This window comes from Brassica napus, chromosome A3, assembly GCF_020379485.1.
Source record: "Brassica napus cultivar Da-Ae chromosome A3, Da-Ae, whole genome shotgun sequence".
Lineage (NCBI taxonomy): Eukaryota > Viridiplantae > Streptophyta > Magnoliopsida > Brassicales > Brassicaceae > Brassica > Brassica napus.
Window position 1 is genome coordinate 22,349,890 of NC_063436.1, and position 498,208 is coordinate 22,848,097.

The 498,208-nt window shown below is 35.5% G+C and overlaps 93 protein-coding genes, 7 long non-coding RNA genes, 9 other non-coding genes and 5 pseudogenes across 151 annotated transcripts; 56 read left to right on the plus strand and 58 right to left on the minus strand.

The window, feature by feature from the left end:
- The first annotated feature begins 3,228 nt into the window (after positions 1–3,228).
- LOC106440010 (probable calcium-binding protein CML41) lies at positions 3,229–4,091 on the plus strand. Of its 2 annotated transcripts, XM_013881580.3 has the most exons (2): positions 3,229–3,530; positions 3,648–4,091. In XM_013881580.3, exons 1-2 carry the CDS (start codon positions 3,299–3,301, stop codon positions 3,908–3,910), a joined length of 495 nt encoding a protein of 164 aa, XP_013737034.2. In that variant the 5' UTR covers positions 3,229–3,298; the 3' UTR covers positions 3,911–4,091. The 2 variants fall into 2 exon arrangements, with proteins under 2 accessions (XP_013737034.2, XP_013737033.2); XM_013881579.3 differs by having other exon boundaries at positions 3,231–4,091.
- Positions 4,092–8,352: 4,261 nt separating this feature from the next.
- Positions 8,353–12,040, minus strand: LOC106440011. 6 transcript variants are annotated; one of them, XM_013881581.3, is made up of 7 exons: positions 10,450–11,121; positions 10,026–10,093; positions 9,622–9,703; positions 9,403–9,514; positions 9,136–9,219; positions 8,945–9,065; positions 8,353–8,875 (listed from the first exon to the last, which is right to left on the minus strand). In XM_013881581.3, exons 4-7 carry the CDS (start codon positions 9,429–9,431, stop codon positions 8,510–8,512), a joined length of 600 nt encoding a protein of 199 aa, XP_013737035.1. In that variant the 5' UTR covers positions 9,432–9,514; positions 9,622–9,703; positions 10,026–10,093; positions 10,450–11,121; the 3' UTR covers positions 8,353–8,509. The 6 variants fall into 6 exon arrangements, 3 of the variants coding, with proteins under 3 accessions (XP_013737035.1, XP_013737036.1, XP_013737037.1); XM_013881582.3 differs by having other exon boundaries at positions 9,136–9,289; positions 10,450–11,110; XR_007338389.1 differs by having other exon boundaries at positions 8,945–9,219; positions 10,450–12,040.
- A 4,510-nt stretch (positions 12,041–16,550) lies between these two features.
- On the minus strand, positions 16,551–21,016 carry LOC106440012 (cold-regulated 413 plasma membrane protein 2). Its single transcript, XM_013881584.3, has 4 exons — positions 20,263–21,016; positions 19,974–20,081; positions 19,811–19,881; positions 16,551–19,674 (listed from the first exon to the last, which is right to left on the minus strand). The coding sequence occupies exons 1-4, from the start codon at positions 20,436–20,438 to the stop codon at positions 19,418–19,420; spliced, it is 612 nt and encodes a 203-aa protein (XP_013737038.1). The 5' UTR covers positions 20,439–21,016; the 3' UTR covers positions 16,551–19,417.
- Positions 18,434–18,501, minus strand: LOC125607787. The gene has a single exon (XR_007338854.1). It is a non-coding gene; the product is annotated as a small nucleolar RNA Z105 (small nucleolar RNA).
- Positions 18,610–18,696, minus strand: LOC125607351. The gene has a single exon (XR_007338511.1). It is a non-coding gene; the product is annotated as a small nucleolar RNA SNOR75 (small nucleolar RNA).
- Positions 21,017–25,890: 4,874 nt separating the features above from the next.
- On the minus strand, positions 25,891–28,599 carry LOC106440013. Of its 5 annotated transcripts, none has more exons than XR_007338391.1 (9): positions 28,337–28,599; positions 27,993–28,246; positions 27,784–27,905; positions 27,644–27,707; positions 27,423–27,537; positions 27,219–27,314; positions 26,582–26,789; positions 26,352–26,471; positions 25,891–26,251 (listed from the first exon to the last, which is right to left on the minus strand). It is a non-coding gene; the product is annotated as an uncharacterized LOC106440013 (long non-coding RNA). The 5 variants fall into 5 exon arrangements; XR_001287608.3 differs by having other exon boundaries at positions 25,891–26,471; positions 26,582–26,663; positions 26,753–26,789; positions 28,337–28,598; XR_007338390.1 differs by having other exon boundaries at positions 25,891–26,471; positions 27,993–28,190.
- Positions 28,600–29,429: 830 nt separating this feature from the next.
- Positions 29,430–29,502, plus strand: TRNAV-UAC. The gene has a single exon. It is a non-coding gene; the product is annotated as a tRNA-Val (tRNA).
- A 1,588-nt stretch (positions 29,503–31,090) lies between these two features.
- On the plus strand, positions 31,091–32,565 carry LOC106444315 (AP-3 complex subunit sigma). The gene is made up of 7 exons (XM_013885800.3): positions 31,091–31,259; positions 31,354–31,396; positions 31,473–31,534; positions 31,624–31,720; positions 31,920–31,990; positions 32,084–32,175; positions 32,253–32,565. Exons 1-7 carry the CDS (start codon positions 31,191–31,193, stop codon positions 32,320–32,322), a joined length of 504 nt encoding a protein of 167 aa, XP_013741254.1. The 5' UTR covers positions 31,091–31,190; the 3' UTR covers positions 32,323–32,565.
- A 5,073-nt stretch (positions 32,566–37,638) lies between these two features.
- On the plus strand, positions 37,639–40,056 carry LOC111214468. The gene has a single exon (XM_048777038.1). The coding sequence runs from the start codon at positions 37,639–37,641 to the stop codon at positions 40,054–40,056; it is 2,418 nt and encodes an 805-aa protein (XP_048632995.1).
- Positions 40,057–52,109: 12,053 nt separating this feature from the next.
- Positions 52,110–52,810, minus strand: LOC125607195. The gene is made up of 2 exons (XM_048777039.1): positions 52,761–52,810; positions 52,110–52,668 (listed from the first exon to the last, which is right to left on the minus strand). The coding sequence occupies exons 1-2, from the start codon at positions 52,808–52,810 to the stop codon at positions 52,110–52,112; spliced, it is 609 nt and encodes a 202-aa protein (XP_048632996.1).
- Positions 52,811–72,698: 19,888 nt separating this feature from the next.
- Positions 72,699–75,094, plus strand: LOC106444316 (GATA transcription factor 18). The gene is made up of 2 exons (XM_013885801.3): positions 72,699–74,269; positions 74,616–75,094. Exons 1-2 carry the CDS (start codon positions 73,799–73,801, stop codon positions 74,979–74,981), a joined length of 837 nt encoding a protein of 278 aa, XP_013741255.2. The 5' UTR covers positions 72,699–73,798; the 3' UTR covers positions 74,982–75,094.
- A 10,176-nt stretch (positions 75,095–85,270) lies between these two features.
- On the plus strand, positions 85,271–86,614 carry LOC106359529 (zinc-finger homeodomain protein 7-like). 3 transcript variants are annotated; one of them, XM_013799211.3, is made up of 2 exons: positions 85,271–85,524; positions 85,683–86,614. In XM_013799211.3, exons 1-2 carry the CDS (start codon positions 85,420–85,422, stop codon positions 86,427–86,429), a joined length of 852 nt encoding a protein of 283 aa, XP_013654665.1. In that variant the 5' UTR covers positions 85,271–85,419; the 3' UTR covers positions 86,430–86,614. The 3 variants fall into 3 exon arrangements, with proteins under 3 accessions (XP_013654665.1, XP_013741256.1, XP_013741257.1); XM_013885802.3 differs by having other exon boundaries at positions 85,301–85,547; XM_013885803.3 differs by having other exon boundaries at positions 85,301–85,547; positions 85,689–86,614.
- Positions 86,615–86,667: 53 nt separating this feature from the next.
- TRNAN-GUU lies at positions 86,668–86,741 on the plus strand. The gene has a single exon. It is a non-coding gene; the product is annotated as a tRNA-Asn (tRNA).
- Positions 86,742–87,674: 933 nt separating this feature from the next.
- On the plus strand, positions 87,675–88,085 carry LOC106359528. Its single transcript, XM_013799208.3, has one exon. The coding sequence runs from the start codon at positions 87,675–87,677 to the stop codon at positions 88,083–88,085; it is 411 nt and encodes a 136-aa protein (XP_013654662.2).
- A 1,560-nt stretch (positions 88,086–89,645) lies between these two features.
- On the plus strand, positions 89,646–91,892 carry BNAA03G41040D. 3 transcript variants are annotated; one of them, XM_013881588.3, is made up of 4 exons: positions 89,646–89,906; positions 90,192–90,838; positions 90,939–91,361; positions 91,446–91,892. In XM_013881588.3, the coding sequence occupies exons 2-4, from the start codon at positions 90,199–90,201 to the stop codon at positions 91,607–91,609; spliced, it is 1,227 nt and encodes a 408-aa protein (XP_013737042.1). In that variant the 5' UTR covers positions 89,646–89,906; positions 90,192–90,198; the 3' UTR covers positions 91,610–91,892. The 3 variants fall into 3 exon arrangements, with proteins under 3 accessions (XP_013737042.1, XP_013737044.1, XP_022572430.1); XM_013881590.3 differs by having other exon boundaries at positions 89,663–89,909; XM_022716709.2 differs by having other exon boundaries at positions 89,670–89,906; positions 90,166–90,838.
- A 105-nt stretch (positions 91,893–91,997) lies between these two features.
- LOC106440018 lies at positions 91,998–94,731 on the minus strand (annotated as a pseudogene).
- Positions 94,732–96,070, minus strand: LOC106440019 (lipid phosphate phosphatase epsilon 1, chloroplastic). The gene is made up of 4 exons (XM_013881593.3): positions 95,602–96,070; positions 95,271–95,496; positions 95,101–95,174; positions 94,732–95,020 (listed from the first exon to the last, which is right to left on the minus strand). Exons 1-4 carry the CDS (start codon positions 95,746–95,748, stop codon positions 94,793–94,795), a joined length of 675 nt encoding a protein of 224 aa, XP_013737047.1. The 5' UTR covers positions 95,749–96,070; the 3' UTR covers positions 94,732–94,792.
- A 4,404-nt stretch (positions 96,071–100,474) lies between these two features.
- LOC106444319 lies at positions 100,475–101,566 on the plus strand. The gene has a single exon (XM_013885806.3). It carries the CDS (start codon positions 100,577–100,579, stop codon positions 101,333–101,335), a length of 759 nt encoding a protein of 252 aa, XP_013741260.1. The 5' UTR covers positions 100,475–100,576; the 3' UTR covers positions 101,336–101,566.
- A 475-nt stretch (positions 101,567–102,041) lies between these two features.
- LOC125607093 lies at positions 102,042–103,843 on the minus strand. The gene is made up of 2 exons (XM_048776745.1): positions 102,831–103,843; positions 102,042–102,529 (listed from the first exon to the last, which is right to left on the minus strand). The coding sequence occupies exons 1-2, from the start codon at positions 103,450–103,452 to the stop codon at positions 102,462–102,464; spliced, it is 690 nt and encodes a 229-aa protein (XP_048632702.1). The 5' UTR covers positions 103,453–103,843; the 3' UTR covers positions 102,042–102,461.
- A 2,287-nt stretch (positions 103,844–106,130) lies between these two features.
- On the plus strand, positions 106,131–108,066 carry LOC106442460 (protein HYPER-SENSITIVITY-RELATED 4-like). Its single transcript, XM_013884143.3, has one exon. The coding sequence runs from the start codon at positions 106,378–106,380 to the stop codon at positions 107,887–107,889; it is 1,512 nt and encodes a 503-aa protein (XP_013739597.2). The 5' UTR covers positions 106,131–106,377; the 3' UTR covers positions 107,890–108,066.
- Positions 108,067–108,176: 110 nt separating this feature from the next.
- LOC106444321 (thioredoxin domain-containing protein PLP3A) lies at positions 108,177–110,031 on the minus strand. Its single transcript, XM_013885810.3, has 8 exons — positions 109,766–110,031; positions 109,391–109,465; positions 109,259–109,306; positions 109,042–109,184; positions 108,896–108,968; positions 108,759–108,820; positions 108,566–108,663; positions 108,177–108,487 (listed from the first exon to the last, which is right to left on the minus strand). The coding sequence occupies exons 1-8, from the start codon at positions 109,847–109,849 to the stop codon at positions 108,378–108,380; spliced, it is 693 nt and encodes a 230-aa protein (XP_013741264.1). The 5' UTR covers positions 109,850–110,031; the 3' UTR covers positions 108,177–108,377.
- A 351-nt stretch (positions 110,032–110,382) lies between these two features.
- Positions 110,383–111,668, minus strand: LOC106440020 (epoxide hydrolase A-like). Its single transcript, XM_013881595.3, has 3 exons — positions 111,161–111,668; positions 110,850–111,091; positions 110,383–110,782 (listed from the first exon to the last, which is right to left on the minus strand). Exons 1-3 carry the CDS (start codon positions 111,632–111,634, stop codon positions 110,533–110,535), a joined length of 966 nt encoding a protein of 321 aa, XP_013737049.2. The 5' UTR covers positions 111,635–111,668; the 3' UTR covers positions 110,383–110,532.
- Positions 111,669–111,735: 67 nt separating this feature from the next.
- LOC106440021 lies at positions 111,736–113,197 on the minus strand. The gene is made up of 3 exons (XM_013881596.3): positions 112,786–113,197; positions 112,457–112,578; positions 111,736–112,086 (listed from the first exon to the last, which is right to left on the minus strand). The coding sequence occupies exons 1-3, from the start codon at positions 113,039–113,041 to the stop codon at positions 111,919–111,921; spliced, it is 546 nt and encodes a 181-aa protein (XP_013737050.2). The 5' UTR covers positions 113,042–113,197; the 3' UTR covers positions 111,736–111,918.
- A 343-nt stretch (positions 113,198–113,540) lies between these two features.
- On the plus strand, positions 113,541–115,908 carry BNAA03G41100D. Its single transcript, XM_013884144.3, has 3 exons — positions 113,541–113,573; positions 113,678–113,753; positions 113,835–115,908. Exons 1-3 carry the CDS (start codon positions 113,541–113,543, stop codon positions 114,128–114,130), a joined length of 405 nt encoding a protein of 134 aa, XP_013739598.2. The 3' UTR covers positions 114,131–115,908.
- Positions 115,909–116,131: 223 nt separating this feature from the next.
- LOC106444322 (thioredoxin H1) lies at positions 116,132–117,397 on the minus strand. The gene is made up of 3 exons (XM_013885811.3): positions 117,150–117,397; positions 116,570–116,692; positions 116,132–116,447 (listed from the first exon to the last, which is right to left on the minus strand). Exons 1-3 carry the CDS (start codon positions 117,237–117,239, stop codon positions 116,316–116,318), a joined length of 345 nt encoding a protein of 114 aa, XP_013741265.1. The 5' UTR covers positions 117,240–117,397; the 3' UTR covers positions 116,132–116,315.
- Positions 117,398–118,307: 910 nt separating this feature from the next.
- On the plus strand, positions 118,308–121,929 carry LOC106442462. The gene is made up of 13 exons (XM_022716713.2): positions 118,308–118,512; positions 118,644–118,802; positions 118,877–119,128; positions 119,209–119,328; positions 119,409–119,489; positions 119,593–119,688; positions 119,806–119,901; positions 120,009–120,062; positions 120,158–120,361; positions 120,445–120,570; positions 120,652–120,717; positions 120,803–121,099; positions 121,178–121,929. Exons 1-13 carry the CDS (start codon positions 118,450–118,452, stop codon positions 121,652–121,654), a joined length of 2,091 nt encoding a protein of 696 aa, XP_022572434.2. The 5' UTR covers positions 118,308–118,449; the 3' UTR covers positions 121,655–121,929.
- Positions 121,930–122,549: 620 nt separating this feature from the next.
- LOC106444323 (GATA transcription factor 6-like) lies at positions 122,550–124,131 on the plus strand. Of its 2 annotated transcripts, none has more exons than XM_022716714.2 (3): positions 122,550–122,808; positions 123,001–123,246; positions 123,325–124,131. In XM_022716714.2, exons 2-3 carry the CDS (start codon positions 123,004–123,006, stop codon positions 123,982–123,984), a joined length of 903 nt encoding a protein of 300 aa, XP_022572435.2. In that variant the 5' UTR covers positions 122,550–122,808; positions 123,001–123,003; the 3' UTR covers positions 123,985–124,131. The 2 variants fall into 2 exon arrangements, with proteins under 2 accessions (XP_022572435.2, XP_013741266.2); XM_013885812.3 differs by having other exon boundaries at positions 122,560–122,779.
- Positions 124,132–125,298: 1,167 nt separating this feature from the next.
- On the minus strand, positions 125,299–127,282 carry LOC106440022 (protein FMP32, mitochondrial). Its single transcript, XM_013881597.3, has 7 exons — positions 126,702–127,282; positions 126,369–126,500; positions 126,198–126,257; positions 126,032–126,108; positions 125,878–125,934; positions 125,726–125,792; positions 125,299–125,620 (listed from the first exon to the last, which is right to left on the minus strand). Exons 1-7 carry the CDS (start codon positions 126,939–126,941, stop codon positions 125,501–125,503), a joined length of 753 nt encoding a protein of 250 aa, XP_013737051.2. The 5' UTR covers positions 126,942–127,282; the 3' UTR covers positions 125,299–125,500.
- Positions 127,283–127,495: 213 nt separating this feature from the next.
- BNAA03G41150D lies at positions 127,496–129,212 on the minus strand. Its single transcript, XM_013881598.3, has 5 exons — positions 128,907–129,212; positions 128,554–128,726; positions 128,151–128,220; positions 127,952–128,057; positions 127,496–127,855 (listed from the first exon to the last, which is right to left on the minus strand). Exons 1-5 carry the CDS (start codon positions 129,085–129,087, stop codon positions 127,735–127,737), a joined length of 651 nt encoding a protein of 216 aa, XP_013737052.1. The 5' UTR covers positions 129,088–129,212; the 3' UTR covers positions 127,496–127,734.
- Positions 129,213–129,454: 242 nt separating this feature from the next.
- On the plus strand, positions 129,455–135,945 carry LOC106352001 (annotated as a pseudogene).
- Positions 135,946–139,415: 3,470 nt separating this feature from the next.
- On the minus strand, positions 139,416–145,433 carry LOC106440024 (zinc finger CCCH domain-containing protein 44-like). The gene is made up of 11 exons (XM_013881599.3): positions 144,951–145,433; positions 144,608–144,687; positions 144,312–144,499; positions 142,932–143,826; positions 142,693–142,820; positions 142,491–142,550; positions 142,352–142,402; positions 142,177–142,247; positions 141,727–141,878; positions 141,445–141,620; positions 139,416–141,348 (listed from the first exon to the last, which is right to left on the minus strand). Exons 1-11 carry the CDS (start codon positions 145,256–145,258, stop codon positions 139,606–139,608), a joined length of 3,852 nt encoding a protein of 1,283 aa, XP_013737053.2. The 5' UTR covers positions 145,259–145,433; the 3' UTR covers positions 139,416–139,605.
- Positions 145,434–151,462: 6,029 nt separating this feature from the next.
- Positions 151,463–154,665, plus strand: LOC106440025 (PHAF1 protein At3g51130). 2 transcript variants are annotated; one of them, XM_013881601.3, is made up of 15 exons: positions 151,463–151,719; positions 151,937–152,019; positions 152,103–152,177; positions 152,265–152,332; positions 152,403–152,508; positions 152,600–152,660; positions 152,743–152,909; positions 152,995–153,057; positions 153,122–153,169; positions 153,295–153,408; positions 153,493–153,583; positions 153,698–153,771; positions 154,020–154,124; positions 154,222–154,286; positions 154,470–154,665. In XM_013881601.3, exons 1-14 carry the CDS (start codon positions 151,626–151,628, stop codon positions 154,267–154,269), a joined length of 1,197 nt encoding a protein of 398 aa, XP_013737055.2. In that variant the 5' UTR covers positions 151,463–151,625; the 3' UTR covers positions 154,270–154,286; positions 154,470–154,665. The 2 variants fall into 2 exon arrangements, with proteins under 2 accessions (XP_013737055.2, XP_013737054.2); XM_013881600.3 differs by having other exon boundaries at positions 154,479–154,665.
- Positions 154,666–154,720: 55 nt separating this feature from the next.
- Positions 154,721–154,793, minus strand: TRNAE-CUC. The gene has a single exon. It is a non-coding gene; the product is annotated as a tRNA-Gly (tRNA).
- A 20-nt stretch (positions 154,794–154,813) lies between these two features.
- On the plus strand, positions 154,814–156,649 carry LOC106440027 (protein CHAPERONE-LIKE PROTEIN OF POR1, chloroplastic-like). Of its 6 annotated transcripts, none has more exons than XM_013881604.3 (5): positions 154,814–154,945; positions 155,107–155,264; positions 155,339–155,430; positions 155,812–156,256; positions 156,351–156,649. In XM_013881604.3, exons 2-5 carry the CDS (start codon positions 155,125–155,127, stop codon positions 156,499–156,501), a joined length of 828 nt encoding a protein of 275 aa, XP_013737058.2. In that variant the 5' UTR covers positions 154,814–154,945; positions 155,107–155,124; the 3' UTR covers positions 156,502–156,649. The 6 variants fall into 6 exon arrangements, with proteins under 6 accessions (XP_013737058.2, XP_013737061.2, XP_013737057.2 ...); XM_013881607.3 differs by having other exon boundaries at positions 154,831–154,945; positions 155,112–155,264; XM_013881603.3 differs by having other exon boundaries at positions 154,839–154,968.
- Positions 156,650–160,629: 3,980 nt separating this feature from the next.
- LOC106448159 (kinesin-like protein KIN-7G) lies at positions 160,630–166,134 on the plus strand. 3 transcript variants are annotated; one of them, XM_048776747.1, is made up of 15 exons: positions 160,630–160,879; positions 161,014–161,158; positions 161,544–161,779; positions 161,849–161,938; positions 162,018–162,118; positions 162,214–162,327; positions 162,417–162,498; positions 162,581–162,648; positions 162,740–162,805; positions 162,883–163,007; positions 163,236–163,572; positions 163,740–163,868; positions 163,951–165,054; positions 165,140–165,465; positions 165,577–166,134. In XM_048776747.1, the coding sequence occupies exons 3-15, from the start codon at positions 161,569–161,571 to the stop codon at positions 165,902–165,904; spliced, it is 3,081 nt and encodes a 1,026-aa protein (XP_048632704.1). In that variant the 5' UTR covers positions 160,630–160,879; positions 161,014–161,158; positions 161,544–161,568; the 3' UTR covers positions 165,905–166,134. The 3 variants fall into 3 exon arrangements, with proteins under 3 accessions (XP_048632704.1, XP_022572439.2, XP_048632705.1); XM_022716718.2 differs by having other exon boundaries at positions 160,637–160,879; positions 161,021–161,158; XM_048776748.1 differs by lacking the exons at positions 160,630–160,879; positions 161,014–161,158 and having other exon boundaries at positions 161,558–161,779; positions 161,853–161,938.
- On the minus strand, positions 166,087–167,396 carry LOC106448174 (GDP-mannose 4,6 dehydratase 2). Its single transcript, XM_013890102.3, has one exon. The coding sequence runs from the start codon at positions 167,335–167,337 to the stop codon at positions 166,252–166,254; it is 1,086 nt and encodes a 361-aa protein (XP_013745556.2). The 5' UTR covers positions 167,338–167,396; the 3' UTR covers positions 166,087–166,251.
- Positions 167,397–168,316: 920 nt separating this feature from the next.
- Positions 168,317–169,577, minus strand: LOC106376784 (60S ribosomal protein L8-1). Its single transcript, XM_013816903.3, has 2 exons — positions 168,906–169,577; positions 168,317–168,740 (listed from the first exon to the last, which is right to left on the minus strand). Exons 1-2 carry the CDS (start codon positions 169,460–169,462, stop codon positions 168,404–168,406), a joined length of 894 nt encoding a protein of 297 aa, XP_013672357.2. The 5' UTR covers positions 169,463–169,577; the 3' UTR covers positions 168,317–168,403.
- An 828-nt stretch (positions 169,578–170,405) lies between these two features.
- Positions 170,406–171,749, minus strand: LOC106376791 (WEB family protein At3g51220-like). Its single transcript, XM_013816916.3, has 2 exons — positions 171,202–171,749; positions 170,406–171,098 (listed from the first exon to the last, which is right to left on the minus strand). The coding sequence occupies exons 1-2, from the start codon at positions 171,313–171,315 to the stop codon at positions 170,637–170,639; spliced, it is 576 nt and encodes a 191-aa protein (XP_013672370.2). The 5' UTR covers positions 171,316–171,749; the 3' UTR covers positions 170,406–170,636.
- An 817-nt stretch (positions 171,750–172,566) lies between these two features.
- LOC106376799 lies at positions 172,567–174,058 on the plus strand (annotated as a pseudogene).
- A 634-nt stretch (positions 174,059–174,692) lies between these two features.
- LOC106448184 (proteasome subunit alpha type-7-A) lies at positions 174,693–176,283 on the plus strand. The gene is made up of 3 exons (XM_013890111.3): positions 174,693–174,974; positions 175,251–175,665; positions 175,971–176,283. Exons 1-3 carry the CDS (start codon positions 174,802–174,804, stop codon positions 176,133–176,135), a joined length of 753 nt encoding a protein of 250 aa, XP_013745565.1. The 5' UTR covers positions 174,693–174,801; the 3' UTR covers positions 176,136–176,283.
- Positions 176,284–176,579: 296 nt separating this feature from the next.
- Positions 176,580–176,653, plus strand: TRNAV-AAC. Its single transcript has one exon. It is a non-coding gene; the product is annotated as a tRNA-Val (tRNA).
- A 49-nt stretch (positions 176,654–176,702) lies between these two features.
- Positions 176,703–176,774, minus strand: TRNAD-GUC. The gene has a single exon. It is a non-coding gene; the product is annotated as a tRNA-Asp (tRNA).
- Positions 176,775–176,909: 135 nt separating this feature from the next.
- Positions 176,910–180,682, plus strand: LOC106448192 (serine/threonine-protein kinase rio2-like). Of its 2 annotated transcripts, none has more exons than XM_013890116.3 (14): positions 176,910–176,926; positions 177,140–177,236; positions 177,317–177,363; positions 177,439–177,509; positions 177,595–177,708; positions 177,773–178,527; positions 178,626–178,714; positions 178,931–179,048; positions 179,211–179,284; positions 179,372–179,419; positions 179,560–179,719; positions 179,917–180,051; positions 180,151–180,252; positions 180,342–180,682. In XM_013890116.3, the coding sequence occupies exons 6-14, from the start codon at positions 178,393–178,395 to the stop codon at positions 180,489–180,491; spliced, it is 1,011 nt and encodes a 336-aa protein (XP_013745570.2). In that variant the 5' UTR covers positions 176,910–176,926; positions 177,140–177,236; positions 177,317–177,363; positions 177,439–177,509; positions 177,595–177,708; positions 177,773–178,392; the 3' UTR covers positions 180,492–180,682. The 2 variants fall into 2 exon arrangements, with proteins under 2 accessions (XP_013745570.2, XP_013745577.2); XM_013890123.3 differs by having other exon boundaries at positions 180,157–180,252.
- Positions 180,683–184,043: 3,361 nt separating this feature from the next.
- LOC106448208 (protein POLLENLESS 3-LIKE 2) lies at positions 184,044–185,757 on the plus strand. Its single transcript, XM_013890131.3, has 3 exons — positions 184,044–184,277; positions 184,362–184,574; positions 184,668–185,757. The coding sequence occupies exons 1-3, from the start codon at positions 184,125–184,127 to the stop codon at positions 185,583–185,585; spliced, it is 1,284 nt and encodes a 427-aa protein (XP_013745585.2). The 5' UTR covers positions 184,044–184,124; the 3' UTR covers positions 185,586–185,757.
- A 906-nt stretch (positions 185,758–186,663) lies between these two features.
- LOC106448216 (rac-like GTP-binding protein RHO1) lies at positions 186,664–187,902 on the plus strand. Of its 2 annotated transcripts, XM_048776750.1 has the most exons (6): positions 186,664–186,793; positions 186,896–186,983; positions 187,091–187,200; positions 187,296–187,359; positions 187,442–187,572; positions 187,655–187,902. In XM_048776750.1, exons 1-6 carry the CDS (start codon positions 186,695–186,697, stop codon positions 187,754–187,756), a joined length of 594 nt encoding a protein of 197 aa, XP_048632707.1. In that variant the 5' UTR covers positions 186,664–186,694; the 3' UTR covers positions 187,757–187,902. The 2 variants fall into 2 exon arrangements, with proteins under 2 accessions (XP_048632707.1, XP_048632706.1); XM_048776749.1 differs by having other exon boundaries at positions 186,680–186,983.
- A 96-nt stretch (positions 187,903–187,998) lies between these two features.
- On the minus strand, positions 187,999–190,930 carry LOC106361866 (aspartyl protease family protein 1-like). The gene is made up of 10 exons (XM_013801678.2): positions 190,471–190,930; positions 190,245–190,386; positions 189,904–190,139; positions 189,600–189,830; positions 189,343–189,478; positions 188,990–189,063; positions 188,712–188,811; positions 188,561–188,627; positions 188,372–188,443; positions 187,999–188,286 (listed from the first exon to the last, which is right to left on the minus strand). The coding sequence occupies exons 1-10, from the start codon at positions 190,770–190,772 to the stop codon at positions 188,042–188,044; spliced, it is 1,605 nt and encodes a 534-aa protein (XP_013657132.2). The 5' UTR covers positions 190,773–190,930; the 3' UTR covers positions 187,999–188,041.
- A 5,010-nt stretch (positions 190,931–195,940) lies between these two features.
- LOC106376808 lies at positions 195,941–197,260 on the plus strand. Of its 2 annotated transcripts, none has more exons than XR_007338393.1 (3): positions 195,941–196,253; positions 196,335–196,597; positions 196,669–197,260. It is a non-coding gene; the product is annotated as an uncharacterized LOC106376808 (long non-coding RNA). The 2 variants fall into 2 exon arrangements; XR_007338394.1 differs by having other exon boundaries at positions 195,945–196,253; positions 196,388–196,597.
- Positions 197,261–199,001: 1,741 nt separating this feature from the next.
- On the minus strand, positions 199,002–200,284 carry LOC106376821 (protein IQ-DOMAIN 20). The gene is made up of 2 exons (XM_013816952.3): positions 199,710–200,284; positions 199,002–199,633 (listed from the first exon to the last, which is right to left on the minus strand). The coding sequence occupies exons 1-2, from the start codon at positions 199,860–199,862 to the stop codon at positions 199,475–199,477; spliced, it is 312 nt and encodes a 103-aa protein (XP_013672406.1). The 5' UTR covers positions 199,863–200,284; the 3' UTR covers positions 199,002–199,474.
- Positions 200,285–201,041: 757 nt separating this feature from the next.
- Positions 201,042–202,579, minus strand: LOC106376837. The gene has a single exon (XM_013816966.3). The coding sequence runs from the start codon at positions 202,026–202,028 to the stop codon at positions 201,195–201,197; it is 834 nt and encodes a 277-aa protein (XP_013672420.2). The 5' UTR covers positions 202,029–202,579; the 3' UTR covers positions 201,042–201,194.
- Positions 202,580–207,509: 4,930 nt separating this feature from the next.
- LOC125607196 lies at positions 207,510–210,114 on the minus strand. The gene is made up of 4 exons (XM_048777040.1): positions 209,730–210,114; positions 209,140–209,651; positions 208,105–208,977; positions 207,510–207,980 (listed from the first exon to the last, which is right to left on the minus strand). Exons 1-4 carry the CDS (start codon positions 210,112–210,114, stop codon positions 207,510–207,512), a joined length of 2,241 nt encoding a protein of 746 aa, XP_048632997.1.
- A 5,954-nt stretch (positions 210,115–216,068) lies between these two features.
- LOC125607094 lies at positions 216,069–220,016 on the minus strand. Its single transcript, XM_048776751.1, has one exon. The coding sequence runs from the start codon at positions 217,515–217,517 to the stop codon at positions 216,678–216,680; it is 840 nt and encodes a 279-aa protein (XP_048632708.1). The 5' UTR covers positions 217,518–220,016; the 3' UTR covers positions 216,069–216,677.
- Positions 220,017–220,841: 825 nt separating this feature from the next.
- Positions 220,842–222,796, plus strand: LOC106448222 (diacylglycerol O-acyltransferase 2). Its single transcript, XM_013890141.3, has 8 exons — positions 220,842–221,124; positions 221,214–221,374; positions 221,456–221,562; positions 221,660–221,815; positions 221,959–222,045; positions 222,115–222,212; positions 222,300–222,387; positions 222,495–222,796. Exons 1-8 carry the CDS (start codon positions 220,970–220,972, stop codon positions 222,594–222,596), a joined length of 954 nt encoding a protein of 317 aa, XP_013745595.2. The 5' UTR covers positions 220,842–220,969; the 3' UTR covers positions 222,597–222,796.
- A 381-nt stretch (positions 222,797–223,177) lies between these two features.
- Positions 223,178–226,418, minus strand: LOC106448230 (receptor-like protein kinase FERONIA). The gene is made up of 2 exons (XM_013890149.3): positions 226,220–226,418; positions 223,178–226,085 (listed from the first exon to the last, which is right to left on the minus strand). The coding sequence occupies exon 2, from the start codon at positions 226,057–226,059 to the stop codon at positions 223,366–223,368; it is 2,694 nt and encodes an 897-aa protein (XP_013745603.2). The 5' UTR covers positions 226,060–226,085; positions 226,220–226,418; the 3' UTR covers positions 223,178–223,365.
- A 533-nt stretch (positions 226,419–226,951) lies between these two features.
- Positions 226,952–229,495, minus strand: LOC106448241 (proline-rich receptor-like protein kinase PERK10). 2 transcript variants are annotated; one of them, XM_048776752.1, is made up of 5 exons: positions 229,348–229,495; positions 229,059–229,315; positions 228,525–228,969; positions 227,845–227,963; positions 226,952–227,671 (listed from the first exon to the last, which is right to left on the minus strand). In XM_048776752.1, exons 2-5 carry the CDS (start codon positions 229,185–229,187, stop codon positions 227,216–227,218), a joined length of 1,149 nt encoding a protein of 382 aa, XP_048632709.1. In that variant the 5' UTR covers positions 229,188–229,315; positions 229,348–229,495; the 3' UTR covers positions 226,952–227,215. The 2 variants fall into 2 exon arrangements, with proteins under 2 accessions (XP_048632709.1, XP_013745611.2); XM_013890157.3 differs by having other exon boundaries at positions 229,059–229,477.
- A 1,105-nt stretch (positions 229,496–230,600) lies between these two features.
- Positions 230,601–231,925, minus strand: LOC106376861 (non-specific lipid-transfer protein 12). Its single transcript, XM_013816996.3, has 2 exons — positions 231,521–231,925; positions 230,601–230,801 (listed from the first exon to the last, which is right to left on the minus strand). The coding sequence occupies exons 1-2, from the start codon at positions 231,859–231,861 to the stop codon at positions 230,783–230,785; spliced, it is 360 nt and encodes a 119-aa protein (XP_013672450.2). The 5' UTR covers positions 231,862–231,925; the 3' UTR covers positions 230,601–230,782.
- Positions 231,926–233,992: 2,067 nt separating this feature from the next.
- Positions 233,993–234,748, minus strand: LOC106376871 (non-specific lipid-transfer protein 5-like). Its single transcript, XM_013817007.3, has 2 exons — positions 234,335–234,748; positions 233,993–234,232 (listed from the first exon to the last, which is right to left on the minus strand). The coding sequence occupies exons 1-2, from the start codon at positions 234,679–234,681 to the stop codon at positions 234,223–234,225; spliced, it is 357 nt and encodes a 118-aa protein (XP_013672461.1). The 5' UTR covers positions 234,682–234,748; the 3' UTR covers positions 233,993–234,222.
- Positions 234,749–239,174: 4,426 nt separating this feature from the next.
- Positions 239,175–240,147, plus strand: LOC125607197. Its single transcript, XM_048777041.1, has 2 exons — positions 239,175–239,754; positions 239,941–240,147. The coding sequence occupies exons 1-2, from the start codon at positions 239,584–239,586 to the stop codon at positions 240,145–240,147; spliced, it is 378 nt and encodes a 125-aa protein (XP_048632998.1). The 5' UTR covers positions 239,175–239,583.
- A 131-nt stretch (positions 240,148–240,278) lies between these two features.
- LOC106361876 lies at positions 240,279–241,415 on the plus strand. Its single transcript, XM_048776755.1, has 3 exons — positions 240,279–240,690; positions 240,770–240,872; positions 241,192–241,415. The coding sequence occupies exons 1-3, from the start codon at positions 240,472–240,474 to the stop codon at positions 241,380–241,382; spliced, it is 513 nt and encodes a 170-aa protein (XP_048632712.1). The 5' UTR covers positions 240,279–240,471; the 3' UTR covers positions 241,383–241,415.
- A 164-nt stretch (positions 241,416–241,579) lies between these two features.
- Positions 241,580–242,095, plus strand: LOC125607095. The gene has a single exon (XM_048776754.1). It carries the CDS (start codon positions 241,580–241,582, stop codon positions 242,093–242,095), a length of 516 nt encoding a protein of 171 aa, XP_048632711.1.
- A 5,366-nt stretch (positions 242,096–247,461) lies between these two features.
- Positions 247,462–250,259, minus strand: LOC111214687 (the record flags this gene model as incomplete). The annotated part of the gene is made up of 1 exon (XM_048776756.1): positions 247,462–250,259. A coding segment is annotated over exon 1 (102 nt), but the record flags the coding sequence as incomplete, so codon positions are not given.
- Positions 250,260–250,497: 238 nt separating this feature from the next.
- LOC106448248 (macrophage migration inhibitory factor homolog) lies at positions 250,498–251,939 on the minus strand. 2 transcript variants are annotated; one of them, XM_013890164.3, is made up of 3 exons: positions 251,779–251,939; positions 251,530–251,699; positions 250,498–250,862 (listed from the first exon to the last, which is right to left on the minus strand). In XM_013890164.3, the coding sequence occupies exons 2-3, from the start codon at positions 251,638–251,640 to the stop codon at positions 250,635–250,637; spliced, it is 339 nt and encodes a 112-aa protein (XP_013745618.1). In that variant the 5' UTR covers positions 251,641–251,699; positions 251,779–251,939; the 3' UTR covers positions 250,498–250,634. The 2 variants fall into 2 exon arrangements, with proteins under 2 accessions (XP_013745618.1, XP_013745614.1); XM_013890160.3 differs by lacking the exon at positions 251,779–251,939 and having other exon boundaries at positions 251,530–251,772.
- A 10,546-nt stretch (positions 251,940–262,485) lies between these two features.
- Positions 262,486–265,830, plus strand: LOC106448255 (patellin-6-like). The gene is made up of 4 exons (XM_013890170.3): positions 262,486–263,539; positions 264,334–264,458; positions 264,555–264,696; positions 265,385–265,830. The coding sequence occupies exons 1-4, from the start codon at positions 262,841–262,843 to the stop codon at positions 265,646–265,648; spliced, it is 1,230 nt and encodes a 409-aa protein (XP_013745624.1). The 5' UTR covers positions 262,486–262,840; the 3' UTR covers positions 265,649–265,830.
- A 7,141-nt stretch (positions 265,831–272,971) lies between these two features.
- Positions 272,972–274,746, minus strand: LOC106376892 (short-chain dehydrogenase reductase 2a). The gene is made up of 2 exons (XM_013817022.3): positions 274,069–274,746; positions 272,972–273,911 (listed from the first exon to the last, which is right to left on the minus strand). Exons 1-2 carry the CDS (start codon positions 274,155–274,157, stop codon positions 273,098–273,100), a joined length of 903 nt encoding a protein of 300 aa, XP_013672476.1. The 5' UTR covers positions 274,158–274,746; the 3' UTR covers positions 272,972–273,097.
- A 3,551-nt stretch (positions 274,747–278,297) lies between these two features.
- Positions 278,298–281,596, plus strand: LOC106443716. 3 transcript variants are annotated; one of them, XR_007338396.1, is made up of 7 exons: positions 278,298–278,792; positions 278,921–279,006; positions 279,094–279,154; positions 279,334–279,463; positions 279,590–279,720; positions 279,805–280,218; positions 280,293–281,596. It is a non-coding gene; the product is annotated as an uncharacterized LOC106443716 (long non-coding RNA). The 3 variants fall into 3 exon arrangements; XR_007338395.1 differs by having other exon boundaries at positions 279,558–279,720; positions 279,805–281,596; XR_001288084.3 differs by having other exon boundaries at positions 279,805–281,596.
- Positions 281,597–285,227: 3,631 nt separating this feature from the next.
- Positions 285,228–287,634, minus strand: LOC106403025. Of its 3 annotated transcripts, none has more exons than XR_007338397.1 (8): positions 287,206–287,634; positions 286,898–287,115; positions 286,792–286,823; positions 286,661–286,703; positions 286,232–286,296; positions 286,022–286,105; positions 285,656–285,878; positions 285,228–285,572 (listed from the first exon to the last, which is right to left on the minus strand). It is a non-coding gene; the product is annotated as an uncharacterized LOC106403025 (long non-coding RNA). The 3 variants fall into 3 exon arrangements; XR_001280905.3 differs by having other exon boundaries at positions 286,898–287,099; positions 287,206–287,628; XR_001280904.3 differs by having other exon boundaries at positions 286,792–287,099; positions 287,206–287,632.
- Positions 287,635–287,915: 281 nt separating this feature from the next.
- LOC106448272 (PAN domain-containing protein At5g03700) lies at positions 287,916–291,475 on the plus strand. Its single transcript, XM_013890181.3, has 2 exons — positions 287,916–289,906; positions 290,150–291,475. Exons 1-2 carry the CDS (start codon positions 289,349–289,351, stop codon positions 291,137–291,139), a joined length of 1,548 nt encoding a protein of 515 aa, XP_013745635.2. The 5' UTR covers positions 287,916–289,348; the 3' UTR covers positions 291,140–291,475.
- Positions 291,476–291,704: 229 nt separating this feature from the next.
- Positions 291,705–293,468, plus strand: LOC106448278 (prosaposin-like). The gene is made up of 6 exons (XM_013890189.3): positions 291,705–292,014; positions 292,110–292,211; positions 292,427–292,575; positions 292,654–292,851; positions 292,933–292,998; positions 293,099–293,468. The coding sequence occupies exons 2-6, from the start codon at positions 292,121–292,123 to the stop codon at positions 293,240–293,242; spliced, it is 648 nt and encodes a 215-aa protein (XP_013745643.2). The 5' UTR covers positions 291,705–292,014; positions 292,110–292,120; the 3' UTR covers positions 293,243–293,468.
- LOC106448289 lies at positions 293,300–296,116 on the minus strand. Its single transcript, XM_013890197.3, has 2 exons — positions 295,750–296,116; positions 293,300–293,860 (listed from the first exon to the last, which is right to left on the minus strand). The coding sequence occupies exons 1-2, from the start codon at positions 296,006–296,008 to the stop codon at positions 293,799–293,801; spliced, it is 321 nt and encodes a 106-aa protein (XP_013745651.2). The 5' UTR covers positions 296,009–296,116; the 3' UTR covers positions 293,300–293,798.
- A 1,902-nt stretch (positions 296,117–298,018) lies between these two features.
- LOC106440089 (ethylene-overproduction protein 1) lies at positions 298,019–301,814 on the minus strand. Its single transcript, XM_013881679.3, has 4 exons — positions 299,480–301,814; positions 299,111–299,402; positions 298,724–299,033; positions 298,019–298,652 (listed from the first exon to the last, which is right to left on the minus strand). The coding sequence occupies exons 1-4, from the start codon at positions 301,435–301,437 to the stop codon at positions 298,420–298,422; spliced, it is 2,793 nt and encodes a 930-aa protein (XP_013737133.2). The 5' UTR covers positions 301,438–301,814; the 3' UTR covers positions 298,019–298,419.
- A 1,964-nt stretch (positions 301,815–303,778) lies between these two features.
- LOC106448315 (BAG family molecular chaperone regulator 4-like) lies at positions 303,779–305,755 on the minus strand. Its single transcript, XM_013890221.3, has 4 exons — positions 305,358–305,755; positions 304,684–304,943; positions 304,458–304,604; positions 303,779–304,104 (listed from the first exon to the last, which is right to left on the minus strand). Exons 1-4 carry the CDS (start codon positions 305,533–305,535, stop codon positions 304,027–304,029), a joined length of 663 nt encoding a protein of 220 aa, XP_013745675.2. The 5' UTR covers positions 305,536–305,755; the 3' UTR covers positions 303,779–304,026.
- Positions 305,756–306,221: 466 nt separating this feature from the next.
- On the minus strand, positions 306,222–308,677 carry LOC106448324 (ERBB-3 BINDING PROTEIN 1). The gene is made up of 9 exons (XM_013890229.3): positions 308,417–308,677; positions 308,250–308,334; positions 308,017–308,166; positions 307,772–307,925; positions 307,127–307,342; positions 306,908–307,044; positions 306,733–306,824; positions 306,469–306,645; positions 306,222–306,395 (listed from the first exon to the last, which is right to left on the minus strand). The coding sequence occupies exons 1-9, from the start codon at positions 308,508–308,510 to the stop codon at positions 306,328–306,330; spliced, it is 1,173 nt and encodes a 390-aa protein (XP_013745683.1). The 5' UTR covers positions 308,511–308,677; the 3' UTR covers positions 306,222–306,327.
- Positions 308,678–310,612: 1,935 nt separating this feature from the next.
- Positions 310,613–312,037, plus strand: LOC125607198. The gene has a single exon (XM_048777042.1). The coding sequence runs from the start codon at positions 310,613–310,615 to the stop codon at positions 312,035–312,037; it is 1,425 nt and encodes a 474-aa protein (XP_048632999.1).
- A 6,748-nt stretch (positions 312,038–318,785) lies between these two features.
- On the minus strand, positions 318,786–318,892 carry LOC125607708. Its single transcript, XR_007338779.1, has one exon. It is a non-coding gene; the product is annotated as a small nucleolar RNA R71 (small nucleolar RNA).
- An 8,065-nt stretch (positions 318,893–326,957) lies between these two features.
- LOC106448334 (calcium-dependent protein kinase 13-like) lies at positions 326,958–329,857 on the plus strand. Its single transcript, XM_013890238.3, has 7 exons — positions 326,958–327,955; positions 328,125–328,268; positions 328,337–328,489; positions 328,574–328,689; positions 328,769–328,936; positions 329,022–329,252; positions 329,391–329,857. The coding sequence occupies exons 1-7, from the start codon at positions 327,331–327,333 to the stop codon at positions 329,538–329,540; spliced, it is 1,587 nt and encodes a 528-aa protein (XP_013745692.2). The 5' UTR covers positions 326,958–327,330; the 3' UTR covers positions 329,541–329,857.
- A 13,947-nt stretch (positions 329,858–343,804) lies between these two features.
- On the plus strand, positions 343,805–347,296 carry LOC106448342 (vacuolar cation/proton exchanger 3). Of its 2 annotated transcripts, none has more exons than XM_048776758.1 (10): positions 343,805–344,146; positions 344,544–344,611; positions 345,111–345,139; positions 345,228–345,424; positions 345,650–345,871; positions 345,946–346,086; positions 346,178–346,294; positions 346,499–346,552; positions 346,636–346,777; positions 346,834–347,296. In XM_048776758.1, exons 1-10 carry the CDS (start codon positions 343,865–343,867, stop codon positions 347,001–347,003), a joined length of 1,422 nt encoding a protein of 473 aa, XP_048632715.1. In that variant the 5' UTR covers positions 343,805–343,864; the 3' UTR covers positions 347,004–347,296. The 2 variants fall into 2 exon arrangements, with proteins under 2 accessions (XP_048632715.1, XP_013745700.1); XM_013890246.3 differs by having other exon boundaries at positions 343,810–344,146; positions 346,636–346,752; positions 346,873–347,296.
- Positions 347,297–347,428: 132 nt separating this feature from the next.
- LOC106376908 (high mobility group B protein 1) lies at positions 347,429–349,000 on the minus strand. Of its 2 annotated transcripts, none has more exons than XM_048776759.1 (8): positions 348,837–349,000; positions 348,663–348,738; positions 348,469–348,582; positions 348,315–348,372; positions 348,170–348,214; positions 347,950–348,030; positions 347,806–347,874; positions 347,429–347,702 (listed from the first exon to the last, which is right to left on the minus strand). In XM_048776759.1, exons 2-8 carry the CDS (start codon positions 348,728–348,730, stop codon positions 347,613–347,615), a joined length of 525 nt encoding a protein of 174 aa, XP_048632716.1. In that variant the 5' UTR covers positions 348,731–348,738; positions 348,837–349,000; the 3' UTR covers positions 347,429–347,612. The 2 variants fall into 2 exon arrangements, with proteins under 2 accessions (XP_048632716.1, XP_022572444.2); XM_022716723.2 differs by having other exon boundaries at positions 348,663–348,757; positions 348,837–348,987.
- Positions 349,001–349,390: 390 nt separating this feature from the next.
- On the minus strand, positions 349,391–354,179 carry LOC106448347 (sulfate transporter 3.1-like). Its single transcript, XM_013890249.3, has 12 exons — positions 353,741–354,179; positions 353,368–353,575; positions 352,543–352,714; positions 352,240–352,305; positions 351,876–351,989; positions 351,480–351,596; positions 350,825–350,951; positions 350,435–350,721; positions 350,128–350,318; positions 349,958–350,043; positions 349,804–349,880; positions 349,391–349,714 (listed from the first exon to the last, which is right to left on the minus strand). The coding sequence occupies exons 1-12, from the start codon at positions 354,084–354,086 to the stop codon at positions 349,529–349,531; spliced, it is 1,977 nt and encodes a 658-aa protein (XP_013745703.1). The 5' UTR covers positions 354,087–354,179; the 3' UTR covers positions 349,391–349,528.
- A 6,178-nt stretch (positions 354,180–360,357) lies between these two features.
- LOC125607199 (uncharacterized mitochondrial protein AtMg00810-like) lies at positions 360,358–360,732 on the plus strand. The gene has a single exon (XM_048777043.1). The coding sequence runs from the start codon at positions 360,358–360,360 to the stop codon at positions 360,730–360,732; it is 375 nt and encodes a 124-aa protein (XP_048633000.1).
- Positions 360,733–368,952: 8,220 nt separating this feature from the next.
- LOC106376925 (heat stress transcription factor A-7a) lies at positions 368,953–370,618 on the plus strand. Its single transcript, XM_013817058.3, has 2 exons — positions 368,953–369,471; positions 369,986–370,618. The coding sequence occupies exons 1-2, from the start codon at positions 369,208–369,210 to the stop codon at positions 370,535–370,537; spliced, it is 816 nt and encodes a 271-aa protein (XP_013672512.2). The 5' UTR covers positions 368,953–369,207; the 3' UTR covers positions 370,538–370,618.
- A 3,133-nt stretch (positions 370,619–373,751) lies between these two features.
- Positions 373,752–375,451, plus strand: LOC106376933 (heat stress transcription factor A-7a). The gene is made up of 2 exons (XM_013817069.3): positions 373,752–374,216; positions 374,729–375,451. The coding sequence occupies exons 1-2, from the start codon at positions 373,953–373,955 to the stop codon at positions 375,272–375,274; spliced, it is 810 nt and encodes a 269-aa protein (XP_013672523.2). The 5' UTR covers positions 373,752–373,952; the 3' UTR covers positions 375,275–375,451.
- Positions 375,452–379,726: 4,275 nt separating this feature from the next.
- LOC106448356 (zinc finger CCCH domain-containing protein 46) lies at positions 379,727–382,850 on the minus strand. 2 transcript variants are annotated; one of them, XM_013890258.3, is made up of 9 exons: positions 382,675–382,850; positions 382,220–382,248; positions 381,212–382,108; positions 380,946–381,131; positions 380,798–380,865; positions 380,462–380,726; positions 380,199–380,360; positions 380,057–380,121; positions 379,727–379,972 (listed from the first exon to the last, which is right to left on the minus strand). In XM_013890258.3, the coding sequence occupies exons 2-8, from the start codon at positions 382,237–382,239 to the stop codon at positions 380,061–380,063; spliced, it is 1,659 nt and encodes a 552-aa protein (XP_013745712.2). In that variant the 5' UTR covers positions 382,240–382,248; positions 382,675–382,850; the 3' UTR covers positions 379,727–379,972; positions 380,057–380,060. The 2 variants fall into 2 exon arrangements, with proteins under 2 accessions (XP_013745712.2, XP_048632717.1); XM_048776760.1 differs by lacking the exon at positions 380,057–380,121 and having other exon boundaries at positions 380,153–380,360.
- A 3,870-nt stretch (positions 382,851–386,720) lies between these two features.
- On the plus strand, positions 386,721–389,232 carry LOC106448375 (F-box/WD-40 repeat-containing protein At3g52030). Its single transcript, XM_013890265.3, has 9 exons — positions 386,721–386,963; positions 387,034–387,216; positions 387,291–387,345; positions 387,432–387,530; positions 387,906–388,009; positions 388,181–388,270; positions 388,348–388,490; positions 388,566–388,650; positions 388,733–389,232. Exons 1-9 carry the CDS (start codon positions 386,806–386,808, stop codon positions 389,097–389,099), a joined length of 1,284 nt encoding a protein of 427 aa, XP_013745719.2. The 5' UTR covers positions 386,721–386,805; the 3' UTR covers positions 389,100–389,232.
- Positions 389,227–390,253, minus strand: BNAA03G41580D. The gene is made up of 3 exons (XM_013890285.3): positions 389,590–390,253; positions 389,466–389,518; positions 389,227–389,370 (listed from the first exon to the last, which is right to left on the minus strand). The coding sequence occupies exons 1-3, from the start codon at positions 389,678–389,680 to the stop codon at positions 389,227–389,229; spliced, it is 288 nt and encodes a 95-aa protein (XP_013745739.1). The 5' UTR covers positions 389,681–390,253.
- A 611-nt stretch (positions 390,254–390,864) lies between these two features.
- Positions 390,865–393,350, minus strand: LOC106448380 (peptidyl-prolyl cis-trans isomerase FKBP42). 3 transcript variants are annotated; one of them, XM_048776763.1, is made up of 8 exons: positions 393,297–393,350; positions 392,824–392,891; positions 392,497–392,676; positions 392,173–392,262; positions 391,892–392,076; positions 391,626–391,748; positions 391,383–391,535; positions 390,865–391,305 (listed from the first exon to the last, which is right to left on the minus strand). In XM_048776763.1, the coding sequence occupies exons 2-8, from the start codon at positions 392,861–392,863 to the stop codon at positions 390,970–390,972; spliced, it is 1,107 nt and encodes a 368-aa protein (XP_048632720.1). In that variant the 5' UTR covers positions 392,864–392,891; positions 393,297–393,350; the 3' UTR covers positions 390,865–390,969. The 3 variants fall into 3 exon arrangements, with proteins under 3 accessions (XP_048632720.1, XP_048632719.1, XP_048632721.1); XM_048776762.1 differs by having other exon boundaries at positions 393,210–393,349; XM_048776764.1 differs by lacking the exon at positions 393,297–393,350 and adding an exon at positions 393,144–393,285.
- Positions 393,351–393,483: 133 nt separating this feature from the next.
- LOC106376948 (cation/H(+) antiporter 28-like) lies at positions 393,484–398,029 on the plus strand. Its single transcript, XM_013817094.3, has 4 exons — positions 393,484–394,970; positions 395,045–396,049; positions 396,255–396,863; positions 397,327–398,029. Exons 1-4 carry the CDS (start codon positions 394,800–394,802, stop codon positions 397,948–397,950), a joined length of 2,409 nt encoding a protein of 802 aa, XP_013672548.2. The 5' UTR covers positions 393,484–394,799; the 3' UTR covers positions 397,951–398,029.
- LOC106442475 lies at positions 398,025–399,373 on the minus strand (annotated as a pseudogene).
- Positions 399,374–399,452: 79 nt separating this feature from the next.
- On the plus strand, positions 399,453–402,814 carry LOC106448411 (histone-lysine N-methyltransferase 2C-like). Of its 2 annotated transcripts, none has more exons than XM_013890300.3 (12): positions 399,453–399,570; positions 399,661–399,961; positions 400,155–400,329; positions 400,408–400,457; positions 400,527–400,619; positions 400,706–400,794; positions 400,885–400,963; positions 401,093–401,175; positions 401,278–401,356; positions 401,486–401,852; positions 401,945–402,392; positions 402,468–402,814. In XM_013890300.3, exons 1-12 carry the CDS (start codon positions 399,539–399,541, stop codon positions 402,613–402,615), a joined length of 1,944 nt encoding a protein of 647 aa, XP_013745754.2. In that variant the 5' UTR covers positions 399,453–399,538; the 3' UTR covers positions 402,616–402,814. The 2 variants fall into 2 exon arrangements, with proteins under 2 accessions (XP_013745754.2, XP_048632718.1); XM_048776761.1 differs by having other exon boundaries at positions 399,661–399,916.
- Positions 402,815–403,571: 757 nt separating this feature from the next.
- Positions 403,572–405,458, plus strand: LOC106452423 (annotated as a pseudogene).
- A 165-nt stretch (positions 405,459–405,623) lies between these two features.
- LOC111208543 lies at positions 405,624–410,776 on the plus strand. Its single transcript, XR_002660438.2, has 4 exons — positions 405,624–409,023; positions 409,115–409,180; positions 409,591–409,651; positions 409,778–410,776. It is a non-coding gene; the product is annotated as an uncharacterized LOC111208543 (long non-coding RNA).
- A 481-nt stretch (positions 410,777–411,257) lies between these two features.
- Positions 411,258–413,462, plus strand: LOC111200921. The gene is made up of 3 exons (XR_007338400.1): positions 411,258–411,744; positions 411,945–412,013; positions 412,131–413,462. It is a non-coding gene; the product is annotated as an uncharacterized LOC111200921 (long non-coding RNA).
- Positions 413,463–414,231: 769 nt separating this feature from the next.
- LOC106448427 lies at positions 414,232–415,368 on the plus strand. Of its 3 annotated transcripts, none has more exons than XM_022716731.2 (2): positions 414,232–414,606; positions 415,030–415,368. In XM_022716731.2, exon 1 carries the CDS (start codon positions 414,383–414,385, stop codon positions 414,593–414,595), a length of 213 nt encoding a protein of 70 aa, XP_022572452.1. In that variant the 5' UTR covers positions 414,232–414,382; the 3' UTR covers positions 414,596–414,606; positions 415,030–415,368. The 3 variants fall into 3 exon arrangements, with proteins under 3 accessions (XP_022572452.1, XP_013745770.1, XP_013745775.1); XM_013890316.3 differs by having other exon boundaries at positions 414,233–414,606; positions 414,974–415,368; XM_013890321.3 differs by having other exon boundaries at positions 414,233–414,606; positions 415,027–415,368.
- A 285-nt stretch (positions 415,369–415,653) lies between these two features.
- On the minus strand, positions 415,654–416,226 carry LOC106448419. The gene has a single exon (XM_013890309.3). It carries the CDS (start codon positions 416,209–416,211, stop codon positions 415,810–415,812), a length of 402 nt encoding a protein of 133 aa, XP_013745763.1. The 5' UTR covers positions 416,212–416,226; the 3' UTR covers positions 415,654–415,809.
- Positions 416,227–417,127: 901 nt separating this feature from the next.
- Positions 417,128–418,327, plus strand: LOC106448459 (uncharacterized protein At3g52155, chloroplastic-like). The gene is made up of 5 exons (XM_013890345.3): positions 417,128–417,389; positions 417,461–417,560; positions 417,636–417,815; positions 417,884–418,001; positions 418,084–418,327. Exons 1-5 carry the CDS (start codon positions 417,203–417,205, stop codon positions 418,156–418,158), a joined length of 660 nt encoding a protein of 219 aa, XP_013745799.1. The 5' UTR covers positions 417,128–417,202; the 3' UTR covers positions 418,159–418,327.
- Positions 418,328–418,353: 26 nt separating this feature from the next.
- LOC106448444 (3-ketoacyl-CoA synthase 15) lies at positions 418,354–419,960 on the minus strand. The gene is made up of 3 exons (XM_013890330.3): positions 419,602–419,960; positions 418,955–419,539; positions 418,354–418,888 (listed from the first exon to the last, which is right to left on the minus strand). Exons 1-3 carry the CDS (start codon positions 419,926–419,928, stop codon positions 418,427–418,429), a joined length of 1,374 nt encoding a protein of 457 aa, XP_013745784.2. The 5' UTR covers positions 419,929–419,960; the 3' UTR covers positions 418,354–418,426.
- Positions 419,961–420,202: 242 nt separating this feature from the next.
- On the minus strand, positions 420,203–422,532 carry LOC106448453. The gene is made up of 5 exons (XM_013890340.3): positions 422,380–422,532; positions 421,981–422,126; positions 420,966–421,905; positions 420,570–420,703; positions 420,203–420,458 (listed from the first exon to the last, which is right to left on the minus strand). Exons 2-5 carry the CDS (start codon positions 422,112–422,114, stop codon positions 420,353–420,355), a joined length of 1,314 nt encoding a protein of 437 aa, XP_013745794.1. The 5' UTR covers positions 422,115–422,126; positions 422,380–422,532; the 3' UTR covers positions 420,203–420,352.
- A 1,413-nt stretch (positions 422,533–423,945) lies between these two features.
- LOC106448464 lies at positions 423,946–431,732 on the plus strand. Its single transcript, XM_013890350.3, has 5 exons — positions 423,946–424,350; positions 424,946–425,794; positions 426,304–427,386; positions 427,603–428,673; positions 428,875–431,732. Exons 1-5 carry the CDS (start codon positions 424,188–424,190, stop codon positions 431,415–431,417), a joined length of 5,709 nt encoding a protein of 1,902 aa, XP_013745804.1. The 5' UTR covers positions 423,946–424,187; the 3' UTR covers positions 431,418–431,732.
- Positions 431,477–435,016, minus strand: LOC106448470 (RNA pseudouridine synthase 5). 2 transcript variants are annotated; one of them, XM_013890355.3, is made up of 14 exons: positions 434,857–435,016; positions 434,722–434,782; positions 434,616–434,643; positions 434,492–434,538; positions 434,306–434,396; positions 434,008–434,146; positions 433,740–433,824; positions 433,247–433,331; positions 433,067–433,142; positions 432,911–432,978; positions 432,738–432,807; positions 432,223–432,310; positions 431,932–432,028; positions 431,477–431,829 (listed from the first exon to the last, which is right to left on the minus strand). In XM_013890355.3, the coding sequence occupies exons 1-14, from the start codon at positions 434,948–434,950 to the stop codon at positions 431,740–431,742; spliced, it is 1,119 nt and encodes a 372-aa protein (XP_013745809.1). In that variant the 5' UTR covers positions 434,951–435,016; the 3' UTR covers positions 431,477–431,739. The 2 variants fall into 2 exon arrangements, with proteins under 2 accessions (XP_013745809.1, XP_048632722.1); XM_048776765.1 differs by having other exon boundaries at positions 434,616–434,782; positions 434,857–435,006.
- Positions 435,017–435,022: 6 nt separating this feature from the next.
- Positions 435,023–436,621, minus strand: LOC106361906 (RING-H2 finger protein ATL18-like). Its single transcript, XM_048776767.1, has one exon. It carries the CDS (start codon positions 435,956–435,958, stop codon positions 435,497–435,499), a length of 462 nt encoding a protein of 153 aa, XP_048632724.1. The 5' UTR covers positions 435,959–436,621; the 3' UTR covers positions 435,023–435,496.
- A 268-nt stretch (positions 436,622–436,889) lies between these two features.
- On the minus strand, positions 436,890–438,820 carry LOC106448498 (general transcription factor IIF subunit 2). The gene is made up of 6 exons (XM_013890379.3): positions 438,262–438,820; positions 438,063–438,171; positions 437,690–437,820; positions 437,543–437,611; positions 437,310–437,456; positions 436,890–437,182 (listed from the first exon to the last, which is right to left on the minus strand). Exons 1-6 carry the CDS (start codon positions 438,562–438,564, stop codon positions 437,075–437,077), a joined length of 867 nt encoding a protein of 288 aa, XP_013745833.2. The 5' UTR covers positions 438,565–438,820; the 3' UTR covers positions 436,890–437,074.
- Positions 438,821–439,169: 349 nt separating this feature from the next.
- Positions 439,170–440,540, plus strand: LOC106448489 (transcription termination factor MTERF6, chloroplastic/mitochondrial). Its single transcript, XM_013890370.3, has 2 exons — positions 439,170–439,289; positions 439,395–440,540. Exon 2 carries the CDS (start codon positions 439,400–439,402, stop codon positions 440,405–440,407), a length of 1,008 nt encoding a protein of 335 aa, XP_013745824.1. The 5' UTR covers positions 439,170–439,289; positions 439,395–439,399; the 3' UTR covers positions 440,408–440,540.
- Positions 440,425–441,507, minus strand: LOC106448506. The gene is made up of 3 exons (XM_013890385.3): positions 441,298–441,507; positions 441,047–441,158; positions 440,425–440,810 (listed from the first exon to the last, which is right to left on the minus strand). The coding sequence occupies exons 1-3, from the start codon at positions 441,505–441,507 to the stop codon at positions 440,755–440,757; spliced, it is 378 nt and encodes a 125-aa protein (XP_013745839.1). The 3' UTR covers positions 440,425–440,754.
- Positions 441,508–441,567: 60 nt separating this feature from the next.
- LOC106448480 (transcription factor GTE6) lies at positions 441,568–443,561 on the minus strand. The gene is made up of 8 exons (XM_013890363.3): positions 443,349–443,561; positions 443,037–443,213; positions 442,875–442,952; positions 442,559–442,783; positions 442,392–442,490; positions 442,257–442,315; positions 442,010–442,160; positions 441,568–441,919 (listed from the first exon to the last, which is right to left on the minus strand). The coding sequence occupies exons 1-8, from the start codon at positions 443,463–443,465 to the stop codon at positions 441,755–441,757; spliced, it is 1,071 nt and encodes a 356-aa protein (XP_013745817.1). The 5' UTR covers positions 443,466–443,561; the 3' UTR covers positions 441,568–441,754.
- Positions 443,562–443,581: 20 nt separating this feature from the next.
- TRNAP-AGG lies at positions 443,582–443,653 on the minus strand. Its single transcript has one exon. It is a non-coding gene; the product is annotated as a tRNA-Pro (tRNA).
- A 458-nt stretch (positions 443,654–444,111) lies between these two features.
- Positions 444,112–446,169, plus strand: LOC106440060 (ATP synthase subunit d, mitochondrial). The gene is made up of 5 exons (XM_013881648.3): positions 444,112–444,377; positions 444,548–444,629; positions 445,487–445,551; positions 445,666–445,752; positions 445,874–446,169. The coding sequence occupies exons 1-5, from the start codon at positions 444,207–444,209 to the stop codon at positions 445,973–445,975; spliced, it is 507 nt and encodes a 168-aa protein (XP_013737102.1). The 5' UTR covers positions 444,112–444,206; the 3' UTR covers positions 445,976–446,169.
- Positions 446,170–446,270: 101 nt separating this feature from the next.
- Positions 446,271–447,645, minus strand: LOC106376958 (putative F-box protein At3g52320). Its single transcript, XM_013817105.3, has one exon. The coding sequence runs from the start codon at positions 447,643–447,645 to the stop codon at positions 446,416–446,418; it is 1,230 nt and encodes a 409-aa protein (XP_013672559.1). The 3' UTR covers positions 446,271–446,415.
- Positions 447,646–449,997: 2,352 nt separating this feature from the next.
- On the plus strand, positions 449,998–454,322 carry LOC106361914 (B3 domain-containing protein REM7-like). Its single transcript, XM_048776766.1, has 7 exons — positions 449,998–450,135; positions 450,677–450,790; positions 450,873–452,516; positions 452,953–453,015; positions 453,102–453,578; positions 453,657–453,951; positions 454,047–454,322. Exons 3-7 carry the CDS (start codon positions 452,379–452,381, stop codon positions 454,076–454,078), a joined length of 1,005 nt encoding a protein of 334 aa, XP_048632723.1. The 5' UTR covers positions 449,998–450,135; positions 450,677–450,790; positions 450,873–452,378; the 3' UTR covers positions 454,079–454,322.
- Positions 454,323–456,201: 1,879 nt separating this feature from the next.
- On the plus strand, positions 456,202–457,715 carry LOC106448527 (RNA-binding protein CP33, chloroplastic). 2 transcript variants are annotated; one of them, XM_048776770.1, is made up of 5 exons: positions 456,239–456,711; positions 456,783–456,884; positions 456,957–457,265; positions 457,360–457,509; positions 457,551–457,715. In XM_048776770.1, the coding sequence occupies exons 1-4, from the start codon at positions 456,307–456,309 to the stop codon at positions 457,483–457,485; spliced, it is 942 nt and encodes a 313-aa protein (XP_048632727.1). In that variant the 5' UTR covers positions 456,239–456,306; the 3' UTR covers positions 457,486–457,509; positions 457,551–457,715. The 2 variants fall into 2 exon arrangements, with proteins under 2 accessions (XP_013745853.1, XP_048632727.1); XM_013890399.3 differs by having other exon boundaries at positions 456,202–456,711; positions 457,360–457,715.
- A 357-nt stretch (positions 457,716–458,072) lies between these two features.
- On the minus strand, positions 458,073–464,973 carry LOC106376969 (syntaxin-122-like). Its single transcript, XM_013817116.3, has 2 exons — positions 463,110–464,973; positions 458,073–458,620 (listed from the first exon to the last, which is right to left on the minus strand). The coding sequence occupies exons 1-2, from the start codon at positions 463,663–463,665 to the stop codon at positions 458,172–458,174; spliced, it is 1,005 nt and encodes a 334-aa protein (XP_013672570.1). The 5' UTR covers positions 463,666–464,973; the 3' UTR covers positions 458,073–458,171.
- Positions 460,619–462,363, minus strand: LOC106438933. Its single transcript, XR_002663605.2, has 5 exons — positions 462,129–462,363; positions 461,682–461,804; positions 461,533–461,596; positions 461,162–461,277; positions 460,619–461,051 (listed from the first exon to the last, which is right to left on the minus strand). It is a non-coding gene; the product is annotated as an uncharacterized LOC106438933 (long non-coding RNA).
- A 994-nt stretch (positions 464,974–465,967) lies between the features above and the next one.
- LOC106440055 (lipase-like PAD4) lies at positions 465,968–470,545 on the plus strand. The gene is made up of 2 exons (XM_013881638.3): positions 465,968–466,594; positions 469,085–470,545. Exons 1-2 carry the CDS (start codon positions 466,274–466,276, stop codon positions 470,411–470,413), a joined length of 1,650 nt encoding a protein of 549 aa, XP_013737092.2. The 5' UTR covers positions 465,968–466,273; the 3' UTR covers positions 470,414–470,545.
- A 160-nt stretch (positions 470,546–470,705) lies between these two features.
- Positions 470,706–475,317, plus strand: LOC106376980 (dof zinc finger protein DOF3.5-like). Its single transcript, XM_048776771.1, has one exon. It carries the CDS (start codon positions 471,524–471,526, stop codon positions 472,244–472,246), a length of 723 nt encoding a protein of 240 aa, XP_048632728.1. The 5' UTR covers positions 470,706–471,523; the 3' UTR covers positions 472,247–475,317.
- Positions 475,318–479,146: 3,829 nt separating this feature from the next.
- On the minus strand, positions 479,147–481,036 carry LOC106440054 (E3 ubiquitin-protein ligase PUB22-like). Its single transcript, XM_013881637.3, has one exon. The coding sequence runs from the start codon at positions 480,659–480,661 to the stop codon at positions 479,390–479,392; it is 1,272 nt and encodes a 423-aa protein (XP_013737091.1). The 5' UTR covers positions 480,662–481,036; the 3' UTR covers positions 479,147–479,389.
- A 3,373-nt stretch (positions 481,037–484,409) lies between these two features.
- LOC106444333 (NDR1/HIN1-like protein 10) lies at positions 484,410–486,014 on the plus strand. The gene has a single exon (XM_048776772.1). It carries the CDS (start codon positions 484,815–484,817, stop codon positions 485,715–485,717), a length of 903 nt encoding a protein of 300 aa, XP_048632729.1. The 5' UTR covers positions 484,410–484,814; the 3' UTR covers positions 485,718–486,014.
- Positions 486,015–488,546: 2,532 nt separating this feature from the next.
- LOC106440053 (NDR1/HIN1-like protein 12) lies at positions 488,547–489,562 on the plus strand. The gene has a single exon (XM_013881636.3). It carries the CDS (start codon positions 488,798–488,800, stop codon positions 489,422–489,424), a length of 627 nt encoding a protein of 208 aa, XP_013737090.1. The 5' UTR covers positions 488,547–488,797; the 3' UTR covers positions 489,425–489,562.
- Positions 489,563–498,208: the final 8,646 nt, after the last annotated feature.

Consider the following 498,208-nt stretch of genomic DNA (forward strand, 5'->3'; position numbering starts at 1 on the left):
TCTATGTATTCTTAATATTTATGTATTAATGGGTTATAATATCTATTTAACATAATTATTATTTTTGATTAAATTTTCATCAAACTCAGATTATATATTTCACTAAATTTAATTATATTATGTTAGGAAATCATAACCAAATATCAATACATAAGAGATTTTTGATTTCTTATGTATTGATATTTGGTTATGATTTTCTATTATTTATTTTTATTTTTTAAAAAGTTGAGTTTAGATACCAAAAATTAAAAATAATTCTGTGAGATTTATTTTTTTCTGTTGGTTTGGGTTAATGAAACGTAAATAATATTTTTAAAAAGGAATTAAATTGAGGATTAATGATTCATGGGTTATTAAAAAATAATTGATTTTTTAAAAATTAAGAAAATGAAAAATGTAGAGTGATTAATAATATTTAAAAAATTATGAGTTATGATTAGGTGTCAAATTTTTAGACAACTTCTCTTCATGAAGTGGCATAGTTAGAAGAGAAATGATACTTTATTTATATTATGATAAGAGTTTTTCATTTGAGCATTTAAACTTAAAATATTATTATTTTAATATAATATTATTTTAATATAATTCAATTACTTAATTTATTTTTAAAAAATTAAACCACTTATGTTTAAACACAGGTTACACAAATTTGTCATAAATTTTTGGTAGTTTCTCATTTTATAGACTTTCTCCTCCTCTCCCATATTTTCTATTTTTATGGACTCTCAAAGCTGATTTCTTAATTCGATCTACTAAAAGTCTGAAATACATTGTGTCATATGATATATAATTGTTATGATCCAAAACTCGATTATGTTAATGTTTATCTAATTATACCTAAATTAATGACTTAGGAATCATCATTTGATAAGGCATATTAGGAAATAAAATTTCAAATTATAAGTTCAAAGGGATTTTCAATAATATATATATAAATTACCAATTCATTCATTATCAATTGGTATGACCAATTTATTTATTTTCAGTTAGTTTTGAGTTAGAAATCTGTGTAACTTATAGGCATCAAGGCTATAGAATAATTCAAGTGCTTATTATACATTTTTTATATTACTGAAACAAAATATTTTATATAGGCAACTAAACCTTTTTTGGAATGAACTTCTACTATCTTCTATCAAAATATCAAACTCTATGCATTTGGCACATACATAAATGACATTTGTTAGAAGCTAATGAATCATGTGCTTGAGATCAAGATTAGTTTAATCCTTTTAGCTGTTTGTATTTTGTCAAAAACACTTATTGGTAATTGCTTTTATTAATAGGTTGATTCGTATTGTGTACAGGTTTTTTAATATATTTATAGAAATCAATAGCTAATGGACCAAAAAGGTTTTATATCTACTATATTTAAGCCGGCTTTGAATACATATATAAGCTAATATTTTTAAAAATAATATGTAAGAGAAAAAGGTGTATACATAAACATTGTCCCAAATCTCTTAGTTATGATTTGTATTGAAAATGAACTTCGAATTATTGTTATTTTATCAACAAGTGTTTAATTTTCCAAATTATATATATAATACTGTGTTATTATGTTATATTACATTGGCATTCACTATGTTATCCTCCATTGTAAATCGGATTTGTATTTCTCTATGTTTAATATAAGTATCTTTCAGTTATAAAAATATTACATTGCTGTTCACTTTCTAACTATTACACCAGTTATTTGGATCACTAAAAAGAGCTCTTCAAATTACAACCTTATGCTTTTTACAAACCCTCAAATCCACACATATCCAACCATTGCGGCTAAAGCTGAAAGTTTAAACTACTGAGAAAGTGAAAGATGTATATATGAAACAATGACTTCTCTCACATTGGCTCCACTGTATTAGGCAGAATTAAAGTTTTGTGTTCTATGTATTTTTTTTTCTTTGTATTTATGTTCTTTTTGGAGTTGTTAGGTAAACTCTGTTTCCATCGGCTATAATAACACATTCATTAAATAAGACATGGATAAATTTGTTTGTGGTGAAAGTTGTAAAAGAAATAAAATAATATTTTCTATGTTTTTAAAAGATCCATATTCTAGAGAAAACTTTTGTTTCAACAAAATCAATATTTTATATTTTCAATGTAATTTTTGTTAACTAATAATGAAAAATTGTAAAGTTCAAAAACATTAATTGCATTTAAAAAAAAAAATTATTGGTTTAAAAATATAGAAACTATAAAATTACAAAAAAAAACTATGTATTTATAGCTAAATTTTAATATATTTTATTAAAAAGTGTGAAAACTTTAAAACATTGATTTTTTAGGAACGGATGAGATAGTGATTAGGCAGAAACTGGTTTTATGTCACTCCGTGCGAATCATATATAGTTTTTGAGATATCATAAATTTGAAATAAAATCACAAAAAGAGAATGCAACAGTTTAATGGTGATTGCTTTGGCATCAACCTTAGTTGGTGAATCTCGAAATTATAAAAGTGTGCACCTAAAAGCTAATGATTGATTACTTCAAATGTAATGCAACAAAAAGAGTCGGCCGATATTATAGGAATGGGCCTGAATCAATAAACACTAGAGGAAGCTGCGATGAAATTTCACATTGTTTTGTCTTTTTCACATCTAATCATTTAATCTTGTAGTTTTACACCATCACGCAAGTCTCAACGCAGCTTCTACGAAATTCCCTTGGAGAGAAAATATGGACCTCTTTTTTGGTTCCCTTGGAAATTCTGGGAAATTAATGACATCAATGCCGTCTTCTTGTCTAATTTTGCATCTTCATTTTTCTCAAAAATTTTATGAAAATTTTATTTTATTTTACTTTTTGCTTGTTTGTTTCTTTCACTACAGTCAGCATATAAAGATAACAAGCTTATGTCACACCAGCTAGGATTATGACATTTTCTAATTTAAAAAAGTCAAATTCAAAATGCTACTTCAATTCACAATATATACTTACTGATATTTTCACTGAGATAAATTCACCAATTTTATTTTATTTTTCGGTTTATAGTTTTCAATTCCAAGATATCTAAAACCTAATGTCCATATAGCTGCGTATTTTTTTATGATTATGTGTGTATATGTAAATAGTATAGAATAATTTAATTTAATAATGACTGATTGTCCAAAAACAAAATGTGAATAAACTAAAATCCGGACACGATGGTACCAAAACAAACAAAACTCATATATAATTTATGTATATGCTTTTTAAAATATATATAGATGGTGGCTTTATCATATTATATATAGAGGTGAGTTAGAGACTAAGTAGTAACACCACACCATATCTAACATCAAAGATCCAATATGGCAACTCCCCAAGATAAACTTTCCTCCAAATCTTTCAAATGGTTTTCCACCAAAGCCCTAAAACTAAACCTAAGTTTCCATAACCGACGAGGGTCATCACCAAAATCCAATTCTTCTTCAAGCTTAAACTCTCCAAGAAGCAACACTGATGACAACAACAACACAAAAAGTCACCACTCCCATGACGAGCTCCGTCGAGTCTTCAGCCACTTCGACGTGAACAGCGACGGTAAGATCTCAGCCTTTGAGCTCAGAGACTACTTCGGATCTGTAGGTGAATATATAACTCACGAGGCAGTTCAAGAAGCGATAAACGAAGTAGATACTGATGCTGATGGGTCTTTAGGTTTTGAGGATTTCGTTGGGTTGATGACAAGAAGAGATCTTGACGGTAACGGTGACGGTGGTGGAGAGTTGAAGACGGCGTTTGAGATGTTTGAGGTGGAGAAAGGGTCAGGATGTATAACACCAAAGGGTTTGCAAAATATGCTTACGAAGTTAGGGGAATCAAGAACGTATGGAGAGTGTGAAGCAATGATAAATTATTACGATATTGATGGTAATGGAGTTCTTGATTATCATGAGTTTCGGCAAATGATGACCGTTTAATTTAATTAATTTATGTTTATCTCATATTATCATGTTATTTGCTCGAAATGCTTATGAAGTGTTTTCTTTTTACAAAGTTAATCTTTATGAAGTGTGTGTAGGTTTTATATTACGAGTGAGCTTAATTACTTGTGTGGACTATTAATAAATTATATGAATGATATATTTGTATTTTGAGGTATGTTCACGGCTAAGATAATTATTTATTTTGAGAGTTTATATACACACATATATATATAGAAGATTTCTGTTTTAAGAAAGCAAAAAAAAAAAAGACTTATCGTTTGATATATATGTTTACATGTATTTACTGTAGTGGTGGTAGCTTAGAAAGTGGTATGAGGGTATTTCCGTATTTAGCAATAATCTAAACGAACTTTTCCTGCTTGACTATTAGGAAATTAAAAACGAACTTCTCCTGCGTAGAATAAACCAATGAAAATTGAAGAAGAATTTACGCTGACTTGATCTCTGCTGGATATTTTGTCAGTTATCGTGTACATAAATATACTACCTGACAAAAAGGTACCGTACTCGGATCTTATTTTCAAACAATAAATTAAAACTGTACGAAACTAAGATTATCAGCATTGCATGTGTTCTTACATGTATTCTTAGATTAAAAATAAAGAAATTAAATATAAATTAACATAGAAGAAGAAAATGTTCTTAGCTTTCTTTAACATGTGTCATTATACTATTGATTTCAACTTTTAGAAAATTTAAGTTTAATTGCAATATTAATTCATATGAATATTTATGCATAAGAACAATTGATATTGGGCTTCGGACAACAAAAAAACATGTGCTCAACAATTGATTTTGGGCTTCATATGAATATTTCTTTAACATGTGTCATTATACAATATTTTAAGAAACTATAATATGAGCTCAACAACTGATTTTGGGCTTCGGACAACAAAAAAACATGTGCCCATAAACATGTAATCGTTCGTCACTCAAACATGTTTCGTTGTAGCCAACGAACTACAAAGCAAATATGCCGCAGTAGTTACAACTTATTACAGGTCGCTAATGAAAAAAGCGAACATAACAGCCACCATAGAATTGACTTCGGTAAATGCCAAATGCTCGGGGGTACGATATTCACTCGTAGGATCAATGTTGATAACACAAATAGAATGTCGTCGTCATGGACTCGTGGGCTTTTCCAATGTTTTATTTGAAGGAGACTGCAAAGCCCTTGGATAATTTACTCGGACAGGAGCACGATATAATACACACCAGATTACCGATTGGAACACACAACTTTCACATACAAATGTCTGTCAAGAACTGGTGGAAGAAGAAGTTTGATAACAAAACTTTCTGAAACATCTCTATTTCCTGTATGGCCGTGGTCGTGTATCTTAAAATATTTAAAAGAATTGATTTAAATATTTTATTACCAATGTTATCAAATTGTATTTATTTGTTAAAAAAACAAAATGCGAATAACAGTCTAGTTTTTAAATTAAATGTCATTCTATTATTTTTTTAACGCAGTTGCTAGTATACATTGATGAAGTTAACTCAGTTTTTGTGATGCACACACAAGCTGGAAAATTAATCAATTAAATGGACTCAATCGATTTAGATCAAACTGAAACGAATTATGATGATTTAAAATTTTGTTTTGTTTACATCGGTTTATTATTTAGACGCCGCCTAAACTTGTTTTAGAATAATCCCATCCAATCAGGACTACTTTCTGGAATCTAGAACACTAAAAGACCAATTTTATGTTAATAAACTATTTTAATGTATATTATAAAGTTTATACATATCACAATTGAAATTTGATTTCTGTTCTGAGGTATAATATCTAACGAAATCAAAAGGAATATATCAAGTTAGAAATAAATCTGAAATAGCAAAATTGAACTGAAAACACATTATATCAACTATTCTTGATTGTTGTCAATCATTATTGCGTTTCTTGTTTCCAGTTGAAATATTAATCTTAATTAAAACCTTTAAAAAATAGCATACTTTTGATTCAATATATTATTCAGAATTCAAAAGAAAAATCAATAATTTTAATTAACATTCTAAAACAATATCAATTCAGATAGTAACGCCGGGTCATGTGTTATTGTGAATTTTGCCAAGTTTTCCGAATTTTACCGGGCTCGTTAGTGGGCTTTTACGGTATCTGATTACAAATAACGGACTTTGAATGCAGGCACTTTATTATGATTGTCAGCAATAATATTAACAAATTGAGGGCAAAAACGTAAATATGTACAAGACTATTACGCGGTGTTGACCAAGGAAAGCCAGAGAAGATTGAGTTTAATCAAGTTGCAATTGCAATTTATGAGCTCAAAATCACTTCATTCTCGTGATTTTTTTACAACCACCATGGTCCATGAAATGAAATGCTGCATACAATTCACATTAGGAAAAAAAAAACAAATGTGAAATTGGCTAGTAACTGTTTATGTGATCGGTTAGCGAATAAGACATGCATTTGCGTATTTAAAATTTTGTTTTTATTATTACTAGGTCCGTGTCCGTGCTACGCGCAGATATTGTGTGAAGTTAAAATTTGTGTATGACCATAGTTATGGCTGTTTATGGTTGTTGTTGCAATAGATTTAAAGTAATTATAAGAAGGAATATATGAAATTAAGTATTTAAAGATTTATTGTTCATTTTTTTATGCAGATGAAGTGGGAAGTGAATCGATAGAGATATAAAAGTAGAGGGGAGTTTCCGTTTTTGGTTGTGTATAGTGGCTTTCTGTAGTAATGGAAATTAAATTAACGTGTTGAAAATTAAAAATACAGTAAAACATCTATAAATTAATACTCGATAAATTAATAATCTCTATAAATTATTATATTTTACCGATAACAACTTAAGCTGGTTTAAAATTTGACACAAATCAATAAATAATAAGATAAGATAATAATGTTTTTAGAAAATTTTATGCAAATATATGGTCCCTTTAAAATTAGGATAATTCTCCTAAATAGACCATTTTCAAATTTTTTGTCACAAAAATAGACCACAAAGAGGAAAATGACAAAAAATATTTCATTTAATAGGTAAAAGGACTCTAACACGCTAGTTATATTTAAAAATTTTAAAAATATTTTTTTGTAGTTTTTGATTATATGTTTCCAAATTCAAACTTTTTATAAAAAAAATTTTTGAATTTTTTTTTAATTTTTTTTCCAAATTTTCTTTTTGTAATTCGAAAATACTTTTTTAAAACTATTTTTAAAATTTTTATTTTCAAATTTTTAATATTTATTTTTTAATTTATAAAATTTTAAACCTCAATCCTAAATCCTCACCCATTAACTCTAAACCCCTAAGGTTTGAATTAATTAACCCTCGGGTATAAATGTATATTTACCTCTTTAATGATACATTTTGGTCATTTTGATCTTTAAAGTCAACATTTGTGACAAAAACGTTTTTAGTGATATCCTAGGGTATTTTCCTTAAAATTATAAATTAATAATTTATCTGTATACATGTTTTATATAAATAAGAACGTATTATTATATTGTTTGTTTTATATATTTTTGATGAAATTTAGTAATATTATATCTAAAACTACATTTAAGTTCTATGCAAAATTTATTATATACATCAAATAATATAATAAAATTAATATAAATTCAATTTTTTTTAAAATCATAATTAATGTCTATATACTAAAATCAGATATTTTCTTATCTTAATATAAATATATCTTAAAATATGAAATCTAAATACGAAATTTTTTGTAAATTAATATCTCTATAAATTAATAAAATTTCAAATTCCCAACATTATTAATTTATAGAAGTTCTATTGTATGTAAAACTACTTCGTAATTGAAATATTGTTCAGCATTATGGTGTTTTGAATTTGGAAATAATCTTTTAAAAGTGTGTTTAGGCTTCCATTAATAAAATTATTGGAAATTTTATGAATTACATTGAGAAAAACTTATGAACTAAAAAGCGGATAAATAGTTAGAGGATTAAATTGAGTAGGAGACTTTTATTTAATAAAATGTAGTGCTTAGAAATAAACTAACAATGAACAGGATGCAAATTTATCATGATATTTTTTTTATTGTATTTACTTGATTTTACTCTGGTTGTAGACGAAATGTTTTCCATGAATCATGTCTTCCCTTTAAGTGTTTGACGAATTCAACTCCTTTGTTACTAAAATTAACTGTATATCACGTTGGCGGGAAGCTAATTGATTATTGTTAATTTGACTAAGGATCTGATCATCAATTTCTGGAGATTGACTACTATTACGATAGAACTCTAATCCTTAAAATATGGATTTTCAAATTAATATAGGAGAGTGATGTCTAAGAATCATGATCTCCGTATAGAGCAAATGATTGTTATAGTAGCTTATATTAAAAACGTATCGCCCTTTATAAAGGCGAAATAAATAGAAAATTGTTTGCAAAGATTTAAAAATAACACTGAAAGGGAAGCATTAGTGAATGTTTAAACTGATAACTGATGACTGAAACTGCAACAAAGGCGTTCATGATCAGAGTATAGTGGGTAAGCTCTACTCTCACAGGAAAACCAAACACTGAAATAGTGAGTTAAAGGGAAACTAAGTCTATGCTCAAAAGAAAAAAGGAAACTGAAACTGCAACGAAGGCCTGAGACCTCTGAGATGAGTGGTGGAAGCTCTAATTGTCTTGTTTTGGACGCTTTGCTTTCTTTGGTTCGTCACTGTGACAGGTACTTTTATTCCCTCGCTTGCATGATCTCCAGCTGCGTCGGATGTTAGAGCAACATAGTTTTCGACTGAGGCTGTTCCAGCTGGCAGAACTGCTGGAGAGAGAATCTTTGTGACAGTTATAGTCTGTGTCTTCCCTGTTAAGTTGTGGTCCGATACCTTGACACTGAATTTATGTGTTTGACCAATAGTGTTGATTAAAGCTTCAGCGACAGGTATCTGATGGTCAGCTCCAAGGTTTTGATTAGCCTAACATTCGAGGTTAAAGAATGTGAGGTTAAATAACTTGGGGTTATATATAGTGTGATGGCAATTTACCTCAAAGTAGCTGTCAACTACTTCTGCTGCATGTTTCCCAGACAACTCACGACCAGCCTCACCAAGTAGGACGAAAACAGCCTGCTCGTTATTGTCGTACACGGAGATCTTCGCACGGTACCTGTTATTAAGAGAAATAAAACGTCAATTCCAGCCAAGGTTTAAGTGAGTATTGAGGATAGAGCTCATACTGTGGAACACCGGCTACGTTATCGTTGCCACATTTAGGACACATCAAAGAAGTAGGACCTTTGATGGCCTTAGTATGGCAGCCACTGCAGGCAATATAATACCAAGCAGAGTCACGTACAACATCATCAATGGTGGCTATGCACTCAAAAAAAGCTACATGCAGTTGTATTAAAGCAAGTGATCAAAATAACTAAGCATTTCGTTTGGACTGAAAAACATAGAGTAGCATTTTTTATTGTCTGAGAAATATAGAGCTTTGATTTTACCTTCGCAGATTCCTGCTTGATGTAGGCATATATTTCTGCAATAGTCATTGTCTCAGCCTTAGTTACCACCTCCGCATTAACCAGCTCCTGAATCTATGGTTTAGAACCCATCCTGTGAAAACTTAAAACATTACTTTGTGAGACACTTCGGAGAAGGGCTATGTCTAAGTATCATTTGAATCTTACAAACGTATAACCGTTGACAAAACACAGACTAACCAGTTGAAGTAATCAATTGTTGGTTGGACATCATAGTCCATGAAAACCCGTGAGGATGACAATGAGCTGAGGGCAAGGGTACCTGTTGTCACATGTATAGTCATTACCAATAGCACCATGAAGCGAAGATGAGTAACCAAACCCAATATGTCGATCAACATAACATATTAAGCGTGGATCAAGTGGCTGCTCTAAGAGCACTCTATTTTGAATTGTTAGATGATTTACAATGTAGAGATGGAAAGGTCAACTTATATATCGCAGTCAGAGCTTTATAAAGTGAAAATAAGAGAAGTACAAAAACTCTCCTAGGCTAGATAACGTCATAAGCAGAAGTAGAGACATTGTTGAGACTATGGTCAAATAAGTTTAACATTAAAGACCGAAGAAATGGAGATGATTACCTCCTAGACGTTTCGGGGACGCTTAATGAGAGTCTGTCCATTGACCAGCTTCATGTGGCCAACAACATCTACAAAATGGTTCAGCAAAAGTATAAGTTAGATGGCCAAAAATTAAAAAGTATAATATTGTATCACCAACAAAAACCAAGGTCGAGGGTTAATAAATTGTTATACTAAACTTCACAAACCCATTATTCAGTCATCGACAGGTCGCTCCTTTTTAGTATAAAGAGAAACCCAAACTTTTAAAAGTTGAACTTATTACTTTATTTAAGAAATTTGAGACGGTTGCTTTCATTCGAGATTTTTGTATTGAACTAATTAGTTTTATGGGAGATCAGTTTTGGAAACACAAATCTATAGGTCAGGAAAAACTGCAATAACTGAAAAGTTGATGGAAAATATTTTTGGGAAAGCATCGAACCTGTTCATCGATCATGAGATTTTCCAGACCAATAAGAGTTTTTGCTTTTGCTATGTTTCTAGCCTCCCAGAAATGTATCAGCCAGAACCGTAATTCGGATTCATGTGGACCTGGTGAGATATCGTTAAAGTACATGGCAACTGGGGACTTTCCGGTGGAGACAATAGACTTGTCGTTTGGTTTCGTAGCCATAGCTGCAACTTCTTGAGAGGAGACGAATTTCGAGACTGAATGGAAGCCATTGAAGACGAAATGGTTTATAAAGAAGGAGAAATATAGCAAGATGAAACGAATTCATTAAGAGGGTAGTGAAGAAGATTGATTGATAGCAGTTAGGGTCAGTAATGGAGTTTGGATGATGAGGAAACGGAGAAGACGAAGAAGAACGTCGATACATATGGGTATTAGGGTTTTATTTTGTGATATTGACTGGGCCATAGATGAGGGAAGGTCCAATAGAGAAATTGTGAATTTTAAGCCCGATAGAAATAAAATGACGTGGCTGAACGGTGGTTTTCTATTGGTTGATTATAATTGAGGACGTGGACAGCATGAGAGGAGCCTTTATTCTGCTTTTGGCCTTTTAGTATTGTATTGATTTTGTATATTATTTCTGTAATCAATCTTAAACTTTTGATATTAATGGAAATATTTACCCAAAAGAATATTTGTACAACAACAAAATAAACTACATGTTTAAGATTTAAGGAAAAAAAAAACTCTGTAATTACAATTTACACAACCACATTACCCTACTCAGCTATCGAACTCAACTCCACCGTAAACTTCCTCCTCCCTTTACCGCCACCACCACAGCCTCTTCCGCCGCAACTATTTCTTTTTACTCTCTTAACTCTACCACACTCACCACCAGAGACCTTTCTCGCATCACCATCATCGCCACAACTCCAACCACTTTTGTTAAGCGCAGAGCTCGCTTTAACCGCCAAAGCAGCCATTTGCTCTGCTCTTAATGGATGATTCAGCCATGTTAACGGTAAAACGAAGTAAAGCTCTCCAGGCCGGAGATCCTCGCTGCCACCGACTGCTATAACTGCGTCGTCGAAGTCCATATCGTCTGAGTTACAAACAAAACTCGTGGGATTCTTCTGAAGAATCTGCCACACTTTTACAGGTGACGTAAACTCTTGTAACGTTCCGTCTTGTAATATTAGCTTCGCTGTGTCTGTTCTCCTAGATTCACTTGAACCGCAAGCTCCCATTTTCGGGTATGTTTGTCTCGTGAGGTTAAGAAGGTTTGTAGAGAGAGAGAGAGAGAGAGCTGTGTTTTGAAGGAGATAACAAGCATCGTGGGGCTTTATATAGACAATGAGTTAGCGAAATGGAACCTCGTGATTCGGAAACTTCAAGTAACTTTGGTTTTTGTCGGTTAGTGTTTCAAAATCAGACAGAACGGCTCACGTAATCTTGTTGTCGAAATGAATTTACAACATTACCCCTCATATGTGACATAGGAAACGTTGTGTTGAGACGTAATTAAGAGAAGAAAATAATGGTATTTTGGGAAAATAGACAAAACATTGGAGTGTAGACAAAATCAGAGCAAGGAGACAAGGCTTAGGTGGTCGGACGTTTATTCTCCGACGGATGAGGTGCAAGGAAGCTCGGTTTATGGAGCATCACGTGAAGGCAACATGGACTTAAGCATGGGTCCAACTGGGTCGGGTCGGGTCTGGTCCCATTTAGATTCATTAGTTAACGAGGGATCGGGTCATTTTACTCTATGTACGTGCATTACATTAACTGTTTTATTTAATTTTGGTTTGAACGTGCATCAATAATGTAATCCAACCCGAAATCTTTTTTCTTTTTCCAACTTGAAGTTATTGAATGTCTATCTATACAATATTAAGGTCCACAACGCTGTATCTAATTTTTTGTTGTTATAAACTATAACGCAAGTACAATTTTAAGATATAAATATTTTGATCAGGATCGCTTGTGTTGAGGAATATCGCTTTCCGTTGGACGTAACAAAAAGAATTGTTTTGTAGTATCTAAAGTAGGATAGTTGTGTAACCAAACACAATATAAAAATTCACAGGCTTCAATTATATGAAGTTATGAACCTCTATTATTCCTTTTTAATGTTTGCTAAGATGAACCTCTATTATTTCCTACCACTTTGTATACATTTCTCCCCCAAAATGAAGTATATTTTAAGTTAAACTAATTAACATCATTTAAAAAAAATTAAAGACTTTGATCTCTTGTCTTGGATTAGGAATTAGGATCACCCACGTATCCGCCGAACTGTATTTCTTAGTGCGTCTAATAATTGAAATATAATAAAAGCGATTTTGTTTGATTTCTCCAAGCTTTTTTGGACATGATGAAGAACTAGTCCCCATTCAAAAATAAAATAAAAAACATTAAAACAATTTGTTGAATAAATTATTAAATGGAACAGAATCTGGCTGACCATTACTGTGGCCTTATATAAGAATCACGACAAGGTATAATTTAAATTCAAAATCGACGTTCGATAAACTGGCATATATCTTTCCTCTAAGATTTTAATAATAGATCATCATGCATATTTTACATAGTAGAAATATGGGAATAAATGTAGATGATATAGTAGTTTAAACTTCTTCTTTTTTTTTGTCAGCAAAAAAGATATTGATGATGGATACGCTCGTGTTAATACTTATCCGGCTCCTATATAAAAAAAAATTGAAGGAGTAGTTAACTATTTATTTATTATTACTATATAGTAATATACATTATTAACTTTTATATTCGTAGATAATGCGTCGTTCAGGTTTTTCAAAAAAAAATTTCGTAGATAATGTATGACAAATGCTTGTTAGTTTTATGTTTTTCTTCGGAACGGTTCAACAAGGGTTTCTGAACTCTCATTTATCTTCACAACGGATTCACAAACGTCTTCCGAATTCTCTTGCTATCATCTCATACCATTGTGAGCAAGAGCAGGGGCAGGCACAGGTGGACCATGGATGTGGCTGGCATATGCCCCCCCCCCCCCCCCCCCCCCCAATCTTATTATTATTATTATTTTTCTTACATAATTAATCTAAATTTTATTCATATACCCCTGACTAAATATTGTTTAAGATATTTACATACTAAATTATTCTTTAGATTCCCCCTGATCAAGTGTTCCAAAACTTCAAATTAACAATTATACTATTAAATATTTACATAAAATGTTATGGAGTTAAAGATTGTACACGAAATACACCAGAATGCTTTTTGACCAATAAGAACAAATCTACTTCAAACGGTTTAGCAAACCAAACCGGTTGAATTATATACAAATTATAGTAGAAAGAGAAATGCGAGCATTCCATATTAGTTTATCTGCCTTTGAATTTGTTATCTTTGAAATATGTTGAAAGATAAAAGTTGGGAATAATTTGTTAAGATGGGAAACAAAAACATGCCTCTTTGTTAAGCCAGCTCAGTGATTAAACTTAAATTTGCACTTATACAAATTAACTTTTTTCTTTAATATTTCGTTCGCATATCAATACCAAAAAGTTAACGACCTACTGAAATACTTTTTCAAAATGGATATTTATTATCAAAAGAGTTTATCGCGTAGTTCTGACTATTCCGATATCAATCGCCACAGCTGTAAGAAAATTTTGAAGTTGAAACTGATAAATAATTATTTGTCAATCTAACATGTCACAAAAAATTAAATGAGCTGATTTTGTTTTCAATTTACTATTTTTATAAACAACTGATAAGATTCAATTGTGAAGTACGTGTGTATTATATACACAGGTAACATGTTTAAATTTATTTCAGAGTAACACATTCAAGGGCTAAGGTGATCTAGAGACTAGAGTAAAATAAAATAAAATGTACATGCATGTGCTACGTCAATGGAATAGTGAATATAAGCTCCAAAGATTGAAAATAGCTGAATCAAGAAACAGAGCCCAGCATAAGAAGGCCAATAAAGCCGAGACTTGGTATTTGATACATCTTTTATCTCCGCACATGGGTTCATCAATAGACAAAAGCATTTCGGTTGCACTGGCTGCACCACAAGCCCCACTCAGAGAAAGAAACGACAGTACCTGTTACATATATATAGAGAGAATAAACATAACGTGCAGCGTTTTGAGGGGAGATACAGAAACTCTTTCGCATTTGCTTACGACATCACCGGCGAGAACTATGGATAGAACTCTAGGTTTTTGAGGAAGTTGTTTCAATAAGACAGAGTATGTATCGGCCAACGTGTGCAAGATGCTCCATAGAATTACATAAGCATTACAACCGCCAGATAGCTTAAGAAAGAGAGACAAGAAAGATCAAAAAATCAAATCTCTTTATGAGCTGATGCAAATTAACATATTTACCAGAAGGTCGTGACCTCATTGAAATCGTAATCCAAGCACATGGAAATCAGAGAAGTTGAAGAGAAACCGAGTTGGAAGATACGGAGCGCGAAACTGACGCTGGTGCCAAACGATCCAGGCACACGCTCCATCTGATTACTAAGTGAAATCTTAAACTAAAACGTTATATGAAATTTATATTAAATGTGTACTTTATCTACGTTAAAGAAAAAAAGATTTAGAAAAAATAGTTCTTATGACGAAATGAATTGACAATGCTATGTGTGCTAGTTCCAATCAACAAACGTAGTCACCAAATAAATAAATAAACTAGTCAAATTCGAATTAATTATAAGAAGAAAATGCGAAGTAAATTAGTCGTACTCATCAATAATACTGGAACATACCATCACTCCAATGCACCTAATCTTTTCTTCATCATAAATAAAGGAAAATATTTTTTAACAAATTCCACTATTGTTAGAAATAAACATTTTTTTCATTTTCATGATGAATGTTGTAACAAATACGTAAATTATAACTTGTTGTAACAATTCGTAACAAAAAAAGGAAATTGTTGTAACAAATACTTAAATAACTAAATTTTCGCCATCTCGTATAATCAATCACATATTAGAAACTACCCACTCTGTTTCTAAATAATACGGGTGTAATCGGTTATTCCTAATTGGAATATTAAGAATAAAATGAATGATTAATTTGTGGAATAGAAAAATTGGAATAGTGTGAAAAATGGAATGAAAACCGGAATAATTTTTAGAGTCACAAATAAAAAGAATAACTTTTACAAATGATTTATTGTTTTGTTTCATTTAAGCATTGGGTATTTTACTTGGATCTGAAGATCCAAACCGAAACTGATCCAAAAATACATGTTCGGATCCGGGTCCATGCTAAAATATATGTTGGATTCTTTTCTTTTGGACCCGTATGTTTCGGTCGGGGTCCTACCCGAGATCCGATCGGGTATCCGAAGTATCTAAAATTTATTGTATATATTAGGTATATTAGGGTGATTGGGTATTATTTTGGTATTTTGGATATATTTTTTTAAGTTTTAGGTTTGGATTTTCGGGTATAATTTCGGTTTTCGGGTACAATTTTAGATTTTCAGAAAATATATTTTGAAAGTTCGGGTAAAATTTTGGATATCTTTTTGGTCTGATTTTAGGTAATTTTTCTGATACTTTTAGGGTTTTCAGGTATTTTTTGAATTTTTGGATCCTAAATACCCGAACCGATACGAATCCAAAGAACACCGAAAAATTATGGATATTTTTACAGGTATATAAATTATAGACCCCAACCGATCTGGATCCGACAAGACCTGATCCAAAACCGACCCAAAGAACTGTAGGTACCTATATGGTTCTAAATTTTAGGATCCGAAAGAACCAGACCCGGATCCAACATAAAATCCTGGATGCCTAGGTCTAGTTTCATTCCAAAATGGAATGCTTTGAATTGTGTTATGTTAACTTTTATTATGACATGTAACTAATTTATGGAATTCAATGAAATGATCCATTCCAAGTGATTTTATTACAGAAAATGTCATTCCAATTGTAGTACATGTGTCTCTATCTCTCAGTCTTGATAGTTAAATATTAATATTTGTGAAAAATATAAAACTTAAATTATTAAATTACACATACACTATTTTTTTTTTCCGTCTGAATTTTTGATTTATAAAACTGAGAAACATACAAGGGTGGAATCCAAACCGGCGGAAACACCTTAAAATCCCCGGAAACTTCGCCCATAAGAGGGAATCTAGAACCCAAACACCGGGCAACACATAACAACTACAATGATCACTGAAAAAACTGCACTCCTACAACAAAACCCATAACCAATCCTAGACAAAGAGAAAGAAGAGAGTCGTCTAATCATTGAAACAGTCGGAACTCTTGCCGAGACCACACAAACACAAGAGAGAGTAAACGATGCAGTGACCAATACCGCGAAACCAAACTCAACATACTTGAACCTCCAGTTCACAGAACCAAGCAAGAACCACAAAGCCTACCAATTCGAAAGGAAACAGACACCTGAAAATAAAATCCCCTTCTCAACCAAACCTTCGTCGGCAGTCTTAAGACCTCAACCTCTCTGTATTGCTTCAACTAACGAAGCCACCGAGGACCAGAGAAACATAAGACCAACCGGGAAACACACTTATTAAAAGGCCGGGAGAAGGACTCCTTAACTGATATGGAGAGGTGACAGGATATCTGAACCTTCTGAAAGATGTAGGCTTGTTCTGCTCACCACACAACACTACGCCACCGTTACACCACCGCTTACACCGTTACCGAAACAAGACCGAAGACAAACACTCTAAACCTCCTCGTTCCTCAGACGAGCATGAATCTGATGGGGAAGAAATGTCGCCGGAAAGCAAACCTTGAAAGGAGATGCAATAAAACGGACACAGAGCGACCGCAACTTAATGAACCCAAAAGGAAACTCGAAGACCTGTCAAGCATCAACGCTGCAACATTACCATAAGCAGAGAACTCCACCCATGGCACTGGGATATGCTACAGCAACGGTTGTTCCACCGAGATGTTTCAGACCCCTCTGACTACAAGGACCTTCTACAACCTCGCCAAACGCCCACTCCGAAAACCAGAGCAAGGTGAGCTTAAATGTCAAGATAAGAACCGGTGGAACGATTCGAATCGAAACCAACTAAACACCATGAGTTAAACAACCAAGAGAACCACATTGACAGTGTTCACCGGTTGACTGAGATCAAGAAGCCGGGAAGAGACTTATAGATGAGAGGAAGGTCGCAACATCACAACAGCTATGCCATAGACGACATCTCTGAAACGTGCTGCTGCTACACTTCGCATATCAAACATCACGAGCTCCAACACACGCCAGCTGCTCGGACTAGACACACCTTTGAGTTAATCTAACACTCCAAAGCACTCATGGCGAGAGAGACAGAGGCGGCTTTCCGAGACACCAAGGAGAAGACCACTGCTCAGACTCAACACGCACCACTCCCGTCAGAACCCCAAGGTAACTCGAAGACTACCATCAGAGAACCCAACCGAAGAGCTATCAACCCGCCTCCACGCGCCATCGCTCTTGCAAGGGGCTTAAGGAACCCCTCGCGAAGCCCTAAAAGCCGACAACACCAAAACGAAACATCGCCAACACCAAAATTACACATACACTATTTATCGATAGCATTTTCATTAATACAAAGAAAGATCTAAATATAATTTAACAAGGTAATCGCCGGGCCTTGGCTATCATCCGATAGCCCATAATCATCGTAGAAATTCAATTCTTTATTGGGCTCAAATTCCAGGGATTCTCCGCGCATCATTTAAATTAAACTATCTTTTGTTATGCGTTGTATACATTGGTTCACTGTCGATCTCGAATACGGTCATCCAAATATCTAGCAACCGAATGACTGGTAGACTTTTGGTATAGCGAAATCAAATCATTTTCAAGACAAGTTGAATTGATAAATTAAATAGCACTTACAACCAATCGATAAATAATGTTTTGATTCATATTTAATAATAAAAACGATTAGAATAAAAGAATTATAGTTTTGACAAAAAAAAAAAAAAAAACTGAAGAAACAGAAAAAAAGGCACTCAGAATGAGTAGGAGGTATTGATTCATCAGAAAATCAGATGACAATAAACAATCCTCATCATGCCTTTTCTCCTATTCCTTTGGAAAATCACAATACATATACATTTGAGACAATTTTGAAGACCGGTCTAAAAGACATAACAAAATCAAAATCAAAATCAAAATTAAAAAGGATTCCTCTCAGACAAATGCCTCGTTTGTCCCCACGATTTAAAGAATGGATTGATCGGACTCGTCATCTATGTTTTGTTCATCACTGAGAAATCCTTTTCAGTCTCTCATTAAATCCAAGAATAAGTAAGATAATAAACCAAATCAAAGTAAAGAGGTATGAACTCGAAAAAACATATAAGAGAATTTGAAATACGATTTAAACAAACATCTAAAGAAAACATAGCAGAGAATGAGATTCTGACTTGGGTTGAGCTTTGAGATATGTAATGAATTATGCTTGAAATCGGCGGAGATTGAGTATTTATAAAAGAAGCCGAACTAGGGTTAGGGTTTTAGGAAGTCCCCTACATATAAACGACATGTAGTTTTTATTTAAATTGAACAGCGTGTAGTTCTCTTAACGATAGACAACCGACGTGAAAGCTAGTCCTGAGTTCTGAAACAGCGTGTAGTTCATTTTTCTTTTTGGATATTAAAATGACAAACATTCCACGGCTGCATATACGAAACGGTATGCATAAGCAATTTACACAAAACAAATCCAGAGTTTTTTTTTTAATTTAAAGAGCTTAAACAGTTCTTATTACAATAGACAAACAAATAGTTTTTTTTTTCTGTTGATAAGTACAAACAATAGTTTTTAAAAAATGAGGGTTTTTTTCTTTTAAATATATGGAACATTGATTGAGCTTGAGATAGTAGTATACGTGTAGCAACAGAAGCAGAGCAATGAGGTTTTGCCCAGTGCTTCACGGAGTTTATTGGACAAAGACATATACAACTTGGGGGATATGGAAGAGGCAAAATGTCTATTTTGTGACACGAACGATTAGAGCCCAAACAGGGTAGACCAGAATAAGGATGATCCCTAAAGTGTTTGATACTCCACGGGGCTGCGTGAACGAATTCCTGAACCCACCGGAGACTCGGATATGTTCTTGAAGAAGGTAACAGCCTATGAAAAGACAGATGATAGAGCCAATCCAGGTTCCACGTATATGGTGAGCTAGAAAGTGTGGAGAAACTACTAGCAGAAGTATCAGAGAACCAGGCATCTCTAGCCAATCTAAAAGTAACACCAAACAAACAAAAAAAGTGTGAGACTTTAAATATTGTTTCAGCTATTTATAGCAATAAACACCACAGCAAGGAAGACAACAACAATACACAAAGATGTAAATGAAGAGTGATAGGACCATCACCTGGGAAGTGTTTTGGGAAGAAAAGTCTGAGTACAACTGCAACAAAAGCAATCCACTTCCCAACGTCTCCACTGATAACATAGAGGAAAAGGTCACTTTAAAACCAATGCAAACTATAGACTTGAGTGTTGTGTAAGAACATGTTGTGAGATTTATTCTTTACCTAAGGAAGTTGAAAATCACACCAGGAAGGCTAAGGAAGATGTATGGTATCAAGAGTGATGTAAGCATCTTGCTTCTCCAATTTGTACGATCCAATATCAACAAGTAACTGCATCAAGAAAAAAAAAAAAACAGAATCTCTAAAAACATAGTAACAAAGCATCAATCATCTGATCTCAACTTTCGATCGACCCAACATAAAAAAAAGCTACGCAAACGTCGAATATCGAAAAAACCCACAAAGAAAAATCAAATATTTCGTTAGAAACACCAAAGGAGAGAATACTCACATGGCAGCGAAGCAAGCCATCCATTTGACGAAAGAAACGCCAAAGGCTGCTCCACCAAGCTTGGTCACATCCCTGAAGAGTTTCTTGGCAGCGATCTTGAGCTCCTCCACGTCGGAATTGACCAGAGCAACCTTGTCGACGTCGGTCTTCATCGCTAGGTAATCCACACGACCCATTACTTTCTTCTTTTCTCAGCTGAATAATCGATCTTCGTATTATGTGAAAGACAATAATTTCGAGGTTTTTAATATTTTATTCTTCGAAAAATATATTCCCCCAGCCTATCTATCACTATCAGATCGTCTTCTCTGCTTTTCAACTTGCTTTTTCTTCTCAAGTTCTCATAAATAGTTCTCTTGTTTACCGATTATGGTAAGTGCTAGCTACACGCTATACCAACCAGTGGGACCAGATTATACAGCTGGTGATTGATCAAAACAGAGACAAAACAGAGCTTTACATAGTGAGATATGTGTTCCAAGCAACTTTGTATGCCATATGGAGGGAACGTAATCAACGTCGGCATGGAGAAAGTCCACTATCCCCGAGTCAGCTCATTCAGCTGGTGGACAAAAACGTTCGTAATAGGCTGTCTTCCATCCGCGCCCGAGCGCACACGGGAGGTTTAGTTCTATGGTTTGCAACGAGATAGGTTATAGATAGGTTTGAGTTTAAAAAAAATTTCTATCCCAATGTAACACAAAGTGTAAAACAGCTTTTTGTTTGAATTAATTTAACATTCTTTCAAAAAAAAAAAAAAAAAAAAAAAAAGATTATGGTAAGTGATGTGTCCTTCACTGGTTGATTAATATACTAGGGAGAAAGGTTAAACAGCCACGTGACAGACTTATCATTCATTTTGACCTATTCCTTTGGCTTCCGCGTTCTCAAGCGCAATGTCCCTATCATAAAATTGTTGTTTGGTTTGGTATCCTCAATTATTTTAGAGTTGTTAACAAAACGTGAAAAATTAAATAATAAGAGGCATGCTTTTATAAGATTTCTTTTATTTATACAATTATAAAATGATAAATTTTTCATAAAATTAATAGATCTTAAACATTAAAAGTTTATTCCATATGATAGTAGCTCATTACTGTGAGGCTCGACGAATTTATTTGAGGGCTATTTTGCAGTTTGAAATAGCAAGCTTGAATCGAATAGATAATGATCAAGACCAAATCATTTCGCAGTCAATCGATTACTTAACAATCCGAGATCGATGGAGTCAGTACACATACGTTCTAAATATGCAGAATAATTAGATTGAAATAGACAGTATAAAAAACTCATCATCTGGGAATCACGACACAAGTGCAATAGAATATTAATTAGAAATATTTTCATCTAGTTGTTTTACTTTTTAGCTTTGTTCTTTGTACTTATCACACTCGCTGTCAATATTAGTTTAACTAGAGCTTCTCACCGCGCTACGCGCGGTTAATACTTCTAATTTTATTTATTTATTTATCTACATGCAGGTCATATGAAGAAGTAACTTATGTATATGTTATTATCTACTTATGTATATGTTATTATCTATATTATAAACCTTACATATAACTAAAGCATTACTCCATCTCTATTTCACAAATAGTATTATTTTAGAAAATAATTCACGCTACAAAAAATGACATTTTAGAATTTCAGTTAAATTTTTATTTATTTTAAATCTGATATTAATTGTAAATTGTAGGCTTTGACAAAAAAACACGAATAAGAAAAATCGAACTAAATCCGATCCAAAAAAAACAATGTCAAACTTGAACCAAAATTGGTTAAATATTGAAAGAGTTCAAATTTTGGTATCTAGAGAACCAAAACCAAACCTGATCCAAGAAAATCATTTAGGGTATCCAAATATATCCAAATGAGATATACATATACTTAAATATATCAATTATTTCAGATTTAATATCTAAAAATTATCCATATATATAAGATATTTTGATTTTTTTTTCAAAATACTTGAATATATATAGATAGTCAAAATAAATATCTAAAATAGCAAAACAATACTCAAGATACTAAAAGTATTTGAAATATTTATTGGTTCTCTATCCGAGTATTCAAGCTAAACCAATTTTTATGTTAAGTTTAGATATTTTGGCATATATTATTCAAATCTATATGTAATAAATTATTTTGTTTTTCTATTATGATAAATTTTAAGTATATATGGATTTTGTTTGTTTAAATAATAATTTAAATAGATTATCGAAACCTGATCTGAACCCGTAAAATCAGAACCAAGATTTGTAAATATCCGAAAGAAGCTGAAATATCCAACGCCGAAAACATGAAACCTGTATAGACCTGAACCAATCTCGAATGAGTATCCGGACGCCCATCTATAACAAAATGCATTGATCCTATAAATAATTTTGTTTTTTTATATACTATTGGTAATAGGTGTAGTTAATTTAAACATCAATGCATTCAATGTTTTTCTTATTCTACTGTTTTTAGTTAGTCAGTGTTTTCCAGTCTGCTTGTGTTTTAACCAAACCATATGAACATACTGTAGTTTATTAAAAAATAACATTCAAACTACTTGTACGGTTGTTTGACAAAAAAAAAACTACTTATGCGATTGAATTGAACAAAAAGAAACCACTTTGCTGATTTAGTTAGGTGTGGTTTTGTACGGTGTTTTTGACTGGATTAAAGACCCAAATTAAGAGTGAAGAATCGGGGAAATAAATGTCGATTCTAAAATACCGTTAAGCAAAATGGAGGTTTTTTTTGGTAGAAAGAAAAAATACGGATAGGGGATTCCAGCTTTGGTTGGAGGGGATGATGCATGAGTGCTCTACCTAGCTGATAGTTATTGGTAAAATATTTCTTTGGGATTGCAACTAAAACAACCATACTCATCCATCGTTATCCGATTTCTCCTACGTTATGTTTGCTTGCAGATCGACTAATTTTTAACAGTGTGGTCTCGTAAATATATTTAACGTCAACTATATTAGGTTCCTATTTCATTTGGGATGGGAGCTAGTACCACTCTTTTGTATCCAACGCAAGAGTAAGATGACGACTATATTTTCATGACCAAATAGCTCGACGTTGGACTTCTAAGAAAACTAAAATAAATTAAAAATCAAACTTTTAAGAACACGAAGTTCAAATAAATAGGCAACCAAACTTTATATTTTCAATTATACTATCAGATACTTGATATACAGATATACAATTATATAAACCTTTATTTTAAATAATCACTTTTCATTTTATTTGGTTTGCTAGGTTTCTAACCGAGCCATATGTATATCCTGCGTTTTCTTAGCAAAAACATGTCTGGCTTCTTTTGATTCCAACTGGACGATGTTGGACATCGCAATGGTCTCCATGGATTCCAACTGGGTTGGTACGTGGAGGGGCTGAGGTCCTAGGCGCAACGCCCATGACGTTTTGTTTCACTTTCTGAGTCCTCGTCCTTGGTTGATGAACTTGGATCATCATAAAACACTGGCTATATCTCTGTCAGGTGGGTTGTGTAGCTGACATCATTCTCGGTAATGAGTTTGTCAGCCACATCTGAAGCTGCAATGGAGATGTCCAATGTAAGATTAAGAGGTGGGGGTACTGCAGGAGAGACAACTCTGGTGGCGGAAATAATCTTGTCTTTTAGCTGTGAAGTTGTATGGTGTTACCTTCACCATGAATTTGTCGGCTGGCCGATGGAGTCGACCATGCATTGAGGAGTTGCCATTTCTTGACCAGAACAAAACAATTATTATTATTTTTAGAAAGGGGTCTGGGAACAAAACAATTACGTACTGACTTAGTTTCTAAATTAAAATTTTGAAAACTTCAACTTGCAATCTGTATAATATGATCTTCATACCTTTTTTTTTACTTTTATGCTGACAATACTTTTACGCTGACAGCATTCTTGGCGGTTAATTTCAACGGGTAGCTCAACGCTTTCGTCAGCTCTAACATTTAGATGATTGCAAAAATGGTGTTATGACCTGAAAGCCGATTCATGTGCTTTCTATTGTCGCTCTTCATCTCTCTCTCGCCGCAGCCTACTACATCGCTCTCAACGTTGATTCCTCCGTCACTTGCTAAGTCGTTCTCCGTCAGAGTCAACGTTTTGTTAGCAATGGATTTGGGGGTGAGTTATGAAGCGAGTACGTTTAGTAGGAGTTCACTGAGAGAACCAGACGGGATTTTATAGTCACTGTGGATTTTATAGACGGGATTGTCACTGTTTATAAAATTTTGTTTTTTTTTTTAAATACAATTTGATATAAATATTTTAAAATATTAGTAGGTATATTATTGACCAATATCAAATTTCGGGTGATAAATTTTTTGTTGGGTGTTTTGCTATGAATTAGTAATTACTCTCTTTCTTTATAAAGGCTTTTTAATTATTCTCACTATTGTTCTTATGAATTTTGTGTGACACTACAACAAACTAAAACATAGATTTGACCATAAATATGTTATCTATTAATTCTTTTTAATTGACTGAGTTTTTTTAACATATGCCATCTATCCACTTTTACATCTTTCAGAGTATATAACAAATATTAATATAAAAATATTAATTAATTAAGTGGGTGTACTCTGACGAAATAGTAATGGTGCAAAACCGGGTAGCATGCACTACATAAACGAATAATCATGCTCGTTACATATTTTTACATATGTATATATCTTGAGTAAGTGAATAATGTACTGATTAAAAAATTTAGTGAAATTGCATCCCATATACATAACTTCTCCCTTAATTAACTAAATACCCTAAATCCCACAACATCATACCTTAGTTGTTAGAGACACAACTTGTCACATCATGTGTATTCACCTAATTTCTAACTTCTTTATGGTTATTTAGCTAATTGACTCAAAAATTTAATTTATATGGTAGGATATAGATAAAGGTGGTAGAAATTTTTGTATGCACGTTAAACAAATTTGGGTTGTATTATATACTTGGCATGTTTTTGATATATACTTGGCATGTTTGTCCGGGCGGATGGTATTTGTGTATATTGTTTTTTTCTTGCGTATATTGGCTATCATGTTTTATTAGATTAGCGAAATGTAAATTGTGTGAAAGTGTCTTATCTCGAATTGTATCTCAGTTTGATTGGTATATGGCCGCTTAATCTCGATGGTGAGGTACTGAGGTTTCTATTTGGAGTTGATGTTGCAGGATTCATTGTGTTTTAGAGAGAATATTATAGTGTTAATAAAAAGGGATGTTTATATGGTGTTAAATGTTTGATGTTTAGCTCGATGCCCTCTCAGATTCCTGTAACGTGATTCATTTTTCAACAGGTGTTTTTAATTGCTGAATGTGGTTTTAATGGTGCTGAGTTTAAACAGTAGGTAGGGGTTATTGGACTTGCGTATGCAGGGGACACTAATTTAAAAAATATCATTAGTGTGGCATCCGAATAGGCTTTATCAAGGATCATCAGAAAGAAACCATATACAATATGGTTTAGCTCATTTTGTTATTTTGAACTTTCCTTAATTTTGTTGGAAAATGATTGTTTTGGGTTTGTTCGTGAATTTCAATGGGATGGTTGTTGATTTTTGAAAACGGCTTTGATGTAGTGTTGAGGTAATCAACGCAGAAGAGGTACCTGATAACGATTAAAATGATCAGAGAAAAATTGATGTCTCAGTACCATACACTCATTTGAGCTACAGTAGTCATAGTATAAGATACCAAGTGCTTCTTTTGAAAGCTGTAAATCATTAAGCATTCTAATGAATCAAAGTCTAAACAAAGAAGCATATTCTTTGCAAATATTAGACCAAAGCAAGAGTGGAAGTTCAAAATAAAACGACAAATCATAGTCTTGGCTCAATCTGACAACCATAATGCACCGAATGGATGAGTGCTCGAAGCTTAATTTTCCATGTTTTGCATGCTTAGCCTTATGCGATTTGTCAATGGCACTGCCACTCCAATTTCTCTCATCAGCAATGAATCCACAGCCATTTGAAAATGCACTAACTACATTTGCAGAAGGCACAACAACTACATCATCGGCAGCAAGTGGGATCTCAAGATGAACTAACGTTTTTAACTTAGCTATCTTAAGCTTTTATTTTACATCGGCGGATTCCAGCTTGATGTAAGCAAAGATTTGCAGAAATGTCATTGGCTCAGGCGCTCAGCTTTAGTAACCTCCTCAGCATTAACCAGAGTAGCAATCCCTGGGTTAGAACTGAACCTGAGACAATGCAGAAAACAATAGATTTATCAGGGTCGCTGAAGAAAGAATGAATTCGAATATTACTTGGAATTGACAAAAATAACACTGTTGGCTCTATAGTTACTAACCAGCTGAAGTAAGCAATAGTCAGCTGGACAACTTTGTCTATGAAGACACGTGAGGATGACACAGAAGTGAGAGCTAAATTCCCTGTTTTTGGTTAACTCATTAAAAAAGACATGTTAGTGACGTGGTTTCACAAATGGCAACATATTGGTAAAGTCATAATTAACACATACACTTGAACAGCAACGTAATTCTACGTTAGAAATCAACCTGAAATTTATGAGATATAAGTAATGAAAGTCAACAAAACGCTTTTCAAAACATATCAAGCAAGCATTGATATAGAGGTTGCGTGGAGAGAAAACTAAATCAATGTTAGACACTAACCTGAACTTGATGAGCTTTTAGTAATAAAAGTCTAATTTACAATGGTCACTCACTAACATAAGAACATCGATGCAGTGATTTCTTGAAGAGGACACTATTTGGCACAAGTATGTTTATTTCAAGTTCGAGATCATGAGTGAAAGCAAAATATCTAAAATAAATATCTTTAATATCCACACTACTGTCTATGCATTTTCAAAATACATCAGGTAGGTAAATAAGGATAACAGTACCAACAGATGACAAACAGCTTCGCAAAACAGTAAACGTGAGGATTAGCAGTGTTGAGTATCCTTAAAAAGAAATAGTTACCTGCAAGGCGTTTTGTGTTCACCTTAATCACTGGGTGTGAACTACTTATAGAAATCTTTTGCAGCCTGGTGCCAAAGGTAAATCTTAACAGGTCCACTGCAAAAAAAATAAAATAATAGAGGTTAAGTTATTGGTTTGTGCGGCAATAGAGTAAGCTTTGCACTAAAGAGAGAAGTCTTCATTCTATTAACAGGAAACACTTACCCTTTTGACTGTAAATGAACCAAAAAACGACATGTGGTTGCTATTTCCACTTCGTCAAGGATGGAACAGTCATTGAGAGACTGTCCATTGACCAGCTTCAAGTGGTCAACAACATCTACACATTGTTGAGGAAGATTAGTAGTTAAATGTAGCCAAAAATCTAATTAACATACAGACAAACAAATTAAGATGGAGAAGATTAATAAAATGAGACAGATTACCGTAGTGATCACCCCTGAGCTGAGACCCTTGGATATCTTCATGAGAGTGGAACCTAACCTCTTTCTGTCAATAAAAAGGCTGATGTCGTCAAGCACGGAGAGAGAAAAATTAAGCAAGAAAGAAATTGTTAAACTCTGACCAATAACTCGATAAATCTCCTTGTTTCTGCTAGCGTAAAAATTCAGAAGGCTGTAAGTTGTTTCTGATTTGGGATGAGGCGAGTATCGTGGAGCAAGAGCGGAGGAAATGAACCACAATCCCCTAACGGAGTAGATATGTAACCCAAAATTCACGACCTTTTAATTTTATTTTGTATCAAACCCAGAATTCAAAGAGGAGCACTCATACCTGTTCGTCGCATTGGAGGAGCTCCAATCCAATAAAGGTCCTGCCTTTTGTAATGTTTCTTGACTCCCAGAAATGGATTAACCGAAAACGGAGCTCAGTTTGACTGGTAATTGTGAGACGTCGCTAAAGACACAACGACGGGAGGCTAGCGGGTAGAGACGGGAGACTATACTGTGGATTCCATGGAGGTAGCTGTAGCTGTGGAGAAGGGAGGGGAAGAGATTAGTTCGTTCATTCCATATTGAAGGTGAGAGCTAAGAACAAAACAATAAAGAAGAGATTAAAAAACGTCATTGATTGATGAAGAGGAGCAAGATGTAACGAAGATTACATAGCAACCATACCGTGAAGACGAAGTGGAATCGTCAATGCTGCTTTCCACACTTCAGATAAAATTAAGGTGGCGAGATTGGATTTGGTCTGGGCCATTTAAGAAATGGAAAGACAGCCCAAACAAAGAACCAGTTATGATCTGTCGACAGGAACAGCAGTGACGTGTCCAAATAATAGTTTCTGATTCGTTGATTTATTAATCTGACGTGGACAGCTTTAGAGTGGAGTATATATCCCTTTTAGTATAGGATAGATTCGAACTAATTATCTTTTTAGAAATATACTCAGAATTTTTTCACCTTTTTTCTAACTCTAACACTTGTTCTATAAAATGTGGCTTTTAGTTCCTCGAAGTACATTTTCATAATTTTAAAGTTATGGTAATAAAGTACGTAATAAATATCTCATAAAAAAATAAAATACCATAAACTATTATATTGAATATTTTTAAATATACGAAATTCAATTCAAAATATCTCAAATGAAACGTTTTATGATTTTACAAATATAAATATTTTTATATATACAATTAAATTTGAGTTTGATAGCCATATTGAGATACAATCAATGAGAGTGTTCTAAAAGCCAATATTATCAACTTGATGTTTTTATTCGCAAGTGGATTAATCTGTTCAATCCGTTGCAATAATTGTTTTTGTCAACTTAATGCATTTATTGATTGCTTTCTCTGCATCCATCTTCTATCAAAAAGTCTGGACAGCTATCAAATATACATCATAAAGGGGACAAACATTGTTTTGTCTAGCTAATTTATCTGCCCATTTACTACTGTATGTATATTTTTGTTGATACGATTCATACGAATATTGTTTTCATTCACGAATTACTTTGTTATAATGTTGGACCTTTAAATTTCATCTTTCTGATACCCAAATACGAAGAAGCATGCATTCCCCATAACAAGATTGTGCACTTTACCTCCAACAAACTTTCCTAGTCCATCTTCGCCAACACTTCTTTCACGTCAGGCATTTTCTTTCTAACTTGGACACATAAGTACATAACGCTACATATCTTCTCTTTCTATACCTCCGATATTCATGGAGGCGACTATTATTACAAACATCATCATCATAAACGTCAGGTGCTGTGGTGTAGTGGTTATCACGTTTGCCTTACACGCAAAAGGTCTCCAGTTCGATCCTGGGCAGCACCAGTTTTAAACATTAGAAAACCTTTTTATCCATGTTATCAAGAATCGGTGTATCTCTCCACAATATTAATTATGGTAATAATGATTTGTTGAAGTGCGAGTAACTTGGCATGAGCAGATCGCGTGCTTTCTCCAAATGCGGCATCTGTGGGTGGTTCTCCAAACACAAAATGTCAGTTTAGTTTTAAAGAAAACTCTGACAGTCCATGAAGAAGTTGTTTAGATTCAGCAGACCTTATGGAGATGATTATCATATCATCTACTTAGATTTTCATTTCACTAGATAATCATGATACTAATAAGTAAAAGTCTCTCATATTTTGCGTTCAGTAGTTTCGTTTTTCAACTTCTGTATGTGAATGCAAATGATTAGTTAGAATATTAATAAAAATACTTTGTAAAATCTTGAAACATTCATTGACTTTAATGCGGAAGCAAAGATACAGTTGGACAATGTTTATTGTTTTTGTTTGTACATATAATGATGTCTATCAATCATGCTTTGAAAGTTTGTTGGTACAATGACATTCTTACTCAAGAATTTTTCATATCAATCATGCTTAAAAGATAATTCATTTATTCTTCCATCTATCCAACTTTTCTGAGTGAAAAGTTCATTTATACTGATTAGAAACTAACAAATTGTGTGCTCATAGGCTAGATGACAAAACAATTAGCTAAATCAAATAACTCTTTAATTAAACTAAACAAGAATTTGTCACTGAAGCAAAAGGTCACCTGAATGTTTTTACCACAACCACCAAAGTAGCTTACATGTAACAGTTCAATACAAAATCTACATGACTAGGACATTATATGTGTGATTGATGCAGACAGCAGACAGGTCAAGCACTGAATGATATCAACGGCTGTAAGAGTTTGTGTTCTATATTGGGTGCTTCAAACAACTTAACCAAAGAGTTTGTTGGCACAATATCAAGATTAGTCTACTGAGTACACCATGCCATACTGGATTTGGTGGGTGGTTTTTTTTTCTTAATTACTTTGGTTTAGATTTGTATTCCAGATACAACTTTACCACTAAATGAAAAATAATTTTCTAACGAGGCCTAAGATATAAACCTCTCATCTTTGTTTAGTCAAACATTAACAACTCTGTTGGCAAAAAAAAAAAGAACAACTCTGTTGGCAACAATAATTGAATTTAATTAGGACTGACAGTGACAGATTAGAGCATCTCCATCAGTAAACTTAGGGGAGCTCGATTTCCAAGACAATTTTAATGATTTTTTATTTTTTTTTATTTTTTTTTTCGTTTAACTTTAAAAAAAAAAAAAAAAAATTAGGCAGACCAATAGTGGGCCGCCACGTGTCGTGGGGCCCACGAAACAGTAGTGAACCGCCCCTTACGCAAGGAGTTGCAGGATACAGGTTCACAAAAAATTGTATATTATATTATTTTGTTTTCTTGGAATTTGTGTGAACTTCAGGTTAAAACCTTCAATGGGCATGCTCTTAGGGCACTAAAAATGTTGACACGTGGAAGTTTCTCATCGTGGGAAAGACTCCAAATCAGTCAGAAGGTTAGAGGTAAGATCATGAAAACGAGGACACGTGGAAGTTTCCCAATTACCTATGAAAGCCTCTGAATAAAACAGAAGGTTAGAGGAGGAGTTCATCATCAAGGTCCAAACGAGATCGGAGTGTTGGAGTTTCAGGGATTGTGAAAGATGATAAAGGCAGTGATGATGATGAACACACAAGGCAAGCCACGCCTAGCCAAATTCTACGACTTCTTGGTCCGTTGCTTAGTTCTTAAATTTTCAAAATTGGATCTAATCTACCACGACCGATTCTCTGATTTGGATTTTTGATTTTTTTTTTTGGTTTTAGCCTGTAGAGAAGCAACAAGAGCTCATCCGCGGCGTGTTCTCAGGTTTTAAAATTTTCCAATCAACAATAATCACCTCGATCGATCGCGTGTTATTAATTTATCGATCATGTGTTGACAGTGTTGAGCAGCAGACCTGAGAACGTAAGCAACTTTCTGGAGATTGATTCATTGTTTGGTCCGGTAATGCAATGCCTTCTTCATCAATTAATTAAAAAAAAATCAAAAACTTTGTGGTATGTACTTAATGTTTGAATCATTTTGGTTTGCAGGATTCTCGGCTTGTGTACAAACACTATGCTACTCTCTACTTCGTGCTTGTATTTGATGGATCAGAAAATGAGCTTGCTATGCTTGATCTCATTCAAGGTAAAGTTTGTGTAGAGAGATATGGGTGTGTTCCTGTACTTTTGATTGACATTGTGTTGTTGATCAAGTCTCTGATGTTAAAAAAAAATATGAATGATTTGCCTATTCTCCTGCTCATTGGTTTGTCCTCTTCAATGCTAGTGAAAAAAAATGATTTCATAGTATGATGATGACTTCAGTTTGATGCTTGCGTTTGTAGTTCTTGTTGAAACACTGGACAAATGCTTCAGCAATGTTTGTGAACTCGACATTGTGTTCAACTACAGCAAGGTAACTGGTATCACGCGGAATACGTGTTTAGTACAACACCCTGGTGCTGCATAAACTTGTTAGTAGTAGTGATTTGGTTCGCAATTGTTGCAGATGCACACAGTGTTAGATGAGATTGTGTTTGGAGGACAGGTACTGGAAACTAGGTCCGATGAAGTCATGAAGGCTGTTGAAGAAATATCAAAGTAGTTCCCTCTTCCCCCTCTATCTCTCTCTCTTTTTCTACTGGTGATAAACAGATTCACTTTCGGGCATTTTGCAGATCAGAGGCTGCCTCAAACTCGATTTCACTTGTCCCCAAGTCTGTTTCCGGGTGGCGAGGAGGCCGATAGCTTCAAAACTTGCCTGAACCGTGACAGACAACAATTCAGATTCCAAACTATTTTAAAAATGTTTTTTTTTTCAGGTCTCGAAAAATACTTCATCACACTTTGTAACTCGTTTCATCTTTTTGGTGTTTTGTTCATATGACATTGTTTTCTCCTTTTGACTCTTGTCCTGCGAGTCCGAGCGTTTAATGTTTGCTTGAAAATGAGAGTCAATGCACCTGAAAGTCTGTGAATTTCCTTGCTTTATTGATTGAGTATACAAACGAATATATGGACAAGACTGTTACGATCACAAACGATCTATCCTATATTACAGGAGATTAGTTTGAACTGAATACAGAATATTAGGAATATTCTTTCACCCTCCCTCAGGCTGGACGTCGGAGCTTCGAACGGTCAGGCTGTCACGGAAAGTTGTGAACAGAGAAGATGGGAGTCCTTTGGTAAAGATATCAGCATATTGGAAAGCTGTTGGTACGAGAAGCACTTTGACTTCTTCCAAAGCTACTTTTTCCCAGACAAAGTGGAGATCCAGTTCCACATGTTTTGTTCTTTGATGTTTTACTGGATTGGAGGAGAGGTACACGGAGCTGACATTGTCGCAGAATATTAGAGTTGCTTTTGTTATCGGAACGTGAAGCTCAAGAAGGAGGTTCCGGAGCCAGCATGTCTCAGCTACAGTGTTTGCAACGCCTCTGTATTCAGCTTCGGCACTGCTTCTGGATACTGTCTGTTGTCGCTTTGAAGACCAGGAGATGAGGTTGTCTCCTAGATAAACGCAATATCCAGAGGTCGAACGGCGTGTGTCAGGACAGCCGGCCCAGTCTGCATCGGAAAACGAAGTCAGTGAGGTTACAGAGGATTTGTATAGCTGAAGACCGAGAGTATTGGTTCCTTGTAAGTATCTGATGATGTGTATCAGAGCGGTGAGGTGTTGAACACACGGGTCGTGCATGAAGAGATAGCATTGTTGAACGCCGTAAGCGATATCAGGGCGTGTGAAAGTGAGGTATTGAAGCGCGCCAGCCAGGCTTCTGTACTGTGTTGGATTCTTTAGTTTGTCACCTCCTTCCGCTGTTCTATTATCTCCGTTGCATAAGATTGTTGAGAGAGGAGGATTCCAGCTTTTTGTATTCTACTTTGATCCCGAGAAAGTAAGTCAACGGTCCCATGTCTGTCATTGGGAATTCAGTATTGAGGCTTGCTGTGATGCGTGAGAGCAAGGCGGGGCTTGAACCTGTAAGGACAATTGCATCAACATAAAGTAACAGGTAAGCAATGTCTTACCCGCAACTATAAACAAAGAGTGATGCATCTGATTTTGTGGAGACAAAACCAAGCCGATGAAGGTAGCTGCTGAATCTGGCGTTCCATGCCCTTGGGGCTTGTTAGAGGCCATAGAGAGCCTTGTTGAGCTTGCAGACGTAGTGAGGATGTTCTTTGTCAACAAACCCCGGGGGCTGGTGCATGTAGACAGTCTCAGAGATGTGGCCGTGGAGAAAAGCATTCTGGACGTCTAGTTGTTTCAGTTCCCAGCCCTTGCTTAGCGCTAAGTTGAGGACTGTTCTGATTGTTGATGGCTTTACAACTGGACTGAATGTTTCATCATAGTCAACACCAGCTGCTTGAGACTTTCCATTAGCAACCAACCTCGCTTTGTGCCGCCTATGGACTCCATCTGCATCATATTTATGCTTGTACAACCATAGAGAATTAATAATGTTAGCTCCATGAGGTCTTGGTACAAGACTCCAAGTCTTATTCTTAACCTGAGCACCGTACTCATCAGCCATGGCAGGATTCCAGTTAGGGTCAGCTAAAGCTTTTTGATGAGTGGTGGGAAGTCTGGATACAGAAGAGGTGTATAGGTTGAAAATTTTCTTGGGTTTAACGATACCAGCTTGGCCACGAGTTGTCATGCGAGCAGGAGCAGGGTTAACCACTCGAGCAGGTTGACTGATCGAAGCTTGAGGCAGAGCTGGGGCAACTGTTTCAGCTGGTACGTGAGGTACTAAACTGGACTCAAGAATTGATTTGAAAACCGGAGAGGGTTGGTCATTGGGATCCAGAAAGCCGTAAGTATTGTTTGTAGTTTCGCTTTTGGCTGCAGGGAAAGAGTTTTCATCGAAAATCACGTGACGTGATATGATTATTCGATTTGTTTGCAGATCAAGGCAACGATAGCCACAGTGTTGAGAGGGATACCCAAGAAATAGGCACGGTCTGGAGCGAGGAGAGAGTTTATGAGCATGAGAATGGTTTATATTTGGGTAACAGAGGGATCCGAAAACTCTTAAGTGATCGTAAGAAGGTGTTTGGCCAAAAAGAAGAGTGTGAGGAGTTTTGTTACCTATGGCCGAGGAAGGCAAGATGTTTAGGACATGAGCAGCAGTGTGTAAAGCCTCGACCCAGTAAGTAGGAGACATTTTGGCTTGGAACAACAAGGTTCGAATGGCATTATTGATGGTTCTGATCATCCTTTCAGATTTTCCATTTTGTTGGGAGGTATGAGGACATGAGTACCGAACATTGATCCCATTTGTAGCAAAATGCTCGAAGAAGTTTTTGTTTTTGTATTCACCTCCATTGTCACATTGGAAGGCTTTGATTGATGACTTGAACTGTGTTTTCACAAGAGAAGAGAAATGTAAGAATTTTGCGAAAACATCACTTTTATTTCTGATTGGATAAACCCATAAGTAATGAGAGAAGTCATCAAGGAAAAGCACATAATATTTTATCCCACTTAAGCTTAAAACAGGAGATGTCCAGAGATCACTGTGAATAAGATCAAAAGGTGCCAAACTTTTATTACTGGACTTGTAAAATGGAAGTTTAATGTGTTTCCCAAGTTGACAAGCATCACAAAACGAGATGTTGTCCTTATTACAAATTAAGGAACGAGAAGAAATCAAAGACCGTAGAGTGTCATTATTCGAATGAATCAACCTTCTGTGCCAGAGAGAGGGTGTCTCAGCAACGAAAGAGTAATGTTGACGAGACTTATTGAGAGAGGACGACACATGATATAGGTCTCCGGAGGATTCACTGCGGAGCAGGGTTTTCCGCGACTGCAGACCCTTCACAGAAAAACCAAATGGATCAAACTCTACGGAACACCAATTATCAGTTGTGAATTTACGAACTGAAATAAGATTTTTAACAATTTGAGGAGCCACAAGAACATTTTTGAGAGCAAGAGATCTGTTTTTGCAAGGAATGAAAGAGTTACCAGAGGAGTTTATAGGAATAGAAGAACCGTTACCAACCACCACTGAGTTTCCGGTGTTCCTTTTAAGGACAGATTGGAGTATACCTGAGGACGACGCTAGATGAGATGATGCGCCGGAGTCCATGTACCAGTTTGATGATGGCTCTGCTAATGTCATCGTGTTGAATGATTCCGCAAAGTCAGTTGTTGGTTGCAGTCCATATTCCGCCAAGTTTGCCTCGTGAGTGTTAGGACGCGGGGTGAACGGACGTTGGTTGAAGCTGTTTGACGGCGGCATCATCCATGGTGTAGGCTGAGGTTGCTGCCAGTTGTTGTACTGTGGAGGCCAGTACTGCGGAGGCATGCCCCAGTTGCCGTAGTTCTGACGATATTGATGGTTGAAGTTGTTGAAGCGCCCACGCCCGCGGTATCCCCGTTTGTTGCCTCTATTATTGCGCTGCTGATTGCATTGTTGATTGTTGCTTTGTTTGGGAGTTGGATCAGAGACAACAAGAGCTGTGGATGAGGAGGAGTGATCCGAGTGTGCGATGGTCACTTTGTTCGGTTTCTTGAGACATGTCTCTTCCATTTCCAGCATGTTTCTAGCATCCTCAAACGATGGGAAAGGTTTTTGATGTTTAATCACGTTGATGATGTGATCATACTTTTCATTAAGACCGTTGAGCATATACATTACCAAGGTCTTGTCGCTGACTGGTGCTTCGACGTTCTCCAGTAAGTCAGCGATGGACTTTAGGCTTTGCGAGTAATCGTGAACAGAGAGGTCTCCGATCTCCTTGGTATGGAGGTCGTTTTCCAGCTGAATCGCTCTAGCCTCTTTGTTGTTACGAAACTGATTTTCGACGCGAAGCCATACGTCTCGTGCGGTTCCTCCTGCTTTGAAAGAGGTTTTGAAGAGTGGAGGAGCTAAGGTGCCGTAAAGCCAAAGCTTCACGAGTCCATCTTTCTTCTTCCAAGGCAAGTCGTCATCATCTTGAGGAACCGAGGTACCATCGACATGTCCTAAGACATCGAAGGCCAAGCAGTGAGTTAAGAATAACTCACGCCATGCGTCATAGTTAAAGACGTCAAGGTCTAGAACGACAGGAATGTGGTGTTTGATATTAGTAACACCAAACGCACGCTCAACCGCTGCCATGAGGCTTGAATTGGAGACGTAGCAAATCGATGCTAAGAGAAAATAAAAAAGAAGAAGAAGTAAATTGTTGGATCAGACTAGAGCTAGCTCTGATACCATGAAAGTCTGTGAATTTCCTTGGTTTATTGATTGAGTATACAAACGTATATATGGACAAGACTGTTACGATCACAAGCGATCTATCCTATATTACAGGAGATTAGTTTGAACTGAATACAGAATATTAGGAATATTCTTTCAGCACCAACGTAAGTGGGCCTGAGAATCGTAATTGTAAAATTAAACTGCATGCTGTTTAGCAATATAAAAAACGGCTAGAAGTTGATTTCTAAAAACGTGAAGTGGTGATAGAATAGAAAATCATTTTTAAACATTATTAAACATTATTTTATGAATGAAGTGATTTGCGTATACAATAGAACCTCTATAAATTAATACTCGATAAATTAATAATCTTTATAAATTAATAAATTTCATCGGTCTCAACTTGGACCGGTGTAAAATATGACACAAATCGATAAAATAATAAGATAATAATATTTGTAAAACTCTCATGTAAATATATAATCCCACTAAAATCATAAATTAATAATCTATCTATATATTGTTTTTATAAAAGTACAAATTAAACATTATATTGTTGTTTTTATATTGACAATGAAAATGCCTCGATTTTTCTTAATATTTCAATATATTTTGGTAATATTTAGTGAAATTATATTAAAACCAAATAACAATTCTATAAAACATAAAAATATAGACCAAATAAGATAAAAAAAAACTATAAAAGTCAAATTTCTAAAATTTAAATAATTTATATGCGGTAAAATCAAATATTTTCTTATTTTATAAATAAAAATATTTAAAAATAGAAAATAATTTTAAAAGAAAACTTTTGTAAATTAATATTTCTATAAATTAATAAAAAATTTAAGTGGATAAGAGTTTCATGGCCATTAAGACTGATATGTCTAAGGCTTATGATAGAGTGGAGTGGAGCTTCCTCGAGATTCTCTTGGAGAAAATGGGTTTTGACAGAATTTGGATACATTGGATCATGGGTTGTGTGAGCTCTGTTTCTTACTCGGTTCTTCTCAATGGTAATTCACACGGCTTCATCAAACCGGAACGAGGCATTAGGCAAGGAGACCCGCTCTCTCCCTTCCTATTTATCCTCTGCGCTGAAGCTTTAGTGAACTGCCTTAACCACTCAGAAGCGAATGGGAGAATCAATGGTATTAGATTGGCGGCTACGGGCCCTTCAGTTCATCATCTCCTATTCGCTGATGATAGCCTACTGATGTGTAGAGCTAGTGTGGAGGATGCTCTGGAAATCTCACGCTGCCTTAAATTATATGGTGATGCATCGGGTCAGATGATAAATCAGCAGAAATCCTCTATTATCTTTGGATCTAATGTCCCTGAGGAAATCAAAATGGAGGTCAAAGTAGCTCTTGGAATCGATACGGAAGGAGGAGAGGGTTCCTACCTTGGCTTACCTGAATGTTTCAGTGGTTCCAAGAGGAAGTTACTTAGCTTTCTCCGCGAAAAGCTTCATGGCCGGCTGAACGGTTGGTTCTCAAAGGCACTATCTCAAGGTGGCAAAGAGATATTACTAAAATCCATTTGTCTGGCTCTGCCGATCTACGCTATGACATGTTTCAAGCTTCCTAAAGATACATGTGAAAGAATGACCAGTGCTATGATTCAGTTTTGGTGGAGCAGTGGCAATAATAAGAGCAAAATTGCTTGGGTTGCTTGGCAGAAACTATGCAAGTCTAAAGAGGTTGGTGGACTTGGTTTTCATGATCTCGAGAAGTTTAACCAAGCCCTGTTAGGCAAGCAGGCTTGGCGTCTCTGGAGCTCTCCTAACTCTCTACTGGCGCAAATACTCAAACATCGTTACCATAAGAACTGTAACTTCCTTGATAGTTCTGTTGGTACGAGACCCTCATACGCTTGGAGGAGTATCCTTCATGGGAGAGAGCTTCTTGCGAAAGGTCTGTTGCGGTCTATTGGCAGTGGTGAGAACACTCTTGTGTGGCAAGAAAATTGGCTGCTTGATGATCTACCTCGAGTTCCCAACTACAGACAAGAAGCTCCGGTGGATCTCACGTTGAAGGTTTCTGATCTTATCGATGTTCATTCTGGCCAATGGATAGTGCCACGTGTTAGAGAGACGTTTAGTCCTGATGATGTGCGACTTGTCCTCAACACCAAGATCAACCCCTCACGTCACGATAATACGATCTGGTGCTTCACAAAAAGTGGACAATATTCGTCGAAGAGCGGCTACAAACTCCTCGCGGACTTACAGGAGATGAACTCTCCTTTCCCAGCCTTGCCCCCCATTGAAAAACAGCTCTGGTCTGATCTATGGAGAACAAAAACATCCCCTAAACTCAGACATTTTCTGTGGCGCGCTCTATCTGGAGCTTTGGCGGTGAAGGAAAGATTACGTACTAGAGGCATCCACCTTGACACTACATGTGTATCTTGTGGGTCAGCGTCAGAATCTATTTGTCATGTTCTATTCCAGTGTAGGTATGCGCAGGAAGTATGGTCTCTATCCGGTATTCCTCCTCCTACTGCTGGCTACTCTCAGACATCGATGTTCTTAAACCTTTTCCATCTCTTGAAGTGTAGCAGAAACCCGTCCCTCTCCTTGGGTGTGCGTCTCGCGTTTCCATGGGTCCTATGGCATATATGGAAAGCTAGAAATGGCTTTATCTTTGAGCATGTGAGAATGGAGCCTTCCCTGGTTCTATCTCGAGCTATGGAAGAAGCGGGTATGTGGCTTACTGTTAACTCATGTGTTGAGTCGACTGCAACCCCTGCTGTGGCACCTACAATTGAGACACCTAAGAGAACCTGGTCCAAACCTCCCCAAGGTTTGCTTAAGTGCAATGTTGGAACCTCTTGGCAACCCAGCAATCTTGGTAGTGGTGCGTCTTGGATTGTCAGAGATGAGATAGGTAATCCTGTGATACATAGCAGAAGAGCTTTCTCTGGTGTTCTTTCTGAGTTGGAAGCTTCGCTTCGCTCTCTTGCGTGGTCGATCATGGCGCTTTCTGATCTCCACCTTGACAAAGTGATCATTGAGTTCTCATGTGTTATGATGGCGGAAGCCCTGCTAAACCCTACTAAGTTTCCTGAGGTCCAGTACTTAACTCAAGAAACTTTGCAATCTCTCCATCGTTTCTCAACCTATACCTTGAATCATGTTGAACCGGAGAAGAACAGAGTGGCTAAACTCATTGCAGTGAGTGTCACCAAGGATCAACGATATCAATCGTATGTGGCTCAAGGAGGCCCTGCTTGGTTGGCTCACACCATTCAAAGAGAGGCCCTGCCTCATGATCTATAGCCCCTAACAGGTGGCTCTGTGATCTCTACGGGTGTGCGAACAATCGCCTTTTAAGCACCTACTGGTGTCTTTTCCCTTTGCTGTTTTTTACTTTATGTCTCTACTCTCTATTGTTTCTTTGTTCTTCCTCCCAATCCTCTTATGTGAGGTGTGTGTTACATTTTTGGAGGTTTCTCTTTATAATTTGAATACAACCAGCGTCAAAAAAAAAAATAAAAAATTTAAGTTCCAACATTATTAATTTATATATGTTTTACTGTATGTCATCATCACAATCTCTCAAGAGAAAAATAATAAGATGGATCAATCTAATTAAGATTACGACATTGTTTAAGACAATTATGACAAAAAATTCAATTACAAAAATATTAATAATAATAATATGGCAATTACCATAATTAGAAATATACATGATACCATAATTAATATAAAAATTATAAGAATATAAATGATCATGTGTCAGTAAAAGTACTTTACATTATAGCATTTATAATATTTCAAAATCTGCAAACAATTTTTTTTTGCAAAATAATATGGGTTTCAGATTTGCAAAAGTTATCTACTTTGCAAAAATATATTTCCGAAAATATAATATTAATTTGGGAAAATTGTGTCTTTACCATAATCTTAATAAATAATATAATATTATTTTTCAAAATTTATTACATGATGTTAAGATTGTAACATGATTGATTTATTATATATATTTACCCTTCGGCAAAAAAATTAGCCATTTTAATAATGTTTATATCATATGAAAGATAACTTTCTTATAAATATTTATATTTTATGGACGGTTAAATAAAAAGGCATATTTAAGTTTATTACTTAATTTAAAGATAAGCCTAATCGATTTTCTAAATTACTGACTATATTTAAAATTTTGTTGTAATAAAATAATTTAATTGAGTGATTAGCATTCCACTCACCAGGTTTAATAAATACTATTATATATTAAATATTTTTAACTAAAACCAACAAAACTAAAAATTTCAAATTTATTTTTTAGAAGAAATAAAATAGTATAAATTACCATTTCAAAAAAATGAAAACAATTTTAGTAAATTAGCCTAAAACCAAAAGTAATGAAAATATAATTTGAATAAAAAAATAAAATAATTTAAAAATATTTTTGCGCACTGTGCAGGAAACCATCTAGTTAACATATAAATATTATTATTCTTGAAGATGATAATATACAGGAAGACTGAAGATTCAAAATGGTTGAAGTGCCAATTCATATCAAGATTATCATTCTGCTTTTTGAAATTCTTATGAGCAATCCCTGCATTTTCCAGTGACAGGCTTTTTGACCTTTTACTACCACCCATTAGATATATGCAGTGATGGATCTACCCATGATAATATATCTAGTTGTTTACCAAAAAAAAATATATCTAGTTTTCCATAAATAGTTTGATTCTTTCTTTTATTCATCATTATTTTTATTGGATATAATTTATTTCTAAATAATTCATTTAGTTTTGTATAATTAAGTGACTAATTTTCTTGCATGTTTTTATTAACCAAAAATATTCGATCTAGGCTCTAAAGCATTCTTTAAAACAGTATCGAACTTGGGACATAACAAAACTAACTTTTTGTAAGAAGCCACTATCAAAACGCATTATTGATATTTTTGCACGTTTAATGTGTTGGTATTATTTTAGTAATGAAAGTGAATATATATACATTGTTTGATTAATCTCTTAAAAACTAGAATTGATAGGCAAAACTCTAAGATTTAGATATATTTTAATCAACTTGATTATATTTAATAATTATTTAAATAGACTGAAAATGTATATTTAGATTCGACACTTAAAAATATGTACGTATACTGAATATGCAAAGATACACGTAATTTTAAAGTTTATAAGATCATACGCAACGGTAAGATTCATTGGAGTTTTTAGCGACAAGGGCATTTCGGATTAATCATAGATATTTTGGATTTAAAAAAAAATGACTATTCACGGGCCGCCACGTAGTCAATAGGACCCGTGAACAGTATAACGATCAATACTTACCAAAGGATTTTAAGCACTCTTTTTTACACAAACTCCAAGAAAATGAGTTCTACACTCCCTAAAGACTCTCTCAAGAGCTCCCGTTGTGAATGTTCTAATGGTTCAATAACTAATAGATTTCTATTCGGCAGTAATTAGATTGTTGCTTCTAATTCAATGATGAATTCTCTTTTTAAACAACTTTTTCTTACTAGTGTTTGTCTGTTTCCATATTATGATCCTAACGACTGAAGTAATGGTAACGGTGAAATAGTTTTGGGAGGGCGTTGTGGATCTCTAAAGTAGTTTCTTTTTTTTTTTTTTTTTTTTTTTGGTCAAACCTAACTTCATTAAAATCTTAAACAGAGCTGTTTACAATCCCAGAGGGAGAGTTGGATCTCTAAAGTAGTTTCAAGAATTGGTTTTTGCTTCTTCCATAATTATCCGAATTAAGATGGAATGTCGCCCTCTTTATGCTCTAAAGCTATTGGGCTACAAGAACAATAAAAAGTTGCAGATCTTGTCTTGTGTGAAGACAAAAGAATATAAGGGGAAGATTCAAAGTCGAGTGATTGGATTGGGAAACGTCAAGATAAAAAAAAAAAAATATATATATATATATATATAAAACGGAGAAACTTGTTTGGTCAGTTACAGAAAAAAAAGAAACTTGTTTGGTAAAAGATGATACAACGAACCCAACATGCCCTAGAAAAATTGGCCAAGCTAGTAAAGATGTCCCATGGACCAAAGTGACTACCTTGGAATCTTTGATCATATATATATATATATATACACACACATATATCTTATGTTTTTTCCAGTATCATGATCGATACATATACCAACAAATTTATTTTTCCACTTTCACCCTTTTCACTAAAATTGGACCACTCCCACATATGCTTCTCTCTTTTTTTGCTGGCCTTTGACTCTTTTGTTTCATTTGATATATGCGATTGATTTAGGGACATTTGCTAAAACCAACCCAAATATTCAAGTCAAATGTAAAAGTGTACCCCACTTTCAGTCAAATGCAAAACCAACCTAAAGGAGTAGTGAAAGTACTATTTCACCCTTATGACCAAACAAAAAACATAAATGTATTTTACGTTTCTATCCTTTGGAAGTCTACACGTAATAAAAGAAGTCTACATATATATAGACTTCCTACGAAGTCTACTTTATAGACTTGTTTTGTAGTCTACACTCTAATTTGGTCTACTAATTTAATTTTGAAAATGTATAAAAATAATTATTGTGATATTTTTAATTAATCATCAATATAATGGATAATATGAAGTAAATAAATTAAAATTTCATATAATCGAACAATTTTGAAGAATATATACTAATTTGGTTATCATGTGCTAGACTATGTTCATAGTTTAGAAACAAAAGGTTCTAACATGTTATGTCTTTTAGTAGTTGATTTCATAGGGTTAGATTTTAGATTTTTTTTTTTTTTTGTTTTATTAACTTAAATCTGCATATTAATGTTTAGTAGTTTATATTTTGTATAAATGAGACTTTTTGATTATCAAGCAAAACATTTAGGGTTTGATATTTGTGGTTTAGGGTTTCGTAGACCTACAATAAAGTCTATTTATCTGAAGACGTCTTTTTCAGTCTATATTTTTCAATTTGTTTTACAAAAAATCATTATATTTAAACTAAGTTAAGTTCCTTAAGAATAAAAAAGTGAAATCATATACTATAACTATTAAAAAATAAAGAAATAAATTTAATAAATCATATATTAAAATTATTAAAATAATAAAGAATAAACAACAATAATTAAATTATTATAGTAGACTTCCAAAAAGGTCTACTATGTTATAGTAAGATCTACTCCAAAATTTTAATTTTAGTAGACTTCAAACGAAGTCTACAGTATCGTAAATTTTAACCTAGTTACATTTTTGTCTCCCTATATAAACAAAATTTATTCAATCTCTCTCTAAAGTGGCTGCACAAGTTCTTAAAACTCTCTCCCTTCTCTCTAAAACTTTCTCTCTTCTCTCTAAAATTCTCTCAATTGTTTCTAAATCTCTCTCATTATCTTCTTTCTCTCTAAAATTTTCTCAAGTCTTTCTCACAATATTTTCTTGTCATTTTAGATATTATGATTCATGGTTTTCATCTTCTCCTTTAAAAAATGTAAGTTTTAGATCTATAGATTTTAAATGTGTATTTTATGTTTATTTCTCACAATATTATCTTTTTTTGGTAGGTATTATCACTCATGGATTTCATCATCTCCTCTAAAAATGTAAGTTTTAGATTAATAGATTTTAAATATGTATTTACATGTTTATATTCAAATAAATTTATAGATCAAGCTCTCTACATTAATTTGCTACTAGTTTACCTTATAAATTATATTATGTAAAGTATTTTCAGATTTAAAATTATTTTCACATTTCAAAATATATAGATTTTTTCAGATCTGAAAATTATCAGACAGTGTAGACTTCTAAAGAAGTTTACTAAAGCTTGCAGACTTCATATGAAGTTTACTAAACCATAAAGTTTAAGCAGACTTCATTGGAAGTCTACAAAAATATGACTTTAATTTTTTTTCTATGTTTTTTAATAATTTTATCTTATTTTGCAGGTATTTTCTTCCATAGTTGTTCTCTTCTCCTCCTAGAAATGTAAGGTTTACATCTATAGATTTAAAATATGTGTTCTAGTATTTATATTCAAATAAAGTTACATATTAAAATTCATATTAATATGTCTTTAATTTATAACTATTTTGTCTATTAAATCATATTTTTAAAAGTTTTTTAGATTTAAACTTATTTCATATTTTTAATGTATTATTTTTCAGATCTATTTTTTTTGATAGAGTAGACTTCATTTGAAATCTACTTAAAACTTACGGCTGGTAGACTTCAAATGAAGTCTACTAGCCTTGAATTTTAAGCAAATTTCATTAGAAGTTTACTCAAATATGATTTTAATTTTTATCTTATTTTTTAAAATTTTATTTTATTTTGCAGGTATTCTCTTCCAATATTTTCAAATCATCTTCCCAAAAATGTAAGCTTTCCATATATTCATTATAAGATATTTTGTGTTTATAATGAACTAAATTTATAGATTCATACATTATCTTTTTGCTTTGTTACAAGGATGACAAAAAACCATTTTTGAAATATTTTCCAGAACAAAGTATTTTCAAATTTTCTAAATGCACACTTTTAAATATGAAAATTTTCCATTAGTGTAGACTTCAACTAAAGTCTACTAAACAATAACTTTACGTAGACTTAATAAAAAGTCTACTAAAATATGATTTTATTTTTTATCTTATGTTTTTCTCATAACTCTATCTTATTTGGCAGGTACTTTTTCCAAGACTTTATTTGAAGCATCAAGATTATGAAAAATCAAACATACTCAAGAATAATTTTTAATATATTGCTCTGTAATAACTTTCATAATAAAATATTAATTTTTAAATAATTTTTTAATGCATAATCTATAAACATTGTATTCATTTTTAGTTGTTTTCACTTGTATGATATTATTAATTTTTTGTTAGATATCAATTTTTTCACAAGATCTAACCAACCAAACAAGTAAAACCACCATAAGCTAAAATAATAACTAACACACATGTGAGAAGAAGAAAATCTATACAAAATTTTCCCAAAAATTTTCAAGAATAATACTAATCAAAACAATTTGCAATAAGTATCAAGTGTATAATTATAACACATTAAATTGTGAAATTCATCCAAGACCATTAAAATTTTACTAACATACACTGTAAAATAATTAAATCATGAAAAAATATGATGAATAATACACAAATACACTTTTAATAGAATTTACGACGTAGACTTCAACTGCAGTCTACATTTGTAGATTTACAAAAACGTCTACACTTATTATTTAACATATAGTCAATCCAAATTTTTTTAGTGTATTGGCGCAGGCTTGATACACAAAGGCGTACAAAGTGTGTCTTAGATAACTCGATCAAGTTCCGTACTTGTCGATTATTCGTGACAGGCATAAGAGGAGTATATTCCTATTCGGAGTCATTTGTTTTAAATGATGTTTGGTAAGGAATAGGTTAGCACCATCTTCTCAATTTTGTTGTCCAGATCATAATCTTCTTGTGTCATTTCAAGAAGTTTACCATGTGTACAGCCATCATGCACAAGGAACATTCTTCAACCTTTCCGATTCTTCATCTTTTTCGAATATTTTGTCACCCAAAATGTCTTTGGCCCATACTTCACACTCGCTCTAAGTTTCCAACCACATCCTTGAACACGACACTTAGCCACATACAGAGTTTTTGTTGTCTTATATGCTGAAAATGTAAAATTATATTCCACAGTCACCGACTTCAGCTTTGAAACAAGCTCAGCCTTACTAGCAAAACTATAAACGAAGACTTAGAAATACGTCTACAATTATTAGCTAACAACATTGTCAAATCAAATGAATTATACCTTCATAATTATAAAAAAAAATTATTTTCAAAATCACTCAAACCCATTAGGATTAACTAACACACACTGTCAAACAAAAAAACTAGAAAAAATTTAATGAATAATACACAAATTCACATTTTTATAGATTTTTCTATGAAGACTTAATATTTAGTCTCTGAAGATGTTGACGTTCTTTTCAGTTTACAGACGTAGACTGTCAAATAGGTCTACTCTTTGGGTTGGTTTTTGCAATTGACCATTTTACGGGTTGCTTTCTATAGTTGAATAAAAGTTGTAATTTTGTACATGTAGACTTTCATTTCAGTCTACAATTTAAAAAGGTTACTTTTTGCAATTGACCAGAATTCATCCAAGATTTGACTTTCAGAACTAGACTTCATATGCAGTCTACATGTTTGAATTTTTTTGAAAGAGGTTAGTTTTGCAATTGACCAAGTTTGACTTCAAATCAGTAGATTAAAATGAACGTCTACGGGTGTGTAGACTTCTTGTGAAGTCTACTCTCAAATCCGACGGGTTGGTTTTGCATTTGACCAAAATAAAAAAGTAGACTTTATACGCAGTCTACATTTTTTTTTTAAGATAAGAAGACTGCATATGAAGTCTACAATTTAATAAATTTTTGATTGCTTTTTAAACTTTTTGGTCAAACACAAAACTAACCTATTCCACGAAGTCAAAGTTTTGGTCAAATGCAAAACTGACCTTTTATAGACTTTGTTGGCAGTCTACATTTTGTAGACTTCCGTTGAAGTCTATTTTGAAAAGTCAAAAGTTCGGTCAAATGAAAAACTAACCTCTTTTAGGTAGACGTCTTAGTAAGTCTACCGAAAGTTTTATTTTTGTTGTCAAAGGTAAAGACGGAGACTACTGGGGAAGTCTGCGTTAGAAAAAAAATTTGTCTGCTCAATTGCAAAACTAACCCGTGCGTTGACAAATAGACTGCATCGTAAGTCTCCACGGAGGCGTAGACATACAAAACAGTCTACCGTCGCGACACAGATCTGAAAAAGAACGAAAACCATGTAAATAGTTACATTTTTCATGTGTAAAGCTTGTTTCCAACCTTTTCAACCGTCCAAACTCCAAATATGAGCAAAAAGAAGCATCTTTAACGATTCACTAATGAAGAAACTCGAAAATATGAAGTTTGTGATTATGAAAATGATAGTTATGAGAGTTTTTTAGATGGAAATGTAGAGGAGATGAGAGAAAATGAAGTTTTTTGGGTTATAATGAGAAAAAAAGTGGTTGAAAATTGAATTCTAGAGCTTTAGAGCTCAAAAATGGTGGTTCATGGTGGTTGGAAAAATTGATGATGATGGCATTTTTGTAAATAAGAAGAAATGGTTAGGGTGTATTTGATTTTTTGTTAATTTCGAAATTAATAAAAAAATAAATAAAAATGGCAATTTTGTGAATAATTCAAAAACATAAGGATAGTATGGAAATTTTATTGATGAATAGTATGGACAAAAAAAAAAGGGTTGGTTTTGGATTTGACTTGAAAATATGGGTTGGTTTTGAAAAACACCCATTGATTTATCCAATACCTACGAACTAATAAAATAAATTGCGATTCATTCATCCATCCATTACCCTCCAAGACTCAAATATACTAATATAATCGAACATACAAACATTTTCTTTTTGTAAATGTATTTTAGGTTTGATTTTGACTTAATTAACAGGATTTAGATTACACTTCCGAGTCTTATATTTGATAAACGTGTTCGTGTAATTAAGATTAATGTAAGGTAATTTCCAGTCTAACCATGAGCGGACAACAAGGAGCTACAGAAGCCGGAGAAAAAAATGGCTCAAGTTCTTAACATATGACAGCTGAAATATATCTTATATATTAAAACAGAAGTCACAACCTTGATTCATGTGTGATTTTAAAGAAAATGGACCTAATGGACCTATTACTAGAAATTCATTTTACATCTTTCATATTAATTTTGGACTATCTATTAGGAATTGATCACATTTAATTCATGTCCACGTCTATACATTGAAACACCACAAACGTCACAATTTTTACTCTTCCTTAACACACGTTTAACTAACCTAGACCGTCTACTTTCAAAACCCAAACCTTTCTGCAACTTTAACATCGACTCAAACAGGAGTGCTTCAGGTTTGTTTCATAGTGTATCTCCAAACGAAACATGAAAGGAATTGTTGCTACGTACGTAAATGCAGTCATATACGTCAATCAAAAGTAACAGAAATCAATTGACCACCATAATATTACGCTATCAAGTGCTTTTGTGTGAGAATTCACACACAACATTCCAACCATAGATTTTTAATTGACAATCGAATAAGCTTATATTGTTTTTAGCCTTGAATATGAGCACTTGAACATGTTTCTTCCATTATCTGTTAAGTTATTTGATTGTTAGTCTTGAACATGAATATTTGTTAATAATTTTATTACTTAATAACCTAAACACAGTGAGCATTTGGAGAAGATGAACACGGTATAACTATTAATTTAAATATTAATATATGATAAAAATAATTCATGTAAATTAATTTAATAATTTATTGTTCACTAAATTCATGTTTATTCATTTAACTAAACAAACTTTTTCATACATTTAAAAGTCGAATAATTATATGCCAAGAGTATCGTGATTACAACCATATTTCAAATCATGGTTTTATCTCTAACTGATACAAAGAATGATAAGCGCCCAATCAAGGATCATTCCTTGGACAATATAACAAGATTTTCAAAACTAAGATTCTGTTGCAATAATAACCGGGATTTGCCAAAACTAAGATTATATCGAATCAACTAATTTTCACAATATCATATTACTTGAACATTTAAAAAAGGATATTCTAAACATATTGTGTGTGTTTCCTAAAATTTTGCTATGAAATATCCAAACAACTACCAATAATAACCTATAATATATCAAGATATCAATGTCTACGATATAACTAACCATAACAACCGCTTTAAAATTTTCTACAATTAATTTTCTTCCTTGCGAATAAAGTTACAGTATATTCTCCTAAATACCCTAACAAACCTAGCGATCTATATATATCGATCGCACTACATTTAACCTCAACCACCACCTAAACTAAATCGGTCCGCGCGAGTTTTTGTTTTAATTTATTTTATATAAATATTTTGTTTTCAATTCTAAATTGGTATATATTATAGTAATATATATGTGTCTATCAATTTTTAAAACATAATAAGTTTACGGTATATTTTTTTATTGAATATATTGTGTCAAACTTTCACATGTATTTGTATCTTCTTGTATATATATATATATATATATATATATATATATATATATTTTTTTTTCGGATTATTATTTCATTATTAAAATCGTAACTATATATATAAAGATTAGTAAAATATTGTGTTATTGTCATATTCAAAGATATTGTAACATTTCACAAATTTAGAAAGTTTTTTAAAAAAATTAAACTTTTCGCTTCATAGATTTATATTATCAAGTAAATAATTCAACATTTAGTTTTTGTTTAATTTTAAAAATAAACTATATAGTTTAAAATTTGTTTTCATTGGTTTAAGGTAGTAAAGATTAATAATTGTTAGATAATATGATTTTGTTATTTAAAATGTTTTTTTTATAATTTTAAAAGTTAACATCGACAAATATTTAAATATTTAACATATGGAGGTATTGTATTGCGACGTTAAATTATGTCTATTAATTTATACTATCTATAAATCCAATGGATCATCTATTATTTAAATCCAATTATTGGTAGCCTAATAAAAATTTATGGTATGCCCAAAATTTAAATGATAAGATTAGAGATCAAATGTAACATAATTTTCTAGGAATATGTTCATTTGGTCCATTTTTAAAAAAATCACACATGAATCAAGATTGTGACTTATGTTTTAATGGACTCATTACTTGGGTTATAGACTATTGTGGCCCATATTACAATCATTATTTAATCTCTGTTTTTGATTGTTTTTTTAAATTTAAGAAGATAAGTTATTATAAATTATAGAATAACATGGTTTTAACGTTTTTTAAGATATATCTATAAGTCATTTAAAATATATGTCAATGTTATTGGTTAAATAAAAGATAGTTCATTTTTTTTTTGAAAAAATAATAAAAAACAAATTTAATTAATTAATTTATAATTATAATATAAGAGATATAAGTTTTATTTTGTTTGACTCTAGATTTTGTGAAATGTTTCAATATATTTGAAAAAAAAAAAATTTATATTTTAACAAACTAGATTTCAAAAATTCATGAGTTTAATAATCAAACACTAATTCAACATACAAAAATATATAAAAGAAAATATAAATACATATCTCATTTTTTGAAATGATTAATTTGATGAAGACCCAGAAAATTGAATCACAAACTTATGTTTGAAAAATCCATATACACATTTGAATATACATCATTCTTGACATAAAAATTAAATGTTTATGGAAATAAAAATGAAAATTAATACCCGCGCGGTTGCGCGGATCCAAATCTAGTATTCTATTAAAAGAGAAGCAGTCTTAAAAAATCTACTTAAACAAAGTTGTTGCAACTATTCATTTTAGTCCAACCTATTACATATAACCAAATATTATAACTAACCCCTAATATAGCAACCAAATAATATCTCTAACATTTAAGTAAATTTCCTTTAACTCACTCAATCTTTTTACATAAGATCTTTCAATATACCACACGACTATACAAACATATAATATAAACCTTATCAAATGTTTCAAATAATTCACTAAATGTTTTGCTTAAACCAACTCCCTACAATACTTGATATAAACGATATTAAAAAATTAACACATAGAGGTCATGTCAATTATATATATATATATATCTCATCCTCTTCCATTATATCAAATCATTCCAATAGGTCGGGTCCTGTTAAAAACATATTGATCAAACAATATTCTAATACATCAATGTCGTTTATAGAATGTCATGACTTCATAGAAAATTATCGGTTCTTTTAAAACTAATCCGACTTCACGATAATAATATTGATTATTCACGATTTTGAAAATTATTTTTTAGATACTATACTTTTATAATACTTTTAACTTAAAAATGAATCTATACTATTAAAATTCTTAAAAAATTTACTTAAACAAGGTTCTTAGACCATTTCGTTCGACTTAACTATTTTTTTGGTCTTACTTTATATTACTCTAACTATATAAATACTTTACATAACTTTCTCTAATTTAAATGAACTCATTTATTATTCTTCCATAATCTATTATATAACTACTCTAACAATAAATCTCCATTAATATATGACAGATTATTCAAACATGTGTACACGTGACGTGATCATTACCACATATAGTTTCATAAATAATATAAAAATTTTCAATGGTTTAGTTATGTTTAATATAAGTGTAATGAAGAATCCTCTGGTGTATAACATTTTTTTCATTTTTTTTTTTTTGATGAAATTTTTAATTTATTGATCATCGCAAAAAGAATATATATACAAGGGTATTTTTAAGACTGCAGTTTAAAAAAATATACTAACTGAAAGAATATACTGAATCAGGTTAAGGCATATGAGCCGTAAACCAACGTTGCATCAGCCCCTGCAGTTTCGGTTTCAAGTAGTACTTCGTTGACATTATGCAGCTTCTCATTGTTTTGTCGATGATCCGACCCAACTGGTCCACAGACTTTGCAGTGCTGTTATGCCGTCGATCATTCCTCTCCCTCCAGACTGAGTATATAGTGACTTGCAGAACCAGTCGCAACAAGATGAAAGTGATGCGATCATACCTCCGTGTGAGCAAGCTCGAAACTGTGATATCCCAGTCCAGGTCTGGCTCATCTCCAAACAAATTACCCATAACTTTCAGCCACAACGTGTAGGTATAAGGACATGCGAAAAACAAATGCTCCCTGGTCTCATCCGGTTCACCACAAAACAAGCAACATTGTGGTTGGTCCCATCTACTAGTTCGATGGCCTGTAGCCAGTCTGTCACGGAAAGCTAGCCAGGTAATGAAAGCGTAGCGGGGAACTCCTTGCGAGAACCACACAAGCTTACTCCATTGCAGATTTTCCTTACGCTGTCTGATCTGGTGCCAAGTACTCGAGGCGATGAACCTATCTCCATAATCATCAGGTCCATTTTTCCACAAAGCCCCATCAGCAGCCTCAGCATTTAGTTCGATGGGAAACTGATGAATCGCATGTACCAGTTGCTGTAATTGTTGATCCCGACAGGTCCGAAATCTCCAATCTCCATCTCTATACACATCACAAATTCTTGCGTTTTTCCCTATGCCAAGCTTTTGCGTTCCAATCTCCCCAGTAATCTCTATCAGTCTTCCTGCAGGGTGCCAGAGATCCGACCAAAACCTCAATTACTGACCATTCTCTATGTCCATACGGATGAACTGCTTTTGCTAGGTTCCTATACTTCAGAATCTTACGCCAAACCCATGACCCTAGTCCTGTGTCCCTCACATCCCATAAAGTCTCTCCACGAAGGAGATATTGTTTCACCCAAGATCCCCACAGCGAGCTAGAGTGGGCAGAGAGTCGCCAGATAAGCTTTAGGATGAAGACTGTACTTACTTCCTGAACCCGTCGCAGACCCAAGCCACCTTCTTCAAATGGACAGCAGACATCAGCCCAAGCAACCTTTGCCATAGAAGTGTTATTTGGGGAGCCGCTCCATAAGAATGCTGAGCACATACTCTCAATATCATCAATGCAGGCTTGTGGGAGACAAAACGCTGCACACCAGAAGTTGGTGATACTTGCAATAACCGACTTGATTAGTTGCAATCTTCCCGCATACGAGAGTGCCTTACTTGTCCAGGAGAGAAATCTGGCCCTTATTTTGGTGATTAGAGGCTCATAGTCTTGCTTCGACATAATCTTCGTGGTTAAGGGCAGTCCAAGGTATTTGATTGGCAGCGCCGAGATGGATAATCCAGAGACAGCAGCTGCGGTTTCAAGTGTTTCTTTCCCCCTACCCGCAGCAAAAACAGTCGACTTAGTGATGTTAATCCTCAGACCCGACATTTCAGCAAATTTATCAAAAACAGCCAGTGTGTTTCGAAGCGATTCCGGGGATCCGTTTGTGAAGACCACTATATCATCAGAGAAGCTTAGATGAGATAGATTCACCTCCTTACAGTGTGGATGATAGCCAATTTGACCTTCAGTCACCGCCCTGTTTAGAAGCTTTGATAGTACATTGCTGACTATAACATAGAGATACGGGGACAGCGAACATCCTTGCCGTATGCCTCTGCTACTGGAGAAGAAGCCTTCTAGTTCCCCATTCACCGAGACTGAGTAAGTTGCAGTGTCAATGCATCTCATGATCCATGAAATAAACAGATCCGGGTAGTTCATTGCACGCAGGGTTGCTTCAATAAATTCCCAGCTTACAGTGTCAAACGCCTTTGAGATATCCAGCTTGATAGCAGCCCGAGATGTTACCGAGTCCTTATGGTAATCTTTGACTAATTCAGTTGCGAGCAGAACATTTTCCAGCAGAAGCCTACCCTCAACAAAAGCACATTGGTTTAGCTCTATAGCTTCTGGAAGCGTAGCCTTTAATCTCCTCGCTATAATCTTCGATACCACTTTATAAATGACATTGCAACACGCTATTGGCCGGTAATCTGACATTTTCTCCGCATCAGTAGTCTTCGGAACCAGAGCCAGGAGAGTTGCATTGACACTACGAGGCATGAGCCCGAAAAGGAAGAAGGACTGAACCGCAGTAACAAAAGCTTTCCCTATCACCGACCAGGCTGCTTTGTAGAATTCCATAGGATACCCATCAGGCCCCGGGGCTTTGTTTGTGGGCATAGAGAATAATACATCTTTTATTTCCTCTGCCTGCACTGGAGCTTGGAGTGTCGCCATTTCTCCAGCAGAACATCGATAGTCAACCAAACTACTCAATTCCTCTTGAGAGACACTCGGAACTGACTGGGAGGATCCATTCAGAAAGGTCTCGAAGTGAGCTGCTGCCTCTCTCTTGATATCTGTTTGAGAAGTAAGGATACTACCATCTCCCGTAACAATTCTCCTGATTTTGTTTCTGAGATTTCGACTTTGTGTGACCTTGTGGAAGAAACGGGAATTACGATCCCCCAAACCCAGCCACTGCACCCTTGATTTCTGATAGTAGAACTGTTCCTCAATCCCAGAGATATGATGCCAATGTTCCCAAGCATCAGCTGCAGCTTCAAAGGTTGAGGCTTGAGGATTTTGCATAGCTTCTGTTTGCCTAGCACAGAGCTCCTCGTAAGCCTGCTTGACTCTACCAGGTAAATCCCCATACATATCTCTGTTAAGACTACGCATCTCGAACTTCAGAGCCTTCAACTTCTCCTGGAGCTTCCTGAGTGCAGACCGAGAGTGATATAGAGGTTCTGATTGATTCCAGACCCGAGCAACAACCTCCAAGAATCTAGGATGACCGGTGAGATGATTAAAAAATTTAAAAGGCTTCATATTTCCTTGTGGAACATCCCTGAGCTGGATATGCATTCGAAGATGGTCTGACACTCCACCAGATTCAAAAGTGGCATAGCTTTGAGGGAACTGAGCTATCCAATAACTATTTATCATCACTTGATCCAACTTCTTGCTGATGGGGTTTTCATCTTGGCAGTTAGTCCAAGTGAAAGAAGGGCCAACTTGTGCAAGGTCCACCATATCACACTGCTGCACTGCATCCTGAAAGTCCTTGATTGCACTCATGTCCATTCGAGCATCAGTGTATCGCGAGTGCTCCTGTGTCGAGAGAGCCACATTAAAATCTCCTTGAATAATCCAGGGATTGTTTGCCACAGATCTTCCAATCGTCTCCATTTCCCGCCACAACTCTTTTCTTTCGTTAGCATAATTGGATGCATATACAAAAGAACAGAGGAAAGTGTCTCCTGAGTCTTTATACCTCACCCATACAGTAATCATTTGCATGCTAGTAGATACAGGACACACCTCAACATCATCTGACCAGCATACCCAAATACGACCTAGTCTGTGACTGGAGTAGTTGTGGACATAGCTCCATCCAGGGAAAGTCGCATCAAACACCTTATTAAACTTCTCCTCCTTCACTTTAGTCTCTAACAAACACCCTATAGACAGTTTTGCTGCTTTTACCCAGTATCTGACTGCCTTTTGTTTGCGTGGCTGGTTGAACCCACGCATGTTCCATGCAAATATTGACGACATCAGAGCCTCCGAGAGGAAGCCTTTTTAGCTGAGTTCTGCACTTTCTGTTGCTGGCCCACTGCCTGAACCAGCCCTCTCGAGTTTACTATAGGACGCTGAGTTCTGCATTTTTTTCATTTTTACTGTGAATTGAAAACTAAAAGCCTTAATGTCAACTATTCAACTATGAAACATTAATTTAATTAATTACATGCAATAATTTATTAACATTTGATCTTACATTCTTATATATGAACTAAATGATTAATCTTATCATAAAAAAATATTAAATGGGTCTAAACGGGTTGGAGATTTAAATGGAATTAGTAAAAGAAAAGATTGGTTTAAATAAAACATGTTTACTTACTTTACAAATTCTAACAATGCATATGATACGTTTTATTGAATTTTCACAAATGTAAAATATCTTGGGCTTTAAATCGGATAGTTTAGGCTGTTTGAAAAAAATACAGGAAAATAATTAACTATTAATTATATGAATAAAAAATATTCGAGTAATTAATTTTTTTTTTTGCATAACTTGGTTTATAAATAGTATTTTAGGATATTTAATTATTCAGAAATTAAATATAATTAATATTTGTAGGTATATAATTTGTATTTTAAAAATTAAAAACTCATTTGGTTCTCAGTTTGATTTCTATTTTTTCAGTTCCAAAGATATAGGATATGCTTGGTTATTTATAAAATTCAGTTTAATTTTGTTTTTTTTTTCAGTTTGATACGGTTCAGTGCATCTGGATAAATGTACTCAAACCTATACATTATCTTAGATAGAAATTATATAAAAAGAATTTATATAATTTCAAAAATAAATCCGCGCTTTCTAAGCGCGGATCAAAATCTAGTGTACGGTGAAATTTATAATGATACTATGGTTAATCGTCTGACGAAAAAAATCACGGCGCATATGAATTATGAAAGGCTTGAAAGCTACATGCTAATTTGAATAAGGAAAACAGCATACCGAGGGAAACGTTTTATATCGTGTCTTTGGACTTCTAAAATTCTAACTAACTCACCTGTATAGAAGTCATAACGAGTTTGGTAGCAATATATTTTAAAGATGTTTTAATAAAGCAATATATTTTAAGAAAATAAAATTATATTTTCACTAACTCCAAACATCTCTAAAATTATTTTAAATGACAACTATAAAAATTTCAACCAACGTTGAGTCTAAAATCTAAATATAATATCCAAGGCATAATCTGAACTTTCGATGGATATAAACATTTTTTTTAAATAATTTTAATATTTTTTCAAAAAGTTTGAGGGTTTATTCTATATAAAAAAACTTTTTAAATTTTTAGTGACCAATACCAATGTTTCACTATGGATTAAATTCTGAAAATTTTGAATCCACATAATTAAACAATATATTAAAATCTAGATCATCTTCTATTTTAAAAAATCTTGAAAACTAGTTTAACTATATAGGCACCAATATTTTTCGCGTTATTATAAAATTAGAAAACATATTTAGTTAGTTCCTATAATGATTTTTTTATTTTTTAAGAACACATACCCAGAGCCGGTCCTAGAATTGTATAGGCCAAAAGCGAGAAAGAAGAATGTGGCTACTTTTGAAGAGAAAACAGAGGAAAAAAACATAAAAGTTGAATTGTGGTCAGGGTAGTTCGATCCCACGAACTAATGGAAGTATTGCCATATGAATTTCCACTAAACTAAAGAGATTTTTTGTAAAATGTGGTAGAAAATAGCTCATAAAATTAACGGCCACAAGCGTGGGCTTCACCCGTTTTGTACAAGGACCGACACTGCGCATACCATTTACCATACAAACAGGGCCGGCTTAGATAAAGGGGGGGGGGGAGGGAGCGGTGCGACCGCTCCGGGCCCAATCCGTTGTCCCACTATTTCTTAATAGATAAAGGTCTAATTTCTTTAAAAAATACTTGTATTTTTATATTAAAAATAAAAGAATGGGTCCAAAAAAATTTTATATGAAAATATTTTTTTTATTTTCATAGATTTATTTTTAAAAACACTTCTAGTATTTTGAAAAAAAAAAACATATATCTATCAGATTTTTTTAAAAGAATAATAGTTTAGAAATTAAAATTTTTTTTACCGCAGGATCCATGACACCATTGAGCTGGTCCTGCATAAAAACAGAATTTTCAAAAAAAAAAAAAAAGGGAAAGCAGAATCAATCAAAAGGGCAGAGAGGAGAAACATTCCAGTTGTGTGTTTGTAACTTTTGAGGAATGTTTCGTTTTTCAACTAATGTGACTCAAATACCAAGACATACTAAGCATTAATTAAATTAGTTGTTCGCTAACTTATCATTTGATTGCTTTACATGCATGCATGCGGAGCTGAGAACTTAATCTCGCGGCTTGTGTCCACGTAGCACTCTGATTAACTACAAACTGATTAATTCAAGAATTTCAAGTGGTCGACTCGTCGTCACGAAAACACGATCTCCTCTCTCGCTCTTTAGGTTTCTTGGAACTCGCACAAAAGTTTGTGGGAACGCTATAGGTCTTAGAGCATCATTATTGCTAGGACTTATTTTGAAGTCCTTAGCTTATTTTATTATTAGTGTGGTGTTAAGATACAAAGCTAAGAGACAAAGCATTAGGAGTATATTATTGCTAGGACTTATTTTGAAGTCTCTTAATTATCTAGAAATGTATTTTGATAGCAAACTCATGATATAGCAATGTATTCACAGGAAAAAAAAAAACAACACTAGAGTATCAACTCACAATCATTATCATCGCAAATTCACCGAGAAAACAATGTATTCACAGATAAAAAAAACACTAGAGTATCATCTCAAATTCATAATCATTGCAAATTCACCTAGAGAACAATGTATTCACAGAAAAAAAATTCAACACTAGAGTATCATTTCAAATTTATTATCATCGCAAAATCACCGAGTGAAAAATGTATTCACAGAAAAAAAAAATCCACACTACAGAAATATCGTAAACCGTTCCACACACGAGGAAGACCAACCAAAATCAGATACCAAACCCTCAATCTACACTAATTTTCAATCGTACACAACCTATACAATCACAAACCAAAATCGTATAATCGAATCGAAATTCTCTAAATCTCAAAACAGAGGAGGAACACGTACCTTTTTTGGGGCTATGCACTGAGAGGATTTCGATTTGGGCTATCAACCAGAGGACATGCACCGAGAGGATTTCGACACAGGACATGCACCAACAGTATTTCGATTTCGGTAATCAACGAGAGGAACTACCAACAGATTGATGTGGAGTGATCGGAATGAAGGAGAAGATGAGGATTTGGGCATGGACGACGTCTGCGCGAACATAGGGCGATTCTTTCGCCGACGAGCTCTCACCAAAAAGATGACGGAAATGAGAAGACCGAGACCTGACTATCCCTTCATCGAACCCTAAAGCGAATAACGAACTGACACGTGCGACTTAAGGACGTCCGCCCAAACTTCTTAATTAAGGACTATGCGGCCCGTTACTTAACATTTTTCCTCTTTTTTATTTATTTTTGGACCCAAAAAAGATAAGATATGGACTTAAGATATGGCGATAATGATGCCCTTAGACTCTTAGCTTACAAAAAAAAAAAAAAAAAAAAAAACGCTATAGGTCTCAGTTCCCACCAATCCATCGAAGCTAATAACATCATCATTTGCATTTGCATATGCATCATAAACATTAGAGCAAGTGAGCAACTCCAATGGTAGCTAGTGTTTTTACCATGGAATTCTCAAATTATGTATTAATATATGTATATATAATAATTACTATTTAATTAAGAGTATACTAAATTTTTGGAAACCCAACCAATAATATGTCAGGTAAGATATCATTGGTTGGATTTCCAAAATTATTAGTTTATTTATATATATATACACCAATATGTAACTTGAGAATTCCATGGTAAAAAATTACTATTGGAGTTGCTTTTAAACACAAAATTGTTTTATTGCTATTGTACGAAATTTACGAACCGTTTAGTTTTTCTTTGTAAGACTATCTCCAAAGTATTTATATATTTTTTCTATTGTAAATTTAATTTTATTATAAATATAAATTTTCTCTTATGTATATCACTATATTAAAAAAATCTAATTCTAAGAAAATTATAATTTTTTTATTATTTACACCTTTATATTTAAAATCAAAATTAATTTTCTATATTTTACGTATAAATAGATAATTCTATTACAAAAACTAGTACTGTAGAAAATTTACTTTATTGATCTGTTTTAAAGAAAATATAAAAGAAAGTCGGAGCTATTCTAATATTCTAAATTATTGTCCTTTCAAATGATCAGATACAAAAAAAAAATTATAAGGAATATATGCATTAAAATGTAAAATTTTGAACTAAAATCTGGATAAGTTATTTTTTTTTTGTCAAAGTATCTTGATGCAGTCGTAGAAACATCGATGTAAGAATGTGGTGTTGTCACTCAACCATGATTCAATCGAACAATAATCTTTCAAGCATACAGTGGGTTTATCTCGGGTGTGACTGGTTAATTATAGAGTATCTGAGCGATAAGTTAAGTAGAGTAATTAGGAGAAAAACTAATGGAGTAATAAAGACAAGAAAAAAGAAAACTCTAGCATAATTTGTTTTTTCACTTCCAAAAAGTGAGCGAATAGGGGAAGCACCGTAGCCTAATGATTAAGGTTTAAAGGTTTTTACACCCAGGTCTCGAGTTCGATTCCCAAACTATGCAATTTATTGCAGATTACAAGAAATCCAGGTTTCAAGTCCTGGAAAAAACGATTTATTACTGCAGACTATGGAAGAATATCTTACAAGGGATCTTCAACATGGTGCAAATAAATCTAGCCAGCCGTGGATCTTCATAGGACGGCTCAGATAATGCAGTTAGACGTAGATTTTCATAAGACATATAGTATTACCGGTTGTCAAATCGTCTATGTAATCTTTCGCATAATTGTAATACCTTAATAAATTAGCGTAAAAAAAACAGTGAGCAAATAAAGTGAAGTATATATATTTCTATTTAAACAGTATCAAACGTAAAAAAAGTAAAATAATAATATTAATTTTTTTTGAATAGATTAATATCATCTTTTTATACATTGCTTATATAGCAAGGAGATGGAATTCAAGCTTTATGAAACATAAACTGATAAAAAACATTTAAAGAGAATTAGAGAAAGGAGAGTGTGAGTAATTTCTACTAATACAAATGTGAAGCTCTACCGGGAGAGAAAATCCAGTTTATTTACTTAGTATTTATGTATATATTATTTTACATTTTGTTAAGTATAATAATCTACCAATGAAGTGTTCTGCAAATAAATATTTCAATATGAAAGTGTGTAGATAAATATTCATTTATGAAATTTAATCACATTTTACATAAGATTTATAGATTAAATATGTTATATGAAATCTATAATTTTATATATTTAACAACTAATCTTACTCCCACGACATACAATTCTATAGAAAAAAAAAACATTTTTAGTGATTCATTATGTTTTCTTAGTAAATTTGAAGACCAACTTTCTATAGTTATTAGTGTTTATATATTTTCCATGTGTGATGCTCAATTACTAGCCTAAAACTAAATATGTTAATGTTCATTTGGTAGGTTTAGTCTTCTTTGATTCTTTTCTTGTTTTTTTTATATCTTTTTGTTGGTTTAGCCCTTAAAAATATTTATGGTGGGTTTCAGATAATAAAAAATGTTCAATTTTTGTTTTTCTATTGTTTTTTTTCTTTTTTTTTCTGGTCAATAATTTTAATGTTTATGTTTATTACATTAAAGTAAAGAGATTTATATTTTTAAAAGTATTATTTACAAGAGTAAAACGAAATGTTCAAATTTAATATTTCATACCATATTTTAAGTAGGTACATATCTCAATTTTGTTTTTGTATAAAACAAGTTTTCAAACATGTATGATGTATTATCTCAAAAGAATCACAAAACAGTTTTAGTGTTTTAATCGCTTTATGTAAATGCATCTACTTCTAAGTTTATGTGGCAATGTGATAGATTTAGAAAACATGTATCTAAAATAATAATGTATTTTGATAGTCATTACAATTTTATAATTGCATAATTTGGAAAACAGTGACAATTACCCGTGCATAGTACGGGAGGTAATACTAGTGTCTTAATAAGTTTCAATACAAGCTGATTCTTCATCACAAACGTTTTAGTAGTTATTTATAGAACCGTGTTTACTATACATTAAAAAAAATTGCCTTAGGCCCCCCAACTAATGTACAACTTTTAGGGCCTCTAATTTCATAAAATTATTATATGCAACTTAAATAAGTTTAGATAAAACTTCACTTGATTTTGAATTGGACTTTGTATTTTTATTCTAATTAATTTTAATATGTGCTAATTAGAATACTAAGAATTCTTTTAAGAGTTGTCAATGTTCCAACTACAGTTTTGAATTTCATTTTTCTTTTGTTAGGTACTGTATTCTAGTTTTCCCATCATAATTTATTTGTTTGTATTTTTTTAATGTATACATTATGATAGATTTTTTTAAATTTAACCAATACATTTATGTAATATTTATATTTAATCTATGACCATTTCGTAGCGTTTTATACTTTATCCATCATCATTTTGTAGCGTTTTATATTTTATGTATTATTATTTCTATTTTTAATATTTTATATCAGCTGAATGTAAATTATAAATCATGATTCTGTTTTTTTAGGAGTACTAATTTTTACCCATGTTTATAATCTTTACTTTATATTACAACTTTTAATGCACTCTACCATGATTTAAATTTTGTTATACTATATTATGTAACTTTTTTAATTTATTTTAAGTCTTTAAAGATTTTCGCACAACATTGGTTACTTCGATCCAATAAAACGTATTAGTAGTTTTTTAAGCATGTTTTCAAGCATGCTTTTTTCATCAAGCTAGTTTATTTATTACAATTATTTTAATATAAGAATTAAAGCATACTAATAAATTTTCTCAATATTTTAATATACAATTGAAGTAGTGTGATGAAATGTTAAAAATAGTCACTCGCGAACAATTAATATGTATTAAGATATATACATTAAATAGTGGGCAAAATAGTAAACTTGGTCGAGTTACTTGATTAGGACGTCTAAGGCTTGAAACAAAAAAATTCACTGGAGTGTTAGTGAAAGTTGAATTTATGATTGTTAAAATTTCTAGAATCTAGTGTTGTTGGTTTATACATTTTCACTTTTTCGTTAAAATCTAGTATTATTAGTTTAATGATTTAATAATTCTACATAATATTTTGTTACTCAAGTTTTTTAGATTTTAATGATTCTTTAAATCTATTAAAATATGTGTTATTGGAAATTGTATTTTTCACCATTTAATTCATAACACAAGATTTTAAAAATACTATTTATATACCTTAGATTTTTAGAATCATTATATCAATTCATTTTCATAGAATTTCACAATACATAAAACTTTCTATAACTCTTTCCCAATTTAAAAAATCTCTCGACTTTTAAATTCAACAAATTCTATATAAATCTTATTCCCACTAACACCCCCTAATTCTTGATAATCGATTAACTTGTCATTGTGATATTTGAAATTTTTAATAGATTTAACTGACAATAATTCTACCTAATTGAATTTCCATATTAAGCAAACCCCGCAGTATATAATTTACGAGAAGCCGAGCTCGCGCGTTATACGTAGTTTATTTATGGACATTAGCGAAATGTTTGGTCTATCATGTCACGACAACGCGTCGTTCTACCCTGTGAGTTCAAAACTTGTTGTTGGATGGGAGCGTATTGATCACAGGGTAGTTGGGTCACGTGAAATTTCTGTAGCTTTGCATGTAGTGGCCAATCGTAACGCTTTGTGTGTTGGGGTTATCACGTATTACGTTTCGACTCTAACAAAATTTACTTCTATAAATATAAATTTTTTTGACAAAGAAATATAAATATAGATTACGTACAATAACTAGAGATATAAACATAAACATGCGACAGAGCATCTTTTGGAAAGTGTTGGTCGTCCCATTTGTCGAACTAAGCTTCGGCAATCTCAAGACGATCTGATTTCACCTTTTTATTTCTAAATTAATTTTCAAATATTCCTTCTATATTTGAAAAATGTTGTTTAAACTTGTTCATACATATTTTAAAAATTAATATTCATTTTTATACTTTCTTGTTTTATTTTAACTAGGTAAGGAACCCGCGCGATATCGCGCTGAAACTCATTTTATGAAAATGTCACATTTTATAAAATAATATTTTTTAAAAATTATTATTGTTTTCACAGAAAACATGTGTTTCTTGCATTCAGCTATATTCTTTTATTGATTACTGAAAATCTATATTTTGTTCTATAGATTTAGTGGTAATAAAATAAAAATTATGTTAGTATCAAATTTGTCTTATTATCCAGTTAGTTAAATTATTTTGACATCCCGAATACAAATTAATATTTGAAATCAATAAAAAATTAAACATATTCTAATTTAATCATTTACTAATTTAATGAGGTAACTTATAACGATAACTCCGATATTCATGATTTATTGATTTGTTTGAATTTATTGAAGACGCATGTGGTAGATAACATGACTAGATGAAATTTTAAGAAATTGTGTCCGTTAACATATTCTTCTTAACATATCTGAAGGTGAATATTTGCAATTGTATGACTTTAAAAATCTTTTGATCTCTTTGTTTGACTCTACAGTTCACGTATTCTATTATTTGTGAAGTAAATTTTTCGAATCGAGTTGGTAAAAATATTAGAATCCCAAAAATATATAAAGTGAAGTGACATAAATATGGTGTTGTGGAAAAAAAAAAGAAATCAAAAGAGGGTGTGATGGTGCTTTTTATATATCGTTAACATTAAAAGGAAGAAATGTGTAAAATCATCACATGTATAATTTTCTTGTTGGCCGTTCACCACTTTTGTTATCTTTTTGTTTTTCAGATTTTACTAAAATAGTTTTCTTTGTTTATTTCTTTTGTATTATGGCTATCACTCCTATTAATATCCTATATATATATATATATACATATTGTAAATTGTAAGGTATCATGATAGAGAAATATAAAATAATTTAACAGTATTCTAAGTGCTGAAAATATTTGTCAATTACATCGTTGGTAGCAATTTCTTTTTTTTTAGGGGTTTCAACGATCATAATACCAGCGAAAGTAGCTCTGAAATCATATGAATTTATTCTTATTGTAAAAATAATTTTTTTACCAACATGATTTTCATTTAGAAAAGACATTACAGCATTGACTTCCAGATCATTGTCATTGATGTTTTTTTATATATTATCAATATTAACCGTTCAGAGTGACATGATTGAAAGTCGTGTATAAGAAATTGGAATTGAATCATGTGTTTATAAAAAGTACATATCACAAATACAAAATTTGTGAGTACGAAAAAACATACTAATATATTTGTTTAGTTTAGGATTTTTGGTTATCCAAACACACGAATAACCTCTCATAGTATTTTTGGTGACAACATTTCATTTGAATATCTTCTAAAAATTTATAATCACATAATTTCACATAACTTTTTTCTTATCATTTCATTAGATTAGTTAAAATTTTACTTTGAAAAACACATGACAAGGGCTATTTATAGATTTACAAAAATCTATATGAATAGTCATATATTTTCAATTTATAAGTAATTATTTTAAAACAATATTTTTACAATATATTTTGAATAGACACATCAGTTCTATAAAAAAAATATTATAGAAAAATACCTTAACTATTTAAAAAAAAATATTCAAATATTTATTTAATAGTCATATATTTTCAATTTATAGGTAGTTATATTAAAAGGAAAAGACATTTTTACAATATAATTTAAATAGACACATTAGTTAAAAAAAACACTTTTATTATAGAAAGACACCTCAACTATTTTTTACAAACCACCATCCGATGGCCATGGCCATGCATAATCGTCTATTTGGCACGCAACAAAACATTAAACATTAGTATGGGAACAGCGTGCATGAACTGACTCACTTGACACATATATTTGCGGGAAATACTTGGGAGAAAATAAAATTAAATGACATAAGAAGACATAATTTGCAAGACTAAGACTAATAATTTCATTGTTTCATTGTAATTTTTTGGATATTCAAGCACGTAAAACTCTTCATATTATTTTTTGTTGACAACGTTTTATTAATTTGAATATTTTCTAAAACTTTGTAATCAGGTAATTGCACATAATTGTTTTTTACACCATTTTATCAGATTAGTGAAAATTTTACTTTGAGAAAGGCTTGGATAAAAACTATTTATAGATTTTCAAAAGTCTATTTGAATAGTCACAACTTTTCAATTTGAATAGTCACAACTTTTCAATTTGAATAGTCACAACTCTTCAATTTGAATAGTCACAACTCTTCAATTTGAATAGGCACAACTCTTCAATTTAAATAGTCACAACTTTTCAATTTGAATAGTCACAACTCTTCAATTTAAAGGTAGTTATTTTTTAAAAAAAATACTTATAGAAATAGTCACAACTTTTTATTTTTTAAAAGATATTTATATGAATTTTTAGAAAAGACACAACCTTTCAACATTGAACTTTTTTGAAAAGACACAACTCTTTTTGATATCTTTTACAAAAAAAACACAACCTTTCAACATAAGTGGATTCACAACCTTTGGAATTAATTAGGATTGTTATTATTAGTAGATTAGTGTAGAGTTTTATTTGCTTTCCAATAAACTTCAACCATTCATATATTTACATTTAAATTTATCTTTCAATTTTAAAGTAAAATACATTTATTTAAAATTAGATTATCATTTTTAATACATTCCGAAAAATAAGAACATAAATTTTTTGTATACGTAATGAGTATTTTTTAAAAATATTAAGAATATGTGTCATTTACTTAGCTATATAATTTCACCATTTCAATCTATATATATTGTACTTTTCAAGGTTTAGGCTCTGATTATTCACAACTCAAACTTTTTTTCGTTCTCATATTCAGTTTTGGATTGTTTTAGAACTATATTTTTATAATGATGAGTTCAAGAGTTTTTATGTGGTATTATTCTGTTTTGAATTAAATAATTTTAAAATGATATCAGTTTTATTTTAATCCTGTTCTAGATTAGAATAAAACAGTGATGAACAAACATATTTCATTTTATAATAAATAATTAAAAAAAAACTAAGTAGCAAATAAATTTGAATCAGTAGTATTCTGAAATAATTTGTTTCAAGGCTCAAAATTAATTTGTTTGGCAAAATTCTTTTACAATTTCAATTTGTACATATTTTATTTTTGAATATTTAGATTATCAATCAAAATTTAAAACTAATAATATTCTTACATTTATGTTTTAAGATTTATTTAACTATATTTTTTTGTAAAACTGCAAAAATAATTTTCTTTGAACTATAAAACTGAACAATGATGAAATCTAGGACGTACACCTAATCGAAAATTCACAAAGACTTGAGTGTTTTTTACAAGATTTCATGTAAAATTGAAAAATAATTAACTTTATTTGTAATATATTAGAATATACTAGTATATTACGCGAAAAGTAATTGTAGGATGTTAATTTTCCATCTATTGCAGTATTTATAGATAATGCTCAATCACATTTGAGAACTTTCTTCACCATTTTTCTGAAACACGTTCATCTTTTTCCATGCTCCAAAAATCTCTGTATATTTTTAATGGCTACATTATTTTTCTTCTATCATTTATAATCTTTTTTTACTATTTTTTGTCATTAACTTATACAGACTCATACTGACTCTGTAAACCAAAACGGAAGATTTTGATTCATATGAACGCCGAAATATGGTTGCTTTCTAACACTGCGTGCTAGACTATCCGCCCTCAAATTTTGCGTCTTTGGTACATATATGATCTCTGATCTGAGAAAACCTTCCTTCAGGATCTTGATGTCCTCTAAATAACTTGCAAAAGTTGGTCACTCTTCTAGTTCCAAAACCATCTTCACCAATTGAGAACAATTCGTTGCAATTAAAATAGCAAATATATACGTAAGCTTTGAAGAGAAAAATATATTTGCAAAGAATGTAATACTAATTTTAACAAAAAATTCTTTTTAACATAAAAAAAAGAATGTAATACTAATTTTAAACTTTTTCTTAAATGTACTGGGGCAACACTTGAAACTTTTTGTAAGTATTTTTTTTGTTAATTAATTGTATTCACATTTCAACTTGACAAACTAATAATGATCTACTGTCGTTATTTTGGAGTATTTATGCAAACTCAAGGGTGGTTTTCTGATTTCTTATTTACAGCAAATGTAAATACTAATTTTAAAGTGTTTGCATTTTCTCCATTTATAGCAAATAGATAATCGAATTTTCTTTAATATAAGTCACGAAACAGATATGAAATCAATTTATAGATAAGAGAAGTATAAAGTTCTTTGTTACCTTTGTTGCTGATAACTATGGTGGAGTTTGAGGAAGCTGTGAGAATACAGAAAAACATGATTTTTTTTAACTATAAAACTGCACAATGATGAAATCTAGGACGCACATAATCGAAAATTCACAGCGACTTGAGTTCTTTTTTTTTTAACAAGATTGCATGTAAAAGTGCAAAATAATTAATTTTATTTATAATATATTAGAATATAATAATGACTGAACATGAATTTTAATTTCCAGAGATTATGAATAAGAAGACCTTCTGCGATCATCCATGGAAACATATACAAGCATTTTATTCATACCATGATAATTTGGCCATAGAAAAATGAAGTTATCATGTGCTATTACTATTAGCTATAATGATTTATGAGGTGGGTCCAATCGCTTTTTCTTTGTTTCTTTCACTGGTTCAAGATCAAATTTATGGGGAGTATTATTGTTCTTTGACCTTTCCTTTTTAAAGAGTCTTCTTTGACCCATCAAGATTCAAGAGGCGAATCTCTCACTTGCTAAGCTAAGATAGCATGAAAAATGAATAAAATATATAAAAGAGATATATAGTTCATATGTATGCATAGGCTAATTGGGGTGTTGCTTTGATGATTGCAGGGAGGTACTTGACTTGAATAGAGGGGATTCTTCCCTTTATATTTTGGATTCTTCACAATCTAGTCTATTAGCTTTTCTTTTCATGTTATTTTAAAAACTCATCCAGATCTTCCTGGATATTCCCATGTCATTATGATTCTAACTTCGTATTCTCTTTATTAAAAACCACACAAGGAATTGGATTCTCATAGGGTTTCGATACTCAACCATACTACGACCATGACTGCCTGGTTCTAACTCAAAAAAAAAAAGAGACTAATGTCTTCCATAGTTAATGTATACAAATTCCCCAAGAATGTTTAAAAGAGGTAAAATACAAAACTTAAAACCTTTTTATATATACTAAGCAAGTCATCATTTTATATAAGAAAAAATACATGCGAAATATTCGAAATAAATCCGCGAGTATGTGGTTAATGGTAGTTAACTATGACAGAAATTCTGCCACGTTTGTCTTCCAAAATCTGATTTTAACTTGGAATAATCTTGGATAAATCTTTCTTTTATTTTATTTTTATCTTTCTTTTATTTGGTAAAATGAAAAAAGGAATCAACTCCTGCTTGCATTGTTTCATTCCACACAACTTCCTCTCTATATACATATAAATTCAGTTTTCTAATTCCTTATAAATAGGACTGTGGATTAGTTATATTTATTGGTAAGGCTAGCTTACTCCTGAGAGCATGTTTTATTTCATAATTTTTCTATAGCTAAAATATAGATAATTTTTTCAAAAATGTATTTTCTATAACAAAATGCTATATTTTTTATTTGTAAAAAAAATTGACTTCTATATTTTAAAAAAACATCCATCTAACATAAAATATATAATATTTATCTATTATATAAACAAAATTTGGAAAATAATTCAGATCTATTTCAAAGTTTCTGAATTATACAAAAAAATAGAAGTGGATTTGAATATATTTCAAAGTTTCTCAAATCATTTGAGATGTTTTGAGATAAGTTGGACTCATATTTGTTACCAAATAATTGTGTTGGCTTAGTCTTTAGGTTGCAACATGCACATCTGACAGTCCCAATATGATATCAGAGTTTGAATCATTTTAAATCATCTCCAATCTATTTTTATATTTTCTTAAAACTATATGTTTTTAAAATATAGATGGATCATGATATATGTCTCTATACTACAAGAATGTTATTTTAGAGAAAAATAAACAGATTCCTTGGAAATGCTATATATATATATATATTGCTATAAATCGAAACACATTATGGTTCACAACATATATAGCTAAAAGAATTTAATTTGACCAAAAAGAAAAGCTAAAACAATTTATGATATTCAATCGTTAAATCAACAATCGTCCGAACTTATCTGTCTGATAACTATGTGACATCTCACATGATACCAGGGACTGATCTTCTATTATATATCTTATTTGTCAAATTGGGTACACTTTCCTACGACATCCTCAATTTCTCAAATACAAAAGCCCCCATAAAACTCATATTTATCACTTCAAATTTTTGGATCTCCGCCGGAAGTTTAATTGGAAACAAAAATGCTTTTAACTTAAATAAATTTTCATCACCAGTACATCACCATATTTATCTTAGTTGTTATCTTATTTGCAAGATATTTTTAACTTATTTGATTGATTTTTGTTTTGCAGTATTTCTTTTCTCAAGACTAACATAATTTATAAAAACGTAAAACATATAGAATTTGATTATATATCTATCTTTAATTTTTTTGCATTTATAATATCATTATTGATGGATCTCAAGATTTATTTAGAAATAGAGTTTTGGGTACATGTATAAAAATTTTCAGAAAACATATAGATTGATGATTATATATAAAAGTATACATATTTGATTGATAATGTGATTAAAATACAGCCATGGAATACATAAGATATTTAAGAACAAGAGAGTGCAAAGATATCGAGACTATAAATTTGTTATTCAAGAATTCAGATCTTTACTTCTTGTTCTTGGTTCTTCTTTTATATGTTTTCAAAAGTGAATTGTAACGGTAATGAATTTTGGCGAGGAACACATGTTATATGTCATCTTCAATTTTATTTCTGTTATCCTTTGGTTTGATTATTCAGCTCGACATGGATTATCTTCTAGTTCATAGGGACCCTAATAACCATTGTGAGCATGTTATCTTCTCAAAAGTCTTAGAAACACTAGACCGAATTCTTAAACCGGATTTGGAGTAGGATAAAACCCTCCTCCAACAACTATCATTGATCCATCTACCACCACTGTATATCTAACGGAAGCTCTTCTCCTACCATCTATCTACAAATGAAACAAATTGAGACTCTGCATTCTAAAGAAATTAATGGAGAATTTTAGTTAAGGGCTTATTTGTTAAATAGACAAAAACAGTAAAATTAGATTTTGAAAAAAAGAATAGAGAGAGATCGGAAGAGAAAGTAGGAAAGAGGAAATTTTTTAGTTAGTTAGTAAATTTTGTTTTTTTACGTCTATTGGATGCAATTTCTCTTTAGTTAAAACATAATCATAGAAATCCATTGAATAGAGGACGATGACTACCAGAGTAGAGTCTAGCTATAGCTAAAGTTTTGAAGAAATCCAATAACCTGATCTTAGTCAGTTTTACTAACATAATCGTGGGATCATCATTAACCACATCAGGCTGTGCAGGTATCGAACGTGTGATGGCGATGTGGTGGAAGTAAAAGAACAAGGCCACGCGCGAATGAGCAGGGTCGCGTGAGATTCAGAGTTCTAGGGCATAGATACGGATAAAGACAGAGGTTTATAGCAGTAGCATTATATTGGAAGAGAACAAATAAAAATCAAAAACTGAGCCTCGTGATCGGAGATTTTTTTGCAGTGATGACTGTACTCTCTCCCCCTTGTCACGTGGGCTAAATTTTGACCACCCTTCTTCAGTGACCTTCAACAAACATCACATCACTCTCTCCTCCTTCTATTTTTTTTTTGCATGGTTTAATTCTAGAGCTCTTAATTCTACTCCACATAAACCGATAATTTCAAATCCTTCTTTACAAATTATAAACGTGTATAGATCTAGTAAATATTCGTGTGTGAGTGGCATAATATTAATTTCCTTAAATAGCAATAACGTATTAACAAGAGACTTATTCTTAGGTCCACCCCATAGGGTGAACCTCTAGGTTCACCAACCAATAGGATTCTTTTATTTTATATTCGATATCTTTTAAAAAAAGAAACAAAATATTGTCAAATTATATTATGTTTTTAAAATTAAAAAGTAAAAAAAAATAGTAATAATTACAAAAAAAAATATTTTACGTCGTCAGCATAACATTAAACCCTAAACCCTAAATTCTAATCCCTAAACCCTTAATCCTAAACCCTAAACCCTTGGATAAACTCTAAACTCTAGGATAAATCCAAAACTCTAAATCAAAATCACTATACACTAAAACATTCAAACGTTTAGGGTTTTAGTGTTTTTTATTTAGAGTTTAGGATTTATCCAAGGGTTTAGGGTTTACCCAAGGGTTTAGGGTTTACCCAAGGGTTTAGGATTTATCCAAGGGTTTAGGATTTACCCAAGGGTTTAGGGTTTATCCAAGGGTTTAGGGTTTAGGATTTACGGTTTAAGGATTAGGATTTAGGGTTTAGTATTTTGTTGAGAACATTAAAAATATTTTTTTTTTAATTTTTTTTTTCTGTAACTATTATCTTTTTTTATTTTAAAAACATAATATAATTTGAGAATATTTTGTTTCCTTTTTTAAAAAATATCGAATTTGAAATAATGAAATCCTATTGGTTGGTGAACCTAGAGGTTCACCCTAGGGAGTGAACCCAAGAATTACTCTTAACAAGAATTTGCAAGTGTGCTGGTCCAAAAGTTTTATGTTTTTCATCCGATTGACCCCACATATCATTTATTAATAACATACTTAAACATTTCAATCTCTAGTTTTCGGAAGCACATAAATGAATGATTTCATTTTAGTAATATATTTCCAAATGTGTTCATCTTATATTTAGCATCTTTATCCGAAGTTTGGCATGGCATCCATCAACCAGCTGACCAATATTTTTTTTTACTCGATGGTTTCGATTACTTTACTTTCGTGTTTATTTATTGTGTTTTGTTCAAACAAAGATAATATACATTGTTGCTTTTTTTTATATTATTACAACAGGAGAGTATCGAATAAAAAAATATAAATAATATGGAATTAAAGTTGATGAAGAAAAAGAAAACATCAATTCCTTAATGTCCAGGGTGAATTATCCAGCCATACTAGAACACCACTAGTTACTTTTGTGTTATATTTTTAATAATGTTTGACGTCATGTCATCTTTGTATCTTATGATCTTTTTTTTGTAAAGGCTAATCCCTCCTTAAGGAATGTCAATTGTTTTTAAACCTGAATATAGCAAAAAAAACTAATTAACTCGAAATATGTCTATTTTGAGTCATTTAATTATCAACGCTCACATAGATTACATGTAGAGGAAGCATGTGCTATGTAAGTGGAAAATATAGATAGTGATTAAAATATAACTCGGCTATCTGAGAGTATGATTAATGGAGAACTTTTAAAATGAAGTTTTTAGTAGAATTTAAGAGTTGGTTCTTAATCTTTTTAGTTAGAAATTAACCGTTCTTATATTCGTTAAGAACCTCCCATTAATCATGCTCTGAATAACAAAAATTAAAAGCAAGTGAACCCCCTTAGAGTAAATGATTTATAGTAATATTACTTCGTAAGAAGCTAGTCCCTACATATTCTGTTGATTTTAATTATTCGTTTACTAAAGACCTGCATATACACCTCTAATTCTAAAATTTATATATAGGTGTGTGTCCTCTTCTCCGTTCTGCACTTCAACGAGAACTTACTACTTGGATTGATCTCTTCATATTTTCTTTAACTTCTTTTAGTTTACACTTAGGGTTTTCAAAGTTGGAGAGAGTGTGTGTGTGTGTGTGTTGAGAGAGATGATGCATACTCCGTACAATACTTCAACACAGGGGCAATATTGTCATTATTGCGCAATGTTCCACCACCACAGCCAAAGCTGCTGCTACAACAACAACAACAACTCAAACGCCGGCGTTTACGAGCAGAACGGCGAAGATTATTACTCTTCCTCCGTCGTTGACTGCACTCTATCTCTTGGCACTCCTTCCACACGTCTCTGCGAGGAGGATGAGAAACGCAAACGCACTACTTCCTATGGTCCTTCCTCTTGCATTTCCAACTTCTTGGACTTGATTCACACCAAAAACAACAACTCCAATACGAAGCCGTCTTTTGACTTCCCTTCTTTCTCCACTGGTAATCCCATCAAGCCAACACGCGGTTGCCCCAGCGGTAACGGCGGTGGCGACTCTCTCCTCGCCCGACGCTGTGCCAATTGTGACACCACTTCAACTCCACTCTGGAGAAATGGTCCTAGAGGCCCTAAGGTAATTAATTTCCAATAATTCATTATAAAATACTACTTCTTGTTGATAATCAACATATAAAACTTGGTTATCTTTTATTTCTTCTCTTTAACCGATATTTTACTGTATATATAACTTCATATCGAAATAGCATTAAGTAAGGATTTTGATGGTTAGATAAGGTGATTAATTTCCCACAAAAATTTATTTAAAATGAACTTTTTAAATTTCAAATGCAACCTCATATAAATTATAAAGAAAAAACAAATATTTTCAAATGAGACATTTCATCCCCTTTTTGAAATATTTCCATTTTTTTTAATGATATTGATTGTTAAATGAAGTGGACGGTTTTTGGAATTTACAGTCCCTATGCAACGCATGCGGCATTCGTTTCAAGAAGGAAGAGAGAAGAACCACGACGGCTTCAGGGAATGCCGTCGTTGGAGCCTCACCTATAGCAGGCGATCCGTACGGACATCACAACGCCAGCTACAACAATTACAACATTACCACTAGTCACAACAACAGTGGTACTTCGTGGGCTCAGCACACAACGCAGAGGGCTCCGTGCAACTATCCGGCAAACGAGATCAGGTTCATGGATGATTACAGCAGCACTGGAGCTGATAATAACGGTGACTCTGACGGTAGCCACGGCGGCGTTCCGTTTCTTTCGTGGAGGCTAAATGTGGCAGATAGGGCAAGTCTTGTCCATGACTTTACGAGATGAAAAAGAAAGAGAAATTGACGTTAGATTCTTAAAATATCCATGTAGTTTAATTATTTGTTATGTCTAGGTTTCTTAAAAAACGAAGAAAATGTTTGAAAAAGAAGTGTATATCGCGAGACGATGTTGATGGTATTGATAGTGTGACGATGATCTAACTTATGGTTTATCTATTTTACACCATTCTCTATTGCAGATTGACGGATATAAACCTACTTATGGAAATTTATCTATCTCTTTAGTCCTTTTTATTGTACGTTGGAATATATAAACCCTAATCTTTGTTTAACTCCAAACTGAATATTACATTCATGTAATCAATCATGATTCATGAGTGTTAGTACAAAAGTGATGTACATGAAAGAAAACGCAGACCAAAAAATGTAGACATAGGATATAACTCTTTTAATGTATACAGTTTTGTGGTTAAAACGGAGAAGTTTCAGTTTCACCTGACTCCCTGAATTTCACAACTGAGACTTTAATTATTATTGTGTTCATTTAATTGGTTGGAATAAGAAAATTAAATGAGAAAATAAAACATTGAGTGTCAGCTGAATGGTAGTGAAGATTGAAATCTGATCGTCGAATTAAGAGATTAGATTCTGATCGTACCAATGTGGGATGACTCGTGTCTGTGGTTCTGTTTGGATCAGAGCATTGTAGTGATTTAATGAACTTATTTTTGTCGTATTATGCTCTGTTCTCTCCTCCTTTATATTTTGACCGTCGTTTTGTCCTTTTCTAATTACATCATCTTGACCTTTTGCTCGTGTCAATATGCGCTCAACAGAATATCTTCTTTCTTTTTATTATATAAGTTTTCCGATTTTACCGAACCGATTCTGCAACATTGTTTGTACTAATTCTACCAGCTTTTAATCTTACTCTGCACGATGACACAAAAATCTCACTATGATATTATATTTTTCTCTCTAGTCGTCGTCGACAGATATTCAACTTTATTCAGCGTCCACCATGTGAAATGATATTTTACTTCTACGTGTGTGATCATAAACTTTTAAGTTATTGAAAGCCGTAACGATTTGGTTTTTATTAGTCACGAGAATACTCTAAAAAGTGGACAGTAGAGTATGTAAGGGAATGGTTGCCAGGGGCGGATGTAGGATGCTAATTAGTAGGGGGCACAATGATTTTTTTCATTATGATTTAGTTTTAGGGTGGAAGCATTCAATAAACCCTATAGTATTTAGCAAAGAAAATTTCAAAACAGTTGGGGGCACGTGCCCCCGTACCCGTTGTCTTGCGTCCGCCCCTGATGGTTGCATATGAAGCGGAATAGAGAATCAAACAACTCAATACGTCATAGTATGCATATCAGATGCTCATCAGGGCTAGGCTGGATAATGCGTGATCATAATGGGAAGTCCATTGATGGTGGTATGAGGCAATTTCATGGAAGATTTACATCAGAAGAATCATAATGTTCGGCACTGATCTGGACACTCCGGGCATCATGGTCTTTGGGCTATGATCTAGTTGAGTTCAAATGTGATAATTTTATTCTTAACTGGATATTTGACGGAGGTCCTACCAACTTAAAACTGCAACACTATACATAGACAAAACTGAACCTCCTCGTATTCGAGTATAGTTATAGAATTGTAGAATACGAACAATGAAAGGCGATAATTTCACTATATCAGTGGTCTTTGATTCATACCTACTGCCGTTTTATGCATCAATAAAATAAAAAGTTTTGGTTGGCAAAAAATAGTTTGTGTGATTGGGCTAAAATGTGCCCAATTAAGAATTTGATCGGGTTATCAGTTATCACTAACGACGAAACTAACATATTGCAATTTGCAACTGAACCGAAAAATGTATTATTGGGTTAATTAGGCGCCAATCGATATTATTGCATGAGGCCCAACTAAGTTTCGGGCTAAATGATAAATTTGTCGGTTTATAGATAATTGCTAATGACTAATATTGCCAATGTAATGAGGTTGACGATCATCACCGGACCAGTGACCGATTTTGCCATCTCCATGTCCTTCCATTAAAAACTTTAGGGTATTCCATTGATAAATTCTTAATATAAAATAATATTAATATTTAAATTTTAAGTATGACTATAAAAATTATGTTAGTATTCTAATTATGAATATCGAGTGTATTACATCATCCTATCCACAAAGATATATTTTTCATTTGTTCACACATAAAAAAAATTTAATTTGTATTATAAATACCTCATTTTCAATAAGAATAAACCAAAAACACTTCAATAAACTCAATTTGTTAATTTACAATTTAGAATTACTAAATAATATAAATTAATAAAAACACAAATTAATATAATAAACACACAAAAAGTAATATACTCTGTATTTAAACTTTTTCCAAAATATTTATCTGTGGGGAACGAAGATATCAATATTTTATAAGTACATTTTAAAATAAAGTAATGTACTACCCTTTATATACTAAATTGCAAGTCACTCATCCAATAAAAGTTTGACATTTGTCATTGTGTTTTAAAAATAACAAATCAATTAAAAATAACAAATTTAAATTTTTCGGAAACTATAAAGAAAAAAACTGATTCCTAAATTTTCTCATACCACTACTAACATGTTCAAACTTCCAAGAAAAAATGTCATGTATAGTTAGAAATTGTATCACGATGTCAAACACTTTTTCCAACAATTTCAAACTGTCTAAAACTTCTATATAACTTCAAGCAACTAATTGATTTCTCCTATTTCTTTCTTTTATCAATGTTTCTTCTTCATCTTTTCAGTGTTTTGAGTGTAGTAAAAAACGATACAGGTTTATATTTCTCCTTTTCAGATTAATTTTCTTTAATTTTTAATTCAGTGCTTTCTCATTCTTTTAATTATTTATGCATGATTCATGTTGAAAATGATACTTAATATACTCCGGTTTCAAAGAGTTCTTCAAACAAAACAAAAAACTCGGGAGTTTTGTCGGTAATTCAGGTTACAATACCTATATATGAACCTGCTATATACAAACTGATTATTTACAAATCGTTGTGTACGGTTAACTATATACATTTCACAAATATGTTTTCTTAAAACAAAACATATTCAAATATTTTACAAATCTGTTTGAGTCTATTATACAGAAACTGAAGTTTTGATATATGTTTTATCTTATCGTTGGATTTTATGGTTAGTGATTATTACTGTAGAAAAGGCGATTGAGAAGTATCCTAAAATGCAGGTTCAATAAAAAAAAATCATAAAACGTGTTTTTACCACTTTCTTGCGGTTAACATAGAAAGGTTTAATGTTATTGAGTTTTGTTTGGGTGAATTTTTAAATTTATTATGGATATAGAGCAAAATAAAAACTAGAGATCATCTTGCCATGAAAGAACATGAAGGTATATCAGTAGTTATGTGTGGACGAGATTAAAGTAATAATTGTAAACAATGGTTCTTAACTTATAATGATTACAAGTTGTTGTAGTTTTCTATATATATTATCACCAATTTACGGGTTTATGCAAATGCAAATTAATTAACACTCTTCTAGATATATTATCTATAATCTATGCGTTGTTAGTAGTATATTTTAACAAGAAAATGTAGTGTTAATACATGTTAAAAGTTAACAAATCCTTGCTCGTACGTAGTACGGGGCTAAACACTAGTGTTTTTATATTTTAAAAATAAATAATATAATTTATGTTGTGAAATTTTGAAATATTACCAATGGAATGCCCTAATTTTTTTGCTGAAGGGACAGGTCCATTGTTCATTACATGTGGAGGCTCATCGAATCTCAGAACTTCAGAAGACATCTGGCTGATAATAATAAAACCTCTCTTCCAGCGAATGCTTTGCTAGGAAATAGATTTGATTGATATGTGTATATAGGACGTATAGTGTCCGCAAAGATATTAACTAGTTAAGTTAAACATTTATTTGAAGTAAATTTCCTGACTGTGAAAGAAACAAGAAGAAAGTATTTTCTCTGAATATAACTTCTCAACTTGATAAATGAAATAGGGTGATTACATTGGTTTATATACAAAGAGTCTAAACCCTAGGGACTCTCTCGATCTTTACACAACCTTATCTCTCCAGCTGGTAAAGCATAAAGCAGTCAATCACCCAAGGATAAGAACAGCTCAAATCTGTTTTGGAGAGGCAAACCGTTCTCCTCCGTACTCTTCTGATTTTGTCTCTTCTGTTCAGAAGTCGACCGTTGTGAGCTGAACATGGGCTTTGTTAAGCTTTGAATCATTTGGGCCTCCTCCGCTCGGCCCACTTCCTTGATATCTCTAACATTCCCCCTCAAACTTGTGGTGGGTGGAGAGCCAACACCAAGTTTGTCTCTCAGTTCCATGAAAGCTCGTCGAGGCAAAGACTTAGTGAATATGTCTGCTAGTTGCTGTGTTGCAGGGATATGTCGAGTCTCTATCAGCCCCAGCGCCACTTGTTCTCTGATGTAGTGGTAGTCGGTATCGAAGTGCTTCGAGCGCTTGTGCATTGCCGGATTGGCACTTAGATAGACAGCAGAGAGGTTATCACATAGTAACATAGTGGCATGTGGTTGACTGATCCCAATGTCGCGTAGCAAGAAAGATATCCAAGCAATCTCCTGAGCCGTGGCACCAAGTGCTCTATACTCGGCCTCGGTGGAGGATCTTGAGACAGTAGCTTGCCGTTTTGCTGACCAAGAGAGAAGGTTTGGTCCAAGAAGTGTGCCAAAGCCTGTAGTTGATTTTCTTGTCTTCTTGCAACCTGCCCAGTCACTGTCACAATAAGCTGATAGAGTCAGTATAGATTGCTTCTTGATATGGAGACCAAGGCTTTGAGTTCCTTTGATGTATCTTAGTATGCGCTTCAGGAAACCAAAGTCAGCTTGAGTGGGAGCATGCATCCTTTGGCACACAAAGTTTACTGCATATTGTATATCAGGACGAGTGATGGTTAGATACTGCAGTTTCCCAGCTACACTCCTGAAGTACGTAGGTTCTGTAAATAAAGCTGACTCTTCATACTCCAGTCGTAGAGGAAGCGGTGTTGCCATAGGATTGCAGTCAGACATCGCAGTTTGATGAAGGATATCTCTGACATAAGCCGCTTGATGCAGAAACAGACCACCATCATACGACTCAATCTCAATACCAAGGAAGTAGCTCGGCTTCCCAAGATCTTTCATAGGAAATCTCTGTTTTAGGACTCCTAGTAAGTCTTGGAGAAGCCCCTCATCACTTCCAGTGAGTAAAATATCATCTACATACAGGAGCAACACCAGCGTCTTGTTGTTTTGATGATAGGTAAAGAGAGATGGATCAGACTTACTGCAACAGAAACCAAAGTCAATAAGAAACTCACTGAAAGTATCAAACCATGCCCGAGGTGCCTGTTTGAGTCCATACAGAGCCTTGGTGAGACGACAGACATGATTCGGCCTGTTAGGATCTTCAAAGCCAGGAGGTTGATACATGTAGACAGGTTCCTTCAACTCATCATGAAGAAACGCACTTGACACATCAAGTTGCCGTAGCGACCAACCTTTTGCTACTGCTACATTCAGTACCACACGTATGGTTGCTGTCCTCACCACAGGGCTGAATGTTTCTAGGTAATCAAGCCCCTCCTCCTGTTCATAACCTTTGGTAACAAGCCTAGCTTTAAGCTGCTTTACAGTTCCATCCGAATTGAACTTGACAGTAAAGACCCATCTGCTACTCAGTATGTTCATCTCAGGTGTTGCAGGGACCAGAGTCCAAGTATCTAACATGTGTATGTTAGTCATCTCTTCTCCAACTGCACCATTCCAGCCAGGATGCTTCATCGCTTCTGTTATGTTCTTTGGTATTTCAGGGACAAATTTAGATACCAAGAGAGCGTATCGGCTGTTTGGTTTCTGAATTCCAGACTTGGCTCTAGTAGTCATAGAATGAGTATTCTCCAGTGGAACTACCTGAGGAACTGGAGCTTCCATCTCCTGATAATTGTTGTCAGCTTCTTGGATTGGTGAAGGAGGAGGTGGTGGGATTGGAGCTGCAGTTACTGGATCAGGAGGAGGTGGAAGAATTCTTATACATCTCTCATCTGTTGGTATTGATGGAGAAGATGTTGCTGTCTGCCATGCTTTCAGAAGGGTGGACTCATATCTAGGAACGAGATGTTTGTAGTCTTCTTTAAACGGAAAGCATTTCTCATCAAACACCACATGGCGAGAGATGTAGACCTTACCAGTAGGAGCATACAGACATCTATAGCCTTTGTAGTTAGGACTGTAGCCGAGAAAGACACACTTCAATGATCTTGGTTCTAACTTGTGATCTGCAACCGGACGCAGGTAAGGATAACAAGCAGAGCCAAATACGCGGAGGTGAGAGTAGTCTGGTTTAGATTTCAGTAGTAGCTCAGCTGGAGACTTGCTTCCCTTCGATAGGCCAGGAAGGAAATTTCCAATATAAGATGCCGTATAGAAAGCTTCTACCCAGTGATTCAGAGGTAGGTGAGAATGGAACATCATGGATAATCCTAGTTCAGTGAGATGTCGGTGTTTTCTCTCTGCTAGACCATTCTGCTCTGGTGTATAGGGACATGAGACACGGTGTTGAATCCCATGATGACTGAGATGATCTCTGAACCTCTGATTAATATATTCCCCACCGCCATCTGACTGAAACACCTTGATCTTCCTGTCAAGTTGGTTTTCGACAAGCTTTTGAAAGGCAGTGAAGACTGATAGAAATTCTGTTTTATTATGTAAAGGAAAGAACCACGTATAACGAGTGTGTTCATCCACGAAAATTACATAATAACGGAACCCTTGATTAGATGCAACAGGTGAGGGTCCCCAAAGATCACTATGTATGCAATCTAATGGCTCAGAAACAGAAGAACTAGAATAGGAAAACTGAAGACGACTACTCTTTCCCATCTGGCAAGGCTCACAAATGGGAGATGTTCTGCTCTTATTCACTTTAATCTCCTTGCTGGCTTGAAGGTGCTGAAGAATTCTGAGGTTTGAGTGTCCTAAGCGATGGTGCCACACCGCCTCTGAAGCAGCTACATGACGGCTTGAGTAGAACGCAACAAACTCATCACTCTTCAGCATATATAACCCTTTAGTTCGTGGACCCTTTGACACCACTTTCTGAGTTTGGAGATCAATCACAGACACATTATGAGCATCAAAATAGACTCCACACGGGTAGTCATCACAGAGCTTAGACACTGACAGCAAAGATTTCTTAATATCTGGACAAACAAGAACTTCTTTTAAAGGAATTGTACCTGAACCAGAAGTGATGTTAGCGGCTCCAACATGAGTGATAGGAAGATATGATCCGTCTCCAACCATAACAGCATCGTTTCCTTCATAGGGATGAGCATTGTGGAGATTCTGAGTGGAGGATGTGACATGAGTCGTTGCTCCAGAGTCAGGATACCACTCCTTTCCACTCTCATCAGTCATCCTCAGGGCAGAGAAAGCATCATTGCTCTGGTAGTTATTGTCAAACCTGTTGTAGCACTTGAGCGCGGTATGACCAATACGACCACAAATCTGACATGTAGGCCTGTTACCAGAGCCTGTTGGAGTTGACTGATGCTGAGTGAAGCCACGACCTCTGGTTGAATATCCACCACGGCCTCTGAAGTAGCTGGATCTACCTCGTCCTCTCTGTTGAGGATTGTAAGTCGGAGCAGCTTGCTTGTGTTCTTGAGAGTTCTGGTACTGGTGAGTGTTGAACACCATCTGTGGAGAGACTGTGGCATTCTCTTCATATGACTTAAGCTTGGAGTCAAAGCCCTGAACTTCAGACACAACGTCGTTGAAGGTTGGCTGAGGGAACTTGGTGAGGGAGCTTTGAATAACGGTAGTGATAGGGTCATACTCCCTTCCAAGTCCATTGAGAAAGCCAAAGATCTTCATCGACTCATCAATAGGCTTCCCAATAGAACTCAAAGCATCACACATCGACTTGAACTCTCTACTGTAAACCGCAAGCGTCTTCCCTTTGTTGGTTAACAGCTGGAGATTGCGGCGTAACGTGAACTCACGAGCCAAGGAACTCTTGTTGAAGTTTTCCGCAAGCGAGAGCCAGATCTCTCTAGAGGTAGGGAGATTATGAACGTACCCTAGGACTTCCTCTGACAGGGTACCAAACAACCACGAACGCACTAGTTGATCAGAACAGAACCAGGACTCATACGCTGGGTTAGAGTTTTCGACATCAACACCATCTTGAACCACCGTTACAGTAGCCTCCGGTTGCGTCACACCTCCATTGACGAAGCCAACCAGCTTCTGACTGGACAATAAGGACTCGAACTGGGTCTTCCAGAGTAAGTAGTTCCCATCGTTGAGCTTGAGAGTAACAGAGCTCAGGATGTGAACGTTCTTCGGGAAGGGATAGGAATCTGCCATTTTCGACCTGTTAAGGTTTTGATGGCTCTGATACCATGTGAAAGAAACAAGAAGAAAGTATTTTCTCTGAATATAACTTCTCAACTTGATAAATTAAATAGGGTGATTACATTGGTTTATATACAAAGAGTCTAAACCCTAGGGACTCTCTCGATCTTTACACAACCTTATCTCTCCAGCTGGTAAAGCATAAAGCAGTCAATCACCCAAGGATAAGAACAGCTCAAATCTGTTTTGGAGAGGCAAACCGTTCTCCTCCGTACTCTTCTGATTTTGTCTCTTCTGTTCAGAAGTCGACCGTTGTGAGCTGAACATGGGCTTTGTTAAGCTTTGAATCATTTGGGCCTCCTCCGCTCGGCCCACTTCCTTGATATCTCTAACACTGACTAGGTATATGACTTATGATTTAACAGATTTTATCTTCCGAATGGAATATAAATACCATCAGTCGCAGTATATGACTGATTGTTTTATTATCTTTTATCACCGAAACTTCTAAATCTAGCATCAATCATCGTATTGTAATTGGTTGTAATTGATCTGGGATCACTTCGCAATCAAGACCCACTTGCTCTGGGTCGGCCAGGACAGCTAATCGTATATCCTCTGACGAAGAAGCTATTCCACGCCCACCACTTTGTTGTCTCTTCCCTTTCTCTTCCAAGTTAATTTCACTTGCTAGATAATCTTGAATTTTGTCCTTGTTTTGTTTTCCTGTATTTGCAACTTAGAAAACGTGAGAGAAACCCCATTTGTAACTCTATGTGGAAGTACGTTCCGAATGTATCAAATCTAGTTTCATTTTGCTAGGATTCTTTGCTTAGAGAGCAATAGCATGGCTTCTTTTTTTCTCCCACTTTCCTTGCATCCAACCTTCTATAGGGCTTGGGCCAATGTCTCCACAGCTTGGATCTGATTTTGCCATGTCACAGGCTCACATATATGATCAACAAGAGCAGCATTTCTGAAGTATTGGGCGCAATGCTTGCTTCTTTTGACTTGGGGAGTTTGCTATATGGAGACAATTTACTAAAGTTCAAAGATGTCACGCACATTGATCAACCTCGTGAAAGTTTGTATGGCAAATATATATTTTCACTAATTTCAGTATATTTGAATGGTAAATAAGAAGATCATCATGAAGTGCAACACAGCTGTGGGAAACAAAGAATCTGAAAACAAGACATGTGGAGATAAATAAAAGTGCAGGTCTTTGTTTGTGCTTATGTGGACCAGCTTTTCATCCTTTTTCACACTTTATTTCCTCAACCCTCCCACCAGAAAATTAATTTAACATGTCTTCTCTTTCAATCAAGACGCAGGATTAACTCTTATTAGATGTTGTTAAAGCAGCCCTAATTTCATTGGTATGGGAAGTTGAAGATGTAGTAAATATAATTAGTTTCCATGCATCAACCCAAGCCACCGCACTTAATGTTGATATTAGTATAATTTCTCATATTTATAGTAAGATCAATTATTCCGGATATATAACTTGTGGCGTATAGTGTATTGACATAATAATTTTACAATTAGTGGATATTTGAATTAAAATTTGTGTTCACAAATTTTAATTTCTATGATATGTGATTATGTATGCATGCAAAAGTGAACTAATTTACACACGTTTCCAAATTTGATTTTCTTGATCACATGACACAATTTCAACTAAACTAAAATTATTGATTGAATTTTCTAAAATTGAAATGTGAACTAGTTCAATAAGTTTCTTCTTCATCTCTCACCACATCCTAATGTCGTAACTAGTTGGTAATTGTTTGACTAATCTAGGGTTTTTGCAGACACACATTAATTAGTAACACCAATAACATCATCACAAAAGAAAATAGAGAAAATATATAAATGCAATAATGGGAGATGGGCCAAAGTTGCAGGTGGTGGGAGATAACATATGACAATGTCTCCAAATTAAGAGGCACCACCACACATACACACTCTATCTTTCTCTCTCTAGTAGTAGTAGGTTTGTGTTTTCTTTTATAAAATCGATATTTTCTTGGATTTTCATGTGAAATTAAACTTGATGGATGAAAGGAAACAGATGCACACACGTCACCACCACCACCACCATTTCTATTTCTCCCTCTTCTTCAATATCAATCTCATCTTGCACTCTAGTCTTTGCTGAAACAGTAAGCTCTTTAAATCCCTCCAGGTGAGTCTAAAATTAGATAATTTTTCCTCTTTAATTCCAAATTAAATAAGAACTGCAATGATGTTTTTTTTATTTGCATGCAATAGTTATGATTATAAGTAGGTTATTACAATTTAACAAATGTATCTTCTTTAGAGTCAGATTTTTACAATGGAGCATGGAGGAAACTGCAATGCAATTACTTCCACAACAATAACCTTAAAAGCAAAACCAAATACCAACCCGGATCCGAAAACCAAACCCGGTTCAGATTCATTCTTGATCAAGAAAGAAAACCAAAAACCAAGGACGCGTTCCAACCAAGCAGCCAAGTACGAGGAGTGTCAGAAGAACCACGCGGCCTTAACCGGAGGACACGTGGTGGATGGATGCTGCGAGTTCATGCCCGGAGGAGAAGAGGGCACTTCAGGTGCACTAAAATGCGCAGCCTGCAATTGCCACAGGAGTTTCCACCGGAAGGAAGTGTACGGACATAGAAACAGTACACAAGAAGAGCTGATATCTCCGACGTTTTACCGTAGTAGCAACTCGTACAAGGCGATCCAGCCACGTGGAGTGTATCCGACGGGTGAGATTGGACGGAGGACATCATCGTCGAGCGAGGATATGAAGAAGATATTGAACCAAAATAGTGATGGAAAAGGTTTGATGATGATTACGAGGAAGAAGAAGAGGGTTAGGACAAAGATTAATGAAGGACAAAAGAAGAAGATGAAGGAGTTTGCAGAGAGGCTAGGGTGGAGTATTCAAAAGAAAGATGAAGAAGAGATTGATAAGTTTTGTAGGACGGTGAATCTGAGGAGACAGGTATTCAAAGTGTGGATGCATAATAACAAGCAAGCAATGAAGAGGAATGGTAACATTTGTGACCTGCAAAATTAATAAATCCTGTTTTATTTTTTGCATTAAAATTGCTTTGAGTATGAAATCGTGACTAGATTATAGGATTGTAGGTGCAAATCTTGAAACCAGAAGCGTCTACCTATGCTCTGATTTATTGTCTCAATGTGCTATTTTCTTAAAAATTAGTTCGTGTGTGTGGTTACAATGAATTGATAAAGTTTGTACCTAAAACTAAGAACGCTATAGCAGGCAAAAGATTTAAAGGAATAACAAATCAGCTGGAATAGCTCAGTTGGTTAGAGCGTGTGGCTGTTAACCACAAGGTCGGAGGTTCGACCCCTTCTTCTAGCGTATTTTTTACATTAATTTGACTCTTTTAGTAATAAAAAAACTGAGACTTGATTATTGTAATTGTGGAAGTCAAAAAGCAAGAACTATGTTAATTTTGACTCTTCTAGCGTATTTGTTGCCACTAAAGGGTAAAGGCAGGGGTTAGATATATTATATATAGCAAGGAAGATAGCTAGAAAGCAGCACTTCTTGCCCAGGCCAGGACCGCAGGACGCACAACAAGGAGAAAGTTATGTTCTGCATTTGTCTTCTTCTTTCTCTGCACTCCTATCCACTCGTTTCTACCTCCCAATCCTAGCATAGAGTCGTAAGATGCAGACAAAAACACAAATATTTAGCTATATATGACCAAGTCTAACTTCAAAAGAGGCTCTAAACAAAAAGGGGAATATGATTTATATGATCAAACTCAGTCCTAGACGTTACGTCGATTTGGAAACAAGTGCTTCAGATGTTTCTTTGCAAATGATTTTTTAAGAGGTGTTTCCTTTGATCTTGTAGGTTAATTTCGACAAATTTGCAACGTTTTTTCTTCCTTCTAGGATAAATTGTTGGACCTGGATAAGACAAAGAAAGTTCGTTTTGCAACACGACAAGTTGAGTCTAAACTCTAATGACAGTGTCCATTTAATGAATTGTCTGAAAAAATGTAGACGTAATAGTCCGCATAAAACACTATTGAACGGCGATTAAATAGGAACAAAATGTATAGATCATGTGGGTGTAACACTAACACATCGGTTTTTATTAAATTATACACATATATAGTTTTGTTAGTTGTGGATATCTGCATATATATAAAAGTCAACAGATCTATAATATTTTCCTTTTCATATCACACAGCAAACTTGTCCTACGTACTCAAATAAACACAAGAACACACCTAACGAAAGGAACTCAACCTTTTCCCACAATACCACCATGTTTAGAGCCATGAGCACCAGAAAAATCCACGGCGGCTACGAAAAGCTCGTGGAAGAAGAACCGATATTGAAGAAGGGCACGAGCGTTCCGGCTAGTGTTTATGGTAATTCAAGAAACCCGGTTCAAGATGCGAAGACGCCGACGTCAAAACCAACAGGTGGTTCTGTTCGTCCTTTGCTAAATTTATTCAATGTTCGTTTTCAGAGGAAGAAGAAGAAGAGTTTGGGGACGGCGAAACCAACGGGTGGTTCTGTTCATCCTTTGCTAAGTTTATTTCGTTTTCAGAGGAAAAAGAAGAAGACCAAGAATAAGAAGAGTTTGGCTACGGCGAAACCAGAGTTTGCAAGGTATATGGAGTATGTGAAGGAAGGAGGTGTGCGGGATCCGAATTCTAACGCACCTGTGATTCATTACAGATAGAATCAATGAAGGAAGGATGAATAAAGACGTTCTATATTGTTTTATATATATGTATGAGGGAAAAAACCATTGTGAAGGATCCAACATGTAAATCGGTTGTCAAGAACCCTCATGAGTCCTATATTTTGTTTCTAAAGATATTTTCACTTTTTTGGGGATCTCTACAAACCTTTGCTTTATCAAGCTTTCTATTTGTACCTTTGTTCATTATCTTATAATGAACAATTCACATTTTATCATAAAAAGAAAAGTAAAAATAAAAAACAAAACCATTTCTGTGCTCCGATTCAAAAGATGGATCCCAACTATGAACTTGTCATTTTTACTAACTCATGTAGGGGTGAAGATCTATTTTCTCCTTCGGAACTATCATAGAGCAGAGATCAGTCCACACAGAGTTAAGATATCATTTTTCAGAAATCAGATTGTAAACGAATGTGAAAGTGTTGGTGGAATCGAAAGAGAGTATGAATAGAATGTGTATTCTCGTTGTAACTGGTTGTGTAATGTTGGTTGCTCTGATGAAAGTTATAGGTTAATTCATGTTTTTTTTGGTAATCTTAATTCATGTTGATTGCTCTCATGTTGTCACATGTGTGTTATCTTTCATGTTGTTGCTTTATATGTTGAATGGCTTTGTTATGTGGTAATGAAATGATGTTGTGTTATAAAGCCAAAAGAGATCTTAGATTAAATATAACCAACCTATGTCTTAGTCTTAGATGTTCATACATGAAAATGAGAAATTTGAACAATATATTTTAAATGTTCAAAGTAGAACAGAATGACATCCTCAATATCTGAAACAAACAGAATGACACATACAAAAGGAGAGAGACGGGTAAAACATGCTTTGATTTTATTTTATAAAGATATATTAATGAGAATCGAATACATTCGTTGTTGATTATATAGGAGGTCCATAGTTGTTTGCTTTGAATCATGTTCTAAATTCTAGATTTCTTAGCTTTTTAGCTATAAATTTAAAATAAAAGAAAGTTAAAAATGGCAAATGCATTTGATTTCTTCTTCTCACCAAACATTAAGAAGAGAAAGATAGTCTCCTCTTTTATAATTTTCTAAGAACAATTGTTTTTTATCAATTGTCTGAAAACTCTTTTGTTTGCATTGGGTCATGTTTAGGAATTGGCTCCAAAAAATATCAAATTCCAGATTAGGAGAAGACAAAAATAGTATTTACACATAGTATTTTAATTCAAAATGGGCTTTACAGATTCGTGAAAAGACAAATTGGGCCATGGGGTCAAAAGGTAATAAAACCAAAACTTGCTTTAGGACCTAATGTCGCCACGTCAACGCTTTTAAGACGTAACTGAATATTCGTGATAGGACAAGTTCATATAAGACCCACTTAGCAAGATCCCTTACACGACATCGTTTCATCTACTCTCGAAACCCTACCGTTGATTAATTTACACATAATACCCCCTCTTTATGGCGCCTACCTTCCTCGTTACGACGTTACCCATACCGCCAGAGGCTAAACTCGTCTTTTCAACTCTCTCTCTCTCTCTAAAACACACGTTTTATCTAAAATGTTCGACGACCAAGCGGAGATGATTAATTTAAAAATAAAGATAAAAAAAAAAACGAATCTGTTCAGAAACTGGTCGCCAAGAATAGGGGAAGCTTTTCAAAATCAAATAAAAGCGTGAGGTCTCTCGTTTGCATCTTCCTCCTCTTCCTCTCCATCTCTTATACGATGCCGTATCACTCTTCTACCAATCCTCTCGTCTAAACCAGGATCCACCGTTGGATCCGTTCACCTTCTTCCCCGTGGAGATCTCCTTCGCGCCTGAGGTAGTTGTTCTTTTGTTCCCCCTTTGCGTTTGAGAGATTCGATCGACTTCTCGACTTAGACCTCTTTGTTAGCTTCTAGATTCTCGATTTGTACGAGCTTAGTCCTCGTTTTTAGATTCTCGCGAGCTGTTTTCTTCATATACTCTTCGAGAAATCTCAGCTGAATGAAGTTTTCGTTAGGTATATAGCTTTGTGATTGCGACGGTGTTGATTGATTTGTACCTTCTCAATTAGCTGATTTGAACTTGTGATCCGTTAGATAATCCAAGAGTTTTCATGATGCAGAGCCACCATGCCTACTTTCTCTGCGATTGCTTTAGATAGAATGATAGAGCCAGGGGCATCCACATCTGCCAATACCACCATTCCAAGCACAAACTCTCATTATTATTATCCAAAGCCACCAATATCAAACGCGGATAAAGCTAAATCACTTAACGAGAGGAGGAGGACGTTCACTCGTCCTAAGATGTCACCTGCTCTCTACGCCACTCCTGACGCAATCCCGCTACCTAACTCCCCATCTTCCTTCCCGCCGTCGCCTTATATCATCAACCACAAGTCCCGCGGGCCGCCAAGGCTTTTGAAGAGCTCTTCCGAGGCTAATGTGGCTTCCCAGCAGAAGACAGTGGAAGATGAAGCTGCAGAGGTAAAGGCCTCACCTCGGAGGAAGTCTACTTCGTTCTCGTTTCCTGTAAGTGAGCCTACCGATGAGGATTTTGGTGGGGTTGTTGATGGTCCTTTTGGGAGTTGGTCCAATGGTTTAGAGCCTGTCACTGCCAAAGCGGAAAAGGAGAGTGAGTGTGAAGATTTCTATGACCCAGGTGAGTCAGCAAGCTTCACAAGTAACGCAGAGGTAGAGGTTGATGCTGGTGAGGAAGGCTCACAAAGACTTGCTACACCTGTGGGAGAGTTTTATGATGCTTGGGATGGTAAGTATCTTAATTTCACATTCTTGCTATGTTCTTATTGTTCCCGGGATAGTATGATCTGTCATATGTTAGAGTTCCTTATAATTTGTTGTTATTCCAGAACTATCAACGGACAGTGGAATGCAGAGTTCAGTTAACAACATTGAATCTGAACTAAGGGAGATAAGGCTGAGTTTACTAATGGAAATTGAGAAGAGAAAACAAACAGAGGAAGCTCTAGAGCAGATGCAAACACATTGGCTGAAGCTCCGTGAGCAGCTGGCCCAGGTCGGTGTGTTCGTTCCTATCGATCCTACCACGTCAACCAACAACATGAACCTATCGGAAGAACTACGTTGCCAACTCGAGGTTGCTAGGTTTGTCTCGGACTCTCTAAGCAGAGGTATGGCCAAGGCAGAGGCAGAGATGGCGATGGAATCAAGGCTCGAGACTAAGAACTTTGAGATTACAAGGTTGTCTGACCGTGTACACTACTACGAAGCCGTGAACCGAGAAATGTCGCAACGAAACCAAGAGGCCATAGGTAATAGAAAAAAATCAAATGATTCTTAGTCATTTCCGTCTTTCTTGTTTGTATGAATCTGATCTCCAGCTTTGTTGATATCAGAGGTGGCACGACGAAAGAGGCAGAAGAGAAAGAAGAGGCAGAGATGGATATGGGGATCAATCGCAGCAACCATCACTCTAGGAAGCGCGGCGTTGGCATGGTCTTACATTCCTACTGCATCAAAACCATCATCCGAAGTATCACAAACTCTTAAGGATGATTAAGTAAGCCTCTTGTCTTGCTTCCATAATGGGTGTTTGATATGAGCAAGAGAAATAAGATACAGGACGTTTAGCACACGCCTTGTGAATAGAAATATATACATGTTTGGTTATTGTTTTAACCGTTCAAGATGATGTATAGCTTCCAAGTAGCTGTAATACACATGTTTTTTTTTATTACGGTGGCATACTTAAGTGGAAGCCACATTCACTAATATTTTGGTTCGTGTTACCTGTTATTAACATTCAATGTTAGCTCTCTAGTCTAAGGTGCTTGACCTTGCTATGTTTGGGGAACTAATTAAAGAATGCGAATATGCAATTTTTAAAAATTGATACAATTTTGAGTACGTTTTTTTGCGTACAATGTTGATGTAAGTTTTCCTTTTGCTCATCTATCGTTTCTGAACCAGTTAAGTACAACGAAAATTGCAAAAGCTAGTGTAAGTGCAGCTGCAACCAGAAACACAGATGTTTGGAGTAATATAGATGATTCGAAGGCTTCAAGGAGAAGCGAGTTCCACGTTGTGTACCAGAAGATGCAGAAACCAGAACCCACGATTGCACCAACCACCACTTGACTGCTTGTGTGAAGCTTCTGAGAAACCCTTAACCATATCTGCACACATCATTTTTTGCAACATTTAAATAATTGTTACAAAGCATTTGCATAAGGGATTACACATCATGTGAATTGAAACACTTACAAAATATGAACCCGTCGCGATGATGAGGCAGCTAAGGAACAGAGAGACTTTACTGGTTCCAAACCATTCCATAACTGTAGAATAACAATACGATCCATTTGTGTTAACAGTACCATGCATGCTAGTGAAAACAATTGATTTAACTATTTTCCAATTTTTTGTTTTTAGTTACTTACCAGACAAAACAGCAAATAGAGATATGTAAGAAATGGACTGGGCGTGACTAGATGGCATCCCGGGATCAGTTCGCGAGGTAGTAGCAGGTCTCGCTTGGTTAAGTATACGTTTGAGTACTACACAGAGAGTTGCATTCGAAACGGATCCAATGATTCCCCACAAGGCTGTACCATCATGCCTCAGAAGAATGATGGAAGCAAACAGAATAAACACAACCCATTTGCTCTGTCATTAAATTGAAACTCAATAAGAAACACGAAATGAATAAGATGCATTTCATGCTAACATGTTGCGTGTATCAAGGAGATTCCTTTTCACTTACAAGACGATTAACAATGGCTTCAATCCCACGACCCGCGACCATCTCGTACCGGAGCTCTGGAGACCCTTTGATGGATGCTTTTTGCTCGACCAACACAAACTGTTGTTCCCTTCCGTCTCTGCGAGCAAATCTTTTAACTAAGACGGCCATAAATCTAACGCAGGCAAACAGTTTGAATTGCGGAGGAGAGAAGACGCTATCATTACCAAAAAGGGAAACAAATTCAACGTAAGATTAAAAATGTTTTTGAACGCTACAAAATAAGTAAGATGGAATCCTAACGAGACGAATAAAAAAAAAACCTGAGAGGGCTTTATTCAATCTTCATCCTTCACGTGTTTGCTTGATATGGAATTGTAGACCTTTCGCGCATTTTAATTTATACTTGTTGGATTCTTCTTCAGTTCGTCATCCACGTGGTATTTTGTCGAGTCAACGGTAAACCAATGATGGAGTAAACTAATGGAATTTTTTTATTACAATGTTCACATGTGCTTTTTATCTTCATAGAAAAATACAATGCATTTTCAGCAGGGGTTATTAGTCTTATGTTTTTAATGGATTTGAAAATTCAAACGACATTCAGTAATAATTTTAGTATGATTTTAAAATATATATTTAAATCATGTGTGTTATTGGTTCTATTATTTATAATTTTTAATCCAATCATATAGATTTACAAATAAATTTTATTCCGTAAAAGATTTGAGTGGATTTTTTTGCTAAAAATATAAAGGCTTAAATTCAAAGAAAAATGTCAACATTTTTATATACTAATTAAAACAAACATGTTAGATGTGTAAATAAATATATTTTACTTGAATTTATAAATCCTATATGGATTCTTCAACCAATTAAAATGCATGAAACTATAATTAGCATTAGTGGTTTGATATCATTTAATTATATACAGACTCTATTAATATCAAAATTGGTATTAATAAGTTTATGATTCTATTAAAATCTAGTGTTTACTAATACTTGAGTTTTAAACAATTGAACTCATTAAAAAAACTTTCAAAAGACTATATATATATATCTTCTAGATTCCTAAAAGCAATATGTATAATATTTATATAGATGTTTTTAACATACAAAACATTTTGCAGTTCTTTACAAATTTAACAATTCTCTCAATTCTTAAAATCAATAAACTCTATATAAAATCAACAAACTTAATCTCACCAAAGAACTTTTCCAAGAGATGGTTTCTCAAGGTGCTCATCCTGATATTATGACTTATGATATTTTACTGGATGGGTTATGTGACAATGGAGAACTAGAAAAGGCATTGGAATTACTTGATCAAATGCACAAGAGTGAGATGGATCTTGATATTATTATCTATAATATCATCATTCACGAGATTTGCAATGCTAGTAAGGTTGATAATACTTGAGATATATTCTGTAGCATCTCTTTCAAAGGAGTGAAGCCTGATGTCAAAACATAAATACACTACAATGATTGGAGAACACTATGTAAGAAAGGCTTGTTGTCTAAAGCGGACATGTTGTTTAGGAAAATGGGAGAGGGTGGGATTGTGCCAAATGATTGCACGTACAAACACACTAATCCTAGATCATCTCCGAGTCCATAAGCAATTCAGTTGAAGAGGTGTGGCTTCACTAAAGATGCTTACCATAGAGATGGTTATGGATATGTTATTTGATGGTAGATTGGACAAAAGATTTTTGGATATGCTTTCATGGCAAAGATTGGTTACGTTCTTTTGCCTTGGTTATTGTTTTAACCGTTCAAGAAGCTGTAATACACATGTTTCTTTTTTTTTGCGGAGGCATACTAAAGTGGAAGCCACCTTCACTAATATCTTGGTTCGTGTTACCTGTTATTAACTTTCAATGTTAGCTCTCTAGTCTCAGATGCTTGACCTTGCTATGTTTCGGGAAGTAATTAAAGAATGCGAATGTGGAATTCTTTAAAAAAAATAGGAGTACAATTTTGAGCAAGTTTTTTTGCTCATTTATCGTTTCTGAACCAGTTAAGTACAACATGGGTTGCAAAAGCTAGTGTAAGTGCAGCTGCAACCAGAAATACAGATGTTTGGAGTAATAGAGACGACTCAAAGGCTTCAAGGAGAAGCGAGTTCCACGTTGTGTACCAGAAGATGCAGAAAACAGAACCCACGATTGCACCAACAACAACTTGACTGCTTGTGTGAAGCTTCTGAGAAACCCTTAACCGTATCTGCACATATCAAGTTTTTGCAACATTGTAAGCATTTGCATAGGAAGGGGATTACAAAACATGTGAACTTAAACACTTACAAAATATGAACACGACGCGAGTATGAGGCAGCAAAGGAACATAGAGACTTTGCTGGTTCCAAGCCATTCCAAAACTGTAGAATAACAATATGATCCAATTAGTCTTAACAGTACCATTCTAATGAAGAAAATTGATGACTAGTTCCAATGTTCTTTTTTTAATTACTTACCAGACAAAACAGCAAAGACAGATATGAAAGAGATAGACTGGGCGTGAGTAGATGGCATCCCGGGATCAGTTCGCGAGGTTGTAGCAGGTCTCGCTTGGTTAAGCATACGCTTCAGCACCAGGGAAAGAGCCGAATTCGAAACGGATCCAATGATTCCCCACAAAGCTGCACCATCATGCCTCAGAAGAATGATGGAAGCAAACAGAATAGACACAACCCATTTGCTCTGTCTCAATAAGAAACATACACACAACACGAAATGAATATACTTTAAAAAAAGAGGCATTTCATCGAACATGTTGCGTGCATCAAGGAGATTCCTTTTACTAACCAGACTATTAACAATTGCTTCAATCCCACGACCGGTTACCATCTCGTACCGGAGCTCTGGAGACCCATTGATGGAAGCTTCTTGCTCGACCGACCCAGATTGTTCGCTTCCGTCTCTGCGAGCAAATTTTTTGACTAAAACGGCCATAGATCTAGCGCGGGAAACAGATAAAGGAACTATAGCTCCGATCGAACGAACTATAGCTCCGATCAGTTTGAATGGCGGAGGAGGCGAGAAGAAAACAAAGTCAACGTAAGTTTCCGTCGGAAAGGTGGAAACTTTTAAGATGGAATCGTGAGGCGGCGACGAAGAAAGAGATTGCAAATCAATAAAGAAAAGAATCTGAGAGGGCTTCTTCAATCTTCTCCCCCCTCCTTCACGTTTGTGCTTGTTCGATTCTTCTTCAGTTCTTCATCCACGTGGGCATTTTGTTGAGTCAACGGTAAACCAATGATGAAGTTAAACTAAAATGGGTTTCTTTTATAATCATGTCCACATGTGCTTTCTAATATCGAAATTATTTTAGAATATCTTCATAGAAAATACAATTTTGTAGTGTTAATGAGAGTTGAATTTCTGATGGTTGTTTAAAAAAATAAGCATGGATTATTGGCTTATCTTTTTTAGTAGATTTAAAAAAAGCAAACGACATTCAGTTTTTTTTTCTATGATTTTAAAATCTATGTTATAATCATGTGTTGTTGGTTATATGATTTATAAATTATTAAATTATAATCTAAACCATGTGTTATTCAATCATATAGATTTACAAATAAATTTTATTCCATAATAGATTTGAGTGGATTTTTTTGGTTAAATATACAATGACTTAAATACAAAGAAAAATCTTCAGTTTTTTAAATACTAATTAAAATCAACATGTTAGATTTGTAAATAATAAATGTTACTTGGATTTATAAATCATATAAGTATTCTTTAATCAATTAAAATGCATGAAAATATAATTAGCGGTATTGGTTTGATGATTATTTAATTATATACAGACTCTATTAATTCAAAAATTAGTTTTAATAATTTTATGATGCTATTAAAATCTGGTGTTACTGAGACTTGATTTTAATAGACATTATTGGTTCTATGAACTCATAAAAAACTTTCAAAAGACTATATATATGTATATATCTTCAAGATTCTTAAAGCAACATGTATTATATTTTAATAGATTTTTAATGATCATTTGAAAAAAAAATCATTGTATTAAAAAATATATAATGAAGGTAATGGTTAAAGAGTCCATCATTTGAAAAAAAAAATTGTATTCTATTTTGGCAAATACCTTCTTATATAGCATTAAAACATGTTTCTATTTCAAAAGTAATGGGAAATTTTCAAAATAACATTTATCAAACAAAAAAGGCTAAATTACTCTAAATCCTAAACTTTAATTTTAATCCTCTCTTCAAATACTAAATCAGATATTATAATTACTAAACCTTAAATCTAAATATAAAATACATATTTATTGTTTAATTTATTATTTCTATCTTTAGAATATATTTTTTTTTGAACGTAGTATTTTTTTTTGATAAAAAAAAAAAAAAAAAAAAAAAAAAAATAATATATTTATTTTTGACATGTTTAATCAATCTTACGGTTATATATACGGGTATATTTTGTCTTTTACTCTTCAACAAATGTTCTATTGAATTTTTTCACTTTGTTATATTTTTTTTAGAACAAAATCATGTTTTAATGTTATTTAAGAGTATTTTTTCTGTATAAATAAATTTTTGCACTGTACTATATCTACTTTGTTTGATTTACACAGTTTAATTTTTTTTTTGTAACAAAAAAAAGATTAAATTGTGTAAATCAAACAAAGTAGTTAGCACAGTGCAAAACTTTATTTATTCTTCTCCATTCCATTCCAAGTCTTTAAAGCTCTATTATTATCTCCTAAACTATTCATGGTATATACGGTTGTAGTCTGTCTAAAAACAAAAACAAATAATCCTGGTGACATCAAATTTGAAATCCACCAAAGATTTGCATTTATTTCATCCAAGCTTTTTCACATAATTCCATAAAATAAATGAAGATGAAAATGGTATACATTGGTTAAGAGCATTTCCAACCCATCTCTATTTCTACCTCTATAATAGCATTTAGAGGCAAAACCACTCCAACCCATCTCTATTTTTGCGTCTAAAATAGAGATTGCTATTTTCTCCTCTATTTATAGAGGAAGAAATAACATTCCTCTATATTTTACTCTATATGTAGAGATCTCTATTTTAGAGAAATACATTGGAGTAAAACCCACTTCTATTATAGAGTTCCTTTATTTTAGAAGTAAAAATAGAGAAATACATTGGAAATGGTGTAAGTATGGGTGAGAGTGGATAACAATGGGCGGAATGACGATTGCCACGGGTTTATACGAGATGAAAACTTTGTGTATATAATTTCTAGTGAGATGTATATTTAATCAAGATCATGATGCGTCTATCAATGTGTAAAACTCAATCTTGAAAGTACAGTTATGGCAGAGATTGACGATGACCCAGTTCAAGTTTAGAAATTTAAACAAACGTTACGATGTATGGAAAAAAACATGGTGTCGCTTTATGTCAAATCACTCCTGAATATCATGATGATGTTTCCATCTCTGGGCTGTAATCAAATCAATGTATCTATGTCAGTATAGCTCGAGTAGTGGTCAAAGATTAAATGAGGACTCCGAACAAGTGAACCATATAACTGCTTCTTTCCTTTTTTTTTTTATTTATACAATAAGGATTTTCAAAATATCTTAGTAAAAAATACTTTTCAAAATAGTATACGAATTTCCACATGTTGTATAGTACTAAAAATGTCTCGATTTCTAGAATTTGTTTTATCCTACGGTCTGTGTATATTAATGAAAAAAGTTGTTGCCAGGCGGGTGAGGCGTGCAGGTATGCGGTTCGTATGAACAAATAAAAACGCAAGTAAGTGGAACTTGTGGGCAGAAGAAACTAAAGGAAGATCAAACTAAAGCTATGGGTCGACCAATCTTTATATCCACTATGTATTTATTTCCATTTTTATCAATGTTGCTTCTAATTATAAATTGAAGCGACTCAAAGCATTCTTTGGATCCTTTAGCCGAATATCTTTACATTTGGCCTCACCTAATATATTAATTCATGCCCACCAACGGAAATAGTGTCTGTTTCTCTTTGTTAATGGTGTGTCTGTTTGATTTGTATATGTTATATATGCAATTTAGTTAGTCATCTTCATAAACTTTAGATACTTTTATACGACAATCCAATGTGCTGTATATTATTAGATTGTAAAAGAATACAGTGTGAAAAGATATAAACTAAAGAGATAGATGCGAATATATTCGGACAACACTTTTCATGTGTGACAACTTACAATTTTGGTTTTCTTTGAACTTGCTTTTTCGGTAGTCTAGTTCAATTCCAACATAGTGTATATGGTTAAATGTGAGAGATCCATCTAAAAATATATATTTTCCTGTTAACCAAAGCACTATAACGAACATGTTTTATCAAATTTCTCACAATCAAAATAACAAAAATGAAATTTATTAAAATTTGAGTAATGTTTTCCAAACAAGAAATTCTGAATTTTTTTAAAAAGTCTATCAACATGTGCCATTATATAAATGGATTATTTTACGTTGAAAGTATATTAGTAAGTAATATTAATATATGTGCCCAAAAAAATAATATATAATGTGAAATAATTATTTATTTTTTTGGATAAACTCTATCGGCTGATCCGGTCGACTTCGGGAAAAACGCACTTAATGCTACAGAGTGGACTGGCTACCACACTACATGATCCAAGTTTAGAATACCTTCTAACTAATATCAGAGGATGAACTGATCATATGTTACGATCTACCATGTAAACCACTTGGACCGAACCGATTTGTGGAAGTTATTCACTATTAAGAATGCTCTAAAATAAGTAAATGACAGAAACCTATAAGAATTTCGAAGGGAGATTTTGGGTTTAAATCAATTTAAAATAGAACGTAGAGAAGAGTTTGGACTGTGGGCTTCCAGACAAAGTCCGTAGATGTCTCTGCAATACAACTTGTATTATACAAGGTACATTATTTTATACACACGTGATTCATGGCAGTATTTTTTGTTTTCTTTTTTTGAAGCACTTTTTCTTTTTGAAACACCGTAGAATATTTATCGGAGCCATGTGAATAAGCATCATATTACGGTTAAACTAATCATAGCATCATATTTAGTTTTATTTGAATAAGCTCGTTCTTGGTTTCATTCACACGTGGTAATTAGTTTAACCGCGCGTATTTATATGAGATCAGATCAATTTGCATGTATCAGAAAACAGTCCTTAAATTAAGGATCCGAAAAGAATAATAGCAATGCACTTTCTTTATATAATTAAAAATTGAAAGAATCATGATTTGGTGAAAACATAAACCAAACAATAATACCAAAAATATTGGTTAAAAAACAAAGAAGAACGAGCGATACCAATCTAAAGTGGTGAAAGAGCGGTTGTTTTACGGATTCCATACGGCTCACGTGAAAACCTGATTCGTTCTTACTAGTTCTTACATCACTTTTCATTGTTGCCCGGTCCAATTTTCTTTTTATTTATTTATGTTACTCTCTCGTTCAAATTTCTTTTTCCTTTTCCTGTCAACTCGTTCAAAAATTATTAACAAGAGATAACCTTTTATTTCAGAATTCCATAAACAGAGTCAACAATTTAGTGTTTTTATGTCAAAAAAAATTAGAGTTTTAATATATCGAAATCAACAACAAAAGTAATTGGAAAAGTACAAGAAAAAAAAGCTCAGTTATTTAAAGAAAACAATAAAAAAAAAATAAAAAAAAAAGGAAGCAAAGAAAGTCTATAAAAAGAGACGCTTGGGGAGAGGCTTGGGTCCACTTCCATTCTTCCACTTCCTTCTCTAAAAAAAATACTTTTACTGAGTCTCAGTCTCACATTAGAAATGGATTCCATCGATTTCGACAGCGTGAAAGCAGAGAAAGCCAATGCGCTGCGTCGTTTCCAGAGCATTGGTTTCCTCTTCCGCATAGCTGAGATCTGCGCTGCTCTTCTCTTCGTCTGTTGGATATTCACTTCCCTCCCTTTCGCCGTTCGAATCTCCGGCGAGTTCCTCCGCCGTCTCTCCTCCGTCGTTTCCACTCCTCTCTTCATGTTCGTCCTCACAAACTCCATCGTCGTCGCCCTTCTCACCACCAAATCCACCGTCTTCTCCGGCGGAGCAGAGGCGGATATCTACCGTGCGTTCAGCAGATCCGGAGAGAGTCGCGTCAGTTCTTCCGACGGAGATCTGACGGGAGAGACAGTCTTCTTGGACGACAAAGAGATGATCGGCGCGGAAACCGATTTAAATTCAAATTCGAATCCGACGGTGGCGCGTGGTGATCACGTGACGACCGAACCGGAGAAGGACTCGATTACTGTTACTGGTTTAACGAATGATCCTCCTCCGACGACGACGAAGGTCTATAAAAGAAGCAAAACGGAAATCTCTGCGAAACAGAGTCCGGAGACGGTGACGAAACCTACGCTCCGGCGATCGGAGACGGAGAAGTGCCGTGAAACCGTTGAGTCGTGCGAAGAAGTGCCGTTTCCGGAGGATAATCTAACAAACGAAGAGTTTCAGAAAACGATCGAAGCATTCATCGCGAAACAGTTGATATTCCGTCGCCGAGAATCTCTCGCCGTCGTTATCCATAATTAAATTAAATATAAATAAGTATATCCCGACATAACTATCTATGTTGTATGTTCGAGTTCGAACCAACAAAGCAAGCACAGTTTTGTAATAGAACGACAATGAAGAACGATCGTATCGATCTCATTTTGTTTGTGCTCCTTTCGTTGTTGGATCAAACACGTATGATTTGTTTCTGTAATGTTCGGATCAAATTTGTTGAACGATTCAGGATTAATATGAACAGTGCTTTATCTGTTTTCTGTATGTTGATTTTTTTTTTCTGGTGGTCTAGTGAGTGTCACTTCCTGAACTGATAATAATAGAAACTTGAAGTAGAAGCCATGTTTCGTGAAATCATGGTATATTACCAAATTACTTTTGGTTTTAGTGCATTTCAAGAGAAGAGACTGTCGTGTGAAGTTATTAAGCATTTTTTAGTTGAGTTACTTGAGTACATACAATCAAAGACAAAAGCAATCACAACTCACACGACAATGTCAGAAACGCGATCTTGTTTATCCTCATCATAAAGCCTTACTTTTAAATCATTTGTATTATCTATTAAAACAATTTAAATTGATCTAATCTACAAAAGCATGGAAAATCTATTCAAGCTTCAAGAAAAATATTATTAGTCTATGGAAGGAGTATATATATGTGCAGGGGCAGATGTAAATTGGTAGTGGGATCATGTGTCCTCGGCTAAATTTTGATTTTTTAAGTTATCAACTTTTTTTTTTTTTTGTCAACAATTTTATTTCATATCCAACTCAAAGCAGAGTACTTGAAATACAAAGTCTGGGTACAACACCCTTTGCAAAAGCAACAGCTAAACATAATGCTGTGCGTAGATTATAAACACATGATAACGGAGTGAAGAGAGGAACAAGGTTTTTGAAGCTCAAGAAACCTGTAATCTCATTCAAGTCCATCCCTAAGCGCAGGGAACAGAAGGGGACGATTGAGTCCGGAAGAATCTGAAGTCTTGAGAGTCCAGTTGATATTGCTGGTTGAGAGGCTTTGTGAATCATCACCGCTTTGACGACGTGTCCAGAGCCCACTCTACTCAATAAGCGATGGAGGACACGGCCTTGCATCCACATTCCCTTTGCCGGGCAAATCTGAAAGTAACCAATTGGGAAAGACCCAGCTACAAGCTCAAAGGCGACCAAACACCTCTTTGAAGAGACTGAGAGCTGTGAGGAGAACCACCATAGCCTAAACACGCCTGAGATAAGTGAAACCATGTCCACAGAGACAGCAGTCCAAATAAAATCCTCACACTGAGGTAACAAAGTAGTATCACAACGAGTAACTTCCTCATACTGAGGTAAAGAGAGCTTCAACCTGAAACTCAAAGGGAGTGTAACATCCTCAAAAAGAGGTACAGAGCTAATCCAGGATAGCATTACCTCTTCATTCCGAATTAAAATGGGGTTCGAATTGAGATAACTAAGATCTACTAGGAGGCAAGGATCGAACAATCGTGACTCACTCCAGCAAATTAAAAACACCATACCTTGCGAGAGCTTGAAGCAAGAGAAGATAGGCCTTGACTGAGAACTGCATAAAGCAGTAGAGAGCTCCACTTCAAAATGCTGCATTGCGGTATTAAGAGCTGCCAACAGAGAGAAAATCACCACCAATATTTCAACCTTCCAAGCCCAGTCCTCAAGACTTTGAAGAGATGAGTAATGAAGGGAAGTCAGCTTGCACTCAGCTATTGATACCAATAATCTTGCAACAGATAAGGAAACCACACACGACTCTTGATGATAAATCGTTGATGCCCTTAAGGCTGACTTTAACAAAACATGTTCCACACAAGAGGTAATAATTATCGGCTTTGAAACGGGATAATGTCGAAAGGAGGAGTAACTCAGGCCAGAGTTGAGAGCTCCGGAGGGAGAAATTCCAGCCAACGAAAGATGCAGCAGAGCAGGCTGCGTGGATAGCACATCGACGTCTGGGCAGAGAGGCAGCAGGACCGGTGGAGGGTCTGGAGGATTTATCGGAAACACCACGACAAGATCCGGATCTGGTGGTTCAGGCGGCAGGGGAGGAGAACCAAACGGGACAGTTGCAGAGGAACCCATTGGAGGAGAAGAGGGAGAGCTTCGGGATGGTGAGCGAAACGTCATCAGCAGCGGAAGAGAGGCTCGTGATTAGGACAGGAGGAGCTGCACCGGAAAGAGACCTTCATTCTGGCGGAGATGCAAGCTGTGCGGCTGCCTTGGACTCCGTGCCTGAGAGAGAACCAGCTAGGGCGAACTGGGACATTCAACAACTATATTTTTTTTTAAGTTATCAACTCAAAATCAAATATACCAAGATCAAATTTCAGGGTTATTTCTTGGTGAACATGATCTGCCATAATCTCTTCAAATTGAGTAAAAAAATGTCACATGTTCGAATCCTCAAATGTAGGATCATCTGAGTCAAATTGATATTAGTTTATACTATTAGTTCAAACTTTACAGAAATGCTCTAGATTAACTCAAAATTCATGATAATGCTTTCGATTATACAATTAGAATTCCGCTCAGGTTTACATGTTATCGTTCTGAAAGGTACACTTGTAATCTTTGGAAAATTATTTAAGTTCAAGTACGATACAGTCTAATGTGCATCTTGTATAGATTAATTATTGAAGGTGATGTGGTATATGTATCTTGATTCAAAACTAATATCAAAGCAAGACATCTTAATTATAGACAAAATGTGAATTGCTTTTTAAGTGCAATCCAAAAAGAGACCATCGTCTTTTGAAATTAGTTAGCATTTTGGTTGAGTACATAATATTTTGGTTGAGTACATAATGCCTACTCACAATGAAAGACAAAAGCAATCACAACTCACACGACAATGTCAGAAACGAGATCTTGTTTGTCCGCATCAATTATCATCATAAAAATTAATTTTTAATTATTGTATCATCTATAGAAACAAAATGAATATAAATCTAATCTCTGAAAAATCATTGGTAAATTCACGCTATATGTTTTCAAGAAAATAATTTATTATCCCGTGGAAGGACTACCTGTTATATATCGTTCTGAAAGGTATAGTTGTAATATTTAGAAGATTATATAAATTTATATACGATACAATCTAATGTGTATCTTGTACTGATTAATCTTTGAAAGTGATGTAGTTTATGTATCTGGATACATACCAATATCTAGAGTGAGAATTATTCGATGAATTAATTTGTAGGCTGGCATCAAACAACTATTTGGTAAACATTAGTGAAAAATCATTTTTTGTGTGATAAAAACGATATGCAGAGCACGGTGTAAATATTTTGAAAAGGAACATATTTCATTTTTATAAGTTTTTCATGGGAATGATCGATGGTCACATAAGTCGTTCAATAATCTATATAATACATTCCAAGTTGAAAGTGAAGTAATTTCTGTAGCCGTAGAGTGTCTGGTAGGTGCGTCTTAGCACTAATCATAGTGCAATAATATTGAATTGCAAAAGTATTCTGTAAATGCACTTTTATGCAGACACGAGGATAAATTAAGATGAGAAGTGACTTTCTTTTTCACCAAGACCCGTAATCTCTGCTGATAATTTTTTTTAACTCTGAAATATTATTAAATCTATCATAATAAGATACATTATAGATTACAAAAATCAGCAAAAAATAGTGATTTCTGCGAAAATAATAGCCCAAAAGAAGAAGACACAAGTTAACAATGAAGTAGAATAATACGAAGAAATAATCTTCTATTCTCCTTTTCTTTTCCAATGTATATTCGTGATTATTTTTTCAGAATTTTAATGATATAATTGTATAAATTATGGATTGTCGCTTAATTTGTTTTAGGATCTTTATCTTAGATGATTAGCAACAATATGATTGTCTACAGCACGTCACCACGAACGACTATTGGCCTATTGTTATTTTGGTTGGATTTATCTTCTTTTTCCTTAGAGGTTATAGATTTATACATAACTAGTAGTATATAGCACATGTTCATTTAAAGTAAAACTGGCATGCACTACGTTGACGTAGTGAAAAATAAAGATTATATTTACGAATATTTTCATGAGTAACTACACTTTCACTGTTCCAAATAATCTCCTTCCTTATTTTAAAATGTACTTTCACCGCAGGCTCATAGCTCGGGGAGCAGATGAACGAAAACACATTCACCTTTTCTTTATTATTTCATTTAGGTAATTACAAAAAGGAGCTAGGACACATGCATTATTATGCGTATCATGGATGCATGAACGAAAACAGGAAAGCTAAGGATGTTGACGTAAATCAATATATAGTATTTTTGGGTCCAAGCCTATGAGCTGTAGATATTTGCCCCACAATTATATCAGCGGTCGACGAAAAGATAAAAATTCTCTAAATGGCAATCCCCATATCAAATTACATTTAGGGTGTATTCGCCGGCCGGATCCTAGGCGTCACTAGTCACACTAACAGTGTATCACTGTAAACAGGTATTTTTGATTTATTTCAAATTATAGAAGTATATAGAATGATATAAAAGATCCAAATAATATTAATAAATATTGTAAATTTATCATACAGAAATATTTACATATATGTTTGAATTTATTTAGTTGTTTTATATATATCACGTGGAACTGATTTGAAAGTAATATACAAGCCATCACACTTAAAGTTATTATTGTATTTGATCATATGGTGGAAACAACATGGTGTTCGGTATAGTGGTTAAACTCTTATATCAACTAATAGAAATGTTATAGGTTATGTATGTATTCGACCTTTTCTAATCTTTTCTCTAATACTTCTTTTGAGAGAAAAATGACCCACACGTCAAGACAGTCTTTGTTTACTATTTTTCTCATCTTCCTTCGACGTACGTTCTGTTCTCTTGTCGATAAATCCGAAAAGCCTCATGACCAAGTCACTGGACCCCTTCTAAAACTCGACTTCCCTTCTTCTTTTTTCATTATTCTATCAAAAAGAAACGTCAATGTTGTTGCAACGGGAGGATCCTCGCTTATTCCTTGCGTCCACCAATAATAAAACTCTTGAGTTTTTAGGTTGAACACAAACTCTAACAAAGAAAATGATGAGTTCCTCTGACTCTTCTTCTGCTGAATCTCGTCTAGCCACGGCTAAGACGGTTCTCACAACCGCGGCCTCGGTGGCTGCAACCGCAATGCTAGCTAAATCACTAGTCCAAGACTATTTGCCTGACGAGGTGCACCAATACATCTCCTATGGCTTCCGCATCTTCTTTGGCTACTTCTCTTCTCAAATGACAATAATCATCGAAGAGTTTGAAGGGTTTGTCCACAACGAAGTCTTCGAGGCCGCGGAGGCCTATCTAGCCACCAAGATCTCTCCTTCTAACAAAAGAATCAAAGTCAGCAAACATGAAAAAGAAAACAACTACAACGTCACCGTGGAACGTGACGAGGAAGTTATGGATACCTTCAATGGCGTCAAGTTCAGATGGGTCCTCCATTGCCACCAGGTTGAGTCCAAGAACTTCCACAACCCGCGGGATCTAAACTCAACACTAAAATCCGAAGTACGATCATTCGAGCTTAGCTTCCACAAGAAGTTCAAGAACATGGCTCTTGACTCTTACTTACCCTTCATGGTCAAAAGAGCCACGTTGGTGAAGCAAGAGAAGAAAACTCTCAAGATCTTCACTCTTGACCCGGAGAACATGTATGGGACTTACTCTGACGCTTGGACCTCTGTGATTCTTGACCACCCTTCCACCTTCAAAACGCTAGCAATGGATTCAGATGCCAAGAGAAATGTGATGGAAGATCTAGACCAGTTTGTGCAGCGAAGAGACTTCTATAAAAAGGTTGGCAAAGCTTGGAAGAGAGGTTACTTGTTGTACGGTCCACCAGGTACAGGGAAGTCAAGTTTGATAGCAGCCATGGCTAATCATCTCAACTTTGATATATATGACTTAGAGTTGAGTGCGGTGAACAACAATTCGGAGCTCCGGAGATTGCTGATTGCTACCGCTAACCGCTCTATTCTTGTTGTGGAAGATATCGATTGTTCCATCGAGTTGAAAGATAGAACAACTGATGAACCTACTCGAGAATCAGACGACGGTAACGACACACGTTACAAAAAAGTGACGCTCTCTGGACTGCTAAATTTTATTGATGGTCTCTGGTCAAGTTGTGGCGACGAAAGGATAATAGTATTCACAACGAACTACAAAGAGAAGCTAGATGCAGCGTTGTTGAGGCCAGGACGCATGGACATGCACATCCACATGTCGTATTGCACGCCGAGTGCTTTCAAAGCTCTTGTTTTAAACTATTTAGAGATCAATGAGCATAAGCTTTTCAGCAAGATCGAGGAAGGTATTGAGGCAACACAAGTTAGTCCAGCAGAGATAGCTGAACAACTCATGAGGAATGAGAATGTTGATAAGATTCTTGAGGGTTTGATTGAGTTCTTGAAAGTCAAAAAGATCGAAAATGAAGATGAGGCTAAGAAGGAAGAGCAAGAATTGGAGAACAAAGGCAGTACCACCCAAGGCAAAGAATTGGAGGTCAAGAAAAACGTAGAGGTTGATGACCAGCTTATTAGAAGCGAGTAAAATTAACTTTTGAAATTAGAAGATGATTAAATAAATGATGATATTACATATCAAATTTGATAAGTGTATTTGAGATGATATAACATATCAAATTTGTAAGCAAGTCATGGATCTAGATACAACGCTGCTTACACAAGAAAAGCTCCATAGCACATGATGACCTTGATTGGTAACCTGCTGAAAGGCGGGCGGAATTGCATCAAAAAACGCAAATTCCACAAGAATTTTACCAATTAGATGAATGTGGACGAAACACTACCACACAGGACCTGATTTATGGAAACGTGTTTAAGCAAACCGTTCAATTTTTTTATGTATCAGCAACAATAACCATGGTGCATTACATATAGCAGCTTACAAAGTCATGTAGCATTTGACAGTTTGGATATTATATCGAAATTTCATTTCCTAATAACATATGAGAAAAGAGCAAAAAGGTAAAAACAGAGACAAACAGCAATGCAAATCTGTGATGTAAGCTTGGTTTATCAGTCAGAGTCAGAGTCAAGATTCTCTGAAGACCTAACCGAACGCCTTATGCTCTCTTGGTATTCCGCATCTTCATCATCTTCCTCTTTCTTCTTCTTGCTAAGCATTCCTGTTTAAATGATTTTCCACATTTTAGAAAAACAATACCCTTATCTAAACTGTATTTACTAAAAAGATGGATCCACACCTTTTTTAATCAGAACGTTCTCAAGTTTAGTAGTGGTGAAATCATCCTTTGTGCCTAGATCCTGGAACCCAACTAGCCTATCTATGGCGACTCCCTTGCTAAGAATGATAAAAAAGAAGAAGCCATATTCTATCAGTGCAAAAAGCTTAGCAACAAACCATTTAATCTAAGAATGAATCAAAAGAGATGAAACCTGAAGAGCAAAACGCAAGGCAAGGTCTTTATTGCTAGCTTGGTGACAAAGAAAGGAGCATTCTGCATTTATAATATCAGCTAAGCATTAGATTCACAACCCTTTTATCTAATCTTTCAGTCAAGTGGTTCACTGACCTCTGCATCCACTCTAATGAACTTAGTATCCACATGTCTAGGCGCAAGAGTCTTCAGATGCTTGTCCATAATCCTATACATTAGATTCTGTATGAGCTTAAACATACCATAAGATAAAAGCAAAAAGAAGTAAGAAGATTTCTTACTTGCAGCGGTAAAACTCCTTGTGGTAGAAATGACAAATAACATTCTGACTCCTGGTGACTTCCCCCAAGAAATCACCCTCGCTTACCTCTCGATATTCACCATGTCCTTGTCTTTTAAACGCTTCTCTCTTCTCAACTTCTCTCTGTTGGAGGTTAAGCTCAATACCAATACAATACAAACAAGCATATCTAAATAAGCCAAAAGTGTGTCATCAACCTTGAGTGCAGCAATCCTATCAGCGTGCAGTTTTTCTAGCTCTGGATCCTACAAAAAACATGAGAGTCTACCGTTAGAGACAGAAGCTTCAAGATAGGATAAAAGATTGTAGCAAGAAACAATTGCACTTACATCCATAAGTTCATCAAGATCAACCTCCTCATTGACAGGGTTTGATGATTGCGCCTTCTCATTTGCAAGAACTTCCTGCACACACAGCCGTATAATGAACAATAACATCATAAACATACAAATAATCACATGTTACTGTCTAAAATAAAACAGAAACTCATGAAGTTTACACCTTTTACAGACACAACAAAAATAAAACACAGATGAATCCATTTCGTAACACAGATCAGAACCACTTGTCTGAATATAATATCCATGAAAAAAAAAAGCCACCAAAACGAAGACTTCAAATCGTACAATTTTCTAGAAACCTTGAGAAAAAGGCATCGTCGCATTTGATGGATTTTAATACTCAAATATAGAAATGGATTTAACCTTTTTGTAGTCTCTAGCAGCTGCAGCCAATACATTTCCGAACGCCAGATTCGAGAGTGTCGACTTGACTGCATCCGGATCCATCTTCCGAGCCCAAAAGGTAAAAAAAAGCTTCAATTTTCGGATTCAGAAATAGAAAGTTAACGCTCCCCCGAGATTTTTCTTACTGGTGATAAAATAAAAACAGCTTGAGCAAATCGAAATTGGAGTTTCTTATTGCTTGCTTCAATTTCAAATCTGGAGCGGAATAATAACAAAATAATCCCAAAATCAAAAGATGAACACCAAAGGTGGAAAACACAGCTGAAACGACGGCGTTTACACAAGTAGATCATTAGGGCCGCCGGTTCAAGCCCTTCGTAGGCCCATACGGCCCAAATAAGTTATTTATGCTATTATACCTTGATCAGCAAACCAAGCAAAGACTTCCTTTTATTACAGAGCGGATGAAATTTTTGATATCAACGTGATGTAGAAAAAGAGACGAGGCTTATATATAGGTCCACATGTGGAAGCTCGCTAGATAATTATCATGATTCAGAAGAGACATATCTACCATAAAACAGAAGATAAGGTATAGAAACTTATGGAACAAGAACACACATGGATGGTATATCAGATTAGGTAACTGTCTTTCTTACTTTATTAACCTTTATTTTGCCAAGAATATCACACTAGGCTTCATTATTGGATACACATTAGTAGTTTAATCGAATACTAGCATCATAGTTTCTTCTTTATAAGGCCATAAAAACGGCATGATGTTTTTACTCAGTTGTGCGTAACTTGTTGAAGAAGGAAAGAATCTCCTCCGAGACTTGTTTAGACTTCTCTTGCTGGATAAAATGATGACCATCCTCAATAACAACAACCTCAACGTTAGGTACAATGCTCTTGAACATCTCTCCCTTCACATACTCCATCGTCTCTTTAGCTCCTATGTCTCTGCCTCCGGCAATAAACTTTGTCGGAACAAGGATCTTGGAGCCTTCCCACGGCGCCAATATCTCCCAGTTCCTAAAGAATTTCCCCACACTTTCAACAACTGCTAACGGTAAGGAAACTACAGGTTTTGAAAACTTACAGATCCATGGCTCTGTAGTAATTCAACGGACCAGTGAATCCACTTTTCTGAAACTTGTCTGCATAAACCTGAATCTCTTCTTCGGTTATCCACTCCGGAATCTTCGATGGAATCTCAAGATCATCGATGATCTCTGTACCAGGAGGAGCCACCATGAAATCTGTTCTCGTTGTCAGCAAGAACTTCTTCATAACTGTCTTACAATCATGCTTGGCAAATGCTGCTTCAGCTCTTCCAGGTTTCTTGTGAAACAAGGAAGTGAATCAAACGAAGACAATAGAAACAAACACACAACAAATCTTGAAAGTTACCTGAAACTGAGTGATGTATAACCCATCTCCAAAGGTTTTTGAAAACTCTGAAGGTTTGAGGTTTGGATCTCTTGGAGAATATGGAACAGAGAGACTTATGAAACCCTTGACTCTGTCTGGTCTGAACAAGCATAGAGACCAACCTATGACTGATCCCCAGTCATGTCCAGCCACAAAAGCTTGAGCAGTGTCGTAGTGATCAAGCAAACCGATGACATCAGCGACGAGGTGGCTCACAGTGTAAGACTCGTGGCTCGGAAGAAACTCGGAGTCCCCGTAGCCTCTGAGATCTGGAGCGACAACGTGGTAGCCATGGCTAGACAAGAAATCGATCTGGTGACGCCACGAGAACCATGTCTCGGGGAAGCCATGGAGTAATAGAACCAACGGTCCTCCATCGTCTCCTTTCTCAGCAACGTTTAACCAAATCCCGTTGGTCTTGATCTTCTTCTCTCTCGCTAAGCTTGTTGTCATGATTCTTGATCTGATGTGAGAAATGAAAAAGCAGCGACCTAGTGTACACTTTTATTACAAGATTTTGAGATTTTGAATGCACGTAACAATCTCTAGTCACGAAACAAGAAACACATGACTGGTTATAAAGATCAGAAACGTCAAGTAACTCTCGGTTCTTACAAAACAGTAGAGGGACAAGAGTGAGTGAATCTCGGCAACACAACAAAGAGTTAGGAGCAAAACCTAGCTCAAAAGAAATAGATTTATTCTATGTTTTTTTTTTGGATGAAGGAAAGCAAAATTTAAGAGGACATTGACTTCTTCTTCTCTTCTTCGAGTCGCTGAAGCTCAGCCAGCCTTTCCTCCCAAGCTCGCTCCCTTGCGACTTTAGCCATCTTACGTTCCACTTCCTTGATTCTCTTCTTCCTCTTCGCCTCTTGCACCAGCCCTTGCCTCTTCTTTTTCTCAGACTGCGAAAAGTATTTCCATTTCATTTGTTACAAAACTATAATTAAAAAAAAAAAACATTGCAGACTGTTTCTGCCAAGAAATGGGACAAAACAGAGAGAACCAACAGAGATACAATCTACGGATAAAGCATTTAAAATAATAATGTAGAAACATTGTTTCGTCAGACAATGAAACAAAAACAGAGAAGCAAGCAAGAGGGACGTCCAACATTTTTCCCCAACAATTACTACAATTCCTCAACAACGTCACATTATTATAATCTATGGATTCAACATTCCACGGTCTCTCATCTGAAGCAATAACCAGAACTAACACTCTAATAATGATGAACAGAGATATGCAAAAGTACTTGAAAGAAAGCACACATACCAGTATGAAAGCGCGGCGCTGCCCTATGCGCTTCTTCGCATTCCTTCTCTTCACACTACCCTTGTTGGGATTGTTTGAAGCAATTGGCTCCCCAGGAGTATACTGAACATATGCATAAGGCCCTGCATTTTCCTCAAAATCTTTTAATTCACCACAAACAACATATATTCTCTGTCTACATCAACTTATTAAGTAAGAACACTCTCAACTTCAGATTTAAAACACAATCACAAGTTCCACCTAAAGTAACACAAGATTCACACTAAACTCTAGTTAAATAAATACACTAACTCGAATTCAATCACACAGCACTCAACAAAGCATCAAACCTGGAGGTTTAAGTTTGAATCTTTTCTTCTTGGGATGAGCCATGGGTCGTCTCTTCGGGAGCCGAGTATCAGTTAAGCTCAAGCTATGAAAATGAGTAGCCATCGCAATCCATGGCAACCTCGATCCACCGAACAAGGAGCATAGCTCTGGTTTCGCAGCCGGGATCGCCGGCGCAGAGGAGCAGCTAGAGGCGACGCGCGAAACTAGGGTTCTTGATAATGGACGGAGAATCGATCTAATCGCACCGAACCCCATTTCACCAAAGCATCAGCGGAGGAGATTTTGCGATCCCTCTGAAGACCACGGTGAACTATTATTGGGCTAGTGAGCCTTTGATTCTTTAAAAGTGGGCCTGATAAGGGCCCATAATACACGCACGTCAGATTATACGTGATTTTGTATATCGTATTAAAACTAAAATCATGTAGATGCAAAAAACAAAAAATATATATATGTGTTTATTGTCTGAAGATATGGAGCTGGAGACTGGAGAGAGACTTGCGTTCTAATTTTCTAACGACAGTTATCGCAAATTATGCCACATAAGGAAAGCGTATATGATACCATTTACGACTATGAAACCCATTTTGTAAAATATGGATATGGTAATTACCATATTGATACAGATTTAAATATCCAGTACTGATCATCGAAACCAATATAAATATAAATCACTCTCGTTCATTTTTTTCAAAGGAAAACAAAACTTTCAGCTACATATATAGTTTTCTTCACGAGTTCATATATATCAAGCATGTTTTCCTCAAATCGTCAGACAACAAGGCTGGTCCGTCTTCAATCGTTTTCATGTTTCCTCATTTCATGTATTGATAATTCTTGCGACTTGTATGTTACCTTTTAAAGATTATTCGAACGTTAATTTTCTTGCAGACTTGTGGGTTCAAAGTGAACACTAACTCACCCGAGTGGCACAAGAGCATGACGAAAATCCTCAAGAAAATCAAAGGTTTGTAATTTCATATACACGTACATTTATATGTACGGTCTCAATAATTCTTTTTCTGGTTATGGTTTATATATGGTTTAGGAGGAAACTTTTGGATAGACGTGGACGAAGGAATGGCATACGTAACGGGTCAAGGAGACCCAAACAAGCTATTGAAATTGATGGCTTCAGGGAGAGGCAAAGACGCTGAAATGGCCTTTGTGAAAACCGGAATACACTCTTACTTTGGCCAGACAACGCCTTATTGGCCGGTTGATATGAATTTGAGCTACCATCCATCTTCGTCTCGCAGTTACTACCTTTCAGGGCCGCCGGTGATGCAACCTTACCAACATCAATACCCTTATCAGGCTGGATATGGTTATAGTTATTATTAGGGCTCTATGTACTATTTTATATAACCAGGTCGAGATCAAGCGAAACCCTTCTTTTTTTTAATCAGTTAGGGTTATCTGCTTGTATCCGAATTTTATTTTTGCTTTATTTGATTTAAATTCTCTCTGCGTTTTATTAGTATTAGCAGAAGAGGATCTTCTTTTTTTTGTCAGCAAAAAAATAATAATTAATTTATCTGTTTCTTTAAATGTTTTTGAAATTTTGTATGAATCCGATGATTACTCATTGAAGTTTCAAGGGAGTTTTGAAGTTCGTATTTTCATGATTGCATAATTTTCCATTTTCCTTAAAGGTAAAAGATGGATGTTGGTTCATACAAATCCTTCAACTTTATATAAATTATTAAGACCCATATAATGCGAAAAGCATATCCATCTAGATTCTCTTCAAGGGAAAGCTCAACGGATTTTTCACTTTTCAGGATAAGATATATCGTCTTTGATAACTTTGAACGTGTTTGCATCCATAACTAAAACATGTCTTTCTTCTTTTCTTGATCAAAACCAAACATGCCTAACTAATGATCTTTACCATCTACATTGCCAAAACTTTATTTTACGTACACTACAAGAACGTTTGAGGTGTAGAGTGAAGTTTTTCTGATACATATTGCTGTAAATCTAATAAAAATATTTCTAAATGACATGCTCAAAACTCTTTATGCCCCCCCCACCGACCTGTTACCCATTGCCAGTTCGTTATTTTACTTATTACCATTTATGCATCCAAAAAAAACTCTAGAGTCTCTCCTGCTTGTCACCAACTTGGTGAATGTAGATGGAAAGTCATCTTTCTTGGCCTCAGCAACTTTGTACATAATCACGCATGTCACGGGAGATTTTTTGTTTCAATCTCATTAGATTTTTTGTATATTGTCAATGATATAGTGTGACGAGACTTGCGTCGTAATTTTATACCACCAAAGAATTTGGATCATCAGAGTTCCACATAAAGGTAGAAAATATTATACCATTAACGACAATAATTCCAAATATGGAACCCTTGATGTGAAATATCGATATGGTTAATTACCATATAAATACAGATTGAAAATCGGATATTATATTATATTTTGTTAACAAAATCCAATATAAAATTTTGAAATTTGAAACTGATATACGATACTGTAGTGTACACCACTCTCGTTCATTATGCAAAGAAAATTTAACAAAACTTGCAATTCACACAACTCAATACAGTTGTCTTCATGAATTCACAAAAGTGACAAGCATAATTTTTTGTCAAACTTCCAGAAAACTACAAGGCTGGTCCGTTTTCAATCTGTCACTAAAATATTCATGATCATACTTCTTATTTTGTATTGATAATTCTTGATTAAGACTGTTCGAACGTTTTATACTGACTTGCGGGTTCAAAGTGAACACAAACTCTCCCCAATGAAAAGCATGACGATCTCAAGAAAATCAAAGGTTTGATCTTTGACATAAACATAAAATTATATATCGTGTGCATCGTTAAATACCATTTTGTAAAATTGAAAATGCTTTTTTAATGATTTTAGAAGGGAAATTTTGAAAGACATGGACGAAGAAATGGCATATATTATGGGTCAAGCTGATCCTCACAACCTATTGAAACTGATAGGTTCGAGCAGAGGCAAGGATGCTGAAATGGCCTTCGTGATATCTGGAAGGCGACATCAAAACGCCTTATTGAGCGGATATGAGCTACATTCTTTTAATATCGTCTTATGCTTGATTACTTTTCTCTGAAAAGCTTCTGTGGTTGTTGTCAAAAAAAAAAAAAAAGCTTCAGTGGTCGTTTTGCCATGAACGCCTTATTTAAACATAATTACATCCGTATCCAAACAAAGCCAATGAGGCTTCCCATCTTCAGTTAAGAAACACCACCATTATGCCTTATTTTCTTTTAAAAAAACTGTCTTTTTAAATCACATCCATTGCGAGCAAATATTTTTTTTTGGAGAAGTATACAAAAGTAAAAAAGCAAAAGCAACTGGATAAACAAAGCAAAATAATAATTCATCAAATTCACTAACACATCTTATCAGATGAGATTAAACAAGAATCATCATAAGATTCATAACAGAGGGGGGACAAGTCATAACTATGATTTCAAGAGTAAATAAGAAGCAATTAATCCAATATCTTAAGACAGAAGACATGTAAAAGATAAAAGGTGTAGTTAAGCCAAGTGTTTGGCAATAGTAGACTGAAGCTCATCTTTTTGGGCGCCAACAACTTTGTCCACAATCTTCCCTTCTTTCATGAACATGAAGGTTGGCATCGACTCAATCGCCCAGTCACTCGCCACTGACTGTTCCATACAAAAAAAAAACAAAAAGGTAATTTTGTGATCATAGAAAAATTAAAAACAATCTATATCTCAACAAAGAGGATGAATAAAGAGAAAACTCGATTGATATTCTGTATTGTTACCTTTAATTCGTCAATATCAACCTTGAGAAAAATCACATTAGGGAGTTTCTTAGCTAGATCAGCAAAGAATGGAGCTATGAAACGACATGGTCCACACCAAGAAGCCGTGAAATCAACCACCACCTTCAACAATTTAACCATCTCATGAATCATTTCATTGAATTTTTATAACAATACAATGATGAAAAGACATGTTAAACGTTTGATCAAAAAAAAAAGATGACATGTTAAACAACAAAGGCTAATCATATGTCATAACAATGCTAAACCTACAATAGACTGCTAATATCACATTTAATAATAGTCGTGACATTTGCCTTCAGGGTAAACATTTTTTCTAGCGTCTTTTAATTTCGTAGAAACATAAAAAATATGACCTCTCGTCAATGTGATCGATTCTAGGCTTCTAGCCCTAGAATCTAACATGGTAATTCAGATTCAGATTCATGGTAACATACTAACATGTACGTATAGATATGTCGCATGTTAATTCATATATGGTGTGTCAAGCATGGATCTAAGCTGCAAAAAACAAACGAATTGTATTATGAGACAGATCGAGACAATGAAAAGAGATTACAAGAGTTTTGGAGTCATTGCCCTTTTGGAGTTGCTCGTTCCATGCTTCCACGGTGTGGCACGCGATCACTTGTCCTTCTTCCCCAGCCATCTTTCCACAGATCTTCTCTCTGTCTCTCCTTTCTCTTTATCTTTTTGCCTGTGTTGTTGTTGATCTGTTTCTGTTTAGCATGCTCTCCTTTCTCAAATATAGTCACATAAAAATTACAATTTTGCCATCAATATTTTCAGATTCTCTCCCTTATTGCACGCGTGATTTTATTTCCCATAATAAAACCCACAAAATATGCTACCTTCCCTACTTTACTCAAATCATAAATATTCCCACTTTACTCTTACGGCTTTTGTTTTCTGACAATTTACACCCTCTGTTTTACAAACTAGGGGTGGATGTTCGGGTACCCGTTCTGGGTTCGAATCAGATATTTTAGATTTTCGGGTATTTGGATAGAGAGGTGTAAAACCCGTTAGGGTATTTATGAACTTCGGGTCAGATTCAGATATTTTTAGTTCAGATTCAGTTATTTCGGATCAGGTTCGGATATTTAGATTTTCAAAAAAATATTAAATTTTTCATTTCTCATATTTCTTGTATTTAAAAATATAACTTTCACTTAACTAATTTTTTATTTTTAATAGATTTGGACATAACATTTTAAAACTAAAAAGACATTAATTTGGCTATTATTTTTTAAAATTTTAGATGTAACTTTTTGTTAATTTTTGAAATAAAAAGTTTGACATGCATTTTAAATGAGTAACAAATCATTTTCTCCGTAATTATATGTATATCATATAAACTTAAAGTACGTGTATTATCAATATAAATATTTTTTTTTATAAAATGAAAGATGTAAACTAGAAATATAAGATTAATTAAACATATGTTTGGATATCCATTATGATTCGGATATTACTCGTTTGGGTTCGGATATCCAATCTCTCCTAATTCAAAATACCCATTAGAATATTTTGTTACTTCGGCTCGGATTTTGGTTTGGGTTTAGGAGAGGCTTCAGATATCGGGTAAAGTACCCATCCCTATCAGTAACGATGGATAATGAGCTTGTTTGGGTCCTCGGTTTAAAGTAATCCTCTCTATCGTCTCCACGAAAATAGACGACATAACGTTCGGTCCAAAACGGCAGGCTGTTTGATCACGAAACAATAATACGACATCGTTTTGGACGTATACTAACCGGAGATTCTGGGTCGCCTGCCTTCTGCTACACACTGATTCCATCGAATGCAAATAATCTGCCATTGAGTTTTGATACATCACTCCCGAAGCTGAAACGAAGATGAGGAAACGCGATCTGGCGATTCTGATGCTCTCTGGATTTGCTATCTTCTTCACTCTTCAGGTGAGATCCCTCCCCTCTCACTAATCGTCTGCAACCTTTGAAATGTTCGAATTCGTTCTATGATTTGTAGAATTTCTCAAATGGAATCTTATTATTGATTCGTATATAATATTCGATTCGATTTTGGTCAGCACGAGGGCGATTTTGCGTTCAAGGAAGCATGGTTCCATCTCTACGATGATTACCCAGTCAAACACGAATCCGATCGTCTCCCTCCTCCTCTTGTAGCTGACCTCAACGGCGATGGCAAGAAGGAGGTCCTCGTCGCTACAAACGATGCTAAAATTCAGGTAAAAAAACGGAATGATTCGCACCTTAGTGCTTATGGTTTTGACTGTTAAGTGTTGATGTTTTGGTGGATTAGGTCCTGGAGCCTCACTGGAGGCGTGTGGATGAAGGCTTCAGTGAAGCACGTGTTCTTGCTGATATCTCCCTTTTGCCTGACAAGATCCGTGTTGCCTCCGGGAGACGCGCTGTGGCCATGGCTACTGGTGTTATTGATAGGTATTATAAAGATGGGACACCGCAGAAGCAGGTTTTGGTCGTTGTTACCTCTGGTTGGTCTGTGCTTTGCTTTGATCACAACCTCAAAAAGCTCTGGGAAACGAATCTTCAGGTTTATTTTTTTTAATCCTTTTTGTCCTTTGTTCTGTATGTTATTTGTCTTCTTCTTACTGATATTGATTGGAATAACAGGAGGATTTTCCGCATAATGCACACCATAGAGAGATATCAATTTCGATTAGCAATTACACGTTGAAGCATGGTGATACTGGTTTGGTTATTGTTGGTGGAAGGATGGAGATGCAGCCTTATGTATGTACAAGGCAAAATTTCCTCTGTTGATTTCCTATTTAGCATGTGTTATTGCTGATGGATTGTTCTTGTCGTTTTAGAATCACATGGACCCATTTGAGGAACTTGGCATTACAGAGCAAAATGCTGAGAAACACAGGAGAAGTGCTACTGAGAAACAGGTACACAAAAGTTGTGCAGTAATTAAGATGTTCTTGTTACACATTTTGTCTAGGAGATGTGTTTGGACTGTTTAGTAGAATAACTTGCAAAGCTTCTTTTCAGCCCACTGAAGATTCTGGAGGTGTAAACTTGCGTCACTTTTCCGTTTATGCATTCGCTGGCCGGACTGGTGTTCTTCGATGGAGTAAAAAGACTGATGTCAGTTGTTTCTCCTTTATGCCCACTTCTTTCTTTACATATAGCTTAACTGGATATTTAGCTGCAACAGATTTGCTGGTCTGATTGATAGAATATTCTGTTTTCTTCCTCTTCTAGGATGTTGAAGCTCACACCTCAGATGCGTCACAGCTAGTTCCCCAACACAATTACAAGCTCGACGTGCATTCTATAAATAGCCGTCACCCTGGAGAGGTAAAGTTAACTCGTTCTCCATTGATCATTGAGCGATATAGCCTGTTCTAGTTGTCTTTTAAAGAGATTTATAATTGCTTTGGAAACTGAGATGTGCTGGACTGAAGTTTGAATGCAGGGAATTTAGAGAATCAATTCTTAGTGTTATGCCCCATCACTGGGTAAGTCTTATGCTTCGTACTACATGCTTCGGCTCCTTAGTTTAATATGCTTTAAAATATTCTGTTCTGAAGGACGTTGTTGTCTTTGTATCCAGGACCGACGGGAAGATACATTATTAAAGCTTGCTCATTTCAGGCGACACAAGAGGAAGACATTGAAGAAGCAAGCTGGTAAGTCTACAACTTTTCCGTTTCACAAACCTGAGGAACACACACCAGCTGGGAAAGACTTGTCGAGAAAGATTCCGAAATTGATTGGGAAGGCTGCACGTTATGCTGGCTCGGCAAAACCCAAGAAGGTGAAAGCTCTTACTAAACGTGAAGTACCCACATAAAAACACTCATATTCGTGTATATGACAGCTAAGCACATGTTGATGCAGGGAATGCAATACATACCGACTATAACTAACTACACTAAGCTTTGGTGGGTTCCTAATGTTGTTGTGGCTCACCAAAAAGAAGGAATTGAAGCTATTCATTTGCCTACTGGTCGAACTCTTTGCAAGGTAGCTGTTACTTCAGATCATGAACACAAGCTTTACAATATCACGAACCCGTTTTTAATGTGTTAGCTTCCTTAAACTCAGCTTCATCTGCTGGAAGGTGGGCTTCACGCCGACATAAACGGAGATGGTGTACTCGACCATGTCCAGGTACACATTAGACACCTCTCCCGCTTTCCCTTCATTGTCTTTACAATGGATCTTCAATACTTTACATTCTCTGTGCGCACCTTAGGCTGTCGGAGGCAATGTTGGAGAGAGAACTGTAGTTAGCGGATCAATGGAAGTATTGAAGCCTTGCTGGGCAGTGGCAACCTCAGGCGTTCCCGTCCGAGAACAGCTCTTCAACGTCTCGATCTGCCATCACACCCCCTTCAACTTCATGCACTACGGAGAGTTTTCACGAAACTTTGCACAGGCAAGAGACACATCCTCTTTGGAGATTGCAACTCCCATTCTCATCCCCAGAGATGACGGTCATAAACACAGAAGAAGTCACGGAGATATAATCTTCTTGACAAATCGTGGAGAGGTACTTTCTGATGATCCAATCTCTTTTAACTTCTTGAACTTTGAATCTCGTTCAATAGCTAATTGCTTTCCCTACCAGGTGACATCATACACGCCTGATGTGCACGGCCGCGAGCCACTCTGGCAGTGGCAGCTTCAGACAGAAGCCACATGGTCGAATCTCCCATCTCCATCTGGTTTAACCGAGTCAGGGACAGTAGTCCCAACCCTGAAACCATTCTCGTTGCGCATTCATGATAACCAGCCTATGATCCTCGCCGGAGGAGATGAAGCGGCAGTCATCATATCTCCAGGAGGAAGCGTATTGGCTTCCATCGAGTTACCGTCACAGCCGACTCATGCACTCATCACTGATGACTTCTCCAACGACGGATTAACGGATGTGATTGTGATGACATCAAATGGGATATACGGGTTCGTTCAGACCAGACAGCCAGGAGCTCTGTTCTTCAGTTCGTTGGTGGGATGTATCTTAGTAGTAATGGCAGTTATCTTCGTTACTCAGCACTTAAACTCCGTTAAAGGTAAGCCTCGACCTTCCTCTAGCTTTATATAAATAAAGCCTTGGGGGGGTGGGGAGGGTTTCTTCCTCTCTACGGAAGTTGAACCGGTTCCATTAGCGGCGGCGCTTTACCCACACCGGTTTTGGTATACCGGAGTAGATTCAGTGTTTCAGCTTTGTAATTTTATCATATACTATTACAGAATTCTCTATAAGTGAAAATGGTAGAGGGGAATGTTTTAGGTCTTTTTTTTGTTTCTCTCAGTTTTAATGTTTAAGTTGCAAGTGTTGCTGTGACATTTATTTAATCAAGAGAGATTTTTCTAACACTGGTCAAATCTTTATTTATATTTTCATATAATCTAGATTCTGGAGACTAGATACATCTCAAACTTCAAAAGATAATGTTTCTGAAATTTGCAATTGAATCAGCATTATATAATACATTTATCAAGCATATGTATAAGATCAAATGCATGTATAAGCAGTCTTGTTAAACTATAAACTAATTAAAACATTATTTTTCTTGTATTATTCCTTCTTCAAATGTTCTAGCGTGGTTGTGATCTTTTCATGTGAGGCTATGACTGAATAACGATTCAAGAAAAACCAATAAATGAAATTTGTTTATGGAAACCTAAATACTAACGGACTTAACGAGGTGTCCAACCTCGTGATCATTTAGTAGTGAGATAGCCCAGCCCAAAACTAGAACTACGTCTTTCAAACCCAAACATGTTTACGTATTTGTAACGGTGCCGTTTTATTTTGGGTCATCTCTTGGTCTCTGCTATCCCAATTTACGCTTCGAAATTTACAGTATCAAAGTTACGTATACACACTTTTGGCAGTTCCATTTCTTTCCACTACCACCCAAGAAAAAATAAATTATTATTTTTACTAAGTGTTAAATTTTTTCTTGATAAAAGAGAAAAGATTGAGAAATAAAGAAAGGAACAAAACTCTCACCTCTTCTCTAGTCTCAATCTTACAAAACTCACACTTAGTAAAATTTAACACTAGAGAGGCTTGGGCAGGACTAGTATCATCACCATATTCAATGCTTTTACCAAACTCTCACCTCTTCTTCTAGTCACAAGACCAACACCACCACCCTTCTTCTTCATCTCTTTCTCTCTTCCTTCACCGACATCTCCTCCAAACTCCTCTCTTACTCAGGTATTCCAATTTTCTTCACGAACTTCAGGGTAATTAACTGTGTTTTCTAGAGGGTTTCTCTTCGCATTTTTTTTTCTTATGGTTTTGAGATTGACATGAAAAGAGGAATCTCTGTTCGTTTCAGCCATGTGTCCGAACGAAACCGTTTTTTTTTTGGACGTTTTTAAATTTTCGGTTTTATTTGGTGAGTTTTTAATATTCTATTTGGTGGGTTTTGTCAGGAAATGGAAAGTGTTGAACTTTCGTTGACGAACATGGAGACGGCCGTCAACGCTGACGGAGCTCAGAATGGCGACGAATTCTCCGTTGACGACTTGCTTGACTTCTCATCAAACGACGACGTTTTCTTCGACGATGGGGCTGAATTGAAAACGCAACGAAATAAAGGAGTCTCTGTTTCCTCAAATGACGAAACTACCCTTAAACGGAGCAACGACTTCTCTACCGCCTGTGAGCTCGCCGTTCCGGTAATTAATTTTATTCTTAATTTTCCCTATTTTTTTTCCTAATTTAATCTAATATTTGCAGTTATTTTCCAATGTTAGACGGATGAATTAGCGGAACTCGAATGGTTATCCAACTTCGTAGACGACTCCTTCGCACCGTACTCAGCTCCCACGAAGAAACCGGTTTGGTTAACCGTAGACAGGAGACACCCTGTAACACCGGTTAACGTCGGTTCGTGCTTCAAAGCCCCTCTCCCGGTTAAAATCAGAACCAAACGACCAAGAACCGGAGTCAACTTATGGTCTTCTCTAACCGACTCGCCTTCGAGTTCTCCAACATCGTCCTCCTCCTCCTCTTCTGGTTATTCAAGCCCTCTATGGCTCTCCGGCGCTGAGTTTCTCGACGAGAAAGCGGTTGAGAGACAGAAGAACAAGAAGAAGAAGAAACAGTTCTTGTCGTGGGAGGCTCAGTCGCAGACGCGGCGGTGTAGCCACTGTGGCGTTCAGAAAACGCCGCAGTGGAGAGCAGGACCCTTGGGAGCGAAGACGCTGTGCAATGCGTGTGGTGTGCGTTTTAAGTCGGGTCGGTTATTGCCCGAGTATAGACCCGCTTGTAGCCCAACGTTCTCCAGTGAGCTCCACTCGAACCACCACCGTAAAGTCATTGAGATGCGTCAGAAGAAGGAGACGTCAAGAGATGCTGAACATACCGGAATGAACCAGCCGGTTCAGTCGGTTCAGGCTGTGCAGAGCTTCTGAAGATATTAGGGATCCGACCCGGTTAACTCTTAGCATTATTAACTGCTTTGAAATATTGTTACTTGAATTTTGTTTTGTTTTAACTTTTAAGTAACTGGTAATGATTTAAAACTTCAAAGCTGATATATTTTTCGTTTCGCGTTAATATGTTTTTGGCATCGTTCACAATATATCTACTTCATAATAATATATAGTTTTCAACTTACATTTTGAAAATTTGAATGAGTATGCCGTATGGACAGTGGAGAGTCAATATGAAACCGTTCGTAATTTCAATACTTTTAATTGGGGACACTCCAAACCCATGTCTCCATCATTTCAATTTGGTACAACGCCATGATCGTTATCAGTGGTTCCTTTTCTAGTCATGAATGTATGCAAAAAAAACATTGAAAATACAGATGCATATACAATATTTATTTTATGTTTTTACTCAATATTGGCAAATATCAAAGGTATATATATACAAGACCAGTTGAAATTATTTGAATGTAATATGAGGAAAGCAAAACTATGGGGAGGCTTGATTTTTAGGGTTGGCAAGGACTTGGTATATAAGTAACAGATAATCAATTAGTTAGGTGATTATTAATTCACGAATAATAGCAAATAGGTACAAATAAAATTGGTCAAAGTATTTGTTGGTCAAAACAAAATTACACTCGTTAATGTAAATTACACTCGTTGTGCTCAACACTACGATTACAGCATCTTGTGTAGTCAACATCATGCCAGGAAATGTTTTAAATCTCTAATTTATTGGAATCTTTTTCATATTATATAAGTTTAAATGTTCTACATAACATTTTAAGTTATAGCCATTACTTTCTCTCTTGTGTATCTATACAATTGACATATCATAAACTTGGAATTGGAAGTGCTGGATTAACGTATTGGGCACACTGTCTGGTTGACTAATATATTAGTCTGCGTCGTTTTGGTCTTTGGAGATTGGATGCGTCCTTCTAGACTTCTGGTGATGTGCAATACTGCCAATTTTTGGACTATTAGTAATATTCGTTGACCATATCTTTGAGGTTAGCAAGAACGAACCCCAAATTCACTAAGTAAGGAGAAGTAAAACTTCCCCTCTCATACTTTTTCTTTCTACCTCTCTCTACTATCTCTATAAAAATCTAATTTCCCTTTTGTTTTTGGGCAAATAGTGGTTGTACAACTGACCAAGTGCATATAATTTTCAAGGCCTGATGCGTTATTGCTACGGTTAACCATCGTTGGCGTTTGGTTCGTCATCACAAGAACATTTTCCCACATCCAATAATAACGTGCATACAACCAAACTATTCATACACGTGGAAGAAACATCTCATATACGTTTATAGCGAATCTCATAAATTAGTTTTTCTTTTTTTCTTTCGTCATATATACTACAAAAAGGAAATCAAATTACATTATAAAATATTAAAATACGCCACAAGATGGAAAGAGCAGACCAAGATTTCATCCAGAGTTGAAAAAAACAGCAAAGATGAGGGTGTTGGTCAACAATGGAGAGTCACATGACGATCCGGAGGACAGCTAGGCCAACGGCTGAGATGGAGACAAGTGTACCGATACAATACTTGATCACCTCGTACTTGGCCGCTTCCAACTGAGCTCTCAAAGTGTGAATCTCCTGAGAGACATTGAACCAAAACAGGAAAACAAAACATAAACAAACAAATTCTTGCTGCAATAAACGAACAAAATGCTCAGAAACCACGGATGAGTATATACTAACACGGTCAAGTTTGTTTGTAAGGTTAGAGGTTTCGGCGTTTTGATTCGTTAGCTCATCTCTTATCCTCCTGCTCCATCACCGACAAGATATTTTTAAAAAAAATCATATAACAAAGAAAAGGTTAGTTTGAATAGAGATAGAACTTATCCTACCCTTTTTCAAGATTCAGGTCCAACCGCTGTCCTGCTGTGACTTTGTCAATCTCGTGCCTGCAATGTATATTGTCTTAGTCTTACTACACTGAGTGTATAGCAAATCAAGCCCTATAGGGTTGTTCATATATATATAAAAATAAAAAATGCTGACCTTATATCAGTGCGGATACGTTCTATGTCATTGCGGAGTTTCTCATTCTCGTGTTGCAGCAAAGAGAAATGGTGGTCCTACACATGAAACCAACAATCTTTTTAAGACTCAAAGCATCACTCTAAAATTTTAATTACACACTTAGAAAGGTGAAAACACAGCTTACCAGTGAACTGTTAATCTCACTTTTGAACTTGGATAAGTTTGATTCCTGCGTCATTTCAGCCTACCAGAAGCAAGAAAGATCAAAAAAGTTAGACAAGAGTGTTGAATCAAAGCTATATATATAACTGAGGTATTAGTGTTTGGTAAGAGAGCTTTGTTCGTGGAAACATACTTTCTGCATCTCACCCTTGGAAACAACCAACTGAGAAACAACTCCTAAGCTATCATTCAGTACTTCAGTTATAGCACCTGTGATAGCCTCTGCTTGCTTTGAAGGCAAGCCTTGCGCTTCCAAGCTCCTTACCTGAAAAAAACCACATAATAACAAATTCTCACTTAAACTCTAACTATTTTTTTTTAAAGACAATATTTAGAAATTAATTATCAGACATGTGTGTTCGTTCAATGACTCCTGTCTGGAACATAACCATTCCATTGTCTGAATTCAAAAAGTTAGACAATTCAAGCCAAAAAACAAAAAAACAAAAATCATATAAAAGGTTACCAAAGCGAGTGTGTCGACGAGATACAAACGTTTCCCATTGGTTTTGACAAGTTGAGATATGAATCTGGAGTTGGATTGTCTGTAGAGAGGAGACGATGAACGAATCTCGTGGTGGTGATCGAAGAGAGTCCTGTCTAATGTCGGGTTGTTTGGAGAACCGATCGATCTGAAAGTTGAAAAATTTACAGCTGAACCGGTTCCGAGTCGTGCTAACCGTAGATAATTCGCGTAAGCGGCCATTCAAATTGATGAGAACTCCGAAATGGGTTCGTGAAATGGGAGCCGTAGAGTTCAATCGATCACAGGTTTAGATCGGTAAACCGGGTTGTAAGAATGCGTGATGAGTAATAACAAGAAGTTTCCCACTCGGGTAAGGATGATGAATCTCGCGACGATCAAGATAAAAGGGGAAAAAAGGAGAAAACTTTGAAGATGGGTTTGATGAGAGGATTGTTCGTATGGATATTCTTCGAATTGAAATCGCTACGACGACTCTGTACCATCAACAGAAACAGACGGACGACGATGAATTAGAGAGAGAGAAGAGAGAAAACGTGAAGCTTTTGTCTTTCTTTCCAAATTGGGCACGTTTCCCAACTCTAATTCTGTTTAGTTAATTCTTTGGATATTATTACATTTTTACTCACACTCACATGTGCTAATAGTCTCTAACTTCACCATGTTTTTCAACGATCAATAAAATATTTTAGTTTACAAAAGTTAATCTTTGTTAAGAGCCAGTGGAACAATTTCTACTAATACCTAAATAAATTTAATGCATAAGCAAACAATAATTACGAATTTAAGAGAATCTTGTCATCTTGACCAAAACTGATGAAGGTAAACACATTACAGTTCTAGTACTTGTAAAAAGATAATATCAATACATCTTTTTTTTGTTGCTTTTTTATTATGAGAATCCAAAAGGAGTTTCCAAAAAGTGTCAAATCATTCATATCTTGTTGACTGTCACCTGTGCTTTTTTTGTTTTTTTTTTGGTTTCTCTCCACATTTTGATGCAACATAGACTTAATTATTTTGGTCGCTTTCGATGATCGTCCAAGGAGTCGTCCAAATGCTCTTTCACGTAGTTACCCACTCTCTTCAAGTTCTTCATCACCCCTGCTGCTACCAGGTTTGCGTTTCTTGTAAACCTGATGCATCCCACAAGACAAAAATTAATTAATACTATGTTATATCCCCATGTAGATGACTTTCAGACTTGGTTAGTCTACCATCTCCCATCTTACCTCGATACGAAGCCGTTCTCAGTGTTTGTGGCAGTGGCTGGGGTTGGTTTTGGGATTGGGGTTGAAGCTGGTCTATGGTTCTGGTGCTGAGGCAACTCCCGAGAATCTACAGTACACAACAAAAAATGATGAGCATAAAAGATGCAGGACGCTTCTCAGCATGTTATAAACTGATGCATCAGAGAGGATCAGGTGCTACCATTTCTATTTTGAGCGCGGGCAGGAATAGATGAAGTGTTGCTAGAAGCTGCTCTTCTATCTGCTAGTATCTGCATGAACACTAGAAAGTCTGAGGAAGATAATAGAGATTGGAAACAGCAGAAAGTAGACCATATTCTTCCTTCATGCCAGTAAAAGGATCATATTGATAGCGTCTTAAAAGATACAACACAAACATCAACAAAAACAAAAGTTGATAGCGTCTTAAAAGATATAACACAAACATCAACAAAAAACAAGCCGACAGGAGACCAACTAGACTGTCCAAGGCGCATAATAGTAAAACGACAGCAAGATGTAGATGTAACTCCATGAGCATAATAATATGGACACCATGGACTAATGTGTAACTTTCAGAGTTTGGAGAAAAAGTGATGTCAAACCTCAAGGCCGAGACAAACGGGAAGCTGGGTCTTGGCTTGCTGCTTCATGGCAGTAGAAGAGTCTTTATCAGTCATGTAAACGGAATAACCCAAACATCCATAGTAAAAATCAGCCAAGGTACGCCCTTCTTTAGAAGCTTCAGCTTCAGATTGTCCAACAACGTAATCAGGAACTGCAAAAAAAATAAAATAAAATCTATAATTACTGTATGCATACAGAGATTCCTGATTCCTGATTCTGCTTATGGATTATAGATTCTACAATCATAATTATCTCTCAACCTAATCAATTTGATTCGGGAACCCTAGAATATAGCAGAAGCAGCGATTGATTTGCAAAAGAGGGATTTGACCTTGACGGAGAGTACGAGGGATGCCGACGCAGCGAGGGTTCTTATCCTTGGATTTGAGAGTGGAGGAGTAGTAAAGGTATCCTTTGCACGATCTTCCTTTCGCAAGAGATCCTCCTCCTCTCTGTTCCGATTTCTCTTCCATCACCGTGCTATTCACTTCTCCGCTGGAGCCTTCGCTCATCGTTAACCTCTCTTCCTTCTTGATCGCTTTCGAAGTTTTCTCCTCTCTCTCTCTCTCTCTCTCTCTCTATGTTTAGCTCATCCTCTAGCTCATTCGTCCGACTTTAACTCCATATACCCCAAGCACTCTTAAAAAATTCTAATATGTCCCTCTTATAAAAAGTAATTTATTTTTGATTTTCTTTTAAATCCAAAACACATCTAAATACAATAAACCCCTTAATGAATCTTCAGAATTACCAACCCAACCACAGTACTACTTGGTTACCCACCCAAACCCGATACAAATGGATCTTATCCTATAATTTAATTAAAAAAAATATTTTCCTCTTGTTTCACCTCGTCTGTCTTGTCGTCTTCTTCATTTTCATATTTTTTTTTCTGGTTTTGAATTCTTTCTCTGAAACAAGAAGCCGCCTCTCCCCTCACTTGTTTTCCAACGAAATTAAACCTTAATATCCGAATTGGAACCAGTCCAGCCACCTCTCCCCTCACTTCAGATACGAAATCTGATGAACCTTACCGATTTCAGTATGGGTTTTGGTAGCGTATTCTCATTGGTTAGCGACAGATTGGTGTTGGTTTGTCTAGGGATTGGTTCGGGTTGAAACTAGATCGGAAACTACATGGGAAAATGTGGCTTGGGATACATTAGGTTGAATTGTTCAAGCATCCTCATGTATTGCTTCTTCAGTAGAAACTCCATCTTCAAGCTTTCTGGTGGTCGTTTGAGACCTGGTGAATCAGGTTTTACTTTTACTCTTCTGTAACCTCTTTATCTGTGCTCAAATCTCAATTGCTGAAATCTAGTTTCTTCTTAGATATTGAAGGTCTGAAACGCAAACTCGCGTCAAAGCTTTCGGTTTAACGAGAATGTTCTTGTTCCGGGTTTGGAGGTAAGAACCATGGATTCTTGTCCTCAGTATTGTTCTGATTGTTTTTGGCTTGAGAATGGTCTCTCTATAATACTACAAAACTGTAGTAAAATGAAGGTAGGAGAATGCATTGGGACGTGGTGGAGACCAAACTTTAAGACATTGATGTATCCATTCTTACCTCCCAATGTGAAACACCCAAAGGTTAGTTTAGTTCCCCATTTCCATGTTAGTAAAAGTTGACACTTTTTGAAGATTCTTGTGTTTAACATAAAGCTCTGCTCTATCCTCTTCTTTTCTGTTCAGGAATGCTTAAAGCTTTCTTGGGAGACTAGCGCTACATCAGCAGTTTGCCGTGCCTAAAAACTTCAAACTCCTTGCTGTTCCCTTGTGCCAAATCCATGAGAATGAAAAGGTAAAAAAATACTAAGATCAATCAATCAAATCAAATCAAAGCCGCCTTTTACCTTCACTATACTAGGGATTAACCCGGGCTACGCCCGGGATTTTTATTTTTTTCTAATTTAAGTTGTTAAATTATTTATATTTAGGCTATGATTTATATTTATATAAATGTTAAAATGCATGTCATAATTAAAATTTATTTTTAAATTTTAACACGTTAAATTAACATATTTTTTACTATTTAAATAGTTTTTTGTAATTTTATTGGCTATCTAGTTATCATATTTAGCAAAACTATCTTTTGAGTGTTAGAATAAATGTTTTAGAGATTTTATTAAACTGCAGAGTATTTTTGGATCGACCACATGCTCAACATTCGATCGATCCGTAAAAAGATGGTCGATCTCCTTGGCGAGGTAAGTACAATTTTAGCAAAAATATCTTTTATTTTCAAATATTAAGTATATAACTATTCTTTTTAATATTTTTTAATTGTATTTTTGATTAAATTATTGTATTATAATGGTTATGTAAATATTTTTTGTGATGTTTGAATTTTTGTTGTTCGTATACTTAACCTAGATGATATTGATGTTTAACAATTTATTGTTTTCTGGAAATAGAAAATAATGATATATCAAAACGTATCTAATACTTGTTAAATGATAGTATAATGTAAATTACATCCATTATTTGAAAATAAACATTTTTTGTTTTTATTTTTATTTTAAATCAGAAATTATTTTTATTTAAAAACATTATTCATATATAATATAATAGTTTAAGTTTGGAAGATTAATATATATATATATATATATATAAATTATGTGTATTTTTTAAAACATAATTTAAGATATTATATATTGAGTATATGAATAAAAGCTGAATTTCTTACCTTGAAAATCAGATATTTATATTTTTATCTTCATGTTATACTCACCAATCCATCATTGATATTTATAACTCAGTATGTTTTTTAAAAAACTTAGTTTTAAGTAATAAACGAATTTAATAAATTAAATTCATCACCTATAATGTTCTGTAAACTATATTTGAAAACTCTCTAAAATTATATTTTAAGCATAATATTATTATTATTTAATTTAAGTTATTTTAAACATAATATATGCTAAACCAACTTAAATTATATTTATAATAGGACCATCCTAAACCGGTTAGTAAACCAAAAACAATACTAAACCAACATGAACCAATACCTGATTCGGCGAGGAATGAAGTGTTTCGGGATAAACGCTTGAATGGTTATTAACTGAAATGGTTTGATCATGAAAGAGTTAGTATGAATATTAACAATAAAATTATACATTAGATTAATTTAAATTTGTAAGAATACCTTTGAGTCTATGAAAAGCAATTCAATTCCCATGAATAAGTTTGGTTTTGGAAGTTGCGGGTTTCCCAACAATGAATCCACCTAACAAAAAGTTTGTTGTTATAAAAAAATCTCATTCAAGGTCATTAAAGGTTTCTGGGACGGCAATAGTTGATAGTGAAACCTTTTTTTTGCTCGAGTGCTTTGAAATTTTCCTTAATAGTGTGAGGTTGATGTGGATGGAATAATGAGTTTTATAGGGACTTTCTTGATGTAAAACTATAAATTTTTTTTTGTTTAATGTGGTATTTCCATTTTTATATAATTTACTACCATTTTAAGATAGAAGTACATTTTAAGATAGATGCTTAAATCTTAATGTACTTTTTCCATTTTTTAAAATGTTTATTTCCATTTCTTATATTTTTATTTACGTAATATCAATATTTTATATTTTTAATTAGATATTTAAATATTAATGTACTTTTTCCATTTTTTAAATTGTGTATTTACTTATATTATATATTTTACATTTTAAGATAGATGTTTAATGCTTGAGGAACTTTTTCCACTTTTTAAAAAATTGTGTATTTACTTATTATTACATATATAATTCATATATTATATATTTACATTATTTACTTATTATTTATTTTCATGTATATGTATTTCCATTTCTTGTACTTTTAATTTACTTAATATCTCTATTTTACATTTTAAGATAGATGTTTAAATCTTATGTATGTTTTCCATTTTTTTAAATTGTATATTTCCATTTGTTATACTTTCTATTTACGTAATATCTATATTTTAAATTTTAATATATATTTTTAACTCTTAATGTAATTTCCCATTTTTTAAATTTGGTATTCACTTATATTATATATTTACTTATTATTTATTTTTCTTTATATTGTGTATTTCTATTTCTTATACTTTCTATTTACTAATAATTTTATATTTCAAGATTGATTTACATTTTAAGATAGATGTTTAAATACTAATGTATTTTTTCCATTTTTTTAAATTGTGTATTTCCTTTTCTTATACTTTCTATTTACTTAATATTTATATTTTACATTTTAAGATAGATGTTTAATATTTAATGTACTCTTTCCATTTTTTAAAAATTGTGCATTTACTTATTATTGTATATATAATTCGTATATTTATATATTTATAATATTTACTTATTATTTATTTTTCTATATATTGAGTATTTCTCTTTCTTATACTTTATATTTAGTTAATGTCTATATTTTATATTTTAAGATAGATGTTTAAATCTTTACGTATTTTTCCATTTTTAATGTAAAACGGCAATGTTTAATAGAAGAACTTGGACAAATAGTCAAATAGTTATATTTATGTTTTTTTTTCTTTTTTTAATAAATAGGTAATGTTACATTATGAAGCTAACCCGTTTTTTAGTGAACAATGGTAATCTTACATATGTTTAATGTAGTTTTTCCATTTTTTTATGTTGTATGTTTACATATTATTGTTATTTTTAAATGTAAAATGGTAATTTTACATATGTTTAATGCAGTATTTCCATTTTTTATGTTGTATGTTTACATATTATTTATTATTTTCGAAATTATATATAATTTTTTTTTTACAAAATAGTAATGTTACATTATGGAGATAAGCCGTCTTTTTTTTTTAGTGAAAAATGGTAATCTTACATATGTTTAATGTAGTTTTTTCATTTTTTATGTTGTATGTTTACATATTATTTTCTTAAAATAAAAATGTAAAATGCTAATCTTACATATGTTTAATGTAGTATTTCCATTTTTATGTTGTATGTTTTACATATATTTATTATTTTCAAAATTATATATAATGTTTTTTGTTTTTTTTATAAAACGGTAATGTTACATTATGGAGATAAGCCGTCTTTTTTTTAAGTGAAAAATAGTAATCTTACATATGTTTAATGTAGTTTTTACATTTTTTTTATGCTGTATGTTTACATATTTTTTATAATTTTCGAAAATAAGTAATATTAAAATGTAAAACTATATTTTAATGCCATGTGTCATCTTTCGAGATTATATTTTATATTTCCTTATTATTTATTTTTCTTTATATTGTGTATTTTTATTTCTTATACTTTCTATTTACTAATAATTTTATATTTTAAGATTGATTTACATTTTAAGATAGATGTTTAAATACTAACGTAATTTTTCCATTTTTTTAAATTGTGTATTTCCTTTTCTTATACTTTCTATTTGCGTAATATCTATATTTTACATTTTAAGATAGATGTTTAAATCTTAATATACCTTTTCCATTGTTTTTAAGTTGTGTATTTCTTTTTCTTATATTTTCTATTTACTTAATATCTATATTTTACATTTTAAGATAGATGTTTAATATTTAATATATTCTTTCCATTTTTAAAAAATTGTGCATTTACTTATTATTGTATATATAATTCGTATATTTATATATTTATAATATTTACTTATTATTTATTTTTTTATATATTGAGTATTTCTCTCTTTTATACTTTATATTTAGTTAATGTCTATATTTTATATTTTAAGATAGATGTTTAAATCTTTACGTATTTTTCTATTTTTAATGTAAAACGGCAGTGTTTAATAGAAGAACTTGGACAAATAGTCAAACATATTTATGTTTAATGTAGTATTTCCATTTTTATGTTGTATGTTTTACAGATATTTATTATTTTCGAAATTATATATAATGTTTTTTGTTTTTTTTTTATAAAACGGTAATGTTACATTATGGAGATAAGCCGTCTTTTTTTTTAAGTGAAAAATAGTAATCTTACATATGTTTAATGTAGTTTTTCCATTTTTTAATGCTGTATGTTTACATATTTTTTACAATTTTCGAAAATAATTAATATTAAAATGTAAAACTATATTTTATGGCACGTGTCATCTTTCGGGAGAAATGTTTTCCGCTGATGTGGACGCCCTATGGAGCCTCAAAAGCTCCCTTTTATTAGTAGAGTTTATTTTTCTTTATATTGTGTATTTTTATTTCTTATACTTTCTATTTACTAATAATTTTATATTTTAAGTTTGATTTACATTTTAAGATAGACGTTTAAATACTAATGTACTTTTTCCATTTTTTTAAATTGTGTATTTCCTTTTCTTATACTTTCTATTTGCGTAATATCTATATTTTACATTTTAAGATAGATGTTTAAATCTTAATATACTTTTTCCATTGTTTTTAAGTTGTGTATTTCTTTTTCTTATATTTTCTATTTACTTAATATCTATATTTTACATTTTAAGATAGATGTTTAATATTTAATATACTCTTTCCATTTTAAAAAAAATGTGCATTTACTTATTATTGTATATATAATTCGCATATTTATATATTTATAATATTTACTTATTATTATTTTTTTATATATTGAGTATTTCTCTTTTTTATACTTTATATTTAGTTAATGTCTATATTTTATATTTTAAGACAGATGTTTAAATCTTTACGTATTTTTCTATTTTTAATGTAAAACGGCAATGTTTAATAGAAGAACTTGGACAAATGGTCAAACATATTTATGTTTAATGTAGTATTTCCATTTTTATGTTGTATGTTTTACATATATTTATTATTTTCGAAATTATATATAATGTTTTTTGTTTTTTTTATAAAACGGTAATGTTACATTATGGAGATAAACCGTCTTTTTTTTAAGTGAAAAATAGTAATCTTACATATGTTTAATGTAGTTTTTCCATTTTTTAATGCTGTATGTTTACATATTTTTTACAATTTTCGAAAATAATTAATATTAAAATGTAAAACTATATTTTATGCCACGTGTCATTTTTCGAGAGAAGTTTTTTTTGCTGATGCGGACGCCCTATGGAGCCTTAAAAGCTCCCTTTTATTAGTAGAGATTCAGTATGATGTTCTTTGGTTCATATGTTGCAGACTTATGGGCCAATCATATCGCACATTCGCAAGCTTCTTTCGAAGTTCTCCTTCAACATGATGGAGATATGATGGACAAAAACCTCGCGATCATTGCCGCTACTAGTGCTTGCGATAAGATTATATATGTTTGGTGAAATCTTTAAAAAGCTTGATATTTGTTGATTAGAGAGTGGTAGACATGAAGTATAATGATAGTGGTGTTTAGTACATAGACTTAATTCCTTATATGTATTTCTTTGTAAATAAAGTTAGAAGAACATAGATATATGTAAAAATGGTAATGCTGAAAACGGTTTGTGATCAAGAAAATGATGTACTCTATCAAATGCTAAATAAGTTTTGCGGTTTAAACTGTGGAGATTTAAGCTTAAAAAATTTGAGATTCGAGTAAATCTATAAAGAAATTTGAGATTCGAGTAAATCTTTTAAAAAAAATTGTAAGTTTTAGGTGATTTTGAAGAAATTTCAGAGTTTTTTTATTTTTTTCAAAAATTTAAATATTTATTTAGAATAACATTTTTATTATTTAACTACTAGAATTTGATATTTTTATCGTTTTATGAAATATATAAAAGCTTTTTTATTTTTTTTTATTTATTTTGTTGACAACATTTATTTTTTATTTTATATTTTAAAAACGTTTTATGTTTCATAAAATTCGTTTTGTTTTACCCATGTTAAAATAATAATATAAAAAGTACTCATGTAAAACATGCATCTGTTATATACATAAATTTTATATTCTAATTACACTTAGTAATTCTTGGTAATCTTCAAGGTAGTAGTAATACTACCTTACACATAGTAATACTTTGGTAAATTTTAAGTTTTATTAGTAAAACCATGTCAAAATGAAATATTTGGTAGTAAACCTAATGATTTTATACAATAAATATCATTAAGAAAGAGTATTATATAAATAGTTTACGAGAAATAAGTGTTTTTATAGATTCTTCTTACTATAGCCGTATGATTCACACAACAACCATGAAAGTTAAGGAATCATTTTGGAAAAATGATAAATATTTTTAAAACTATAGAAAATAATCATCTAAATAGTTTTAGTAGTCTTATTTACTATATACATAGTCTACTAATATATAATATATGGGTTATATATGTTAAATATACGTAATACTTGCAATATATAGGGATTTTAAATTACACATAATAAAACCAAGTAATCATAGTAGTCTAAATTACACATAATAAACTCAGTAATTTCAGTAGTCCGAATTACACACAATAAATCCAGTAATCTTAGTATTCTGATTACACACAATAAACTCAGTAATCCTAGTAGTCCGATTACACAGTAAAAACATAATAAAGAAAGTCTGATATGTCAAAACTACCAAGATAATCTGTGAGTCAAAATAGCTGCAACGAACTGCTTCAAAATACCAACACTTTATTTTAGTTATATTCCAGATAAAATTGCTGCAAAACGAACATAATAAACTTAAAACCCATAAAACAAAATTTTAATCTTCTGAAATTCTCAGTAAACCTTACATTATTTACATTACCCAAGATATACAGTTCTTTTAATGATATTCTAGATAATCTTTTTAAAAACGAATATAATAAATCTAAAACCCATAAAAATTATTTTAAAACTCGTTTTCAATCTGCCAAAATTCTTAGCAAATGTTTATTGTTTACATTATCTTTAATATACTTGGAATTTTAAATCTATTTTACAACAAATTTCATAAGAAATGAATATACATTTTATGAAGTTTCAGTCACATTAATAGCGGAAAACAAAAGAGAAGAGATCACGAAGAAGAAAGAGAAATGAACAGAGAGTTTTCATTGGTTAAAGTTTATTATGGGATCCAGTTGATTTTTGATATAAATTTAATTCATGGTTTAATATTTTGATGAGGTGACAATTTAAAAAAAAAAAGAACGCTAATTTGGAGATCAGAAAGAAAGAATAATATATATATATAATATAATCTATTAATTTATATTTTAAATGGGAATATATATTTTTATAAGTTTTAAGAAATTAATTTTCTTAAAACTGAAAATATTTATTAATATACCCTATTATATTACCTGTTGAATTGATAAAACTCAAAACCGATAAAATTTATTAATATATTATATTTATTATTTCACATAATATTAATTTATAAAAATTATAGTTATATTATATATTTAAATATTAAAGTCTCCTTAGGTCATCAGTTTAATTTTAATAAATATAAAATTACATTCATAAATTTAAGATATGAATAAAAATTATATGAAATATTAGGTTTAATCGATTAAATTGATTGGAAGAAAGAAGAAAATTAATTAGTCTATATTAATACTTAATTGGTCTGATTGTTTAAATTAATTGGTAAGTAAAATTAAGTTAGAAAATTTTATTATATTATTTTTAAAGATTATTATTAAATTATAAAATTAAGGTTGAAAAAAAGAATAAAAATAAAGAAATAAAGCTTAGAAAGAAATTATTACTAGCAAAAAAGTATTAAATAATGATGGGGACCCACCTGCATAAAATCTGTGTCATAATAAAACTAACAAAAAAATATATATATTTTTGGACCCACCGCATAAAGACTACGCAACAAAAAAAACTTTAATAAAAAAAGAAAAGGGTAAGTTGTGGAAGAGAATTAAAGGAGGGGTATTGAGAACAACGGAGGGATATTGAGAATAACTTTTTTCTGATAGGGGTATATGGAGTTAAAGTCCTCCGATCTGTTTTCTCCGGAAACTCTTACGGCGGTGCCCTTCTGTTTGTAATGCTAGCAAATAAACTTAATGGGCCTAGGCCCATTAAGAAAACTATTTCAAGAAAAAAGCCTAAACCATCAAACGACTGTGTATGGGTGAAGGTTTATATAAAGATAACAATAATTATGATGAAATTATTTGTCTTAATAATTTTCTTTTCTTTTTCTTCAACTATTATCTAGATTTGATTTGATTTTGCATGCATTTAATTTTTTTAATATGGAACAATTGGTTCGACATCAAAACTGTCTAAAATTCATATATAACGTGAAACAAAACAAATAATAATAGTTTTTGGTTTATCACCAAAAAAAAAAATAAAAACTTCAAGCATTTTAACAGAACAAACCAAATTTAATATGAATTTAGGATGTTAGTTATGTTTTAGGAGATTAAAAAAAAAACAATTTAAAACGCGAATTATTACCTAGTCAGAAGAAAGTTACATCCCTTTCTATTGCATTCACTCTTTTAAACATGGAGGCAAGCTTGGGTGTACTGAGACTCAGATGTTAGTGTTGTAAAGTCAAACTCCCGACGTACCTCAAGAAGAGAAAGCCTATCACTAGAGAAGATGGTTCAACAGAGTATATACGTAGAATACATTGATCATATATGCCCCAAAGTTTTGCAAACGATAAAACTCAAGATTCCCTAACTGCTTATAAATGGAAGATGCAAAAGGTTGCTGCTTTTTTGAGGATTACGATTGAAGATACCAAATAGAGTAAACATGATGAACTTTGTTGATATCACATAAATCAGGTTTGATATTATTAACATCAACATGCACATGCATATCCCCATCAGTTTTCCTAGGCATATTCCGTTTTCTATACCTTACCAATTGATCATAAACATTATTTGGCTGGGTACATCATGAGTAGTTTCACCAGCCGTGGTTCTTCTCATCTCCTGTTTTCGACTTAATGAACGTTGAACTTTAAGTCTTTGTCTGTAAGTTACGTATAGATAGGGTTAAAAACTCGATAGAGAAAGCGAGCAAGACCGACATAAGTTGCAAAGACTTTTAAATGGAAGTTATACACAAAGCTTTGATAATTACTTAAACATGGGCTAATGAGGTACAAAAACTTTGGTGTTACCAAAAAGGATGATCGAGATGTCCTAAACAAACAAGTTACAGAAAGGATGTTTGACATGTTAACTAAACAGATAAATACACAATACAAAGAAATGAGATTCAGGGGTGCCAAAAACTACAAGAAGCACCCTTTTTGCAGTTTCCACTCTCATAGAACTTACATATCTTTAGCCCTTTGGGCGGATGAGCTGTGTATGAACCTGATCCATGGTCATACCCATGCCTAGTGCTGTTTGGCCATTGCCGATTATTATGACTGTTGTTGACGCTAGTGTTATGACCGTTGTTCCACCATTGCCGGTCTCTGCTATGCCCACCGGATCTTCTTTGATGACTTCCATTTCCGCGTGGGCTGCGTTCAGTGTTTCCACGTGGGCTGCGTTCGGTGTTTCCACGTGGGCTGCGCTCGGTGTTTCCACGTGGTGAGTCATGTAATGATGTTGACCAGGGGCTCGGTTCCAAACTCACTCCCGAAACAGACTTGGGAAGCCTCTGGACCGATCCAGCTTCAACTGCGGTGTCTGATCCCAGTCTAAGAGCTGTTGTTGTCAGAGTCAGGTCCTGACTTATTGAAGCTGGCGCTGTCGGTGCAAAGAGCAGGAGCTCCGGACCAGAGGTTCTACAGTGGTTGAAGAGAGTGTTGTCTTTTGATTCTGTGCCTATTGAGCTTTTTCCCGTAGAGACATTGTCCAGAATGTTCGGCTGAGAGGTATTCATTCTGCATGTTTCAGGTGTGAGGGACATGCGTGCCACAGGGTTAAAGAAATCTTTTTCTGGCCCTTTTGTCAAATCATCGTCGTCGTAGTGAAATGTTGAGGTGGGTGAAGAGGGCAAACCATTCTGCTCCATCGCTTCAACTTCGGCTAATAGATCCGAAACTGATTCATCACACTCGTCCGGGTCAGCCACAATGGCTGGCCACCCAGATGAGTGAGCCACTTGGGTGTTGTCGGAAGTCTGAGTAGCTGTGGCATGATCAGCTGCCAAATCAATTGGCTTCACAGACGGTGCAGCTGAAACAACAGCATTCTGATGTGTTACTTGAGGAAGCTGTCCTCCAGTGACCATAACACTCGAAGTGGTGGTAACAGCATCAGTGGTAGTTGTGGTGGTGGTGCTCCATGTGACACCAGATGTCCCTTTGACCAGAACACAAGAAGACAGAGACTGAATAGTCTCTGCCGCTTGAGCTTCCAAGTCTTCAGAGCTCGACTTAGGTGTAGGACTGGGGATATCAGGGACATGGATTTCTTGATTAAGGTTTGGTGCGTGAACAGAACCACCGTTGGTTCCTTCTTCTACAGTCTTACCATCTGCCCCTGAAGTTGCTCCTGCGTCAGGCGAAACCACATGTCCTGGAACCACAGACATTGATGCTGAACAACTAACTTGAGGCTGGGAACGAACGGAATTACCATCTTTAACTTTTCCAGAGCAAGGTAAAAGAGTCGCAACTTGTTTCTCTTTTGGATCGTTAGGAAGGGCACTGACAGTAGAGGACGAAGAGGAGGCTGCACTGTTGCTGACTGGCGTAAGGTTCTTCTGAAGACAGTCCCCATCCACGCCAGTGCGTCCAGAGTCGTGCTGAGATAGTTTCAGTTCTTGAGGAAGCAAAGAGGAACTTGGCGAAGTAGTTGCTTTATCAAATCTTCCGGCAAGAGCTTCAGTCAGAAGTACAGACTCGTCTTGGTTCTCATGCGCTTTCCATATCCTAAGATAAGGGGGGAAATGACCAGAAGATTTCCATCTGCGGAGCTGCCCCATAGAAAACGGTCCCTGGGTCTTTCCGGTTGGATCTCGATAATGCCATATTTCACTCTCCTCATCATCTTTACCACTTTCCTGTAGTACCCAGAAATGAATGTATATGACTTGAAACCAATATAAAAAAACATATGAGAGGTTACATTGCAAACAGAGTAGGATGTGTGGTCAAACCTGGATATCTGATGAGTTGTTGTGGACCTTGGAACAATCATCTTTCTTAGCAACATTCACGGCCTTTCTGCTTCGCAAAACTGGAGCATCATATTTTGTCTGCGCATTATTTCCCAAGTTGTTCAGGGTATTCCCTTTTTTCTTCGGACCTTTACTTGGAGCCTTTATGTGATTATCTGCAAATAGAAAACGTAGAAGATTGTAAATAGTATCCACCAATCAGGAATTTTTGTAAGAAAATGAACAATTAGATTGTTCACATCTTAGGTTAAAGTGGGAGACCTTGTTTCCTTGTACCCAACACTGAATCTTCTGCTGATGGATGACTCGGATCCATGCTTGGATCCGTATGAACTTCTGGGACTTCCTGCAGAAGCCGCTGGCGATGCTCAGGTGATTCTAGAATCCCTAGCTTTTCTACACATTCTCTAAGCGTGGGAGATGGTTAAGGAATCAAGACTTGAACTTCCCATGCAATCACTCAGTGTAAAAGTATCATTCACATTTAAACGCAGACCAAACATCTAAATGGGAAGACCGAAGTACTTATCAGGCTATCTACTCAAACTAAATTATTCTTAGCCGTTACGAGTGGCATTGGCATGGTCGACTCTTTAACGAATTATTTCATCAAAGACTCACTGAAAGATTCTATAACCAGTATCTGAAAAGGAAAATAGTGTATGTAACCGAAGTGCAACAAATATAGTAAGGCAATCTCAAAAAGGATATTCCTTTCGATGACCCTTCTCACTGGCCCGATCACGGAGGTGTTTGACCTTTAATATCTCAGCTTCCAGAGCCTACATCGACAAAACATGAGTAAGAAGCACACCACAATAAAAACTAAGATCAGGGGATCTTTAATATATATACGTATAAAATTTGCTGTTTTTAAATAACCTACCTCATTGATTCTCATGGCTTGCAGTGTTGTTGCAGTCTTCAAGATGTCACCCTGACACCGCAAAAAAAAAAACATGAGTTTCCAAGTTATGTAGAATATACAATTTCAGGACGAGAAAATAGCATGTGCGCCTTCTTACCACAGTCAAACGTTTATTGAGACCACATTTTATGCTCTGGCGTAGCCGTTTGCACTCGTCCTGAAAACCACAGTAATAGGTACATATAGGAGAAATTAAAACCTAACTACTAGCGTTACCTTATTAGTAGATGGGGTTTAAACCTTTTATTGAAGAGCATATAAAGGTAGATAAACTAATGTTTCAGTGAAGCTATATTTACCTCGGTGACATTCTGGTCTGATAATTGATCAATCGAGATGACCTCTCTCTTTTCTAGATTTAGTATTTCTAGCATAACATCTGTAGTCTTTGCGCCAAGTTGGTAGGTTGCTGCTGCCTTGCTTGTACCTGTTAAATAACCACAAAAGCAGCTGAGATCTTACTATTAAAATTTTGGGTCACTAATTTCCCAATTTTCTTTCCTCAAAAAAAGCATTAATATGAGCACTGATCAAATACCTACAACTTGAACGAGCCTGTGAATATCCAGCTTCTGGTCGCTGCCGGATACCTTAATTCTCAAAATTGTGCCTACCACCTTTTCGTGAACTTTGTTGATATCATCAAGTAGAGTCTCTAAGAATTTACGTCTCAAATAAATCAGGTTGATATTGTGAACATCAATCGCTGCATATGCATCCAGGCTTTCGTTTTGTACCCTGCCAACAGTTTTCCTATGCATCTTGCGTCTTCTATCCCTAACCGGTGGATCATGACCAATATCTTCAACTACTTGGCTAGGAACAGCATGAGTAGTTTCCCCATTCGTGGTTTTCTCATCTTTAGGTTTCTCTTGGATAAGAAAGTGAGACTCAAGAAGCTTAAGCATTTCAATGTGACCCACTCGTTGCTTTCCAAACAACTTCACAAGCATTAGGTCACAAATAACTTGAGACTCCTGATGAGGATCCCTAAGATTTTTTTTGTTGATATAGTCAAGCAGAAGACCCTGCACGTCAAACTGAGAAATAACCGATGTATCGCCATTTCTCATGAACGACAAAAACTCGAGGAGTTCTTTTGTTGCCCAACTTGTATCTCCAGGACGCTTCTTTGGGGTATTACTTGGATTTTTGGCATCCAACTTGCTAGGTAAGGTGGGGGAATCACTAGTCTTTCTTCTTTTTATTCCATTCTCTGCTGCATCTAAAGCTGAACTGCCTGAAGAATAAACATTGTTACGGGTATGATCATTTCGTAACTCCACTTTAGGAACAGTGTAAGGAACCTCCTTCCAAGGATTATATGCTCTCATAAGCTCGTCGACAGTTAGAGACAGCTCTTCCTTCAGGCAAAGCCAATATACCTTGAACAGATACTCCCAACTGAGCTTGTCATCAAAATCCACCTTAACCTAATAAACAAGGAAAAACATTATGCCCGCGCACATTATGAAATAGTAAATAAAGAGGATAATACAAAAAGAAAAACACTCAAATTTCTTATAGAACGAAGTACAAGATTTCCTCCCTAAACAAGAAAAGTTATTCTTTTCCTTTGGTTTCACGCGATTATTTAAAAACAAAACACCCAACATACCCTACTGCTGTTGCAAGAACTTATTAAATATGAAACCCTAAATCTCTAAAATTCCATCATTCCCTTACTTCTCTCGTCATATGAGTTCTAATCCATCAACCCCAAATCTCCAAAATTCCATGATACTAGCTTGTGACTGGTTGCTATCACAAAACCTATCGTGTTCTACGAGTGTCATGTGCATGGCAAAACTATATTCCTCCTAAGGTAATTGTGACAGGTGGTGAAAATCAATTCGCCTGAGCAAATTTTGCGGCTGAGAATTGAATGGAAACTATGGAATGTGGAGAAGTGTCTTACCGCTTGAACATCTCCTTGACCAATATTCTCAATTAACATTATCGGCTTAATACATGTGCCACAAAGCCCCATGTTACCTCTCACAAACACATAGTCGGCATCAGCAACGCACCGCTTACAAACAGAAAAAGTGCATGTATAACACAAGTAACTGGATGATTTCTGGCATTTACTGCATATATGCCAACCTGAAATGAATAAAGATTAGATATGACTAGCATGTCAGAGATATCCCATCTCCCTAGATAGCTGACAGCAAATACAACAATTGTAACAACATGTACAAGGCCACGTACCGCAGTTCCATTTAGCAGTTGTTCGAAAGAAGGCCTCGTCTCTGTTAATACAAGATGGATGGTATGCCTTGGGGCAGTTCCTGAACATCAATAAGTTATCAATAACACAAAATCTCGCATCCAAAATCTCCTCACTGCTTCTTTACCAATTGATTTGAGTCTAATCTATGCCATTTATACAAGCATGTGATAAAAAATAGTAACTAACTAAAGCAATAAATATACAATTAAAAGCCAATCGAGTAACTAACTAACTAACTAATTATCTTATTCGTTGCTCTAAATCTCTATCAACGCATACTAATCTAACACAATTGTCACTGTAAACTAAACAATCACTCACCGGCGATCACAGAGAACGAGGTCTCCGCCGTCGAAGCAAATGAAGCAGACATCTTCTTCCTTATCATCCTTCCGCGGCGGCGGCGGCGGTGGCGGCTGAGTTTGCAACGGCGTCTTAGCAAGTGCCTTCGGAGGCCGGCCCCGTTTTCGCTTCACAGGGGCCTCTTGCTCAACCGTTCCTCCCACCGTCGGGGGAGGTACAGAGAGAGCATCGATCTCCTCGCATTGATCAACTCTCATGAGATCGATCCCTCTGACCGAACTCTCTTCGCCGCGAGACGAAGCGCCTCGCTGGAGTTGATTCTTCATGGCGGGTGAAGAATTCGAAGTAAGTAGATGCAGATCAATTAGTGAAAGAGAAACCCTAATCTGACGGTTCTCTGGGGGGAGGATGATGATGATGGAGAGAGAGAGAGAGTACGGTTGATGTGTTTAGAACGAAGACTAGTGGGGGAAAGACAATAAAATGGACTCTCTCTCTCTCTTTTTTTGTTGCGACTCATTTTAAGGGATTTTAATGAGGAACCAATTGTTTTACTTCTTTCTGCTTATAGAAACTTTTATTTTCTTTTAACATAATTTCTGCTTATAGATCATATATCCTAAATTTGCTACTATTTATGGATCTGAAATTAATTTATGAGGTTAATATTGTTAGTCTGGTATGAATATGTTTTACAGAAAATATGTTGTGAAGTTATTTTCCTTTAAAATCATTTCTGCTTATAGGTTTTGTTTCTGAATTTACTACTATTTCCGGATTTCAAATTAATATATATAATAGTATAAGGCAGAATTGATTGTTTAGTATTTTTAATTTGGTACTATGTTTATATATAAAATGTGGTGAATTGTCTCTAGTTAGAGATTTTATTCTGGGAATACACATACATGTATAGTCAAATTAATCTCTAATATTCAAAGATTGTGTGTCGAAATGTTTTAAGTATTAATTTCCCATGTCTTACTTTTCTTCACCTTTCACACAAATGGTAGTATCCCAAATTCCCAAACGACTTTGAAATAAAAGGTATCCCAAAACATATACTTATGGAAACATCAAAGAGTCAGTCACCTGATGGAGTAGAATCCCATATCTTATTTTCCTTTTTACTATCTAAGTGTGTGGAAATTGCCAGCCTTACGTTTATAAACTCCTCATCCAATTTTAAAAATAGTCATTCATACCAAAGATGATTTGAAACACACAATAGAAGCATTAGATATTTCATTGTTTTGATCATAACTTCACTCGCCACACTCACATGGCATTGTAGGTAGGCTCAGTAGCTTTGTTGGTCCATTGTTCACGTGCATGTTGGACTTGCGTTTTTACATACATTTTTGAAATAGATATCTTTTGTCGAATTTGAAACAAAAAAAACATTTTATCGAATTTGATATTTTCTTGAAAATCCATATTTTGTCAAGAAACGTCCTAGTTCACACGGAAGTTTCATCAGACATCCGCTTCAAAACCGGAATTGAAGTTGAAACCTTTTGGAAATTTACAGAATCTCGACTCCAAAACGCTTCTAAAATCTCATTTAAAAACACAATGGATGTTTACGATTCCATTTTGAAAATTCCGCTAAAAAGGTGCAGTGTCGTAGATAAATAAAAATATAAAATCATGTTTTTGTTTCTATATAAAATCTAAAATTTAATAGTATTGAATTAGAGAGAATTGATATATACAAGTACTAAAACTAATACTATAAATTATCTTTATGCATTGAGATTTTATTATAGATATAGCATATATATTCAAATTATTTATGAAATATTAAAATAATTAATATTATATTTTCCTATAAAATTAATTTATGTGTATTTTCACAGTTTTAACATGAAATCATTTAAAATTATTATAGATGAATAAGCTTTATTTTTAATTTGAACCACATAAATTTTGTCATAAATTTTATTATATATATATATATATATATATATATATTCTAACACGTACCACTTCCTAATTTTTTAGAAAATCTCGCTCCTCCGCGTCCATATGATTATGCTTCCGCGTACCCGTTTCCGATTCCATGTAACATAGGTAACGTCCACCCATATTTATTATTTTTAATACGAATATTTGAAATGATGAAATACTAAATGTTACGTATTAAATGGAATTTTGGTATATGATATAACAAAAGGAACTAAGTCACATGATGCTTTATATGAAAAATTTTGTTTTGCAAAAAAAAAAATGGAGTGTAAATGTTAAGATTCCATTTTTGAGTTTTTGGAGAGTTACCGTGTCGTAGATCACAACTTATTATAGAGAGTATCAAGTAAAAGAAGAGGATAATTAGCTAAGATGAAAAAATTGAGAGTCATTTTTACGTAGTATACTCAGCACTAGGTAATAACCCGCGCCTTGCGCGGGATGTGATTATTAGTTTCGTTATTTTTAATAAAAAAGACAATAAATCTGTTTAATCTGGATATTGGTTAGGTTTTACGTTTTTTTTGTTTTTAATCTTCTAAAATATAACTATTATTTTAAATTAATATTCATTTTAGTTTATTCGGTTAAAACATTTGATTTTTTTGGTTTTTTCAGATAAAAACCTAAAATTAATATTATATGTTTATTTTCATATTATGAAGTTTAGATAGTTGTCATGTCGAACCAATAGTTTCATATTATAGTTTTTAAACAGATAATAGTTTAAAAAAAAGAAAAGAAAATTATTAAGACAAATCATTTCACTACAATTTGGTCGGTAGTGAAAGAAACATTAAGAAAAATATTTCAACTTTCAAAAAAAATTAGATACTTCAGCTGTGGTGAATACTTAGTTATAAGATGCTCACATCAAGGTGCACATGTATGTTTATGTAAAAAATATATAAAAATAGTTGAAAAATATATAAAGATATTGTTAATTAATATTAAATGACATTTTTGTTCAGAATAATACATGAAAGATAAAATTAAAATTTATTTAAAATAAAAAAGACCTTGACATTAGTCATTTTTTCATCAAAAGAAAATAAAATTATATTCGTAAATAGGGGTGGACACATATCAAGTATCTGGATATTTGGAAGCATTCTTGTCAATTCTATCTTTAGCCACCTAGATATTCGGTGACTCCGATATCCGAAATGTTTTAGAATTTTACAGAATATCCGATTTGATTCGTAAATAAAATAAAATTTTAAAAATAATTTAATAATAACATTTTATTACAAAAATAAAACATTATATAACCTTTTAATTCTAGTACCTAATATAATAAATTTATATTGTAAAACTGATATAAAGTATAATATATATAATTCTTTTCATATATGTATATATATGCATATAACATATCGAATTAGATATATTTTCCTAAAAATATTGGTATTAGTGATTTGCTTCTTTTTTGGATATTGTATTTTAGTATTTGATTTGTTTCGTAAAGTTTCAAATATCAAGATTTTTTGGTTCAAATCAAAACGGATAACAAATCGAATCAAAATTTATGAATATTTTGCTCAATTTTATCTGTAAACAATAAAAATAATATATATATAGTTTGGCTTTTGATTCGTTATCTATTTTTATTCGAACCGAAAAATCCAGAGTTTTATTGGAACTATGTATGTGAGTTTTATATTAAAAAAATCACAAAGTACATAGTGTGAACACATTTATGACTATAGTGTGAACGCGTTAGCATATTTATTATCAAATCATTGTGAGGCTGCCACGTGTCTATTATAATGTGAATGCATTTATTACAATGCTTCTCTTTTAATATATAAGGGATTGGTCTCGAAGACAAATTATGGAAATATATGCTTCCGGTCCTGTTTAAAATAAGTAAAATTTTGGCCACTCAGTTAACAAAATCTCTTAAATTCATCTGGTTTATGACTTGCAAATGTTTTAAGAGGTAAAATGTTCCCTTAAGTATTTTTCACAAGTTTTTGTTATTTTTATTGTTTTTGGGATTCCGGCTTAAAATTTTTATCGACCAGACCTAGTATAATACTCCCACCGTTTTATAATATAAGTAGTTTTGGCTAAAAACACAAAGATTAAGAAAACTATTATGTTTTAAAAAGTATTGTATAATAAATAGGTTAAATATAATTTAACCAATAAAAATAAGTATATTTAATTTGATTGTTCAGACTGTATTCAATAAAAGTAAAAGTTATCTAGAAATATGAAAACTACTTATATTTTGAAACAAAAAAGTTTCTCTAAAACTACTTGCAATATGAACGGATGGAGTAGTATATTATCCACAAGTTTGTAAGTAAATCTGATAAATATTTTTTGTTATTGTTATGGGGACTCAAGATAGAGCTAGACAGCCACACAGAAGAGGATCTCTCGGTAACTTCTCTCTCCTTGCAATATCTGCGCTCCGCCTCCTTTACCTTCAGACCAGTAGCAGCTCCGGTGACCGGTGCGTGGCGGCTCCGTTAGCGCCACCGCCGGTCAGATCTGTAGTGGATTCTCTCGTTCTTTGTTCTGCACTTTTTAGTTTTCTGTTTGATGGAGATATGGTTGTTGAGGAGCTTGAGAGCTTGCGGCTTAGAGTGGTTTGTCGCATCTACCTTGGGTCCGTTGTATGCTGAAGCCGTTTCTGAATGTCGTATATGCAGTCATGGCTTTGGCTGGTTTTAATTACATATGTTTTGATCCAGATCTAGATCCAATCCTCCATAGTTTTCAGGTTCTTTTCAAGTTTTTCTTATCTAAATCTCTCCTTTATTTTATGGAGGTAGCTGTAGTTGATTAGTCTTGGGATTTATCCTTATCGTTTTGGAAAAATCATGGCTCTACCAATGGTCTCTTGGTTTCTAAGCTTGTAATGTTTTTGAGTTATGGTGCTATTGGGAACGGTTTCCTGTCTTGCTGCTGGCATCCTTTAGTTGTCGGTGAAGTTTTGGCGGATTGACCTCTGTTTCTCCAGTTCTTATGTGAATGGAGAGTTCAGTGTAAGGCTTTTATCGAGGTTTAGTTTGGTCGCATGAAGTGCGTCGCTGCTGCCGTATCCGGAAGAGGAGGAGACCCTAGAGTGGTTCGATCTTGCCGGGTTATAAAGTCTGGGTTCGTTGGTGTGGAGAGGAGTGCTCTCAGTTTGGTGTCGTCAGAGGTTGAGGTTATCGTTCGGTGGGCCGTGAGCGACAACGATAAATCCCGTTCAGATGCACCTGAAGTTGTTGGGTTGATGCAAGCTTGGTGTGCTAGGTTCATTGTGAGTTCCATCGAATTTTCACCAAAATTGTATTTATATAAATCAGAAAAAATTGTCACCAAAATTTTAAATTGGATAAGATGAAGAATAATAATAGTTTATATAATTTCAAATTTGTAATAGTATTTTATGGAATTTTAAAACCATGTTGTGATACCCTTTTAAATGGGCACACTAACAACTAGATAAAAGTAACTTTTTAAAATACTATTACAAATTTGAAATTATATAAACTATTATTATTCTTCATCTTATGCAATTTAAAATTTTGGTGACAATTTTTTCTGATTTATATAATACATTAACGTGTTTTTCTTATTTATCATATCTTTAATAAAATTATATCTTACTAAAATATAAATAATAAAATATTTATTATTATACGATCTTAAATATGCTTACAACTTTGAATTTATTTATACAATTTTCTTATATAAATTATTTTTAATTTTTAAAATTAAGTGGGAATTTTTTTAGTTTTCAAAGTTGATATTATATATTTTGATATTTTGTTCAAAAATGTTAAGAGGCCTTTTACCTTTCTTTCACTAAGATATGTTGTACAAAATATTAGACAAATTAAACAATAACTAAAATATATAAAGCAATCACCAAAGTTTTAAATTGGATAAGATGAACAAGAATAGTAGTTTATATAATGGATAATTTCAATTTGTAATAATATTTCAAAAAATTATTTTAGTCTAGTTGTTAGTGTGCCCCTTTAAAAGGATATCCCAGCACGGATTTGAATCCCGAAACGAACATATTTTTTAAAAAAATACATATATCAAAACAACATCGTCTTATCTTTGTTAAAAGTTGATTAACTTCTGTTAGAGTTAATGTAGATTTAGACACGTTTTAGAAAAAAATGGATAATTTTTTTTAAATTATAATTGAGTTGAGGTAGTTTTTGGCACTGACCATTTGTTCGGGTCTTATTTGGCACGATTGAGAGTGTTGGGGTCGAAATTGACACTTTTCCTCGTATATCAAACGACGTTGTTTTATCTTGTTAACGGTTGACTAACTTCTGTTAGAGTCAATGTAGATTTAGGCACGTTTTAAGAAGTTCGGGTAGTTTTTTTGAATTATAATTGAGTTGAGGTCGTATTTGGCACTGATCAATTGTTCGGGTCGTATTTGGCACGACTGAAATAGTTTGGGTCGAAATTGGCACTTTTCCCGCTAGACAGCATAGCATTTTGCAGGAAGAATTTTTTTTTTTTGTTATCTGTAGTAATGTAAAAACAAAAAAAACAACCAAAAATAATGTAATATGAAGGTTCTTTAACAGAAAAAAACATTAAACTAACATTACGTCTATTGCGATGTTAACTTGAGCTGAGACCGGCCCGTCGTCTTCTGCGTGAAACAACAAAAATCAAATAAAAGAGAGATTGTTCTCCTCCGTCCGAGAAACCGATCATAGTACGAAGGATTACACTCAAAGATCGGCGGTGATGCAGAGAACAAGAAGACGATGCGAAGGCACCGCCATGGGCGCCACCGTCTTCGATCTCCGACCCGGCGTCGGCATCGGACCTTTCTCCATCGGTATTCGATTCTCTCAAATTCTCTTCTGCTTTACTCTAATTTTTCGAATTCGAGAATCACTTGATCATCTCGCCTGCGTCTATTGGACTTGGAAGATAGACATTGATTTGCGATCGTCGATTGTATACTGTAGTATTAGCTAACGTTGTTTCAGTCGTCTTAGTTCATTATGATCACACTGTTTAGCTTCCGATCAAAATCGTGGTGCTGTTTTCAGGAATGCCAATTTGTGATGCATTTGCGCAAATAGAGCAACAACCTAACATATACGACGTCGTCCATGTTAAATACCACGACGAGGTTTGTTACTAATGAGAACTCATTCACCCTCTTCTTTCATCCCAGTGTTATCTTATTTTTTTGTGTGTTACGTTTTTTTCCAGGATCCTCTGAAATTGGATATTGTTATTAGCTTTCCGGATCATGGTTTTCATCTACGGTTCGATCCTTGGTCTCAGGTATATGAAGATGTGTTGTTATTTTGTTACTTACTCTTCTTCCTAATTTGTTTAGTTATTGCTATTTCAAATTTGATTTGTTTGCAGAGGTTACGCCTGGTTGAGATATATGATGTAAAGCGGCTTCAGATGCGTTACGCCACTTCTATGATTGGGTGAGTTAAAAAATTTATGACTTTGGTGTAGTTTAGTCATGTGATGATCTGTGTACTGCTTGTACTTCAGGGGTCCATCAACCCTGGCGACGTTTGTGGCTGTTTATGCACTTTTTGGACCGACCTTTCCTGGGATTTATGATAAAGAAAGAGGGGTTTATTCTCTCTTCTACCCGGTGAGCAATAAATAAAAATACGGGTCTCACTCTTCTTCCATATATGTTGCATTTGTTCTGTCCATGCTTAACGTTTATTTAACTATGGCAGGGGCTATCCTTCCAGTTTCCGATTCCTAACCAGTACACGGACTGCTGCCATGATGGAGAAGGTTTGTTTTTTCGCCGGATTCAAGAGACATTCAGTTTATGTTTCTTTGTCTATTATATGACTTATCTTTCTATTCTATGAAGCGGCACTACCATTGGAGTTTCCAGATGGCACCACGCCAGTAACATGCCGGGTCTCTATATATGACAACTCAAGCGACAAAAAAGTTGGTGTAGGAAAGCTGATGGATAGAGCTTCTGTCCCTCCTTTGCCTCCTGGCAGCCTTTATATGGAAGAGGTTCATGTCAAGGTATGGCTTATCTTTATTAGTTAAACATCATTAGCAGCTAACCACCTCCTTAGTCTTCGCATGACTATATTAAATATTTATGCAGCTTGGCAAGGAGTTATACTTTACTGTTGGGGGGCAGCATATGCCTTTTGGTGCATCGCCACAGGTAAAGTTAGTACCTCTCTTATTGTGCTTATTCTTTGGAACTCATCATTTAATGCTCGGTGCAGGATGTATGGACTGACTTAGGACGACCGTGTGGGATTCACCCAAAGCAGGTAACTTGTAGTTGTATATCACAGCAGATGCTTACGTTATCCTCTTTTACTCTCTTCGCTACACTATCTGTCATAGTCTAATGCCCGTTTGAAAATTTGGAATAAAATTGTACTTTGCTCTCCAGGTAGATCAAATGGTTATTCATTCCGCCTCAGATCCACGACCAAAGACGACTCTTTGTGGTGATTACTTTTACAACTATTTTACTCGTGGTATGGACATCCTGTTTGATGGCGAGGTAGGCAACTGGTCAAGTAGAGTTAATATGTTCCCTCCCTTCATATGTGTTTTTTTTAATCCATGAGCCTTACCTTTTCTACAGACTCACAGAGCTAAGAAGTTTGTTCTTCACACCAACTATCCTGGTCATGCTGATTTCAACTCATACATAAAGTGCAACTTTGTGATCTCTGGTAACCGATGCAAACTATAGCAGTTTCATGTCAATCAGTTATATTTATTCAGAGGTATGTTGAGTTGTATTTTTCAACCAAACTACGCTTTACTGCTGCTGTGCTGCTTTTCAGTTGGAGAGAGTGAGGCAGAAGCAAACAGAGGTGGAAACAAGATCACTCCAAGAACAAATTGGGAGCAGGTTAAGGTAAATTAGTTTCAGACCAAAGTGAGCATAGTAGGAAAATGATAGGAAGCTAGGCCTTGACCAATTTCACCTGAAAATTTCTTGATCAATCCCATTGCATTACGAGAAGAAACTTGTGAAGTGTTAATATTTGGTAGAAATGTCAGCGTGATTATGACTCATTCGAGTCAGTAAACCTGAGAATAGTATTGTTAACAACTGAGTAGAACATTTCTCATGAATCCTTTTTGCTTTCACACCTTTAATAGGAAATACTCGGGGAGTGTGGACCAGCAGCAATACAGACACAGGGCTCGACGAGCAACCCTTTTGGATCGACATACGTCTATGGCTATCAGAATGTTGCTTTTGAGGTGAAGCAATTTTAATAACACCCTAGTTTAGGAATTGGGATCCTCTTTGCTATAAATATTAAAGGAAACATTTTAAGTGGAGTTAATAATTTTGCAGGTGATGAAGAATGGTCATATAGCCACTATTACTTTGTTCCAGTCATGATGTGTCTACCGTCCGAGGTATGCGCTTACTAATTATTCCTAGTTCAGTTTTCTCGTATAGATGGTCATATTTATTTTTTTGCAAAGTTTCATGTTCTTCACTGTCTGATTTAATAGAATTCTTTTTGCTCAAATTAGCGTTGCTTTCTGTTGTGTGCTAAAGTCCTCAACAACATATCACGTGGATGATCAATGTGTTAGTCTTTGCAGGGGCTTTTTATGCTTTGGGTGGAGAGGCTACATCTTCTACTACAGTCTACAGACTGTAAATTTAACATCATGATATTATCAAACTCTACAAATGTAAATGCTGTACAGTTACGTGTTAAGTTGATATCAAGCTTTGTAACGACAATTAGTACTGTATATCCCATTATTCAGACTACTTGTCTAACTATTCTGATGATAAGATAGCATTTATGATTAAAAAAAAAGATTAGAAGAACAAAAAGCTCCGTCGCGGGGACTCGAACCCGGGTCTCTCGGGTGGGAGCCGAGTATCCTAACCAGCTAGACTACGACGGATTGTTGACTGTAGTCTACTTTAGTTATTAGTATAGTAATACATTACTAAATCCATTTCGTCGTGGAGCTCTTCTATCCGTTTTTGCGAGCAGAGCAGCTTTTTGTTTTGTTGATGCTTCCAGAACAGCTTTTCTGATTTGTTTTCATCGGCGGTACGGTCGATTCTTCTCCTCTGGTACTCTTATCAATTTGATTTTGTCTCTGTTAGATTGCATAGTAGTAACTGTGAAGTTGGTTTAGCTACGAACTGTTTTAGGTTTTTTTTTTATGTTTTATTTTGCTTTAATTGGTTTCATCATATGATTATCTTTAGTTTAGGGATTTGGCAGAGATGATAAACGCGTCCGGGTTAACTCTAGCTCCCCCCAAATTTCACTTCCTATGGCGTTCACATCGTTTTGGTACACCTCAGAGAAGCTCTCAAGCTTTAGCTGTTCGTCGAGATGCTGCAGCTTGTCCTCTTCTTCAAAGGTAGTGTCTTTGCCCCTTGTTCGATTAAGCATATGACAGAAGATTTGTAATGGTGTGGTTGTTGTTGCAAATAGGGCTTGTTTAGCACTTTCTACACAAAGAAGCAATGCTATGATCGTCCGTGCCATGAGTGCTTCCTTTGGTGATATGTCAGACGATTCATCTGGTAAAATACTTAACTCTGACCTATACATGTTTCTAGGTTAAGCTAACTAGTAATGGCACTGACTGATTAGGACAAGGCCGGTCCTGAAATTTTGGGACTCTAGACAATTTAGTGAAGGTTTTAATAAAAAAAGTTAAAAAAAAAATGTAATTTTTCTCAATTTTGTGGGGATTATAAGCCAATGTTTCGGCCCTGATCACGGATAACCTCTGCGTTATACTTTAAAATGCTGTTTCTGCATTCCTTGGTGGTGAGATAGTTAAGGAGCTCCTGTGTTGAACTTGTTGTCAGTAAACGTAGCATGTAATGCATAAATCTTAGTCATAACGATTACTCAAAGCATGGTGACTAAATAGTTCACTGTTACTTCCATATGTTCAGCTGTTTTCCCTCGGATCAATGTCAAAGACCCATACAAACGTCTTGGTATAAGCCGGATGGCCTCAGAAGACGAGATTCAAGGCGCGAGGAACTTTCTTATCCAGCAGTACGCTGGTCACAAACCTAGTGTTGATGCGATCGAATCAGCTCACGACAAGATTATCATGCAGAAGTTCCATGAGAGGAAGAACCCGAAGATCGACATAAACAAGAAGGTCCGCCAAGTGAGACAGTCCAAAGTTGTGAGCTTTGTGTTCGACAGATTCCAAACTCCTCCCAATGCTTTCCTTGTCAAAACGGCAGTGACTTATGCAGTTCTCGGCGCTCTTACGGTTCTGTTCCCAACGGAAGAAGGACCCACTCTGCAGGTTTTGTTATCTGTGATAGCTACGTTTTACTTCATCCACCAAAGGCTGAAGAAGAAGCTCTGGTCTTTCCTTTACGGGTAATCAGCAAAGCTGATCATAATCGTGAAACTATTGCTATACCTTCTTGATTTTGGATTCGCAGCTGATCAGGTTAATGATATTGTGAAACAGGACTGGTTCTTTTATCTTCTCCTGGCTGATTGGGACTTTCTTGATGGTGTCTGTGATCCCGCCCTTCATCAAAGGACCAAGAGGTTTCGAAGTCATGTCTTCGCTCTTAAGCTACGTTTTGCTTTGGGTGGCTTCGAGCTACCTTAGGTAGCATTCTAGCTCTTCTCTTTATCCCTTTTTGGGTCGCAATAGTATTATTATCTCGGGTATGTATGTGAAGAACACACAAAATGAGAAACTGAATCATCTTCATGTGGTCCTCATGTGGCATACAGAAAACGATTTTTTTTGTTCTTGAAGAGTTGGTTTATTTCCATGAAACCTCACTCTCTTTCACGGTTTAATATCTAAAGTCGTGTCTTCCGTTGCCGGCTACTTTCTACATGTCTTATCTTACATACAAAGAAAAAATAGCCTAGATGTGGTGGGTCGGACGCCGCAGCCGAGATTTTGAAGACACAGACATTTTAAATAAAAGTTTAATTATATTTTTTTAATATAGTCTGGGAACAAAGCAATTTATATACAAGTTTTAAAAATTTTGAGGGCGGCTTTGTTGACCGGTGGTCCTGGATGTGAGCTTTTATCACAGCCTGGCAGCCCAAAAAGTAAGTATTAGTTGGCGGAGTTGCGGTTGTTGCTAGCCACGAGTTTTCTATCTTAGAGTTATCGAGTTTTCCATTAATAGTTTAGGGTTGGTTCCACAAATTAGTCTGTTTTGCAGTATTTGACTCCATAAACAAAAAAAAACTGTCAGTAAAAAATAGTGGAAAATAAGGTTGGCCGTGAGCTAAATGCCTAAAGCTCATCAGTCATCAAGTTAGGTGCCAAGTCCAAAGTTAACGTAGAGGTAGAGGATTGACTTTTTTGACTAAAGTGGTTTATGATTAACAAAAGTGTGTATGCTTTATGCGACCAAATCATGAAGCATTGACTTCGTTGACATTTGTAATTATGAAAGCTGCATGGCTTATTGTTCGTAGCCTCATCATCATGTGCATGGCCCTCTTTATTTATTTTCGTGTTCGAATTTTATGTATATCTTCTCAATAAACACATTTTTGATACTTATTTTGTGCTTTCGTTCAAACAAAAAGAAAAATATTTTGTTTTTTTTTGGGCGACCTCCTCACAATTAAATGTGTTTATTCAACAGAAATAAATTCATTTGTAGTGTCCCTTCCATATTATTGAATCAAGTTTTTTTTTTTTTGATTCAGCATAAATAACCCCTATTTCATTCGTTTTTCTTAATAGATAAAATAGACTAGACTCTGTTAAGCTTGTAATTTCAGTTCATAATAGTTGGTAATATGAAAATTAATATATGTTCCTCGCATATTATTGGAAAAAGTAATTAATATTTCTGGCACATTCGCTACACATTTCAAACCAAATTCTACTCTTAACGTCAACAGCATGTTACTTGTAATGTATCCTACTTGAATCATTTTATACTGTATATTATGTTAAGTTTAATAGGTTCCATGTCCATATCAGTTTCAATGTGAAATTCATAACAAAACCATATAGACGTTTTCACAACTGTATTCAACTATTCATCTATCTTTTAATTTGATGTATAGCAAAACTGTGTTAAAACACTTTTACACTAGGTGATAACCCGCGCCCTGCGCGGAGTGAGTAGACCAATAGCAGAATATTGCTTCTACAATAGAATAATATTCACTCTCACTTTCTACATTGTCTTGAAAGGTTTCAAATTAGAAACAGAATTAAGGCTATCCATTTGTTTGCAAGAGAGAATGTTTTGATATGAGCAAAGTCGAGAAAAAAGGTGTGGTGAATTTTCTGAATTGTAGAAGACGTATATTTATATTGAAAAAGCATCGGTCGTCTGGTCATATAGATTCAAAATAATGGCTGTGATTAAAGAATATTACATACAGTAAAACCTTTATAAATTAATAATGTTAGAATTTTGAAATTTTATTAATTTATAGAGATATTAATTGATATTAATTTATAAAAGTTTCCTTATTTAAATTTTTTTTCTATTTTTAATATGTTTAAAACACGAAAATATTTGATTTTATCGTATGTACATTATTCAAATTTTAGAATTTTGACTTTCATATTGTTTTATTATCTTATTTGGTGTATATTTTTATGTTTTATATGATTGTTAAATGGTTTTCGATATAATTTTACTAAATATTATCAAAATATATTAAAATGTTAAGAAAAATAAAGATATTTTCATTGTGAATATAAAATGAATAATATAATGTTTATTTTGTACTTATATAAATTTATGATTTTAATAGGACTACATATTTACATGGAAGTTTTAAAAATATTATTATCTTATTATTTTATCGATTTGTGTCATATTTTACACCGGCCTAAATTGGGACCGGAAAAATTTATTAATTTATAAAAATTATTAATTTATCGAGTATTAATTATAGAGGTTCTACTGTATTTGATTTCACATAACTTGCGCTCCAATCGTAATCACAACTTACCATGATTTCGTAAATAGTTAAATCAAACTTTCTTTTATCAATCGCAATAACAAATTCAAGAAAATTCATGATTATTAATTGATTACAATAATTTGAATCTATAATCTAACTTCCTTATATACAAAAGTCAAGTCCTCGTTTCCATTTTTGTAACCATAATCGACATTATATTATTACCAAAAAGTGATCGCAAATAATGACCTCGCATATTCAAATATTATTACCACCATGTTACCAAATTTGTATTTTAAAAATATATCAAAGTTATTAGAAGTTTCCTTTTTAATAATCATTAATCAATTTTGTCTTTGCAAATCACGTTTGAATCATGAGCAATTTGCTCCGCCATTATTTGCATTATGAAAGCTGGCGTTAAAATCTTAATTACGATATATCATGTGCACATACAAAATGTATATACATATAATATAATTATAGTCACGACTAACGTAGAGCGTAAAGCACCATGCAGACATAATTTATAAGAAGTATAGTTTATATTATCATATAAGAAGTATATTAAAGTTTTTTTTTTTGGTAAAAAGTATATTAAAGTTATAGGCACAACTATTATTAATTTCATCCCATCCCACGCAGGATAAAAAATGTTTTATATTGTTATTGCATATATTATTTCCAATACTTACAAACATGGTCGTGTGTAAATTTCTGGTCGCAAATTCGACCTCTTTTGAGCATATACGTACAAACGTGGTCGTGTGTATATTCAAAAGCATATAATATAATTGTAGTATTGGCATGTGGAAGTATATGAAATAACGAAAACGTTTTCGTTTGTCATTAAAGACAACGTATTAAACATGACGTCAATTTTTTGTTTGTCACTGTAATGAAAATGTTTATAGTATATTAAAGTTATAACCTATTGATTAATGGTAAGCAATGGCAATTATTGTAATTAGTCTAGTTAACAAAGGGTTTTTGAAAATAGGGTGTGAGAGAGCTTGTGGTGCTGCCACATAGGAAATGGCAATTTTGAAAATAATACATGAGCTAAAGGTTAGTTATCTATAATGCTCCTCAAATAATAAGAAAGAGATATTTTATTTGTTTATCAGCTAATGCATCTTATATCATGATGTAGTACAGTAGTACACTGGTTTAACGTTGATGACTGAAGTGTAAAGTAAGAAAAACAAACGCACATGCCTTCATGTGCGCTGCTTTTATACTATTATTTTATTTATATTATATTAATTTAAAGTGAATTATAAGTTCATCAACCGTTAGCTTTAAATGCCAATGATGTAAACATATATGCTGGTACTAGAAATCATTACTTGCAAAATCATATAATTTCTTCTGTGGTTGTGATGTAATACCATTAAGATCGAAATAATGTGTGTTCATTCAAAATAGGTGATTAGGTTAATGATGTGATTTATTTATCAACTTAAAACTGATTTTAGTGAGCTCACTATTAGTTCTAAATTAATTCCTATATTATCTTCCTCGTCTGTCCAGATAAAAAATGTGGATAATAGTTTCTTTTTCTGAAAGTATCTTGGATAATCAAACTGAGCCACACTGTATTTTGTTGACACTTGACAGACATAGATTTGGCAAATCTCCTTTTACTGGATCAAATATTTATAAAAACTCGTATAAATCTTAAATTATTTGATTAATCATGTATACTTATAAGATAATACAAAATGCGGTTAATGACGAAATAAATAATAATCATTAGCTGCTTCAAGTCTTATGCTTTCTTTCTTTAGCGCGCTAATATAATTAGCCAAATTCAATTCTAATACACACATTGACGAGGAAGAAAACAAAAAGCCATTATGTATTAACAGCTGTGCCATTCCGATTCTCGAGCGAAAATAGGTTCGACGGAGAATCTCTCCGGTGGTTTACTCCGATCGGATTATGCTATTTCCTGCTGCGTCGGAACACCGTACTCGTCCAAATCGTTCACCGCGTAGATTCTGCCATTGTTCTTCATCTCGTTTCTCTAGATCTCCCTTCCCCATTCACGGATTCAGAGAAATCTAATCAGGAGCCTCCTCTCAGGTTCGAGTTCCGTTGACTGTTCTTAGTTTTGTGTGTTTTTTTTTTGTTTGTTTCTTAATTGACGAGCGTGTGATAGGTACAGTAGAACTACGCGTGATGATGGTTTATTTTTTTGTTTTCTTTGGTGTTGCTAGGAAGCAGGTGTAAGTAAGTAGTAAAAGCTCTGTTTACTCACTTGCACATGGAGTTACTCAAGATTCTTTCCTCCACATCGAACATTTTGCAGAAACGTCTGTGAAGTCCTTTGCAAACTTCTTAATAATTATCCAATCCCACAAGGTAATTCGTAGAAAAAAAAGTGCATTCTTTGTGATTGTAGGCAACAATATATAATATAAGAGTAGGTTTGACACTTATGCAACATGCAAGGAAGAATTTTTGAGGAGGACGGGACCATTCCAGAAAACACCAAATCCTCTGCTATAATATAATATGAAACTTCGTTTGTTTATGTCTTAAACAATGATGAAAAAAGAATCATTCTCTTCTGACATATATTGAATATATAACACGTGGAATGGAGTAGAGACAATGTTCTTTTGCCCAAGATATGGAATAAGACAAAGTTCATTACTGGACTCATGATGTACAATGATTATTATTATTTATCTGCCTCTTTATGTATAGACATGACATTGCTGCTTCCTGGTTTCTTTTGGGGTAGGATGAGGGAAGGGAGGTGAGGGGGTATGAAGATGGCTGCAGGAGAGGATCAGATGCAAGGATCTTCCGGGAGGGAAGAGAAGATTTTTGTTTCTGTTCGTTTGAGGCCATTGAATGTGAAAGAAAGGGTAAAGAATGAAGAGGCAGATTGGGAGTGTATCAACGATGAAACAGTCATTTACAGGAGCCATCTTTCCCTTTCCGAGCGTTCTATGTACCCCACTGCGTACACATTTGGTAAGACTTGCTTACTTTTGCAGCTTCTTGATCAGACGTAATCCTTACTGAGCTTTCATATGCCTCTAGACAGAGTGTTTGGCCCTGAGTGTTGTACCAAGGAGGTGTACGATCAAGGGGCGAAAGATGTGGCTCTCTCTGTTGTTAGTGGGGTTCATGGTAAGGCATGTCTATTACTGCTTTCTAGTCTTTTATCCACTGTGGCTCATGTTTGCTACAAATGTCACCTGGTTTCCAGCTAGTGTCTTTGCATACGGACAAACAAGCAGTGGAAAGACTTACACTATGAGTGGAATTACTGACTACGCCTTGGCTGATATATATGATTACATTGCCAAGGTCAAGTTAAATTTATGAAAGATTCATAGTCTCCTTACCATATTTATTTCCATATTCACTGTCGCTCTTCTGAAAATTTGTGTGTGTTTCTGCAGCATAAGGAAAGAGAATTCGTTCTGAAATTCTCAGCTATGGAGATCTATAATGAGTCTGTAAGAGACCTCTTGAGTACAGACATTAGTCCACTCAGACTTCTAGATGATCCTGAGGTAAAATTTGACACTGGCTGATCATACTCTGACAACTTATGGAATTGGTTATGCATAATCTACTTAGCTGGTTATTTGCTTTTTGACAGAAAGGGACAGTTGTTGAGAAACTCACAGAGGAAACTCTGCGGGGCTGGAATCATTTTAAGGAGCTTTTATCAATCTGTATAGGTATTGCTTTTCGAAACGTGAACCTAAGTTAATACTTTTGATGTTTAGCACCAATTTGACTAGTATCATCTAATCACTCCAGATCAAAGACACATTGGAGAGACAGCTTTAAACGAAGTTAGTTCCCGCTCTCATCAGATTCTGAGATTGGTAATGCATTTTGCTGATTTACATTATAGATTCAGCACTGCAGTCTTCAGGCTACTTTTTGGAGCTTAGTTCTGACTGATATCTTTCACAGACAGTCGAAAGCACAGCACGTGAATATTTAGCGAATGATAAATTTAGCACACTCACAGCGACAGTGGTATGTACGTTGAATCCATCATGTGTTGTTCTTGAAAAAGAGGATGTAAATTCATAGATTTAGTAATCATCCTGCAGAATTTCATTGATCTTGCTGGAAGCGAGCGTGCGTCTCAATCGATATCAGCTGGCACAAGGTTGAAAGAAGGAGGTCATATAAACCGAAGTTTACTAACACTAGGAACTGTCATTCGAAAGCTAAGGTTAGCACCTTTAGATTCAATGAAGTTCCCTGATTTGTGCCACCTTAGTCTGCTATTTATTCATTGAGTTTGTAAGCAAATTCACTGTCTTTCGTCTTTGATAGTTGAGTTTTCTAGCTGAAAAATCTACCAAGTTATTCGCAAATTGGTGCTATAACATCTAACATGTGTATTGTATTTGAGTGGCTTCCTTTTACATTACTAAAATATATGGCTAGCATAATGCAGTAAAGGAAAAACTGGGCACATTCCATTCAGAGACTCAAAACTGACACGCATACTTCAGTCTTCATTGGGAGGAAATGCCAGAACTGCCATAATCTGCACCATGAGTCCTGCAAGAATCCACGTTGAGCAATCAAGAAACACTTTGTTATTTGCAAGCTGTGCAAAGGAGGTGACAACAAATGCGCAAGTGAACATCGTCATGTCTGATAAAGTTTTAGTTAAACATTTACAGAGGGAATTGGCTAAACTGGAGAACGAGTTGAGAAGCCCTCGTCAAGCTCTTCCTGTGTCTGACACAACCGCATTACTGATGGAGAAGGATCTCCAAATTCAAAAGGTAATGCAATTTACTTCAGTCAAGATATATAAAACAAGACGTAGTATATAAATTCACTTCTCTAACCATCCTTTTGTATTTACTGGTAGCTGCATTCATACTGGTGATTTGTCTTAATATGTAAATCCATTCACTCTAAGAACTTTATGGTTTTTCATTACTTGCAGCTAAATAAAGAGGTGTTCCAATTAGCAAAACAATTAGAGGGGGCTCATACTCGGATTGATGATCTCCAACAAATTATTGGAGAATCACCAATAAAAGAGATACTCCCAACAAACTCAGAACATGCAAATGTACGTGAGTTTTACTGAAAACAAGAATGAACTCTTCATCTGTTTGATTTATTTATAAATCCATTTTTTGGTATTCTTACAGTTGGTTCTGGGACATCAATACCCCAAGCTCCGGGTGCGCAGTTCATGGGAATCTCTATATATAACACCAGAAAGCCCTGCATCAGCTCAGCGATCCAGTATGATTTCCCCACAATCAACCGAGCACGGTTCTGACGAGAATGTCTTCCAGCTTACCGACTTTAGGATTGATTCTGGTGCAACTAGTCCAGGCCAACAACAACTTTCATTTGTGACTCCTGGGAAATTCACAAAAGTGCGACTTAATATTCGTGGAGCAGAAAGTACAAACCACAAGGGGAAATCTGTAGATCAGGAGGAGAGGTCGCATGAAGTGGACGAACCAAGTGAGGTGGGTTCTGAAGATACTTGCACGGAACTTCGATGCATAGAAACAGAGAGCCCTGGTATCATCATGTCTCCAGAGCCAAACATGCTTCAAGATAGGTCTATGGCTGTGAATGCGCTGCCAGTATGTGTACCAGACTCAAAAAACTTTAGACCACCAACAGAAACTGTAGAAGAAGAAGAGTGTGTAAAGGAAGTCAGTGCTGTCTTTATCGAACAAAGGGAAAAAAGTGAACCCATCAGAACCTCCCCACAATTGTCAGTAACTGACAAATCTTCTAACCTCAGAAGAGACCCCACACTTCCAGATTCTGTCACTCTGTCTCCTGAAAAGCCTTATAGTTTGCATCTTGAGAAACAAAGAGTAGGAGGCGTGAGGCATACTAGAAGCCTAAGCTGCGGAACAAGCTTTCTATCCGGTTCTTCCTCTTCTTTGTATGAGCATGAGAGAGACGCTAACACTCCACCAAACTGGTATCAGAAAGAAAGTGCTGAGAGCAATCTGAAACCGTCCAACATCAAGAGGCCGCCATTACCAACGCATTCTAGCCGGATGAGCATGCCAGCAACTTGGTTTGAGAAAGACTTCAACCGCAACCAAAGAACGCCAGCTGCTTTAGATGGTGTTAATAAGAGAAAGTCATCAATGAATAGCTCACAGGTGTCTTCCTCTAGCGCCCCTGTGTCTAGGCTTCAGACAAGTGGTAGAGCTTCCAACAGCCAGGAGGAAGGTGAAGAGAGTGGTCCCCAGAGGGACAAGCGAATCATTCATTTATCGGTTAGTTATACTTAGCTTGGTCTTGCTTTTCGCTTACCTATACTTGACAATGTTGTATTTATCTTGAGGGCTACCTCTATGGCAGATGGAGGAAATAGAACAGAAGTTCTTGGCTCTGAGATCAACAAAGAGCTTCAAGGACGCTGCGGTGGACCCCATACAAGACTATTTAACCACGCCACTGAACTGGCCGTTGGAGTTCAAGAGACTGGAGATGGAGATTATAGAACTATGGCATGCTTGCAATGTTTCCATGGCACACAGAAGTTACTTCTTCCTTCTCTTCAGAGGGGATGAGAAAGATTGCTTGTACATGGAAGTAGAACTCCGTAGGCTCAAGTACATTAGAGAAACCTTTACCAACAACAACAAAGCTATTGAAAATGGACGCACTCTTACATCAATGTCCAGGTATATATATATATATTCATCAAAAAGCACCTTACCTTTCTCTGGCGTTTTATGTCAAGAATGTATTCTCTCTTCTTTTCTTTTAACTGTTTGGGCTGTGAAACAAAACAGCCTAAGGGCGTTGAACAGGGAGAGGTACAAGCTGAGTCAGCTGATGCAGAAGAAACTGACAAAAGAAGAGAGAGAGAACCTGTTCTTGAGATGGGGCATTGGGCTGAACACGAAGCACAGACGGCTCCAGCTGGCGCATCGTGTCTGGTCAGAGAGCAAAGACATGGATCATGTACGAGAGAGCGCCTCTGTCGTGGGGAAGCTAATGGGGTTCGTTGACATGGATTTGGCGTCCAGGGAGATGTTTGGCCTCAACTTCTCCCTTAAACCACGTCCCAAGAAATCTAGCCTGTGGAAACGGAGCGTTTTGTCTCTCTCCATATTGTAATCAAAGAGAACCAAAAAAATGTCTGAAATGCTGAGTGCTGAAATGATAGTGGTGAGAAGTACATTTACAACTACAAGTGTAAGTTTTTGATTTGGGAATGAGACTTGAGAGTTAGAATAGATCTCAAATGTGTAATTTCAAAAGGCCACTTCGCCAAAATGTGTTGATGTTTATCACGCCACTGAACAATCTTTGTACTATTATCATGTAGACAGGAGTTGCAGAAACAAGACACTGAGTCATATAGTTTAGTATTGGATTTCTGCTATGAGTCTCAAGTTAAATAAAAGGACAAGACACTAGAAAGAAAGACAACAATAAAACAAGTATTATAGCAAAACATGAAACTAAGGTTGCTGCTGAGCATCCATGTAACCAGCATCAACAAGCACTTTCTCCCTCTTAGCAAGCTCAAGATCTTCATCAACCATCATCTTCACAAGCTTCTCAAACCCCACTTTGGGTTTCCACCCCAACACTTGCTTGGCCTTGCTGGCATCTCCTTTCAAGTTATCCACTTCAGACGGCCTAAAGTACCTCTTATCAATCTCCACGTGATCCTTCCAGTTCAGCCCCAAGTACCCAAACGAAACCTCGAGAAACTCCTCAACCGTATGCGACTCCTCCGTCGCCACAACGTAATCATCCGCCTCCTCCTGCTGCAGCATCATCCACATCGCCTCCACGTAGTCCCCGGCGAACCCCCAGTCCCTCGAAGCTTGTAGGTTCCCGAGGAAGAGCTTCCTCTGCAAACCGACCTTGATCCTCCCCAACGCTCTCGTGATCTTCCTCGTCACGAAGTTCTCTCCGCGGCGAGGCGACTCGTGGTTGAACAAGATCCCGTTGCACGCGAAGAGACCGTACGCCTCACGGTAGTTAACAGTGTACCAATGCGCAGCGACTTTGGACGCTGCGTAAGGAGACCTGGGGTGAAACGGCGTCGTTTCGGACTGAGGAGGCGGAGTCGCTCCGAACATCTCGGAGGATCCCGCCTGGTAGTACTTGACGGTGCGGCCGGTGTCGGCGGTGTGAGATCTGACGGCCTCGAGGAGGCGGAGGGCGCCGGTGGCGACGACGTCGGCGGTGTAATCGGGGATCTCGAAGGAGACGGCGACGTGGGACTGCGCGGCGAGGTTGTAGACCTCGTCGGGCTTGATCACGTCGAGCCAGCGGCGGAGCGAGGAGGCGTCGGTGAGATCGGCGTAGTGGAGCTTCATCAGAGCCTTGTCGGCGTTGTGCGGGTCGATGTAGATGTGGTTGATCCGCTGGGTGTTGAAGTTTGACGATCGGCGGATCAGGCCGTGGACTTCGTAGCCTTTTGAGAGGAGGAACACCGTCAGGTACGATCCGTCTTGGCCGGTGATTCCGGTGACGAGAGCTATCTTCCTCGGCATTTCCACATCGGATCTGGATCCGTTGTTTTCTGACGCCATTGATGGTTGTTGGATCTGGGTTTCGCGGTGGCCCGTTAAATAGGATAGTGAAGGAGGTCAAAGCTTGAAGACGGAGAGGGTATTTTCGTCAATTTAAGCGTTATTATAGTCAAATCATCGTCGTGGGGTATTTTCATTTCATTGCCGTCTGATGGGGTTTGTTTCCGTAGTAAATGGTTTAATCATTTTCTGGTCAAACCTCGTGAATAGTCGTGGCCTCGTGGGATACTACGTCCAAATCAAGAAATTTCAAATCATTTGCATTATTTTTGGGTTAAACTTGTATAGCTACATATTGTATGAATCCAACAAGGCAACAAGGAAGATTTTTTTTTTGAAAAATCAGTAGTACAACACAACAAGACTCTTGGATGTGGCATATATTTTTAAAACTACGAGTTTTGGCGAAAACTTTTCACAAGAAGATTGGTAATGGTAAATCTACATCATTTTTATATATAAGAAAATCAATTAGGTAGATGTTACTTGGGAGGAAAGCCAACAAGAATAACGCAGTCCAAAACACTGGCATTATCTCTAACCAGTGTCATTAAGATGTACTTGTGTACTGGCATGTCTCCACGCACAAGCAGACAGAATCGCTAAAAACGCAAGATATATGTCAAGAAAATCGAATCTATTTTAATTAACTTTTATATCTAAACCAACAGTGTATAATTTTATAATGCTTTATAAGATATAGAAACCTCATATCATTGTGATTGATATCACTAACGGCTTGATTCCTTTAATCAAGATCCTTCCATCTTTGTACCTAATCTCTTTGTATAAATTCTTTATATATAAAGATATAGACCATTGGTCTTGTGAATAATACATCTTCCATATTCAATATCTATATCAATGAAAATCGAAATTGGTCTGCCAAAATAAAATAGCATATAAATCTTAAATGTATCCCCTAAGGGTAAATCCAAACAAAAAAGCATAAGCTTTAAACACCAACAAAAATTAAAATAAACGAAAAACGGCAAACTCTTAAGGTTTAATAATAAAATCAGCAAAAAATCCAAAGAAAACAGAGAAGCTTGTGCCACAATTAAGTCTAATCTGCCTTGGCTGCTGCAACGGCAGCAGCACCTCTGCGACGACCTGTTCTTCTCGCAGCAATTTGACCAACCTTCTTCCCTGGTGGTGCATCACGTCTGACCGTACTAGCATGACCAATGTGCTGGTGGTTTCCTCCTCCGTGAGGATGCTCCACTGGGTTCATAGCCACACCACGAACTATAGGCCAGCAGTTTCTCTTCACTCGGTACTTGTGGTATGCCCTACCTGCCTTGAGAAGTGGCTTCTCTGTTCTGCCTCCACCAGCAACTTGCCCAATCATCGCTCTGCATCCACTTTGCACAATCTTCTTCGCCCCAGAAGGAAGTTTAATCCTTTAATGACAAATAGTATCAGTTATTAATAACTATATGAAACAGAAACTCTTTCAAGAATTAATTCACATCATTAGTTCGTTTAGCGTGTCACACAAGTTACCTTATAAGATAATGTTCCAACAGTATAATTAGGGTTTAGAGACAAGACAAGTATGATATTACCTAGTGGTGTCGTTGTCAGGATTGTGAGAAATCACGATGGCATAATCACCGGAAGCTCTAGCGAGTGCTCCACGGTCACCAACATGAAGCTCAACGTTGCAGACAACAGCTCCCTCGGGAATCGATCTAAGGGGAAGCACGTTACCTACAACGAGAGTCGCCTTCTTACCACAGTAGAGGAACTGTCCCGTGTACATACCTTCCGCAGCAACGAACAGCTCCTTCTGCTTCTTGTAACGGAAAGGATGTCGGAAATCGACGCGAGCTAACGGAGCACCACGTCCTGGATCGTGGATGATCTCAGTCACAACACCCTTGAGGTACCCATTTCTCTCACCGTAGTCGAGGCTACGGAACTTAGCCGGACCCTTGCGGTGGTGGGTGTGGGACTTGAAGACGGAACCAGCGGCACCCTTACGTTGAGCCCTAATAACACGACCCATCTCGACGAAGCTGCCTCTCTTCTTGTTGTTGCCCTCTGCGCAAGCTATTGGGGTATTGGAGCAACTGTGTTTATTTATAGTATCGTCCCTCCTAGAAACCCTAGCGTAAACCATAGTTATTAGTGGAGTTTTATAATGGGCCTTGTGTAGCGTAGTTTTAATTGCAAACCCAGTTAAATGTTTTTGGATAGAGACCTAGTTAAAGTTAAAGTCGGTGATTTTAAAACCGGGTTTGTTTAACCGGATTCGGTCATGAACCGGTTACATAGCCGGATTAGATCTAATAATTGGTTCGATAATGAACCAGTTATGTAGCTGAATTGGATCTCAGAGTTATTAAATTTATAAAAACCGTTAAACAATCAAAAATCTATAAACCATCCATATAAATATAAAACTAGTTTTATATTTATAATGTTTATGTTTTAAATTCATTTATATTTTCATTGTATATCATATTTACTAATATTACTTTTAAATTTATACACTAAAAATAAATTAACCATATTATTAAACCAAGTTTGACCCGGTCGAACTATAAACCGTGACCCAAAAATTATCCGGTTTAGTTTTTGGTTCGGTTTTTAAAAATACTAATTAAAGTGCTAAATTACTAAAATTGTTAAAAATAATTATACTCTATTTTGAATAAATATTAATTTTATCAAAATTTATAAAATGTAGATTACTTATATTTATATTTTCAAATGCATTTTGGCATCTTTTTATTTTTTTCAAAAAGTTTGATAAAATAAATGTAGTACTAGGCAGACCCAACAAAAAATTCTGGTTGTCAAAATAAGTTCTTTCGACTATCTTATAAGAAGTTCTGCGTTCTGGTTGTCAATGATAAGTTTTGAGACGTTCGTTGAAACAGGCAAACAGCCCATAACAAATCCAGACGATACCTTTTAAGCAACTTTCCTCAAGAGTAGAACGCAGGGCCTTTCTTCCAGAAAGTTCTAATGAATTCAACGAATGAAATTGAAGAAATGCTAAAGTTTCTTCGACCTGATCTTGAAGATGATTTCAACTGAGGGTGGTATGATCACTAGGATATCAAACACATGAACCATGTGATTATTATTCATATTCGGATCCTAAACTCCCTTAAAACATTTGACATGATCCACTTTGTCTATGTAGTTACATGCATATCGACAAGAAAACTATTACAAATTTAAGTTGAATGAACCCCCAAAATAATAACTAGTATTATTTTGGGGGTTGTTATTTCAGAATATGTAAGGCATATAAACGCAAGGCAAGGATTGCTAAAAGTGGTTAACTAGACCGATTTTCTTGCGAAGAGCCAAGCAGCCAATGGCTTCATCTTCTTTGTCTGCTTCTTCACCATAACTTGGTTCTTCTTCTTCTCCTCTTTGCTCTCAATGACTTTCGTTAACAATGGTGGATTCGCAAACTTCACCGAACGCCTCCTCTCCAAACGATCCTCATCATACACCTCATTTTCATCAAACCGGTTCATCTTGATCTCGGTTACTGTATCCGGTACAGTAACCGTGGATTGCTCTATAAATTTCAGGTCATCTTCATCTTGAGGGTGTTCAGGGAATTTTCTGAGCGAGTGGCTTAACCTTTCTTTAGTCGTTTCAAGCTCTTGTGTCAGAGTTTCGAGTAGCTGAGATAAAACCTTGTTCTCTTCTTCTGCTTTCTTTAGATTCTCCTTTACTTCATCAAGCTCAGCTTCTATGCTTTTGCTTCTAACTCCGTTATCTCCATTGTTTCTCTAACCACACGGTCGAATATCATTGCAACAATGTTAATAATTGATATATAGACACATAATTGTTATATGCAAAACATGTATGCATTTAATTATTAATTGTTACCTCTTGGGACTTGTTGATGTAATTATCTCCGAGAAGAATCCTTTCGCCGAAGAGAGTGACAGCCTCTTTAACAGATCGGAAAGGAGCTCCAGTGTCGATCTCGGCGCGAACCATTGCAAGAATGCAGCTAAATAAGGGTTGTTTTGCTGCTTTAGTTGTATGAGTTTGTGGTCCATGTGGCCATGCAATATAAACCTTTTATAAAGAAAGAAGCATCACGCTCTCTCAAATAAGATTGCAACCGATGGTTGTTGTTTGCTAAATCGGATGGTGACTAGGTTAGTACAATTGACCATGCTATGATTAGATTATGTATTGGTTCATTCATGTTATAGTCATTTAATTTTCAATAACGAGTCGAAATTCCAGTAAATGACAAATATGATTGGTAAGTTGTTAACTTTTTCATGGTGCATTTAAAAAATAAAGATATCAGCAACAGAATGTAGATGAGAATGTCTTTGCGTTTACTTCACACAAAATATAACTTTGGGTAAATACAAGTAGAGAGGTTCGTTGGAACGTCCTTCGGTTTTCATATTCTGTTAGTATTGCTACTACCAAATAATCAAAATCCTCATTGCGACAACGACCTTTCTCCTTATAAAATTGGGTGTTGTGATCGAAGAAGAAAAAAAAATAAATGCTAAAATTACACTAACATGATGTAGTTTTTCACACCAAAATAGTGTTGTAGGTAGCAAACGACCGCTTCGTTTGTCAGTCATCACAAGCTTTGAAAAGTTTTCTCAGCTACCACTCTTTCTCTCGGAAAATTGTTTACATCTACAAATTAGTTACCAATCTTCTTGGTCATAAACTAATCATGTTTAAAAGTCTAAAATTGATAAAAACTAAAATTTTAAAAGCTAAAGTTATAAATACTACATAATATTATATAGCTACAAAACTTTAAATTCCAAACACTTGAAAGCTTGATCCAAAGTAAAAACCCCACTTGCACCAACACTCCGTGATGAATCATGTAACTAAATCATTCATCACTGACTGTTTCTCAGAAAAAAAAACAGTGATGAATGATTTAGTTTCGTGATTTCCTTAGGGGTTTTAGCCGAAGTTAAAAAACCACAACTTAAAATAGCTACAAAGCTGTGGCGATTATAAGGCTCGTCGCTATACATATATAGAAACAATTATGATTTGATTTGTGGTCATTAACCACAAACATCCTTTGGATATTCACAAATCCACAATTTGAAAAGTATTTTGTAACTAAATATAGCTACTGACCAAATAATTACAAAATTTTAGCCCTAGTTACAAAAGATTTGATAGTTATAGCAAGTTTCTCTTGTTGTGTATTATATATGCATTACACATTTTCTCTCTTTTCTTGTTCGTTCAATCTTCAGAATATAAATGGCTCCAGCAACTCTAACCGAGCTTGCGGGAGAGTCTGAGCTCAACTCCAAGTTCGTCCGGGACGTGGACGAACGTCCCAAGGTTGCCTACAATGAGTTCAGCAATGAAATCCCCGTGATATCTCTCGCAGGAATCGATCATGTTGGTGGGAAAAGAGGAGACATATGTCGTCAGATCGTTGAGGCTTGTGAGGACTGGGGAGTTTTTCAGGTCGTCGACCATGGCGTCGATACTAAATTGGTGGCTGATATGACTCGTCTCGCTAGCGACTTCTTCTCTTTGCCACCTGAGGATAAACTCAAGTTCGACATGTCCGGTGGTAAAAAGGGAGGATTCATCGTCTCAAGTCATCTCCAGGTAAGTCCACCATAATTTTATAGTAAGTTTTCTAAAATAATTTTATAATAGTTTGTATGTCGCTTAATTCATTAAATGCCAACTTAGGTCTCCTGCCTAGGTATGTTGGATCCTAACAATTTTCGACTTATTTTTGCATGCATGTGTTTCTTGGTTATGTTGTTGTAGTTAAATACGAAATAATCATTACATATGTAGGGAGAGGTTGTTCAAGATTGGAGAGAGATCGTGACGTATTTCTCGTACCCGGTGAGAAACCGAAACTACTCACGGTGGCCGAATAAGCCGGAAGGGTGGGTGAAAGTGACGGAGGAGTACAGCGAGAAGCTGATGGAGTTGGCTTGTAAGCTTCTTGAGATTTTGTCTGAAGCTATGGGGCTTGAGAAAGAAGCACTTACTAATGCATGCGTCGATATGGACCAGAAAATAGTTGTTAACTATTACCCCAAATGCCCTCAGCCTGATCTCACACTCGGACTCAAGCGTCACACTGACCCTGGAACCATCACTTTGCTGCTCCAAGACCAAGTCGGTGGTTTACAAGCCACACGAGACGATGGGAAGACGTGGATTACGGTTCAGCCTGTTGAAGGAGCTTTTGTCGTCAATCTTGGCGACCATGGTCACGTTAGTACTTTTCTAACCTCTCTTATACTCTGCTTTTAATTATTTTCTCCGTTTGTGATTTTTATTTGGTCAAATATTGCATGCGTCTTGAAGTATCTGAGCAACGGGAGGTTCAAGAACGCTGACCACCAGGCGGTGGTGAACTCTAACTCGAGCAGATTATCTATAGCCACGTTCCAGAATCCAGCGCCGGAAGCAACCGTGTATCCGCTTAAAGTGAGAGAAGGAGAGAAGCCGATCCTGGAGGAGCCAATAACGTTTGCCGAGATGTATAAGAGAAAGATGGGTAGAGATCTCGAGCTGGCTCGCCTCAAGAAGCTGGCTAAAGAAAAACAAGGAGACTGCGAAGCCTCTTGACCAAACCATCGCATAATTAGAATCCTTTTGTTGGTCCCCGTTTAGTGAGAACAACCTCATTGCAAATATGGGTATCTCAAGCTAGATACTTCAATGCATTATTTTGAATAGAAACTTCATGAATGCTTAATTCTTTTTCATTCCATCTCATTCCAAATTATTTATTTCCATTCCAAAAAAATATCAATCATTCTTTTAAAAAATCATTCCACTTAGAAATAGTTTTAAAAGAAATGGAATACTAATTTCATTCCATTGGATCTCACTAATTATCATTCCTTTAATTTCATTTATTCCTTTTATTAACATCCAGTTACAGCCGTAGTCTCCTATATGTTTGAGTAAAACACTTGTCATTTTGTATGAAGAAAATAAGCAAAATATTTAAATAAATTAACTTAGTTTTTCACCAATGTTTCTCCAATACAAAATAGAAAAAAATACAGGAATTAAAGGCATGAGGATAGTTTTAGATTCATACATGTGTTAGAAATACTATTTTACACTATTGTCATCAGTTTAGAATTTTAAATATTAAAATGTATCAGCAAGAAATTTTTTTTTTTTTTAATTTGTGCAAACTAACAAGAAATTCAATTGAATTTTTTCCTTAATGCTGATGGTCTTACGACCGACTGAAAAAGGGCCTATACTGTTTGAGTTTGGGCCAATGTAGCTAATCTAAGGCCCACATAGAAACAAATCCACACAGATGATTCCTTCTCATTGGCTAGAAGGACCGTAAACGTGAACTTGTCCGCAGGGGATTAAAAACCGAACTGGAGAAATCTGGCTTGTCGCCTAAGTTGGAATCGATTTTAAACAAAACGAAAGAGAGAAAGAAACACTCAACAGAGAAGAAGAAAAGAGTGAGAGATGGCGAGATACGATCGAGCAATCACAGTGTTCTCCCCCGACGGTCACCTTTTCCAGGTAGAGTACGCCCTCGAAGCTGTCCGTAAGGGCAACGCCGCCGTCGGAGTCCGCGGCACCGATACTGTAGTCCTCGCCGTCGAGAAAAAATCCACCCCTAAGCTCCAGGATACAAGGTATAGCTCCCCGATCTCTGCCGATGCCACACCTGGGTCGCTTGATTTAGGTCAATCGATTTGAAATGAAACTTGATTTTAGGGTTTTGTATCAACTTGGGAGTGTTAGATCGTAGAATCAGAGCTGATCCGTAGTTAAAAGACTTCACTTTTTTGTTTTAAGTGTGTAAAGACTCAACCTTTGCTCCTCTTCTGTGAAAGATTATGTAAAAAGTTTTAATATTTAGTGTTGGAATCGAATAAAGTTATCACCTTTATGGTGTTTTCTTCTCACAGATCAGCAAGAAAGATTGTGAGTCTTGATAACCACGTTGCATTGGCCTGTGCTGGGCTCAAGGCTGATGCGCGTGTCCTTATAAACAAGGCGAGGATCGAGTGTCAAAGCCACAGGCTTACGTTGGAGGATCCTGTGACTGTTGAGTACATCACTCGGTACATTGCTGGGCTTCAGCAGAAGTATACTCAAAGTGGGGGTGTGAGACCTTTTGGTCTTTCCACTCTTATTGTTGGTTTTGATCCATACACTCGTATTCCCGCGCTTTATCAGACTGATCCATCGGGTACGTTCTCTGCTTGGAAGGCTAATGCGACCGGGAGAAACTCAAACTCGATCAGGGAGTTTCTGGAGAAGAATTATAAAGAAACGTCGGGACAAGAAACTGTGAAGCTTGCTATCCGTGCTCTGCTTGAGGTTAGTTTATCCTTTCGTTTTTTAAAACCAGACCAAGTAGGTTTCCTTTTACTTATTGCCGAGTGACCTGTTACTAAACTTATCATCTAGAAAGAACCACCTGTATGATTCTCCATTCTTGAAAGTTGGCTTTAGGTTAAAGTTCAAGATAGCAAAAGGTGACAATGTTAGAGAATGTTAAGAAGTCCTGAAAAAATTTAGGAGACTTTACTTATTGAGTTGGAGAATAATGTTTGAGGAGCCTATATTGCAGAACACTTTTAGTGAAATGTTGTAAAGAGCTGATGAGCTTTGCAAATTTGCAGGTAGTTGAGAGTGGGGGAAAGAACATTGAGGTTGCTCTAATGACACGGGAGGAAGGTACTCTAAGGCAGCTAGAAGAAGCTGAAATCGATGCTATTGTGGCCGAGATCGAAGCAGAGAAGGCTGCTGCAGAAGCAGCCAGGAAAGGCCCTTCAAAGGAAACCTGAGCATGAGCCAGATCTTACAATAACGGTCTCAGTTTTCAAGTTGTAACTTTGGTTCAAAGTAAAGATATTTGCGTGAATTTGTTTTGTCGGACCATTAGCCTGTTTGACATTCTTGCTTTAAATCTTTAATTTTAACATTTTTAGCGAATCTAGCCATGAAAAAGTAGCAGTTCATAGTACTACTTGGTGAACCTATGGCCTTTCTTGTTTCTGGCGAATGTTTCATGAATACTCTTGTCATCTATGCATCTTCTCCTTACAGTTGTAGACAAACATAACAGGACGAGAACAACATTCAAGACCCATCAACTGATGCCAACCGTCATAATAAACAAAATAATGTTATGAATCAGAATAATTTTGAATCAAAGCCGCTCCGAAGTTAGCACATAGGATCCGATTCATTGAACTTAGTTTTCCCATTGTAACACAATAGAACAAAAGGGTTTCGTGGTGTAGTTGGTTATCACGTCAGTCTAACACACTGAAGGTCTCCAGTTCGAGCCTGGACGAAGCCAATTCTTTTACCTCTAATTTTGAAATAATTTTATACAAAAAAAATATTATCGCCGTTGCCGGGGATCGAACCCGGGTCACCCGCGTGACAGGCGGGAATACTTACCACTATACTACAACGACTCTTGTTAAAAATCTTTGCGAACGGCATAAATTATATGTTATAGTATCTTTAGTACTTGGTTAGTTTCGGACTCGGGGGTTTTGTGAAAAACTAAAAACTTATTCCCTTTGCGCCGTTCTCTCTCTCTCTCGCTCTGCTCTCAAAGTTTCAGGTAAGAAAAAGCTTATTCAGCTTTGCTTTACATCAAATACGTGCGTTCTTTGTTCTTGTCTGAGATTAAATCGTAATATACTTGTTGCGTAGAGGGACCATGTTGATTACTCTCTTAACTCTCTAGCTGTGAAGTTTAAACATTTAAGTTGTTATTTTGGGTTTCATTCAGTTACTACATCAAATTTGAGAAAGTTTTTATCTTTCGAATCAGAGTTAAAAAAAGGATGAAGCTTGACGTGAATGTGTTGAGATATCTTTCCAAAGATGACTTTAGAGTTCTCACTGCTGTGGAGATGGGAATGCGAAACGTCAGCCCTTCTCTATTCCTTTTTATTAATCCTGTATTACTAGCTTTTGAATTTCTCTGAAACTACTTTGGTATTTGCAGCATGAGATTGTTCCTTCTGAGCTCGTTGATCGCATTGCTGGTCTAAAGTATGCCCTTATCTAGTGCTTCTTTCATTAACCTTACTTCCTCGTTGTGATGAAGCATATTGTGTAATTGCACAGACATGGAGGCACATACAAAGTCCTGACGAACTTGCTCAAGTATAAGCTTTTGCATCACGACCGCTCTAAATGTGGCTACTTCTCTTCCCCTCTAAAGACATTAACTAGTTTTTCCTGCTTGGCATAGTCTTAACGATTGTTGTTTTCGTCGTTAAGATGATGGATTCAGACTCACTTATCTGGGATACGACTTTCTTGCCATTAAGACATTGGTCAACCGTGGTGTCTTTACCGGTGTTGGTCGTCAGATTGGGGTTGGTAAAGAGTCTGGTAAGTCTTTTTTTATTTTTGATTCATTGGTGTGTTTAAGAGAGCTGATAGTTATGGGATATAGACATATTTGAGGTGGCTCAGGAAGATGGAACGATTCTGGCAATCTGTGTTTTAAATGGCGCATGGCGATCCAAGGCGATAAGGTGTGTGCCTTGCGCCTTGCGCCATGGCGCAAGAAAGCGCTCGCCTTGAAGACCCACTTGAAGACTACGTTAGTTATGTATCCGTGCGTAATATACAAATTTCATTCACGTGATTTTGCCTTTATTAAATAGTTTTTATCAGAAGAAAGCCCCATGAGATTAGAGAAGAGAGTACGTACTAACCTTATGCAAAACACAGTCCGTGAGATCCATGTTTTGTTAAGTTTTTAACTTTGCTTTTCTACAAGAGCAAGCTAGGGTTTTGATAAGTTTTTAGACGTTTGGTTTTAAGTTTGGTTTAAGGTTGGTCCATTTATTAAGTTAGGGTTTCTACGTGGTTTAGTATCGGTTAACGTCATCGTCTCCATGGCTCGCCTTTGCGTTGCCTTTTAAGGCACCGCCTTATGACCAATGCGCACTTGGCGAGCGCCTTACGGAACCCACCCTCGCCTAGGAGGTACATGGCGATGGAGCCGTCGCCTGAGTGCGCCTCGCGCCATGGCGCAAAAGGCGAGCGCCATTTTAAACACAGCTGGCAATGAAGTTGCATAGACTAGGGAGAACCTCCTTTAGGGCTGTCAAATCTAAGCGTGACTACTTGAGGCATCGCAGTAGTTTCAGCTGGTTGTATCTCTCCCGTCTTGCCGCTCTCAAGGAGTTTGCTTTCATGAAGGTTATTATTACTGCCTTGTTGCATCATTAGTGTCAAACTATTCTTGTAAGTGTATCATCTTTTATTAATGTTTTTGTTTGGTTCTCCCTGTTGAGCAGGCTTTGGAAGAACATGACTTTCCTGTTCCAAAAGCTATCGACTGCAATAGGCACTGTGTTATCATGTCCCTTGTGCAGGGTTACCCCATGTAAGGATATATACCTTCATCTTCACACAAGGATAAAAACTGTTATTCTTTTTTTTTTATATGGCTGTGTTTGTCTTAAGTATCATCTAATGATAGCTTTTGATGCATTGGATTCGAGATTCCTTAAAAGTTTATCCATTTGCTTCACTCACTCACTAAGAAACAGTGATAACCTTGCTGCTGTGAATCACATCTTTCACATTTCGTTTATGACAGGGTTCAGGTGAAGCAGTTACAGAACCCTGAGACAATTTTCGAGAAGATTATTGGCATTGTTGTTCGTTTGGCTGAGCATGGTCTAATTCATTGTGATTTCAATGAATTCAACATCATGGTGAGATAGATACTTAGAATTGATTAATGCCTTCTTGTATTTGTAAGTTACTTTTTACTGAAAATTGCATGCATCTATTTGAAGCAGCCTCGTTACATGATTCTGTAATCATGCTCTAATTTTTTCTCTGCTTACACCTTTGTTTATATATGTATATCTTAGATTGATGATGAAGAGAAGATAACGATGATTGACTTTCCTCAAATGGTATCTGTTTCACACCAAAATGCACAAATGTATGCGAGATATCTCATCTCTGGATCATGGCTCTGTCCTCCTTTTATCATGCATGATTGTTTATGCATTTTGTTTCTTTCTTTCAGGTACTTTGATCGTGATATCGAATGCATCTTCAAATTTTTTAGAAAAAGGTTAGTTACCAATCAATTTTTATTATTTACATATCATCTATTCACATTACCTAGTAGCATATGATCTGATTCTTAAAGTCTCCTTATCTCGGAGAAAAACATATTTCTCAATTTCTGTGTACTCAATTCCTTTCATCCAGGTTTAATATGTCTTTCCAAGAAGATAGGGATGAGTCAGAGGTGGAAGTGGATGAGAACAGCAGACCATCTTTCTATGATATAACTAAAGATGCCAATGCTTTGGATAGAGAACTAGAAGCTAGTGGTTTCACTAAAAAGGAGCAGAATGACCTTGATAAAGTATGTCCACCCTATGACCTCAGTAATAATATCTCTGCTTATTTATCTGGACCTGTTATGTACTTAAAGAAACATGTATAATCGATTGCTTTGTGGTATTGCGTATGTATGTGAATTATAGGCGGCCTAATGTCTAATTTGCAGCACTTGTCTGTGAATGGTATATAAAATGAACATGTGGTTTCTGTCTTGTGTAGTTTATTGAAGGTGGGTTGGAGAAGAGTACAGATTCCGACGACGAGGATGAGGAATCTGATGATGAAGAGCAGGCGTTTGAGTCAAATGAAGAAGGAAACCTAAGTGAAATGAGATCACTACAGTTGCAAGAGGAGGTATAAAAATTTCCAAGTTCATCATATAACTGAGACATTCTCTCTTTTATGTAGCCTCCTCCTTGTGCTTACACTATATGCTCTCTGCATGATGTGTAGGAACAGAATAGATCAGATGAAGTTGAGGCAGAAGTTGAATTGGATGATAGTGAGAAAGGCCAAAGCAGTGGAGATGAAGAAAATGAAGCTGGAAGAGACGAGGTTAGTATCTTGTGTGTAGTAGAGACTCAAGAGAGTAGTATATGAGTTAACTAAACAAAATATGCAACCTTCCTTTGCTTGCTTTGCAGGAGCTGGACAAAAAACTAGGCAAGCAAAGACGCAGAGCCATGGCAGCAGCCAGGGGAGGTAGAAAGTCACAGTCTTCAAGAAACACATACAAGGACAAGGGAGGCCGTTCCCAAAACTCCAAGATCCACAGCAACATGAGTGGCTGGTGAAGTGGTGATAAAACTTTTCACAGCAATTTTGATACCACAAAACAAAACTGTGCAAGACGTTAATGGGCCTTTCAATGTTGTAAACGGGCCTATTTTTTAATCTCATGTTGACTTTTTTTTTTCCGATAGACAAGAATCTAAATACTAGATGAAAATTCAGTTTCTATATAGAAAAAAGAGTGAATTTGTTCAAAACCCATAAAAGATTGACAAATTAGGTAAATACACAAAACATTGTTTTCTGGGGGGCTAATGTATTCTTTGAGTGAAAGTAGATTACCATAGTAACCCTATACTATATTCCCGAAGAAATTAGGATTTTATCTAGATTTAAGTAAGAAATGCTAAACAAAATTCATTTTTCTGGTAAATATTTACCCTACTTCTCTCCTCCCTCCCCCTTTTTCTCTCCAACCTTTCTTTAGAAGCAGTCCTCTTTCGATCAGATTTCGTTCCCTCCGGTCGCCGGTGCTCTTGCCCGTAATGGTTCCGTGATCCCTTCGTTTTCTTTTTTTTCTTGTTCATGGTCGGAGCTCCATCTTCGAGTTTTAGGGTCTTTCGCTGGCCTAATGTGGCGGTGCTGTTTGTTGTCGGCGTTTCCAGTTTGTCCAGGTTGTGATTTTGCGGCGGTGGTCATGCATGTACGGATCTTTAGAGGACGAGATCCGGTTCTAAACTTCTTTTTTACTGTGCAGTCTCAGTCCCTTCCTTGCGACCTATTGGAGTTCTGAGTGTTTCGACCGATGGTGAAGGGGAAGGCGGTGAGTCGTTATGGTGTGGAGGGCTTGGTGGTGCTTGAACTGCTGGGATCGATGAGTGAGCTCCCGTTCGAGAACAACGGTGGGTCTTGAAAGGGATCTCCGGCAGTGGATGGATTGTATACTGAACATATTAGCCGGATATAGAAGAGTCTGCTAGATATAAATACAATATTAGCCGGATACAAGTTAGACAAATAGGAGAAAATGTATAATGAATATATTAGCCAGATATAGTTACAATATAATTACTCTACTGTTTTATTTTCAGGTTAACAAAAAAGATCGGCAGATATAGTTACAATAATATCCGGCTAACTCCGATAATAGAATTTATGTTCAATTATAATAAATTTTTGCTATGGGATACTTTTCTATTTGACTATGTAAACTGAAATATAGCCGGCCAAGTACTAAGTTGGCTATGTCTTAGGCAGATATGATCAAAACAATTGTTGACCTGAAATGTATAATGAATATATTAGCCAGGTATAACCAGCTACGCTGGTCGTGTATAACCATGGTATAGTTCAATTAGAAGTAATCACTTTGGTAACACCGATGGTTTGTGTTGATTGGTTTCACTCGATCAAATGCTCGTGTGGTTTGTATTATGATATTATATCAGCTTCGGATCTATGTTATCATTGTCTTTGTATTTTGGAAACAGTTATCTTAAAGTTTAGCTAAGATGTGGGAGGTTTTTGGATGGTTAAACTTTTATGTAACTGTTTATATATTAAATTAACAATATGTAAAGAAGTATGGTTAAACTTTTTAGAAGGAATATAATGAGGACTACACAAAAATGAATACGTTAGGGCATCTCCAATGTAACTCTATTTTTTCCTCTATAATTTACACAAAAATAGAGTAACTCTATTATAGTGTAACTTTTGCTCCAATGGTGTTACTCTATAATAGAGTTACTCTATTATAGAGTGAAATATAGAGGAATGTCATATTTTACTCTATATTTGGAGTGAAAAAGTGACATTCATCTATATTATAGAGTAACACCATTGGAGCAAAAGTTACACTATAATAGAGTTACTCTATTTTTGTGTAAATTATAGAGGAAAAAATAGAGTGCCCTTGGAGATGGTCTTAGGGCATCTCCAACCCCACTCTATTTTTCACTCTAAAATAGAGTTTAGAGTAAAAATGCTCCAATGGTACTCTATTTTCCACTCTATAATAGAGTAAAAAATGGGTTTACTCTATATATAGAGTAAGTTGTTTTTTGTTTGTTCATCACTCTATTTTTCACTCTAAAATAGAGTACCATTGGAATATATCACAACTCTATTATAGAGTCACTCTATTTTAGAGTAAAAAATAGAGTGAACCATTGGAGATATTGATCCTGACATTCAACAAATTTTATTTAAAATGTTGACCGGTCGTTTCATACATATCAAACGCATAGGTTAGCCGTGTAATTACAAAGACACTGGTGATTTTTATCCACCATTGGAGGTGTTAGTGGGAGTCATTTTTAGTACATGGATAATAAATAGCTCCGCTGGATCTAGTCATTTATAGCCTTCCATGTAACAAATTACATGATTAATTCATTTTAGAGCAGGGATAATATAATTTGAGTGAATAAAGAAGTATATAGCTTGACACATCATAGATTTCATGATTAATGAAATTATGAACCTAACTCCAGTTGTGGAATCTTATAAGACAAGCTTCATGTTCTGAAGTGAGCAAACACGAGCAAACATGAATTGAACAGATATATTTCCCAAACATCATGGCGACCTTCAGAAAAAAAACTGCCGTGAAATGATATATTTCACAAATCTTCTGGAAAATGTTGGCAGCTCTGCAGTATCGACGAACTTCCCAAATGGAGACACACGCAGAGCCTCTACTTCATCAACTTCAAGAGCGTTTATGATTCTCTGAATTGCACACGGTTTATGGTACAGAGTCACTGAGATTCCCACCGGTTCATCACCCTACGCAAAGATTTTCTTAGGTAAAGAAAGCATATTTGCTTTGTTCTGGATCCACTTTCCAAGACATCCTCTAGAACCCTAAACAGAGCCCATAAGCTACCATCTAAATTGTAGAAACCATGGGAGGTAGATCGACCTTGATCTCATTGACATCCACCCAAATAAAAAGCCGCTTCACTTGAATACCCTCGAGCTCGGTGATAAGCCGTAGCTAATGTGTCCGGATACGGTCTCGTCGTAGCGAACGAGGTAGTCGAATTCTATTTCGCAGGGTTTAGATAAGTAGATCTACACCGATGATCAAGATGATCCGAAGCCGCATGCATCAGATTCATCGAGAAGACAACAAGATTAAAAGAAATTATCCTCAAACAGATACATCTCTCGGACTGCCAAACACAGATCAAAAGTTGAAAGATAGAGAGAAGGGGGAGAAGAAAGAGAGAGGAGACTCCGTAGATATTTTTTGTGTAAAAGTAAAAATCCCAAGAAAAAAAAGAGGTTAGAATCTTATATGGAATAGGGGTAAAATGGTCATAAATATTTATGACATAAACTAAGAAAACACTGTATGTGTATTCACCTAATTTCACTATAATCCTTATGTGTAGAGTGCAATTACTCTAGAAAATATCTCAAATGATACTTGTCTAAATTTGATTGATTTTGTTTTAAAGGGGCGAATCTGAAAATACAATGCAAGTTTAGGGAGTAGATAAGAAGCGCTCCCTCAATAAGCGGAAATGGAAAGAAAGAAAAAAAAAATACAAACTACAACGGCTAGTGACCTCAACGGTCGGAAATTTTAAACCTTTTTATAAGTTCCGATCTCTCTCGCTGAAGCCGTCCTCACCCATCCTCCTCTGAGATTCGATTCGATTCATTTATCTTTATTCACTACAAAGATGATGATGAAAGATGTATTCAGACCGACCAAATCCGCACCGAGCTCTCCCGCAAAGCCACTCGGCATCTCCCGCACTCGGTCTGAATCATTTCACGCTATCCACAAAGTCCCTGTCGGAGACAGTCCATATGTCAGAGCCAAGAACGTTCAGGTGATTTAAAGTTACATCCTTTCTTGTCTTCTGCGTCTATTCGTTTTCACCTGATTGATTGATTGATTGATAATGGATACACAGTTGGTGGAGAAGGATCCCGAGAGAGCAATTCCTCTGTTTTGGTCCGCCATTAACGCTGGAGACAGAGTAGACAGCGCTCTCAAAGACATGGCCATCGTTATGAAGCAGCAAGATCGAGCAGAAGAAGCCATCGAAGCTATTAAATCTCTTCGAGTCAGGTGCTCAGATCAAGCTCAGGAATCTCTCGACAACATCCTCCTCGATCTCTACAAGGTCCTTTAACACAAAGAAACAAAAAAAACAGAGCATCCTCTGTTTGTTTCCTCTGTATTGATTTGGATTGTTTGTTTGTTTTTTTTGTTGCAGAGATGTGGGAGACTTGACGACCAGATCGCACTTCTGAAACACAAACTCTTCCTCATTCAAAAAGGCCTCGCCTTTAACGGCAAGCGAACCAAAACCGCTAGGTCTCAGGGGAAGAAGTTTCAAGTCTCCGTGGAGCAAGAAGCCACAAGGCTACTGGGGAACTTAGGATGGGCTCTGATGCAGAGAGACAACTTCGTGGAAGCCGAAGACGCGTACAGGAGAGCTCTATCGATCGCGCCGGACAACAACAAGATGTGCAACCTCGGGATCTGCCTTATGAAGCAAGGCAGGATCGACGAAGCCAAGGAGACGCTACGTCGCGTGAAGCCCGCGGTGGTTGATGGCCCTAGAGGAGTGGATTCTCATCTGAAAGCTTACGAGAGAGCGCAGGAGATGCTTACTGATCTTGGCTCTGAGATGATGAGGAGAGGAGGGGGTGATAGAGTCGAGCAGAGGAAGCTGTTCGACGAGATGTTCGGGTCTTCCTCTGTATGGCAGCCTCAGCCTTGTAGAGAACAGGGCGTGAAGGCTAAACCGAAGCCGAGCAATGATGGGTACGGTGACGAGAACGTGAACGTGAATGTGAATGTGGTAGTAAACAATAATCCATTGAGGGTGGATGCAAAACCTTTCTTCTCATCGAAGCTGATCAACAACAGCGAGAAGCTGAAGAGGACGAGATCGTCGAGCCAAACGATGGGAGTGTTGAGCTGTGGTGATGGTGGTGATGAGGGAGAGACAAACACGAAGAGGAGACTGTCGATGGAGAAGAGAGCGATAGACTGTGGATTGCCAGACAACAAGGAGTTTGAAGAGGCGATGATCATGGCAGTTTTGGGGACAGAGAAGAAAGTGGACAAGAAGAGGCTTAAGGTGTTTCAGGATATCACTTTGTCCTGCTTAAGCCCAAGAGCCTGAGTTTATATATTATCTCAATCGGCTCTCTAATTTATCAAGTAAAGGGAGATGAGCTCTTATTCTCCTCCTTAGTGTTGTTGGTTGCTACATTTTTCTTTTTTGTCTTATTATTGTTCACAGTTATTGTTATTGACCAATAATGAAAGCTAATATGATGTTCTTTGCCAATCTACTTTGATCCCAATTTTTAAAATGTATCAGATCATCCATTCCCAAACTTATATATATATAAATGGATCATCAGGCCTCATAAACTTTAGGATCCTTTAATGGTGAGAGGATCCAATGGTTGAAGAAGATAACATGAGATGTAACAGAATGAATATCAGCAGGAACGAATATCATCTTTTGTAATTAAAGCTAATCTCAGCAGGAACGAATATCATCTTTTGTAGTCTGATTTGAGCTTCCTTGATTGAAAAGGGTTATGTCAAATCATTAGGAGGAGAGTTAGGGGAGAGTAGTATAGTATGTAGGTATGATTGAGCAACTAACATTACCTACCTCTTAATCAACTTTTGAATAATTCTGTTTAGTTGTTGTTAGTTTTAATGATATCGTTGGCGTTATAAAAGATTGACTGGGCGGCAGAAAAAGACAACAACTCCTTAAATAAAATATAGTATCATCCATAAATAAATAAACAGAAAATCGATTGGTAAGTTTGTCAGAAACCAGAGCTATTAAAAGAGAAGAGAGGGAGAGAGAGAGAACGTTTCAACGCCATTTTTGCCGGTGAAAGCTAACTAACAAGTAACAAACTATTCGTTTCTTTTTTTGTTTTTTTTTGTTTCTGTCAAGTTCCCCTCTTTCTCTCGCTTTGAGCTAACGGGTTTCTCATTTCTGGGACAAAAGTCTGTTCCTTTCGATCCTCAATGTCCAGATGGTCGATTGAATTTGAGCATCAGAAGAAGAAGAAAATTAACACAGAGAGAGAGAGAGAGAGAGAGAGAGAGAGAGAGAGAGAGAGAGAGAGAGAGAGAGAGAGAGAGAGAGAGAGAGAGAGAGAGAGAGAGAGAGCAAAAGGGTCTGAAGTTCAAAGCCTGTTTCAAATAGTTCTGGAGATCTGAAAGCTCAAATATTTTGAGCTTTCAGGGGGGGGGGGGACAATGAGCGCATCGAGATTCGTAAAGTGTGTGACGGTTGGTGATGGAGCTGTCGGAAAAACATGTTTGCTGATTTCTTACACAAGCAACACTTTCCCTACGGTTATCTCCAATGCTCATATTCGTTTGTATTTAAATACATTTTTTTTATTGTATAATAACATCTCATCATCACGTACGTTCTTGGTTTCTCTAATTATACAGGATTATGTGCCAACCGTTTTCGATAATTTCAGTGCAAATGTTGTGGTTAATGGAGCCACCGTTAATCTTGGATTGTGGGATACTGCAGGTTTTTTTCAGATAATAACTCTCTTCTTTTTATGTTTTTTATAATATGGATTTTGTGCTTTTTGGATCTGAGGTTTTGTAAAATTTGGGGTAATATGAATAAAAAAGGGCAAGAGGATTACAACAGATTAAGACCACTAAGCTACCGTGGAGCAGATGTTTTCATATTGGCCTTCTCTCTTATCAGTAAAGCCAGTTATGAAAACGTCTCCAAAAAGGTAAATCCATCTAAGATCTTGTTTTGGTGTTAGTGTTGTTTACTCTCCCTCTCTCTCTCTCTGACAAGGTTCACACTTGTGTGTGGGTATTGCAGTGGATCCCGGAGTTGAAACATTACGCGCCTGGTGTCCCAATCATCCTTGTTGGATCAAAGCTTGGTGAGAGATTACTTTTCATTGATGACCTCACTCACACCTTTAAGTTACTAGTTGTGACACAAGTGTGTGTGTTGTTCTCTAGATCTTCGAGATGATAAGCAATTCTTCGTCGACCATCCTGGCGCTGTCCCGATTACAACTGCTCAGGGAGAGGAGCTGAGGAAGCTAATAGATGCACCTACTTACATCGAATGCAGTTCCAAATCTCAAGAGGTTACACATGAACAACATTCAATATTAGTGTTTGTACCATTAGGACAGAGTTGTAATGTTTAATGCTAATGTTTAAATGCAGAATGTGAAAGCTGTCTTTGATGCAGCCATACGAGTGGTGTTGCAACCGCCTAAGCAGAAGAAGAAAAAGAGCAAAGCGCAAAAGGCGTGCTCCATCCTATGATGATTAATGTTGGAAAGCTCTTGTTTTTATATATTTGTTGGTTTTGGTATATTAAAGATCTTCTAACAATGCATCAATGTGTTAATGGACAGAGACACCCATGTTTGGTTTTGGTCTTTTTTATATATTAATGGAGTTTGTTCAAATGTAACATCTTTTTCTTATGCAATTCAGTCCCATGCTACAAATTAACAAACCAATAAATATCATTTTACATCTCAAACAAAGAGTTTTTTTTATTATTAAATAAACATAAAAATGATCAAACCAACCAGACAAGAATGCTTATGTGAATGAGAGGAAGGCCAAAAGAGAGAGGAGAAGCAGGAGTTGAGATGAAAGAGGGCTGAGACTGGCTGCTCCGTCTGATCCATTTCCGGTAGAGCTACGAGGGTCAAATGGGGGAGGTGTAGCAATGGAAACAAGAGGAGGAGGAGGAGGAGGACTAGGTAGTGGAGCAGATAGTCTTGGTGAAGGAGCTTCTATCTCTGGTGGTGGAGGAGTAGCTTCTAAGCTTTCATCCTCATAACCTGTCATTAACACAAAACACTTACTTAGCTATCACTTTGTTCCAATGTATATTACAGTCACTTCCTGATTTGGTCGGTTACTTACAGTTAGACCGCTTCCAACCCAAAACCATCCTCTCCCGGTCGAATACAATGCGGTATCCAGACAAGAAGTTCTCTGTAAATACACAAACATATAACACATTCAACACAAACTTTCTCTCTTCCTCTCTATCTGCTTCAGTTCCATGCAGCAAATATGTGAAGCGTAAAACTAAGTATTGGGGATACTTACGTCCAAAAATGTTAAGCTTGAAATTCACACTCTTCAGAATACCTAAGCAGTACATGGCGGTACCGTCCTATTATTCAAGTTAAAAGCACAATGTATATTATTAATAAGCTGATCCATGAAACTAGACTAAAGTCAAGACATGGTTTCTTACCTCATTGAACACAGAGAAAAGTGGATTTCTCAGAATCATTTGTGATCCTCCTCCAAAAGTCATTACAATTTTAGGGAAATAAATGGTTGTACTGTTTGGACTGAAACACAAAGGGGATGAACATCAGAATACAGTTTTGGAACATAGATTGCTACTTGAACCATCTCATACACTTCACTTGTTTCCTCACTTAACATCCAATGTTAGTCATTTTTATTACTTTCTAGGTGTTCTACTATAATATGGACAAAAGCATATGACAAGAGTGGAAGAATGACCTTAAGTCATAACAGAACTCAAATGGAATCTTTGGATCAATGGGGCGTCTCTTGTCTTTGACTTGATCGTCAAACTGCAAAAGTAAGATAGTGAAAGTCATGTGATGTAACAAACAAATGCTTTGGTGTGATGAAGTTTCTTATACAGATACGAGACATCTAATGCCTTGACAATGTTACTTGCAAAACAAGAAACCACAACTTTAGCAAAAGTTAGGTCAACTAACATACTTGTGCAGTGAGATACTATAAATTTGGTAATCTAAACCATAACTTTTGTACTCAGATACGATAAAATTGGTCAGGAAGCATTAGAATATAGATATGAGATTAGTCTAATCTAAGGCACTTACAGTTTTGGTAACAAGATCATATTCTGCCTCCAGTAAGTGTGTAAATGATGTGCCAGTGTCAACGAGTGCGAGGAGCTTAATTCCGAGAGCCTCTCCCCCAACTGATACTTCCGTCACATCCACAGCATAAGTCGGACTAGAGTAGTTTCATTTGGGACAACCAAAATTACAAGAGAAAGAAACATAATTAGTATGAGATGTGATAAAACACCAAACTGAACAACTTTTGAAACTCATGTCAAAATCAAACGGGATACCTTGGTCCAACAGGAACTAGTGGCGTCTCCTGCTGGTCTGTGTAGCCTTTGTCTCCGAAGCTGATTCTCCCAATAACGTCAATGACATTCCCAATACACATTGAGAAGGAGTTTGCGGTAATATTTGCTTTTGCCAGTACACTTGGAACAGAGTAATCTTCCAAACCAAGCCCGAGAAGACCGTTCAAAGCAATACCTTCCCCGAACAAACCTGTCTGATTCTGACCGCAACTGCATCCCAAACACATGTCAAAATGCAAAAAAAAAAAAAAAAAGAAGAAAATTAAACAAAGTAATTACTTACCCAAGCGTGACATTAGCTTTAACAGGCTCTAGACCATCATCCTCTGTGACCAAATGCAACACATCCTCGACCAAGGTCCCTCTGGTGAATGTGTTGTTAGAAAGGTACTGGATCTGATAAGGGCAAATACTCGCAGGAGAAGAACATCCTCTCGATCCAAAACAACGCTTGTCACTGCATCTAATGCTTGAGCTCGTAGAAGATGCGTTGGGGCTGTATATATTGAGTGGTCGACTCTGTGTCAAAAAAAGAGAAACGAAAGATATCACTTTAAGAGAAAGTATGAATTAAAAAAAAACACAAAAGAAAAAGAGTATATGCTTTCTTGAGGAGAAAGGTACCTGTGGAAGTCCAATATCTTTCAAGTCACGGATACACGTTGTACCACAGTTACAAGGCAACCAAAACAAATCGCTGCCCGTGTCCAAAGCCACGAAGAACCATGTAGCCGGTGTTCCCACAGAGACATTGGCATAGTGGAGGCTGAAACCAAATCATATTCAATAAACATGAATAATTAATATTCAAAACATGATTTTTGTTAACCAAGAGGAGAAGAGGCGTTACGATCCCAGAACGTCGACTCCAATCGTGAGGTTTCCCCGCATGAACGTGACGGATGGCTTTTCGTTGTTGGAAGCAAGACCTCGACCCCTGATCAACTGGTCACGGTGGGCCAAAACCTTGAAGTACTCCATACTTCCCTTCTCGGGAACAAGATTGTCAAGCCCTAGAGTCTGCTTGACAGCATCAGAGAACATGTGGTGAACTTCGAAGCTGAACTTCCCAGTGGCCTCACATCTCTCTAATCCCCAACTCACCACCACTAACACAGACAAGAACACAAAAACATGACGAGCCACAGCCATAGTTTTGCTCTCTGATATATTCAGAGAAAAGAACTACACCTCAAAGCATGACGAGTCTCGTATTTGTAAGGAAATGAAAGGTCAAAAGCTTGACGCGTTCGCATTGTTCTCCAGGCAAGCAGCGAGAAGCTGAGCTGATTATTGGAACTAATAATACTTGTTTAGTCGGTGTAGTTGCTATTATCGTGCTGTCATGGTTGACAAGGGCAGAGTCCATCTTATGACTTGTGAAACTAGGCCTTTTTAAGTCTTTGTCAACGCTTTCATTTTGCTCCTTTACTTTTCTTATTTTTGTACTTTATATTCTAGTCCACGATCAAATTTTCACCTAACTGAATGCATGATAGAAATCAACAACAACAACACTAATTATAGCTGCTCTTTTCTTATAAGTTTACAAAAATATAGAGGATGTTGTTGACCTTTCCACACAAAATATCTCACTCGAGTATTCATAATATATAGGGTAGGTTGTGGATAATTACAACTTTTTGAAGTGCTCAAACAAGAAAAATTACAACTTTCACTATAATACAAATTACTAAACTCGATTTTATTCAACAACTTGATAAAGATTACCTCATCTACAGAAGTCAACCAAATAGACGAGGAGGGCATTATGAATTATGATCAGCCACATATAGACAAGTTGAATAATACCCAACTGCTTCGTTTTATACTTTTATCGAAACTTAGAAGTCTTCTGCCGTATATAACATCCGTATTCTCCATCATTTTCTGCCCTTCTATTATGTAAAACTTTTAACAATTCCAAAATTAGACTTTTGTATATTTTACAATTTGGGGGGGGGGGGGGGGGGGAAGTGGATGTTCTCATGCTCTCATGCCCCCATATAAAGAGGACACTGTTTGAAATTAAGATATGATTTACTAGAATGTTCCAACACCGGACCAGAAGATGATAATCAAAGAATACCAAGCTAAACTGAACTATGTAAAACTCATATGGTATAAACCAAAATACGATTAGCGATTGCACAAAAACATGTAACTGATTTTTACGAAAGAATGGAAGCAAATTAACTAATTGCTGACATTTATTAAGTTACAAAAAAAAAACTGCTGACATTTATTTCTTTCCATGGATAATAAGTTAGGTTATACAATCAGGTTCTCTCCATCCCAAGATCATTCTCTCAGGTCGTGGACGATTCTGTAGTTGAAATGTGCTCATTGGAGGAGTCCAAGACAAGCAACTTGAGTTTCTTTTACTAGACGAAGCTTTAGTCGTTTCCATCAGGGTTTTATTTATTTTTGGGTATGTGAGGGAAAAGGTTTAATGGTTTAAAAACCGAAAAAATTATATGGTATTATTCTATTTCGGTTTAAACACACATAATTTTAGAATTTTTTTTCAGAACCAATGAACTGAGGCGTGGAGGAATGTTTGTATGATCCATGAGTTAGGCAGTGATAAGTAATCTTTATTTTTAAATTGATTATTTTAATTATTAGAGTTTTTAAAAATTTGATCTATTTATAAAGAAATGTTATTTTTAAAATGTAAATAGAGAAAATAATAAAGGAAAACATTACATTGGAGTTACAGAAATTTCTATATCCAATTTTTTAAAAATAGAATTAAGTAGATTGGAAATGATTAAGCACTGAAAACCAACAAATCATTAAACGTGTTTACCCTTACTGGGGCATTCAACTCTTAATCATATACTCTTTCCGTTCCACAAAAATAGACTTTTTAGTATTTTCACACATATTAAGATAATAAATTAAACTATTACGTATCGTTTTATGTAATTTTTAATTTTCAATAACTTTTAATCAACAGTAATTCAATAAAGTCAATTAATTTTTTTGAAATTTATAATTTTTAATATAAAACACAAAAATACATTTTTCTGAAACAAAATTTTTTTCTAAAAAATCTATCATTAAGGAACGGATTGAGTAATTGTTAAACCTAAAAGGCTAAAAATCATATAATTGCTTTAACTTAAAAAAATAAATCGTCTCACCACATTCTCCACCCTTCTCTTCTCTCTAAGCTCCAACGCCTTAACTCTCTCTCTCATACTCATATCAATGTTCATCCGCTTTCCTACTTTTTATGTGAGAGCTTCCTCCCCATTACCATTCTAGTAAGTTACCCATATATTTCCAAACTATTTTAACAAAACTGATATATATATATATATATATATATATTAGAAGTATGGAATTTATACAGAGGTAAGAACAAGTTCAAATGTACTAGTAGTATCATATGAACAAAAGAACACACAAGTCTGCTAAAAAAAATATTGGAATGATGTCTTAAATACGAAACAAGACATAATAAGCTAAAAAGGAGAAAAAGTTCTATATCATAACAAACATAATACAGATCTCTAGTTAACCTTTCTATATATGTTATCTGCTTTCATTGTGTGCGGGTGCTGATTTATTAAGCAGTCTTGTGCTGACCTCAATGTGGAACCTTTGTGATCATCAAGAATATCCAAATACATTTCTACAAAGAATAAACTTCAAACTTGTTGAGTAGTAGATGCATATATATCTGTGTAAAAAACTTTTAGTTGATGATGATGTCGGTGTTCTTTACGCCCAGATGGTAGTTTTAAGTGGACGCAAGGGTTTTTTTTTGTGCGGAAATGTATGCATATATAATGTGAAAATCAAGCCTTGGTGCTTGAGAAATTTGGGAGAAGGTCAAGGGAGTGAATGAAATGAAGGTCATGTACAAGCGGATTCCCGGTTCTTTTAGGTGGAGACCCTGCGTACCACATTGTCTCTGTTGTTCCACCTTCCATCGGCTGCACCTACCACAATATAGTTATGAACACTCAAGAGACAAAAACCATGCATGCATGCGAATACGCTTCCCGTTAGGGCAATCCATACCTATTTTTTCCTCTATAATTCCCACAAAAATAGAGTAACTCTATTATAGAATAAACCATTGGAACAAAACTTACTCAATAATAGAGTTACTCTATTTTTGTGAGAATTATAGAGGAAAAAATAGATATGGATTGGAGATGGTCTTAGAGCATAAATATCTCTGGTTTCTAAAGGAGGTTTTTGAACTGTTTATGAATTCCACTGACACGCCGGCATCTCTGAATGATGTTGCATATTTCCTCTCTCTTTTCTTTTTCTTTTTAAAAATCCGATTTAGAGAACACAACTAGTAATTATTTTAAATGGATCCTTTTTGTTAAACTGGAGTATGAAACGCAATTTAACTAGTATGAAACTATATGTACGCAAGACAGAAAAAAAAAAGAAGCAATGAATTTGTAGTGATGAGTGAAACCAAATTTGGTTATTCTCTCAGACAAAAACACCACGTAAAACGTGAGAGTGTACATGTGTAATCTTTTCTGTGATTCCTGTTGTCTTGGTAAAGAGTGAAAGTAGGGTTGGGTTTTATTGACTACTCCCCTTGTTTTTTTTTTGCTTCTTATTTCACTTCTAGCATTCATGTAGTTTACCTATTAGATATAAGGCCCACCACACGCCTCTGTAAGGCCAAGTGAAGGGAAACGGGAAAAAGAAGTGCAGGTGGAGATGGAGATGGAGGTGGAAGTTGATAGTCACACGTATGTCCTTATTGAGACAGCTAACGTTAAATGATGATTGATGTCACTACATCACGTGACTCCTCTTTCAAAACGTTAAATGATGATTGATGTCACTACATCACGTGACTCCTCTTTCAAACTATTGCTTCTCTCTATCTTTTTTTTTTCTTTTTCTAATAAACAAACTATCAAATCTTCTTCGACCAACATAACACAACAACACACTTCTCTTTTCTTCCTTGTCCATAAATTTTTACTTGTTGAAACTTCTCTTGTGTAATAAACCCTCAAATTTGAGTTCGTGTTTTGTACTTGGCAAGGACCGCCTCTCAAAGAAGGATATGGAGTACTTAGTGTCCATAAATAGAAAGTATTAGAGCATGATTATCCATGTCCCTATTTTTTTGGTCCTTAGTGTTTTTTATTATTATTTCTAGCTTAGGACAATGTTAAGGACTTTTAATGAAAATTAGGATTATTGGTGGGATTTAATGTTGGTCCTTAGGGTAAATTCATTTGTTGAAGAAGGTGATATTCATTTGTTGAAGAAGGTGAAATTTGTGAAGAAGCAGAACTTGTATTAAGTTTGATTCTGAAAATAAAATGAACCAACTCTTGGAACATTCTTTGTGCTCTATCTTCTTGTACTTATCCTTGCATGTTTTATAAAAACATTCCTGCATTTCTAGCACTTCGTGGCCAGCAAGGTTCATCACACCCACAACAGATAGCAAACTTGCATTCTGGTTCTTGACAAACTTGACATCACCAACACCTATCACTCTCATCATCCAACCATATACATGACAAGTCTCCAATCTATTCCACTTAGCTAGCTTAACGAAGACACCACCCAGTTCCCACACTCTAACACAAAGAGATAAATCCGAGTCCCTTTCCCATCAACACCTTTTGCATTCTCCAATGTTCGCATGTGACCCTTGATTATTATGGTCAAGTTGTGGCCTGGTTCCAGTCAACTCCTTTCTTTTGAACTTAAATTTCCATATCTTTAGCATTTTACTCACGATCTTCTGCTGATTCTCTCTTTTTCCTCTTAAACACATTTGATCAAACAGCTGGTGTGCAACTAAATCAATAGCCCCCACTGACTTTTGAGCCAACTTCTCCACCGAATCCATATCTAAAATGTATGCTTGTTCAACCTTTGGAGCACTCCAAACACCAACATCGTATGAATCATTGACTAGAAGCTGTGAGCTACTGTTCTTAAGCAAAGCAGAATGCAATTCATCAACCCTATGGCTTGGTTCCGTAAGAGAGTTTAATACCTGAATCGAATCTTTTCGTGGAATGAGATGATTCTCTCTTACTTTTGCTTCACTAAATGGTTTTAGAAGGGTTTAAGGGTTTCGAGAAATGGATAGATAGAACGCTATTGTTCAATCATCAGAGGAGGAGGAAGAAAAAAGCTCGCCAGCTGTCACTAAGGACCATCTCAAAAAGCTTCTTAATTAAGGACAAATGACTTCCGTTTCTTTGTAATTTCTGCATTTTTCATTTATTTTTCAGCCCAATATATCTTAGGACTCTGTGTAAGGACACCGATAAAGATGGTCTTAGAAAGATAGAGGACCGGTTTAATAAAGTCAAAAAGGACAGAAAAGTCAAGAAAGAAGGGTTAAATTTAGAAAGTCTGATCCGGTAGTAAACTTAACTGGGATGGGATTGTCTGGTTAGAAAGCAGTGGAGCGAGCCCTTCTCTCTTTCCTCAAGGGAGAGTCAGAGAGGCTCGTCACCTCCAAGTCCTCCTTCATCTCTCTCTCTATCTTCCCTTCGATCCTTTCAGATCTTCATCGTTTGTAAAGCTTCAGACTTTTGACTTCCATCATTAAGATTGCTCTTGACCCCAAGATTTTTGAGTTAACATCTGCTTAATTCTGCACAATCTCAGGTACCCATTTCACCAGCTCCATAAAGTTTTGATCTTTTTCTCTCTCTCTTAAGCGTTTAACTAGCTTTACCCTTTGCTCAGAATAATCTTGTTTTGCTTGATCCTGTATCCCTTTTTGACGGATGTGGATTAAGGAAAGAGGGTTTCCCTGATGTCATGAGGGGAGGATGTTAACAACGTTAATGAAACTTCTGAGTGGGCAAGTCAACAATCTTCTCGAGGATCAGAGCCAAGTTGAGTCTGCCCCTCTGGTCCTTACGGAACTTTTATTGGCATCTATGACGGTCACGGCGGCCCTGAGACCTCACGCTTTGTCAATGATCATCTCTTTCAGCATCTAAAGAGTGAGCAACCGAATCATAATTTGTAGTCCACACACATGCTTACGGACTAAGAATCTTGTCAATATCTGTAGGATTTGCAGCAGAGGAAGCCTCTATGTCGATGGATGTAATCAGAAAAACATTCGAAGCGACAGAAGAAGGGTTTCTCGGGGGTTGAGGAACCAAGAAGCTGTTGGCATTGTTCAGAACCACCCACGAAACGTGCGGTTACACTCAATTGTTTTCAAAGTTTCAGTTAAGCAAAACCAGATACTGATTGTGTCCTTTGTGCATGGAATTGCACGTAGACTTGTGAAGATGTTGCTGCGAGCAGCGGCAAAGAAGAGAGAGATGAGATACTCTGATCTGAAGAAGATAGAGAGGGCGTGAGGAGGCATTTTCACGATGATATCACTGTGGTTATCACTGCGGTATGACTTTCCCCAAGAAACTCTAAAAGCTACTATATCCCACTTTTTTTTAGATTCCATCTTTTGTAGTTATTTAAAAAGATCACAATCTTTGTTGGTCTAAGAATTTGTATAATTTTTAACGTGGAAGCCACACAATACTTACGTTTGCAACCCATTCCAGTAATTATTTATTTTTTATTTGTTCAACGAGACTCTGTGCAATCTTTGTAATTGTTGTTGATGAATGAATGTAATAGCCTTTCTTTTGTTTTACTTTTGTGTTGCGTGAAACTCTCTAGAACAGAGGAGTGTTTGATTATGATATATTTCCTTATATTTTTATTTGTAATGTTTTTCATTATCACAGCTTTCAGTTGCTAACATGCTTGAAGTTTCTATGATTTTAAATGACTTGTACTGCAATCCACGCCATTGTGTGACTACCATAAGATGACATACATGGTGCACATTTTGTTAGTTTACTGTATAAAAAAAGATGTACTTAAACTCACTCTTGTATGTCTTAATTGTTTCTGATTCTTTTACTCATCTTGTGTAAGGGAACAAGGGAAGCTTACCCAGCTTCTCTACTTGCTTTGGTACTAAGTTGAAGCTTAAATCTGCGCAAATTTGAAATAAGTGTACCTTGCAGATTTTTTACCTTTTCCATTTGTATTTTTGGATTGTTTTTTTTTTCTAATATGGAGAAACCTACTCAACACTGTTAATTATCTAGAGAGGAAGCTTGAACTCAACGTGTGTATTCTTAGCCTTTTTACATAATATTCTTCCATTTTTACTGGCTTGGTGTTACTTTTAATATTGAGACATCGATATTAAGATACTCAACGGTAACAAAACCATAAGGTGATTTATATCCCCAAAAATAGTAATATGGAAAATACAGAATGAAACATGCGGATAACCTGTAGAGCAAGAGCAGGTAAGTTTTGGTATATTGTGTTAAATCTTAAGAAAATATAATTGGGTAGAGAGAGAGAGAGATAGTGTGTTTCTGCATAAATTTATGGCAATGGTGGTGGACCTGAGAGGTTTTAATGTAGAGCTAGAGAGAAAAGTAAAAACGGGTGTGCAATAGTTTTTGCCACCCCCACCCATCATAACCACAGACAAAAATAGGATTCGTTTTCTTCTTACAAAGCTCTGGCATTACAATGTGACATTAAAACTAGGATCTCTTCAATGGAGAGTGAGAGAGAGACAGAAAGATATGGGTCATTAGGGTTCATAACTGTATTGAGGTTGTAAAAAGCAGAATGATAGATAGAGAGAGAAAGAGATAGAAAGAGAAGGCCAAGTAGTTAACAAAAAAGGAGTGTAAGAACATTAATGGTTTGCAGGGCAGCCAGTGTCCCCTCCTTTCTGCGAGAGATTCCCTCAAAATTTATTATAAAGCATCTTCCATGTTCTTTTAACTTCTTCCTCTAAATTTTTTGAACTTACATTATTATTTTTGTTTTTGTTATGAACCCTCAAGAAGGAAAGACATAGGAGACAAAGGAGTATTGGTTCACATTGCATAGCCTATTTAGTTTGTAACGATGGATACATATAATGAAACTTGAAAAAAAAAATAGAGAGAAGGAGGGGGAGAGGGAGTAAAGAGAGTGAGCCAGCTTTAGTGCATTGGTTAGTAGATGTGGTTTAAATGCTCCATACCTTCCATTTTCTTCTCTCATATACCCTAATTTAATACCTCTCCTTTATAACTCCCTCACAGACATTCTCACCTTCCCCTCATCACACTTCCTTTCACACGTCTATCTTCTTCCTTTTTTTTTGTTTTACAAGACAGTCTTCCTTTGAATCTGCACCTTTAGCACGAAAGAGTCCTCTTTGATATTGGCCTGGTTCACTCAGATCTTCCAGATTACACACGTACTATATACATTCTCTCAGTTATCTGATTGAGCCGCGCCAATATCTCAGTGCTCTCTCGTCACTCTCTTTCTTGTAGATCTATCTATATATATATATCAACATTTTTTTTCTTGTGTGTGTTGAGAATGAAAATGTTCTTTGTTGATGGTATTTTTGATGTAAAATCATTAGGTACCTTGCTTATAATATCCAGATTATTAAATATCAAAGTAGACAAAATGGTGAGTCTTCATGGAAGCCTTACTCACCCTTTCTTTCTATCCAAGGTAGGCTCCACCCAACCCTTCATTACCTTCCTTTCCAAGTCTTAATAAATCTCTTCTTACTGCGTGTGATTCTCTTTGGTTCATTATGAAATATTGATCCTTTTTAGAATGTATATTTTCTATTTACTTTTAACAATAAAAATTTGAGACAGAGTTTCAGCTATGCTGATATTTTGTTTATCAGTACAAATTGAAGGGTGTTAGGGTTAATTAGTATACATATGCAAAATCACAAAGAAGTTAATTAAATAATTTGAAAGAACAATGATGTTATGTAGATGTCACAATCGCAAGAGAGGTATTGTGTCATGGAATTTTTAATGGGAGAGAATCTGACGAGCACGAACCCTAACCTGCAAGCGAGCAAGAGCATGCATACAATGTAAGGCTATTCGAGCTTGTCTCCTTACAAGCACACCTCTCGCCACTGCCTGAAGCTTCACCAGACTCTTGAGCGCTCTGAACGCTCTCCTTGCCTACAATACTTACAATGGTCAACTTTGAAAAAACAAGGTTCTGAAATTACAAGAAAAATAATGTGTTTGTTTGTACCAGGTGACCTCTGAAGAAAGCTTGGATTTTAATGGCGGCAATGTTCTCTCTAGTGGTTTGTTGGATTGATGAGCGAATGGTGGTGATGCTGCTGGGAGATCGCCGGAGAAGGTTCCTCCGCACAACGCCAAACAATCTCTTGGAGTTGGCCATGTTGGGAGAGAGCGCCCGTTTGTCTCTGCTTTGGGTTGGTTTGTCAAAGAGAAATGGAGAAGGAAACGTAAAGTGTAAATGAAAGTCAAGACGGTGGCTTGAAGGGAAGGAGATGATGTGCTCTCCATTTTTAGTTGTTGATCTTTAACGAACGAACGTGCTCGCATGCTCTTCTCTTTCTAGTTTCTACTTTATTTTTGTTTTCTATTTGTTTATTTTACTTTTCAAGACGGAAAGGTCCATTGGTCCTTCTACAGTTAGTTACCCCTTATGCCAAAAATAAATAAAGGAAGCTTGTTGAAAATTTGACCTAATTTTCGATATTCCAATTTATGGCATAGCTAAACTTATAACATTGTTAAGAAAATTAGTTGTTCCTTTTTCACTTGTGAGCACAGTTTTGATTCTTGCTGCTGCTTTAATATTAACTAGATTTTGATCCGCGCTTTTAAAGCGCATGTTTTTTTTTTTCAATTGACAAATATTTAGTAAATGTCATATTTTCATATATTTGTGTTTTATTTTATAAAAGACTTAAACTTTTTATCTTTATTTATCGTATTTCATTTTAAATGACTATTTATGTTTAAAAAATTAAACTTTATTTCTTTAACGAATTAAGTTGGTATAACTCTGTTAAATTAGTTTTATTATGTGATTAATATTTTAATAAAAAAAATTATATACTTTTAATAAAGATTTCTACTTTTCAATGAAAAAATCAATTTTTTTATGAATGCTTAAATTATATTAAGAAAAGAAAAAAAAATAATAATTAAGAATAGTTGAAAAAAAAATATTTGAACTTGGACTCAATGGCCCAAAGAAAAAAAATGTGAGAATTAGATCTGATTTCTTAATCGGTCCAAATGACCCAAGAGAGATCTGATGTGGGCTGGATCCGAAAAAAATGACTCAATATAGATGTGTTATTAATATTACTTGATTACCCTAACATGCAATGTTAGTAAAAAAAAAACAAACTAAGGTAAAAAGGACAATATGATCCTGCTTTAATAGTATTGATCATATTTTAATAGTATAGATTAAAGAAGACATGTTATAGAATTTAGTCTTATTTAGGCCCATTTAACGTCTGTTGCGGCAACGATACTCTAGACTCACTGCCCACTGCATTCGAACTCGAGGAGAATTTAAAATACGTTACACTTGCTTAGAGATGTTGAAGTATCGTTATTTCTAAGCTTTTTTTTTAAGTTATACAACTATATTGATTGTTTGTCAATAATCTATGGAGGTAACAAGTTTCATCAAAATATGAGTGAAGTTGTATACATAGACATGGAATCTAACGAATGAAGTTCTAATTAACTATATATGCAAAGAGAGTATGTTCAAAAGAGAGACTCTGGCTTGGATCATACGCCTGTACACGCTTTCAAGCGATTCCTCTAGATCTTCAACTACAACATCTACGTTATCCAAGAGGGCGATCAAAGACTTGATTCCTTCCTTCTTTATCTCTTTCGCTGAACAGAATTTTTGCAGCTCTTCGTCCATCATCTGGAACTCGGTTCTGTCTCCGCTATGAACTTGAGCACTTGTATTAGTAACGTTCTTGATCACCAGTTTAGAAACTAGAGCCCATCTGGAAGGCGTGGATTTTGGTACTGATGAGGATAAGGACAACATGACTGTCCTAAAGGAAAGACATGTTTGGGAACATACTTGTCGGAGAAGTGTGATAAAGGGATGAGTTGACTCGATGGAAGGATGATCTGTTTGTTTGAGCAATAAGAGGAGCTTAGCAAGATCCTTGTGAATCAGTCGTCGAGAGCGTACAAAGGCTTTAACGTGACATCGGATCGTAAAATCTCCACCGTGTCCCCTCCGTCTGAAAGCAGACCGAAGGTCTCGGAGACAATCCTTGATGCGGCAAGTTATGTCTTGTAGCTTGGAGCACAAGTCAAGGTGTACAAGGGAAACATCAAGAAGATGGGTGAAGAAAGAGTGATGAGGGAGTAGTGATGAAGGTGGTGAGTCGTTGAAGAGATGAGAGATGGATTCATAGAGCTGTGAGAGAAGTGATAGGCTATTGTTGTTATCTGTAGGAAGCTTACTGAGAAGTTGCTGAATATGGTTGAGACCATTTGAGGGTAGACGAGCGGGTAAGCTACAAGACCGAACGTGGTAGGTTGCAGCCATCGATGATGGGATGAGATAGAGAAAGCTTTTAGCTAGAAAGAAGCTGAAGCTGAATATATATAGAGGGAGAGATAGATAGATAGGTCAATTGAAATAGGTTTTAGACTTGTCAAAGTAAAAGCCACGTGAAGGGGACAATGTTCATTTGTTCCATCAAAGCCCACTTAATATTCTTTTTATGCTTCTCTCAATTAATTTTGATATGTACCTAATCTCATGTCTTTGTTATCATTAGATCTTTGGTTAGGCGAGAGGAATCAAAACAAAGATATTTTGTCAAGAATCTCCTTCAACTTTGGGGTATTGATAAACACCGTCATGCATGGATATATGGGTTGTAATTACTTAATTAATGAGCATATAATCTTTCATATTTGTGTGGTAACATAGCATAATCTAAACAGTACACCAAATCATTAGACGGATAATGATCTTGAGAAAAGGTGGTGGTTGGATAATACTATGCATGGGCCCGTGTACACGAGTGTCTTGTTAAAAACTTCCAGAGGAAACGATAATAATAATCAATCACAATCACAACTCACACCGTCTTCCTTTTCTTAACTAGTTTTGTATTCATGAATGTGACTTGCACTATCAAAGTACAGGCTGCAACTGAATCTCCTCATCCCTCTCTTATTAGATTAGACATCTCAAATATCTATCCTAACTATAGTTAGGCTTCTCATAATAATATCTTCACGTGATTTGGATATTGTAACTTTTCTTTTTTGATTTTTCTTGGATATGCAACTTAAAAGGTTTACAAGGAGATATTTCATTTGAGATATTTGTTTGATCCCATGCATTGTATGAAAACACCATCTTACGTTGTTGGTTCTGCGTGTATATAAAATTTAACTCCGTACAAATACTCCAATATTAATATATATTTTGTTTACATGTTAACATGCAATAACCAATCCAACAAAATGTATATAGAAGTTTTTGTTGTCGTTACTTGTTAAACATATAGAAGAAGTTGGTATTAAGGAACTATGTGAAGTTTTAGGTACTGACCATAGACATTGAAAGGTTTGGGCCATTAGCCATGTGAAGTCACGTTACTCTTGGATGGACCCTCCGTTACATAAAAATAGAAACTATTAGCATTACACATGTTTTTCACTAGTATAATTTTTCTTGTTTGGTTTTTGTCATTTTGTGTAATAATTGTGCCACCCAATTGCCATTATTGGCGAGCCATTGCCCCCATCACCTCACCTCTATTTGCCGCCTCTCCATAACTATCTCTCCTCTGTCTCTTCCTTCTCTCATTTCAATAAAATATCCAAAGTATATAATATCAAGATATTATGTAAAAGAGGTATGAAGAAACCTCATGCTTTTATTCATGAGAAAATTACTAGAATGTTACACATTTTATGGTTTATTATTAGAATGTTGTATATCTTTGTTTTATTACTAGAATGTTTTCTCTTTCCTAGTAATTTACAATAAGGGGCTTTTGTTATGTTTTATTTTCTGAAACTAATTTTAAAGATCAAAGCCACATCAGTTATTTAAAATCCACATCACATCAGTTATTTTTTGAAACCAAACCGTCTCTATCACTATCACTATCACTATCATACATACGGTTTTGTAAAAAAAAAAAAAAGAAAAGAACACGAAGAACTGTGTTGTGTCGAAGAAGAACCGCAAACCGAAATCGTCTCACCCTTCGAAACCCTCGTCGACATTGTTCTTTACTTCTTCGAACTCTCTCTAACTCTCTGTCGTTGAACTCTCTATAACTCTCTGTCGTTGAACTCTGTCTCGTCGGAGTTTTTAGAAACCGTCGTCTGTACGAAATCGCCTTCACCGCATTCTCATCAACGAGTTCATCTTTTCCGGTAAGATGTCGCGACGTTATATATTGTATTTTGGTTGAGTTTGTGGGTCAGTTATATATTGAGGCTGTGATATGGGTGTGTCGAGGTTTTTGTTGCGACTGAGTTAGGGTTATGTTGACTGTGCTATGGGTTTGTCGAGGATTTTGTTGTGTCTGAGTTAGGGTTATGTTGCGGCTGAGATATGTGATTGTCTAGGCTTTTGTTGTGTCTGAATTAGGGCTTTTTGTTGTGGCTGAGTTATGGTTATGTTATAACTGAGTAATTATTATGTTATGGCTGAGTTATGGTTATGTTATAACTGAGTAATTATTATGTTATGGCTGAGTTATATATATGACCTAATATATTTTAATATTATGATATGGCTGTGTTATTTTTATGTTGTGGCTGATTTATTGTTGTGTTATATGATCAGATGGATGTTAGTCAAGTCGAACCACGTGATTACCCTCCAAGACTTTACCCTTCTAACCTAGAAGGTAAAGATATCAATCATAATTTCCGTGCAGGACATTTCCCCCACATTAAAGAAACTATAGGACTCGATGTGTGGGAAGAACTGGTGAACTCTCCCATTGGAGTAGTTGCTAGGCTACTTTCACGCGAAAGCATTTGGTCTGGTAGGACCGTACACTATCTGCTATGTAGACAGCTGCGAGTGCATAAAAAGGAGATATGGTCTGTTGTGGCTGATGATGTTATCAGGTTTAGCTTGCTCGAGTTTGGTGAGATCACTGGGTTAAACACAGGTCCATTGCCAACAGAAAGTTTTGAACCTGATCAATACAAAGAGTTTTGGGAGGAGTTGAAGGTGCCGCTTGGGATGGGACCCAAGTATGATGAGCTGAAGGCAGCATTAGAGTTCTGTCCTGGTTGGAGTTTTGAAAAGCGTAAGTGGTTGGGGATGTTATTTCTTCAAGCCATGGGACTGTACTGTTTGCATCACAATTCAAGGATACCCTTTCAAAGTGCAATAAGGGTATTCGACGATGAAGCCATGAGGTCGTATCCATGGGGTCGGACTGCATTCGAAGTTCTTGTTGACTCTCTGAAAACACTGTCTCCAGATGGAAAGTCATACACAGTAAGCGGCATGAAGGACGTTTTATTGGTTTGGGCGTATGAGTCCATCGTCTGTTTCGGTGAGAAGTTTGGGAGAGTGGTCAACAATGAAGACGTTCCTCTTTTGCGATGGGGTGGAAGGCGTACACGTTCAAGTTTTGATACTGTCTTGTCTGACGAAATCAAAGATCATGGCGAGGTAATGTTTAACTGCTACTTATACGACTGAGTTAACAGCTACTTAATGGTTGAGTTTATTTTATATTGTTGCCGAATTAGTCTATTTGATGGCTGAGTTTATTTTATATTGTGACCGAATTAATTTATTTGATGGCTTGGTTTTGTGTTATTTGATGGTTGAGTTTATGATAAACTGGTGTTGCAGGTCCGTTTGAGGAGAATGGTTATGAAGGAGTCAATTGAAGAGATGTTTCCTGTTTGGTCGGATGAACCTGACGACCCACAACTCGTTAGGTTGGTAGAAGACATACACGCAGGTAGATACGTGAAAGGTTTCTGGGAAGTACAGAGGGATGAGCAGGGGAAGGGGAATGAGAAGAAGAAGAAGAAGAAAACGAAGGGAGTTTCATCAGAAGCTGAGCCATCAACAAAGAAGCAGAAGAAAGAAGCTGCTGAAACGAGAAAGGGTTCTAGCGAGGAGGAAGCTGTATTGGACAAAGCGACTCTGACGAATCTTGTGAGTGCTCTGCAGAATATTTCAGCAAAATTTGACGCTTACGATTTTGACCGGAACCGGCCAGTGATGGACGAGAAGACCCTAGATAACGTGGTGAAAGCTGTAGTGCAGCAGAGTCTGAAAGTTTTGGGGGAAAGGAAAATTCCCGACAACGATGCTAAACTCTCCTCCGCCGGCGTAGAAAAATCTTTATCGGTGACATCATCACCTCGTAGGAGGTCGCCACCGGAAAAGTCGGACAAAAGTCCAGTGGTAGAACCGCAGGCCCAGGAGGAGAAGTCTGTAAAAACTCCAGTGACAGAACCGCGGCAGCAGAAAAAGCCTGTCAAAAGTCCAGAGCCGCCGCAGCAGAAAGAGAAGGCTGTCAAAAGTCCAGTGCCGCCGCAGTGGAAGGAGAAGGCTGTCAAAAGTCCGGTGCCGGCGCAGCAGAAACAGCAGAAGTCAGTCAAAAGTCCAGCGTTATCTGAGACCCCTGCAAAGAAGAATGCGGAGCTTGAGAAGGATACAGTGGTGAGAAGGATTTTGGGTGATGATTTTAATGAAACTGATTTCATCAGTGTTTCTCCTGCAAAGATTACTAAGGATGCTAAGGATGGTAAGGATGCCAACGTTCCAGCCTATGGACGCGGCTTACGGGGCAAGGCCAAGCGTACTGTTACTGTAAAGGATGAGGCTATCGAGGATAAGAAAAAAGCACAGCGGGCAGAGGCTGCGTTGAAGAGGAAGGAGAAGCAAGAGGCTAAGAAAAAAGAGAACGAGGAGAAGAAACAGAAGAGAAAAGCGGCTGAGTTACAAAAGAAACAAGAGGCTGGGTTACAGAAGAAAAAGAAGGAAGACGAGGCTGAGTTGCAGAAAAAAAAGAAGGAAAAAGAGGCTGAGTTACCGAAGAAGAAGAAAGAAGAAGAGGAATGTGTTGTGACGAACGACGAAGTTATTGCGGAAGATAACGCATTGGCGCCGGAGTCTGATGTCGAGCCAGCTGAATTGATTAGATCTTCCGTGGTAAAGGAACTTCGGGAGAAATCAGTTAAGTTATCTCCACAAGGGTTTTCATTGACAAACCTTGATTCAGCACCAGTTTTTCCGTACATTGGAGACAATGGACAGACGACTTGCATGAGGAAGAACATTACGCCTTCATCAGCAATATACGACCCTTGCGCACCTGTTGATCCGGCGCGACTGGAAAAACTGAAGCAACACATTAAGGCAATTCCACCCAAACCACCAGCACCTAAAGATAAACCAGAAGAACCCTCAGCTGATCATGAGAGTGACTTCTACAGCATACTCATGCATGAAAGACCGTGGCCTGACAAAGAATATGGATGGGTGTTTGATAATGTAAGTCTTTATTACGGCTGAATTATATATTCTATAAAGGCTGACTTATATATTTAATTCATTATATTACGGCTGACTTATTATTTTTCTTTGTCTAGCATATCGCTGAGTATTTTTCTTTAGAAATCACGACAATTATTAGGCGTGTGAGTAACATTATCTCAGCCAATGAAGATTAATTTCTCTTAATTTAATTCGCTACTTTCGTATTCCACTTTATAATCAATAATTACGTAGGGGCTATTACGTAACGTAGGGCAATTAAGTACGGACATTTCGTTTTTCGATGTCTGTGTCTCTCTTGAGTAATGGGAAGCGGGCAAATCAATGAAAATAAAAACCCAACCACAATACAAAAAAACCCAGCCGTATTACAACACAAAACCCAGCCGTATTACAAATAATAAACCAGCCGTTGTGCAAATCAATGAAAATAAAACCCAGCCGTATTACAACACAAAACCCAGCCGTATTACAACACAAAACCCAGCCGTATTTCAAAACAACATGAAAAGCAATTGCTTATGTCGGACAAGTTCTCGCATTATGTCCACTTTGACTGCAACGAGAACATATGTGCTCTTTCCTAGGACGTTTGTTTGCAAGTGCAACTTCTAAAGCAGATTTCATCCTATTTTCTTTAGGTCTTCCCGGTTGTTGACGAATAAACGGTGGAAAGCACTGTACGTTAGCCACGTTATCTGGAACAGGTAGCGCTGAGTCAACCGGCATGACCGATTCAGCGTATGCGCTAGCTAAATAAGTGCTTTTATAGTAAGGACTGCACAGTGATATTCGAGAAACATTTCTTTCCTCTGCAGCTGCGATTGCGTGTACACATGGTATTTTCTCGACATCGAAACGCCGACATGTGCACTTTCGCTCAACCAAATTAACAACATTCAAAGACTCGCCAGCAGCGCCATATTTAACTTCAGTGTGATGGTCATCAATCCTTTGAACCGTCCAATCCCGGGAGGCACTTACACGTCCCTATTAACAAAACCCAATATTCGTGAAACGGCTTACTTATTATTTATAAAGCTGGCTTATGCAATATAACGACTGACTTATTAGATTTAAAGACTGACTTATTTTACTGTTACGACTGACTTACTTGTAATAGTTTCTCCACACCGCGCGTGAGTGTGGTTGACTGCGATCTGGCATCCACTCTTCGTTCAGCAAACCATCTGGTCATCATAACCCGTATCGATTCCAATATTCGAACAATGTTAAGACCTCTAGCATGCGATAATGCTCTGTTCATTGATTCCGCTATGTTCGTAGTCATCAAATTGTACCTCTCGCCTGGGAAATAAACACGTGTCCACAGTCTGACATCAGCTCTTTCGAGGTAGCCGTGGAGATCAGGATTAAGTGCTTCAATCTCCTCGAAAATCATATCAAAGTCAGACATTCTAAAACATCTCGCCGCTTTCTTCACCAGCCGAAATACATCTTTTCCTTTGTACCGTCCCAATATGTTTTTATACAAATGATAGGTGCATATTCCACGAGCAGCTAACGGATACACATTTGTAATTGCTTTCCCTATCGAGTTATGCCTATCTGATATTATCGCAAGACCCTCCTGGTCAGGAATCAACACTTTTAGTTGCGTAAAAAACCAATTCCACGAATCATCATTTTCAGTGTCAACCACTGCGAAGGCTATTGGAAAAATCTGAAAGTTACCATTCTGAGCTAGTGCTGTGAGTAGCGTCCCTTTATATTTACCATTAAGAAACGTACCGTCGACGACAACAACTTTGCGCATGAAAGGAAACCCATTAACGCTCGCACCAAACGCAAGAAACACATACATGAATCTTCCAAGCTCATCGATTTGAAGACGCGTAACTGTATTCGGATTTGCCCTTCTTATCATGTATAAGTAAGAAGGCAAGAGTTCAAAACCACACTCAGGTGTGCCCTCATCGATTTCCCTTGCACATTTAAGCGTCCGGTGTGATTTCCAATATTCCATCTGCTCACATGAAAAAACAATTTACATAACTCAGCCACATCATATCATTAAGACGGTCACAACGTAAACATAACTCAACCATAGTTTTGTAACTCAGCCATTTCTAACATAAAATAACCCAGCCTATACTCTACCATAACTCAGCCGTTTCAACATAATTACCTTTACACCAAACTGCTTAGTGATAGCTATTCCGACACTCTCAGGGCGAACGGCCGGACCAACGTCGCCGAGAAAGTTCTTGTACAACTCTCCTAAAATATCCGGTGTTGCATTTCGAGATCGATTAGAACGCTCAGTTACAGAACATGCATGATCCGAGTCGTAAATACGAATATAAAACTGCGGGGACAATCCTTCGGTAGATGCACGAACTCTCCATGTACATCCATCAACCCAACACTTAACAACGTATGTTGTCAGGTTTGATATTTCTACATCAAAATCAAATTGATGCCTCACTGTAAAAAGTTTCAGTCGTCTCTTCAAATGCTTTTTAGTCAAGTATCGTTGTCCTACCGCAAGGTCTAACGACGACATCTCCAACTTCAAAACCTCCAGATTCCCTTTAGATTCGCTCATCAAGAAGTTCTGATATCTCTTCTTCGAAGGTAGCGTTGGTGAATCTTCGTCTTCTTCGATAGGAGACTCACCGTATGTGCTGAAGTTATCATCTTCAGATGACGCACCGTCCGAGTCATCGAACATATCAAATCGACTTTCAAATTCATCATCTTCTTCGTTTTCTTTGCCTATTTCATCTTCTCCGGCTACGTCGTGTATTTCAACGTTACTAAAGCAGTCATTCTCAATTTCATCTTGTTCATCCTCCAAACTGCAACCATCGTAACTCCCATTCTCTATAGACTCAACTTCTAAAGCTTCTTCTTCTAAAGCTTCTTCTTCTGAAGCGTCTTCTTCTGAAGCGTCTTCTTCTGAAGCGTCTTCTTCTGAAGCGTCTTCTTCTGAAGCTTCTTCTTCTGAAGCTTCTTCTTCTGAAGCTTCTACGTCTGAGCTGTCATCCTTTTTCTCTGTAATCTCCACACAGAGACGTAGTTGTTCGCTTTTCTTTAAGCTTAGAAAACATTGCAATTGTCGAGTGTTGGACACGTAAACTGGTGGAGTGTTGTGCGCCATTGTTTTCAATGTTTTATTCGAAAACATGTAGCTAAGCAGAATATGAACCTTCAAATCATTCAAACCGTAATCATCGATGACAGACTTTGTGAAATCTTCAAGTTTAGTTTTCTCACCTAAATGAAGAACTCTACACCCTCTACTGTCGACGTTGAATACATATCGTTTTTTCATAATCCATTTACCGGAAATAATAATAACGGGATCCATTACCATATGAGAAAGATGAAGAGGATAGATAACTGAGATGATGAAGAAGAAAAGAAAGGCTGTGTAATCATTCAAAAATAAGATGAAGAAGACAACTGAAAGGTCTCGTAACTCAGTTGTAAATTGGGCGACCGTTAGTGATGACATGTCAAATCCGAGTTGATGACATGGCAGATGACATGGAACATCGGTTAATCAGCCGACAAACAAATCAGTAACTCAGCCAAAATAAGTCAGCCATCATTTTTACACTTTGTCAGCCGATACATGGAAACATTCTAGTAATTAATCTTTTGACAGTAAGTCAGCCGCAATAAGGATGAACAACCATATGTCAGCCGTATCGTTACGTAAATCAGCCATCAAACGAGAACATTCTAGTAATTAATCTTTCGCTCATACGTCAGCCGCAAAGCAGCTGAGTTTACTGTTTATCCATGCTTTAACGGCTGACTAATACAAACCCAGTCGTAACAGCATCCCATACCTCAGCCGTGGCTTCAATAACCCAGCCCATCCATGTTCCTTTACTCAGCTGAAAAAAAGTTTCTCAGCCATTTCTTAACCACGACTCAGCCAAATTTTCCAGAAATCAAACCGCCAATGTATAAGTCAGCCGTCATTTGTATCATTAAGTCAGCCGTGGTCACATAACTCAGCCGGATTTCTGTAAATCAGTTGTATCGGCAAGCTGACTTATAGTTTTAAGTCAGCCACTTTCACTTAAGTCAGTCGTATGTATTAAGTCAGCCGTAACGTAAAGATAAATCGGCCGTAACTACGTATCTATCGCTTAACAGCTGACTTAATGAAAATACGGACGCGAATTCCTCCGTGGCGCCGGTTTTTTGCCTACGTGGCAGCGAAAAGTAATGGCATTCTCGTAAATACGTTTTTTCTCATAACGTAAAAAAAGGGTACGCTTGGTATCGAAAATATTCTAGTAATAAAAAAAAGATCTGTATCATTCTAGTCAATACACCTAAAATATGTAACATTCTAGTAAACTTCCCTTTATTCATCCACCCATGCTTTCTCCATCTATTGGGTATACAAAAATAGAACCAAGCTTTTGATATATGAGTCAATTTTTGTTACTTAGAAAGGTGACTTATAAAATTCAAATGAAATAGCTAATAGGTCATAAGAGCATCACTACTGGAAATTTCTCAATCTGAGTCTGTCAATATTTATAGATGATTTTTTTATAAAATTTATCTATGTAAATAAAATTTAATGTATACAAGTAAATATACGGATGAAAAGGACACATAGCAAGAGAGTTTCTCATAAGAAAGATTTTCTCCCTTTTCTACACTCTTTTTGTTGGTTCAAATTATTTTCTTATTTTTATTTTTAATATTATTATGAATGAAATACACTCATGAGATCAAATATATTGATATGGGTGTTCTAGCATACTTGCCATATCAATTTTCTGTTAGAAAGGTGTTAGAATGTACACCTAATTAATTTTGAGAACTTCTATTATGATTATAAACCATTTTAACATATATACGAAAACAATTGATGGCATAAATAATAAATAAATGAGATTTAATATTCCCTACACTGAAAATTGTGTTAGCTGTCTAGATATATTATTAGTTATCCTTTATAACACTAGGGATTAACCCGGGCTACGCTCGGGATTTTTATTTTTTTTCTAATTTAAGTTGTTAAATTATTTATATTTAGGCTATGATATATATTTATATAAATGTTAAGATGCATGTCATAATTAAAATTTATTTTTAAATTTTAACATGTTAAACTAACATATTTTTTACTATTTAAATATTTTTTTTGTAATTTTGTTGGCTATCTAGTTATCATATTTAGCAAAACTATATGTTGAGTGTTGGAATAAGTGTTTTAGATATTTAATTAAACTGCAGAGTATTTTCGGATCGACAACATGCTCAACAATCGATCGATCCGTAATAAGATGGTCGATCTCCTTGGCAAGGTAAGTACAATTTTAGCAAAAATATCTTTAATTTTCAAATATTAAGTATATAACAAATATTTTGAATTTTTTTTTTTGAATTGTATTTTTTGATTAAATTATTGTATTATAATGTTTATGTAAATATTTTTTGTGATGTTTGAATTTGTGATGTTCGTATACTTAACCTAGATGATATTGATGTTTAACAATTTATTTTTTTCTTGACATAGAAAATAATGATATATCAAAACGTATCTAATACTTGTTAAATGATAGTATAATGTAAATTACATCCATTATTTGAAAATAACCATTTGTTGTTTTTATTTTTTTTTTTAATTAGAAATTGTTTTTATTTAAAAACATTATTCATATATAATATAATAGTTTAAGTTTGGAAGATTAATCTATATATATAAATTATGTATATTTAAAAAAAACTTTTTAAGATATTATATATTGAGTAACTCAATAAAAGCTGAATTTCTTATCTTGAAAATCAGATATTTATATTTTTGTCTTCATGTTATACTCACCAATCCATCATTGATATTTATAACTCAGTATGTTTAAAAAAAAAAATAGTTTTAAGTAATAAACAAATTTAATAAATTAAATTCATAACCTATAATGTTCTGTAAACTATATTTGAAAACTCTCTAAAATTATATTTTAAGCATAATATTACTATTATTTAATTTAAGTTATTTTAAGCATAGTATATGCTAAACCAACTTAAATTATATTTACAATAGGACCATCCTAAACCGGTTAATAAACCAAAAACAATACTAAACCAACATGAACCAATACCTGATTCGGCGAGGAAAGAAGTGGTTCGAGATAAACGCTTGAATGGTTATTAACTGTAATGGTTTGATCATGAAAAAGTTAGTATGAATATTAACAATAAAATTATAGATTAGATTAATTTAAATTTGTAAGAATACCTTTGAATCTATGAAAAGCAATTCAATTCCCATGAATAAGTTTGGATTTTGGAAGTTGCGGTTTTCCCAACAATGAATCCATCTAACAAAAAGTTTGTTATTATAAAAAATCTCATTCAAGGTCATTAAAGGTTTTTGGGACGGCAAGAGTTGATGGTGAAACCTTTTTTTGCCCGAGTGCTTTGAAGTTTTCCTTGATAGTGTGAGGTTGATGTTGATGGAATAATGAGTTTTATAGGGACTTTTTTTATGTAAAACCATACATTTTTTTTTGTTTAATGTGGTATTTCTATTTTTATATAATTTATTACCATTTTAGGATAAATGTACATTTTAAGATAGATGTTTAAATCTTAATATACTTTTTCTATTTTTTTTAAATGTTTATTTCCATTTCTTATATTTTTTATTTACGTAATATCTATATTTTATATTAGATAGATACTTTTTCCATTTTTTTAAATTGTGTATTTACTTTTATATTATATATTTTACATTTTGAGATAGATGTTTAATGCTTAATGAACTTTTTCCATTTTTTAAAAAAATTGTGTATTTACTTATTATTATATATATGATTTATATATTATATATTTACATTATTCACTTATTATTTATTTTCCTGTATATGTATTTCCATTTCTTATACTTTTTATTTACTTAATATCTCTATTTTACATTTTAAGATAGATGTTTAAATCTTAATGTACATTTTCCATTTTTTTTTAAATTGTATATTTTCATTTGTTATACTTTCTATTTACGTAATATCTATATTTTAAATTTTAAGATATATTTTTAAATCTTAATGTAATTTTCCATTTTTAAATTGGGTATTTACTTATATTATATATTTACTTATTATTTGTTTTTCTTTATATTGTGTATTTCTATTTCTTATACTTTCTATTTACTAATAATTTTATATTTTAAGATAGATTTAAATTTTAAGATAGATGTTTAAATACTAATGTACTTTTTCCATTTTTTTAAATTGTGTATTTCCTTTTCTTATACTTTCCATTTGCGTAATATCTATATTTTACATTTTAAGATAGATGTTTAAATCTTAATATACTTTTTCCATTATTTTTAAGTTGCGTATTTCTTTTTCTTATACTTTCTATTTACTTAATATCTATATTTTACATTTTAATATATATGTTTGATATTTAATGTACTCTTTCCATTTTTAAAAAATTGTGCATTTACTTATTATTGTACATATAATTGATATATTTATATATTTATAATATTTACTTATTATTTTTCTATATATTGAGTATTTCTCTTTCTTATACTTTATATTTAGTTAATATCTATATTTTATATTTTAAGATAGATGTTAAATCTTAATGTATTTTTCCATTTTTAATGTAAAACGACAATGTTTAATAGAAGAACTTGGACAAATAGTCAAATAGTTATATATATGTTTTTTTTCTTTTTTTATAAAATGGTAATGTTACATTATGGAGATAAGCCGTTTTTTTAGTGAAAAATGGTAATCTTACATATGTTTAATGTAGTTTTTCCATTTTTTTATGTTGTATGTTTACATATTATTGTTATTTTTAAATGTAAAATGATAATCTTACATATGTTTAATGTAGTATTTCTATTTTTTATGTTGTATGTTTACATATTATTTTTTTATTTTCGAAATTACATATAATGTTTTTTTTTTACAAAATAGTAATGTTACATTATGGAGATAAACCGTTTTTTTAGTGAAAAATGGTAATCTTACATATGGTTAATGTAGTTTTTCCATTTTTTATGTTGTATGTTTACATATTATTTTTTAAAAATAAATATGTAAAATGGTAATCTTACATATGTTTAATGAAGTATTTCTATTTTTTATGTTGTATGTTTAAATATATTTATTATTTTCTAAATTATATATAATGTTTTTTGTTTTTTTTTATAAAACGGTAATGTTACATTATGGAGATATGCCGTTTTTTTTTTAAGTGAAAAATGTTAATTTTACATATGTTTAATGTAGTTTTTCCATTTTTATGATGTTTGTTTACATATTATTTATAATTTTCGAAAATTAGTAATATTAAAATGTAAGACTATATTTTATGCCACGTGTCATCTTTTGGGAGAAATTTTTTTTGCTGATGTGGACGCTCTATGGAGCCTCAAAAGGTTCCTTTTATTAGTTGTTTTTTGTTTTTTTTATAAAACGGTAATGTTACATTATGGAGCTATGCCGTCTTTTTTTTTAAAGTGAAAAATGGTAATTTTACATATGTTTAATGTAGTTTTTCCATTTTTATGATGTTTGTTTACATATTATTTATAATTTTCAAAAATTAGTAATATTAAAATGTAAAACTATATTTTATGCCACGTGTCATCTTTCGGGAGAAATTTTTTTTGCTGATGTGGATGCTCTATGGAGCCTCAAAAGGTTCCTTTTATTAGTAAGGTAATATTAAAATGTAAAACTATATTTTATGCCACGTGTCATCTTTCGGGAGAAATTTTTTTTGCTGATGTGGACGCTCTATGGAGCCTCAAAAGGTTCCTTTTATTAGTTGTTTTTTGTTTTTTTTATAAAACGGTAATGTTACATTATGGAGATATGCCGTCTTTTTTTTTAAGTGAAAAATGGTAATTTTACATATGTTTAATGTAGTTTTTCCATTTTTATGATGTTTGTTTACATATTATTTATAATTTTCAAAAATTAGTAATATTAAAATGTAAAACTATATTTTATGCCACGTGTCATCTTTCGGGAGAGGATTTTTTTGCTGATGTGGACGCTCTATGGAGCCTCAAAAGGTTCCTTTTATTAGTAAGGATTTGTACATGCATCCATTTAGAGAAAACAATAATGGAAACCAGGATATACAAAAAAAAACTCGTTTATTTTAGTTATTTATAAATGTGCATTATTATTTATTATCTTATGATTACTTGATTGATATATAAAATTGGAAAGGGGCCGACATCTTAGCAAATTTGAGCTGTTGCATGTACCGGTGTGTGGGGACAAGAGGAATCAAAGATCCACTCCTCTCGCCCTCTTATTATTCATTAAAAAATTATCGATTAACTGCAACCACTAGATCATCCGAAACTAAAGATCTTGATGATAACAATGATGACTTTATCATTAGTGATGGTGTTAAGATTTAATCTTAAACAAATAATGTGCACGAGGGAAGGTGCATCTACCAATGCTGGACTGACATGTCAGCTATTTGCATAATATACTCGCAAGAGAAGTACGGACAGAACTCTAAACAAAGTAACAAAAACATCCTTGTACCTTCCCTTCCCTGACTTTGCCCTCTTACTCTTAGAGATGAGTTTCGTGGGTATTACGAAGACTTTGATTTATGTAGTTTAAATCAGCGGGTTACAGTAAAGAACTTGTATGTATTTCTATATATGTTTTGTGCACAACTAGAGACTAATTAGCTAATAAACTAAGAGTGTGTTGTAAGAATGTTAAGCAAATAAACTCTATATTGGACAAGAGACTTGAAAAGAGAATCAAGTGCAGCTTCAAGTCCTTCTGTTCTTTCCTCTAATATCTCCAAAGTCTTCTTCACTGCCTTGGAGTTGTCTCCTTCCGAACGCAAAACCAAATCAAGATTCTGCAACTCGCTCATTATTGATGAAGATGAACGACCACCACCAATAAGTTTAGACACGAATTTGAGAGTACATGTATTAGTCTTCATCGACGTTGTTGTGGACAGGAACATGAAAAGGGATCGCAAGAGGGACACGGTCAACGCGGTGGTCTCAGAGCCATCCAGCTTCTTGAGGCCAAGAATAAGCTTGCTAGTCTCTTTCTTGATCTTTTTCCTGAAGACAAAGTACTCTTTGATCTGGACTTCCATGGATTTTCCGTTTCTCCTAAGTGCAGACTGAAGGTTAAGGAGATGCTCCTTAAGAGTGAGGATTAGATTTCTCGCTGCGTCACAAGAGTCTAGTAACGTGGCTGACACGTCAAGAGAATGCTCGGCTTGAGCGGTGGGAAGAGAGTGGTTGAGCTGGTGTAGAGAATGGTAAAGCTCAGATAGATTGAATAATGATACTTGAAGAGATTGAGAATCAGAGGATGAGTTTTGGCAAGTCTGAAGTTGAGATAGAGCAGCTTGAAACTTAGCAGAAGGATGGTGTATTCTAGATGGTAGACTTATAGATCTAACGGGCATATGGAGATGGGTTTCAGGAAATGCCATGTTTCTTGATTCTGCTGAAGAAAAAGGAAGGAGAAGTTGGGTATATATATGAGTGAAGGCATGTGAGGGAAACATAGGGATATTTAATTAGTTAATTACAGTACTGAATGTTTAGTTAAGCCACGATGCACATGGAGTTGAAGGAAGCTTTGAATGCTATGTTTTTGAACGTGAAACTAACTTCAAATGACAAGAGCTAGATGAAACCATTACTAGATATTGCCTTTGTGATTCCCATTTGATCAGCCGGTAAGAGTGGGCTTGTCAGAAGGAGGAGACATGGAAACATATGTGGCAGACCATTTCAGATTTTAACTCTTTTTTGTTTCATGCAATTGCACTTGTTATAATACTAATTGTTCACATTTCTTTTTTTGTCCCAAGACGGTCGTGAAGAGAAAGATGTTGTAAGTTATTTTATTAAGAGAAGTCTTTATCTAATATTTGATTAGGATATAGAAGGGCGGTTCAATGTTTTGTCCCATGATTCAATCAATCAAACTCGTTTTATTATATGGTTTTAAAACATGATATTGAGTGTTACAAGGCTGTCATCGAGTTCATGATCATCAATTAGAGGCATCGTTGAGTGAGAGACATGATTATGAACTAAGATAATAGCCTGTCTCCGTTACAAGAGCTATGCTTGTATATTAAACTTGTTTATCTAAGGAAAATAATCATTTAGGTCTTATGTATACGAATTCGATTAAAGTTAATTCAAGAGACGGTGTAATGTATGGGAAATCTTAAAGTGGTACTAATCAGACAAAAGATCTACACAAGATTTGATACATTGAACGTCGTCTTAAAAGGTGTGTTTCAAGAGTTGAGTTGTTTGAAACGTATTTTTTCTGGTTTGGGGTATTATTGGTCAACCGGATGATATCCAGCGGTTTAGTTCGCTTCAGAGGCCAATGGAGAAGAAACATGTTCGTAGGGAGGGTCTGCTATAGGAGAGATATCAAATTCATCTTACATGTTGAGCATACTTGAAAGGTTATGCATGTGTAAGTCCCTTGCCTAATCGAATTTATCTTCAAGTCAATTATATATACACGTCTTGGATATTTGAAATTCTATAAAATGAAAATAAGTATAATTTTCTCAAGATTGTCACTGACCTTAGCAAAGTTAATTTGGAGTAAAGTTTACAAATAATGGTGGAAACAGCGTAGATCAAGTTGTAGTTTTAGCTTACGTTAAGTAGAACTATAAGACTAGAGATGACCCTACGAACAAATCAAAAAGTCCTTCAAGTCAAAAGTAAATTTCTTTCAAGAAGAATTGATTTGCTAGCTAGAACGAAAAAAAAATAAAGTGAGTGACAAAGGAGAAACAACTGTTCTCACTAAGAAACTTAAGTTTCATATGAATTGAAAGTATTAGAAACCCAAGAGAATAACGTACGGATTATACACACAGACACACTGAATGCACATCTCACATGACACTAATTAATGAGGGGGTTGGTTTTAAACATTAAGCGAGTTATGAGCTATCTATATCTTATTTAGTAGAGATGATAACACTATGGAAGCTTAATAAGTTGGCTATGTCAAGCTTGACACACATGGATGAAGAGTTAAAATCATGAATAATGTTCACTACATAATTGCTAAAGACTCCTGTAATGACGGTTTCGCTCATTACATACTATAGTCTATATGCAAGTGGGGATGTCACGTTGAATTGCATCCATGATCTGGCAACATAACGAACACTACCGCACAAAAATACCTAATAACTTATTAACTTATTAGGTACCACGTTTTAAAAAAATCTTAATACCTAATAGCTTTATTAATTACCTTAAGAAAAATATCTAATTAATATGAGTAAGATTTAGGGGGGAGGTTCATTGCTTTGTCCCCTGATTCACCCAAAGGAAAAGAACACTTTGTTACAAGGTTTAAAATCAATTCGAAGCATTGTTGACAGAGAGAGACAAGATTATGAGTTAAGATAATGGCATGTCTCCATTACAAGAGCTATGAGTCTATATAAAAGATGAAAAGAAAAGGGAGGTACATATGATATTATTGTAATGTACGAAGAATCTTAAAAAGTGGTACGTTTCAGACAGAAAGATCTTCATGGAGTTTGATACATTGAACCTTGTCTCAAAGTCAATCCATGCTGCTTCAACCGTGTATACATGTAGTGATTCGGACAAAGGCCTGATGACTTAAAGGCCTAAATCGGCTTACTATCCGTTCATAAGACTCAAATGAAAATGTATCCACAAAGACACAGGCATGTAGACAAAACAGATAAAGCCCACAAGTTAGGACTATCGAGTGTTAATTTTTAACCGAAAACTAAACTATACCAAACCATAATAAGAGGTATTAAACCAAACTAAAATACTCAGATCAAAGACATGTTTTGAACTTTTTCCTCAAATGAAAATGTAAACTTAATTCAAATCAAAGACAATGTTTTGAATAAGAGACCAAAACCAATACCTAGGATTGTTAAAATGCAGTCACCAAACTAATTCCGAACCGTTCCTATTTTGAAGGAAAGGTAACATGATGATGATGTTCATTGCGTCTGGCCGAGGATTGTCAATGTTTAAAAAAAAAAAAATCAAATCTGACATTTAACCGGCTTTACTATTGGGTCACGTGGTTCAAACCCGGTAAGACTTTTGGTATTAACAGAAATTTCCGGTTTGAAACCGAAGCCGGTTCGAAGATAAACCCAAACCAACTCAAAACCTTCTTCCCGCAGCTTCATAATTCGCTTTCCCAATTCTCTTCTTCAGAGGAGCTCCGTACATCTCCGTCGTGTATCAGGTAAGATCTCAACTCTCTGAGAACACTTTGGCTTTCAAATTCGTATCAAAAGCCTCAAGATTTGTTAAAATCTTTTGATCTGGGCAGAGAGATGCAAAACTCTGAAGCGAAGAGAAGGAAGATTCATAACCCAAAGCAACAACCTTTGACTCCATTACCACCAAGAATCGGGAAGAAGGCTTCGTCAATGAACAAACCGGACCGAGTTTACGCGGTTTCGCATCAAACCGAGATGGTTAGTTCAGATTCATCAGAGTATAGAGCACTGAGGCGCAGCTATTTGCTGCTAGAGGAAGACAGCTTCGCGTTGGAGAGAGAGTTAAAACCACTTGAAGATGAGAAAGTTGAGATATTGGATAAACTCGTTGTAATGGAAGGTCTAGTTTGATCCTTGTTGATTACAAAGTCTAGGTGGCTCATTCAAATAGTGTAACAAATAAATGTTCCTTTCTATGTTCATAGTAGTGGTTGTTGAAATGTCAAGTTGTTATTTTTTTTTAAAGTGCCAAGTGGTATTCAAAAAATACATATGAACATGCAGGACATTGGTCTAATGGTATAAATGACTTTTTTTATTTCTTTTATGGGCTCTTTAATGATGGGGTTATCTAAACCAAAGATTGGTTTTGTTTTCCCGAGGGAGATAGAGCTAGAGATCGAGGATCAACTTATTCACCACCATCGTCTCTGGTCTGTGAAGCGGACAAACCGAAGAATCAGCCTGATATGGGCAAAGTCAGAGACTTTGGAGCTGAGGATCATATCCCATCTAACATACTCCACGCAGTCACCGCCATATCCATCTGCCTTAGCGCCATTTACTTGAACCTCGCTCTTGTTCTCTTCTCCCTCTTCTTCCTTCCCCCTTCTCTCTCCCTCCTGTATATTCATTCATACATACTCCCTCTCTCTCTGTTTCTTTCTCTGTTTCTTCAAAAAATGAAAATCCTCTGTTTTTGTTTTTTGTCAGGGTCTTGGGCCTGCTCTCTCTGTTTATCATCATCCCTATAGATGATCGTAGCAAGTACGGTCTTAAGCTAGCTAGGTACATATGCAAGCACGCAGCTAGTTACTTCCCCGTTACTCTGCATGTCGAGGACTACGAAGCTTTCAAGCCTGATCGCTCCTATGGTCTGTTACAATCTTCTTTCTATACTCCAAAAGTTGCAAACTTTTTGAGATGGGTTTTGACTTTTGAACCTGAAACTGCAGTTTTTGGTTATGAACCACACTCGGTGTGGCCCATTGGAGCCGTTGCACTTGTTGATCTTACAGGGTTTATGCCTCTTCCTAACATCAAACTTCTTGCAAGCAATGCTGTGAGTTTATGCTTCTCAAATAGATGATAAAATCCCTTTTGTGTGTTCTTTACATTTGTCTCTTTAAACTTTATTGTTTTTGCATTGGTGTTGTTAGATATTCTACACGCCGTTTCTAAGGCATATGTGGGCATGGTTAGGGCTCGCCTCTGCTTCTAGGAAGAGTTTCTCTTCTCTTCTTGAGTCTGGCTATAGTTGTATCCTGGTACCTGGTGGTGTGCAGGAAACATTTCACTTGAAGCATGATGTTGAGGTAGTAGCTTGCTTAGTAGGATTCACTTGTGCTTTGTGACATGTTTGGAAAGTATAATATTTGAGACTTGCTATTTCTAACTTTGTGATCTTGTGCAACATTAAGTTTAGTTATTTGTTGAAAACTGTTTTCTCACGTTGCAGAACGTCTTCCTTTCATCAAGAAGAGGATTTGTGCGGATCGCCATAGAACAAGGGGCACCTCTTGTTCCAGTTTTCTGCTTTGGTCAGGTAAAGGACAAAAAGGGTTTGCTTACAGGTGTAACTCTCAAAACTTGTGTGTCTTTGTTTCTGCTGCAGTCCCGTGCGTACAAGTGGTGGAAGCCGGATTGTGACCTTTATTTTAAACTAGCAAGAGCGATCAGGTTTACTCCTATTTGTTTCTGGGGAGTTTTGGGGTAAGAGCATGTCTCTTGTATTATACTTTGTTACATTTTGCGTACAAAATCTTGAAAGATGTAAGCTATTCCGGTTTGGTTTTGTAGATCCCCAATACCATATCGGCACCCTATTCATGTGGTGGTTGGTAAACCAATACAAGTTACAAAGTCTCTGCAGCCAACTGATGAAGAGGTTAGCTCATCTTCTTCTTGAATATTGTTTTTGTAGCTTCTTCTTGGTGTGTATAATTGCTTCTTAACGTTTCATTAGCTTATGATGATGTATTTATTGTATCTCAGATTGATGAGTTGCATGGCCAGTTTGTGGAAGCGCTTAAGGATCTGTTTGAGAGGCACAAGGCCGGAGCAGGCTACTCTGATCTGCAGTTAAACATTCTTTAAACAAATTTTCTGAAATTGGAAATTATTGTCTTTATGAATTATCCTTAAAATCATTTCTTGTTACCTTGCCCGTGGCATTAACCTGTGTATGTCACATCGAGTTTGCAGCAGTGTATAATATAGCAAACCTGCTTATACATGTGTTCTTCATGTGTCTCTTATATTGATTGACAGAGAATATACAGTTTTTGTGTTTTGCATGAAACAGTTTCAAGAAAAGACAGACACTGGAATTGAAGTGTCAACTCGGTTGTAGACTAGTTCAGTTCATGATTAGTCTGACTTTGAAACATCTACAAAGCAACCTAGTGTTTGGTTTAGGGCCTACTTAACGATGTAATTATGGTATGAAAAAAACTAATCTCCTTTAATACGTCTACAAAAGCAACCTAATGTTTGGTTGAGGGCCTACTTAACAGTGTTAGGGAAACCTAATATCATTAGACTAATTTGCGTCACAATTCACTTCACACACACTTATTTATAAGTGGGTCTGCTTTATTTTGACTCATAATGGGTTATTGGTTTCTAACAATGCATCCACTATAAAAGCGTTCTAGATGACAAAACAAATACTAAACTGAAGCTAATCATGTTCTGTATAAGAAAAATAAATACATAATTTATACACTCTTCATTGTGGTACTAGTAGTTGTATCAAATACACAATCCAAAATAACAGCAAAGCGAATAACAATAATAACTAATACAAACCAGCATCCTTTTGATGAGGCCGGTTTAGATAAGGTAGAAGTGTACCGGGTTTTATCTAACGTCCCTTAGGATTCATGATCTGAGAAAACACAGCACTTGGAGTGAGTCCATCTGAATCTTCACTGACCAAACTCCTACCACCAATACTCATGTCTATCCCACTGCTCCTCGAGTCACTAACATTCCCTTCATACACATCAGAGCCCTTGTCGTTGCTCTTCCCTTTACAGTTATCATCATCGTACTTAATCTCACCCATGTCCATCTCACTGCATATCCCTTTCCCGCTCTCCTCAGCACTTTCCTGAAGCTGCAACGCGAACTCTAAGTTCCAGAGAACATCTCCCATCGACGGTCTCTCAATGCCCTGGTCTAGTACACACTTCATCGCGGTTTCAGCAAACTTCTTGAAGCATTCCGGTGTGATCTTGCCCTTGAGATACGGATCAACGATCTGGTCAAGCATGCCTTTCTTGTAACAGTATGGTGCCCACTCAGCTAAGCTCACTTGTTCTTTCGCTAGCGTCGGGTTCAAGGCAGGCCGTGCGCATAAGGCTTCAAAGAGAACAACACCAAAGGAGTAGACATCTGATTTATCAGTCAGTTGCTGACGTCTGAAGTACTCTGGGTCGAGATAACCGAAGCTTCCTTTCACCACCGTGCTAACATGTGTGTGGTCAAGTGTAGGACCAGTCTTTGACAGACCGAAGTCAGAGACCTTAGCCACCCACTTCTCATCCAACAGAATGTTTGTCGTCTTCACATCTCTGTGGATGATCGTGTGTTTCGCACCGGTGTGTAGATAATGCAACCCTCTTGCTGCCCCAATGCATATCTCAAGACGCTGCTTCCAAGGAAGAGGAGAGTTCTGAGTCTTGTAGAGATGCTCTCTCATTGTCCCATGAGCCATGTAATCATACACAAGTATCATCTCGCAGTTCTCTTCACAGTATCCAATCAAAGACACAAGGTGACGGTGTCTAAGCTTCGAAAGCATCTCAATCTCTGTCTGAAACTCGTGCACACCTTGCTCAGACATAGGGTTGCCTCTCTTGATGGCTACCTTTGTAGTTCCACCATCAATCTCTCCTCTGTACACCTTGCCAAAACCTCCAACACCGAGCACTCGAGACTCATCAAAGTTCTTAGTAGCTGCTTTGATCTCAGCAAAGGAGAAGTGACGACACAGGTTTGAAGGAAGGGACGAGGCGTAGCTTCCTGTAGTGTTTGTCTTACCCGAACCACCAGAATGTGAGTTTCCATACAAAGACAGTGGAAGCCACCCTGATGTTGCATCACTTGCAGGCTGGTTTTCACCAGCCTTACGTCTACGGTAAGCAACCATTACACATAAACCAACAATAAGACCTAAAACAACTACACCACTGATTACACCTGCAACAATAGCTGTATGGCTCTTAGATGAACCAGTGCGAGGGCGTAACACTCTGGATGGATCTGCAGTCACTTGCGGACCAGGTATAGGATTAGGACCAGCAAGATTACCATCAGAACCATTCATCTTGAAAATCTCAACTCCATTGAGAATAGCATCGTAGTACTCCGGCTTGCCCCTCGTGTTTGGATGAAGAGCAAGCCAAAGATCTTGCTGTCCCTTACCATCAGGAGGATTCACAACGTAATCTTTATGTATAGGAATCCCATTACCACCCGTCCAGCCAGCAACATCAGCTTCAGACTCAGCTGTTTGGTTGTTGAGGTAGATTGTAAACACACGCTGGTTAATCTTAGTGATGTCGGGAAGAACCTCGCAGAAATGAAGCCTAACAAGATAAGTGAAGCCAGAGTCAATGCTGAAAACCCAAGTCAGGTTGAAGTTGAGGTTGATTTGAGCTGTGGGGGTCATGGACCTAGCAGTGGAGTAAACATCAACAGGAGCAATGTATGTAGGTGTGTCTGTGGGATACTTAATGGTCACGTTGGGATCAACAGTCTCAACGACTCCAATCCCCGCAGTGAAAATGTAAGGCGAGTCGTCGTACCATGACCTGTAAAGACCTGTATCTTCAGAAGGAGAGATATCATTCCCTCCCACGTTAAGCCTGTAAACATTCTCAAGAGCAGTGCTGTTATCGATATCGACCGCAGTAGAAGATCCCACGATGGACAAAGTCCCATCAGTGTTGCTGTATAGATCAGGCATTGAAGTCACCTCAATCCCGTTCACAAAGGCATAAGCATTTGGTGTTGATTCAGGTGTGAACGTTAGGTTCAAAGAAGCTCCACCTTCGACGTTCACTATAAACTCTTTAACGATGGAGGAGTAAGACAAGGCCTGAGCTGTTTGAGCAGCGCTGAAGTTCTTGAGAAGAGTGTAGGAGGAGGAGCCTAAGGTGACGGAGAAGAGGGAGGTCGTGGCGTTGAGGCCGTCGTACGAGTTGGGGTGGAAGTAGAGACGCACGAACTTACGACCTGAAGCGACGGGGAAAGAGTAAGTGAAGGGAGATCGGAAGATTCTAGCTGTCATGTAAGGAACCTCGGGGACGGAAGGGTCTTGTGTGGCGGCGGGAGAGGTTTTGGAGTCTCCGGAGGAAGACAAGAACTTGGATTTGACATCGGGGATCCATGTCCGGTTATCTGTGTCGGTTAGATCAGAGGAGCCACCACAGTTTAAGAGGATCTTGTCCGTGGGAGTGTAGTCAGCAGCTGAGGTTGATGAAGATAAGGATATGAGAAGGAGGAGGAGGAGGAGGAGGGAGAGACGTGATCGTCCCTCAGTTATCTTCATTGGACAGAGTTAGCTTTCTTCTCGATCTATCAGACAAAAAAAAATGAAAGAGAAATTTTACATGTCTAGAAATGGAAAGTTGTACAGATAAGGAAACTTATTCCGACAAAGAGTGGAACTCAAAATGGTTTCAGTAATAGGAGAGTGGAGTTGAACATACCTTGAGAATCGGTGAAGAACTCTAGCCGAATAAAACGGAGAGATTTGCGAGAAGACAAAGATATTTTGAGGAGAGAGAGAGAAGTGGACTAACCAACAGAGAATTAATTAAAAGATGAGAGATAGTGGAGGTAAGTATGGTTAAGACACGCCAAAAACGGACAGCTTTGTTGCCTTCTTCAACGCGTAACGCTAGTTTAAATTAAATTAACTGTAATGATATCTTATGTTTAGATTTTAGAGGGCTAGTTGAATTGAAGCCAGCTTGATAAGGAGATTGACGATAGTAACAGCTGTTATTATTACATACCCAACCGTCCAAGGATAATGTTGATTTGGTATAAGGATGACAGTTCGTTCATATGTGTATGAAAGCAAAGAGAATTTTAAAACGCGTATTTTTTTCTCTCTCTATGCGGTGACGAGTGACGATGACCCCTCGTCGTCTCTGAGCTGGCCCTCTCGTTGTAAAGCGAAAGACTGGGTCTTGTTTTTGTTTGAGAAACTCAACTTGTTTAGGTGTTCAGAAAAAAAAAAAAAACCTCGTGTGGGCTTCATGGGCCTCGTCTAGGCTTTGTTGAATACGAAAATGATGCACGAGGTTGGTCCAGATTGTCTGGTTAATTTGCAACACTCTCTGGTTGTTCAAAGCTCCAATATAATCAGGAAATATGGCGAAACCATCAAAGATTTTAGAGATAAATCGATTAGATGTGTGACAGCACAAAACAAATGGAAATGAAACTACAAAACTGAATGCCTTGGTATACAAGTTACACAAAATATGAGACTAAAGAGTTGCAAAACAAAACACAACAGGTTCTGGTACAAAATGTAACATTTCTTCAACTTAGAAAAAGAAAACAAAAAAAAAAATTAAAAAGCTTTGCGTATACATTAAACCTTTCTGTATTTGTCTTGTCTTCTTTGCAGGAATCTGTATCCAAGTGATAATGATCTTTTAAGTAATAGTTCGCCCATCCACACAAAAAATATACTAGTCGTCCCAGTCATTATCCCAGCCGTCTCGGTTCGAAGCTCTCGCTGTTAATCCATTGGCAGAGATCCTGGCACTGTTTGCTGCACCACCAGGAGACTTCACAGCGTTATTCTCATCCCAATCATCATCCCAACCCTCGTCCCAGTCTGCTGTCTCCACGTCGTGGACACTGTCAACGCCTGGCCCTCCGCTCAACTCTAGCTCACGGTAAGGCACTCCGTTGTCGTCTGCACGGCGATTCTTCCGGCACAGACAAAATCCCCACGCTCCCCCGAAGATGACGACGGATACTATTAAGAAGTAGGCGCCGTTGATGGGGGTCACTAGCTTTTCGTAAGAAGGAAGGTGGATGGATAAGGTGTTTTCTTGTGGTGGGTACATGTGGAGCACACACTCTCCTTTCCCTGCGTCTAGTATGATTTTGTTTGTGTCTCCACTAATGGATATGTTTACCTGGTGTATAGAGAGAGAGACAAGAGTTTCTGTCAAATAAGTGAAAGAGAAGGTCGATTTGTATTGTAACATCAAAGATCACAGAGTAGTGCAGACTTTTAAGAGATAAACATGTCCAAAGGTAACGGTTTATATCAATGGCATCAGAGAACAGAAGAATGTAGAACACTTACTCTTTGACTCTGGTGTTTTGGCAGTGTCAGATCTGGTGAAGAGCTAACTGGAAGAACAATTTTTGCTTTTAAAGATTCCTCACCTTCATTTTGAACTAGAATCGACCATTTGGAAGAATCTGCAATAATAATACACAAGTTAGGAATGAAGAGAAAAAAAACATAATAAAGCAGAAACCTTACAAGTTGTAAGAGAATATAGTTATAACTTATAAAAATGATTCATGTCGCTGAGGTCACACTCATTTACATATTAACACAACACACTAATGTCACACATCTACTAATTTGGAACTTGGACTTAGCAATGAGGCTTCCTAATAATGTAAAGCATCTGCTACTTTAGTCCTTAACAAGATGAGTTTCATAAAGACCACAGTAGCAAACAAGTATCTATATAATACAGCTTGTCCAGCCATTTTCATGGAAATCTCTCCACGCTGCAATCAAAACCTAATATATGACATTGCATCGTTCAATAAACAGGAAAGCACATGCCAAAGATATCAATTCCGAATGGAAGTTAAAACCAATAGCTTTGAGCAAGTCTTCTGCTTCCATCTTAGTTCTAAATAGAGTAAAAGGCCATACATTTGACAGTCTCAATGCTATACAAACAGTGCTCAACAGGTTCTACAGAAACCAAATAAAAATATCACTACAAGAAGCCACAAACGTACCTTTCTCAATGCTCAAAGTGCAGGCCACCAATGAATTCTCAGTTCTACATATCTTAGACTTCCCTGCACACGTCTCTACAACAACAGACTCTGAGCTTCCCTTAGCGTCATCCACCTTCTCAGGATCTTTACCCGGAGGCGGGTTCCCTTTTTCCCCACTCTCCTGACTCTTTGGAGGCGGCGCCATTTTCTCCGGTAACTTTCCTTTATCCACGCTCTCTGTTTGGTTAGCTGGAGGCGGGCTTACCACCTCCGTTGTATTAGACACTACCGTGACATTCTTCTCCCCTTCAGCTTGCAGTTGCTGCGGCGGAGGCGGCGGGGGTGGTGGTGGTGGACTCGCAGAATCAGGCTCCTTAGGATCAGGACTCGTGGAGTTACTAGCTGGAAGCGATGAGGTTGCATTGGACTTTCCATCTCCAACATTAGGCGGCAAGGGAGGACTCTGAAGCAGAAACATAAACACACATTGTTTCAATTAGATCAAACGAAGGAAAGCAATTAAGGGAGAAAGAAAAAGGAGAAGACTTTTACTTGTGTAGTGGTTTTATTCGAAGTATCTTTCGGTGGTTGTTCATCTGCTAAACCTCGAGATGAAGCATTGGAGAAGAAGAGAATCAATAGAAGAAGAAGAAGAAGTGACGAGACCCAGCTTCTATCCATCGCAGGATCCAATGGTCAAAACCCCTAATTTATGATCTCGATCGCTTGATTCGATCCCAGATTTGAAGCTCCGCGCATTTTTCTTTTCTCAGGAGATCAGTAGACGAACGCGGATCAGAGTTAGGCGATTTGCAAATCGGCGAAGCTTAGATTAGCGCGAAAAAATGGATCTGAGAGATATAGGTAATTGATAAAGACAAGTTTTTTTTTTGCTGGTTTGAAGATCGGTCGGGAGATGGACGGTGGTTCGAGTTTGGTCGTGTGTCTGAAACTGGATCAAATCGCCGAGACAAAGTTGTGTTTGACGAGTGTAAGGCAGCAACCTTCGGATTACTTGAGCCGTAGTTTCTGAAAGCCCATTTGTTGTTTCGTATAACTTTATAAGGCCCATATTTCTCGTCTCTTTCATTTAGAAAAAAAAAGGGGATTATTTCATATGAATTTTTGCATTTGCTAACAATATTATCAAATTTTATGAATTGTTGACCATTTTTGATTCAACAAAATTGAAGAAAATTGTAAATTTAGTTGGAAACAAAAACCATTAAGCTCTTTTGACAATTTAATGTGATGAGTTGGATCATGAATCCACCCATATAAACCGGTCACATATAACGTGTTTTCTTTAATTAAAATATAACGCTTTTGAAAAGTGATTTTTTTTATAACGTTGAGATCCGGCGACCGAGATCAATAGACTAGTTTCACGAAACCTACGGTACTCCATATATTCTCATCATCTAAGGTAGTCTGGATGGCGCCGTATTGGTTAACGTGCATGATATAGTTCAAACCCTAATATGCATATTTATATTCATTATCTCGTAAAGTCTAAAATTTAAACCCAAATCATCGTTTCTACATGTGTTATGTATATTTCGTCCCTTCAGTTGTATTGACATCCGTCATCCTGTAAAAAAAAATTGGAATATCGGGATACAAACCAAAAAAGTTGATTATCTGGACAGAGTAGGCAGATCATGAATACTTTCAAAATTATGGATATCCACTTCGTGTCTATCTTTAGGTTTAAGCGCCAAGTTTAAACAGAACTAAGGATATCATATGTAAAATAGTTTATTCAGTCTAATAGTTTGAAAGCTTCTATCTTGTAGATAATGAGGTCAATCCTCACAAAGGGGCAGCCTTTAAAAATATGTATTAGGTGTTAAATTATTCTGGACGGTCTATCCGTGTATACCATCGTTGGATTGAACGTCCAAACAATTATCGATAATGTCTGTGCATGGGTTATGCTAATTTAGGATTTTATATGTCGTTTTAGGTAAAAAATAAAAATAAAATATCCTGCATTGTATTTGATCATATCAAATGTAAAACAGGATGCTGTATCCATATCCCTTATGGTACTTCGGTATGCGTACATACATCATCAAAGTGACGAAAAAAACAGAGCGAGAAAGAGTTCCTTTGTCGTTATTAATTAGTAGAAGTTATTAACTTATTACCATATGAAATGGATGATTACATAGTGAGAATGAACTCATAAAATGGGAAATAGCCGCATGATATACTTATTATTTAGGTTAAAAGCTTGCAACTTTGATTAGTCGTACATCTCTAGCTAGCCTCCTTCACACGGCAGTCGATATACTGCAACATTCGAAATACCAAAACAATATATGTATCATGACACTGGAAACCATACACTAAGACAGAAACTCCAAATGGATTTATACATTCATACAATCATACCAAAAATGGAAGGATTATCACTCCATTATTCTAATTATCCAGAATGCGTGACTTTTGCAAATTAAAACTTTATTATAATATTATGTCAAAAGTACTACTTTTGTTATGAAAATAAAAGATCACCAGCTTTCACTTCTTTCTTTTACGAGTGTGAATTGCCACCGATAGTATATGACATTTTAACTATTTTTAGAGATGATCTAATTAGCTAATTTTGTCATATGTGCAAAGAATTGTATTCTATTTGATTTTTTTTTTAATCAGAACAATATATTCTTCTGAAAATGATTGTATGTGATTATATCTTTTGAAATAACACTGAAACAAAATTTGACATTTACTATAAAAATGAAACGATTTGTTTGTAGTTTTGTTCTTCGTAATCTTTACTTTAGTATATACAAGATATTTTGAACTATGTATTTATGTTGTAGTTTAATTAGTGCCTACATATTCATCAACTGAACTCTATGTACTGTTTTGGAGCCGAGTGTATAAATGAACTTTTAAGATATTTCCTGGGATAAAAAAAGCTTTAAAGTTATTTTCCACATTCGAAAAAGAAAGTAATAGTATGAATTATGAAACAAACGAACGAACAAGTTATGGAGACGTACGTGTCACAATTGGTGCTAAAACGAATGGGGTAGGGAACTGAAACACCACAAGTTGTAGGGAGTGTGGCCACAAGGTCGGTGTTGAGGCCAGTGATATCCTTAGCCGCAGATTTTAGGCACTCACAGACTTGTCGGCGGTCCGGTGTGGTCTGAGCCATTTGGTTCAATGATTTGACTCCAACGCAGCAGTCTGATGGCAATGAACCACTGTTGGTCAAGTAGCCTATACACCGTGCCAGTGTGCTTGTCACTGTCCCACACGTTATGGTTGACTCTGATGGGGCTGCCGTGTAGACGGCTAGGACGAGGATGCATGTGGTGATCTTTGAAGGGAACATCATTTTTTGTTTTTGAATTAATTGTTTTACTTTCTTGAGATCGTCGGCGAGGTTTTTATAATTCGGAAAGCTCATGAATATCATGCGTACCCGTTAATTATGCTTAGTTTCTCATGCATGCAAATTTAATGAATACAAAAAGGTAATATTAAACATTAAAGTACACATATTCCAACGTTATACATTGCTTTCCCGATCTTGGGTAGTTGAGTTTCAAGAAGATGTAACATCAGAAATCTAAATAGATATTTCTACTGGGTTGACTATATAAGTATATATATATATTACCGAAAGACTAAATTACGTTAAACAAATTTCCACACGAAAAAAAAACATTTTCCGCAAAGGTAAAATCATTTAGTTATGAATGTAAACGAAGCGCGGCCTACGTTATTTGGACATGTCAAAGCAGGCTGCCAAGCACAAATTATGAGGCCACTCGTACGAGTTCAAGAGACTAACAAAATTTTGGACATGTTGATCGAAAATCATGATCAAGTGCAGTCCAAGGATATAAAGGAAAAGATAAGGAAAAAATGGACATCATCCAAGCAAAATATTAATGAACGAAAAAACATCAAATGGTTTTAAGAGTTGGAGGCATTATTGGAGATAACTTAGCAAAATGTATATCTTGTGCATCAACTGTTAGAGCATCTCCAACCCCACTCCATATTTTACTCCAAAATTGGGAAAATGGAGTGGGAAATGGAGTGATGAACAAAAAATAAAAGCATTACTCTATAAATGGAATAATCCTTTTATTTTTTGTTCATTACTCCATTTCCCACTCCATTTTCTCAATTTTGGAGTAAAATATGGAGTAGGGTTGGAGATGTCCTTACAGTAAATTTAATTTAATATAATGATATTAATATCAAAATTTTAATATATATATATATATATATATATATTATTTTCAATTTTTCCTAATACTACTTAATCTTTTCAGATTTTCTTCTGATTTCGCCTAGATCTCTTACAAGATATATCTTTATATTTGTGTTTTTCATAATGGTCGATTTCCTAATTAATAGATAGCAAGGGAAAATGACAAGAGTAGAGGATGTAAAACAATTAGCCGGGCAAAAGATATATATTAGGACGATGTCTATCGTAGGCAAAGCTGTTAATTTGTATGATCATAAACTTCAGAGCACGTTTATTGCTAAAGCCTTTAAGTGGTGCTTAATGAATTTTTAACTAATAAAAGTAAAGTAAGATAATTTGTTAAGAGACACTTAATGAAAGTGGTTTATTGGTAGTTGCTTAATTTTAAGGTCCTTAACAATTAAAAAATATTAAATTTATTTGGGGTTTTGTCTGACAGAGAGAAAGGTTTAGCCTTGATCCTGCCTCTTGATCAAACCCTCGGAAGACACATAGATAGAAAAAATAAAAACAAATCAGTGGATTGAATTTCTCTTGATTCACGATGAAATAGAAGAATCTAAGACATGCATCAATGAAATATTCAAACATGTAAACATATTGACTCATCTTTACCTTCCGATTCGCCATCGAGAGACACGCCGATCTTTGTGTAGAGCCACCAAGAAGAATAGAAATCGCCTTTCTTGTGGCTGGAAGAGGAGAGAAGGAAAAAAGAAAGAAGAGAAAGAAGAAACGGGAAGAAATACGCACACCTCTTCTCTCTCCAATGAACTCCTGCCGCGTGGCCAATAAGCGTCGTGCCTTTGTTCCCTTAATTAAGGGACGCGCTTTGGTTTAATTGGGGTTTTTTATTTATTTTTAATCTTTCTTAAGCTAAGGTCTCTTCTTAAGGGCTTCGAATAAACGTGCTCTCACACTCTCGCAACTTATTCCTTCACACACTCGCCAACAAATAACAAGAGCACAAACGAAAAGGTGAGAAATGAAAGTGAAAAAGTTATGAACTTATGATCATAGTGTGAAGAAACTGCATAGTGACGATCTTTCTCGCAAACTTAAAGCACAATAATTAATCCAGTGGACTATCTTAATACTGATTATAAATATTTTAATTTCTACCTCTACGTAAGTCAGTTTGATAACATTTGTGTTTAAAAAATTCCTATAGTGTCGGTCTTAGTTTATATACACCGTGCGGAAGTAGTGATGATGCATTAAAAGCAGAAGTGGCAACAAGATGGAAACAATACATATCGTAATTCCATATATCATCAGAGGAATACATAACACAGACGACCAATTAAATGGACCGTCATATATAAAGAAAGACATGAAACACACAAATTCTAAAACACAACAGATAACAGTAATATGATTTGGATACACTTATACTAGTGACATCTTAATTATTCTTTAATACTCTCTCAGCGATTATATGATAAACCCTTCAACGTATACATCCTCTCATGCTCACCTGACGCTGCAACCAACCAAATACATTCAACACATTGTTACGTGGTTAGTAACACTCCAATAAACACCCTTAAGTAAAATGAAATATATAAAGTAAAGAGTATATTACTTGTTACAGTTGGTTCTTGCGCTGATGGGGTAAGAGATCCTAACACGGCAAGCACCAGGAAGACCAGCAGCACGGCGTGCGTTAAGTCTAGAACCCAAGGCTTTAGCTGCTCCTTGGATGCAACGACAAGCTTGCTGGCGGTCAGTGGTGGTCCGAGCCATGCTGTTGAGCGTCCGAACGCCAGAACAACACCCTGGAGAAATGTAACCACCTTTTGTCAGGTAGTTGATGCATTGGCCCAAGTTGCTGGCGACTGCGCCACACGAGATTGCTGCCTCGGTCGCCATTGGAGCGGACACTAGCATGCACACAATCACCAACGTCGACAACTTTAAGAGCCCCTCCATAATCTTAACTTTTTGTATTTCTTTTTTTTTTCTTAAGTAAGGAATGGATTTGGATGATGAAAAAGAGCTAATAAGGATTGTGTTTATATAGAGAAGAGCTAAGAGGGCAAATGCATGAAAGTGAGGGGAGCGGTGTGAGTGTAGTTGGTGGTTGGTTTCATTTAATACATTGCTTACTCTCTTTTCTCATCTTTGTAGTTTTATATACTAGTTTAGTAAATCTATGTCAACTACTACATACTGATCTCCGTTTGTTCTCTTTTTTATTTGTCAGATCAGATCTATAGACTAGATCAGAATGTGTAGATCATTCTTGTATACACGTAAAATACCAATCATTATATTACTCTATGTCCAGGCTTCCAGCTTAGCAAATTGTATTGTACCCAACGTTTGATGTAGTTATAGAATTAATGCATGGAGGTAAAACTGAACAACATACAAGTTTGTTAGATACAATAAAGTAAATTGGATATTTAGGCTTTTAAAGTACAAAATCTTATATATATATGTTACATGAAAGTTAATTTCCTGCAATTTATGCTAGCAAGTTGTTTATTCCTTGTCCCTTTCTTTCCTTTGTACAAAGGGCTCGTTTTCATTCGGTTTCGCAAGAAGACCTACAACAAAATAATGTACTCTCTTCCAAAACATGGTTTGGAACAACCTAATGGCAAATACATAGATTTGCTTTCGACTATTCCAACTTTGATCAAATTTCTTCGTTTTCTGGAATTGTTTTTCTTCATCAATAAGGTTAATCCTAGATTAGGTTAATCCTGGATAGAGAATTAACCTTATTGATTAGTATACATATACTTCTGACTATGACTCTCAGTCAGCCTTGCCAAATTCTTCAATATTCGCGCTGCTTTCCACAACAGTCTCTCTTACAAACCTACCACAGTGTATTTACAAGAGTTAGGTTCGAGAAAGAAAGATGTATGTTTGAATTGGAGACGACAGGAACGTCGTTTAGCAACAGCCTATTTTTCCTATTGAATAGCCAAAAAAAAACAAAGATGATTTACCTGAGCCAAAGAGGACACAAATGCCATCCTGAGGAGACATCAATCTCTGACTGTTCCTTCCTGCGTTACAATATTGGGTCTCAGCTAAATATCAGTAACATGATGTTTCAGAAGCTCTGCTACTTTGACTGTAAGCATAAGCTAATTATCAAGGAGAGAGGAGAAAAAAGGTCAACAAAGTTAGTGCACCATGTGTTTCTAATAAGAATATGTTCTGGCAGTGTTGAGGATCCCAGAACTGTCTGCGGATGTGTATTCAAATATGTTCATGGGTAAGAAAATCTCAGCTCAGACAAAAACACTTTCTTTCAATATGTGAGTACCACTCTATGGCCGTGGAAGCAGAATTGCAAATTCAAAAATCAGAGCATCGAAACTATGAGATTCATTATCAGACCCTTTATTAACATAAACATTTAACGAAACAAAGAAACCATGGAAGAATAGATGACTATGGCAATGTAAACTTCATGTAGTGATGCCACTAGAAAGATGAATTGTATCAGCCTGTGTAATAGACATAAAAGGTAACAGCAGGAAAAATATAAAGACGATCAACCAATGCCTCCAAGAAGATGAATATATAACTTTCACTAGATTTTAAAACCTTACATACAATAGATAGCAGAGAGATTAACTAGGCATAAGACATGGGATTTAAGCAACAAAGGCATCACAATCTTGAGAAGCTACCACCAAATATGTCATATATTCTTGAGTTTTCAGATTTGAGCGTAAGACCTGACATATCTGGTTAGGCCAGATTCGTATTTAGTAAGTTCAGACAAAATTCACTTATTCATACAGAAGACAGACGATAAGGAGACAGCTAAATCAGGAGAGCAAAAAATGAGCTAGATAAGGAGTATTACGTACAGCTAAGAGGCATATCGATAACTTGAGCTGTGACTCCAAGCAAATCTCCTCCAGGATATCTCTGTGCAAACGGGAAAAAAATAAAGCCACACCGAAATGACTCAAACCAATGCTAAGCAGAGAAACTTTACTAATAAGGCAAAGCTTATAAATGAGTAGAAACCGATGCCAAAGTTAATAAATGACTCAATGACATACCAAATTTTCATCAATCACTGGAACTTCTAAGCTCTTAGGAGTTATCACCAAAAGCCAAATAAGAAAATTTTTCACTTCCAACTTGGAATTTTCTGCATGTAAAAATCAGACACATGGGTACACATGACTAATGTACAAACAAGGAAAAGCTGAAACCCAAATCAACATAGTACTCTCCATATTCAGCACAGCAGCAAAACGCGATTAGAAAAACACAATCATAGCCACACATCAGACACCAACCCAGCACATGACTAATGTACAAACTAGGAGAAGCTGAAACCCAAACCAACATCGTACTCTCCATATTCAGCAGCACAAAGAGATAATAAGAACACAATCTGGCAATCTGCAACAAATAAGAGTTAAACATACCATACAAAAATGGCTCCTACTCTAATCAAAACAGTCTGAGACAGAATCAGCACTGTATCTTCATCATTAGCGCTACTTGAGCAGCAACAAAAAGAAACTGCTAGATACTATCCACTAGCATGGCCACAGAACTCAAATCATCAAACTCGGCTACACAAGATTATAATCTGAGCATTAATCTCACCTCTTATAAGGATATGTTCCAGTGTAGGCCAAGCCAAATAGGTTTCGCTATGGGATCAATCAACACCTACAAAAATCAACATGATATCAATCTAATTTCCAGAAAAAAAAATGTATTATAATCCCTAAACACCAAGAATCTAATCATATACACAGTACCTCGCGATTAACAGCGAAGATCATGCTAAGTCGTTCTCAACTACAAAGAGAATCAACAGATCCTTCAAATTAGATAGTAAGCTCAGCTCAGCTCAGCTAATATGCTGCCTCATCTTGCTCATCGCGACGATATCTCCTGGTCTGTAAGCGCCGCTGGAAATGATAGTGATATCAGAAGTAGAGCTTGGATCAATGAGTTCCACGGATGCGATCCTGCGACCACGACCATTCCCGCCGCCATAACTTGCTTCTTCCCTGACATTTTCGCCTGGAAACGGAGGAACTTAGACGATGATGAGCAACTGACGCAGAGCACTCTTATTGGGCCGAAACTTTAGCCCAACCCAACTTGTTGATTCAGTATTTGATCCGTACTGTGCATTTTGGTATTTTGACCAATATACAGAGATTCATTGTTCCGAAAACAAAAATAATAATAGTCTTGAGACAAACTAAATTTAAAACTGAGTAAATATACTTAAAAATGAAATTCACAATTTCATGTTAAAGCTTCATGGTAGAATTCCAACCTAATGATTAATTAAGAAGTGATGAGAACATTAGAATCCATGAATTATATATGATTCTAGTGAAAAAATTCTTACTAATTCATTAGATAGAATGACTGAATAAACCATAAAGTTTGCTATCTATTATGATTTTTATTTTCAGATTTTGGAGAAAACAATAAACTTAAATAGATAAAGATATTGAAAATGTGGATAAAGATCCAACTGAAAAACTTACTACCTCAGAAACTGAAACTAATAATAGATCTAGAAAATATTTTAATTGATAACATTTTCACAGATTTTGAATTAGTTCGGGGCACTTTCAACTTTAGGCTAGTTTAGATTTTATGTATTATGGATTGTTTTCGAAAATATATTTATATTAAATATGACTTTTTCTTGAAATATAAGACATAAATTTCCACATCTAGAAAAATATGTATATGCGGAAAAATAGACGCCATTTAATGGATTAATAATATATTTGGTGCTGGTAGATGTTGCATGAACCTTTTTAAATTGAGTATTTGCACTCAGTATGTCTAGTTTGAGAAAAAATGGAATACTTATGATTAGATTTTAGATAAGTTGTGCATATTTTTTTGTAAATGATCTAGGATCCAGAAAATTGACTCATATATCTTTTTCTTTGTGCAATATTATAGATTAATTTTAGGATTTTAGTCTATTTTTAGTTTTCTGAAGATTAAATGTTTATACCGACTTCTCCAATAAAAGCTCGAATACAATATCAGGTATTAATTAACAATAACGGTTATTTAAAAACCACGATCTGAAGATTTTAGTTTATTTTTTAATTTTGTGAAGATAAAATGTGTAAACTAACTTCTTCGATAAAAACGCGATTAAAATATAATGTATTAACTAACAGTAACAATTATTTTAAGATTTTAGTTTATTTTTAATTTTATAAAAGATGTTTATACCGACTTCTTCGATAAAAGACGCGGGTATAATATAAAGTATTAACTAACGATAACGGTTATTTGAAAAAAAACTATTATACTAACTAACCAAATTTAATTTAATATGCTAGTTATAAACCAAAAAAAAAAAAAACTAATCCCCTCACAATCTAAGCAAGCATCCAAAATACCCAAAAAAAATCATAATTCTGACTCTAAATTTGACTTCCTTTACCAATAGAAAGACAAACATCGAACTAAATCTCTTAAAAATTGACCAACTCAGAATACATCAAAAAGACATAACAATGTATAACTGACGAATCAATAACCAAACTCCAAAATGGTGTCTAGAATCCAAATCTAGTTAATGCTGGTCTCCCTTTCCAAATACTGCATTCGTTAAGAATAAGAAAAGGAGAGAAAGAACATTAATACACAACAGAACCGAACCTTTGAACATTAATCACTTCGAAACCAATCACATCCTCTTCCTTTTGCTCTGATATCGTTTGTACTCGCTTGTTTTGTTTTGTTTTGGCCATCGCCGAATTCAAATTCGAGGGCGTAGCTTAGAACTGATTCCTTTCGTGTTTTGATCAATCGGTTGCTCTCGTATCAATCGTTATTCTGTCCGCTTCCATGGCTGCGCCGCCTCTGTCTCTGTCTAATAAGCCTGAGTTCTGGAACAGAATGGAGGAAGCCACCCGTGAGATTATAGAGCAGGTTCATCCAACACTTGCGTCCGAGGATCGAAGAAGAGATGTGACTGATTATATGCAAAGACTAATCAAAATGACACTAGGATGCGAGGTTCATTCCTTTGTTTAAAAACATTCTCTGTTAATGTTCTTATTACATTTGGCTTATGTCTGCATTAACATCTTGAAGTCACGTGCGTTTTAATGCTTGAAGTCGACTATGTTTTAATCACAGTGCAGTGTTATAGCAAAATATTCATGTTAGGCTCTGTCTTGTTATTCTTATGTGTATTGTCAGGTACATGCTTTTGGATCAGTCCCATTGAAAACGTATCTTCCGGATGGAGACATTGATCTCACAACTTTTGGTGGACCGTGGAACGATGATGAACTGGCCCATAAAGTTTTGGCTGTGCTTGAGAATGAGAGGGAGAAACATAATGTGGATCCCCGGTTTATAATTAAGGATGTGAAGTTGATACGTGCTGAGGTTTGTTTATGTTAATCTCTTATGTTATTTTATACTTTGAACACTAGCCTAGGCCGTTGAGTATGTGGGTGTTTATGCATGCTGATCATGTGTTTTTTTTTTTTGTTTTTGTTATCTCCTTGCTGCAGGTTAAACTTGTGACATGTCTGGTGCAGAACCTTGTGGTTGATATCTCTTTTAATCAGCTCGGTGGGATTTCTACTCTGTGCTTTCTCGAGAAGGTAATCTGGCCTCTTCAGTATCATTATGTTGTAATCATACTTCTGGTGCAGAACCTTGTAGTAACATGTTTGAAGGGCATTTGCCTAGAACAATGTTCGTATCAGCAATTTTTGAAGGATGACAAAGATTGATGTTGACGGTTTGAGTATGCAGATGGATCACCTCATTGGAAAGGACCATCTATTCAAGAGAAGTATCATACTCATCAAAGCTTGGTGCTTCTACGAGAGCCATATTCTCGGGGCTGTTCATGGATTGATATCCACATATGCTCTGGAGACGTTGGTCTTATATATTTTCAATCTCTTCCACTCATCGCTGGATGGTCCACTAGCAGTAAGAGTGTTCAGCTATCTTCAGCGACAAACCATTGTTTAGTCTCATATTTGATTTACTGAGCTTTTGTTTTCCGTAGGTTCTATACAAATTCTTGGAGTATTTCAGCAAGTTCGACTGGGATAAGTATTGCATTAGCTTGAGCGGTCCTGTCTGCCGTTCCTCTCTACCAGAAATTTTTGGTAAGCATTGGCTCCAGCTTATGTAAATTTGAGATGTCTTGTCAGTCTCAAATTATTTGTTTATTTGTGGACCTTCTTCAAAAAATATTAACGGTATTTAAACAAAATGATATAGTTTTAAAAGTTAATAGCTCCATCTATATATGTTTAATTTTTGTGAAAAAATTAGAAAGTGTAATTAAAAATTTCAAGTTTTGAGGCACCTAATTTTTATATATATATATATATATATGTTTAAACTTTCCGCTCCACTTACACGTGCTAAAACACACGGCCCTGGTTTTTGTGATCTCAGTGTGCATTTTTTTGATTTATATAGTTGATACTCCGGAAAATGGCGGGCAAGATCTACTGCTGACAAGTGATTTTCTCAATGACTGTTTGGTGATGTACTGTGTACCTTCACAAGGTTTAGAGACAAATCCACGTGCGTTTCCATCAAAGTATCTTAATATAATTGACCCGCTTAAAGAAAATAACAATCTTGGTCGCAGCGTAAACAAAGGTTGAGACTCCTTTTCTTTTCTTTTCTTTTCTTTACTGTTTTGGTAAAATTATAAAGCTCTCATTAATAAATTGTTTTCTCTTACACAGCTAACTTCAATCGGATACGAACTGCATTCACATTCGGTGCTCGTAAGCTTCGGCAAATCATCTTGCAGTCAGAGGAAGACATAAGTTTTGAGCTTCGAAACTTCTTCTCGAACATGCTACTACGCAAGCATAGGAGTGGCCATCATTCTCTCAATCGGATCGAAAACGGTGAAGTATTAAATGGAAACGTTGCGGAGAAACTGCAAGAGAAATCATGTCTTGCTGATTCTAAAAGAGTTAAAGAAGAGACACATGCCGGCACTCCAAATGTTCTGGCTGACCTCACAGGGGATAATGACAGCCAGTTTTACAGTTTGGTATATGGACGCTGGCAGCTTGGTTATGTCCAAAACGGTCCTATGTCTCCACTATGGACTCAGCTTCCGAATAACAACGATTCATGGGAAGTGTTTCCACTAAACGCCAATGGAGCTCATAGCTTTCTTATGAACCCTCAGATGATTCCAAATGCTGATTTCGGTCTCGAGGAATTGCCTACGCATCAAGGCACTGAGACATACTTCCCCAATATGGTATTTACGTACACATCTCTTATTGACACTATGAAAAAATGTGACGCCAAGCTTCTTAACAATTCCTTTTTAAATGCAGAACCAATACAGGGATAGTAGACCTCCGTTCTCCCGAAGAGGAAACTCACGACGTAACACATCAGAAATGAATTTCCGTGACGGAAACAGCCGTGAGGGACGAGACCATCATCTTCATCATTATCCCAACCAAACAAATGGTGATATGAGTCAGGCTGGTATACTTGGAAGCTTCTTTGGTTCCAATGGGTTGATAAATCATCCATGTGAGCCTCTACCAGCGGAAGTACGTGACCATCCTGAGGGAAGCAAGCAAAGTGATATCGCAACATCTATACCCTCCTCCATGCAGGAAGATCGGTACATCATATTCTCTGACACCATTAAAACGTCATTGAAGTATTTAATATTTTGATCATCAAATTCGTTTCAGTGTGACTATTTCATTCATTGTGGTATGTGCGTGTAGGCAATCATACAATTTGACGGATGATCAGGAGTTCCCTTCTTTGTAGCTCTGATCTGATCACAGAAAACTTGCTCGTTAGACCGGTATAGGAACTGGTATAGCTTTCTAACTTGTTTGTTTTGTTTCCTTAAGTTATTCGTATCCCAAAAAAGAAAAACAAAAACAAAAAGAAGGAACTGATTTGTTTTGGGTTATGTTTATTGTTTCCCGTTACTTTTGTTGTTTCTATAGATTTTAATCTATGTAACTTCATTGTCGAAATCTTAAACTCTTGGACAAAACCTTCGAAGGGGTTTGTATTTAATATACTTAGAGAGGTTTGCGAGTATATTATAGGATGTTTTTTTGGTTAACTTCAAGCCTCAACGTCAATAGTCTACTTTGTTGATGCCTTCGAAATGCATTTATTCTTCTTAGCAATGGTAGAAAGTATCAAAGATCTGGGTCCTTGTGTGAACCGTGTATATTTGATAAATAGAGTTTACCAAAATGTGAACGTCTTCTCTTTTGAGTATGATAAACAAATTTGATTCTTGTTTTTTTTTTCCGAGTCCGAAATAAAATTCGATTAACTTAAAAAAAAATTTCATAATCAAATAATCAGAAGAATTATAAGAAACTAGTATGGTTCTCGTGCTACGCACGAACATATTTTTGTTTATAAATAAGACCATGTGATAATAATGCTCTTTGTAAAGTTAGTACGGCATGATAATCAGGAGGACTTGTTAAGGTAATCAGCCCTCACGAATTCACAATATGTCTTGCATCTATTGCACACTTTTCAAAAAGTAGGTTCAAACTTGGGCGGAGTGTCAGACTCAGGCCTAGGCTTTGTCTTCGGCTTGTTAGATGAAGCAGGCTCGTGTGGCTTTTATGATTTCTGCATTCCACTCTTTTTATGTTTAGAGCATGTTTATTGCGGTTGTTTAGGAGAGTTGCTTAGGTAAATTAGGATTAAAAATAAATGAAAAACATGAATTAAGCAAAGGGGCGTTGCCTAATTAGTACCGTGAAGCGTCCGTCCCTCGGTGCCACGCGTCGGAGCTTCATTGGATAGAGGAGAGAGAGAAGACACGGGTTGCGTCTCTTTTGTTTCTTTTCGTTTTTTCTTCTTTCTTTTTATTGTTAAGCAACTTAAGTTAAGCAACTACCTATAAACCAGTTTCATTAAGTGTTTCTTAATATTATCTCTTAGCCTTACTTTAATATTTAAACTAGATTTTGACCCGCACGTTCGTGCAGATATTTTTTTCATTTTATAAATGCATTAGATATTATTACAAATATTTTAAATTTAAAATTTTCATTTTAGTATTATATATTATGTAATTCTATAATATTATTGTTTTATTTTTTATTCAGCATTATTCATATATAGTGTTTTTTAATACATTTTACTTTGTTATTAATGTTTATTTCTTACTAATATATTTTTGAGTTAGATACAATAAAATAACAATATGAAATAATCAAATAGAAAACCTCCTTCAAAATATGTTTTTCTTTAATTTATAAATTCTGTTATAATACATTTTTAAAAATTTAAAATTTATATTATAGAAAATAAATATGTTCAAGATAATTTATATTTGCATGCTCTCTTTAAAAAATATACTTTAACATATATTATTTTATTATTTTACAGAATTTAAGTAAAAAACATTTGTTTAAATATTATAGATCTATTATTTTAGTAAATTTTATTCATAGTAGCATCTATCATATTATTTTACTAAATTTTAATGTATTAAGATATTTTTTGGATGCTATGATATTAAGTTTTTTTTTTAATTATATTTTCAAAATATTCGATTGCTTTAATTTTTACAACATATATAGTTTATTTTTTTCCATGGTGCATTTCAAAAAGTTATTATTTATTATCTGTGATTTAATATTTTGTAAAATTTGAAATATTATCATTTTGAGTTTGAATATTTATTTTCAAAATTTATATTTTGTCAAGTAAACTTTGAAAAATTACAGTACTATATTTAAGTTTGGAAGATTACATTTTGAATTTTTTTTTGTTACTACATTAATACATTATTTTATAATAAAAAAATATTTAAATTTTTGGTGATATTTTCGAAATTTTCTCAACAGATTTTGTTATAATTAAGAAAACATTATAATTAAAATTTGATTTGAACTACTAAAATTTCATAGTTTTCTAATAACATATTTTTAAATAGTATATGAATTAAAGGTTATTATATAATATTATATCTTTTTATATAAACATTTTAAAAAATATATTGTCAAGAGTTTCAAAATAAATAAAAGATAATATATAGTTGTAGATATAAAAGTTTAACATATCTTAATAAAGTTATTTTTGTATAAAAATATTATATAGTTCACGAATTTTAACTCATTTTAATGATGAGTGATAATTTATTTAAATGAAACAATTAAAAAATAAAATTTGTTAATTTACCTATTTAATATAATTTTATCATATTTAATTCTTATAGAACTTCTATTTTTATATAATACAGAATCTAATCATATAATTTATTAAAAAATATTATATAATTTTTATTTTCTTTTTTTATAAAAATTTTTAGTTAACATTGATTTATAACAATATTATATTATATTATTGATTACGAAATTAATTAATATATTATTTTATAAAAATATTTAAATTTTAAGTAAGATTTTGTTAGATTCTTTCTCAACAGATTTTGTTATAATTTAAATTTATAGTTGGTTTATTATTAATGTAAGTAATCAAATATGTCATCTTAACTATTTCTGTAGGTGGTCCTACTATGACTTGCTAATGGTAGATAAAAATAGAACCCTAAATTAATAGATTAGATAGATATCCAAGGAACCAAACACATTTCTATATCCAAACACGTGCTATTCTAATGGAAGTCCAAAAATAAATGATAACTGGTAAATGGTAGATAAAAAATAGGACTCTATTTTAATAGATTAGATATTCTTTAACAACCACCTAAGCAACACTAAAGGTTGTTAGCAATAAACATGCTCTTACCTTCTTGATCAAACAACTAAGACCAAGCTTTTAAAATCAGTTTAAAAAGTGCCCTTTGCGCCGTTGAAATTGTTTTTGTCCGAGATGAAGAAAAGAGCTAACTTCTTGTACAGTTTCTTGACGGTTTCTTCATTAGCAACGATCTACATTTCAGAATCACATATCAGTCAGTTTCTTTTCCTCCTGCAATAAACATCAATCATAATCAGCACTTGATTTAAACAACCAAGATCTATATCCCAAACTCTTTGCCTGGTTAATGAATATTTTTCTCTAAAGTAATAATCCTCAAAAAGTTTCTTCTCAGCACACTCATTGCTCTTTTTGATTCTTCATCGTTATGTTCCCTTGTTCGTTTGAGCGAGTTTTTTCTCGTATGGAACCTTACTGGGAGAGATTTGAAAACCTTTCGTCAAAAAAAAACTTATTGCGAGAGAAAGCAAAGGATTAAACAGAGGCTAAGAGAACTGTTTACCAAATTCAGTCCAACGAATTTTGAGAACGTGCTTCGATATCACACGGATCTGAAACAAATTCTCAGCAATTCGAAAAGGAAACTTTGCGAAATCTCGTGCCAAGTGAATAATCCCTGATTTAGACGGAGAGCCACTGAAACCTTAGAGATGACCCGAGAAAAAGAAAGAAGAGAGAAAATTATTAGGACTTGCGAAATAAGCAATGAGCAAGGCAGTTGGTATATATTTAACATCAAGAGCTCTTCCTGATCGCAACAATGATTTATTTCCTGCTTTGCTCTGTAATACTTCAAACCTTATGCTCCTGTAACACAATATCATTCTGAACAAAGCAAAAAGTTACAATTTAACATCGTTGTTTCAAATCAAACACTAACCTGTTTTGATCATGGTCTCGAACAAACTTTTTTCAACAAACTTCACGCTTCCATTCTAGAGATTGCAAACATTTGATAAGACTTAAAATAATACTCAAACATTCTACTTAAACGTCTTTTATTTACAGGCTTTACTGTGTTCGTCGAATTTTAGAGATTTATAGGAATTGAGAAAAATAAAAAGTTGTGGAAAAAGGATGATCGTGGGTAGTTGTCCTAGATTGTTTTAAGAAGCCGGTGCCTACAGTTATTTTTCAACATTGTTTTGTTTTAATTGTTTTTGTTAATTTTTTAAACATGAATTATGTGGCAGCATTTAATTGGTTGTGTGACTTGTGATTTAGTATATAAGGGATGTCCAACTCCTAGTCGTAGACAAAGATGGTTGTTTATCTTCTCGTATCAAACGTAGCGGCAGTTGAACAATTCTAGAAAGGCAAATGTAAAAGTAGCAATAAGGAAATGGTTATTAGATAATGTGATTAGCAATTTGGCAAAACATATGAATGAGTTTTAAGTTATTTTGTTATCATTTAATCAACTTTTACAAACAATGTAGAAAAAAGCATTTAAAAGTTGTTGTAAACTGTGAATATTGAATTGCAAATTTGCAATCTATAGTGAAGTTAAACAAGATTGGTTTGTCCCCAAATAAAAACACACTAGATAGGAATACTCATAAAAGAAGAGGATTACTTAATAATATATAGAAAGTAATAAGAGTTGATCATACATAAGAATAAAACATAATGGAATATTAAAAAGAAATTTGCGGTAATTAGGTTATCTAACCTCATGCATCCAAACAAATCATCTATATTAAAAAATTTCTCACGTACGAATATAAAAGTAAAGAAATACTAGTAGAGATTCTTAAGCCAAGGGCTAAAGGTCGATAGAAAGAACATGGAGAGCAAAGGGCCGTCGCCAGTAGTTCCACTTGTGCTCGTCGTAGTCTTTGGATGGCTCCTCTGCGGCTCATACCTTATCTTGCTATTAGAGGATTACATATTACCAATCTTACAAACCGGAACATTCATTGTAGGAATCCTTCTCTTACTTCTCCTTCTGCTTCTCCATGTCTTCTCTTCTTCTTGGATCTCTCCATGGATCCCTTCCCTTCTCATTATACCATCACCTACCTCTGCGACTTCCACTGACTCAGACAGCTTTGGCCTCGGGTCCTTTCTTTTGCTTTCACTATTTTTCATCTTCTTCTGGTTGTTTCAGTCATTCTAATTAATGTTTATAATTGTACTTGAACATATTGATATGTTCTCTTCTGGGTATTGTGTTTGTGAAATATTGTTTCAGTTGTTGTACATTTCCTAGAAAAAAAACCCTACTTGATTAATCATGCAAGACTCCATCAGCATATAGAAAAACAGACTATGTGGTTAATCATGCAACTCTCTAGCTACAGATTGCTTGATTAATAATGAGTTCAAGCAACTCCAAATAATAAAATGCTATATACCAAAACAAAATAAATATCATGTCATTTAGTTGAGTGATTCAGTAGCAAAATCTACTCTATTTACAAAATATCATGAGACAGGGTAGAAAAAGAACGTAGAAAAGACAAGCTAGGCTAGAGAAGGAGCTTGCAGAGGAGAGGAAGAGAGAAAACAAAGAGAAGAAGTTGGAAGACTAGTGGAAGAACGGAGAAAGCTAAGAGATGAGAAAAAATTGAGGCATAGAAATGCAGCAAACTTGTTACTGTCTGTCAAGGAGAAAATCATCAAAGAGACGAAAAGAAGCGTTAGAAGAAAAGGAAAGAGCGAGAGGGATAAACCTTTTAAATAAGAGCAGTTCTGATGGTGAAGAGAAGGAAAGGAAACCGAGCAGAAGTGCGATCTTGATTACATGTACTTATAGTTTTCGAGGCTCCAACATGGATACATGGTTTAAGAGAATAATAATGCGGCTAGTATCGTTAGAAAACCTGGTGGTTGGTTTCCTCTATACGTATCTTTGACAATCCTATCAGTTTTGTCCTCCCATCGCCATGCACTGTACTTTAGTCGGTCCACTACCAGTAGTTTATGTTCTTCCCTGCATTATCTAGCACGGATAAGTGTTTTCCTTTTAGTATACAAACAGAAAGCATTCTCTTGATGAACCTGCTCCAGACAATCCATTTGAACACCTTTCTCCTAATAACTGGCTCAATTTAAGTGATTGTTCGATTGAAGACCTTTTGTTTCTGTAGTTTCCTGAGATGGCCAGATGACAAGATGTTAATCTCACTGATAGATACCGAATATTAGAGCTGACGTGGCTGATGGTTGCTTTGTTGGCAAGGAAGTGAAGTTGCTAATTCATAGAGAGGCTTTGCTGTTACTGAACAGGAGGAGTATAAATAAAGATCCATGAGTGTTGTTCAATGGTACTAAACTTAAGCAGCCTAATCTTGAATATATGCGATGAATTAAGAGCTGAATCATATGGTACAATTTGAGATTGTGCAGGAAAGTGAAGGGCTTAGCCTCAATGGAATAATGGTTACGGGAAGCAATATGTGGCGGTGGGTGAGGTTGAGAACAACCAAGAGAAGATGTAGAGAGTCGTTTTGGTAAATAAAGATTTAAACGTAATGAGGTCAATTTTTTTTGCAGATAAACACACTTCAGTTTGTGTCCAACATGTTCCTACTGAATCTACACGTGCGATATAACCCGTATAAACGAAACCAAATGTATAATCTTTTTGTTGTATAATTGAATACTGGCGAAAGTGAGAAAGCGTATTACTCTCTACGCGATCGCTTGAAGCCGTAGTAAAGTGATAAAGTGCCTTTGGTTAATAAAAGCATCACTAAATTTTCTCTTCAGCATATAAACCAAATATCTTTGTCATTTTTGGCTGCAACTGCATCCACACATATTATTAACATAACAAAATATCTTACTTCAATTATTCAAATAATATAAGTCATATGATGTCGGTCTATTCGATTGGACATTTAGTATTTTTTATTGTTTTTAAATAAATATATATTTCTGTCAGCCCATCACTATAATTATTCTCTATAATGTTGTTAAGCATTCATGGTATCTCATATCTTTTTTTAACTATTATAAAATATAAGAAAAAAACATGAAAAACCAATTCATGAAGAAGAAATTTTTACAAAATTCTTCAGGAACTTTGTGCACACTTGTCATCTTACTGGTTTGGTACTTTGGTATGTTCATAATTTAAAATAATTACATGATTACATTATATAAAATATTAATATTTTATTTTAAAAAATACTAGAGTTTTGTTTATGATATGCTCTCACTAAGGTAGTGTCCTAGTGGGTGCACCCTTTCCACTAGCACAAATAGGGAAAAGTAGTTTAATCAATCACATTTTCATTTGCTTTATATCCAAATTATAAGCCGTATCCAATGCATTTAATTTTCCAGTAGCTTGTACGCAAAATAGTTTGAATTTGGCTCCCGTCATGTAAATTTCCTCGTTATTTCTAACTACTTTTCTTCATGTTGTATTGGATCGGTTGACTTTCTAAATTGAGTTATTTTATTCTTTTTTTTTTGTAAACTTAGTTATTTTATTCTTGAAATGCTCTTAGTTGCATTTTGAAATTTCATTCTGCAATTCTCTGAATCCCTCTTTGATCTCAATGTGTATACCACTATATTGTGGTCCAAATCAAGAACGTGTGTACCAATGGTTGGCCCCGATCATAACCAAAGACAATTGTAAACTGGTGAGATATTTTTAATTTTAGAAATGTTTTTTTGTCTCTGTGACAAAAAAAAATGTTTTTTGTCTGTTTTATTCATTCATTTCAGTTCATATTTTAAGATAGCGATTATAAGGATGGGAAACTCATAGACTTCAAAGTTTGTTCCTAATCTTCAAGGAGTCTACTTCTCTAATTAAAAAATGGTAAAGTGATTATAGAAGAAATTGAAATTATGACCCAGTCCAATGACTCAGTATACGGATCATGTGGTCAAGATCTGACTGAATGATGATAATAATATATCAAAGCTTCTAAGCATACAATGAACGAAACAAATTAAAAAGAAGAGATATGCGACTATGATGAGAAGAAAAATGAAACTATGACCGAGTCTAATAAGTCAGTATATATACGTCTCTCCTCGGATTAAGATTATATGGTCAAGATCTTACGAATGATGATATGATATATAGTATTATAAAGCTTGTAAACATACAATTAATGATACAAAAAGGTTCAAGAAGAGATGTGTTGTTCGTTAACTCGAAAAAGTCAAGTATGAACAATAATAGACAGATCATAAAACTATAGTTTAGAAGGAAGAGGCAAAGAATTGATATCAAAAACTTTAAAGATAAAACGAGTGGGATGAATAGAAAAATGAGTGTGAAGAATAGAACCAACGGTTGAAATAAGCTGCCTCTTAACTTGCTTGGTGATGCCTCCCATCGACACAATCTCTGCATATGCAGCTGCTTCTTTGTTTCCACCGAACACTATCTCTATTGACCCCTTCAACACCACCATCACCAACTGCAATAAACATTTTTTTTGTTTAATAAACATAGAATTTGGAAGATTTCTAATCTCATCTTCTCAACACATTGAAGCCAGTCCCGGACAACCCAGAAGGAAAGGGAAGACAGAACGACAATCACCGGAGGGATACGTACGGTGTAAGCAAGATCTACTCATAATTCCAGTAGGACATCTCAATTCTTTGCATATAAAATATCTAATAGAAAAGGCCAATGATGTTGACCTTTTTATAAGCCATATTTTGTCAAGATGCCAATTTAAGTGAAACCTAGTAAACAATCTTTTTATCATTGGCATCCCAATAAAATTATTAGTATCATTTTATAGTATTTAGGAATATTCAAGCGAATTCTATAAGTTGTACAAGATGCCTCAAATATCTTTCCCAAAGACCTTATATTTCTAAACCAAAAATAAAGCTCCTTCTATTTATACAAGATACTAATTAGAGAAGAATTGAGTGTATTTAGAAAAAGATACATCACTTGTACGATCTGTAAATACATTGAACAAATTTTAACTTGTGTAAAAAACTCTAAAATGGAAAGAGAATACTGAGTTTCATTAAAAGACAAAAATGCATCTGGAGAAGTTAAACAAGTTGCATATGTAAGTCCAATTCTAAAGGAAACAGGAATCAAACGTTAAGAGAGCTTCTTACGTTCTCAGGCCGTCCAACGATAGAAGCGACGGCTTTGGTGACTTCCGAGTAGAACGGATCGGTTTTGAAGCCGTCCAAATTGACGTTAGTTGTAATATAAAGACAAGGCATTTTGTTACCGTCAACACCAACGTCCGTTTCTTGATGCCCTTAAGCTTATTTCCAAGAATCTGTAGAAAGACAAAAAGAAGGATCAATAAAGGCTATATTGTGGAGTTGAAGTTGAAGATGAAGAAAAGAAGATCTCACATGGCCAATAAATAGAGAACTTAGAAGAAAAAATCGTCTCCAAGTTAATGAAGTGTTTAATAAGAAATGATTGAGTTGCATTATTATAAAATGTGTAAGATGTGAACAATTTTTGAAATAATATCTTTGGTGAAATCTGACAACTTGACGTGTGACTGAATCAATTACTACAGCTACGTCGCCCTCTAAAACAATTGGTTTCAGACCCAAATTGGACCACACAACAATTAAAACACGTCCCTAATTAATTATTATTTAGGATAACCAAAGGATTAACCTAATATGGTGAAGCAATGTTGTTAGTATCTCCTCCGTACGTGGAACCTTCTGAGAAATATTGAAAGACAGAATTTAATCAGATTAAATATATACTTTCAGATCTTGGTTATGCATATACATGTGGTGCGGATGGACCGCCACTTATGCATCTTAAGATATTTGATTATGGTTTCTACTATTAAGCTCACTTTTATAAAAGTTATTGGACAAAACTTATAAATAACATTAACTAGATTTTTGTCACAAAATAGTATTTAAAGAAAAGAATTCTAAAATAGCATTTATTAATCAATAAAAACACTAAATTACCCTACATCTTGAACTCTAAACCCTAATTTCATGCACCTCTTAGAAATTGAACCCTAAACTCTATCACTAAATCCTAAACTCAAATATATAAATATATTTATTTTATTATTTAATGAATACTATTTTAGATATTTTTTTGAACAAAAAACTTGATTTAATATTATTTGAAGGTATTTTCAAAACGATTGGCTATAGCTGCCTAATTCAAATTTTATTGAAATCGTTAGGTATGGTTGCTGGTTACACAGTTTGCAGTTGCACATGCTTGTTACATGTTTTTGGTACGAGTTTGCGTGTGAGTTTATATAAACATCTACTTTTCCTTAATGTATTAGTATAAGTTCTTAGAGCATCTCCAAGAAGACTTTATTTTTTCCTCTATAATTTACATTTAAATAGAGTATCTCTATTATAGAGTTACTCTATTTTAGAGTGATATATAAAAAAAATTATAGCATACCATTGGAGACGGTCCTCAATGAGAGCGATGCATAAGACTTATACGGCGTGCTGTTGAAAATCATGCAAGTAAATATCTCATACTTAAATTACATATACATGTCATACGTAAAGCTACTATGACCCCAATTAGGTGTTCTCAACATCAATTTCATGTCCCCAGTTACTAACCATTAATAATAATAGTCGATGTTCCCAACTGAAGCGGAAGCGAGATCCATGTGTAAAATGTGTAATACGCGTAGAAAGAAGATATAATAATGGTGTCAGATGATAAGTTATGTTGTACCCCACAAAAACAACTGGAAGAATAATACATGCTCAGTTTGAATATAACTCAATTGTCGATTCACATTATAGATTTTAAGTTCGGAATAAAGTGGCGTATTTACATTCGTAAAAGAACAATGTGGATTTGTCGGGGGAGATGTATGTATTAGACTATGTTTCTAGACTTCTAGTGTAGGTTGTGTTGTGTGGTCCAGTTGTTTCTTCGAGTAAGTAAAGGACTGTTTGGTAGGTCAAGATAAGAAAACGAGTTCTCTTGGATTTTGTAGATGCTCAAAATAACAAGAATAACTTAGTACGATAATATAATTAACCAACCCACATGACCAATTGACCATACATTTACGTCTAAATGTTCTACATTTAATACTCTTTTCTACATGATCATTGCAAGGATCCTCAAATCCGTAATGTTCCCAAATCTTAATATACCATTCTTCGTGATTCAGTATCTATCTCAAACTCAAACTCAAGTGATATTATGGTGGCAGTCATACGGACATCCCATATAAAATTAACATTTGTTAACTAAGCCCAAAATGACTAACCTCGTCAGTCATCACTTAACTCGTTCATGCTTTATAAGCAGGCCTTAAGGTTGACAACATTTAATGTCTTTTTATATCACAATACATTGGGTTCCCCCTCCAGACCAAAGCTTCTTTGTTAACCTATTATTCTTTTTTGCAATAGTCTGAGTTTAGAGAGAGAGAAACTAGATCTAGATCTGAGTTTCCGGCCGACGGGTGGGCTTCCACAGCCACCCGTCGATCTGATTTACTGTTCTGTCCTATGTCCTTTTTTTCATCCATTGTTTTCTTGCATGACCGGTTGGGGTTTGCGGTATCCCTAGTTTTGGGGTTTTTGATTGGTTTTCTTGGTTCCGGGAAGTGGAGGCTACTTCAGATCCGCAGACGCCGGCTGATGATTCCGGAGGTGGAGGCTCCCCATGCTCTACTCTGCCGGCTTTTGTTGACAGTTATGTCGTCTTGTATCTTTTAAAGATGAAGTTATTTAGTCCTTTGAAACTTGAGATTTTCGAGTGTGAAATTTCTTCAGTGGTTAGATTCGATGGGTGGTCTTAGCGGATGAGATCTCCTATGGATGGTGAAAAAATTGGTGTGAAGCTTTTTTCCCTTGTGTGGCGCTCTATGAGTTGGATGAGATCTCGAACTGTTCGAGTGATGCTCTCCAATGTTTGGAACACAGGGACAGAAGAGGAGGATGTGTTTCCGGTGGTGTTCTGGTGAAATTTCGATGGTGACTCGGTGTGAGTCAAGACGTGACGGCTGTGCGGCGTGTCCGGGTTACAGAAAACCCTAAACGTGTGGACCTTTTCTGGGTCGAGTAAATGGGCTTAAGGCCAAAAATGTTTAAAAAACTTTGCCTTTTGTGTTGGGCTTCTTGTAGTTTTGGGCTGAAGACCCATGTTTGAAATGCTTTAGTTTGTCCCATATGTTTCGGGCTTTATGTTGTTGTAACTGGGTTTGGCTTAGGCCTTGAATCTTTAATAATACATTAGATGGAAAAAAAAAAAACCTATTATTCTTTCTTTCTTTTTTTGTGAACAAACCATTATTCAAATCTGAAAATTTAGTGTCACTGGACTTACAGCCAACGTCTCACATGTTTTTGTTTCATGAGCTTCGTTTCTTACCCGAATTTCCAAACCCAATGCATTTATAAGAACCCATGATTCATGAGAATTTATGATAAGAACTTCAACATCTTAGGCTTTCAAAGCGATTAATTTTTTTTTTTAATGAATCAAATCTATTAAATTGCAACACAAGTTTTAGAAACTTCTACATCAGTTCATCATTTACGTGCATACTTTACTTCTTTATTCAAATTCTTAACGATTCAACGAGTTTTAGATAGAGTTGGGATGAAGGACCGTGAATCAGAGGACAGAGCTGGTGGTCGAAGGGGAAAAGATAAAAGGAAAGAAGAAAAAAGCAGAGAAGATTCGGATCCCATGGTGGCTGTGGGAGGAGGATTAACTGAACAAAATTATAATCAACTCAGAAAATCTGATAATGAAAACATTTATTTATTTTTTAGTGTTAACGAAAAAGAACCAAAAGAGGATAAAACGTTCCACAAATCCAGCCACTAATTTTCCCAAATCATATAAACAAGTTACCACTTATACAAGTCTTTGGTACTAAACGAAATTGATAGAATAAGTCTAATGCCCCAAAAAAAAGTAATTTGCTGAAACATAGACAGAGGCTGTCTTTCCCGTATGATTAAAGGGTACTTATTTACTGTCCCACTGTCTCGCTAAGTTAAAAGTAAACTCCAAAGGCAAAGGTTTCAAACATTGGTAAAGCAATATTGTAACGGCCTGGTTCCTGGCCCAAAAATTTCCCTAAGAAAATGTGCTTCTTTACGGCTTATTTGGCAAAGACCTAGGGTTTTCTCTTCCTCTTCCCTATAAAAAGGAGATGCAGCCTCCCTTTTTGCATCACTCAGAAACTGAAGCGAAGCTCTGCAGAGAATTTCCGGAGACCAGAAACCCTAGCCGTCGAGCTCTCTCCCCTTCTCTCTTGCGCCGCCTCTCTCTCTTTTCTCTCTCTCTCTCCTCGCCGTCGCACGCTCTCTCTCTCTCTCCTCGCCGGCGCCGTGTAGTGGTGGTGGTGACCAGATCTCAATCTCTTCTCCCTTGTCTCTTGTTTCCAGATCCAGATCTAGGCTAAGATGGAGTGTCTTGAACCCATCTTGTTCTCATGTTCTGTATACTCCTGGAGTTAGGTTTGATTAGACCCTGTTTGAGAGCTAGGATGATAGAACATGGTTAGTACTAGGTTGATAGATGAATGGATCATGATGCATAAGAACCCTCATATTGTTAAATGGGACTTAGTAAACTGAAATGGAGTTTTGGTAGTGATGATCGATTGGTGATTTATGCTTGTATGTTTGGATGTGTAGTCCCATGAGTGGTTTGTGATTAAAGCTAGGATGCTAGAGAGAAATGAATGCTAAGGGGCTACACATGGGACTACACATCCAAACATACAAACATCAATTACTAATCATTCATCACCACAACAACACAAGACAGTTCATTAAGTCCCATTTAACAGTATGAGTGTTCTTATGCATCATGATCCATTCATCTATCAACCTAGTACTAACCATGTTCTATCATCCTAGTTCTCAAACAGGGTCTAATCAAACCTAACTCTAACATAAAGGAGTATACAGAACATGAGAACAAGATGGGTTCAAGACACTCCACCTTAGCCTAGATCTAGATCTGGAAACAAGAGACAAGGGAGAGGAGATTGAGATCTGGTCACCACCACCACTACACGGCGCCGGCGAGGAGAGAGAGAGAGAGAGCGTGCAACGGCGAGGAGAGAGAAGAGAGAGAGGCGGCGCAAGAGAGAAGGGGAGAGAGCTCGACGGCTAGGGTTTCTGGTCTCCAGGAATTCTCTGCAGAGCTTCGCTTCAGTTTCTGAGTGAGGCAAAAAGGGAGGCTGCATCTCCTTTTTATAGGGAAGAGGAAGGAAAAACCCTAGGTCTTTGCTAAATGGGCCGTAGAGAAGCCCATTTTCTTAGGGAAATTTTTGGGTCAGGAACCGGGCCGTTACAAATATGTCCACAAGAATCAGCACACTATAGGTCCACCATGATATCAATAAACGCCAAAACATTTTTATATTTTTTTAGTTTTGATTTTTTTTTTACAGAACTTAGTCACTTTTTATAGAGATGCTTAGAATAAGATAATCACAAATAAAATATTGAAAATTTAGAAGTTAACATTTATATAATTGACTATTAAAGGAAGAAGAGAAGTATGTATACAAAAAGGGGGGAATTATAATATACAAAAGTAGGAATTATAAGTTGAGTTCTTAAAAGTCAAACAAAAAACAATAAGTTCAGTTGAAAAACACGGTTTGTACAAAAAAAAATTTAATATGGAAAACTTTAAAATGCTTTTGATATAGGTTTTAAATTTTGTAACTGTATCAGCTAAGAAACCATATTTCAAAAATCTGAGCATTTTTGTATTTATATTACTCTTCTAGAAAAGCTAAAGACCTCATTAACAAGATAGGGAATAATGATTTAAATTTCCAACTGTAAGTTTCAGTTACAGATGGTGGTCCAACGTTACTATAGTATTGCCATTACACACATTGGTAATAACTATTCGTTTAGTTAAAGTTTTTCAAATGATGTTAATTAATTGTTTAGTTTGTAGGTTATGGGAATGAACTGGAAAGTATAAAGTTGAAATTTTTTCAAAAAAAAAGTATAAAGTTGAAATCGCATGGGGTGGAAAGATGATTAATTTTCGCTAACTAACGTATATTATATGCTAATTGATCAGATCCCCAGATATTCTCATAATCATCCTCCCTCTTATTATGTTGAAACTTGAAATAAAGTGGTGACCGTGAACTCCTTTTGCTTTTTAGAATCTATAGGAGAGTAACAAAAACTTTTTACGAAGTTATTAAGGTCTAATCCTTTTTATTATTAAAGGAGAAGCAAAAATAAAAAATAACTTTGAGGTAAATTATTTACAAATAGGCATGCAACTTTTAACCAGATTCCAATAGGAGATGTCAAGTTGATGCATTTTGGAAGGACAAGAAAGAAGGAGCCGGTTGGGGGTTCATCCTCTTCGAAGATCAGCAAGTTAAACTAGTGGGTGTAAGGAAAGGAAGCTGCGCCTTGTCGCCATTGCATGCTGAAGTTGAAGCTAGGCCTTTGCTGGGAAATGAAAGAGACGAGACAGTTTGGTGTTAATGAGGCCTGCTTCGAATCAGATTGCCAACAACTGACTCGCCTTATTCAAACCCCGCAGGAATGGCCAGCCCTAGGGCCAGAACTGGACGAGATTGATTTTTTTAGCTCTGAGTTCTCTTCACGTGCTGAAAATGTCCGTGTGGACTGCCTCTCAAAGGCAGGACGATCACGAGCTTCAGGTTTCTGTTTCTTGGATACCAAGACCCCCCATGGCTAGCTCATGAAGCTTGCCTGTTTGAATCTCTAGTTACCTAATAAATTTGTACTTTTGATGCAAAAAAAAAAGATCCGAATACCCAAACCGGATCTGATCCAAAATGGACCGATTCGGCTCGGTTTCGGATCCATGAGATTTAGTCGATGGATAAAGTTATGAATATCCATGAGTATCGGGGGTGGGATTCGGTTTATATCCGGAACTGTTCGGGGTACCCGATTAATCCGAAAACTCTATGTAAGAACGTGTACAATAGATGATTTCTTTTACTTTTCAAGTTTATAATCGGTGATTCTATGTTAAATCTTGATATTTTATGTATAAATGGCAAAAAATCATGAATCAAATGATGAATTTCAGTCTGCAACCCTAAAGGAAGCTGCAAATTAGGGTTTGGGAAAAGGAGGCACAAGGAAGCATATGCAGAAAATTGCAAAATTGCCATTCATTAATGAAAAACTAAAAAAAATGGCATTCGGACCCAAATTGCCAGATATTTTAATAATGTTTGTGACCGCTGGAACACTATAACAAATTGTTTAAATTTCTCAAAGTTTATAGAGATATTTACATTTTGGGTTTTAAATGGTAAAACCGATCCGGAATCGACCAGAACCAAACCAGATCCAAACCAAAATTCAATCAAGTACTATTTGGATACACTTTCTAAATAACCGAAATATCTAGAACCGAACGGATCTTATCCGGAATCTACCCGATTACCTGAAATTGCAGGCCTATTTACAAGTGTGTTTTGCATACATGTCATAATGAGAGTCTTTCTCAATCTCTTTTGATCTTTACCCTTTCATAACTAGAGTATTTACTAAATTTGTCACTGTACTGACATATTATATTTAATTTGACAATGCTTATTTTGTAATGATTTTTGCTTATTTCCTGTGGGATTTTCCATACTTAATTATCAGCAGCATTTCCATTACATGCATGCATTCTTAACATTCATAGTTGTCATTAAAAGAAGAATTGAGTGACGAAGGAAAAGAAAGGTTTATGTAAAAAAAATTGAAATTTTTAGAACATCAACTATGATTTTTATTTTTTAACCAGAATATGTGCAGGCTCTTGGTTAGATTACTGACTCAAAAAATATGCTTGGATCGTCAACATCAATATGTAGCTCGAGAAACTGATTCAATTTTTCTCTAAATAAACTAACTCAAAAATAGACATGTGATTTATAAATTTCTATCATATTTTTAGTAGTTTGAGACTTTGTTAGTTATCTAATTATGTCATTCTTTTTCTTTATTGATACAGAGAAATAAGATCCATGCGACAATGAAGAAATCTAATTTGTAATAGAAAAAAGGTTTCAAAAAAATAAAAATAATCCAATTTGAGTCACAAAAACATACTAATACATATTCCTAACGAACACTATATTAATTGTATGAAATAAGATCTTGCGCATGTCTTAATCTAGTTTAGTATATCCAAACCATTCCTACCAAGGGGACTTCTTTTCCTTTTTTTTTTCACTTTGCTTACAACTATCTTTTTTCGTTTCTCAATAGCTTTGAGTCTTTGATTAACACTCCTCTTGAATTGTGTTTCTGGGATTTTATGGTTATTGACATACATAATTGCGATTTTACCCAAAAAAATAAATCATAATTGCGATGAGCAATCTCAGGCCAACATAGTTTTTTAGTATCGGCCCAACATATTATTAAAGGATATAAACATTTTTGGACTCATTTAAAATATTTTTTTTAGATTAAAATAACAAAATGCAAGTAATGGCTCCACTTAGAAACATTTAATCCATTGTAAAAGAGTTAGTGATTAGACGACCATCTCCAATGGTTTACTTTTTTTTTTCAAAATAGAGTAACTATATACTCTCTCCGTTTCACAATACATGATGTTATTCTTTAGTGCACAAAGATTAAAAAAATTATTTTCTCTAAAAAGTAGTTTTAAAAATATAATTTAAAAATCATTCAACCAACTACAGAAATGACTACAACATCTAATTGGTTACACAATTTTCAATAAAGTTAAAAATAATATAAAAGTATCAAAACATCATCTATTTTGAAACAACAAAAATCTTATAAAACATCATCTATTATGAAACGGAGGGAATATAATAGAGTTGGTTGTTGTTCTAATGATACTTTATTTTATAATGGAAAATAGAATAACTATATATAATAGAATTGGTTGTTGTTCCAATGATATTTTATTTTAAAATGAAAAATATAATGATGATAAAAAAAAGTTATTCTATATATTGAATGAAAAACAGAGTAAAATAGAGTGAGATTGAAGATACTTTTACATTACCAACAACTTCCGTAAATTTAATGTCCTTCGCATATTTTACATTTTAAGCACAAGCGTCTTATATTTTAGATCGGGATCGACCTTGCCGATAGAGCACTAAATATAAGTTTGGAAGCTAAAAAGTAAATAGGTTATCAGTAGTGACAATATACCAATTTGTTGAAACAAATAAAAGTTATGATTGGTGAAGAGTGGTTTAAGTTTTGAGTCTTTTACGAGTAAGTTTCTACATGGTTCAAGTATTTAATTTCATTCTTGTATAATTGTAAATTCCATGCATCCGTTTACCAACAAACAAAATCTATATATTTTCGCATTGCACATCCATATTTCATGTAGTATAAAGGAAGACATCATCGTGACAAACAAAAAAGGAAGAGACATCGTACATGAAACATCTAACTAAAACGGTCTTCTCTCTATTCAAACATCAGTTTTCAAAGGAGAACATTTGAAGAGTTATTTTCATCCTTTTGAAATGTAAGAAAGTTTCACAGAATAATACAGTTGCACTTGTACAAACACCACCTAAACCTAGATATCATTCGAGAAATAAGATAAGAGCATCTCTAATCTATAACTTCATTTTTTTTTTCCAAAATGGAGTAAAATTGAAATTAAGTAAAATTGTTTCAACTCTACTCTATTTTCTACTCTATAATGGAGTGATAAACAAACAAAAATAGATTACTCCATTTATGTAGTAAATTTTACTATGGAGTGAGATATAAAATTGGGTTGAAACATTCCTTACTTTATATTCACTTTTACTTTATTTTAGAGAGAAAAATGGAGTAGAAATAGAGATGTCCTAAAGGTGTCTTTGAACGTATAGAGTCCTTAGAATTTTGGTGAAAGAAACCAAAAACAACAAAAAAAAAACAAAAAAGCAGCTCCAAAAAAAAACACGGGAAGAAAAGAGAAAAAGTGGGACCCATTCCATTCGTAGAAGAGTAATTCTTGGGTTCACCCCCTAAGGTGAACCTCTAGGTTCACCAACCAATAGTGTTTGATTATTTGATATTTGATATCTTTTAAAAAAGGAAACAACATTGAATTTTCAAATAAGATTATCTTTTTAAAATAAAACAATAAAAATACATAAAAATAGTTACAAAAATAAATAAATAAATATTTTTAAGTCTTTAGTAAAATACTAAACCCTATACCCTAAATCTTAAACCCTAAACCCTAAACCTTAAACTTTGGATAAACTCTAAACGTTTAAAAATCTTAAACCCTAAATCATACATTAAAAACTAAATTTTAATAACACTAAACCCTAAATCCTAATCACTAAACCCTAAACCCTTGGGTAAACTCTGAACCCTTGGATAAATCATAAACTCTAGAGTTTAATTTTAAATATTTTTGATTTACAGTTTATGATTTATCCAAGGGTTCAGAGTTTATCCAAGGGTTCAGGGTTTAGTGATTAGGATTTAGGGTTTAGTGTTATTAAAATTTAGTTTTTAATGTATGATTTAGGGTTTAAGATTTTCAAACGTTAAGAGTTTATCCAAAATTTAAGGTTTAGGGTTTAAGATTTAGGGTATAGGATTTAGTATTTTGCTGAAGACTTAAAAATATTTATTTATTTATTTTTTGTAACTATTTTTATGTATTTTTATTGTTTTATTTTAAAAACATAATCTTATTTGGAAATTCAATGTTGTTTCCTTTTTTAAAAGATATCAAATATCAAATACTCAAACACTATTGGTTGGGTTCAGCCTAGGGGGTGAACCCAAGAATTAATGGACCATTCCTTCTTCTCATTATTATCACATCTTCCCCCACGTTACCCATTGCTGCAACTCACGCTCACTCTCGCGCTCCACTTCCATCTCTCTCTTTATTTTCCAATTTCATTTCATATTCAATCAAAGTCATGTTATGTAAAATTTAAAACATTTGATTTCACACACATATATATATATGGTCAGGTCACTAGGGGCGGAGCTAGTGCATGGACAATGGGGGCATGTGCACCCTTAATATTATGGATATTATGCATTTAGTAAGCAAGATTACAAAAAATTAGCTAGGAAAATGGTTAGACTGATGTTGTGCACCCACAGATGTCTCAAGTTCGTTATCCCTATTGGCATTTATTTTAATTTGTATCAGATGTGCACCCATAGGAACTTTGTTCTAGCTTCGCCCCTGAGGTCACTATCAATTTTGTACAAAACAAAATATATTTTGGAATTATAGTTCAGTAAAAATATTATTTATCAGTTTTTAAAAAAATATTCGTAGAAAGCCGCGTCATTTCTGTTCAAAATCAGAAATCACAAGTCACGCCTATATCTTTTCTCTATATCTCTCTAGCTACCGTCACTCTCACTCTTCCCCTCTGCTTTGCTTATTATTTCTCCTCCATCGATAGTCTCCTTCTCACAAAACTTACTCAAAGAAACAATGGACTCTTCACTGTCTCCAACCCCATTTGATCACCAAAACACAGAGCCAAAGAAAACCTTCACGACCTCTCTCACCCACCTCCGCTCCAACCACTTCAAAGAAGACACTTACTTCGTCTCCGAACTCAAACCCTCCGAGGCAAAATCTCTCCAAGACCTCAAACACAAACTCTCATCTTCCTCCTTCGCAGCCTCTTCTTCCATGTGGGGGGTCCCGCTCCTCGGCGGTGACGACAGAGCTGACGTCATCCTCCTCAAGTTCCTCAGAGCCAGGGACTTCAAAGTCGGAGACTCGCTGAGGATGCTTGAGAAGTGTTTGGAGTGGAGAGAAGAGTTCAAGACCGAGAAACTGACCGAAGAGGATCTTGGTTTTAAAGATTTGGAAGGTAGAGTAGCGTACATGAGAGGGTACGACAAAGAAGGGCATCCCGTGTGTTACAACGCGTACGGTGTGTTTAAAGAGAGAGAGATGTACGAGAGAGTGTTTGGTGACGAGGAGAAAATCAACAAGTTTTTGAGATGGAGAGTTCAGGTTTTGGAGAGAGGTGTTAAGTTGCTTCATTTTAAGCCTGGTGGTGTTAATTCGATTATTCAAGTTACTGATCTTAAGGATATGCCTAAGAGAGAGCTTAGAGTTGCTTCGAACCAGATTCTTTCTCTCTTTCAGGATAATTACCCTGAGATGGTTGCTACTAAGGTAAATCTTTGGTTTCTCTGTGTTTTCTTTTTAGTGGGTTTCTGTTTCTTTTGGTAGACAAGAACTTGAAACTCGAAATTATGTTTCTGTACTTGTTGTCTGAAAAAACTGTCGAAATTATTACGGTTTTTTTCATGTGCTTTTGCTATGTTTTGCGTGTTGGGTTGCTTGCTAATCTCTTTTTTTTTTCTTTTTTTTGAAAGAATTTTAAATTTTATTCACTTCAAAAAACCTTTGTACAACCTAATCCTTGCTAATCTCTCCCTCAAGAAATAAAGAAAAGTCTTAAATGCTTTGTAAAAATCTGCTTAATGGGATTTAAGAAATCTTTTCCTTAAATTCTTTTTCATATTAACAAGTAGTACTATTTATAGCTGTAAACCTTGGAAACTTGTTGGTTTATTTGTATGTTCTTTCTTACTTTTGTTCAAATTTTGAAAATGGAATTAAGAAATACTAATAAAGAGTGGTTTTAGATGTTTCTGTGTTGGCATCATTCTCTAGCTTTTGTCTTCTACTGCTACAGTTACTTACACTGAAGGATTCTGCGTGGCCGTACGCTTAGCTTATTAAGAATCAGTCTCCATTCACCATCACATTTTAAAAATATTTGACCAAGACTATGCATTATATCTAAATAACGCATTGCCCAAACTAAGACTGAGTAAAAAAAATACTAGTCTGCTTTTGGAGTTATAATGAATCCATTTGTTTGTTTCTTTCCATATTTGTAGATATTCTTTTTTCTTTAAAGAATGTTAAATTTTATTCAGATAAAAAAAAAACTTTTGCAGATATTCATCAATGTGCCTTGGTATTTCAGTGTGATCTACTCAATGTTCAGCCCTTTCTTGACTCATAGAACAAAGAGCAAGTTTGTAATATCCAAAGAAGGAAATGCAGCCGAAACACTTTACAAGTACAATCTAAAAGAAAACATTTTACATGCTAGTTTATTTTGCTAATTGCGCTTTATTATGTTTTAAATTTGCATGTACCAATTCTGCTATTTCAGGTTCATAAGACCTGAAGATATTCCGGTGCAATACGGCGGCCTTAGTCGTCCTACTGATTCTCAAAATGGACCACCTAAACCCGCTTCTGAATTCTCCATCAAGGGTGGTGAGAAGGTTAACATTCAGATCGAAGGCATTGAGGTGATATATCAATAAGCATTTTTAAAGATACTAAAGGCACTAACCGAATCGAAATTTTTGGTTTTTGGTTCAAGTTCGGTTAGGAGTTCTGTTCAGTTCGGTAGATTTAGAAAAGAAAATTCAGTTTTTGATTTGATTTGGTTCGGTAGGTAGTTAGTTTTTGTTTTTTAAACTCTAACCAAAGCTATATGAAACCAAACCGGAATCATATCCAAATTTTAAACTAAACTAACCGATTATTGAACCGAGATTTTGTTCGGTTCAATTTGGCAAGATTTTGTGCAAACCAAACTTACCAAAAACTGCATTACAATCAAACTCGCATGCCTAATACTGGGGTGATTGGTTGGGATGTAGGAAGTGACTTTAGCTTTAATTTTCATCTGCAGTCTTAAATACTACCAATCATGCTTTATTTTAGTTTTTAAAGCTACAACCAAAAAACTAAATCTACAGCAAAAATATACCAAAAATGATTGTAAAAATCTTATTTTCTAAAGCCACATCTTTTTAGCTTTAGGAAATTTTAAAGTTACATCCCTTAAAGCTAAATCAAAAAATTTTACAGACTAAATTCTAAAGTAATTTTTTTACATTTACAGCCCAACCAATCACTCCCACTAAGTGAGTTAAATAAAAATGATTTGATAAATTATGAAATATGTGTATGTGGATTATGACATTACAGGGTGGAGCAACCATATCATGGGACATAGTAGTTGGAGGATGGGACTTAGAGTACACGGCAGAGTTTGTTCCAAACGCTGAAGAGGGTTACGCGATTGTTGTTGAGAAACCAAGAAGGATGAAAGCTTCAGATGAAGCTGTTTGCAACTCTTTCACGACAGGAGAAGCTGGGAAACTCAGTATCTCGGTTGATAACTCTTTGTCCCGCAAGAAGAAAGTTGCTGCTTATCATTACACTGTCAGAAAATCTACTACAGCCGTCTAAGACCTTCTTGTTCAGAAGACGGGTTTCTTATTACTACTTCGTTTTGTTGTGTTGTGGTTTGTTGGCTCAACATTTGTGTTGAACTGGATGTCTAAATATGCGAGATATGTATAAAAACAATGATTGTATGACATTTAATGTTTGGCTTAATATTTTAACATTAGATTGAAAAAGTAGCAAAATCTTGTATGCTTCTTTATATTCTCAGACGTTTGACCAGCAGTGCTTATATTTTAAACATTGTTGAGATTGTTCAGGACCAACAATGGTATGTACGTAGTTTGTCTCTGTTGCATTCTCAGTGACAAGTATTGGGTTTGTTTGCCTTCAGAAAGCCACTGACAGTATTAGGTTTGTTTACCTTCAGAAAATGAACTCAGGGTAGAATCTGAGATTTCGGAGGCTCTAAACATTTTCTTAAGAAAGTTTATAAATTTATTTTTAAAAATTTAAGGGACTATTCTTGTAAAATACTTCAAAAAATTTGGAAACCAAAACCACTATTTCATCCGGCTGTGACTAGATTCCATCTTGAGTGAACTCAACTATGAAATATTTTTACAAGAAAAAATCTAAAGCTTTAAAAGCCTAAACGGGTACCCAAACTTGAAGACCCAGTCATTACCTAATTTCCTGAGACCCTAATATACCAGATTCTGCATGTTTTGACTGCTTCTGGTGCCTAATGCATTTGTTACCCAATACTTGTTCAATGGAAGAAATCAGAAACAAAGCGTAAAATACCCAACGATAATGCAACAGAAGGCCCAAGGAAAACTAACTAACTACCAAACCAAAATGAATAGCATATAAAAGCCCAACGCACAGAAACAGATAGACAGTTTTCTTTTCCAAGAAGATAAGGTAAGAGTAACTCTGATTAATACCAATTTTGTGAAGTGAATACTAAATTTTGTGGAAGCACCGTAGTCTAATGATTAAGGCTTAAAAATTTTTACACTCAAATCTGGAGTTCAAATCTCAGGCTATGTAATTTCTTGCAAATTGTGCATTATAGGAGGTCTAAGTTTCAATTATCGGAGAAAACGACTTATTAAACAATTATGCCGACGATGTAAAAAGGGTTTAAATAATCAAATTCCAATGTTTTTTAACCAATAGTTTTTCAATAATCTTTCTCGTAATGACTATTGGTTAAAAAACATTGGAATTTGATTATTTAAAAAAATGATACATGTTTAATGTATTTTTTTAATATATGTGAAAACACCAAAACATATATCTTTAAGAAACGGAGGGAGTATTTTCTAATAAATGGATAGTAACATGTTTAGTAAGGCAAACAAAAAATATCATTTGCGTTTACATTTTGCAAGAAAAAAAACCTGGATCATTTTATAATGGAATATCTAAAATTACGAAGGAAAAAAGAAGAAGAACATACATGTTGAAGACGAGAAAATTGGCATTATCTTGGAAAAACAATTCCATAGTATTTGACTAATCAAAGGAAAAATAATTGGTTTTTCCACCACGGAAAAACCAGAACACCAACAAACATGAGATAAACTTTTTCTTTAGTTAATAGATGTGTAAAAGTGATTTAATCAAACACAAATGATAAAACTAATAGAGTAGAAAACTAAAAACATAGCGACAACGCATGACTAAAAAAATCGATGACATATGAAATGATTGGTTGGACTGCAACTTTTAAAATTTAGCTGTCAAATTTGTGTTGTAGGTGAGTTGTTGAATTTTTATCGTTGTAGATTTTTTGTAGAAATTTTTACTTTAGTTAAATTAGTTATATCTGTTAATTTAAACTCTAGATATTTTTGAATAAAATATATAAGATATGTGATATATTAATTAATTTTCAATTTAAATAAGTTATAGTAATAAATAAGTCATAAATTAACAAAATTTACTATTATTTAATGTAATCAATAAATAAATTTATATTATTTAAAATTCAATAATTTAGAAATATTCAAAAGTAAATAAAAATTATTAAAATAATAGTAAAAATGTATACTCCCTCCAGATCACTAAGTGGTGTTTATTTTATTTTGTTTCATAATAAGTGATGTTCTCACTATTCAAGATAAAATTTAATATCGTTTTAAATTTGTGACCAATTACAAAATACTATATTTTTAATTGGTTTAATTTATTTTATTTAATGTTATTTTATGTAACCAAGATAAATTTCATAAAATATTAATTTTTTTTAATATTTGTGCAAAAACCTTAATTAAACACCACTTAAAATGGCACAGATGGAGTATTAAATAGAAATAAATGATGTTTTATTGATGATATATTCTATGTTATAGATTTTAAGGCCTAAATAATAAAGATGTAGTTTTTTTTGCTTAATATGCATAGAAAAAAAGTTCTTTAACTTTTTGTGTTTGTAGTTTTACAAATAAAGATAAATCATGTTTGGTAAAAATAAATAGAAATTTGATGTAGTCTATAATTTCAAAAAAATAAAGTTACATAATAATTAGTAAAGTTATTGATCTAAAAATAAATAAAACTAAAAATGGAGATAAAATTCAACCAATCATCCATATTATAATTATTATTTACTTTAGACTTAAACTCAGTGAAACACTTAAGCTTATCTACACTTCTAAGAAAATCAGAGTTAAACCTTTCAAATCTTATATTATAAAATGGAAGTTCTGTGTTTAGATTTTAAACAAAATCATTTTTGAAATATTCTAATTTTTATAAATAAATTTTATACCAAAAGTAATTTGGACTCGGATTATAAATGATTTAACTTTCTTGTACCATTACTAAACTACCAATATTTTGGTAACTTTTCAAATCTTAACACAAGAAATATTTGTAACAAAGGGATAAGTACATGCTAAGTGAAAACTGACTTAATTTTACAATGATTTTATTTATCCTAAACATGGTTTCAACTCTTTGTTGAAGAGGTTTCCACATTCGAACACCTCAAGAAATGACCTACCGCTTTTCAAAAAAAAAAAAAATGACCTACCTAAAAAATCAACAAAATTAATTAGTTTTGATAACATGGCTCTTGTTTTTTAGTATTTTATTATGGTTTAAAAAGTGAATAGTATACCATATAGTCAAATAGTAGATTTGCTCAAAAAAAAAAAAGGTTATCGAAGAAACCGAATCGTCCTTAAAGTGATGGTTTCAGATTATTATATCACTTTCCTGCTCTGTTCTTTTTTTTTCCTGCTCTGTTCTATTTTAATAAAAGTAGTGTTAGTGTAAAGATGTGTTTGACCATTGGGAACCAATCTCTTTTTTTTCTGTAAACTAAAAAGATTAATCTTTTTTTTTCACTGGTATTATAAACAAGATGTCAGTCTGAGAGATATGGTTACAAGATAAACCCAAAATGCCTCAAACAAGCGAGGAGTCAAAATGTTTCAACCGACTAATCATGTAGGTACAAGATCATTAACCAAAGTTTTCTTGAGCCAAAAAGGATTAACCTCTTGCAACATAAGAATGTAGCCGTTGACCAAAAGAGGCACTTTTAGCAATGAGTAATGCACCTTAATTAGTATTAGAAGTTTCTGACTGAAGCTTACAACCAGAAAAGATTAATCTAGATCTATTAAAAATATATATATAATTTTAAATAAAAAATGCAGTTCACAAATAGATTTTTTTTCCTGGATATCTAAATAAACAGAAAAACAGTAATCCATACTTGCATAGGATAACCAGAAAAATATGATTTAGTTTTTTATGTCTGAAATGTGGTGATATATCTCGTACTCTTTTCATTATCGCTTGATCACATACTCGTCCAATCTTTACTTCGTGCATTTCTTAGAACTTTTCAATTTTAGTTTAACGATTATACCGCAATAATTACTATTGATTTTAATATTTACGTTGATATCATATGTATTACAGCCCAATACAGCCTTGCATTCATTTAAATATATCGATAAGTTCAAACCTTTAGCTTCGACTATAAAAGCCAATTAACTTTTACTAGATTTTTTAACCGCGCTACGCGCAGATAAGATATTATATGTATTTCTCAATTCTAAAAAAATAATGTATAATATTGTATTATATTATTTAAAAAATATAAAATAATACTACATAACATAAATATATTTTTTTTAATTTTCTTTGTGGAAATCATTATGTTGTTTGATTGTTGTACTTGATTCACATATTTGCATAGTTATTTGTGATAGATGAATAACTATATTTTTATTATCAGTAAATAATATATATTTATTATATAATATAAGAAAAATAAAATTATTTACTTTTAAAACAAACTTATCTCATGTTGGGGGTTCGGTTATAGACATATCATATTCGAATTAGACATTTTTAGAGTTATCAATCTTCTTAACAGTCAAGAAATAAATCTGAATATCAAAACAATATCTCATACGATCTCTTTGTGGAATAACTGCTCTGAAGAAATTGAATTTAGGCATCAAAAAGAACTGGAAATGGATGAGCAGATGTGTTATCTAAGTCAGATTTACAAAATACTATTCATAGTTCATATATCATTTATGTCCATCCTATTTTTTTGTCCATCCTTGCTTAAACATCTTGAAATAACTGATGCTAATTAATAATAAACTTTTTGCTGAAAAAAACATCAAATTTGTCTAATTATCGCTTAATTTGTCTAGCTGATATATATGTATTTCTCAATTCTAGAAAAATAATGTATAATATTGTATTACATTATTTAAAGAATGTAAAATAAGACTACTTAACATAAATATATTTTTTAAATTTTCTTTGTGGAAATCACTATGTTGTTTGATTGTTGTACTTGATTCACATATTTGCATAGATATTTGTGATAGATGAATAAATATATTTTTATTATCAGTAAATAATATATATTTATTATATAATATAAGAAAAATGAAATTATTTACTTTTTAAACAAAGTTGTCTCATGTTGGGGATTCGGTTATAGACATATAATATTCGGAGGAGACATTTTTACAGCTATCAATCTTCTTAACAGTCAAGAAACAAATCTGAATATCAAAACAATATCTCATACGATCTCTTTGTGGAATAACTGCTCTGAATAAATTGAATTTATGCATAAAAAATGACTGGAAATGATGTGCAGATGTGTTACCTAAGTCAGATTTACAAAGTACTACTATTCATAGTTCATATATCATTTAAGTCTATCTTTCTTAAACATCTTGAAATAACTGATGCTAATTAATAATAAACTTTTGGCTGGAAAAAAAAAATCAAATTTGTCTAATTATCGCTTAAATATTTTATTATTATTGTCTAAGAAGCTTTCAATTGATATCATAGTTTAATTTTTATTAGTTTTTTTTGTTAATTTTAGAGTTTTTTGTATTTGAGACTTTTTTTCAATATTAAGCTTATATTTCTTTCACATAATATATATATGTCATAAAAATTACCATCAAATCGGTTTTACTTATTTATTATTTTGTTTTCAATGAAAATACACTTTTTAAATAATTTAAAATAAAATTATTTATTAATTTGTTGTATTCTAACAATTTGATTTATTTAATTAATTTGCTTTGGTGGATAACTTAAAAAGTTTTCATATGAATCGGAGAAAGCAAGCTTATGTTGTTATATTATATTTATTTGTGTATATGGAATCTATATATAATGCTAGTGTAATAAAGAAAGAACATTATTTTTTTGTAAGTTCAAAAAAATACATTATTACAATTTGAAATTAATCAAAATTGAATAAAATGGTAACTAAATAAATCTAATTGCTTTTTATCTTGTTTAGTTGGATTCTTATGAAAAGAAATCGATAGGTTAAAAAAATATTTCAAAATTTGTTGTGTTATTGTTTTGTCTATAAATTACAAAATATATTGAATTGATATATTTAATTATTGCACCCTTAAAAAATATTTTATTAAGACATTAGAGAACTATGTTTTGAGTTATTTTGTCAAAATTGTACAAAAATCTATGCTTTTTCATATTTGTCACGAAAATTTATATGCTAAACTTACTTTTACAAAATTCTTAACTTTGTCACGAAAACAAAAATCTATGATTTTTCATATTTCTCAATGTTCTCACACTTTCAAAGAATATATTAGCTTAGTCACTTACTTATTTCTTTTTACAAAACAAAGTATCGGAGTCTTGAAAGTTGAATCCATATTATTGTAAATTTACATAAGAGTTTGTGATTACATATTTAGTGATTCTTGTATATGTGTTGAAGAAGGTTTCAATGGCTTAGTGGTATATGCTCTATATTTATGTCGTACTAACCCGGGTTCGATCCTTTCTTTTGCATTGTTTTTTAGTTTTTACGAAAAAATAAATGAGATGACGTGGCAAGTTCGGACTCTCTGATTGGACGATTTTTTGTGCTTACGTGGACACCCTAAGAGGAGCTTATATCCCCTTTTAGTATAGTACAGATTTTTAAAAACTTCACATAAGATAAAGTAAAATTCGTTGCTGGTGAACCTCAACGTGACAAAACACGTATAAAATTCTGAGTTGGTCCAAGAGATTCGTATTCCATACTTCCAACTATACTTATTAATTACTATATTAGTAATAATTAGTACTATATTATTTTCCAGAGAATTGTTCCTAGAACAAGTATTGAATCGGTCGGTCGCTTTTTTGGGTTTCTTCTCAAAATGCGTTTTAATTAACAAACTTTCTAAAATTTTAAAACTATACACTTATCTAAAGACGTAAACGAATATTAAGACTAACCTAATAGGGTAGGGATCAAATGTTTAATATATATATATATATATATATATATATATATATATATTTCGCAGTTATTAATTGGGAAGCTACCTTGCATTACACATACGTAGCTTTACATAAATTAAGCGAGCATTAAGAACAACTGTCATTCCTTGACTTAAATTGCTTAAAGCCAAATTCGCTGGAGTATACTTGACAGCGACTTAGTTTTACCTCTTGATTTGCTGAAGAAACTAAATTTTCGACGTTTTATAACGCTACTTAATAATTAAGCATATAGTGGAACCAGCTAAATCTTTTATTGAGGTCAATTTCATAATAAGCATATTTTATGTAGGTTAATAAAGCTACATTTCCGTCATTTTTTTTTATCTCAAAGTACAAGTAAACTTTTTCTATAAAGAATCACATGGGTCATATGTCCCCCTCACAAAAACTAGCTCCACCATGTACATAATGTAACTTATATAAAAATCAGTTAAGAATAAATTTTGAATCTTATTTTCCAAAAGAAAAATAAAAAAAAATAAATAAATTTTGAATCAGCAATACTTAATAATGTCATTAATCGATTGCCGACAAAAATAGAAAGGTACCGTTGGCATATACAAATGATTAAAATCACTGTTTTATTGATTCACCAGCAATTTCCAACAACTCAAAGACGCAAACAAAAAAGAACAAAAAGATTTACCAAATCCAGTTAATTATCAGATTAATTAGAGAAGAGACATATCATCACAAACCAACACAGTTCCTCGCAGTCGTAACACCCCCGTCAACAACAAGGTTATGTCCATTAACATACTTTGACTCATCACTCGCCAAATATAACGCCGCTTCAGCTATATCCGTCGCTCTTAATGTCTCTCCTTTCAAATTAGCCAAACTCCTCACGAACTCCTCCATCTCCTCTACATCATCACCATCTTCCATGTCACCACATCCACTCGTCTTCCTCCACGCGTTCACCAGCATGGACGTAGCAACTCCAAATGGTGATATGCAGTTAACCCTAATCCCATACCTCCCAAGCTCACAAGCTGCGTTCTTGGTCAGTCCAACGATCGCATGCTTCGACGCCGTGTAAGCATGTGGGCCCATTCCACCCATCACGCCGGCCACACTCGCCGTCGAGATTATGCAACCTTTAAAGCCTCTTTTGATCATGGCACGTGCCGCGTGTTTCATGCCTAGCCCTGCGCCTCGCACGTTCACACGCATCACTTGGTCGAACTCTTCAGCGTTGAAGTCTAATATGCTTTTGTGTTTCTTTTGGTCCCCGAGAACTCCTGCGTTGTTGAATAGCACGTCAAGTCGACCGTAACGCGCGATGGTCACGTTCACTAGGTTTTCCACGTCAGCTTCGACCGACACATCGCAGCTTATGAAGGCGACTTGGGATGATGAGATCGATTTAGCCAGGGAGGAGCCGGCTGTGGCGTCCACGTCAGCGATCACCACCGTGGCACCGTGTCTCGCGAATAGCTTGACGGTTGCTTTGCCGATCCCATGTGCGCCTCCGGTTATGATGGCTACTTTTCCTTCCAACCTATAGAAAGTATTATAGGAAATGAGATGTGACCAACACTACTATATGTTAGAAAACTAAAAGTAATTCACTTGTACTGATAATATTTGTGTTTATAACTCATGATTTTTCACCAGACGGACAAACCATGTACATGTATGTAAATATAGATATGTACCTCTTATGAAATAAAGTTGAATTTGTATCCTCCATGATGGTGTCGTGGAGGGATTGAAAGGTCTGCTCAGTGATCACTTGAGCCGGCATGGCGGATTTTTAGTGAGAGTTAGAGATAGAAAGAGATTTGTACCTTAGCGTTGAAATGAATAGTAGTAGATGCATACATCTACACCTATTTATACAAGTGTGTATGTGTACGAAATATAAGTTCCGAACCAGTGTGAAACAACCAATCATGTTCAAGTTTTGGAATCATTCTAAATAATAATTTCGTATTCACAAATGCTAACAGATAGGAAAGACAACAAATTATATTTATTTATTGGATGAATGTTTCTAAATTATAGAAACTAAATTGATTAAGACTTAAGAGAGACTAATAAACTTATTTAGGTCAACTCTTGTGATCTCTGTATAAAACAAAATTAAACGCAACCATCTAGAAACCAAATAAATTTGGAGTGTATCATTGATGATTTGATATCAGATTTAATGTCAGAAAAATCTATAAAGTACATTAGTAATTAGATTTGAGATCTAGCCAGTAGTACTTGTTATGCTGGCAATGCAGAGGCTGCAGTTATATACGAGAGTCCTCATCAACCATATAGAAAGGGTCGAGGTATATACTTTAAAATGTTACCGTAAAAACACAATAAAATATTAGAATTTTCTCTCATATTCATACTTTTATGTGCTTTCACGAAAATTACTATATTCAAAATACTCCACTCATCAAAAATACACGTTTTAAAACTTTTGGTGGTTGTATGTTGGGAGATAGTGATATATAGAGCAAATGGCCCAAGAAAATGGACATCATTTTGTTGGCGGATCAGAGCCATCAAGCAACTATGGGCATGACTGGTTTTCCCGCTACCACCCGCAAACGCAGCTTTTGCGGTTGGTAGCGGTTGTTGGCGTTTTGCAACAATCGCTCAAACCGTTCCAAACCGTTCCAAACCGCTCCAAATCGCTCCGAACCTCATAAATTCAAAAGCTGGTTCCAGCTAGCGTTTGCGGTTGCGGGTGGTTGCGGGAGGATAAAAAAAATTTCTTTTTTTCCAAAACAATATAAATACAAAAATAAAAATATTCAATAAAAAAAATAAATTAGAATTATAAAAATGCTAAAATATATCTATTAAATTTTAATTAATATTATAAAACTTTAAAATAAAAATATTTTCTATATTTTAAAAAAAATTAAACTATAACTTTCTAAATATAACTTTTATATTTATTATAATATTATTATTTTTGATATTTTTATAATTGTATAAAATGTAAATATTGTTAATTTATTATTTAACCGCTGTTGCACTTGGTAGTTAACCAGTCATAAGTATCCCGCAAACACACCAATTTTTAACCGCATAACCAGTCGTACAAATCTCTTAAAACCGCTAGAAACCGCAACCACCCGCATCCGCAAACTCCCGCAACCGCAACCGCAACCGCTGCGGTTAAACCAGTCAGGCCCTATATAATTAGGTAGACTGTATGAAACACAAGTTTTATATGTTTAAAGTTCTAACAATTCTATTGGTTCTCCAGATGTGAAGGTCTTTTATAAGATTCGAATGACTGGTGGTGATGTGTGGCAATCGGATTCTAGTAAAAATGGGAGTAAGGTTAGATACTTCACAGTGAATATCAATAGGATTTTCAATATTAAAATCAAATGTTACATAAGCTCAATATATGTCCGAAAAGGAAAAAAAAAATCACCAAACTTGAGGTCCATATAAACATTTTTAAATACAGGTGTTCTTGATGCTTTTAAATCAATGGGTCAATGGTGTCGTCGTCCGGTTGATTGATTCGAGCTAAGTACTAAGTGAGTATACTAAATATGTATCATCGTCTTATTCATCTGATGTTATATGTGTTTCCCATCTTTATCAGTAAAATTTATACTAACGCTAGTATATTATACATTTTTATATATAATAAGAGCTCCATTTTACGAACTGTTTTCTAATTAACTTTTTCATCATGTGTTAATTATGTGTTTTCGTCTCTAACAACAAATTTATACTAAATTTCGTTTATTATTCAACTCAATTAGTTATATCATGATTAATTTTACAAACTAATTATTTTCAGAAACCTTTTAATCATTTTATATTGTTTTAATATATTAAGTAATGGGTATCAAACCTGCAACGTGAACCTTAATTTTTTAAAAATTAAATCCATGAGAGAGTGAATTATTATTATTATTATTCAAATTAAATGGATGCAAATGAAATAAGATAACAGCTGATACCAAAGTAGTAACACAAAACTATTCTCTAGCTAGTTTTCGTCAAGACATTTACCATGTATAACGCACATTCACATTTTTGGACATGGTCCTGGACGATGACTATGATGCACAACTACTAGTCTACTAGGATACAAATCCGATCAACTACTCCTAATTTTATAGCTAGTTGAATAAAATCTTGTTTATTTTGTGTGCTTTGTAAACAATAGATTCTGAATCTTAGACCGTAATTATCTTCTTTACTTTATTAGTCCCCACTTGTGTTAATTTACTACATAGTTTTTGAATTTTGAGTATACTGACCAATATATCAGATTTCTTTTTGCGTGCGCGCTGAGCGTGTTTAGTCAATGTATATATATTTTTGTGTGCAGTGTAGTTTGATGGAACCATTGCGGCTAATGCAATTAATATATGAACCATTGGACCACTTAACTATATTTGTTAAGTGAATGACTTCGATCATAAGGAAAACCTAATCTTAATTTAAACATAGATTAACATAAGTCTAGCTACGGCAAATCTTTTTAAGATCGAATCATATACATAGCCTCTCAATAATTCTCTATTATAAATAAATAGTGTGAATAACTTATTGTAAACCAAGTTGCTTTGGTCTAGTGGTATGGGAGCTCCAGCTGGAGTGTCCGCCCCTGGGTTCGAGCCTTGGCCACTGCAGAATTTACATATGGGCTGCAGCATCCGAGACCGAAGACCGTTACACGGTGAGCCACATGGTGACGCCCTGGCAGCGTCCTTGCTCACTTCGGTCTCTAGTGTGGACCACCTCGGTGGGGCCAGGATACTCGGTTAGCAAAAAAAAAGAATAACTTATTGTATATATGTCGCATAAAAAAAATTGAAAAACAGCTCAACGAAATCTGTTTCCTTGTTGTCTAAAGGGATTCATACATTATAAAAAGTTCAGCCATTGTTTACTTTTTACAATGGCCTCCAAAATGTTTAAGTTCATTATGGAATCAAAACAAACAGAAGTCTTTAGGGGGTGTTAGTGGAAATGAGATTTATAATGAGTCTAAATCTAGTGTTATTGGTTTATAGATTCTCATATTCTCATTAAAATCTATTGTTATTGGTTTGATGATTCTATAATTCTATACAAAATCATTTGTTATTCAAAAAGTTTAGATTTTAATGATTCTACAAATCTATTAAAGTAAGTGTTATTGGGAGTTGAATTCTTATCATTTTAACTCACAAATTAAGATTTTGAGAATACTACATGTTTACCTTGAATTCTTAGAATCATTACATTACTTTATTTTCATAGATTTTCACAATATACAAAATTTTCTACATCTCTTTCCAAATTTAACAAATCTCTCAACTTTTAAAATCAACAAATTCTATAAAAATCTAAGTCCCACTAACACCCATTTATTCGAGAATCCTTCCGTGCCATTTATTGCATGTTAGCTGTGCTGAAGCCCGGTTGAGTTCAATTAATGATTTACGCCTTGTATGCCGATTTGTGTAATTTGTAACTTTGGGCCATTTCTCAAATATTGAACATGGCACATAAGTCATCATAGCTTATCATAAATTGTGCTGCGTTTTAGAAATATTCGAAGACATTGGATATCTATTCGTAGTTTTCAATCTTATTATAAAACACTTTAAAACTTTAGAAAATACTAAGTAAATAAAGTTTCACGGCGGTAGTTTTTTTTTTTTTTCTCTAAATTTTTTCATTGAAATAACCAAAGTTCAGGATCAAACATACAAACATACCTCCAAAAGAGTAAACTTATAACAACAACAACACCTCAAAACATTAAGAACACCATCTGGGAGAGCCCCTGGCAACATAAGACTGAAACCAAACATCTTTTAAAGCACTAACAGCTATATTCTGGGCTCCTCTGTTCGCAGCAAACGGCTGTAGTTAATCAAAAACGTATCTATCTAATACTAAAAGGGTTATATGAGGAGTAGGGAGGCTGTCCACGTCCTCATTTTAAATCAGCCAATAAGTGAGTTCGATTTCGCCACGTCAACATCGCTGGATCAGAAATGGATTTCGGGTGGGTTTTATAAAAATTATAAGTTCATCCTTCGCAAGCCCAAAACCTATTTCTTCTCAGATTCCCCTCCCCCCACCCCGACTCTTTGGCTTCATCTTCTCCGATCTATATCAATCAATGATCTTTAAAATCTTTCTCAATGTTTCATTTTACCTCTGACGATTCTTCATCTTTCAAATCCAGATATTTCATGAATTTATCAACCACTTGGTATAAGTTTAGGGCCATACACACAAACCCTCACTACCCCAAACCAAGTTCTCTGTAGTTCCTACTTTTCTACTCTTCTTTTCCGTCATGGCTCACCTCGATTTTCTCTTCCTAATTTACATTCGACAATCACACACATGGCTATACTTTGTGGCTATCGATGGTTTGATAACACACAATGATTGACTCTTGCAGGTAAGTTTCACTTATTGGCTCTATGTATATTTATATATATTGTGTGTCAAGTTTATGTACTTAAATGCTCTACAAGACCCGATGAATTGTGTCAGTTTAATCCATCTGTTCTTATTCGTGATTGAAAGGCTGGTGGGCTGCTTAGATTTTGGGAAGCAAACGTCAAATGCGGTTGGGAGTTGATGGAGTGTATATGTTTCTCCTCCATGCCAAGGTTTTCTGATCTTAAATCTCAAAAAATAATAATTTAAGTTTTAAGTTTTTTGATCTTAAATCTCAAGTTTCCCGATCTTCTCGCAAGATTGCTGAAGACACTAAGGGCTAAACAATTGTCTCACCAAAAGGTCAGAGTTTCATAGATTGTAAGTAAGGTTCTCTTTGATTTGTGTAATCTACACTTTGTTTATACACTATGTTTATCTAATGCTTTAAACTCACCCGATATGCTCCTTATGTGATTTCATAAGATGCAGTCAAGTTACTTGAGTGTTAGCTTAATTCATAATAGACTGTTGCTCATCCGTTTTTTTTTGTTTGGCAGATGACAACTGCAATATCTATAGAGGATGTGAGAAGATAAGTTAAAACCTACGGGCGTTATCTGGATATAACGATCTGGTATAATTCTATGATGAGTTCGAGGAAAATGCCAGTGACTACATCGTTATAGAGTAAGAGAATCGTTTTGAATTGTGTTTCTTTTTATTGCATGTTTTCTTGAATCTAGCCTCTGAAACAATAGTAAGTAAAACTCATTGAATGTAGAATTATATAAACTGCTGTTGGTTTATTTGGAGGTGGAGAATACACTAATGGAGTGGATGCAGCAGCGGTTATGGTGGCCAAAGCTGGGAGCAGCGACCGTCCTTCCATTTCATGCTTAAACAGCCCAACTTTCCTTCATGTTGAGCTACGCCGAGAAACTATGGTACACAACTAATTTAGCTCTTAATAGTGAGCTAAGATTGATCATTATTTGAAGCCTTTTTATGAGTGATCATCCATGTGTCAGGTGAAGAAGCGTTACAGAATACAAGGCTCTGTTTCCCGCAATCGTTTTTCAACAGTACGTAAGAACATCATACTGGTTACATCTGATCAATATCTCTACCGATAATATATTGTTAGAAAGATTCTTATGCTTGAAAGTTACAATGATATTTTGTGGAAGCCGAGTCTCCCCAGACGAAGTTGCAGCTAGAGGTGTAGAGTTCATTAACTGGTGGTTACCATGTATACTAAAATAACATTTTTGTTCCTTTTTAGTTACTAATTATTTTTCCATTAATTTGAAAATATATATATGCCATTTGCTTTGTCAACTCTCTGGATAAGGAAAGAAAAGGAGATTGCAAATATATCTCACAGTGTCTTTCTGCATGGCGTCTTAACATAAATTACGACATACGATAGAGTTGTCTTTAGAGTAAGCTACCTTAATGCATAAACCTGAAGAAATGCATGAACTGTTTGCTAATGAAACTATTCAACATTTTCCAGCTTCAAAAAGGTTATGATCAATATTATAGTCTCTGAGATGCATGCATCAGACGTGCATAAAGCTATTCATCATTTTCCAGCTTCAAGGTTAGAAGGTCAAGCTCCTCAAATATTCCCCACTATTTGTCACACAACAAACCGAGATGTATCACAATTAAAAAAATAAAATATCACACTGTAATACTATTTGTAGCTCTAATGTAGTATTTGAATTCATTATTTTATTCCATCCTAAACAAATATTTTCATCGCTAATATATAAAACATGACCAGACTGTCTGCTTGAATTGTGTTAGCAACCTTCTTGACACCAAACTCATATTGTTCTTTTATTTTGATACTTTATGCTTGGTGTAATGTAATTTTGCTGCAGTAAATATATCAACTTTTCCATTTTAATTAGTTAACTAATATTTTTGACTAAGTTATATGTTAGCTTCGAGTGAAAGATGTTTCCAAGAACTGAAAAGTGGTTGGAATAGATGGAAGAAACAAGCTACTTTTGAAAGAGCCATCGGCAATGCAATTTTGTCAGATTACATTTCATCTGATTCTTGAAAAATTCAAATACTTCAAAGATTTTGTTAGACTACATTTGGTGACGTTTCCAAGTAAGCTATATATACACACACCGAAAATGAAAATATATGGACGAAAAGAATTCTTTTCTTTTTATCTTTTTCTAACGTGAAGGCAATTATTTCCAATAAATAATTAAATCCTAAATAATACTTTAAGAGAATTTTTTACAATAGATAATTATTTATTATTTAAAAAAAATAGTGGAAACATATACATGCATGTGTTAGACAAATCTAGGACTCACAAATTACCAACCAACAAAATAAAAAATCTACATAAACAGAATTTACAATACCCACAGAAGATCAAGAGTATATAACACACCATATATTATAAAGACAAAGAACAAAAAAAAAACAGAAATACCAACAAATCACAAGTTATAATGTACTTCACGCTTAAATATTTGTAGTATTGGTATCTTAATGTAACTTGAAAAGACATAAACTGAAAACCATCACAAAATATCCAATTGTAAATTCAACGAACAAACAAAAAAATTTTAACAAAAAAATATAACTTAAATAAAAATAAATTACATTCTGCATGTAGCGTGGACCGACCACTAAAATTTTAAAAGTATGTAATTATATTTCTGTTCATCTCTACTAGAAATTGTGTGTAACAAAACAAAACCATAATTAAAGTTTCAAAAGATAATAAATGTAACTAAACATTTAAATTTCAAAATATAATAAATTTTCTGATATTGCAAAGTCTTTCTAAAGAAAAATAATAATACAAGGTGATACAATATTTTTATGTAAAAATAATATATTTTCATGTATATATTTAAACTTTACTTATTTCTAATAATCTCAAAATCAATGATTTGTGAGTGAAATAAAATTAATATATTTATAAATTCATTCTTCAAAAATATCAAAGAAAATATACTAATTTTTTAAACTTTCTTAAGAAACATATTAACAGTAAAAATATGTATTTAAATTACCATTTCAAAGATTATTCGGAAAATTGATGCATAGGGAAATTTCTAACTTATACTATTCTGCAACATAATAAATATTTAAAAAGTTAAGAAAAAAACAAGTTAATGCTTAAGAAAAGAAAACAATATACTTATCAAAATTACACAAATTTTTTATTTTTAACAAAAACAAATACATCACATTCCGCGCGTAGCGCGGACCGATCCTAGTGTATGTAATAAGTACAAAACATCTTTTAGATTGTCATTTAAGAAGTGAGATAGTAGAAGTTAATAAATCTCATATAAATTGCGTTTATGGATAATGCGTGGGCCGAAATGTAGAAGCCTATAAGCTTTGAGTATTTTTGGAGGCCAGGGTGTGTATACGCATTGCTGACATCATTACTTTGCACCTAACAGCATAGAGACAGGGATTGCCACTGCTCGTGGTCCATGTTAAAGCCGAAAATCAAATAAACATATATATTAACTAGTCCGACTAAATTATTACCACTAAACAAATCTCACCTAATTCCCAACTTATACCTGCTTTACTTTACATATATGAACTTTTTCAAAACTATTACTGTTAGCAACCCGTTGTTCATAAGCCTTTAACTTAAAATCAGTTGGCTATGATTAGAGAAATTCATATCTCTAAACATTATAAAGTAATGTCAGATGTTACTCTACTTTCGGTATGAGACATTACCGAGACTAAACTCGTTCTTTTTTTTTTGTGCGACAGACTAAACTCGTTCTAAACGCTCAAAAAGAACATATTATACAGACTAGAGATTTTTCCGCGCTACGCGCGGATTATGAACTATATTTTATTTAACTATAGTTTGTATATTGGTGTATTAGTTACTTTCATTTTCATGTTATATTGAATATAAAATTTTGATATTTGTTGTGTTTTAAGATTTTGAAACTTTTGTTATCTTCCGTTTTTTATAAATGTAGTATATACACTACATATAAGCTCTATTATAATTTATAAATATTTTTGTTATAACTATACTATTTTCATATGTTTGTTAGACATGATTTTATTTTCAATTTAAGTTAAATTATTTATTTTTTCCATGTTCTTTTTTTATATGCTTCTTTCTGATTTATTAATAAACTATTATTTAAAAGGTTGTAATACAAAAAGACATTTTTAATATATTTTTGGCTTTGAAGAAGAAGATTACAGTTTACAACAACATATTGAATAAGAGAAATGCATTTTCATGTTTAATGCTTATTTGTATAACATTTCTTGTGTTTTTGATTGATTTTGAAAAATCATTATTCATTATTATCAGAGATTGATGTGTGGGTTTGTTTTCAATAACTTTAATATTGTTTATAGTAAAAAAATCTTGATAAATATTTTTTCACTAATCATGTAATCTAATAATTATAATAAACTGTTATAAAAAAGCGGACTTAAAAATTACAACTATTAGTAGTTGAACCAAAAATAACTGCTCAAAAAAGTAAGAGGGAATTTCATGTTTACCACTTTCATGATACTATTATTCATCTTTACCATCACAAAATGGATATTTTCAAAAATACTTTATTTATTAAGTGGTAAAAGACTCTTAACTTTGTTGGGGAAATTTCATGTTTACCACTTTCATGGTACCACTTTTCATCTTTACCACCACTAAATGGACATTTTCAAAAATATATTCTTCATTAAGTGACAAATGACTAAAAAAATAAAGGGACATTTCATGTTTACCACTTTCATGGTACCACTTTTCATCTTTACCACCACTAAAGGGACATTTTCAAAAATATCTTCTTCATTAAGTGGCAAATACCTTTGTTCTTTATATATATAATAATATTTTTTTTATGTTTTCGAATTAGAATTTTTCAAATTCGAACTTTTCTATAATTTTTTTAATTTTTTTTTTCAATTTTTCTTTTTGATAATCGAAAATTATGTTTGAAACTATTTAAAAAAATTATATTTTTAAGTATTTATTTATATATTAATTAGAATCCTAAATTTCATCTTCCAAAAACCCTACCCCATCCCTCAACTCTAAACTCTAAGTCTAGATTAGTTAATCCTATGGGTATAAGTGTCTTCTACCATTCGTTAAAAGTGAGGGTAAAAGTAATTAGTATATACATGAAAAGTGGTACTATGATTGTGGTATTTGTGGCAATTTCCAATTTCGTTCTCTATATATATAAAATAAATAATTATTTAAATAAATAAAAATCTAAAAATCATTTTTTTTTATGTTTTCGAATTATATTTTTTTTCAAATTCGAACCATTTTATAAAAAAAATTGATTTTTTCAAATTATTTTTTCAAAATTTCTTTTTAAAAATCGAATATTAATTTTTAATTTTTTAAGTATTTATTTATATAGTTATTAGAATCCTAAATTTCACATTTCAAAAACCCTACCCCACCCACCCCTCAATTCTAAATCTTAAGTCTAGATTAGTTAACCCTAGGGATATAAATGTTTTTTACCCTTGATTAAAAGTGAAAAATAGTTAGTGTAAACATGAAAAATAGTAATATGAATGCGGTATTTATGGCAATTTCTCAAGAAGTAATATAATAATTTTTATAAAGTATACATGTACATATAGTCAAAGTTATTGAAGACGGCTTCGATTTATAAATTTACCCTATTTTTTTGGTATCTAATTTTATATACTTTGTTACATTCTAATTTTTGTATAGTGTATTCACTTATAATTAGAATATTTAAGTTTCTGACAATAGATAAAGAGAATGATCATATGTAATTCTATGAATTAGGAACAATAATAATAAAATATATAGTAATTTCACATGTTCATTTATTTCCTGTTCCATGCCTCTTCATGTTGAAATTAAAGATTTTAAATCTAATAATAATTTATATTTCTATTTTTTTTAAATTAAATTTAATTTCTGTGTAGTACTAAAACTAAAGGCTTGTTATTCATGTTATTCTAAAATTTAGAGTCAATAATTATGCTAACTTAGTAAACAATATTATTATTGATATGACAGTTATAAATATTTTTGGTATAAGTAATAAAAATAGATGGAAAACAATAAATATTCAAAAATGTTAATATGGAGATTTTGATAATATCAAAAATTGTGTATTTTTTGTCAGCCAAAAATTATGTATTTATCGGTTAATTATACTTAAACCGTTTTTAATAGAATGCATCCATGTTTTTATCTCTCTTCTCATTGAAAAACGTAAAGCAATTGTTGCATAATCCTTAACTACGCAGACACGTTGATTACACCGTTGCCTAGCTCCAAGACTACTAATCCTTTACCAGCTGGTCATATGCTCCCTCTGACTCGCAACAGCACTTGTACTAAAACGTGGTTTATTGTAATTTGATACAACTTTCTACATTTTAGAAAATGTTTTAGAGTCTTTGAAAACAATTAATCAGCAAACACTTTAACACGTTTTCCTCAAAGATTCAGATCACATACAATATAACATAACAATTGAAATTTCATACTACACATCTCTCGCTGCACACTACATAACATTCCAAAGGAAAAAGACTAAATTAAAACCATAAAAAAATTATTATCTTTATCTTTCTCAACTAATCTACATGATCCTTCTCACAATACAAAGCAGCAGCCATGGCAGCACTTGAAAGCTCCGACTAAAGAAACCCACAACAGCTAATTGGTTTTCTTGGGATCATTCAAAACACTCTGCATACAGATCCTTCAACGCAATCACCACCGTTGTTATCAACAGTCCCATTATTCCCCCTTCCAATTAAACAAACACCAAAAAATGACATTATAACATCTCAAACATAAAATTCTTGAAGATCCAATTTTTATTTTGTTACCTCGAGAGTAGAAGGAAACATATATAGTCCGTCCACCGATAAAGGGGATGTATATTGTATAGCCTAACGATAGCCAAGTGAGATATCCTTGGAAGAATGCGATCTCCGCTGTGGCTAAAAGGACGCCAGAGATGGCTAAAGCCCAGGACTTCAACGCATCTGACGCTAGCGGAGGGGTTGATCGGGAGCATGTTCATGAATTGCTCAGTCTTACCGCCTGATTCTGATGTGATTAGAATGTACATAACCGAACTGACAACAATTAGCTGAGACACAAAGTTATATAACTCGGTAGCTCCCAAGATGATGGAGTTTCCTATAGAGAAATTGTCACTACAACTAAGCAAGGTAGTTGAAAAAGGTTACCTGAAGTCCGCCATGCCCATAATGGACTGCATTGAGTGCTGCGTAAGCAAATGAGTTGCAGTAGTGCTGTTCCGTGAGATTTTTCTGCACCATTTCAATGTGTCAAAAACATGTATCACCGAAGGAACAAACAGTAATAGAAAGATGTACACTTTAATAATGTGATGAATTCAACGGGGTTACAGATTAGCTTTATCGGAACAGACTTACTATATCTCATTCAATACGGAGATTGTTGAAGTTGCCTCTGTATAGCTCCCATACCAACCGTAAAGCTGCTCTTCGCAACAAAAAGAAGATTAAACACGCTTCAAGTAAGCGAGAACTTATAAACTTATTACCAATCTAGAGCTTGGAGATACTTTTCCAATCATTACAAAGAATATAATTGGCAAAGAAGCAACACTAAAAGCTAACTGGAACATCACAAACTCATTGCATATATTTGTCATCAAGGTGAACCAAAAAAGTCAGCATGATCTAGGATTTTTTATAAATTAGTATACTAATAGGAGAACATAATATTTATTAATCTTCCATGATGGTTTTCAAGAATAAAACCAACAAACTTACTCGTTTGAGTAAAATGGACCATTGAAAAAAAAACTCCAATACCAGTAAAATAAGGTCTAAACATACCATTGCAAAAGCTTCAGTGAATAATTCTCTCTTCATGGCAGCCCTGTAGAAAAAAAAGCAGAGATGCATAAATATCTAATGTATTCACTATATCTCATATGTAATAACATACTCTTAAGAGATTAGATTACCAGGAGCTCACCATACACAAATCTCACCGTATCTGAATAAATTAAAATTTAGATGACCACGACAATACAGAAAGAAATATTTAAGTATGAAGATGAGGACAAATACCTGATCTTCGAGCGATTTTGGATTATTGGTGGATCTTGCAAAAAAAAAATACTCAAAAAAATCATATTACCGCAATAGTAAATCCGCGATGGATCATGCATGAACAGATGTCATCGTATTTAAAAGGATATGGATGCAAGGCTTTGTAGCAATGGACTTCCATGATCGAAGCTCCCAGTTTTTTGGAGTTTGGGCTTACGATCTTCAAAAAAAAAAAACTGTGTTTTTGAAACGGAAATATTCAATCAGCAGTTAGGGACATTGGTATAGACTATGATGTAAGAAAATTTGGGGATTATCACTCATACCTGTACTTCTGACGGGTCCAACCTTTTGCAATCGGCTGGTCCGGGTGAGACATCGTTGATATACACAGCCATAGGAGACTTGTTGGTGGAGACGGGAGACTTTCCGGTGGATTTCATGGCTGTAGCTGTAGCTTTCTTCAGTGGAGGTTTTCGATTAGATTTAAGATCAGATGAAGCGATAGAAGGAGAAGAGGAGGAGGTGGAACGAACCCATTAAAAAAGAAATTAAGATCATAACAAATTGGTGTGGAACGAAACCATTAAAAAGGGATTTAAGATTATAAAGAGTGGGTTACGACAAAGTGCAAGAGTCGGAGAAGATGAATCAGCCCAAACGAAGGAGCAAAGGAGAAAGGTCTTGTGACATGGCAAATTGAATCTTTCTGATTGGTAGATTTTTTAATCTGACGTGGACACCCTCTCTACTCCTCATATAACCCTTTTAGTATAGGTTAGATATCTATCCCCGTGTACAACATACCTCATATTGGTCTCGGTTATTACTTTACGTTAGGGACATTTTAGAAAACACCACACTAATAACTCATGATTTTTTTCTCTTTTTACGAGAAATTTTATTTTTTTTACTCCCAAAGAGAAAACTAATTATTATCTTTTACGCTTTGCAATGGAAATAGAAAATGAACACAAATATTTTTACCATAAAATAATAAACGTACATATATATATATATATATCTTTTTACATTCAAAGATTAAATGACCCATTTTAATTTTGTGTATGCAATAATAAAAAACTAGTATTAATATTAATTATGTCATAAAAATGTGGAATGCAGAAGCAGAACCCTACATAGACAAGACAGCCTGTGGAACACCAAATCATGCATCATATCCTGCTCGCATGCTTTATTAAACTTTTACTAGATTTTGACCCGCGCTTAAAAAGCGCAGATTTGTTTTCGAAATTAAATTTGTTTTTGAAATTAAATAATGTTTTTAAATGAATTTCTATATAATATAGTGTATAGGTTTGACGCGAATCGAACCGTACTAAACTAAAAAAACCGAAAGCAAAAGTGAACTGAATTTCATAAATAACATAACATATCATATATCTTTAAAACCGGAAAATTGAAACCGGACAGGGAATCAAATGGACACCTGAATTTTAAAAATAAAATTATATGCTTACGATTATTAATAAAATTAAATTTATGATTGCTAAAATAGATGTGAGAATAATATTAATTTTATTAATAGGTCTAAGCGAATTTAATATTGTTGTGCATGTGTCATTTATAAAGGATATCTGGAATGCATAACATTATTCTGCATGTATAATATTAACTTTATTAATAGGCTTAAAAGAATTTAATATTATTATGCGTGTGTCGTTACAATATAATTCTTTAATTTTAAATAATTAATAACTCTATATGCAATTATTCATGAATTATAAAATAAATCGCTATTTTGAATATCCATAAAAAGGCATTTATTGTTCTTGATAGAATGCAATAATATGTTTTTAATCAAAGAAGTTCATTATATTATTAATGTAATAAAAACGTATTTTTAAATTAATAAATCGCATGCAACATATTTTAAAAAGGATTATGTGTGATATACTCATTTAAATACCTTGCAATGCGGGAATATATTGGTGAGGAGGTTACAGAAGTTGAAAATATATTATTTATAGATTTTGTTAACAAAGAGTTAAGAAGAATATAATATGTGTTAGAATTAAGAAGGGATATGTATAAGAGAATATGTCTATTACATTGCAATATATACTGTTGCAGTAGTGTTTTTAAATTAAAGATAAAAACATATGTGGTTGTTATAGTGGTTAACTCACAGTAAAAATTGGATAAATATACGTAATAATATTATTGAGTAATGTAGTGTTACAAATATATACGATAAAATCAAAATAAAAATTAAATCTAATGAAAGGGTCCAACAACCTTGCATAAGTAGATTTTTCAGAATGTTTCTCTTTTAATAGTATAGATGGAACTATACAAATAAGTGGAAAAACTGAGAAATACTAATCTATAAACATTTTTAAGTAAGTGTTGCTAAAAAAAATTTTTTTTTTAAGTAAAACAAAAATTAATACCAAATATAGGAGAAAGAGTTAAGGATAACAAGAAGGCTCCACAAACAACAAAACCATGGCAACATGTAAGCAAAAAAAAAACATTTTTCCCAGCAAAAGTGTAGAGAAAAACACACTCATACCAAAATTTCTTTTTTCTTATCATCTTTCCTCTTTTCCCAAAAATTTCCAAATATCAACAACAGAAGAAACATCTCATGATATGGTGATGAAGATCATTACATTCAGTTTCTTAATTTGCTTATTCTCTAAACTCCAAGGTCACTGCAAATCAGATATCAACCTTGGTTTTACTCTGCCACTCTCTGCTCCTATAGAATACACTCCGGGATTTATTGGCAAAGCTTATATAATGGAGACAGAAACATCATCAAGAAGAGAACCCAGTTTCAAAGCCGCATTAACGATGGAATCAAGCGAATATAAGGGACGATATTTGTGTTCTATCCAAGTTTTCTTTGGAGATGTAAGAGTTTGGAGTTCAGGGCATTACACAAAGATGTATGTTTCTAACAAATGCATCTTCGAGCTCACAGAAGATGGAGACATGAGGTTAAAGAGAAGCAATAAGCGCGTTGGATGGCGGAGTGGAACCTCAGGACAAGGCATTGAGGTATACAAAACATTACAACATTATATTGGTTTGAAGAAAATCACTTTTTAAAAGACAGAACATGTAAACTTATAACATATCCAATTATACTCTATTTTTCGCTTCAAAATAGAGTAATCTAATTACTTTTTGTCCAGTGTTTCGTTTTGTACTCAAAAATAGAAAAATGTTAGTAAAAAACTTAGTCTATTTTGGAGTAAAAAATAGAATAATATTTATGTGTTTGAAAACAAAATATTGCAGAGGTTGGAGATACAAAGCACGGGGAATCTAGTGTTGCTTGATGCTATGAATATGATCAAGTGGCAGAGTTTCAACTTCCCAACAGATGTGATGTTGAGTGGCCAGAGACTAGACGTGGCTATGCAACTAACTTCATTCCCAAAAGACTCGACTATGTTCTACTCTTTTGAAGTTCTACGTGACAAGATTGCTCTCTTCCTCAACTTAGACGAGCTCAAGTACTCTTACTGGGAGTACAAACCTATAGAGAACAAAACAGTCAACTTCTTGAGATTAGGGCCAAAGGGTCTTGACATATTTGATGATAACAGCCATAGAATAGGGAGAATAGAGCAACCTTTGACCAGGTTCTTGGCTATCGGGAACATAACCGGTAATCTTGGCCTTTACTCGTATAAACCGGACAAGGGAAAGTTCGAGGCAACGTTTCGAGCTGTGAGCAACACGTGTGATCTTCCTGTAGCGTGTAAACCGTATGGAATCTGCACATCTTCCAAGTCTTGTTCTTGCATTAAAGTTATGAGCAATGGAGACTGCAACAGCAACGAGGAGGAATGGCTTTCGATGAAGAGGCTATGCGATCACGAGATGGTTGAGCTAGAAGGAGTCACGACGGTGCTGAGAAACGGTACTGAGGCGAGGAACGTGAGCAAAGAAAGATGTGAGGAGTTGTGTAAGAAAGACTGTGAGTGCAGAGGGGCGAGTTACTCTGTCTCTGAAGAGAGTTGTGTGATGTATGGGGTTGTGATGGGTGTTAAGGAGATTGAGAGAGAGAGTGGGTTGAGTTATATGGTGAAGATACCTAAAGGAGTGAGGTTGAGTGATGAGAAGTCTAATGTGAGAAAATGGGTTGTGGGGTTAGTTGGAGGGATTGATGCTCTGGTCATATTGCTGCTTCTGTCTGGTTTTGGTTTTTATTACATTAGGAAGCGACGGAAGAGCTTATCACAGCCACAGCCACAGCTTCAGGAAGAGCCCATTGCAGAATAGATTTTCAGAGTTGTGTTGCACATGCAAACTTTGATACCATTTTATAGGTTGACATATAAAAAAAAAGTTGTAATGTATTGAGATCAAATTGTAGAAAATTTTATTTTTTGAAGTTTATATTCCATAAAAAAAATGAGTTATATGGTGAAGAAAGTGAAAATGAAAGCAGAGGAAATGGTAGTGGTCAGAAGATAGGAGGAGGTCATCAGTATACACTGGTTCTTGAAAAGACTAACAATGGAAGAGATAGAAGTGCTGAAGGGAAGAAAAATGGTGTGAAAAACCACAAAAATTAAACTCAAGAAACTAGAAATTAGAGAGGAAACAAAACATCTTTATTCAAATTTTTTTCTATCAATGATGTGAATAATAATTTACAAATCCTTAGATCCGTATTTATAATCCTAAAAAAATGATTTTCTTTTTACCTAAAAAAGAATTTCTAGAAGTTATTTGTGAAGTTTTGAACAAAGAGAACAAGAACAATAAGAATGAAGATAATTTGAACTTAAAATAGAACACATAACTGTTGTAATAACAGATTGGTTTCTTTTTCTTTAAGAACTCGTACAGCTTCTGTGTTCTGACTTTATCAAGGGAAGATCAAAACAAAAGAGATTTCATTCATCCAATTCCAGCTCTCTCAGTTGATAAAAACGTAAAGGAACCAAAAATAAAATAGTTTTTAAGTTGGGAATATTCGAATTATCAAGGTGACGTGGAGGGATAATTGCTTGTCGTTAGAGATAACTTCTCTTCATTATTATTTGACCTTCTCTGCTCTTATCATAACGCCATCTCGACCAATTCTCGACGGATCTGCAAACTCTTTTTCATTCCATCTCCTTCCTCTCTGTCGATTTTTCAGACAAAAGGTAAAAGCTTTCTCTTTTAAATCCCCGGTTGAATCTTCTTTTGGATCTCAGAAGGTAAAGAGTCTTACACTTCGAATCTTCTAACCTTTCCCCAGGATTAATATCAATGGGACCCAAAGCTGGAACCTTTGTTCTTTTCTTGCTGGGTTTGACCTTTCTTTCTGACGCTAGATCCTTCCTTCACCCCACCCTCTCAGGTAACTAATCTCGAGTAAAACACCATCTCTACTCATGCTTGATTGATTTGCACCTTAAAGTTCAGCTTTTTAAATGAAAGAGTTGGCTTCTATGGCTTCGGCTAGACATTAATTGAATATTTCAATCTCGTCATCCCTGTAAGAATGGGTTTAGATAGTGTAATGAAAGCTCTGGATGGTCTTAAAAATCTCAAAAGACTTTTCTTTTTGCGCAGAGGAAGTTACCAAGAATGAAAACGTTTGCACTCTTTGTGAGGAGTATGTTACCTCTGCCCTCACCTACCTTGAGAAAAACGAAACACAGACTCAGATACTAGAGGACCTTCATGATCGGTGTTCCCTTATCCGCGGATTTGAGCAGCAGGTTTGTTTCTGTTTCTGTTTCTTCTGTTTGTTATTATATAATAATAATAACAAAACTGTGTTTTGAATTTTGATGCAGTGCATAACTTTGGTTGACTACTATCTCCCTCTGTTCTTCTTGCATCTCGAGTCCTTTCAACCTCATTATTTCTGCAAGAGGATGAATCTCTGTGGTCACGTTGTAGCTCTTGTAGAAGAAGCTCGTCAGGATACTTGCGGTGTTTGCCACAGGACTGTTTCTGAGATTCTCATCAAACTACAAGATCCTGACACACAGGTTAGTAGAAAGCTGTAGTAGTAACTACAAGATTGTGTAGTTGAGCCTCTTACTGACTTTGTTTTCTTTTTGATTATCCAGCTGGATGTAATTGAGCTGCTTCTTAAGGGATGCAAATCGTTCAAAAACTATGAATACGAGAAGAAGGTTAGGATCCAATATTTAAGAATTCAATTGCATGATCCTAGTAGTTAGCGTAGGCTTTTTCTCATTTTTTAAAGTCTTGTTGTGTCTTATGTTGTGACAGTGCAAGAAGTTGGTGTTCGAGTATGGACCTTTGATCCTCGTAAATGCAGAGGAGTTCCTTGTGAAAAACGACATCTGCACACTCTTACGCGCGTGTCCGAACAAGCAAACGGTTCTAAGGCTGCCAGGGTTGGCGGATTCTTGAATGCTTTAAAACGGTGGTGGTGGTGGTAGGAACACAAAAAAGTTGCTCGTGTATTTGTCCATAAGAATTTGTCCCAAAGGCTTTGTGAACTTGGATTTAGACACAAGACTCTCCTTAAAAAACTGTTTATTTTGCGTTTTGTGTAAATAATGATCGTTTGCTACAATTGTATCTACATCACCATCTGCTTGTATTTTACCAAAATATACTCTTTTTCTTCTTTTTACTCTCACGTTTCTTTGTTCCATGTTTTAACTTGATTTTTTTGTTGCCTTCACAACATTTATAGATAGATTTATTTAACTAAAAGTTATTTATTTGTTGATGTCAAAATTAAAAAAGAGTTATTTATTTGTTTTTGATTGAAGAGCTGAAAAATAGACAAGAGAAGTGCATGATGGATTCAAGTTTAGCCTGGACTCTGGAGAAGATTTCAAATTCACAAAGAAGCCAAAAAAAAACAAAACAAAGAGTTTCTCTAAGAGAACTGAGAAGCACAAAAATCACAAGTCCTAGCAACAGAGACGATGGAAATGACGTGTGGTTGAAGTCTTCTTCAGTCAATCACAGAGTGGATCAGCATGGATGCTTCCCCTGTCGTTGGAACTTCAATATCGTCTGCTTTTTACAACAAATAAGGTTCTTATTATAATTAAAAACCAAGTTAATTAACTACTTCAAATCCTTTTCAAACCTTGAAAGCTTACACTATTTCTTTTAAAAGATTCAACGCTAAACATCTAGATTTCACAGAAGCATCCAACTAATTACAGGAGTGAAGACTGAAGAGACACGCTCTACTTTTTCTCTCTCGACACAAAACAAAAAAAAAATCATCTCCTCCCCTCCGGCACGGTGGCCTCGGCGCCGTCGCCGGTGGCTCTCTCTTAACCCTTCCTCTTTTCTTCTTTGCTTTCCCCTCGCTCTACGTCCTGCAGCTGATATGTCGAAGCCCTAGGGAGCTCTGCCGGAAGCTGGCTCTCTGGATCTGGAGCTCGGTGACAGATCTAGTCTATGGTGGCCTTCCCCGGTGTCAAGATGAGGCAGCAAGGCGTTTTGGTAAGGGGAGAGTCGGATTTTGGGTGGTGAGTACCGATGAGCGTTTTTCCCAGATCTGTCTTGCTTCATCGGTTACTTCCGCGAGTTGGTGGCGCGTGGGCTTTGGAAGAGTCTCACTCGACTCGGATCTGTCCTTTCGTCGGTGTGGAGAGGCGGTTGTCTCCGTTAGTTTGTCGCCTTGGTGTCTCGGCTTTGGACTCGGTCTCAACCCCTTTCAAGATGTGCCTCGGAGGTCCTCGACTTCTAGACGTGCAGCGGTGGTCTCTTCTCTGGCGGTGTCAGATGCAAGTTTCCTCGATGGCGCGTGAAGACCTTTGGCTCTCTTGACGCGTGGAGTTGTCTATGCTCAGGCGTCGGAGATCCGGTGGTGTTCCTCGGTCTTTGTCTCCTCCAGCCTTCGGTTTAAACAGCAGAGAGCCCTTCTCGGAACTGTGCACCTTCTGTTTTGGGTTTCTCGAGCCGGTTCTTCTTTGTATCTGCAACTCCGTCCTGTCACCGGTTGTTGCTTCAGCCTAGCCTTTTGATTCATCCTCTAGTTTTTAGAGGTGATGCGTGTGAGATGGTTGGACCTTCAGGTGGTCTCTGCAGGTTCATTTTCCTCTCCGTGACGGCACGTTTGGTCTCCGGCTATCCCAGTGCCTTGTGGGTCTTTGATCTTCTCGGCAAGTTGGAGTCCATCAATGGCTTGCAGGTGCTCGTCTCAGCGTGTTTTTAGCCAGCCACATCTCAGCCCGTTTTACGGCTTCTTTTGGCCGAAGCGTCTCTGTTTCGGTTCTAGAAAGCCTTCAGGTTATCTCTTCACTCCCCCTATCTATAAATCAAGTTCAAGTCTCGGGTTAGTGTGTCGAATATGACCTCTCCGTATCTCCGTACTGGTCAGGGTCTGCCAAGAGAGACGGACTTGTTGAGGATGGCGGTTCCCCTTAACTAGTTGGTCTGTTTCGATTTCCATTTTTGATAGTCGGTAAGAGAAAGAGAGTGTCGTGTGGATCGAGCAGCTGTGTGTCGGCGCTGGTTTGAGAGAAAGTATCTTTGCAGTGGTCGTCTAAATTTCGATTTGGTCGGCGTCGTTGGCCGCGGACTTCTGGTGATGACGGGAACCGGTAACGGATCCCCGAACCTTAGGTTTTTTCCCTCCCGCTGTTTTTATGCTGTTCTCTCCTTGTGTAATAGTGATAAGCCTAATCTATTTGTGAGATTTACTGTTTATTCGACGACTAGCCGGAGGTCTTGTTCCGGTTCCCGTTTTTCGGGTTGATATTTTAATCTAATATATATATTTAAAAAAAAAAAAAAAAAAAAAAAAAAAAAAAGACTGAAGAGACACTATATGGTGAATACTTTCCACAAATGGAACATGTAAGCCGAATCCTAAATGAGAAATAGACATACGCCTAGTGTCAGGACCAAATATGGAGTTTATGTCTTGAAACTGAACAAAGGCGTACCTGGCAGATGAGAAATAATATTTTCCAAGATTCCAGCACCTGAACTCTCTTTCTTCTTCTCATGATCTTCATCTTCACATTCAGATTTTGGCATGTTTTCACCAGATTTGTCGTTTACTGTTGTTGTTGTTGTACCAATCAAGTTGGATATCAGATTGTTCAAAACCCCACCATAACCATTAGCTCCCTTCTCTTCCTCTTCTTCTGTTTTTTGTTTGATACGTGAGAGGTTGTCTGCTTCTGGTAACCCCTCTTCCATTTTTTCCTTATGGCGGTGTCATTATACACCTGGTTAAAGTAACCTCTTTATCCAGCCAAAGCACTGAATAAATAAATGGACTATGTTTTGTATTGAATCAAGTACAGTGTTAACAAACATTGTATATATCCAAAAGAAAGACAATATGTTTATCCAAAAAGGGTCTGAGATAATCCTGAAAGACACGACACGTCTACTATTCGAGACAAGTAGCCATGTACTTCTTACACGTACCTCGTAACTTGTAGTGTACGGTGTACCCATATATTACATTACACATGTCCTCTAAAGATTGATATTTTTATCTCATTACACACACATCCCTTGTGCCATTCTTAACATTTTGTAAGAATAATTCTAATTCTTAAACATTAGACTAGTACATGTTATTCGGTGGTTATAGGGATTTGTTAACATGTGTTTGAACTCTCAGAGATTTAAGGTTTTTTTTCAAGTTGGCTAAAAGGCGTTATGTTTATACATGATAGTGTTATTAACCACCTTAATATAATAGTCTAACAACAAGAACTTTACTTAAACTAGTTATCTTTTGTAATAAACTTTGGTTGCGAAAATGCGTTGTTGACTCCACAAATCCTGTGCTTAGTGCTCCAAGGCAGCAACAACACATGCAAGCCACAAGCTTTCGGTGAGAAACAAGATTGCTTCACCGTTGCAGTCAAATAAGAGAGGCTCTTCTTCTTCCTCTGGCTAGCCGCTGATGTTACGGCTGCTAGAGCCGCTACATCCGGCAGAAACTGCTCTATTATGTAGCTTGACGATATGTCTTCGCTTCTCTCTGTGCTCGCCATAGTTGAGAAATAGATAAGCAGAAAAGGTTAACTCTCAAACCATGTGGTTGTAAAAAAAAAAAAATTAATAATAATAATAAAACCAAAAGAATAGCTTAACCCAAGATGTGTGCGAATAAACAAGAGAGAGAAAGGAGAGAGAAAGGAGATCTGAGATTTCTCTCCGGCGTACGGCCGGCGCGTGAGCGTCCGTGCCGTCGCCGGAATCCTTATTCTTGTTCAAAGAGGTTGCTTTTAACCTCTTCTTCGTCGCGCCTCACCGATTTGCTTTGTCGGAGCTCTGGATTGGAATCATCACTCATCGGTGGTCTCCTCGCGTGGAGGGAAGACGCGGTCGCGTGGTGGCTAACGGCGTGAGAAGAGAGGCTTGCATGTGTCAGTGGTTTGTTTCTCCGGGAGGTGGAGGCTTCTTCAGCTTCGCCGCCGCCGGTTCTAGTTCCCGGGAAGGGGAGGCTTTCTCTGCTCCGTCTTCGCCGGTTTTGGCTCCGGAGGGTAGGGGCTCACATAGCCCTACGCTGTCGGTTTAGGTCCCTTATCTTTTAGGGTTTTGGTTTTATCCTGGTTTTATTATGATTCGGTTGGTTGTGGGTCGTCGGAGGAGAGGAAAGTTCTCCGGCGGAAAGAGTGGCGATGCATGCGACGTCTCTTCTTGAGGGTCTGTGGTGAACGGTGTTGGAGGAGATCTCGCCGCGGCGATTGATTACCTCCGGTTTTTAGAGACCCAAAGATGGGATGGTCGGAAGAAGATTGTCGGAGCTTTTGAGTTCCGGGGTGGTCGGAAGATGGGATGTTTGGATCTCCGACGAAAACGCGAAGCGGTGGTGACGTGGTGTCCTCGCAACACGTGTATCCTCGACGGCGAGGATGGCAACACGTGTCCAAGCAGCAGAGATGCTGGGATGCGAGGCGGCGAAGTCAATCGCGTGAAGGGTTAGGGTTTTCTTCAAGTTGGGCCGGAATGTGTGGCCCAGTTGAGAAGCGTGTTTGCCCCTTTGTTTCTATTGGGCTTTTGTTTGTTTTTTTATTTGTATTGGGCTTGGCCCATTTTTAATATTAAAAACCTTTCGACGGAAAAAAAAAAAGCTTAACCCAAGATGTTGGAAATGTAAATGAATAGTATCTTTGTTTTCTTGTTTCACGAGGATAAAAAAACATCCCTGGATGCTTTGAGAATCAATACAAGAAGCATCTAAAAGTGGAGAAAGTTACAGATACAATTACATAATTCCAGTAAAGGAAAAAAAAAAGAAAGAAACAATAATACATGTAGAAATAGGACAGTAGAAGAAGTCCAGTTTCACCAGTGGTAAAGTTCTTCTTTCTGGTTTCCCCTTTTAGGTCAAGAAAACGTATTACCTTTAGCAGCAAGAAACACTCTTTGCTCTGCTATAGTATCCCCACCTCCCCCCCAATAACCAAAATTAAAGAAAAATATAGTTTATAAGAGTTTCTATTTACATGGCTATGCTTCATCTTCATCTTATTCTTCTCTGTTCACTCAAGCCAAACCTTGTTGTTAAGGATATGAAACAGTGTAGAAGCATACCAGGAGGTAAGAAGAGAAGAGACTTGCCCACCAAACAAAATGGTAGTCTTGTTCTACTTTTGGTCGGTAGCATTTGTTTCACGAGCTTTGTGGTAGAGATCGAGTGTATCAGCATGACTTGGATCAATACACAATGCTGCTTCACAATCTTTGATAGCAGATGCTCCCTCTCCCATGGAATCATAAAACGCTGCCCGTAGATGCAACAGCTGCAGATCTGGTTTAAATGATATCGCCTTCGAAAGCTCCTCTATAGCTTCATTTTCTTTATGGTCGTCCATAAGAACTGCAAACCAAGACTTCAAGTATAAAACAAAACCATCATCATATCATTCTAGCTTTTGTAATTAGCGGTACCTGCAGCTCTGTATCTGTAAGGATAAGTACGGAGAGGGTCTAGCTCTGTAGCCAGGCTAAGGTCGCTTTGTGCCATTTCGCGGTCACAATACTCAGAACGCTTCTCGTACGCCGACGCATTGTTCTGAGCCTTCTCTATCAGCTTTGTCATCTCATCATAAGCAGCTTTACGCTGATTTTTCAGATGATAAACACGAGCAAGGCCTTGGTGCGCTCGTGTGTGTTTGATGTTGAGCGCGTTCGTGTAGCAATCAGCTGCTAGATCCAGCTTATCACAGTCCACATATACGCTCCCCAGGTTGTTCAAAGCCTGCAAGAAGCAAAAACGCACCAAATAAAAAACTCTGCGACCACCTTCGAGTAATCAACAATTTTTTTAATACTTACTTGTCCCTTACGGAGAGCATCAGAGGGGCAACGAAGTGCTTCTTCAAGAAGCTGGATAACGTACTCCGATGACTTGGGGTCGAGCGTAGAGTCTGCGAGGGCGTAAGCTTTGAGGAAAAACACTTCGAAAGATCTTTGAATCGAAATAGACTCCTCAGCTTTAGCCAAGGCTTCCTCACGATGGCCAGTATCATACAGTATCCATCCTTCATACACAAGTCTCTCATGCTTTAACTTTGAATGGTTTCTAGCTAGCCTTAGACTACGCATTGCTGCCTTTTGACAATTTAGCCTGTCAAGTAATGAAAACCAATCACCTTTGTTAAAAGACTCTGACACACAACCTAAATAGATTAAAAGAGTTCATACCGTAGCAGAAGAAGAGACTGTCTGAACCGTAAGAGACTATTCCCAGGATCATGTGCAAGCATGTCATGAACAACCGCTAGAGATCCAATATCATCCACAGAAGACCAATGATCAAACAGCTGCATCCAGCAATCCGCTTGGCTTCTCTGATGAGCCAGAGGACGGAGCAGCTCCACCATGTGATCACCATGGATCTTACCGTTAAACATCATAAAGTTCGGCTCCAACGTCAGAAGCGCCCGGATATCTTTCAAAGCACCCTCGTAATCCTCCTTGCCTATAGAAACCCACGCCCTCATCTCAAGACAGTCAGTGGAAGCCTTGAATCCAAGAACCTTGTTCAGCTCCGAGATGGCAGCGTTAAACTGATTCTCCTCCACCAACGCCACAGCTCTAAACTTGTAAGGGAACGTCAGAGTCGGGTCTAACTCGGTTGCTGTATCCAAATCAAGCAGCTTCTCTTTACCGCTGCAGTACAAGGACCTCTCCTGGTGCATCCACCCGGTAGCAGCCTTGTGATCCGAGATGAGCGAGTTGATGATCTTGTAAGCGGAGTATCTGTGATCACGCTTGAACTTAGACCTAGCTACCCCCACGAGGGAGTAAAGATGACCAGCCTCGACCGCGGTGTTGAACGCTCTCTGAGCGTCTTTATACTCTTTCCTCTCAAGCATCACAACGCCTAGCTGGTGGTAGGCGAGCTGCTTCTCCCAACTCTCCACCGCGCATTCGACCAGACGCTCTAAAATCATCACGGTCGTGTTGGACTTCATATCGTCTTCCATAGCAATCTGGCTTAAGAAGAAGTACAACGCGAAAGAAGCGTGGCCGAGAGACGCCAACCTCTCCCTTCCCTCAACGCTGCAGAAGATCTTTATAACGTTAGGGTTATGCATAGAGCTCGGCAGCTCCCTTAGGAAAACCTGGAGACAAGCCGCCACGAGAAGGTACGCAGACTCTTCTAATCCATACTCAATCAACACCATCGCCTCGTCAAGAGTACTAACGAGACGCGCCAAATGCGTATCGCAACAAGACTTCAGCTCATCGCAGCAGAACCTATTCGCCAGCTTGAGCAGATCCAAGACGACGTGAGGAGGAAACTCATCTAGCCTCTTCGTCCTGCTGAACACCTCCGCAGCTCTCATCCCTTCCACAGAGACTCCGTTCTGCGTGAAGCTGATCGTCCCAAGCTTCGTTTCTCTAAACCCTCCGTAAAGCATAGCCTCGAAAGGTCTAGACAAGGAAGCTATCTTGTAACGCACGCAACGAACCTCCTCGTCGCCTATACAAAAGGACATATCATACTCAAACGCAAACGCAAACGCTTCATCAGAAGTCGAACATTCCGCAACACCGTTTGATCCGGAGCATCGACACGGATCGTAAACGGTTACCGGGTCATACCCGGGGACAAGACTCGCCTTCGGACATTCTAAATTTCTCCCGCAGCAATCCATAGAGCAGGTTCCTATCAACTCGTCCTCCCTCCTCTCGAACCTAAGCCACGAGGACAACACGACCTTCGCGTGGACGTCAACCGCGTGCTGCCTCGATGACCGGAGACTCCGCCGGAAAAGCTTCGGATCGGACAAGCCTCGGAAGACGGCGCATTGCTCTAAAAAGGCTCCGGATCTCTCGAGACTCGTGGAGGCGGCGACGCGGCGGTAGACCTCCGCCATCTTCTCCACCAAGTCGGGGAATCTTAACGAAGGATCGATCTGAGGCTCGAGGAGGTCGGTGACGGGGAGGCCGTAAGGGAGGAGGAGGGAGGATTGGTGGTACGTGCGGCTTGATTTGGATCGGATTGAGTTTACGCGGAGGTGGTCTTGAAGATGCTGGAGAAGCTTGTCACCGACTCCTCCTCCAGGAGGAGGGTTGAGAGCGTAGACTTGCGTGCCTTTACAGCCTTCGGCAAGTTTTAAACTTCGCATCGTGGTGAATGGGTTGTGATGCATCTCTTTCAATTGAGCGGAAACCCAGATCGAAATGGATAGGCTTTCGGATTCATGTCAACGGGTTACGAAGATCTGAGATGTGGGTTTCGGTCGAAACTAACGAAATGGTTATAAAAATGTGATCTTTCGTCACGAAATTTGAAAAAAGTTTAACGAAGCTCGCGCTTGCTTGCTTATCCTTCTTCTTCTACGTCGTCGTCTTCGCTGAGATTGTTTTTTTTTTGGCAGTGTCTTCTCTCAGGTTCGTTTATTCTTTGTTGCCACTAATTTACGAATCTTTCCGTAAAAATAGATAGAGAGAAAGAGGAAGATTCTTCCTCCGTTCGATCTCTCTCTTCTCTTCTCTCTCTGTTTTTTTTTTTTTCTTTCCCTTTAATGCGTTTCTAATAATAATGTAAAAATTAATTAGATTGCTCTTTAATCTATACTATTATTTGCGAAGTAAATTTTTGGAATCGAGCTTTCACGTTAAAAGTTAGACTGGTTAATGTCGTTGTTACCCTTAATAAATTGCTATATATAATAATTTAGTTAAAAACAAATTTTATATTAATAATATTAAATTTCTAAGAAGATAATTCTCATATATTTTGTTGTTATCTTGAAATAATATTTTATATTTCTAAAAAATAAGATAATACTTATATGTTGTGTTGTTATCTTTAAATAATATTTTTATAATAAAAGTTAAGATATAAAATAGTATATAATTAAATATTAATGAAGAAAAAACATTTGTATAAAAATATAGTCTAAAACATTTCTAATATATGAGTGTTTTGAAAATTTCAAAACAATAATTAGTATATATATTTTAATGAAATTTGCTGTGATATACAAATTATTTTATGGTTGGTATAAACTTGTTAAGAATATAAATAATAACTTAACATGTTGTTTTTAAATTAACAAATTATAAAATAATAAATATCTATAAGAAGATTATGCCCGCATGTGCGGGCAAGACACCTAGTTTATGTGTATTTGTGGCATCTTTTCTTTTATTCGAGTGTTTTTCGCTTTTTTGCCTTTTTAGTTTTTTGTCCTCTTGTTAGCTTTTTGAAAGTAATTGATTAGTTTTAACTCCATTTTATTAGTTTAAACTCAAATTATCCTCTTCATCTATAAAGTTAAAAGACGTTATCATCAACTGTAGTTTTCTTTATTTCTTAGATTTCGCCGCACTTTCTTACATATCCAAAAAGTTGAAGATAAATCTTAGCTTACTCGTTACAAATTATATGACGAATGAGCATTGGACTCACAATACTTTAACTTTAGTAACGACTAATGATCTTTTAGCAACACATTTATTTTTAATCAATATTTTCAGTAATGTTTTGCATTTATACTTTAAAAAAACATTTATTTTTAGATGCATAATAATCTTAATAGTTACACCTGGCAAGGTTTTTCTCTTTGTCATATAAATATAAAAATCACTAAATCAGTTATCTGTTAAAATCCGTTAAAACCATAATCTCCTGTATAATTTTGTTCATTCTTCGACCATTACAATTCTTGTCTGCTAGTCGATCGGTCAGACCATTATTAAATTCCGAAAAGGAACCACCTTAAATCTGTCAGAATCTTCCACAAAATTTCTGCAGAGATTCGTCGTTATCACATACCGGTGTGGGTATCCATAAGAAAAACTATATAATTTGCTGTATATTTCCTCAAAACTGATAGTATTACAAAATGTAGCAAATATCGTAAGAGTATTTTTGAATAAAATATTTTATGACAGAACATAAGGCGAGAACAAAGAATGATTAAATGTGCTGTAACATAGCCGGCAAATAGCTGATGGCACCCACATTGAGCGGAGAAGTCATGTCATCACGTTTTACTGCTAATTGTTATATCTATATGCTTAAGGAAGTAATTGTAATTAAATCTTGGACTAAGAAGCTAGCTATACATGATTAAGTCTGATATTGCTGGTGATTAGTTTGTGTGATGGCATAAGAATATTATAAATATATATATATATATATGGAACATAATTGAGATGAGAATGAAACAACAATCAGGTCATGTGGGTGAGACAGCTAAGAATGTCGTTTGTGTAAAGAATGGAATTGTTATCCCAAAAAAAGCACGGATCGTACTACATTACCCACCAAAATTCACTTGTCTATTTCTCTATGCCCCACCTTCTATTTCACACTTACTCTACAATAAGAGATGAATTTAAATAACAAACTAACGTGTTGTTTGATTCTCTGTTTGGATACTCAACATCCATAGGCCCATTCATTTGATCAAACGGTCCATCATATTCAAATGGGTTAACCCAATTCATTTGGGCGAAGATAGGACCGTACCGGATCATCCATACATAAAAAAAATGTATTGCTATTCAGATTGAGATACTAAAAAAATCATACAAATTCCAGGATACAACCCATATTTTTCTGGTCATTTCCTCACTTAACAATAACAAAAAGAAGCAATATTTTTTTTGGTAATGTAACAGAATAATAAAAATGTCAGTAAAATTTCTCCCAATCTTGGGTTTACATAAGCTGGCGGAGGAAGGTTCAAGCTCTCCAACACCGTTTCAGAATGAATCCCACTCAGTGCTTACAGCTGCGGCTTGGCTCTGTAACATCTTGCCTTCAACGTATCCACATCCTCCTGCAACTTTTGAACCCTACGTACCTGCGAAACACAAACCCCTCAATCAAATCTATATATAGATGCTCATTTCACAATGAATATATAGAAAGAAGTAAATATCTCAAGTGATTCAGTGGAGCACAGCATGAACGTCTCAAATCTCAAGAAATCTGAAATGTATCAAAACCAAAATCTCTATATTTACGACTAACTAAACAGGAACTATAAATGGAATCCAAATGTATATTTACAAGAGTGAATCTAGATCATTGCAAACTCATCACAAAGCCCTTCATAACACACATGACACAAGTACCAGATGCATATCTTTCACCGCTCATTGATGACTCTTATTGTTTAAACATAGTTTATGCTGCAGACAGACGAAAACTAACCTCTGCCTTTCGCTGTAGTCTAGCTTCCCCATCTGCCTTGATGCCATCCAATTTGAGCAACTGCCTCATGAGCAGCTCAGCAGTCATGTCAAACTCCTTCACCGCAACTATCGTCCCTCCATCGACAGCAGCCTCTAAAGCACCAACCTTTATTTCAATTCAAAATCAATTTATGCACGACAGAGCAACCAAAAAGATGCAGTTATAAAAAAAAAAGAAAACTCACCCTATCCGAGAGCTCATCGACCTCTCCAGAGACTGCTAGAACAGCAGCAATAGCCTTTGCAATCTCTTCGGTCATCACAGGAGGCGGTTCAACATGGTCAACTCCCTTATTAGGCTCATCCACAAGGACAACTACAGAGCCTTCCGTAACACCAGCAGCTTGCAACTGCTCAGCGTCATCTTTCTCATCTCCCCTGAACAAGATCTTCAGATCAGTAGCCTCCAACCCAGTTTCCAGAACAAGGGCTTTCTTTACATCCCCTGTTGAACACATTTGAGCTTAAAGAATCAACCTTTACAAAAATTAACACAGCTCAAAAAAATAGGAATTTCGGTAAGCTCGTCTATAATGAATCTACAAGAAAATGTCTACTGTTCACTAATAATGCAATTTTGCCCTCAAACTAACTAAGGGAAAACTGGGATCGTAAGTAAAATAAGTTGTTGTCGTAAAATCAATTGTAGAGTTATGCAATAATATAGTAATCAAGCAAAGGCTGAATGAGAATGGTTAGTACTTTGTAGTAGTTGTTCTACTTCTCTAATAAGTATGTAAGAGTTAAGTTGTGTAATGAATCAGTTTTCGATTACTCAAATGGTTTTTACAAAGTTGTTTTTGAAACATAGAGAGAAAAGAGTCGGAACACAAAACTGAGTGTGTGTTTTTTTTAATACCGAAAGTGGCGTGCTGAGGAACATGGAGATGGTGGTCGGAGGAGCCATGGTAAACGGTGATAGTGATGGTGTGATTAGAAACGGCGGAAGCAGAGTCGGAGGAGGAGGCAGAGTCGTCTCTTTGTTGGACGGGCATAGCACCATCAGGTTCCGAATCGTCGGTTGAGTGGTGCATCATCGTTGTCTGAAGATAGAACCAAAAACCCCTTTCGCTAACGAACGAAATTAGGGTTTTCGCAGTCTCTCCGGAAGACTCAACTCCTCATGTCTTAATACAAATTTCTCCAGAGTAGACGGCGCCTTTTCAACCCTTTTTCTTTTTTTCTTTCCTTTTCCGTAATTAGAATTTTTAAGGACCTTGGAACCTAAAAAAACAAACTGTTGGGGTAAAAAATGAGTGAACACGATTATCTTCGAGACACAAATGAACATATGATATATATTGAAAGTAGGTTACTCAGTTTTAAATGATTTTTATATGTATGTATTTGTCTCGCTATGCCCACAGATGAAATATGTGTATAGGACTAGATTACAAAACACCGTAACAGTTTATAATTACTTCTCAATTCTATATTTTACTTGTTCAAAGAAAATGGAAGTTGTTTATTATGATCACATTTGTTTTGGATACTCCAAAGTTTTTTAAATATATTCCATCGCATGAAAACTGGGTTACAGTAACATAGTTTAGTGAAGAGTAGTAGCAAGTGAGTGTAAATAATGGGTGGTGCTTTGTCCCCATTGTACTGCCGAATCGCACCTGATGATGTTATTTCCTCTAGAATTGCATTCAGGTGCATGAAGAGCTACGCCAATCAGTGTTGAACATTTAGAAAATGACTTCTGCAAAAGGAGACATTGAAGTACTTCTTTTTTGTTCTTTTTATCTAAGAGACTCTTAAACTCAAACATACATAAGAACTGAAGTTTCAAAAATTCTTTAAAAGAAAAAAAGAAAAGAAAGATCTCATGCTTCAGCATTGCTACTTGCTTCCATTGGCTCAGCCTCCGTTGAGGCCTCTCCTGCATTCTTGGCTGCAAAAACATTCATGAGGAATTATATATGTTTTCTTCTCAACACTCAAAATCTGCAAATTTAAGTTCATACCTTTCTTCTTCTTTCCACCACCCTTCTTCTTTTTGATACCCAAGGCTAACCATCCTTTGATCTCAGGGTCATCAATGGTCTTCGTAGGTTGCAGCTCCTGAAGTGTATGTGAAGTGATCTTATCCGATCCATTTGGCATCAGCAAAACTGTGAATTTAATCTGGGCAACAAAATCACCTGTTGAAAAAACACATACAAACATGAGAGAGTCCCATTGTCATGATTCATCTAAAAATAGATCAAAGAACCTTTCATCATCCTTACCAGGCTTCTCGTAAAGAACAGGATATGGTTGCAAATGACCATGGTTCACACACTCCACAAGTCCAAGACGTGCCCTTTTCTCCTCCAGCGACCTGTACTCTCAGGGAAATTTAGTAGTTGATATATAATAGTATTTGAAATATATATCAAGTGGTTAAGCATGTACGAATGTCACCTTGAAGTGAATGGCATGTGGGGGAAGTTCTCTTTAACCTCGCTTATTAAGGATCTGGAGGCCTTCATCTTCAACTGATAGTGAATACTCTCATCTTTCCGGTAAATAGTTGTTTGCTTCTCGTCTAATAGCTTAGGCTGCAAATTCGAATAAATAATGAGAACAGTGGCAATTATAAAAGCAACGGCAATGGTAATCAAGATGAGAACAAGAAATTACCTTGCCATCACCAGTGCTTGCCACAATATCGATTGCATAGACTTCATTCTCTTCAAACTCAGCATCATCAACCCTTGTTTCTGGAGTGGATACACTTAGGAAACTCTTGCTTCCATCTATCACGTTCTGTTTCATCTGGTGGGAAATAACCCCTTCCACAATTTTGCAGTCGTACGCTTCAGACACCTTCTGAATAGCTTCAGTGACAGCATGGTTCTGCCACAGAAAAAAAAAAAAGGTCTATCAATTCTCTTGACTGTAGTACATACATTGTCGGTTTAAAAGGGAAACCACAAAATTTCTAGCAATAAACTATAGTATCTTAATCTATCATCTCCATATAAGAGTAACTATGACAAAAAAAAAAAGCCTCATTTGAATGTGAATCCATAGCATTGTTAGTGAATATTCATCCTTGGGGAAATACAAACGAGAAACTTAACCAGAATCAGTAAAACCAATATCCCTAACAGTCAGTTAAAATCAAAAGTTCCCATCAGAGTAACTATGACAAAAAAGCATCATATGGATAAAAATCCATAGCCAACAGTAATTATTCACCATCTGGGGTTTGCAAAACCTAATCAGCCATTCAAAAACCAAAAACAATCATGTAAGAACACCACCATAAAAGCAAGTGGTTACCTTCTTCCCAGGACGTACGAGTCTCAACGCAACTTCAGCGGCGGTATTCGCAGCAGCAATAACATCAGCTTTGCGTCCAGTAACGGGTCCTTCTTGAAGAACATGCGTGTGACCAACAAGAGCAATGAACCCATCAATATGACATCCCATATCACTGCAACAGACAAAAAAAAAAGGCAAAACAGCATCAGACTACTACTAATGCAGACAACACCCCATTTCTTCAAGAAAAAAAAAGTCTTTACATTTTGACCATATCACCCTCTTCCAACACTGACTCATCACCAGCAAGAGGTGAGAAATGACCAACGACGTTGTTCACAGAAACGCACGTGGGAAAAGCGACGCCTCTGTCAATCTTCTTCTTTGCATTCTTGTACATGCTCCCTGTTTGCCTTTATATCAAATTAAAAAAAAAAAAAAAAACAAATGAGCAATAATCAAATAAAGAGCAAATGAGAGAGTAAATGATACTGACTCTTTGATAAAGGCGTCTCCTTTTTCGCAGATATCGACAATCTTAGCTCCTGGCTTGCATTCAGCCAAAACAACCTGCAACGCCTCTGCAATTCCAAACCCCCAGAATCAATAAACACACAGACCCTTTAAAGATAGAGCGAGAGAGAGAGAGAGAGAGAGCGTTACTGTTGACGATCTCAGCGGCGCTCTTGTACTTTGTGACGACTTCAGGAGAGGTAAGATCCAGCTCCTTCTCGTCTCTCTCGTCGTCGGAACTCATCTCTGACAAAGCTCTCGAAGATTCGAAGCGATGTGTTTAGGGTTTAAGGATGAGGAATGATTTGGGGTGAAATGGTGAGGAGTGAGACGGAGTGTTTAGCTCAAATAAAGGTACTAGGGCTTTCGCATGTCTCCTCGATGTTAAGCGGCACCGTTTCGGATTGGATTCGTCTGTTTTGTTTCTGCTACGTTTCAAATAGTGGCCACGTGTTGTTCTTTTTGCTCCTTAATGGGCCGGACGATCACTGTTTCAAGACTGTGGGCACTAAATAAGATTATATCTTGCAATCAAATAGACATTTAGCGTGTAATTATGATATATCTACCTCTTATTTGGTGCTTTGGTGGCAGTTAACGTGTAATTCATTCCCTCGCTTAGATTATCGTCTCTCATGAGTAGCTTAGAACCTCTACATTTGGAACAATAAACTCTAGGATGTTGTAAATGACCATATAATGAAAATCCACAAACACCCAAGTGAAGCATAAAAAAAGATGCGTTTTCGTTATTAGCTAATTTCTCTACAATCTGCGACATTGATTTGTGTGTTTCAACCGGTGGTGAGTATCTGATTGATAAGAGCAAGCAGAAAAATAAAAAAGTCACAGATGAACAAAACTCTGCCTACCGCAACATTGAGCTGACTGAGTAAGGCCTATATATATTTTTTTAATATATGTTAAATTTATTCAAAGAAAATATTCTTTTTTACATCTTATGAAACTTTTTTAATAAAAGATTTAGAACATATAGCACCAAGACAGAGGACATAATTATCTTGTGGCTAGCCACCAAAATAGAACTTAAAATTTCCCTGCAGACGGAATGATAAGCATATGTTTCTGACTTGTCGATCCACATGCTTTGCAAGAGATACAGCAGTGGTTGGTGTAGCTCCATGTCCTCTCCCTCCATAAGGTATGAATAGAGACTTGGAATGCATGCCTTGTTAAAAACGTTTGGAGCTGACCCCCACTTGCATCCAGAATGAGCTCCATCAGCTCCAACCATTTTGTAGTGAATCTCGATTGCAGAAACACTCGCATCAACTTCGTCCAGACTTCAGCAGAGTACGGGCATTCGAAGAACAGGTGGTCTCTTGTTTCGCAAGGGTCTTGGCAGAAAACACATGAAGGATTTGTGTTTATGTTCCATCTTAGCATTCTATCCCCAGTTGCCAACCTATTTTGATACGTAAGCCAATGGAAGAGAGCAAACTTTGGTGTGTTATGTTGAAACCTTACTCCTGCGGACCATAGCGTTTGCTGTTCATGATGTCTAATCAGTTCCAAGGTAAGCTTAGTCTTGAAAGTAGGGCAAAATTTATCAGTGCTCTGTTTCCATAGAGCTTGATCCTTCAATAGTTATGTTCGTTTGGTTGCCGTAGTTTTCGGCATTGGCGTCAGCGTTGGCGTCGGCGTTGGCGTCGGCGTTGGCGTCAGCGTTGGCGTCGGCGTCAGCGTCAATAAAAATAGTTGTTGTTTGTTTCGTAGACACCAATGCAGTTTTAATCGCAGACGCAGATTTTTTCGGCGATCGACGCGAAGACGCAGCGTTTAGACGCAGACGCAGTTTCGGCGTCAATGAAACGAACAAAAGTTTATTAAAATAATTGACGCCGACGCAGCCGCAGCCGCAGGTAGCTGCGTCAACCAAACGAACAGTACTAATGTTGAAATTTTCTCCTTCTGATTATCAATGAGATTTTCCAAGTCATTCAAAAGATCACTTCTATGCCTACGCCTGCGACGACTTGCCGTAGCCATTGCCACTGTTGCTGCTGAAGGAGTAAGGCCTATAGCACCGACGCATATCCATTTTGGACCCGGGCCAGTTACGTGGAGAATACTATCTTAAGAGAATATATTTTATCTTTCCATATGAATGGTAAGAATAAACAAGAACGACAGATTAGAATATAAGCTACAAAAATCGACCCTCTCTAGAAAATCCTCTCTAGAGCAAAGCTTCTCTTTTGTGGTTTCCTCAACCAAAAAGAGCTTCAGTTTTTAAAATTCTCGTATCACCTTTTTCAAAAACCTTCATCATCCTTCCTACAGAACCTTTCTCTTATATCTTTCTCAGTTTCTATGTCTTCAGAAATGGACAGAGCTATGTTGTCTTTATCCCTTAAAGATGATGATGACTCGCCTTTTAGCTTACCAGATCTACCTCAGTACTATGCCTCTGAAAGAAATGCATGCAGCATTATAGGCCGTCTTCTCAACCCGGAACTTCAGAGAATGTCTAAGCTGATACACGATCTACCACGGAAATGGCAAAAGTCCTCTAGAGTTCGCGGATTTGCGTTAACCAGAGAAAGATTCCAGTTCGTGTTCTTGCATGAACATGATCTCAGAGAAGTTCTAGATAAAGGCATGCAGACCTTTGAAGATTGGGGTTTGGCGATGGAAAGATGGATCGAGAAGCCTCCTCCTGGATATCTTGATTACGTCTCTATATGGGTCAGGATCAGTAACATACCAGTTAACCACTACACCCACAGAGCTATCTATGATCTCGGAGGTCTCGTAGGGCATGTGGAAGAAGTAGCTTTTGATCCGGAAAGATCACAATCTCAAGACTATGTCAGGGTCAAAATCCGCTTCCATGTATCCAAACCTCTAAAGAAATCGAGGGTTCTGAATCTTCCTGATGGAGAACAAACCACAATCTATTACTATTACGAAAGAGTTCAGAAAAGATGCTACCATTGTCAAAGACTTACGCATGCAAAGGAGAGGTGTCCCTTCTTAGAACACACTCAAAGCTCAAGTGGCCGATCTACTAGTCTTTTGTCCATGCAGCAGCTTTCTCAACCTCTACAGGTTCTGTCAGAACAAGATCCTCTGTTTGGAGTTCTAAAAGAAGATCAAGTCGGTATTAATCCCTTATCCGGTCGACCCCGCATAGCACCTGAGATCCTTCAAGAAATGCGCAACTATCTACTGGCTTCAAGCTCTGAAGACATTCTCGTTCGACAGCAAAGGGTTATAGCTTCTGTTAAGGAAGCTGAAAAGAACCCGATCACGCAAAGAACGGCTTTACAACTTTCTCCTCCTCCGATATTTACTTCAGAGATCAACAAGGGCAAAGGAATTGTCTTCAACTATGATCAAGAAGATAAGCTTAATCAGCCAACGACATCAAACTCTCAGCCAAAACTCATGGCTTCAGCAATATCTTCAGGACAGTCTCTATTCAACTCCACATCAAATGTCCTTTGTAGATTAACTCTACCGTCTCCTCAGAATCAATTGGATCTTCAGGGCAGTATACCTTTTATTTTTTCGGTTGGTTCTTCTGGGTTAAAGGAAAAAGCAACGAGGAAACCGGGAAGTTTCAAAAGAATCTACAACTCTCGAAAGAAGTCTCATAAGGAGCCAGAAGGAACTGCTCAGACTGTTCTGCCTCAACCTCAAGTTAACAAGAAAAGAAAAGCGGAAGATGATTTGGCTGGTGCATCCAAAGCCGCGAAGAACAATGCATCAAAGATGGTCCCGCGTGAGGGACCGTCCAACACTTAAATGAGCTTCATCAGCTGGAACTGTCGGGGATTGGGACGGTCCCAAGAACTGACAGTTCAGCGACTCAAGGAACTGCGTTCTGCGTATTTCCCTGAAGTATTTTTTCTTATGGAAACTATGAACTCTCGGAATACTCTAGTGGACTTGCAAGCTTGGTTAGGATATGATCATCTGTACACTGTCGACCCTGTAAATATAGGTGGTGGTCTAGCTCTTTTTTGGAAGAACAGTGTTGATGTATCCCTTCTGTATGCTGATAAAAACATTTTGGATGTACATATTATCTATGAAGAAAAGCAGTTTAACTTGTCTTGTGTGTACGGGAATCCTAATAGCAGCTTAAGACATATAGTTTGGGAAAGACTATCTCGTTTTGGTGTAAATAGAAGAACTAGCTGGTGCATGGTAGGTGATTTCAACGAGATTCTAAACAACTCTGAAAAGATAGGAGGACCTAGAAGAGGAGATGCAACCTTTTGTCCATTTAGTGATATGCTTAATAGTTGTGGTATGACTGAATTTCCGGGAACTGGGAATAGCTTCACTTGGAGTGGAAGAAGGGGAACTTTAAATATTCAATGTAAACTGGATAGAGCGTTTGGAAACAGTGAATGGTTCAAACAATTCCCAGCCTCAAATCAAGTTTTTTTAGCAAAAAGGGGTTCAGATCATCGGCCTGTTTTGATACGTCTACTCTCCTCTCAAGATTCCTACAAAGGTTCTTTCAAGTTTGACCGAAGAATGTTTCACAAGCCTATGGTTAAAGAAGCCATTCTTCATGCGTGGAACAATCCCGCCTCCTCTCAAACCTCGGTTACGTCTCGCATAAGAAACTGCAGGAAAGCTCTCAGTCTTTGGAAAAAAGAAAACAAAGCAAATTCGCAGGAAAGGATAACTTGCTTACAAAATGATCTGGAGCAAGAAGAATCATCTGTGAATCCATCAACTCTTAAGATCAACATCTTAAAAAGATCTCTTCTCACTGCTTATAGGGATGAGGAAAATTTTTGGAAGCAGAAGAGTAAGGATGACTGGATTCTTTTTGGTGATGGTAACACGAAAGTGTTTCACACAGCGGTCAAAATTTCCAGGGCTCGGAATGAGATTGTTAAGCTTTTCGATAAGAATGGAAATGCCCAAAGATCAGAAGCTTCAAAGGCTCAGGTGGCAATTAGTTACTTTTGTGATCTTTTTAAATCTTCAAACTCAGAAGATTATCACTCCATGCTTAGAGATCTTACTCCGAGAGTATCTGAGGCTATGAATCATCAACTTATCAGTAAGGTAACTCCTGAAGAGATAAAAGAAGCTGTCTTCTCAATAAAGCCTGATAGTGCACCAGGAGCCGATGGCATGTCTGGTTTTTTCTTTCAGTCTTATTGGGATATTGTCGGAGTTCAGTTGATAAAAGAAGTTTCAGGTTTCTTTGAAACTGGAGTAATGCCTACAGAATGGAACTACACTCAATTGGTTTTGATTCCTAAGAAGACGAACGCAACACTGATGTCTGATCTTCGTCCTATCAGTCTTTGCTCGGTGATGTATAAAACAATCTCGAAGATCATTGCTTTAAGACTCAAAAGGTTTCTGCCTGACATAGTCTCGCCTTCTCAATCAGCCTTTGTAGCAGATCGTCTGATTTCTGATAATATTATCATGGCGCATGAAGCTATTCATAGTCTCAATACGCATGATTATGTTTCAAGTAACTTTCTGGCTGCTAAGACGGATATGTCTAAAGCTTTTGATAGAGTGGAGTGGAACTATCTAAAAGCTTTACTTTTATCTCTAGGATTTCATCCTAATTTTGTAGTATGGATAATGGCTTGTGTCTCTACGGTGCAGTACACAGTTCTAATTAACGGGCAAGCTCATGGTTTGATAACTCCGCATCGGGGTCTGAGACAAGGTGATCCCATGTCCCCTTTCTTATTCGTGCTCTGTACTGAAGGTTTATCTTTCCTCCTTAACCAAGCTTCTGAGGTGAATCTCCTAAACGGTATTCAATTCTCAAGCGATGGTCCAGCTATCCATCACCTTTTTTTCGCAGACGATAGTCTGTTTCTTTTCAAGGCGGATCTGTTTCAATGCCAAGTCTTCCTAGATATTTTTCGAAAGTATGAGCAAGCGACTGGGCAAGTTATTAATTTAGATAAGTCTTCACTTACTTTTGGTAAGAAGGTGGATACCAAGCTTAAGGAGCAAATTCAACTCAAATTGGGTATCTTCTCTGAAGGAGGAGCAGGAACTTATCTAGGTCTTCCAGAGTGTTTTAGCGGATCAAAAATTCAGCTTCTCAATTATATCCAAGACAAGATGAAAGGAAGAATGTCTGGATGGTACACTAAATTTCTTTCACAAGCGGGAAAGGAAGTCATTTTGAAGTCAGTAGCATTAGCAATGCCCATCCATGCTATGAGCTGCTTCAGGTTGCCTAAAACAACTTGTAAGAACCTCACCTCTGCAATGGCTAACTTTTGGTGGAACTCTACAGAAGATAAAGGAAAGATCCACTGGCTAAGTTGGGACAAATTGAGTGTTCCTAAAGAGCTAGGAGGGATGGGTTTCAAAAACATTGAAACTTTTAATCAAGCTCTTCTTGCTAAACAAGCATGGAGAATTCTATCATCTCCGGATTCTCTTCTAAGTAGATTCCTCATGAGCAGATACTTTCCTCAAGGTTCTTTCCTTAATGCTACTATTGGTTCTCGCCCTTCTTATGCCTGGAGGAGCATATGTTTTGGTCGTGAACTTTTAACTAAAGGTCTCAGGCATATGGTTGGAGATGGAAAATCTCTTTCAGTTTGGACGTCTCCTTGGCTAGTTGATGGTACAAGAATGCGTTCTCCCCTTATGAAGAACATCTTGATCGATTTAAACCTTTCGGTTAATAAACTTCTGATGGATAATTCTCACCTATGGAATCAAGATGTCCTACAAGACCTTTTCTTCCCTCAGGATATAGAGATCATTATCAAGATCAAACCGGTCATTTCTTCTCCAGATTTCTTCATTTGGAACCACACTAGATCAGGGGAATACTCTGTAAAATCAGGGTACTGGCTGGCAGAAAAGGTAGCAAAAAGAGAAGCTTGGATTACTGCTGAGACCCTTCCATCCTTAAATGGAATCAAAGAACACATATGGTCTTTATCTACAGCTCCAAAAATCAAAATATTTATTTGGAAAGCGGTTAGTGGAGCATTATCTGTTGCGGACAACCTCATAGCCAGAGGTATGAAAGTAGACTCCAGATGCCAATGTTGCGGTCTAGAAGGTGAATCTATAAACCATGTGCTTTTCATTTGTTCAGTTGCTAGACAAACTTGGGCACTAAGCAACTTTCCTCTTCCTCCAAATGGATTTGATGCCACTTCTATCTTCTCAAATATTTTCTATGTTCTGAAGACTTCAAAGAACAATTCTGTTCCAGAAAGGATAAGAAGAAGTGGAGCCTGGATCTTATGGAATTTATGGAAGAATAGAAACTCCTTTTTCTTTGAAGGTAAATTATCTTTGGGTCCAACCTTCATCAACTCTATCTTCGAAGAAGTTGATCACTGGTTTTTGATCAAATCTATCGACAAACAAGAAAAAGATATCGATCTTGAAAGGAAAAAGAGAATCATTTTCGGTTGGAAACCTCCTCCTATCTCTTGGTTTAAATGTGATATTGGATGTGCTTGGGACCAGATCAGAAAAGAAAGTGGGGCATCTTGGTTTCTACGAAATAGCGTTGGAGTAGTTCTTCTCCATGGAAGAAGATCTTTCAGTGGAATTGCAAGTAAACATGATGCATCTCTTGAATGTTGGTTATGGGCTATTGAATGTTTGAAAACGTTCAATTATAACTCTATCATCTTTGTTAGTGATGATCATGATTTCAGTGGTGCCATTTCTAAACCGTCGGCTTGGCCATCTCTTCGGTTCTACTCTTCGAAGATCCTGCTGCAACTCAATAGTTTCCAGGATTGGAAAGTCCAGTATCACTCCCATCACAACATCAAAGGAGCAAATCTGGTGGCAAAAAGCGTAATTGCCAAGAATTTCTTTCAATCTTATATTGCTAGGGGGTTCCCTCAATGGCTTCATTCTCTTTTTTGTTAAGCCAATCTCTCCTCCTTTGGTCTTTAGTGATTGTAGCAAATCCTTGTACGATCTCTGATCTCTTTTTTATATAAAATCTAGTGTTTAAAAAAAAAAAGAATATAAGCTACAAAAACATTTATTAAAAGCTCGACAAAATGTGTCGCTAACGTTTCATTTTTTATTTCAATCGACAGCAATGAACATGCTTCGTTGCAATTCGTTTGTCGTTATCACATGAAGAGACTTTTATTGAAGGTTTGAAAATAAGTGTGTAAGAGAATCGAACATTACAAATATTTATCACTTTGACATTGACCAGTTCCAAATATCAGTCAATTATGGATCGTTTTTTTTCTTAATATTTTTAACACGGAAATTAATTATTATTATTTTTTGCTTAACTGAAATTATGTTGCAGTTTTATTATGCAATTCCGACTATGGATATTGATATCTTGCATATTTACATTGTTTTATCCATTCATTCATAAACATTTTCATCATATAGATTAGGATTTAGACATGTTTAGGTTGCATTTTGCATACATATGTTTCTATCAGGTATTTGAGTACCACATGGAGTTTCTGGAGACATTTGGGTGCATTTGGAGCTCAAAAAGGAGTGTTTAGAGTGGTCATTGGGCGAGCAAGGCATGGAGTGACCAGTCCGGAGCGACACCACCAAGTCGCTCTGACTTCCCTATTGGAGCGACCTTACCAGAGCGACAGGGAGAAGTCGCTCGCGGTTTCATCACTCGGAGACGCGAGAACGAGCCCGGAGCGACCTCCCGGAGCGACACCACGAAGTCGCTCGCATCTCACACCCCTCTCGGAGCGACCTCCCAAAGCGACACCCCGAGGTCGCTCGCGTCTTTATGGAGAGACGACACGAAGCGAAGCCTGGAGCGACCTCTCAGAGCGACCTACCAAGGTCGCTCCCGATCCAGAGCGACCCGTTGGAGCGACGCACCAAAGTCGCTCGCGACCTCTCGCCCGGAGACACCAAAAATCGGCCCTGGAGCGACTTCCCGGAGCGACACCTGCAAGTCGCTCCGCGTTATTTTGCTGCCGAAAATCATGATTTCTTAAGGACCTTTTTGCAATTTATTTTGGACGTTTTGCACTTGGAAAAACCTATGTTTTAAACATCTTTTGTAGCCACCAGTGGCAGATTATCTTTTATCTTTTGATCTATTGAGAAAGACACAAGAACTCTCTTGAGAAGTTCATCTCTTGGGTTTTGATTTGTTATGTTCTTGTGTTCTTGTTGATTTCTTATCTATTTCTCTACATGGTTAATCTGAAATCCAATATGGGTTTAAGAGGAATCATGGAGATTAGTGAGTAATCACCTTTTGAATTCATGGGTTAGGGAGATTAAGGGTGATTAGGTTAGTTCTAGGATGTTTTAGTGTAGATCATTCTTGTTCCTTGCTAGTAGAGTATTCATAATGCATCTTCTGAGTTGGCCACTCAAAAGTTGATCAATAGACATTTCCCACCCAAAAGGTGTTTGATGAAATGCCTGAGACAACTCTCCTAGGCTTTTAGTATACTTTGCCAAAGACATTTGTTGTTAAAGATGCTAAGATAGCTAATAGACTTGTTAGTAATGATTGCTTTCATATTATTCAACCAAAGACATTTGATGTTTGAGATATGTTAGCAAATGAGCATTCATCTAGACATAGAGCTTGCTTAGAATTGTGTCTAGGCTTAAGGTTGATAGTTTGATTGATCATTTGCCATCCTTAGTTCGATACTTGATCACCCAAGGTCTAATCCCTATGCCCATGAGTTCTCTTTTCCCTTAGTCAAGAAAGTATCATTCTGTTATTGCTTTCTAGTTTAGTAGTAGTTTAAAACCCATCTAAATCATTGGTTGCACTTAGATTAAGTGAGTACTTGCATTCTCAGTGCTTTGATATCCCTCAGAACTGGTTCGACAATCTTTTATACTACAACATTTGTCTTAGGAGCCTTGAAAACTCCTAACATCAAATTGGCGCCGTTGCCAAATTCTGAGTAGATTTGAACATTGAGATTTAGTCACTTGCTTGAGACTAAGTCATTTTTATTTTCTTTTGTTACTGATTCTCTTTCTTCACCTCCCTTTAATCTACAGGTGTATGAACTTGAGGAGCAGGGGTCCATCAAACCTAGTTCCAATAGCTGCAGACATCAGAGCTTTAGAGAGAGAGTGTGCTAGAAATAGAAGAGAAGAAGAGCAACAGGCTCACTTGCAGAGATTGAGTACTGATATGGGAGACATACCTCAAAACCAACAGCGAGCAGCTCGACCCATTGGCACTTACGACCGCCCCAACATTCATGGTCATAGATTGGGAATCCGAGCACCCGCTGTGGCAGCCAACAACTTTGAGATCAAATCAGGACTCCTCAACGTGATCGAGAACAACAAGTATCATGGCTTGGCTCTAGAGGATCCATTTGATCACTTGGACAGGTTCGACAGCTACTGTGGGTTGTCAAAAACCAATGGTGTGTCCGAAGATGCCTTAAAGCTCAAGCTATTCCCTTTCTCTTTGGGGGATAAGGCACGTCAGTGGGAGAAGTCTCTACCCAGTGACTCCATCACTACTTGGGATGACTGCAAGAAAGCATTCTTGGAGAAGTTCTTCTCTACTTCAAGAACTGCTAAGCTGAGAAACGAGATTTCCAGCTTTCAACAGAAGAACTTGGAAGGCTTCAGTGAAGCCTGGGAGAGATTCAAGGGCTACCAAGCTCAATGCCCACACCATGGCTTTTCTAAGGAGAGCTTGCTGAGCACATTCTACCGTGGTGCTCTTCCTAAGTACAGAGCCAGACTGGATACAGCTAGCAATGGGTTCTTCTTGGGGAGAACTGAGGAGGATGCAGAAGAGCTGGTTGACAACATGGTAAAGAGTGATGCAGTCTACAGTGGAGACCACGACAGAGGCAGTAGAACAGATGATAAGCAGACGAGGAAAGAGATCAAAGCTTTGGAAGACAAGATCGACCTACTCATTGCTGAAAAAGCAACCCAAGAGCAGCTGAAGTTTGTTGGTAACTCCAAGCAGGAAGATCCACTTGCTGTCAATGAGGTTGAGGGTTTGGAAGGTCAAGAGGAGTTGTGTTTCATCAACAACAATGGTAGCTGGTACAAAAAGGAGCCCAACTTTCAGTACAACAACTACCAACAGAAATCCTATCCAAACAACCAACAGAGTGGCTATCCGCCAAGAAACAACCAGCAAGGCAGCTATCAGCCTCAGCAAAACCCCTCGTCTGGTTCCTCTGCTCCTCAAGAGAGCAGCACTGATACCTTACTGAAGCAAATCTTGGAGTCTCAGACTAGAAGTGAGAAGCAAGTTGGTTATGAGTTGAAGAACCTTCATTCCAAGATTGATGGGAGCTACAATGAGCTCAACAACAAATTCTCACACCTTGCTTCTACAGTCAGGAATTTAGAGAATCAATTTGCTTCCATGAACACTCACCAGAATCGCCAGCAAGGATCTCTACCTGGAAAGTCTGACCAAAATCCCAAGGAGGCCAAAGCTATCACCCTTAGGAGTGGTAAGCAGTTACCTCCTAGAACCCTCACCAAGGATGCTGAGAAATTAGGTGAGGGGGTTGCCATCAACATAGATGATGAAGTGGTGATTGTTGATGAGAAGATCAATGACGAGATCTTGGAGAAGATAGTGGAAGCCAAAGGTAAAGGAAAGGTTGGAGAGGAGAAGAAGACAGTAAAGGATGGTGAAGTTGTTACTCCAGCAAGTGAAAGTTCTTTTGTTCCTCCTCCCTATGAACCCAAACTTCCATTCCCTGGTAGATTCAAGAAGCAGCTGCTAGAGAAATACAAAGCTCTGTTTGAGAAGCAAATGAGTGAAGCTCAGGTTGCAATGCCCATCATCGATGCTTTCATGTTGATTCCTCAATACAACAATTTCCTGAAAGATGTTGTAGCTGCAAAGAAGAAGGAGATGGAAAGCATGATGATTCTTACCCATGAGTGCAATGCCATCATCCAGAGGCTTGATGTTCCAGAGAAATTAGAGGATCCAGGAAGCTTCACACTACCTTGTGCTCTTGGACCTATGGTATTTGAGAAAAGTCTCTGCGATTTGGGAGCTAGTGTCAGCTTGATGCCTTTGTCTGTTGCAAAGAAGCTTGGATTCACTCAGTACAAGAAGTGTAGACTCTCTCTGGTGTTAGCTGATCGTTCAGTGAAGTACCCTGTGGGCATCTTAGAGGACCTCCCTGTGAAGATTGGAAGGTATGAGATACCTACAGATTTTGTGGTGCTTGAGATGGGTGAGGAGGCTCAAGATCCATTGATTCTAGGAAGGCCATTCTTAGCTACAGCAGGAGCTATTGTTAATGTGAAGGAGGGCACGATTGATCTCCATTTGGGTAAAGAGAACATCCTCCACTTTGACATCAAGAGGAAAATGAGGAAACCAACTGTGTTCGGGCAAGCCTTCTACATTGAAGAGATGGGCACTCCTGCTGATGAGCACCTTGAAGAGTTACCACCTGAGGACGACGAGGAGGGAGCATCTCCCTCTACTCATTCCCTATAGAAGGTAACCCACCACACTCCCTTGTATATACCATTTCATTTTTGCATATTAGTCTTCTTTTCGGTATCTCTCTCTCTACTTGACGACACAGAGACTGTGTCACTCAAGTTTGGGGGAGGTACCAAGTATTTGATCATGTTTGCTTTGATGTTGTTTCATTGAGTCATGCATGGCATACCTATTTGCATAGATAAAAAAAAAAATCAATCATTTAGTTTGCATCATTTGCATTTTTAGGAGAGTCTAGAGCATATAGGTTGCATTCACTTGCATTGGGAGCAATGATTTGAATGCCTTGTAAAGAACACTACGTTGCACTTGACTAGCTTTTGCACCTCTCAAAAAGACTTGTATGTTTCGAGCCTTGAAAACTCTTCCTGAAACTTGTTGATTGCTGAAACTCAGTCTTTGAAGCCAACTACAACCTTATTTGAACTGAACGAACTTAATGCTTCTTGCTCATGGTCCCTTGTGTACTGAGTCATGGCTATACACACTTGAGTTGTCACATCTTTTATACCAATTTTTTGACAAACTCTAGTGGTAGACCACTCCCAAAACCTTTTCCTCCTTTTAAGCTTTCATTGTTTGATGAGTGAGGCCTTTTTCGGAAAGTCTTACATGTGCATAATGTTGAGAGTATCGGGAACGACAATGCTTGATCTTCATTCTTGCTAGATTGGACACTCTATTGTCTAGCTATAGGTGGGGGTGAGTGTTGTGATTATGATTTGGGAGAAATGAAAAAGGAAAAGAATAGACTCTTTGTGCTTAAGTGAATTGTTTTATTGGGACCAGTATAGAAGCCTCTAGCTCAAGTTTTGAAAAGTCTTGGCCCCCAGCCTAAAAAAAAAAAAAAAAAAGGAAAAAGAAAAACGAAAAAAAAAAAAAGAAAAAAAAAAAAAAAAAAAAAAAAGAAAAAGGGGGCTAGCAAAGTTGTTAGGAGCTAAGAAATGTTTTGAGGTTGTGAAAAATCCCTTGTAGATTTCAAAGAGAAGGAGTTAAAGTTCTTAGGATCTTTTGGTGAGAGATGTGAGTTGGGTTTGACATTGGGAATGATTGTGTGATTGTATGTTTGGGAAAAGGGTAGAACAATGGAGATTGAGCATTGTATGCATGAGTTGGTCCCTTTCTTAGATATATTATGTGCAATGTCAAGGCTACTTGTTTTGAGAGTAAACCACCTTAAAGATCATATGTTTTGAACCTCTTGAATCACTTGAATAAAAGCCTTCCCTTACCCAACCAAATGACTTGGACCAACTGACCATTTGCAAGAATTCACCTGATGTTTTGTGCTTAATGAATGTGAGAGTTGGTTGATTTGAATGTGTGGATGCTTGATGATGAGTGTAAGAACAAAAAGAGTTAAGATAGGCCTAGAGAAGCTAGAGTGTAATAAGAGAGTGTGCTAGTTGTGTTTCTTTTGGCTATGTGCTCCCTCCTTCAACCTCTCTCCCTATGAGTTCTAGAAAGTTCACTTGTGGACAAGTAAAAGAACAAGTTTGGGGGAGTTGATATCTTGCATATTTACATTGTTTTATCCATTCATTCATAAACATTTTCATCATATAGATTAGGATTTAGACATGTTTAGGTTGCATTTTGCATACATATGTCTCTATCAGGTATTTGAGTACCACATGGAGTTTCTGGAGACATTTGGGTGCATTTGGAGCTCAAAAGGAGTGTTTAGAGTGGTCATTGGGCGAGCAAGGCATGGAGCGACCAGTCCGGAGCGACACCACCAAGTCGCTCTGACTTCCCTATTGGAGCGACCTTACCAGAGCGACAGGGAGAAGTCGCTCGCGGTTTCATCACTCGGAGACGCGAGAACGAGCCCGGAGCGACCTCCCGGAGCGACACCACGAAGTCGCTCGCATCTCACACCCCTCTCGGAGCGACCTCCCAAAGCGACACCCCGAGGTCGCTCGCGTCTTTATGGAGAGACGACACGAAGCGAAGCCTGGAGCGACCTCTCAGAGCGACCTACCAAGGTCGCTCCCGATCCAGAGCGACCCGTTGGAGCGACACACCAAAGTCGCTCGCGACCTCTCGCCCGGAGACACCAAAAATCGGCCCTGGAGCGACTTCCCGGAGCGACACCTGCAAGTCGCTCCGCGTTATTTTGCTGCCGAAAATCATGATTTCTTAAGGACCTTTTTGCAATTTATTTTGGACGTTTTGCACTTGAAAAACCTATGTTTTAAACATCTTTTGTAGCCACCAGTGGCAGATTATCTTTTATCTTTTGATCTATTGAGAAAGACACAAGAACTCTCTTGAGAAGTTCATCTCTTGGTTTTGATTTGTTATGTTCTTGTGTTCTTGTTGATTTCTTATCTATTTCTCTACATGATTAATCTGAAATCCAATATGGGTTTAAGAGGAATCATGGAGATTAGTGAGTAATCACCTTTTGAATTCATGGGTTAGGGAGATTAAGGGTGATTAGGTTAGTTCTAGGATGTTTTAGTGTAGATCATTCTTGTTCCTTGCTAGTAGAGTATTCATAATGCATCTTCTGAGTTGGCCACTCAAAAGTTGATCAATAGGCATTTCCCACCCAAAAGGTGTTTGATGAAATGCCTGAGACAACTCTCCTAGGCTTTTAGTATACTTTGCCAAAGACATTTGTTGTTAAAGATGCTAAGATAGCTAATAGACTTGTTAGTAATGATTGCTTTTATATTATTCAACCAAAGACATTTGATGTTTGAGATATGTTAGCAAATGAGAATTCATCTAGACATAGAGCTTGCTTAGAATTGTGTCTAGGCTTAAGGTTGATAGTTTGATTGATCATTTGCCATCCTTAGTTCGATACTTGATCACCCAAGGTCTAATCCCTATGCCCATGAGTTCTCTTTTCCCTTAGTCAAGAAAGTATCATTCTGTTATTGCTTTCTAGTTTAGTAGTAGTTTAAAACCCATCTAAATCATTGGTTGCACTTAGATTAAGTGAGTACTTGCATTCTCAGTGCTTTGATATCCCTCAGAACTGGTTCGACAATCATTTATACTACAACATTTGTCTTAGGAGCCTTGAAAACTCCTAACATCAGATATATACTATTTATTATGTTTCATACGACTATGAACATGACAAAGTAAAATGATGAGACAGCCTATTATGTTTCATACGACCATGAACATGACAAAGTAAAATGATGACACACAACAACAATATTTTAGATTTTTCAAAAAAACAACAACAATATTTTAGATACTATACATATAAATATAAGTATATAACGTCACACCTAGACTTGTAAGCTACAGGTTTAAACCTTTTTTTTTTGACTAAGCTACAGGCTTAAACTTGTTGTGTCACTTATCATAAAAATCTGATTCAGGTTTGAAAGTGCGTGTCTGTGTGTGAGTTGTAAACTTCTAAACAAGATTTAACTAAACATATATGTGTAAATGCCATCATTTAAATGGTTCTAGCTTACTTTAAATTTGATTAAGAACTTAACTCGTACTTAGATACCATCAACGCAACTAACTTTATTGCCAAGATAATGGGGAACACATGAGAGAATAAATTTAGAAAATGTTAGAAGAGATGAGGGCACTGAGTGAAACCTTGTTTTTGTAGCATACTTGAGTTTATATTCAGATGACCCATCATGCTATGCTTTCTCTTTAGCTTATACCATAGACTTTGCGACAATTGAGAAAAAGACAAACCCAACACAATTTATTTTACTGAAAACTTATCAAACTTTATTTCTTTAATTATTTTAAGCTCCCTCTGTTTTAAAATGATTCATGTTTGTAAAGAAAATTGTTTCAAAATATTTTAAAATTTCAATACTTTTTATTAGGTAATAATTGTAAATTCCAAATTGTGAATTTTGAAGAAATTAATTGTATTTATTAAAATTTAATTGACCAAAATTTTTGAGAAATAGTTAATCACAAAAATAATGTATCTATATTCAAAATTTAATATATTTTTATTATTTATGAAATTTTAAAACATTCATCATTTGAAATAGAGGAAGCACTACTATATCTTTTTGGTTTGTAATCCATTAATTCATATCATCTACCTTTTGTGTTCCTATAGATTTTACCTTTAAAGTTTTTTGAGCCTTTGACTACCAAATCCTTTTAGAGTTGTAATAATTATCATTGACCAATTGTGTTTGTATTAATTGTCTTAATTCACAAAGACGATACTTTTTCCGTTTCAAAAAGAGTGTCATTTAGATACTTTTCACACATATTAAAAAAAAATTAAAATGTATTTATGTTTTCATACAACTAGTTAACCAATAATATTTGAGATAAACAAATTTATTTATAAGATCAATGCATTTTACAATTAATATTTGGTTAAAATTGATTATAAATTGTATCTGCTATTAAAATTGTAGAATAACACTTTTTATGTAACAAAGAAAAATACTAAAGTGACACTTATTCAAAAACATAATGAATATGATGTAAAGCTTAGAGTAGGGGTTAGCTTAGGGACAAGGTCAAGCAATGAACATCGATGGATTTATGAGAGATTCACTTTTGTGTCAATAGGACGTTTCTTATAGATTTAGGCCCTGTTCTTTAAGGTGTCGCTGCGTCAGCGGCGAGCGACTGAAATTGAACATTAATGACGGCAAATAATAGAATGAAAAACTGAAAAGGTGTCGCTGCGGTTAATTTATTAGGAGTTTCCGGTGTTGTTTGTATCGCTGAAAAAATCAGCGATCATCGGAATAGTGTTGTAATCAAACACGGGTGTCGCTGCGACATATCCGCCACAAACTTAAGCTTCAAGTAGCGTAAAATTTGGGCGTATTTTAAAAGCTGGTCGCTGACGCAGCGTTCCGTTGCCGAACATGGCCTTAATGGATTTATCAGTTAATATAAGAGATTAGGTTGAAAAACTAGCAACTACACACAAAAGCGAGGAGCTAAAAGTTACATGTTGTTCAAGAGATTCGTCAACACACTGGAAAACAAGTTGAAACCTCTATTCCTTAGTTCGAATAAGTATTACTAAGGATAGTCATAGGGTTGGTTCATGCAAAAAAATATTGAAACGAACAGAATTCACAAATAAAACCCCAGAAAGGAATAGAAAGATAACGGATCAAATATCTCAACTAATAGATAGTTTATTGGACGTGATACGCTTTGGCAGGTGTGGATGAACCTCCACATTTTGAGATTTGGTTGGTTAGATGGGTCAAATGTGAACGCATCATTGGTGCTTCAGATTTAGTGTACAAACGTCTGTAGCTCCCGAAAACATGTTTGTGATCCACTCTACCCAAATAAGATATGTGAAACTCCATCCAAAGCCACATACTTCTTTTGAAAGATTAAAAGACTACAGCTTTAACGAAGTCTTGTTCTCTGGTTTGGCACTGGACCAATTACTTAATGAACTGGGAATATGTAGTTACTATTTACTGCCAATGACAATAGTTTTTTCGTCCCAATTGACCATATGCTTAGTTATCCCCAGCCCAACGGCAAATTCAGTGTAATTTTTACACAACCTATGAAATCCAATTCTAAAAAATCACATTATTTTAGATCATTTCTAATGAATTATTTTATTAATTTCTTTAAAATAGAAATAATTTTATAATAGAACTGAACAAAAAATAATTATTCTGTTTATGGAATAAACTTATTTTTACTCTACTGTATAGTGAAAAACATATTAAAGTCGGAGATGACCTTAATATAACACTATAGTACAAAACTAAATATGGTACAATACTATTCACAACAATAAATATTGTTTACTTAATTTTATTTATAAAATATTAGATAAATAAATATTAATAGGAAGATAAATAAATATAAAATAAAAAATAGATATATTACATATATTGAAATTGTTTTAATTATTTTAATATATGTTACAATAGAAAAATATTTGAGTGTGATATAACTTTTGTGCAATATAGTTACATTATAAGATTTATGTGTTATATATATTAAATAATAATGAAATTTTATAATTTAATATAGAAAAAATAAAATACAGTTTTAGTGTAAAATTTAGTATTGTAATCGGAAAATTAAAATTTTAGTGCTAAAATTATAATAAATAGTGTGATTTTTACATAAAAATAGTGTTAAGGATTGGAGACATCTACAATGAGTTACTTTCTAAGAATTTGTGGGAAATTTAGCTGTTACATTTTTATTTTATTTTATCAAAGTTGTTATATTTCATTATGTTGAAAAAATAGACCATATAAAGTGTTGATTTAACAAACAAGTAAAGACCATCTATCAAAAAAAGAGAAATAAAGCAAAGAGACCACATTATGATTTGAGTTTTATAGAAAACATCAAAAAGGAGAGAGACCTCTCTCTCTCTCTAGTCTCTACCTACTCATCATCTTCACCGTACCCTTTCTTCGATCTATGCTTCTTCTCTCCATAGATTCCCACTGTTACGATTCCCTCCAAAGGCTATAATGCGCAACCCTAGATTTGCTAGTTAACACTTCCCAAAGATCTCTCTTACCTTTTTTGCTGTATCACTTTCTTCTTTTGTATAGCTCAGACGAAAAGCTCGAGACTTTGAGCTAACCCAGACCAAAGCTCGAGGCTTTAAGCTAACCCAGAAGAAAAGCTCGAGACTTTAAGCTTCCAACAACTCATGGGGAACTGCTGCAGATCCCCCGCCGCTGTGGCCAGAGAAGACGTCAAATCCAACTACTCCAGCAACGATCACCGCCGCAAAGACGCCGCCGGCGGGAAGAAACCGGCGCCGATTCGAGTCCTCGGCGACGTCCCCAAGGAGAACATCGAGGACCGTTACCTACTCGACAGAGAGCTCGGGCGCGGCGAGTTCGGCGTCACGTACCTCTGCATCGTGAGATCCACGCGCGACCTGCTCGCCTGCAAGTCCATTTCCAAGAGGAAGCTCAGGACCGAGGTGGACGTCGAGGACGTGAAGAGGGAGGTGGCGATTATGCAGCATTTGCCTGAGAGCTCGAGCATTGTCACTCTGAAGGAGGCTTGTGAGGACGACAACGCTGTGCATTTGGTGATGGAGCTGTGTGAGGGCGGCGAGCTTTTCGATAGGATTGTGGCTAGAGGGCATTACACGGAGCGGGCCGCGGCGGGGGTCACGAAGACGATCATGGAGGTTGTGCAGCTTTGCCATAAGCACGGTGTTATTCATAGAGATTTGAAGCCGGAGAATTTCTTGTTTGCTAACAAGAAGGAGAACTCGCCGTTGAAAGCTATTGACTTTGGATTGTCTATCTTCTTCAAGCCAGGTAGTGTCACTGATGTTGAGTCTTGCTTTGAAAGTAGTCGATTCTGAAACCAATTAGTTTCATAGTTATAGAGCTTTTTGATGTTTCTTGATTGGTACTATAGATGGAACTTGGCTAGTTTAGTTGTCGTTGAAGCTATTATCTTACAATGGTTACACATATTTGTCAGGTGAGAAGTTCTCGGAGATAGTTGGGAGTCCATATTACATGGCACCTGAGGTGCTAAAGAGGAGCTATGGACCAGAAATAGATATTTGGAGTGCTGGAGTCATTCTTTATATTCTCCTCTGTGGAGTTCCTCCTTTCTGGGCAGGTACCTTCCTCTCTTCTCTTTTCTCCTCTTCCTAACCATTTGCTTATTGATTTTTTTTTCAACCACAGAGTCGGAACAGGGAGTTGCTCAGGCTATTTTACGAGGGATAATTGATTTTAAGAGGGAACCGTGGCCAAACATTTCAGAGACTGCTAAGAGTCTTGTCAGACAAATGCTAGAGCCTGATCCAAAGCGCCGGCTAACTGCAAAGCAAGTGCTTGGTACATAGACTCCACCTTTGCCTCTGCTCTCTTACTCTCTTCATCTGTTTCAGAGATTGTTTATGCTTATTCCTTATTTTGTAGAGCACCCATGGATTCAGAACGCCAAGAAAGCTCCAAATGTCCCTCTTGGAGATGTTGTCAAGTCCAGACTAAAGCAGTTCTCAGTGATGAACAGATTCAAGAGAAAAGCTTTGAGGGTCTGTTATTCAGAAAGCTCATTTTGCATTAGTAGCTTCTTAGACCACACTTATCTTAACTTGCCTTGAATCAATCTAGGTTATTGCTGAATTTTTATCTACTCAAGAAGTAGAAGACATCAAGGAGATGTTCAACAAGATGGATACTGACAAAGATGGTATTGTTACCATCGAGGAGTTGAAAGCTGGACTTCGCGATTTTGGTACACAGCTAGCTGAATCAGAAGTTCAGATGCTTATTGAAGCGGTGCACATATTCTCTTCCCTTACATCACCATATGACACCTAACACAATATCTTAGTTCACTAAATTCAATTTTGTATAATAATAGGTGGATACTAAAGGGAAAGGAACACTAGACTATGGCGAGTTTGTTGCAGTCTCTCTCCACCTGCAGAAGGTAGCAAACGATGAGCATCTCCGCAAAGCGTTCTCTTACTTTGACAAGGATGGAAATGGTTACATTCTCCCCCAAGAGCTTTGTGAAGCCTTAAAGGAAGATGGAGGAGATGACTGTGTGGATGTTGCTAATGATATATTCCAAGAAGTTGACACTGATAAGGTAAGCGGTCCCTTAGAGCTATAGTTGGTGTAAAGAGTTCACTTATCACTTCGTTAGATAGAACACCTTTAGAGCTATAGTTAGTGTTGAAGACGTTTTTTTCTAGTGGTTATGTTTGACATGGATGATTGACATTAGGATGGGAGAATAAGCTACGAAGAGTTTGCAGCAATGATGAAAACAGGAACTGATTGGAGAAAGGTATCTCGTCATTACTCGAGAGGGAGGTTCAATAGCCTAAGCATCAAGCTAATGAAGGACGGATCATTGAACCTAGGCAATGAATAATAGCAAACAAAGTGAGTAAGCTGCACTAAGATTTTGTTAGAGTTTGTTTCTCACGTCACGTCCCTCCACGTCAAATATTAAGCTAAGTGAAGACAAACAGCTTGGGACTCGGAATCAATCTTCTTCTTTTTTTGTAAATCTTTCGTTTTTTAATTTTCTATTTTTTGGTGATTTGTGCTATCTGTGTCTTTATTGGTTTTGTGGGATGTGAGTTATGTTTGTTGTTGTAGAAAGGGTCAAAGACATGAAAATCAATGATTGATGTGTAGAAGAGAACCTACGACCTTTCTGTAATGTTAATGAATCATTTCACAACTCTCGTCTATATGCTGAACACTGGTCAATCAAATTACTCCACGTATGTTTTGATGACATAAGCGCATTTCCATCTCCGCTCCATTTTTTTCTCTAAAATAGAATAACTTAACTTCATATCTCACTTCATAATAAAATTTACTCCATAAATAGAGTAATTTATTTTTCGTTTATTCATTACTTCATTATGGAGTGGGAAATGGAGTAGGGTTAGAGTAATTTTACTTTATTTTCACTACTCTATTTTAAAGGAAAAAATAGAGTTTTACATTGGAGATGCTCTAAGACCATCTCCAACCCAAACCTATTTTTTCTCTATAATTCTTACAAAATTATAGTAACTCTATTATTCCTACAAAAATAGATTAACTCTATTATAGGTTAAGTTCTATTCCAATGATTTACTTTTTTACTCTATTATAGAGAAAAAAATAGAATATTTCACTTTTTTCACTCCAAATATAGAGTAAAAAGTAAACCATGAGAGCAAAATTTATCCTATAATATAGTTACTCTATTTCTGTGGGAATTTTAGAGGAAAAATTAGGTTTGAGTTTTAGATGCCCTAAGTTACTTAAATCCAAAAAATAGGTATTTTATATTCTAAGTATTATTTGTGCAAAGTTATTTATGAACTAATTGTTAACTACACAAAACTGGGTTGAAAAGAACTTTGAGTTGAAAGAACTAATCTTTGCTTGATTATCTAGCTCTCTAATCATGTTTAGCCTTGAATCATTCATGGCTAGAGTTTTCAATGCTATTTTAGTCATGATCATACTAAAATAGATCTCTAGGCATTTCCTGCCCACAAGGTGTATGTTGAAATGTCTTAACCAACTCTTCAATGCTTTTAGCTTGCTTTACCTAAGAGATTAGTTGCTAAAGGAGTTAAGATTGCTATTAGACTTGTTCTCCATGTTTGATTTAGTAACATTCAACCTAAGAGATTAGATGCTTGAGTTGCTTTATCAAAAGAACATTCATCTAAGGATAAAGCTTGTTTAGCTTAGTGTCTAGGCATAAGGAAAGTGTTTGATTGATAGCTTGCCACCTCTAGATTGGATCTACATCACCCAAGATCAAATGCCTAGCCCCATGAGTCCTCTTACTTCATATTGAGAAAGAAAGATCATTACTTTATTGCATTAGCTTATTAGTTCTTAGTTCATACCATCTTTAAAACCGGATTGCACTTAGCTTAAGCATGAACTTGCATTCCCTTTGCTTTAGAATCACCTAGGATTGGTTCGACAATCTTTTATACTATAACATTTGCTTTAGGAGCTTTGAAAACTCCTAATATCAAATTGGCGCCGTTGCCGGGGAACTAGTAGATTTATCATTAGGATTTCAATCTTTCTTGAGACTTAGCTTTATTTTCTTGCTTTGTTTTTCTTTTGTATAGTTACTAACCTTTACTTCTAGCTTTTGTTCTTGAGTGATGGCTTCAAGCTGTTTTGAGAAGCCACAAGAAGAAGAAGATCACATCGAAGATGAGCCATATGTGTATGTGGAGCCACCACCTTTTGATGCAAGTATACTCACACCACCACAGCTTTTGACGTTAAATGAGCTTCAGAAGAAGTATCCGAGGTCAGCAAAGACATCCCTAGCACGAAGGATCCGGGTGGAGCTTATTAAGGATCAAGCAGAGCTTGAAGGAAGGGAGGTTACACAGTATGAGTTCAATGTTGCTTATGACCTTAAAGAGGTAATGTATTGGGTTCCACCACCCCAGCTGGAAGGTACAAGAATTTCCACTCTAGAACTTCAACTTGAGGAACTTTGCTTGCCTTGTGGTGAGAATATTGCCCATGACTTTGATTCTCTTGTGCTCATAAATGAATGTCTTGATCTAATATGTGAAACTAGGAAGCTAGATGAGTTGAGAATAGAAAAGCTTGCTAGAGATCATATTGAAGTTTGTTTTGACAAGAATTATCTTTGTGCTTCAATTGATCTTGAGTATGAGTTTTTGATGCTTAATGAACCTAGACCTCTTCTTGAACTTGCTGATTTAGGGGATGAACTTGATGTGGATATGCTCTTGCTTAGGATAGAAAACCCCCTTGTCAAAAATTATCATGAGAATGTGAGCATTGTGTATTACTTGATTGATGGAGATAGAGTTGACTACTTTGTTAAAACCTTGTTTGAGCCTGTAGTTGACTGTGTGTTTCCACCATATGCATTTGATTCTCATGACCATCTGAACCTCAAGGAGCATTTCATAATTCATGTCACATCTTTAGTGAAGCTCTTTGAGGAAAAATCTGTCTATTTTCTATGGATAGTAGTGTGCTCCTTTGCATACTTGGTTCCTTGTTCTTGTAGGAGAAGGACCAAAGGTGCATTGGCTCAACCTTTTGATACCTATGATTAACAAACACACAAAGTCAAGCTAGAGACTTAAAACAAGCTCACTTGGGAGGAAATTCCATGTTTATCCATTGTATATATTTTTTTATCTTCTCTTTTTAGGTTATTTAATAAGCATGGTTGAGATTTTTCAGGTCAAGTCTTATTTGCCTTGGCTGATGTGAAGCATTGTGACTCTAGACACTTGCCTTCTCCCCTTCAGTCCATGTCCATGGTGAAACAAACCCGAGGCCAAGGGTCCTCTACCACCCAATTCAGCCAATAACTCCAAGTAAGTGTCACTCCAACCTTGTATATATTTACTTTTCATGTTTATTTCTTTCCCTTGGATCGTCTTTGAGCTTACTCTCACACAAGGGACTGTGTGAAGTAAGTTTGGGGGAGAGTCTACTATCTCACATCATTTTCTGTTTTGTTTACTTGCCATGAGTCTCATGCATTGCATTGTGAATACTTATTTGCATAGAAAATTCATAAAAATTTGATTTTTTAAAAAAATCTTCATGTAGTTTCACTTGATCCATTTGCATCTTTAGGATTGAGTCTAGAAGCATTTAGATTGCATTCATGCATTGGGAGAAACCTTGTAAAGAACACATGTCTAGAACTCAATTTGACATCCTAGCTAAACATATCAAGTAGCTTAAGCATCTCTTGAAAAAGCTTGTAAGCTTCGAGCCTTGAAAACTCTTCTTGAAACATGTTGTTTGCTTGATGATTGACATTGTTCTTGAAACCAACTCCTAATGAACTATGGTTTAATGAACTTAATCTCTCTTGCATATGGGCATTTGCATACTTGATCATGGATATTATACACATTTGGGTTATCTTTCTCTCTTTGTACCAATCTTTGTTAAACCAAATGGCACTTCCATCCCCATTAACCCTCACCATTCTTTGAAACCAACATTAATTTGCTTGAGTGAGGCCTTTTATTGATAGTATGTCATGTGCAAAATTTTGAGAGTATTAGGAGCGACAATGAGTTGTTCTCATCTTTGGCTAGCATTAGGACCTCATTTAGGCTAGCCTCTAGGATGGTTGTTGGGTTTGTGAGCTTAAATTCTTTTGATCTTGGGATAGGGATGTGAGTGAAAGTGAAAAGAAATGAACCAAAAAGAGTGAGAAAAGAAAAAAAAAAAGCCACTAGAGATAAAAAAAAAAAAGAAGCTCTTGTGTTTATAAATAGAATCCCCTTTAGAATAAAAGAAAAAAAAAACATGAAAAGAAAAAAAAAAGAGCTGAGTGAATAAAAAAGAAAAAAAAAAGAATCTCTAGTTGGTTAGAATAAAAAAATGATAATGTGTTCATTGGGTGAGAGGTGAAGTTGAGTGTATCTTTGGGTTTGGGGATGATGAAAAGAAGAAGGGTAGAGCTTGAAATCATTTAGGAAAGGGGTAGAATGATGAGAACAAAACATTGTATGCATAAATTGCTTCTTTTCTTAGATAAATTTTGCATAATGATCTTGCTCTTATTCTTGAGTGTGAATCACTATAAAAAAATGCATTTGAAACCCATCTTTCTTCACATTAGACCATCTTCTCTCACCAAACCAAATAATTGAGATCATGTGCCCATTTGCAAGAACTCACCTTGTATGCTTGTTAAATGAATGTGAGGGTTGGCTAAAGAACTTGTTGATTGATGAGTAATTGACTTGTGTTGAGGCATAAGAGTCTTGATAGGCCTTGAGAAGCTAGAGTGTACAAAGAGAGTTGCTCATGCTATTTGCTATGTCTTTCTTAGGATGTCAAGTTGAAAGCTAGAAAGTGTTCTTTTGGTTAATAAGTTCCGTTTTCAAAACCTCTCCAACATGAGTTCTTGAAAGTTTACTTGTGGACAAGTAAAGGACTAGTGTGGGGGAGTTGATATCTCATGATTTTAATAGGTTTTAGATTCATATTTTAGCTCATTATGATCATTTTAGGTTGCATTTAGGTATTAATATTGCATTTACATGCATAATTGCATAAATAGGGGCTAATGTGCACACTTGAGAAGTTTGGGGCGAAATCGTAAGGCTGTTCTTGCAAGTCATGGAGTTTGTGGCCGATTTGAACGAAATCCAAAACCAAGGGACCATCTTGCAATTACACGAGGGCTAAATCGCACGGATGAAAGATTGGGGTTGATTTGAAAGTATATCATTGCACGTTCAGAAGTCTTGGGGCCAACGTGAAAAGAACTAAAACGTTGAGGACCTGTTGTGTAAATATGGGAGAAGTCGCCATTGGAGCTCACGAGCTTCACGATCTGAGGATGGCCGCAACGATGGAGCTCGGCGAGGCTCGATCCCGACACGGCTTGAATCTGAGAGCACGGTGGAGGAGCTGAGACGGCCTGGAAGAGAGAATCCTTTGGTGGATGGCCTCGACTCAATCCCGGGCTTGAACCACGAGGAAGAAGAATGCGACATTGGTGGAGAAGCTTGGCCGCGACGGTTAACGCGAGGTGTTGACGATGGATGAACGACGGATTGAGCTTGGCTGTGGCTCGGTGGTTCCGGTTCAGTGGAGAGCTTAGTGACGACGAAGCTTGAAGCGACGACCTCCGCGAGTTGTAGACATGGCGGAGGAGAGACGTCAGCTCAGGCGTGGTCAAGGCGAAGAAGAAGAAGTGGAGCTCGATTCCAAGAATCAAAGCGGGTTTGATGCAGCAGTCGAAGGTCACTGCTGGGAATTGATACGGACATTGACGCGGCTTGTGGTAACGGGTAAGAGACACCGCTCGTCAACATGTCGAGCTTGATGGCAGCGGCTTAGTGAAACGGGATGATGAACCCGCTGGGAAAAGGCCCATGTCCCTGTCCAATATCGACTTGGTGGAGCAGGATGCGATGGCCGCTGTGGATGCGATTTTGAGACGTTGACCGGTTTACTCGGGTTTGACCCGGTTTAATTTAATTAAACCAGTTCGAGTTTTGCCTTCTTATAAATAGTTTTAGCCTCCAAAAACCCTAATTTATCTCATTTTCTCTCAAGACTTTGTCTAAACTTGTAAAAGCTTGAATCTTTTTTATAATCTAAGGAAGTACTTCATCTTATATTGGTATTTCTCTTGCTCATTAACATGATTAGCCTTGATCCTTACATGGGCTTAAGGTTTCTTATGGAGATTAGTGAGTAGTAACCTTGTGATTCATGGGTTAGATAGATTAGGGTGATTAGGTGGAGATTTAGGATGTTTATGGCTTGATTAACATTTTTCTATGCTTGCTAAGTGTACTTAATGCTAGATTAGACTTGATCACTCTCATCTAGACCTTAAGCTATTTTAAGCCCGAAAGGTGTTTGTTAAAATGCTTGAATGAGCTTAGTATTGTCTTTTACATGCTTGGCCAACGACAGTTGATGTCCAAGGTGTTTAAGTGGTTAGTAGACTTGTGATTCATGCATGCTTGATTACGTTAGCCAACGATAGTTGATGTTTAATTCATGATTAGCATAGGGGTTTTTGCCACGAGAGTGGATTAATCTATATTGAATGAGATCTAGACCTATAGACTTGTTGATTGTTTTGTTTGAACATTCTAGATTGAACCTTGATCACCTTATATCAATTATTATTGCCCATGGATCAATCCTTAGCATTTGAAAGTTCTTGCACTTATTTCTTGATTGGATTTGAGATCACCTTGTTTATATTTCTAGGATATTAGCTTGTTACAAATCATCCATCTTCTTGTTTGCTTAGATTAGGAAAGTTTGTGTATTCTTGGTGTTATAGATCACTAGTTCCTTGTGGTTTCGATCCTAAAATGCTACAATGACATAACATTCGATTGTGGTATTGTTGGCACATTAGGTTAATTGGTGTGTGCTTAAACGCGTAATCACATATGCCACACCCAGACTTATATCAAGTTTAGTGGTAGATCAACTTAATATATTATTAGTATAGTAGAACAATATCTGTAACGCATCACATAGTTCCAAATTTTTGCAAAATTAAATTTAATAAATCAAACCATCTGCCAAAAACAAAATTATATTTTCTTTTACTTTAAATTAACTTTTTATAAAAATCATTTATAATAAAATTTGTTATTTAAAATAAGTTTAAAACTATTAAAAACCTTACAAATTTATACTATTAACTTAGCCAAAAATATGTCAAATAACTCTTAAGTCTCATCAATTCAGCAAATATAACACTTTTAAAATACACACAAAAGTTAGTGAAAGAGAATAGGTCTGAGCATCGGGGTTTTGGGGTAGGTACGGATCATTTTATTTTGGGTTCAGACATTTTGAACATAACTAGGTATTTTTTTGGTTCAAGCTTGGGTTGGTTCCTTTTGGATCCGGGTCGGTTTGAATCCATAATTCAAATATCTATAAAATCAATGTACTATTTGGGCATGTATCAGATTTGGATTGGTTTGATTATTTAGGACACCAAAAAGATTTGAAATTGCCAAACCCCCCCCCCCCCCCCCCCTTCCCCCCAAACAAATACTCGAAAATATTGAAATATCCAAAAAGATCCAAAATGAACCGATCCGTTACGATCCAAAATACCCAAAATATTTTTTAAAATAAATTGAAATTTTTACCCAAAACCCAAAACTAAAATCGAAAACCTGAACCCAAAACTTAAACAATATTTGTAATACTAAAACATATATAAAATACTCAAATATACCTAATATACACAAAACATTTTAGGCACTTGGGTATCCGATCAGGTATCGGGTATGATTTGGACTCGAAAAGAGACATGCGGATCCAAAAATTTAATATGTAAACCTGGATCCAAACTGCACCTATATTTCCAGGTCTATTTCAATTTGGTTTTCCGAATTTGGTAAAATATTCATGTCCAAGGGAGAGTTTTGTAAGTGTACTTACAAATTTTAAATAAACAAATTCATGAATTATATAAGGTAAACAAATTATCTTCTTCGATATCATATGATTTTGTAACATAATAATGTAAAACAATTTCAAAATATTAATTCACAAATTTTGTATACAATCCAAAAAAAACTCGCGCTTTTGAAGCGCAGATCAAAATCTAGTTTCTTCTTAAAACCCATAGTTAAACTTTGGTATTATGAAATTAAACATGGTTTATAACTTCAGAGTTTTAAGTTTTTGTTTTTTGACAAAACAAGACAAAATAAAAAATTTTAGTTCATCATCTCAAGCATTTAATATAGAGATATTGCATATCACGAGGCTGATTTCAAACTTAATACGAAAGCTATCTAGTACCTACTTACCTTGTCTCGGCTCTTAGAGCATCAACATCAAGTGACTAACACCAGCAACCCACCTACATTATTGGCCTGCAAAGGAATCAAAAAGATTAATCAACGTCTCACAAAACAATGCATCTCAAGATTTAGAACAATCCAACCAGATCCATTATGTCTATATGCGCCGTTCTTAATTTGAGATGAATCACATCTTACAGGAACAAAAGTAAGCACATACGGTACTTGCTTTCTTCTTAAAGTTGACAGTAACATCCTGCTGCAGATTTGCAGTCATATTCAACAAGATTTGAGGTTTATGATGTTAAAGTTTCCCAGATTTGGGTTTTCACAAACTCGTTTAAAGATGTGATAGTAGAAGAATCCCATCTGTTCACCTCAGCAATTACAATATATTTTTACATAATTAGAGAATTTGAAGTGATAAAGATTTGTATTGATGTCAGATATACTTACAATATTTTTTATTCAATCAATGATATTTTAATATTTTCTTGAATAATATGTTAATTCAACTAATGATAAAATTTGTGTTAGTCAGTTAATACATGCTAAAGTATAGATTAAATCTTCAAATTTTCTCTTGCAAGAAAAAAATAGATTAATTTTTTTAGCCAAGAGAAAATTTGAAGATTTATAAAGGAAGGTTTATATTTTAATCGTTTGACATGATACAAATCAAATTTAGTGGAAGCCACATTGGTCCAGTAGTTTGACTAAAGGTTCATTAATGCTTATACATCATGAGATCTAGGTTTCGATTCCTAGAGAATGCGGAATTATTTGAATTAATGAAGAAAAGAATTACAAGAGATTTGAAGTATGGCGCATGAATACTGTCAAGTGTGGATCACATAGAACGACTAGTGCTGGGAATATGAATCATTATCCGGTCACCTATAGGTTTAAGCGAGGCGGGTGCAGGTTTCATATTTTTTTCTTGTGGGTCAAACGGGTCAAATTTTTTGAGTTAAAAAAATCAGTCAATCCGCAGGTTGGCGGATCAAGCGGGACGGGTCTGACCCGTAACCCAGCTCTAAGGACGGCTCAGGTAATGCAATCAAGTGTGAATCTTCATAAAGTAGATAAAATTATCGGTTGTAGAGTCGTCTGTAATATTTCTCATAGTTTGTAATAGCATAATTATTCACAGTTATAAACAAATCAAATTTAAAATGTTCAATCCTACTATAACATGTGAAATCAGGATCTTAAGGGGAGAGTGAAGCATGCATAGCTTAGCTATTTCTTCTACCATTTCCAACCTGTTCTCTAATTTTCAGACAAAGTTTTAATATTTGGAATTTTCTTATAAATATATCTAGTAATAAAAGTATTTTTAAACAATACAAAATTCGTTAAAAAATTTAAGTGTTGCTTAAACAAGAAAGCGACATATTGAAATAAGAGATTAATATATGCTGTCAGTATTAGAATCATACAAATCAAAGAAGAAACAGAGTTACAAACTTAAATAAGTACTGAAGAACTTTATAAGATATAGACTCAAGTGGGCACCATGAGAAGCAGACGCCAACACTAGACAACTCAAAGACACATGTGTCTCGTACGAATGGTACTGTACTATACTACTATGTTATTAAATATTCCGGAAAGCTCCACAACTCTCTATTCTTTTTGGAATTTCCCCCAGCATCTCGTTTTGGCTCGGTGTGATTTACGTATGGCAACAAGCAATGGAAAGTGATATAAATCACACAATTAAAAAGTCAAGAAATGACTTAAAGTAGTGTTACATGTGAGATATGCTTGTACGACTATTTCTGGATGATATTTACTAGATCTTGGCCGTTAAGTGAAAATTTCCTAAACAAATTAAGCATTTAGAGTTCAGTCCAGATTTCACTTGCTACTTATTATATTTTATAACCAATTAATTTCACTTGCTAGTTAAGTTTAGTCCAGATTTCTCCTTCCCATTACCTTTTTCGAGTTTTTAGATATGTTGTATAGTGACCAACTATTTATTCGAGTTTGAAATGTTTTCTGACTACATAAAAACCTATTTTTAGTTAACAATTGAAGGCCATAAAAACACAACACGGGATTCTAATTTTGAAGTTTGAAACACCAACCACTGGTGACCATCGTAGTATGTATGATGGCCAACACTTTTTTACAACTACAAAAAAGTAGTCACGTATGATTTAGACGTTGCAATTATTGGCTATTACAGGCCTGAATTTTTGGTGTCTCCACTATGAAAATGGATATTCTCTTTTTATTCCATGTCCCTCGTCAAATCGTAACTAGTAATTTGATAGGAAAAGAACACTGGAACTTGATCCGCGCATCATGTAAATATTTGATTTAATTTTTGTTCAACATAAATTTATAAACTCTTGATTTTATAAAAATATTACATGTATATTTTTTATATTTTGCAATTTACATATAAAGTAAAATATATTATTTTCTAATATACATGTTTGATAATAAATTTTTTATTTGTACATAATATTATATTAAAAATTTAATAACTTAATGCAAATTAATATAATTTATCTATTCATATAGTAACCTGTTATTTTTTTTGTTAATTTATTTCAAAATGAAACAACATATTGTACTAAATTTTTTAATTTTTTGCATTAATTTTATGATATTTTGTTTTCTTGAAAATTGAACTCTCGAAATTTTTATATTTGACTACATGCGATTTGGTTAATATTAGTATAATACTAATAATAATCAATATATAAATATCGGTTTAGTTAGATAAGTTTTGAAATTATAATTAATTTATTAAATTAATTTCAAATACTGTGGCACAATATGTAAATACAAAAATACAAAAATACTTAATTTATCGTAAATGCAATAGCTAAATTACTAAAAATACTGCTATTCATATTTACAAATATTTCTCATTTATACTTTTATCTATGTTTCCAAAAAATACAAAAAAAAGACTTCAGTTTTAGTAATACAGATTTATTTGTCGTACACATACAAGCTTATAAATATGATTGTTATCAAACACATTACATTGCATATATAATATTTATATATGCATGATTATATATATATATATATATGTATATATATTTAGAATGTCAGATAATATGCTAAATACACATCCCAATTTGATATAAATTATTTAATGGAAAATATTCATTTTAGTAAGGTTTGAAATATATAAATCGATGATAAATGAGATACAGATTATTACTAATATATAATGGCAAGTTAGATCACCTCCTCCATCGGAAATTTCAATGAATATTGTCATAAAAAAAGATTTTGAAAGAGAAATGGGAGATTCATCTCTTAATCAAAAGACTAGAAAAAATCTTAGACATTGTTAAAAACACATGCATATTTTTATTTAGAAATAATTAAATTTAGTATATCAGAAATAATAATAATAACATATTGCTCAAAAACTAAAAAAAACTTAAGCAAAACCATGGAAAGATTCTTTATACACGTGCCAGCAGGTTTCCAAACCACATGTTCAAGCACAATGTAATACTATATTTATATAGAGTAGATCCACATATTAAAAATGATAAAGAATACTTGTTCAAGCACAATGTAATACTACATGTCTATAGATTAGATCCACATATTAAAAATGATAAAGAATAGTTTGTTTCTTCTTCTTTTTCTGTAAAGAAAAAAAAAATTTGGTTTCTACTGTGAATTAATGTATCGCTGCTTAGCCGGTCTGACTTCGGTCCAAATGATTAATATAGTATGTTGTAATAGACAATCAGTTCACTCTCTATCATTAGTCGAAGATATTCAAATTCGATCAAACTGAGATGATAACTTTCAAATTACTCTTTCAAATTACTCTATCTAGTAGCATACTCTCGTGCCAGAACCGACCAAATAGTCTATAGAGTTTATAAAAAATTAGAAATAGTTAAACTTTAGAAATAGACAGCATCCTGATAAACCAGAAATGTCGTTCGCAATGATATTTTATAGGGAATATTTTATATTGGAGTACATAAAATAGCCTTCTCCACAAAAACATATATATGATATAGATTGCTCTACAAAAGATACTCGAAAATTTCAAATAAGACACATAATCATATCATAATATCAATATCGAGGTAACAAATAATTCAACTAAGGTAACTCATATGTCATATTAGTTGTTCCCCGTTTGCCTCCAATTTCCCAACCAAATTAACACAATATCATTTTAACTCAACTTAGATCCGAGCTTAAAGCTCTTGCATAACCTGTTTTAAAACTCTTGCATAACTTGTTGGGACTCGCATTAAGAGACCTTTCAATTATAAGAGAATTTTTAATGGTACACAATATGTTTTTCTATAATTCACTTTAAAATAGAACAATTATATTATAAAATTAAATTCGTTTCAATAGTTCACCTTATAATAACGGGGGTTTATTGGTAAGTGAATTCTCATGAATTTTGAAAATTTTGAGATTTCATTGTTATTGGTTCTTGGATTTCAAAAATTTTAGTAGAATCCATTGGTATTGGTTTAAGAATTTTTTAAAATCCATTCAAATCCCTTATTATTCAAAAAGTTTAGTTATTATTGATTTTCTGATTCCAACAAAATCTAGTGTTATTGAGAGATGAATTCTATTCATTTTTACTCATAAGACTCAACTTTCAAAATATCATATGTAACCTTGTGATTTTCAAAATCCATGTGATAAAAAACACGAAAAAATAATAATTATTCTTACCAAATATCTATTGCACCTTAAATCCAAATTATATGTCCAAAACTATAATTCATTACATATGCTTTAACATTTTAGAATATATAATTATTTTTATAAATAATTATCATTTTGAATATAAATATTAATAATTACATTTATAAATATTAATAATTTTAAAATATATATTTAAAAAAAAATAGTTTCAAAAGAAATTCTGAATTTCAAAAAAAGCAAGAGGTAAAATCATCTTTTGCCTTTTTCATGAAAATTTTTTTTGGTCATTTTTTCTCTTTTAATGCTTTTTTTTGAAAAAAACTTTAAAATGGATATTTAAGAAAAATTATCCATTTTTGTATGTATCACTATTGTTTTCTTTTTAATTTGAAAGAAAAAATAAATAATAATGCTATATGATTTAGAAAATAAATAAATTGTATATTTACTTTACAAAAAGAATGATAGAAAATAGATAATACAAATTCATGAAATTCTATACTAATCCAAAAAAGTTATGATCAAATTTTATAAGTCAATGTATATAAATTTTCACAATCCACATAACTTTTAAAATCTATCAACTCTTAAAATTTACAAACTCTATACAAATTCATCTTCCAATAACCCCCCTAAATCTATTCTATAATAGAGTGACATATAAAATAGTATTGTTTTTACCTCCAATACAGAGTAAAAATACAACATTACTCTATATTTTTTATAACTTAACATTACTCTATTATAGAGTGAACCATTGAGACAAATAATTCTATTATAGAGGGAATCATTAAACAAATTTAATTCTATAATAGAGTTATTATATTTTAGAGTGAAATATAAAAAAAAATATTATGTATTATTAGAGATATATCAGACCCATTGTCGACACAACAACGAGACTGTTTCTATTTCTCAAAACATGATATAACAAAGGTGGTGTTTTTCTGTCTGTCTGATATCTGATAAACTCCTATTGACTAAATAAATTAAATAATAAAAGGTTGATTTGAACAAAACCAAGTAACCAACTAATCACAAATACCTTCAGAGTTTAATGCCACTCAGCACTCACTTTTAATGAATGTCATTAGAGATGCCTAAGATGATAGGTATAATCACATATATGATAAAGGAAAAAAGTCTCTTGGAAGGCCGGTCGAGATTGAGAACCAAAATTGACAGACATCGAGGGAGATCACACATAAAAATGTACAAAAGCTTTGAAGATATAAGTGTGCATATATTTATTTTTTAAAATGTTTAAAACAACTTTTTGACATGACGTTTTACTTTATTTTACGTAAAGTCTCTTTGTTCTTTAAAAAAAAAGATATAATACAATTAAATTGATGATTTTTCGTATCTATGAGTATCTACCTTACTTTCCTAAATAAAACAATCGTACGCCATTTTGCTAGTTACCCTCATCTCGCAGTTGACTCAAAACAAAATTCCCCAAAATAGCACATGATATTAGCCATCACATAAGTATTTTAACTAATTAATTGCAAATCTACCAAATTATAATAAATTTGATTCTCGTCAATAGAAACCAAAAACCTACCAAAAACTTCACTTATAAAAACAGAAAAGAGGAAATTTCCGGGAAGTTGCGTAAGTGGACCCCAACTTAAACAAAAACAACAACACATACATAGTCGCCACCTATTTATTGAGAACCTGACACAACACACACAGATGTAATGACATTCAAACGTATTAAGCTATGGGAAGTATCGCCGAGCCATGGGGAATCTCGGAGAGCGAAAACGCAAACGGGACACCAAAGGGTTTGAGCAGGGAGCTGCGACATGGGAAAACGGCACACAACATGTCGTCATCGTCGCTAAGGAAGAAGTCAGACCTGCGATTGATTCAGAACGTTCCATGCAAAACTCTCAAGAACGTTCTCTCTAATCTCCAAGAAGTCATTCTTGGTACTAAACTCGCTCTCTTGTTTCTCGCGATCCCTCTCGCCGTTATCGCCGATTATTACCACTACGGTCGCGTAAGCTCCTCTTTCATTCCTCTCTCTCAATTTTGGTTAAATTTTCCAGATAAACTAGGCGATTATTGTTCAGTTTCCAAATGAATTCCCTAAGTTAAAATAATATTTAGTTTAAGGGAATATGAACTTTCTCAAACCAGTTTTTATTTAATTTCAAATTATTTTACAAACTAATTTTAAATAGTATTACATCTGTGGAAGAGTATTAAATAATTCGTCCAAATCCCGTGAGTAATTTTATGGTTACATAATAATTAATTTGCTTTTATGGTTCAGAATTTTAATGTATCATGGCCACGTAGTTTATCCGTTACCTTTATTTAGTGCGTTGCGTGAAAAAGATAAAGACAAGTTTATCTATTAATAAAATACGTTTCTTTTGTTAAATGTGCGACAGCCGTTGATATTTGGACTGAGCTTGATAGGTCTGACACCTCTTGCTGAGCGAGTTAGCTTTTTGACAGAGTAAGTACTTATCCAGTTATCCTCTACAACAATTCCTTAATTAGTTTCACTGATTAAGGAATAATTTTAGTATTTTATTTTATTTTATTTAGTATCTAAATCTAACTAACTAAAATTATAAATGAAATTTGGTTGTGTTGACTAAATGAGATGATTGTTTGATTATGTATTGTTGGTGAAAATCACTTATTTACATTTTTTTTTGCAATTTTGAAATGATGTTAAAATTTTCTGTTTCTTTAATAAAAAAGTACTTATAATAAAAGATTGTTATGTGATTTTATGCATTTAATAAAATACGTTAACAGCTTTTATTATAAATTATATAAGAATCAAGTATCATAAAATGGAATTTGTAGTTACAGATCGATCATACAACCATATATATAGTTTGAAAGAAAAATATACAACCATATATCACATAAAGATTATAATAGACCATGATTATTCTCCCTTTACCCATGCTGTCATAATGATTGTTCTCCCTTCACCCGTGCAGGCAACTAGCTTTCTACACCGGCCCAACAGGTAACACATTCATACAAATTGAACTATCAATTATGTAAATGCAATCTCGGTAATGTGCTTAAATGTTTCAATGTATTTACTTTGGCAGTGGGCGGTTTGTTGAACGCCACTTGTGGAAACGCGACGGAGCTAATAATAGCGATACTAGCGTTGGCCAATAACAAAGTGGCAGTTGTTAAATACTCTCTGTTGGGTTCAATTCTCTCAAACCTTCTCCTGGTTCTCGGCTCTTCCCTCGTCTGTGGTGGAATTGCCAATATCCGCCGCGAGCAGCGGTTCGACCGGGTATATATATGCTCTCCCCCTTTGTAGATTCCGGTTTAATTCTTATGATAATTTGACAATAACCAATACCGAATTTAGTGTAACCAAACCTAACATAATTAATTATAATATATAAGAATGCATTGAAATACAGTAAGAATTATCCAATTTTTCCAAATAATTCGTAGCGGTTATCAAAGCTGATATGATTATTTTTAATGTGAATTATTCTCATCATTGTAACAGAAACAAGCTGATGTGAACTTCTTTTTGCTGCTCATGGGTCTGCTATGTCATTTACTCCCATTGCTGCTAAAATATGCAGCGACCGGAGAAGCATCGACCTCTCTGATCAACAAAATGTCGCTTAGCCTGTCCAGGACAAGCAGCATCGTCATGCTTATTGCTTACATTGCTTATCTCATCTTCCAGCTCTGGACTCACCGCCAATTTTTTGAAGCACAAGAGGTAACTAAAAGTTATAATTTGCTAGACCAAGTGGAATGTGAATAAAACTATATTATATGTTCAATGGAATTCAGGATGACGAGGATGATGCGTATAATGATGAAGTGACCGTTGAAGAAACTCCGGTGATAGGGTTTTGGAGCGGATTTGCTTGGCTAGCTGGGATGACACTCGTCATCGCATTGCTATCAGAGTATGTTGTGGCCACAATCGAGGTAATTAATTAAAGTTTATATGTTTAAACTCCATGAATTATATAAGAAAACAATAACAATATTAATATGGAGATTATAAATATTTGGTCAGGATGCATCGGACTCATGGGGACTATCAGTGAGTTTCATAAGCATCATATTGCTTCCCATTGTTGGAAATGCCGCTGAGCACGCTGGAGCCATCATCTTCGCTTTCAAAAACAAGCTCGTGAGTTATATTTTGCTTTACAACGTTCTAGACTGTGGCATTTTGCTTGTCTGAGTTTGTTTATGCTTAGTGTAAATTTTTTGTTAAAATATAACCTACAATATTTAGAATTTTTAAACAAAATCTGCTTGTTGCAAAAATATTTGATAGAAAAGAGATGAATATTTTGCAAAAATACTTAACAAATTGATCACAATGTTGCAGGACATATCTCTAGGGGTCGCGTTGGGCTCTGCAACTCAGATTTCTTTGTTTGTGGTAAGTAATGAAAGATTCGATGAAATGTTTACGTTCGATGTAACAAGAAATCTAAGACGATATTAACGAGTGTGTTTTCTCAGGTCCCTTTGAGTGTTATCGTTGCGTGGATCATGGGAATCAAGATGGATCTCAACTTCAACACCCTTGAAACAAGCTGTCTAGCCCTGGCAATTATCATCACAGCCTTCACTTTACAGGTTAACATTTCTCCTTACACTTACAATCAAATATTATATTAGGATAACAATATGAATACATCTAATTTTAATATATTTTACTTTATAATAATCGTTTGTATTTTTTGGGATGGTTATTAGGATGGAACATCTCATTACATGAAGGGACTTGTTCTATTGTTGTGCTATGTCATCATCGCCGCATGTTTCTTCGTCGACCAAATTCCTCAGCCAAAAGGTACCGGCCTGGAGATGCAACCCAAGAACAGTGAGGGAGGAGGATTTGTCTCTGCTTAGAATGGATAGAAAGAAATCATCAAATGACTTGGGAAACAAAGAAAGACAAATATGATTTGATTGATTTGTAAGACAAAACGGGAGAGACTTGTTAGAGAGATTCCTCAGCATGAATGAGAGCTAGTGAGTGAGGTAGCTTGGTGAAAACAGGTTTCTTTGATGTTTTATAAGAGGGTTACATTTGTTTCTTTTTGTTTTGTTGGGATTTTATGTTTAATCTTGTATATTATAAAAACTATATATAAAAGAGCTTAGCTGGTTACAAAAATTTATTTGGTTAGTTGATGAATTGTAGTTCTAATTTTACTATTGTTATCTAGCTTTTGACATGTTCAAAAAGACTAGTCTGCATTAAATTTAGTATTACATTCGACTTCAGTAGAAAACCAACTAAAAAAAATCAAGAAACACAAGATGCATTAGAAGGAGAGTTTAGTCATGTTACATAGTTTTTTGGTATATTGTGTGTTGTGGATAATAAGCTGAAACAAACCTCCTTGAACCGCTAAGAACTGTTTCGCTTTCTTAGGAAAGTAAAAAAAGAAAAGTACACACCATTTGGATCTATAGTTGTTAACACACATTTAGTCTTCTTCCTCGTCATCATCAGCATCATCATCGTCATCTTCAGCATCATCGTCATCTCCTGCCTTTCCCTTATCTGGCTGCGCTTCCTGCAGAGAAACATTAAGCAAAACTCTTCAGAAACCTATAACTCAACAAGCAAAACACAATGGGTAGCGTACAAAACTCTGCATTGTTTATAGGAATTGTTACCTCCTCACTAGCTTCATCTTCATCATTCACCTCAGACCTAGACTTTTCAGATTCATCACTCCCTTCCTCCTGCACCCATTGCAAGAAGATCAGAGTTAAGACACGAGAAATGTCTTCTATGCGAGATATGGCTTGAAGGCTTACCAAGTTTTTGTTGTATGCATCCATAAGCTTTTCATATTCAGCTTTCCTCTTCGCAGCTTTCTCTTCATATGGAGCTTTTTCCTTCAAAAGGGAAGAGGGTGAAAACTAATGGTCAGTATCACACACTAGTCACCTTTTTGATCTAAAGATCACAATAGAGTATTCACAAGTGATGTGTTTGTACGGTTAGCAGATATATCCATCAAAGTATAAGACTTACATCTTGAGACATTGACTTCCATTTCTGACCTGCAGCTTTCCCAACCTTAACAAGAATAAGCAAAGGTAAAGACTATGAGGACTTGATCCAAACAAAGGATTTGAAGTACATGTAACACTTTCAAAGGAATCTTCCAAATGCTTACAGCAGATACAGCCTTCACATTTGGATTCTCTTTCTTGAAAGTTATCCTAAAATCTTCTCTGAAGCAAAAGAAACCAAAGCAGTAGTAACTTTAGAACAGATTAAAGAACCAACAACAAAAAAAGTGAAAGCAAGGATCCAAGAATACTACTAACAGGAAGACAAAGAAGGCACTAGGAGCTCTTTTGGGTTTGTTAGGATCCTTCTTGGCCTTCTTCTCTTTACGAGTCTCTCCCTTCTCAGCCGGTGCCTTCCTCTTTCCCACCTTTCTGAAAAATTCAAAAAAGCTTTCACCTTTATATTTTTAGATCAAATCACAAAAGACAAGATGCTTTAAAGGACGACGAACCTGTCATCAACAGGCTTCAAGGCTTCCTTGGTGTTCTTAGCTTTATCTTTCCCCTTTGCTGTCTTCATCTTGGAAACTGTATAGAACCAAGCAAACTGAAACAAGTTCATAGTAAACTCAACATAGAACATAATAATAATATCAAAACAAAAAACAATAGAGAGAATCAATTACCCTTGAAGAGTACTCAAGAAGGATGGCAGATATGTTCGTTTCAGACAAACCTAAGCAGAACCAAAAGAGAAAGACGGTCGGAGAGAAAGAGATGCTTATTACCGGTTACCTGTTTAACCTAGGAAGAGTGCACAAGATCCCATGCGATTTGACCTGCTATAGGCGGTGAGATGATAATAGTAAAGGAAGGTCGTTGATTTGAACGGTTGCGATCAAACGGTTACCCGCCAAATAGATGATACGATAAGGATGCGACGGAAGTCACGTGCGGGTCTAAGATGGGCCGGTCTTTTATCCAAGGTAAGGTTTGTGTGGGGTATATTATGGCCCAGACTTTGATTCACACACAAACCGTATTGACTTTCAATCAATTTCGAGAAAATCAAACCAGACCAAACCAAACCGATCATTCCAAAAATCTCAAGATTATGTACAGTTGTACACACATTTTTTAATGACTAGAAAGTTCTAAGTTCATAAATTTGTATACCTGAGTTTCGTATTTTTTACTCTACATTTACCTTGATTGTAACGTCGAGAGAAAACTAAGACTCCAGATTGAATGTGACTCATCATCAATAATCAAATATTATACAAAATGCGTTTTTCTTTTACCTTTTCCTGATATTTGAGATTACATCATACTATTTGGTAACGAGTAGTCACAAACGATTAAACAGAAAAAAAAGGAACTAGACGTTGTTCCAACTCTCTCCTTTGGAGGCCGGTTCGGTTTTTAAAGTGTGAAGCATGAAACTACAAGCCTCCACGGCTTCTCCAACCGTTAAGAACATCCATTCTTTTCCCAACTTGTCATCGATGAATTTTGATCTGGTCAGTTTCTTTACAACTTCTCCTTTTGGATTTGCCAATACTAGCTGAGAATTAAAAAAAAAAATAACGTGAGAAATATTATTATACGGCAACACATCTTAAAGAAGTATTATTATACGACTTGCTACGTTACCTTCAACGCTCTTCGGTCAATGATTTTCTTAATTTCCTCCATCATGCTTATACCACTCGTGTCGATATTACCGACAGCTGTTTTGCTCAACACGCACACACAAAGTAAGCCTTGATCAAAGACAATGTCAGAGAAAATCAAGATATGTAATTACCGGACATATCGAGTATAACATATTGTAAACTGTTTTCTCCTGATGTTTTGACCCTTTCTTCTTCTTCATTGATCCACCTTGTGATTCTGTGCCCAATATATAAAAGAATGGAAAAATAAATAACTAACATCCATATTTGGCATGTATTTATGAATTAGGGTTAAGGTTACCTCTCACGCAAGTATCCAGCGTTGGCAAAGTAGATCGGTGCATCAATCTCCAAGATGAGAAGACCAGGAACCGTTCTTGAGTAAGGATACTGTTCAGTGTTTCTATAGATCATGCTGTTTGGTATGTTTCCCTTTATCGCAGTTCTCGGCCTTGACATGAATAGCAACAACCTTGCTATAGATATCGCCACCTTCACCACACGAAAAACAAAAAAAAACAAATTACGTTTAAACATGTATAAAAAGTAATCATTTTCTTATAAATTATTTTGTATAATGTAAATGTTGCGCTAAAGTATACACTTACTGCTACAACAAGTCCGATCTCGACACTACCGAATACGACCCCAAAGTAAGCGCTCATGCAGACAAGGAAGTCGAATTTGTCGACATTCCAGAGATGAATAGCAGCTTGGTAGTCGATGAGTCCAAGCATTGCGGATATGATGATGGAGGAGAGGACGACGAGTGGTGTGTAGTGGAATAGCGGCGTAAGGAAGAGCAATGTGAACATAACCGCAATTGCCATCACTATGTTCGACACCACAGTCTTACAACCCGCGTTGAAGTTCACGGCCGATCTCGAAAATGGTCCTAGTAGTGTGATACGTTGTAATTAATATTTTTTTTTTAAAAATCATGCTATATGTATATAGTTAATGTGATAATATAGAAACTTTAGAATGTGTGTTCGTACCGGTTGTGAGGTAACAAGATGTGAGGGAACCAACGATGTTCATCATTCCAAAAGCGAGCATTTCTTTGTTTCCGTCTATGTTGTAGTTCTTAAACATCGCAAAGCTCCTTCCCACAGCGATTCCTTCCTACATTTATACATGAATTTCACTTTATTTTGGATGGGTCTTTTTCAATTGCTTATTATGAGTTATATAGGTTGATCGGATTGGTTAGTTTCCTAGCCTTTAATTTAAATGGAGAATTCATTATTTAGACACGGATAAGAGCCGGTATTAATTGAACAAAATCGGTCATGGATGAAACATTCGCGAGCCAAAATTTTAAAACTATAATATGCATATGTCTTATGGTTTCCAAATTATACAATTTTTTATTAAGATTACTTTAAATATATTTTTTGACAATCCTACCAAAAAAAAAATATATTTTTTGACAATGAACTTCAAAATATTTATGGAATAATTGTTTCAAACATAATTATTCTATTAAATTTCCTCTATCTATTGTATACACTACAATAACACAACAACAACAGAAATAGTATTCCACGTTTTATTCAATATTTGTATAGCTAGTCTCTAGTTCTATATATATTGTATAATCTAGCAAAAATGAGAGTAATTAAAAGGGTGTTTAGGAGTCATGAGACTTACAGCGAGAGCTATGATCCCAGTGATGATGCCAGTTTTAACAGCCGTCGACATGTAAGGCGAAGTAAAGACCATATCAGACACGGAGAGTGGATTCAACCCTTTCTTCAGGTTCCCTATCTGGTACAATCATACACTTCTTTTACTCTATCATCACTTTCCAATCCGGACAAAATATAAAAAATGTTCAAAATGCCCATATAAGCCCACGTTTTGCTTCTTGTATATTTTTCCTCTACCCATAATATTCTACCTAACGTTTCCCTTTTTATATTTTGGTTAAATGTGTGTGTATATATATATTAACTTGTCAGATTTCAGTTAAAGGTATACATACCTGGCCTTAATAAATTGAATATTTTTTACTGTAATATTAAAATAACTAGATTGAAAACATACCACTTGAACACCATGTCTCTCAGCGTGAGTGAAGTAAACCAAGAGGCTTCCAAGAATCACTGAGGTCAAAGGAGTCATTGCCGCCACCCAAAAGAATTTTGGTTTCTTCGTGCTCTGATAATCAATTCGTCATTCAGAAAACAAACACACATTAACTATAATTACTTTTTCGATTGTACAAAATTTAATTTTCTATTATTTAATGCCTTATATATTCTTTGTAAGAAAAAGATTGATAAAGACAAAGAGTATAGATTAATGGAATCGAAATATCATTGAAGCGTGTTTTTGTTAAAATCCGCCTTGTCGAAAAGAAATGGATTAATCGATATATTAAGGTAGAATGAGAAATAATAATACTTACGAAATATCTGGTGGAAAGAAGGAAGAAAAGGAAACCACAGCCGAGAACGCCACTCTCCCATTTCCACTACACAACAAATAAACAAACAGAACACACATGTTTAATAATGTCTAAGTACAATTATTAATTTGATTAGGAGAATAATCACTGACATTGGGAATGATATGATCACTGACATTGGGAATGATATATTTGGATGTATTAGTGAATAATTAACGTAAGGAATAAACAAACAGAAACACATGTTTAACAATGTCAGAAACCATGTCTTCATCCATAGGATTCCAATATACCCAATGTCACCTGGTGAGTTTGGGAGAAGACGGAACGCATGACGGAGATAATATCAGTGGCTTCTGTGAAATGTGTAAGTCCAAATATACCCTTAAGCTGTTGCAAGCTCACCACCGTCGCTGCTCCTCCCATGAATCCCACTATTGTTGCATGCGATAGAAAATCCACTATGAACCCCAACCTGCAAAATTTTTTTAGTTTTTTTCGTTAATTTAATTGTTTGTAGTTAATGACTATTAATTATTAGGTTGCCTCATTAACACATCATGACCAAGTTAGCCAGTCTCATCATGTAGTGCTCCTAACCCTTTTCTACCTACCTATACGTCACAGAAATCATCTCTCATGTGCTTTTAAACTAAGTAGAAGTTTAATAAATTAATTAATCTTTATCCCACTATCAGGACTGCCCACTATGACCACATAATATAAACTGATCATGCCTAAAAGTAAATACATTTCGTTAAGATTCTCTATAGTTTTTTTTTTTATTCTCTATAGTTACTTCGCTTTGTCCCCCATAGGCACGTTAATCAGCAACTATACAAGTTTACGTGATGTAACTCGCCATGACGAATGTCACTCATGACTCATGGCCTAGTGCTTTCTAAATTATTTATCATGTTTTCTATATTTTTACGTACAAACAAAATAAAAGCGAGTTAATATGTAAAATAAAAGTTACTAGTATTTGGTAATATATATTTTTATGCCGGAATCTTTGTTACACATGCTTTGGATCTATATAACTCCCAGTCTCCCATTTTAAACTTCAGGTAGGCTGATTTTAAGTAAAAAACAAATCATGTAAATGGAAATAAATTAAAAACGAACCTGAAAATGCCGAGGGAGGCTTCGAGAACGCCTGCGAAGAACGTGGCAGTGAAAGCAAGATGAAGGTAGAGCTTAGGATCTTTATCAGCGTTAACTTCTTTGCTAAGCATCGCACCTATCAACAAAGACCCAACCGCCGTCGTCCCCACCGCCAAATCCCTTGAACTCCCCAGCACCGCGTACACCAATGGTGGAACAAAACTCGAGTCTAACCGCCACGGAAACAAAAAAAAACAAAAAATTAGATACTTTTGAATATGTATATGTGTAGTATATATATATATTTGAGTTGACGACAAGAGCATAAAATGCTGGAACCGAGGTTGTCGAAATAACCGTTTTCAAAAAAAGAAGAAGAAGGTATAACGCTTACAAAGGCCAAGAATGGGAGGCAAGTTAGCGAGTTTAGCGTAACTAATGCCCTGTGGGATGGCTAGGCTAGCGATGGTGATACCGGCTATGAGATCTGACTTGAACAACGTGAGATTGTAGCGTGGAGCCCATTCAGATATTGGGAAGACGTATTGGAGGCCTAGTACAACTTTTCTTGATGCGTTCTGGTTCTTGAATTGTCTGAAAGGATCGTCTGGAAACAAAGTCTCCTTCACTGAGTACTGAAGTGACTTCAAGAACGGCTGAGGTTCCGGAGCCTCCACCGTGTGGTGGCGAAGGTGCGGCTCCTCCGCTCCTTGAGGAAATGTGTAGTCAGCCGTTCCCATATGAAGACCGGTCGGTTTTGGAAGGTTTTTGTTGGATTCTTTTTTTCTTTCTTTTTGGCGGCTGTAAGTGAGGAGTGAGGAGAAGAGCCAAGGTGGGTTCTTCTTTTTATACTAGTTTTAGCATAGTGTGCACTGTGCATTAGTAAATAAATAATTATAAGAAAATAACTATCAAAATAGATCACCCAGTGAAACTGAGTTACCAAATGAACCACTCGTAATTATTCCAGTTGTTTATTTTCTGAATTATTATTTTGAGTTGAGGCCAGCTATACGAGGCCAATATAATCATGGACGCAGATCTACCTGGTATCCTAAGTTTTTTTAATATTCGTAATTTTTTATGTTATGCTATATGTAGTTTATCATATTTCATTTCATATCATACAAAAGAAACATCAAGAGAGTAAGAAAATAGAGATGGAAGATGGACGAAACACCGGCTCACGCATATATGAGTCTGACTGTCAGAGTCTGAATGTCAGATGCATGTCTTGTCCCGACACAGCACGCAAGAGCCAGAAAGCTGACGTTTCCACTTTCAGTCATATCTTCCATTTCTACCCATAGCTAACTCTACGACTACTGACTTCACTTCATCATCGTTCCCATCCATCTCACTGCACCACTTTATAATGTATGGCTCTGCCGACACTTTGGCAATTAGCCGATGGTTATTAACTAATTTTAGTATTATGTTTTTTGGGTAAAAATGTTAAGTATTTAGTATTATGTTTGATATTTATAAATATCCAAATATACATATAGTAAGGTAGATTCTACCAGGTTTACGTCACAGGATTTTGCGATGTGGGATATTTTTGGAAAAGCTATCGTGAATGTGCCTAACGTTAGGAGTTGGAGATGACGATACAGCAACACCAAATGGTCACAATACTTTAGTCGGTGTTAGATATTATACCTCCTTATACACTTGTCATTTACAATGGTATGTTCTTACTTTATGTAATTATAAGTTTCTCTCTAACTGTTAATTTTGCACCCAAAAAAAAAACTAACTGTTGATTTTTGTACGGATCCAAACACATGAAACTCAACGTTGCTTCAGTAATGTCTTCGGATTAACCGTTCCAAATATAAAATAATCTAAAGTTGACCAAAAGTGTAGAATGATATGCTTTACTTACTTGTTCCATTAGAAAGCCAATGGCTGAATATATATACAACACGTTAACGTAATCTCCTTATGAGATTTGACCTTATCTAGGATCTCAATATACACTTATCATGACTACCGTATTTATCTAACATATATGTGATGTATATCCCCAATACTCCCTCTCAAGTTGGAGCGTGTAAATTTACCACACCCAACTTGGATATGATAGACTGAAACGGAACTCTTCCTAGGGCCTTTGTCAAAATGTCTGCAATTTGAGAGTCTGAAGTGATATGTTGAGTGACGATGAGGCCGGCCATGACAGCATCACGAACTGAATGACAGTCACGTTCCAAGTGTTTTGTTCGCTCATGAAAGACTGGGTTCGCGGCGATATGTATGGCAGCCTTACTGTCGCAAAAGAAGCGTGTAGCCTGTTGTTGTTCAGCACCAAGTTCCTTAAGTAAGCGACGAATCCATTTTGTTTCTTTTAATGCAACAGCCATCGAACGATATTCAGCTTCTGCGGAAGACATTGCAACTGTATCTTCTTTCTTTGTTTTCCAAGCTATGGGAGATCCACCAAGCATGACTACACAAGCGCTTAAAGAACGTCGAGACAGAGGACAACCACTCCAATCGGCGTCACAGTAAATGGTGAGTGTGAGGTCGTCGCTGGACTGAAGAAGTACTCCCTGTCCTGGCGAGCCTTTCAAATATCGCACAACTCGAAGTGCTGCAGTCCAATGTTCTTCTGTTGGTTTTTGCATGAACTGAGAAAGTAAATGAACTGAGTAACACAGCTCAGGACGAGTGTTCAAGAGATAGATCAAGCGACCCATCAGACGTCGATACTTGGTTGGATCAGTGAGAAGGGGAGCTTTTGACTTTGCGAGGTTATGCTTCTGCTCGAGAGGAGTTGCGGCAGGCTTGCAGCCAAGATAGCCAGTGTCCGCAACAATGTCTAGCGCATACTTGCGTTGAGATAGAAAAATACCTTCAGGGCCTCTGCTAACTTCAATTCCAAGAAAATACTTCAACTTCCCCAAATCTTTCATCGCAAAACACTTACTTAAATAGTCCTTGAAGCGTTGAACCATGTGAGGATTGTTGCCACAGATGAGGAGGTCGTCTACATAGACCAAAACCCGAAGCTCAACACCATTGCGTTCATAAGAGAACAGAGAGTAGTCTTCATAGGATTGAACAAACCCAAAACGTATCAAGGCATCAGAGAGCTTCTTGAACCAGCATCTGGGAGCCTGTTTCAAGCCATACAAAGACTTACGAAGTCTACATACTTTGTTAGGATGAGAATGACGGAAACCAGGAGGCAGTTTCATGTACACTTCTTCTTCAAGATCACCATGAAGGAACGCATTTTGGACATCCATTTGATATACTTCCCAATGTTTAGCTGCAGCAAGTCGTAGTAACGCTCGAACCGTTGTCATTTTCACCACTGGTGCAAAGGTTTCTTTATAGTCTTCTCCCTCAATTTGACTTTTACCATTGACGACCAGGCGAGCTTTATGTCTCTCAACCGTGCCATCAGAATTATATTTGATTTTGAAAATCCATAAACAACCAATCGCCTCTTTTCCAGGCGGTAAATCCGTGATGTCCCAAGTGCCACTGTCTTCGAGAGCTCCAACTTCTTTTCCCACGGCGTTTCTCCAGACCTCCAGTTTCATAGCGTCTTTGAAATTTGTCGGTTCAGTGTTGTTAATGATTGCTGTTAAAAACGCTCGATGTGTAGGAGAAAACTGCTCGTCAGTAATAAAATCAGACAGAGGATATAATGTTTTACCTGAGACCGATGACGAAGATATTAGAGGATAACTATCAGTTGTATAGCTTAGATATTATTCCTCGGATATTCTGTTTAGATCAGAGATGATCCCTAGAATCTCTCACGTACTTGTACTATATATGTTCATATCAATACACATAATCATTCAAGGGAAACACATTAACTTACTTGGTATCAGAGGGTTCTAGATTCTGAACCTAACTACGCTTTCTTTTCTTCTTTCTTTCTTTTCTCTCTCTCGTCTAAATGGCCGCTCCTGCGATTCCAGTCGAACGCGCCTATGGCGTCACCAACATCAAACACTACATTCCCTTCCTTTTGGATATTGATGATGGTAACTATGACGCCTGGAAAGAGCTCTTTCTCACCCACTGCCAGAGCTTCGACGTCGTCGGCCATCTCGACGGCACCCTTCTTCCTGCCGATGATGCAGATGCTGCTTGGAAGAAACGTGATGGGCTAGTCAAGCTGTGGCTATATGGGACCCTCGCGAAGGATCTGTTCAAAAGCACTTTCAAACCTGGTGGTACTTCACGAGAGATCTGGCTTCGCAACAACAAAGAAGCGCGATCTATTCAACTGGATCACAAACTTCGCACGCAAGAAATCGGCGATCTCTCCATTCACGCTTACTGTCAGGAGTTAAAGACAATTGCGGACTTGCTTGCAAACCATGATGCTCCTGTTTCTGAAAGGACGTTGGTCACTTACTTGCTCAATGGACTTAACGGCAAGTACGACAACATCATCAATGTCATCATGCATCGACAACCTTTCCCCACATTTGATGAAGCTCGATCCATGCTGATCTTGGAAGAGGACCGTCTTGGCAAAGGAAAGAAGACAATCTCCCACAAAGATGAGTCGTCTTCCTCACCAAAAGTTCTTGCTGCTACCATCTCCTCCAACGAACAGAAACCTCAACAACAACAACCTCAACGGAACTTTTCCAACAGAGGTAATGGGCGAAACAGAGGAAGAGGCAGAGGACGACAAAACTATCAGCCGCGACCTCAGTACCCGAACTGGAACACACCTTTCTGGCAGAGTCCGTACCCGACGTGGCCACAGCAGCAGTTCAACCCCTGGACTCAGCTGCCTTATAATGCATACCCACAATCAGGCATTCTTGGACCACGACCACAACAACCTATCCCTCAGGGTCCGCACAACAGCGCTGATCAGAAGTTAGTCCCGACGGTGGACTTCGCCAATGCCTTCAACACAATGACACTGATTGATCCTTCAGATACACAATGGTACATGGATTCCGGTGCAACAGCTCACCTCTCAAACACGGCAGGTAATCTTAAGTCTGTAGTTAATTCCAGCACCGGAAAAATGGTCACTGTGGCCAATGGTGGAAAGGTTCCAATTAACTCAACGGGTTCTTTTTCTTTTCAAACGCGCACTCGCCCTCTTGCTTTAAAATCTGTTCTTGTTACTCCCTCTTTGATCAAAAATTTAATTTCCGTACGTCGGTTTACCAAAGATAATTCCTGCTCAGTTGAATTTGATCCTTTTGGTTTTTCTGTGAAGGATCTGCAAACACAGGAGACGATTCTCCGCAGTGATAGCACAGGAGAGCTCTATCCCCTTCTCCCGGCCTTCAATAATTCGACTCAGCAACCTTTTGCATTTCTTTCAGCTTCTTCTAATGTTTGGCATCGTCGTCTGGCTCATACCAGCGATGAGAATTTAAATTTGTTGCTTTCTAATTCAGCTTTGTTTTGCAATAAACGCGATTTACCCCATTTATGTTCAGCTTGTCAATTCGGAAAACACACAAAACATCCCTTCATCACCTCAAAAACGATTGTCAACAACCCTTTCGACATCGTTCATTCTGACATATGGACATCGCCAATCCAGAGTCTAAGTGGAATCAAATATTATGTTCTTTTTCTTGATCACTTCTCACACTTTCTCTGGGTCTATCCCTTGAGGTACAAACATGAAACATTCTCTAAGTTTCTGCATTTTTCAAATTTTGTGAAAACTCAATTTGGCAGAGATATAAAGTCACTCCAGTGTGACAATGGAGGTGAGTTTGACAACTCAGAATTTCATGCTTACTTCGCCTCAAAAGGGATAACTTTCCGCTTCTCGTGTCCATACACATCTCAACAGAACGGAAAGTCGGAGAGGATGATACGCACCATCAACAATGCGGTACGCAGTCTCCTCTTCCAAGCAAATCTACCATCTTCTTTCTGGGTAGAGGCGCTTCATACGGCGGTGCATACTCTCAACATCTTACCATCCAAAGCTATCGGTAGTAAGATTCCTTTTACGGTATTATTCAACAAACCTGTCTCTTATTCTCATTTAAAAGTCTTTGGGTGCTTATGTTTTCCTAATATCAACAATTCTCATCACAAAAAGCTTTCTCCTAGATCTTCTAAATGTATCTTTCTAGGCTATCCGAACAATCACAGAGGGTACAGATGTTTCGACTTGACAACAAGGAAGATCATCATCTCACGCAATGTGAATTTCGACGAAAGCATCTTTCCATACGAAGATTCAAAACGCCATAAAGAATCAACGTATGATTTCCTCTCCGCTGACGTCGAACTCTCCCCTCTGTTTCAACAGATATTACTCTCGCCTCCTGCAGTCCAGCCAACACAACCTGCAGCTCTTCCTGAGGCGCCAACTCTCCCTACCCAAGTGGTGCGAGAGGCTCCAAGGCACTCCATGTCTACTCGTTCAAGACATGGAATCACAAAGCCTAAACACATTCTCTCTCTCAACACTCAAACACAATCTCCATTTCCAAAAGGCCATCTTCAAGCTCTCGATGATCCTAATTGGAACCCTTCCATGCATGTTGAGTACGATGCTTTTATTAAAAACAAGACTTTTGATTTAGTGCCTCGGCCAGCTAACTCTAACATTGTGCGTTGTATGTGGCTTTATAAGCATAAGTTTGATGCAGAAGGCAATTTTAAAGGTCACAAGTCTCGTTTGGTCGCAAATGGGAGATCTCAAGAACAGGGAGTCGACTTCGATGAGACTTTTAGTCCAGTCGTAAAACCGGTCACAATAAGAACTGTCTTACACCTTGCTTTGACAAATAATTGGCAGGTGAATCAGCTAGACGTCCAAAACGCTTTTCTACACGGCACCCTGGACGAAGACGTTTACATGTTTCAACCTCCCGGCTTCGTCAACCCTGCCAAACCAAACTACGTCTGCAAGTTGAATCGTTCTATCTACGGCTTAAAACAAGCTCCTCGAGCCTGGAATGCAAGGTTTGTCAACTTCTTTACAGCAAATGGATTCACACAATGCAAGTCAGATACAAGCTTATTCATCTACAAAAAAATGGATTAATGGCGTATCTAATCCTATATGTCGATGACATCATCGTGACGGCTTCCACTACAATGCTACGCGACACGATCATTCAAGTTCTGAAGTCCGAGTTTCCCATGACAGACTTAGGCAGAATAAGTTCTTTTCTTGGCATATCTGTGAAGTTCAACGACAAAGGCCTCTTCTTGAATCAATCCACTTACGCAGACGATATCATCAAACGCGCAGGCATGGCTGAATGCAAACCATGCACGACTCCAGTGGATCTTAAGTCCAAGCTTGCAGACGACGACGGCAAACCAGTCGCGAACGCAACCGAGTATCGCAGCTTGGCAGGGGCGTTGCAGTATCTCACCTTCACTCGCCCAGACATCACTTACGCGGTACAGTAGCTGTGCTTGTTCATGCATGATCCGCGTGAACCTCATCTAGTAGCTTTGCGACGAGTTATCCGTTACCTCCAAGGAACCAAACAAATGGGCTTGCAACTCCTCCGGCATCAAAGCATGAAGCTCACGGCATATACAGATGCTGATTGGGCGGGCTGTCCGTCTACACGACGCTCGACTTCGGGCTTCTGTCTTTACCTAGGCGACAACCTCATTTCGTGGTCTGCCAAACGTCAACCCACCGTCTCACGCTCCAGCGCCGAAGCAGAGTACAAAGGTGTTGCGAATGTTGTTGCAGAATCTTGCTGGCTACGCAACTTGCTCCTTGAAATGGGAAGACCCCTTCAGCAAGCAACTGTCGTCTACTGTGATAACGTGAGTGCCGTCTACCTCTCCAGCAACCCTGTTCAACATCAAAGAACCAAACACATAGAGATTGACATCCACTTCGTCCGTGAGAAGGTTCTTATGGGCCAAGTTCGAGTTCATCACATCCCATCAAGCTTACAGTTTGCGGACATCTTCACAAAAGGGCTACCTTCTTCACTCTTTTGTGGCTTCCGGTCCAGTCTTGGTGTGACAGAGCCCACGCTGCAACTGCGGGAGGGTATTAGAGGATAACTATCAGTTGTATAGCTTAGATATTATTCCTCGGATATTCTGTTTAGATCAGAGATGATCCCTAGAATCTCTCACGTACTTGTACTATATATGTTCATATCAATACACATAATCATTCAAGGGAAACACATTAACTTACAGAAGACTCTAATGTGGGCGATGATGAGACAAAATAGTGTGTATTACTTTCGGAATCAGCAGTTGTATTGTAGAGGAGATAGTCGCGGAGTGTAACAGACTTTGATTTCTCTCGTTGCCCTCTGCCAAGTGCAGCAGGAACCGTTGATTCTTCAGTAGAAGCAGAGTCTGACGTAGATGTATTGAGCTCTGAAGTTGGAGTTGAGGTAGCTTCGACCGGAGACGAGAAAGTCTCTGGAATGGATACTGGTTGAGGATCATTAGCAGGAGGAGTAGTCGTAACCACTTGAACAGGCTGCTCGGTAGTTGTAGCAGGAACACTCACAGTCTCACTCCCCCTTTCGTCCAACTGCGTCGGTATCGAAGATGTAGGATCACTAATTGGTGCAGAAACACTCCCCCTTTCGTCTATCGGTGAAACCATTTGATCATCATTACCAACATTGTCAAGTGAAGACGTAATTGGTGAGACAAGGTGCGAGTCTGTATAAGGAAAAAGATCTTCACGGAACACTACATCACGAGACACCAGAAATTCATTTCTATCAATATCATACACTTTCCAGCCTTTCTTGCCGAAGGGGTAACCAACAAAGACACACAAACGACTTCGATGCCCAAATTTATCCTTATCGCGAGAAGCTCTGTGAACATAACATGCTGATCCGAAAACACGCAGAGCTTTGTAATCAGGTTTAACGCCATGAAGAATTTCGTATGGTGAGCGACCATTAAGCACCGATGATGGAGTACGATTGATTAAGTAAGCAGCTGTGAGTACTGCTTCTCCCCAAAATTTGACTGGAAGATTTGCTTGAAATAAGAGTGCGCGAGAGACATTCAAGATGTGTCTGTGTTTTCTCTCCACACGACCATTTTGTTGTGGGGTGTTGACACATGACGTTTGGTGAACGATACCGAGATCCTTAAAGTACGATGACAGCACCAAGAACTCTGTTCCATTGTCGCTACGTACCGTTCGGACAGGTTTCTTGAACTGCTTTTCAGTGTACGCTAAGAACCTTTTCAGGACGTCTTTTACTTCTGATTTTTTTAGAAGAAGAAACGTCCATACAGCTCTAGAATAGTCATCGACTATGGTTAGGAAATAGACTGCTCCACAAGAAGAGTGAACTCTATAAGGGCCCCAAACGTCGACATGAATGAGAGAAAAACACTCTGTTGTTTTATTCATACTTTCATAAAAAACTTCACGCGTTTGCTTAGCTCGAAAACAAGTGTCACATGGACTAGAGCTAGCAGGTTTTGAAACAAAAGATAAATCTGAAAACACAGAAAACGACGGATGACCCAAACGCTGATGCCAAAGAACTTGATCGGAACCACCAACTGCACGATGACTCTTTGCAGGTACCTGGCTCTGATACCATGTAGAATGATATGCTTTACTTACTTGTTCCATTAGAAAGCCAATGGCTGAATATATATACAACACGTTAACGTAATCTCCTTATGAGATTTGACCTTATCTAGGATCTCAATATACACTTATCATGACTACCGTATTTATCTAACATATATGTGATGTATATCCCCAATAAAAAGCTTGCGTTTCAGATACTAACATTTTGCATAAGAACACATACAAAGGTAGGAAAGTAAGATACTAAATAGTTGAGCCTAATGCATTTCCGTTTCTTTGTACGAAGAAGTGCGATCACAGCTGGATGGGAACGTGGTAAATTATTAATTGACCAAATTTATTCATTACTTGTTCAAGTTTTGAATAATTTCCAAATTTTAGGAAAGAAAAAAAAAGTTTTGAATGATTTGGCCCTATCTTCAAATGTGTTTATGACTTGTCTGTTTCCTGACCAAAATTCATTTGCATGCTAAACAATCAGCACCGATCCAAATATTGCAAAAAAAATATTTTATGACCCTAAGCAAAGTTAGACAAATAATATGCTCTCTTTTTTTGCAACAAGATAAATTATATGCTCATATAGTGAAATTTCTAACCAAAAATGTATAATGGAAAGAAAAAAGAACACTACACAACCCATGGGCCTCTAATCAATCGCTTATGTAGCAGTAAGTTACGGGCCGGCGCTGTAGACAAAGTAGAGGAGTAACAAAAATCATCAATATAAAGTTTATCACCTCGTGCCATCACCGTAGTATTCTTGATGATCTCCCCGAGTTTTTTCCATTATTTTTATAAAATTAACTAAATTACGTTTAATTAATATAGTCTCGTTTAGTTAACTGATTGTCCACCCGATTATGTTTAGTATCTTTAACAAGTAATCAAAGAGTCTTAACCACTAAATCAATTATTCCTTGATTTTTGAGATAAAGTACCAAATTACCAATTATAGTGATACTATAGTACATAGGAATCAAGCAATCGTGGTATCAACTCTTCTCCTTCTTCTTCCAACATTGGATATTACCTGACGAAATCACTTTGGGAGATCTATGAAATGGCTTGGTTGCTGCTGGAAGTCGATGCATGTGTACTAATACTGTTGAGGACTAACCAATGTATGTTTTGATAATAACATAAAAAATACTCAAAGTCTAGCATCTCCAATGGTTTACTCTATTTTTTTACTCTAAAATAAAGTAACTCTATAATAGAGTTTGAGTTTGCTCCAATAATACTCTATTTTAGAATAAAAAATAGAGTGATGAACAAAAAAAAAAATTTACTCTATATTTGGAGTAAACCTATTTTTTACAACCTATTTTTTACTCTATAAAGTAAAAAATAGGTTTACTCCAAATATAGAGTAATTTGTTTTTTTGTTGTTCATCATTCTATTTTCTACTCTAAAATAGAGTACCATTGGAACAAACTCAAACTCTATTATAGAATTACTCTATTTTAGAGTAAAAAATAGAGTGAGCCATTGGAGATGGTCTAAGCCCCGGTTTACTTATATAATTATATGAAATACTCGGTATTTAAAAAAAAACAAAAAAATTCTCTGTATTTTAACCGGTTGAATCCAAAACTTTTTGTATTAAAAAGTAGACCCGATCCTGAGTGTGATGATTACCTGCGGAATGAGTGGACCAACAAGCACTTCTTGGTCAGAAAAGAAAGGGAAGAAATCGATATCATGAAGTTATACAATGAATATCGATTGTACTTCCCATAATTTTAAGATGTAAGACCATCTTCAATAGTTATTCTATTTTTTCCTATAAAATTGAGTAAGTTAGATGTTGTGTTAATAATATTTTATTTTAGAGTGAAAAACAGAACAGTAAACAAAAAATAAAAAAATTACTTTATATATAGAATACAAAATAGGTTTACACAATTATAAATTAGAAAATAAAGTACCAATATAGCACTTTTACTTTAAACTCTATTTTAAAAGAGGAAATATAGGAGAGTTAGAAATACCCTGATCAAATCTTCTTCAGATCCCTTCTACTTTAACCTAAAAGGAGATTCCGATTACATGTATTGGAGCATTGGACCCACTGATTCCTACTAAAGTTATATGATTGGGTGTTATCTGCAAAGTTTAATATTAGAAAAACATATTAGTAACAATGTGGTTTTTATTATTTAGGTTTAAACCATTTTATTTTCTGTAAAGTTAAATGAATAGGAACCAGTGCCGTCCCAAAATTTGATGTGGCCTAAATCACAATAAAAATTATGTGGCCTTTTTTATATAAATACTAATGAAAAGTAGTAATACAAACAACACAACAATGCTTAAAATCATTGAATATGGCTGAATCTGAAATACAAATGTGGCCCTAAAATTGGCTATATATCCTGTGGCCTAAAGCATGTGCTTTATTTGCCTTACAGCAAGGAAGGGCCTGATAGGAACGATAAAGTTTTTACTATTTAGGCTTTTAAAGTTTTGTTATCTTATGGTTTTGCCTTGTATGATTGTTCAGCTTTTGGTCTATGCTCTATTATGACCGGATTATTGGAAAAGAGAGGGAATCGTGTGATGTCTCGGTTATGTACTGCATGGGAGATAAGGCAGGTGGTCTCATAAAAGCGAAGCTATACACATGGATCGCAAATGTCAGGTCGAAATGAATTAAATTTTTATCATTAACTAATCGTTTTTCCGTACTTTTTAAGCGTCACCATTTTAACAAGGGTTAATACACAAACACAAGTGATTTGATTTAAAAGCTAAAAATAGTAATATACATAAGTATTTTATGCCTCTCATAATTAAGTCCAACAACATATCATTACATAACACTCGTTTTTGTTTTGTTTCTGGAACATGTGTTAACACTTTTCTAATTTGACCTTGGCTATATATAAAGTTCGATAACACTATTTAATTGAAAAGCTTTTACCAAAAAAGAATGGAAAAGATTAACACATTTAAATTTGTGTAAACATCTAACATTACGATAAAATGTTTGTTTTGTTTGGTCGTTTGTTGTTTTTCTTTAAACAAATTAGTGTTTTAAAAAGCACATCTACAATCAGGGCTGTTTTAATTAATTTTAGATTATATTTAAAAAAATTATTAATCGTACATTTTATCAATATCAAGTAATTTTAAAAAAATTATATTTTGGGCTCTGTTCGACCGTTCCACTTGCGTGTGCTGTTAGAGGGCCATGTCTACAATGGTAACTACTATTTTTTTTAAACAAAATTTTTGAAATCAAAATTTTCTTTCCAAAATATCAAATTGATAGAGTAGAATCTAAGAGTATGTAATAGACTATCCAAAATTGTGATAATTCTATAAAATCATACACGTATATATATATTTTAGGGTCTATGCAGGCCCAATATTTGTATTGTGGGGCGTAATAATAGATCAAACAGGTACGGCCCTTTCAACGATGCATATGCCAATATCTATCCAATTACTAATCTAAGCAAACTTTACAATTTTTTAACTAGTCTTAGCAAACTGTACATTTTTAACTAGTCTTAAAAAACTATGAAAAAAAACAATTAACCCCATTGAATCCTTTCAAAAAGGAGTTCTCTGTTAAAGAAAAAGACCTGGTTATGGTTTCAAGAAAACGATTAAGATGTTTACTTAGACCATCTCCAACTCATACCTATTGTTTCCTCTATAACTCCCACAAAAATAAAGTAACTATATTATAGAGTAAATTATGCTTCAATGGTTTACTCTATAATATAGTTACTCTATTATAGAGGAGAAAGTAGGGGGAATTCATTTTTTCACTACTTATAATAAACTCTTGGTTCTCAAAAAAAATAAAAACTATTGGTTCTCATGTATTCTATCACTCCGACTATTAGGGGGTGTATTCAACTGAGAGTTTTATGTAATTTGTATTAAAATGATAAATTCACTGTTATTCAAACATGAATTTTAAAAACTCAATTAAAACCCACTGTTATTAAACTTAACATTTCGTATAGTACTCTAAAATCCACTGTTATTGAAAATATTTTAAGTTGTGGAGTTTTAAAGTTCTCAGGTGATTTTAGGATATTTAGGTAAAATTTCTTAGTTTAAAAAAATAAAACTCAAATCTCATGGTTTTAGGTTATATTCTAGGGTGATTTAATAAAAATCACATAAATCTCTGCAATTTATTGAAATCATCATCTAAAACTCCGTTATAAATCAAATCACCTCAAATTTTATATTGAATACACACCTCTTGTGCTAATATCGTTAGTGCATTTGTCTTTTCCACATTTTTTATTCAAATAGTTGATTCATATACAGGACCGGCCCTGAAAAACCCAAAAGAAATATGGACTGGAAGCTCAACAAAAAAAAAGGCTGCCAATGGTATTCGAACACACTACCTTGATTAGTGTACCAGCTAGTTTAACCATATGAGCTACTTAGAACATTTACAAAATGGCCGAGGATTATCTATATGTTAGTAGCGGCCGGAAGCTGATGCTTCCATTGCTTCTGGCCAGGGTCGTTACTGTTCATATAACCAGTCTTGGAATTTCGATTTATTTAGTGATAAATATCTGCTATCTTTTAAGAAGAAAAAAAATGAAACCTACTACAGTTCGAGACCTCGTTCTATAAGAAACCGAGAGAGAGAGTAACGCTCTGTCCTCTCTCTAGAACTTCTGTATAGTTTTTCCGGCCGGCGGAGTTGGCTCCCATAGCCACCGTCGGTCCGGTTTCTTTGTTTTTTCTTTGTGTTTTGATATCTCTTGGGTAGGAGAAGGTTCGCTTGTGTTTCTCCTCTTTTTGGGTGATTATAAGATCGTTTCTTGGATCCGGGAGATGGAGGCTAATATAGCTCTGTCGTCGCCGGCTTAGGATTCCGGAGGTGGAGGCTTTCTATGCTCTGTGCTGCGGGCTTATGATTCCGGGAGGTGATGGCTTATTCAGCATCGCTATCGCCGGCTTTGATCTTGGGTTTTTTTGGTTCCTTGTCGATCTATGAATCTGTGTCTCAATCGCTACTCGGCCTCTCGATCTGAAATTGTGCTGCATGTTGTTATGTCAGCGATGGAAGATTGATTGTAGGCGTTTTAATCTTTGGCGACTTCGTAGATCGGGTGGTGTTTTTCCGGTGACTCTGGATGAGATCTTGGGATAGTCTCGATGACGCTCTCCATTGGAAAGAGTCAAGGCGGAAGGTTAGGTGAGGTGGCCTCAGACTCCGATTTGTTCCGGCGAAACTGCTGTTTGTTTCGTCTTCTCCGGCGATGTCTAGGCGTTTGGGTCGCGTTGCAGTGATCAGGTGACACGTAGGCGTCCATTCACTATTGCGGGACGCGTGGAGAAAGGTGAAGTGGTTCGGTTTAGTTACGATCGGTGGAGCGGTCGGTTTTCGTGGGTTGGGCCTTAAAACCACTGTCTTTGTTTTGGTCCTTGTGTTTGGACCTTTTTTGGTTTATGTATGTGGAGTTTACTACTGGGCTTAGTCCCTTAATAAAATCTAATAGATGGAAAAAAAAAAAACCTACTACAGTATGTGAAGGATTCAGTTTGGTACTATAAGCTTAAGAGTAAGGAAAGCCAGATGTTAAGCCGCGGGCGTAACTGAACAAGTGTCAATATGAATGATGAACACATGTCCGAGATTTATCTGATGATCAGGAAAAGTCCAGGCAGACCAATTAGGATTTGTTCTACACGGTCAAAATATATAAATAGATACTATTATTCCTTTTACTATATTTTGCTGCCATGATAAAAGAAACCATGTTCCAAACCGGACACTGTTTTGATCGTCCAATCTAGAATTAATTGATAAATGATTTGCTAGTCATCCGGTTAAGACAACAAACCAAATGTCCACATGGATCGATTGCCACATCAGCAAATTCTCAATTCATTAAGGTTGTCGAGTTTTATATTGTTAATTAATAAATAGTACTATAAGATGATGGACACCACGTGAAAACCTCGTCAACATATGAAGTTCGAGAACTTTCGAACCCAACTTTTTCCTCTTCTTAATATTCCGGAACTTTCGAATTTTCTAAAGTCGAGTGAGCGAGAGAGTACTATATTAATATGTTTATTCAATTTAATATTATTACTCACTCTCACACTCTACTTATTTAAGCAACCTCGCCATGGCCTACGTGGATATTACCTTCCTCCCTTCTCCTCCCAACTGCCATAAACGAACTTCTCAACCATGTCAGCATCATAAAATCAAATCACTTTTTTCAATTTCAAATCCGATAAAAACCCAATCTCCGAGATGGTTTTATTCAGTCACTGATCCAAGGATCGAATCACCAATAAAAACCATTTTTTTTTAGTTTTTTTTACAGAATCGATGAATCCGTTTCTCCACCGAGAAAATGATCCACCACCGTCACCACCAAAACCAGTTGAAGGGTTGCACGAAATAGGACCGCCTCCGTTTCTGATCAAGACATTCGAGATTGTGGAGGATCCAAGCACAGACCACATCGTGTCTTGGAACAGAGGAGGCACTAGTTTTGTCGTCTGGGATTTGCATTCTTTCTCTGAGTTTCTTCTCCCTCGACACTTCAAACACAGCAACTTCTCAAGCTTCATCAGACAACTCAACACTTATGTAAGTCTTCTTCTTCTTTTGTCTAGCTTCTTTTGACCCAAGGAAACAAAAACAGTAATCCTCTGTTTTTATACTCTGTTTTCTCTGATAGTGAAATTCATTTTTTTACTGCAAAAATGGGTTATTTCTAGAAACATCGAATAATGTAGATTCTGTCTGATAGTGGGAGAAGAAGAAGTCTCTTTAGTAAGTTCTAGAATCTTGGTTCGTGCCACCATGCTTTCTAAAACAATTAGTAAGTTCTAGAATTTTGGCTCTTGCCAACTTGGTTTCTAAAATAATTAGTAAGTTCTAGAATCTTGCTTCGTGCCTTCTAAAATATCTCAAGAAACACTGTAACAGTCATCAATCTTATCGAAATATTTTTTTTATTCACTAGGTTGCCCACTTGTCCAATTCTTTATATTATCTTCCACTAGTACACATCTCTCTCCAATAATTTTTGTTTTTTAATCTCATTTATTCATTGACCCATGTAGATATTTTCAAATTCAATTTTGAAAACTATTTACAGGGTTTTAGAAAGATAGAAGCAGAGAGATGGGAGTTTGCAAACGAAGGATTCCTCTTGGGACAAAGACATTTACTGAAGAGCATCAAGAGAAGAGCTTCCTTTGCTTTATCGTCCTCATCGATTCAAGATCCTTGCGTAGAGCTTCGTAAGGAGAAGCAGTTGCTGTTGATGGAGCTGGTGAGTCTGAGACAGCAGCAGGAGACCAATAAAAGCTACATCAAAGCAATGGAACAGAGGATTGAAGGAGCAGAGAGGAAACAGAGGAAGATGATGTCGTTCTTGGCTAGAGCGATGCAGAGCCCTTCGTTTCTGCATCAGCTACTGAAGCAGAGAGATATGAGGGTTAAGGAGCTTGAGGATGAGGCAGCGGAGAGAGGAAGAGGCTCTTCTTCGGTATCGGAGCTGGAAGCTCTGGCTCTAGAGATGCAAGGATATGGAAAGCAGAAGAATGTGAAGGAAGAAGAGGACATGGTGGTCGAGAGAGAGTTGGACGATGGTTTCTGGGAAGAGTTGCTTAGTAATGAGAGTTTGGCTTCGACCTCCTCTAACTAAGATGTATTCCTTTTGCCTTTTAGCTGTATTTTGAAGTTTTTTTTTTGTTCTTTTGTTTATTTTTAAGCACCTTTTTATTCCCTTGTCTATTTTCCAGCTTTTTTTATCTAGTAGTGTAAACTAAAAGTCTATACAACACGACGTAGTTCCTGTATGTACGTTGACAATCATATGAAAAATAGTTTGTCGGTAATTCCACAGCCGTTGACAAGGCTTTAAATTAATAATGTCTTGTAGTGAAGTGATCTCTTGATTATGTGGGTAGGGGAGAAGTGAACTCAGTGAGCAAAACAGTTGCTTATACTTGCAGGTAACTTTTAATGAATATACGGTTTGAGGAAATTTAGGTAAACCTCGTATAGGTGTGCAATTTTGAAAACGAAATATTCTTTTTGTCCATGTTTTAGAAAAAAAATTGTTTCTAAAAAATCAATATTTTACCTTTTCAATATATGTAATAATGACAAACTAGATTTTGACCCGCGCTTGAAAGCGCGGGTTTGGTTTTGTTTTGCTTTTCATAATTATAAAATTTAGGGTTTGAATCATATAATTTTAAAGATTATATCACTAATATATAGGTCATTTGCGTAAACACAATTAATTTGTATGAAATTAGATCACGCGTTTGCGTTTTTGAAGTTTGTTCGAAATTTGTTTGAAGATTCATTTGTGTGTAAAAATAGTATAGCAATTTGAAACTGGGATAGATATAGTGTTATTAGTAACGATTTATGTTACATTTAATTGTATGTCTATTAACAATCAAACTACCAATTATAAAACCAAGTATTAGAATATTTTTAATTTTTTTTATAAAAGTATCTATAATGTAAATCTAAACTACAATTTCCTATTTTCTAAGAGTATTAGAGATATATGTTCCATTATTAAAAGTTAGATTTTAAAAAGAATGTTTTATTCACATATATTTTTGTAAGTTATGTTCTTAAGTATTTGGGCTTTATTCTATTTTAAATTTAATGTGGGTCTCAATTTAATTATGTTTAAATTTTTGGTCTTATTAATTTGGGGTTTATCTGTGTTAGAAATTAATTGTATAGTCGATGGTACTATGCTCCTTGTGGGTGAAATGAATATTTCGATGTTTTTATAAGTGGAGGAATGAATATTTTGATAACGTTATGTTATAATAGGCTGTGCTTTGGTTTTGGTTCATGTCATTTATTTTGTTTAGGTAAGGTGGTTTAGCAATCGATTTAAATAGTTAAGAATAAATAATAATGTATCCAGTTTGATAGTTAGAGTAAAAATCGCTTATATATAGGTAAAATATCTTGTTATGTATTGTTATAATATATATGAGAAGTCCAAAAAAAAAATAAAAAAGAAAGAGTCCAAACAACTGTTTTAAGTAGATTTATTAAAAGTACTTCTCTTTTAATAGTATAGATTATAAATTTCAAAAATATTAATCGCAATTAATGAATTTCGATTGGTTAAAAATCATAGAAAATAGCTAAACACGAAAAACAATGCATTTATTATCAAAATTTTACGTATTTTTTTAATAAGTGTAAAAACTGTAGAATATACATTATTTTATTTTGAAACGGAATGAGTATGTGCTTAGTAATCATGATGATATTTTGAGTGCTGAGTTTCCTAAGATTTATGTGTATCTTTGATTAATGTAAAATCTAAGTACTATATACACAAATCGATTTATAAAATATTTAGGGTCCATATTATAACTGTTCTGTTTCAGAGCAAACTAATTATAAGATGTACTTTGAGTTGAAAAATCTTGAGTCATGTTTGATATGAATGTGTACTTCGACCATTCTTTGTAACTCAGGGTAAAATATTTTTGTATGAATTGTAGCGATTTTAGTTTGGTTCGAATTCAGGCCATGCATGTCATTGTTCGATTGTTGCACAATTGGTCAAATAAACTTTGACGTGGACCAAATTAGAAGTGTCACACACACTGCCAAAAACCGTGAAGCCAAACCTAAACTCATCCTAGTATAGTAAAAAGCATGAGCCGAAGAGGGTAGCAGAAATGGGGTTTATCCTCAAATTACTTTCAAAACTGTCAACACCACTGATAGATTTATTTTTGAGCCAACAAAACTAGGAGTAGACGGCAAATAACAACTATAATGAAAAAAAAGCTACATGGAATAGAAGAAAAGAAAAGGAAAACATAAAAAGAAAAACTGATATCATGAAAAATGAGTTTTCGGTGGCTGTAAGAAGCGATGGCAGCCACCGTAAAAAAATATGTTAAAAGATGGAAAAAAGATTTTTTTTAAAAAGTAAAAAGAGAAAAAAAATTAAGATATTTTTCATTAGTTGCAATAAACTATTGGTTCTCATGTATTTTCTCACTCCAATTATCACTTTTATTTACAGGAGTATATTTAATTTTCATGTATATTTTTATTTATATAGTTGATCCACTTAACCAGTTTTGAAATTTCGACATAATGTGTGGTAAATATCTGCAATAGTGTTTCTAAGAAACAAAAAAGCTACTGGCATTTGAACGATTCAGTTTGATATTATAAGCTAAACAGTAACGAAAACCAGAATGCTGAGCACATGCGACAAGCCGCGCAGTAATTGATCAAGTTTCTCTTGAACCTTTCAACACCTGTCTTAATTATCTGATCATCAGGAAAAACGGGTGGCTAGGACTAGGAGAGTGACTAAGAAAAGTCCAGGCGACCAATTAGGAACTGTTCTTTATGATCCGAAATATACAAATCGCTTTTGGTGATACTGTTTTCTTTTTACTATTTTGCTGTCATGATAAAAAAAAACATGTTCCAAATCGGACACTGCTTTGGTCGTCCAGATTAGATGATTTAATAAATATTTGCTAATCATCAGGTTTAGACAACAAACCAAATCTCCAGATGGACCGATTGCCACATCAACATTAAAAAAGAAACAGTTTAAAACCAGTCATCGAATTGTCACTTCATTAACGTTGTCAAGTTTTATATTCTTAAATAGAGATACATAAGAGGATGGGCACCACGTGAAATCTATACCGGCGCACAGTCGTCAATACATGAAGTTCGAGAAGTTTCGAACCCAACCCTTTTCTCCCTTAATATTCCGGAACTTTCGAATTTTCTAAAGTCGAGTGAGTGAGAAAGAGTACTATATTTATATAATTTTTTATTCAATTTAATATTATCACTCACTTTCCCACTCATTCCTCCTATTTAAGCCACCTCCCCATGGCCTACGTGGATATTATCTTCCTCTCTTCTCCCTCCCAACTGCCATTAACGAACTCTTGAACCATATGTCAGCACCACAACATCAAATCACTTTCATCATTCACTTTCAAATCCAAAAAAACAAACAGTTTCCCAAGATGGTTTAGTTGGAACATTTGATCCAAGATACCAAACAATCATTTCTTTTTCTTAAATCGATGAATCCGTTTCTCCACCGAGAAAATGATCCACCACCGTCACCACCAAAACCAGTCGAAGGGTTGCACGAAATAGGACCGCCTCCGTTTCTGATCAAGACATTCGAGATTGTGGAGGATCCAAACACGGACCACATCGTGTCTTGGAACAGAGGAGGCACTAGTTTTGTCGTCTGGGATTTGCATTCTTTCTCTGAGTTCCTTCTCCCTCGACACTTCAAACACAGCAACTTCTCAAGCTTCGTCAGACAACTCAACACTTACGTAAGCCTTCTTCTTTTCTCTGACCCAACAAAACAAAAACAGCAATCCTCTGTTTTGCAAATGCTCTGTTTTTCTGTATTAGTAAAATTCATTTTTTTTTACTGCAAAAATGGGTTATTTCTAGAAACATCGAATAATGTAGATTCTGTCTGATAGTGGGAGAATAAGAAGTCTCTTTAGTAAGTTCTAGAATCTTGGCTCGTGCCACCATGCTTTCTAAAACAATTAGTAAGTTCTAGAATTTTGGTTCTTGTCAACTTGGTTTCTAAAACAATTAGTAAGTTCTAGAATCTTGGGTTCGTGCCAACTTGGTTCTTAAAATAATCAAGAAAGCGTCATCAATCTTATCACAATATATATTTTTTATAGACTAAGGTTGCCCACTTGTTCCATTTTTTTTTTATAATATCTTCTGATAGTACACATCTCTCTCCAATAATTTTTTGTTTGTTTAATCACATTTTTGAAACCTTATAGATATTTTCAAATAAAATTTTGAAAACTATTTATAGGGTTTTAGAAAGATAGAGGCAGAGAGATGGGAGTTTGCAAACGAAGGGTTTCTCTTGGGACAGAGACATTTACTGAAGAGCATCAAGAGAAGAGCTTCCTTTGCTTCATCATCGATTATTCAAGATCCTTGCGTAGAGCTTCGTAAGGAGAAGCAACTGCTGTTGATGGAGCTGGCGAGTCTGAGACAGCAGCAACAAACCGCGAGAATTTACATCAAATCCATGGAGCAGAGGATCGAAGGAGCAGAGAAGAAACAGAGAATGATGATGTCGTTCTTGGCTAGGGCGTTTCAGGGCCCTACGTTTCTGTATCAGCTACTCCAGGAGAGAGACATGAGACTTAAGGAGGTTGAGGTTGAGGTAGAAGAGAGGGAAAGAGGTTCTTCGGTGTCTGAACTTGAGGCTCTGGCTCTGGAGATGCAAGGGTATGGGAGACAGAGGAATGTGAAGGAAGAAGAGGATATGGTGGTCGAGAGAGAGTTGGACGATGGTTTCTGGGAAGAGTTGCTTAGTAATGAGAGTTTGGCTTCTACCTCTTCTAGCTAAGATGTCTCTATCCTTTTGCCTTTTAGTTGTTCTTTGATGTCTTTTCCTTTACTTTTTTTTGTGTTGCCTCTTTTGTTTTGTCTCACTTGTTTATTTCCAAGCACTTCTTGTCAAAAAGGAGTAGTGTAATTTTTGTTATGTGTGTAGATAAATATATGAAAGTATGTTTGTCCTTAATTACACAGCCCTTGACAAGGCTTTGAATATGGTCTTGTAGTATATAGTGATCGCTTCTTGCATGGACCTATTGATATGCGGTTCAGTAATATGTCCTCTCTCTCTCTCTGCTTTCACTCTTTATTTAAACCATTATCTACTTCTTGCATGGACCTATTAATGCTGGTGTTCCGATCTACTTCACTGATGTAAAGATCCTAATCAGGCAGAGAAATATCAGAGACTGAAGGGTGAAGGCCATTAGAGTGTGACCAAAACCGCTTCTTCTCATTGTAAAAAGTTTCTTGGCAAGCAGAGTCCTCCCAAATGATTACATTGCATGTGTACCAGCTCTTGAAGTGTCGGTAGCTTCAACAACTTTTTTGTCATGTCATTGATTCAATCACCTCACAGAATCTCCTGTCCTATACTGGAGTCCCATCGTCTTCAGCTGACACGATCGGTGGTGTCGTGTGACTCGTGTCTATTCAACTTCTGGTTACGTGACGGCTTAACTTCTTTTACGGTTGGGGTATTAAATGGGCCCAAGAGTAAGTCTTATGACCCTTCAGAAACTTACCAAACTGGCTTGATAAGAATATTTGAAGCAGCGATGACCCATCTTGGGAGCGGGAACCACACCGGACCAAAGTTGAAGACAACTTTTGCTTCTTTTTTGTTGCTCCACTCTATCTTGGCCAATCTCAATATTATTTCATTAGAGTCGAAGAGATTAGATAATACTATAATTTTATGTGAATCCTAAGGCAAGTGACTTGAGGGAGAAAACATTGATTTTGTCGTCTATAACTTATGCATGCACATCGCTTATTTTAAATATTAATTATGACCACAACAATATTATGCAGAATAATTGTTTTGTCTCAAAATAAATGTTATTTTATAATTTCAATGTAAAGTTTTGTTGATTTTATATTCATCTATGGATTGAAATGTGGTTAGATGTATTAGTAATGATGTTTTAACGTAGAAAACATACAAAATTAAATATAATTTTAATTTGTGTGTACAAGAGGATAATTAAATGAAACAGAGGCAATACTTAATTACTAATACTAATCTAGGCTACTTTGGCTACAAAAGTTATGTCATCATTTGCTCTTTTTTAAAAAATTACCCTAGTGTAGACATATAGAGTGAATCGAAAGGGAAGTCTTGCCTTTTCTAAGTTTTGTTTTGGATTGACATGAAAGTGAATGTAACTCAATTGGGGTATGTCATATTGGCGCAGCCCGTTGGTTGTGATATCTCGCCGGCCGATGATTGTTTTTTTTTTTTGCTAAATTGTAAATATCATATAATAAAAAGTAGATTTTTTTTTGTAAACAAAAGGGTTAAACCCGAGTCTATTAAAGACACAGACCTAACCCCCGGGTGGAGGTACAGCCCACGGATAGACCCTCTCCTGGGCATTCAAATGAGCCGAAAGCAATAGCCCATATCCGTGTGGCCAGCGGGGTTCGAACCAGGGTTCGCCGTATTGGGTTTAATCCCTCAAGCGCCACTGGACTACCACCACTGGTTTATAAAAAGTAGATTTTATAAAAGTAATATCTAAAGTTGACCCATCTTGGCAAAAAGAAAATAAAAAAAACAAGATGGAACAATGCAGTCAATCTAGTAGACTAAAATCTGCGCTCAATGCAACCAAAGAGCCATGAGTGATTTGAAATACTTGTTATCCTTTCTAGCCGAGATGATATCCCTCATCTCTCTTTCAATAGCTCTGAAAGTCTCAGCAGGAGTCAAGCAACTGTGGTTATGGATGATATGAAATGCTTGTTATCCTTTCTAGCCGGCCGATGATTGTTGATCGATTTCAAAAGCCAATTAAAGTTAGCTCTTCGTCTCATTTAATTGTAGTCGGATTGGATTGGGTAGGTTTCGATTTTTATCATAATTAAAAGGATATGAGTATGTGCATCTTTCTCTGAAACCAAAACCAACGGTTAACGATGCTACCACCCATTTATTTCATCACTCACTCTCTTCACATTAATTGTTACTAACTATTTATAGGGATGTGAAAGGTACTTGAGAGTGGTACTTTGGTAAACATATTTGGTCTTTTATAGAAATTTATGTCGTTTCCAAAACTCCAAAACAATGTTATGAAACTAGCAAATGCGAAGAGTGTTGAGGTTTATTTGATCCGATTTTAAGTTTTTCTAGACTAAAATTATCATGAACTCTTCTTTTTTGAACATTTAATAAAGTATTCTTCAGTTATCAAAATTTAACAACCTGCCTTATACTTTTCTAATATTAAGGTATACTTACATTAACTAATTTCAGGAATTCAGGCCTTTCTCTGTCCAACAATGTCTGACCAAGTGACATACTTTTTTTTTTTTTTTTTTTTTCACTGACCAAGTGACATACATTCTATGATTTTTAAACAAAAAAAAGGGGTCTCCGTTACGCTTGTTAATTGCATGGGAAAGGACATGAAATTGACATTCCACATATAGTCTAATTTACAATATTCGGAGTATATTTATGGAGTTTTTATTTTATTTTAAACAGTATATTTATGGAGATGTCTCCACAAAACACAACTTCTGGCATATATCTCCCCCACACCACACGGCACTGCATGTGTGATGGCTCGTGGGATCCCATTGTTTTCTTCCTCCTGTGTTTTCTAATTCGATGCGGTTTTATTATTTTTGTTTTTATAATATAGATTAAAAAAACAAAATACCGCTAGGCGACATCAAATAATAAAAGAGATAAGCTGAACACAATGCATCTTCTGCTATTACTAAGTAACTGTTAGACCAGGTCACAACAAAATAATCAATCTTCTAAATTCATGTCATTAAATAAACACATTGTGCATTAATCTCACCATGAATATAATACTATTTCAATCACTTAAAATGCTAGAATACACACTAATATTTGTAGTGTGTTTGAATCTTAAATCCGGTAACATAGATTAAAACATATTAAGTAATCAAAGAAATTTGGGAGTCAAAAGCTTGGTTAATATGAAGCGTAAGTTACAAGCCGAAAAGGGATATAAAGAACAAAGAACTCGTCATCAAAACTATTTCTCTCTCTATCTCCCTTTCTCTCTGTTTCTTTTGCTCTTTGTCTCCTTTGCTCTCGCTTGACTCCCTCCTCTTTTATAGGCGTCTTGTTGCATGGAGACCACTTAACTAATCATTACCGTCTGACTTGGAGCAATGATCGGTGGAGCAATTGATACATGTGTTCGGCGTCATGTTACATGATGTCATCGTAGCAAATGGGGCTCTTCTCCTTTCTGACACTTGATTGCGTGTGTCAGTCCGTTCTAGAGAGTTGGTGGATCGGCTATTGTGATGTGACCGAGTTTATAATGGGTCACATTTCTTTTATGGGTTTCTTTTAGAGCTGTTGGGCGGGGTCGACTCCTAGGTCTCAATGTTAATCGGCCCGTATCCAACATAGTGGTCAGCATTCAGCTTTTGTATATATGCTCATTATACACAGTTGATCTATACTAATCACACTTGTTCGTTTACGTCAAATTATTTTATATATATTTACAATCTATAGCAAGACCCTTGAAAATCGCTGTATGACACACATATCACATATTCACATCACATATGCGTATTATTATACCCGAAAAGAGAATATGGCCTTCACATTCATTTAATCATAGATGATGTATGATGAACTGGAGAGTCTTTTTTGTTTATCAAAGAAGTGGAGAGTCTTATTTCCAAATTTCACATAATAGAAGCGTCATACTGTTGTTAGGTTATGGCACTCTCTCTCTCTCTCTCTCTCTCTCTCTCTCTCTCTCTCTCTCTCTCTCTCTCTCTCTCTCTCTCTCTCTCTCTCTCTCTCTCTCTCTCTCTCTCTCTCTCTCTCTCTCTCTCTCTCGCGTGCCCCACCTAACGCCACTGTCCGTGTCTTTGCCAAAATCATAAATGATACACAAAATATCACACATTTCATTTAATTTGAATACCTATCATAAATTTAGTCTTTGCATGTGCAATATGTCCATAACATTCTGCTTCTTTTTTTATTTAAATCACGGTAATAACCATGGATGTTAGCACCTACTCCTTTTAGACTTTCCACCTCAATAAAGTTACATTTAATAACATTGACACAAAACCTACCTCATACAACCAAATCTTAAGATTATAGTTGAAGAAAATATAACCAAAACTGAATATCTTGGTCTTTTTCAAGTTGGGAGAGTGATTAGAGTGAGAGGGTAGCAACTCACACTTTTCAAACACAAATTGTAATCTCTTTCTTTTGTAAATCTTTAGAGACTACACTAGTTCTTGTTTTATATATTTATATCATATCATATTACATCATCTTGTGTGGTCCATCACGTTACACATTAAAGCTGGAGAAATGGTACAACAATCTTTTCTCTCTTCTCTATCTCTTACATCAAATTATACAGCTTCATTTTTTACATCTCTGCATCTTTTGGTTGCTATGAGTCTCAATATTATTAGTTTCTTTAACTTCCTCTGTTTTCTTACTTACTCACCTCTCTTCCTGCAACAACAACAAAGACAAATAAAATTTTAACATAATAAGATTGTTGTTTAGTGTGCTCACCAGCCATTACTCTACTCCTACCTGCTTATATCCCAACACGGCAGGTCGGTCCACCCCTACCGGATAACATCTCAACTTGCAGCAACCTATTGTTTCATTAAAGAAATGTTAGATTACCATTTACTTGATAGCAGAAACATAAACCGTGGTTGAATCTTGAAACCTAGGCATTTGGCAGCTGAAAGAATTGGAGGAGTCAGAGAGTGTAGAAGGAGTAGAGTTATCGTCATTATCAGAAGAAGGTGACCACAAATCTGATCCGTTGTTGTCTGCAGACAGAAGTAAGGGCGACGCAAATGGACTATCAGGCAAGCTATCCTTCAGCCTGTTACCACAATCCCACAAAAAAAAAACTTGCTATTCAAACTTAAAGCTCCAAACACACAAAAAAACAATACCTTGGTCATGACTCATGAGTATACATACCTCTCTGGTAGGTTCATTGCGTCATCATCATATCCTTCTTTTGAACTTCCTTTCACAGGCGATGGACGTGGAGATGCAAGTGTCTGGCTAAAAGGATTTGGGGAATGAATGTGTGTAGTAGTAGTAGGGGAATTGAGTTGGAAATGCTTCTTGACGTCAAGAAGCTGCAGATTCATTAGCCTTCTAAGCTGAAGCTCAAGAATCTCTTCTTCAAACTTGCTCCTCCACAAAACATCTTGTTCCTTGTTGTAAAACCCTCTCCATCCTTGCACCACAAGCAAATCACTATGGCGACAAGCAAAAGGTTAAGACAAAGAGGTTTAGTGTTTGTTTTACCTATAGCATCCCTGGGGCTAGAATCAAGACCCGTCGGGGACAGCTTCCGCTCTGGTGTTTGGTCAGTTCTACAAGAAAGGATTCAAGGAACAATCAGACCCAAAAGTATGATAGTTACTACTACAACTACTACTACTAGGTTAAGTACCTGTATTTGTCAGGGACTTTGCCTTTCTCCTTGTAAGGCTTAACAAGAACCCTTGAGTCACACACAAAGTGAGGATTCCCTTTAGCAAGAATGCTCTTGACAGTCTCAGGGTACACAAATGTCACAAACCCAAACATCCTCTTCTGCTGATATGGTATCCTCACATCTTGAACTGGTCCAAAATTACTATTACCCAACAATAACAACAACTTAAAGTCACATAAGAAAACAATTACATGTTAACTGATTGTGTTTGCAACCATTACCTGAAATAATTAGACACATCTTCCTCCCTGAACATACTGTCGGCAGGGAATGTCAGATAGATCTGTCTGGAAGCTGGAGACGACATAGCAGAGAGATCAATCCTCTCAGACCTCCATCTTCCAAGATTCTGTGACTCATCTCCTATCACGAAAGAAGAGCGAGTGATGAAGTGGTGAGCAAGTCTTGGAGGTACAGAGTTAGACCTAAGAAGCTCGAATCTCCTTGGAGAGCTAACCATCTCGGCTCCTTCATCACCGTGGATGAATCTGCAGCTACTTCCGTTTTTGCAGAAGCCTCTAGCGAAGTAAGAACATGGTACACCTCCAAACCCTAAATCAGAATCACCAAACCCTAAACCGTCCAACACGCATCCACCACTTCGGGCATGCACAGAGTCCAAAAGGTTCTTCGCTCTTGAGTTCACATCGTCTATACACTCGAACTCGTTGGCCAAAGATCTTCCTCCGTTAGCGTAGAAGGGCAGAGAAGCAGGGTTGAGAGAAGAGCCACCACGGTTGTTGTTGTTTTTAGGGCTAATTAACTCCTCTTGACTCCTCCAAGGAGACCTTGTCATGAGACCTAACTCTTTCTTGGTTTTTACTATTACAGAGTGAACAAGAGTCTCTGGACCGAAAGCTAGCCTTATCATCTCTTTCTCGCCGTGGTCTTGGAGAAGGAGGAGACCCATGATCTTTGATGCGTTTTCTGGGTCTAAAGCTTGGATCCTAGAGAGCACAATCCTAGTTGCTTCGTACCCATCCATGTCTTTCTCTCTCTCTCTTGAATTAGAGTAGAGAGAAGGAGTGATGGTTTTGTAGAGAGAGAGAGTGTTTGCTGTCTTGTTGTGTACAGAGTAGTTGTTGTCGTTAAGAGGTCTCTCTGTTCCTTGTGTTGGACTTTAGTTCCAAGGACAAGTTAATTAATCTTTTTTTTAACTACAAACTTTTTTTTGAGCAATAACTACAATTTCTTTTTTTTTTTTGGACAAAAAAAAGAAAGAAGAATACCTTTCAGTATAAACATGCATCTCTGTTTCCTGTGAGACAACCAGTAAAGATGAATTAATCAAAGTTAAAAAAGTTGAAACAAAAGGGAAAGGTAAAAAAACTGTCTATGATAAAAGAAGAAAAGAAGTTTTTTATTGTATGCAAAAGTAAACGTTATGTATGCAAATGTAAACGTTTATTAGTTTCGAACATTCGATGAGTGAAGTAAAAAGTACTTTGATAAAAAAAAAAGTGACGTTAAAGGATTACCAAAAAAAAAAAGAAGTAAATTTTAAATGCCTGAAAAAGTCAAGTTGATCGACATTATTAATTAGTGCCAAGAGTGAAACTTCTGCCAGTGACTGACGCTTACTGCTCCTTTGGGGAATAGATGAAGAAAGATGTTTCATCATGTAAAGATTTTATCATCAGAAAAAAGTTTAAGTCAGAGAGAGAGAGAGAGAAGGTGTACGTACTTTACTAGTTGCTTGTGTATGTTGTTGAGAGAGAGTAGATCTGAGTTATGAGGAAGTTTCTTCTGGATATGGGATCTCTATGTTGTGTGTGTGTGTGGTCGGAGAAGATGAGAGAGAGAAAGATTGTAAACTGTTTTAAAAGATGGTTTGCATATAGTCCTTGCACGTGTTCTCTGACACAAGACACAACCCATTTTTCATTTGGACTTTGTGGACTTCCAAACGCCCTACGTTGGGACGTGTTATTCAAGCGCCGGTAATTGATATGCAGACCAGCTGTATCGCTGGGTAAGTTTTCTTTTTCTTTTTTTCGTCACTGATCCCTCTAAATATCTAAAATTACATTTATATGTATGTATATATTATATATGTATAGGGGTGTCAAAATGGGTCAAATGGGTCAACCCAACCCAAAATCCAAATGGGTTTACTGTTAATGAGTCATGGGTCAACCCAACCCATTTATTAAATAGGTTGGGTTGACCCATGACCCATTAAATTAAAAAGGTTAGATGGGTTAATGGTTGACCCATGGACCCAATATCTTTATAATAAATTATTTTTAAGTTATGACCAAGTTGATCAAAATGATAAAATGTTTTTTGTGGTTTAGGCGGAAAATAACATTTTTGCGGAAAAGTGAATTTTCCCAGTTTTGGCGGGAAAATGCGTTTTTGCGGTTTTGGCGGGAAAACATGTTTTTACGATTTTGGCGGGAAAATGCGTTTTTGCGGTTTTGGCGGAAAAATGCATTTTTGCGGTTTTGGCGGGAAAATGCGTTTTTGCGGTTTTGGCGGGAAAATGCGTTTTTGCGGTTTTGGCGGGAAAATGCGTTTTTGCAGTTTTGGCGGGAAAATGGATTTTTGCGGTTTTGGCGGGAAAATGCGGTTTTGGCGGGAAAATGCGTTTTTGCGGTTTTGGCTGGAAAATGGGGTTTTGAGGTTTTGGCGGAAAAATGCGTTTTTGCAGTTTTGGCAGGAAAATGGGGTTTTGAGGTTTTGGCGGGAAAATACGTTTTTGCGGTTTTGGCGGGAAAATGCGTTTTTTTGCGGTTTTGGCGGGAAAATGCGTTTTTGCGGGAAAATGGATTTTTGCGATTTTGGCGGGAAAATGCATTTTTGGAGGGAAATTGCGTTTTTTGCGGTTTTGGCTGGAAAATGGGGTTTTGAAGTTTTGGCGAAAAATGCGTTTTTGCGGTTTTGGCGGGAAAATACGTTTTGGCGGGAAAATTGGTTTTTGCGGGAATAAATGATTGGACTTTAGAGAAATTCATGATTTTCCAATTTTATCAAACCTTAGAATTGAGTTTACTCATGGTTTTTTTTAATTGAAAACAAAATGGGTTAGAGTTGACCCAACCCAATAAACCCATTAACTTGTTAACCCATTAACTTGTTAACCCATTAACCTGTTAATCCATTAACCTGTTAATCCATTAATCTTTTAACCCATTAACCCATTGGATCAAAAATAAACAGTTCATTTGGGTTAATGGGTCAAATTGGGTTGGGTCAACCCATGGGTCATGACCCATTTTGACACCCCTATATATGTATATGTAATTACGAAGTTGCAAGCAAAAGATGAGATGGAGACACCGCAGAAGATTAGGGCACCTCAATAGTTTGATATACAACACAACAGTTTGATATACAAACCACTGATGTAATTTATAAATAGTTATTGCATATTATTCAGAGAAATTTTTTAGAATAGTTTTTTTTTAAAAAAAATTTATCACAAAAATAATTCTCTATAAAAAAAAAACCAAAATAAGTTTTATTAAAGAGTAAAACTATATTTTTACCCTAAGGTTAACTAATTTACACTAGAGTTTAGAGTTTAGAGTTAAGAAGTGAAGTTTTAGGGATAGAGTTTCAAATTTTAAAAAATAAAAAATAAATATTAAAAAAATTTAAAATAAAAAGGGTTATTTTGGTTTTTTTTTTCGAATGTTATTTTTGTGACAAAAACTTAAAAATGACTATTTGAGAGAATTGTCCTATTATTTAACATTGAAGGATTTTAATTATTTACTCTTAAAAATCATTCATGTCTCATTAAATAAATAAAAACCAAAAATTGTTATTTTTTCCTTATAACCATATAAACACAACTTATCTTTTAGAGCTTCCAGTATATGTTTAAATAGTTGTCAAAAACCAAAAAAACACAAACATATAAGATGTAGCCATTAATTTTCAAATCTTTCATCTCTCTTTTTCTTCTAAAACCTTCTCCCATCTCAAAAGATCCAAAGATATTGAATGAGAAGAGCCCAAGTAAGAGAACATATACAAGCAACTAGTATTTTTTCCTTTCCTATGGCTAGAACAATCTCATTCTGATAAATGTTTCGATGCGATGTCGAAAATAGAAAATCTGATGAAATGTGGACTGGTACAACATACTCCAGTATACAAAAACACCACGTTGACTAGTGAACCCCAGAAAAGCATCACAGTAGCGGTGTATGATCCATGCAGTGAATACTACTTGTTGGCTTATCTGAACAGTGAAACGGTTCAGAAAGCGATACATGTCAAGCCCACGAATCTACCGTACGTGTGGCATCCTTGCAACCATACCATAACAAATTCTTGGAGCCAAGATGATATAGACCTCATATTGGTTCCTCTTCTGATCTCCTCCACAAGATACTGAGTCAGGGCGTTCGAATCATTGTGTACAGTGGAGACTTGGACTTGGTGGTCCAGGTGACGGGGACATGATCAAGAATATGAATCTAACGGTTGAAAAGTCATGGCGTCAGTGGTTTTCTGGAGGAGAAGTGGGAGGGTTCATAGAGGAATACAAAGGGAATTTTACGTTTGCAACTGTGAGAGCAGCATGCCATAGTGTGGCTATCGACCAGCCTGTACGTGCTTTTACTATCTTTACTAGCTTTATTCGAAACACTCCTCTTCCTAGTACCCTCTGATTTCTAATTAACATGTACCACCTCTGATTTCTAACTTGTACCGACCTATATGTTTTGGTCTCGCTTACATTTCATTACTTTCATGTTGATCCAGTGGTGGAATGAACTCAAATTAATCTTTCATTAATGTGTATAATATTAAACATGTATAGTACTTTAAAAATAACAAATAATGCTATTAATTTTAGTTAAATCTTCTTCTGTTGTTAGAGACAAACTTGTCGATCATAAAATAATTAGAGAAAAAGACCAAAATAGCACTAAATCAAGTTTTTATTCCCAAACTAGCACTTAAGGCCAAAAGTCACAAAAATAGCACTCAAGAGGTGGGGTTTAGGGTTTAGAATTTAGGGTTTAGGGTTTAGAGTTTAGGTTTTAGGGTTTAGAGTTAAGAAGTGAGGTTTTGGGAATAAGATTTCAAATTTTGAAAAATAAAAAAAATTTAAATTTTTCAAAAGATAAAATGCTATTTTGGTCATTTTAGTTTTTGAGTGCTATTTTTGTGATATAAACTTAGAAATGTGCTATTTTGGAGATTTGCCCAAATAATTAAGTTCGAGCGCAAAACATGAAAAAACATTTAAAATTTTCTTAAACAAAATAATTTTAATAATACTTGTACATATTTATTTTAAGCTCTATTTTAATAAATGATGAAACTTAACAAACCAATAAATACTTTTTTAAAAACATATCAAATATTCTGCAACAAATTTATTGTCAAATTTTCTTAACAAATAGCCTATGAAATTCAAAAATCAGGTGCAATTTTCTTTCAAGATTACATATTCATGAAAGCTTCCAACTTAAAAACACATTGCAACTTTTCTTTAATAGAAAAGACAGTGTGTGATCATCATATTAACTTAAAAACAAATAAACAACACAATTTAATTAATTTAGTCAAATATTATTTTTTGTCAAAAAAAAACTAATCCCTTTATTTTATTACATTAAAAGTTTTACAAGATTTTGAATGATATATATTTGTCACATTCAATTTTTGTTCCTCTCAGAAATATTATCCATCTTCTCTTGTTCTGTTTTGATTATGCTTTTGGATCCTTAACTAAATTAATTTTTAATAGCAAATAAATTCAAAAAATTGAATCATTAGGTAAACCCCAGGAGAGACTCTGGCTCATACCGAAAGGTCTCTCTCCTCCCCTCGCAAAAAAAGAAGAAGAGAAATGGGGATAACAGAGACCGCCGGCGAATCCTCGGCGAGAAAGACGCGACGAAGAGCACCAACATCGATCGAATCTCTAGACGCCGACATACTATGCATCATCTTCTCCTTTCTCGATTTATTCGATCTCGTTCACTGTACCGTCGTCTGCAACTCCTGGTAAACTCCCTCAATTTCAATCTCCTCAACTTGGAACCCTACCCTGTTGAACTTTTTCGATATATTCGAGGTATGCTGTCATCAAGAAGCTGAAGCTGCTACAGTCCTCATGCCGGAGGATGCACCAGGTCGGCTCCACGTCGCTGGAGCAGCCACGCGAGATAGACGTGGAGGATTTCGCGATGAAGCATCACAAGATGGCGTTGCTAAGAGGTCGAATCGAGATTGAGCGGTGGGAAGCTCACTCACACCGGTGAGGCAATGTTCACAATTCGTTTTTTTTTTTTTTTTTGGCATAGCTCTAAATGTTGATTGATGTATGATCAGATTCTCTCAGTGTCGAATGAAGAAGGGATTGCTTTTAACTGGTGTAGGTGATAAGGTGAGTGTTGCTCTGTGTGTTGTTTGTGTTTATCGTGTTGTTATTAGATGATAATATTGGCTAAGGTGATGTGATTGCTTTATCAGGTTATGCGTCTCTGGTCGTTGAATAGTTATAAATGCATGGAGGAATACTCACTTCCTGATGCTGCTTCCTTGGTTGACTTCGATTTTGACGAGAGTAAGGTAAACCTCCTCAAGTACATTCATGTGTAAAACTTACTGGTTATGGATGTTTTAAGCTACATTCAACGAAAACTGTTCATCAGTTGAAGAGCTAAATAAGGAATTAATGATCAATGGTGCTACATAAACCTCAGCTGAGTCCCTGATTTGAATTATTGAAAGCGCCATTATAGTAGTGTTATCTGTTTTCATGTTGATGTTTGTCTCGCTAGATCTCTAGAATTAGTCACTTTTGTAAGTGAATGTTTACAGTGGAAATACGTTTTGCTTTTGGCTTACATTATGTTATTGTCTATATAAGTTGGAAACTGGAAACACAAACTATATCGAGCAGTAGCATATAATGCCTAACTTTTAAAATTTTTTGTTTTTGAGATTGTTGGATTGGTTGGTACTCGGATTAGCATATGGAGGAGAAATGGACAAAGAAGCATCTTTCCGTCTCGTGAAGGCACCATTCCTAAGGGACTTTGTATGCGGTATGTCCAAAAGATACTCTTGGAATATTTAGTTCTGTAGAACGGAACCTTCCTGTTTCAGTGATATACCTGACAATGATTGCTATGATACTTCGACTCTGATACCATTTTGCCTGTAGATTGGCTTCTCTATCTATGCTAATGAAGATTTTTGTTTTCTTTATCAATCAGTTACATTGACCCAGAAGCTGTAGTTGGATGCGAGGATGGAACAGCTCGTGTATTTGATATGTACAGTAAGACATGTTCTCAGATCATTAGGTACGATATGCCTACTGTGTTGTCGTTATGAGAATTCTTTGCAATTTCATATGAGACTCTAAACTATCTGATGACAGGACTCACGGTGGGCCAATAACGTGCTTATCCTTGAGCGACAATCAACTGTTTCTTAGCGGGTCTTCACTCGGAAGAGTAACAGTATCAGACCCTTTACTAGATCAACCAGTGGCTATGCTTAAATCCACGATAACTGCAGGAGGTAAACTCAAAACTCCATTACAGATTACATGTCCAGTGAGAATGCCTAAAAGCAATCCCCTCTGATTCTTCACAGGTATACAGACCATCTGTTTTAACCAAGGCTCCAATCTCGCCTTCTCTGGAACAACCGCTGGATACGTTTCATGCTGGGACCTCAGGTATGTCAATTAAAAACCGCTGGGTTTGTGTTACAAAAACACTATCTTGAGATGCATTGTAGTAACAAAGCTTTTACCACAGGAAAATGAGACAGGTGTGGGAAAATCGAGTGAGTCCTAATGTGGTGTACTCAATACAACAGTTAAAGAACGATACATCGGTTATGGTTGCTGGTGGAATAGACGGTGTGCTGCGAGTGGTTGATCAGAAGAGTGGCAGAGTTCTGTCAAGCTGTATAATGGACGACAAAGTTTCAACAGTTCTGAGAAGGCAGAGCCAAGTCGTGGTTGAGAAAAGGAGAGGAAAAAGAGTATCTCAAGATGTCGAGATCGATAAAATCGAAAGGAAAACTCGGCCTCAGATCAGCTGCATAGCAATGGGAATGAAGAAGGTAGTAACAGCTCACAGTGGTAAATTCATAAGCGTATGGAAATTCAATCACTCGTGAAGAAATAATAGTTGGTACTGTTTAAGGATTCAAGCTGTGTATTTGTAACAAAACTGGAAACCATGAAATATAAAATGTTTCAAAGACACAAAATCGATTTATATTAGTGAGAATTACAAAAAAGTTTTTAACACTTGTTTTGTCTATTAGTAGACTTCTTGGATGTGTCAGTTTGAGACTCAGCTTTGAGGATATTAAGTTGACCACCTTCTTTGCAAGCAGCGTTGGCAGCTTTCACTTCATGGCAATGGTTTATGAACTTGGTAAGCTCCTGCTCCAGTTAACAAAATCAATATAGACAATTTTTACTTAAAATTAAAATGATACAAGCTGTGATAAAATCAACTCAGGAACATAGAAACATACCCGGTCTGTGTCTAACTCTTTCGTTGTCTTGGACGGTTTCATATATCTCTTCCCTGGAAGTAGAGGAAGAAGATAAGAAACAGAGATCGTGAGGGATGTGCCAAAAAAAAAGAAGTGAATATACCTTTGTGATTTTGAACGGATTTGCCATGGCGATTAAGAGCAACAGTCTTCTTTTTCTGTTGCCCCTTGAACTGATTGCTCCTCTGCGTCATCTTCTTTGATCTTCGTCTCTAGAGTTTCCACTCTCTGTACTCTCTAGGGTTGTGTTGTAATAGAAGAGAGCAACTCTCAAGCGGGACTATATAATGGCTATTAAGGTCCATATATATATAGACTCATTATAGAACCCTCTCCTCATTTTTGGAAGGTTCCTTGACAGTCCTTGTCTTGGCTTTGCTCTCAGGATTCTTCGTCTAGTCTTTCTTCAAGCTCTCAACAAGAACTTCTTTTGATTGTGATTGTGTCTCCGCTGAGGTTAAATGCTTCTTGGCCTCATGACGTCGCATCTGTCTCATCACTCCCGTTTGTTATGGAGAAAGAATCGAAAATCTATGCAATAGGAGAAACTACTCTCTCATCATCTCTCCTTCTCTTGCACGTACCACCAAGGTAATGATGCTTTGCTTACTTATATATGCTATTTCAGTTCTAAAGTCTCAGAGTTATTATACTGGAGTTGATAACTAGCGCTGCTTCTTCAAAGTGATGCTTATTGATGGGACATCCATTATGTACAGGGCTTACTATATGCTCCTAGGTATTATAATGCTACTTATGTGTTACACAGTTCCTGGGGTCTCACTTGCTGACATTTGATTTGATTTGGGCAAATTGCAGCAAGGTTTAATCATGACTCACGCTGATGGAACCACCGACTGGGTTTTAACTATATTTTCAGTTCTTTCTCTTGTAACTCTAGACTGCTCTTACATATTCTCCTTAAGTTTGTTTCACAGAAAAAAGCTTCTTGTAGCGTTTTAGGATTGGCTGTTCAAGTAATCATGGTTTGCTTGGAATTGTGTGTTTTCTCAGCTTTAAATGTCTCTTTCCTGCTTTGTGTTCTCACTTGCAGATCAATGATGTTCCATTATCCATTTCTTTATCTCTGTGATTTTTACATATTGTAGTTTTATTTTTTTCACATTCAGCTGATCCAGTCATCAGAAAAACTTCAAAGTTGTGGGAGAGCCTTGAAGCGAAGTCTAGATGAAATCCAGAGAACTGTTTCAAGGATGATGTCAGAGGCTGACAAGATTGGGAAGAAGGAAGAAAGAAGACATGAAAAATCTGATGCTTATGAGTCTCTGCTTACTTCGCCTGGACCATGTCACCCTCCCCAATCCCTCATGGTAGTTTAGCTCACCATATTAGCTTCTTAAACCACAGTTCTCAACTATGTTTTGTAAATTCTCCCTTAATAAGATTAACAAGTTCCATGTCTCTCGAAGTCATTACAACATAAGAAAATAAAAAGAGTTGATCTTCTTTGCCTTTCATTACATTAATCTGCTTTAACCCTGTTACGTCCCAAGATTCTGCTGAAAAGGGACACCAACCACTGCCATAGCATTATCAACCAGTTACGGCTCTTTCCCTTGCCACCACTTTCATCTCTCCCTCCTCCAAATATTCCTTTGTACATCTCTTTTTGCTTTTGGTACACAGCTTTCTCTTGCTCTGCAATGCCTCGCAGCTCTCTTCTAATCGCATTGTCGTCAGGTGCATACTTTTGAGCTTTTCGAAAATCTTCACGAGCTGAATCCATCTGTCCTAGCTCTGCCTTGGCCTTCCCTCGTCTGAACAAGGCCTTTGGGTTTTTCTCTTCTTCTGTCAACACCTGATAAGTTTCACAGCTTCATTAGATTTTGAGAAGAAGAAAAAAAATAGTAATAACCGCTTACAATGAATGCTTACAATGTTGCAGTGACCAATTGCTTCATCGTAACGTTTCAGTTTGATCAAGCAAGCTGCCATGTTTAAGTGGCATGGGTTCTTAACTGCCAAAGCCATATCCTGGTACTTCCCATATAGCTGAAACATGAAGTCGTCCCCCATGTATGCAATGGCCTAAGACAGCAAAAACCATAACTTTTATAAGAGTTAAGGGGACCAAAGAGCTCTATTAAGACTCGCTCAGTAGAGAGGAAGATCTATAACCATTTCATATTGCTGCATGGCCTCCTCCAGTTTATCGTCCTTAAACAGATTATTCCCATCCATTTTCCTTCTGTCTGCTGCACCAATCCTTTCCTCCACAGTCATATCACTGCGAGCCTTTCCCTGTACAATCCATCCCCTCTTAAGTCAGCTCAAAACAAAGAGCTTGGGATAACACTTGGTTTTTGAGTTGTCACTTGTCAGGGTAAGGAAATAAGAAACTACTGATAATACTACAATTTAAAAAAAAAAAAAAAGAAACTTGCCTCTTTAGTTTCATCAAAGCCAATAACTTCAACCTCATACAACAAGTCAGCCATAGGAGGAACATTGGGAAAAGAAAAGTTTCCATCTTTCCCGTATCCAAGTTCCCAGCCAATATGCAAGAGCGCACGTTCACCAGATTTCATGCTAGCAACACCCATGGCCAAACCAGTCATTTCTTTTTTTTCTGTTTCACAGACAACATCACCACTCCTTAAGTGCACAATCTCGTTTAACAAAATGTATATTAACATTAAAGCAAACATAATGGAGAGACACATACCTTTTCCTAGAACCAGTTCAATAGGTTGCTGCTCTTGCCATGTATCCTCAAATTTATGCTGCGTGTGTTTGGTCCATGCCCTATAATGCACTATGAGCCCGTATGAAATTTGGTCAGAAATTTGATTTAACTGTTCCTTACACCCAAACGAAACTATTCACCAAATTTTAAACAAACCCCTTTTACAAGTTATAGCACAACAATTCCAATTCCATATCAAGGAAAAAAATGTTGAGACTCAGTCAAGAGAGTCCACCACAGAAGAAAAATAAAGGGAAGTTAGAGAAGATGATCATCAACAGAGAGCTAAGTGGGGGTACTTACAGAAGCATGTGGAGTATTTGGATGGTTTGGAGCCATGACCTTCTTTAATGATCTGCTTACTGACTTTCTCATCCAGCACTTCCACTGGGCTATCAACTTTGGGAGGAACACTACCGTCTTGAGAAGGAGGCTCACCATGACCAAAGGCACTACCTTCAGTAACTATTTCGTTCTCTTGTTCTGAAACCAAATGATGCAGCAGGAAAAAAAAATACTAGTCAATCAATTCTTTAACAAATAAACAAAAAAAAAGTAAGATCACAAACAATATAAAGCAGTCCACTTTATATTCAGAGAATGAATGAATGAACAGGCAGCAGTTTATACCATGAGATTGACTTTGCTGCTCCAGAGGAGATTCATCCATTGTTTCCAATCTATTCAACTTCGAAGAGCTGAATGAGTAAGGGTCTAGTGTTAAAATGATTGGCAAAGTCAATAAGAACACAAACAACTTTTTTAAGTGTTGAATTTGATTATACAAGAAGAAGACTTTGTAACTAAAGCTACTAAAACGATGTATGTTTAACTAGAGACAGAACAATTCATTACAGTTTGGATTATATATGAAATGGTGATTTGACTATGGACAAATACGGACAGTTGAAAGAAAAAAAAAACAATAAAAGCTTATTTTTAACAGCAACCATGGGAGGGAGAACAAGAAGTTTTAGCATCGAACATATCGAAACAAGAAGACTCAGTGAGATTACAGAGTACGGAGGAGAAGTGTGATTCGTCTTCCAAGTCACTCACGAAGACGACTAGATTGATAGATAGAGAGGGAGAGAGAGATCTACCGGAGAGTGGAAGAGACGGATGACTTTTATTTTTCTTCAGTTTTTGGTTAAAATAAAATGACAATAAAGACCTTCAACTTTTCACTTTAGTCAAAACGAACCTTCCAGAAATAAAAATTGAGTTCTGTTTTTTTTTTTTTTTTTTTTTTAACACATTTTTTGGTGAACATTTTAATTTTATTAAAACATCCAAGTGAGTACATATCCGTTACCACTTTGCCTTGCATTTTTAGCTAATACATTCACACTGCTAACTGACGATCTAAACACATGATGAAAAGTAAAATTACAAGCCTTTACCATAACTTTAATGTCTTTTACCATAGAGAAAGCCTCAGTGGTACGAGCAGTTTTGATGGTTTCTTCAGCTAAGCACTGATTTAACTCATCTACAAGCTGTTTGCAGTCACTTATAAAAGCAACATGCTCATACCTCAGTCTCCATAATTGTTGTGCAGCCATGAGCATTGCTGTTGCTTCAGCCTCTAATGAAGAGTTTGTGGGTTTGATTAAGGAAGATCCTTGGAGTTTTTGGGTACCTTCTATGCTGTATAAGGACCACCCAATTCCTCCTATATCTTTCTCATTTAACACATTTTTTTTAACACATTGAGTTCTGTCTTTGAGCTTTATTTTTTTAGGACAATTTTTTTATTAAAAAATGTTTTGGAAAAACTTTGTAAGTTAGTATACCAAAGAAACTAACTAACTAAAATTTGATCATAAAAAAAACTAAAATTTAGTGGAATATAGTATTTTCAAAAAGATAGTTTTTTACCTCAGCTATTCTAGCCATAAAAAAAAGTTTTTTTTACAGCATCTTCAGCTTTATTTTCCTTGCATATATTTTTACTATATATAAAAAAAAAAAGAGTTTCTACTTCTTCAACTATTTATATTCTAGCCTCTATATTAAAATTCGTGTACACCTAAAAATATACATAGTTTTCACTTTTCTTATTTTCAAAAATTTTAGTCTCTATTTTAGAAAACTAATGCTTTTTGTTATATTGATTCTTTTTGTCATATGGATTATCATACTACAAGTTATGAGAATAATTAATTGGAAAACTGCTAAGTGTTCAGTCAGTGTCTGTATGTGGCTTTTGTAATGTTTTAAAGTGCTAATATAATTTGTTTGAGGAAAAAAAATTGATTGGAAAACTAGACAGATATATGCGACCATATTATAACTGAACGTCAAAGTATTTGACCTTTCCCTGAACTTTTTCTGGTTTGTTTCATCAACTATTCTATCATGAATGGTGGAATAATGGGAGAGAAGGAACGTAAATGAAGGGATCAACAAGCACATCCGCCAATTTCTGAGTAAAAAACAATCACACCCTCTCATTTCCCAAACCTCTAAACCAAGTCGTAACTGAAAATCAAAAGAAGAAAAAAAACAACAATTTGAAAAGCTTTCTTCCTCCCCCAAGAAACAAATAATCCCAACACAAATACTATACGAACGAGTAAGAATTAACCACAGATAGAGAGAGGATGAATACAACTACAACAAAAAACGTATGTGGAGACAAATGGTACCTTAACCTAGACAAGCCTGAAGAGGCTTTGAAGGTTCTTGGCTTCATCGCTATCTTCGTCATCAGAACTCTCCTCCATCATGCCATGAAGCCTTTAGGCCAACCTTACCTCACCACCGATTTTGCCGTACGTCTCAATCTCTTCCCCTTCTCTCTTTTGATGATATTCCAAAACCAATCCTAACTTGTTATGTGCCTCAGATAGGGTTGATTCTAGGCAACCTTCCCAAGTTTCGAGAAGCATTCTCGGGTCCTTACTCGACCACCCTCAACAACATTATCGAATTCGGAATGATCTGCCATATGTTCGTGATGGGCCTAGAGATGAACCCAAGCGCCCTCCTCAGACCACCAACCAAAGACGCATTCATGGCATACACAAGCATGCTCACAACCTTTGCCATCGCCTTTGCCACAACGCCTTTCCTCCACTACACCAAAACCGCTCCCTTCGTTTTCTCCTTAGCTCTCTCCCTCATGGCTTCGAGCACCGGCTCGCCTATCCTCACCCGCGTCATCTCCAATCTCAAAATCAGAAAATCTGATCTCGGCAAGCTCGCATCAGCCGCGGGCGTCCACACCGACATGATCTCGACCTTGTTCTACTGCTTCGGATTCATTTTTTTCCCTACGGAGAGACCTCTCCCTCGTCCTCTCCACAGATTCTTCAGAGCCTTACTCATGTTCTGCCTCTTCCTCGCTCAAGTCACTTTCACTTCCATTGTTTCACCAATCTTTCTCAACTGGGTCAACAACGAGAACCCTGAGGGTAAACCACTCAAAGGCTCTCACCTCGTTATGTCCTTAGCGTTTGTCGTCTTAATATGTAGCTTCCCTACTTGGCCGCCTGAGTCAATGTACAACCCGATCCTCAGCGCCTTCACGGCTGGTCTCTTCCTTCCGAACCAAGGAAGGATGTCCAAATGGATCATCAACAAAATCAATTACTTGCTCAGCACGGTGTTCTACCCTATCTTCTTCTTCTGGGTTGGATTCATTATCCACATGAGAAACTTTGACATTGGAGATAAATTGGCTTGGGCGAGATTGTTTTCTCTTCTTGGTACTGTCATAGCCGGAAAAGTCGTCGGAACAGTGTTGTGCGGTGTACTACTCGGATACCATGTCCGAGAAACCGCATCGCTTGGACTGCTTCTTACCACTAAAGGCCACTTTCATGTCTACTTGGCCGCTTTAGCCATTCGGGTATATATACATCAACCTTTCTCCTTTCCACTCAACTTATCATTACAACAAAAATGTTTTACCACTAACGAGCTATTGGTCTAGTAGTAAGAAAGTGTCTAGTAGCACTCCGTCACACGGAGTCAATTCTCGTAGGGAGGGACTATTTATATTGTTTGTTTTTCTGACAAAGAGATGAAACCATTTTTTTTTGGTCTAAATGCAGACAAACAGGGTGAAAAACACGACCGGTGCAATGATGATCTTCGTCATTGTCCTAACAGTGGTCTACTCTCCATTTGTTGTCATGGACATAATCAAAAGAGCAAGAAAGCGAGTCCCCGTACACATCATGGCGCTACAATGGCTAGATCCAACAACCGAGCTTCGAGTCTTGATGGGTCTACACGGTCCCCACAACATCGGCTCAACGCTCAACCTCATGGAGATCTGCCATGGAGGACGTGAGCCGGGGTCCATATACTACGCTACTGATATGGTGGAGCTGACTGATGAGATCGCCGCCACGCTGAAAAAGGACGGCAGATCGGGTCAGAATAATGATGATTCAGTGACGGTAACAGACAGGACGGTGACGGAGATGCGTGAGAGTATAACCGCTGCTGTCAATGGGTATGGTGAGCTCCGAAGTGGGCAAGGTGTCACAGTGCGTAGGATGCTGGCATTGTCAACGTTTATGACCATGGCACATGATATTTGTGGTTTGGCTGATGAACTTATGGTTTCTATTATAATTCTACCGTTTCATAAACGTAGAAGTCCTGATGGCACTCTTGACTCTGGCCATACCGGGTTCCGTCATGTGAACCGCAAGGTAATCGTCTTCTGCTGTTTACTATCTATAGGCATGCGGTTATTACTGGAACTGAACCTGCCGAACCGAATTAAAAGTCCGGTTTTCGGTTAGTTCGATTTGAAGGTTTGGTTCAGTTCAGCAACTTTTTTTTTTTTTTTTTTTGGTTTTTGGTTCAGTAATCGGTTAATTTGTTTTTTTTAAAGAAAAAAAATTATCGAACAGTATCAATCTTAACCGAAATTTCAAACCGAATTAACTAAAATCCTAACCAATAACCAAAATTAGCCTGTTTTTCTATAAATTTTTTCAATTTAAACCAAAAATTTTATAGAACTAACCGTAATACCAAAAACTTCGGTAAAATTTTTTGAAACCGAACTAACAGAGAACGAACCGGTCTGATTTTTTTCGGTGAGATTTCAACCAACCTACCTATCTATCTAGTCACTGGAGATTCAGATAATGCCATTGTGTGTTGCAGATTCTGAAGAACGCACCGTGTTCAATAGGAATCCTCGTGGATAGGTCGTTCGGGCAAACAGAAGAGGCATGGAGACCAGGAGCGTCCATGGACATTGCCATAATATTCATAGGTGGTAGAGACGACAGAGAGGCACTAGCCTTTGCTGCACAAGTGGCTCGACACCCAGCTGTGAAGCTAAGCGTGATACGTTTCCTGGAAGACAAGAGCTCTCAGAACGCGCAGAAACGCAGCAGCATACTGAACAGAGCGAGCGTGGTGGAGCAAGAGGAGGAGATGAAGCTTGACGACGAGTGTTTCGCTGAGTTCTACGAAAGATATATAGCCGGTGGAGGAAGAGTGTCTTACATGGAGAAGCATCTGACGAACTCTTCAGAGACTTTCACAGCGCTAAAATCACTGGATGGAGAGTATGGGCTGGTGATTGTTGGGAGAGGAGGAGGAAGGGCGAGTAGCGGGTTAACCACTGGGTTAAATGATTGGCAGCAATGTCCAGAGCTTGGTCCCATAGGCGATGTTCTTTCCGGATCAGATTTCTCACACAACACATCGATGTTGATTATTCAGCAGCAGCGTACACGTGGTCAGCTAGAAGGGCTTCATGATGATTTCACCATCCTGTAAATATCTGTTCAAATGCATTTACATTGTAGCTTGACCGTCACAACTCTTAAAGAGACTCTGTACAATAGTTCAAAGATTAAGTGGTTTTCATAGATAAAATGGTAAAAAAAAAAGAAGAGGCAATACTAAGCATAGCCTTGTTAGCAGTCTGAAATGGTGTACAAAACATAGAGTTAAAACAAATTACATGAAGATTTGTTTCTGATTTATACAAACATGATTAGGAAAAAAAGTCCACAAGAGCATTATAAGTCTTGTGGTTGGTGCTTAGAGAACTCTGAGTTACTTTAGTACTAATGATCCGAAAACTTGGCCATCTCTGCCTGAAAAAATACACAGAAGGGTAAAACATAAGACCTGGTAGCATTTGATATTCCATAATCCATCTCACTAATTAACAACAAACTGATTATAAACACACACAGATAACCTTATCTAGAGCTAATCCTTTCACTACCAAATGGGTTACATTTCATACAGTAAAATCCGATTTAGGACTCTAGAAAGTGAGTCATTGTTACCTCAAACTGGTTCTTGAGAGTGTCAAGCTCCTTGTCCAGGTCATTGATGGCCTGATTGTATGCTTGCATCGGGGAAGACTGGTTTGTAGTGCGAACCTGAAAACAGAGCCAATTCATAGACAAAATCAAAGATATTTCGACAAGTCAGAAAACAAGACAATAGAAGTCAACACAACGAGCTTACAAAACAAACTGTTTTTAAAACTCCTCAACAAAAGAAGTGAAGTGTATACAACACAGACAAGGCCATATATGGGCACTGCTCTATGATAACATTAGCCTTGACCTCCCAAATTTTTTGAAAGCGTTTTACATAGGCATAACTCTCAAATCATAATTTTTTTTTAATGGAAATTCTTAAAAAAAATGGTTATAACCCCCAAAATCTCTCAGATAGGAGGACCTTAAACAGAGATGATAGTAATGTTCCTTCGAATTAAACATACCCTGACTATGATTTTGTACATGAGAGGATGAGGAAGTTGGCATCCAGAAACACACAACATTTTCGTCACAATATTCAGAAAACAAAGCTGAGGGAGACCAGACAAGAACAAAAGTGTATATAGAAACCTATTTCAAGAAAGAGATGAAGAAGATTATAGAGTAAGCTTTCGAGTTCAATACTTTTTGGTGCCTTCAGGGACGACGAATCTCTCGCATCTTTCGGGTGCATCCATACGCTGATCGGAGATTTTTCGCTTGTCCTCGCCGCAGAGACGCTCTTTAGCTTCCTCTGACGAGTGAAGTGAACCTTTGAAAAATACGTTTTTGTTTATGTGCGAAAACAAAGAAAAAATAAATCAGAATTTGGCGCTATGAACAGCTTATATCCACGCGTTCGTTAGTTATTGGTTATTACACTGATTGTTTATTACAGTGCCTGCCCACGCGTCTCGTTATCATTGGTTCTTAGACTTAGGCACGGATCGGGCTAATAACAATATATTTCCGTTTAGGACCTTAGAATATAAGTTATTTACAAAAAGTTCGCGAGACCAAAAACAAAATTCATTATTAACAGCAAAAAAAAAAAAAGGTCAGATCCCTAAAAATCGAACCCGACCATGGTCTTTCATGTAGCTTGTCCAATCACTTGGTAATGTTTTGTCTCCTCTCTTCTTTCGCTTTTTGGCGCCTCTTCGTTGTTTTACTAATTACGAATTGTTCCTTTGTCGTTTCTCCCTAGCCGGAAAATTTGTGACTGCTTGTTGGGGTTTCCTCGGAATCTTTACCGCAAAGAAGTCAAGGATGTGTTCCTCAACGACATCCACTCTCTCCAAATGTTCCTGCGAGACCCTTTCGATGCTGGTGGTGTTTTCAAGGACGGTACCGTTCAGATCCACGTGCCTAGAGATGTTGTTGCGGTTGGGGAGGACTCGGAGGTGAAGGTTGAGGCATCGACGCAAGGCAAACGCAATGTGGTGCTGCTGAAGAAGAAGAAGGTAGCTGAGGATTCTACTGCGAATCCTGACTATGACAACTTAATGGTGATTCTACTTGTCTTTGAACTTAATTGAGTGTGATGAATAATAACTTGAGAGAGTGATTTAGTTCGTTTAGATAGGCTAGACTTGCTAGTTAATGATGAAGTGTAACGGTTTATGATGTCGTTTGTGTACCGTGCGTGTTTTGTTGTTGTCCTCGAGCATTTGTTTCATTGTTATGTCTTTATCTATGCAGGTTCCTGTCACGGAGATCATTGGAGAAGACCATGACCATCACAGTGCAAGTATTACATGTCACATGTGCTATATGGTTGAAGTTGGGAAGAGTGAGAGAGCAAAGATGCTTTCTTGCAAATGCTGTGGGAAGAAGTATCATAGAAACTGCTTGAAGACTTGGGCTCAACATAGAGGTATCTTTTCATGGGAATCTGATGCTTAATGATTCTTATGCCTAGAAGATTCTTATAGCGGTTTTTTTTTGCTTGCAGATTTATTTAATTGGAGCTCTTGGGCTTGCCCCTCTTGCCGAACCTGTGAGGTTAGTTTGGACATTTTTTTTTTAATTTTCATCATGAAAGTACATTCTCTTGATTATGTTTTTCGTCAGGGATGTGGAACTTCAGGGGATCCAAAGAAGTTGATGTTCTGCAAAAGATGTGACGATGCTTATCATTGTGATTGCCAACAACCTCGACACAAGGTATAGTATTCGTTTGCTTCTTCTATACAAGGTTTCTCATCTTTTCTTCTGCAAAATTGATTTATTCTCTTCCCTGGATATTACAGACTGTTGCTTCTGGACCATATCTGTGTCATAAACACACCAAATGTTACAGCTGTGGGTCTAAAGTCCCTGGGAATGGCCAGAGCTTACGGTATTCAACTCTTTTGCTTTGTGATGTGTCATTTTTGATTGATTCATTACAAGTGCATTTGACATCTTAACGTTCCTTTTAAACTTGCAGGTGGTTTTTGGGCCATACTTGCTGTGATGCTTGTGGAAGGCTGTTTGTTAAGGGAAACTATTGTCCTGTATGTTTGAAGGTATGCTCTTGCACTCTCTCTCTCTGTTGTTGTGTTCTGTTCTCGGCTTTCCTTATTCATGTTTGGTTATGTTTGGCCACATTTTTTATTTTATTTTACGACCAACTTGTTTTTGCTTTCGTCACGTAGGTTTACAGGGACTCGGAAGCAACACCAATGGTGTGTTGTGACTTCTGCCAGCGCTGGGTTCATTGCACCTGTGATGGAATCAGGTCCACATCGTTAATCTATTTCATATAAACAATTGCATTTCTGTGTCATCCTGAAAGAATGTTTCCCCTAAATAACATTAACTTTGCAAACAAATGTTGCAGCGATGAGAGGTATATGCAGTTTCAAGTGGATGGGCATCTTCAATACAAATGTTCTACCTGTCGCGGAGAAAGCTACCAGGTGTGTAGTGTAGTCAGTCTTTTATAAATGTTTGTTGTCTTACTATCTCTCCAATGCTAGTGGATTGCTGTGAATGAGAATTTAGTGATCCCATTTTGTCTCTCTGATTTGTGTTTGTGATATGCCTAGATCAAGGATCTTGAGGATGCTGCACAGGAAATTTGGAAGCGAAAAGATATTGATGAAAAAGATCTAATTGCTAGCCTGAGAGCTAGTGCACTAAGGAAAACTGGTGGTGCCCCTCTTATCAATCAGTCTGGTTCTGTCGAAAGAAAAGTTGCTGAAAAAGTTGTGGTCAGTGGTAAAGAAGAGAAGCCATTGAGAGTTGTCAGGATAAAAAGCAGAAGGCATCAGGATTCAGATAATGAGAAACACTCTTCAGAGCCGAACCCTGTGAAGGCAAAGAAACTGGTGATAAGAAGTATAGGCACTCGAAAGGCAGAAGTTACAAACCCGATGAGCTGCGATGTATCAAAGCATGCCTCCAAATCCAACGGTATGTTTATGTTTGCATGATATGAAAAAAAATACACTCTACGATGTACATTGACACAGACAAGATAATTTAAAAAGCTTTGGTAATTTCAGGAAAGCATGGGGAATTAGAATCAGAAGAAACGACTTCAGAGCAACAACGGAGCTTGTTAGGAAAGTGTAACGAAGAAAAGAGAGTGTCTCAAGATGAGGTAGACACTTGTAAGGTTAGAGGAGGTATAAATGGTGGACAACAAGAGTTGTTGCAGAAAGATTCAAGACCATTGCTGAAACTGAAAATAAAGAAGCATAATCCGGAGAGCCAAGAACAACGAGAAGCACCAAGGATTGTCTACGAGAGAAGTAAGTCTAGGAAAGGGCATAGGTCTAAGAGAAAGAGAGGATCACCTCCAACAGCTGAAAAATCAGGGTTCAACGAAGATGAAGATGTGTCACTTTCACGTGAAGAGAGTTTGTTGGATGCTAGTTGGATTCTGAAGAAATTGGGGGAGGATGCAAAAGGCAAAAAAGTTCAAATACACGATGACTCAGATGATTCATGGTATGTATATAAGCTTTTCATACTCTTTATTTCATCTATTCTAAGTTTCTAACAGTTTGAGTGGATAATAAACAGGGAGAAAGGAGTGGTGAGTGAAGTAGCAGGAGATGGAGGCGCATCGAAGTTAACGGTGAGGCTTGAGAATGGAGAAGTAAAGACAGTGGAGCTAGGAAAGCAAGGGGTTAGATTCATTCCTCAGGAGCAAAAGAGGACGAGGACGTGAGGAGGCTTTATCCACATTTGGAACAACATTCAACTTCTTTAGATTATGTTTGTAGAAAAAAAAAACATTTTGAAACGAGATTAGCTCCCTTTTTCTTTTACTTATTAGGCTAAACGTGACTAGACTAGCTTCTCTTATTTGCATCTGTGATAAAATACACAGTGAAAGAAATGGTTGGTATAAGATTTTTCAAAAGATTTACATGTTAAGAGAGAGACATACATACATTAAGGTAACCATTCCAAAAAGCTATCAGTCTATCACGTTGGAACTCTTATTGGGCCTAGCATTTATGCTATTGGGCTTGAATTTGTACAACTAAGCTAGTGGAATACAAAAGTGAACCCAACACAAAGATGTATTCGGACATTGCCACACGAAAAGTAACAGACATGATGACAAGAAAGACGACAGAGACAGTTTTTGAAAGGACATATACGGTAATAAATATTCGAATAAATTTTTAATTTTATGTGTCGGTCCAACATTAACTACAGTGTTACGGTAGCTGCTAGAACAGGCAGACATCATATGATTGCATACAATCATCTAACACTACTAAAAGGAAGATATTCTCATCATATAGCTATGCCACGTATGCAAATAAATTCAAACCAATAAGAGAACACGATTTTGACACGTCCTCTATAAACACTAAAAATCAGACCTAATCATTGGGCCTTACAAAATTTCTACTGAATCCTTTAGGTTAAAGCCCACAATATAGACCTACCACTTTCCTATCTCCTTCGTTGCTTCAATATCTTTCATCCGTAAGACTGCAGATTTCCGTTTACGTTTCACCTCCATTCCCTCCTCCTCATTCAATTCCATCCTTCAATATTATCTTCATGAGAGAACCAATATCCTTTCACCTCCCTTTGTTTCTCCTGTTATATAAATCTCCTCCTCCTCGAATCTCACTTCGATCCACTTTCTACGACCTCTTTCATCTAATGGTGCTCCACGATATGAGCCTCAACCCAAACCAGGTACAACTTCCGAAATTTCAAGCAATGGCTATGAAAATCTGTTCAATCTCTGCCAAATTGGGCATCCCGAATTACTAATAAATAGCTATGCTTTTCTGGTGATTTCAGGCAGTAGTTGGGAAGCTCTCAGAAAATGGTGAAACCAGTTTCACAGTCCACATATCAGATTTCTCATAGGTTTGCTCTAAGATTGATTTCATTAAATTAACAAGATATGGTTGATCACTGCGATCAGTGCATTTGCTGACTTTCTTACACTGTATGTCTCTTTTTTCTCCTGAAAACTGTAAAACCAGTTCTATGTTAATATGGTCTCCGCTTCTTTTGTTCAATCGGCACACTCACCCATGTTTATGATTTTTAGCAGGATTCAACGAACCTGTAAACGACAGTGATTTGCTGTAAAAGGTGAGGATCTTTTGTAAAGTTTGCATTATTAGTAGTTTAGTAGTCGAAAAATATATTTTGTTGTATTTTTCAATGAAGGCTCTGTGTGTCCATTGTTGCTTAGTTTTGTTTGTTCCAACCGACATTGCCAAATTTTTAGTTGTGAGAAAGTGTGTGTGTTTAGTGTCAGAGTTTCATACTGTGATTGGTTTCTTGGCTTTGTTGTGTTAACAGATTGGGGTGTTCAAGCGATTGTGAGCTGGGTTTTAGCTGAGGTTTTTGGTACTCAGAACCTTTCTATTGTCGCTGAAGAGGACACCGATTCCCTCTCCAAGTCCGAGTCTTTAGGTCTTTTAGATTCTGTCTCCAACGCGGTCAACGAAGCATTGTCTGAAGCTCGCAAATACGGTCTTCCCAAGCCAGATAAACCCTTGGGATCGCATGACATTCTAAAGGCTATTGGTCGATGCAACTCCACTGGAGGTCCAAAGGGAAGACACTGGGTTCTTGATCCCGTAGATGGGACGTTAGGATTTGTTCGTGGTGATCAGTACGCGGTTGCTTTGGCTCTGATAGAGGACGGTAAAGTCCTGTTGGGAGTACTAGGATGTCCTAACTATTCGGTCAAGAAAGAGGTTCACCGCAGGACTTGCCAATAGCATGGGAGTTAGGTAAACTACTATTTGTTTATTTTATTTTATTTTATTTTCAAAAGTCTCTATATATATTATCTTTCCAACGAATCTTCTCTTCAGGAAACAGCCTATGAGAGTGTACAGCATGGTTAAGTATGCAGCGATTGCACGCTGAAGTGTTCATAAAGTTTGCGCAGTCGAGTTACAAGGAGAAGATATGGGATCACGCAGCTGGAGTTGTGATTGTGGAAGAAGCTGGTGGTGTGGTGACTGATGCGGGCGGGAGAAAGTTAGACTTCTCAAAAGGAGTTTACTTGGAAGGTCTAGACAGAGGAATCATAGCGTGTTCTAGACTCACTACCTCTTCTTAATTTCTGATAACCAAGTTTGAATTTATATTGCTAACTATTATATTTCCTTCCCGTTCCAGTGGTTGTATATTCTAGGTGGTAATAGGTACAGAAGATGGTGGCAAAAGAAAAAAGAATCTACATATTTTACTTGAGTACGTAACTAAGAGAAGCTTTCATATGGGTATGGGAGTTTGAATTGATCAGTCAAAGTATATGTGGTCATATACGGTGGTGTTATATAGTGATTTTGGTTACAAATATATAACAATCATCCTTCCTTCCAAGTGCTTAGTGGCTGAAACAGAGTGGGGTTACATACCTGTGGTGTCCATAAGATGACAATTGGATAGGAAACTTGGGACATGTAATGGTCTTTGAGATATTCAAGAATAAAAAGCATAAATGCATTAATTAATTTACAAAGTTGTGATACGAATGTGTGATTGATTTAATAGTTTTTTTTGGCGCTTTGATAATGTTTTTCTGGTTTTATTATTGAGCTAAAGAAATAAAAACCAATACGCAGAAAATGAATATCATACTAATAGGTGATAAAAACGATTAGTTTATTATAATATATTTATAACAAGAGACAAGTGTAACTATGAAAAACTCTATACTGACAAAGTAGGTGTAGGAACCGACCAATGTCTAAGGTACAGTCTTGAAATTTATAGAGATTGCAAATAGTTATTGAAATCAACTGCGAAGCTGTTGTAAGCTATACAAATCAAACAAACAAAGATAGACGAAACACATTGTGATATAAAGAAAAAAAAAATAGTCAAAGAAGAGAATAAATCCATCTACAATTCTCACTCTGTCAAATCCACCAAATCCATGTCTTAGCTTCTCGCATGATCATGATTATTGCATCGTCTCCTAGCGGCACCGATTATAACTTAGATTATGTATCGCTATGTTAATAGACAACTACAGGTAAATCATTATAAATAAAATTTAAAAAAAAACAAAAAAAAAATTATTTCTTTGTATACAAAAAACGAATAGGAGTTTTCTGCTATGCGAAGAAAGATTTAAAAAAATATAATATTATTTTATTTTAAAAGAAAACAATATTTTACATTTTTATATTATTATTTTTTATTTTTACTACATCTGTTTGAAAGAAAAACCATAAATATACTTTTTACTATTTTGTTTATTTTGATAGTTTAACTATTTCACTTTATTTTTTAAATAATAAGTTAACATTATTATTTTACAGAAAATGATATTATACATTATTTAATGTTTATTTATTTTAAATGTATCTTATTTCTTAATTTTAAATATGTTTTATTTAAATATATAATTTTTAATAAATTTTACATTTTTGTTTTCTATAGTTAAAATATGTTAAACTGGTAAAAATCAGTATGTTAATTAACTTAATAAACCGATAAACTTAAATAAAAATTGAATCAATTAACTATTAACAATTTTTTATTTGATTCGTATTGCTTTAGTTTTGCATTATCAATGTACACTTACAGTTAACTTTGATAGTAAATGTATATATATATATATATACATATTTATACCAAATATGATATATAAGTTGATGTATAAATCTATTTGTAATTATATTTATTTTATTTTTCACTTCTGTGATATATAGTTTTAATATCAAGCACCCGCCAACGTGCAGAAAATTCAGATCTTCTAATTTTCAGTAAAGTATGAAAAAAAATCAGGTAATCAACAATGTTTTAGTTCCAGTGATGATGATAACAAATATAGTCTTATTGTCTGTAATGTGATTTGGTTAATTTTTCTCAATCTTTTATAAGTTCATTATGAAGTGAAGAAGAAGACAGAGAGAGATAATAAAACAACCAATAGGCGCCAATCCATTGGAAAGAGTGCTTTCTAGGAGATCTCAAGTTATAAGAAATTCATCACCAAACCGGAGCTCTCGAAGCTCAAAACCATCATGTAAAGTTTCAAATACTAACATTACTTTTAGGAGAGAGAGAAGAACAATAAAGGGTAACCAAGTTGCACTATTTTCTTTTCCAATTTATCTAATATTAAGAGAAAAAAAAACAATTTTCACAACACTCAAGTTTTTGTGTTGAATAATAGTAAGGTGAATTGTTTGCTAATGTTTCTTACAATCAAACCAGAGATAATGAGAGGAGCAAGTGGGTCACAGGTCGTACCACCTCTGCTGCCATCTCACCAAGCGGGGTTGGAACCCTATAACTGCCTCTAATAAGAGGAACTACTAGGCCATTGTGCCACAGATGATAAAAAAAAATAAGTCGAAGATAACTGATGAGTAGTATGAATCTGAATAAAACATCTATCATCTTATTTTTTTATTTTGAAAATAAATGAATTTTGTCGGCCAATTATGTATTGGCCGTATCCCCTATTCAATAATTCAACTTTCCAAATTTGACTTACAAATAAGAAATTTGTGAATTTATGACACGAGTGAATTAGATATGAACACAAAGAAATAATATTTTACCATTAAATTCTGATCAGTTAAGATTATTTATTTTTCAGATTTTTTATCATTTAAATTAATATTTAAATATCTAGATGATAGAAATTTTAAGTTATTATTAAGCTACAGAAATGGTATATCAGTATCTTAAAAATGTTGCTTTAAAAAGTTGTAGTAGGAAATAGTTTTCATATTTTCTGTCCCATGTTACAAAATAAAAAATTTGCCCTAACAATAAATAAAATTAAATAGCCAACTAATCATGGCAACTATAGCAAATGTAGTTGGACACATTCTCATGATGTTAGAAACTAACCACTACAATCCAAAAATAGAAACAAACTCATAGTTGGACTGCTTTTAAATATGTTCATACAAATTAAAATATTTACATTGTAAAACATACATTCTAACTCATTTTAAACTATATTATTAATCAATGATGATGAGCTTACACTATAAATCAGCCAAACATCTCTATTCAGGGAGTTGCAGAACATATGTAATTGAAAATATAAATTTGTTGTGGTGACAAGAAATTATCTCCAAAATATTTAAGGTAATAACAAATATAAATTTAAAGGCTTATAATACATACTGATTAATAAATTTATTTAAAAAGAAATTACTATTTAGCTAAGAAGATTATCACCAAGAAAACATAACTAAGAACAACTTTAGTGTGACATATTCTGAGGTTTCTATGTATTCTAAACTCAATTTTAGTATTTTAGCAAAAAAATAAAAAAATTATTACGAAAATGAGAGAAAAAAAGTTATATGCAACAAAAATCAGAGCATGTCTTTCCTAAAATACTATATTCTACACACTAGATAGTTTATGAACACAAAAACATTGTACAATATTTGATATTAACACAATAAAATCATTAGTATAATTTAAATAGTAATTATCCGCGCGTAGCGCGGAAAACGACCTAATTGTGTAACAATGTTCGCATGATTGAATTTGTGTATCACAATACTAAAAGCAGCATTTCCTCAAAATCTATGCTGCCACGTCATCAAAAATAATTGGCCAATCACAACATTTTATTTTTGTTTTGGGTCTCAATTGTCTGGGCTTGGGTGTGTGGATTTATTAAACCATATTCTGTGTTTTCATTTCAGGCCTATCTCTAAATATAATGCATTGAGACCCGAAATCGCATGTCGTCATCTAAGTCGTATCTTCATCTTACGGCCGCCGCTTTTTCCGAGATGAAAGTCGATGATAACGCCATGGACGTTACAACGTTTCATCTTGCTCTTCTTTACTTCCTGTTAATTCGTGATTTATCCACTCCTCAGCATTCAATCCGACTCCTTCTCTTCCCGTACCTACTCACTAGAGCTTCGGGTATAAATACTTCCTCATCCAGACATGAGCATCACAGCTTCGACGAGAACCAGAAGATCTCTCTGTTCAATTTCTGGTTATTACAATGGCGAATTCCCAAGTCTGTCTTGCTGATTTGAAAGCAGGACGCTGCTCCAACGTTGCGGAGGTCCAGAGGGAAGCAAGAAATGTGAGGAAAGGAGGTGAATTGACGAGTGTTGACATGCTCTTTGTCGATGAGAATGTAAGCCTCTTTTCATAGATATGATTTCAGACAAGAACATATATATATTTGGTGTGGTAGTCTTATCATTGTTCGTTCTTTATGATCATAGTTCAAGGAAAGGTTTGCTTGTGTCCTACCCGCATTCAGCTTTTACCAACGTAATGCGGTGAACAAGGTTAGATTTCAAGTGTGATTAGTTTGTATTGATCTTTTCCTCATTTAAAATGAACTCCGTGACTGTATTAAAAAGCAGAAAGAAGCAGCTTTATAAAGGTTTTTAGTACGTATACTAAAATAAGTGTGGATAGGAGAAATAAGATTGGAGAATTTTAGTTGATTTTCAGACTTAATTTTGTTTGGATGTTGCTTTTAAATGACCAAACCAGAGACTTAAGACATGTATGTGTGCCATCATGATGCTCTGATTGTGCTATGACCCAAAAGTTTTCAGTTTTTTTTGTTAGTTAAACACGTGAAAGCTAAAATGTTCATAAGTTCGATTTAGAGTTGTAAACAAAATTCAAAGTTATAATATTCCATATAGTTGTATAGGCTATTGACTTTTAAATATTCCATCGGTTACAGCATTGAAGACGTTCACCCAAACGGTGGAATCAAGAAATTCAAATCTTCTGTCTACTCCAACGTAAGTTTCGTCCAATCATTTTACTCTTTCTTCTAATCATTTTACTCTCAAGTCAATCATGACAATATCGAGTTGTAGCGTGCACTGAGTCTCCTAATATACTTATATCTCTCTTATACTTTTCAGTTTATATTTTCCTTTCGTCTAAATCAAAACTGGTTCCCCAATCCAATCGTTCTCAAGTCATGTCGCTCATACAACAAGGTGAGATGGCTTTGTCTGCAAATCGGTTTCAAAGGTTACGAGAAGTAGCTCGAGGTCATCTTTCAAGACTCCAAGGGATTTGGTCTCTGTGCTCTGATCAAGTCGCAGTTGGACAAAAAACTCACTCTTGCTGCATGTGTGATCGTGCTCTGAGTCCAGTTTCTTTGTCTACCCCCACAAAGTCATCATCAAGACTTCTTCATCTTCACATCTGAGTGAGAGCGGGAGCAAGGCTGCAGACCCAGACCCAGTTGGGACATCACCAGAGCCTACAACTAAGAAGCCAATGAGGTGTACCAATCTTGAGTAGACGTTATAGTGGCTCTCAATTATCGTTCAGCCCAGCTGTCATCTATCATATTTTCATAGTTTAAGCTTTCAGTTTAATAATTGTAAGGCTTATTAGGTCTCGGTCTATGCAAATATTTGGGCTTTGATATTTTAAAATTAAACACTTATACACCTAAGTGAGTCAATAACATAATATTTCCCAGCTTCTTATTTCTCTTCCAAACACACTCCATCGAAGATAAATTGACTCTACAGGAAATAGCTTTCCCCGACATACAACGTTTTTTAAAACTTCGGGGATATAAACATAAGAATGTAGCTGGGTGGATGTCGTCCACCTGAGTGTGAACCCAAAGTTGACCTTTAGTTCGTCAAAAGCTTTTAACACAAGAAAAATTCCAGAAAATGTTGTGTTTTTCAGTTTTGCCAATTTTGTTGATCAGACGGCAATATAAGCACTGCGATTAAACTATGTTTGGCACACTTTGACTCTAAAGAACGATTGTCCAATTACCACCATCCACAGATATAATAAACTGAAAAACTATTAATAAATAACAAAACAATTTAATCCATCGTAACAGTAAACTAAATGGAATAATCTGGAAAAAGAAGTCCAAGTCTTAGTTTACAATATACATTACAAACTAAAATAAAATAAAAAATGCAACACAATAAACATGAATTCAAGATTATTTTGAAGACAAAGTATTTAACCAACATGTCCACAATGAATTCTTAACATATTCTCACATCTATGACATGGACAAAACATGTAAGGATTGTTAATACTTTAAAAGGAGAAAAAATTTGTTATCTTCATTCAAACACATGCATTTACATGTTTTTCTTTTGGAACATCAATTTTACTTTATGCTTTAAGATCAACTATATTTACTTTGGTGCAACTATCACCTATTTATTCTATTTTTATTAAATCGATTAGTGAAAATCACTTATGCTATTCATTTTTGACCTAAACAACTTCAAAACAAAGTAATTCACTACAATCATTAAGGACTATCAAATTGATACAAAAAAAATTAAAATTATTAGAAAATAAAACATACGAACCCGGCGCGTAGCGCCGGAATACCACTAGTACAATACTAAAAGCCAAATATCCTCAATGGAGAGGCCCTCCACGTCAGAAAAAATAATCAACCAATGATAGAGCTTTATCTCTCCTTAGAGAGTACCACGTTAGATAATAAAGAGAGGAGAGCCTTTTCAGTTCTCCTTCTCACCAAGAAACGTATGCAGTTATGAAAATCAATCAACGACTTCCACTCCATGAGCTTCAATCCTCTTTATCACTCTGATTGAGTATATATAGAAGTTGCCATGGAGGTAGAAGAGCATTTTCTTTCTTTGCTCATGACCCTTCTTCCTCTCTCCCTCGATTGTTTTAATTTCGTCCCAATGGCGGCGAACTCGACGATCCGGTTACCCATTGGTCTATGGATCATCACAAGTTCCCGGGAATGGCTTCAACGCACGAGAAATGTGGCCTTGGTCTTCTAGGTCAGAGTCGTGCCCCTTCATTTCCCTATTTCAGTGATTGGAAATTCGATTACCAATCGGATCTGAAACCTAAGGTGAGTGATCTAATCTGGGCTGGGTTGAATTGATTTGATCTTACGAACTTTGGAAATCTAATTGAACCCAATTCTTCTTTGCAATGAACCCAATTATTCTTCGGCTTCTACATTGTTTTGAATGTTATCTGCACAATTATTAATATTCATATACTTGAAAGATAGATATTTAGATTTGATCCAGTTTTTTTTTTCGACAGATTTGATCCAGTTTATGATCTGAGTAAAGTCAAACTATCATATTCTTCTTGCTACTGGTTGATGGAAAGGTATGTACGCTTTAAATATGTTTTGTTTTTAATTTGGCATCTGTACACTCCTTCTTACTAATAACTTCCTGATAATTTGGAATCTCTGACAAAAACAAATTTTACTCTTTGTTTCAGCCATAGGTTTTGCTACAGGAAGGATAATTCTCGGATAGACTGAAGTGGTGCAAAACAGAGACTTCAATAAAGTTTGGAAATGTGGCAGATGTGCCACTATTTATAATCCTGTGGGGATACTAGAAGGTTTTGCATTGCCTTGGTCATGGTTGCATAATCCTTCGGTTGCTAACAGAGCCAATGGTTTACTTCACCCTGAAGAGCTTTTTGTACAGGCTTGGTACACCCCCAAGACGAACGGTTAACTCGGTGGTTTGATATAAGCTGCGGGTGAATGAAATGATGGTAACTTCTGGATTGATCTCCCTCAGTGGGATATTCACAGGCATGTGATGTGGACTTTCTTTCTGTTTATTGGCACATCGACGCTCAATCCACTTTACACATGACCGCATCAGGGAGTACGTTGGTAACGTCGAACATATTGCCTTCCAGATAAGCAAATTTAACGGCTAGGTGCTTAGATGTTCTTCTCCCAGCATAGCCGTGGCGGATCGGCTGATATATCTGATCGGCTGAGCCATTGCCAAGGGTGAACAAGAAGGGTGGTAGGGTCAGTTACATGATCAAGCCAAGGTTTATGAGCTTCAAGCCATGTTTGCAGGGGAAGCAACATATATAACCCACTACTCTACAATTCATGGGGCTTACTTTCATGGTTTCAAGGAAGCCAATAGGCTTCTCAAGCATTAAAAAGTGATCTTTGAGTGTTTGTTTTAAGATATGTATTTTTGGTCAATGTGTTTAGAAAAGCTTAATCAGTTTTGTAAGATTTTTTTTTAAGAGAGAATAAACTTATATTACATGTCACGATTTTTTATCGAGTATGAAGCATATAAAAGAAGTGGAGAACAGTTGTAAACTCATCCATGAGTTTTCAAAGAGTTGAGAAGGTTAGAAAACACTTTCTGAACATCCATAAATAAATTGAAATTCTTTTTAATAAAAACATTCCGTTAAACATAATTATGCCCCACAATTGATCTCGCAATGGAGTTTAACTTAATGTTTCACATGATTAAAAATTGCTCACAACAACCACAAATTCAATTCAGACATGATAACATATAAACAATTGTTCTAAAAACATATAATGTTCTAAAAACCCAAAACAAGTATCCATTTTGTAAAAAAAAAGATATACAAAATACACCGTAAAAATTTCAAACTTCAGAAACAATTGTTAAAAGTGAATTAGTCAAACTGAATGACAATGTACCCAAACCACGGGGTACCTTAATCTCATGAAGCTTTAACTAAGCTATCTACTATAAAAGTCATTCAATAATTATAGCAACACACAATTGACCAACCAATTATGGATTACTAATTATCAAAAAACATACAATAAGAACATCACATATATCTCATACGTAATCACTACATATCCTAACATTATTTAAAAAACCATAAAAGTTAATATATAATAATCTTGCAAAAGCTTACATAAAAACCACACAAACAAGATATAGAATAATCATACATTACCCCAATATTTTTCTCATCTATATTTACAAGTTAGTTTGCTTTTCACGGGTTTATTTATGGTCATCCAACTCCAGAAAATCACAATAAATAATGTAATGCCACATTCAATTCTTAATATAATTAAAACATAGATTACTTAACAAAAGAAAAATCATTTTAAAACTTTTAACCACAAAAAATCATATTTTTAAAAATAACAAGTAATATTATCTTAGAAATCATATCTAAATTTTCGAGATAGCATGGTTGATTTAATATGTATATTTTTAATTAATAAAAATTTATACTCCCTCTGTTCGGTTTTAAACGACGTTTTGCAACTTTTCACACAAATTTAGGTAATGATCAGAATACCTATTCTAACCTCTGATTGCATTAATTTATCAAATTTATTTCATACGACAGCTCATAATAAGAAGGGTAAAACAAGTCTCATTTGGTCAAGTTTTGCCTAAAATTCTGGAAACGACAATTATATAAAAACAAAATAAAGTTTGTAAAACGTCAACTATAAAAGAACGGAAGGAGTATTAAATATTTATTCTAATTATTAAAATTATTTTCTAATTTTTATCCCGCCCGTAGGGCGGACCCGGCCCTAGTAAAAGTTAAAACTGAGAGGATAACTCGTGACGAAAGCAATCTTCTTATCTCTTCTCTAACCAAATATATCTTTACGTTATTTCATTTCCTGTTAGATACTCTCTCTCTACAAGGCCAATACAAAAAAAGAAAATTGCGATCTGCGTTAACCTGAAAAAAGGATGTTGCAGCTGTTTTTCACGATAGCGTTCTCGGCGGCGCCGTTAACGCTGTACATACCGCCGATAAGATGCTTGACGATGTTCGTGGAGACGATGGAGGAGATGGGAATGGAAGGTAGGGTTTATAGCAGGAGAGTCTTCCCTCGCGCCAGAATTGCTTGGTCTCGTCTTCTTGATTGCTTCTTCTCCTCTTCTTCTCCTCGCCGTGCTTAATTTAATTGCTTGTATGTCTCTTTCTCTGTATATATTCTCATGTTTACTTCCTTGATCACGATTTGGGATAATTCAAGATGATGATGATGAGGATAGAGAGACTTAAAGAGTTCTTTGTTCTTGATTTTTTTTAATAAGTAGAGATGGATTTGTTGTGTGTCTCTCTCTCTCTCTCTTTTTAAAACAAATTTATTGTAATTGAGATTCAAATTTTCTCATGAATTACGTGTTGAGAAGCTGAACAAGATCATCATCATCTTGATCAATATAGAAAGAGTTAAAGTTGGCTATTGTGCAAGGCTTCAAGAACCAGAGAACATCCCAGCGTCTCTGTTTGTTTGTGTTGCAGTATTTAATTTGAACGGACCTTTCTACTAGTCTTTTTGCTTTCAGAACTTTAAGGGTCTCGTGTATGTGGTGGCTGTTTCTAGTAGGAGGAGAAAGGAAGAAGAATATGAGATTATTACATACCGTAGAGTTTGGTCCTCTTAAGGGCTTCAAAGAAGCTGTCCGGTTGTCTGAGAAGAAGCATTGGTGGGGTTTGTTCTTATGTGCTGAAACCACTGCTCATGTCCTTTTGTTCTTTACATTCTACAGTTTTAAAGAGTTGTAGGAATGTTCCTCCGCATCATCCACTCTCCTGAAAATATCCGAAGATTCGTACAACTCAATTAAAGCTTATGCTGCCAAATCATAGGCTTTATTGTACTTGCAACATATTTGTATTTATATATAGAGAGAGTTTATAAAGAAAGCAATGGCTTTATTTCCTTTTTTCAATTCCAAGTCATGATTTATTCCACCCACTTGATGATTCTCCTTCACTTGAGGCTTCTCAGTTACCCTTGTTGTGGTCAAATCTCTTCAACTCATAACAGAACTCTGACATATGGCCTAGTATGTCTCTCCCTGGGAAGTAGATCTCTAGCTGGTTGTGTGCTCTTTAGTCTCTGGTGCTTCTTTATCCATAACCAAGGACGGCGAATGAGGTTTTGATTTTCCTATGGATTAGCGGTACGATTAATCTTCTTGACCGAAGTTGATTTAAGGGATAAGAGTGTAAGCAGGGAATCTTTTATTAAAAATGACTTGGAGTTTTCAGTTTGATTATCATTATCTTTATTAATGTTTTGCAAGTCCGAGACCATAATAATACACTAATCAGCGAAAGGTAAATGAAAAGAAAAAGATGATAAGTCGGTCCTAGAGGACTTCTAGTTAATGACATCACATGGAGGGAAATTAGCAAAGCATCTCTGAGGAAGCTGGAGAGCCATGGATCGGTCAATGCCTGAGAGTGGAGGTCCATTGGCAAGGAGGCAAAGACAAGGTCGACCAAGTGTGACAACCGCCGAGCAACACGACTCGGTTGGTGGAATCGGGCTGAAAGGAGCAACTGCTGCTCGACACGGTATCAGCTGAACCAGAGCCGAGAAGAATGTTCTGCTGCACATTCCCACTTCTTCCACTGGCAACATCGGTGGAGGTGGTTGCTGATCCTCTTGCTGTGCAGTGGCTATGGTAAGAACGGTTATGGTCATGAGCAGTGTCATTGCTAACCCAACTCTCATGGGTCTCATCATCATGTAAACAGTAATAGTGATAGGATGATGCATGATGCACTATTGCATTGAGATGATGCTTCTTTATACTATGAAGAAGGGGTGTCATGTCATGCCGTTACACACTTCTCTCCTACCTCACATCCAAATAGCCTCACGGTTACTCCGTGTGTCTCCCACTCTTTAGAGCTTTAATCCTCATTCTAGCTTTACAACATCTGTTTTTTTTTTTTTTTTTGGTAAAATGTTAAGATTTATACCATTTTCTGATTTTAAATGTTGTGACAACTTATTAAAAAATAAAAGACAACCCAACTCAAGAACAAAAGAAAAACAAGAGAGAAACAAAAGAGAAAGAGAGAAAATGAGAGAGGAACAAGAGAGAAATTCTGAGGAGCTTATCCAGTTCGTTGGTGTTCTTTAGTTATAAAACGGTAAAGCGGTTTTTTATCCAGTAATGGTTTAGGCTAAAGAAATATCTTCAAGAAATAGCTAGGCCACAACAAGGCAAGTATTAGTGATTAAGCGGATTTATTTTATTTTTATTTTTATATTTATATAAGATATTTTGTTTTTAGGTGTAACTATAAAATTATTTTGATGAATTAGATATACAAAAAAATTACTCAAATTTATATATTTGTTGTAACATTATTACTTAAGTTAACAAATTTAAACTAATTTAGATTGATTTAAACTGATTTAAAACATTTTGTAAACCGATTTAGAATAGTTTAAACAAGTTATTTTCGAAAGATTATTTTGGTTATGACTGATTTGCCACACAGTATGGTTTATCTTGATTTCCACATAGTATCTGCTTGGTTACATATAACAGACATATTTCGGTTTAATTGCGGTTTGGTTCAGTCTAAATTGTTCGAAAGAAGAAAAATTAGAATTCTTTTTGCTTAGTCATCGTCTCAAACCAATAGCCTTTTATTTAAACATAATAATTCACAATTTGAACACAATAAAAAAAACTTCACTATTTGTTTCCGGGAAAATCAGTTTAAGACAGAAGATTAAATGAGATAAGGATGCGATGCTGAGCTTCCAGTGTCCATCTCCTTTCTTCTTCTCCGGCCAAAACCGGACCACCACCACTTCTTGCTCAACAGCTCCGCCTCGTGCATCCACCGAACTAACTGCTTCTCCTTCATCACTAATCTCTCGCCGCCTCATCCTTCTCCGTCACGCTCACAGTTCCTGGGACCACCTTTCCCTCAAAGGTACTCTTCTTCTCTTTCTCTCATCAATCAAAAATCCAATCTTGATCTCTCTACATCTCTCTAAATGATAGACCATGATCGTCCTCTAACTAAGACCGGACACGCCGATGCTGCTAAAGTTGCTCAAATCCTCTCCTCACTTGGTTGGCTTCCCCAACTCATCCTCTCCAGGTCTTTATCCCAAAAACCTCAGCTTTCTCAAGTATCAGTTTGGTTCTTGAGTGTTAAAGTTATTTAATTTCACAGCGACGCGACTCGAACTAAGGAGACGCTGAAGTCAATGCAAGCGCAAGTTGATGGCTTTATGGAGGCAAATGTACATTTCATCCCAAGCTTTTACTCCATTGCTGCTATGGACGGCCAAACCGCCGACCATCTTCAACACATCATCTCCAAATACTCATCCCCTGACATCACCACTGTCATGTATGTTAGTAACTGTGTGCATCCTTGGTGCTGTGTTATCTCGTTTCTTATATGATTTTTGCACACAGGTGTATGGGGCATAATAAGGGATGGGAAGAAGCAGCTTCCATGCTCTCTGGTGCTTCTGTAAAGTTGAAAACTTGCAATGCTGCTTTGCTTCTAGCTTTTGGCAACTCCTGGGATGATGTTTGTATTCTTTTCTTCTTCTTCCTGACTTGCTTCTTTGATATATGAAAAAAAACTAATTCTTTATATTTGGGAATCACAGGCTTTCTCTCTGGCTGGACCTGGTGGATGGAAGCTTGAGGGTATTGTGGCTCCAGATAGCACCATTTGTGTCTAAGAGAGTGCTTCAAGCTGGTTACTTTCTTCTCCTCTATGCTTTGCAACTTTTTGCTACAACGCAATGTATAAAAGGTTGTATAGTTTCATCCTTTCATGTGTCAACTAGTTAAGTTCAGCTTTTATCTTATGATGATGATAATAAAAATGTCAAGGGCACATTGCATCTCTTTAAGATCCCATAGCATCAGAGATATGTTCAAATGCAATCTTTATTATTTCTAGTAATGAGTCACTTTATTCATGTTAGTCATCATACACTTAAATCCTCAGAGATTCCATGGGTTATTGTGTCTTGAAGGTTCAATGTTTCTAAGGGCTTTCCATACAACAGTATTGCATTTAAACCCTGACCCGAAACCGATCTGCCAAACCTTGTCTCCTCTTTTCATCTTCCCCTTGTGTTCCAAGTAAGCCAGCTCGTACCATACGCTGCTGCTTGACGTATTCCCAAAACGCTCCAGCGTCCGCCTCGACGCCTCCATGTTCTCTTCCGTCAGTTTGAGATCCTTCTGAATCTCGTCAAGAGCTTTCTTACTCGTTGCCAGTACGCATATATGCTGAAAAGAAGGGTCAAGACGACGAAGCGTTGTAATGTTTGCTCTGAGTGCGTGGCGAGCTACTTCCATTACATCTCTAGATAGGTACAGTCCTTGCTTTCCTTCTCTGTCTTCTCTCAGCTCCATGCTCTTGTAGCTTGTGTCATCCATGCCTTTATGCGTTCTCACCAGCTGTTAATAGTCTCATACGTCAAAACAAAGATCAGAGCAAGAGTAATGTTTATATGTTATGACCACCTGCATAAGCTGATATTTGGAGCGCCATTTATCGATACGCCTGCTAGAGAGCATGACCGCAGCTGCTCCCATCCGGAAGGAACAGTTTGGTGGGAGCAAGGTGACGTCATTGCCTGAGTACCAAGTGAAGCTCACTATCTCAGTGCTCACCACTAAAGCGTATGAGCCTTGATGAGCGTTCAGAAGATCTTTAGCTAAATCAACGGCTATGATTCCGGCTCCACACCCCATACCACCGAGGTTGTAGCTCTCCGTGTTATGCCTAAGCTTGTAATGGTTGATCACCATCGCCGATAGAGAAGGCGTGGTGTTGAGGACTCCGCAGTTCAGCACCAGGATCTTGATATGTTTCACGTTGATTTTGGTGGCTGCAAGAAGCTCGTCGATAGCTCCGAAGATCACCATCGCTGCTTCTTCACGGCCATCGCGGAGATTCACTTTGTGGCCAGGCTTGAAGACCACTCTTGGCATGTAGCTCTCCTCTCCTATGCCTGATTGCTCCAGCACTTTTCTTTGAAGCTCCATGGAAGTCTCGCTGAAGTTATTAGACTTCATTGCCAGGGAGATGAAGTCGCTTTTGGTGATCTGTACAAAAGCAAACAATGAGAATGAGAGAGATACAATGTTGAAAAGGAAAGAGACATGACCTTGAAATGATCAGGCGGGCGGTAACATGAGAAATCAAGGAGGAAGACAGAGGATGAAGGAGTGAGAAAGTGGTAAATGAGAAGAAGCAAGAAGATAAATAAAGGGTAAGCCAAGATTGGGAGGAACCGAGAAACAAAGATGAAGAGAAGGAGAAAAGGAGGGAGGAAGAAGCAGAAGGTGTTGGAAAGAGAGAGCAAGTAAACGTATCCAAGCTTCACGTATTTCATATTCACAGATCCGAGGTAATCAGGAAGTAGGCCTTTGCGTGGCTTTGACTCAACTCCACCACCACCATTCATCATCTTTGTTGTTGGCTCTTTTTTCATTTTTTGCTTAAAGCAACAAAAGCTTGTGGTCTCTGTTTAAATAACCAAAATGAAAATTGAGCCGCTGTAACAGAATGAGAGAGCTTGTTTGGTTGCATTGCATGTCATCCTTGGGAAGTGGCGGGTTTTGCTGCATCATTCAGTTCGTGTGGTGTAACCAAACCCAACGCACTTGTTTCTGACCAATCTAGGCTCAACTTTTCTATGCAACAAACAAGATAAATCAAATTGAGACCAATGATCTTTTAGATCCGTTTTGTGTCTTGAAATGTTCTTGAGGATTAAACTACATTCATATAATTTAACCCTTCAACACCCAAAAAATTGTACAGTACATTGCAAACCATATCTCATCTTTTAACCTTAGCAACTCTCAGTAACAAAAACTACTAATACTGAAACAGCATATCTCTATAATATATTATTACTCGGACCAGAACTTCACAAAGGCTGTCAAAAACGATTTCAGAACTGCCAAAAGGGGGTTTGTTTCCTGTCCTTCCACATTAGATTTCCCTTTCCACGATTCACTGCACAGAAAAAGATGAAAGAAAGAAAGGCAATGCATGTGAAACCTCTGGAGAACCAAAACACAATATACCAAAGCATAACTAAGACTAGGGGGAGTTTGTTGAACTCACGGTTTAATTCGGTTTAACGTTGCAACGTTTCCTTTCTGAGAGCTCGAAGCATCGAGTTTCCCTTTTTCCACGGTTGCCTTCTTCTCTACGCTTGTGACTTCACTCCTTGCTATCTCGTTCTTACAACTTCCAGACTGTTACACAATTCAAAAGGTCTATAAAATTTTCATCGTTTAACACAGTTGCTTCTAGAAGCAATCAACTAATAGATTTGCATATATGAACTTCCAAAACAGCTAGAGAGATTCAAGACGTCGACTATATTCTATAATCAATGTTCTTAATCCATAATCATGAAATACATTATCCTAAACTCAAACAAGATGTTCACAAATAAGTCATGCAACTAACGAATGTAAAAGAAAAACAAAACATATACTTGGGGAAAAGCTTTACCTCAGTACCAGAAGTTGGCACTGGCTGTTCAGTTGTTAAACTTCCATTACGAAATTCCTTAGTGTCATGGATGTTGCCAGTCACAGCTTTCTCTTCAACTTTCTTTTCTATAGTGACAGAGACATGATTTGGCATTTGACCAACAACAATGACTTCTTCAGTCCCTTGTTCTTCAGGTACAGCAGAAATGGATGAAGGAATCTCTACAAGATCTTCAGTGCTGCTATCATTTTCCACCTTTGCCTCAGTTTCTTTCCCAGCCTCACAAACTTTAGCCAACTCACTAGAAGTTACTGAGAATGCCTCAACAACTGTTTCCTCTGGCAACAAATCAATTGTGCCTAATGTATCCTTGATTTCTGCTTTATCATCTTTCCCACTTTGGTTATTGTTCAAAAGGTTTTTGCCTTCTAGTTCAACGAAATGTAACTCTATGTCTTTGTTATCCACCTCGACTTCTTTATCCTGGGGTTTGACGTCAAGACTATCACATATTGTCTCCCCATCATCATCATGCTTGGTATCAATCTCTTCACTGCAAGATGATGCTGCTACCTGAGTCCTGGATACGTCAGTAGAAGAGCCCACCGATTCGGAAAGTTGATGTCCATTCACTTCCACGCCAGCCTTCCTACAGTTAAAGTATCCACCGTTTACAGGTGACTTAGCCTCCACAGGCTCGGATGGAGAATGTAATCCGTCTGGAGACAAAGATAGAGGGGGCACAGGATCCATCACGACAGTGGATCTTGAAAGAGTTTGATCCTGCAACTGGTCATCATCACCGCCTTTGCTGTCAAGAATCAAGTCAGTAGTACCAAGGACTCTATTTTCTTGGATGATCTCTCTGACAATCTCTCTAATGGTGTAGAAAGAGCCACCCACCTCCTTGTGAGTGAGGCTAAGTGAAGGAAAGCTCCCATTGTTTAGCCTTTGATGCCTGTAAAAATAACAATCCACCAATTACAATGAGGAGAACACTTTTAGGGGAAAAAGGAATGAACTTTTTGCATACTTGTTGATGAAAGATTTGACCAGTGTCTTCCTCTCCTCTTTGGGAATCCGATTACGTGTCCTCTTGCCTACAGAGTCGTGTGGCTTGGCGAGAGCAAATATCTGCCCAGCGCAAGTAGTCTTTAGAGAGTGCATCTTTGTATATTCCTATTTGCAGAAGAGGGTAGTTGATGATTATGTTAGGACCAGAATCACCAGACAAAACATTACATTAGATCCGGTTAGTTCATCATTTCCAAACAAGAACTGTTAATTTCGAAACACACGAAACGAAGTTCTTAACAGATTAAAGAGAAGAAAGAGGACAATTGAATTGTTCAAATAGCTAAAGAACTCAATTGATAGAGAAGAATAAGAAGAGATGAGAAAAGCGAGAAGATAAATGTTTTGTAGGGTTTACCTGCTTGATTGCGAGAAGAAGAAGAAGAAGAAGAGAGATTAGAATTCACGAGCCATCTTTTTGCAAATGGGGACTAAAACCCTTACAGACAGAACACAGTTTGCGGCTGTCGGGAGGCGCAAGCGGGAATTTGAGTTACCTTCAGGGGCAAAAGCGTACTTTGATTTTCTAACTTTATGTGTGTTGTAATTGTAATGCTATGAGTTTTGAGGATAATCTGGGATAAAACACATTTTATAGGGACTATATGAGCAAAAGTAAGAGACTTTAAATGAGAATTTGTGAGTGTAATGGATATTGAAGCTCAACACAAAACCGTTAATTTGTATAAGTGATACAATTTTGATTATGTGATGTGATATGATATGATGCACAAATGTATATGCTGGGGAAACAAAGGAGAAAAAATAATAAAATCAGTTTCCAACTGTATATAATATGCTTTTTAACTTAGGGAAAATTGGCGGACTAGGCTTCTTCTAGGCCAATGGATGGTGATGAAATTGATGTTTTAATCAAGCAGATGAGTTAAAAACATGTGTCTGGTTTTGTTACTGCATCAAATCACTATATCTATGTTTTTTATTTAACAAACGTTGCATCACTTTTCCAAATGAATTCCATCAATCAATATTCAACAAACTTAACGTATAGATAGGATTCGAACACGAATGGAGCTAAGGATTTTGAAATCTTGTAGAAATGTCTACACTGAAGATATATGAGCCTTGATACTGTGACCCGAAGTAGTTATCCCTATGTTTATCAGCTATCCACACTGAGATGGAAGACACTTACCTGAATTCTTCTGAGAAAGGGAGAGTTTGAATCATGAGTAAATACCCATTTTATTCAAGGACATCATCAGCAGTTGCTTGTTCAAACACATAAGGTTATGTATGAATGATAGCAGCAAAAGAAGAAACTCAATTAGAGGATTCTGAGACTTATTAACTTTTTCAGAGAGTCCATCAAAGCTTTGAAGATCAAACGCTCACAGAGAAAATCAAAGGTCGTTCTTGTGAAGCTGGATTCTATACAGATCGACCAGTTTCTAAAATGTGATTCAATTGCAGATGTCTCTAAGTCATTACGAAACTACGCAAAGCTGTAAGTAAAGACCAAACGGAGACGATTGATTTCGAAAAAAAAAACAGACAGAACTATGTTGTCCTGATGATCCAAGCTGTCCTGATGCGACATAGGACCAAAGATCCGCTACTTTGGAAGATTTGTCTTAAATTATTATATGAGCCACACTCTGTATCATAAGTCAACGACAGCTCTTAAGTTTTTAATTTAAAATGATTAAAATGCATTAAACAGAGATAATGATAATTATTATTAGTAACCCTAATCGGTTTAATACTTTGGTTTAGTTCTTCGAATGCAGAAAGAAAAAGTCTTGCCCAAAATAAAAGTTAAAGTAAATAACACTTTTTTTTTTAACTTGGATTTATTTACTCTTTTTTGTTTTGTTTTTATTACAAAATAAAAGTAAAATAATTTAAAATAGTAGCGGACGCCAAAAAGATAATGAAAAAGAGTTTAATAGGCGTCTTAAGGTCACAGGGATTTTCTCTTTCATCGTTCTCCCTATCTCCATCCTCTTGTTGGGAGCTCAATTTTACAGAGAATAATAAAATCAAATCGCTACACGACTCAAGGAAAGCCTCTTCACCGGTGGATTCTCAGTACTGAAGAAGATTACAAGCTCGTTCGTGCCTCCTTCTTAATCTCGTTTGGAGTGTGGTGAAAGGGTTATTAATCCTCTATCTATCTATGCGATCATCGTTCTCGATAGTTTGATGCCTCAGGATCACGCATCTTGGGATCGGAAGGAGCTCCACAGGCTAAGGAAGCGTGATAGGCCCTCCGAGCCACCACCGCCCTTCGATTCGCCTCCTTCTCCTTCTTCTCACCGCGATTTTTCGCGTTGGGGATCTGCTTCTGACTTCCGCAGACCTAATTGTATGCTTTCCTCTCTCTCTCAGGGCTTAGACTCCCGCCGCTTCAAAGGCATATTGAGTTCTTCTTGCCTTATCTCGATTTAGGGTTAGATCGATAGGAAGTGAATTGATGAGGCTATTCTTAAAAGGAGCAATTTTTTTTTAATTTTATTTGGAATCTAATTCTCAGGTTGACGGCAAGACTAGTTTGTTATCTGATTATCCCGATTGAGCTAGCTTCTTGTTTTGCTTATAAATTTGAAAATAGGAAAAAGAACCTAACTTTGCTCCTGAGTCATTATCCTACACGACCTGTTTACAGGACTGTGGATTGGTGTTAGTTTAGTTTAGAATTTGATGACAATAGGTATTGTTTTGTGGGTGTCTTACATCTGCTAGATTTTAATTTGGAGCCCATGTGTGGGATTCTTTTGTCTCCTAGAATTTGGTTCGTATATCCTTGTTGGGAATATTATACTTCTAGTTTTTTCCTTCAGCAGTAAATGTCCAAAGTTTGGAAGAGATACTTTTTAGTTTATATTATGTATTTGGATGAGTATGGTTCTTGTAGAGTTTCTAATTTTCATCTTCCTCTTTGTCTTTAATATTATCTGTAGGTAATGGTAAGCAGGGCGGAAGGTACGACTTTGAGGAGGAAACTAGTCATGGTTACACATCTTCTCGGTCCAGTGCTCGGATGTTTGAGAATGACTACCATAGACCGTTGGCACCACGTGGAGACTGGCGATATGCCAGGAATTTTAGGGATGATAGGGTTCCGTTAAGCCACAAGGACTGGAAGTGCAATACATGGGAGATGAACAGCGGATCTTCTAGAGATTTTGAGAGGCCGTTTGGTGTTAGAAATGGTCGGAGGTCAGTTGATGAAAGGCCGCCACATGCTTCAGATACTCATACTGCTCTGGTGAACTCTTGGGATCCTCCACCCAACTTCACTCATCAGCCTGAAATGTGTACCCCAGTTCGGACACTCAAATTTACAAATGAGCATAACAATTCTGATCAAAGGCCATCATCACTTCCTATAGATCCTCATTCTGATCGGCCTTCTTCGGAGAACAGTTATGACAATAAAGAGTGTCAAACAGAAAGCAACGGTTTGATGTATGCTCGAAGGTTGGCTAATGATAATTCATTGGATCCTCCAATCCGCAATACAGAGCTAGAGGGGACTCGGAAACCGCACCTGAGAGACATGCAAGATAATAGATTACGTGGAGTCGGTGATTTAGACGGTGCCATGAAAAGTGGGAAAGAGAGTTCTCTGGGAGCAGTTGGAAAACTTCCAGTATGGCCGCAGGATCACACATCTTGGGATCGGAAGGAGCTCCTGAGGCCAAGGAAGCGTGAGAGGCCCTCCGAGCCACCTTTTGATTCTCCTTCTTCTCACCATGTTCCCCGCGAGTATTCACGTTGGGGATCTGGTGACTTCCGCAGGCCTAATTGTAAGTGACTTAACATCCTCTCACTTGTTCTGTCTCTTGCTTCCTTGTCATCTTTTTCTCGCTTATTAGGGCTTAGAATCTGCCGCTTCGTGTTGTTTTTATTGCTGATTTAGAGGCCTATCTTCATTATGTTTCTTTTATATTGAGTTCTTGTCTTATCCCTATTTAGGGGGGTTTTTGGAGCATACTACAACTTTGAAGATCGATACCAAGTGAATTGATGAGGCTATTCTTAAAAGGAGCAATTTTTTTATTTATTGGAATCTAACACTCAGGTAGATATAGTTTGCCGGCAAGACTAGTTTGTTATCTCAATTGAGTTAGTAGCCCTTTGCTCATTAATCTAAGAATAGGATGAAAGATCGTAACTTTGTTCCTTAGTCATTATCAAAGTCTTGTCTCCAGTATCGTGGAGAGATACCCTTTTCAGAAGTTAATAATTGGATGAATATGGTTCTTGCAGAGTTTCTAATTTTCATCTTCCTCTTTGTCTTCAATATTTTCTGAAGGTCATGGTAAGCAGGGCGGAAGGTACCAGTTTGCGGAGGAGTCTAGTCATGACTACTATAGACAGTCAGCACCACGTGGAGACTGGCGATATACCAGGAATTGCAGGGATGATAGGGTTCCTTTAAGCCAGAAGGAGAAGTGCAGTACATTGGAGATGAGCAACGGCTCTTCTCGAGCTTTTGAGAGGCCATGTGGTGTTAGAAATGGTCGGAGGTCAGTTGATGAAAGGCCGCTACATGCTTCAGATACGCATTCTACTCTGGTGAACTCTTCGGATTCACCCAACTCCACTCATCAGCCGGACATTGAGATGTGTAACCCGGTTCAGACTCTCAAATTTAAAAACGAGCCGAAATTTTCTGATCAAAGGCCTTCACTTCCTATAGATCCTCATTCTGACTGTCTTAGCTTGTTTGAACGGCCTACTTCGGAAAAGAGTTATGAAAATAAGGAGTGTTCTACTGCAAATCAATCCAATGGTTTGATGTATGCTCGAAGGTTAGCTAATGATAATTCATTAGATCCTCCAATCCGCCATGCAGAGCTAGAGGGGACTCGGAAACAGCTTCACCTGGAAAACATGGAAGATAATAGGTTACGTGGAGTCAGTGATTTAGAAGGTACCATGAAAAGTGGGAAGGAGAGTTCCCTGGGAGCAATTGGGAAACTTCCAGTATGTTCTGGGAGTTTTTCGTCTCAGAGTTCAGGTTTTAGTCACTCAAGTAGCTTTAAAAGCTTGGGGGTTGGTGATTCCAGCGATCAAAAGCAGAAAGTTCTTCCTAAAATTGTTGCTGCGACGCAATCTTCTTCAGGAGATGCTACTGCATGCGCCACAACGACCCTGTCTGAGGAGATGATTTCTAGAAAGAAACGTCTTGGGTGGGGGGAGGGCCTGGCGAAATATGAGAATAAGAAAGTTGATGTTAACACAATCGAGGATGGAACGGCTTTGTTGGAAAACGGTACAGGGGAATTGCATTCTTTGAACAAAAATATTGCTGGTGAAAGTCCTACAGCAGCCATTGCTCCAGGTTATGGCTCACCTACAACTCCATCTTCTGTAGATTGCAGTTCATCACCAGGTACAGTACATTTTTTAATACATTACTCTGTCTGCTATTTGGATATATCTGCATGATTTTCCCATTACTTGAGCTCTTCTGTCATATATCTGATCTTGTAAACATTGATTTCCCTTCTCTTTTTTTCATGTCTTGCACTTGTTTGTATACATTCACCCCTTATTTTCTGCAAAGAACAATGTAACATACCATCTAATTTTATTTTTGTGTGTGCAGGGTTTGCAGATAAATCATCTGCGAAGGCTGCCATAGGTGCTAGTGATGTCAGTAACATCTGCCGTTCACCAAGTCCCGTGTCTAGTGATTACCTTGAACGACTTCCAATCAATATAGAGGAGCTTGATAACGTCTCAATGGAACGATTTGGCTGTTTGCTCAGTGAGTTGCTTGGTACTGATGATCCTGTTATAGGGGATTTCAGTTCCGCTCAGTTGACATCAATGAACAAATTACTTGCCTGGAAAGGTGATATTTTGAAAGCTGTGGAGATGGCTGAGTCTGAAATTGATATGCTTGAAAACAAACAGAAGGCACTAAAACTTGAAGGTGGAAGACAGTGCCGTGTTGTTGAACCCAGTTCATACCTTTGTCAGGGGGATGAAAATGTGTCCAAGAAGCAGGAATCTCCTTGTATTTTGGGCCCCGAGATAGTAGCTTCCTCTGTAGCTGAAACACTGGTTAGAGATCCTGTTCATCAGGCTGTTTCAGCCAAGGCTCCTGTTGAAATATTTGAAGATAGTCCTGGAGAAGTTAAGTCTCTACCCCAGGCTTTTGCCACTGTCGGAAGCAATGAAGATAGTTTGCGCATGCCGTCTGTCAGGGTAGTTGCTTCTTCCAAAGCGATTAACACATCTGCTGTTGCCAGTCAGGAAGCTATTGACCTTTTTTGTGCTGATGATATGGTTTCTAATGAAGACTTGCACTGTGCTAAGTTATTATCTACCAATAAGATATATGCCAGTGAATCATCTGGAGTATTTAATGAATTACTTCCAAGAGAATTCAGTTCGTTTGATGACTCGCGATTCCTTGGCGTACGTCAAAGACAGTTTGATTCTCATGTCAAAGAAAAAATTGCCGATAGGATAGAGCTCTTGAGAGCTAGGGAGAAAATTTTGCTACTTCGGTTTAAAGCGTTTCAGCTCGCATGGAAGAAAGATCTGCATCAACTAGCTTTAACAAAGTACCAACCAAAGTCTAACAAAAGAACCGAAGTGCTACCGAATGCCAAAATTAGTGGGCGTCTGAAGCTTCCCCAACCTTTACGCCTGAGGCTCTCTTCTTCAGGTAATGTATTCACAATCTCTTTTCTCTCTGCTTTTTTCTCTTGGTATTTTAAGTCTTCCTTGGTGTGTCTTTGTCTGGCATGAAGTAGGAGTTGTTGTCCAAAAGATTGCTTCGGGAATTTTTTGGACAGTGATCACAAATAAATTTAAGTCTTTTTCATCGAATTTTGACGTCTAATAACTGTTTACTATACGCGTGCAGCTCAGAGAAGGGATAGTGTAGCGTCCACGACAGAGCTCGTAAGTTACATGAAAAAACTACAAAATGGTACCCGTTTAAAGCCTTTTAGAGACATTTTGAGAATGCCTGCGATGATTTTGGATGAGAAAGAGAGGGCGAGGTCACGTTTTATCTCCAGTAATGGGATGATTGAAGATCCATGTGACGTTGAGAAGGAAAGAACAAAAATTAATCCTTGGACCCCAGAGGAGAAAGAGACTTTCCTGGATATGCTAGCAATGCACGGGAAGGATTTCAAGAAAATTGCGTCACATCTTTCTCAGAAGACAACTGCGGACTGTGTCGAGTACTACTACAAAAACCACAAGTCTGATAGTTTTGGGAAGATAAAGAAGCAGTGTGGTTATGGTAAAGAAGGGAAACACACCTACATGTTGGCGCCACGAAAAAAGTGGAATCGTGAGATGGGGGCTGCCTCTCTTGATATTTTAGGTGCCGTCTCCATCATAGCATCAAACGCAGGCAAGGTTGCATCAACCAGACAGATCTCTTCCAAAAGGATTACCCTTAGAGGTAGCAGCAGTTCTAGTTCATTGCAGCATGATGGCAAGTACTCTGAAGGGTGCTCCCACAGTTTCGGTTTCCCTCGTAAAGGAAATCTTGGTGCAGATGTCGTAGCTGTTGGTCCTTTGTCATCAGAGCAGATAAACTCTAGAGAGGAGTGTATGTATCATCTGAAGATTGATCCTGCTGCAAAAAAACCTCGGATATCTCATTCTACACAAAATGAGAACAGCAATGAAGACGAGGACTCATGTTCCGAAGAGAGCTGCGAAGAAACGGGACCTATTCATTGGACCGATGCTGAGAGATCTGCCTTTATACAGGGGTTCTCGCTATTTGGCAAGAATTTTGCTTCATTATCAAGCTTCGTCAGGACAAGGTCTCCGGATCAGTGTAGGGTTTTCTTTAGCAAAGTTCGGAAATGCCTTGGGTTGGAATGTAGACAGTCTGGATCTGCAAATGTTAGCACATCCGCAAGTGTTGATAATGCCAATGAGGGTGTTGGTGGAAGCGACTTGGAGGATCCTTGTGCCATGGAGAGTAATTCTGCCATATGCAATGATGGAGTTAGCGCCAAGATTGGTCTGAATTCGCCTACCTCACCTTTTAACATGAATCAGGAGGGAGCTAATCATTCAGGCTCTGCAAATGTGGAAGCCGGCCTTAGTAGATCAGAACAAGATATTGGGCTGACATTATTGTGTTTGAAAGATGGTACCAGTCTCGTGAACAATGCATGTATCAATGGGGACTGTCCGGGTCTAGTTTCGGAACCTTGCAGAGATTTGGTAAACAATGATTCTGTTGAGAGCCAGTGTCACGCTGCAGAGCAAATTAACAGTAATGATCCAATGTCAATGGAAATAGATGAAGGTGATTTGACATCTGTCGCTGCGGAGAAAATTAAGAGCAGTGATCAACTGTCTATGGAAATAGATGAAGGTAATTTAACACCTATCGCTGTATCTTCTGACCCCTTATATTGTGGCGCAAGCGCTCTTTCCGGTACAATTGTAGAGACACCCACAGAAAGCTCGCACAAGGGCTCAGGAGGTGAAGGTACTGCATTGCCTAATCAAAGTTCAACGCAGCAGGATGGAGTAATCCAAGCTGCAAACAGAGCCATAAATTATGGCCTTGAGGCTGAAGCTGCACCTTCAAGTTTCAGGTACCCTGAGTGTCTGCACCACGTTCCCATTGAGGAAGACCTTGTCGACGTCAGTGTACCACAAGGAGATCCAAGTTGCCATACAGAGTCCGAGTTATCAAATTCTCTTGTTGTCCAAACAAATAACGTGGGCTGGCAGTTTTCTGAGGTCAATCTGAATTTGGATAGGAGGCTTCGGATTGTAGGCCATGTGAAACCTGAGCAGAGTGGTCGATTAAATGCTACTAGTACGGAACCTTGTCAAATTCCTTGGAGATCATTCACACAAGATCCGAGCAGGATTATTAGGTCAAAATCTGATTTGATTGTGAATACCCAACATACAGGTGAAGGTTTCTCACTCAGAAAGTGTACTAGCTCAGCTACAAAGCCTCTGACGGTATTCCATAAAGATGGATTATCTGGTCATAGCAGGAGCCACTCGTTTAGTTTATCTGATTCTGAGAGGCTCGATAAGAATGGAGATGTGAAGCTGTTTGGCACAGTACTAACCGCAGATGATAATGGAAGCAAGCAGAAACAAAATCCAGGCGGAAGTATCAGGTCATCATCAACCTTGAGCGGGGACCTTCAGTACATTAATCAGCAACACCTTCAGAATGTTCCTATTACGAGCTACAGTTTCTGGGATGGCAGCAACATCCAAACCGTGCTCACATCTTTGCCAGAGTCTGCCAAGTTGCTTGCAAGTTACCCCGAAGCACTTAGCACGCATCTTAAGCAGCAAATTGTTAGTAGCAAAGAGATTCAGCTGGATGTTAGTGGAATTCTGAGCTTTGGGAAGCATATCGAAGAGAGAGCAGATGTCTCTAGCGGTAAGGATGAAAGGTAACATAGGAGAAGGGGTAAATGGTTTAGCAGAAGCAACCAGGTGAACCAAAAACTTCTTAGGATCATTACTATTAGTTTGTTTTGGAGTTCTTTGTTTGTCATCATGTATCATATCATCTCATTTTTTGTCCTTTTTTCTTTTCTTAATTTAGAAATGTCAGTCATTATAGGCATTTTGTTTTCCTTCTTTTGGTTCAACTTAAGTTAGGTGCCTCCACAAAATCCATAGCTGATGTTTGTATTTGTATTGTTGCTGACAATAACATGGAAAGAGAGATAACTCTTGAAGAATAACATCTAATGTTGTCTGGTGAAAGACTAACTCAACTTAACTTGCATGAGGAAAGGCCTTTTTCTTCTGCCAAGTAACTTGTTTGGAGGATTGGTGGTAATGGCGCCATTACCTTTACAACCTGCAGACATGATTTATCAGCTGATTTAGATAGGTGGACAACTGCAAAAAAAACGTTCAGATATTTGATTACTGTGGCATTAGCACGAGTGGATTTATATACCTTATGAGTGTTCAACAGGTTTGGTATCTCTACTTCATGTGCATGAAGATGATATCCGCAATCCCCAGGAACAGCTTGATTAGGTCTTTGGTAGCCCCTGCAAGGAAATATTCAGCTAAGGTGCTTCGATATTATTATTCCCCAACACAAGTCCCAACTCACACTCCACAAGAAACTACCCATTGCATCATACTACATTAGTTAGCTCCACATTGTTTAATTTCAGACCCTTGATCTCACGGAAACTCGAAAATGTATTGGAAAATGCAAAAATAAAATGCAAATTTGTACCCATCTTCAGCAAAAGAAGTAGTAGTAGCATCTACAAGATCTGGATCAACACCCTTTGGTTGTCCTCCCGCAACATAAAGTGGGTCCCCTGCATTTTGGTCAACATGTAAGCTAAGATTTCATGTTTGCTGACTTGCACTGAGATACTGTAAAAATCATCACTTCTTTCATAGACTACTGCCAAAATAAAACTCATGTCTAGCAAAACCTTCCTAAACTATGCCACAAACAACTCATGTCCTAGAATCAGCTATAGCTAGTTGAAGCATCACAGGACTAAGTCATTTTTCTACTGAAATGTGATTCCACCATCATTTTCTATTCAATTTTCTACTGAAGGCAGCTAGTTAGATTGTTCCAGGATTGCCTAGTTGATAAATAACTATAAGTTGCAAAACAAGTCTCTTCAAATAGATTGAAAGCATGGGGATACTGACTCCATGTAAATCATGTCTCTCAAAGCTACGTATCCAACTTTTCTTGTTAGATGCTAATGAATGAAACAGAAGTTTTACCTACTAAAGGATGTCCAATGTATGCAAGATGAATCCTGATTTGATGTGGTCTTCCAGATTGTATCTCCACCTGTTTTGCATTAGTAACAAGGTCTTTTTTAAGAACTTCGTTTTGGTATTACTATCTCATTCGCTTTTATCCTTGTGTGACATATTGGAAATAAGATGACAACCTTAACCAGCGTGCAATCTCTCTGCCTGTCCCTTTCCAAAACGATTACTTTGCTGAAAGAAGGTTTGCCTGTCAAGAGCAAAATCACGAAACCATTTTAGATTACTGTGGATTATCCTGTTGCACTAGCTAATGGTGTTAAGTTATTAGAATTAACCTTCCGAAGAAGCAACGTATAATCCTTTTGCTACGCCAGGATATCGAACCACCCCAATAGGCTGTTTGATAACTACCTTCAAAATGTTAAAAATAACAAAGAACCATCGTCAAGAGGGGGCTATCTCAGTTGCATCATTTGAAATAAATGTATCATGGCAAAGTAATAAAGTGGCCTTGCCTCGTCTTCTTCAACTATACCACTTGCTAGTGCTCGATATATCTTTGATATTTTTCTTACGGCTCCACACTCTTGACCCATGTTGCTGAAAGAATTTACTTAATATTAGTACAACGTAATGGAAAGTGCACTTCAAAACAAAGAAAAAACTCTTTAACATGTAGGCTATTGTGGTGGCCAGCATAGACAAGGTGCTAACTGAGATAGGAAACTAAGATCCATTCTTTTGTACTCTTTTCAAAATCACCTTTTAGTAGTGCATGAACTTTAGTGATAGATGATTTCTCAGACAGGTAACATGGATTACACCTCATTATGTTAGATACTAGTTGACACCTTTTCAGAAAGGACTAGAATATTATACATGTTCTTTGGAATCTTTGCTACAATATTGGACTTGTTATCATTAAATGATATAACACCAAAGATCTTTTCAAGAATGAGCCGAGTAAAACAAAAATATAAGCCAGAAATCATGTATGAACGAACTCACCCAGACCCAACAAGAGACGTCCCCTCAGCAAAATAAGCTGAAAGTTTAGTTTTTGCAAGCTTTGTCTTAGCACAGAGAAGTATACCTGAGAAAAGAGTCCATCCGTTGAAACAAATGAAATAAATATATCTTAACAAAGTCCCCAGTAGAGAGATAAAGATCATTGTAAAGATGCTTTTGCAATGTAAACTGGTAAGTCCAGTGAAGAGCTCAACATTTTTATCAAGGCGTGAAGAATACTTGAATCTTAGTTGGTTTATAAGCTAACCTGATGTTCCTCTCCCTAGTCGATGTACAGGGACAGGGTGTGATTCACCAAAACACCACTGCAGTTGCGTCAACACAGTTCTTTGCTGGAAAAGCCCTCCTGGCAATACTTGGAGTCCAGACGGTTTGTTTAAAGCGATCTGCATCATATGAAGTCCACATCACACCAAGTTAAAAGAACAAGAAGTCGCATTGGTCAATCCTATTTGTAGATAGCAGCAAGAACGCAAAAGGAAACAACTTTAAACAAAATCGAAAAAGACTGTTTTAAAGTTGTCTTCAGAAGGAGAAGAAGTTACCAAATGATCGTCTTGATACAAAATATCTAGCGAGTGAGGCGTGTCAGGTTCCTTCCAAGGAAGCCTATGGTAAACTAACTTGGAACCACTCCTGACAGAAGAAACAAACAAAGACACAACCTTTACTAAAAGCAAGACTCTTTATTAGTGCTTAGACCTATTGTAACAACAAAGCAAGTTCCCAACCTAAGGAGTGTGTTGGGATCTTTTACAACTTCCCCATCAACTTGTATCTGCCAAAAGAACTGAGAAATGAAATTACAAAATTCTAAAGAATCAAGCAAGAAATTACATGAAAAGAGTGAGCAACCTGTCCGTTTTGGATTCGTTGAATCCACCTGAAAGAAGAAAAAAAGATATTAATAAAGAATGAAAACGTAGAAGATGAGTAGAGGAGGAGGGAAGAAGAGTAGAACCCAAGCAATGGAGCTGAGCTCTTGTACTTGCTGTAGTAGAAATCTGACACCGTCCTTAACTCTGTATCACAAAAACAACATAGTAAAAAATCAAAACTTTATTAATCCAACAGAGTTAGGAGGGAAGAGGAAGACCTGAGTCAGAAGATGAGACGACATCTTTGTATGTCAAACCATCGTTGAGCTCGGGCCATGGCAAGCCAATACGTTGCGGTGGCTGCGGCGACATCTTGGTCGGAACCGCCGAGTCAGGCTGTTCTGTTCTTGTTGTAACGAATGTGTAGTTTTAATCTGTGATGTATTTAATAAGGCCCATTACGGCCCATTAATCATTAGATTATATGGGCTTTAGACACAGAACCAGAATGCTTGGTTCACACGCAACATAACAGTAATTGGAGGGAGATAGAGCTGTGGTACTAACTAGTGCTGCTTTTGTCTCTGTTTACTAGTAGGGATAGACTTACATGTATCAGTTCGGACTCGGTTCAGGTATTTCGAGTGCTCGGATTTAGGATAAAAGATCTGTTCAGATATTTTACATATTTGGGTTGGGTTTGGTTAGGATCTTTTTGGATTCTGAGGCGGTTTGAATATCCATTCGGATTTCGGTTTTTTTTTTTTTTGCTCAGTCCTACTGTTTAGTACTTCATAATCAGAGTCTTTGATATGTAGGAATTAACGCATTATGTACAACAGTGCATGGTAATAAAGACAAAACAATGCAGTATATGTATAATAAAAGAATGGGTGTTAATTAACAAGGAGTGAAAGGCTACAACAAGCATCCAAGCAGGTGATGGAGAGACAACAAGCAAAAAAAGAACGAGAGATAGAAACTGAAAGAGAAGGGGGAAGTATTGACATTGTTGTGTGTAGGAGAAGAAGGAGAAGAAAATACAAAAGATCTGCAGAGAGGGCAAGTGAGATGGCCACTGAGAAGCCAAGGTTCAATGCAATTGATATGGAATAGATGATTGCATCTTGGGAGATGTGTCACTGCATCTTCAGCTTCATAATCCACAAGGCATATTGAGCAGCATATCTTCTCCTCTTTCTCTTCCTTCTTCTTTGCCTTGTCCCCAAACATAAAACCGGGTAGGTGGTAACCATCATCGTATTGCGGTTCAGCAACTCCACACTGCTTCTTCAACCTCTCTAAGGGAATGCACACAAAAGTGTAGAATACTATGACTACTGTGCACAAAGGTGACCGCGAAAACAACAAAGAAAACATTTTGGTTTCTTCAGCTTTCTTGCTTCTCTACCTCACTCCTTCCGCTCCATTTTATATACAGACTAATTAATAACATCTCCGAAATGATCATCGAACCTTGAACTTGGTAGAGTTGGGACGGCGCCGACCAGACCACCCCCTCTTTGTTATTATATTCTTTATATTCTTTATAATCAAGGTTAGCGATTCTCCCAGCTTCAAGAAAGCTTAAGGAGAGGTTATAGTCAACGTACAAGATGAACATGCTTCCATCTTAAGCATTACCTGATACTTGCATATAAATAATAGCAAGAGTCACATGACGGCGTTAAAATACAAAAAAAAAAATGGCATGCGCCACCTCTCTTACTCAAAATGATCCCTGAAACCTCGGAGTCAGTCAAGGCCTCAAGGGCATGCATTTATCTTATTAAAAAGCCAGGAGTCCTTCCACCAAAACAGGCCTTGAACACGAGTTCACCAATATAATACAGCCGACCAAATCAACTAAAGATCTCCAAGTAACTCACTATTGACTCCAAGCATTTTGCTATATAACAAATGTTTTGGTACTCGATAGTGTACTTGAATCCAATTCTTCACATAACCTTTTTTTACTTTGTTGATGAGAAATTTCTTAAAGGACAAGTAAAGCCACCAATTTTACATTTTTAATTTTTATGAGCTGGGACCTGGTTTTCCCAAGTTGAGAATGTTCAAAATTAAAGACTAATGACTTTCTAAAACACTAGCCAGTAACATATTTTTTATTATATAGAATTAAGGCATAGTGAGTGAATCTTTCTTGTTATAGTAATCATATGATCAGCAGTTACAAGTGTAATAAACAGTTAGTTCATCTTTTCTACATATCAAACTTATCAAGTTAAATATCCACAACCTGAAAGAAAACCTTTTGGCTAAAAGACATGCATCGGAAATCTAGACTAATAATGTATGTTATATTAAAAAAATGTACAATTTTGATTAGTATAAAATATTCAGGGAAGGAGCCCAGAAAAAATACATACGGGTTTTACCAGTTGGATCCAAAGTGAATTATATCATATTAATCGGTACAACTAGAGTTGGACATGAGCTGAGAAAAAGCCAAAGAAAGAGAGAGAGAGAGAGTTTCTATTCATGTGTGGCTTTCTTGTACTCAGGCTTCAGCTCATAAGTTCCTTGGTTGCTTCCTTTGTTGTTGTAAATACAAAGATCTCTAAGCAAGTCTTTCAAGAATTGCTGCATAATCACATTTCTTTAAGCAGCAAAAATATCTCATTTGTGTATTCATCTTCCTATATTTTTGTCTTTTGAAATCTCTCATTCAAGAACTATATAAGAATGTAAATTTTCCTTTTGGCTTTACCTCTGGTTGGTCAGTTTCCTGAATGAGTAGCCTGAGAGTCCAATTCGACTGTCCTTCGAATAGATTAAACATGACTTCCTCCATCTCTCTCCGGTCCCTTCTTGTTCTCTTCATTTCTGATGTCTTGTTTGTCACCTTCTTCTTTTCCTGATACAAAGTAATGAATGGGTTTATCACATGTGTACAAAAATCAAAAGTAGGTAATGTGTGTTTGGAGTGGTAAAGATAGATACAAGAAAGCCTGTGGGGGTTATAGTTCCTGGTGTTGGCCACATATGCATTCCAGTGGCATTATCAATGACCTGGTCCACAAAAAAAAAACATAAACATGATCATGCAAAAGATGCAAACATGTTTATTTAACCATCTTTAACAAGAACCTGTATCTGTTTATTTTTGCACATATACTTGCTTGCCCTTTCACGGCAAAGCCTTCCATAGCTCTCCATGTTTTCTGTACGAGGATTCATGTAAAATTTGTCTTTAATCTTCCCTTCTACTGACATTGTCCCTACACCTCAAAGAACATTGTTGAATAGAATCAACATAGTTATCACACCATTAGTAAAACCTTCACAAAAAAAAATGTTAAACAAGAAACAAAGATATGAGAATGCCATTATCAAACAAAGTCAAAAATCTCTAATCAGTGTTATCCCCCAAAAGATGCTTTCCATAGAAGAACCAACATAGCACAAGCATGCATGGTACAGACTGAAAAAAAGAGGGACCGGAGAAATTTTATCTTACTACCTTGTGAAGACTGAGAGAAAGCAGACATGGGGATGAAATCCTTAGACATATCCAAGCCAAAACGTTTTGGAACGTTTCCAGATTCATCTCGAGCTAGTTCCATTACGACCTGCTTAGACAAAAGCAAAAGAATCACATGTTTTATTACACCAAAAAAAACCTAAATGCAAAAGAGGAAAGGAAGGAAAAGAAGAATGACTTTGGTTTCTTCGTCGTCCACGGTAGCGAGAGGATCGATGGAGAGGATGACTTTGGCAACAGGAAGGTATGGATCGTCTTCAAAAGGAAGAGGTTCGAGAGAAGGAGCAATGAGAGAAGGGCATTTCATTAGCCACATTGATCTCTCTGCAAACTCTGTTTCCAAATCTTGACTCCCATTATTATTATTATTTGCCGCAGTTTCTTCCATTTTCATGCAGGAAACAGAGAGAAGGAGGAGAAGAGAGACGATGGAAACATAGTAATCCCAAATTGCTAAAAAAATCATGTAGCAAAATGACATTAAGGTTTATGTGATAGCATCAACCATGGTTCAAATCTCCCCAAGTACAATACTACAATTCATTATGTTAAAGAAAAAACACACACACACATAGTAATCCAAAACAGAGAGAATTCTTAGAGCATGATTAATGACGTTTCTTATATTCCGCTAAGAACCTCAAAATTTTTTATAAAATTTCATACTTATTATCATTTGTTTTGCTACTATTTTTACAAATACACAAATACCAAATTATACAAAAATATATAGAAACCCCCCCCCCCCCCCCCCCCCCCCCATTAATTATGCTCTTACAGTTTCACAATTCATTTATCTATCTTGAGGCAATACAAAATTTTGAAGGAGAGAATTTATTGAACCAAAACCGAAATAGACCAAAATAGTCATATCTTCCGAGCCAAAGATAAACCCATACCAAACTCGGTTTATTCAAATCTTGCTATTTGAAATTAATTGATAATTGGGCGCTCAGTGATATTTATACTGACCAGTTTCTTGTAACCCTCTAACCGAAACCGACCAAACCCATATCAATCTCGGTTTATTCAATCAAATACAAATCTCACCCTTTTTTATAAACCAAAAGTCATAACTATACCGACCGGTTTACTTCTTATAAACCAAACCGCAACTCTATCTCTGTGGATAAGCTCTTCTTCTTCTTTTCTTCTTCTTCCCACTGTCAAAACCTCAATTCAATTGCAAAAGGCTCTTAGCGAAAGGTACGTACTCTCACTCCTCCTCTCTACTCCTAATCATCATCTCAATTACCCTATCCGAACAAAAAAAAACACATTTTTGTTTGTTTGTTTGTTTGTTGTTTTCAGCGTTGATGGAGGTGGTGACAAGCAGCAGCAGCAGCAGCATGAGCATCAAGCACTTCCTAAAGTCGAAAGGCTTCGACGAACAGAGCATCGAGAAGATGCTCACAAAATGCAAACACCTCGAAAACGCTCAAACCGACGTCGCATCGCAGAACTGGGACTACTTAACCAACACTGTCGGGATACAAGACCGTAAGCTCCCTTACATCGTCTCCCGCTGCCCCAAGATCCTCACTTTACGCCTCCACGAGCGTCTCGTCCCCATGTTCGAGTGCCTCTCCTCCCTCGGAAGAAACCCGCGTGAAGTCACTTCCGCAATCACCAAGTTCCCTCCCATCCTCGCTCACAGCCTCGAGGAGAAGCTCTGCCCTCTCCTCGCCTTCTTCCAAGCCTTGGGAGTCCCTGAGTCCCACCTCGGGAAGATACTCCTTTTCAACCCGAGGCTTATCAGCTACGGGATCGAGACCAAGCTTGCTGTTATAGTCAGCTTTCTCGCTAGCCTTGGTCTTGATAAAGACAGTGGTGTGATTGGTCAGGTTCTTGTGAAGCATCCTTTTCTGATGGGTTACAGTGTTGAGAAGAGGCTGCGTCCTACGACCGAGTTCTTGAAGTCGTGTGTCGGTTTGAGTGACGATGGGGTTGTGTCTGTGTTTGTGAACCACCCGCAAGTTGTGTGCAGGGACGTTGGGAAGATACTCAGACCGAACTATGAGTATTTGAAGGAGTGTGGGTTTGGGGATGCGCAGATTGCGAGTATGGTGGCTGGTTACCCACCTGTGTTGATAAAGAGTGTTGGGAACTCGCTAAGGCCTAGGATCAGGTTCTTGGTGGATGTGATGGGGAGAGGGTTGGATGAGGTGGCTGGTTATCCTCAGTTTTTTCAGCATGGGTTGAAGAAGAAGGTTGAGTCGAGGTATAAAGTTGTTAAGAAGAGTGATGTTGACTGCAGCCTTAGAGATATGTTGGACTGTAACAATAAGAAGTTCCATGAAAAGTTTGGCGTTTTAAGAGTTTAAAAGTGATATTCTTCTAGTTTTGCTTCTTCATCAGTCTCTCTTTCTCTTTGTAAGCTATATTCGCTTTTGCTTCACCAATCCTGTTAGTTATGTATCATTGATTCCATATTGTTATTTGCAATTTTTTCTATTATGGGTTAAGATAGAACAGCCAAACCACACTGGGGTTGATCAAGTGCATATCCATAGAGGGTGTTGTTGTCCACTTGTGAAAGAACCTTTCTTTCTTATTACAGTCAAGGTCAGCAGTTACAGTTGAAGTAACTGACTAGCTAGCCTTTATTATAGAAATCAAATTTATTATTCTAAAACATGAACGAGACATTGTGAGAGAGAGAGAGTTCCTCCTACTCCTGGGGGACAATCTTGTACTCAACCTTAGTTCCTTTAATCTTCCCTTCTCCTGACAGTTTTCATATAAGAATATCATTGAAGAGAACACAATCAACACCGTTATCAAAGTAAAGTAAAGTTTCATTTGTTGGGTTTGCAGATAAACATACCATTATCCAACAAAGAGGGACATGAGAGAGAGAGAGAGAGAGAGAGAGAGAGAGAGAGAGAGAGAGAGAGAGAGAGAGAGAGAGAGAGAGAGAGAGAGAGAGAGAGAGAGAGAGAGAGTGTTCTAAGTCTCCTTACCATGTGACGAAGACTCACAGAAGACAAACATGGGGATGAAATCTTTAGACATATCCAAAGCATAACGTTTTGGGATGTTTCCAAACTCATCTCGCGTTAGTTCCATTGCAACCTGCTGAGACAAAACAACCACAATGTTTCTCTGATCAATGTAAGAACCCACACGACATATCCAAACTCAGCAAAAACGAGACACACGCATGCAGATAGAAGATGCAAAAGACGAAAGGAAGGGAAAAAAAGATGATGACTTTGGTTTCATCGTCTACAGAAGCGAGAGGGTCTATGGAGATTATCAGTTTGGCTACAGGAAGAAACGGATCGTTCGGAAAAGGAAGAGACTTTAGAGAGGAAGCGGCCAGAGAAGGGCATTTCATCAGCCACATTGATCTCTCTGCTAACTCCGTTTCCAAACCGCATGGATTCTCATTCTCCTTGGCCGCAAACTCTCCCATCTTCATGCAGAGTGTGGAATGACTATGGAAACAGATGAGTTTAAAGCGCGTTTATATATTACTTACTACACATTAACCCTGAGGCTTATTAATTGCTAATCTATCCCATTATATTCATAAAGTCTTTATCATCACAATAGCTAAAGTCTTTGAAAATTGCATTAGTAAAATCCAAACGAGTAAAGAAGCTACTATTGTTTCTGATATACACAACGATTGCAGAACAAAGAAAAGATGTTCCTGTTTGTGTGGATCACAAGCATGGCCGCTTGGTTCTTCTCTCTGCCAACTTGTTCACTGCATTTCGCTTGTTAGAAACCTCATTGTTTTGTTTTGTCCTTATCGTCTCTTCTTTCTTCTTTGCATTCTCCAACGCGTCCTTCACAAGAAACTTTAGCCTCCACAGTGTTGGTTCGTCCTGCATTCAAAAGATAACTTACCTTAAAGAAAGAAAAAAAGAAGTAAGGGTCTTCCGACCAGATAAGCACTAATAAGTAAGAGGTTTTACCAGTACATCCATCTCAATCGTCACTTCTTCTGCTCTAGTTTGAAATCTAGGATCAGCCTGAGCAACTATACCCAACACCTTCTGTAGCTCATCCGTAGACAGTTTCAATAATGCAAAACCAATATTACGTTTCTCCTCACTTGTAATTTTCCTGATACAATCAATCACTCATCCGTCTGAGCATATATATAATGAGGCATTGAACAGAGGGAAACCAAAAGTATGTATTAAGAGTGATTAGGCCAACCTGCATCTTCCCACAACTACATTCCTTAGCTTCTCCAGCTCGTCATTAACATTGCAAATCTGGACAGACAGCTAAAAGGTTAATAATAATACAAAAGGAAGAAAGGGACGCTTATATTGGGAAAAAAACAAGAACCTCATTGCTCAAATCTCTAGTTGTTTTGGTATGAGATGCTTCTTTTGCAAGCAGCGCCTCCATTGCCGCTTGCTTCTCCTCTTCCTCCCGTATTTTCTCCTGTAATCAACAACATTGGTGCTAAGGTCCATCAAGAAAAACATATGAATCTATCAATCAATCATTACCTCTTCTTGAACCTTAGGAAGAAAGTGTGCCCATTTCTCCTCAAACTTTTGCAGTAATGTTTTGGCCATAGAGTAGACATCACTTGCATCTTCATTATACTTCATTGCGTTCTCAAACACTAGCCGCATATCAGCGTATATTTGCATAACATGTTTGTACCCGGTACCATCTTTAGCCTCCATCTGATTCTTTATCGTGCTGAAGTCCATGGGCTCATCAATAACCTACAATCATCAAAACGTGTCGTGTAAAGTAAAGAGGACTCCTTACAGAATGTTAATATGTTGAGAGAGCTGAGAAGGAGAAGACGGTTACCTCATAGTAGTCATCAAGACCAAGACTTTCTACATCAACAGGATGCATAAAAGGCCATGCGCACTTATGCTGCGTTATCTGAATACATCAAAAATATAACAATGGTGATTCCTCCTGAAGACATAAATGCTAAGAAGAGAGATCATCAATTCAGGTATATACCTGACGGAAGATTGTTCCGAACTGACGCATGAGGTCATGCATTCTCTTTGCAGCAACGGCTTCTCTACGCGCAGCCTCTTGTTGGACCTTCCTGATCCCAACAACATGTCTAGGGGAGGAGTTTGAGACGGCAATTGTCGAGTAAAAGTTTTCTACTTCTGTCAGTTTATGTTCAAGCTGCAAGTAGAAACAATTAAGACAATCTTATATATATATTATTAAAACAAGATTATTCTTAGACCAGAAAAAATCTTGAATTTGGTATGAAGAAAGACAAGGAATCAAAGGTTTAAAGGAGAAAACTTTATTTACCGAATCAACCCATTGTACAACCTCTTCGACTCTCTGCTTGATGGTTTCGGCCTCGACAGGGAGAATCTTGGATTCTCCGGCGGGTATATCACTTGATACCGGCACTGATTCCGCCATTGTTCACAGTTTTCTCACTCAGAAACCGAAAAGAAAATCCCCAAATTAAAAAGAACTTTATTGGAAAAGAAAAAAAAAGGAAAACATATTTTATGTCGAAGAAAAAAGGAAAAAGAGGGGCATTCCGAGATTTGAACTCGGGACCTCTCGCACCCTAAGCGAGAATCATACCACTAGACCAAATGCCCTTGGTTGAGCTTCGTTTTACTTGTATTAAACAAACAAAAATCATTCTTAAAAGTTGTGAAATACCCCAAGCACATCAATTCGATTCAAAATTTTGAAATACGTCGAAAGAAATTTCTCAGACTTCCATAAGTTAAAGGAAAAACACATTGTGCATATACACTAATTTTAATTAGTTTGCCTATGACCAAATAGTTGATTATTACACCATAAGAAAGTGGATTTTACCAGTCAAGAGCAACAACTCAACGTACTAAATACCAATGACCCATTTAAGATTTTTGATTTATTCCAAGAGAGTCAATATATTGTAAAACTCAGAGCCAGTATTGAAATGAAACATTGTTGTGTCGTTTTAGTAAGAATAAATAATAAAGGGACTAAATTATAGAAAAAAAAGAAATGAAAGGGCCTACAAGGCTTTTTAAGATTCTTCTAGGGCTCTTCCCTTTCTTCATAAGTCGGGAGTCAAACGACGACGTTTGATATCTTCTTTTCTACTTCTTCCTCTTCTCAATCCCATCAGTGTGTGTTTTGGGGGAAATAGAGAAAAAAATGAGCGGAGCAGGCAAGAAAGTGGCGGATGTGGCATTCAAAGCGTCGAGGACCATAGATTGGGAAGGGATGGCTAAGGTCCTTGTCACCGACGAGGCTCGCAGAGAGTTCTCTAACCTCCGACGCGCTTTCGACGAGGTCAACACGCAGCTCCAGACAAAGTTCAGCCAGGTTCTCTCCCGATTCACTCTCTTTCTCTTGATTGATCTGTTTGTTTCATCTAATTCCATTCGCCTGTGGTTTAGATTTAGAATCGTAGATCTTCATCATTTCGGATTCGAATCTGGATCAAGTGAGTTTCAAATGCTTATCCATATCCTACGATTGTTTTGTTGTTGCAGGAGCCAGAACCTATTGATTGGGATTTCTACAGAAAGGGTATTGGATCTGGCATTGTTGACATGTACAAGGAAGCTTATGACAGTAAGTTCTTCTGCTTAATCTTTTTTCTTCAACAGAACCTCTCTATGCTCGTACTTGTCTTGTTGCAAAAAGCTGACCTATGTTATGATGCAAATGCACTTATCAACTCGTTTCAACTAGTTTGTGCGTTTATTTGGTTCTTGAACTTGGCTAAAAAATGTCTTGAAAGAGATCTCCTCTAGATCAGGGGCTGAACCTGAAGTTTTTGATTCCCATAGTCTGTGTTTAAAATGGCGCTCGCCTTTTGCGCCATGGCGCAAGGCGCACTCAGGCGATGGCTCTGTCGCCATGTACCACCTAGGCGAGGGTGGGTTCCCTAAGGCGCGCGCCATGGGTGCCTTGTCGAGAAGGCGAGCATGGCAAAGGCAAGCGTAAGGCGAGATTAATGTAAACCGTATGTAAACCATATAAGCCTTAATTAATAATTAAACCTTAGACTTTTTTGCTCAAAAAAAAAAAAAAATTAAACCTTAGACTTTAAAAAAACTTAACCGGGGAAACTTAAAGCTTTATAAAAGAGAAGTTACGTAAAACATAAACATAGATCTCAAGGTTTTTTGCTTAAGGTTAGAACTCTCTAGTATAATAAAGCTTGCATCTTATTTAAATTTAGTATATCAATCATTGCATAAGTGTTCTCTAAGTTTCTTCTCCAATACAAAACAAAATGTTCTTCAAGGCGAGCGCCATATTGCGCCATGGCGCGAGGCGCAAGGCTCGGCACGTCTCGCCTTGGTGCGCCATGCGCCATTTTAAACACAGCCCATAGTTGTTGTTTTTCTTTTCTTTTTTGATTGTTGGAGCTATGGAGATATACCTAAACGAACTTTTTGATTGCTCTTTCTGGTTTGGTGCAGGCGTTGAGATTCCCAAGTACGTGGACAATGTTACCCCTGAATACAAGCCAAAGTTTGATGCTCTGGTGAGCAATAGAGCTTTTAGAAACTTCATTCTATTACCATGATTTTTTTTTAAACAAGGGTGTTTTCATCTTACTTAGTTGTTTCTTTTGTGTCGTTCTTCTTTTTGTATATAGTTGGTGGAATTGAAAGAAGCAGAACAGAAGTCGCTCAAGGAGTCTGAACGGCTGGAGAAGGAAATTATTGATGTCCAGGAGATAAGCGTAAGTACCCCCAGTTACAATTTTATCTTACACAAAGTTCAATCCGTTGTATAGTTTTCTTTAATTCGAGATTCTGATGTATAATCCTCTGTCTTTACTGTGTGTGGTTGGGCGTAATCAGAAAAAGCTCAGCACGATGACTGCAGATGAGTACTTTGAGAAGCACCCAGAACTCAAAAAGAAGTTTGATGACGAAATCCGTAACGACTACTGGGGATACTGATCATCATCATGTTTCTTGCATCTCCGGCCTGGAAAAAATACTATCTTTCTCTTTTTTTTCTTGTACTGTGATTTTTTAAATAAGTACACTACACTGTTGAGATCTTCATTGGAGATCCAATGAGACAATGATGATCAACCTATCTGGTTATAGTTTATCGATTTCATAGATTAAGGGTAACTGTTTTCATTTCATATCTCACCTGAAAAAGTGTATCCTGGTCAACTTTGGTATTAAGGACCACTGCTATGTGCTTGATGAGGTTTTCTTGATTAATCAACATAAAAATACTTTGCAAGCTCTTGGTGAAAGGATTTAATGAAATATCATCTCTTAGACTGCAAGAGCTAGAAAGTTTTTGAGTAGAGGAAAATAAACAGTGTTTGAAGAAAGAAACAATTGAATAAAACAAAAACAATTAGATATTAAACACAATATAATTAGGTTTCCAAATACATGATGCTCTCAATATCATCCCAAAAAGTCGTCTGCATAAACCTGCTTCCCCAAAACCTATCAACTATTCTCATTCCATTAATGAGTTTTGTTATCTTGCACCTCTCCAAATCATAAATGACAGAGCGTGGATTATGCCGACAGATTTCTTCCGGTGTCAGACAAATTTCACTGCTGTGACTTGTGGGTTGTATCAGCAACCTGCTGGCCATGGAAAGTGTGCGCGTTTCTAAAATAGGCAAAACAAAAGACTTCTTGTCCGACCATCCACTTTTGCCCGCATCCTGAACAAACCATAAATCTATGCTACCATTAATCATAATTCTTGAATATTCAAACACAGCTAGTTTGCCTTTGTAGTTCATGAGATTCATGTAACGCGCCTCCCATACAATGCCAGCCTCAACAGGCAGTTCGATCAAAGTGAACTCCTCATATCTCATGTCAAAACTCATGACCACACATCTATTTTTGACAACCCAAGCTCCATAATACAAAACACCGTTGATGGAGATACCATGCATGTAAGGACAATGAGGAGGGGGAGGACTGGTGCTTAGGGTGCTTCTCCATGAAGCTCCATGACCAAGTACCAACACCTGATGCTCAGATCTCACTACTATCTCTTCTTCGCTCACCTCCCAAACTGTACTAAGCACTTTGTATTCATCATGAACAGGTTCGTGCCCAAAGTAGCTCCAAATATTCTCATTATTTTCAGGCACAATTCTTGATGTTATAATGGGCAAGATCACACGTTGCATGGTGGTAAGGTTACATATTCGAACACTTCTCAGAAGTCTGACACATAGCAAGCCGCGAAGAGCGCTGACAAAGCAGCCTCCTATTCTCGGCATGGTAAGATCTTGGTCGAGGTCATACATGGGGGCAGGGTAGAAAGGTGATATGAGAGGGACAGGGTCATGAGACGATGAGATCAACGCATACTTGTACGGCTCGTCAGAGTCCACAAAAGACATGAGCATACGGCTTCTTTGAACCGACGGTGATGAATATTTAAGGAAAAGATTGGTAAGATATCGGGAAGTGATAAGGGAATACCAGAGCCTTGACACACACTTGAACCTCATCAGCGATTTGGCCGGCAATCTCGGCAGGATCTCCATCAATAGCTCATCCAGGAGGTTCCATGCAGGTTTCACGACAGTCTTGCTTCTCTTTCTGGCGGCTGCTAGGCGAAACGAAAAACTCATTGTACTTTTGTATGTCAACTCCAAATCTCTGAGCCTCTTCTTATAAGGAGACACATTAGTTTCTAATTTGTGTAGGAATAGTTTTTTACTTTTTTTTATCACGAGATGTATATTTCCTTTTTTTATTTTTTACAACTATTTAATTTATATAAAATATAAAATTACATATAAAATAATAAATCTAAAACTAAAAGATAACATTACATGGAATAAAATTTGAAGTAGCTTTCTTACGAAGCTCTTACTGCGGTGTTCATGTTTGGATATTGACAATATGAAACTCTAAACTTTTTCATTGTTTTCTTTATTGTATAAAATTGGTCAACTTCCAATTTTGATCTATAGATGTTCATCAATAAAAAAATCCAATATAATGATTCAAAAAAAAAAAATTTGGAATGACCAATTTAACAATTCTAGAAACATCGCCATACAACAAAGAAATTACTACCTCTCCAACTTCGTTGTACTTCTTCCATGGTTTCCATAATAAACCGGTTAGAATAAGTTTGGTACCACCTAAATTTGAAAGCAACTTGGCATTGATCATGGTCACGAAGGCCATACCAGAGATGAAACAACAGATTGGAAGAAGAGATAATTAACAACCAATTCATTGTGAGTAAATCTGTACGTTTAATCCATTATAGAGAAGACCAAAATACATACATATAGATTTAGCAGAAAAAACAATACATATAGATTGTTTTGAAATAAAATCTTGAGATGCATACGGAGAGAGTATGTGTACGCAAGACACCAAAGTTTATTTTTGTATTTGTTTTGAAAAGTTTGAATATTAGCGGCTTTTTCTATTTTGGATCAGAAAAATATAAGTGCTTTTACTTACTTCTAAAAGTGAGAACCATTGAAAGGTAATATCTTTCTAAACGAAACAAAAAAAACTGAACTTTCAGTTAGTTTAACTTTCAATTTTTAAAATTATCCATTTTGACCTTATTATTGTTGAATATGTAATTTTTGATAAACAAAAAAAGTCAACCACTAAATCGATTTAACACACTTTTCATGTATTATAAACAGTGTGGTCAACAAACAAAAGATTTAAAATGTATTTTTTTAAAGGTAGAGATTAAACTGGCTTAAATAAAAATTGGATATTATTTTGGTTTTTCCGTAAGTTAAAGTTTTTTTTTTATAGTTTTTCCTATTTAAAATATACTATTTATTAAATAAAATATAAGTAAATTATTTTTTAAAACTAAAATTTATTATTAAATGTTAACTTAATCTAAAATAAAAATCAAATTAGAAATAGCTAAGCCAAATAATTAACAGCTAATTTATTTATCAATTTTATGATTTAATCGTCAATTGCTCAACTTATATTCCTTTTGTCTCACAAATAATGTCATGAGAAAATTTCAATACATTTTATACTTACTTTATGTTTAATATTATTTACAAAATATATTGATTTTCTAAATATTGTTATTTATCTCTAATTATATTGGTTAGATATATGTAACTAATAAAAAAACATAAATATATTTCAATTATTTTTAATATGTGCGAAAAGTTTAAAACGACTGTATTTGTGAAACAGAAAAGGTATGTTTTATCTTTCTTAAACACGAATAAGCTTAATAATATATAAATTTGATTAATCGTTTTTCACTAATTAATAAATTTATTTAAAATTTTAGTTATGTAACTATCCGAGAATTTTGACTTGATTATTTTTGTCTAGATTTTGTATTTGGTAAGACACATTTATAAATAATTTTCACAAAATATATATACATTTGTACAAATTTATATATATATATATATATATTATTCGTTATTGATGTGGAATTATTTCAATATGTGTAGTCATATTACTGTTTTCTATAGCTCAGGTACACATGTGTACATAATAGTTATATAAAATCACAAATTTATCAAGAGTTTTACTATTTACAAAGCAAACTAAATACTATACAAAAATAATATCTTATGTCACTCAAACAAAAATATAAGTAAATAATATTTAAAAATATTTACAATGGTATCATATAAGTTTATATGCATAAAAATATACATTTACATTTATAAATACAGTGTATGAATTTGTAAATGCAAATAAGCAAATAATTAAATGGTGATAAACTTAAGGGGGTAATTTTATAAAATAACCATATGTAAGAAAAATGGCACATTATAGTTTAAAGAAATTTTGATAAAAATAAAAGTTATTGTTACAAACAATACACAGTTTATTAATATAAACATCATCCGTGCAGCGCGGGTGATCAATAAGAAAGACGTTATAAAAAAAAAAAAAAACATCATCCGTGCAGCGTGGGTGACGAAAAGAAGAAGAGAAAAAACAAAGTTTTCTAAAAAGTTACTAATTGTTGCATACTCATTCTTCATTCATCATCATCGCTCGCTCTAGAGAGAAGAAAGATGGCGAACGTTGCGAACGACGGAATCATGGCTGAGGTGAATCGCATGTTGGAGGAGATGTTTCTGCTTGAGACGGGAGTAAGTATTCTATTTCTGATACTGTCGATTTCTCTTGATTTAGTGTGGCCGTTTTCGGAATCGTGAGGAGTACGTAGTGTCGCCGCCGCGAGCGACAGTGTCGGAGGCGAGACGGTGGTTTCGAAATCGGAATAGTTTCGCCGTCTCTGTGTCGTCGCTCGCAGTTTTTCGAAATCGTTATCAACGGTGTAGATGTAGTTAACATCGGTGCTTGTGAGCGACGGTGGTTTCGAAATCGTAACAGTCTCGCCTGTGTCTGTGTCGTCGCTCGCCGTTTTCGAAATCGTTATCTATGGTATCATCGCAGTAGTTAACGTCGTTGTTTGTGAGCGACGGTGTTTTAGTAGTTAGTATCTGCGGATTGGATCGTAAACGAAATTGTGGATTCTCTTTTTTTTTTGTGCTCGATCTGTAGTAGAAGAACTTAGCTAGACTCTGAGATTGTATATATAAGATATTGATTCAGATTCTTGTTTGTGTGTGCGACTGTGAGTTTTCAAGGATTCATGTAACTCATTGTGGCTTGATTTGATTTGTACAGATGGTTTCTTGTCCTTGGGTTACACAGAGGCTAGCTGCTGGGGACAGACTTTCTGTTAGAGTGTTCCTGAGGAGAATCAATGGAACCCTTACTCCTGCTGAAGAGAATGAAATGGTGAGACTATTTATTTTCTCTCTAAAGCAATATGGAAGATGTATGGTCTTGTGTAACGTCTCAAAATGTATTTGTTATTCAGGTTTCGAGGATCGTTAGAGAGCCACTCACTCTCGTCAACAACCACACTCGCTTCTTATGTGAGTAAGGTCACATAGACTCTCAGTTTAATGGTTGATCATTTCCATGATTGCAACTTTTGATTTTGTTGTGTGCTTGCTACTTACATCTTTCTAGACCTATTACATTTTGTGTAACATGATTCCTATTTTTCATAGAATTGTTTTTAGAAATGGAAACCCAAAGGAAAAATCAACTAAAACACTTATCTTTGAACGTAGAGGAAAATCGAACTCTATATTCGTAGGACGATTACACATAACAACTTTTTAGCACGTGACATAGGTAGAAACTAATGCATAGTTTCGTTATTTGGTTTTTTTTTATTATAATACTTTTTCTACAAATAAAATCGGGAGTATTACGTTACAAAGCACCCAGCCGAGACCCATACTAATTAACATTCAACACACGTCAATCTCGTTTACTAGATTCAACCATTCTTAATAATTATATTATGTATATATATGCATATTAGTAAATATCCCACACAACGTTTATGATTACAGATATTTCTTTATTATTTCAAACCATCTGTAAAGCTAAACTTTAATTCTAAGGACGAAATTTATGGAGCAACATAGAGCAAAAACAAAGTTACAAAAACGAGCAAGAACATGAATCAAACCATCTGATACTGGAAGCAAGCCCGTATCAATCTCGTTTTGATGCCAGATATTAGCGATAATCTTGATCAATTTTCACATTTGCACCAAAAAAAAAAAAAAATCTTGATCGATTTTTAGAACTAACAACACGAACACTTTTTTGGTAGTTATGACTTATGACTACTTTAGGGTTTTTATTAAATTAAATAGAATAAAGTACATGGAAGCAAATTGTTCATCATGATGATCATACAACTTAGAAACACGAGAAAATGGAGAAACTATTTCATTTTTTTATGAAACAAGAGACACTATTTCATATCACACCTGAAAAAGTGTATCCTGGTATACCGTGGTATATTACATGAGGTTTCTGATGAAACAACCTGCATGAAAGATACTAATCCTACGTCAAGTGCAAGCTCTTGCTGAAAGGATTAATGAACATCTTTTGGCTTTCTAGGCGAAAAAGAGTACCTTGTTTCAAGAATGAAACGACTTGAATAAAACTAAACAAATAAATATAAGACGCAATATATATGATTATGTTTCCAAATACATGATGCTCCATTGTGATTGGAGAAGTTGAAGCACATCATCCCAAATATAGTTGAAGCACCTGATGAGCTTCATCGTGATTGGAGAAGCCTCCACAATTTTGGCTCAAGCTGTTAACTCCTTTTGTTCAACTTCTTAAGCATGTGCAACGGTAATAATCAAGCAATCCTTAACATAAATCCTTAATGCTTTTTGATTAAAGAAATATTAAAAGAGGAGAGGAAAGTTAAGGATGATCCTTAATTAAGGATTAAAAATCGAAGTCCTTATCTTGCTGGCACATATTGATTGGTCCGTTTTTTATGTTGACTCTGGTAAGGCGAGTTCGAAAACACGCGAACCGTTCTCATTTTTTCAGAAACCCGAAAAAAAAAAGCAGAGCAGAAGGCGAGGCGATAGGGAGACGACAGAGAGGCCAATTGCGATCTCGATCCGTGAAGGTAAAATTCGATCTTAATCTATTTTCTTTTTCATTCTCGCGTTTATGCATGTTGATTTCATCTCGTTTTAGGGTTCGATTGAGGTGTTTTATAAAATCTAGGGTTTGAAATCGGATTGGGGATTTTTTCGATTTAGGGTTTTCGTATTGGTTTGATTTTTTTGCATTTTCACATCGGTTCTTTGTTGTTATCGACTGGATTAGAGAGGTTCTGGTGTGAGTTCACAATCGATTTATGGTTTTGGTTCGTGATATCAAAATTAATTTTTTTTAATAAGAAACACGACTGGATTAGAGAGGTTTTGGTGTGAGTTCACAATCGATTTATGGTTTCGATTGTGGGGATCAAATAGATTTTGGGTTCAAAATGAAAATGGGGTTTTCGTCTGCTTGGAAACTCATTGTTGATATTGTTTACATTCGTTTCTTGTTTGCAGATGGCGATTCCACATGAACCTCATTTCTTTAAGCCTCTGCTTCCTGGTTTCCACAGTGGTGTCGTAAGAACCTCACTCTCTCTATTTGTTTACATTCGTTTCTTGATTAAATGTATTTCTTGTTTGATTAACTTCGCATTTTCTTGCAGACAATACCACTTGCCTTCTTCTCAAAGCACATAGAAGGGAAGACGAACCAGAAAACATGGAAACTAAGATCGGACGCTTCAGATCAAACTTGGGAAGTGATACTAGAAGGCAGGATACTCACCGGAGGTTGGAAAGATTTCACCACAGCACACGACCTTCAAATCGGTGACCTTGTCATCTTCAAACACGAAGGAGACATGGTGTTTCATGTGACTCCTTTTGGTCCTAGCTGTTGTGAGATTCAGTATACACATCCTCACATCATCAAGGAAGAAGCCGACTCCGGTGATGCTGATGACAATGAGATTAGTAAGTTTCAATCAAAGTTCATTGTTTTGGTCCTACCTGTTGTGAGATGTTTTGACGTGGAAATTGCTTCTTTTATTTCAGGAGGAACAGTGGCAATGTCTTCTTTCTCATATGACTTCTGTTTTTTGGCTGAGGTCACTGCTTCAAATCTAAAAGCAGACAAACTTGTGAGTCATTTTTCATACGTATAAACCAGATTTAGTTAGTCAATTTTGATTCCTAAAAACCATATTCTGTGTTTGCAGTATCTTCCTAAGCGAGCTACTAGTTCTACTGCTTTGAACAAACAATGCCAAGAGATGATACTAGTGAACAAAGAGGGAAACTCATGGACTGCGAGTTTGCGATTTAGCGAATCAGACGGCATGTATTACATCACAAGGGGCTGGGGAAAGTTCTGTCGTGATAACAGATGCGACATAGGAGACTTATTTGTCTTCAATCTGGTTGGAGATGGGAAAACTACTCCCTTGTTGTGTGTATGCCTGGAAAGTAAAGAGTGTTCTGAACTACTGAGCAAACACTTGAGCATAAAGCGTGGTGAGTCTTCTCCATTGCCTTGCTTGAGACGTCTTTAACTTGCTTGTTCTTTCTTTGCTTCTAGTTTAACTTGCTTGTTTGGTTTTGTTCTGTAGGTGATATTGCTTCAAGCTCACGGGTGAATTAGAAGAATGGTCAAGTAGTCTTGCGTCTCTTTAGCTTGCGTCTCTTTAGCTATGTATCTCGGACTTGTTAAGAGCTTCTATCCTCTTGTTTTCCTTGCTACAATGTACTTGTATGATCATTTCAGTTTAGACTCAAGTTCTTGTATTTCTCTACTCTCTACTCATTTCAGTTTAGACTCAAGTACTTATAAGTTTAAATCTTTGTACTCTACTCTTGTAAGTTTAAATCTGTTTAGCTAACTACAATCTTGCTTCTCTTCATTCTCTTCTCTTTTATGTTATACAAGTAAGAAGATAACTTGTACAAGTAAGAACATAACAAAATCAAGCTAAGAAGATAACAAAAGTTGTACAAGTAAGAAACATACTTAATTTACAAAATGAGAAATTATATACAACACTTATTTGATTTGATTCAAAATATTTGTATGTTTACATTTTCTTTTCTAATAAATGTAAATTTTTAATTTCTTGTTTTAAATTTTAAATTTCTAAGATTAAAAAAAAACACACTAAAGATTCCATATTGGATAACACCATTGGACCTATAATTATGATAAGAGTCCTTAAGTATTGAAAAAAAAAATACTATTATATTGGTAAGATGCTCTTATTGGGCTTCTCACAGGGCCTAACACAGGTCAAGCTGTTTACATATGATTTTATTAAATTCTATTCACCTTATTATTTATAAAAAAAAAAAAAAAAATTAAGACAACTATAATTTTTTTTCTTAAGTTTTGTCTTTCCATTTTTAACTAAGTTTTAAAATTTACGACACATACACTTTCACTACTTCCTTACTTTTTAATTTTAAGTATCATGTGAAAAATATTTGTAAGAACAAATTTGTGGCAGTTTTCTCTAGATTATTTTTATTAAACAAAACAGATGAAATATCTACAAGTATTCATAAATATTGCTAATGCTCATATGTTAAAACTAAATATAATATTTTTTAAAATAAAGAATTAGATATTCATAACATACAAAATAAATAAATCACAAATGTTAAAAAACATTTATAGTATTTATTAGAGGTGGACAAAAAAACCAAACCGAACTGAAACTGATTCAAACCGAATCAACCGAACCGAAACTGATTCAAACCGAACCGAAGTCTATTTCAAATCATTCGGTTGAAGATTTCTCCAACCCGAATGGTTCGGTTCGGTTTAAACCGAACCAAGAAACCGATATGTTTTTGTAATTATTTAAACTAAAAATATTAGTAGTATCAATATACTAAAATTCTAATACCAAATCACATATTTTTCTATTTTTCATTCATTAACATTTATTCTTCTAACCGAATATGTAATCATTAAAATATTTGATTTAAAAGAAATAGAAAAATATGTACTTTCATATTCTTATATATGTAAACGTGGATGTTAAATCTAAACCTAAAATCTAATGAAAATTTTATTAAAAAACAAAAGTTCTTTTCCATATAGTCACATGGGAGATGATTCATTGTAGGCATTTAAATAATGATATAAGAGACATTGATAATTCATTGCATGTTTTTAAATAATGATATAAGAGACATCACTAATGATGTTGGTTTTTCTTAGTAAACTTTCATTGGTTTTAATTCTTATATATTTTTTGTGACTTTTAAAGGTTTCTTTTTTCAGTTTTATATTGAATTTAGTTCACATAGTTTATGTTTACATAATTTATGTTTTAAAACATAATTTCTCTTAAAAAATTAAACGAATAAGAACCTAATTAAACTGATCCAGAAAATAAACCCAACCAAACCGAATATCAACCGAACTAACTATGGTTTATTTCAGCTAGAAAAATACTAGAACCGAACTAACCAAACCAAACCGAACCCGAACCGAACCGAGAAAATAACCGAAGTGTCCACCCCTAGTATTTATACTTTATACTAACCCCTAAATTTGCTTAGATTTTAGTAAAATTAGTATAGAAGAAAATATAATTTTTTTTTGGTACGAGAAGAAAAAATTAAAAGTCAATTCTCTCAAATAGTATTTTTAAGTTTTTATCATAAAAATACTCATAAAAAAAAAGAAATTGATCAAAATAATATCTTTAAAAAAAAAAATTATATCCTCAAAACTCCATCCTTTAACTTTAAAATGACCATCTAGATAATTTCTCAAAATTATAGTATATTATTTCTTTTGGTCAATAAGAAAATATATCTCTTATCCCCTCCTTCTCTCCCAATAGTCTCACAGTCCCCTCTAGAAATATGTCTTCAGCTTATTGTTCCTCCGCCGTGGCGGTTTCCACCGCAGCCACCGTTTCCTCCGCCACTACCTTTAACCCACTATTCTCCTTCCATTCGAATTTCAAACTCTTCTATCGCATCACACCAAAACCCTTCAAACTCGTCGCCAAATGCCCTACTCCTCCTCTCTTCCTCCATCTAAACACCCGTCGCCACCGCCTCTTCTGCGCCGCCGAAGACGAAATCCCGCCGTCATCCGAAGAAGACGAGGAAGAAAACGAAGAAAACGAAGACGCAGATGAGACACAGACGACGCAAGCGAGCGTTGAGGAAGGGAGGCTGTACGTTGGGAACTTGCCTTACACAATCACTGCCTCTGAGCTCTCCCAGCTTTTCGGAGAAGCTGGAAACGTCGTCGATGTTCAGGTTCGTCAGATTGTTTCCAAAGTTTCGAACTTTATCGCAGACTGTGTATAAAGTTTTGATCTTTGTTGCAGATTGTGTACGATAAAGTCACTGACAGAAGCAGAGGGTTTGGATTCGTAACCATGGGAACCATCGAAGAAGCTAAAGAAGCGATTCAGATGTTCAACAGCTCTGTAAAGTTTCCATCTTTTCCCTTTTTGATCATATAACGTTTTCTTTCTCATCTCTCGTGCGTTTGTATGTAGCAAATCGGTGGTAGGACGGTGAAAGTGAACTTCCCGGAGGTGCCTAGAGGCGGAGAGAGGGAAGTGATGAGGACTAAGATTCGTGATAGTAACAAGAGTTATGTTGACAGTCCTCACAAGATCTATGCAGGGAACCTTGGTTGGAATCTGACGTCGCAAGGTCTTAAAGATGCGTTTGGAGATCAGCCTGGTGTGCTTGGTGCTAAAGTTATCTACGAAAGAAACAGTGGGAGGTCTAGGGGGTTTGGTTTCGTCTCTTTTGAGTCGGAAGGAGAGCTTCAGTCTGCTCTGAGTGCTATGAACGGTGTGGTAAGGGCTTTTACCTCTTCTAGGATGAATCTGTGTTGGTTTGGTAAGTTGGGTTTGAGACTTACTAGTTTTGGACTTTTGGTTTGGTTCTTAGGAAGTTGAAGGACGAGCGCTGAGGCTAAACTTGGCTTCGGAGAGAGCTACCGTGCCTCCTCCTACTGTAGCAGGAGGAGAGGGCAGTCTAGAGGGCAGTGAGGTGCTTTCGAACATTAGTACATGAAGCAGCAGAAGCACAGTAGATTCTACTGAGGCGAAAGAAGAAGATAATATATGAGAACTTTTATGACTGCTAGCAAAATGAAAACTTTTATGAGTTATGACTATGTTGTTGTACTCTACTGAGGCTAAAGAAGAAGATAATATATGAGATAAAGAACAGGAGATTAGCTGTAATCTTATTCAGAAATGCTTGTTCCATTAAATGGTGTAATGTAAGATATATTTATCCCAGACTCTTACTAATTACTATTAAAAAGAACAATCGATAAGAGTGGCTGAACTATGTTCAAGGGAACATCCCATCTGTTTTTATTTGACCAATTCTCATGTGATTAGAACTTAACTTAATCAGAGGAAAGACTCGCAAAGTATTTGTGGAAATGACTCAAACTGACCTGTGAAGTTAATGGCTATGTCTGATCTTACGCAAACCCATCAAGAATAAGAGAGCCAAATGATTGGTTCAAAATGGGATTTTTTAATGGAAACACGCATAACAAAATACATTTCACGATAAATTTCATTATAGTTATTTATAGAAGGTAAATAATTTATGTACTGCTCGCATGAGATATATATATACACAAGGACTTGAACCAATCAAAAACATTACTAAAACGATAAACAGTCAATCTCCAAAGCAAGAGGTCCATGCATAGACCAAGCGAACTAAAAACAAAACAAAAATTAACGAAGTAGACGTCGGGCTTGCGATGGAGGTGGTTGAGCTTGCACCGGAGTGGCTTGACGGTTCGAACCTCCACCACCACCATTGTTATTTTCCCAAGGTTTAACCGTAAACAACACAACTAAAACCACAATAATGATCAATATCAAAACGGCGTAGCAAGTCCACTTACGCGTGTTCTTCTGATAGAACCGCGCCTTAACAAGCTGGTCTGCACCGGAACGGATAATTGTATTGGTTCGTTTGAGGCTGTCTTCAATGGTATCGAGCTGTTCACCCTGGTTCTGAACCAAGACGGCCATGTCAAGAAACACCTGATGCAGCTCGTTCAAACTCTTCTCAATGTCTTTCACTGCGTCATGCCTCTCTTGTATCTCGTTTATGGTGTCCAAAATCCTACCCCGACCTTGTTCTTGTATAGCTTTCTGCAAAAACGTTTTGCTTTCTCCTGAAATAAATGTCATTTTAATTTATATATCTCATTAATATCATGTTTACAAAACCCCACAATTAGGCATGGACAAATTAACCGAATTTAAAACACCTAACCGTACTGAACCAAAATTATTCGATCAGAAAAGAAAACACAATAACATGAGTTCTAAAATATTGTGGACTAGTGGTATTCCGGCGCTACGCGCCGGGTTCATATGTTTTATTCACTGTTATTCTATGTTTAGTTTTGTAAAATATAAAGGTTGAAATTTATATTTATATTGGTGAGAGTTATAATAATTTATTGTTCAACATATGTTTTCACGATTTCTTTTCAATTATGTCATTCCCATAGTGATTGTTCAATGTAATTTAGATTTAGTGTTATGGGTTCAACAATGTTAGGAGTAATGCAATGTGCCGTTAGACGAATTCATTGTCTGGATGTCAAATTAGTAGCCCGACAATTAAAAATAAAGTCTCAAATATGAAAACATGAGCCAAACGTGAAATGGCAGGTTTGGGGAGTACACACAGTTTTGTGAACTTTAGACCTATTTATTTATGTTTAGTATAGTGCCATGTTACTTCCCATTCTATTTTTTTTTTTGGCGCTCAATTCAGATATATTTGTATTTATGTGTTTATTTCATGATTAATGATAAGTTCACTTTCACATCATGATCACTTTTATTTTATTATGATATATCTTTTTCATATTTTGGCTTCCTAGATTCCTAATTGCTTTTTTCTAGAATTGTAATCTTGTTAGAGATATTTCACTGCTGTTGGTAAAAACATGTTTATTGTTGATTTATATTCTTACAAAATAATTAAACAATGGAAATTATTGTTATTATATGTTATATTATATCGTACTTTCGATGTAAATTACTGTTCTGCGTGTTTCTTTTGTTGTTTAGAATTTTTTTTTAAAGTATTTCCAATTCTATTATATTTTTCATTCTTAAATTGAGTTTGAAGTAAAAAGACTCAAATTATACTATATTTTACTCTTTAATAGAGTATAAATTGGTCTTTACCCTATAAATAGATTAATTCATTGTTTTAGAAGTAAACATATTTTGTGAAGTAAATGTATATTAAAAATTGATAGAGAAGAAAGCCAAAAATTGTTTTAGAAGTAAACATATTTTGTGAAGTAAGCGAATATTAAAAAATATTTTAAAAAACAGCATGAAATACTATTTTAAAAGTAAATGACGAAAACTGAAGATGAATGGATTGAGCTGCTCCTGGGATAGACAAAAGAGAATGATGTGCTTTAAGGAAGACATGTTATATTTCAACGTTTAATTGGTCAATCATTTTCTGAATTGCCATGCCTACATGGAACAAATCCTTTTTATACCCTAGGCACGCCACTGCTTCTAACGACTATTCATGTGTGACGTATAAATTTACATAGTTAGTAACATTTTGTTTGCAGATGGAACATATAATTTTGATGGACATCAACATTAGATTTCTTATCTTTCACAGTTTCACTTTATCTTAGTTTATTTTAATGACTTTCATTGGATATTAAACTTCTTATTAGACCTTGTTGTATCTCTCTTTGTATTTTCTTTTCACGCATGCCAAATATTGTTTCACATCAGTAGTTATATTTAAAACAACACCATGAACTCTTATTCTTTCTATCTCATCATCTTACCGCCATTATTTTTTGTTCATATCTAAATCCCACGGGAGCTGCTGCGTCTCATCCCGATGATGTAGCGGGTCTTTTAGTTTTCAAATCTAGTATAACCCAAGTCTCTCTCAAAGTTTTAAGTAACTGAATGAAAGGTATTGATTAGTGCTTGTGGGACGTTTACATTGCTATAAGGGTGATCACCGAGTTGTCGAACACACTGTCCACATAGGGTCGACTAATCCCAGAATATTTTTTACCGGCATTATCTCCCTGGAACTATACCATTAGGAATCGCTAATCTCAAGCTCATGACCTATCTGAAACCATAAAGCTTAATAGATTTGCTTGTAATTTCAACTAACATACTGATTCATAAGATAATAATTTCTTTGGTTCCAACTAATAAACAATACAAATCTTAACTAACCAAATAAAGACTTTGTAAAATCCTCAAACTACCTCCACGAAGAAAATATGTCGACATGTATGCAACAATACTCTCTCTGTAGAGTATGACACAATAATAACCTTTGGTCTCAGTTAACAGCCGAGAGAGGGTATATTTTGAGTCCGACACAGCTGCTACGTAAACAGAGGAAGCGCGTATAAGGTGTTGTTGCTGCTGCTTTGCATCACCACTGGCCTGTTTCAACAGTTTCCCATCTTGAAAGTTGACACGCTCTCAGTAAGTCTCAGATGCTGAAATTCTAAGTTCCTCAACGGACTCAATGCTTGGTATGTCGTTTGGTCTTTTCATGGGCGTTGAACACGAAGGTTCATTCACCTGTTTGCACCAAAGAACATTCCTATCGTCACCAGTATGTAAAAACCAGCTATAATGTTTGATATGTTTTTCCGGGTTCGTTTAATTCAGATTGAAATTTTGAAACTTACAAGTTTTCATCAAGAAGATATTTCCATGCGCTGATTGTGATCTCTACGACCTTGTGACTGTGATCACTCTTGGGCTCTATCCATTCTTCACAGCATGGGATGATCATGGAGTTGATCTTAGCACATGCATCATTATTGAATTTCAATGAATTTGACAGAAGAAAGGGTAAATTTTCAGCAAAACAACGAATAATATTTAATCCAAATCTATAAATTCAAAGGAATTAGCTAACTCATATCAATGGAAGTAAGAAGGCTGGCGTTAGCAACATCAAAAACATCAAGAGAGGATGATACAGAACTGAGTGCTTAGGTTCTCATTGGCATCCATGCCTCCTCTGTTTAAGATTTTGAGGTGATAAGTTACTCACCAGGGATTCTTAAGTTTTCCTCCATTGATGTGCAATCACATAAGCTTTCCTAACATAAAATTATCTGTCTCGAAAAGTTAAGAAAACGATGAAAAAAGCCCAGGTTTTGGGACGATATATGTTATGAAACTTTTGAGATTTGTTTATACCAGTTCAAGACAACTTCTTGCATCGCCTTCTTCCCACTCTCAGCCGCTAAAGTGTAATTGTGATAGTTCGATTCTGTTTTCAGCATGTGAAGGTTCCACTCAGATTTAATAGACGAAGTGTATCTGTAGAAGAGAAGGAACAGCACCAACAGATTACCACAACAGTGGAGCTAAATCATGAAAGATCTCTCTCTTCTGAAATATGAAAGCAAAGCAAAACCACACGACACATTATATTATTACAAAACATCAAAGCCATTTAACTTTTTAATTGTCTAGAGTCTCAACTATTATCCTAAAAATCTGAAAGCATGTCCTAGATTAACCGAGCAAAACAAACCAAGACCTTGTAAAAAAAATCGATTGCAAACACAAAAACCAAGACGATCAGAATTCATAAGAAATGCTAAGCAAGTGAAGTTTAATTGCATAGAGATAATGAACAACCTTAGATAACTCTTGAAGAGCATTCTCCCTGAGTTTGAGGTTGCAGATGTCGAGCACCAACTGCTCTGCCGCATAGAGCTTGCGGTCGTCGCCTATTAGTTCAAGTTAGAGTAACCAATTTTTCTTACAAATATGAAAGAGTCCCAAAATAAAATAATAAAATAATGAAATTCGCCGATTTAAAAAGCTTTAATCAGAATACCTTGGAATCTAGCAGCAACATATCAATCCCCCCCCCCCCCCAATCAACTGGCCTCTTTTTGACATTCATAGCCTCCAAAAACTGGAGCAGTCGCGTCTGTACCACCTACTTGCACCGGCCTGCCTTCAATTTTTCTAAGCTTGCAAATTAAAAATCGATCGGAAAAATGTTTAGAGGTATTTGAAAGGCCAATGAGAAGGTGTATCTATATATTTACTCTGGAAAAGCTCAGGATCGAGAAATTAAACATGCAATGAAGAGGAGAAAGTGGGATTAGTATGTTGATTATTTGGCATAACGGCAGAGGGTTACGTGACGGGAGGTGGAAAAGGAATCGTAGGTTTCAGACTTCTGAATCTATTCAATTAATGATCCATGTAGAAAGAAAGGCATCACTTAGTGGGCCCAGCATACTAAGATTACATTCAAAGTTTTAGCAAAACCCAGCATACGAAGCGAACTAAATTTTCAGATCTCGATCAAAACATAAACTTACTTTAGGTGATGACAGGTGGCAGAAAACGCCCAATCCTCCTTGCTGACGTGGCCGCCTGTGGAGAGAGGCAAGTCCCCTTTATTTATAAAGATATTCAGACTGAACTGGAACAGAACTAGAAAACACAATAACCTTAACATATTCTATCTTATAATATTGTGGATATCCGGACCGAACCAAAACCGAACCATTTGCTATTTTCTTGATTAACAACCTTTTGCTATATTTTTGCTGTTTGAATTTTGAAATAACTTAAAATATTAACAGAAAGAAATTTGAACACCTGTAGAAATTAGGTGATCGACGGTATCCTCGTCGGGATTTTCTCCGGTGACGGTGAAGTACAACCGGTGAATTGTGTCTCTGTACTCCGTCGAGATAGTCTCTCTCACTCGCATAAAATGATCCATCGCATCTTTCAGCTTCTTCCTCAAACCATTAACCACCGCCATCCTTTGCCGGTCAGAAGATGAACCCGGTCCGCATTCCGGTAAACTCCGGTTCACTTCATTCGAACGATCCAGTGCCTGGAGGTTTCCTTTCACACGCTTCGCCGTCTTGAGCGCCTTAGACACATCAGAGTCCATCTTGTCCTTCAACTCCTTGACAGCCTTAGCGTTATGGAGCGTCTTGCTCTTGTCGTGGCTCACTTGGAGGCTGTGGCAGAGGCGATCGAGCTCTTTCAGATCACTGTTCACTTCCTCTACATCGAGGAAGAACTTGTCGAGATTGTTCCCGCCTGAGTACTTAGCCTTTGGCATCTCGATAGTGTGCGAGTGAGGCGGCGATGAGTCGTCGGCTACGGAGCGTTTGAAAGAGCGGGAGAGAAGATCGTTCATGGCTGTTTGGTTGGTTTGAAGTTTCTCCTCAACGGACGATACAAGAAATTTTGGTTTTGAAGAAATTTGAAATAAATAAATAAATCTTCTGATAGATTGTGTTTGTTGCACGTTAAATTTATAATTAAGTTGAAAAGTCCCCCAATTATATAACGCGCGTTTGAAACTGGAACTGGTCCGTTTTCTTTTGGAGATCAAACCAAAACATCTATTTCAGCTAAACCATTATGTTGGGTTAACCAAACCACGTTGAGTACCCTTTATTGCTCGGTGCTAAATTTGTCAAATTTCACCAACTTCATTTATTTTTTTATTGTTGCAATTTATTGATGTATTTTTTTTGTATTGAATCGGTTTTGACAAGTGAATAATGGAAGAGAAAGTCCAGGTTAGAATTTATAAGAAAACGAATAAAACAATGAATATGATGTATGTATATTGTGGAAAGAGAGATTTTAAAATATTCTTAACATCCCAAATTTTTTTTAGAATATTGATTTATTGTGTTTAGTTGCTGAAGACTATAAAGAAGGAAGTTTGAATTCGTCGTTGGTTGTCTATTTCAAATACTCTAGTAAAAAAAAATCAAATACTTTAGTGCTAATAGTTTCTAACATATGATTTTGTTATGTTGGGATATAATAGTTTTGTCCAACCACTTAATACTTCTTTACATTTTGTCGTTTATTTTGGAGTGACCAATATTGAAGCAACAAGAAAAAACTGATCAAAACAAACATTTTTAAAAATTAGTCAAAACATTATTAGAAATGATATAGATCACAAGATATGTTAATAAAATGATATAGTAAGAAAAAATTGAAACTATAAATCATAAAATATTTTGTCGCAACTACTTACATTGTCCAATCATAAGCCCAAACCGGCCCGTTTGAATCAACCTAAACACCTTAGCAACCGCTTAACCTTCAGCCGTCGAATCGAAACACTCCACCGACAAGCAAAGGAGACTACAACAAGCGATGGGAAAAGCTTCGGGAGCGAAACATGCGACTGTCGTGGTTGCAGCTTTGGCTTTTGGATGGTTAGCAATAGAGATCGCCTTCAAGCCTTTCCTCGACAAACTCCGCTCCTCAATCGACAAATCCAATCCCGCCAAAGATCCCGATGACTCCGACAAAGACGCCGCCTTCGCCGCCGCTGCAGCTGCCTCTGAGACGACGTCCTCCGTGTAGGATATTTAAATAAGGGTTTTGTTAGATTAAATCTATGTGTTCAGCTTTTAATTAAAACCTAAACAGTTTGTTTTATTGCATAATTATATGTTTTTTTCTACTCATTGGATGCGTCCTATAACCACACAGTGTTCGAAATTACAAAGATTGGTTTAAATGGTAATAACTAGATATGTAGCAGATTAACCATGGAAGTAAGAAATGTGTATACATATGCTGAGGGGAGACCATAACTTATGTCAGATTTAATGACTTTTAACATCTTTAGTACCCTAAAAACTTAGGATTTGTCCTAACATCTTTGTATTCAACATAGATGTATACGTCCTCTTTAAAATGCTATGATTTGCATTTGTAATTTGTATTCTTTCATTGATCCAATCCAAACAGTGATAAAAAGATAGTGATGGAGCTTTCACTGTTTTTTTTTCCCTTTCTTAAATTGCTTTTTACAAAAGTTATGATGATAAAGAATAGTACTTGTGAGGACAAAAGCACCAAGAAAGTATAAACGTCTCTCTAATCATGATTTAGTTAGAACCGACTTAATTATTTGTGGTATGATTATATTCCTTCCTAAGAGGGGTTAAATATCAAATCTGATCATTACAATACTACTTTAGATAGTAACTTTAGAACAATTGTTGTTCAGATTGGATATATATAATATATTTATGGTATTGTAGATTCACATGATCTCTTTTATCATTGTTTATGCAAAAGTTCTTAATACACGTTTAAGTGCTTTGTTTTGCTTTTATAATTGCCCCAGATTACAATCTGGTTGTCTTGTCCCCACTCCCCACAAAGATGCCCAAAACAGTGGTGATAAGAAAGATGAGATAGACCTTTCATTCCGTTTACTCCACTCCTTTTATATAGCTAAATCAAAAAGTAAATGAGTCATGCTGAGTACTTAACTTGTAATACTCTTTAGGCCACACTAAATCACTTAACTGCTTAAGCTAAAAAGCTGTTATTTCATTCCCTTGACAACTTTGGCAAATAAACTTCAATGTCTCTCAGACACATATGTAGGCTAATTTATCTATAATTTCCATGAAGGATAAGTAGCTTCGTACCACAATTCATTGCATATCATAAGATGTATTCCATATGATTTAAGTCTAAACCATTAAGGTTACTGGGGATAATCAAATGCTTTGATTTGCATCCTTTATCTTGTCCTATCTGGCACAGAGATCTTTGAGATGGACCCTTGTACAATTATTTAGGAAAAAACACAGAAAAAACTGAAGGAGACTTAAGAGAGACGACTCATCAAGCAGGCAAGAATCAAGAACCTACAAAAGTAATTACCCAAGAAACTATATGGAGGTTTCTTAGAAATTTTCCTTGACATTCTTTCGTTAAAAAGGCCAAGTTTAACAACACAGACCACGCAAGTAGTCATGGAAGAGTGCCAATTCGAGACGAGCGAGTTACAAGCTTCGCTCATGATGTCGACTCCTTTATGGTCCGACTCATGGAGTTTATGCAACGTCGCAGATAGCTCAAAGAGTATTCAGATACAGCGCATTGCCGGAACCATGTACGTTGCTTTACCGGAGGTGGAGATAAATCAACCGGGGAACCTCGTGGACCTGAAAGTCGCCGGAAATGAGCTTTTCTCCGCCTTTTCAACATCATCAACATCTGACGAGCCTCCGCCTATGGTCAACGGTGCAATACTTGAGCTTTTTGTTTCCTCGGCTCTCTTTATTGAGTCTCAGGTTTGTTTTCTGTTTCTGTTTTCTTCAATAAATAATAGATAATTCATTAAATAATATTTTATTTGATGGACTTCCTGAATTTTTCCTAGATATAATAAGTTCTACTCATAATCTATTACATGCCTTGTCAAAAAAGATCTAGCACATGAAAGCATCTTCATCGATTGGTTTATATCTTATACAGGTCTAACAAATAAACTAATAAATCTTTAAAACAATAAATTATTATATAGTTAAACTACGAATATATTATAACAAAAACAAGTGGTAGAGAAATTTCTATAGGAGTTTTTTCTTAAATGAGCCTTTCCTCAGATTTCAATGGTGGTAATTGTCCACACTCCTTAAATTATTCATTTTATACTCCGTTTTTAGAGTATTATTATTGATAAAAACTTATTAAATTTCCAAAAACGATATAACTTTTTGTGAGATATCTGCTAAAAGAATTGGCTAAATTTTCACCTCTGTTGATAAAGATATCCACACCTAAGTTTTCATGAGTATTAATTTAGCTAATACTAAATGTAAAATAATATTATTATATTATTTAAAATTATGCATAGTGTAATAGTTAATTTTATTTATGATTTTTATTTTTGTTTACAATTTCAAAATGTACAAACAAATTAATTATTATTTTAAACTTGTGTATTTAGTTTATTAAACCGGATTCGCGGTCAAACCGATATATCCAGTGATTCGGTATGTAATTCGGCTTGGGTTTTAGAAAAAAATTCATTATTTAAAAATTCATTAAAACCCACAAAAACCGTTAAACCTCAGAACTCGGCTACATGTTGAACCAATACGAAACTTTACAAATTATTTTTTCTTGGATTTTTCAGTTACATTATTAGAATTTGTTTTGTATTCTAATTAAGAATTTAATATTTTTGTTCTTTTTCCAAAAATAAAAAGATCATATGATCATGTGGATTATGAATCTATTAACAAAATTAGTTGATGTGATTTGGCATTAGTGTATTTTTGTTATCGATAATTTGGCTTTGGATTTAGATTTAATTTTATTATTCATATTAGACATTTGGATACTTATAGATTTTAAGTTTTGATATATTTTATTCTATGTCATAACTCTTAACTTGTTACAAAATATTAATAGTCTTAATATTTTTTTTGATATTTTGTAAGTGAAATGAAATTAAAAATAAAGAAACTAAGGTTAAATTAATGGTTTCCAATTTTTTTTTAAACATAAAATATTTCTTATATTTTCAATAGTAAACATATTATTATATAACAAAATTAATTTATTTATTAATCCGCGATTCGTCCATGGTCGATTCAATAATCTGGTGATCCACCGTAGTTATATTATTTAAAAATATATTCTAAATGATATTTTACTATTTTGAAATCATATTATATATAATTATATTTTCGTTTTTTTTAACTATATAAATATTTCCTTTTTATTTGAATAGTTTTATAAAGGCAATAATAGTATTTAAATGTATTTTTTTAATTCATTAAGGATATCATAATAATTAACCACCGTAAGAGTTAAAGTAAACGTGACACCTGACTTCACAAATAATATTATAGAGATAGGCTGTAAAATCGAGTGAGGGATTTCGGCCCATAACTTTTTTTAAATGTTTTTCTAATTATGTTATTACAACGAGAAATGACTCATAATTTTTTTAAATTAGAAAATAAAAAAAATATTAATAAGAGATTTATGCTAATAAGCACCTCAAAAACTTTTAAAGGTTGTGTGATTGTGTCACCTGTGATTTGTCAGCATCATTCTTTTCAGCGAATATTCGCTTCTTTTTTTTACGCTATTGAATGAAAATAATACCTTCTACTGGTTTTTTTTTCTAATAAAGATCATTTACTATTGAAGAGTACCAATACTGTTTACAATATAAAACAGAGAGAGTAACAAAACAAGAACGGACCGTTGATTTTATTGATATTTTTTTTTATATTTGGACTTTGTTGATACATTTATAAGTTAGAAATTAGTAAAACTGATTAATGTGCATGCGTCTGTTTCTATTCGATTCAGGTTGGATTTTGCTTTTAGGAAAATTTCCTGTTAGGTCATATACGGATGCTGCTTGCATAAGCTCAAAATCGTTCGGTTCAGTTTTATATGATATCGGTTAATGGAGTGATTTATGATAAAACTTAAGGGTTTATATATGATTCTCGCTTAGATATGAAAAAACCAAGCCAAATCTCTTTCCTTCATTTATCTTATCAAAATATCGTTTCCTGATTCGGTTTGTATCAGTTTTCTGCACTACTAGTCAAACTACTTAATTGGCAGTTTACCTCTAAATAGGTTTACATTAGTACTGAAAATTGTTCATTTATATCTTTAAAAATTTGTTCATTTATTTTAGTTAGGTCATATCATGGCTAACTAAGTTACAAATTATAATCCCATTACACTCATGTCCCGTTAATCAGCCAGTTTATTGTAACGTAACACTCACTAAATTATGAACGTAACAGATCACACGAGGACTGGAAAAGGAAGACAGAGAACAGGTGGTAATAACCGGATATTCAACCGGCGGCACAGTTGCAGCACTCACCGCACTTTGGCTCCTCTCAGTACCTTTGTCGCCGTCATACCCTCTACTCTGCATCACCTTCGGCTCTCCTTTGCTCGGCAACCAATCTCTCTCTTCCTCAATCTCCCGATCACATGTAGCCCAAAACTTCTGCCACGTGGTTTCCATCCACGACCTCGTTCCCAGAAGAAACGATGAACAACTCTGGCCCTTTGGAACATATCTCTTCTGTTCCGACAATGGAGGTCTATGCTTAGACAATGCTGCTTCAGTTCGTAGGATGTTTCATATACTCAACTCGACAGGAACTCCAAACATTGAGGAACGTCAAAGGTACGAACACTACGTGTCTACACTCTCTCGCCAGTTTCTCATATCTAGAAGCTCTCTTAGTGAGAACATCTCAGACAATAGCTACGACGCTGGTGTTGCATTAGCCGTGGAATCTCTTGGATTCTCTGATGATCACCCAAGTGGTGTATCAGCTAAAGAATGCATAGAAACAGCCACAAGAATTAGCCGTGCTCCGATTGAGAGAGCGAGTGAGTTAGCTATTGAGCTTGGTGATGTCTTGCCATCAAGACTAGAGATTCAATGGTACAAAGACAGTTGCGAGGCGTCCCCAAAGAAGCTCGGTTACTATGATAACTTCAAACTATACTCAAATCCAAGAGAGTTAAAGGTGAACATGAGCCGCGCAAAGCTAGCTAAGTTTTGGGACCGTGTGTATGACATGGTGGAGACGAATGAGTTACCTCCTGATTTTGATTTCGAATTGAAATGGCTATTTGCGTCGCAGTTTTACCAGCTCTTAGCCGAACCACTGGACATTGCGTACTTCTACAAGTACAAATATTCAAGGACTGGTACTGGTCATTACATGGAGAATGGGAATAGGCCCAAAAGGTATTTACTGTTTGATAAGTGGTGGAAAGAAAGAGGAGAGTGTCATAGAGTGAAGACTGCGAGAACTCGATATGCTAGCACTACTCAGGATACTTGCTTTTGGGCTAAGGTTGAGGAGGCAAAAGAGTGGTTGGATGATGTGAGAAGCGAAGGTACCAATGAGCAGAGTCGAGCTTTGTTATGGGAAAAGATTTTTGGATTTGAGATATATGCTAATACATTGGTGAAGATGAAGGACGTTTCGCTTGATGTTCTTGCGGAGAACTCGAGTTACCGTGTGTGGGAGAAGAAGCTGACAGAGTTCAAAAAGGATAATGGAATTGGAATGGTTGCTGATGAGAGTGACGCAATGGAGACTTAGCTGGCTTAATAGCAACTTAATTTTTGTAACGATCTCTATCGAATGTTGTTCATCATGTTTATGTAATACTTTCTGATGTATTCTACTATTCTGAAATAATCTTTATCATTTATGTTCAATAAGTTTATGCAATTGAGTTTCTAATGTAAGCTATTAATTAGTCTAAAACCAAGATGGTTGCCTAATCTCCTACATGTAGTATAAGGTAAGCTATTTTCAGGACTTAAATAAATAAGTATATTGAAAATTGTCAAGACCCACATAGGATTCTTGGAGATTGCCATAAAACACATGATCCAAGAAACTCTTTTCCCCATTCAGATTTTCTTTTCCAAGTACCTTTTTTTCAGTATAAATAATCAAATAAATAAGTCAAGTATACACATATATAGAGATTCTACAAAACTTTGTGTTTTCTTGTTTCATCCTTTATTCATATACCTTACATAACATTTTCATACTAAGTGATTTGACTCGCACGCAATTTCCGATCATTAACAACTTTGACCAAATTAAACTTCATCGCTAAGGCGAATTATTATATGTGTTAATTAAAGATTGTAATGTGAATAGAAGAATGTTTTACATACTATTATTGATTATTGATACAATTATATTTCCTACCATTGTTGTTACAACTATTTGTTTTAATATAACGTGAATACATTTTTTTCTTACAATGAATATTGTATAATATGTCTCTAGAGAAAATAGACGTATATCTATAAATTGTATATAGCAATCGTGCAACCTCCATTAACTAAGCCGTACAAATAGCTCAATGTACACCAAATAACCCTTCTCTCCCGAGTGGTCATAGGCTTCTTATTTCGCTTCGAAACGATCTCCAAGACTATATATTAAAATAACCGTTTTCTAATTCACATATCTTATTATTTAAACATATCAAAGATTCAAAACCCTTAAACCTGTCTCCCCCACGAAGCAACAGTGAGTGCACCCTTACGAGGCAATTGCTCCCTACGTACCTCCTCCACTCTACAGCCTACACGTGTAACACCCTCTCCACATGCACAAACTCACACACACATTCATGGATCGTATATAATACATTCTTATTGTGAGAGAGAGCAGAGAAGAGAGAGAGATATGGAGAGAACAGAAGCCTTGACGTCATCGTTTATATGGCGGCCAAATGCAAACGCAAACGCAGAGATAACGCCAAGCTGTCCAAGATGTGGATCATCCAACACAAAGTTCTGTTATTACAACAACTACAGCCTCACTCAACCTCGCTACTTCTGCAAAGGCTGCCGTAGATATTGGACCAAAGGCGGCTCCCTCCGCAACGTGCCTGTAGGTGGTGGCTGCCGCAAATCCCGCCGTACCAAATCCTCCTCGAGTAACGCTAAAACCGGCGTAACCGCTAGTTCATGCAACTCCGGTGGTGGCTCACCAAACATAGATCTTGCTCTTGTTTACGCCAACTTCTTGAATCCAAAGCCTGACGAACCCACACTTCGAGAAACATGCGATTTAGCCACAGGCGCTTCGATGGAACCCTCTAATTGGAGTATCGACATCGGTGATGATCATCACCACCATCATTATGATCATCAGGTGGAACACATTATTGAGGAATGTGGTTATAATGGGTTGCCTCCGTTTCCTGGTGAAGAGCTTCTTTCTATTGACACTAATAGTGTTTGGTCTGATGCTTTATTGATTGGTCATAATAACCATATAGAAGTTGGTGGTGTAACTTCGGCTGAGACTGTTCATGAACCGGTGGTTAACTTTGCTGATGAATCCAATGACTCTACCAACTTCTTGTTAAGCTGGAGCCCTTTTGATTTCTCAACCGATGGATAATGATCCATATTTGCATTAAAAAAAAAGAGTTTGTATTATACCTATCATATATATATAACATATACACATTTATATGAAGATCTTATGGTTCATTTCATGTAAATTAAGAGAGTCGATTATTTAAGTACAAATTTAAGGGGTAATATGTATACATAGGCTACAATTTTATTATTTTGGTAGTGATTCTCGACCTAAATATGATGCTATAATAAGTCGTTTTCAAGATTTGCCCAAGAATACCACGTGGAGGTCCTTGTCTTTGGATTCGATTGAGATTTGCTTGTTACTTGAACTTGCAATTCACTGAAAGTGAGACGCACGTGTACCATGGGGACACGTGTGAGAGTTGTTATGTCTCTGGCCTTTCTGTGTGCGTGTATAGATCTTCTCTAAAAGTTGTGTCAGAGAAAGAGCATATTTGTTGCTACTTTTCCTTTTAACTTCTTCCTACAATTAATCAGTTGATTTTTCATTGCCAAAGATAATATTATTGTTCGGTTTTAAGCAAGTACCATCGATTGGAAAAATATGAATAAAGTAATTTTCTATATTGTCTACCTCACATACATATAGAAAAAAATATGTAACTGATTGCATATTTTTTAGATGTATATCATTACATTGATAATGATTAAGTTACAAAAAAAAAGATAATGAAGAAAAAACACGAATCCAACTCGTTAGTCTTGACTAGTCAAACAATCTTATTAACCATGTAATAGTCTACATGTGGAATCCAATCCAATTCTATATGGAATTTAATATTTACAGCTCTAAACATGCAAACTCATATGAGTACGTAGGACTAACAAATCCTGATAGTCCAATTTATATTCATAACTGTTAAGAGGCTAAGAGGTAGAGAACAATTTCTCTCATCAAGAACAAAGAAATAATCTCGCCACCATAACAAATAATCAGTAGCACTTTAAGGTGATGTTTTCGGTCTCTTAGTATAATTTTTTTTGTAAATTTAATTATGTAATATTTCTAAAATTTCTATACATAAATATTCATAGTAGTGAACTTAAAACATATAATTAGATTGTTTTTTATGCAACAGATTGTTCTCAATTGGTGAAGATGGTTCGGAACCAGATGAATGACCAGCTTTTGTAAATTACTTGGAGGGTGTCAAAACCCTAAAAGAGAGCTTCACCAGATCATAGATCATCTATGTACCAAGGACGCAAAATACAAAGGCGAATAGACTAGCACGCAGTGTTAGAAAGCAACCGTCTTTTATCGTTCACATAGATGTAGATCACACGGTTTAGTTTAGAGAGTCAGTATGAGTCTGTAATAGTTGACGACAAAAAAAAAAGATTGTTTTTTATGCAAAAGGTATATATAACTATAATTGGATTGTTAAAAGAGAAAAAAAATAAATATAGAGAAAATGGTGAAATAGAATAGAGGAAATTCAAGAGAGAGAAAATAGATTTAGAATCGGGTCCGGTGGCCGGCCGGCGCGTGAGCGTGCGTGCAGTCACCGGAGCCCCTCAAGCCACCGTTACAGCCTTCGATTTTCGCTTTGCTCTCGTCCCCTCTCTCCTCCGCCTTGCCTGAGTTCTGGAACAAGGCCGCCTGTGGCGGATCTGTTTATGGCGTAAAGGCGCGGTCGTGTTGAGGAAGGCGTGGTGAAGTTCCTTGTTCGGCTATTTGGTTTTGCCTCTGGGAGGCGGAGGCTCCCCTAGCTCCGTCGACGCCGGTTCATGTCCCCGAGAGGTGGAGGCTTCGTCAGCTCTGTCGTCGTCGGTCTAGATCACGGGGGGTGAAGGCGTTCCATGCCTTGCCTCGCCGTCTGTTGGTTCCCTAGTTTCGTTTTAGGGTGAGTCTGTTCTTTCCTTTTAGTTTTACGCTTTTGGTTTGGTTTGGATTGGTGGCGATGACGTCGGAGGACGTTCGAAGCTCGACCATGGTTAACGGTGATGGTTCGCGTGAAGTCTTCCTCTCGGTGATTGTGATGAATGGCGACGGATGAGATCTCGAACAGTCGATTGATGCTCTCTGCTTTTGGTTTCACTTGAGTTGAAGACGTTTGCGGTGGTGATAGTGTGGAGTCAGTGAGTTCCGGTGGATCCGGGTGAATCGACGGTTGGTTATCCGGTGTTGGTTCGAAGCGAGGGCGACGTCGGAGCCGCAGCGTTTGTCCGCGCGGCGGCGGAGTCTCGTGTATCCTAGGGTTTTCGTTGTTGGGCCTTGGTTCCGAAATCTTATTTTATTTTTTTGGCCCGTCTTTCATGGGCGTTTGTATGTTGGACTGTGGGGTTCTTTAGGCCCGTTAATCAAATCTATAATGGACGGAAAAAAAAAAAGAATAGAAGAAATTCTGCAACTTGTGTTCAGAGGCAAATAAGTTAACGTGGGAAGTTGTTTAATGTCGAGTTTCGTGCGTCACGCACGTTCCCGTATATCTCCACTTGATCCAAGGAAACAGTGATTAAGTTTTGTTACTATAGAAAACAGTTATACATTTATATTAATATTAAACAAAACGATGTAATCAAATATCTTGTCAAGTCATTTTGTTTAAACTTCAATATTTTAAAAGTTATTTTTGGGTTTACCCCCTAGATGAACCTGGAGATTCACCAACTAATAGAAAATCGTTATTTTATATTCAATATCTTTTAAAAAAGAAAACAAAATATTATCAATTTATATCATAATTTTAAATAAATTAAAAAGTAAAAATAAATAAAAATAATACTAGATGCAAAAAAAAATATGTTTTTAACGATGTCAGCAAAATATTAAACACTAAACCCTTGGATAAACTCTAAACCCTTCGGTAAACACTAAACCTTTGGCTTTTCTAAACTTGGGTTTAGGGTTTACCCAAGGGTTTAAGGTTTATGATTCATGGTTTAGGAGAGTTTAGGGTTTAGTGTTTTACTGACGACATTAAAAATATTATTTTTTTGCATTTACTACTTTTTTATTTATTTTTACTTTTTTGAATTTTGAAAATCATGATATAAATTGATAATATTTTGTTTCTTTTTTAAAAAGATACTGAACATAAAATAACCACTTTTAATTGGTCGGTGAACTTACAAGTTCACCTAGGGGATGAACCCAAGAATAACTCATATTTTAATGCATTCTCTTTTTATGTTATGGAGTCAAATGCTGGAGCATACACTTCATAATAAAAAATTTACATCTTTATAAAATAAGAGAATATATATATATATATATATATATATTCTCTTATTTTATAAAGATGTAATTTAAAAAAAAAAATACATTTCAAAAGATACATCTTTTTATATTTTCACTATAATTTTATCAGCAAAAAATGATTAACTGTAAAGTTAAAAACATCAATTGTATTTTTTGATTTTTATTGGTTTATAATTGTATAAATAATCGTAAAATTATATATTTATATCTATATTTAATATATGTGAAAATTCTAAAATATGTATTATTTTGAAATGGATAGAAAGTTTGTTTTAAGTGCAGAAAGGACTTCCTCATAAAGATCACAAAACTTGTAAGTTTTTAGTGTACTACTTTTTATTGTGAAAGTAGAAATTAATATTAATGTTCACATAAATGTGACTTAGGGAATAGTTTATTAACTTTATTTTTTGACAGTGAATAGTGTTTTTATTGAAACAAAAATTAAGCTTAAATGAAATGAATCAACGGATGGAATAACAATCGGGATATATAATCAAAGATCAAAGATAAATCCAGTTTCGCTTACCATACTCATGTAGATCAAAATTTTGTTTATATCCAAATTGTAATTTTGCTAATGGGACAGAACTTATGGTAAAAGAAAGTGCATACCCCTGTTCTAAAACAATTCATGGTTAATCCACGATAAATTTAGCAAAATCACATTTTGCTTTAAAAAAAGCTTTAAGAAAGAAAAACAAACAAATGGGGACCGAATCAAACGTTAGACCACCACCATGCAATCAAAGTCGCCGTGTCGACTTAGCGTCCTTATACATGACTTCAACATTACAAGAAATTCAGTAAACTAAAAGTCTTAACCATTTATTATATATGATCGCCTTTACATGTTGATTTTATGTTTATATATATACCTGTTGATTTTTTGGGTCAATGTATGCATCTGTTGATATGTATACATTTATATGCATACACAGGTTTGTCATTTGTGTATGTCACGCGCCTGTATCTTAAAAATGTAACTGATTTTTTTGTCAATTGTTTGGATTATCACTCCATAGTCCATACCGTTTAACTACAAATGCAAGTGGTAGTCGAAGGAGGGGCAGGGGCGGACCCAGGTGAGAAGATGGTGTGGCACAGGCCCCACACTCATTTTAAATTTTTCTTTAGTAACAAATTTAAATTTATTAACACACCCCTAACCTATATATAAATTACACTATGTGTTCTATGTAAAGTTCTCGGTCCGCCCCTGAGGAGGGGACCAGCTTCATAGTTTCTTAACTCATTTTAGGTTGCGACATGGTTGCTCGTAAGATCTGACTTTTAATTTACGACATTTATTATATACAATTATCAGTATTTTGAAAAAATAATACAGGTTTATAACATATGCAACTCCCCTATATTTAATATGTGATATAGCCATATACTAAGCATGGCGGTCAGTACTCAGCTGCTTGTGTTTCCTTTTTCCTAATCGGGTAATTAAAAACGGACCTTTCAAACATCATTTGGAACATTTAAAAAGAGGCATCAAATAAGATATATACTGTATATAATACCACGATACAGTTAGATCCTTACTTTGGACTCGCATAAAAAAACACTGTAAATGGACCACGATTGTTACTAGGCATGTGTGTAACACGTCTATCCTTATAATATGATGTTTTTCCTTATATATATATGATATTTTTCTTATGCGTACATCGACTTCTAAGATTATCCTCTTTTGAATGGTTTTATCTCTTCTTTTATATGTTTTGCATGCTCTCAGATTTAATTATATCAAATATAACTATCTTTATTCTTAAGATATACTAGAGTTTATCCCGCACATCGTGCGGGTATATATTCATTTTATAAATATTTAATTTTGATATTATTATATAAATTTAAATATACAATTTATATCTTAATGTTATGTATTTTATAACTCTTTAATTTTATTGTTTGGGTTTCTTATTACTTTATTAATATAGGGGTTTGTTTTATACATATTACCTTTTTTATTACATTTTTGAGTTTTCATAATTTGAAATAATCAAATAAAAAATATTCTTCAACATATGGTTTTTGAAAATATATAGCTGTAGAAATAAATTTTTAACATATGTTAATAACTTCATTTGTATAAAAAAAATCTGACATGATTAACAAATTTGAACCCGTTTTAGTGGTAGATGATAACTTATTTAAATGAAAGCATTATAATACTTAATCACGAAATTAATTAATGCAATATTTAATAAAAACTATTTAAAATTTAGTAGGATTTTGTTAGATTTTTCTGAACAGATTTTGTTATAAGTGAAAATAAAATTCAAATCTATAGTTAAAATTAATTTATTATTAATATTCCTATTAATTATTATGTCATATTATGTGATTAATGAAATGGTTCTAGTAGACTTCTAAATAGTAGATAAAAATGGTACTTCTCTTTTAATAGAGAAGATGAAGATAAAAATGTTGGATACTAAATTTTAAAATGAATTTAAAGTTGAAGTCGGAGTCGTTTGTATTGTCGATGAGATGTGTTAGTTTCATCCTATATGATGCAAGTTGAACCTCACATCCTCCAATTTGGTGTTTGGTCCGAACCACCCAAGGTTTTTATTTATTTATTTTATACTGAAATGGTAGCCAAACAAAATTAATTTTCTCACGTGAAACGACACTGTACTCATGTTCCCACTAAGACCATGTTCCCTGATTGGTAAAACCGAGGTCTATAGATGCATAGATTCTTGCTATAAATGCATTTAAGTGCTTTAGATTCATATAGGCATTGATCTTAAAAGCACAATTTTCTGAATGCAAAGTTTGTCTCCGAAACATAAGTATCTTTTAAGTTTTTGTATTTACATTTTCGGATCTATTAGATATTTAAGAACCAGTTCTAAGTTTTTTTAAGTTAAAAGTTAAAAGACAGATTCTTATATTCTGCTAAGAACTCACCTTAAGAACCTCTCATTAAACTTCTTCTTAGTCTTTCATCTACGGATCTATTGATATATTGATATGCATGTAGATCGTCAAACGGTCCACTTTGGTTTAAGATTTTTTCGAAAATAACTTTACCACATCTTGTCGATAATAATTTTGAAATTACTTACCTGAAAAACAAATTATTTAGGTATATCAGGTAACAAATCTCAATAATTTCTTGAGATAAAACCATCATTAACCCCAATCTCTTAACTGAAGCTTTTAGTTTCGGAAGAGACGGTTCTTAGTTTTTTTTAGATTTTAACTAAGAAAAATTAAGAATCGTCTCTTAAATAAGAGATATACGAGCCGTTTCTTAGCCGAAAAACGTAAAAAAAAAATAAAAAAATGTTAAATCATGAGTTAAGAACCCTGGCTAAGAGACCGGGGTTAATGATGCCCTAAGAAACTAGTCATCGGATGAAAGCATGCTTAGTACATAGTACATGTGGTCGAAGTCGATATATAATGAAATCCCATACATAAACCAATAGTCGGGTAAGACTTCAAGATGTCGAACGTACGGACATTAACATTCCTAATGTTACTTCCACGTACATATGGTCAGAAACGTTACAAATGATTCATACATTTCTATTAAAACAACTATGATGTTGTCGTATTGGTTATCCATTCAATTAAAATGAGAAGTTGAAAAAGATGGTCTCCATTATTTTTGTGGAAATGAACAAGCTAGAAGAATACAAATAAAGAGCCTTTAACAACAACGAGGAAGCAAGTGGGAAACAATGGTCATGTAACTTGTGATTCCATTTATTTCTTTGCAGTTTCTCATAATCTCATAAAGAAAATCCCAACTGAAAGACAATAGAAATTCTGAATTTGAGCCTTTGAAAGATATAACAAAGACAATAGAAATTCTGAATTTGAGCAAAAATAAATCATTCTATTTTTTGAATGAACTTATACGAAGAAAATTTGTATCTGATGAGAATCAATCAAGCATGTACGTTCCATGTTCTATCTTGCTGTTCAAGCAGGAAACGAAGCATACAAATTTCTTGGGACACAAGGTGATTCCCTCCAAACCCTAGCGTGCAGCTTAAGCAATTCCTTAGCCTTTTCTTTAGTCTTGTTTCCGCAACTCACTTGAAGCACCAAACACATCTTCGCCACAACTCCCAATTGCAACATCTCCTGCAACAAACAAGGCGTAGCACAAAACCTCCCAATGGAAAGCAAAACCCTAACCGCCCTTTCGCTAGTTATCTGAGAGACCCTCAATATCTTCTTAGACACAACGGCAATAGCCGCACCATGATTCAAAAACTCGGCTCTTCCTTCAGCACACTGACATAGCATATCAAGAACCACCATAGCCATCTCTGAGTTTCTTCTCTCGGATGAGAAAGTTTCATCCATTAGAAGCTCTATTATCATAGAGACCGCTCCAGCTGCCACAGCCTTGTGCCTATTCCTTCCCCATGGACATATAATCACCAAGATCTGCATTGCTGATGTCGTTGCCTTGTGAGAGATCTGATCACTCAAGATCTGAACCACTTCATTGAAAAGCTCACGTTCCAACAATATGATCTGCATGGGATCCGCAACTTCAAGAATCTTCTTGAGGAGAAAAGCTGCATAGGCTCTTGATTCGTAGTTCCCACGTTGCATAATCTTAGTCAACGTCATTACAAGATTAGTTCCCTTCTTGTTGTTTAAGAGACTCTTGCGTGCTTCCTCCGATGTGTCGAGATGGTAGAGTATGCTTAAAGCTTCGTCCATTAAGCTCCTCGAAGAATCAAACCGGTTCTCCAACATGTTTGACTGACACAAATCGTTGGATGTATCTACGGAGTTGCTGACGATATTTGCCAAGAACTCTGGAACTCCTGCGGCTTCTAAGCACCTTTTGTTCGTTGGATTCTCCGACACTATTTGACGTAGCCGTTTAAGGCATTTGACTTGGTTCTGATACGAAGATGAAGAATCTTTGATGAGTTTTTCGATCTCGGACTTAGAGATTAGAGGTTTTGGTGTTGCGATTCTCTCGATTCCGTAGGATGCATTGAGCGTACACCAAGATTGGATTAGACGGCGAAGAGTGTGGTTTGGTGTGAGATCGGTCTCGGTTATGACTTGTTTGGTGACCGGACATGAGTTGTTCTTACCGGTGAAGAGCCATTTCTCGATGCTGTCCCTGTCGTAGGTTATCCCGGTGGAAACTATGACCGGATCCTTCATGATATCTAGAGAGATTGGACATAGGAAGAAACAAGGAATGTCTATCTCTTGATCCATATAACTCGCCGGAAAATATGGAGAAAAAAAGTGAATCTTGATGAATAAATGGATCAACAAAGAATCTCAATAAATGAAGTTTTTGCTTTATCAAAAGTGTAGTAGTTGAGATTTATGAGATGTGAATTGTATTGAATAAGTTAGCAAGAAGAGAGAAGAAAGTAGGGTTTATATATAAAAGATTGAAGAAATATTCAGAGTTATTACAAAAGTCAAAACACGGAAAATACAAGTATTTGTAAACGCTTTTTGGATAGTTGTCCTATTTATTATTATACTATGGAACGTATAATATAGATTTGACTTTTTGGGTACTATAACAAAAAAAAACACAATAATAAATGCTTTTATGTTTGAAAGGGAGACGCATGGAGAGTATTGAATTGTCAAAGAGATTCAGTTACGGCGATGAAAGTGTAAATAGTAACGAAGCCATTGGAGGATTTGGTCGTGGCGGTGTTGAAGACAAGTGGTTTATATGCTTTGTTTTTCGATTTTACTCACATGTCATATTTGCTTATTCCTCGCATCTTTTCTTGCCATATATCCTCTACGTGACATTGTAAATTTATTTATTTGATTCATAAAAAAGAAAGCTAAAATTGACAGCATATTTCAAAACTAGTTGATATACTGTTGGAACCGTATTGTAGAGGAAGATTATTGGGTTATTTGTCAGCAAAAACATGATTATTGTTTGGTGATGTTTTTTCTGGTGCAGACAAAACCCAGAGTGCCATCAACGGTTGGATTGTACTTTGTTTCAGGTTCCATCTCTGATAATAGATTTAGACCCATGTTCCTTGATGCTTTCCTTTGTTTCTTTTTTCTAGGCCCTTTTTCACGATGTTTTGAACATTTGCTATTTTTAGTTAATGTTTCATTTTATTTTCGTATTTGTTTGCTCCTTGATCCTTGTGCCAGTGGAGAAGATGTCGCTCATTGACAAATGTCTAATAAAACAAAGAATAAATTTTGTAAATGGTGATGAAGAATTTTTTAATGGAAAAATAAAAAATTGCTAATAACATATTTTTTATAAATTGATTTGCTATTGCATCTCTTTGAAAAATAATTAAAAGCGAGAAAGCATATACCAAAAGGGGGATGTATTGTCTCGGTGGGAATCAATTTGCTAGTTACTACATACCACTTGGGGTTTCTTAAGTCATATCTTCGGATTGCAATGCCTTTGTGATTAATATTTGCATGCACCGATTAAAATAGTCAAACAATATGTTTTATTATAGTTAAAAGATTAATAAAATTTTGAGATTTGTTAGTTAAAAACGTTTATTTTATTTTTTGAACTTGAAACCCTTTATTATTTTTTTAGGGAGAGTTATGAAAATGGCTTCAATTTGTACCCAAAAAAAACATTTTGTGCTGTAAGATTTTTTTTTCTCCGGATATTTGATCAGACATGTAAGTTTTATTTAAATATCACTATTATATTTCTTTAAACAGCGACCATAGTTTGTAACCCCCCCCCCCCCCCCCCTCCCCCCCCAACTTTATCTTTAACAACCGAATAATATTTTCTAACATTTCAAACCGAAAATCGATCGATACTAACACTTTTGTATAACTAAAAAGTGAATGTCAAGGTATCGAATTCGTCCCACCACTAACGTGAATATTAACTTCCGGATGAGAACGAATGTGAACAAGTAACTGATCAAACTTTCTATTTATTTGGTAAAAAGGCATTAGTAACTGATCAACTTGTTTAAATTATTTAACTAATTCCCACACACTCGTCAAAAATGACCAATACGTAAAGAAACAAGCGGCCGTTTTAAAAATAGTTATCAAGAGTGAGTTTGTTCTTTGTGCCAGCAAAATAACGTTTTTATAAATTGAGATCGCTGACTTGTCTTTTTTCTTTTGTGCACTATCGCTGACTTGTCTTTCTTTGAGAAAATGTAAGATAACTACACGTTTTTGGTCAATCAAGTGAAACCATGATATGGGCCAATGGTAAAACAAAAAGTGCAGACATATAGAACAACACTAAGTCAATTAATTTTACAAAAAAAAACACTAAGTCAATTAAGTATTACTTATACAATGTATTCAAATAATACTAGATAATGAAACTGCTGACGTAGTTATTAGTATGTCAAGATGGGAAATGGAAAGCATGGTCTTTGTTCTCTGTTGATTTATTCTATATAATTTGAGTACGATGGATAATACACATTGAGGTCGTCTAATACAAGTTGATAGGTAATCCAAGTAGGTTTTGCCACGGTGGAATATAAAATTTTAAATATGAATGGGTGGCGTAGAGACGATTTATTTGACATGGAGCCAAGACGAAAATGAAGTGTATACAGCTAAATTACATTAAAAATATATGGTCAGAAAATAGACACCTTCATACAGGCTACCACATGGGATTGGATCGAAATATAGAAAATTTGGACGTCATATTATTGGCATTCTACAGAAAACTAGGGGGTTAAATTAGCAGATTCGAACAAAATAACAACCCCCTAAATTCTCTACATAGCTCTTCTTTCTTGATGTGCAAGCTAATATAAATATGCAGTGTCTTCAATGCATACCGTTGGAAGATTTGTCTTCATCACTTGGCAGTATGATTGGGCATAGAAAGTAAAATACATTCTGCACTAAGACCATTTTCAGTGGTTTTTCTCATTTTTTCCCTCAAAATGAAGTAAACTCAAAATGAGTTTGTGATTTGCTCCAATGGTTCCCCTTATTTTCTCCCTCAAATCTTATTATATTCATTTTTCAAATTTTTATATATTGCAAAGAACACTTTTATTTTATAAGATTTTAGATTATTCTCACTTATTTTTAAATTATACAATTTAACCAAACTTCAACTTGTGAAAAGCAAATATTTATTACATTAATAAAAGTACATAACAACATACAAAGTAATAATAGAATTTTACTTAAACAGTACTATTACTATATTTTTCCCACAAATGATCAATCAATGCATTTCGAAGAGAGAAATGAGCTTCTTTATCCTTGATTTGTCTAAACCGACTCAAAAACTTTTGGAATCGGGTAGTTTCGTCTTCAGCTATTTCAACTTCCGGAGGTGAAACTTCTCTTTCAACTACAATTGGTGCATCAAGATCACATTCAGTCAATATTTTAATGATCTTGGTGGATCTGGAATAACCTACCTGATTATTAAGTTATTTTCATCAATATTGTATTAAGTTTTTCTTATGTTTAGAGTTATGTTTAGAGTTGTTAAATGTTGTATTAAGTTTGTTGTGATTTTTTTTTAACTTTGTATTAGTTATGTATCTCAATGGTATTGTTTTCTATTTTATTTTTTAAATTATATAGTATGATTTATAAAATTATAAATTATATTTTAATAATTAATTATTGGTAATTCTATTTTAAGAAGTTTAATCAGTATATACATATTGGGTATAAAGTTATAAAAGTTATGTTTAGTGTTAATGTTTTGTTTATGCATAAAATAAAAATTGTCATAAAATAAAGGATCATTATGTAAATAAAAAAAGTTTGACATCAAAATGAGGTTGTGAATAGTGTTCCCTCAAATTTGATGGAATACTGTTCATATACTCATTTTTTCCCTCAAAATGATGTACTATTGGAGATGAGTTTCCCTCATTTTTTGATGTTTTCCCTCATTTTGGTGCACCATTGGAGATGCTCTAATAGCTTCTTCATCATTATTATATCTACCCTAATCAATTCCAACATGTCACTTTCTTTCCTATTTTTATATTCCTCTCCCCAAAATGGAAACTTTTAATACTTCCGTTCCGAAACTTCCTTTCTTGGAAAGGATCCATCAGATTATCAAATTTCAAGAAAATGTATATTAAGTGGATGACGAAGGAGACTTAGGCTCGGTTCCAAGGTCTGGACCTCCTTTTCTTTTTTTCCTTATAGAATCTATTTTTAGCTCAGCCATGGCGGGTTCACTATTTTTATCCAAATTGATTTGTTTTGTTCTTTAACTAGCCAAAGAAAGAAAGAGTCAAACGTTTGGCAAAACGTGATTAGTCTTCGTGCTTTCCACTAAACCTCCCCCCCCTTTGTTTCTCCAAATCCTTTCCTGGAAAGTTTTGATTAATTTCAGGAAATTAATCGGAGACAACGGAGAGGGGAGGGTAGAGACACAACGATGCCTTCTCCTCCGGAAGAAGAAACTCATCCCAAAAATGATTCGGGCTCGGATCAAACCTCTGAACGCGACACCAATCCACCACCACCGCCTTCGCCGCAATCTCAACCGCCTCCAACGCAAACGCAACAACAATCTTACCCACCCGTTATGGGCTTTCCTGGTTACCCTCAAGCCCCATACCAAAACTACCCAAACCCACCTTACAACCACAACCAATACGCCTACGCACAAGCCCCACCCGCTTCATATTACGGTTCTTCTTACCCACCTCAGCAAAACCCGGTTTACCAAACACCCCCTCCGTCCGGTTTCTTCAGAGGAATCCTCACCGGTTTAGTCTTTATAGCCGTCTTCCTTTGCATCTCCACCACCATAACATGGCTCGTCCTCCGTCCTCAAATACCGGTTTTCTCCGTAACCAATTTCTCCGTCTCCAATTTCAACCTAACCGAACCGGTATTCTCCGCACAGTTTACAGCTAACCTCACCGTCGAGAATCCGAACACGAAACTAACAAGCTACTTCAATCGAATCCAAGGATTCATCTACAACCAAAACGCGGTCGCGGAAGAAGATTTCTTGGCCATGGAGTACTTCCAGCCGGTTTACGTGGAGACCAAGAAATCGGTTTTGATAGGAGAAACCCTAACGGCGGGAGGGGAGGGACAGCGGAAAGTTCCAAGCTGGGTCGGGGAAGAGATGAAGAAAGAGAGAGATACGGGAACGGTGTCGTTTAACCTGTGGATGGCTGTTTCGGTCACTTTTAAAACCGATGGTTGGTCGGCGCGGGAAAGAGGACTTAAGGTGTTTTGCGGGAAGTTGAAAGTTGCGTTTGAAGGAGGATCAGGAAACGGTGCCGTTTTGTTGCCTAAGCCTCTTCCTTGTTTGGTTTACGTTTGATCCTTTTGCCTTGGAAGTTTTCTTCTTCTTGATATCTCTCTTGTAATGTTTGATTGTTTACAAGGTATAGAAACCTAGTAAACGAAGTTACAAAGGAAAAAAAATTAGGTTCTAGGTGGAGAAAAAAAATCCAGTCGTTATTAAATCGATCTTGTAATCGTTTTGAATGAGTACAACAAGAATGTGATATAAATCCTTGATTCAGATATATTTGTATGACTCGTTCAATCCACGGACTGTTTGATCGAGGTTGATTGATAAATATTGGAGATAACTAAGAGAGCAAAATATGTATCTTGTAAAGTATTTGTGGCTGTTCAAATCCGATTATGAAGTGAAACACAAAAAATCTATAAAGCCCAAATCTATTTGTTTTGTGAAATGATAATGATTAGCTGATTTAAATATGTATCATAAAATTTGGATATGTTTTATTTTTAGTTGTGATAGATCTAAATTTGGTGCATATATATAACTTTCATATAAATTATTAATAAACAATATAATAATATCCATCAGTTAAAAAACAATATAATACTATTCATGGGTTGGGTCCTCATGAACACGGACCAGGTTTGTTGGACCTGAAACATCATCATGATGGAAACTTCTCCTAGTTTTGTGTATCAGATTGCGTCAGAATGCACAGAGAGAAATCACTCGAGTCTCGATCGTATGTGTAGTGGAGTAAAAATATATATATGAGATTGAGATATATATATATATATATATATATATATATATATATATCCCGAATAAAGAAAGTTAATGTTAGTTTAGAAGATTTTGTGATGTTAGTAATTGCCTGTTTGTCAATTTTTCAACTTTTTAGGCTAAACTTTTTTTTGGTGGGTAAAAATAGTATTTTCCCACTTCTAAAACTTACTTCTTTTTATTTTTATAAATAATGCAAATATGAAAATTAGAACTCTAAATTATCACTTAAGTTCATACTTGATTTTTCTATTGTGTTATAAATTGAATATTTTAAATTGAAGTGGTTCATTTAAATATGATTAAAGACTATTAGGAAAAAGAGGTTTACGTTGATTATTATACTGAATATCGGTAAGAAAAAATTAATCTTATACAAAACAAACCATTAGCATTTCTTATGTACTTTCTTTGTTTGATTTACTACGATTTAAACATAACATATTTTTGTAATATGCTTTACTAAATTAGCAGCAATATGTATGTACATTTTGTGAGATATGAAGAAGTTAAACTTCAAACTTATGAATTGTTTATTTGAAACGAAAAAGTTAAATCATAACTAATTAAACCAAGCATGAGGCATGCACGTAACCTATTTTAGTTTTCGCCTATATGGTAATACGCAAGATATTTACTTATAATGGTGTTACATATTCACAATCAAATGCGATTATCTACACTGCATTAACACAAAAGGCCAATGCTATGTAAATATAGTACTTATTTATTCATCTATATCAATGATTTATATAGATTGGTTGGTAATGAACGCGTAATTTAAATAGAAATAAAAGGGTTGGTGGTTTGTCTTTATGTAATAAACCTAACAAAATGGAAATGTAACGAAGGAAAAGACACTTTGCAGTTTGCATTATGATCAAATGTAACTTTAAGAAAGATTCGAAGTCTTTAGTTGGGCTGTGGAGATAGAAGTTGCAGCCTGTAACATGACCACGTGGGTCCTACTCCTACTCTGTAAAACGAAGAAAAGGCGGAGACGTGTTTTGTTTTCAAGTCAACAGCCAACACCCAACGCAGGCGCAACACATTGATATGAATAAACACGTTATATTGTTGATCAAAAATATCAATCAAATAATTAGTTATATATCTATAGACTATAGCCTTAAAGCTTTATAATTTGCTTGGGCATTGCACGAATGTTAGCTATTATATCATTATTTAGGATAAGATTGATATATTCTCTTATATATATGGATTTAACGTTGCATTCACTCTTGTTGGGTAAAAACTAGAAAGAGTTGGTGGGCTAGCCGAGTAGGTGACGTTTTATATTAGTACTATATTTGACATGAATGAGATTAATGAAGTAAAGCGATGAGTACAATTGAGAAGAACTGAAAGGAACAAATCCCATACACTAACTAATCGTTATCAACAATTCATCGATACAAAGTAACTTTTATATATTTATTTTTTCAAAAACATTTTAGAGATAGACATAATATAAGTCATCCAAAGATTTAGCTGAGTGTTCTTGAAGTATTAACCACCAAGGATTTATATGGTTAGCAATCGATATCCAATGAAATGTTATATAATATTGTAAGCATTTCATTAATTTTTTTTATTTTGTATTAGATCTCAAATATCTCAAAACTGATACTATAAAATAAGATACGCCATGTTTTAATACTAGAATATTCTACCAAAACCAACCATAAAATGACACATCTAACACCGAAAATAAATTTATCTTTGAACTGAATTCTTTTGATTTACAAAAACTGTAATTTTAGAATAAGAAAATATGTCACATGCGCCATGTTCTTGTCTAAACTAAAATAGTTATACCAAAATAATAAATCCAAAATAGACTCATATTTGAACAGAATTAATCATGAGTGAAACTTAAAATAAAACAAAATAAAATAAGATACATCATCGCAGCTAAATAAAACAAAATAAAATAAAATTGACAAGCCAGCTAAAAGCTCAACTAAATGTCAACAAATAACCATTGTGCATTATATCAACATTCATGTATTCTTTTTAAAAAGGTTTTCTTATTCTCTTTGAGCATACGTGTGTTTACAAGTTACAACCATTTCTTCACGAGTATAGTGAAATTACTAAAACGGTACTATTGCTAAAAAATAATTTATTGAAAAAGAGTAGTTTTTTTTTTGATCAACTGAAAAAGATTAGTTAAGAACTTAAATGAAGCTGTAGTTTAAACACAACGCGCATAGTACATATGCCATTATTACACACAATTTAGAATATAAATATACACAACCATCTTTCTCAGACGCATTGTTTTTCTCCCATCATCACTAGTCACGACCAAACAAAAAGAAAGAAAGAGAGACACACACCAGTGGCAGAACCGTGAATAAAAGATGTCGAAAGATTGTGGTAACCACGGTGGCGGCAAAGAAGCAGCCGTCCGGCGAATCTGCGCCGCCGTAATAGCCTTCATCATCATAGTTCTGATTACCATCTTCCTAGTTTGGGTCATACTCAGGCCCACTAAGCCAAGATTCATCCTCCAAGACGCCACCGTCTTCGCCTTCAACCTCTCGCAACCAAACCTCCTCACCACAAACTTCCAGATCACATTCGCATCACGTAACCCTAACTCCAAGATCGGAATCTACTACGACCGTCTCCACGTCTACGCTACTTACCGGAACCAGCAGATAACTCTCCGGACAGCTATCCCTCCGACGTATCAAGGCCACAAAGAAGACAACGTCTGGTCTCCGTTTGTTTACGGAACCGCTGTTCCGATCGCTCCGTACAACTCCGTCGCGTTGGGAGATGAGCAAGGTCGTGGGTTCGTAGGGCTGATGATACGCGCCGATGGGCGCGTGCGGTGGAAAGTAGGGACGTTGATCACAGGGAAGTATCATATACATGTTCGGTGTCCGGCTTACATCAATCTTGGAAACAAAGCTGCTGGTGTTCTTGTCGGTGATAGCGCCGTTAAGTATACGTTGGTTACTAAATGCAGTGTGAACGTTTAGAACTTTGACGGAGTTGATTGTAAATCTACTTGAGTTGAAATAAATGGAGGATTGGGTCTGTTTTTTCTTTTTGTGTTTCTGTACTTGCTTTTTTGTTTTGTTTTTATCTTCATAAGTTTACTACTTCGTATTCACCAATAATCCTGTGACCACATAGAAGACAGTAACTCAGTAGGATTCGCTGTTGAGTTTATGAAAGATATAAAATATCATAGCAGCAATATCTAGACTGTAATTTCTTCAAGTTTTAAAAGGCAATGTGAAGCGGAATATGTTGTTGGTAGAGACTAGAGAGAGTAATGATGCGAATGAAATATTAATTATGAAATTAATATAGATCGTAGAGTCCGAATATATGCTCATAATAATTTTATAGGATAAAGTAGCATATTTTTGATGGGTTAGTGTTAGAGCACCTCGATAAAGCCTTTTAAAAGAATTTAAAGAATATATTATACTGCTTCATATAATTTATTTATGTAATTAAATTTTAATACTAAAAAATAGATCACTTAAAATTTATAAATATGTTTTCATAGAATTTTGTAGGCTTCATAATAATTCTCATTTGAAAATCTTTTTCATATTTTTCAATATTTTATCATTTTTTTTTATGTTAAGCTTGAGATATCTATTAGAAAAATTGTTTTTAAGAGGCTTGAAGTACCTGTGACAAAAAAAAAAGAGAGGCCTGAAGTACTAAAATAGTCGGAATGCTTTAGAGAGGCAAAAACCTAAAACCATTCAATATCTAGTCAGTCTATTAAACAGGTTTAAGTATCCACCTTTGTTGTATGTTGATGATGTCGATTTTAGGTTGAAAAGTGTAAGTCATATGCTTTTAGAATATAGTATCACTATCACTTAGTTATTGCTCTTCGTTATGATATATGCCCATTAAAGATGAGAACTACACCTCTCAATGAAATCACAGTAATCACTTTTCTATTTTTTTACCAAAAAAGATAGGAACTACACTCTCTAAAGAAAAGTAAATTCCAGATTGGAAGAAAACTCTTATATAACTTATAACTAAGGAAATTCATCAGCCAACGTAGAAAATACTCTGGCATAGTCGATCGGATAAATCCGATGAAAACCGGCTATACAATTTTAGGAAGATCATCCTAGTTATAAGAAATAGCTATCTATTGAAATACATTGAATTTATAAGGGCTTGAGTTTCTGACCATGTAGTTCACTTAGTACGGCTATATAGTTGGAAAATATTCTAAACTCGGGCTAGGCATAATCAGTGGCGGAGCCAGAAACATTTTCTACCGGGGTCAATAATATTTTAATATTAAATATAAATTATATTATGTAAATTTAATAAATTATTATATATACTTTAATATTAAAATTGTTTAAATTAGTTATATATTTCATTCAAATATTTACTATTAGTGAAAACAAATTAAACGATCTCTAGACAAATCTTATAATTATAATTTAATTAGTTTAACCAACTATTAAATAGTGACTTGTATATAAGTGATGAAATTAACCATTTTTGCTTAGTGTAAGATCAACGTAATTGGTAGTTATTTTAGTATATGTAGAGAATTGTAGCAAAATAGCACTTTATTTAAATTATGTATAGCAAGGAAGAAAAATAACTACAAACATTTACATTTTGATTATAAAAACAAGAAACTTCTTAAATTTTCCAATACAATGGAAACTTGTGTTTATATATTAAATTTTTTTAAAATAATAATTATGTATAAGATATAGACATTAATAGACACAAATACACTTTTTTATTACTTTTGCAAACTTATTTACGTTATCTATACCACTTACATGGATATAGTGATGAAATGCATAAACTTTCAGTAAGATTAAAGTAGGTTTCAAATACATAGGGGTCAGGTGAAATTTTTGACTGGGGTCAATACTAAATATTATTAGAAAACGTTGTTGATAATTAAAATTGACCGGGGTCAGCTGACCCCCCTACCCTTAACATGCCTCCGCCCCTGGGCATAATTAATCTACTTTATAGTATGAAGTGGATTTTTCATGGAACTGTATATAAAAAGAAAAGAAATGACGCTGCACCATCGGATATAAAACCATAAAACACATGGGCCTCATCTTCCTCACTATTGGACCTCATAAATCATCCTTAAGTCCAATAATAAAGAACAGCAAGCATGGAGTAACCAGTTCAATTATATACAGCCAATATCGATCATCATTCTCTAAATTGAGCATATTCTTGTGAATTCACCAAAAGTAGCAGCTAAACTTTTGAACAATGAAGGATACAACCAATCCCCGCGTCTGAACACTAATGCTACAACAAATAAATGAACAGCATTTTGGCCGATGCAGTTTGAGACTCCCGAGACTAAAATTCTTCTCTTTTTTTTTGCTTAGGTAAGAGGGTGTTTTTCAAAACCAACCCATATTTTCAAGTCAAACCCAAAACCAATCCCTTTTTTTTTGTCCATACTATTCATCAATAAAATTTTCATACTATCCTTATGTTTTTGAATTATTCACAAAATTGCCATTTTTATTTATTTTTTTATTAATTTCGAAATTAACAAAAAATCAAATACACCCTAACCATTTCTTCTTATTTACAAAAATGCCATCATCATCAATTTTTCCAACCACCATGAACCACCATTTTTGAGCTCTAAAGCTCTAAAATTCAATTTTCAACCACTTTTTTTCTCATTATAACCCAAAAAATTCATTTTCTCTCATCTCCTCTACATTTCCATCTAAAAAACTCTCATAACTATCATTTTCATAATCACAAACTTCATATTTTCGAGTTTCTTCATTAGTGAATCGTTAAAGATGCTTCTTTTTGCTCATATTTGGAGTTTGGACGGTTGAAAAGGTTGGAAACGAGCTTTACACATGAAAAATGTAACTATTTACATGGTTTTCGTTCTTTTTCAGATCTGTGTCGCGACGGTAGACTGTTTTGTATGTCTACGCCTCCGTGGAGACTTACGATGCAGTCTATTTGTCAACGCACGGGTTAGTTTTGCAATTGACCAGACAAATTTTTTTTCTAACGCAGACTTCCCCAGTAGTCTCCGTCTTTACCTTTGACAACAAAAATAAAACTTTCGGTAGACTTACTAAGACGTCTACCTAAAAGAGGTTAGTTTTTCATTTGACCGAACTTTTGACTTTTCAAAATAGACTTCAACGGAAGTCTACAAAATGTAGACTGCCAACGAAGTCTATAAAAGGTCAGTTTTGCATTTGACCAAAACTTTGACTTCGTGGAATAGGTTAGTTTTGTGTTTGACCAAAAAGTTTAAAAAGCAATCAAAAATTTATTAAATTGTAGACTTCATATGCAGTCTTCTTATCTTAAAAAAAAAATGTAGACTGCGTATAAAGTCTACTTTTTTATTTTGGTCAAATGCAAAACCAACCCGTCGGATTTGAGAGTAGACTTCACAAGAAGTCTACACACCCGTAGACGTTCATTTTAATCTACTGATTTGAAGTCAAACTTGGTCAATTGCAAAACTAACATCTTTCAAAAAAATTCAAACATGTAGACTGCATATGAAGTCTAGTTCTGAAAGTCAAATCTTGGATGAATTCTGGTCAATTGCAAAAAGTAACTTTTTTAAATTGTAGACTGAAATGAAAGTCTACATGTACAAAATTACAACTTTTATTCAACTATAGAAAGCAACCCGTAAAATGGTCAATTGCAAAAACCAACCCAAAGAGTAGACCTATTTGACAGTCTACGTCTGTAAACTGAAAAGAACGTCAACATCTTCAGAGACTAAATATTAAGTCTTCATAGAAAAATCTATAAAAATGTGAATTTGTGTATTATTCATTAAATTTTTTCTAGTTTTTTTTGTTTGACAGTGTGTGTTAGTTAATCCTAATGGGTTTGAGTGATTTTGAAAATAATTTTTTTTTTTATAATTATGAAGGTATAATTCATTTGATTTGACAATGTTGTTAGCTAATAATTGTAGACGTATTTCTAAGTCTTCGTTTATAGTTTTGCTAGTAAGGCTGAGCTTGTTTCAAAGCTGAAGTCGGTGACTGTGGAATATAATTTTACATTTTCAGCATATAAGACAACAAAAACTCTGTATGTGGCTAAGTGTCGTGTTCAAGGATGTGGTTGGAAACTTAGAGCGAGTGTGAAGTATGGGCCAAAGACATTTTGGGTGACAAAATATTCGAAAAGGATGAAGAATCGGAAAGGTTGAAGAATGTTCCTTGTGCATGATGGCTGTACACATGGTAAACTTCTTGAAATGACACAAGAAGATTATGATCTGGACAACAAAATTGAGAAGATGGTGCTAACCTATTCCTTACCAAACATCATTTAAAACAAATGACTCCGAATAGGAATATACTCCTCTTATGCCTGTCACGAATAATCGACAAGTACGGAACTTGATCGAGTTATCTAAGACACACTTTGTACGCCTTTGTGTATCAAGCCTGCGCCAATACACTAAAAAAATTTGGATTGACTATATGTTAAATAATAAGTGTAGACGTTTTTGTAAATCTACAAATGTAGACTGCAGTTGAAGTCTACGTCGTAAATTCTATTAAAAGTGTATTTGTGTATTATTCATCATATTTTTTCATGATTTAATTATTTTACAGTGTATGTTAGTAAAATTTTAATGGTCTTGGATGAATTTCACAATTTAATGTGTTATAATTATACACTTGATACTTATTGCAAATTGTTTTGATTAGTGTTATTCTTGAAAATTTTTGGGAAAATTTTGTATAGATTTTCTTCTTCTCACATGTGTGTTAGTTATTATTTTAGCTTATGGTGGTTTTACTTGTTTGGTTGGTTAGATCTTGTGAAAAAATTGATATCTAACAAAAAATTAATAATATCATACAAGTGAAAACAACTAAAAATGAATACAATGTTTATAGATTATGCATTAAAAAATTATTTAAAAATTAATATTTTATTATGAAAGTTATTACAGAGCAATATATTAAAAAGTATTCTTGAGTATGTTTGATTTTTCATAATCTTGATGCTTCAAATAAAGTCTTGGAAAAAGTACCTGCCAAATAAGATAGAGTTATGAGAAAAACATAAGATAAAAAATAAAATCATATTTTAGTAGACTTTTTATTAAGTCTACGTAAAGTTATTGTTTAGTAGACTTTAGTTGAAGTCTACACTAATGGAAAATTTTCATATCTAAAAGTGTGCATTTAGAAAATTTGAAAATACTTTGTTCTGGAAAATATTTCAAAAATGGTTTTTTGTCATCCTTGTAACAAAGCAAAAAGATAATGTATGAATCTATAAATTTAGTTCATTATAAACACAAAATATCTTATAATGAATATATGGAAAGCTTACATTTTTGGGAAGATGATTTGAAAATATTGGAAGAGAATACCTGCAAAATAAAATAAAATTTTAAAAAATAAGATAAAAATTAAAATCATATTTGAGTAAACTTCTAATGAAATTTGCTTAAAATTCAAGGCTAGTAGACTTCATTTGAAGTCTACCAGCCGTAAGTTTTAAGTAGATTTCAAATGAAGTCTACTCTATCAAAAAAAAATAGATCTGAAAAATAATACATTAAAAATATGAAATAAGTTTAAATCTAAAAAACTTTTAAAAATATGATTTAATAGACAAAATAGTTATAAATTAAAGACATATTAATATGAATTTTAATATGTAACTTTATTTGAATATAAATACTAGAACACATATTTTAAATCTATAGATGTAAACCTTACATTTCTAGGAGGAGAAGAGAACAACTATGGAAGAAAATACCTGCAAAATAAGATAAAATTATTAAAAAACATAGAAAAAAAATTAAAGTCATATTTTTGTAGACTTCCAATGAAGTCTGCTTAAACTTTATGGTTTAGTAAACTTCATATGAAGTCTGCAAGCTTTAGTAAACTTCTTTAGAAGTCTACACTGTCTGATAATTTTCAGATCTGAAAAAATCTATATATTTTGAAATGTGAAAATAATTTTAAATCTGAAAATACTTTACATAATAGAATTTATAAGGTAAACTAGTAGCAAATTAATGTAGAGAGCTTGATCTATAAATTTATTTGAATATAAACATGTAAATACATATTTAAAATCTATTAATCTAAAACTTACATTTTTAGAGGAGATGATGAAATCCATGAGTGATAATACCTACCAAAAAAAGATAATATTGTGAGAAATAAACATAAAAATACACATTTAAAATCTATAGATCTAAAACTTACATTTTTTAAAGGAGAAGATGAAAACCATGAATCATAATATCTAAAATGACAAGATAATATTGTGAGAAAGACTTGAGAAAATTTTAGAGAGAAAGAAGATAATGAGAGAGATTTAGAAACAATTGAGAGAATTTTAGAGAGAAGAGAGAAAGTTTTAGAGAGAAGGGAGAGAGTTTTAAGAACTTGTGCAGCCACTTTAGAGAGAGATTGAATAAATTTTGTTTATATAGGGAGACAAAAATGTAACTAGGTTAAAATTTACGATACTGTAGACTTCGTTTGAAGTCTACTAAAATTAAAATTTTGGAGTAGATCTTACTATAACATAGTAGACCTTTTTGGAAGTCTACTATAATAATTTAATTATTGTTGTTTATTCTTTATTATTTTAATAATTTTAATATATGATTTATTAAATTTATTTCTTTATTTTTTAATAGTTATAGTATATGATTTCACTTTTTTATTCTTAAGGAACTTAACTTAGTTTAAATATAATGATTTTTTGTAAAACAAATTGAAAAATATAGACTGAAAAAGACGTCTTCAGATAAATAGACTTTATTGTAGGTCTACGAAACCCTAAACCACAAATATCAAACCCTAAATGTTTTGCTTGATAATCAAAAAGTCTCATTTATACAAAATATAAACTACTAAACATTAATATGCAGATTTAAGTTAATAAAACAAAAAAAAAACAAAATCTAAAATCTAACCCTATGAAATCAACTACTAAAAGACATAACATGTTAGAACCTTTTGTTTCTAAACTATGAACATAGTCTAGCACATGATAACCAAATTAGTATATATTCTTCAAAATTGTTCGATTATATGAAATTTTAATTTATTTACTTCATATTATCCATTATATTGATGATTAATTAAAAATATCACAATAATTATTTTTATACATTTTCAAAATTAAATTAGTAGACCAAATTAGAGTGTAGACTACAAAACAAGTCTATAAAGTAGACTTCGTAGGAAGTCTATATATATGTAGACTTCTTTTATTACGTGTAGACTTCCAAAGGATAGAAACGTAAAATACATTTATGTTTTTTGTTTGGTCATAAGGGTGAAACAGTACTTTCACTACTCCTTTAGGTTGATTTTGCATTTGACTGAAAGTGGGGTACACTTTTACATTTGACTTGAATATTTGGGTTGGTTTTAGCAAATGTCCCTAGGTAAGAAGAATGCACCACACAATTATCTAAATCTGGCTTATTTATTTGGTACTCAATTAAGAACTGTTTACAAAAAATAATTTTATAGGAGTTCTACCCTTAACATGCCTTTGAAGTATTCAAATTCTTCTTTAAGATTTAGGAAGAATGCTCAAGTGAAAATTGTGCATAAGAGCTATAGGCCCTTGGACTCATCAAGAGATATAGATTAGGGCATGAGGCTCTCAGTTAAATAAAACTAAAGTTCTATTCATGTATTGCTTACATTTTAATAAATGGCTTGTACGATTCTCCTTTTATTCTTATTTAATCAACAAGAAAACAAAAGCTACCAGGAAGAGAAAAAGTTAGTATGTTTTCATTGCTTTTCTTAAAGATAAAAGAGATGAGATCAAAGTTTAGAACTCTATATGAACAAGTGCCCATCACACGGCTCTTAAAAGCTTAAAAACTCCCAAAAGCAGAGGGATAGAATTTAGCTTTTTATTCTCTCTTTTTCTCTTGTGCTTTAAAAGGATCACCCACTTTCTGCAATTCTTGTATATATATTTACTACATACTTTTCCAAGATCATGCTTAACTTTATCTCCCTTCCCGTTTTTTGAGGATGAACTTTAGATTCCATGCATGAATTGATGGACAGATTTATACACATACATATCATATGCATTTATCTGATTTGCATATATTAATGTGGATATCTTGTTGTGTGTACACAATACATGAATATGTTTTATAGTATCCGTTTTTTTTGCCCACTAGACGCAACATATCCAGGCGGAGAAAGCTTACCTTACTATTGTTATACTGCATCTCTTAACCATCGTAACGACTAACGACAACAGTAAATTGTAGAGAAATAAATAAAATTTATTTGATTTTGTATTGTGAAAGATATATATAGAATGAAGTCACTTACTACGAAGTGGATGAAGTTTTATCAAATCATTGTCATAGTTAACGACAAGTAAAAGGAGAATGAGATAATATGGTTTATGATAAATTGTGTATGAAGTAATAAGATGTTGTCTTTGTCAAAAAGTGATTATACTGCCGCATTGCATATTTGCATGTTCTTTCTTCTAGCTTAAGCGTTTTTCTTCTACCTTAAGTTTGGTTTATCTTTTTCTTCTCTTTTTGGTTAGACTTCAAACTTGATTTTTAAAATTATTTAAGATCCCAGATTTGGATTCAAATAGAAGAACATTAAGTTGCAACTTGCACTGGCAATCAATTAAACATAAATACGAAAACTATTAAAGAAATACCCTATGATAATATTAAGATATATATGTTTTTTTTTGTCCAAAAAAAATATATGTTTTTTTTTTGGATAAAG

Excerpts from the sequence above, each read along its gene's own strand:
- LOC106440010 (XM_013881579.3), top strand. The coding sequence starts at position 3,299 with ATGGCAACTCCCCAAGATAAACTTTCCTCCAAATCTTTCAAATGGTTT.
- LOC106448241 (XM_048776752.1), bottom strand. The coding sequence starts at position 229,187 with ATGGATAGAAGCTGGGTCTCGTCACTTCTTCTTCTTCTTCTATTGATT. Across the intron at positions 228,970-229,058 it reads CGAATAAAACCACTACACAA|AGTCCTCCCTTGCCGCCTAA; the intron begins GTAAAAGTCTTC and ends TTTCTGCTTCAG. Across the intron at positions 227,964-228,524 it reads CACTTTGAGCATTGAGAAAG|ATTCTTCCAAATGGTCGATT; the intron begins GTACGTTTGTGG and ends TTATTATTGCAG.
- LOC125607093 (XM_048776745.1), bottom strand. The coding sequence starts at position 103,452 with ATGACGTTTCGCTCACCATCCCGAAGCTCTCCCTCTTCTCCTCCAATG. Across the intron at positions 102,530-102,830 it reads TTGCTTCAAGCTCTCGCAAG|GCTATGGTGGTTCTCCTCAC; the intron begins GTATGGTGTTTT and ends AGGCGTGTTTAG.
- LOC106448248 (XM_013890164.3), bottom strand. The coding sequence starts at position 251,640 with ATGCCTTGTCTTTATATTACAACTAACGTCAATTTGGACGGCTTCAAA. Across the intron at positions 250,863-251,529 it reads TCGTTGGACGGCCTGAGAAC|TTGGTGATGGTGGTGTTGAA; the intron begins GTAAGAAGCTCT and ends TGTTTATTGCAG.
- LOC106440025 (XM_013881601.3), top strand. The coding sequence starts at position 151,626 with ATGCAGAGAACAAGAAGACGATGCGAAGGCACCGCCATGGGCGCCACC. Across the intron at positions 152,178-152,264 it reads GGTTCGATCCTTGGTCTCAG|AGGTTACGCCTGGTTGAGAT; the intron begins GTATATGAAGAT and ends ATTTGTTTGCAG. Across the intron at positions 153,584-153,697 it reads GTGCAACTTTGTGATCTCTG|TTGGAGAGAGTGAGGCAGAA; the intron begins GTAACCGATGCA and ends GCTGCTTTTCAG.
- LOC106442460 (XM_013884143.3), top strand. The coding sequence starts at position 106,378 with ATGATGAGTTCCTCTGACTCTTCTTCTGCTGAATCTCGTCTAGCCACG.
- LOC106444323 (XM_022716714.2), top strand. The coding sequence starts at position 123,004 with ATGGAAAGTGTTGAACTTTCGTTGACGAACATGGAGACGGCCGTCAAC. Across the intron at positions 123,247-123,324 it reads CCTGTGAGCTCGCCGTTCCG|ACGGATGAATTAGCGGAACT; the intron begins GTAATTAATTTT and ends TTCCAATGTTAG.
- LOC106448527 (XM_013890399.3), top strand. The coding sequence starts at position 456,307 with ATGTCTTCAGCTTATTGTTCCTCCGCCGTGGCGGTTTCCACCGCAGCC. Across the intron at positions 456,712-456,782 it reads GAAACGTCGTCGATGTTCAG|ATTGTGTACGATAAAGTCAC; the intron begins GTTCGTCAGATT and ends TCTTTGTTGCAG. Across the intron at positions 457,266-457,359 it reads TGAGTGCTATGAACGGTGTG|GAAGTTGAAGGACGAGCGCT; the intron begins GTAAGGGCTTTT and ends TTTGGTTCTTAG.
- LOC125607199 (XM_048777043.1), top strand. The coding sequence starts at position 360,358 with ATGGCGTATCTAATCCTATATGTCGATGACATCATCGTGACGGCTTCC.
- LOC106448315 (XM_013890221.3), bottom strand. The coding sequence starts at position 305,535 with ATGATGCACCACTCAACCGACGATTCGGAACCTGATGGTGCTATGCCC. Across the intron at positions 304,944-305,357 it reads TCCTCAGCACGCCACTTTCG|GGGATGTAAAGAAAGCCCTT; the intron begins GTATTAAAAAAA and ends TGTGTTCAACAG. Across the intron at positions 304,605-304,683 it reads TCGATGAGCTCTCGGATAGG|GTTGGTGCTTTAGAGGCTGC; the intron begins GTGAGTTTTCTT and ends ATTGAAATAAAG.
- LOC106448342 (XM_048776758.1), top strand. The coding sequence starts at position 343,865 with ATGGGAAGTATCGCCGAGCCATGGGGAATCTCGGAGAGCGAAAACGCA. Across the intron at positions 344,147-344,543 it reads ATTATTACCACTACGGTCGC|CCGTTGATATTTGGACTGAG; the intron begins GTAAGCTCCTCT and ends AATGTGCGACAG. Across the intron at positions 346,295-346,498 it reads TCGCTTTCAAAAACAAGCTC|GACATATCTCTAGGGGTCGC; the intron begins GTGAGTTATATT and ends ACAATGTTGCAG.
- LOC106448184 (XM_013890111.3), top strand. The coding sequence starts at position 174,802 with ATGGCGAGATACGATCGAGCAATCACAGTGTTCTCCCCCGACGGTCAC. Across the intron at positions 174,975-175,250 it reads CCTAAGCTCCAGGATACAAG|ATCAGCAAGAAAGATTGTGA; the intron begins GTATAGCTCCCC and ends TTCTTCTCACAG. Across the intron at positions 175,666-175,970 it reads CTATCCGTGCTCTGCTTGAG|GTAGTTGAGAGTGGGGGAAA; the intron begins GTTAGTTTATCC and ends GCAAATTTGCAG.
- LOC106448174 (XM_013890102.3), bottom strand. The coding sequence starts at position 167,337 with ATGGCGTCAGAAAACAACGGATCCAGATCCGATGTGGAAATGCCGAGG.
- LOC106376958 (XM_013817105.3), bottom strand. The coding sequence starts at position 447,645 with ATGAGTTTTTCGTTTCGCCTAGCAGCCGCCAGAAAGAGAAGCAAGACT.
- LOC106448255 (XM_013890170.3), top strand. The coding sequence starts at position 262,841 with ATGGACTCTTCACTGTCTCCAACCCCATTTGATCACCAAAACACAGAG. Across the intron at positions 264,459-264,554 it reads GCAGCCGAAACACTTTACAA|GTTCATAAGACCTGAAGATA; the intron begins GTACAATCTAAA and ends CTGCTATTTCAG. Across the intron at positions 264,697-265,384 it reads TTCAGATCGAAGGCATTGAG|GGTGGAGCAACCATATCATG; the intron begins GTGATATATCAA and ends ATGACATTACAG.
- BNAA03G41150D (XM_013881598.3), bottom strand. The coding sequence starts at position 129,087 with ATGAGCGAAGGCTCCAGCGGAGAAGTGAATAGCACGGTGATGGAAGAG. Across the intron at positions 128,221-128,553 it reads CCGTTTGTCTCGGCCTTGAG|ATACTAGCAGATAGAAGAGC; the intron begins GTTTGACATCAC and ends GTGTTCATGCAG. Across the intron at positions 127,856-127,951 it reads GAGAACGGCTTCGTATCGAG|GTTTACAAGAAACGCAAACC; the intron begins GTAAGATGGGAG and ends GGGATGCATCAG.
- LOC106448464 (XM_013890350.3), top strand. The coding sequence starts at position 424,188 with ATGCCTCAGGATCACGCATCTTGGGATCGGAAGGAGCTCCACAGGCTA. Across the intron at positions 425,795-426,303 it reads TGACTTCCGCAGGCCTAATT|GTCATGGTAAGCAGGGCGGA; the intron begins GTAAGTGACTTA and ends TATTTTCTGAAG. Across the intron at positions 428,674-428,874 it reads CCTGAGGCTCTCTTCTTCAG|CTCAGAGAAGGGATAGTGTA; the intron begins GTAATGTATTCA and ends ATACGCGTGCAG.
- LOC106376861 (XM_013816996.3), bottom strand. The coding sequence starts at position 231,861 with ATGATGTTCCCTTCAAAGATCACCACATGCATCCTCGTCCTAGCCGTC.
- LOC106448278 (XM_013890189.3), top strand. The coding sequence starts at position 292,121 with ATGGGACCCAAAGCTGGAACCTTTGTTCTTTTCTTGCTGGGTTTGACC. Across the intron at positions 292,576-292,653 it reads TCCGCGGATTTGAGCAGCAG|TGCATAACTTTGGTTGACTA; the intron begins GTTTGTTTCTGT and ends ATTTTGATGCAG. Across the intron at positions 292,999-293,098 it reads ACTATGAATACGAGAAGAAG|TGCAAGAAGTTGGTGTTCGA; the intron begins GTTAGGATCCAA and ends ATGTTGTGACAG.
- LOC106444322 (XM_013885811.3), bottom strand. The coding sequence starts at position 117,239 with ATGGCTGGGGAAGAAGGACAAGTGATCGCGTGCCACACCGTGGAAGCA. Across the intron at positions 116,693-117,149 it reads GCAATGACTCCAAAACTCTT|GTGGTGGTTGATTTCACGGC; the intron begins GTAATCTCTTTT and ends AAATTGTTGAAG. Across the intron at positions 116,448-116,569 it reads TTGATATTGACGAATTAAAG|TCAGTGGCGAGTGACTGGGC; the intron begins GTAACAATACAG and ends TGTATGGAACAG.
- LOC106448375 (XM_013890265.3), top strand. The coding sequence starts at position 386,806 with ATGGGGATAACAGAGACCGCCGGCGAATCCTCGGCGAGAAAGACGCGA. Across the intron at positions 386,964-387,033 it reads ACCGTCGTCTGCAACTCCTG|GTATGCTGTCATCAAGAAGC; the intron begins GTAAACTCCCTC and ends GATATATTCGAG. Across the intron at positions 388,271-388,347 it reads ACATGTTCTCAGATCATTAG|GACTCACGGTGGGCCAATAA; the intron begins GTACGATATGCC and ends ATCTGATGACAG.
- LOC106376980 (XM_048776771.1), top strand. The coding sequence starts at position 471,524 with ATGGAGAGAACAGAAGCCTTGACGTCATCGTTTATATGGCGGCCAAAT.
- LOC106440022 (XM_013881597.3), bottom strand. The coding sequence starts at position 126,941 with ATGGCCGCTTACGCGAATTATCTACGGTTAGCACGACTCGGAACCGGT. Across the intron at positions 125,793-125,877 it reads GACCTGAATCTTGAAAAAGG|GAGGATAAGAGATGAGCTAA; the intron begins GTAGGATAAGTT and ends GTGATGGAGCAG. Across the intron at positions 125,621-125,725 it reads TTACAAACAAACTTGACCGT|GAGATTCACACTTTGAGAGC; the intron begins GTTAGTATATAC and ends AATGTCTCTCAG.
- LOC106448453 (XM_013890340.3), bottom strand. The coding sequence starts at position 422,114 with ATGCACTCTCTAAAGACTACTTGCGCTGGGCAGATATTTGCTCTCGCC. Across the intron at positions 420,704-420,965 it reads TGCCAACTTCTGGTACTGAG|TCTGGAAGTTGTAAGAACGA; the intron begins GTAAAGCTTTTC and ends ATTGTGTAACAG. Across the intron at positions 420,459-420,569 it reads ACGTTAAACCGAATTAAACC|TGAATCGTGGAAAGGGAAAT; the intron begins GTGAGTTCAACA and ends TTTTCTGTGCAG.
- LOC106440053 (XM_013881636.3), top strand. The coding sequence starts at position 488,798 with ATGTCGAAAGATTGTGGTAACCACGGTGGCGGCAAAGAAGCAGCCGTC.
- LOC106440089 (XM_013881679.3), bottom strand. The coding sequence starts at position 301,437 with ATGCATCACAACCCATTCACCACGATGCGAAGTTTAAAACTTGCCGAA. Across the intron at positions 299,034-299,110 it reads ATGCTCTCCGTAAGGGACAA|GCTTTGAACAACCTGGGGAG; the intron begins GTAAGTATTAAA and ends TGCTTCTTGCAG. Across the intron at positions 298,653-298,723 it reads TTACAGATACAGAGCTGCAG|TTCTTATGGACGACCATAAA; the intron begins GTACCGCTAATT and ends CTTGGTTTGCAG.
- LOC106448230 (XM_013890149.3), bottom strand. The coding sequence starts at position 226,059 with ATGAAGATAACTGAGGGACGATCACGTCTCTCCCTCCTCCTCCTCCTC.
- LOC111214468 (XM_048777038.1), top strand. The coding sequence starts at position 37,639 with ATGGCCATTAAGACTGATATGTCTAAGGCTTATGATAGAGTGGAGTGG.
- LOC106444333 (XM_048776772.1), top strand. The coding sequence starts at position 484,815 with ATGCCTTCTCCTCCGGAAGAAGAAACTCATCCCAAAAATGATTCGGGC.
- BNAA03G41100D (XM_013884144.3), top strand. The coding sequence starts at position 113,541 with ATGTTTTCCTCAAATCGTCAGACAACAAGGCTG. Across the intron at positions 113,574-113,677 it reads ATCGTCAGACAACAAGGCTG|ACTTGTGGGTTCAAAGTGAA; the intron begins GTCCGTCTTCAA and ends ATTTTCTTGCAG. Across the intron at positions 113,754-113,834 it reads AATCCTCAAGAAAATCAAAG|GAGGAAACTTTTGGATAGAC; the intron begins GTTTGTAATTTC and ends TATATGGTTTAG.
- LOC106440021 (XM_013881596.3), bottom strand. The coding sequence starts at position 113,041 with ATGGGGTTCGGTGCGATTAGATCGATTCTCCGTCCATTATCAAGAACC. Across the intron at positions 112,579-112,785 it reads ATTCAAACTTAAACCTCCAG|GGCCTTATGCATATGTTCAG; the intron begins GTTTGATGCTTT and ends AGGAAAATGCAG. Across the intron at positions 112,087-112,456 it reads AGCGCCGCGCTTTCATACTG|TCTGAGAAAAAGAAGAGGCA; the intron begins GTATGTGTGCTT and ends TACTTTTCGCAG.
- LOC106376821 (XM_013816952.3), bottom strand. The coding sequence starts at position 199,862 with ATGGCCAACTCCAAGAGATTGTTTGGCGTTGTGCGGAGGAACCTTCTC. Across the intron at positions 199,634-199,709 it reads CTTTCTTCAGAGGTCACCTG|GCAAGGAGAGCGTTCAGAGC; the intron begins GTACAAACAAAC and ends TAAGTATTGTAG.
- LOC106448272 (XM_013890181.3), top strand. The coding sequence starts at position 289,349 with ATGGCAACATGTAAGCAAAAAAAAAACATTTTTCCCAGCAAAAGTGTA. Across the intron at positions 289,907-290,149 it reads CCTCAGGACAAGGCATTGAG|AGGTTGGAGATACAAAGCAC; the intron begins GTATACAAAACA and ends AAAATATTGCAG.
- LOC106440060 (XM_013881648.3), top strand. The coding sequence starts at position 444,207 with ATGAGCGGAGCAGGCAAGAAAGTGGCGGATGTGGCATTCAAAGCGTCG. Across the intron at positions 445,552-445,665 it reads AGCCAAAGTTTGATGCTCTG|TTGGTGGAATTGAAAGAAGC; the intron begins GTGAGCAATAGA and ends TTTTGTATATAG. Across the intron at positions 445,753-445,873 it reads TTGATGTCCAGGAGATAAGC|AAAAAGCTCAGCACGATGAC; the intron begins GTAAGTACCCCC and ends GGGCGTAATCAG.
- LOC106376892 (XM_013817022.3), bottom strand. The coding sequence starts at position 274,157 with ATGCCGGCTCAAGTGATCACTGAGCAGACCTTTCAATCCCTCCACGAC. Across the intron at positions 273,912-274,068 it reads TCAACTTTATTTCATAAGAG|GTTGGAAGGAAAAGTAGCCA; the intron begins GTACATATCTAT and ends TACTTTCTATAG.
- LOC106448459 (XM_013890345.3), top strand. The coding sequence starts at position 417,203 with ATGCTGAGCTTCCAGTGTCCATCTCCTTTCTTCTTCTCCGGCCAAAAC. Across the intron at positions 417,561-417,635 it reads CCCCAACTCATCCTCTCCAG|CGACGCGACTCGAACTAAGG; the intron begins GTCTTTATCCCA and ends TTAATTTCACAG. Across the intron at positions 418,002-418,083 it reads TTGGCAACTCCTGGGATGAT|GCTTTCTCTCTGGCTGGACC; the intron begins GTTTGTATTCTT and ends TGGGAATCACAG.
- LOC106448411 (XM_013890300.3), top strand. The coding sequence starts at position 399,539 with ATGGTCTTTCATGTAGCTTGTCCAATCACTTG. Across the intron at positions 400,458-400,526 it reads CCTCTTGCCGAACCTGTGAG|GGATGTGGAACTTCAGGGGA; the intron begins GTTAGTTTGGAC and ends GTTTTTCGTCAG. Across the intron at positions 401,357-401,485 it reads GTCGCGGAGAAAGCTACCAG|ATCAAGGATCTTGAGGATGC; the intron begins GTGTGTAGTGTA and ends TGATATGCCTAG.
- LOC106448498 (XM_013890379.3), bottom strand. The coding sequence starts at position 438,564 with ATGTCATTTTGCTACATGATTTTTTTAGCAATTTGGGATTACTATGTT. Across the intron at positions 437,821-438,062 it reads TTTCTCTCAGTCTTCACAAG|GGACAATGTCAGTAGAAGGG; the intron begins GTAGTAAGATAA and ends TTTGAGGTGTAG. Across the intron at positions 437,183-437,309 it reads AGGAAACTGACCAACCAGAG|CAATTCTTGAAAGACTTGCT; the intron begins GTAAAGCCAAAA and ends GTGATTATGCAG.
- LOC106440024 (XM_013881599.3), bottom strand. The coding sequence starts at position 145,258 with ATGAAGAATCAACTCCAGCGAGGCGCTTCGTCTCGCGGCGAAGAGAGT. Across the intron at positions 142,821-142,931 it reads CAGGCTCGTTCAAGTTGTAG|GTACAAGCAAGGCAGCAGCA; the intron begins GTATTTGATCAG and ends GTTATTTAACAG. Across the intron at positions 142,551-142,692 it reads CAGACCAGAATGTCACCGAG|GACGAGTGCAAACGGCTACG; the intron begins GTAAATATAGCT and ends TGTGGTTTTCAG.
- LOC106442462 (XM_022716713.2), top strand. The coding sequence starts at position 118,450 with ATGAGGAAACGCGATCTGGCGATTCTGATGCTCTCTGGATTTGCTATC. Across the intron at positions 119,689-119,805 it reads GATGGAGTAAAAAGACTGAT|GATGTTGAAGCTCACACCTC; the intron begins GTCAGTTGTTTC and ends TTCCTCTTCTAG. Across the intron at positions 119,902-120,008 it reads ATAGCCGTCACCCTGGAGAG|TTTGAATGCAGGGAATTTAG; the intron begins GTAAAGTTAACT and ends GCTGGACTGAAG.
- LOC106361914 (XM_048776766.1), top strand. The coding sequence starts at position 452,379 with ATGTTGACTCTGGTAAGGCGAGTTCGAAAACACGCGAACCGTTCTCAT. Across the intron at positions 453,016-453,101 it reads CTGGTTTCCACAGTGGTGTC|ACAATACCACTTGCCTTCTT; the intron begins GTAAGAACCTCA and ends ATTTTCTTGCAG. Across the intron at positions 453,952-454,046 it reads ACACTTGAGCATAAAGCGTG|GTGATATTGCTTCAAGCTCA; the intron begins GTGAGTCTTCTC and ends TTTGTTCTGTAG.
- LOC106376871 (XM_013817007.3), bottom strand. The coding sequence starts at position 234,681 with ATGGAGGGGCTCTTAAAGTTGTCGACGTTGGTGATTGTGTGCATGCTA.
- LOC106440027 (XM_013881604.3), top strand. The coding sequence starts at position 155,125 with ATGATAAACGCGTCCGGGTTAACTCTAGCTCCCCCCAAATTTCACTTC. Across the intron at positions 155,431-155,811 it reads TATGTCAGACGATTCATCTG|CTGTTTTCCCTCGGATCAAT; the intron begins GTAAAATACTTA and ends CCATATGTTCAG. Across the intron at positions 156,257-156,350 it reads CTCTGGTCTTTCCTTTACGG|GACTGGTTCTTTTATCTTCT; the intron begins GTAATCAGCAAA and ends ATTGTGAAACAG.
- LOC106359528 (XM_013799208.3), top strand. The coding sequence starts at position 87,675 with ATGAGCACCAGAAAAATCCACGGCGGCTACGAAAAGCTCGTGGAAGAA.
- LOC106376925 (XM_013817058.3), top strand. The coding sequence starts at position 369,208 with ATGAATCCGTTTCTCCACCGAGAAAATGATCCACCACCGTCACCACCA. Across the intron at positions 369,472-369,985 it reads TCAGACAACTCAACACTTAT|GGTTTTAGAAAGATAGAAGC; the intron begins GTAAGTCTTCTT and ends AACTATTTACAG.
- LOC125607095 (XM_048776754.1), top strand. The coding sequence starts at position 241,580 with ATGCTACTACGCAAGCATAGGAGTGGCCATCATTCTCTCAATCGGATC.
- LOC106448289 (XM_013890197.3), bottom strand. The coding sequence starts at position 296,008 with ATGGAAGAGGGGTTACCAGAAGCAGACAACCTCTCACGTATCAAACAA. Across the intron at positions 293,861-295,749 it reads TATTATTTCTCATCTGCCAG|ACGATATTGAAGTTCCAACG; the intron begins GTACGCCTTTGT and ends TGTAAAAAGCAG.
- LOC106444315 (XM_013885800.3), top strand. The coding sequence starts at position 31,191 with ATGATAAAGGCAGTGATGATGATGAACACACAAGGCAAGCCACGCCTA. Across the intron at positions 31,397-31,472 it reads CATCCGCGGCGTGTTCTCAG|TGTTGAGCAGCAGACCTGAG; the intron begins GTTTTAAAATTT and ends ATGTGTTGACAG. Across the intron at positions 31,535-31,623 it reads TTGATTCATTGTTTGGTCCG|GATTCTCGGCTTGTGTACAA; the intron begins GTAATGCAATGC and ends TTTGGTTTGCAG.
- LOC106448347 (XM_013890249.3), bottom strand. The coding sequence starts at position 354,086 with ATGGGAACGGCTGACTACACATTTCCTCAAGGAGCGGAGGAGCCGCAC. Across the intron at positions 351,597-351,875 it reads AGAGACATGGTGTTCAAGTG|ATAGGGAACCTGAAGAAAGG; the intron begins GTATGTTTTCAA and ends TGATTGTACCAG. Across the intron at positions 349,715-349,803 it reads TTGACCGAAGAGCGTTGAAG|CTAGTATTGGCAAATCCAAA; the intron begins GTAACGTAGCAA and ends TTTAATTCTCAG.
- LOC106376908 (XM_048776759.1), bottom strand. The coding sequence starts at position 348,730 with ATGAAGACAGCAAAGGGGAAAGATAAAGCTAAGAACACCAAGGAAGCC. Across the intron at positions 348,031-348,169 it reads GGAAGTCAATGTCTCAAGAT|GAAAAAGCTCCATATGAAGA; the intron begins GTAAGTCTTATA and ends TCCCTTTTGAAG. Across the intron at positions 347,703-347,805 it reads AAGATGAAGCTAGTGAGGAG|GAAGCGCAGCCAGATAAGGG; the intron begins GTAACAATTCCT and ends GTTTCTCTGCAG.
- LOC106448480 (XM_013890363.3), bottom strand. The coding sequence starts at position 443,465 with ATGGCGGAATCAGTGCCGGTATCAAGTGATATACCCGCCGGAGAATCC. Across the intron at positions 442,784-442,874 it reads GTCTTGATGACTACTATGAG|GTTATTGATGAGCCCATGGA; the intron begins GTAACCGTCTTC and ends TGATGATTGTAG. Across the intron at positions 442,491-442,558 it reads TTCCTAAGGTTCAAGAAGAG|GAGAAAATACGGGAGGAAGA; the intron begins GTAATGATTGAT and ends TGTTGATTACAG.
- LOC106440012 (XM_013881584.3), bottom strand. The coding sequence starts at position 20,438 with ATGGGTCGTGTGGATTACCTAGCGATGAAGACCGACGTCGACAAGGTT. Across the intron at positions 20,082-20,262 it reads ATGGCTTGCTTCGCTGCCAT|TTACTTGTTGATATTGGATC; the intron begins GTGAGTATTCTC and ends TTCTTGATGCAG. Across the intron at positions 19,675-19,810 it reads CTTCCCAAAACACTTCCCAG|ATTGGCTAGAGATGCCTGGT; the intron begins GTGATGGTCCTA and ends TGTTACTTTTAG.
- LOC125607198 (XM_048777042.1), top strand. The coding sequence starts at position 310,613 with ATGGACAGAGCTATGTTGTCTTTATCCCTTAAAGATGATGATGACTCG.
- LOC106359529 (XM_013799211.3), top strand. The coding sequence starts at position 85,420 with ATGAAAGGAAACAGATGCACACACGTCACCACCACCACCACCATTTCT. Across the intron at positions 85,525-85,682 it reads CTCTAGTCTTTGCTGAAACA|AGTCAGATTTTTACAATGGA; the intron begins GTAAGCTCTTTA and ends TATCTTCTTTAG.
- LOC106361866 (XM_013801678.2), bottom strand. The coding sequence starts at position 190,772 with ATGGCTGTGGCTCGTCATGTTTTTGTGTTCTTGTCTGTGTTAGTGGTG. Across the intron at positions 190,387-190,470 it reads GGAGTCGACGTTCTGGGATC|CCTCCACTATGCCAATGTCT; the intron begins GTAACGCCTCTT and ends ATTTGGTTTCAG. Across the intron at positions 188,287-188,371 it reads GGGTTGGAAGCGGTCTAACT|GTTATGAGGATGAAAGCTTA; the intron begins GTAAGTAACCGA and ends TGTTAATGACAG.
- LOC106448222 (XM_013890141.3), top strand. The coding sequence starts at position 220,970 with ATGGGCAAAGTCAGAGACTTTGGAGCTGAGGATCATATCCCATCTAAC. Across the intron at positions 222,213-222,299 it reads TGTTTCTGGGGAGTTTTGGG|ATCCCCAATACCATATCGGC; the intron begins GTAAGAGCATGT and ends TTGGTTTTGTAG. Across the intron at positions 222,388-222,494 it reads TGCAGCCAACTGATGAAGAG|ATTGATGAGTTGCATGGCCA; the intron begins GTTAGCTCATCT and ends ATTGTATCTCAG.
- LOC106448489 (XM_013890370.3), top strand. The coding sequence starts at position 439,400 with ATGGAGGTGGTGACAAGCAGCAGCAGCAGCAGCATGAGCATCAAGCAC.
- LOC106448192 (XM_013890116.3), top strand. The coding sequence starts at position 178,393 with ATGAAGTTGCATAGACTAGGGAGAACCTCCTTTAGGGCTGTCAAATCT. Across the intron at positions 178,715-178,930 it reads CTTGTGCAGGGTTACCCCAT|GGTTCAGGTGAAGCAGTTAC; the intron begins GTAAGGATATAT and ends CGTTTATGACAG. Across the intron at positions 179,420-179,559 it reads TTCAAATTTTTTAGAAAAAG|GTTTAATATGTCTTTCCAAG; the intron begins GTTAGTTACCAA and ends CCTTTCATCCAG.
- LOC106376948 (XM_013817094.3), top strand. The coding sequence starts at position 394,800 with ATGAATACAACTACAACAAAAAACGTATGTGGAGACAAATGGTACCTT. Across the intron at positions 396,050-396,254 it reads TGGCCGCTTTAGCCATTCGG|ACAAACAGGGTGAAAAACAC; the intron begins GTATATATACAT and ends GTCTAAATGCAG. Across the intron at positions 396,864-397,326 it reads TCCGTCATGTGAACCGCAAG|ATTCTGAAGAACGCACCGTG; the intron begins GTAATCGTCTTC and ends TGTGTGTTGCAG.
- LOC106448334 (XM_013890238.3), top strand. The coding sequence starts at position 327,331 with ATGGGGAACTGCTGCAGATCCCCCGCCGCTGTGGCCAGAGAAGACGTC. Across the intron at positions 328,690-328,768 it reads TCAAGAGAAAAGCTTTGAGG|GTTATTGCTGAATTTTTATC; the intron begins GTCTGTTATTCA and ends GAATCAATCTAG. Across the intron at positions 328,937-329,021 it reads TTCAGATGCTTATTGAAGCG|GTGGATACTAAAGGGAAAGG; the intron begins GTGCACATATTC and ends GTATAATAATAG.
- LOC125607195 (XM_048777039.1), bottom strand. The coding sequence starts at position 52,810 with ATGGAGATTGGAGATTTCGGACCTGTCGGGATCAACAATTACAGCAAC. Across the intron at positions 52,669-52,760 it reads ATCAACAATTACAGCAACTG|GTTCATCGCCTCGAGTACTT; the intron begins GTACATGCGATT and ends TTATGGAGATAG.
- LOC106448356 (XM_013890258.3), bottom strand. The coding sequence starts at position 382,239 with ATGCATGTTTATACTGAAAG. Across the intron at positions 381,132-381,211 it reads GATGTGTCTAATTATTTCAG|TAATTTTGGACCAGTTCAAG; the intron begins GTAATGGTTGCA and ends GTTGGGTAATAG. Across the intron at positions 380,866-380,945 it reads AAAGTCCCTGACAAATACAG|AACTGACCAAACACCAGAGC; the intron begins GTACTTAACCTA and ends CCTTTCTTGTAG.
- LOC106448216 (XM_048776749.1), top strand. The coding sequence starts at position 186,695 with ATGAGCGCATCGAGATTCGTAAAGTGTGTGACGGTTGGTGATGGAGCT. Across the intron at positions 187,360-187,441 it reads CCTTGTTGGATCAAAGCTTG|ATCTTCGAGATGATAAGCAA; the intron begins GTGAGAGATTAC and ends GTTGTTCTCTAG. Across the intron at positions 187,573-187,654 it reads GCAGTTCCAAATCTCAAGAG|AATGTGAAAGCTGTCTTTGA; the intron begins GTTACACATGAA and ends GTTTAAATGCAG.
- LOC106376784 (XM_013816903.3), bottom strand. The coding sequence starts at position 169,462 with ATGGTTTACGCTAGGGTTTCTAGGAGGGACGATACTATAAATAAACAC. Across the intron at positions 168,741-168,905 it reads CCTGACAACGACACCACTAG|GATTAAACTTCCTTCTGGGG; the intron begins GTAATATCATAC and ends TTGTCATTAAAG.
- LOC106448159 (XM_048776747.1), top strand. The coding sequence starts at position 161,569 with ATGAAGATGGCTGCAGGAGAGGATCAGATGCAAGGATCTTCCGGGAGG. Across the intron at positions 162,328-162,416 it reads GACTTCTAGATGATCCTGAG|AAAGGGACAGTTGTTGAGAA; the intron begins GTAAAATTTGAC and ends GCTTTTTGACAG. Across the intron at positions 165,055-165,139 it reads AGCGAATCATTCATTTATCG|ATGGAGGAAATAGAACAGAA; the intron begins GTTAGTTATACT and ends CCTCTATGGCAG.
- LOC106376933 (XM_013817069.3), top strand. The coding sequence starts at position 373,953 with ATGAATCCGTTTCTCCACCGAGAAAATGATCCACCACCGTCACCACCA. Across the intron at positions 374,217-374,728 it reads TCAGACAACTCAACACTTAC|GGTTTTAGAAAGATAGAGGC; the intron begins GTAAGCCTTCTT and ends AACTATTTATAG.
- LOC106440019 (XM_013881593.3), bottom strand. The coding sequence starts at position 95,748 with ATGGCCGTTTTAGTCAAAAAATTTGCTCGCAGAGACGGAAGCGAACAA. Across the intron at positions 95,175-95,270 it reads TGTCTTTGCTGTTTTGTCTG|TTTTGGAATGGCTTGGAACC; the intron begins GTAAGTAATTAA and ends GTTATTCTACAG. Across the intron at positions 95,021-95,100 it reads TCGCGTCGTGTTCATATTTT|ATACGGTTAAGGGTTTCTCA; the intron begins GTAAGTGTTTAA and ends TGATATGTGCAG.
- BNAA03G41580D (XM_013890285.3), bottom strand. The coding sequence starts at position 389,680 with ATGACGCAGAGGAGCAATCAGTTCAAGGGGCAACAGAAAAAGAAGACT. Across the intron at positions 389,519-389,589 it reads ATCCGTTCAAAATCACAAAG|GGAAGAGATATATGAAACCG; the intron begins GTATATTCACTT and ends CTCTACTTCCAG. Across the intron at positions 389,371-389,465 it reads AAGAGTTAGACACAGACCGG|GAGCTTACCAAGTTCATAAA; the intron begins GTATGTTTCTAT and ends TAACTGGAGCAG.
- LOC106444321 (XM_013885810.3), bottom strand. The coding sequence starts at position 109,849 with ATGGATCCGGATGCAGTCAAGTCGACACTCTCGAATCTGGCGTTCGGA. Across the intron at positions 108,969-109,041 it reads AAGGAGTTTTACCGCTGCAA|GATTATGGACAAGCATCTGA; the intron begins GTAAGAAATCTT and ends TCTAATGTATAG. Across the intron at positions 108,488-108,565 it reads GAACGTTCTGATTAAAAAAG|GAATGCTTAGCAAGAAGAAG; the intron begins GTGTGGATCCAT and ends TCATTTAAACAG.
- LOC106376837 (XM_013816966.3), bottom strand. The coding sequence starts at position 202,028 with ATGGCTGCAACCTACCACGTTCGGTCTTGTAGCTTACCCGCTCGTCTA.
- LOC106361876 (XM_048776755.1), top strand. The coding sequence starts at position 240,472 with ATGACAAAGATTGATGTTGACGGTTTGAGTATGCAGATGGATCACCTC. Across the intron at positions 240,691-240,769 it reads CGCTGGATGGTCCACTAGCA|GTTCTATACAAATTCTTGGA; the intron begins GTAAGAGTGTTC and ends TGTTTTCCGTAG. Across the intron at positions 240,873-241,191 it reads CTCTCTACCAGAAATTTTTG|TTGATACTCCGGAAAATGGC; the intron begins GTAAGCATTGGC and ends TGATTTATATAG.
- LOC106440020 (XM_013881595.3), bottom strand. The coding sequence starts at position 111,634 with ATGACAACAAGCTTAGCGAGAGAGAAGAAGATCAAGACCAACGGGATT. Across the intron at positions 111,092-111,160 it reads TATACATCACTCAGTTTCAG|AAACCTGGAAGAGCTGAAGC; the intron begins GTAACTTTCAAG and ends TTGTTTCACAAG. Across the intron at positions 110,783-110,849 it reads TACTACAGAGCCATGGATCT|GAACTGGGAGATATTGGCGC; the intron begins GTAAGTTTTCAA and ends GAAATTCTTTAG.
- LOC106376969 (XM_013817116.3), bottom strand. The coding sequence starts at position 463,665 with ATGAACGATCTTCTCTCCCGCTCTTTCAAACGCTCCGTAGCCGACGAC. Across the intron at positions 458,621-463,109 it reads CGATCACCTAATTTCTACAG|GAGAAAGCAAAACGTTTTTG; the intron begins GTGTTCAAATTT and ends CATTTATTTCAG.
- LOC106440054 (XM_013881637.3), bottom strand. The coding sequence starts at position 480,661 with ATGGATCAAGAGATAGACATTCCTTGTTTCTTCCTATGTCCAATCTCT.
- LOC106448444 (XM_013890330.3), bottom strand. The coding sequence starts at position 419,928 with ATGAAAAAAGAGCCAACAACAAAGATGATGAATGGTGGTGGTGGAGTT. Across the intron at positions 419,540-419,601 it reads GCCCGCCTGATCATTTCAAG|ATCACCAAAAGCGACTTCAT; the intron begins GTCATGTCTCTT and ends GCTTTTGTACAG. Across the intron at positions 418,889-418,954 it reads CCAAATATCAGCTTATGCAG|CTGGTGAGAACGCATAAAGG; the intron begins GTGGTCATAACA and ends GACTATTAACAG.
- LOC106448427 (XM_022716731.2), top strand. The coding sequence starts at position 414,383 with ATGTTGCAGCTGTTTTTCACGATAGCGTTCTCGGCGGCGCCGTTAACG.
- LOC106361906 (XM_048776767.1), bottom strand. The coding sequence starts at position 435,958 with ATGTTTTCTTTGTTGTTTTCGCGGTCACCTTTGTGCACAGTAGTCATA.
- LOC125607196 (XM_048777040.1), bottom strand. The coding sequence starts at position 210,114 with ATGGCGCACAACACTCCACCAGTTTACGTGTCCAACACTCGACAATTG. Across the intron at positions 209,652-209,729 it reads AGCCGGAGAAGATGAAATAG|ATGATAACTTCAGCACATAC; the intron begins GCAAAGAAAACG and ends CGTCATCTGAAG. Across the intron at positions 207,981-208,104 it reads GTGTGGAGAAACTATTACAA|GGACGTGTAAGTGCCTCCCG; the intron begins GTAAGTCAGTCG and ends TTTTGTTAATAG.
- LOC106444316 (XM_013885801.3), top strand. The coding sequence starts at position 73,799 with ATGATGCATACTCCGTACAATACTTCAACACAGGGGCAATATTGTCAT. Across the intron at positions 74,270-74,615 it reads ATGGTCCTAGAGGCCCTAAG|TCCCTATGCAACGCATGCGG; the intron begins GTAATTAATTTC and ends TGGAATTTACAG.
- LOC106448419 (XM_013890309.3), bottom strand. The coding sequence starts at position 416,211 with ATGCATCATCCTATCACTATTACTGTTTACATGATGATGAGACCCATG.
- LOC106448324 (XM_013890229.3), bottom strand. The coding sequence starts at position 308,510 with ATGAGTTCCGACGACGAGAGAGACGAGAAGGAGCTGGATCTTACCTCT. Across the intron at positions 307,926-308,016 it reads GAGGGTGATATGGTCAAAAT|TGATATGGGATGTCATATTG; the intron begins GTAAAGACTTTT and ends TGTCTGTTGCAG. Across the intron at positions 306,396-306,468 it reads TGGTGGAAAGAAGAAGAAAG|CCAAGAATGCAGGAGAGGCC; the intron begins GTATGAACTTAA and ends ATGTTTTTGCAG.
- LOC106440011 (XM_013881581.3), bottom strand. The coding sequence starts at position 9,431 with ATGCCTACATCAAGCAGGAATCTGCGAAG. Across the intron at positions 9,066-9,135 it reads AACGTAGCCGGTGTTCCACA|GTACCGTGCGAAGATCTCCG; the intron begins GTATGAGCTCTA and ends TCTTAATAACAG. Across the intron at positions 8,876-8,944 it reads TAGTTGACAGCTACTTTGAG|GCTAATCAAAACCTTGGAGC; the intron begins GTAAATTGCCAT and ends CTCGAATGTTAG.
- LOC106440055 (XM_013881638.3), top strand. The coding sequence starts at position 466,274 with ATGGAAGAGTGCCAATTCGAGACGAGCGAGTTACAAGCTTCGCTCATG. Across the intron at positions 466,595-469,084 it reads CTCTCTTTATTGAGTCTCAG|ATCACACGAGGACTGGAAAA; the intron begins GTTTGTTTTCTG and ends TGAACGTAACAG.
- LOC125607197 (XM_048777041.1), top strand. The coding sequence starts at position 239,584 with ATGGCTGCGCCGCCTCTGTCTCTGTCTAATAAGCCTGAGTTCTGGAAC. Across the intron at positions 239,755-239,940 it reads AAATGACACTAGGATGCGAG|GTACATGCTTTTGGATCAGT; the intron begins GTTCATTCCTTT and ends GTGTATTGTCAG.
- LOC106448380 (XM_048776763.1), bottom strand. The coding sequence starts at position 392,863 with ATGGATGAATCTCCTCTGGAGCAGCAAAGTCAATCTCATG. Across the intron at positions 392,263-392,496 it reads CAAATACTCCACATGCTTCT|TGCATTATAGGGCATGGACC; the intron begins GTAAGTACCCCC and ends ACGGGCTCATAG. Across the intron at positions 391,749-391,891 it reads GCTTTGATGAAACTAAAGAG|GGAAAGGCTCGCAGTGATAT; the intron begins GCAAGTTTCTTT and ends TGGATTGTACAG.
- LOC125607094 (XM_048776751.1), bottom strand. The coding sequence starts at position 217,517 with ATGTTTCCCTCACATGCCTTCACTCATATATATACCCAACTTCTCCTT.
- LOC106448208 (XM_013890131.3), top strand. The coding sequence starts at position 184,125 with ATGATGATGAAAGATGTATTCAGACCGACCAAATCCGCACCGAGCTCT. Across the intron at positions 184,278-184,361 it reads TCAGAGCCAAGAACGTTCAG|TTGGTGGAGAAGGATCCCGA; the intron begins GTGATTTAAAGT and ends ATGGATACACAG. Across the intron at positions 184,575-184,667 it reads TCCTCCTCGATCTCTACAAG|AGATGTGGGAGACTTGACGA; the intron begins GTCCTTTAACAC and ends TTTTTGTTGCAG.
- BNAA03G41040D (XM_013881588.3), top strand. The coding sequence starts at position 90,199 with ATGCCTACTTTCTCTGCGATTGCTTTAGATAGAATGATAGAGCCAGGG. Across the intron at positions 90,839-90,938 it reads GTTTTATGATGCTTGGGATG|AACTATCAACGGACAGTGGA; the intron begins GTAAGTATCTTA and ends TTGTTATTCCAG. Across the intron at positions 91,362-91,445 it reads ACGAAACCAAGAGGCCATAG|AGGTGGCACGACGAAAGAGG; the intron begins GTAATAGAAAAA and ends TGTTGATATCAG.
- LOC106376791 (XM_013816916.3), bottom strand. The coding sequence starts at position 171,315 with ATGGTTCGCGCCGAGATCGACACTGGAGCTCCTTTCCGATCTGTTAAA. Across the intron at positions 171,099-171,201 it reads ACATCAACAAGTCCCAAGAG|AGAAACAATGGAGATAACGG; the intron begins GTAACAATTAAT and ends CCGTGTGGTTAG.
- LOC106448506 (XM_013890385.3), bottom strand. The coding sequence starts at position 441,507 with ATGAAGATGGGAGAGTTTGCGGCCAAGGAGAATGAGAATCCATGCGGT. Across the intron at positions 441,159-441,297 it reads CTGTAGACGATGAAACCAAA|GTTGCAATGGAACTAACGCG; the intron begins GTCATCATCTTT and ends TTGTCTCAGCAG. Across the intron at positions 440,811-441,046 it reads CTGTGAGTCTTCGTCACATG|GAGAAGGGAAGATTAAAGGA; the intron begins GTAAGGAGACTT and ends GAAAACTGTCAG.
- LOC106448470 (XM_048776765.1), bottom strand. The coding sequence starts at position 434,950 with ATGTCGCCGCAGCCACCGCAACGTATTGGCTTGCCATGGCCCGAGCTC. Across the intron at positions 434,539-434,615 it reads AACGAATCCAAAACGGACAG|ATACAAGTTGATGGGGAAGT; the intron begins GTTGCTCACTCT and ends TTCTTTTGGCAG. Across the intron at positions 433,332-433,739 it reads ACGTCTCTTGTTGGGTCTGG|CAACATGGGTCAAGAGTGTG; the intron begins GTGAGTTCGTTC and ends AAATTCTTTCAG.
- LOC106444319 (XM_013885806.3), top strand. The coding sequence starts at position 100,577 with ATGGATTCCATCGATTTCGACAGCGTGAAAGCAGAGAAAGCCAATGCG.